The sequence below is a fragment of the Pan troglodytes genome, chromosome 1 (genome assembly GCF_028858775.2).
Source record: "Pan troglodytes isolate AG18354 chromosome 1, NHGRI_mPanTro3-v2.0_pri, whole genome shotgun sequence".
NCBI classification, from domain to species: Eukaryota; Metazoa; Chordata; class Mammalia; order Primates; family Hominidae; genus Pan; species Pan troglodytes.
This window is the reverse complement of record NC_072398.2, coordinates 97,856,777-98,417,583: the sequence shown is the minus strand read 5'-3', so window position 1 is coordinate 98,417,583 and position 560,807 is coordinate 97,856,777. Positions and strand designations below refer to the sequence as shown.

At 46.3% G+C, this 560,807-nt stretch overlaps 25 protein-coding genes, 3 long non-coding RNA genes and 2 other non-coding genes across 206 annotated transcripts in view; 16 read left to right on the top strand and 14 right to left on the bottom strand.

Moving 5' to 3' along the window:
- Positions 1–12,751, bottom strand: part of CTSK (cathepsin K) — a 14,071-nt gene extending 1,320 nt beyond the window's left edge. The window contains exons 1-7 of the mRNA XM_001171151.7: positions 10,659–12,751; positions 9,149–9,269; positions 8,565–8,687; positions 8,324–8,479; positions 6,501–6,719; positions 2,010–2,175; positions 1,634–1,739 (exon numbers count right to left, since the gene is read on the bottom strand). Coding sequence (XP_001171151.1) covers positions 1,634–1,739; positions 2,010–2,175; positions 6,501–6,719; positions 8,324–8,479; positions 8,565–8,687; positions 9,149–9,268 — 890 coding nt within the window. The 5' untranslated portion in view covers position 9,269; positions 10,659–12,751. The remainder of the gene's footprint in view (positions 1–1,633; positions 1,740–2,009; positions 2,176–6,500; positions 6,720–8,323; positions 8,480–8,564; positions 8,688–9,148; positions 9,270–10,658) is intronic.
- On the bottom strand, positions 12,525–79,131 carry ARNT (aryl hydrocarbon receptor nuclear translocator). 25 transcript variants are annotated; one of them, XM_009430809.5, is made up of 23 exons: positions 78,904–79,124; positions 63,640–63,695; positions 60,743–60,854; positions 55,154–55,232; positions 48,700–48,744; positions 44,855–44,899; positions 41,880–42,093; positions 38,721–38,934; positions 36,986–37,088; positions 34,780–34,845; positions 34,265–34,350; positions 32,355–32,431; positions 31,543–31,677; positions 28,990–29,064; positions 25,643–25,794; positions 20,368–20,478; positions 19,810–19,882; positions 19,531–19,651; positions 19,237–19,339; positions 18,708–18,855; positions 16,517–16,679; positions 15,613–15,779; positions 12,525–14,551 (listed from the first exon to the last, which is right to left on the bottom strand). In XM_009430809.5, the coding sequence occupies exons 3-23, from the start codon at positions 60,840–60,842 to the stop codon at positions 14,462–14,464; spliced, it is 2,367 nt and encodes a 788-aa protein (XP_009429084.4). In that variant the 5' UTR covers positions 60,843–60,854; positions 63,640–63,695; positions 78,904–79,124; the 3' UTR covers positions 12,525–14,461. The 25 variants fall into 25 exon arrangements, with proteins under 25 accessions (XP_009429084.4, XP_054526641.2, XP_063669947.1 ...); XM_054670666.2 differs by having other exon boundaries at positions 55,154–55,198; positions 78,904–79,101; XM_063813877.1 differs by having other exon boundaries at positions 16,517–16,676; positions 55,154–55,198; positions 63,640–63,788; positions 78,904–79,076.
- LOC112206981 (U6 spliceosomal RNA) lies at positions 15,032–15,139 on the bottom strand. Its single transcript, XR_002941459.2, has one exon. It is a non-coding gene; the product is annotated as a U6 spliceosomal RNA (small nuclear RNA).
- Positions 79,132–106,226: 27,095 nt separating the features above from the next.
- On the top strand, positions 106,227–106,682 carry LOC104002760 (cytochrome c). The gene has a single exon (XM_009431657.3). The coding sequence runs from the start codon at positions 106,314–106,316 to the stop codon at positions 106,644–106,646; it is 333 nt and encodes a 110-aa protein (XP_009429932.1). The 5' UTR covers positions 106,227–106,313; the 3' UTR covers positions 106,647–106,682.
- Positions 106,683–114,608: 7,926 nt separating this feature from the next.
- On the top strand, positions 114,609–114,924 carry CTXND2 (cortexin domain containing 2). The gene has a single exon (XM_063813872.1). It carries the CDS (start codon positions 114,675–114,677, stop codon positions 114,840–114,842), a length of 168 nt encoding a protein of 55 aa, XP_063669942.1. The 5' UTR covers positions 114,609–114,674; the 3' UTR covers positions 114,843–114,924.
- A 12,980-nt stretch (positions 114,925–127,904) lies between these two features.
- SETDB1 (SET domain bifurcated histone lysine methyltransferase 1) lies at positions 127,905–166,871 on the top strand. Of its 18 annotated transcripts, none has more exons than XM_054670727.2 (22): positions 127,905–128,631; positions 129,986–130,256; positions 132,232–132,383; positions 142,074–142,108; positions 143,467–143,566; positions 144,702–144,827; positions 144,991–145,192; positions 146,062–146,135; positions 147,060–147,250; positions 149,013–149,139; positions 151,258–151,414; positions 151,503–151,661; positions 152,592–153,224; positions 153,499–153,615; positions 161,317–161,486; positions 162,695–163,323; positions 164,258–164,286; positions 164,725–164,857; positions 165,112–165,277; positions 165,664–165,875; positions 166,129–166,217; positions 166,381–166,871. In XM_054670727.2, the coding sequence occupies exons 2-22, from the start codon at positions 129,997–129,999 to the stop codon at positions 166,496–166,498; spliced, it is 3,879 nt and encodes a 1,292-aa protein (XP_054526702.1). In that variant the 5' UTR covers positions 127,905–128,631; positions 129,986–129,996; the 3' UTR covers positions 166,499–166,871. The 18 variants fall into 18 exon arrangements, 12 of the variants coding, with proteins under 12 accessions (XP_054526702.1, XP_054526716.1, XP_016782188.2 ...); XM_054670741.2 differs by having other exon boundaries at positions 128,491–128,631; positions 151,506–151,661; XR_010158314.1 differs by having other exon boundaries at positions 128,613–128,800; positions 151,506–151,661; positions 165,112–165,315.
- A 453-nt stretch (positions 166,872–167,324) lies between these two features.
- On the bottom strand, positions 167,325–177,401 carry CERS2 (ceramide synthase 2). 4 transcript variants are annotated; one of them, XM_054670785.2, is made up of 11 exons: positions 177,123–177,401; positions 171,052–171,225; positions 170,529–170,646; positions 170,217–170,335; positions 169,954–170,011; positions 169,798–169,848; positions 169,526–169,618; positions 169,208–169,336; positions 168,890–168,996; positions 168,610–168,763; positions 167,325–168,422 (listed from the first exon to the last, which is right to left on the bottom strand). In XM_054670785.2, the coding sequence occupies exons 2-11, from the start codon at positions 171,222–171,224 to the stop codon at positions 168,282–168,284; spliced, it is 1,143 nt and encodes a 380-aa protein (XP_054526760.1). In that variant the 5' UTR covers position 171,225; positions 177,123–177,401; the 3' UTR covers positions 167,325–168,281. The 4 variants fall into 4 exon arrangements, with proteins under 4 accessions (XP_054526760.1, XP_524865.3, XP_003308414.1 ...); XM_524865.8 differs by lacking the exon at positions 177,123–177,401 and adding an exon at positions 176,748–177,010; XM_003308366.5 differs by lacking the exon at positions 177,123–177,401 and adding an exon at positions 176,748–176,964 and having other exon boundaries at positions 171,052–171,265.
- A 6,974-nt stretch (positions 177,402–184,375) lies between these two features.
- ANXA9 (annexin A9) lies at positions 184,376–197,925 on the top strand. Of its 2 annotated transcripts, none has more exons than XM_016926726.4 (14): positions 184,376–184,509; positions 184,617–184,740; positions 185,246–185,336; positions 185,494–185,590; positions 186,131–186,225; positions 186,437–186,550; positions 186,742–186,832; positions 188,478–188,557; positions 188,744–188,803; positions 190,013–190,097; positions 190,232–190,327; positions 190,424–190,482; positions 196,859–196,981; positions 197,547–197,925. In XM_016926726.4, exons 3-14 carry the CDS (start codon positions 185,262–185,264, stop codon positions 197,607–197,609), a joined length of 1,038 nt encoding a protein of 345 aa, XP_016782215.3. In that variant the 5' UTR covers positions 184,376–184,509; positions 184,617–184,740; positions 185,246–185,261; the 3' UTR covers positions 197,610–197,925. The 2 variants fall into 2 exon arrangements, with proteins under 2 accessions (XP_016782215.3, XP_016782219.3); XM_016926730.4 differs by having other exon boundaries at positions 184,404–184,509; positions 184,644–184,740.
- Positions 197,926–199,131: 1,206 nt separating this feature from the next.
- Positions 199,132–210,718, bottom strand: MINDY1 (MINDY lysine 48 deubiquitinase 1). 32 transcript variants are annotated; one of them, XM_063813722.1, is made up of 11 exons: positions 210,524–210,646; positions 208,583–209,281; positions 204,463–205,004; positions 204,023–204,080; positions 203,548–203,612; positions 202,756–202,914; positions 202,159–202,264; positions 201,666–201,808; positions 200,379–200,570; positions 199,921–200,076; positions 199,132–199,664 (listed from the first exon to the last, which is right to left on the bottom strand). In XM_063813722.1, exons 3-11 carry the CDS (start codon positions 204,913–204,915, stop codon positions 199,584–199,586), a joined length of 1,413 nt encoding a protein of 470 aa, XP_063669792.1. In that variant the 5' UTR covers positions 204,916–205,004; positions 208,583–209,281; positions 210,524–210,646; the 3' UTR covers positions 199,132–199,583. The 32 variants fall into 32 exon arrangements, with proteins under 32 accessions (XP_063669792.1, XP_063669794.1, XP_063669796.1 ...); XM_063813724.1 differs by having other exon boundaries at positions 202,159–202,261; positions 208,583–209,924; positions 210,524–210,643; XM_063813726.1 differs by having other exon boundaries at positions 202,159–202,261; positions 204,463–205,266; positions 210,524–210,635.
- On the top strand, positions 210,623–238,001 carry PRUNE1 (prune exopolyphosphatase 1). Of its 6 annotated transcripts, none has more exons than XM_054673118.2 (8): positions 210,632–211,304; positions 220,090–220,182; positions 220,745–220,947; positions 226,911–227,095; positions 227,818–227,976; positions 229,537–229,631; positions 231,072–231,230; positions 236,094–238,001. In XM_054673118.2, the coding sequence occupies exons 5-8, from the start codon at positions 227,844–227,846 to the stop codon at positions 236,520–236,522; spliced, it is 816 nt and encodes a 271-aa protein (XP_054529093.1). In that variant the 5' UTR covers positions 210,632–211,304; positions 220,090–220,182; positions 220,745–220,947; positions 226,911–227,095; positions 227,818–227,843; the 3' UTR covers positions 236,523–238,001.
- Positions 225,047–225,153, bottom strand: LOC112206990 (U6 spliceosomal RNA). The gene has a single exon (XR_002941470.1). It is a non-coding gene; the product is annotated as a U6 spliceosomal RNA (small nuclear RNA).
- Positions 238,002–239,609: 1,608 nt separating the features above from the next.
- BNIPL (BCL2 interacting protein like) lies at positions 239,610–249,488 on the top strand. Its single transcript, XM_001170701.8, has 9 exons — positions 239,610–239,957; positions 240,559–240,623; positions 240,851–241,081; positions 245,023–245,205; positions 245,399–245,501; positions 245,663–245,794; positions 247,567–247,653; positions 247,837–247,935; positions 248,426–249,488. Exons 3-9 carry the CDS (start codon positions 240,895–240,897, stop codon positions 248,460–248,462), a joined length of 828 nt encoding a protein of 275 aa, XP_001170701.2. The 5' UTR covers positions 239,610–239,957; positions 240,559–240,623; positions 240,851–240,894; the 3' UTR covers positions 248,463–249,488.
- C1H1orf56 (chromosome 1 C1orf56 homolog) lies at positions 249,484–253,203 on the top strand. 2 transcript variants are annotated; one of them, XM_054670864.2, is made up of 3 exons: positions 249,501–250,620; positions 252,219–252,265; positions 252,542–253,203. In XM_054670864.2, exons 1-2 carry the CDS (start codon positions 249,616–249,618, stop codon positions 252,237–252,239), a joined length of 1,026 nt encoding a protein of 341 aa, XP_054526839.1. In that variant the 5' UTR covers positions 249,501–249,615; the 3' UTR covers positions 252,240–252,265; positions 252,542–253,203. The 2 variants fall into 2 exon arrangements, with proteins under 2 accessions (XP_016782294.1, XP_054526839.1); XM_016926805.4 differs by lacking the exon at positions 252,542–253,203 and having other exon boundaries at positions 249,484–250,620; positions 252,219–252,349.
- CDC42SE1 (CDC42 small effector 1) lies at positions 252,762–272,291 on the bottom strand. Of its 5 annotated transcripts, none has more exons than XM_063813806.1 (7): positions 272,061–272,291; positions 261,257–261,551; positions 258,430–258,565; positions 257,459–257,775; positions 256,798–256,908; positions 256,014–256,104; positions 252,762–255,109 (listed from the first exon to the last, which is right to left on the bottom strand). In XM_063813806.1, the coding sequence occupies exons 4-6, from the start codon at positions 257,510–257,512 to the stop codon at positions 256,030–256,032; spliced, it is 240 nt and encodes a 79-aa protein (XP_063669876.1). In that variant the 5' UTR covers positions 257,513–257,775; positions 258,430–258,565; positions 261,257–261,551; positions 272,061–272,291; the 3' UTR covers positions 252,762–255,109; positions 256,014–256,029. The 5 variants fall into 5 exon arrangements, with proteins under 5 accessions (XP_063669876.1, XP_063669880.1, XP_063669888.1 ...); XM_063813810.1 differs by having other exon boundaries at positions 258,435–258,565; positions 272,061–272,277; XM_063813818.1 differs by lacking the exon at positions 272,061–272,291 and adding an exon at positions 259,614–259,730 and having other exon boundaries at positions 258,435–258,565; positions 261,257–261,429.
- On the top strand, positions 262,175–270,275 carry MLLT11 (MLLT11 transcription factor 7 cofactor). The gene is made up of 2 exons (XM_063813799.1): positions 262,175–262,331; positions 269,002–270,275. Exon 2 carries the CDS (start codon positions 269,008–269,010, stop codon positions 269,278–269,280), a length of 273 nt encoding a protein of 90 aa, XP_063669869.1. The 5' UTR covers positions 262,175–262,331; positions 269,002–269,007; the 3' UTR covers positions 269,281–270,275.
- A 125-nt stretch (positions 272,292–272,416) lies between the features above and the next one.
- GABPB2 (GA binding protein transcription factor subunit beta 2) lies at positions 272,417–327,407 on the top strand. 18 transcript variants are annotated; one of them, XM_009430314.4, is made up of 10 exons: positions 272,547–272,720; positions 289,945–290,052; positions 290,225–290,272; positions 292,184–292,351; positions 294,946–295,140; positions 299,582–299,732; positions 305,286–305,399; positions 308,814–308,999; positions 319,243–319,367; positions 319,808–327,407. In XM_009430314.4, exons 2-10 carry the CDS (start codon positions 289,945–289,947, stop codon positions 320,105–320,107), a joined length of 1,395 nt encoding a protein of 464 aa, XP_009428589.1. In that variant the 5' UTR covers positions 272,547–272,720; the 3' UTR covers positions 320,108–327,407.
- A 5,875-nt stretch (positions 327,408–333,282) lies between these two features.
- On the bottom strand, positions 333,283–348,264 carry SEMA6C (semaphorin 6C). Of its 11 annotated transcripts, none has more exons than XM_001170541.7 (20): positions 348,033–348,231; positions 345,962–346,011; positions 344,080–344,251; positions 341,544–341,658; positions 341,206–341,269; positions 340,993–341,049; positions 340,202–340,303; positions 339,888–339,978; positions 339,558–339,677; positions 339,283–339,371; positions 338,427–338,644; positions 338,018–338,149; positions 337,581–337,733; positions 337,161–337,334; positions 336,734–336,880; positions 336,369–336,446; positions 336,191–336,246; positions 335,972–336,016; positions 335,531–335,626; positions 333,283–335,088 (listed from the first exon to the last, which is right to left on the bottom strand). In XM_001170541.7, exons 3-20 carry the CDS (start codon positions 344,195–344,197, stop codon positions 334,055–334,057), a joined length of 2,889 nt encoding a protein of 962 aa, XP_001170541.2. In that variant the 5' UTR covers positions 344,198–344,251; positions 345,962–346,011; positions 348,033–348,231; the 3' UTR covers positions 333,283–334,054. The 11 variants fall into 11 exon arrangements, with proteins under 11 accessions (XP_001170541.2, XP_063669784.1, XP_063669785.1 ...); XM_063813714.1 differs by having other exon boundaries at positions 348,029–348,117; XM_063813715.1 differs by lacking the exon at positions 348,033–348,231 and adding an exon at positions 346,623–346,710.
- Positions 348,265–348,479: 215 nt separating this feature from the next.
- Positions 348,480–367,587, bottom strand: LYSMD1 (LysM domain containing 1). 3 transcript variants are annotated; one of them, XR_001709395.4, is made up of 4 exons: positions 366,683–366,982; positions 363,315–363,679; positions 362,393–362,598; positions 348,480–348,550 (listed from the first exon to the last, which is right to left on the bottom strand). XR_001709395.4 is itself a non-coding variant. In XM_003308374.6 (3 exons), exons 1-3 carry the CDS (start codon positions 367,384–367,386, stop codon positions 362,460–362,462), a joined length of 540 nt encoding a protein of 179 aa, XP_003308422.1. In that variant the 5' UTR covers positions 367,387–367,587; the 3' UTR covers positions 361,322–362,459. The 3 variants fall into 3 exon arrangements, 2 of the variants coding, with proteins under 2 accessions (XP_003308422.1, XP_001171513.2); XM_003308374.6 differs by lacking the exons at positions 348,480–348,550; positions 366,683–366,982 and adding an exon at positions 367,351–367,587 and having other exon boundaries at positions 361,322–362,598; XM_001171513.8 differs by lacking the exon at positions 348,480–348,550 and having other exon boundaries at positions 361,322–362,598; positions 366,683–367,475.
- Positions 358,196–361,323, top strand: TNFAIP8L2 (TNF alpha induced protein 8 like 2). 2 transcript variants are annotated; one of them, XM_003308373.6, is made up of 2 exons: positions 358,196–358,298; positions 360,240–361,323. In XM_003308373.6, the coding sequence occupies exon 2, from the start codon at positions 360,272–360,274 to the stop codon at positions 360,824–360,826; it is 555 nt and encodes a 184-aa protein (XP_003308421.1). In that variant the 5' UTR covers positions 358,196–358,298; positions 360,240–360,271; the 3' UTR covers positions 360,827–361,323. The 2 variants fall into 2 exon arrangements, with proteins under 2 accessions (XP_003308421.1, XP_009429343.1); XM_009431068.5 differs by having other exon boundaries at positions 358,209–358,298; positions 360,267–361,323.
- Positions 367,588–367,674: 87 nt separating the features above from the next.
- Positions 367,675–370,736, top strand: SCNM1 (sodium channel modifier 1). Its single transcript, XM_513787.9, has 7 exons — positions 367,675–367,807; positions 368,075–368,145; positions 368,536–368,624; positions 368,722–368,819; positions 368,927–369,015; positions 369,745–369,939; positions 370,584–370,736. Exons 1-7 carry the CDS (start codon positions 367,757–367,759, stop codon positions 370,681–370,683), a joined length of 693 nt encoding a protein of 230 aa, XP_513787.4. The 5' UTR covers positions 367,675–367,756; the 3' UTR covers positions 370,684–370,736.
- Positions 370,737–371,581: 845 nt separating this feature from the next.
- Positions 371,582–377,639, bottom strand: TMOD4 (tropomodulin 4). 2 transcript variants are annotated; one of them, XM_009431172.5, is made up of 10 exons: positions 377,551–377,639; positions 376,342–376,506; positions 375,980–376,136; positions 375,093–375,209; positions 373,862–373,951; positions 373,228–373,358; positions 373,028–373,135; positions 372,515–372,658; positions 372,114–372,258; positions 371,582–371,698 (listed from the first exon to the last, which is right to left on the bottom strand). In XM_009431172.5, the coding sequence occupies exons 2-10, from the start codon at positions 376,462–376,464 to the stop codon at positions 371,676–371,678; spliced, it is 1,038 nt and encodes a 345-aa protein (XP_009429447.1). In that variant the 5' UTR covers positions 376,465–376,506; positions 377,551–377,639; the 3' UTR covers positions 371,582–371,675. The 2 variants fall into 2 exon arrangements, with proteins under 2 accessions (XP_009429447.1, XP_001171015.1); XM_001171015.7 differs by having other exon boundaries at positions 377,523–377,611.
- Positions 377,640–378,057: 418 nt separating this feature from the next.
- On the bottom strand, positions 378,058–391,808 carry VPS72 (vacuolar protein sorting 72 homolog). The gene is made up of 6 exons (XM_001166408.8): positions 391,612–391,808; positions 387,401–387,553; positions 387,109–387,223; positions 385,919–386,095; positions 379,599–379,743; positions 378,058–378,630 (listed from the first exon to the last, which is right to left on the bottom strand). Exons 1-6 carry the CDS (start codon positions 391,726–391,728, stop codon positions 378,243–378,245), a joined length of 1,095 nt encoding a protein of 364 aa, XP_001166408.2. The 5' UTR covers positions 391,729–391,808; the 3' UTR covers positions 378,058–378,242.
- An 8,324-nt stretch (positions 391,809–400,132) lies between these two features.
- On the top strand, positions 400,133–451,043 carry PIP5K1A (phosphatidylinositol-4-phosphate 5-kinase type 1 alpha). 12 transcript variants are annotated; one of them, XM_009430366.5, is made up of 16 exons: positions 400,482–400,709; positions 417,597–417,635; positions 425,882–425,913; positions 428,960–429,040; positions 433,302–433,432; positions 433,879–433,996; positions 434,182–434,334; positions 435,680–435,979; positions 438,048–438,253; positions 439,674–439,757; positions 440,622–440,670; positions 441,438–441,522; positions 443,609–443,755; positions 443,924–444,053; positions 448,414–448,459; positions 449,363–451,036. In XM_009430366.5, exons 1-16 carry the CDS (start codon positions 400,625–400,627, stop codon positions 449,363–449,365), a joined length of 1,689 nt encoding a protein of 562 aa, XP_009428641.1. In that variant the 5' UTR covers positions 400,482–400,624; the 3' UTR covers positions 449,366–451,036. The 12 variants fall into 12 exon arrangements, with proteins under 12 accessions (XP_009428648.1, XP_009428659.1, XP_054511740.1 ...); XM_009430357.5 differs by having other exon boundaries at positions 425,879–425,913; XM_009430373.5 differs by lacking the exon at positions 417,597–417,635 and having other exon boundaries at positions 400,133–400,709.
- Positions 451,044–456,185: 5,142 nt separating this feature from the next.
- PSMD4 (proteasome 26S subunit ubiquitin receptor, non-ATPase 4) lies at positions 456,186–468,936 on the top strand. Of its 4 annotated transcripts, none has more exons than XM_009430245.2 (10): positions 456,186–456,295; positions 463,624–463,764; positions 465,377–465,491; positions 466,289–466,375; positions 466,623–466,691; positions 466,851–467,066; positions 467,461–467,578; positions 467,765–467,896; positions 467,977–468,044; positions 468,630–468,917. In XM_009430245.2, the coding sequence occupies exons 1-10, from the start codon at positions 456,270–456,272 to the stop codon at positions 468,798–468,800; spliced, it is 1,143 nt and encodes a 380-aa protein (XP_009428520.1). In that variant the 5' UTR covers positions 456,186–456,269; the 3' UTR covers positions 468,801–468,917. The 4 variants fall into 4 exon arrangements, with proteins under 4 accessions (XP_009428520.1, NP_001131029.1, XP_054512644.1 ...); NM_001137557.1 differs by having other exon boundaries at positions 456,187–456,295; positions 467,461–467,569; positions 468,630–468,936; XM_054656669.2 differs by lacking the exon at positions 463,624–463,764 and having other exon boundaries at positions 456,223–456,295; positions 467,461–467,569.
- A 25,581-nt stretch (positions 468,937–494,517) lies between these two features.
- Positions 494,518–496,178, bottom strand: LOC134810397 (uncharacterized). The gene is made up of 2 exons (XR_010158293.1): positions 496,061–496,178; positions 494,518–494,752 (listed from the first exon to the last, which is right to left on the bottom strand). It is a non-coding gene; the product is annotated as an uncharacterized LOC134810397 (long non-coding RNA).
- On the top strand, positions 496,020–506,421 carry ZNF687 (zinc finger protein 687). 13 transcript variants are annotated; one of them, XM_063813572.1, is made up of 12 exons: positions 496,789–496,913; positions 497,705–497,835; positions 499,350–499,616; positions 499,721–500,591; positions 500,792–502,923; positions 503,045–503,223; positions 503,612–503,788; positions 503,903–504,065; positions 504,203–504,532; positions 504,647–504,759; positions 504,957–505,098; positions 505,240–506,421. In XM_063813572.1, the coding sequence occupies exons 5-12, from the start codon at positions 500,809–500,811 to the stop codon at positions 505,732–505,734; spliced, it is 3,714 nt and encodes a 1,237-aa protein (XP_063669642.1). In that variant the 5' UTR covers positions 496,789–496,913; positions 497,705–497,835; positions 499,350–499,616; positions 499,721–500,591; positions 500,792–500,808; the 3' UTR covers positions 505,735–506,421. The 13 variants fall into 13 exon arrangements, with proteins under 13 accessions (XP_063669652.1, XP_063669631.1, XP_513792.4 ...); XM_063813581.1 differs by lacking the exon at positions 499,350–499,616 and having other exon boundaries at positions 496,783–496,913; positions 499,721–499,812; XM_063813575.1 differs by lacking the exon at positions 499,350–499,616 and having other exon boundaries at positions 496,809–496,913.
- On the bottom strand, positions 506,316–542,619 carry PI4KB (phosphatidylinositol 4-kinase beta). Of its 24 annotated transcripts, none has more exons than XM_063813642.1 (15): positions 542,480–542,619; positions 541,768–542,184; positions 540,673–540,874; positions 539,240–539,412; positions 530,064–531,000; positions 524,724–524,768; positions 522,089–522,316; positions 520,638–520,865; positions 518,040–518,149; positions 516,714–516,818; positions 516,364–516,487; positions 513,307–513,572; positions 508,926–509,058; positions 508,538–508,658; positions 506,316–507,553 (listed from the first exon to the last, which is right to left on the bottom strand). In XM_063813642.1, exons 5-15 carry the CDS (start codon positions 530,970–530,972, stop codon positions 507,372–507,374), a joined length of 2,451 nt encoding a protein of 816 aa, XP_063669712.1. In that variant the 5' UTR covers positions 530,973–531,000; positions 539,240–539,412; positions 540,673–540,874; positions 541,768–542,184; positions 542,480–542,619; the 3' UTR covers positions 506,316–507,371. The 24 variants fall into 24 exon arrangements, with proteins under 24 accessions (XP_063669712.1, XP_016782416.1, XP_063669700.1 ...); XM_016926927.3 differs by lacking the exon at positions 542,480–542,619 and adding an exon at positions 507,920–507,982 and having other exon boundaries at positions 541,768–542,219; XM_063813630.1 differs by lacking the exons at positions 524,724–524,768; positions 542,480–542,619 and adding an exon at positions 507,920–507,982 and having other exon boundaries at positions 541,768–542,219.
- Positions 526,175–528,606, top strand: LOC107968336 (uncharacterized). The gene is made up of 3 exons (XR_001709443.4): positions 526,175–526,809; positions 527,725–527,842; positions 528,069–528,606. It is a non-coding gene; the product is annotated as an uncharacterized LOC107968336 (long non-coding RNA).
- Positions 542,620–552,300: 9,681 nt separating the features above from the next.
- On the bottom strand, positions 552,301–559,193 carry RFX5 (regulatory factor X5). Of its 11 annotated transcripts, none has more exons than XM_009431238.5 (11): positions 558,880–559,193; positions 558,151–558,275; positions 557,874–558,002; positions 557,597–557,630; positions 556,774–556,856; positions 556,396–556,515; positions 556,085–556,204; positions 555,865–555,946; positions 555,349–555,550; positions 555,010–555,110; positions 552,301–554,846 (listed from the first exon to the last, which is right to left on the bottom strand). In XM_009431238.5, exons 3-11 carry the CDS (start codon positions 557,987–557,989, stop codon positions 553,854–553,856), a joined length of 1,851 nt encoding a protein of 616 aa, XP_009429513.1. In that variant the 5' UTR covers positions 557,990–558,002; positions 558,151–558,275; positions 558,880–559,193; the 3' UTR covers positions 552,301–553,853. The 11 variants fall into 11 exon arrangements, with proteins under 11 accessions (XP_009429513.1, XP_513794.2, XP_009429523.1 ...); XM_513794.7 differs by having other exon boundaries at positions 558,158–558,275; positions 558,880–559,031; XM_009431248.4 differs by having other exon boundaries at positions 558,820–558,921.
- LOC104002674 (uncharacterized) lies at positions 558,648–559,559 on the top strand. Its single transcript, XR_675058.4, has 2 exons — positions 558,648–558,857; positions 559,301–559,559. It is a non-coding gene; the product is annotated as an uncharacterized LOC104002674 (long non-coding RNA).
- The last annotated feature ends 1,248 nt before the right edge of the window (positions 559,560–560,807 follow it).

Sequence of the window (560,807 nt, the reverse complement as noted above, 5' to 3'; positions counted from 1 at the left end):
GATTACTAAGGAAATGAGTAGCGAGACTAGAAGACGAGAGACGACATGAGACAGAGGAGAGAGAAAGAGGAGAGAGGAGAGATTGTCTGTTTATCTTCCTGAATTGTTTTCAGTCCTCTTTCCCCAACCAGCAACTTCTCTAATTACCCAACACATTTTATTTAAAACCTGTACCCTCCCCCACTCTCCCCTTCTCCAGGGGCCCCCAGTGTTCCTGATCCTGCCCGGGTGTGTCCTTTCTTCCTCCCAGCTCTCTTGGAAGCTATCTCCACACATGGTACCTGATCATGAAAGAACAGGGTAAGTGCTTGGACCTGGGAGTCAAGAGAAGGGACAACACAGGACAGAAGCTGTGGGAGACTTGGGAAGATGCTCAGGTTCACCTTGAGTTGGAACTGTGATATAAAAAGTTGCTTCAGGTTTGAACAACACCACCGCGTGAGTCTGTGAGCGACCCAGAGTCTAGGGCTCCTGCTCCTTGGAGGGTACTAAGGACAGGAGATTTAGCCAGTGCTGCTGCCAGGTTAATGGTGATCAGCCAGGAAAGGAAAACTATAATTGTTATCAATCTGCCCCTCCCCAAAAGTCACAAGGTGCCAAAGAGAAATGGGAAGCAAGGTACCCTGGAGTTTTCTTTGTTCCCCAACATAGGAAAGTAAACACTAACTTTTTTTGTTTATATCTTATTTCTAAAAAATGTTTCTCTTCACAATCTTTGGCAAGTTCTTATATACGTGTATCTTAAGTGTATTTTGAAGGAAAAAAACTGTTCAAAGGAATATTAAACTTTTACGCTGTTCCCCTACTGTTAAAGACAGATTGCTAATGGAAACCACCTAAGAAACTGATCACATTAGAGACAAAAGAAAGTAAAAATATGTAATTCCAAAGCTCCTGCTGGTTCTTTGTACTGCTTTATCTCATGGTTAGTTAGGTCTGTCTTATTGGGCTCTGAGCTCACTGAAGGTGTCATCTGCTCGTTGGTTTATGTATGTCACTAAGCACCTTGCACACAGGGAGCATCTGCCCAGCACATAATTGAGCACTACTGTCTGGCGGATATGGTTTGGATGTGTGTCCCCTCCCAGTCTCATGCTGAAATGTGATCCCCAATGTGGGAGGTGGGGCATAGTGGGAGGTGTTTGGGTTATGAGAGTGGATTCCTCATGAATGGCTTGGTGCCATCGCCTTGGTGATGAGTGAGTTCTCACTCTATTAGTTCATGCAAGAGCTGGTTCTTTAAAGAGTCGGCACCTCCCTCTCTCTCTTGCTCCCTCTCTCACTATGTGACATGCCTGCTCCCTCTTTTGCCTTCTGCCATGAGTAAAAGCTCCGAGGCCTCATCAGAGGCTGAGCAGATACTAGTGCCACGCTTTGTATAGCCAAACAAACCTGGTTTCTTTATAAATTACCCAGTCTCGGGTATTCTTTTGTGGCAATGCAAAATGGACTAACACACTGGCCATTAAGTGTCAGACTGAGAATTAAGAGCCTCTGACTGAGAAGATAGAAGTGAGAACTCTGAGATAATTTTTTCTTGATTTGGGACAGAGAAAGGAATATCGGGAAGCTGGAGGTGAGGTTGAGTGTTAAAAGGGTGACTGAATAACAAAAGTAGTGTTCCCATCATTACCTGTTTTTAATTATCCAGTGCTTGTTTCCCTTCTGGATTCCATATCCCACTGCCAAAACCGCATGGTTCAGATTATCGCTATTGCAGCTTTCATCAAAATACACACCTAGAATACAAACTACCAGCGTGAGGCTCTATGCAATCCAAGGGTCACCCTGTGGGATCTCCCAGTCTAGGAGACTGTTTGAAGAATTCCATCCGTGTCAGGAGGGTTTACCACAGAGATGCTGCTCCATACTGCAGCAGTTGTTAATTTCTCTCTGGCCACCTCCATGTGAATACAAAAACTAAGTACTGAAAATACCCAAGGTCCTTCGAGAAGCCATCAAGTTTGTATCATAAAAGACAGTGCTGTATAGGATCAGCAGCTTCTTACCTCTGCTGTAAAACTGGAAGGAGGTCAGGCTTGCATCAATGGCCACAGAGACAGGTCCCACTCGGGCCACTGCCCTCTTCAGGGCTTTCTCATTCCCCTCGGGGATCTCTCTGTACCCTCTGCATTTAGCTGCCTTGCCTGTTGGGTTGTACATACAACTCTCTTCCTGGAAGAAACAAGATTGTAATAGGACTAGGACAAAGCAATAGGCAATGAGTCAGTGAGTAAGAAACTCAACCAATATTTTGAGTGATGCCAGTGAACTAACAGAGGCAGCAGTCTAGGGTTTCTAGAGAGGGTCTGTTCTTCCTCAGAAAAACGAATATGAAAAGAGGATTCCCGCCTTCCACCACACATAAAAATCAACTACAGGCCGGGACGGTGGCTCACGCCTGTAATCCCAGCACTTTGGGAGGCTGAGGAGGGCGGATCACGAGGTCAGGAGATCGAGACCATCCTGGCTAACACAATGAAACCCCGTCTCTACTAAAAATACAAAAAAATTAGCCAGGCGTGGTAGCGGGCACCTGTAGTCCCAGCTACTGGGGAGGCTGAGGCAGGAGAATGGCGTGAACCCGGGAGGCAGAGCTTGCAGTGAGCCAAGATCGCGCCACTGCACTCCAGCCTGGGCGAGAGCGAGACTCCATCTCAAAAAAAAAAAAAAAAAAAAAAAAATCAACTACAGGTGTTTTAAGACATAAATGTGGGAGGAAAACAGTAGGGAAAGATTTCTGAAATAAGATTTTTTTAAAAAGCATAAACCATCTTCTGGCCACATAGTATGTATTAGCCTCAGGGGGCAGGAAGGCACCAGCTGCTGTGTGGGTAGGAGGCCAAGGCCAAGGCTTAGCTAGAGGGAAGACCTGGGCCCTCTGCACCTATATCAGGGGAACTGGTGTGATCCTTGTGCTCTCATCAAAGACAAAATATAAAAGTACATAACAAGACACTAAAATAGATTAAAGAACTTAGCAATTTAGCCTATGACTTCCAACACTATATTTTACAGGTAGTTAGCAATGTTTCATTGGCAAGCCACAATTATGGAATCGAGTAATAGCCCATGTTAAGGTGGTGTATTCTTTTCAGCAATTTATTTTCCTACAGACTACCCCTTCAGAACCCTAAGGTTGCATCCACAAGAACATATTATCTACTACTCAGCAGGCTGAGGCAGGAGGATTGTTTGTGCCCAGGAGTTTGAGGCTTTAGTGTACTGTGATCATGCTGTGAATAGCCACTCTACTCCAGCCTGTGCAAGATAGTGAGATACCCTCTAAAAAAATACATTATCTAACATTATCTAAATATTAACAGCAATAGCAGCATTTGATATGCCATTTTAAGATTACAGTGGTCTACTGCCTTGATATTTTTCAAGATACCTTTGTTTCTGCCACGTGCTCCAAATCCCTGATGCCTCCTGGTGCCAAAAATTACACAGAATTACAAGTGAAACAGAATATCTTGGAAATTGACTCAAAAAGATATTATGTGATGATACTTTAAAGTCAGAATAACCTGCATTATAGCTGGAACAAACTTATAATACCATCCCTTTAAAATGTTATCTGGCCGCCCTATCAGATCTCTTCTTTTTTATCTTTTTATTTTTTGAGACAGAGTCTCTGTTACCCAGGCTGGAGTGCAATGGCATGATCTTGGCTCACTGCAACCTCTGCCTCCTGAGTTCGAGCAATTCTCCTGCCTCAGCCTGCTGGGATTACAAGCGTGCGCAATCACACCTGGCTAATTTTTGTATTTTTAGTAGAGATGGGGTTTCACCATGTTATCCCAGCTGGTCTCAAACTCCTGACCTCAAGTGATCTGCCTGCCTCAGCCTCCCAAACTACTGGGATTATAGGTGTGAGCCACCGTACCTGGCCACATCTCTTCTTTTTTAAATTTTATTTTTTCTTACCTTTCTCCATTCATAAACGAATAAAACACATTACAAAAATTGCAAAGGAAAATTAATCATTTTACTAATTTTACTATATTAAAATTAACTTTTTTTTTTTTTTTTGAAACGCAGTCTTGCTCAGTTGCCCACGCTGGAGTGTAGTGGTGCAATCTCGGCTCACTGCAAGCTCCGCCTCCCGGGTTCACGCCATTCTCCTGCCTCAGCCTCCCGAGTAGCTGGAACTACAGGCACCTGCCACCATGCCCGGCTAATTTTTTTGTATTTTTAGTAGAGACAGGGTTTCACCATGTTAGCCAGGATGGTCTTGATCTCCTGACCTTGTGATCCACCCATCTCAGCCTCCCAAAGTGCTGGGATTACAAGCGTGAGCCACCGCGCCAGGCCTATTAAAATTAACTTTTCTAGATTGAAAGACATCATAAAAAGAATGAAAAGACAAACCTCAACTTTTAAATACATAGTATTGTATCCAAATATTCTCTTTAAACTTTTAAGAATCGCTAAGAAAGAGAAAAAACAATCCAATTAAAAATGGGTAAGAGGTGGGGCATGGTGGCTCACACCTGTAATCCCAGCACTTTGGGAGGCCAAGGCGGGCGGACCACCTGAGGTCAGGGGTTCAAGACCAGCCTGGCCAACATGGTGAAACCCTGTCTGTACTAAAAATACAAAAACTAGCCGGGCGTGGTTGCAGGTGCCTATAATCCCAGCTACTCAGGAGGCTGAGGCAGGAGAATTGCTTGAACCCAGGAGGTGGAGGTTGCAGTGAGCCAAGATCGCGCCACTGCACTCAAGCCTAGGTGACAAAAGCAAAACTCCATTTCAAAAAAAAAAAAAAAGGGTAGGCCAGGCATGGTGGCTTACATCTATAATCCCAGCACTTTGGGAGGTGGGAGGATTGCTTGAGCCTAGGAGTTTGAGACTAGCCTTGGCAACATAGCGAGACAATGTCTCTACCAAAAAAAACTGTTGTTGTTTTTGGGGACAGGGTCTCACTCTGTCACCCAGGCTAGAGAGCAGTGACATGATCATAGCTCACAGCAGCCTTGAACTCCCAGGCTCAAGTTGTCCTCCCAACCAGCCTCCTGAGTAGCTAGAACTACAGGTGCACGCCATCATACCTGGCTACTTTTAAAAAATTTTTCTGTAGAGATGAGGTCTTGCTATGTTGTACCAGGCTGATCTGGAACTCCTGGGCTTAAGTGATCCTCCCACCTCAGCCTCCCAAAGTGCTGGGATTACAGGCATGAGCCACCATGCCTAGCCTCTACAAAAAAAAATTTCAAAGGTTTTTTGAAATTGGTGGGCATGATGGCATGCACCTATATCCTAGCTATTTGGGAGGCTGAGGCGAGAGGATTGCCTGAGCCCAGGAAGTGGAGGCTGCAGTGAGCTATGACTGTATCACCACACTCCAGCCTGGGCAACAGAGTAAGACCCTATTTCAAAAAAATAAAAATAAAAACAAATGAGCAAGAGATAAAAACAGTTAATTCACTGAAGAAGAAATGCAAATGGCCAGATAAACATAGATAAAAAGGTGATTGAAGGGGATTTCTTATATATTGCAGGTATAAATTTTTCCAAATATTTTGGCAAACAATTTGACATTGTGTAGTAAAGTTGAAGACAGACATACCCTAAGACCCAGACAATTCAGTTCCAAGGCATCATATCCTAGTAAGAAATTCTTGCACATGTGCATGGGAGATATACCTAGGAATGTTTGCAGAAGATAAACATCCCTGGTAGATACATCTTACATTGTTACATACTAGTGGTATGAATTATACTGTCTTATCTCCTTAAGTGTCCATTTCCTCACCTATACATTCAAGATAAGTCTACCTTACAGAGTTGTTATAAGATTAAATGAAAAAAAGAAAAAGAAAAAATGCACTAAGGACACGGCTTAGAACACAGTAGCCATCATTTTTATTCTCAAACTTGCTGTCCCTGTTTCAGAGGTTTCTGTTGTGAAGGCCCTACATTATATTATCTATCAGACCCAGCTCTATGTGTATAAAAAACCCCTCAGGTTGCCTCCCTTTCAGATATGATTTCCTTCCTATGACTAGAGGATCATGCAGGAGGAACTGAGTTAATCCCTTATCTCTTATATGAAGCAACTTGTTTTTTCTCTCATTTTATAGATGTTAGCATGTAAACTTACATAATTTGCTGAAATGTTCTGAAAACTCACACTGAGATCATATAAAATAAAGCCACACAATTTGTGAAAATAGCATGGTGGGTTTGTGGGTTTGTTGTGGGAGTGAGGAATTGAGCAGAGGGTTATAGAACCCAGCTCGGAAGTCTATGGGGTAGGTAGCCTAGCCTCTGTTTTCTCTCCATGGCAGAGATGCAAATAGGAGCTATAGTAGCTTAAGCTCCCTAAATTCCCCCAGATTGTGGAAATCTTCTTGGCCTTCTGTGGGAAATTATTCCATCAAGAAAGCAGGATAGGATAACAGAAAACAGTATTTCTGGAATTGTTTCCAGTACAAAGTATCATGCTGGGGAAGGAGGAGCCCACAGAGCTGTATAATTGTGTGGAGCAATCTCACCTGTCCCACATATGGGTAGGCATCTTCAGAGTCAATACCCCGGTTCTTCTGCACATATTCGAAGGCATTGGTCATGTAGCCCCCTCCACAGCCATCATTCTCAGACACACAATCCACTAGGTTCTGGGGACTCAGATTTAAGAGTTTGCCAGTTTTCTTCTTGAGTTGGCCCTCCAGGGCACCCACAGAGCTAAAAGCCCAACAGGAACCACACTGACCCTGAAAGGCATACAGAGAAACTATCAATCTTTGCTGTTTACATTTTCTATATCTTCTCTCTACCTGCCTGAAGAAATTCCATGTGTTCTAAAAATTTCAGCACAAATGTTGTCATTGTTGTGAGTCTTCCTCTTCCGCTTAACATCTGTTGCACTGTTCTACTGCTATTGATTTTTGCTACCATTTTTACTATTAGCTACAGTAAAGCAGAGCACAGTACCAGCTTGGGAGGCATTTGTCCTGGGTGCTAACCCTGACTTTGCCACCCAGTAGCTATGTGACCCCGGGTAAGTTACTAAATTTGCCTGTGTCTCAGTTTCTCTATGCATAAAATATTGTTATAAGGATTAAATATTTAACTCATGTAAAGAGTTAAGAAGTTCCTGACAAACAATAAAATCTCAAAAAGTATTAGCTATTATTGTTTGTGCAGCTAGATTGTAGATTTTTCTTTCTTTCCTGTTCTATTTTTTTAGATTGAGGTTTCCTGAGGACACAGGTTGTGTCTTAGTCATCTTGAATCTCTGCTGCCTAACACTGCATCTGGTAGGTTCTGGGGGTCAAAAAGTGTTTGTTAAATGAACATTAAATCAATTGTTTATCTTGCTGATACAATCCTGTGTTGTTTGGGTTGTGAAAAAACTGACATTCTCATGCTAGTAAGAATGTAAGATTGCAAAAACTTTTTTGGGCTGGGCATGGTGGCTCATGTCTGTAATCCTAGCACTTTGGGAGGCCGAAGCGGGCAGATTGCTTGAGCCCAGGAATTTGAGACCAGCCTGGGTAGCATGGCAAAACCCTGTCTCTACAAAAAATTTTTAAAAATTAGCTGGGTATGGTGGCATGTGCCTCTAATCCCAGCTACTAGGGAGGCTGAGGTTGGAGAATCACTTGAGCCTGAGAGGTTGAGGCTGCAGTGAGCCATGATTGCGCCACTGGACTCCAGCCTGGGTGACAGAGACGCTGTCTCAAAAAAAAAAAAAAAAATTTTGGGGGGGGGAAAGGATTATTTGTGACCTAACAATTCCAATTTTAGGACTTATTTTGCATAAATATTTGTACATGTGCACAAAAACATATGCACAAGGGTGCTTATTGCAACACTATTTGTAATAAAGAAAAACCAGGCCGCGATGGCTCATGACTCTAATCCCAGCACTTTGGGAGGCTGAGGCAGGTGGATCACCTGAGGTCAGTTCAAGACCAGCCTGGCCAACATGGTGAAAACGCATCTCTATAAAAATAGAAAAATTAGCCAGGCGTAGTGGCGCGACTCAGGAGGCTGAGGCAGGAGAATCGCTTGAACCCGGGAGGTGTAGGTTGCAGTGAGCCAAGATTGCACCACTGCACTCCATCCTGGGCGACAAAGTGAGACTCTATCTCAAAAAAAAAAAAAAAAAAAAAAAAGGAAAAGAAAAAGAAAAACCAGAAACAACCCAAATGTACAGAAACAAATGAGGTTAAATAACAGAATGGGAATGGGGAGATGTACCTTAATTCCTTGCCCTCTCTTCCTGGTGCCCTTTCACCTCAAGAACAAAGCAGCAGAAAAAGGAAAAGGTCATGCCAGATTACATATGCACACCCAGAAGAAAGGAGAGTACCTGATTTTTGACAGGAGTAACATATCCTTTCTTTCGATAGTCGACAGAGTCTGGGGCTCTACCTTCCCAGTCTGGGATATAAAGGGTGTCATTACTGCGGGAATGAGACAGGGGTACTTTGAGTCCAGTCATCTTCTGAACCACCTCTTCACTGGTCTAAGACAAAGAAGAAAGAGGCCAGGCATCAGCAGGGAACTAAGGCAAATGGTGCAGGTGGGACAGGAGCTGAAGCTATACTTACCATGTCCCCCAGGTGGTTCATAGCCAGTTCATATGTATGGACACCAAGAGAAGCCTCAAGGTTATGGATGGAAATATACTTCAGGTTTTTTTCCCAAATTAAACGCCGAGAGATTTCATCCACCTAAACAAAGCATAGTCAGTACTTGTATAGACTGTCTACAGTTACATATGTAATATTGTGAAGGGTTTTAGGAGAATAAAGGAAACTCACAATCATAAAAGTTTACAGTTTAGTTGGGGAACTAACCATGGAATTAAGAGCCTGCAAGAAGAGATAATATGTAAACAAATACAACACAAAGCTCTGGAGAGACAGAAAAATTGCTTATAGATTAACAGCATTAATCTTAGAACTCTTCCCAAAAGAGAAATGTAACACACTTATAAAGCAAAGGAAGGATACAATCTGACAGAGGATGATTTGAAGCATAGGAATGAAAACCGTATGTTAACATGAGTTAGGGAAGAGGGACTGATTTGCTTGGAATAAAGCATTTGGATTGAAGAAGGGAGTCTGGAAGCTAAGATGAGAGAGCTCAGGTCTCAGCCTTCCTGCCATGCCCGCTCCAGGACCCCAGGCACCTTGTTGTTATATTGCTTCCTGTGGGTCTTCTTCCATAGCTCCCAGTGGGTGTCCAGTATCTCCTCAGGGTACAGAGCAAAGCTCACCACAGGTAGCAGCAGAACCTTGAGCCCCCACATCCTGCAGAAGAATGTAATTAGGGAAAACTCTTCCATTTGGCAGGGAAACAGAGGAAAACTAGGCTTTATGAGGAAGAGAAAGGTAGATGGAAAAAGGGTGATAAAACAATGATAGTCAGGAAGGGCCTGTGTTTAGATAGGATGCTGGTACATCTGGTTCCAAGGACTTTGATCTAGGGGGATTTAGCCATTTCTCTCTCTCTCTCTCTCTCTCGGGAGATTTAGCCAACACACACTCTCTATGTTTCTCTCTCTGTCTCTCTCTCTCTCTCTCACACACACACACACACACACACACACGTACACAACCAGAAATGGGATAGAAACTGGACAATCATAATGGGCTCAGTGCCTATTTCCTCCAGGGTCCCTAGCAGGCTTGGAGACAGACAAATAGCAAGGTGGTAGTGGTGTTCAGAATACACAAAGGAGAGATTTCCGTCTAAGTTTTGCTTCCTGATCATTTCTTCGAGGCATTCTTCTCTTTCTTGCCTAAATTCTGGTACTTTCCCAGATCTTGTCAGAAGAGGACAAGGGAAAATAGGACAATGTTTCCTGTTTTCTGAGACATTGTATATATCTCCTCATTCTCCTTATGCATTTCTTCTTCCTTTTTCTCTCCCTTCCCTCCTTAGGCAGGAAACTGCCCTAATCTTAACCAGATGCTGCGGGCAAGGTTTTTTATTTTTCCCCTAACAACAAAAACCCACTGTGGCTGCCGCAAAGGACAAGAAGCCTCAGATCCAAGGTTTGTTAGAAGAATGTTCAGACTGAAAAGCAATGTTCTATGATGATGAAATTCACAGCTTTTCATAAGTTTACTCTAGTTAGCTTCACTCATTTCTTGCATTGGCTTTCTTAATTACAAATCCTCCATTTTAAGAACAATTTGCAGCCTGCAGCATGACATATGGCTTACACAATTGCTTATAGTCCATTTACATGTAATTTTGCAAACTGGCAAAATGTCCAGTAGGACATTTAAAAACTAGAGTGTTAAGGGCTTTGAGATGTCTCAGTGAATAGGAAGCACTGAGCTACTACCTCCCCATACCACTCTCCTCCTCCTCACTAAGGAGTTAACCGTTTTGATCCTTGTTGGCCAAAGTAGAAAACACTGCAGAAAGGCCACTCTTGAAGGATGGGGAAATGATTCCCTATATACTTTGCTTTTACTAACAATCATGTATGTATATATATAAATCATACAAGGAATTCTACAGATTTCCAGGCAGATTTTATTTAGCCAGGGAATGACCTAAGAAGTGCATCTCTGTTTTCATCTGCAGAGGCTAAAAGTTTATTGTGATCCTCAAGTCACTACATCCCTAATACTCAGAGAATTGACAGGAATGAAAAGCTAAAAGATCTAGGAAGTTGCAAACGTTACCTGCTGATGGGAATCTGTTGTCTGGCTTCGTTTCGGCAGCAAAGTGTGGGCACACCATCAGGGGTGCTAGATTTATTCCATCGGGATTGCGGAAGTCAGCTCCAGTGGTCGGCTGGAAAATTTGGGTAAGAGGAGGAGGCGGGGATAGAAATGCTGAGAGAAGGAAGGGTAGGGAGGAGGGAAGGAGGCAGTGGATTTGCAGTGTTTCTGTGTGTATGCAGCATGTGTGCCAGGGTAGGGAATTACTAGGTATTTAGTCTCACAAGACTGTCTTTGGTGGCAAATAACAAGACCTCAATATCTATTGACTCAAATAGGAGCTTACTTTCTCTTTTGGTGAGTAAAAGGAAGGACACAGCCCTAGTCTCTCCCATCCTTCTTCTTCAATATCTTTATTTTAATATTGGGGGATTATATCTTTTCCTACCCCTTTCCTGTTAGGATTTACCTCTCCAACATTGAAACCTATTTTCAAATTTGTGTCTGACTCTCACCTCTGGGATGCAGTAATGAACATAAAAGGCTATAAAAGAGTAATGTAATGGAAGCCATAGGCTCCAGAATTCTTTGTATTTTTATAAGCTTGTTGGTTGCAAGTTGTCATTACTTCCAGGCAGAATAGTTTTCCCAGCCTAATGTGGTTTTGCTGAAGGAGGATATGCCCAGAAAGTCCAGATGAAACTGTCTTTAAAAGTAACCAAAAACAGCAGTCCTGGTTATTTATGACAGCTATTGAATCAATGAAGTAAGTTCTGATGGACTCACATGTGACTCTGTTGCTAAAACTCTCAGGTGGTGGGATGCCCGATAAACATCATCTGTCTCAATTAAAATCCCCAATCTAGGACAAGTCACATGAGCTTCTCCAAATGCTTCCCCAACATCCAAGCATGTGACAGATCATAAGAATCTAGCTGAGTCCTCAAACCACACCCCAAACTTCATTTTCTTCCATAAACAGATGTGGGGAAGGAGAAAAAAAGGCTTCTTGGAATAGAAAGGATAATAAATGGGATCTGTAATAGACTCAGTTTCTAGCTGGATTCCATGCATAAACCCTCAAAATACAGGCTTATGCCTCTGGATTTTAAGAGCTGCTAACAGGCTAGGCGCGGTGGTTCACGCCTGTAATCCCAGGCCTTTGGGAGGCCAAAGCACGTGGATCACCTAAGGTCAGGAGTTCCAGACTAGCCTGGCCAACATATAGTGAAACCCCATCTCTACTAAAAAAAAAAACCACAAAAATTAGCTGGGCATGGTGGCACACACCTGTAGTGCCAGCTACTTGGGAAGCTGAGGCAGGAGAATTGCTTGAACCCAAGGGGCAGAGGTTGCAGTGAGCCAAGATCATGCCACTGCACTCCAGCCTGGGTAACAGAGCGAGACTCCATCTCTCACACACACACACACACAAAAAGAAAAAAAAAAAGTTGCTAATGAACCAACATAGTCTCCTAGAGGGAAACCAGGTCCAGACTTGAACAGTTTAAATTTCACTCATTTTAATCCAGAAAAGGACATACTGGGGGAAGGCATCCAGATGTGCCCTAGTGGTTTTCAAGTCCCAACTCTTCCCCTCTCTCCCAAGAACCCAGGCAACGCCCACCCCAAAACCCCCACCTCATGGTCAGAGCATTCCTGCTGATGTTACTCAGAATGTGTCAGGATCAGGAGGACAAGTGAGGGGGGAGGCGTGCAATGTGATCAGAACCCTATGATTTCTGATTCCTGAAATTAAAGACACAATGTGCCTTATGTTTGTATGTCTGGAGCTTAAACTATAGATTCCTCTAGTTGTGGGTGCCTGTTGTTTATGAACTGGAAAGGAATGATAAAGCCGCAATCAAGATCACACAACACAAGAAATTTTACAAAAGGAAAAAATATTTTGTTTGAAAATCTTTGCTACATGTCATTATTTTTGCCACTGTAAAGCTTAGCACAGATGCCAGCAATACAGAAATGGCCAACAAGAAAACAAAACAATCAAAAATAAAACCCTGAAGGAAAAGCAAAAACAAAACCCCCAGAGCATCTTCTCGCTATCCTCCCCTTCCCCAAAAGCCCTATAATAACTGTACAATATTATAGTCCTGATCACATTTAAAAAGTCAATTATTAAAAAACAAGGGTTCCATTGGAAACTCAACTTTTTGGTTTCGTAAATTGTGATATAAATATATATGTATACTGTAAGTGTGCACATAGAATAAAAAAATAAACTGTCTCCTTTTTTACTCCACTACCTGGCACCAGACTGGAGACATAAGGAAGGGAAACTCAGCAAATGGACATTCCTTTGGCCTCTTCAAGGCCATCCTTGCTCCTCAGTCCCCTATGACTACATTTAATATATCTTCTCATTAATTCAGTCTTGCACTTTAGCTACTGGCCAAAGCCAATTTAAAAAAAAAAAAAAAAAAGCTGGTATCTACGACTGTTACCTGAGGAAGGTAAAGGGTGAGGGTAGTAACCTGTATCCGCATTTATATGGCTATTGTTAATTACCAAGTGACCCTGTTGAGATGGGTGTCCAGGCCCCATCTATCATACGGAATTATGATACTTGCACTCTAAAGCAAAACCCAATCTCAAGATTGGAGGGAGCAAAGAGGAAAAACCTCTTAGGGCCAGAGAGACTTAAATCTCAGTTGCTTGCTAAACTGGGTATTTTGAGTATGGGATGAAAGAGGCTACTTTGCAAGAGGGCTTCGTATTTGGTTTACACTCCAACAATGAGGATTTTCACTGGGACGGCTAATCCAAGAAGTTGAGTTTCCATGCAGAAATAACCTCTACAGAACACACATCATATGTGATTCTGACAGAAAAATGCAGCATTATCTTTATGGCCAAGTCTCGGGTTCCAGAAAGTGTTTATCTTGCCAGCCTATTTAGGTAATGTTTGCAGATCTTCCAGATAAGGTGAGAGCACCAAAAGCAGGAGTAACCCAGCTTTATCACTGAATGTGTTCAATAACAGACAATTGTATCAACAGCCGACTTTCTATATTTGCTTTACAGTTGTATATTGGCTGGGCATGGATGCAAGCGCAGCAAAGACGTTTATTTAAATATTCTTTGGCTGCAATACTAAGTGGAAAATACCTGGAAGATTTAACTCCTTAGGACTCTTTGAAAAGTACACAGAAAGACAAAGGTAAAATCGGGGACAAATTTTGCATAACTCCCTAATAGGGAGAAAGGGTGAAATACAGAAGCATGTGTGCGCACACACACACACACACATACACGTACACACACACACACACTCTCTCTCACTTACTCACATGTTTCTTTCCAGAGGGACTGCTCACAGGCAGCAAAAAGAGCCTATGCTCAAACTTGCTAAAGCCCCATATATACCTACAATGTTTCATGGTTCTCAAATATGAGGACATTTCTCCTCTCCTCCACTCTCTTCAGAATTTCTTTCCAAAAACAAGCCATACTATCCAAGGCAAACAGTGGATGTCAGGTTCTTCTAACCTGCCTCTTGATCTCAGCACAAATCAACACTATACAATTTCAGGTCAGGAGACATAAGGAAAGGTGTTTTAACTTCACCCAGCCTCAAATTTTCAGACAGTCCTAAAAGCCTTGGAGATTCATTCCATTTCTTCTATAAATGTTACCTTAGAGAGGCAACAGAGCAGGGGAACAGCCAGAAGGGAAAGGGGGTACATGTCAGGGGTGAGGGAAGGGAAGGGAGAGGAACTTTTATTCTGTTTACAGAAAGATTTGCTTTTTAAAAACAAACAGTGATTTTTTCTCCCCCACCCCTTATCCTCACCCCAATAGTTCTATTCTGAAAAGGGGGGAAACATAGTTAGATCAGGGAATTCTTCATTGTTGTAGCTGTTGCTCTGATCTCCCAGCATGGACAGCATCTCCTGATAAAAGAAAAAGATTAAGTTTGGGTCACATACCTTGATCTCTTACACTTACCAAGTTCTACTCCACCATTCCCCTGCACTACCATCCCTGACCCCGAGTCTTTGCTGTGCTGAGCTCTTAGCCTTCCTTACTTCCAACAACTTTGACTCCTTTAGATCGCAGCCTTTTTTCCTAATCCCTTCTGTCTTCCTCCTACAGTTCCACCTTTTTCCTTTTCCTAGTTCTCAATATTTTCAAAGGGAGAAAAATCTGCTTGCTGTATTTCATATAACCCCCTATAGACATATATGGAGTCTCTTATCCTATTTGTTTTCCACCAAGACCTGTTTTGCTTTCTTTCAATCTTTGCTTTAAACCAGCTCTTCCTTTGTCCTGCCTAAGATTACGCCATTCACTCTTGCAGTCCCTCAGGACTTGTGTAAATAGACCATTATGGCTATAATCATTATGTTCTATTTCATTTATTTTTTATAATTTTTTAAATGGAACACTTCATGAATTTGTGTGTCATCCTTACGCAGGGGCCATGCTAATCTTCTCTATATTCATTCCAATTTTAGTATATATGCTGCTGAAGCGAGCACTACTTTTTATTTTTAATCATTCTGTCTCTTTTAAACCCAAAGCTACTGTGACTTGGGTATATGGAGCTATTTGAATGAGCTAAAGTAACTTTCTTTGGTATCTTCCTATGGTGCTAAATTTGTCTGTTCTGGTTAAATGGTATGTATCACACTCAATTCATACTCCTTTTTTGTTTGTTTGACAGGGACAGGATCAGGCTAGTTGCTCAGCCTGGCTTTGAACTCATGGCCTCAAGTGATCCCCTGCTTCAGCCTTCTAAGGGGCTGACATCATATACACAAGCACCACTGCATCTAGCTTCTGCAATCTTTTCAATAACTGACAGTGATCCCTACATTTATCCCTCTCTGTCTTCTCACATATACCCCCAACCAAACACCTCAATCCAGGCATGCTTCCTTCACTGTCTCTCCTCCTCCTGGACCCTTTCTCTTCCAGCTTCTAATTTTTGAAAGTCTTTTCACTGTCTTACCTGGAAGACCTCAGGCTGGCCAGGTTGCTGTGCTGGCGGTTGTTGAACATGTTGCTCACTAGAACTTGAACGATGATGAGGCTGCTGGCCCTGCCACTGTGGCCAGACACCCACACCCTCTGCTGTCCGTGTCTGGAATTGTCCTGCAGTCTGTCCAGTCTCAGGAGCTAGAAATACAGCAAGGAAGAATAAACAACTCCAATCTACACAATTCCATTGTGTACTAATGCCACAAGTAAACAACTATAGGTAAGCCATTAATTTTACCTAGGATAACTCTGTCCTTCTCTCTGCCAATCAATGCCTTTTCTATCTCAAAACTCAGCCCTAAATTAATTCTTCTTCTCCAGGCAGCCTTTCCATAGAGTTCTTTACTCATTTAGGTTAAATGTGCATACTATTAAATGTATAAAAATTCACATGATTTTTGTTATATGTGCTAAAGTATTTTTCGTGTGGGTAGTTTTTTTTTTTATTTTTTATTTTTTTGAGACGGAGTTTCGCTCTTGTTGCCCAGGCTGGAGTGCAAAGGCGCGATCTCAGTTTACCGCAACCTCTGCCTCCTGGGTTCAAGCGATTCTCCTGCCTCAGCCGCCCGAGTAGCTGGAATTACAGGCATGCGGTACCACACCCGGTAGAGACAGGGTTTCTCCATGTTGGTCAGGCTGGGGTTGAACTCCCAACCTCAAGTGATCCGCCTGCCTCTGCCTCCCAAAGTGCTAGTATTACAGGCGTGAGCCACCGCACCCAGCTGGTAGGTTTTAAATTCTAAATAGATTGTCACCTTGCATTTCCCTACAATCAGGTCAGTGTACCCACAACACAGGCAAACAACTTTAACTACCAAATCCTTTCTCTTTAGTGGTGCGATTTTCCTGTTACTCTCCTTATGGTCTGGACTCACCAAAGTTAGATCCACGATTGGTGAGACTAGGGTAGGCAGCAGCACCAGGCGATGCAGTTGGGGCACCAGGGAGGGACATGGAGCTGAAGGAGGATGGAGTCTGAAAGCTGCCCACACCAAATTGGGAAGTACGAGTCTTAGCAGTAGCCTGGGTAGCCACCTGCTAAAGAGAGATGGAGAGGGGATATAGAACAAATACAGCATTAACATCATTGCACATACCATGCCTATGAGAGTCAACACTGTCAATCACTGCATCCTTCTGAACCAAGCTCATCACTTATTTCCTATTGTATATTTCTTCCAATTAACTCTCAATCTCTCTTGACACTATTTTTTAGGCAGCTGAGATAAAAATACAAAAAAGCAATGAACTATGGGATTAATAAAAATTGTAAGAATTAAATGAAAGCATCTTATAAACTGTGAAGTTATATAAAACTAGAGGCATTCATAACAGTAAAGTATTATATGCAGGCCAGGCGGGGTGGCTCATGGCTCATGCCTATAATCCCAGCACTTTGGGAGGCCAAGGCAGGCAGACCACCTGAGGTGAGGAGTTCCAGACCAGCCGGGCCAACATGGTGAAACCCCCGTCTCTACTAAAAATACAAAAATTAGCTGGGCATGGTGGCACGTGCCTGTAATCCCAGCAACCCAGGAGGCTGAGGCAGGAGAATCACTTGAACCCAGGAGACAGAGGTTGCAGTGAGCCAAGATCGCGCCACTGCACTCTAGCCTGGGCAACAGCGAGACTCTGTCTCAAAAAAACAAACAACAACAAAAAAAGTACCATATGCAGAGAAAAACTACTCTGCACCATTATTCTGTCTGTTCTGCATTCATTTGTTCCTAATGATGTATTTTTTATAAAAACTATTTTCTCATGAGAGTTCTGTATATGCATTATAGAATATTCGGAAAGTGAAGGAAAATATAAAGAAAATAAGAATCATTCATAATTCCATGGTTAACATGTTTGGATAATTTCTTCCAGTTTCTATTTTCTCATGCATTTTGTACACAATTGAGATCATATTGCATATAACATTCTGGAACCTGCTTTTGGTTTTGACTTTTTAAAACTATTACTTGTATAACATAAATATATAGTAATATTAAAGAATCTTTCTCTAGACAATGTATTTATTGTGCGTTATATTATATATATGAATATTATAAAAGAATTTTTCGGCTGGATGAGGTGGCTCATGCCTGTAATCCCAGCACTTTGGGAGGCCGAGGAGGGCGGATCACGAGGTCAAGAGATCAAGACCATCTTGGCTAACACGGTGAAACGCCGTCTCTACTAAAAATACAAAAAATTAGCCAGGCGTGGTGGCGAGCACCTTGTAGTCCCAGCTACTCGGGAGGCTGAGGCAGGAGAATGGCATGAACCCAGGAAGCGGAGCTTGCAGGGAGCCGAGATCGCGCCACTGCACTCCAGAGCCTGGGCAACAAAGTGACAGTCTGTCTCAAGAAAAAAAAAAAAAAGAATTTTTCAGCCAGGCGCGGTGGCTCACGCCTGTAATCCCAGCACTTTGGGAGGCTGAGGTGGGCAGATCACAAGGTCAGGAGGTTGAGACCATCCTGGCTAACATAGTGAAACCCCATCTCTACTAAAAATACAAAAAAAAAAAAAATTAGGCGCAGTGGCGGGCGCCTGTACAAGTCCCAGCTACTTGGGAGGCTGAGGCAGGAGAATGGCGTGAACCCGGGAGGCAGAGCTTGCAGTGAGCCAAGATCGCGCCACTGCACTCTAGCCTGGGCGACAGAGCAAGACTCTGTCTCAAAAAAAAAAAAAATAAAAAAAGAATTTTTCAACTTTTTTGTAAACAGACATCACTGTAAGTTAGTCATTAATTTTCTCCTTTGCTCCTGCCTTATGGAGTCCTAAACAAAGAGGAAACATCTTAGAATTTACTCCAAAACAAATCTGAAAATCAGACGTGCTCAAAATGTTCCAAGTGAGCAATTCTGATTTAAGGTGAAAACCACAGACTCTACTGAGATTTTTTTTTATTATCTGTGATTTTTAATTAGCTACTCTCAACAAAGATGGAAATTGGAAACCGGAGAACAGGGGTTGGGGAGAAGGTATTTAAAATAGAAAACACTGATTTTACATACGGAAAAAAGCCCAAACAAACAAAAAATAATACACAGGGAACAAACAGATGATAAGTTTTACCTGGGCAGAAAAGCCTGAGCGGGTAGTAGGGGTCCAAGTTGGGGCTGCTCCTTGGGTGGGGTTGGAGTGGCGGGAAATCTGGGCCAACATCTGTCCTGCAGAAGCTGATGGCTGGACAATGGTTACAGGAGGGGCTAGGCCACTATTCCTAGGAGTGAATAAATGAGGTAAAAGATTAAAAGGATAGATTTATCACAGAAGCTAGGAATCAAAGGACAATCTAGTGCTATCCCTAGATCCCCTTGACTTCCTGCAGGTTAAGGAAAATTTGATAACAATTTGGAAAAGACAAGAAAGACTGACAGTCACACACTGACCAGGACACACAGAGATGGAGCCTAGAACATGGCAATAGGACAGGTGCAAAGAAATAGGAGGAAGAAAAGCAGCTTGTTTGCCTCACGCTAGGCCCTACAAGCTTCACTGCTTTTTCTGAAGTAACCAGAGAAAGCAAGGGAAGAATAAAATTTGGATTCAGCAGCTGAATCCCTCAGGGCCCTGTAAAGCAGCACATATATACGGGGCTCACCTGAAATTCTCTGCCGGCCGGGGGGTAGGAGGGAATGTGTTGCCCTGGGAGAATAGCTGTTGGGTGGCAGGGACAGTGCTGGAGGAGATGCCTTTACTCTGATCTGTGGACCAAAAGGAGTTGGGGAAGGGCCAGTCAAGGGGCTGTAGTATATTAGTTCAGCAAGTTCCTATTTACTCAGGTGGTATTATGATTAAGTGGAAAAACACTGGAAGATTACTGATTGGGCAGTGGCATGCCCATCAGTAAGTGATCTAAATGAGAATTTAAAAGGATAATGAGAAAGAAACATACCCGCATTGATGTTGTGATAGATTTCTGAAAATCTTGGATCTCTATCCTGGGCAAATAAACCATCTGACTTCTCAAGGGGCTTGCTGTGTTCTGGTCCTGTGGTTGTCACAGGCTGAACCACCTGTGGAATACAATGATAAAAATAACCATTAAAGATTTAACATGACAATTCAATAACCCTAAAATTCATATACAACATATGTACTTTCTAACTAGTACTGGAGAACACTTCCTAAGTAAATACTCCCTACCCTCTTCAACGAAGAGGACACAACTCACCTGGGAATGATTGTAGCTGGCCAGTCCATCTCTTCCTGGTACCATGTCCAATTCTGTTTGCTGTTGCTGCTGCCTATATGTCAAAGGCCAGTTGACAAGACAAATAGAAAAAAAAAAATTTTTTTTTAAAGAATCTGGAGAAAGAACCTTAAAACAAATTAAACAGGCTGGGCATGGTGGCTCACGCCTGTAATCCCAACACTTTGGGAGGCCGAAGCAGGTGGATCACCTGAGGTCAGGAGTTCGACACCAGCCTGGCCAACATGGCAAAACCCCGTCTCTACTAAAAATACAAAAAATTAGCCGGGGGTGGTGGCAGGCACCTGTAATCCCAGCTATTTGGGAGGCTGAGGCAGGTGAATCGCTTGAACCCAGGAGACAGAGGTCACAGTGAGCCTAGATCGTGCCATTGTATTCCATCCAGCCTGAGCAATGAGAGCAACACTCCTTCTCAAAAAAAAAAAAAAAAATTAACCAACCAAACAAAAAATATATGGGATTGCAAATGACCACCCCCTGGGTGACTGCTCAACAGATGATTATTTCACCCTTTCTTACCTGGGTGCCAGCTGTCCTGAGCCCATCTCCAGGGGTAAATTAGCTGTGGGACCTAGTTGTGGCCTCTGGATTGTGTTGGAGAGTGTAGGCCGTGGTTCTTGGCTAGAGTTCCTAGGAAACCAGAGTAGACAGTAAAGAGGGGTTGGAGAGGGAGGAAGGGGGGAGAGAGAGAGAAAGAGAAGAATCAGATTCTGTATGTAAAGCTCTATAGATTCATCTGTAGGTGGAACAATCAATAAATCCTTCATTAAAGTCCAATCCTACAGTTAATCTAGGGTGTCAGTTTCAGCAAGTAGAAAGCATGTTCTACGACACAGGGGTCATCTTGTTGGGTTCTAACTCCTTCTAGGTATTCAAAACCTGGTTGTTGTGAATGTGTGTATATATTCGTATAAGGTATTTTTTAAAAGCATAGGTAAAAAAATGAAAGTACATACACTGTACATCAACAAAGACTATCTGGAGTGTGAGAATTTTATTCCTTCTCTTTGTATTTTTCAATACTTTCCACATTTTCTATAAAGAATATTTATTTAAAAATAAAATACTGGCCAGGCATGGTGGCTTACACCTGTAATCCTGGCACTTTGGGAGGCTGAGGCAGGGTGGATTGCTTGAGCTCAGGAGTTTGAGACCAGCGTGGGCAACATGGTGAAGCTCCGTCTCTACAAAAAATACAAAAATTAGCAGGCGTGGTGGCGGGCTCCTGTAGTCCCAGATACTCAGGAGACAGATGGGAGGATTGCTTGAGCCTGGGAGGCGGAGGTTGCAGTGAGCTGAGATAGCGCCACCGCATTCCAGCCTGGGTGACAGAGTGAGACAGTGTCTCAATGAAACAAACAAACAAACAAACAAATCCCTAAAAGCTAATTAAAATTAATCATGGTAGGGAAAATGATTCATAAACATGGAGAAAGCAATTATTTCCAGACACTCGAGTCCTTCAAACAACTTAAATTTTTAAAAATTTAAACAAAATGGAAACACAAAAATGAAGGCTGTTGTGTAATATAAAGATGCAAAAAGACAAAAATAAAGAACTACAATGACCATGACCATCCACTTGAGTCCTAAGTTAATAAAAATTTCTAACTCAATCCACTCTGTTATACTAAGTTAGTTAGCAAAGAATTAAACTTTACAAGTTCTAAAGACTGAATTGGACAAAACTTGTCACTAGGTATTATTCATACTTGCTAAGTAGTCATAATCTGATCTTCAAGAGGTAGATTCAAGGCCAATTCTACAGAAAGAAAAGATTAAATGGTAAGGTGGTAACCTGACAATTGATACCTACTAGATGGCTATAATAAAAAAAAAGGCAATAACAAGTGTTAACAAGGATGTGGAGGAATCAGAGCTCCTGGGAATGCAAAATGATGGGGCAGCTTTGGAAAACAGTTTGGCAGTTCCTCAAAAGGTAAAACAGAGTTACTATGTGGCCAGCAATTCCACTCCTGGGTGGAATTCAAGAGAATAAAAACATATATCCACACAAAAACTAGTAAACAAATATTCATGAAAGCATTTTTTCAGTTCCTTATCCCTATTTTACATATGGAAGTATTTTTGATAACCAAGAAGTAGAAACAACCAAATGTCCATTAACGAACATACAGACAGTATGTGGTATATCCATACAATGAAATCTTATTTGGCAATAAAAAGAAATGAAGTACTGATACATGCTACAACATGTATCAGTACAGATAACCTCTGTAAACATTATACTAAGTAAAATAGGCCAGTTACAAAGGAATTACAAAGTCTATGATTCCATTTATACGAAACGTCTAGAATAGACAAATTTATAAAGACAACAGATTCATAGTTATACAGAATTTCAGAGCCGGGGGAAAGAACAGGGAATGACTGTTAACTGATCTAGAATTTCTTTTGGGGGAATGAAAATATTCTGAAATTAGACTGCAGTAAGAGTTACATAACTATGTGATATACTAAAAAACACTGTATACTTTAAATGGGTGAGGTGTATGGTACGTGAAATATATCTCATAAAACTTTTTTAAAAAGAAACTGAGAAAGAAAACTCAAATAGAAAAGTGCAAAAGAGAGGAACAGTAACTAATGAAAGAGGAGGATGTAGCTATGCTCTAAAGAAAACTGACCAAATCAGGCCCACTGCCTGTTTTTCTAAATAAAGATTTACTGGAACACAGCCACATTCTTTCATTTGTCTATGACTGTTTTCATGCTACAGCAGAGTTGAGTAGGTGGAATAAAGACCACATGGCCCACAAAGCCTAAAATATTTACTATCTAGCCCCACTTATAGAAAGAGCTTGCCTACCCCTGCTCCAGAGGAAAATCCTGCCAGACTAGAGCAATAAACTGGTGTACAAAACATAATCCTTTCCAGAAAGAGTTGGTACATAGAATTGAAACTAAACCCTTCCATCTCAGGACCTAGACTCTGAATTATTGTTTGTAAAATCTTACTCTGGCCAGGTGCAGTGGCTTACGCCTGTGATCCTAGCACTTTGGGAGGACGATGGACTGCTTGTGCCCAGGAGTTTAAGACCAGACTCTGCAACATGGAAAAATCCCATCTCTACAAAAAATACAAAAATTAGCCAGGCGTCTTGGTAGATGTCTGTAGTCCCAGCTACTCAGGGGACTGAGGTGGGAGGATCGCTTGAGCCTGGGAGGTTCAAGCTGCAGTGAGCCATGATCACACCACTGCATTCCAGCCTGGGTGCCAGAGCGAGACCCTGTCTGAAAAAACAAAACAAAACAAAACAAAACAAAAAAACCTTATTCTACTCTGATCAACTATCCCAAATCCTATAAGCTGGAAAATGAAGAACTTCAAACTAATGGTGTTTAATACTAGAAAAGTAGAGGAGAAAGGGATAGCTTGATAAGACTAAGAAGAGTTGGTACATTAGAAATCCCAACATTGGAAAATGCTTATGTGATATTATGAAATACAACTGATTGCTCAACATGGAGGCTAGGGGCACTGACCCCTGTGCCATCGAAAATTCGACTGTAAACTTCTGACTCTCCCAAAACATTACTACTAATAGCCTACTGTTGGCCAGAAGCCTTACCAATAACATAAAACAGTTGAACACGTTTTGTATGTTGTACGTATTATGTACTGTATTCTTACAATAAAGCTAAAGAGAAAATGTTATTAAGAAAATCATAAGGAAGAGAAAATGCATTTACAGCACTGTACTGTATTTATCGTTATCATAAGCTTATATCATCTTACAAGATGACTTACAAGATGAGTCATCTATATGAAGTGGCAAGCAACCACAGCTGCAGACTTCATTCTATAGTACATATCAAGCAATTCACCTTTTTCTTATAATGTCATGACTTTTCCCTGCTTCTTGGGAAGACTTCCAGCATCACTAGTGGCACTTCATACTGTTCCCAAATGTTATTCAAGGTTTCAGTATTGCACTCAACACGATGAAAAATATGCAAGAACCATGAGATTTCACTTTTTACTGCAATATGCAATTTACTGGAGTGAATTGCTCATGAAGAGATGATTAGCATCACACAGCATTTTAAGCAAACTGGCAACAATTGAGCAATAGGAGGTGGCTACCAAATTATTACAACAGTACAGTATATACTATAGTTAACTTTACGCGGTTATGATTTAAAACTGCATCTTTACATTTGTTTACATTTCTCTCAACTACAAATGGTGCCATTGTACAAACGGTGTGTATGTATATGTTGTGATACATTTTTATTTTTATTTTTTTTGAGATGGAGTCTCCCTCTGTCACCCAGGCTGGAGTGCAGTGGTGCGATCTCAGCTCACTGCAACCTCCACCTCCCAGGTTCAAGTGATTCTCATACCTTAACCTCCCAAGTAGCTGGGACTATAGGCGTGTGCCACCATGACCAGCTAATTTTTGTATTTTCTTTTTTTTTTTTTTTTTTCAGTAGAGACAGGGTTTCACCATGTTGGCCAGGCTGGTCTCGAACTCCTGACCTCAAGTGATCTGCTCAACTTGGTATCCCAACTTGGTATCCCAAAGTGATAAAGTGATGGGATTACAGGTGTGAGCCACTGCACCTGGCCAGCATTTTTACTTTTTATAATAGATTTGTATATGTTGTATGGTAGTAAATGATAAAATAGACTAGAATTTATATATATTTAATACATTCATGTATGACATGGCTAACTTTTTCTAATTTTTTCAATATATCCAGGCTATGTAGCTTATTTTTGGGTTTTTCAAATTGTCACAAATATCAAAAGAATTTTCTAATATATTTACTGAAAAAAATCCATGTATAAGTGGACCTGGATTTTTACCAATTAAAATCTTTGGAATCTTCAGTGTGATAAGTGTCTTTTTGTCTGCTAATGAGTTGACTGAGGGCTGGCAACCCCTAGGTAGCTTCAAGATGGGGGCTCATCTCTGGAAAGATCAAGGCAAAATTAGAGGGCTGGGACTTTTAGCCCTAACCCTCAACCTCATGGAGGGGAGCGGTACCTAAGGTTAAGTTGATTACCAATGGCCAATGATTTAATCACTCATGGCTACATAATGAAATTTCCATTAAAACCCAAAAGGACTGGGTTTGAGGAGCTTCTTGATAGGTAAACACATGGAGATCCCCGGAGGGTAGCCCACCCAGAAAGAGTCTGAAAGCTCTGCGCTCCTTCCTCCTTACCTTGCCCTATCTATCTCTTCATCTGATGTACAAAGTATCCTTTGTAATATCCTTTATAATAAACTGGTAAACATAGGTAAATGTTCCCTGAGCCATTCAAGCAAATTGACTGAACCCAAGTAGGGGGTCATGGGAGACAGCTGGTCAGTCAGATGCACAGGTAAAACAACCTGGGGCTTGCAACTGGCATCAGAAGTGGGAGCAGTCTTGTGGTACTGCATACACAAATTGGGGGATCTGATGCTATCTCCAAGTAGATAGTGAACTGAATTGAATGGAAGGACACCCAGCTGGTGTCCACTACTGATTGCTTGATTTCTTTTTTCTTTTTCTTTTTTTGAAACGGAGTCTCGCTCTGTAGCCCAGGCTGGAGTGCAGTGGCATGATCCCAGCTCACTGCAACCTCCACCTCTCAGGCTCAAGCGATTCTCCTGTCTCAGCCTCCAGAGTAGCTGGGACTACAGGCGCATGCCACCACGCCCGGCTAAATTTTTGTGTTATTGCTTGATTGTTTACCCCCCACATAGGGCATCAGAAGTGTTTTCTGTTGTGAGAACAGAGGAAAAACAGTTTTTTCACACTCCTGTATAATACATACTTCACATTGGTGTTGGTACAGATGATGTACTCAATTTCATCTGAGTAAGGGTTCTGGAAAGTAAAGGAGCTGGTTCTCATCCAGAGCCATTCTTGGTTCTTAGACCGGAACCGGAACATGACAGACAGCACTTGGCCTTTTAATTTCACTACCTGAAAAAGTTTTCATGCCATCAGTGGAACTCATAGAAAATTTTCATTACAAAAATAAATAAAAATTTTCCAATTTCTATAACCCTAAAACTCTTGTCATTGTCCTTGAGGCACCAATATTTTTCAATATTAAAACAAAATGAGAGTAAAAACTAAGTGATTAAACATGGAAGCATATTTCTCATGCTTCCTTTCAGAGACTTAAGCTTTTTTTTTTTTTTTGAGACGGAGTCTCCCTCTGTCGCCCAGGCTGGAGTGCAGTGGCACGATCTCTGCTCACTGCAACCACCACCCCTCAGGTTCAAGCAATTTTCCTGCCTCAGCCTCCCGAGTGGCTGGGACTACAGGCACGTGCCACCACGCCCAGCTAATTTTTTGTATTTTTAGTAGAGACGGGGTTTCACCATGTTAGCCAGGATGGTCTTGATCTCCTGACCTTGTGATCCGCCCGCCTCGGCCTCCCAAAGTACTGGGATTACAAGTGTGAGCTACCGTGCCCAGACTTTTTTTTTTTTTGAGACGGAGTCTCGCTCTGTCACCAGGCTAGAGTGCAGTGGCGCAATCTCGGCTCACTACAACCTCCGACTCCCTGGTTCAAGCGATTCTCCTGCCTCAGCCTCCCAAGTAGCTGAGATTATAGGCACGTGCCACCACGCCCAGCTAATTTTTGTATTTTTAGTATAGACGGGGTTTCACCATGTTGGCCAGGATGGTCTCGATTTCCCGACCTCGTGATCCGCCTGCCTCGGCCTCCCAAAGTGCTGGGATTACAGGCGTGAGCCACTGAGCCCAGCCAGAGACTCAAGCTTTCTTATTAGGTTGGTGCAAAAGTAATTGCATTTTTTGCCATTTAAAAAAATGGCAAAAAATCACAATTTCTTTTGCACCAACCTAATACTATTCTAGTCAAATAGGAATAATAACTTATTTCCAGGAAGGAAAAGACTGTTTCCCTACTTCCCTTGGGAAATCCATTAAAGATACTCTGACCTAGCTTTACAAGTCTATACCAGAAATTTGGTAAGTTTAAGGACACAGAATATAGCTTATATATTGCTCTTCAATCCTATTTTTTCCCCTGAAACCTGAGAACATCTGTTTTCTTTTCTTTTTCTTTTTCTTTTTTTTGAGATGGAGTCTCGCTCTGTCGCCAGGCTGGAGTGCAGTGGTGCGATCTTGGCTCACTGCAACCTTGCCTCCAGGGTTCAAGTGATTCTCCTGCCTCAGCCTCCTGAGTAGCTGGGGACTAGAGGCGTGCACCACCATGCCCAGCTAATTTTTGTATTTTTAGTAGAGACAGGTTTTCACCATGTTGGCTAGGCTGGTCTCAAACTCCTGACCTCAAATGATCTGCCTGCCTTGGCCTCCCAAAGTGCTGGGATTATAGGTGTGAGCCACTGCACCCAGATGAGAACATCCGTTTTCACAGCATCTACAGAGGTTTCCATAAATAAAATTAAGTTGGCTTTAGTCTTGTTTTGCTTTTATTTTTTAAAAGTAATTTTAGTTATTTTATTTTTTATTTTATTTTATTTTTAGACAGTCTTGCTCTATCGCCCAGGCTGGAGTGCAGTGGGGCAATCTTGGGTCACTGCAACCTCTGCCTCCTGGGTTCAAGCAATTCTCATGCCTCAGCATCCCAAGTAGCTGGGACTACAGGCATAAGCCACCATACCCGGCTAATTTTTGTATTTTTAGTAGAGACAGGGTTTCAAGATGTTGGCCAGGCTGGTTCAAACTCCTGGCTTCAAGTGATCACCTGCCTCAGCCTCCCAAAGTGCTGGGATTACAAGCATGAGCGACCATGCCCAGCGAATTTTAGGTTATTTTAGATACTAGTCTCATGGAATAGAAAATAATCTTTTAACTCTATATTCCTAAAAATTAAAAAAATAAAAATAAACAGTATTAGAAGCTAACCACTTATTTTGTAATACTATGTATCAAATACTGGGTGATGTGTTTTATATTCATTACCTTATTTAATCTTCCCAACAACCGTCTGAATTTAGGTACTATTAATATATTCATTGTATCAATAACGACACTACTGAGACTTAAAGAGGTTAATTAACTTGTCTAATACAAAGTAAAAACCGTTATCAAAAGCCATGTCTATAAAATTCACCAGATATTTTCAGGAGCTGGAGACTGAGAATGACAATTAACAGTCAGCTTATATAATTCATTACGACTCTCACTCATCCATAAAAGAACGGTCTAGGCTGGGCGCAATGGCTCATGCCTGTAATCCTAGCACTTTGGGAGGCTGAGGTGGGTGGATCACAAGGTCAGGAGATCGAGACCATCCTGGCCAACGTGGTGAAACCCCGCCTCTACTAAAAATACAAAAATTAGCTGGGCGTGGCAGCATGTGCCTATAATCCCAGCTACTCGGGGGGCTGAAACAGGAGAGTCGCTTGAACCTAAGAGGCAGAGGTTACAATGAGCTGAGATTGCACACTCCACTCCACCCTGGCGACAGAGCTAGACTCCTTCTAAAAAAAAAAAAAATTATATAAAATGAATTTTTCTACTACAAGCTTAGTGAAGTATACAATTTTCTTTTTTATCTTTTTTTTTTTTTGAGACAGAGTCTAGCTCTGTCATCCAGGCTAGAGTACAGTGGCATGATCTCAGTTCACAGCAACTCTGCCTCCCAGGTTCAAGTGATTCTCGTGCCTCAGCCTCCCGAGTACCTGGGATTACAGGCATGCACCACCATACCGGGCTAATTTTTTGTATTTTTAGTAGAGATGGGGTTTCACTGTGTTGGCCAGGCTGGGCTTGAACTCCTGGCCTCAAGTGATCCACCTGCCTCAGCCTCCCAGAGTGCTGGGATTATAGGCGTGAGCCACCATGCCCAGACGAGGAAAACATCTATTTTCACAGCATCTAGAGGTTGGGCGCATGAGCCACCATGCCTGGCCCAATAGTTTAAATACCTTAAAGACAGCTCCTTGGATACAGTTAATTGAATACAAGACAGTAAATAGCCAAAGCCAAACAGAAATACCTTGGGCATTATCCATAATTTCAAAGTATTAGTCCTTTTCTATTCCTTAAAAATGCAGATTAACTACTAAAGAACATAAAACTGTAGTGCCTGCCACAGTGTTCAGTTAATCAGTAGTCAATATTTATGGAGTGAATATGATAAATATTTATTCAGAACCAAACCAGGAAAAAAGTTACCTGTTGGAAGCTGTCTCTTAGAAGCTGCTGGTCTTCAGGATGACAGAATTCTACAATATTCTTTCCTAAGAGTTCCTAGAATAGAGAAAGAAGAGTAAGATATATACTTTTTTTTTTTTTTTAAGATGGAGTTTCGCTCTTGTTGCCCAGGCTGGAGTACGATGGCACGATCTTGGCTCACTGCAACCTCTACCTCCTGAGTTCAAGCAATTTTCCTGTCTCAACCTCCCAAGTAGCTGGGATTACAGTGGTGTGCTACTACACCTGGCTAATTTTGTATTTTTTTAAATAGAGACAGGCTTTCACCATGTTGGTCAGGCTGGTCTCGAACTGCTGACCTCAAGTGATCCACCCGCCTCAGCCTCCCAAAGCGCTGGGATTACAGGTGTGAGCCACCGTGCCCAGCCAACATATATAATTTTATGGTCATCTAACTGGCCTGGTCCATCAGCTGGGGACCTGGATTTTATTTCTTCTGTTTTAATCCTAAGATTATAGTTAAGTGAGGAGGAGAAAAAAAAAAGACAATAAACAAAAGATGAAATCTACTAAAAAAAGGCAGAATCTGTTAAGGAGCTGGCTTCTAAAACATTTTTCTTTCTCAGAATATTATACATTTATTTTAATGAGATTATAAATTTTAGATATAATTTACATTCATAATTCAGCCATTCTAAGTGTATGATTTGATGATGTCTACTAAATTTATAGTTGTGCAATGATTACCACAATCCAGTTTTAGAACACATTCACTGCCCCAAAATGTTCCCTTGTGCCATCTGCAGTCAATCTCTGCTCCCACTCCAACTCCCCAGCCAACCACAAATCTGCTTTCTGCCTCTCTAGTTCTGCTATTTCTACAAATTTCATATAAATAAAACAACATAATATGTGGTCTTTTGGGTCTGGCTTCTTTCACTGAGCATGGTATTTTTGAAGTTCATCTACATGGTTGCATTATCAGTAGTTTATTCCTTTTTATGCTCAGTAGTATTCTCACATGGATACAACACAGTTGTGTATTCATTTACAAAATGTTAATGGACGTTTAAATAGTTTTCATTTTTTTGGCTATTATGAATAATACAGATATGAACTGTGTACAAATCTATGGGTGAACATGTTTTCATTTCTCTTAGGTAGATACTCAGGAATAAAATTGCTAGGTTATAGGCTAAGAGTATGTTTAACTTTGTAGGAAACTGCCAAAATGCTTTTGCAAAGCTAGTAGCTATACCATTTTACATGTCTATCAGCAATGTATGAGGGTTCCTTCCAGCTTCTACACATTTTCACCAATACTTTTTGATTACAGCCATTCTAGTGGGTATATAGTGGTATCTCATTGTGATTTTAATTTGCACTTTCCTAATGGTAAAAAGATGTTGAGCATCTTTTCATGTGCATAAATGCATATTTATTCTTCAGTCAAATGTCAAGTCTTATGCTCTTTTTTACCAGCTGCTTGTCTTAATGAGTTGTTTATATATTCCTGGTACAAATCCTTTCAGGTATATGACTTGTAACTATTTTCTCTCCATTTATGTCTGGTCTTTTCATTTTCTTAATAATATCCTTTAAAGAGGGCAAATTTTAATTACAATTAAATCCAATTTATAATTTTTTTTCTTCTGTGAATCATGCTTTTAGTGTAAGAAATCTTTTGCCTAACTCAAAATCACAAAGATTTTCTCCTAGGAGTTTATTTGTAACTTTAGCTCTTACACATTTAGGCCTCTAAGCTGATTTTTGTAAATTGTATGAGGTAAGATCTATGTGTTTTCATTTTTGGGTGTGGTTTTTTTTTTTGTTTTTTTGTTTTTGCATACAGATATCCAATTGTTCCATTTGTTAGAAATATTTATTTTATCCATTGAATTGTCTTGTCACCTTTGCTGAAAATTAGTTGACAAGTATAAGAATAGACCTTATTCTGGTCTATTGATCTATATATCTATCCTTACACCAACACCACAATGTCTTGGTAATAGCTTTATAGTTAGTGTTGAATCAGGTAGTGTAAATTCTCTTTGTTCTTTGTTTTCAAGACCTCTTTTTCACCAACCTCTTTCACATAGCCACAGCCAGAAGTCCTTCCGACCCACAGCAGTTTTAAAAGTTTATATGATGCGTCAATTCAGAGATGGCTAACTGGTCTGTTGCACGAGTAAATTATAATAACTGGTGCTAAATCTGCATGTTTTATGGGCCATTATTCATTTAGGTAATTACATGAATTATCTAAATGTAGCTATACTGGTATAACTAATTAATATGAGTACCTTTGAATCATTATCTGTATTAATATCAATAACAAAAAATAAATACATATTTCTACCTGCTGCTCCCACCTGGTTTGACAAGCCATATTTCTCTACATGAGATGACAGTCCTAATAGGAAGCTGAAAATAATGTTAGGTACTAACAGAATATGATGATCTCTTTTTCTCAACTGAGGTTGATATGTTTTGGCTGTCTTAGGAACTACATGATTACATAATGTCAACATAGCCAAAGGAAAATGGAGGCCTAATGGAGCTCCAGCTCCTCACCTGTGGCTGGTAGCCAACAGTAGCCACACAGCGGTGATCCACAAAAGTGAAGATACCCTCAATGTTGTGTCGGGAGATGAACTCTGTTGGTTGACAAACATTACTCATGTCTGTACAGTTGGGAGAACTAGTTACCTGAGAGTGAAGAGATAAAAATGAGGTAAAATGACACCATTATTTACAGATGTATTTCCTATCTCCTCATGGTCTTTTGCATAGACATAAGATTCCCAGTTTTAGGACTTTCTAAACTTTCACATTTTATCCAAAAAGGAAAAAAAAATGACAATCACAATCAGACAAGGCATAAGGTCTAGCTCTACTCCCATACATTTACACTTTACCAAGTTAGTAAAGTAAGAATAAACTTTATTCAATCTAAAATCCACATACTGGCTATGCTGAACTCATTACTCAGGTTGATATGGTACAAGTAACCAAGAAACTTATCTATACTTATGAAAAAATCAAAATAATTCCACTTTTCTATTGTTAGTCAGGTAATGATACAATGAAAAGGATCTTTCTTCTTTTGTATAGGGGCAAAGGAAATTAACTGGAAATAGAAAATTAAGCATAGTAAAGCTAAAATTAAGACAAGGGGAAAAAGATCTCCCTCCTCTCATACTTTTCAACTTCTACTTAAATCCAAGAATAGCAATGGTCACTATAAATGCCATATTCCTTCAAATTTTGAGAGTTTTATGGAATTCTTCATTTGTATTCAGAAAGTAAAAGAAAATTAACAGGAATGAGTCCTGAAGATCTGCTCTAATTGAACGGGGATATAGATGTGGAAAATTCATACTTGCCTGCAATCTGCCAATGGCCACTAGGCAAAACTTGCTTCCCTGGCCAGCCTCTGGGTCATCATCTGGGAGGGAAACACCTTCAGAAAGGTGACGTTAAAAGGTTTAACGGGGACCTTGAACTCAAATGCCTTCAAAACTCAGACAAGTAAAGATTCAAAATAGACCTATTTATGGGCCAGGCACCGTGGCTGACGCCTGTAATCCCAACACTTTGGGAAGCCAAGGTGGGCGGATCACTTGAGGACCAGCCTGGCCGACACAGTGAAACCCCATCTCTACTAAAAATACAAAAATTAGCCAGGCGTGGTGGCATGCACCTGTAATCCCAGCTACTTGGGAGGCTGAGGTGAGAGAATCACTTGAACCCAGGAGGCGGAGGATGCAGTGAGCCGAGATCGCACTACTGCACTCCAGCCTGGGCGACAGAGTGAGACTCCCTCTCAAAAAAAAAACCAAAAAGCAAAACAAAACAAAATACATCTAGTTATGAAGAGGCTAAGCATAAAGCAATAGAGAATGATAAATAAGAATAAACAAGTATATAAAACTTACCATATATGCCAGTCATTGTTTTAAGTATTTACATATATATTAATTCCTACATTTTACCCATGTTAATTATAGTAAACTGGAAAATACAAGTCCTACCCAGAGTATTCTAAAAAACTATGCTGGCCAAATATGGCACATATGAAGACATCCATTCTATGACCATGTTATAGGCAGAAAATTAATGCTTTGCCTAATCTGTAACTTTTAAAGTTAGCAAGCAACCCAAAATGAAGTTATACCAACCATCAATAGTTATTCATGTCCCTTGGAAAAGAGAAAAACCAATGTTTTACACAGAAAGGGAAGAAGACTGCATTTCTCCCCTGTTTTTTGCATAGTTATACTCTTTTTATCCAGAAAAATAGTATTCCTTGATGCTACATAGAGGTATGAAAGATCACATACTTTAACTGTGTGGCTTATATAGTATATAGACTAAGTAGTTCAAATGTCATTACTACTTCAGTTAAATTTTTTAAAATTACATTAATTACTTTTATTGGGTTACCTGCCATATGCCAGGCACTGGGCTGGATGCTTTCCTTACATTAAATCTAATCCTCACAAAAACCCTATACAGGATGTACTAACTCCAAATTACAGATGAGAAAACTGAGCTTTATAAAGGTCAAGCAACTTACCCTAGGTGATGCCACTAATAAGTAACAATGACAGGAATCATATCCAGGTTTCTCCACATCCAAAGTTTAACCTTTTTCCAAAACACATCACCTTGCTTCTCTTTTCTCTTAGTTTCTGTCTCCCCAAAACCCCTACTTTCCAATAATACCCAGGCAGCAGGGAAGTAATAAAGCTGCTAAGATTTGGAAACTCTGACAAGCCAACTTAAAACTTTGATCCTGCAACCCAATCACCTTTCTCACATTCCTTGTTTGACCTCAAGTTCTGGTAAAGCTAATCTGCTCAAAGCTTGATTTAAAGTCTTTGCAGAGAATATCCTCTTGATAAGTTATTACAATAAAGGCATTTTCCCCTTTTCTCTCAAAGTCTTGTTCCTACTTTAGAAATCTTTCTCAAATTAACTGCATTCAATGTCTATGTTTCTTTGCAACAAATGCTTAGAATACATATGTTCAGTATAAATTTGTGCATATAAAAACCACATTCTGTGACACAGCCAATACTGAATCATTTTCCAGCCTGAGTTATCTATCTCCTCAACTGGAATAAAAGCTCAATAATGGAAGGGAAGGATTGTACATTTTCTTTTCCTATTTTCTTTCATCTTACACAAAAGTACATTTCATATACCAGGTATATAATAAATATTAGCTTTCATGGACTCTGTGAGGAACCAACTGTACCAAGGGGAAATATTTACTATTTCACTTTCTTACCTGCTGGGGGCCAGGCCTTGATGTAGCCTGTGCAGTGGACCACCACGAAGTGAGGTTCCCCATCCTTTACAGAGCCAAGTCCATTCCTAGAAGAGTTACAGGAGTTTGAAAAAAAAAAAAAAATCTACCCGTAAAACTCAAAGGGCAATGCTGCCTTAGTACTTTTAAGTTTACGCTCTTAGGAGTTTAGAAAACAGGATAATCATCTTTCCCACCCAAAAATGACCGCCACATTTTTACCCTTGCCAAAGTAAAGTAACCAAAAGGTATGCAGTAGGAGGAAAGTAGGTAAAATAGCATAGCGACTTCCTTAAACAGGATTTTCAAGAGAAGTTTTAGAAGTTTAGGAAAATATTGCCAGAAAAAAAGTAAGTGGGAGGTAAGGGATGTTAAGTGGGAGGTAAGGGATGCAAGTGAGAGCTGCTGAAGGAACGACTACAGTAAGACAGGTAAAAATGTGATGATCTCTGCAGGTATTTGGCCATCCCTTTGGTTTTCACCACTTAGGATCTCACCTGCATCTGTTCCTCACAAAGCTCAGCCTATTCACAGAAACTGGGTCCACAGAGCTACTGCCACACCTGTTTCAAGGAATAAAGAGATTAAAAGCAATCAGACTGCCCTATCAAAGAACTTTCCACAGTAATAGCAGAATAACAGGCTCTGGATACAACCAGACATAGAAAATTGGTAATGCTACTAATAATGAAGGATAAAGATAGGTCAAGTTTAGTATTTCTAAAACTTTTAGAATTTGAGGTCAAAATGTTCCATATGTTCTTCATATGCAAACATTCTCAACATCAAGAGTTGGCAAGCTTTTTCTGTAAAGGACCAGATAGTAAATATTTTCAGCTTTGTGGGCCAGAAAGTCTGTTGCAACTAGTCAACTCTAGCATTATAGCATGAAAATAGCCATAGATAATATGTAAAAATATGGGCATGGCTGTGTTCCAATAAAACTTTATTTACAAATAAAGGGCTGTGGTTTGCTTACTCCTGCTCTACATTAACCACAACTTAATGTAATTGCTACAGTTCATTATTATCTTGCTCTTGCCTATGTCTCTGCATTAGCCATGTCCACATATTGGGATACTCCTGCCAATGCTACTTTCCCTCTCCCTATCCTTTAAAACAAAAATAAAACTTACATAGGGTTAATATGTGTCATGCTCTGTTCTAAATATCTTTACATATATTAATTCATCTAATCTTCATAACAACTTTATAAAGTCAGTATTAACATTATCGCTAATGTGAGATGATGAAATCAAAGCACAATGTAGTCATGTAATCATCCAAGGTTTCAGAAGATAGCATCAAAGCTAGAATTCAAATCCATAGAATATGGATTAAAACAAAATCCAGCAGTCTGGGTCTAGAAGCTACCCTAAATTACACGCTGGGTGCAGTGGTTCAGGCCTGTAATCTCAGCACTTTGGGAGGCTGACGCAGGCGAATCACTTGAGGTCAAGAGTTTGAGGCCAGCCTGGCCAACATGGTGAAACACTGTTTTACTAAAAATACAAAAATTAGCCAGCTGTGGTGGCAATCCAGCTACTCAGGAAACTGAGGCATGAGAATCGCTTGAACCCAGGAGGTAGAGGTTGTAATGACCCAAGATCATGCCACTGCACTCCAGCCTGGGCAACAGAGCAAGACTCTGTCTCAAAAAAATAAATAAATAAAAATAAAAATAAATCACTAAACCACATAATGTTCAATTTTGTGCCTCTCCAAGCAAACCTTTAATATCCTACCCATAATTTCTAGCAACTATCCTCTCAGTACAATGTAGTCAATTTCCATTATATAGCCTGAACTTTGTGACCCTGAGATGCCTTTTGTACCTGTATAGAAAGGACCACCATATTTTCTACAGAATCCTAAAACGTACAGTATATAATTTATAAACACTAAACACCTACTGAAAGACATAGGAAGTCTCAAATTTCTAACCAAAAAAAAAAAAGAAGAAATGGTCTGAGTAAATGGATATTGCCTTGTGTTGTAACAGGGAAAAAGTAGAGGTTTTGTAGTCAGACTACTATGAATTAAAACAAAATCCTGTATCAAACAGTATGTAACAGTGGGAAATTCATTTCTTTTTCTTTTTCTTTTTTTTTTTTTTTGAGACAGAGTTTCACTCTTTTTGCCTAGGCTGGAGTGTAATGGCACAATCTCGGCCCACTGCAACCTCCACCTCCTGGGTTCAAGCAATTGTCCTGCCTCAGCCTCCGAGTGGCTGGGATTATGGGCGCACGCCACCACGCCCGTCTAATTTTGTTGTTGTTTTTTTTTAGTAGAGATGGGGTTTCACCATGTTGGCCAGGCTGGTCTCAAACTCCTGACCTCAGGTGATCCACTCGCCTCAGCCTCCTAAAGTGCTGGGATTACAGGCTTGAGCCACTGCACCTGGCCAAGTTCATTTCTTTATATCTGTTTTTCCATCTGCAAAATGGTAACCATCAATCTTACACTACAAGGCAATTGTGAGGATAAAATAAGATGACAGATATAAAGCACCTATCATAGTGTCTGGCAAGTTCAGAAACGTTAGTTCCCTTTCCAAATACTTTATTCTGTGTTACAATCCATCTGGGTATGGAGAGTTAAATTTAATCCACTGGAGCTAATCCAACTTAACTCTGACAGAAATAAAACTCTCAGCTCTTGATCCTTCCTATACCAAATCACAATCCTCAGCTTGACACTCACCTCATTCGGCAAATAAACGATCTCCTGGAGCCCATACACATTCTCATGGAAGACTGCTGACCTTCCTTTTTCACTGTTCCAGTCTTTAGATCCAGGATACGCCCTGAAGGAAGATGTGAAGAGCAGTCTGGAGTGCATTTTTGTGTGTGGGGAAGAGGGGGAGAGATACTGAAGGCAAAGATAAGTAAGCAGCCTATTCATGCCCTTAATCTCCTTGCTTATAACAGAACTGACCAAGCAGGAGATGAATTTTTTTTCAAGCCTAAAATACTTCAATTATCATCAATGAATCTCACTCTTAAGTTCAAAGGCAGCACTGAAAATAACATTGTGCAAGGAAAAGTAGGAGTGGAAAGTAGTAGTAGAAAACAAGAGGCAAGGCTATATTCTCATAGCTGATTATCTGTATACACATACAGACATACATACAGAGTAAATGTCATTGGTTGAAAAACAAGTACTTTTCTGTAGTCCCAGCTAATCAGGAGGCTGAGGCAGGAGGACTGCTTGAGGGCAGGAGTTTGAGGCTGTAGTGTGCTATGACTGTGCCTGTGAAGAGTCACTGTACTCTAGCCTCAGCAATAAAGCAAGACCTTGTCTCAAAAAAAAAAAAAAAAAAGAAAAGAAAAAATTTTAAAAAGAAAAAAACCAAGTAATTTTATACGTTATAGAAACATATAGATCTGTTTGTCTTCTTTATTATACAGAAACGAAGAACAACTTTTGGGGAAAAGGAAGAACTAGAAAAATGAAATCATAAAAACATAAAGGAGGGGAAAACTGGTCAAGTGTGGTGGCTCATGCCGATAATCCCAGCCCTTTGAGAAGCCAAGATGGGAGGAGGAATGCTGAAGGCCAGGAGTTTGAGACCAGTCTGGGCAACAGACAGAACCTGTCTCTACAAAGAATTTAAAAATTGGTCAAGTGTGGTGACATGAACTACTCCTAGCTACTCAAGAAGCTGTAAGCAGGCAGATTACTGAGCCCAGAAGAGTTCAAGATTACAGTAAGCTATGATGTGCCACTGTACTCCAGCCTAGGCAAGAGAGAGACCCTGTCTCTTTTTTGGGTGGGAAAAAAGGAGGAAAACTAAAGATCAACAACACTAATATGAGTATATTGAAATTTCTTGCATTTTAACTACCAGTTTTTTTATCTGCTTCCACTTTAAATTTTTTTCTAGAGTTGCTCAAGAATAGATATGACTTGTTTCCTCTAGCCAAACTCTGGCCAAAAGACTGAACATAATAAAATAGGGGAGAAAAAAAGAACAACAGTACAGATACAAACAACAACAACAACAGAAAACACCTTATACATTGACCAATAACCATATCTATAGAATAAAAAGCTGTTATCATTGAACCTAGCACAAAGCCAAGCACCAGGAGGTAGAAAAAATACCAGATAATTATCCATACAAATGAGATAAAAACATGGATAATTCTTTTAGAACAGAAAAAAAAAAGTATTGTAGGTTTGGCTTTTACTGTTCTATTTCACCAATATTAAGATAAATGTAAAATATTATCACCAATGAAATATTTTCTAAGGCTGAGCCACAAAGTACATAATCTCATATGGATAAAAAGAACTGACTATATTCATTAAAGTAGAAAATTCTTGAAGCCTTGCCAGAGTCAACAAACCAATTTAACAGCTAAAACATCTCTTAAGTCTCAGGAAAAAAACAAGAAAGGACTTCTCATTCATTTCCCATACACATAACTCTCACCTGTCAGGGCATTTTCTGAAGTGGAAAGCTGCTCACGAAGTTTATCCACATCATCTGGGTGCACCTGATCATAGAGTGTGCTGCCAAACCATTCAGACTGTGGCTGGTTCAAAACAGGAGTCACGGAGTCAGAGACATACACCACCCTGCCTGTCTCACATGAGACAATAAACAGAAAGCCATCTGCTGCCTCCAAGATCAAATGTTTTAGTTCCTGCGCAAGGAAAAGAAATAGAAGTTAATATTTTACTCTGAAAAAACAAGTATTTCTATTCACAGGAAGAAGTAAGACACTTCAGGCCACATGCATCTCTCCGTAAGCAACTGCTGGTTCACACCTGATCCACAGCCACAGGTTTCCACCCTAAATGTAGTTCATCGATAAGAAAGTTTTTTCTAATACATGTTTCCTCACTTTCTCTATGTCACTATCCACCTCTTCCTCTCTGTCTCAGGATTCAAGAAGAATAAAAGGCTTGGGCTAGGCACAGCGGCTCCCGCCGGTAATCCCAGCACTTTGGGAGGTCAAAGTGGGAGGGTCACTTGAGTCCAGGAGTTCAAGACCAGCCTAGGCAACGGGGCGAAACTCCATCTTTACAAACAAACAAACAAAACAAAACAAAAACAAAAACAAAACTAGCCAGGTGTGGTGGCACACGCCTGTAGTCCCAGCTACTCCGGAGGCTGAGGTGGGAGGATCACCTGAGCCTGGGAAGCAGAGGTTGCAGTGAGCCGAGATCATACCACCACACTCCAGCCTGAGCGACAGAGCAAGAGGCCCTGTCTCAAAAAAAAAAAGGCTTACCATGAACAATAATTGACTTCTTAATTCCATCCTCTCTGGTCTCTTTTTAGGATCTTGCTTGACAAATATTCCCACTTTCTCTCTTTCCCTTCAGGCCTATAAAAATGATCAAGTTTTCTCAATTCTAGATAAATCTTCCCTCAATTTGACCCACCTCATCTCTCTTTTTCAGCAGCAAGCTTATACTAAGAATAATGTTATATTCACTGGCTTTATCCTCTTACCTTTCAATTATTTCTCAATCCCACTTCACTCTCACTCTAAACTACTGTTTTCCTGTTTGGTTTGGTTTTTGTTCTGCCAGGAACAGCATACATATATTTTTAAGGAGGTTACTAATGTCCTCCTAATTACCAATTCAAGTCCCTTTTCCTGGGTCTTCATCACTTTATTCAACCTCTCTGCAGAATGTGACAATGTCGTCCATCTTATCCTTTAAATTTTATTTTTCCCTACCTTCTTCTATGAGACTGTACTCCAATTTTTGCTTCCTCTTCTGTTTCAGACTTCCTTTCCTTTGTTCAAGTCTTAAATGTAGACATTTCCAAAGTTCATCTTAAGCCCTCTTTATTAATACCATACTTTCTTCCTGGGAAACCATATTCACTCTTCCCCACTACGAAATAATAACCAAGTCTATAGCCCTAGACCTGACTAACGTTTTTTCCTGAGCTTTCAGCAGACTTGAATTTCAAGTATCTGTAAAATATTTATAAATATTCTACCAGCAACTCAACATCAACATCCCAAAACCTGAATCATTATTTCCCTCTTAAAAAAAAAAACCTGCCGTGCTCTTCCAATATTCTTAACAGCATCCTCCCAAGCTAGAAGCCTCAAAATCTAACTATTCTCTCACATTCCAGTGATAATTCAGTTTTATCAATTCTACTTTCCAATGCTTTGTCACTGTCCTAGTCATCTTTTACCAAAACTAATTAAGTAGTCGCCCTGCTTTCAATCAATCCTTAAAATGCTACCAGATCTAATACATTTTTTATGTCTCCCCACTGCATAAAAATTAAAATCTAAATTCTTTAACACCTAAACATTCCATCATTAGATCCCAGCCTACCTTCCTATTATCTACCAAAAACATGCTAAACCACTTGACTTTCTTTGCATAACCCAATTATTCCACACTTCTAGGTTTTTGCTCAAGTGCTTCCCAAAATCCACAACACTACTCCCCAACTCATTTTCCATATCTGCATTTTACAGGATTCATTACAGCACTTTTATTATATAACTAGTTCTATGTTTAATTTATTTATTTACATGTCTGTTTCCACCAGAAAACCATTTGTCTTACCATTCTTTCTATTTCTCACAGCACAACACACCTGGTTTGCCCACAAAAGGTGCATAACTGGAGTCTGTTGAATACTTGCACATGTACTGTTAGAACATATTAACTATTTCAATGTATATAGCTACAAAGTATGTAGTTTTAAGTAGACCATCCTATTTGGAAAATTCTTATTCCATTTTCTCAAACTATATTCTCTCCTTCTTTCTAATCATTTGATTAAATTGGTGGCATTAAGGGAATATTTGATTGATACTGAAGTAAATTTTTTTCTTCCTTATACCTCCTACATTTTCCAAATTTTTCTGCAATGATCATGTTATTTTAATAACCAAAATAGAACATGGCTTCCTTACCCTCAGAAGTCTTCCATAACCATCCTCACTCAAGTCTAGCCATTCTATTCACTTTAGCCATCCCTTCAGTATGTCTATCTAGTCCCACATAAAATTACTAATTAAAAAATACAATTCCTCTCTTTATGCATTTTCCTGTTATTTTCTGTGATATCCTGCCACTCACATACTTATATTCAGATGAAGTTCCTGAAAGGCAGAAAATGTTTACGCCTTCTTTTTTTCATAGTGATCACATGTAACAGAGCACATCCCTAAGCAACAATTAGACTCTCAGTTCTTCTATCATCAAAGGTGGGACAGATTCATTCTATTACTAAAACTAGAAGCTGCTTCAGGGATAAGAAATAGATTTCTTCCATCTTCTATAACCCTAAAGGCAAGAAAGAAAATTGGTTCCATGGACATAGTCATTTCCTCTGTGATTCCACTGTTCTTTTTCCATCCTATATGCTATATTCATGAGTCAAGTTCTCAAATATTAATACTTATTAGCTTATTAAATATTTTCACAACTCTTCTCTACTTCTCATTGTCCCAATGCTAATTAATGTTATAGCCAAGGACTGAAATTCATTTTCCCATTGTCTGACTTCTTCCTGAAAAGCTGAATTCTTGTCCAAAAAACGAAAACTTTCAAGAGATTCACCCAGATTCCAGACTCTCTCAGAACTGTAAGTCCCAGAGACCTGATCAGTGAGGAAAGACGGCTTATAGGAGCCATCAGTGGATGTGTTGCCAGTTCCCCGCAAGGACTTCATGTGAGAAACTGCCATGCGTAAGATGGTTAGCTTGTCTGGTTTTCGAGCCAGGGCACTACAGGTGGGTACCATATCTGACAGTTCTGTGATATAGGCTGTCATCTTGTTCCGTCGCCGCCGTTCAATTTCACTGTGATTTTCCCTGCATGGAAAGAAAGAGAAGCCCCATCCAGGTGGTCACATCTGGTCATTTGGTAGCAGGGAGAGTGATATGGATACCAAGTGTGCTGCTGAAGAATGTGGTATTCAGATTTAGTGATGCTTAAGTCTCAGCAGTTAAAATAAGGTTTGCCAACCTTCTCATGCAAAGCAAGCATGAAACAGAACTAATAAGGCAGACAGAGAACAAGAAGATAATGTAATTCCCTTCCCCCTATTTCCTGGAAACTTCACATCCTTTGTAAATTACCACTCCCTCAGAACAAAAGCTGTTTTAAGAAACGACAGGTCAGGCATGGTGGCTCATGCCTGTAATCCCAGCACTTTGGGAGATGGAGGCAGGTGGATTACTTGAGGCCAGGAGTTCGAGACCGGCCTGGCCAACATGGTGAAATCCTGTCTGTACTAAAAATACAAAAATTAGCAGGGCACAGTGGCATGCATCTGTAATCCCAGCTACTTGGGAGGCTGAGACAGGAGAATCACTTGAATCTGGGAGCTGGAGGTTGCAGTGAGCTGAGATCACACCACTGCACTTCAGCCTGAGTGGCAGAGCAAGACTCCATTTCAAAAAAAAACAAAAAACAAAAGAAAAAAAAAGATAGTATTTTTAAATGCTGATTTTACTCACTTAAGTTCCTATGGAACATATAACCTCAGCTTGGTTAACTCCCATGCTTACTAATTCAACTATTTAAAGGCCAGAAAATAAAAGGACCAATTTTTGCCAACTCAAGTATGTGGCTCCATAGCTGATACAAGAATTGATAGTATAGATTTCCTTGGTCTATAAAATATGGTAAGCCTCTCTCTTATTTGCAACATTAAAAGGCAGAATTTGAAGATTTTGAAGTTTTATTTGGCCCATTAATGCACAAAGTCCTACCTTCTTTATCTGGGTGTGCTGCCAGTGCACTAAACTTCTTACAAGACTTAAGATACACCATCTACTAAAAGTCCCATATGGGTCCCCAGTCTGGGATGAAGTTAACTGGAGGAGTGGAATGGAGAGGAGGATGATTAAAGGTCTGACAAGACAATTTGAATCTCACCCAGGTAAATAGACCACAGCTCCAACACTGACTTCCTCAAAATTAAGACAGAAAGATATCACTGTTAACAGGAATAATCCAGCAGTTTTCCAACAGGAATTTTTTAAAGCCCATTAAGTTTCTCAGTGTCCTCCATGGGGATGCCTCAAGGAGATAATCATGCAACACGCTGCATTTCTGCTTCTACTCAAATATTTGCCTTATCTCTCTTTTTTTTTTTTTTTTTTTTTTTTTTTGAGATGGAGTCTTGCTCTGTCACCCAGGCTGGAGTACAGTGGCGGGATCTCGGCTCACTGCAACCTCCGCCTTCTGGGTTCAAGCAATTCTGCTATCTCAGCCTCCCAGGCAGCTGGGACTACAGGCGCACACCACCACGCCTAGCTTTTTTTTTTTATTTTTAGTAGAGACGCGGTTTCACCAAGTTGGCCAGGATATTCTCCATCTCTTGACCTCGTGATCTGCCTGCCTTGGCCTCCCAAAGTGCTAGGGTTACAAGCATGAGCCACTGCGCCCGGCCTGCTTTATCTCTTTTATTTATTTCTGTTACCACTTAAGAATTCTACTTGAACAAAAGTTCTTTGTCCAAAAAAAAAAAGAAAGAAAGAAAATTAAAAATCTAACATAAATCTCTTTTTTCTGAGAAGAGCAAAGGGAGGTCAAGTAGGTAAGTGACTTTCCCCAGGCTGCTCTCTTCCCAATACAATGTTTTCTCCACCACATCATGCCAAATCCATTTTCTGAACAGTGAAAGGGTTAGTAAGAAGCTCGAGTTAAACTGGCAGCAAAATGAGTTTGTGACCCAGATTAAAGAGGAAATAGTAGAAAAAAGGGGGAATATAGTAAAAATGGGTATTGGCATCAATGATCTATTTCCTAAGTCACCCCCAAATCACAGATACTAGAAAACAGAAAAGTCTATGCATATTTCTTCTGCAGCATTTCTACATTACAAACAACAGTCTCCCAAGAGAATTCTAGAGTCTCCTTTCTAAATGGCAAAAAGGGTCTCAGCACAGAGGCCCATATTTAGTTACACTTTGCCTAAGACATAAAATTCTATTCTCAAACATAAAGCACTCATCTTCCTAGTATCTGACAGATTTCTGACACGTAAGTACAGAAACCTGGTCTTTTAAATAGCCACATCAAGGAAACTAAAACTTTTCTAGAAAACTACCGCAAGAAAGGATTCGGTCACCAAAGCAACACTAGTTCTGTTGTGAGAATAATCTAGGCTGTGAGTCTTCATAGGAAAAGAGGTGTGAGTTTCCTAGAGGTGTGGAGTAAATGCTGAGGCCTAAATACTGGGAACTAATCACAAATACAGATATATTTATTGGTTTTCTGATAAAAAGAGTATTTCCCTGTTAAAGCACCAACTGGCACAGTTGCATTCCTTCTAAGAGCTTTTTGTTCTCTGAAACTTAGTACTGACATAAAGAGAAAAAGAAAAAAAAACTTAAAACTAATAGCAATTTCTTAAATCCCTAAGCAAAGTTCCCTCAACTCACCCACTTTCTGATGGGGGAAGCCAAAGTTCCTGTTACACTCAAACTTCTAAAAAATCTTGTCCTCTCTTGCCACAGATAAGGAAAAATACAAAGAGAAAGGGGAAGAAAAGAAAGAGTAAGAAAAAGGATAGAAAAAGCAGCATCATCTGCTTCATCATGCTAAAAGACACTGTTCTCCTACCTGGCAAGTCTCTCTTTATCCGCAGAGCTCTGCTCATCATCCGACCTAAAAATAGAATTAATGAACTAAGCTAAAATTAAAATAAAAAAGAAGGAAGGAAGGGGGGAGGGAGGAAGGGAAAAAAGGAAGGAGGGAGGGAGAGGAAATGGAGGGAGAAAAAAAAAAAGAAAAGGAGAAAGAAGAGAGAAAAGGATATAGAACTAAACAGATGCAGAGAAGAGAGGAGGAAAATGGAATTATAGGCAGGAACCTTGCCTGTAACTCTACAAAGCCATCTGTTAGGATAAAGAAAAAGTAACTTACAAGATAAAGGTCAACATAAAAGCAAAGCCAATATATAGTAAATTAACATGATCTAAGCACAGAAAGCATTTTGCCAATCGATCTCTGTAGGGACCAAAGATATACAGAGTCTGAACAAGAACCAACCAAGGGATTTCAGGAATACCATTTTCATGCACTGCTCCCAATCTGGAAAGAAAATGATATCCACATGTGCTATTCTATAATGAAAAAATTAAAGACAGAGTAAATTAAAGATGATACTATCAAACAAGTGATGACAAATATAATCTCTCTCCCTCTCACACAAACAACACATGCACGTGCCACACAATGACAAAATAACCAACCAGATTTCACTGGAGAAATTATATAAATAACTCTAAGAGGTAGGTTTCTGGCATATCTTCTATTATTGATTTGTTCCTAAAATAATTATTAACTTTGATTCAGTCCTTTTGCCATTTCTCTGCAGTATAGCCACACAGGAATGGATCAAAAGTAACAATTCCCTCTCCACTGGAGAAGGATACAAAGAACCATCACTAAATTTTTCTAGAAAACTGAGATACTGTAATGATGGGTGGCAACTGAGGAAATAGCAAGGTGTTGGCAGGCCATTGTGTCAGGAATGTGTCAATTCCATTTTAAATATATTTATATAGATAAAGAGGCCCTGAATAAAATGTCTAAGTATGACAGGTTAACAAGCTAAAAGATTATTTAGCTATTAAAAATGACAAATACAATAACCTTATCAATATATGGGAATGTTTTTATAAAATGGTCAATAGGCAGAAAATAACACAGTAACAATGAAGAAGAATGTAAAAATTTACGCATATATTCTGATGACAAGAGAAGGAGAACTGAGTGATATTCAGCAGTTTAGAGCTTTACATTCCTTGGGTTATTTCTTCTAGATAGTTCCTTAACAAACTACAAACTTCTTTTTTTTCAAAAAGTTGAGCAACTTTTGCCTCTGCCTCCCAAAGTGCTGGAATTACAGGCATAAGCCACCACTCCCGGCCTCTTACTGTCATTTTTAAAAGAACAGGACTAACCAGGTATGGTGGCTATGCATATAATCCCAAAAGTTTTTCAAAAAGTTTTCAGCTTTTAAGACCCTCTATATCCCAAGGAGGATATGTGAGGGGCACTACCTTAACAAATCATATGAATGAATTCTGTTATTTAAAAAAAAGTTAAGCATCTAAAATTCCTATTTCTACTACTACTACTACTACAGATCCACAATCCCTAATCCACCTCAGTATTTCTGAATGAAATATATGCACATTAAGCAGGACAAATGAAAACCAAAATCATTCATGTGATGTTTTCATGGCTTTTTGAAATTTCATCAAGATACTGCCAATAATAACTGATGGCCTGACTTTTCAATGAAGCTTGAAAAACTATCCTCCAAATATCTATGATTAACTTCTCATTTTAGAGATGGTTCACATCCTAAAGACTTTACAAATATTTATTTCAATTAGTTTCGATAAACAAATTATTCTCCAAAAACCTCTTAACTTCACTCCTTTCCTGTTACCACTGCCACTCTAGCCCAGGCCCTCATGATTTTATAGCTGTCTTATTATTTCAACAGCTTCCTATCTACCTCCCTACAGTCTAACAGTCCATCCCTTTAATCAATTCTATAACTGCTACCAGAGAAATATCCCTACAATGCATTTTATATAATACCCTCTAATTCAAAGCCTGAGACTGCATCTCACCACTCCAGAATAGTTTTTAACTACTTCCCCTGATATTTCTAATCTCTCTACATCAACGGTTCTTAAAGTATTTTCCCGAGACCAGGAGCATCAGCAACAAACAAATACTAAGTGCTAAGTGCTCAGTTAATCACTGGATTTTGAAATAACGAATTATTCATCTTTCTGAGGTAGCTACAAACTTAATTTTTAAAAAAGAAATAATTTGACTAATATTTAATAAAAACTTTCTAAAAAGAAAACTGACATTTGAGTTAAGAATTTAATAAAAAAAAGTATATTTCATCATCTTGATAGGTAATTTAAACAAATTTAAGTTTTTTTCAATCAAAACTCTACTTGTCACAAAAACTGTTTCCTTACTGTCTTTTTTTTTTTTTTTCTGATACAAAATCTTGCTGTCACCCAGGCTGGAGTGCAATGGTGCCATCTCTGCTCACTGCAACCTCCACCTCCCGGGCTCACGCAATTCTCATGCCTCAGCCTCTAGAGTAGCTGGGATTATGAGTGCCCACCATGATGCCCGGCTAATTTTTATATTTTTAGTAGAGATGGGGTTTCACCATGTTGGCCAGGCTGGTTTTGAACTCCTGACCTCAAGTGATCCACCTGCATCTGCCTCCCAAAGTGCTGGAGTTACAGGCATATGCCACCACTCCCGGCCTCTTACTGTCATTTTTAAAAAAACAGGACCAACCAGGCATGGTGGCTATGCATATAATCCCAATATTTGGGAAGCTGAGGTAGGAGGATCACTGAAACCCCAGAGTTTGAGACTGCAGTGAGCTATGATCATGCCACTGTACTCCAGCCTGGGAAACACAATGAAAACAATGTCTCTAAAAAATATACATATATTAAAATAAAATAATAGGCCGGGCACAATGGCTCACACCTGTAATCCCAGCACTTTGGGAGGCTGAGGTGGGTGAATCGCTTGAGGTGAGGAGTTCGAGACAAGCCTGGCCAACATGGTGAAACCCCACCTCTGCTAAAAAAAAATTATTACAAAAATTAGCTAGGCATGGTGGCAAATGCCCATATTCCCAGCTACTAGGGAGGCTGAGGTGGAAGAACAGCTTGAACCCAGGAGGCAGAGGTTACAGTGAGCCAAGATTACACCACTGTACTACAGCATGGGCGATGGAGTGAGACTCTGTCTCAAAAAAATAAAATAGGCCGGGTGCGGTGGCTCACACCTATAATCCCAGCACTTTGGGAGGCCGAGGCGGGCGGATCACAAGGTCAGGAGTTCAAGATCACCCTGACCAACATGGTGAAACCCCATCTCTACTAAAAATACAAAAATTAGCCGGGTGTGGTGGCAGGGGCCTATAGTCCCAGCTACTCAGGAGGCTGAGGCAGGAGAATCACTTGAACCCAGGAGGTGAAGGTTGCAGTGAGCCGAGATGGCGCCATTGCACTCCAGCCTGGGCAACAGAGCAAGACTCTGTCTCAAAATAAATAAATTAATTACAGAACCATTATCTGTATTCCTATTTTTGTAGATCCATTTAATAATAAATGCAAGCACAAAATCCATAATTTGTGCTCCTATGGAAACCTTGCAAGCACATTGCTTTAGTTATCACATACACAGAAAAACACTGTATAAAATATACTGCCAGTTTGAAGCCATGTCACCTGAACATAAATGATAGTTATAATACTAAGTTTCACATACTTCCAAATAGGAAAGATATTAAACAGAGAAATTCCGTCTCATCCAGAAAAAATTAAGTCAATATGCTAGGATTGTCTGGTTCTACAACATGGATCATATTATATATTACAATATATTACCTACTACAATATTACCTGGCAAACCGCTCCTTATCGTTAGACATCTGATCATCATCACACCTGAAGGAGAGAAAAATGATTGTTTCAAAGCATTACACTTGTTGTATCTATTTCACTCTGAAAAGTAAACTAGAAAGGGGTGAAAATATTCAATAGAAAAAAAGCCAATGGAAAAGCATCACAAAGTGATAGAAATAACAGCAGCACCCCATAGAACTTAAAAGACCCACAACTATTATTTGTCAGGTTTCTGGTATTTCCATTACCCTTACCAGACACACCAAAAAAAGATGATGATCTAATGACAACACAGCTGACTGGCCTGTCAGCACAATTCTAAAGTAAGGGGTTAGTTTTGGGGTTTTTTTTAATTCTGGTAAAAAACACATAACATTTACTGTATACCATTTTTAAGTGTACAGTTGAGTAGTGCTAACCACATTCACATTGTTGTGCAACAGATATCTAGAACTTTTTCATCTTGCAAAACTGAAACTCTATACTCATCAAACACCATTTTCTCATTTCTCCTTCACCCCAACCCCTAGCAACCACCATTTTACTTTCTGTGTCTATGAATTTGACTACTTGCAGATACCTCATGTAGGTGGAATCATACAGTAATTGTCTTTTTGTTATTGGCTTATTCTTTCAGTATAATGTCCTTAAGATTCATCCATCTTGTAGCATATGACAGGTTCTTTCTTTTTAAGGCTGAATAATATTCCCTTGTATGTACATACTACATTTTCTGTATCCATTCATCTGTCAGTGGACATTTCGGTTACTTCGACCTCTTATCTATTGCGCAAAATGGGCCAATAAACATGAGTGTGCAAATATCTCTTCAAGATTCTGCCTTCGATTATTTTGTATATATATACCCAGAAAAAAGAAGGGGGAGGCTGGGCGCAGTGGCTCACGCCTGTAATCCCAGCACTTTGGGAGGCCAACGCTGGGCGGATCACGAGGTCAAGAGATCCAGACCACTCTGGCCAACATGGTGAAACCCCATCTCTACTAAAAATACAAAAATTAGCTGGGTGTGGTGGCACGTGCTTATAGTCCCAGCTACTTGGGAGGCTGAGGCAGCAGAACCACTTGAACCTGGGAGGCGGAGGTTGCAGTGAGCTGAGATCACACTACTGCATTTGTGGCAACAGAGCGAGACTCCGTCTCAAAAAAAAAAAAAAAAAAGAAGGGGGAAAGGGAATTTGGCAGTGCTTTTCTCAGGCACAACAACCCGACTTGGTAAGATAAACTTTGATAGTCTTTTTTTATGGTTAGGAAAAGGACAAACGAACCTCTCTTTGGATCTGCATGTAGTTGTGACTACTGGATTTTATGGAAGCAATGACTGAGGGTTAGAGCTAATTCACGGGTATAAAAAAAGACTAGTGGTTACCCTCATATCTTTCATACACACAGTGAAGTTCCACTAATAGCATGTATCATTATAATTCAGGATTCTCAATAGGAGGAATTCTCAATAAAGCTGTTTGAAAAAGTCTATCTTCTCCAGAAATTGAAATCTCTTCCCTTCTTCACATTTATTGAGACTCATTAAGTCTCAAGAGACCTCTTAGAGAATTATACTTCCACTTGCAACTATTTCTTTATGATGGCCAAGTCACGGTTGTTGTTTTCAAGAGTATTTGGCAAAGTTCATCTAGTGAGTAGCCAGAAATATGAGCCTTAACTTTAAATGTTACTATAAAAAAAGAAGATAGATGCTATTAACTGTATGAAGCAATATAAAACTAAAAAATGGCAAGCAATTTACAATATGGACATCCTTTGTGTAAAAAAAACTGAGGAGATAAGTGTGTGTATGCTCACACATACACATTTATATACAATTCTATATACACTATTTTTGGAAGGATACTCAACAAACTGGAAACTGTAGTTGTCTAAAGAGTTTTGAAGGTCCAGGCTGGGGGCAGTGGCCCACACTTGTAATCCCAGCACTTTGGGAGGCCGAGCCGAGTGGATCAGGAGTTTGAGACCAGCCTGGCCAACATGGCGAAACCTTGTCGCTACTAAAAGTACAAAAATTAGCCGGGCATGGTGGCAGGCGCCTGTAATCCCAGCTACTCAGGAGGCTGAGGCAGGAGAATAGCTTGAACTCAGGAGGCGGAGGATGCAATGAGCAGAGATCGAACCAATGCACTCCAACGTGGGCAACAAGAGCGAGACTCCTCTCAAAAAAAAAAAAAAAGGAGTTCTGAAGGTCCAAAGTAAAACGAAGATGTGCTTTCACTATATATAACTCTGCACTGTTTGAAATTTTGTTGTTTTTCTTTTTTGAGGCAAGGTCGCCCAGGTTGGAGAGCAGTGGCGCAACCTCGGCTCACTGCAATCTCTGCTTCCAGGACTCAAACCACCCTCCCACCTCAGCTTCCCGAGTAGCTGAGACTACAGGCACACACCAGCACATCCAGCTAATTTTTGTAACATTTTTTGTACAGATGGAGTTTTGCCATGTTGCCCAGACTGGTCCTGAATTCCAGAGCTTAAGCGATCCACCCACCTCAGCCTCCTAAAGTGCTGGGATTACAAGTGTAAGCCACCAGGCCCAGCCTGAAATTTCTGTAATAAAATACACTTATATTACTTTCCCAATTAAAGAAAAAACTTAGTTAACAAAACAAACAAATAAGAAAAAGAAATGGGCTGGGCGTGGTGGCTCATGCCTATAATCCCAGCACTTTGGGAGGCCGAGGTGGGCGGATCACCTGAGGTCGGCAGTTCAAGACCAGCCTGACCAACATGGAGAAACCCCATCTCTACTAAAAATACAAAATTAGCCGGGCGTGGTAGTGCATGCCTGTAATCCCAGCTACTCGGGAGGCTGAGGCAGGAGAATCGCTTGAACCTGGGAGGCAGAGGTTGCGGTGAGCTGAGATCATACCATTGCACTCCAGCCTGGGCAACAAGAGTGAAAATCAGTCTCAAAAAAAAAGAAAGAAAGAAAATAAATAAATGATATTAAATCTGGGCACCCACATAATCAAATCATTTTTTTTTCATTGGGCTCCTTTATCAAATTGTCTGTTACTCAGCAACGTACAGACTACCTGGGTAATATTTTCAACTCTGGAAAGAAAAAAAGCAGGTTGCAGTCAAAGTTCTCTTCCTTTTGAGTCTTACTGTTTTTCTTACTTGAAAAGAAGACAAGCAATTGGTCTTCAGCAAGAATATCCCCCTTTTCTGAAAGAACTCCTTCATCAATATATTAAAAGGTCCATTTTCAGGCCGGGTACAGTGGCTCATGCCTGTAATCCCAACACTTTGGAAGGCCAAGGTGGGAGGATTGCTTGAGCACAGGAGTTTAAGACCAGCCTGGGCAACATCATTTTAAAATTAGCCAGGTATTACGACCCAGCTACTTGGGAGACTGAGGTGGGAGGATCTCTTGAGCCCTGGAGGTCGAGGCTGTAGTGAGCCGAGACTGTGCCACTGCACTCCAGTCTGGGTGACAGAGTAAGACCCTGTCTCAGAAAAATAAGAAGAAAATAGGCTGGACATGGTGGCTTATGCCTATAACCCCAGCCCTTTGGGAAGCTGAGGCGGGTGGACCACTTAAGGCCAAGAGTTCAAGACCAGTCTGGCTAACATGGTGAAACTCCGTCTCTACTAAAAATACAAAAATTAGCCAGGTGTGGTAGTCCCAGCTACTTAGGAGGCTGAGGCACTAGAATTGCTTGAACCTGGAAGGCAGAAGTGGTAGTGAGCCAAGATTGCAGCACTGCACTCCAGCCTGGGCAACAGAGGAAGACTCTGTCTCAAAAAAACAAACAAATAAATAGTCCATTTTAAAAGCTCCAGAATATTAACTACTCAAAAATACAAATTCCTCACACCTGTAATCCCAGCACTTTGGGAGGCCGAGGAGGGCGGATCACGAGGTCAAGAGATCGAGACCATCCTGCCCAACATGGTGAAACCCTGTTTCTACTAAAAATACAAAAATTAGCCCTCTCCCTTTCCCTCTCCATCTCCCTCTCCCCACGGTCTCCCTCTCCCCACGGTCTCCCTCTCCCTCTCTTTCCATGGTCTCCCTCTGATGCCAAGCCGAAGCTGGACTGTACTGCTGCCATCTCCGCTCACTGCAACATCCCTGCCTGATTCTCCTGCCTCAGCCTGCCGAGTGCCTGCCATTGCAGGCGTGCGCCGCCACGCCTGACTGGTTTTCGTATTTTTTTGGTGGAGACGGGGTTTCGCTGTGTTGGCCGGGCTGGTCTCCAGCTCCTAACCGCGAGTGATCCGCCAGCCTCGGCCTCCCGAGGTGCCGGGATTGCAGACGGAGTCTCGTTCACTCAGTGCTCAATTTTGCCCAGGCTGGAGTGCAGTGGCGTGATCTCAGCTCACTACAACCTCCACCTCCCAGCCGCCTGCCTTGGCCTCCCAAAGTGCCGAGATTGCAGCCTCTGCCTGGCCGCCACCCCGTCTGGGAAGTGAGGAGCATCTCTGCCTGGCCGCCCATCGTCTGGGATGTGAGGAGCCCCTCTGCCCGGCTGCCCAGTCTGGGAAGTGAGGAGCGCCTCTTCCCAGCCGCCATCCCGTCTAGGAAGTGAGGAGGGTCTCTGCCCCGCAGCCCATCCTCTGAGATGTGGGGAGCGCCTCTGCCCCGCCGCCCCGTCTGGGAGGTGAGGAGCGCCTCTGCCCAGCCACGACCCCGTCTGGGAGGTGAGGAGCCCCTCCGCCCAGCAGCCGCCCCATCTGAGAAGTGAGGAGCCCCTCCACCCGGCAGCCGCCCCGTCTGAGAAGTGAGGAGGCCCTCTGCCCGGCAGCCGCCCCGTCTGAGAAGTGAGGAGCCCCTCCGCCCCGCAGCCACCCCGTCCGGCAAGTGAGGAGCGTCTCCGCCCGGCAGCCTCCACCCGGCCAGCTGCCCCGTCCGGGAGAGAGGCAGGGGCCGCCCCCACCCGGCCAGCCGCCCCGTCCGGGAGGGTGGTGGGGGCGCCTCCGCCCGGCCGCTGCCCCGTCCGGGAGGTGGGGGGCGCCTCTGCCCGGCCGCCCCTTCTGGGAAGTGAGGAGCCCCTCTGCCCGGCCGCCACCCCGTCTGGGAGGTGTACCCAACAGCTCATTGAGAACGGGCCATGATGACGATGGCGGTTTTGTCGAATAGAAAAGGGGGAAATGTGGGGAAAAGATAGAGAAATCAGATTGTTGCTATGTCTGTGTAGAAAGAAGTAGACATAGGAGACTCCATTTTGTTCTGTACTAAGAAAAATTCTTCTGCCTTGGGATGCTGTTGATCTATGACCTTACCCCCAACCCAGTGCTCTCTGAAACATGTGCTGTGTCCACTCAGGGTTAAATGGATTAAGGGCGGTGCAAGATGTGCTTTGTTAAACAGATGCTTGAAGGCAGCATGAGCATTAAGAGTCATCACCACTCCCTAATCTCAAGTACCCAGGGACACAAACACTGTGGAAGGCCACAGGGTCCTCTGCCTAGGAAAACCAGAGACCTTTGTTCACTTGTTTATCTGCTGACCTTCCCTCCACTATTGTCCTATGACCCTGCCAAATCCCCCTCTGCGAGAAACACCCAAGAATGATCAATAAAAAAGAAAATTAATAAAAAAAAAAATACAAAAATTAGCTGGGCATGGTGGCACGCACCTGTAGTCCCGGCTACTTGGGAGGCTGAGGCAGGAGAATCGCTAGAACCCAGGAGGCGGAGGTTGCAGTGAGCCGAGATTGCACCACTGCACTCCTGGCGACAGAGCAAGACTCCGTCTCAAAAAAAAAAAAAAAAAAAAAAAAAAATACAAATTCCAATTCCTGCTACCTATAAGAGGTGTCAACAGGTGTCAGAGGGTATGACGGAGTCACAGATTAATGACACCTCAACCAATGAATTACACCTCTCAGTATGTACTTCCTTGTGTAACCCCCTCACACACTTATACCTGGAACATATGACTTGCTTTGGCCAATGGGACATAAGCAAATGTCATATAAGCAGAGGCTTGATAAGCACTTGCACACTGGGATTTGTGCTGTAGACTGTAGCCATCACCACATGAAAAAATTCAGTCTGGCCTCCTTGAGGATAAAAAAACACATAGACAGAAATACCCAGCCATCCCAGCTGAGTCCAGTTCTCAGCTGACCAGCTGAGAATGCAGTCTTATGAGTGAGTCTAGGTGAGATAAGCAGAATAAACATGCAGTCAATCCACAGAATTGAGAAATAACGAACTGTTGTTCTTTTTAGGCTATGAAGTAGTAGAGAACTGATACAGAGGGTTTGTAAATGCCGTCCTCTCCTCACTGAGGTCCTTTCTCTAGAGATATTAACGGAATGCTTAAAAATTTTCTGAGATATATGAATATTTATAGTTTTAGGATGAAGTACTCTCCTTAGACCTAAGGACAAAAATTTACAAGTCAGAAGTATAAAGATCATAAACTAATTTTTAATATCAGACATCTAAGGAAAGTTTTTCAGTCTCTTACCTCAAAAATTTACTGTTCCCTTCTCCATCATCATCAAAATCCAGCCTGAGGAAAGCCAACAACAAATACTTTAAGCCTGCTGATAATACAAAACATTAAGAAGTTAAAATTTCTCAACACAAGCTACCGGAACACCCACCCAAATGGAAGAATGGAAAGAGGAAGTGGCAGAAGTCAAACAAAGCTACATTTCCTCTTGTTCATAGTCCCAAACTAGGCAAAGAAGTACAAAACTGGGGCCAGGAGTGGTGGCTCACGCCTGTAATCCCAGCACTTTGGAAGGCTGAGGTGGGTGGATCACCTGAGGTCAGGAGTTCGAGATCAGCCTGGCCAACATGCTGAAACCCCATCTCTACTAAAAATACAAAAATTAGCTGGGCATGGTGGCGGGCGCCTGTAATCTCAGCTACTCAGGAGGCTGAGGCAGGAGAATTGCTGGAACCCGGGAGGTGGAGGTTTCAGTGAGCCAAGATCGCGCCATTGCACTCAAGCCTGGGCGACAACTGCAAGACTCCATCTCAAAAAAAAAAAAAGTACAAAACTGGGCAATAGAAACAAAAGTACCTTCTGCTACCTTAACACTTTCCTAGAGTAGCAGTCAATCTTTGCCAGAGTTTTCAATCAGACTACAACCTCTGTAAAGGGAGCAGGAATCCACTCAGAAAAAATAAGAAAAAATTAACGTAAATAATTCAGGTCCATGTTTCATTTCTAGAGTCTGCTCTAAGCCGTGTTACCAAATTTCTGAAACATCTTTCAAAGCAGTGATCTTACATAAAGGAGTGACTTAATACCTACGAAGATTGTTAGATAATGTTTCTTTCCTTCATTGATCTAATAAACATGTAATATATACTTCATTCAAGACACTGTGCTAGGTGAGGTAAAAACAAGAACCTTGCCCTCAAGGGGCTCTTCACCTAGAGAAATACAAATATAAAACAAGTGAGAATAGGAAAGTGTCACATAAGGGGTACAATCAACATGCTACAGACATTCAGGGAAAGAAGAAGTGAATTTCTTTAAAGGAGATTAGGAAAGATTATAAACAATAAAATAGGCCGATCCCCTTGTAATCTCTGTACACTATTGAACTAAAATATTGCTCATGTTACCACCTTAACCTAGTGATCACTCTTTTTACTTCTACTATTGGGATACCTTGATATTATGGGCCTCTAGATGGGTCGCATTTGAAGTACACATACAGCATCAATCCTGAAAGTGTTTGCTCCTCTTCCTCCTTCCTGAATCCCCTAATCTGGTCACCTGTAAAATCCTATCTATCTACCCAGTAACTCAAATTCTTTCTTTCTCTCTATCTCTTCCTTTCTTTCTTTTTAAGAGACAAGCTCTCACTCTGTTACTCAGGCTGGAGTACAGTGGCATGATCAAGCTCACTGCCACCTTGAGCTCCTGGGCTCAAGGGATCCTCCCATCTTGGCCTCCCAACTAGCTGGAACTATAGGAGCCCACCACTGCACTCAACTAAATTTTTTTATTTTAAAAAATCTCAGCCGGGCATGGTTGCTCACACCTGTAGTCCCAGCACTTTGGGAGGCCAAGGCGAGCAGACTGCTTGAACTCAGGAGTTTAAGACCAGCCTGGGCAACACGGTGAAATCCCGTCTCTACAAAACATACAAAAACTAACCAGGCATGGTGGCGCATGTGTAGTCCCAGCTACTTGGGTTGGGGGGGCGGGAGGGGCTGCAGGCCTTGAGTCTGGGAGGTCAAGGCTGCAGTGAGCTGAGATTGGGCCACTGCACTCCAACCTCAGTGACATGGCAAGACCCTGTCTCAAAAAAGAAAAGGGGCCAGCCACTGTGGCTCACATCTGCAATCCCAGCACTTCGGGAAGCTGAGGCAGGCGGATCACTTGAGGTCAGGAGTTCAAGACCAGCCCAGTCAACATGGTGAAACCTCGTCTCTACTAAAAATACAAAAATTAGCTGGGTGTGGTGGCAGGCACCTGTAATCCCAGCTACTCGGGAGGCTGAGGCATGAGAATTGCCTGAACCCGGGAGGCAGAGGTTGCAGTGAGCCAAAATTGCGCCACTGCACTCCAGCCTAGGCAACAAGAGCGAAACTACATCTCAAAAAAAAAAAAGGGAAAGGGAAAGAGAGGGAAGGAGGGAGGGAAAGGTAATTGCTAAGTCAAAGAAAAAAAATGAAGGAAGGAAGGAAAAGAAAGATAATTGCTAAGTCAAAGAAAAAAATAATCTCGCCATTTTCCCCAGGCTGGTCTTGAATTCCTGGGCTCAAGTAATCCTCCTACCTCACCCTCCCAAAGTGCTGGCACTACAGGCATGAGCCTCCGTGCTCAGCCCAATAACTCTATTTCTAAGAATCTAAAGAAATAATATGAAATAGGAAAAAAAAGTTTAGGTACAAAGAAGTTCTTTTTAGCATCATATGTAACAGCAAAATCTTCAAAACAATTTAGATGTCCCAAAATAGGAAGTTAAGCACATCCTTTCACGCAACCATTAAAAATTATGTTTATGGCTGTGCGCAGTGGCTCATGCCTGTAATCCCAGCACTTTGAGAAGCCAAGGCAGGCGGATCACGAAGTCAGGAGATTGAGACCATCCTGGCTAATATGGTGAAACCCCGTCTCTACTAAAAATACAAAAAAAAAAAAAATTAGCCAGACGTGGTGGTGGACGCCTGTAGTCCCAGCTACTCGGGAGGCTGAGGCAGGAGAATAGCATGAACCCAGGAGACGGGGCTTGCAGTGAGCCAAGATCGCATCACCGCACTCCAGCCTGGACAACAAAGCGAGACTACGCCTCAAAAAAAAAAAAAAAAAAAAAAATTATGTTTATATAGAATATGTAACAATATTTTTTTAAAGGGCCAGGTACAGTAGGTCATGTCTGTAATCCCAACACTTTAGGACGTCGAGATGGGAGGGCTGCTTGAGCCTAGGAGTTTTAGACCAGCCTGGTCAACGTAGTGAGACCGTGTCTTTAAAAAAAAAAAAAAAAATTAGCCAGGTATGGTGGCATGTGCCTGTGGTCCCAGCTACTCGGAGAACTGAAGTAGGAGGATTGCTTCCTGGGCCCAGGAAGTTGAGGCTACAATGAGCCATGATCATGCCACTGCACTCCAGCCTGGGCAACAGAGCAAGACTCTGTCTCCGAAATGTGTGTGTGTGTGTATTGCTTATTATTTATATAAGGTGCCAAAATGTGTGTGTGCGTGTGTATTGCTTATTATTTATATAAGGTGAAAAGACCAGGCCATGTAAAACTATATAATTACATAACTATTAAAAACAATTTACATATAAAGACTGAAGGACATGCACTAAAAAACATGGTAGTAGATTTTGGCCTTTTTATTGTTCTTTCTAACTTTCTGTATTTTCCAATCTTTCTTTAAAAGAAATATGGGCCGGGTGCAGTGGCTCGTGCCTGTAATCCCAGCACTTCGGGAGGCCAAGGCGGGTGGATCACGAGGTCAGGAGATCGAGACCATCCTGGCTAACACAGTGAAACCCCGTCTCTACTGAAAATACAAAAAAATTAGTTGGGCATCATGGCGGGCGCCTGTAGTCCCAGCTACTCGGGAGGCTGAGACAGGAGAATGGCGTGAACCTGGGAGGTGGAGGTTACAGTGAGCTGAGATTGCACCACTGCACTCCAGCCTGGGCAACAGAGCGAGACTCCATCTCAAAAAAATAAAAAATAAAATAAATAAATAAAAGAAATATTAGGCCGGGCATGGTGGCTCATGCCTGTAATCCCAGCACTTTGGGAGGCCAAGGTGGGCATATCACCTGAGGTCAGGAGTTCGAGACCAGCCTGGCCAATGTGGTGAAATCCCATCTCTACTAAAAATACAAAAATTAGCTGGGCGTGGTGGTGCACGCCTGTAGTCCCAGCTGCCTGGGAGGCTGAGGCAGGAGAATCCCTTGAACCAGAGAGGTGGAGATTGCAGTGAGCCAAGATCACGCCACTGCACTCCAGCCTGGCAAAAGAGCAAGACTCTGCCTCGAAAATAAATAAATAAATAAAAATAAAAGAAATATTAAAAGACTTCTTTTAGGACAGGTGAAGTGGCTCACGCCTGTAATCCCAGTACTTTGGGAGGCCAAGGCAGGAGGACTGCTTGAGCAGGAGTTTGAGGCTGCAGTGGGCCATGATTGTGCCTCTGCACTCCAGCCAGGGTACAAGACCCTGTCTCTAAAAAAACCAAAAAGAAAATTTTTAAAGACTTCCTTTAATATATTTTTCTGATTACCAATCATACATGTTCATTTCAAAAATCTGAAAAATCAAAAACAAAAGAAACCATAAGTCACCCATAATACTATTACCCAGAAATGTGGTATATATTCTTTCAGTTTTTTCCTATGTACATGTTATACATATCTTTTGACAGTGAAATACTATAATGCTGTAACCTTTCTTAATAGATTGTGAACATCTTTCTACACTGAAACATATTTGTCGCTTATAACTACATAGCATTCCATTTTAAATATACTATGACTTTCTCAAGTGATGCCCTAATTTTGATATTTATAATACTTTTGTTTGTTACTGTACATAAACATAACACAGTGTTTAAAGAGTAAGCTACAAAGCTAAACCCCTAAGGTTCATATCCTATATCTGACACTTACTAGCTTTACAATCTTAGAAAGTTACTTATTTAGCTTATGCTTCAGCAAATGGTTAAAATCTGTAAAGCTACTGAACATATAGCAAGTCTTAATATGTTACTCATGTTACCACTGAACCCAAGCATCACTCTTCCATTACTATTGGTGGGACAAAACTTAAAGACTGGTTATAATTAGCTGCACAATTTTTAAAAAGAAAAAGAAGGAAAAAGGAAAATTTAATACCAAAAAGTAAATAAACTAGTGCCCATTCTTCCAGGCCCCTCTAAGGCAACCTCCTTTCTGAAGCTTTTCTCAGTCTTTACCAACAAATGCATATTTCCATACACAGAAAAACATAGTATCAAATTTGTTCCTAACAAAACTAGGCATATTCTATCATATATTCATGTGTATAATAATTATTTCTATCAGAACACAACCAACTTAGAAACAAGGACTGTGTCTTATTCATCTTTGTATCCTACTTGGAATCAGCACAATGCCATAACACTAATTAGGAATTTAATAAATACTTTTGGAGCTGAATGGACTCTGCATTCCAAACCAAGCAACATATCAATAACTTAGAAGACAGCTATTCTAGAGCTCAGCATTCTCTAAATTCAGAAAAGCAGCCTACCAAAATGATTTTGGGAAAACAGAAACAAAGCTTAATGAAAGCAGCAAACAGTTTTCTCAGGCATAGTAAAATCTCTGGGCTTAGCTACAGTCCTTTATCTTACAGAAATTTTGGTTTAAAAAAAGAACTGCTTACGGGAAACTTGGATAAAAACATAAATTCTTCATAAACAAAAATACAGGGACTAAGGAGACTTATATGACAGTAGTGTAGTAAGTAATCAAGTTGAAGTGAGATGGTCAGGAACAGCGAAGTGAGTTCAGCAACTAAATAAATTCAGCAACTAAAGTTGGTTTATAGGAGAGATATTCATAACACACTACACTCAAACTCACCCTGGTCGCCGCTTAATAGCCCTCTGGACAATGGCTCCTCCACCTTGAATTCCAGGTCCAGGGTTTCCAGAGGCAATGGCTGGACCCAGTGATGGTACATCTGATGTCATTTCTGTCAGGAAAATAATGAAGTAAACATTTTTAAAAAGACAGTCCTTGCTTATCATCAGTATCATCAAGTTAGCTAAAAGAAAGGTTCAAGCTATAGACAAAATCTCAGCAGTTTGCTAAAAATCCCAAATGCTCATATCCAGATTGCTCTTCTTGATTTTTTTTTTTTTTAAGACCAGGTCTCACTCTGTTGCCTGGGCTAGAGTGCACTGGTATAATCACTGGTATAGGTCACTACAGCCTCAAACTCCTGGGCTCAAGCAATCCTCCCACCTCAGCTTCTGGAATAGCTAGGACTACAGGCCCGCACTACCACACCCAGTTAATTTTTTTTTTTTTTTTTTAGAGATGGGGTCTTGATATGTTGCCCAGGCTGGTCTTGAACGCCTAGCTCCAAGAGATCGTCCTGCTTTGGCATCCCAAAGTGCTGGGATTATAGGCATGAGCCACCACACACGGTCTCTTCTTGAATTCTTACACTGGTATGAGATATCCCCATACTTCAGTTCCCCCCATGTCATAGAGTTTGGAAGAAGTACTATATTCTGCAAACTTCATGTTAAAAAGCTTATACATACATAACAATATACTAATATTGTATAGACTTAATAATATACTAATTTTAAAAAATACATACATAAATGGGTTTATACATTTCATTCATGCAACAAATATTTATAACTTATTTTATTTATTGTGATTGGAAAATACAGAAAACCCCAAAGGAAAAATCACCTAAATTCCAATACTTAAAAGAAAATTCTGTAAAGTAAAACTGAAAGTCCCTCATTATTGTCTCCCTTTCCTGCCCCCCGTACCTCTCCTCTCTCCTTCCAATTCGATCTCATCCCCCAGCAGTAACCATTAGTAACAGCTGAGTACTTTTTTTTTTTTTTTAAGACAGGGTCTCACTTTGTCCAGCCCAGGCTGGAGTACAGTGGCATGATCATGGCTTACTGCAGCCTCAACCTCCCGGGCTCCAGTGATCCTCCTGTCTCAGCTTCCTAAGTAGCTGGGACTACAGATGGGTACCACCACACCTCGGTGATTTTTTTTTTTCTTTTTTTTTCTTTGTAGAGATAGGGTCTCACTGTGTTCCCCAGGCTGGTCTCAAACTCCTGAGCTCAAGCAATACTCCCACCTCAGCTTCCCAAAGCACTGGAATTACAGGTTTGAGCCACTGAGCCCAGCCCTGAGTATATTTTCTCTTATTTTTCAATCTCAGTTTATATATACCTAACTCTGTAATCAAAAAGAGGTGCAGGCTGGGCACAGTGGCGGATGCCTGTAATCCTGGAGCTTTGGGAGACCAAGGTGGGCAGGTCACTTGAGCCCAGGAGTTCGAGACTAGCCTTTGCAACACAGTGAAACCTCATCTGTACAAAAAATACAAGTTAGCCAGCATGGTGGCCCATGCCTGTAGTCCCAGCTACTCAAGAGGTTGATGTAGGAGGATCACTTGAGCCTGGGAAGTCGAGGCTGCAGTGAGTCGTGATTGCACCACTGCACTCCACCTTGGGCAACAGAGCAAGATCCTGTCTAAAAAAAAAAAAAGGGTGCATTTTTCTCTTAGTAAAAAATGGAGGCCTGATCTTCAACTTGCTCGTCATTTCAATATACATCATGAATATCTATCTACACACATCTCATTGTTTTTTGTTAGTTCATACTGTATAATGTACAATATTTTGTGCATCAAATAACACTACGAACAGAGTGAAAAGGCAACCCATGGAATAGAAAAAAAAATTCTTTTTTTTTTTTTTTCTTTTTGAGTTAGAGTCTCACTCTGTCGCCCAGGCTGGAGTGCAGTGGCGCGATCTTGGCTCCCTGCAACCTCCAACTCTCGGGTTCAAGTGATTCTCGAGCCTCAGCCTCCCAAATAGCTGGGATTACAGGCACGCACCACCACGCCTGGCTAATTTTTGTATTTTTATTAGAGATGGGGTTTCACCATGTTGGCCAGGCTGGTCTTTAACTCCTGACCTCAAGTGATCCGCCCACCTCAGCCTCCCAAAATGCTAGGATTACAGGCATGAGCCACCGTGCCCAGCAGAAAAAAAAATTTTCGAATCATATATGCAACACAGAATATCCAAAATATATAAAGAGTGGCCAGGCACGGTGGCTCACACCTGTAATCCCAGCACTTTGGGAGGCCAAGGTGGGCATATCACCTGAGGTCAGGAGTTCGAGACCAGCCTGATCAACATGGTGAAATCCCATCTCTACTAAAAATACAACAATTAGCCAGGCATGGTGGTGGGCACCTGTAATCCCAGCTACTCGGGAAGCTGAGGCAGGGAGAATTAATTGAACCCAGGAGGCAGAGGTTGCAGTGAACCAAGATCGCACCACTGCACTCCAGCCTGAGCGACAGAGAAAGACTCTGCCTCAAAAAAATAAACAAATAAAAAATAAAACAAAATATATAAAGAGCTCCTACAACTCAACAAAAAGCAAACCCAATTTTAAAATGGGCAAAGAACTTGAACAAGCATTTCTACAAAGAAGATATACTAATGGCCAATAAATACATGTAAAGTGCTCAACATAACCAATCGCTAGGGAAATGCAAATCAAAACCACAATGAGAAAGCATTTGCTACTCATTAAGATGACTATTATCCAAAAATATATAAATAAATAAAGGGTTGGCAAGGATGTGGAGAAATTAAAACCCTTATGCACTGCTAGTGGAAATGTAAAATGGCGTAACGGCAATAGAAAACAGTATGGAGATGCCTCCAAAAATTAAAAATAAAGCTGGGTGCAGTGGTGCGCACCTGTAGTCTCAGCTACTCGGGGTCTGAGGCAGGAGAATCTTGAGTCCAAGATCAGGCTGGGAAACACAGCAAGACAACGTCGCAAAAAAAAAATTAAATTAAAAATAGAATTACCACATGATCCAGCAATTCCACCTCTGGGTATATACCTGAAAGAATTGAAAGCAGGGTCTCAAAGAAACATTTGTATACCCACGTTCACAGAAGTACTATTCAACAGTAGTCAAGGGTGAGGGCAACCCAAGTGTCTATCTACAGGTTAACGGATAAAGAAACTGTGGGGCTGAACATGGTGGCTTACACCTGTAAGGCTAGCACTTTAAAAGGCCGAGGGAGGAGGATCATTTGAGTCCAGAAGTTCAAGACCACCCTGGGCAACATAGTGAGACCCTATCTCTAAAAAAAATGAACAAAATTGGCCATACATGTGGTATGTGCCTGATTACAGGCATGAGTCACCACGCCCAGCCAGGGTTTCGGTAATTTTTACCCAAAAAAAAGGGTCATACTATACAAACAGTCCTGACTTATAATGGTTCCATGTAGGGCTTTTCACCTTTATGATAGTGGGAAACCATTACAATTTCAGTGTAATGTACAGTGTTCTGTAAATTACATAATATCCAGTACTTTATTATAAAGTAGAATTTAAGTTAGATTATTTTGCCCACTGCAGGCTAATGTAAGTATTCCACACACATTTAAGGTAGTCTAGGCTAAGAATAGGTTAAGTGTATTAAATGTATTTTTGACTTAGGATGTTTTCAATTTACAATGGGTTTATCAAGCCATAACCCCACCATAAGTACAGATGTACTTATTCTGAACTTTTTCCCTTCCACGTAACAATATATTGCTATGGCAATAAATACACACGTAGATCATTCTTTTTAACAGTTACATAGTACTCTGTACTGTAAATGTATAGTTATGACATTCAAACCTTCACTATTATAAATAATGTTTCAAGGAACATCATTGTGTATCTTCATGCACAGGTGCCAGTACTTCCATTTTATTTCTGAAAATGACTCCCTGGGCCTAAGAGTAGACACATTTAAAACTTTCATTACCCATTACCTGCCAAGGAGGTTATACCAATTTAAAGCCTCATCCACTGCATCAATTTAGCCATACCTCCAACAGCACTGTGTTTTGGGAATCCTTCAAATTTGTGGTCATTTTCTTGGTAAAAAACAATTATCACTGTTAGTTTAACATACATTAAGGCTGAGTATATTTTTATGTTACTGCTAATTTTTCTATTTCAGCCTATAAATTTGAAATAGTAAGCATATGTTACTTTCCTAAGAAAAAACACTTTTTCCATTAAAAAAAAAAGTTCAGGGCCAAGTGCAGTGGCTCATGCCTATAATCCCAGCACTTTGGGAGGTCAAGGCATGAGGATTGCTTGAGCTCAGGAGTTCAAAACTAGCCTGAGCAACATAGTGAGATCCTGCCTCTGTTAAAAAAAAAAAAAAAAAAAAAGTTCATACTTTTAGTAATACGTTTATATAGGATATAAGAGTACCATGGAGTCAAACCTGTAATCCTAGCACTTTGAGAGGCCGAGGCAGGCAGATCACGACATCAGGAGTTCGAGACCAGCCTGGCCAATACAGTGAAACTCCGTGTCTACTAAAAATACAAAAATTAGCCAGGCATGGTGGCGCACACCTGTAGTCCCAGCTACTCGGGAGGCTGGGGCAGAAGAATCGCTTGAACACAAAAGGCGGAGGTTGCAATGAGCCAAGATTGTGCCACTGCACTCTAGCCTGGGTGACAGAGCAAGATTCCGTCTCAAAAAAAAAAAAAAAAAAAAAAGATTACCATGGAGGCCAGGCACGGTGGCTGATGCCTGTAACCCCAGCACTTTAGGAGGCTGAGGTGGGTAGATCACTTAAGGTCAAGTTTGAGACTAGCCTGACCAACACGGCAAAATCCCGTCTCTACTAAAAATACAAAAATTAGTCAGGTGTGGTGGTGCACGTCTATAATCCCAGCTACTTGGGAGACTGAGGCATGAGAATCGCCTGGGAGGCAAAGGCTGCAGTGAGCCGAGATCACGCCACTGCACTCCAGCCTGGGCAACAGAATGAGACTCTGTCTCAAAAAAAAAAAAAAAGAGTGCCAGGTAAATTCAGAGAAGATAATCCTGGTTTAAATTAAGGCCTGGCATAGTACTTGCAGAGAAGATGCTCAATATGAAGAGGAAACTGAAGGAAATAAAGAAGGCAGGCAACCAGCCCATGGGGAAGTTTCAAAAAGGTAAATCAAGCTGGGCCTTAAAAAAAGTAAAGGAGACCAGGCACAGTGGCTCACGCCTGTAATCCCAACACTTTGGGAGGCCGAGGTGGGTGGATCACCTAAGGTCAGGAGTTCGAGACCAGCCTGACCAACATGGTGAAACCCCGTCTCTACTAAAAATATAAAAAATTACCAGGCGCCTGTAATCCCAGCTACTCAGGAGGCTGAGATAGGAGAACTGCTTGAACCCAGGAGGCAGAGGTTGCAGTGAACCAATCGAGCCACTGAACTCCAGCCTGGGCAACAAGAGCAAAACTCCGTCTCAAAAAAAAAAAGTAAAGAAGAAGAAAAAGGCATTCCACATAGATAAAAGTACATGAGCAAGTCTAAAGGGAGATATGAAAATACAGTTATGTATCACTTAACAACAGGAATATGTTCTGAGAAATGTGTCATTAGGAGATTTCAACATTGTGTGAATATCATTGAGTATACTTACACAAATCTAGATGGTACAGCCACTACACACCTAGGTATGTAGGTGTATAGCCTACATACCTATATGTAGCCTATTACTCCCAGTAACAGCCTATTACTCCCAACCTGTACAACATGTTACTATACTGAATACTGTAGGCAACTATAACTCGGTGGTAATTATTTATGTATCTAAACATAGAAAAAGTAATGTGTTGTGCTAAGACCTTATGACAACTATGATGTCACTGGGCAATAGGAATTTTTCATCTCCATTATAATCTTATGGGACCACCATCATACATGCAGTCCTTTGATGACCAAAGTGTCATTAGGTGACACATAACAGCAACTGTGAAGAGCTGTAAAGAAAAAGACCTATTGGAACCAACCCAAATGTCCAACAATGATAGACTGGATTAAGAAAATGTGGCACATATACACCATGGAATACTATGCAGCCATAAAAAATGATGAGTTCATGTCCTTTGTAGGGACATGGATGAAATTGGAAATCATCATTCTCAGTAAACTATCGCAAGATCAAAAAACCAAACACCGCATATTCTCACTCATAGGTGGGAACTGAACAATGAGATCACATGGACACAGGAAGGGGAATATCACACTCTGGGGACTGTGGTGGGGTGGGGGGAGGGGGGAGGGATAGCACTGGGAGATATACCTAATGCTAGATGACGAGTTAGTGGGTGCAGCGCACCAGCATGGCACATGTATACATATGTAACTAACCTGCACAATGTGCACATGTACCCTAAAACTTAAAGTATAATAAAAAAAAAATAAATAAATAAATAAATAAAATAAACATATACATAATATGTGGTGGAATGTAAAAAAAAAAATTGTCCCTGAAGAAAAGAAAATGGTTTTCTTTAAATCAAAAAAAAAAAAAAAAAAAAAAGACCTATAAAAGGTAAGATGTCAAGTGCTAACCAAGAGAAAGCTTTGAATGTCACGATGAAACACCTGGATCAGATTCAACAAAGACAAACATATAACTTTAAGTCTGAGTAACAAGATGAAAATATAAATTAAAATTAATCTGACAGATTTAAAGTTTGAAGTAATAGAAGTAGGAAGACAAGATTAATTTAAAAAACAAGGTGATAAAGGCCTAAATGAGGATGGCACAACGAAAAGGTAGTTACTTCTAAAATTTTAAACTATGCAACTTCTGAGTAAGGATAGTGAATTAAATGTATCTATCTATTTCTACTCTCTTCTCTCTTCACTCACACACAGGAAAAAATTTTTTAAAAGCAAAAATTTTTACACAAGACATAAAACCACAAGGATGGAAAGAATAAGAGAAGAAGAGCAATAATTTTTTTGAAACTAGAGATAAAATGGACTATTGCCTTGGGAGATCGACAAGAAATAAATCCTAAACTGACAAGGGAAAAAGCAGAAAACCAACTCAATTTACACTATGGAATTCCCCAAAGTCTCAGAAGCTGGTGAGTCCAGGTAACTCTGGGTATGCAGGGTAGGGTGAATGAAGTGAAAATAAGGAGAATTAGTTCAGCATCTGTTTACTACAGAGATGGATTCCTAGATCCTTTTCTCTATTCCTTCTAACCAAGGCAACTACCCCTCTCCATTCTGTCAAAAGACAGATTTACTCTCTGGAGAGTATAAATCAAAGGTCTTACAGTCTAGTGAACACGACGTAAAGGTGAAAGTGAGGGACCCGTACTGAAAACAGGAAAACTAACACCAATGTATGCATACCACATGCTTCATTTTTCTTCTGTGTTATACTGCCTATTTCCTATATTTCGTATCTCCACTTTCTTGGTTTACTATCTCCTACTGGTAGAGCCTATCTTCTAGTGGATTCCTGAAAGGGTGTAAGAAATGCCTTGGATGTATGAAAATATTTCTTCTATTTCACTAATTGATAGTTTGCCTAGCTATGGAATTCTAAATTAGAATTTATTTTCCCTCAGAATTTTGAAGGCATTGCTCCAAAGTTGTTTTTTTTTTTTTTTTTTGAGACAGTGTCTTCGCTCTTTTGCCCAGGCTGGTGTGCAGTGGCGTGATCTCGGCTCACTGCAACCTCTGCTTCCCAGGTTCAAGCAATTCTCCTGCCTCAGCCTCCCAAGTAGCTGGTACTACAGGCACACACCACCACGTCCAACTAATCTTTGTATTTTTAGTAGAGACGGGGTTTCACCATGTTGACCAGGCTGGTCCCAAACTCCTGACCTCAGGTGATCCACCTGCCTCAGCCTCCCAAAATGCTGGGATTACAGGCGTGAGCCACCAAGGTCAGCCTGTTCCAAGGTCTTCTACTTTCCAGCATGACTACTGAGAAAAAAGACCAATCTGATACCTGAATCTTTTGAATGTGAATAATCTTATTCTCTCTGAAGCTTATAGGATATTCTCTATCTGATGCTGAAATTTCAGCATAATGGGCCTTGATGTGTGCACAGCCCCTTTGATCTGGAAACTAATGTCTTTCACTGGGACATTTTATTTAAACAGAAACAAAGAATTATGTCAAAAGAAATAAAAATGATGCCACTGGAGAGAAGGAAATGAGAGAAAGGGAGCAGAGGACTCCCTTATAATTTTTTTGTAACAAACATTTTATAAAACTAAGTCTTTAAATATTAATATATGGATGTATAGTTTTGATTTAAATAACTTTTATATATGTATGTATACACACATACATATACACACACACACACGTATATTTGGCAAAAGACCTGAGAAGAGGTAATAACCCAGATAAACACATAAAAAATAAAATCCAAACACTTATAGTTCCTTAGCCTGGGGAAATGAAAAACTGAATTGTGATAGTGATGAAAGATACAGAAAGGTAGGAAGAACAGCAGATTTAAAGGAAATACTGGTGAGTACATACATATATAGGATGTTAAAGATTATTCAAATAGAGGCTGGGCGCAATGGCTCACACTTGTAATCCCAGCACTTTGGGAGGCCAAGGCAGGTGGATCACTTGAGGACGGGAGTTCAAGACCAGCCTGGCCAACATGGTGAAACCCCATCTCTACTAAAGATACAAAAAATTAGCCAGGCGTGGTGGCACACTGTAGTCCCAGCTACTCGAGAGGCTGAGGCACAAAAATCATTTGAACCTAGGAGGCGGAGGCTGCAGTGAGCCAAGATCGCACCACTGCACTCCAGCCTGGGCAACACAGAAAGACTCTGTCTTTAAAAAAAAAAAAAAAAAAACAGATTACTCAAATAGAGCTGGGCATGGTGTCATACACCTATAATCCCAGCTACTAGGGAGACCAAGATGGGAGGACTACTTGAGCTCAGCAGTTCAAGACCAGTCTGGGCAATACAGTGAGACCTCATTTCTATAAATTAAAAAAAAAAAAAACTATTCAAACAGAGATGCAGCCAGGCACAATGGCACACACCTGTAGTCCAGCTACTCAGGTTGCTGAAGTGGGAGGAATGCTTGAGCCCAGGATTTCAAGACCAGCCTGGGCAACATAGTAAAACCCTGTCTCAACTTTAAAAGAAAAAGAGAGAGATATCTTTTAAATAGATAAAAATATAGGAAAGTAGTTTATGTGAGAAGCCAGGAATGAAATTTTTGGAGTCTTTTATACATAAAAGATAAATGAAGGGTGATATGGTTTGGCTCTTTGTGTCTCCACCCAAATATCATGTCAAATTGTAATCCCCAGTGTTGAAGGTGCAGTCTGGTGGGAGGTTATTGGATCATAGGGGTGGTTTCCAAAGGTTTAGCACCATTCCCCTAATGCTCTCTCATGATAGAGTTCTCAAGAGATCTGGTTGTTTGAAAGTGTGTAGCACCTTCCCCTTCTCTCCCTCTATCCTGCCAGCCATGTGAAGACATGCTTGCTTCCCCTTCGCCTTCCGCCATGATTCCAAGTTTCCTGAGGCCTCCCCAGCCCTGCCTCCCATACAGCCTGCGGAACTATGAGTCAATTAAACCTCTTTTCTTCATAAATTACCCAGTCTCAGGTAGTTATTTATAGAGTGTGAGAATGGACTAATACAAAGGGAAGAGGACTATGGTAGGTACCAAGTGAATGTCAAATTGAAGTAGGAAGGCAAGCAGCTAGGAAGGCAGGTAGGTGGGCAAATGGGAAGAAATGAAGGAAACTGCTTGGTTTACTATTTAGTTCTAGCCCCAAGCCGGGCACTGTGGTGTACACTTGTAATCCCAGCTACTCAGGAAGCAGAGGTGGGAGGATCATTTGAGCTCAGGAATCCAAGACCAACGTGGGCAACATAGCAAGACCCTGTCTCAAAAAAGAGTCAAGACCCTGTCTCAAAGAAGAGTCCTAGCCTCAAGGGTGAGAAGAGAAAAGTAGAAGAATACTGAACAAGAGAAAGAAACAAGCAGAAAGATAAGCAAAAAGGACAAAGAAGGAACAATCAGTGATAAAGACCTAGCAACAGTGTCTCTGAAACCAAGTTTCTAGGAGAGGCTCAATTATGGAGTATCAAGAACTTGTAGAGGATTCTAATAACAACCCTAAAAGCTGCAGTGCATGATTCATGCCTGTAATCTCAGCAATCTGGGAGGCCAACAGCAGGAGGATCACTAGAGGACAGTAGTTCAAGACCAGCCTGGGCAGGCCGGGCGCGGTGGCTCACGCCTGTAATCCCAGCACTTTGGGAGGCCGAGGTGGGCAGATCACGAGGTCAGGAGATCGAGACCATCCTGGCCAACATGGTGAAACCCCGTCTCTACTAAAAATACAAAAATTAGCCAGGCGTGGTGGCACGTGCCTGTAGTCCCAGCTACTCAGGAGGCTGAGGCAGGAGAATCGCTTAAACCCGGGAGGCAGAGGTTGCAGTGAGCCGAGATCACGCCACTGCACTCCAGCCTGGGTGACAAAGCAAGACTCCGTCTCAAAAAATAATAAAATTTTTTAAAAAAAGGACCAGCCTGGGCAACATAGCGAGATCCTGTCTCTACAAAATTAAAAAATTAGCTGGGCATGATGGTGCATACCTATGGTCCCAACTATTCAGGAAACTGAGGAGTGAGAATCGCTTGAGCCTAGGAATTGGAGGTGTTGCAGGAAGCTATGGTCACGCTACTGCACTCCAGCCTGGCTGACACAACAGGACCTTGTCTCAAAAAGACCCTTAAAAGTATTTAAAGAATTGAAACACAGAACTAGGAGAAAGAAATATAGAATGTTAGGCCGGGCGCACTAGCTCAAGCCTATAATCCCAGCACTTTGGGAGGCTGAGGTGGGCGGATCACGAGGTCAGGAGATCGAGACCATCCTGGCTAACACAGTGAAACCCCATCTCTACTAAAAATACAAAAAATTAGCAGGGCATGGTGGTGGATGCCTGTAGTCCCAGCTACTCGCGAGGCTGAGGCAGGAGAATGGCGTGAACCTGGGAGGCGGAGCTTGCAGTGAGCTGAGATCGTGCCACTGCACCCCAGCCTGGGTGACAGAAGGACACTCAGTCTCAAAAAAACAAAACAAAACAAAATGAAGAATTATAGAATGTTACAGAAAAGATTTTAGGAAACTACTCTTTTTTTTTTTTTTTTCCCTAGAGACAGGGGCTCACTCTGTCAACCAGATTAGAGTCCAGTGGCGTGATCATGGCTCACTGCAGCCCTGACCTAGCAAGCTCAGAGATCCTCCCACCATCTCAGCCTCCCAAGTAGTTGGGACTATAGGCATCCACCACCACATCCAGCTAATTTTTTTATATATATTTTTGTGGAGACAAGGTCTCACTATATTGCTCAGGCTGCTCTCCAACTCCTGGGCTTAAACAATCCTCTCACCCTGGCCTCTCAAAGTGCTGAGATTACAGGTATGAGCCACCACACTCAGCCTGGAAACTACTCTTCTAGCTCCTTTTTTCAGCACCTTGCACTTGGTTCTCCAACCAAGCAATGCCTTGCCCCCAGGCTGCCTAATGTGGTATTTCACCCTTTTCATCTACAAAAAAGACAATACTCCACCTACCTCCTTCTCAAAAGATATCCATTGTACTATATTTCAGTAGGAAGTTGACTCTAAGTCACAATGGAAAAAATAATAACTTAGAGATTAAGAATGATGACTGTGTAGATGGACTGCCAATAATAAAATTCTGTCTCTAACTTCTAGTAGCTATGTGACTTCAGACAAGTTACTTATTCACTCTCTGTGCCTTAGTTTCCTCATCTGTAAAACAAGAATAATAATACTTACCTAATACGATTGTTATAAAAATTAAATGAGAACAGCTGGTAAGTATTACTAATAAATATTAGATGTTATTATAGTTAGTACAAATTCATGATGTCAATGGCTTAATTAGTTTTATCCCTTCAAAGGTATTTCATATTAACAGTGGGTTTTACATTCATTTTTATTCCACAAACATACATTAAACTCTAATCCAACATACTAGGCACCCACTGTAAGCACTGCAATGCTCTGGTAAACAAGGAAAGCAAAAGTTCTGCTCTCATGGAACTTATATCCTAAGTATGCTGGTTTTGTTTTGTTTTTTGAGACAGGGTCTCACTCTGTCTCCTAGTCACCCAGACAGGAGTGCAGTGGCACAATGATGGCTCACTGCAGCCTCAACCTCCCAGGCTCAGGTCATCCTCGCATCTCAGTCTCCCACGTAGCTGGGACTACAGGGAATGCTACCACACCCTGCTAATTTTTTGTATTTTTTTGTACAGATGGGGTTTCACCATGTTGCCCAGGCTGGTCTCAAACTTTTGGGCTCAAGCAATCCACCTACATCAGCCTCCCAAAGTGCTAGGATTACAGGTATGAGCCACCATGTCCAGCCCTAAGTATACTGTTGAATCCATAAACTTACTTGTCCATTCAACTACAATGAAAACGTGGAGGGAAAATATAAAATGGGCCTCAGAGGGTGGCTCACACCTGTAACCCCGGCACTCTGGGAGGCCGAGGCAGGAGGATTGCTTGAGCCCAGGAGTTTGAGACCAGCCGGGGCAATATAGTGAGACCCGGTCACTATCTAAAATAATAAAAACTTTAAAACAAGAAAATACATTGATGAAATCATGAAAAGTGACATAAATTTGAAGAGTTTATGTGAAAAGTTGGAGACAGTTGCTACAGACTAGACATAAAGATTAGCAACAAAATAGGAAAGGGCAGCCTGGCATATAGAAGGAACTTAATTATCCACTCCTTTCCCTGGGTTTGTCTCCTTAAGTGTAAAATGATAGGTGTTGTCATATTTCCAACCTGAAGATTCACTGATGTCTACTTACTAAAGTCATTATGGCATATTAGGCAGTTGTGGGTTTTTTTTTGTTTTTTTTTTTTTTTTAGACGGAGTCTCACTCTGTCGCCCAGGCTAGAGTGCAGTGGTACGATCTCAGCTCACTGCAACCACCACCTTCCAGGTTCAAGCGATTCTCCTGCCTCAGCCTCCCAAGTAGCTGGGATTACTGGCACCTGCCACCATGCCTGGCTAATTTTTGTATTTTTAGTAGAGACGGGGTTTCTCCATGTTGGCCAGGCTGGTCTCGAACTCCTGACCTCAGGTGATCCGCCCACTTCGGCCTCCCAAAATGCTAGGATTACAGGCATGAGCCACCGTGCCCGGCCAAGGCAGCAGTCTTAAAAACAGATGGCGGCAGAGCATGGCGGCTCACGCCTGTAATCCCAGCACTTTGGGAGGCCAAGGTGGGCGGATCACCTGAGGTGAGGAGTTCAAGACCAGCCTGGCCAACATGGAGAAACCCTGTCTCTATTAAAAATAAAAAATTAGCCGGCGTGATGGCAGGTGCCTGTAATCCCAGCTACTCGGGAGGCTGAGGCAGGAGAATAGCTTGAACCCAGGAGGCGGAGGTTGCAGTGAGCCAAGATCGCGCCATTGCACTCCAGCCTGGGCGACACAGTAAGACCCTGTCTCAAAAAAAAAAAAAAAAAAAAAAGGCCTTTGCAATATAATAAAATACTATCTCTTTTTTTGTTGGGGGACAGGGTCTCACTCCAACGCCCAGGCTGGAGTACAGTGGCATGATCACAGCTCACTGCAGCTTCAACTTTCCAGGCTCAGGTGATACTCCCATCTCAGCCTCCCAAGTAGCTGGGACTATAAAAGTGCACCACAGTGCCCGGATAATTTTTTGTATTTTTTGTAGAAAAGGGGTTTCGTCATGTTGTCCGGGCTGGTCTCAAATTCCTGGGCTCAAGCAATCGGCCTGCCTCGGCCTCCCAAAGGGATTAGAGGCACGAGCCACCACACCTGGCCATAAAAGAATATCTTGACATCTTAACTTTACATTGCATGAATTCCTATTTTCCCATATCTGAAAAAGGTAAATAAAGGTAACAGGTAAGAATTGTGTTAATTGACGCAGTTAAAACTAAGTTATATAGGTGAAAATTAGCTAAAAAAAATTTTCTTCCTAAATGACAGCCTTACAAACCCAAACGGTATTACCCTTTTCCTTCTACTACATTCTTCATCCACAGTAACTTGTACATAACAGCACAAAAAGAATTCTCTGCTAATGAGAATACCAGAATCAAGAGAGATAAAAACCTACACTTACTACAAACTCATTCAACATCTCTAGTTTGAATTTGGAATTGTAAATCAAATACCTAATCTCCTCCCAACTGTTCCCTCAGCCAATGCATTACAAATGACATATTCAATTTAAAAAGTGTTCCACCTTGGCTGGGCATGGTGGTCATGCCTATAATCCCAGCTCTTGGGGAGTGCCCAACGCAGGAAGATCACTTGAGGCCAGGAGTTAAAGACCGGCCTGGGCAACACAGCAAGACCCTGTCTCTAAAAAAAATTTAAAATTAGCCAGCCACGGTGGTGCACACCTGTGGTCCCACCTACTCAGGAGGCTGAAGTGGGAGGATCACATGCTCCCAGAAGGTCAAGGCTGCAGTGAGCCATGATTGTGTCACTGCACTCCAGCCTCAGTGACAGAGCAAGACCCTCTCCTACGGGGAAAAAAAAATGTGTTCCTCAAAACTTGTCTAGTCCGGGCCGGGCGCGGTGGCTCAAGCCTGTAATCCCAGCACTTTGGGAGGCCGAGGCAGGCGGATCACAAGGTCAGGAGATCGAGACCACCCTGGCTAACACGGTGAAACCCTGTCTCTACTAAAAATACAAAAAAAAAAATTAGCCGGGCGTGGTGGCGGGTACCTGTAGTCCCAGCTACTCGGGAGGCTGAGGCAGGAGAATGGCGTGAACCTGGGAGGCGGAGCTTGCAGTGAGCCAAGATCGCGCCACTGCACTCCAGCCTGGGCGACAGAGTGAGACTCCGTCTCAAAAAAAACAAACAAACAAAAAAAACAAAACTTGTCTAGTCCATACATAAGAAAGAAACAGCCTCAAGTTTCATGGACCACCTACCCACCGAGTTCTACTTGCCAGTGATAAGTAGAACTAGTGAAAAATGATAGAATATGAAGAATTATCAATTCGAGAAAAAAAATCATCACAGAACTATTACTTCAACACAACTCTTAGATGAGAGTACCAACCATATTTTACTCTTCTTCTAATGCAGCACCACAGTGAAAAATGCAGAAGAACCTGGTCCCCTTGAAAAACACTGCAGGGCCACCAGCACAATTAACATGTTCAAGCACTATTACTAACCCTAAGGATTAACTTGGCCGGGTCAGTGGCTCACACCTATAATCCCAACAGTTTAGGAGGCTAAGGTGGGAGGATTGCTTGAGGACAGGAGTTCAAGACCAGCCTGGGCAACATAGCAAGATCCCATTTCTACAAAAAGTTAAAAAATGTATCCAGGTGTGGTGGTGTGTGTCTGTAGACCCAGATACTCAGGAGGCTGAGGTGGGAAGATCACTTGAGCTCAGGAGTTCAAGGCTACAGTGAGCTGTGATTACACCATTGCACTACAGTCTGGGAGACAGAGCAAGACCCTGTCTGAAAAATAAAAATAAGTATTATTTTTAAAAAGGATTAACTGAAGTGAAGCTTAAAGAGTGAAATATTTTTTAAAATCTTGACAAAACTAACAAGAATTGTAAAAAAAAAAAAAAAAAAATTAGTACTCCAGCAAAAATATAAAGTAGAAAAAACTCAAAGAAATAGGCATGGTGTCCCTGGTCCTTAAAATGGCTCTAAGGAAAGAAGGTATGACAGTGTAGCAAAGAATTCTGACCTGAAAACATTTATCTTCACTAAGCACAGTACATTTCCACCTATGTCCCTCCATTCATTAATCTCATTTCCCAAAATGCAACAGGCTACTGAAAAAATCCACAATGTATCTCTGATCTCTTCCTCATGATATACAAGAGCAAAGGGAGAAAAGAAAAAAGAAAATATATCTTCTGATTTGATTGAACTGAACATGGGATCAATAAGTCAGAAGAGATGGAATAATTTTTCAACATCAAAAAAGAAATCTGGTCAAAGTGTCTCACATCTGTATTCCCAACTTTGAGAGACTGAGGCAAGGCTTGCTTGAGACCAGGAGATCAAGATCAGCGTGGGCAACATAGCAAGGCATCTGTCTCTACAAAAAAATTTAAAAATTAACCGCGCATGGTGGCAAGGCACCTGTAGTCCCAGCTATTCGGGAGGCTGATCGTGAGAGGATCACTTGAGCCCCTGAGGTGGAGGCTGCCGTGAGCAGTGATCTTGCCACTGCACTCCAGACTGGGCGACAGAGCAAGGAGCAAGACCCTGTAGCAAAAGAAAAAGAGGGGAGAGGGGACAGGAGAGAGGGGAGAGGAGAAAGGAAAACAAAGAAAAAGAAAAAGGAAATCTAAAAATTGCAGAAGCAAGCAGCCAAAGCATAGTAAACAAAGCTGTTTCATTAACAAGGATTCTGCACACACACATACACACTAACATATGCTATTTTCTGCTAAGATTTAAGCTGATATTGATCAGCTTATGAAAATATGGTCAAGAGGCTGTCATTCTGGTTGCTGTTGTTCAAAAAACAAAACAAAATAAAGCAACCCCACCCACACAGCTGGAAAAAAGCTTCTGACATATGAACTAAAACTTGTTTACCCAGGCCACTTCTTAATAAGAGAAATGCTTTGCAATTTAACTAGGGTTATATAAGTATTTTGCAATGTGTGATCAGTTAAAAATCTTGTTTATTTATTCCATAGTTCACAGATAGGTTATATTACTACAAGGTCAGGTTTGACATAACGGCATTTTTCCTGTTTTATAGTTTTATTCTATCACTCAGCACTTCCTGCAATGTAATTTTTGCGATTAATTTTACCTCCCTTTCCTTCAAAAAAAATTTTAAAGATTAAAAAAAAATGACATGTGACAAATTAACCATTTCTTAAAATAGCTATTCCCAGAAACACGGTAGAAAAGAAATTTCAGTGATTCAACCGTCCTATCAAAATCTGGATATTGCAAAATCATACTGCCTTTCAGTAACATGAAAAAAAATCTAAATTTCAACGTGGGGATGGGGGTAATCACTCCCACTGTTTTATTTTCAAGAAATTCTCCGCCCCACGCAACACACACACATATCTCAAGGCCCTTTTTAAGGCTATCAAATATATTGGTTTTTGGAAAAGGATAGACTTTATTTGGCAAGAATAACCAAGGTCTGCAAGATAAACTAGACCCCTAAAATGAAATGCCTTCTAAAGAGAAATAACTGTAACATAGAGGAAAGAGGGCTGGGACTAGTAATTTGAAGATCTGATCTCTCTAGAACTGCACTACACCCTACTCCATCTCTTAGACAAAACAGACCAAACCTTTTTGATATTTGATTATTTTTTGAAATTGAGAAATGGTGTGGAATCAAACTTTTCTGAAAGAGTTTGGAAATTGCCTCGATGTAGGCCTAACAAGATTTAAACCTGGGGCTGTGGAACTAAAGACCTGTCCGGAACCACAACCATTACACAAACCCCTGCCCTCAGCAGGCAAAGACACTACAGGCCCTCTTAACACAAGATCTAAGTTTCAAAGTATAGTCCGGGGACGGAGACGGGGACGGGGGTTGCGGGTGGGAGGTAACAGCCTAAAGAAACGTCGTATATATCAAAGAATGTCCATTTCTTATTTTTTAAATTAAAATCTAAACCTTTAAATGTTTGGAAGCAACGCCTCAACTAAAGAACAGTGTGGTCCAGGGTTTATGAATCCAAACTACTCTTAAAGTAAACCGAGACACTCTGCCTACAGTTTTCGGCATCAAGCGGCTCCAGCGGGCAGAGGGTTAAAAGAGGACCACATCACAGACCAGACGCCGCCCGAGGAGTGAGGGCGGGCCAGCCCCGCACTGGCTGCCGCTCCAGCGGAGGTCAGGACAGGGAGCCCCCCCCCAACTCCCACCTGCCCCCTCGCTCCCTTGGGTATACTCGAGTCTACCCAAGTCCCCGGGATCGGGCCCCTCCCCAGGTCACCGCTCCCCCACCGTCTCTCGCGGCCCCCGCCCCGCCCCGGCGCCTTCAGCTCCAGCTGCGTCCCCTCAGCCCTGGGTCTCCTTAGTTGTCAGCCCCTTCGGCCCCTCCCCTTTAGAGGCGCTCCAGTCCTCCGTCTCCTCACCGGGGTTGGCAGTAGTCGCCGCCATGGCCGCAGATGCCACCGCCGCCGCGCCACCCCCCCCCCAGTGGGAGGAGCCGCCGCCACCGAACCGGGAGGGAGGGGAAAAGAAAGGCCACTCCCCAGAAGCGGCGCCTGACCGCCGCCTCCGCTACCGCGGAATCCAAGATGGCGGCTTCAGCAGCCCCCAGCATCCCAGCCCCTGCGGCGGGGAGACCCCGCCTATATAGTAGGCGGAGTCAACACACGGCCAGCCTCCTAAGAAAAATTGACCAATGAAAATGCCAAATCGACCAAGGGCAGGGCTACTCACTGCGCCAGCCAGTCCAGTGAAGGGAGGGCGAGGAAGAAGTCCAGCTGTCTCCCTAATCTCGCCCTCCTTGCGTAAGAGGTCAATGACCGAGTAACGTCATTGAAATGCAATTAAAATGGGTATTTTAGGCTGGGCGCGGTGGCTCGCGTCTGTAATCCCAGCACTTTGGGAGGCCGAGGCGGCCGGATCAGCTGTGGTCAGGGGTTCGAAACCAGCCTGGCCAACATGGCGAAACCCCGTCTCTACTAAAAATACAAAATTAGCCGGGCGTGGTGGCGCATGCCTGTAATCCCAGCTTCTTGGGAGGCTGAGGCAGGAGAATCGCTTGAACCTGGGAGGCAGAGGTTGCAGTGAGCCGAGATAGCGCCCACTGCACGCCAGTCTGGGCAACAAGAGGTGCTAAAGAGCACCTAAACTTCACATGGTGATTTGTAATCCTTTCCAGTTTTTTTCCTCTTTTAAGGACTTTTGTCCCTGGTGAAAAAGTTAAATGACTAACTTTTGAATGCCTGCTATGGAACTGGTAGTCTAAAAGGATCCAGGTGTTAACGGTTTGGTATGGGAGATATTGCCAGCCAAAATTGGAGGCAATGGATGAAGAAAGTAATTTGAGAATGGGTAACTTCTTTGGTCAGTGACAGGGACAGAGTGAGGAGTTTTGTTTGTCTGTTTTTGAGACAGAGTCTCGCTCTGTCGCCCAGGCTGGAGTGCAGTGGCGCAATCTCGGCTCACTGCAACCTCCACCTCCCCGGTTCAAGCAATTCCCCTGCCTCAGTCTCCTGAGTAGCTGGGATTACAGGCGCACGCCACACGCCTGGCTAATGTTTTTTGTATTTTTAGTAGAGATGGAGTTTCCTGTCGCCCAGGCTGGAGTGGCAGTGGCGCAATCTCGGCTCATTGCAACCTCCACCTCCCCGGCTCAAGCAATTCCCCTGCCTCAGTCTCCTGAGTAGCTGGGATTACAGGCGCACGCCACACGCCTGGCTAATGTTTTTTGTATTTTTAGTAGAGATGGAGTTTCACGATGTTGGCCAGGCTGGTCTCGAACTCCTGCCATCAGGCAATCCGCCCGCCTCGGTCTCACAAACTGTTGGGATTACAGGCGTGAGCCACCACACCTGGCCAGTGAGGAGTTTTTAATAGGGAATCAATAAGATGATGGCTGTGCAGATTTATTTTCTTTTTTCTTTATTTTTTTCTGAGATGGAGTCTTGCTCCATCGCCCAGGCTGGAGTGCAGTGGTGCGATTTTGGCTCACTGCAACCTCTCCCTCCCGGGTTCAAGCAGTTATCCTGCCTCAGCCTCCTGAGTAGCTGGGATTACAGGCGCGCACCACCACGCCCGGCTAATTTTTATTTCCTGGTAATAGGAAGCATTGAGCTATTCGAGGTAGGCACTGTCCAAAATGCTTTATATGTATTTACTCATTTAATCCTCACAACAACGATGAGGTAGGTTCTACTGCTATTTCCATTTTGCAATTAAGGAAACAGAAACAAAGAGGGTAAGCAAGGGACATCCAGCAGGTAAGTAATGTGGGAGGCAAACTAAAGGAGTCTGACACTGGAAACCTGTTCCACCCATCCCCCTATTTTAGCACTACAATTTTAGCACTACAAAGTACTTCCTTTTCATGTATCGCTCACAAAATGTTTAATACAAATTTAATTAAAATTTTAACAAAAATCCCATTATGCTATTGAACATCTTTGCATTCTTAGAAGTTGTATATGTACTGCGCAGATTACATTGATCCACTTATTTAGTTCACTGCAAAGGTATTTTAACATAATTTACATATTATTGTTTACATCTGTTAAAATTTCATTTTTCTTTCATTTTGTTGTTATATTTATAAGTCACCAAAAAGAAAAAAATCATCCACCCAAAAGAAATACATTGGCTGGGCTGGGCGGGGTGGCTGTAATCCCAGCACTTTGGGAGGCCAAGGAGGGCGGATCACAAAGTCAGGTGTTCGAGACCAGCCTGGCCAACATGGTGAAACCCCATCTTTACTAAAAATACAAAAATTAGCCGGGCATGGTGCCGCGTGCCTGTAATCCCAGCTACTCCGGTGGCTGAGGCAGGAGAATCGTTTGAACCTGGGAGGCAGAGGTTGCAGTGAACCGAGGTGCCCCTGCACTCCAGCCTGGGCGACAGAGCGAGACTCCATCTCAAAAAAAAAAAAAAAAAAAAAAAAAAAAATGCTGTAGCTTCTTTACCAAGTAAAATGGATTTTTCCAGAATAAATGCAAAATGTTTTCCTGTATGATGTGGATAAATTTTGTGGTTAAAAGAGATCAAGTTACATTTCTGTAGAAAAAATTGGTAGAAATCATTTTGTTATAGAGCTGCTTACACAACTAGCTACAAAGTTAATAACATATTCTGTTTGGAGAAAGTGCAACAAAGCTGGCTGGGTGCAGTGGCTCACGCCTGTAATTCCAGCACTTTGGGAGGTCAAGGCAGGAGGATCATCTGAGATCAGAAGTTCAAGACCAGCCCGGCCAATATGGTGAAACCCCATCTCTACTAAAAATACAAAAATGAGCTGGGCGTGTTGGCACACGCCTGTAGTCCTAGCTACTCAGGAGGCTGAGGCAGGAGAGTCGCTTGAACCTGGAAGGTGGAGGTTGCAGTGAGCTGGGATCGATTGGGCCACTGCACTCCAGCCTGGGTGACAGAGCGAGACTCAATCTAAAAAAAAAAAAAAAAAAAAAGTGTAACAAAGCTATTGGCAGAATTCTTTGTCAAATATCACATGGAGTCATGATACACAACATGAAATGGCAATATCTGCCCTGTACCTGCTACCGGATGTTTGTTTTAAGCGTAGACACCACTGATATACACAATATGAATCCGCTTACAGCATATAGGCAATACATAAGGAGAAATGCCCAGAAACTTCCTGTCTGGTTTATCATTAAAAATTCAAGATACAAAAGAAAACATTTTTCATTTAGATAAGAATTATTTTGTGAGGTATGAGTCAGTCTGAAAAAGATATCTTGGGATCAAAACTGATGGAGTTACAGGCCAGGCATGGTGGCTCACGGCCGTAATCCCAGCACTTTGGGAGGCCAAGACAGGCGGATCACTTGGACCCAGGAGTTTGAGACCAGCCTGGTCAATGTGGCGAAACCCCATCTCTACTAAAAATACGAAAATTAGTCTGGCATGGTGACACATGCCTGTAATCCCAGCTACTCGGGAGGCTGAAGCACGAGAATCACTTGAACCTGGGAGGCGGAGGTTGCAGTGAGCCGAGATCATGCCACTAAGCTCCAGCCTTGGCAACAGAGCAAGACTCTGTCGCAAAAAAACACAAACAAACAAACAAACAAAAAAACACTGATGGAGTTATAACTTTGGATGCAGAAAGAACACTGTTCCTACAAAAAAGATGTCAGTCCACTTTCCTTTTTATTTCCTTTTTTTTTTTTAGACAGAGTCTCACTCTGTTGCTCAGGCTGGAGTGCAGTGCCATGATGGCTCACTGCAACCTCTGCCTCCCAAGTTCAAGCTATTCTCCTGCCTCTGCCTCCTCAGTAGCTGGAATTACAGGCGCCCGTCACCACTGCCCCACTAATTTTTTTGTGCTTTTATTAGAGACGAGGTTTCACCATGTTGCCCAGGCTGGTCTCCAACTCCTGAGCTCAGACAATCCACCCACCTCGGCCTTCCAAAGTGCTGGGATTACAGGCATGAGCCGCCATGCCCAGCCCACTTTCCATTTTATTCAGAAAACAGTTCATAGCCAAAATATATTTCTCCCAGCCAGGCTCAATGGTGCATGCCTGTAGTCCTAGCTAATCTAGAGGCTGAGGAGGGACGATCACTTGAGCCCAGGAGTTTGAGGCCAACCTGGGAAACATAGCAAGGCCTCATTTCTAAAAAAAAAATTTCTCCTGATTTTGATTCGACATTGAACAAATTAGCACAAACCATAAATGTAGTAAAATATCATCCAGTGAGCACAATCTTTGAGAAGAAACAGATAAATTGGTGCTTTCTCCACAGTTAAGTATGGAGGCCAGTAAGGGGGGGAAATGCTGTCAGTTTTTAATAAGGATTGAAGTGAAAATCTCTTCTTTATGATATAGATAATAGTAACATAAACCATTTTTATTATTTTAAGTAGGATTTAAGTAGGTTTCTCAAATGGTTCATCTGAGCAATATTTTCATTAACATGAACATATTACTTTAACTTCTAAATGTCATGGTTTGGAGTTTTGTTTTTGTTTTAGAGATAGAGTCTCACTCTTTCACCCAGGCTAGAGTGCAGTGGCACCATCATTGCTCACTGGAACCTCGAACTCCTGGCCTTAAGCCATTCTCCCACCTCAGCCTCCCAAAGCACAGGGATTATAGCCATAAGCCACCACACTCAGCCTGTTTTTGCTTTTTAGTTCATGCCTTTTATTAACCCATCTCGTCTTCTGGTTTGTTGAAACAGTAAGTCAGACAACATTTGCCACAATAATGTCTTTCAAAGTGGCTGGCCATAAAAACTCCAGCACCACACTCACCTGAAGGGCACTCACAACAAAGGCAACTAGTTTTGCCATTCTTGTCCACCTTGTAATATTTTAGGACCATTAGCTTAACCTTCTTTCTCTTATGCGTATTCTTCTTGGGAGTGGTGTAATACTTCTTCCTTGGCACCACCACAAAGTCTCAGCACAATAAGAAGAGTGGACTCCTTTTGAATGCTGTCATCAAAGTACATCCATCTTCCAATTGCTTACCAGCAAAGATCACTCTGCTGATGAGTAGGAATTCCTTTCTTATCCTGCCAGGACTTTACATTTTGTATTGTATTAGAGAGTTCAACCAATGAACCCCAACAAATAAGAGAGTGATGTCTTCCCCATTACAAAAATCTGCATCTTGGTAGCAGTTCTACTGCAGATGGTGGATCACAAAAGCAAACATTTTTAATGTTAAGAACAAAGTATCAGGATTTTGTAAGAAAAGCAGACTATGATGCAAATGCCTTGACTGCCAAGAGTATTTTATTTCCCAACACATGATAGTTTTCTTTCTTCATCAGAGGAAAAAAATGAATGACACATTATTGAACATATTCTAAACCACATCCAAATGTTGCAACCAAATGGGGGTAAATGCTTCCCAGAGCTGAATGCAGCCAATGCCACTGAATACAACTCCTGCTCTCTCTCAAGTTGAAGCATTTGACTTTTGAGGTTACTCTTTGCTCTTCTGCTTAGAATCTGACAAACCACTGAATGCTTTCACTAGAAATTCTCCAATAGATCCTTGTAAGCTCCAACTATTCAGAATTATCTGGTAGCCATCAAACACTTCTTGCCATATCTGACAAACTCACTGTAAATACAGATTTTCTAATTTTAGTAGAAATAAAAATTAACAGATCAGATCAGGATGCCAGTTAGCAAATTTTTAAAAATTAAGAAATCTGTTGACTGTGAAGCCTGACCTACATGTTTTTATACACATTTTCAGCTTATCAATATTTAACCATTACTAATACTATTACTATTATGTTTATATTAATTTGTAAATTAATAGAAAATTGCAGTTTTTTTCTGTTAACTCTTATGGTAAACTGGTTTTTTTAATTATTTAGAATGGTAGTTTTTAAATTGTTTTTTGTTTTTGTTTGTTTTTTAAGACCAGTCAAGTGAAGGAACAAAGAAATCTGTAACTGATTGGGATCAATTAGTTGTAAACACCAAGGCACTCAGACCAGCCTCCAAAGTTTTATTAAGTGTCTCTGGGTATGGTTGCCAGATTTAGCAAATAAAAATAAAGCTAAGCCAGTTTGATCTGAATGCTGGATAAACAACAAATAATTTTTTTTTTAATGGAGTTTTGCTTTTTTTGCCCAGACTGGAGTGCAATGGCATGATCTTGGCTCACTGCAACCTCCGCCTCCCCGGTTCAAGCGATTCTCCTGCCTCAGCCACCCGAGTAGCTGGGATTACAGGCACCCGCCACCACGCCCAACTAATTATTGTATTTTTAGTAGAGACGGGGTTTCACAGAGGCTGGTCTCAAACTCCTGACCTCAGGTGATCCACCCACCTCGGCCTCCCAAAGTGCTGGGATTACAGGCGTGAGCCACGACACCCAGCCTACGAGCACATCTAAGGAATGGAAACCAGATTGCAAGTGGGTGAGAAGTGAGTAGAAACTAAGTAGACACAGTTAGTTAGCACAGATTACTTTTTCAAGAAACATGACAAAGAAGAGAAAAATAATCAAATGGTAGCTGCGGTAGGGGTTAGGCTAGGGGTGGAAATAGTAAAATATTTCTATAGACTGAGCTTGTGGAAAGGAGCAAACTAAAAATGCAAGAAACATCCAGGTGTGGTGGCTCACGCCTATAATCCCAGCACTTTGGGAGGCCAAGGTGGGTGAATCACCTGTGGTCAGGAGTTCGAAACTAGCCTGGCCAACATGGCAAAACCTCGTCTCTACTAAAATACAAAAACTAGCTAGGCGTGGTGTTACACGCCTGTAATCCCGCCTACTCGGGAAGCTGAGGCATGAGAATCACTTGAGCCTGGGAGCTGGAAGTTGCAGTGAGCCCAGATCGCACCACTGCACTCCAGCCTGAGTGACAGAGCAAGACTCTGTCTCAAAAAACAAAAAAATAAAAAAATGCAAGAAATATATATGCCTGAGAAAACAAGACTGGTTCTAGGGGAGAGAAGGAGACAGGGTTAGGGCAGCATGTGAAAGTGTTCTCAGAAAACCAAGATACCCTTTTTCTAAAAATGTGTAGACATTTTGAAGTGGAGGAAAGGGAACTCATGTGTGATGACTTTGAGTCTCAAAGAAAAGTAACAGGTGAAACTTCTGCTGGGAATAAGAGGTAGAAATGAGGTTGGGTGTCGCTGCACAGCTGTAAGCAATTGGTTGGGAAGTCAACTAGGTATGAACAAAACGACTGTGAATAATCTGCCACAGGAGTAGAAAAAGGAAACAAAAAAAGATCACCAAATGCTCTGGGGAGCTAGACAAAGTTAGAAAGCATAAATTTTCATGAAACTATGGAGCATTGTAATTTCTGTCAATACTCAGAAACCTGAGGAAAGAAAGTGAACAGTTTACCCACAATTGGAGAGATGATGAACTGATCAGTATCTTGAAGATGGAAGATTCTAGAATTGCAGAAGACCCTAGTTTAAAAATATCTGAAAGGGGATGAGACTGGTCTGGGAAGCAAATGAAGCCAGAAGTTATTGGACTGAGAAGAGAGGTTTAATTCTGGAAGCTGATGTTGATAGCAAATTCAAAAGTGAGAGAGTTGGAGTCAGAGGATAGGCACTGGGAACCACATGTATCACAAAAAGTTATTAATAAGTAAAAAATGTGTAAAAATGTATCTGTGTGTACTTATGTTTGTAGATAGATATACATCTTCAAATCAATAAGTAAAAGATTAATAGCTCAGTCAAAAGGGAAAAGGATAGGTAAGGTGAAGATAGGTTTGTATGTATCTGCAAAATACGTAAATCAATAGAGATTCAAATACTATAGTAATTAGAGAAATGCAATCTTTAAAAAACTGAGATATTGGGCCAGGCGCAGTGGCTCACACCTGTAATCCCAGCACTTTGGGAGGCCGAGGCGGGCAGATCATGAGGTCAGGAGTTCGAGAAAAGCCTGACCAACATGGTGAAACCTCGTCTCTACTAAAAATACAAAAATTAGCCGGGCATGGTGGCGTGCGCCTGTAATCCCAGTTACTTAGGAGGCTGAGGCAGGAGAATCACTTGAACCCCGGAGGCGGAGGTTGCAGTGAGCCGAGATCACACCACTGCACTCCAGCCTGGGCGACAGAGCAAGACGCTGTGTCAAAAAATCAAAAACAAAACAACACAAAACAAAAAAGATATTGTGGGGTTTTTTTGTTTTTGTTTTTGTTTTTCTTGAGATGGAGTCTCAATTTCTTGTTCTGTTGCCCAGGCTGGAGTGCAGTGGCTCGATCTCAGCTCACCGCAACCTCACCCTCCTGGGTTCAAGCAATTCTTCTTCCTCAGCAACCCAAGTAGCTGAGATTACAGGCACACACCACCATGTCCGGCTAATTTTTTGTATTTTTAGTAGAGACAGGGTTTCACCATGTTGGTCAGGTTGGTCTTGAACTCCTGACCTCAGGTAATCCACCCGCCTCGGCCTCCCAAAGTGCTAGGATTACAGGCGTTAGCCACCGGTCCCAGCCTAAAAACTGAGATATTGTTTTTAGCCAATTAGCTCAACAAATATTTCAGAGACTCTGAGTAACTTACATTGGTGAAGCTATGAAAAAAAAGAAAAGGCACTTTCATGCCTATTCGATTGGAGTGTAAATTACTATAACCGTTTAGTGTGTAATTTGGTAATATCTATTAAAATTCCAAATGTGCATATCCTACAACCTAGCATGTACATTTTTAATATTTGGAGGAATTTATTCCACAAAAACATTTCCACAAGTGCCCAGAGAAATATATATACAAGGCTGTCACTCCAGCCTGGGTGACAGAGTGAGACTCTATCTCAAAAAAAAAATATATATATATATATATGTATGTATATATATGTATGTATATATGTATGTATATACATATGTATGTATATGTATGTATGTATATATATGTATGTATATATACACACACACACACGGATATTTATTGCAATGTTGCTATAATAAGAAATTTGGAACAATACAAAAGCCTACCAACAGAGAAAATGGACTACTTGAGTACTCAGCAGCCATTAAAAAGAATAAAGCAGATTTTTTTTTTTTTTTTTATATGGAGTCTGGCTCCGTCGCCCAGGCTGGAGTGCAGTGGCACCATCTCGGCTCACTGCAAACTCTGCCTCCCAAGTAGCTGGGACCACAGGCGCACACCAACATACCTGGACAATTTTTGTATTTTTAGTAGAGACGGGGTTTTGCAATGTTGGCCAGGCTGGTCTCTAACTCCCGACCTCAAGTGATCCACCTGCCTCAGCCTCCGAAAGTGCTGGGTTTACTGACGTGAGCCACCATGCCGGGCCCGGTTTTGACTTTTTTTTTTTTTTTTTTTTTTTTGTGAGATGGAGTCTGGCTCTGTCGCCCAGGCGGGAATGCAGTGGCGCGATCTCGGCTCACTGCAAGCTCCGCCTCCCAGGTTCGCGCCATTCTCCTGCCTCAGCCTCCCGAGTAGCTGGGACTACAGGTGCCCGCCACCATGCCCAGCTAATTTTTTGTATTTTTAGTAGAGAAGGGATCTCACTGTGTTAGCCAGGATGGTCTCGATCTCCTGACCTCGTGATCCGCCTGCGGCAGCCTCCCAAAGTGCTGGGATTACAAGCGTGAGCCACCGCGCCCGGCCTGACTTTTTAAATCAAATGTGTCAAGTAAATTCTTCTGAGGAAAGAGGGGAAAACATTTTAAAGCATCGCTAATCCTGTTGACAAGTAGTTCCCAAACTTAAGCATACATCACAATCACCTAGAGAAGCTGGTTAAAACACAAATGCCACAGGAAGTGGTGGTGCATGCCTGTAGTCCCGGCTACTGGGGAGGCTGAGGCAGGAGGATCACTTGAGCCCAGGAGTTTGAGGCTGTAGTGCACTGTGATTCACCTATGAATAGCCACTGCACTCCAGCCTGGGCAACATAGACCCCATCTCTTAAATACACACACACACACACACACACACACACACACGCCAACACCCCCAAAATTTCTTATTCATTAGGACCAGGATAAGGGTCCAAGAGTTTGCATTTCTAGCAAGTCCCTGGGAGATGCTGTAATTCAGAGACCTGTTGCATAGACCAAAAAGTTGGCTACCAATCCATCCTCTACCACTCATGTGATCCTACTTAGAAGTTTTTACCTGAGGCGGGGCGTAGTGGCTCACGCCTGTAATCCCAGCACTTTGGGAGGCTGAAAGGGGCGGAACACAAGGTCAGGAGTTTGAGACCAGCCTGGCCAATATGGTGAAACCCCATCTCTACTAAAAATACAAAAATTAGCTGGGCATGGTGGCATGCACCTGTAGTCCCAGCTACTTGGAGGCTGAGGCAGAAGATCTCTTGAACCCGGGAGGCAGAGGTTGCAGTGAGCCAAGATTGCACCACTGCACTCCAGCCTGGGCAACAGAGCGAGACACCATCTCAAAAAAAAAAAAAGAAAAGAAAGAAATTTTTACCTGAGCTTTTAATGGTGGCTGTCCTAGCCCTGGCAGAGTTGTGGAAATAGTCCTCCACTGATCTAGGCTCCAATTTAATCTAGTGGGATCATTTTCTCAGTATGGGAGTGTCTGAAACTTGATCCTGTTTCAATTGAACTATTCATGAAGCTTCTGAGTTCAGCGTGGGAGTGGGGAAGGGAGAGAGCTACCAACCACTCTCCTTTTGTGGGAAGAGGTTGATAAAAACAGAGGCTGCCAAGAGATGTACTTGAGTAGGAGGAGACTGCCCTGGCAACAAGTGAATGTAGCCTTGGATATCCGCTCTCAGAAGGTAGGTAACTACCCACATTGCCTTCCTGGTGGAGTTTTCACTGGGATAAATTCCAAGAATTCTTCTGAGTTTAATAGCACCTTGCTATGAGCTTGGGAAATCGTGGGGAAATGACTGAAGGAAGTAAAGAGCTTTATTATTATTATTATTATTTTTAGAGGCAGGATCTTGCTATGTTGCCCAGACTGAACTCAAACTCCTGGTCTCAAGCAACCCGTCTGTCTCAGCCCAAGACCTTTTTCGTTAGAGCTTTTTACGAAAAGTTAAACTTTCATCTGAGAAGGGATGTCTTGAGCATAGTCTCTTTTTGAGGAAAGTTGGGGGGACCTCTGATTAGTCCTATTAGCCAGAGAGTGTCTTTGATTTTAAGGATTATAGTTAAAAAAAGCTGCATTATTGTGTTTCTTCACCATCATCTCTCTCTTTGCACTAAACTTATGGCCAGGAGAGAAAAACTGGGTCTTTTTAGTATTTTGGTCTTCTTCAAGAATGGCAGGGCATTGCAGGTGGGAAGAATGAAGTGATCTGGAAAAGGAACACAGAGAAAGGAAAAGGTAATGGATCTTTCTGGAACTGAAAGTGGAATTGATGTTGCCAAGGATTTGTAAATGCCATTATTCTGATTCTTACTTTAGTAGGTCCAAATTTAACATAAACCAATAGCTTCACACCACACCTCCTTTCTCCTACTATAATCCCAAGAAGTGCTGCTACTCATCTCAAACAAAACAAGAAACTTAAAAGCCACTTAAAAAAATTCTAAGACAGGTATTCCCTTTGGAAAACAGATTTTAGCTCTACCATTTTTGAAAGTGTATTTCTCAAGAAAAGCTATTTTGCATAAGAATTAAATTTGTTGTGACTTTTCCCCCCATTTTGAAAACATTTTACCTAATTTTTTTTTTTTTTTTTTTTGAGACAGTCTCACTCTGTCGCCTAGGCTGGAGTGCAGTGGCGCGATCTTGGCTCAATACAACCTCTGCCTCCCAGGTTCAAGCAATTCTCCTGCCTCAGCCTCCCGAGTAGCTGGGACTACAGGCGTGCACCACCATGCCTGGCTAATTTTTTGTACTTTTTAGTAGAGACAGGGTTTCACCATGTTGGCCAGGCTGGTCTCGAACTCCTGACCAAAGGTGATCCCCCGCGACCTCGGCCTCCCAAAGTGTTGGGATTACAGGGGTGAGCCACTGCACCTGGCCCTAATTTTGTATTTTAAATCTTTTATTCTTTCCTTAAAGAGAGACTCCCATGTTGTATAAACTTTAGGCCATACAAAATCTGGATCGCTGCATATGAAAATGAGTAAAAAATATACATGGCATACTTAGAAACAAAACAGCATTTTTCTTTCTAATAAGAATGTATTTTATTATTTATTTATTTATTTATTTATTTATTTATTTATTTATTGAGACAGGGGCTTGCTTTGTCACCCAGGCTGGAGTGCAGTGGTGCGATCATGGCTCACTGCATCCTTGACCTCCTGGGCTCAATCGATCCTCTCACATCAGCCTCCTGAGTAGCTGGGAGGGACTATAGGTGCGTGCCACCACGCCAGGCTAATTTGTTTTTGATTTTGTTTTTTTGTAGAGATGGGGTCTTGCTATGTTGCCCAGACTGGTCTCGAATTCCTGGGCTCAAGCAATCCACCCACCTCAGCCTCTCAAAGGGCTGGGATTATAGGAATGAATCACCGTGCCTAGCCGATCTCACTCTACTTCTGAATTCCAGTCCCACATTTTAGCCTCCTGAGCATATTGTATCAGTGCATTTAAATTCAGCCTACCTCAGACTGATTTCATCCTAGTACCTTAAAATATCTGCCACTCCTCTGGGTGCAGTGGCTCACGCCTGTAATCCCAGCACTCTGGGAAGCCGAAGCGGGCGGATCACGAGGTCAGGAGATCGAGACCATCCTGGCTAACAGGATGAGACCCCGTCTCTACAAAAACTTAGCCGGGCGTGGCAGCGGGCACCTGTAGTCCCAGCTACTCGGGAGGCTGAGGCAGGAGAATGGCGTGAACCCGGGAGACAGAGCTTGCAGTGAGCCGAGATCGCACCACTGCACTCCAGCCTGGGCGACACAGCAAGACTCTGTCTCAAAAAAAAAAAAAAAAAGCAACTCCTAAAATAAATAATTCTATGAATGGCATCATTTTTCTTTCAGCTTTCCAAATTTAAGCCCAAGAGTTTTCTTTATCACTTCCTTCTTCTTCCCACTACATGTCCATTTAATTTCTAGGTCGTCACAAATTCTCTTTCACAATCTCACATCCATTCTTTCCTTTATGTTACTCACTGTGTTATCCTAGCCCTTGTTTCCCCTTGTTGAGACTGCTAAAACTCCTCTTGTTGTTTTCACCCTATAGTATGTGTTAGCTCCAATACTTTTTACGCACTCTTGCCAGTTATCTTCCTGAAGTATGGCTTTGATCATTTACCTGCCTGAATTCAACAAGTATGAACTGTTGTATGCACTATGTGCCAGACACCGATAGAGATTCATATTAATTCATTCATGTAGACGTATTAAATACATAAAATATGCCAGCCCTCCCCAGGCACTGAATCCATGCTATGAATGGGACAGACACCTAGAGCTTACATTCTAGTTAGAATCAATGGGATACACAGTAAGATATGGCCCCTGCTCCCAAAATGTTTATCTGCTCAAAACCTTCCATTGCTTCCCGATACCTGAAAGAACAAAATTCAAAGTCCTTGCCCTGACTTTCAAGCTTCAGTATGGTCCTGTCTTAAGCAACAGAAGTATAGTATCTAGATGAATAATCTTGAGTTTGCATGCATCTTGTATTCTGTATCGGGCACCACATTTTAAAAGGAATATAGACACACTAGAAAATCTTCAGTAGAAAAAGGGTAGAGTGGTAGACCACATCCTCTGAGAAACCAATCAAATGTACTTAATAGCTATTTTTAAATTACTGAAACTCTTGTGTATGGAAAAGATATGTGTTGCCTTATACAGTCCTAAGTAAAAAGTGAAGCTGTACTAAGAAGACAGATTTGGCTCAAGGTAAAAAATTACTGCCTTCCAGAACCTTCTGAAATAGATAGACAGCCAGGAGATACTCAGTGCCCAGCCCCTGTCACACAAAGAGCTCAAGCAGGGGCTTTACAGGAATGATTAGAAGGTGGTACAAGATGACCTTTAAAGTTTCCTTCCAATGTGAGATTTTATTTATTTATTTATTTATTTATTGAGATGGAATTTTGCTCTTGTTGCACAGGCTGGAGTGCAACGGCACGTTCTTGGCTCACTGCAACCTCTGCCTCCCGGGTTCAAGCGATTATCCTGCCTCAGCCTCCCAAGTGGCTGACATTACAGGCATGTGCCACCACGCCTGGCTAATTTTGTATTTTTAGTAGAGACAGGGTTTCTCCATGTTGGTTAGACTGGTCTTGAACTCCCAACCTCAGGTGATCCACCCGCCTCGGCACCCCAAAGTGCTGGGATTACAGACGAGAGCCACCGCGCCTGGCCCAATGTGAAATTTTATACCCTTCACTTTCATGCATTGTGAGTTCTGCAATATTAAATTAAGCATCATTTTCCAGAAAGCTTCAATGCTTCCTGTCTCCATCACTATTCCTTTATTTGGAGTGCTCTTTTCTTGTTCCAGATAGAGCTCAGCCATCACCTCTACAAAGACTTCTATAACTAATACCACTACCAGCTGAGTTTATTAATTGATGAAGGTTGTACTGTTCATACCCTACACCCAAGAGAAGCAGCATGTTCCTTCTGACATTGGAGTTTCTACATTGACAAACATTTCCTACAGGAAATGGATGTTTGCCCTGTAGAAACTCATATTGATAGAAGAATATCAGGTTAATTCTTGCCTCATGTACGCTACACATTCCTGCCTATCTGATATTTCTTTTCTTTCTTTTTTTTTTTCTTTTTTTGTGAGACAGAGTCTCGCTCTGTCGCCCAGGCTGTAGTGCAGTGGCAGATCTCAGCTCACTACAACCTCCGCCTCTTGGGTTCACACCACTCTCCTGCCTCAGCCTCCCGAGTAGCTAGGACTACAGGCACCCGCCATCATGCCTGGCTAATTTTTCATATTTTTAGTAGAGACAGGGTTTCACTGTGTTAGCCAGGATGGTCTCCATCTCCTGACCTCGTGATCCGCCTGCCTCGGCCTCCCAAAGTGCTGGGATTACAGGCGTGAGCCACTGCACCTGGCCTTATCTGATATTTCTAACACAAACATCTAATGATGTAATTTTCATGTCTACAAGCTTTCCAATGGCTCCCCACTGATTACAAAGCTGAGTCCTGAGTGTTTAATATGCAACACAAGGTCCCTTGTGAGCTGCCTTTGCTACCAATCTTATCTATTCAGTAAAATATATCTCAAAGGCTTACTGAACAATTGCTGTTTCTCAAACATACTATATTGTCCTCCCTTAAACCTTCATATCTTTACCTGGAATATCTTCTTTCCTTCTCCCCTTTCCCACTTTTAGCTGCCAGATAAACTCATTCTTAGCCCTCAATTCAATTCATGTGTTGGCCTCTTCAGTAAAACCTCCCTTGATTCTTCCCTTTGGGCTTCTTTCCCACTTTACCCAGCAAATTGCTTTGGAATTATTTGCTTTCAGGAAGTACAGATTTTTTTATTTTTCTCTTTAACTTTATAAGATTCAGACAGTTTACTTAGTATAAAATTATACTAGAAATTTGTGATAAGGAGAATAAATGAAAGGAAATCAAAGAAAGATGGAAGTCTCTTGAAATGCACTAATTGAGAGAAGGTGGAAAATTAATAAAATATTCAGGCTGAATAAGTCTAGTGAGATCTGCAAGTGCCAGGGTAAAACAAGATATCCTTTTTGAGGAATGTAATGATGAATAATGAGAAAATATGTGCCTGAAGTCATAAAGATATGTCATATTTTCTTCTAAAGGTTTTTAAGTTTTCCTTTTACATATAACTAAATGCAATTTTTAAAATAAATATCCTATTTTCCAGTATCTTATTGAATAGTTCATGCTTTTCCTGTGACCACCAATACCCACTGTGTTATAATTCAAGTTTCTGTAAATGTGTGATTTGCCTCTGGGCTCTCTAGGGGTATCTATGCCCGCATACCTACCCCATTGTCATAAACCCTATAGCTTTATAATAAACCTTGATTGCTGATAAGGAAAATCTCTCTACCCTATTCTTTTTCTTCAGAATGTCTTCTTCTTCTTCTTTTTTTTTTTTTATTGAGACAGGGCCTCGCTTTATCATCCAGCCTGGATTGCAGTGGTATGAAATGAACTCGGCTCACTGCAGCCTGAACCTCCCTGGCTTAAGAGATCCTCCCACTGCAGCCTCCCAAGTACCTGGGACTACAGGTGCCCACCACCAGGCCCAGCTAATTTTTGTAGTTTTTGTAGAGATGGGGTTTTACCATGTTGCTCAGGCTGGTCTTGAACTCCTGACCTCAGGAGATCTGTCAGCCTCAACCTCCCAAAGTGCTAGGACTACAGGCATGAGCCACCATGCCTGGCTTCTATCTTCTCTATCCTTGAGCCTTTGAGTTCCTTCATACGTTTAAGAAAATTGATTTGTCAGTTTTCTCAAAAAATCCTGATGGGATTTTGGTGGAGTTGCATTGTATCCATAGATCAATCTGGGGAGAACTAACTACTATGCTGAATCCACAAACATAGTATATCCCTTCATTTACTTAAGTGTTCTTTAACGACTATCAGTAAAGTTTGGTAATTGTTTCCAAACTGGTCCTAGTCAACTTTTGTTAAACTTATTTTTAAATATCTTACGTATTTTTAATGCCATTGTAAATGATGCTTTTTTAAAAATTACATTTTCTTGTGTGTTGCTGGTATTTAGAAATATAATTGACTTATGTATCTTATCCAGCCACCTTGCTAAGCTCTAATTATCTCATATTTTTCTTTAGACTCATCTGCGGGCAATGACGTCTGTGAATAGTAAACTTTTGTTTTCTTCTTTTTCAATCCATTTTTTTTCATCTTATCTTACTGCACTGGCTAGGACTTCCAGAATTATGTTACATAAAAGTTAATATAGTGAACATTTTTGTCTGGTTCCTGATTTTAAAAGGAAAATCTTTCAACTGTTGCCCATTAAGTAGTAGGTTTGCTATAGTTTTTTTTGTTGTTGTTTGGACAGGCTGTCACTCTGTCACCCAGGCTGGAAGACAGTGATGCTATCATGGTTCACTATGGCCTTGACCTCCGGGCTTCAAGTGATCATCCCACTTCAGCCTCTTGAGTAGCTGGGAGTACAGACATGCACCATCTTGCCTGGCTAATTTTTAAACTTTTTTAGAGAGACGGGTCTCACTATGTTGCCCCGGCTGGTCTCAAACTCCTAGCCTCAAGCAATCCTGCTGCCTCAGCCTCCCAAAATGCTGGGATTACAGGTATGAGCCACCATACCCAGCCTATACATTTTTTATGGATACCCCCACTTATGCCTAGTGTTCCATTATTGGAACCCTAAGCATGTGGGGGTTATTTATGTCCTACTGCTCAAGGTCATCACCAAGGTCTGATTGCAAAAATTCAAAAAATTGCACCCTCAGGCATAAATGGGTTAAAGGAGCTCGTTTCTATCCCTATTTTGCTAAGAATATTAACATAGGTGTTTTATATTAGTATCTTTTTTTTCTTTTTTTTTAACCAGAGATTGCGGGGGGGGGTCTCACTATGTTGCTCAGGCTGGTCTCGAACTCCTGGACTCAGGCAATCCTCCTGTCTTGGCTAGTATTAAGTTTTATCAAATGCTTTTTCTGTAATCATTGAGGTAATTTTTTCATTTAATCTATATATTAAATGTCACTTACAGGTTTTCTCATGTAAACTACCCTTGCATTTCTGGGAAAAACTCAGCTTGGTATTTGTGTCAATCAGGATTTATTTGCAGGGAATAGAAACTTTCTAGTTATTTAAAATAGAAGTAGGATTCTTAGTTACACATGACCGAAAAGCGCAACTCAAATGGGATTAAAGACTACAATGGAAAAATATGAATTTGCTAATTATAGGGCACAAGATTTTATAGATGTTCAATAAATCAAGCTTGTTAATTGTATTATTCAAATATTCTATATCTTCACTGATTTTTGCCTAGTCAACCTATTAATACTTGAGAAGAATGTGTGTTCTATCTACCACAATGGTGGTTTATATCTATTTCTCTCTAGAGTTCTATTGCTTTCTTATTTAAGACTGTTTTATTAGATGCATATAATGTATTTATTTATTTATTTTATTTAGTGGGTACAAGTGCAGATTTCTCACATGCATATATCAATGTGGTAAAGTCTGGACTTTCAGTGTACCCATGTAGGTACATATAATTTAGAATTGTTATATCTTCCTACTGAATTGAACCCTTGATCATTATTTATTAATCCTCTCTATCCTTAATAATGCTTTTTGTGGCCAGGCACAGTGGTTCATGCCTGTAATCCCAGCATTTTGGGAGACTGAGGCGGGTGGATCACCTGAGGTCTGGAGTTTGAGACCAGCCTGGCCAACATGGTGAAACCCCACCTCTACTAAAAATAAAAAATTAGCCAGATGTGGTGGCGCGTGCCTGTAGTCTCAGCTACTCAGGAGGCTGACACAGGAGAATTGCTTGAACCAGGAGGAGGTTGTAGTGAGCCGAGATCGCGCCACTGCACCCCAGCCTGGGTGACACAGTGAGACTCCGTCCCCCCCAAAAAAACATATATATATATATGATGCTTTTTGTATTTAGTTCTATTTTGTCTGATATTAATATAGCTATAAAATTTTATAGATATAAAATTTTATTTTGGCTAGTCTTTACCAAATATGCCTTTTTCTATCCCTTTTATTTTCAGCCTTTCCATGTCTTTAAATTTTAGGTGAATTTTTAAAAAATAGACTATAGCTAGATTGGGGCCAAGACCAAAGAATGGATGTTTGTCATTTTTTGTCTGCCCAACATCCAACTACCCTTCATGTTAGGGGAAATCTTTTTTTTCTTTTTTTTTTCTTTTTTTAATTTTGTGTGACGAAGTCTCTTTCTGTTGCCCAGGCTGGAGTGCAGAGACGCGATCTCAGCTCACTGCAACCTCCACCTCTCAGGTTCAAGTGATCTTCCTACCTCAGCATCCCAAGTGTCTGGAATTATAGGTGTGCACCACTACGCCCAGCTAATTTTTGTATTTTCAGTAGAGATGGGCTTTCACTATGTTGACTAGGCTGGTCTTGAACTCCTGACCTCAAGTGATCCACCTGCCTCGACCTCCCAAAGTGTTGGGATGATTACAGGCGTGAGCCACTGCACCCGGCCATGAAGAAATCTTTCTTTACATGAATCTGTCAGAAACAATTCCCACTGCGGAGGCCTAGAGAAATCAAATATTCCCTCTTCCACCCTCTGGCAGCCAAGGTGTTAGTGCATGACTCAGCCTTGACCAGTCGGATGCTCTAGCCAGAGACTAGACTATTGAGTGACACAAAGATGACACAATTTATAATTCAGCCATGCCAGAGGCAGCAGTATCCAATGACAGTAGCAGCAGTGCTCGGCAACAGCAGTGTCCGGTGGTGGCAATGTTTAATGCCAGCATTGCCCTAACCAGACTTTTCCTGTGCTCTCCCTGGCTATGGTTCCTGATGGCTGGCTTCTCTTGATTTCTGTCTGTTTATAAGACTAGTTCTCTTTCTGAGAGCTATCTGACCTCTTTACAATAAATATATTTTCTGTTTAACGGAGAATCCATTCCTGTTACTTGCAAACAAGAATGTGTTCTTTTTTCCTCTGGAAAGGAGCAGGAGAGGTGATAGGTAGGGGGAATATGTGAGGTTTGAATTTGCTGGAGCCATTCTTGATACCGTAAGGGAAGCCAAACTGGGGATTAAATCAACATAGAAGAAAGGCAGGGTTAAGAAAAGCCATAGACATATAAAGGCAGAACCCTGATACTTTGAATCACTGGATTCAGCCATAGCTAAAGGTAGTCTCACTCTGGACTTTTTGGCCATATGAGTCAATAAATTCCATTTTATTTTTAAGTCTCATGTGAGTGGGCTTTTCTGTCACTCACAACCAAAAGCATCCTACCTGATACCTTTCTGTTCTGCCTGTGAAAAGGAATCCCTCACTTAATTCTGCAAACAGGCTTTCAGCTGCTATTCTACTTCTCTTCTTTCTTTCCTAGTTGAACTTCTCATAAATGATTTAAAATCTTAGTGTCTTTATTTCCTCACTGCCCTTTGCTGCTTTATCCACTAAAATCTGGATTCCTTCTTTACTACTATAACACTATTTCCTTTTAGATCACCAGTAGTCTCCTCCTGTCTTAATTCAGTGCCAACACCATATCTCAAAGTCATTCATTCATTCAATAAAGTTTTACATACCCACTTTAGAAACATATAGGGCTACATTCATTCACTGAACAAATATTTATTGAACATCTAATATATCCCAGACTTTTAGGATAAACAAATTCTATATGATCCCTACTCTCATAAAGGATTACAATTTTATCAGCCAGTACAGACTAAAGTAATATAATAAATTATAGTGAATATTACTGAAAGATCTCCCTAGAAAATTTATATTTAAGCAAAGCCTAGAAGTTGAATATAGAGGGAAGAGAATAACACAAAGAGAATGTTAAAGGAAAAGGCTTGAAGGCAAAGGGGAAGAGAGGGGCATGCAAAATTCATGGAACTGTGAGAAGCCCACTATTGCCAGGTTAGAAAGTACAAGGGACAGAGAGGTAAGAAATAAGGTTAGAATAAATTGTCAAGAGCCTTGGAGCCCCATTAAGACAGTGGGAAGCTGAAAACAGATTTTGATCAGATGACTGATCAATTTGCATTTATTAAAGATCACTTTGTAGTTTGGAGGGGAATAAGAGTGTTTTCAGGAAATCAGAGTGTATTTACAGGAGGCTGGCATTTGATGGCCTGGAGTACAGAGGTGGCTGGAAAGAAACAGAGAAGAAAATTTATGTGAGAAATATTTTGGAAATAGGCCCAAAAGAATTTTTTTTTTTTTTTTTTTTTTTTTTTTGGAACAGGGTCTCACTGTCACCCAGGCTGGAGTGCAGTGGCACAATATTGGCTCACTGCAATCTCTACTTCCCAGGGTCAAGTGATTCTCCAGCATCAGCCTCCCAAGCAGCTGGGTCTTTAGGCATAAGCCACCACACCGGCTAACTTTTGTATGGTTTGTAGAAATGGGGTTTCTCCATGTTGCCTAGGCTGGTCTCAAACTCCAAGCTCAAGCGATCCACCTGCCTCAGCCTCCCAAGTGCTGGGATTACAGGCATGAGCCACCACAGGCCAGCCTCCAAAAGGATATTAATAGATACAGGGAGTGAGAAATCACTGCAATTTTGAATGCAAAAATGCATATGACCTTGTTCTGAAAGAGCACTATAGAAAGGACAAGATACATAATTTGATATATCTATAAATAATATATATATACACCCAAAGGGTGGTACAGATATTTACCAATATTTCCATACTTTTTAGCCATTGGGAGGAACTCTGGACCACTTTTCTCTTATCCTAGGTCTTAGGACAACTTCCTTGCAATTCTCTGGCAAGGTACAACTCTGTACCATAATGACCACAACTCATGATATTGTTTCACAGAGCAGTTTAGCTCTGCATCATCCCAATTAACTCTTTACCAAACAAGATTTTAGCTTTGCTTGTGTGTAACCAAAACACCCATTAAACCACTTTTCAAAACAAATCTATTGGCTTTTTTCTATTTAAGAGACGTGGTCTTGCTTTGTTGCCCAGGCTAGCCTTAAACTCCTGGGCTCAAGCAATCCTCCCAAGAAGCTAGCACTATAGATGTGGGGGGGTTTTTTTTGTCTTTCTAGGATGATGTTCAGGGCACTTTCTCTCATGATGTGCTTTTTATAGGTTTCTCAGAAATTCCCCCATTAAGGTTATTTATCTGCAGATGCCTCAGAGTCAATCTCCTTCTTCCGATTGGTCTTTACAATGCTGAGTCTAATATATTTACCTCTAGCCACATTCTGTTAAAGTAACTTCATCCTAAGTTGAATTCCACCTAAGAGGAAGCCCTCTTGGGTGGAATCTTCTTTTATATGACCTCAGACTGGACCCTATCTGTGGAGTCCATATCTGGCCCTCAAGATTTAAAAAATCCCCCTTACTGGCCGGGCGTGGTGGCTCAAGCTTGTAATCCCAGCACGTTGGGAGGTCAAGGCGGGAGGAGCACAAGGTCAAGAGATGGAGACCATCCTGGCCAACATGGCAAAACCCCGTCTCTACTAAAAATACAAAAATTAGCTGGGCGTGGTGGTGCCCGCCTGTAGTCCCAGCTACTCAGGAGACTGAGGCAGAAGAATTGCTCGAACCCAGGAGGCAGAGGTTGCAGTGAGCTGAGATCGCGCCACTGCACTTCAGCCTGGCCACAGAGCAAGATTCTGTCTCAAAAAAAAAAAAAAAAGAAAGAAAGAAAGGCAGGGCGGGGGGGGCCCGGGCACGGTGGCTCACACCTGTAATCCCAACACTCTGGGAAGCCCAGGCGGGCGGATCACGAGGTCAGGAGACCGAGACCATCCTGGGTAACACAGTGAAACCCTGTCTCTACTAAAAATACAAAAAATATATATATATATATTAGCTGGGCGTGGTGGCAGGCGCCTGTTGTCCCAGCTACTTGGGGGGCTGAGGCAGGAGAATGGCATGAACCCGGGAGGGGGAGCTTGCAGTGAGCTGAGATCACGCCACTGCACTCCAGCCTGGGCGACAGAGCAAGACTCCGTCTCAAATAAATAAAAAAATAAATAAATAAACAAACAAACAATAATAAACTCCAAAAAGTCCAAGCATGGTGGCTCACGCCTGTAATCCCAGTGCCTTGGGAGGGCTAGGTGAGAGGATCACTTGAGGCCAGAACTTCAGCCTGGGTAACATAGCAAGACCCCCATCTCTACAAATTTTTTAAAAAAATTTTAGCCAGGCATCTTATGCCTATAGTCCTAGCTACTTGGGAAGCTGAAGCAAGAGGATCACTTGTGCCCAGGAGTTCAAGGCTGCAGTGAGGCATAATTGCACCACTACACTCCAGCCTGGGTAACACAGTGAGACTCTATCTGTATTTTTAAAAATTTAAAAATTTAAAAATTCCAAATAGATCAGGGATCTAAATGGAAAAGAATGAAACCATACAAATAGTAAAAAAAGAACATGGGTGCATTCTATAGACTGAATGTGGAGAAAATTTTTCTAATAATGACTCAAAATTCAGAGGTAATAAAAGACAAAAATAAATTTCATTATGTTAAATAAAAATTTTTTGCATGACAAAAATATGCACCACAAACAAAAACAAAACATGGCCTGATGCAGTGGCTCATGCCTGTAATCCCAACACTTTGGGAGGCCAAGGTGGGCAGATTACTTGAGGTCAGGAGTTGAGACCAGCCTGACCAACATGATGAAACCTGTCTCTACTAAAAATACAAAACACCAGCCAGGTGTGATAGTGAGACATGAAGCTATCTGGACTTCCTGGGTGGAGTGGGGACTTGGAGAACTTTTCTGTCTAGCTAAAAGATTGTAAACACACCAATCAGTGCTCTCTGTCTAGCTAAAGATCTGTAAACGCACCAATCAGCACTCTGTAAAAACGGACCAATCAGCACTCTGTAAAATGGACCAATCAGTGCTCTGTAAAATGGACCAATCAGCAGGACACGGGCAGGGCCAAATAAGGGAATAAAAGCTGGCCGCCCGAGCCAGCAGCGGCAACCCGTTCGGGTCCCCTTCCACTGTGTGGAGGCTGTATTCTTTTGCTTTTCTCAATAAATCTTCGTGCTGCTCAGTCTTTGGGTCTGCACTACCTTTATGAGTTGTAACACTCACTGTGAAGGTCTGCAGCTTCACTCCTGAAGTCAGTGAGACCACGAACCCACCGAGAGGAACGAACAACTCCGGACTGCCACCTTTAAGAGCTGAAACACTCACTGCGAAGGTCTGCGGCTTCACTCCTAAAGTCAAGCAAGACCACAAACCCACTGGAAGGAAGAAACTCCAGACGCATCTGAACACTGGAAGGAACAAACTTTGGACACACCATCTTTAAGAACTGTAACACTCACCGTGAGGGTCTGCAGCTTCAGTCTTGAAGTCAGTGAGACCAAGAACTCACTGGACGGAACCAATTCTCGACACAATGGTAGGCACCTGTAATCCCAGCTACTTGGGAAGCTGAGGCTGGAGAATCACTTGAACCCGGGAGGTGGAGGTTACAGTCAGCTGAGATTGCTCCACTGCATTCCAGCCTGGGCCACAGAGCAAGACTTTCTCAAAAAACAAACAAACAAAACCCCTGACGAATAGTGAGAAAACATTTGCAATATATATTATATATGAAGGGGTAATATCCCTAGTGTATAAACAATATTTAAAAATCGAGGGGAGAAGGAGACCACACATTCAATAGAAAAAAAGACAAAATACATGAACAGACCATTTACATAAAATATATAACTGTTAAAAAAACAATTCGAGACTGGGCATGGTGGCTCACGCCTGTAATCCAAAGTGGGAGGATCACTTAAGTCCAGGAGTTCGAGACCAGCTTGGGCAAAATGGTGAGATCTTGTCTCTACATAAAAATAAATTAGCTGCACATGGTGGCATGCACCTGTAGTCCCAGCTCCTTGGGAGGCTGAGGCAGGAGGATCCCTTGAGCCCAGGAGGTTGAGGCTGCAGTGAGCCACGATCATGCCACTGCACTCCAGCCTGGGTGACAGAGTGAGACCCTGTCTCAGAAAAACACAAACAGAAAGAATGAAAACAATCCCACTTAAGATAACAAAAGAATAAAATAGGAATACATTTAAGAAAAGCAATGCAAAATGTATTCTTTGCAAGCTACAAAACATTGTTGAAAGAAATTGAAAAGACTTAAGCAAATGGAAAGATACACCATGTTCACGGATCAGAAGACTTAACATTGTTAAGATGCCAGTATTCTCCAAATTGCTCTATAGATATAAGACACACAATCTGTATCAGAATCCCATCTGATTTGTTTATAAAAACTGACAAGCCGATTCTGAAATTCATATGGAAACTCAGGGACTCTGAATAACCAAACACTCTTGAAAATGAAGAAAGGTGGGGTGCTCACATGTCATGATTTCAAAACACTACAAAGCTACAGTAATTAAGACAGTATGATATTGGTGTAAGGTTAGATATACAGATAAACAGAATAGAATTGAGAGTCTAGAAATGTATCTGTGACCAAGCAATTTTCAACCAGGGTGTCAAGAACATTCAATGGGGCTGGGAGCAGTGGTTCATGCCTGTAATCCTCAGTACTTTGGGAGGCCAAGGCGGGCAGATCATGAGGTCAGGAGATCAAGACCATCCTGGCTAACACAGTGAAACCGTGTGTCTACTTAAAATACAAAAAAAAAAAAAATTCGCTGGGCATGGTGGCGGGCACCTGTAGTCCCAGCTACTTGGGAGGCTGAGGCAGGAGAATGGCGTGAACCTGGGAGGTGGAGCTTGCAGTGAGCCAAGATTGTGCTACTGCACTCCAGCACTCCAGCCTGGGCGACAGAGTGAGATTCCATCAAAAAAAAAAAAAAAAAAAAAAGGGAAATAATAGTCTTTTTAATAAATAATGCTAGAGGCTGAGCACAGTGGCTCACTCCTGTAATCCCAGCACTTTGGGAGGCTGAGGCAGGCGGATTACCTGAGATCAGGAGTTAAAGATTAGCCTGGCCAACATGGTGAAACTCCGTCTCTACTAAAAATACAAAAATTTGGCTGGGCGCGGTGGCTCACGCCTGTAATCCCAGCACTTTGGGAGGCAGAGGCAGGCAGATCACAAGGTCAGGATATTGAGACCATCCTGGATAACACAGTGAAACCCCGTCTCTACTAAAAATATTTTTAAAAAACATTAGCCAGGCGTGGTGGTGGGTGCCTGTAGTCCCAGCTACTTGGGAGGCTGAAGCAGGAGAATGGCATGAACCCGGGAGGCGGAGCTTGCAGTGAGCTGAGATTGGGCCACTGCACTCAAGCCTGGGCAACAGAGAGAGACTGCCTCAAAAAAAAAAAAAAATTTGCTGGGCATGGTGGCACACGCCTGTAATCTCAGCTACTTGGGAGGCTAAGGCAGGAGAATTGCTTGAGCCCGGGAGACAGAGGTTGCAGTAAACCAAGATCGTGCCACTGCATTCCAGCCTGGCCAACGGAAATGAATGAGATTCATCACCTGTAGGAGGTAGGTAGGAATGGGGTGGAAAGGATGAGATGTGGGTGAAATGGAATGGAAAGAATGGTCGAGGAGGGGTGATACTTCTTTGAGTGTAATTTTTGTATAGTTCTGGTAGCTATGTTAATATTTCACATACTCAAAAAATAAATGCAATAATAGTAGGGGCAAAAACTCTAAAAGTGGAATATAAACAAGACAAAATGACAAAAAAGCAGACCACTATGTCCCATAAACTGCAGGGAACATATATCAAGCTTGAAGGGAAAGTAGTCACCTTTGGTATTTTCCCTCTGTACACCTTTCTCCTACAGAGTACAGAGGGAAAATACCAACATTCCAGCAACTTTCCCCAAGAAAACCTATTGCCTCTTTACTCTCAACCCTTTTTATCCCCTCAAGGTGAATACTGAACTAAATATTTCAAAAATTGTCTAGCTACTTGCTCTGCAATGCCTGGTTATCAGATCCCTCTTTGGAACATAGGGCTCCTGCTATCTATTGTTTTATTTTGGCCTAAATTTATAGCACAGCTGTAATTGAAACAGAAATAGTCTCCTTTTAATAACCTGATGCGTCTGTTCTGCCAGTCCCTATGTTTTGTTTTGAAAATCTGATCATTCTGTAACAACAACATATTTTATTAAAAATCACCCTTCTGTTAAGTGATGGGGCTTTTTCTTCTCTTTTTATTGAGGGGTGGGGGTTGCGTATATAATTTTATCATAAGTACTTTTGTGCATGATTTGTCCCTCCCGCTTCCCACCCCTGCGGTCCTCTTAAGAGAGGCCAACAGCCTTTCCCTGCCTTGGATTCTGAAGTGTTCCTGTTTGTCTTAACCTAGCCCTGGCCAGACGTTCTCTTTGATTTTTAACTTTTTTTTAATTAAAAGATACCAGTATGAGATGAAAAAATAAAATTAAATTAAAAATAAAAATCACCCTTCTGGCCAGACATGGTGGCTCACGCCTGTAATCCCAGCACTTTGGGAGGCTGAGGCAGGTGGATCAGGAGGTCAGGAGTTCAAGACCAGCCTGGCCAACATAGTGACACCCCGTCGCTACTGAAAATACAAAAAAATTGCTGGAATGGTGGTGGGCGCCTGTAATCCCAGCTGCTCAGGAGGCTGAGGCAGGAGAATCGCTTGAACCTGGGAGGCAGAGGTTGCAGTGAGCAGAGATTGCGCCATTTTTGCACTCCAGCCTGAGCGACAGTGTGAAACTCCGTCTCAAAAAAAAAAAAATTGCCTTTATGGAGAGAGTGGGATGTCCGGCTTCAGAGTGGTAACCTACGTTGCACCAGTGATGAAAAAGAGAATTAAATATGGGTGATGTTGAGAAAGGCAAGAAGATTTTTGTTCAGAAGTGTGCCCAGTGTCACACCGTGGAAAAGGGAGGCAAGCACAAGACTGGGCCTAATCTCCATGGTCTCTTCAGGCAGAAGACAGGTCAGGCTGTTGGATTCTCTTACACAGATGCCAATAAGAACAAAGGCATCATCTGGGGAGAGGATACGCTGATGGAGTATTTGGAAAATCCCAAGAAGTACATCCCTGGAACAAAAATGATCTTTGCCGGCATTAAAAAGAAGGCAGAAAAGGCCGACTTGACAGCTTATCTCAAAAAAGCTACTAATGACAAAACAAATGTCTCATGAATTTTTTATGTGTACCATACTTTAATAGAGCTTATACACCAGAATTCAGATCATGAATGACTGACAGAATATTTTGTCGGACAGTCCTGATTTAAAACTAAGACTGGCTTGTGGTTAAATGAATATGTTCAGTTTTTGAATTTTAATAGTAATTCCAATTCAGTAAATGCTATCACTGTTTACCCCTTCTAAAGATATGATTAGACTTTGTTAGTAATATTAAACTTTTCACAAAGATGGTGAGTACCATCTTCAAACTTACTGGAGATTGGTTTTATATTTAGATTTATATAACTGGTTATGTGAATATATTTGAATACTGGAGAAATTCCTTCACTGTCTCAGAACCAAGCAAGATTCACCTGTGTTTTGTGTCCATAAAGGCAAGGGTTGAAGATAAATAAGGTAGTAATGTCTACTTTATATTTCTGGCCTTAACTATGCCAATCTAATTAGAATTCCCTGTATTTAAAATGGTTCCTTTTACTTATTGAAAGACATTTTAGTGTGTTTTATGTGTAATATCAAAGATTATTTAGCATTTCTCACATTTTATAAATGATCTATAAGGTCACATGCTTTTAAAATAGTAGCAAGTTAAACTTCACTCTTGAATGTTTGTCAAACTAAGTTATAATTTAGGATAGTCTTTAAACAGCCATTCAGAAACATAAAACTGTAGAACTGCTATGTATTTGTGATTGGGAATGATGCTTTTGCCAACTTAAAAGGATTAAAGTAGAGGAGATATACACAAATTTTAAAATTATGTGTGATCATAAGACAAGATAATTAAAAAGAAAACCACACACACACACACACACAAATCACCCTTCATAAGGAACTTGCAAAATCTGCCAATTCTTTTTTTTTTTTTTTTTTAAGGCCGAGTTTCATTCTGTTACCCAGGCTGGAGTGCAAGGGTGTAATTTTGGCTCACTGCAACTTCTACCTCCCGGATTCAAGTCATTCTCCTGCATCAGCCTCCCAAGTAGCTGGGACTACAGGCACACGCCACCATGCCCAGCTAGTTTTTGTATTTTTAGTAGAGATGGGGTTTCACCATGTTGGCCAGGCTGGTCTCGGACTCCTGACCTCAGGTGATCCCCCCCAACCTCGGCCTCCCAAAGTGCTGGGATTATAGGCGTGAGCCGTGGCACCTGGCCTTATCTGCCCATTCCATCTGCACATCTGGGAGGAGTCCAGGGGGTGGCATGAAAACCCAGTGTAAAAGATATGAGTGCAACTTACCCTGTTGCCCCAGAATTGTGGTCAAGTCTTATTGAAGGCACAATACTACTTATAATCTAAAGAAAGCTGCAACAATTGGAGCCAGAACCTCTTCCAAATCTCATGAGAAGATGGCGTAGTCAATCGTATCTCCACCAACTCCCACCCCCTTGTCCCACCACAGTATATATAAAGAATGAGGCCGGGCGCAGTGGCTCACGCCTGTAATCCCAGCACTTTGGGAGGCCGAGACGGGCAGATCACAAGGTCAGGATATCGAGACCATCCTGGCTAACACGGTGAAACCCCATCTTTACTAAAAATACAAAAAATTAGCCGGGTGTGGTGGCAGGCACCTGTAGTCCCAGCTGCTCGGGAGGCTGAGGCAGGAGAATGGCGTGAACCCGGGAGGCGGAGCTTGCAGTGAGCTGAGATCACACCACTGCACTCCAGGCTGGGCGACAGAGCGAGACTCCATCTCAAAAAAAAAAGAAGGATGAACTGGGGCCGGGTGTGGTGGCTCATGCCTATAATCCCAGCACTTTGGGAAGCTGAGGTGGGCAGAGGGTTGCTTGAGCCCAGGAGTTTGAAACCAGCCTGGGCATCATAGTAAGGCCTCGTCTCTACAAAAAATTTAAAAATCAGCCAAGTATGGTGGTGGGCACCTGTAGTCACAGCTATCCGGGAGGCTGAGGCAGGAGGATCACTTGAGCCCAGGAGGTTGAGGCTGCATTGAGCTATGACCATGCCACTGCACTCCAGCCTGGGTGACAGAGTGAGACCCTATCTCAAAAACAACAACAACAAAAACAAAAAGAATGAACTGGGAGGGCAACTGGGAATTCTCATTATTGGCATTATGGGATGTACAAAATTTGTGATGAGAAGCAAAGATAAAAGTACTTCCCCTTCCTCCCAAAGCCAAAGATGAGGGCATGCCAAGAGACACATTGGTACAATTGGTGACACCAGCAAGGAGAGACTAACAGCATTTCATTCCCTAGATAGATGCTTTAAACTGTAGAACCTGCCAAACCACTCTGGTCAGGTTGGAGTAAAGCATGGTGTGAGTTTTTAACCTGTGCAAACATAAAAAAATCATGTCAATTTCTTGGCTACAGAGTTCTGAAAGTGGAAGGCCCACTGGAATAATCTGTGCTGGCAGGGTTTATAGGTACCTTGGCAGAGTATGCCTAGGAAGAAAATGTGGCCAATCCCCCCAACCCATCACAGTCTGGCCACTCCCCTTGAAGGACTTCAGGTGTCTCCGAAGGAGCAGGAGCAGTGGGAGGTGCCAGGAGACCACTGTACCAAGCCATGTGATATCCAACGTGAGTTTAGGTTGGGAGAATAGAGGATAAGCAGCACCATTTGAAGGGGTCTTCAATGACAGAAAAGTCCAGAATGAAGAGAAACGCTACTCAAAAAACTACAAACATCCTTCACTCTGAAACCACCAGATCTAACCAGAGTAAGACCAGGTCACCTACTCACAGTTGGCCACAGCTGATTCATTAAATAGAGAAACACTTCACATTTTCCCCTTCCTTTCTTCCTGATCCTGTACAATGCAGAAGAAGAAGCCTGAAAAGGGAGAAGAGCTATAGAACTCTAAATCCTCTATAAGATTAGGAATTTAAAACTGAACTAAGGTTTTACAAAAACCAGCTTTATTAAGATATAATTCACATACAATTCAACCATTTCAAATGTACAATTGAATGGTTTTTAGCACATTCACAGAAATGTTTAACCATTACCACAGTTGTAGAACATTTTTATCACCTCCAAAAGAAAACCTGTATCATTTAACTTTCACCCCCTCAACCCCCACCTCCAGCTCTAAGCAACCACTAATCTGTCTCTATAGATTTCTCTATTCTAGACTTAACATGTGAATGGAATTATATAATATGCTGGGGGCGTTTGTGACTTGTTTCTTTCACTCAGCTTAATGCTTTAAGTTTCATCCAAGTAGTATGTACTTCCTTTTTACGGCCAATAATAGTCTATTGTGTAGACATACCACACTTTGCTTATCCATTTATAAGTTGATGGACGTTTGAGTTGTTTCTACCTTTTGGCTATGATGAATAATGCTGCTACAAACATTCTTGTATAAGTTTTTGTGTGGTCACATGTTTTCATTTCTCCTGGGGACAGCCATAGGAGTGGAATTGCTGGGTCATATGGTGGCTTTTTTTTTTTTTTTTTTTTTTTGAGACGGAGTCTCGCACTCTCACCCAGGCTGGAGTGCAGTGGTGCAATCTTGGCTCACCGCAAGCTCCGCCTCCCGGGTTCACGCCATTCTCCTGCCTCAGCCTCCTGAGTAGCTGGGACTACAGGCGCCTGCCACCACACCCGGCTAATTTTTTGTATTCTTAGTAGAGATGGGGTTTCACCCTGTTAGCCAGGATGGTCTTGATCTCCTAACCTTGTGATCCACCCGCCTTGGCCTCCCAAAGTGCTGGGATTACAGGCGTGAGCCACCGTGCCCAGCCAGCTTTTTTTTTTTTTAGACAGTGTCTCACTCTGTCACTCAGGCTGGAGTATAGTGGCATGATCAAAGCTCACTGCAGCCTCCCAGGCTCAGGTGATCCTCCCGCCTCTGCCCCCCAAGTAGCTGGGATTACAGGTGTGCGCCATCACATTCAACTAATTTTTGTATTTTCTGTAGAGAGGAAGGTTTGCCATGTTGCCCAGGCTGGTCTTGAACTCCTGGGCTAAAGTGATCCTCCACCCACCTTGGCTGCCCAAAGTGCTGGGATTATAGGCGTGAGCCACCATACCTGGCCAGTAACTCTTATGTTTCATAATTTTAGGAACTTCCAGACTGTTTTCCAAAGTAACTTCGCCACTTTACATTCCCACCAACCATCAATGAGGGTTTCAATTACTTTATACCTTTGTCAACACTTAATCTGACTTGATTCTAGTCATCCTAGTGGGTGTGAAGTGGTATCTCAAAGTTTTGATTTCCATTTCCCTGATGACTAATTATGTTGACCATTTAAAAAATGTGTTTATTGGCCATTTGCATATCTTCCTTATGCAGAAAAAGAAATTTCTATTCATATCCTTTGCCTAATTTTTAATTGAGTTGTCTTTTCATTGTTTCGTTGTAACTTTGGTTATCAGGTCTCTCTCCGTCACCCAGGCTGGAGTACAGTGGTGCGATCATAGCTCACTATAACCCTGAACTCCTGGGCTCAAAGGATCCTTCTGCCTCAGCCTCTCCAGTAGCTAGGACCACACACATATGCCACACACCTAGCTAATTAAAAAAAAAAAAAAATTAAGAAACAAGGTATCTCCTTACTACCCAGGCTGGTCTCAAACTCCTGACCTCAAGTGATCCTCCCACCTCATCCTCCCAAAGTGCTGGTCAGGCATAAGCCACCGTGCCCAGCCCATTTTCTTGATAATAATCTTCTTAAAGTACAAAAGTTGGCTGGGCGCAGTGGGTCATGCCTGTAATCCCAGCACTTTGGGAGGCCAAGGCGGGCAGATCACCTGAGGTCAGGAGTTCGAGACCAGCCTGGCCAACATGGTGAAACCCGACTCTACTAAAAATACAAAACGTAGCCGGGCATGGTGGGGGCGCCTATAATCCCAGCTACTCGGGAGGGTGAGGCAGGAGAATCGCTTGAACCTGGGAGGCGGAGGTTGCAGTGAGCCGAGATCACGCCATTGCCCTCCAGCCTGGGCGACAGAGCAAGACTCCTTCTCAAAAAAAAAAAAAAAAAAAAAAGTACAAAAGTGTTGACCAGGCACAGTAGCTCATACAATCCTAACACTTTGGGAGGCTAAGGAGGGCAGATCTCTTGAGCCCAGGAGTTTGAGACCAGCCTGGGCAACATGGTGAAACTCCATCTCTACCAAAACAAACAAACAAAAAACAATTAGCCAGGCATGATGACGTGCACCTGTAGTCCCAGCTACTTGGAAGGTTGAGATGGGAGGATCAATTTAGCCTGGGAGGTCGAGGCTGCAGTGACCCCAGACGGCACCATAGCACTCCAGCCTGGGTGACAAAGTGAGACCCTGTCTCAAAGAAAAAAGTTTTAAATTTTGATGAAGTCCAGTTTCTCTCTCTTTTGTTGCTCGTAATTTTGCTGTCATATGTAAGAATCCTTACATTTAGGTCTTTGATCCATTTTAAGTTTATCTTTGTATGTGGTGTGAAATTGTTACCAAAACACCAGGAGTTCGGTCTAGGTCCTGCTGCTCACCACACAGAAAGATGAGCAATACCTGCCACTGAGATGACAGGTATTGCCAAAGAAGAAGGCTTTACTCAGGTGCTGCAGCAGAGGAAACCAGAACTCAGTCACAAATCCATCTCCCTGACCAACTAAAATTAGAGGTTTATATAGCAAGGAAGAAATGTAACAATGTGTAGGAAAACAGGAACTCAGGAGGCCAAGAAAGCACTTGTGACCAATGAGGGGTCTTGCACTTCATTGTCAGGATGGGATGATCTGGTTGAGTTTCAGTTCCTTGATACTTTTTTTGAGAGGTCTGGTGGCCCTTTCCTGAAGAAGGAACTCAACATAAAACAAATGTAAGTTTTAAGCTTTAAGACCAGAAGGTCAATTTCTTTTTCTTTTTTCTGTTTTTTTTTTTTTTTGAGACGGGTCTCCATCTGTCACCCAGGCTGGAGTGCAGTGGCATGATCTCAGCTCACTGCCACCTCTGCCTCCCAGGTTCGAGCAATTTTCCTGCCTCAGTCTCCTGAGTAGCTGGGATTACAGGTGTGTGCTACCACACCCAGCTAATTTTTATATTTTTAGTAGACATGGGGTTTCGCCATGTTGGCCAGGCTGGTCTCAAACTCCTGACCTCAGGTGATCCGCCCTCCTCGGCCTCCCAAAATGCTGGTATTATAGGCGTGAGCCACCACGCCCAGCAAGAAGGGTCAATTTCTGTTGAAACAAAAAAAACTATGGGACTGTTGGGTTCATTTCAAAATAAGGGTCTAACTTAATTCTTTTGCATGTGGCTATCCAGTTGTCCCAGCACCATTTGTTTTCTTTCCTCACTGAATTTTCTTGGTACCCTAGTTAAAAATTACTTGGTCATAGATACATGGGTTTATTTCTGGACTCTCAATTTTTTTTTTTTTTTTTGAGACAGAGTCTCACTCTGTCGCCCAGGCTCGAGTGCAGTAGCATGCTCTCGGCTCACTGCAACCTTTGCCTCCTGGTTTCAAGTGATTCTCCTGCCTCAGCCTCCCAAGTAGCTGGGGCTACAGGCATGCATCACCATGCCTGGCTAATTTTTGTATTTTTTTTTATTTTTTGAGACAGAGTCTCGCTCTATCACCCAGGCTGGAGTGCAGTGGCGTGATCTCGGCTCACCGCAAGCTCTGCCACCTGGGTTCATACCATTCTCCTGCCTCAGCCTCCGGAATAGCTGGTACTACAGGTGCCCACCACCACGCCCAGCTAATTTTTTGTATTTTTAGTAGAGACGGGGTTTTACCGTGTTAGCCAGGATGGTCTCGATCTCCTGACCTCATAATCCACCTGCCTCGGCCTCCCAAAGTGCTGGGCTTACAGGCATGAGCCATCGTGCCTGGCCATAATTTTTGTATTTTTTTTTTGGTCAAGACAGGGTTTCATTATGTTGGCCAGGCTGGTGATGAACTCCTGACCTCAAGTGATCCGCCTGCCTCGGCCTCCCAAAGTGCTGGGATTACAGGCGTGAGCCACCGTGCCTGGCCCTGGACTCTCAATTCTATTCCATTGATTTGTATGTCTGTCTTTGTACCAGTACCATAGTTTTGATAACTGTAGCTTTTAGTGAGTTTTTGAAATTGGGAAGTATGAGTCCTCTTACTTTGTTTTTCTTTTTCAGAATTTTCTTGATGGAGTAAGGTTTTGGGTTTTTTTTTCCTGTTTTCCTTATGTAAATTTTTTTTTTTTTTTTTTTTTTGAGGTGGGGTCTCGCTCTGTTGCGCAGGCTGGAGTGCAATGACTCGGTCTCGGCTTACTGCAAACTCCGCTTCCTGAGTTCAAGCAATTCTGCCTCAGCCTCCCAAGTAGCTGGGATTACAGGTGCCCGCCATCACGCCTGGCTAATTTTTGTATTTTTAGTAGAGACGGGGTTTCACCATGTTGTCCAGGCTGTTCTCGAACTCCTGACCTCTGGTGATCTACCTGCCTTGTCCTCACAAAGTGCTGGGATTACAGGCATGAGCCACCATGCCCGGCCTGTAAGTTTTAATAATTGAAATTGATCACTTCTGGGATATACCTGATTTTTCATGAAGATGTGAGAATGACAGCACAATTAAACGTAGTGATCAGAAAAAATAAAACAATTTCATGTTCATAGCCAGTGAGTTATACAACAACTAGGTACAATAAGTACTCTTGGAATTTGAAGTAATCTTAGAGGAGGATTTTGACTTAACACAGAATTCAGTTGTTTAAGACAGTTTTACCTGGATCTTAGGGGACAAGGCAGGCCCACCTGATTTCTAGGTTATATACATTTGCTCATATTCTGCCTTGGAGTAATTCTTCGGATATTTTATACTTGTGTGTATGTGTGTATCTTGTCAGTCATCTATATTAACTTTATCAGTTTTGTAACTGCTTCTTAAGTAAATCTTACTGATATTTTTTCAACCCTTGGTCCCTTTTTGGTTTTTCACAGTGTTATTAAGAAAACACATACACACACAAACCAATAAGCCTGTTTTATCCTCCTTTGTCTAGGAATATGACAAATCTGAAGCTATACCTGAGGAATTAGCTGGAGCTGGACAACAGTAACGAGGTGCAAGTCCCCATGGAAGATTCAAGCCTGTCCAGTGGTGTTGATGTGGACAAAGGCTTTGCCATTGCCTTTGTTGTTCTTCTGTTTCTGTTCCTAATAGTGATGATTTTTCGGTGTGCCAAGCTGGTGAAGAATCCCTACAAGGCCAGCTCCACAACCACAGAACCGTCTCCAAGCTGAAGTATAATAAAACCTGGTAGACTCCCCCAAGCAAGAGATTTGAAATCTGTTATACACACTTTATATTATTTCACCTCCCTGTTTCTCAGCCTTCTCACTCTTGCATTCCACAGTGAGATGAAACACAAGCCAGTTTGTATTGTTCCTGTTCAGGGAAATGGCTACTAAAGTGAGATAAAGGTTGAATTTATTGGCTAGAATAAGGCCATAGATTTTAATTCTTCAGTGCCTAAGGGCCTTAGGATGAGACAATGGGCCATAATTTTATGATGTAATGTAACATAATGTCATCATGCTTGGTAAGGTCCACCTGAAACTAGAAGCTCACCTAGAGGTGGCAGACTTGAATGATCCCTTTAGTTATGCAAATGTAGGCTCAGCAGAAACCAAATGTCCTATAAGAAGAGTGTAACCAGATTGTTTTAGTGTGTGAAGTTTTATAAAATCTGCTGTTCTTAAGTGGGCAGAACTCTCTGGTAGAAGGGGACTAATTTGCTGTGGGTGAATTCCTTAATCTCTCTCATCCCAAATTTCCTCATCTATAAAATAATATGTAGAGGTTTCAGTGAGGGCCCCAGAAAAGATATATCCGTGTCCTAACCCCTGGAATGTGAGCTTATTTGGAAAAATGGTCTTTGCAAATATAATTAAGAATCTCAAGATAAATTCATCCTGAATTATCTAGGTGAGACTTAAATCCAATGACTCCCCTAGAGATTCTGGTACCCCAGTATGGTCTTACTAACACCTTGATTTTGGACTTCCGGCCTTCACAACTGTGAGGAAATAAATTTCTGTTGTTTTAAGGCACGCGGTGTGGTAACTTGTTATGGCAGTCATAGGAAATTAATACATAATATATGATGATGCAGATGATGGTCATGATTCTGACCATCATCCCAGCGATCTTTTTTTCTTTTTGAGACGGAGTTTTACTCTGTCGCCCAGGCTGGAGGGCAGTGGTGTGATCCCAGCTCACTGCAACCTCTGCCTCCTGGGTTCAAGCAATTCTTCTGCCTCAGCCTCCAGAGTAGCTGGAATTACAGGCACCCGCCACCATGCCTGGCTAATTTTTGTATTTTTAGTAGAGACAGGGTTTCACCATGTTGGCCAAGCTGGTCTCGAACTCCTGACCTCAAGTGATCCACCCACCTCAGCCTCCCAAAGTGCTCGGATTATAGGCGTGAGCCACTGCGCCCAGCCCCCAGGGATCTTTTAAGAGCAAAGGGAAGAAAATCATAGCCCTTACTCTCCAAAGTCTGAAGTTAGGGGACTTTGATAGAGTGGTGTGGTGTATGAGCCAACTGGCAGGGAAGCTTTTAAGAGAATTCACTAGAAAGAAAGGGAGCACCTAAATTGCTGAACAAGACTCAATGTGGGTTTGGCTGAAGAGGATTGGTTTTAGTACAGCAGTTGATGGAGAATCAAAGCCCTCACATCCAGCCACGATGGCCTAATATTCTAGTCAACAGTAACCTAGCATATGAGTATGAACTGAGAGCCATAACCTTGGAATCTAACTGGGAGGGTATCACTTGGGCTTATGCAGTGACTTGGACCAGCAAGTAGCCACTTCAGTGGAGACATGTATCCATGGGACCAAGCTGGACTGGGTTTTAACAGCAATACCACATGGTATAGAGACACAACTTTAGCCATGCACTGTTAGCAGAGACCTGATCATTGGTCTCTGTTTCTGACTCCTGGATGTGGGACTGCCCCCTTCCTTAGCTTGAGTAAGCCTCCAGGGAAAATGGAGACAGGGGAATCAAAGCGGAAGATACTAGACTTTGCCTGCACCAGAACAAGGTACTGTATTGTATTGGTTAAGCTGGCAGGGAGGTAAAGTGAGGATGTGGGGAGGGGGACAAGAGAGATATATGATTTGATTTGATGAAAAGAAACTCAGGGCAAGGTGCAGATCAGGTGAAAAGCAGATTAGGATTGATGTCAGCTATGTCGGTGTTTGTGGAAAAGTAAAATAAAAATAAAGGCTGGATGCAGTGGCTCACACCTGTAATCCCAGCACTTTGGGAGGCCGAGGTGGGTGGATCACCTGAGGTCAGGAGTTCGAGACCAGCCTGGCCCAACATGGTGAAACCCCGTCTCTACTAAAAATACAAAAATTAGCTGGGCATGGTGGCAGGTGGCTGTAATCCCAGCTACTTGGGAGGCTGAGGCAGGAGAATCGCTTGAACGTAGGGGTGGAGGTTGCAGTGATCCAAGATCACGACACTGCACTCCAGCCTGGGCAACAGAGCAAGACCCCATCTCAAATAAATAAATAAATAAATAAAGGGTTGATGTCAGCACTTGAGGACTGCAGTGCGTTCCCTCCAGGAACTCAGAGATTAACCTCTCCACCACTTCTTAACATAAACTGCATGACTAACACATGATTAATGAGAGCATCAATATGCAGTCACCAGAGAATCACAGGTTTGACAATTATCTGACTTTCTCCAGTAACCTAAGAAAAGATGCATCAGTTGGAAGAAGTGGATCATTTGTGAAAGCAGAAAAAGATGAACAATCTAAAGCAAATCCACATGAAGCCAGTACGAATACTGTTCAAGAGAAAGGGGAGGCTGGGTGTGGTGGCCCATGCCTGTAATCTCAGGAGTTTGGGAGGCTGAGGTAGGAGGATCGCTTGAGCTCAGGAGCTTGAGACCAGCCTGGGCGATATAGTGAGATCTCATCTCTACTAAAAAATAAAAAATTAGCTGGGCATGGTGACCCGTGCCTGTAATCCTAGCTGCTTGGGAGACTGAGGTGGGAGGATTGCTTAGGCCTGGAAGACGGAGGTTGCAGTGAGCTGTGCTCGTGCAACTGCACTCCATCCAGCCTGGGTGGCCAGATAATCCTTGGTACGGAGATTCAGGGAGTTGCAGCCCATGGACCTTCAGTTTGTTTGGTCTTATTGATCACATGATCTCTGTTAACCTGATGTTCTTAATCATCCCTTCCACCCACCTCAAACTAACAATTTACAGGTCCAATTGGTCTGCAGAGAAGTTACATTGGGCCAGGACCCTCCCACTACTAATGTGGGTGTGTCTGGTGGGTGTTGGGGTTCTACATTTGTGTTTGAATCAACATTTTAAAAATTATTATTATAAAGGTAATACATGCATATTGTAAAACAATTTTTTCAAACATTACCTAGGGATAAAAAGGCAAAAAGTAGGTCCGGGCATGGTGGCTCACACCTGTAATCCCAGCACTTTGGGAGGCTGAGGCGGGCAGATCATGAGGTCAGGAGATCGAGACCATCCTGGCTAACACGGTGAAACCCCATCTCTACTAAAAATACAAAAAATTAGCTGGGCATGGTGGTGGGTGCCTGTAGTCCCAGCTACTCGGGAGGGTGAGGCAGGAGAATGGCATGAACCCAGAGGTGGAGCTTGCAGTGAGCCAAGATCACCCCACTGGTGACAGAGTGAGACTCCATCTCAAAAAAAAAAAAAAAAAGGCAAAAAGTTATTTGATTACTGCCTTGTTTCCCATTCCTTCTTTCCAAAGGTAATCGCTATAAAGTCCATTTGTGCATATATATATATACATATATCTTTCCAAATATTTTCCTTTCTTTTTAATCTAAACTTTTTGAATAGGCTATCCATTTTCATGTTTCAAATTTCTTTTTTTTTGTTTCTTTTTTTTTTTTTTTTGAGTTGGAGTCTTGCTCTGTCGCCCAAGCTGGAGTATAATGGCGCAACCTCGGCTCACTGCAACCACTGCCTCCCAGGTTCAAGTGATTCTCCTGCCTCAGCCTCCTAGTAGCTGGGATTACAGGCACCTGCCACCATGTCTGGCTCATTTTTTGTATTTTTAGTAGAAACGGGGTTTTACCATGTTGGCCACGCTGGTCTGGAACTCCTGTCCTCAGGTGATCCACCTGCCTCGGCCTCCCAACGTGCTGGGTCAAATTTCAAAAGGTACAAAATGGTGTACTGTGAAAATTCTCACTCCTCTTCAACCTTCTGTTCTCTCTTCACAAACAACCAATGTTAACAATTTCTTTTTTTTTTTTTTGACATGGAGTCTCACTCTGTCACCCAGGCTGGAGTACAGTGGTGCGATCTCAGTTCACTGCAACCTCAGCCTCCAAGGTTCGAGCAATTTTCCTGTCTCAGTCTCCCGAGTAGCTGGGACTACAAGCGCCCACCACCACGCCCAGCTAATTTTTGTATTTTTAGTAGAGACGGGGTTTCACCATGTTGGCCAGGCTGGTCTCGAACTCCTGACATCAAATAATCCACCCACCTCAGCCTCCCAAAGTTCTGGGACTACAGGTGTGAACCACTGCACTCAGCCCAACGTTAAAAATTTCTTGTGTATCCTTCCAGGGATATTTTATGTATATGTGAGAAAAAAATATGTATTATTACCATTAGTTACACAAATGATGCTGCACTATATACCATGTTCTGCACCAATTTTTATTTAATATTGTATCTTGAAGATCATTCCACATCAATACACACACAGCCTCCTTAGCTTCTTTTTTTTTTTGAGACGGAGTCTCGCTCTGTCGCCCAGGCTGGAGTGCAGTGGCACGATCTCGGCTCACTGCAAGCTCTGCCTCTCGGGTTCACGCCATTCTCCTGCCTCAGCCTCCTGAGTAGCTGGTACTATAGACGCCCACCACCACACCCAGCTAATTTTTTTGTATTTTTAGTAGAGACAGAGTTTCACCGTGTTAGCCAGGATGGTCTCGATCTCCTGACCTTGTGATCCACCCGCTTCGGCCTCCTGAAGTGCTGGGATTACAGGCGTGAGCCCAGCCTAGCTTTTTTTTTTTTAAACACGGTTAAAGAGTATTCTATTGTTTGAGTGTGCCATAATTTAACCAATGCCTGCCAATAGAAATTTACATTATTTTCAAATCTTCTGCTATTTCAAATAATTATGCTGAAGAAAATAATTTAGCACTTAAATCATTTCAAAAGTATGCAAATTCAAAAGTATGTAAAAGCCAGGCACAGTGGCTCCACTGCACTCCACTTGCACCACTGCACTCCAGCCTGGGCAAGAGAGTGAGACTCCGTCTCAAAACAAACAAACAAAGTATGTCACTTAAAGTCCTAGAAGTTGAATTGTTGATTTAAAGAATATCGCAGGGCTGGCCGGGTGCCGTGGCTCACACCTGTAATATATATATATTGCAGGGCTGGGCAGCAGTGGCTCACACCTGTAATCCCAGCACTTTGGGAAGCCAAGGTGGGCGGATCCCTGAAGTTAGGAGTTTGAGACCAGCCTGGCCAACATGGTGAAACCCCATCTCTACTAAAAATACAAAAATTAGCCAGGCATGGTGGCAGGCGCCTGTAATCCCAGCTACTCGGGAGTCTGAGGCAGGAGAATCACTTGAACCTGGGAGGTGGAGTTTGCAGTGAGCCAAGATCGTGCCACTGCGACAGAGCAAGACTCCATCTCAAAAAATAATAATAATAATAATATTGCAGGCTTGGCATGGTGGCTCACGGCTGTAATCCCAGCACTTTATGAGGCTGAGGAGGGAGAATCGCTTGAGGCTAAGAGTTTGAGACCAGTCTGGGCAATATAGCAAGACCCTAAGACCCCATCTCTAGTGGCATGTGCCTTTCAGGAGGCTTAGGCAGGAGGATCCCTTGAGCCCAGGAATTCAAGGTTATAATGAGCTAGGATTAGGCCACTACACTGTAGCCTGGGAGCCTGGGTGACAGAGCAAGACGCTGTCTCTAAAAAAACAGAAAGAGTATTGCTGAATTTACAGAATTTTTGAATGAGTTGCCAACATTTAAAACACACTTTCATACAAAATATAGATGTTTAAATTCACTTGAAAAATGGGAATATCTAATAATACTGTATCCCACACGACAAAAATTAGCTGAAACTAAGTAGCAACTGCTCCCTGTAGGTGAGATATGGACTACCCAAGTGGCCACGGTCCTCACCTGCCCCACTTAGCTCCTTTACATTACTTTCCTCATGTCTGCAACCTTTGAGCTTTTAATCCCTGAAAAGTTATTTAGTTTTGATTCTGAGATCACTCAACAACCTTCAGATTATAATCTAATTTCCTTTGAGTCAAAGAAAGGATCGGCCGGGTGCGGTGGCTCATGCCTGTAATCCCAGCACTTTGGGAGGCCGAGGCGGGTGGATCACGAGGTCAGGAGATCGAGACCATCCTGGCTAACACGATGAAACCCCGTCTCTACTAAAAATACAAAAAATTAGCCAGGCATGGTGGCAGGCGCCTGTCGTCCCAGCTACTCGGGAGGCTGAGGCAGGAGAATGGCGTGAACCTGGGAGGCGGAGCTTGCAGTGAGCCAAGATAGCACCACTGCACTCCAGCCTGGGCGACAGAGCAAGACTCCGTCTCGAAAAAAAAAAAAGAAAGGATCATTTGGCATTCCAAGGTATTGACCCCTATGCTGATTTCTCAGTCAAGTATTAAGAACCATGTGGTTGTGAGCGTAATCCCAGCACTTTCGGAGGCTGAGGCGGGCGGATCACTTGAGGTCAGGAGTTCAAGACCAGCCTGGCCAACATGGTGACACCCCGTCTCTTCTAAAAATATAAAAAAATTAGCCAGGTGTGGTGGTGCACGCCTGTAATCCCAGCTACTAGGAAGGCTGACACAGGAGCAGGAGAATCGCTGGAACCCAGGAGGCAGAGGTTACAGTGAGCTAAGATCATGCCACTGCACACCAGCCTGGGTAACACAGCAAGTTTATTATTTTATAGTAATAATGGCAACAAATCGTGTATTACAATAATTTGTAAATTTCAATAATGTAAGTCACTTATGCAGGGTCTAATCACTTCTGACTAGAGTTAGTCTTCAGAGCTGAGTGTGGTGGAATGCACCTATAGTCCTAGCTACTTGGGAGGCTGAGGCAGGAGGATCTCTTGAGCCCAGGAGTTTGAGACCAGCCTGGGCAACACAGCCAGACCTCGTCTCAAAAAAAAAAAAAAAAAAATTCTGATTCAGTGTATCTTGAGTGGGACCAGAAATTTAAAATTTCTAACAAGCTCCCTGATTGCACACTGAGTAGCAAGACCTTAGAAGACACCTCCTGAGTTCCCTCTGCTGATATCTACAGGACTGACCACTTCAGCCTTCTCAGGGCAATGAAGAAATCAGACTAGAATATGACGAGCCAAAATAGCATTATTTCTCATCAACATTCCCCATTCCTCATTCCCCACCCCACCTGCTCCTAATAATGGAAAGTTGAAAGAATGTAACTAGTAGAAATATAATTCAATCAGAGCAAAGATAAAGGGAATTTTTTTATTCATTCTATATCAAGGACCACCAGATGTGCAGGGGCAATATATCAGGCGCTAGGAAAAACAAAAATGATTAAGACAGGATCTTAGCCTTGAGCTGTTCACAAACTAGTAGAGGAGACAGGCATACAGTGATAACTCACAAGTGGCATGAACTACAATAATGGAAGTACAGAGGTAGAAGTTAATTCTTTAGAGGATGAGTGACGGTCTAGGACACTGATTCTTAAATTCTGGTCTCAGGATCAGTAGCATGGGCATCAATCACCTGGGAAAATGTTAGACATGCAGATTCTCAGACTGCATCCAGACCCGCTCCAGCATTGGGTGTGGGGCAGCAATATGGTTTAACAAGCCCTCCTTGGCCGGGCACTGTGGCTCACGCCTATAATCCCAGCACTTTGGGAGGCCGAGTCAGGTGGATCATGAGGTCAGGAGTTTGAGACCAGCCTGGCCAATATGGTGAAACTGCGTCTCCACTAAAAATACAAAAAGTAGCCGGGTGTGGTGGTGCGTGCCTGTAGTCCCAGCTATCAGGAGGCTGAGGCAGAAGAACCACTTGAACCTGGGAGGCGGAGGTTACAGTGAGCCGAGATGGTGCCACTGCACTCCAGCCTGGATGACAGAGCAAGACTCCACTCAAAAAACAAAAAAGAAAGGAAACAAAACAAAACAAAAAAACCAGTCCTCCAGGTGATTCTGATACATGCTAATGCTTTTCAACTCCCAGTCTAAGAAAACTACTCAGAGAAGACATTATTTAAACTTTAGACAATTAATATTTTACTAGACAGAAAAAGGGAGGGGAAATTATAGGAGGTGGACCATGATAAATAAAGATGTGGAGATACAAAAGTGAAATATATAAATTTGTTAGGGAAACAGCACATAATCAGAAGTGTGAAGAGAGGGGTGGGAAATATGGCCAAAGAGGTAAATTGGGGCCAAATTATGAAGAGCCTCAAATTTTATACTGTGGAGATAAACTTTATTTTGTAGACATAAAGAAAAAAGTTTTAAAGCAGGGTATATGACATGATCAGAACTATATTTTAGAGCTACATATAGGAAGAATCTACAATAAGGCCTACCAATCAGGAGGTTACTTTATCCTGGCAAGAAGCAAGAGCTAAGGCCGGGCGCCATGGCTCACACCTGTAATCCCAGCACTTTGGGCGGCTGAGGTGGGCGGATCACCCGAGGTCAGGAGTTCGAGACCAGCCTGACTAACCTGGAGAAACCCCGTCTCTACTAAAAATACAAAATTAGCCAGGCGTGGTGGCGCATGCCTGTAATCCTAGCTACTCCGGAGGCTGAGGCAGAATTGCTTGAACCCAGGAGGCGGAGGTTGCGGTGAGCCGAGATTGCGCCATTGCACTTCCAGCCTGGGCAACAAGAACACAAAAACTCCGTCTCAAAAAAAAAAGAAAGAAAGGAAGGAAGAAAGAAAGAGAAAGGACCAGGTGCGGTGTTTTACGCCTGTAATCCCAGCACTTTGGGAGGCCAAGGCAGGCGGATCACGAGGTCAGGAGATTGAGACCATCCTGGCTAACACGGTGAAACCCCGTCTCTACTAAAAATACAAAAAAATTACCCGGGCGTGGTGGTCGGCGCCTGTAGGCTGAGGTAGGAGAGTGGAGTGAACCCGGGAGGCAGAGCTTGCAGTGAGCCGAGATCACACCACTGCACTCCAGCCTGGGCGACAGAGCGAGACTCCATCTCACAAAAAAAAAAAAAAAAAAAGAAAAGAAAGAAAAAGAAAAGAAATAAGAGCTAAACAAAGCCAATAAAATAGGAAAAGAGGCCGGGTGCAGTGGCTCACCGCTATAAAACCAGCACTTTGGGAGTCCAGGGCAGTTTGATCACCTGAGGTGGTGGGTGGATCACCTGAGGTCAGGAGTTCGAGACCAGCCTGGCCAACATGATGAAACCCCGTCTCTACTAAAAATATAAAAATTAGCTGGGCGTGGTGGTGGACATCTATAGTCCCAGCTACTCGGGAGGCTGTTGCAGGAGAATCGCTTGAACCTGGGAGGCTGAGGAGCCGAGATGGCACCACTGCACTCCAGCACTCCAGTCTGGGATGACAAAGTGAGACTTCATCTCAAAAAAAAAAAAAGAATAGGAATAGGAAAAGAAAGAAGAGGAAACAAGCTACACTGAATAATGGTTCAAGACCACCAAGTGTATGGCCAAACTGCCTGGGTCTGTCACTTTTTAGCTGTGTGGCTTTGGGAAATTTATTTCTGTGCCTCTGTTTTCTCATCTATAAAAAAGGGACAATAATATTAGTTCTTACCCCATAGGATAATTGTGAAGTTTAAATGAATTAATAACTGGCAAGTGCTTAGAACAGTTCCTGGTATGTAGCAAGTATTCAACAAATATTGTGTGTGTGTGTGTGTGTTTAGGGAGTAGTATGTCTAAAATTTTTAGCTCAGGTTAGGTGATACCATAATGAAATGAGTTTAGAACATGATGAATTTCAATTATCTGGAGGAACCCTTCACTTCTCCACACCTCAATTTCTGCTGTCTTAATTGAAAATAGGCACTTAGGGTGGTCCCAGGAAACTGTTGAGCAGGTGAAATGAGCACAGGTGAAAATGTGGTCAACAAGAGAGAATTTCAAGGACTTGGCAGTTCTGGCGCTTGGGCTGTGTTTCCAGCCTCACACACAAGGTTCTGGTTTGTACTTTTTAAATGAAATGTAGATTCAATAACTAGTACAGTTAGTGTAAAGACACATGAACAAATTAAAGCAATGATAAGACGCTGTGGTAGTCAATAAAGCTGGTTCATCAGACACACCAGGTTCTCCCTCCTCCCAGAGGTAAGATAACTGCTCTTCCTGGCCCCCTGGTGGTTGTGTAGGACTTTGTGATTCATTCAGGTCAATGAGTTGTAAAAATCAGTGTCTTGAGTCATTTTGTTAATGTGAGTCCCTCTAGCATTCTTTCCCTCTGGTATTACTACTCATCAGTGTGGGTTTCCCCAGTAGCTATCATTAGCAGAGCCCCACCATACCTTCCAGAGATGATTATGTAGTGTGAGCAAGAAACACGCCTTTTTTTTTCTTTTAAGCTACTCAGATTTTGGAGTTGTTTCCACAACATAACCTAGTCTATCCTGATACCGATACTATTTTAATACATATCAAGTTCTTAAAAATTAAGTAGTTAACACCCAGTACTAATAGGGGTGTGGGGAAACACTTTCAGGTTTGCTAGTGAGAGTAATAATTGTTACAACCTTTTAGAAAGGTAATTTGACCGCAGATTCTATTAAAATGGAAAAAAAGGGGCCAGGTGCAGTGGCTCACACCTATAATCCCAGCACTTTGGGAGGCCGAAGCGGGCGGATCACCTGAGGTCGAGTGTTTGAGACCAGCCTGTCCAACATGGAGAAACCCCATCTCTACTAAAAATACAAAATTAGCCGGGCGTGGTGGTGCATGCCTGTAATCCCAGCCTCTGGGGAGGCTGAGGCAGGAGAATCGCTTGAACCCCAGAGGCGTAGGTTGTGGTGAGCCGAGATCCTGCCATTGCACTCCAGCTTGGGCAACAAGAATGAAACTCCGTCTCAAAAAAAAAAAAAAAAAAAAAAAAAAAAGGCCAGGCGCGGTGGCTCACGCCTGTAATCCCAGCACTTTGGGAGGCCGAGGCGGGCAGATCATGAGGTCAGGAGATCGAGACCATCTTGGCTAACACGGTGAAACCCCATCTCTACTAAAAATACAAAAAATTAGCCAGGCGTGGTGGCGGGCGCCTGTAGTCCCAGCTACTCGGGAGGCTGAGGCAGGAGAATGGCCGGGTGCAGTGGCTCACCGCTATAAAACCAGCACTTTGGGAGTCCAGGGCAGGTTGATCACCTGAGGTGGTGGGTGGATCACCTGAGGTCAGGAGTTCGAGACCAGCCTCGCTAACATGATGAAACCCCGTCTCTACCAAAAATATAAAAATTAGCTGGGCGTGGTGGTGGGCACCTATAGTCCCAGCTACACGGGAGGCTGTTGCAGGAGAACCCAGAGGCGTAGGTAGGTTGTGGTGAGCCGAGATCCAGCCATTGCACTCCAGCCTGGGCAACGAGAATGAAACTCCGTCTCAAAAAAAAAAAAAAAAAAGGCCGGTTGCGGTGGCTCACGCCTGTAATCCCAATCCCAGCACTTTGGGAGGCCGAGGAGGCGGAACCCGGGAGGCGGAGCTTGCGTGAGCCGAGATCGCGCCACTGCAGTCCAGCCTGCGCGACAGAGCGAGACTCCGTCTCAAAAAAAAAAAAAAGAAAAAAAAAGGCCTGGCGAGGTGGCTCATGCCTGCAATCCCAACACTTTGGGAGGCCAAGGTGAGCAGATCACAAGGTCAGGAAATTGAGACCATCCTGGCTAACACAGTGAAACCCCGTCTCTACTAAAAATACAAAAAATTAGCCAGGCGTGGTGGCACGCACCTGTAGTCCCAACTACTCAGGAGGCTGAGGCAGGAGAATCGCTTGAACCCAGGAGGTGGAGGTTGCAGTGAGCCGAAATCGTGCCACTGCAGTCCAGCCTGGGCGACAGAACGAGACTCTGTCTCAGAAAAAAAAAAAAAAAGAAAGAAAGAAAAAGAAAGAAAGGGCCGGGAGCAGTGGCTCACGCCTGTAAGTAATCCTAGCGCTTTGGGAGGCGAGGCGGGTGGATCACTTGAGGTCAGGAGTTTGAGACCAGCCTGGCCAACATGGCGAAACCCCGTCTCTATTAAAAATACAAAAACTAGCCGGGTGTGGTGGCAGGGGCTTGTAATCCCAGCTACTCGGGAGGCTGAGGCAGGATAACTGCTTGAACCCGGGAGGTGGAGGTTGCAGTGAGCTGAGATCGCACCATTGCACTCCAGCTTGGGTGACAAGAGCGAAACTCAGTCTCAAAAACAAACAAACAAAAAAAGGAAGGCTCGGCGCAGTGGCTCACACCTGTATGTAATCCCAGCACTTTGGGAGGCCGAGGTGTGACGAGGCCAGCCTGGCTAACACGGTGAAACCCCGTCTCTACTAAAAATACAAAAAATTAGGCGGGCGTGGTGGCACGCGCCTGTAGTCCCAGCTACTCGGAAGGCCGAGCCAGGAGAATCGCTTGAACCCGGGAGGTGGAGGTTGCAGTGAGCCAAGATCGTGCCATTGCACTCCAGACTGGGCGATAGAACGAAACGCCTTCTCAAAAAAAAAAAAAGGAAAAAAGCACATATTATTTTACTCAAATTCAATTTTGGGAAATCTTTTCTTTTTGTTTTTTGTTTTGTTTTGTTTTTGAGACGGAGTCTCGCTCGGTCACTTAGGCTGGAGTGCAGTGGCGCGATCTCCTCTCACTGAAGCCTCTGCCACCGGGGCTCAAGCGATCCTCCCCCCGCCTCAGCTGCGGAGTTGCTGGGACCACAGACGCGAACTACCACGCCTGGCTTTTTTTTTTTTTTATCTTGTATTTTTAGTCGAGATGGCGTTTCGCCGTGTTGCCCAGGCTGGTCTGGAACTCCTGGGCTCTAGCAATCCTCCAGCCTCGGACACAAAGCGCCCGGCCTGGGGAATCTTTTCTACAGAAATAAAAGTACTACTTCAAAAGGATGTTTATTTTTATTGTTGCGCTATTTGTCGGGGCTGAGAACGGAAAACAATCTAAACAATCTAAACTATTGAGGTGTCAAAAATATAAGTTATTGGTTTTTGGGGGGGTTTTTTTTGTTTTTTTTGAGACGGAGTCTCGCTCTGTCGCCCAGGCTGGAGTGCAGTGGCGCGATCTCCGCTCACCGCAAGCACCGCCTCCCGGGTTCACGCCATTCTCCTGCCTCAGCCTCCCGAGTAGCTGGGACTACAGGCGCCCGCCACCACGCCCGGCTAACATTTTTAGTACAGACGGGGTTTCACCGTGTTAGCCAGGATGATCTCCATCTCCTGACCTCGTGATCCGCCCGCCTCTGACTCCCAAAGTGCTGGGATTACAGGCGTGAGCTACCGCGCCCGGCCAAAAATACAAGTTTTACCTTTTTTATTGGCTTCAGGTAATGTCCATATGTTAAATGAAAACAACAAAAATCCAAATACAGAAACTCGTACATACAAGACTGGAAAATGAAGCTGTATTACCTGAAAGGAGCGGAGTGGTGATGGGGCAAGAGAGAATATTATCACGTTTTTCTTATTACATCTTGATAGCCTTTACAATTTGTATCACTTATGTAACAAAACAAACTCAGGTAAAACTGGGAGAATAAAGCTCTGAACCTATGAGTGTTTCCCTAAGTCTTTACACAATGAATATAGTAATGGCGCCACTAGTCGAGGGTGGTAGGAGCGGCGGAGACTCGGTAATATACTGGCCACGCCTACTCTGCCCTGCCAGTCTCTTCTCACTTGTGCCCCTGGAAGGCTCTGCCTTAACGCATGCGTAGTTCCCTTAGTTTTCGTCGCCTCTGAGGGGCGCCCCGCGGCTTTGGATTTGACCCCGTCAGGCTACCGTCGCGGTGACCGGAACGGCACTAAAGGTTTGCTTCCGGGCGTTTCTTTTGCTTCCCCTTCCCTCTTTCATGCTTCCTCCCCTCCCCCTCCTCCCTTATCCCTTCGCTTTCGCTCTTTTCCGTCGAGGCCGACCCCAGAGTTGTGAGTCTGGGGTCTGGTTGGTGAAAAAGAGCCCTTGAAGCTGGAAGACGGGAGGTGCGGGGAATACTGTTGAGTTATTTGGTGACCAAAGGCTTATCTGGGACGTTTTGTTTGTGGGAGGGGGTCGGGCGAGGGTGGGAAGGAAGTCTTCCCCAGAGGCGAACGGGGGCGGGGCTGAACTGGGTTTGCGAATGGGTAGGACGCACCCCTAGAATGGGTAGCACGGGGGTGGGCTGGTGTGTGGGCAAAGGAAAATGGAGGCGCTGAAAATCAGATTTTCTTTAACCGTTTGACTAAAAAAGCAGTTCACACGAATGTGTGAAGTATTTGGATTGTGGATATTAGGTACCCACGTTTTATTCCCAGGTTGCTTTACTTCTCTGTACTTTGGGGGAAACCTTTTTGCTGCAAGCTTTCGTGTGTTTGAATACCATAGACTTTTTAAAAACTAAAATTCCACATGGAAGCAAAGTAATATAAGGGGAACAAGTAATGAAAGAGAAAACACTGAGTTAGTGAGTTACAAATCAACTCCATCCCCAGGTGGGATTTTGTTTAAATTAGGCATAGCATACAAAGATTTATCACATTGTTAAGGAACACATATAGACCACAAAAATATCTTCTAGATTGGTTCTCTTAAGTATCCCAAAAGATTATTTTTAAAGTTTGATTTGTTTTGAGACAGGGTCTCACTTTGTCACCCAAGCTGGAATGCATGGCGCGAACATAGCTCACTACAGCAGCTACTCCTGGGCTCAAGCGATCCTCCCACTGCAGCCTCCTGAGTAGCTGGAACTAAAGGCATGCACCACCACACCTGGCTAATTTTTGTATTTTTTTGTAAAGACGAGTCTTGCCATGTTGCCCAGGCTGGTCTTGAACTCCTGCCCTCAAGCGACCCTCCTGCCTCGGCCTCTGAAAGTGCTGAGATTACAGGTGTAAGCCACTGTGCCAGCCCAAAACATTATTTTCAGTAGCTCTCTACTGCTTAATGAATGTTCTCCATGCCGTCTCAAACTTTTAAATCTTTTTCAGGAGTGTTAGCGTACAGCAGAAGATAAGAACTCTTAAAAATCTCAGCATCAGATTCTGGAGAATAGGGAGGGAGAACATGGAATATTTGAATAGAATAACAGGCAGCAGAGTAGGAATTAGTTTTATTAGGGAACTGAAATTCTCTATTGATTGATTGTAGTTATAAGGACTCCAATTTAATTTGTTTTCTGTTCCATGCAGAGGACAAAAGCATGTCTTCCCTTCCTGGGTGCATTGGTTTGGATGCAGCAACAGCTACAGTGGAGTCTGAAGAGATTGCAGAGCTGCAACAGGCAGTGGTTGAGGAACTGGGTATCTCTATGGAGGAACTTCGGCATTTCATCGATGAGGAACTGGAGAAGATGGATTGTGTACAGCAACGCAAGAAGCAGCTAGCAGAGTTAGAGACGTGGGTAATACAGAAAGAATCTGAGGTGGCTCACGTTGACCAACTCTTTGATGATGCATCCAGGTGAGAACTCCATGGAAAATAGAAGGAAATCTCTCCATTGGGAGATGTTTTTAGAGAATAATTGTTCATGACATTGAACCAAGCATTTTATTTTATGTTTTGAGACGGAGTCTCGCTCTGTCACCCAAGCTAGAGTGCAGTGGAGTGATCCTGGCTCACTGCAACCTCCACCTCTCGGGTTCAAGTGATTCTCCCACCTCCGCCTCCCGAGTAGCTGGGATTATAGGCATCCGCCACCACACCCAGCTAATTTTTTATATTTTTAGTAGAGACAGGGTTTCACCATGTTGGCCAGGCTGTGTACCAAGAATTTTATACTTTATGAAGTACAGATGTTTAGAACCTTACTCTTCCTCAAAGTTTATGGTCAAAAATCTGACCTTACAATCAGCCGTAAATATAATTTTCATCTGTCAGCAGCTAATACATGATCAGCAGTAAGGGAGTCCAAGTCTTAAGTCCTTTCCCCTTCTTCCTCCTGTGCTCTATCTTAGAACAATTGCTTCATTTCCCTAGTAAGATCATCCAGGGAGTGAGGATTGTAAAGAATTTCTGTCTTACGTAACTCTGAAGCATTAGTAAGTTCCCATACCCCCAAAAGATTTGTTTCTGGTGCTCTAGTTGTCACTTAGAATACATTGTTTTTAAATTTATTATACTTTAAGTTCTAGGGTATATGTGCACAACATGCAGGTTTATTACATATGTATACATGTGCCATGTTGGTGTCACTTACATTAGGTCTATCTCCTAATACTATCCCTCCCCCTTCCCCCCACCCCACGACAGGCCCCAGTATGTGACGTTCCCCATCCTGTGTCCAGGTGTTCTCATTGTTCAATTCCCACCTATGAATGAGAACATGCGGTGTTTGGTTTTCTGTCCTTGCGATAGTTTGCTCAGAATAATGGTTTCCAGCTTCATCCATGTCCCTACAAAGGACATGAACTCATCCTTTTTTATGGCTGCATAGTATTCCATGGTGTATATGTGCCACATTTTCTTAATCCAGTCTATCATTGATGGACATTTGGGTTGGTTCCAAGTCTTTGCTATTGTGGATAGTGCCGCAATAAACATACGTGTGCATGTGTCTTTATAGCAGCATGATTTATAATCCTTTGGGTATATACCCAGTAATGGGATTGCTGGGTCAAATGGTATTTCTAGTTCTAGATCCTTGAGGAATCGCCACACTGTCTTCCACAATGGTTGAACAAGTTTACAGTCCCACCAACAGTGTAAAAGTGTTCCTGTTTCTCTACATCCTCTCCAGCACCTGTTGTTTCCTGACTTTTTAATGATCGCCATTCTAACTGGTGTGAGATGGTATCTCATTGTGGTTTTGATTTGCATTTCTCTGATGGCCACTGATAATGAGCATTTTTTCATGTTTTTTTTTTTTTTTTTTTTAAGACAGAGACTTGCTCTGTCTCACCCAGGCTGGAGTACAGTGACGTGATCTCGGCTCACCGCAGCCTCCGCCTCCTGAGTTCAAGCAGCTCTCCTGTCTCAGCCTCCGGAGTAGCTGCGTGTGCCACCACACCCGGCTAATTTTTGTATTTTTAGTAGAGATGGGGTTTTACCATGTCGGCCAGACTGGGGAGGTCAAATTCCTGACCTCAAGTGATCTACCTGCCTCAGCCTCCCAAATTGCTGGGATTGCAGGTGTGAGCCACCACTGCCAGCCAGGATACATTTTCAGATAACAGCAAGGTAAATAATGAGGTAAGGGTGAAAGTACTGTACTTTGGGCTTACTTTGGATTTTTGAGGAACTAGTCTGGAAACTAAACCACTATTTAAAACATTTTTCTATAGAAAAAGCATTCTAAATTCTAAACAGAGACACTTTGGAATGTGGCCCATTTAAATTGAGGACTGTCTATCCTTAAATATATATACATCGTAATGGATTCTATATCTCTTAATTCCTCTACTGGCTTTGACCTTTTCTGCATGTGTTCCAATATTAGGGCAGTGACTAATTGTGAGTCTTTGGTGAAGGACTTCTACTCCAAGCTGGGACTACAATACCGGGACAGTAGCTCTGAGGACGAATCTTCCCGGCCTACAGAAATAATTGAGATTCCTGATGAAGATGATGATGTCCTCAGTATTGATTCAGGTAAGGGATGAGCTTTGGATAGGAGAGTCTCAGGACTGAAGTTGAAACACTGGAAGATGAGCAAATAGAAGATAATAGAAGAGAGGAGAAACCATTGTCACTAACTCCATATTTCAAACTGCCTGAGTTGGCTATTAAAGAAAAAAATGCAACATTGTTAGTATCATAGATGTTCCCTATGTGCTACACCCTGATTGTATTACTTTGCTTTCCTCATTCTGTGTAACCCCTATTTTGGGGTATTCCATCAAATAGTGGAATTGCCAGGACTTATAGTAAGTGTATGTTCTGTTATTAGAATATAAAAAATACAGTTGGTTTTTGTGTATTGATCTTGTAGCCCGCAACCTCATTAAACTCACATAGTTCTAGAAGCTTTTTGTTGATTCCTTAGGATATTCTTTTTTTTTTTTTTTTTTGAGATGGAGTCTTGCTCTGTTGCCCAGGCTGGAGTGCAGTGGCGCAATCTCAGCTCACTGCAACCTCCGCCTCCTGGGTTCAAGCAGTTCTCTGCTTCGACCTCCCAACTAGCTGGGATTACAGGCAAACCCCCTGCCCCACCACCACACCCAGCTATTTTTTGTATTTTTAGTAGAGACAGGGTTTCATCATCTTGGCCAGGCTGGTCTTGAACTCCTGACCTTGTGATCCACCTGCCTTGGCCTCCCAAAGTGCTGGGATTACAGGCATGAGCCGCTGCACCCAGCCAATTCCTTAGGTTTTTCTAAAACTAATTCATGCAAGTAAAGTCTGTTTTACTTCTTCTTTTCTACCCTGGATAGCTTTTCTTTTTCTTTTCTTATTGTACTCACTAAAACCTTCAGTACAGTGTTGAATAAGTTTTAACAGCAGGCCAGGTACAGTGGCTCATACCTGTAATCCCAGCACTTTGGGAGGTTGAGGTGGGAGGATCCCCTGATCCCAGGAATTTGAGACCAGCCTGGCCAACATAGCAAGACCTCATCTCTACTAAAAATAAAAAAATTAGCCAGGCATGGTGGTGCACCCCAGTAATCCCAGCTACTTGGGAGGCTGAGGTGGAAGGATCTCTTAAGCATAGGAAGTTGAGGCTGCAGTGAGCTGTGATTGTGCCACTGCACTCCAGCCTGGGTGACAAAGCAAGACTCTTGTCTTCAAAAAAAAAAAAAAAAAAAAAAAAAGGTTTCAAGAACAGGACATCCTGGCCAGGCGTGGTGGCTCACGCCTGTAATCCCAGCACTTTGGGAGGCTGAGGAGGGCGGATCATGAGGTCAGGAGATCCAGACCATCCTGGCTAACACGGTGAAACCCCATCTCTACTAAAAATACAAAAAATTAGCTGGGCGTGGCGGCGGGCGCATGTAGTCCCAGCTACTTGGGAGGCTGAGGCAGAAGAATGGCGTGAACCCAGGAGGTGGAGCTTGCAGTGAACAGAAACCACGCTACTGCACTCCAGCCTGGGCGACAGAGTGAGACTCCGTCTCACCAAAAAAAAAAAAAAAAAAACAGACATCCTTTTCTTCTTCCTGATGTTGATATGAAAGCATTTGGTGTTTAACCATTAATTATGTTAGCAGTAGGTTTTCTATAGATGTCATTTATTAAATTAAAGGAATCCCCTTCTAATCCTAGTTTGAGAGATTTTATCATAGCCTAATTGGATTTTGGATTTTGTCAGCTTTTTCTGTATCATTCTCCTATGTTCCTTTTGTCTTTTATCATATTAAGAATGTATTACAGTAGTTGTTTTTTTAGATGTTAAACCAACCTTGCATTCCTGGAGTAAACCAGCCTTGGTCTTGATGTATAATTCTTTTTATATGTTGCTGGATTGGATTTGCTGATTTAAAAAAAAAAAGATCTTGGCTGGATGCTGTGACTCATGCCTGAAATCCCAGCACCTTGGGAGGCCGAGTTGGGCAGATTGCTTGAGCCCAGGAGTTCAAGACTAGCCTGGGCAACATGGTGAAACCCCTTCTCTAATTTTTTTTTTGAAAAAAAAAAAAGAAAGAAAAAAATTTTTACATCTGTTTCATGAGGGCTATTGGTTTATAGTTCTGTTGTGGTGTCCTTGTTTGGCTTTGGTAGCAGGGTAATATAGGCCTTGTAAATGAGTTGAGAAGTGTTCCCTCCTCTGAGTTTGTATGGAATGATATTTCTTCCTAAAAAGTTTGATAAATTCAGTGCTGAGGCCATTTAGGCTTGGACTTTTCTTTGTGGATTTTTAAAATCTTTTATTTTGGAATAATTTTAGATTTATAGAAAAATTGAAAAAGTAATAGAGTTCCTATATATCCCTCATCTAGTACATATGTCAAAACTAAGAAGCAAACATTGGTATATTACTTTTATATAAACTTCAGGCTTTATTCAGCTTCTGGACTTTTTCTGTTCCATGATCTAATCCAGGATATCACATTAAATATATTTCCAGTGTGATGTTTATTTTCTTCCTTTTACTTACTGGGTTTGATTTGTTCTTCTTTTTCTAGCCTCTCAAAGTGGAAGCTTACAGGATTGATTTTAGACCTTTCTTCCTTTCTAATATAAGCTCTAAAGCTATTTATTTCCCCGTAAGCATTGCTTTGCTGCATCTCATAAATTTTTTTCCATACAATGTCACTCTCAGGATATCATACTTTTTTTATGTTGTGTTTTCAGCTTCATTAAACTTGGCATCATTTTTAATTTTCCTTGTGGTTGTTTGATTTCTAAATATTTGGGGGTTTTTTGATATCTTTCTGTTGTTAATTTTTAAGTAATTTTATTGTGTTCAGAGAATATACTTTGTATAATTTTAGTCTTGTTGAATGAATGAATGAATGAATGAATTGATTGATTGACAAGGTCTCACTCTGTTCCCCAGGCTGGAGTGTGATAGCATGATCATAGTTCACTGCAGCCTCAACCTCCTGGGCTCAAGTGATCCTCCCACGTCAGCCTCCTGAGTAGCTGGAACTAAAAGTGCATGCCACCACGCCCAGCTAACTTTTTTTTTTGTAGTAGAGATAAGGTCTCACTATGTTGCCCAGGCTGGTCTCGAACTCCTGAGCTCAGGCAATCCTCCTGCCTTGGCCTCCCAAGGTGCTGGGATTATAGGCCTTAGCTACCATGCCTGGCCTATTTTGTCTTTTTTTTTTTTTTTTTTTTGAGACAGTCTTGCTCCATTGCCCTGGCTGAAGTGCAGTGGCATGATCTCACTGCAACTTCTGCTCACTGCAACCTTTGCCTCCTGGGTTCAAGCAATTCTCCTGTCTCAGCTTCCTGAGTAGCTGGGACCACAGGCACGTGCCATCACACCCAGCTAATTTTTGTACTTTTAGTAGAGACAGGATTTCTCTGTGTTGGCCAGTCTTGTCTTAAACTTCTGACCTTAGGTGATCTGTCCACCTAAGCCTCTCAAAGTGCTAGAATTACAGGCGTGAGCCACTGTGCCTAGCCCTGTTTCTTCTTTGTTGCCTTCTTAAAGTCAAACAAACATTTCAGAAAACCACTGTCATTATTCTGATTTTTCTTTTTCTGTTTTTTTTTTTTTTTTTTTTTTTTTGAGATGGAGTTTTCGCTCTTGTTGTCTAGGCTGGAGTGCAATGGCAGGATCTCTGCTCACTGCAACCTCTGCCTCCCGGGTTCAAGCGATTCTCCTGCCTCAGCCTCCTAAGTAGCTGGGATTACAGGCATGCACCACCATGCCTGGCTAATTTTGTATTTTTAGTAGAGACAGGGTTTCTCCATGTTGGTCAGATTGATCTCAAGCTCCCAACCTCAGGTGATCCACCTGCTTCGGCTTCCCAAAGTGCTAGGATTACAGGAGTGAGCCACCACACCCGGCTCCTGATTTTTCTTTTTTTTAGCTTTCATAAAAGGGGTTGCATCTGTACCTAATCATAATCTATTACAAATTAATACTGACTTAATTCTGGTAAAAATACAGCCATTTTGGCCGGGCGCGGTGGCTGACGCCTGTAATCCCAGCACTTTGGGAGGCTGAGACGGGCAGATCACGAGGTCAGGAGATCGAAACCATCCCGGCTAACACGGTGAAACCCCGTCTCTACTAAAAATACAAAAAAATTAGCTGGGCGTAGTGGCGGGCACCTGTAGTCCCAGCTACTTGGGAGGCTGAGGCAGGAGAATGGCGTGAACCTGGGAGGCGGAGCTTGCAGTGAGTCAAGATCGCACCGCTGCACTCCAGCCTGGGGGACAGAGCGAGACTCCATCTCAAAAAATATATATATATACATAGCCACTTTGCACCAGCATACTTCTACTTTCACTCTCTTCCTGTGTGATACTATTGTCAAATATATTATAGCTACACGTTTAAAGCCAATAATCTAGTGTTATAATTACTGCTTTAAGCAGTCTCATGTTTAAAGAAGGTAAGGGAAGAAAAGAAAAATATGTATTTACCCAGATGTTTATCACTTCTGTTGCTCTTCATTCCTTCCTGTGGATCTGAGTTATCATCCAGTGTCATGTTTTTCCAGCCAGACGGTTTCCTTTAATATTTCTTGCAGTACAGTTCTGCTGACAGTGGATTCCCTCAATCTTCGTTTACCCAGGATATAGAATTTTTTTTTTTTTTTTTTTTTTTTTTTTTTTTTGTGACAGAGCTTTACTCTTGTTGCCCAGGCTGGAGTGCAGTGGTGAGATCTCAGCTCACTGCATCCTCCACCTTCCAGGTTCAAGCAATTCTCCTGCCTCAGCCTCCCAAGTAGTTGGGACTACAGGCGTGCACCACCACGCCCGGCTAATTTTGTCTTTTTAGTAGAGACAGGGTTTTATCATGTAGTTCAGGCTGGTCTCAAACTCCTGGCCTCAGGTGATCCACACGCCTTGGCCTCCCAAAGTACTGGGATTACAGGCGTGAGCCACTGTGCCCGGCCCCACCTGGGATATAGAATTCTTGATTGACAGAGTTTTCTTTCAGTACTTCAAATACGCCATCCCTGTGCCCTCTGGCCTCTATTATTTTTGATGGAAAGTCAGATGAAATTATTTTTGTATCATGTATATGAGTCAGTTTTGTCTTGCTGGTTTTAAGGTTTTCTTTTTGTCTTCTGGTGTTAGTTTGACTGGGATGTATCCAAGTTCTTTCTTAATCCTACTTGAGGTCCATTTAACTTCTTGGGTATGTAGATTCAAGTTTTTCACCAAATTTGGAAGTATTTCATCTGTTATTTCTTCATGTTTTTTTTTTCTGTTCCCTTTTGTCTCTCCCTGCTTTCCACATATATGGTGGAATGCTTGACATTCATCTTTTCACAAGTCTCTGAAGCTTTGTTCATTTTTCTTCAATTTTCTCTCTGTGCTTTGGATTGGATAATTTCTCTATATGGGTATCTATATATTCTAGTTCATTGACTCCTGTTGTGACTCTGCCACTTAGCCCCTCTAATATGTATTTCATTTCAGTTTTTGCATTTTCAACTCTGGAATTTCTATTTGGTTCCTTATTTCATAGTTTCAGTTTCTCTTGAGATTCTCTTGTTGATTAAGTATTAGTATATTTTCATTTAACCTTTTAACTTAATTTCCTATCGTTCTTTGAGCATATTTATAAATCCAGTATCTGGGATCACTCAGAGTCAGTTTTATTGACAGGGTTTTTTGTCTTGAGTGTAGGTCACACTTTCATGTTTCTTTGCATGTCTCTTATCTTTTTGTTGAATATTGACTTTTAGATAATCTAGCAACTCTGAGTTTTAATTTATTTTCCTGAGAGTTCCATATCCTAGTTATTCTTTTCCTTTTTTTGAGACGGAGTCTTGCTCTGTCGCCCAGGCTGGAGTGCAATGGCGCGATCTCGGCTCACTGCAAGCTCCACTTCCCGGGTTCACACCATTCTCCTGCCTCAGCCTCCCGAGTAGCTGGGACTACAGGTGCCCGCCACCATGCCCGGCTAATTTTTTTCTATTTTTTTAGTAGAGACAGGGTTTCACCATGTTAGCCAGGATGGTCTCGATCTCCTGACCTCGTAATCTGCCCGTCTCGGCCTCCCAAAGTGCTGGGATTACAGGCGTGAGCCACCCTGTAGGCCTCTGTTCAGTTTTTTTATTTTAACTTTTAATTTTTTAGCTTGGCTTCCAAGTATTGACTTTTTTATTTCTATTTTTTGGAATAGTTTAGCTAGTGAGGCGAATGCATTCAGAGTTACATTTAGTTTTGACGTCTCCCTTGGCTTTGACTTCTTCAACACTGTGTTGATGCATGATGATTAGCTTATTTGCTTTTTGCAGCATGGTATTCCATTGTATGAATATGCCACAGTTTATCAGTTTTCCTGATTGTGGACATTGATTTACATTTTTTGAGATTACAGATAACACTACTGCAAATATTCTTGTACATGTCTCCTGATGCACATGTGCAGGAGTCTTTTTAGTGTATATACTGTAAGAGAGTCACTAGTTCTTAGGATATAGAAACCTCAACTTTATTTGATATATATTTTTTTAGACAGTATCTCACTCTGTAACCCAGGCTGGAGCACAGTAGTGCTATCATAGCTCACTTCGACTTCAGCCTCCCAAGTAGCTGAGACTACAGGCACGTGCCACCACGCCTGCCTGATTTAAAAAAAAAAAAAATTTGTAGGTTGCTCACAGTGGCTCACACCTGTAATCTCAGCACTTTGGGAGGCCGAGGCGGGTGGATCGCCTGAGGTCAGGAGTTCGAGACCAGCCTGGCCAGTATGGCGAAATCCCATCTCTACTAAAAATACAAAAATTAGCTGGGTATGGTGGTGGGTGCCTGTAATCCCAGCTACTGGGGAGGCAGCGGCACAAGAATTGCTTGAACCCGGGAGGCGGAGGTTGCTGTGAGCCAAGATTGGGCCACCGCACTCCAGCCTGGATGACAGAGTAAGAATCTGTCTCAAAGAAAAAATATATGTATATATATATATAGTATTACCACCCAAGGGATTATTACACAGCCACTAAAAAAAAAAAGAAAAAAAAAAGACAAACATAGGTGAACGTTGAGGACATTATGCTAAGTGAAATAAGCCAGTCACAAAACGACAAATGATTTCACTTAGATGAGATATCTAGCATTCAGTGGTGGCTGCCAGGGGCTGGAGGTAGGGGAAAATGGGGAGTGTTTAATAGGTACAGAGTTTCAGTTTTGCAAGATGAAGAGAGTTCTGGAAATGGATGGTGGTTATGGTTGCACAACAATATAAATATACTTAATACCACTGAATTGTACACTTAAAAATGATTAGAGTCAGGTGTTGGGTTTTGCTAATGGTCCTGGCTACTCAGGAGGTTGAGGCAGGTGGATCATTTAAACCCAGGAGTTCAAGGCCAGCCTGGGCAACATAACGAGAACCTGTCTCTTTAAAAAGACAATAACAAATGTTGACAAGGATATGGAGGAATTGAAAACCTCATAAATTGCTTATGGAAATATAAAATGCTATAGCCACTTTGGAAAATAGTCTTTTGGTTCCTCAAAAGGTTAAACATAGAATTACCATAACCCACCCACTGCTGGCCATATACCCAAGAGAAATGAGAACATTTGTTGATGTAAAAACTGATAAATGAATGTTCATATCAGCATTATTCATAATAGGCAAAAGTAGAAACAGCCCAAATGTTTATCAGCTGATGAATGGATAAACCAAATGTGGTATACACATACACCCATGTATTGACTGCTATAAAATATTATTCAGCCATAAAAAGGAATGAAGGGGCCAGTCACGGTGGCTCATGCCTGTAATCCTAGCACTTTGGGAGGCTGAGGTGGGTGGATCACGAAGTCAGGAGTTGGAGACCAGCCTCGCCAATATGGCTGTCTCTACTAAAAATACAAAATTTAGCTGGGTGTGGTGGCGCGCGCCTGTAATCCCAGCTACTGATGAGACTGAGCCAGAAGAATCACTTGAACCCAGGAGGTGGAGGTTGCAGTGAGTTGAGATCACACTACTGCACTCCAGTCTGGCGACAGAGCAAGATTCCATCTCAAAAAAAAAAAAAAAGGAATGAAGTACTGATACATGGTACAACATAGATGAACCTTGTTTGAGGAACCGCATATTACATGATTCTCTTTATATGAGATGTTCAGAATAGGCAAATCCATAGAGACAGAAAGTAAATTTGTGATTGCCAGAGTTTGGGGGAGGGAGGAATGAGAAATGACTGCTATAGGTATGAGGAAATTTTTGGAGTGATGAAATTTTTCATCACTCCAGAATTTGATAGTGATGTTAGTTTAATTACCAAAAACCACTGAATTACACTTATTTTTTCTTGTTTTTTTGAGACAGAGTCTCGCTCTGTAGCCCAGGCTGGAGTGCAGTGGCACGATCTCAGCTCACTGCAACCTCCGCCTCCCAGGTCCCGGTTCAAGTAATTCTCCTGCCTCAGCCTCCCGAGTAGCTGGGATAACAGGCACGTGCCACCATGCCCAGCTAATTTTTGTATTTTTAGTAGAGATGGGGTTTCACCATGTTGGCCAGGCTGGTCTGGAATTCCTGACCTCAGGTGATCTGCCCACCTTGGCCTCCCAAAGTGCTGGGATTATAGGCTTGAGCCACCACCATCGGCCTACACGTTTTATTTTTATCCTACTTTTTTTTTTTTTTTTTTTTTTTTTGAGACGGGGTCTTACTCTGTCACCTGTAGTCCCAGCTGCTTTGGAGGTTGAGGCAGGTGAATCGCTTGAACCCGAGAGGCAGAGGTTGCGGTGAGCCTAGATCACGCCACTGCACTCCACTGGTCTTACACTGCACCAAGCTGGAGTGCAATGGTGCAGTCTTGGCTCACTGCAACCTCCGCCTCCTTGGTTCAAGCAATTTTCTTGCCTCAGCTTCTCGTGAAGCCATGTAGCTGGGATTACAGGTGCCTGCTACCACGCTTGGCTAATTTTTGTGTTTTTAATAGAGAAGGGGTTTGGTTTCACCATGTTGCCCAGGCTGGTCTGGAACTCCTGACATTAGGTGATCCACCCACCTCAGCCTCCCAAAGTGCTAGGGGTACAGGTGTGAGCCACTGCACCCAGCATTTTTTTTTTTTTTTTTTTTTTTTTTGGTAAAGACAGGGTTTTGCTGTGTTGTTCAGCCTTGAACTATACATTTTTATTTTTTATTATTATTGTTTTTTGAGCCAGAGTCTCGTTCTGTCAACCAGGCTGGAGTGCAGTGGTGCAGTCTCAGCTCATTGCAGCCTCTGCCTCCCGGATTCCAGCACTTCTGCCTCAGCTGCCCAAGTAGCTGGGATTACAGGCATGTGCCACCATGCCCATCTAATTTTTGTATTTTTAGTAGAAACGGGGTTTCACCATGTTGACCAGGCTGATCTCAAACTCCTGACCTCAGGTGATCCACCCACCTTGGCCTTCCAAAGTGCTGGGATTACAGGCATGAGCCACTGCGCCTGGCCTAATTTTTTTTTTTAAGAGACAGGCTCTTGTTATGTTGCCCAGGCTAGTCTTGAACTCGCCTCAGTCGGTCCTCCCACCTAAGCCTTCCAAGTAGCAGGGATTACAGGTGTGAGCCACCACACCTGGCTATTTACTTTGTGTCTTTCCAGACCCTTTTGAGTACTTTATATTTGTGTGTATACCTATATCAAGATTATTTTCAGTTATTGTTGATAATGCTCCCATAATAATGCTTTTGAGTAAGTTAGTTCTTAATTTCCCAGAAGTTCCTCTGTGTAAGTCTCTGACACTCATTAGAGTTCTTCTCGTCCATAGGTGATGCTGGGAGCAGAACTCCAAAAGACCAGAAGGTAAGTTAGGATGGTAAGGGAAGGGTGAGAGATAAGAATATGAAAATAGGATAATTTTTTGGCCTAACCATTTAATCAGTTTAGCTTTCAGTATCTAATCATTCACCCTGTGATCAGCCCTTTGCGTTGCAGTCCTCTGATTGATGCTGTAAGAATTCAAAAAGAGGTTAGCAAAAAATGCTTTCACTAGAAAGGAGTGTTGTATGAAAGTGGAATTTAGCAGTGTTTGCTAGGTAAATTAATCAAGAAAAGCTTCCTAACATTGAAACTTTGATTTTTGAACTAGGTTTCTAAGCAAGGGCAGCTTTGGGCTGGGCACATTGGCTCACGACTGTAATCCCAGCACTTTGGGAGTTTCAGGTGGGTGGATCACCTGAGGTCAGGAGTTCAAGACCAGCCTGGCCAAAATGGCGAAACCCCATCTCTACTAAAAAAATACAAAAATTAGCTGGGCATGGTGGTGCATGCCTGTAATCCCAGCTGCTTGGGAGGCTGAGACAGGAGAATCAGTGGAACCCAGGAGGCAGAGGTTGCAATGAGCTGAGATCGCACCACCACACTCTAGCCTGGGGGACAGAGCAAGACTCTGTCTCAGAAAAAAAAAAAAAGAAAGAGGCTAGGCGTGGTGGCTTACGCCTGTAATCCCAGCACTTTGGGAGGCTGAGGCAGGTGGATCACCTTAGGTCGGCAGTTCGAGAGCAGCCTAACCATGGAGAAACCCCATCTCTACTAAAAACACAAAATTAGGCTGGGCACGGTGGCTCACGCCTGTAATCCCAGGACTTTGGGAGGCTGAGGCGGGTGGAACACGAGGTCAGGAGTTTGAGACCAGCCTGGCCAACATAGCGAAACCCTGTCTCTACTAAAAATACAAAAATTAGCTGGGCATGGTGGCATGTGCCTGTAGTCCCAGCTGCTTTGGAGGTTGAGACAGGTGAATCGCTTGAACCCGAGAGGCAGAGGTTGCGGTGAACCTAAATCATGCCATTGCACTCCAGGCTGGGCAACAGAGCCAGACTCCATCTCAAAAAAAAAAAAATTAGCCGGGCATGGTGGCGCATGCTTGTAATTCCAGCTACTCCGGAGGCTGAGGCAGAATCGCTTGAACCCAGGAAGTGGAGGTTATGGTGAGCCGAGATTGTGCCATTGCACTCCAGCCTGGGCAACAATAGCTAAACTCCATATCAAAAAAAAAAAAAAAAGAGTAAGGGCAGCTTTGCCAGATAAAGTAACCATAAGCTTCCAAACATAACTCACTCCATTTTGTTTTGTGAAATACAAGTTGTTTCTTATTCTGAAGTTATTTGTAACCCATGCTACTGTTTCAAAACTTGTTTTCCTCATCCCCTTTTCTACAGCTCCGTGAAGCTATGGCTGCCTTAAGAAAGTCAGCTCAAGATGTTCAGAAGTTCATGGATGCTGTCAACAAGAAGAGCAGTTCCCAGGATCTGCATAAAGGTTAGGGTCAAGAAATACCTGGGTACAGATGGGAGGTGAATTCTTACAGAGATTTTGTCTTAAGTCTTATGTCTGCTAATTGTTCGTGACATGCCAGACTCAGTATCCTTAGTAGTTATGAAATCCCAGTTACATTGATGGTGATTTTTCCAGTCTGTGATGGTTTTATCTCAATACCTCTTTAGTGTCCTACATTTAGGCTGTCTCCATCCTCATGACTGCTTCCAGGTGGAGATTAGGGAGAACAGAATCACTCAGACTCTTGTTACAAAAAGGTTTGAGGCCAGGTGTGGTGGCTCATATCTGTAATTCTAGCAGCTTTGGGAGGCTGAGGCAGGAGGATCACTTTAGGCCCAGCATTAAAGACCAGCCTCGGCAACATAGTGAAACCCTATCTCTACAAAAAAAAAATGTTTAAAAATTCTCCAGATGGGCCAGGCACAGTGGCTCACACCTGTAATCCCAGCACTTCGGGAGGCCGAGGTGGGTGGATCACAAGGTCAGGAGTTCGACACCAGCCTGACCAACATGGTGAAACTCTGTCTCTATTAAAAATACAAAAATTAGCCAGGCGTGGTGGCGCACGCCTGTAATCTCAGCTACTCAGGAGCCCAAGGCAGGAGAATCGCTTGAACCCGGAAGGTGAAGGTTGCAGTGAGCCGAGATCATGCCACTGCACTCCAGCCTGGGCAACAGAACGAGACTCCATCTCAAAAAAAAAAAAAAAATTGGCCGGGCACAGTGGCTCATGCCTATAATCCCAGCACTTTGGGAGACCGAGGCAGGCGGATCATGAGGTCAAAAGATAGAGACCATCCTGGCTAACATGGTGAAACTCCGTCTCTACTAAAAATATAAAAATTAGCTGGGTGTAGTGGTGCCACCTTGCGCGCCTGTAGTCCCAGCTACTCGGGAGGCTGAGGCAGGAGAATCGCTGGAACCCAGGGAGGCGGAGGTTCCAGTGAGCCAAGATCGCACCACTGCACTCCAGCCTGGTGACAGAGTGAGACTCCATCTCAAAAAAAAAAAAAAAAATTACCCCACTTTCCCTAATTACCATAGTACCCTCTTTACCTTCCCGTTCTCTACCGAATCTATGTCATAACTCTTGAGAATAACTTTGCTTCTTCTATAGGAACCTTGAGTCAGATGTCTGGAGAACTAAGCAAAGATGGTGACCTGATAGTCAGCATGCGAATTCTGGGCAAGAAGAGAACTAAGACTTGGCACAAAGGCACCCTTATTGCCATCCAGACAGTTGGTATGTGCAAACTTGGAGGAACCACTCCTGAAAGGCAACCTGCACCCTCCACTGCTGATTGTTTCTTTTCCCCATAACCTTCCCATTTGTCTCTCACATAGCAGCCTGGATTTATACAGAAACTGGCAGTTTTTAAAAAGATTTATCTTTCCCTTTTACTCAGGGCCAGGGAAGAAATACAAGGTGAAATTTGACAACAAAGGAAAGAGTCTACTGTCGGGGAACCATATTGCCTATGATTACCACCCTCCTGCTGACAAGCTGTATGTGGGCAGTCGGGTGGTCGCCAAATACAAAGATGGGAATCAGGTCTGGCTCTATGCTGGCATTGTAGCTGAGACACCAAACGTCAAAAACAAGCTCAGGTACCTGGACAGAGGACTGTAAAGGGGTAGAGGCTGGGAGCACAGCACCTGCCCTGTTCGTGCCATAGACCAGATACCACAATTAGCTTTTGTCTTCTTAGTCCCCAGTGGACTGAAACCCTTACTCTTTCTTTACCACAGGAGTCATGTGGGTGATTCTTTCTTCCTCTTTCTCCTCCTGTTTTTTTTTTTCCTTTTCTTTCCTCAAAGAGAAAACTAGGAAGAGAATAATGAGGATTGATTAATGGTCAGGGGAATACAATTCACACAGAAGAAAGAAATGGAGATTAAATGGTTATTGGCAGCATAGGAATCTGATAGAGGAAAAAGAATATATGTTTTTTGGCCGGGCCCAGTGTCTCATGCCTGTAATCTTAGCACTTTGGGAGGCCAAGGCAAGTGAATCACCTGAGGTCAGGAGTTCGAGACCAGCTTGGCCAACTGGTGAAACCCTGTCTCTACTAAAAATACAAAAATTAGCTGGGTGTGGTGGCGCATGCCTGTAATCCCAGCTACTTGGGAGGCTGAGGCAGGAGAATTCCTTGAACCTGGGAGGCAGTGGTTGCCATGAGCCGAGATTGCACCACTGCACCCCAGCCTGGGCGACAGAAGGAGACTCCGTCTCAAAAATATTTATATGTATATGTGTTTTTTTAAAAGTAGGGAGGTATTGGTTAAATTAAGGGAGAACTCCTAACTCTCAAGTTGAGAAGAAAGAAAAACAGGAAGAAAGTAGTGGACTGGATTGTCTTCCCTGGAGTGCATCGTGTTGTGATCCAGAGAAGTAGAAGCTATGATAAAATAATTTCTGTGGATCATGTTAAATATCATAACCCCCAGATCTTTCTGCTGTCACTCTTCTTTTATAGGTTTCTCATTTTCTTTGATGATGGCTATGCTTCCTATGTCACACAGTCGGAACTGTATCCCATTTGCCGGCCACGTGAGTGTTTCTCCCTTATTCCTTAGCTCAGTTTTCTCCTTTACCTTGTATTTCTTCTTAGGACATCCAGTTGAAAAGCCCTAGTGTTTTTGGTATTTCAGTCTCAAAGAGCATAAGTTTGGTTGATGTCTTCTGCTCCCAAAGGTCAGTTTGCTCCCAAAAGAGATACAGTTTTATTGTTCATCTCTAGGACTGGGTCTTTGTAGACAAAGAGTGAGACACTAGAAGATCATGAATGGCCTTGAGTAGACTGCTCACGTTATAGATGTGCTTCAATTTCATTTCTAAGTGAGTTAGGTTGGAAAAGGTGTTACTTCTTTCCTAGTGTCATACTGCACCTAACATTTGTATAAATGTGTAGTCTGCATAATGCTTTCCACAGAAGCTGTGTTAGATGGAACCTCATAGTGTCCACTATATTTGTTACCCTGGCTTGGGAGCAGACTCCTATGGAAACAATCATTTTTAACTGCAGAAGAATCAACTAACACTTTTGTTTACACATAACATGACAGTAAACACATTCTGAGCCTCTTAAAAACCTGATAGAGAATGAGAAGGAAGGACTAATTTTTTTCATTTCATGATGCCACCTGATCTTTTTAAATTTACCACTAGACTGATCAACAAGTGAGCAAGAATTTCCACTTGAATTTTCCAGAGGAGAAACATCCATTTGTGTAAAATAAGTGAATCACCTATGTTGTACATTTCTTATTTAGTATTTACTTGATTTGTAAGTATGTACAGTTTGTACATTAGGTTTATTACTTAGGTGGTCTTGGCTTTGCTTCCCTTGAGGTTCTGATTTTACTTTTTCTCTCCTTTTCAACTTAAAAAGTATCAAATGTCTCCTGGCCAAGCCTTTTCCCTATCAAGACATGCCCCACCTGCCCTCTCAGTTCTACTTCTTCCTTGAAACAGTGACAAAGACTTGGGAGGACATAGAAGACATCTCCTGCCGTGACTTCATAGAGGAGTATGTCACTGCCTACCCCAACCGCCCCATGGTACTGCTCAAGAGTGGCCAGCTTATCAAGACTGAGTGGGAAGGCACGTGGTGGAAGTCCCGAGTTGAGGAGGTGGATGGCAGCCTAGTCAGGATCCTCTTCCTGGTACTGTTCTTCTCTACAATTTTGGAGGCAGAGGTTGGTGGGGGGGAACTTAAGAAGCAGTAATGAGGATGGTTTTATAGCTATTCCATAGCCTTCCTCTTTCTTATCCTCGTATGTGTTCTCACTGTTTTTGGTCAAATTTTACTTTGCCCTTTTTGTTGTTCCTCTGCAGGTCATTGTTGAAAATAAATTATCTGAATTATGATACGAATCTGCATGGTTTTGATTTATTTATTTTTTTTCTTTAGGAGTATTCACATTGTGTGTAGGTACAGAAAGGGCAGCCAATTCCATTTTTCCAGGGTTAAGGTTTTAGTAGGATAGTGGGACGAAGAAGAGGGATCAAGGAGTCCTGATTATCTTTCAAGGCTCAGTTTAACTCTTAGGTATTTTGTACTCATCCTTTTCTCCCTTCTCTCTCCCTTCTTAGAATCATATTTCTTATTTTTAAAAGTTTTAAAAACATTTTTTAATACTGCTGCTTGCAGAACAAGGCTACCTGATAGGCAGTGTGCCCAGAGTAGCCAGAAGAAATTAGAAGTTATATTTCTTCTTGGTGTTACCTCAGCCCGTTACTTCTAAGGCCTTATGATCCTTATCATGCTTTTTGTTTGGTGTTTTGTTTTGTTTTCAGACGGTGTTTCACTCTTGTTGCCCAGGCTAGAGTGCAATGGCACGATCTTGGCTCACTGCATCTTCCGCCTCCTGGGTTCAAGTGATTCTCCTGCCTCAGCCTCTCGGGTAGCTGGGATTGGCTAATTTTTTGTATTTTTAGTAGAGACGGGGTTTCACCATGTTGGCAGGCTGGTCCCGAACTCCTGACCTCAAGTGATCCACCTGCCTTGTCCTCCCAAAGTGCTGGGATTACAGGCATGAGCCACCACGCCTGGCCTGTTTTGTTTTGTTTTGTTTTTTGAGACAGTCTCACTCTGCCACCCAGGCTGGAGTGCAGTGGTGCAATCACAGCTCACTGCAGCCTCAACCTCCAGGGTTCAAGTGGTCCTCCCACATCAGCCTCCCAAGTAGCTGTGACTACAAGTGCATGCCACCACACCTGGCTGATTTTTGTATTTTTAGTAGAGACGGGTTTCGCCATGTTGCCCAGGCTGGTCTCGAACTCCTGAGCTCAAGCAGTCTGTCTGCCTCATCCTTTCGACATACCAGGATTATAGGTGTGAGCTATTGTGCCCAGCTGTCATACCTCTTATACTCAGTATAGATATCTGTTGCTCCTGTAATTCCTTAAACAAGGAGTATATATTTTTCATTGTTGTGTTCCTGATACCCATCATGGATCCTGGCACATACTTTATTAAGTAGATAAGGAATTTTTTTGGGGGGTGGGGATGGAGTTTCGCTCCTGTTGCCCAGGCTGGAGTACGATGGTGCAGTCTCGGCTCACCACAACCTCCGCCTCCCTGGTTCAAGCAATTCTCCTGCCTCAGCCTCCCGAGTAACTGGGATTACAGGCATGCGCCACCACACCCGGCTAATTTTGTATTTTTAGTAGAGACGGGGTTTCTCCATGTTGGTCAGGCTGGTCTTGAACTCCCAACCTCGGGTGATCCACCTGCCTCAGCCTCCCAAAGTGCTGGGATTACAAGCTATAGGCGTGAGCCACTGTGCTTAGCTTAGATAAGGAATTTAAGGCTCATCAGGGAGGATTCCCAGAGGTGACACATGGTATATATCCTCTACACAGGACAGGCTAGATTCTAGCCTTTAAGCTATTTCCCTTCATTCTTTTCTCTCAATTCCCCAGGATGACAAAAGATGTGAGTGGATCTATCGAGGCTCTACACGGCTGGAGCCCATGTTCAGCATGAAAACATCCTCAGCCTCTGCACTGGAGAAGAAGCAAGGACAGCTCAGGACACGTCCAAATATGGGTATGTCCTGAAAGATTCCTGGAGGAAGGAAGAAACAGGCCAACCAGCAAAGGAGATTATATACAATGGCTATCCTTTGATTAGCATGGTTACACTGTATACTCATTGGAAACAGGATATGTGCCCTGAGTTGTTTCCAATCACGGTGATCAATTTGTGCTGCTGCTTCCACATGCTGTGGCTCTAATTTGTTCTAAACAACCACATAAAAATCTGAAACAGTTGGCTTTAGGTTAGGGTGATAGTAGTTACCCTCTGTTATCCACATGAGAATTGTCAGTTTTGTGTGTTATCTATGGTTAGTTTTTTCTTTTTCTTTTTTTTTTAAATAGACCCGGGGCTTGATATGTTACCCAGGCTGGTCTTGAACTCCTGGGCTCAAGCTGTCTACCTGCCTCGGCTGCCCAAAGTGCTAGGATTACAAGTATGAGCTACCACATCCAGCGTATAGTCAGTTTTCTTGAAAACCCAGACCTGGCCAGGCACAGTGGCTGACATCTATAATCCCAACACTTTAGGAAGCTGAGACAGGTAGGTGGTTTGCTTGAGCTGAGGAATTCAAGACCAGCCTGGGCAACATGGTGAAACCCTGTTTCTACAAAAAAACACAAAAATTAGCTGGGTACAGTGGCATTAAGCTGTAGTCCAAGCTACTCAAGAAGTTGAGGTGGGAGGATCAATTGAAGCCAGGAGGTCGAGGTTGCAGTGAGCTAGATCGTGCCACTGCACTCCAGCCTGAGTGACAGAACGAGACCCTGTCTCAGAAACAAACAAAAAACAGATTTGGTTTTCTTTTTTAATATTACTGTCATACTTTCTGGTTGATTTTTCCTGCCAAAATTAGTTGGTTAAAGAATATATTTCTGAAAATATTTCCCCAAAGTATAACATAATTAGGTAAATCATCTGAGATAGGAAGATATAAAGTCTTATCTAAGGCCCAGCATGGTGGCTCGTGTCTGTAGTCTCAGCACTTTGGGAGGCCGAGGTGGGAGTATCACTTGAGGCCAGGAGTTGGAGATCAGTCTGGGCAACATAGAAAGACTCTTATCTCTTAAAAAAAAAAAAATGCTGAGTGTGGTGGTGTGCACCTGTAGCCTTAGCTACTCTGGAGGCTGAGGCAGGAGGATTGCTTGAAGCCCAGGATTTCAAGGTTACAATGAGCTAAGGTCACACCGCTGCACTTGAGCCTGAGTAACAAAGTGGAACACTGTCTATAAAAAGAAAAAAAAGAGGCTACTCTGCTGACAGAGTAGCAATTTTTTTTTTTTTTTTCTTTGAGATGGAGTCTGGTTCTTTTGCCCAGGCTGGAGTGCAGTGGCACCATCTCAGCTCACTGCAACCTCCGCCTCCCGGGTTCCAGCAGTTCTCCTGCCTCAGCCTTCCGAGTAACTGGGGTTACAGGCGACTGCTGCCATGCCAGGCTAATTTTTGTATTGTTAGTAGAGACGGGATTTCTCCATGTTGGCCAGGCTGGTCTTGAACTCCTGACCTCAGGTGATCTGCCCGCCTCAGCCTCCCAAAGTGCTGGGATTAAAGGCATGAGCCACCGCGCCTGGCCGTTATTCTTTTATTCCTTTACTTTGTGAATAAACTTGCTTTCACTTTAATAAAAGAAAAAGTATTATCTAAGTCAAAAAACAATGTATGCCAGCGTCCATGCCAGTCAATAATGGGAACTGAGAGTCTAAGCACTTATTCAAGATGTGTCCATTGCTGCTTTTTTTTTTTTTTTTTGAGACGAAGTCTTGTTCTGTTGCCCAGGCTGGAGTACAGTGATGTGATCTCAGCTCACTGCATCCTCCACCTCCTGGTTTCAAGTGATTGTCCTGCGCCTTCCGAGCAGCTGGAATTACAGATGTGCACCACCACGCCCATCTAATTTTTGTATTTTTAGTAGAGACGGGGTTTCACCATGTTGGCCAGGCTGGTCTCAAACTCATGACCTCAAGCAACCTGCCCACTTCGGCCTCCCAAACTGCTGGGATTACAGGCAAGAGCCACTGCGCCCAGCCATTGCTGCCTTTTTATATTGTATAAGTTAAGGATCAGATGTGTGACTGAATACAAGCATCATAGCTATCATCTTCTCAGTGCTCAATTTCCTTTTTCCTATAGGTGCTGTGAGGAGCAAAGGCCCTGTTGTCCAGTACACACAGGATCTGACTGGTACTGGAACCCAGTTCAAGCCAGTGGAACCCCCACAGCCTACAGCTCCACCTGCCCCACCTTTCCCACCTGCTCCACCTCTATCCCCCCAAGCAGGTGACAGTGAGTGAGTGTTATTCTTTCTTTTTCTTCAGTTTCTTTCATATTATATTTTCCACATCCCTTACTATATGCCCTCTTCTCTAATCTCCTAGAAGCTTGGAAAGCCAGCTTGCCCAGTCACGGAAGCAGGTAGCCAAAAAGAGCACGTCCTTTCGACCAGGATCTGTGGGCTCTGGTCATTCCTCCCCTACATCTCCTGCACTCAGTGAAAATGTCTCTGGTGGGAAACCTGGGATCAACCAGACATATAGGTGAGAAAATCTGAGGCTCTCTGTAGGCAGGATAGCAATGAGTGGTCACTGTGTAGGGGAAGGTTCCTTGGCTGTAAGCGAAGGGCTTAGTTTAAGCTTATGATGGTGAGGAGTTTGGACTTGAAAAGGAAGCTTTACCCATAGAAGTTTCTAAGAAATAGAAAGTAAGAATAATTGAATTGGAAGCTGGGTGCTTGGAAATATGGTATCATCTGAAAGCCATTTGTTAAAACTTCTTGTTGAACATGGTGCCATCATTGCTAAAATAGAAAGGAAACACCACAGCCTCTTTCCTTGGAGTTAGTTAGGACATTTTTAGAACACGCAGCAGACCAAAGAAACATTGGTAGAAGACTGGATTCTACTTCCATAATTCACAGGCAAATACATTTTAGGAAAAGGTATACTGTTGAAATAGAGATGTTAGGCCGGGCGCGGTGGCTCACGCCTGTAATCCCAGCACTTTGGGAGGCCGAGGCGGGCGGATCACCTGAGGTCGGGAGTTCGAGACCAGCCTGGCCAACATGGAGAAACCCTGTCTCTACTAAAAAATACAAAATTAGCCAGGCGTGGTGGCGCATGCCTGTAATCCCAGCTACTCAGGACGCTGAGGCAGGAGAATCGCTTGAACCCAGGAGGCAGAGGTTGTGGTGAGCCAAGATCGTGCCATTGTACTCCAGCCTGGGCAAAAAGAGCGAAACTGTCTCAAAAAAAAAAGAGAAATAGAGATGTTATCAGTCAGCGAAGAGTAACCAGGGAGTTTCATTGTCCAGGTTTGGTAGGGCAAGGGAAGATCTTTCTTGAATCATCTTTAGCTTCAGGAGCACAGCTGTTTGAAAGATGAGAGAAATGGCTTAGCTACCTGGAGGGTTAATTATAAAACAGAGGTCCTGTTGCCTTCTGATCTGATCACTTGCATCTCATTTGCAGATCACCTTTAGGCTCCACAGCCTCTGCCCCGGCACCCTCAGCACTCCCAGCCCCTCCAGCACCCCCAGTCTTCCATGGCATGCTGGAGCGGGCCCCAGCAGAGCCCTCCTACCGTGCTCCCATGGAGAAGCTTTTCTACTTACCTCATGTCTGCAGCTATACCTGTCTGTCTCGAGTCAGACCTATGAGGAATGAGCAGTACCGGGGCAAGAACCCTCTGCTGGTCCCATTACTGTATGACTTCCGGCGGATGACAGCCCGGCGTCGAGTTAACCGCAAGATGGGCTTTCATGTTATCTATAAGACACCTTGTGGTCTCTGCCTTCGGACAATGCAGGAGATAGAACGCTACCTTTTCGAGACTGGCTGTGACTTCCTCTTCCTGGAGATGTTCTGTTTGGATCCATATGTTCTTGTGGACCGAAAGTTTCAGCCCTATAAGCCTTTTTACTATATTTTGGACATCACTTATGGGAAGGAAGATGTTCCCCTATCCTGTGTCAATGAGATTGACACAACCCCTCCACCCCAGGTGGCCTACAGCAAGGAACGTATCCCGGGCAAGGGTGTTTTCATTAACACAGGCCCTGAATTTCTGGTTGGCTGTGACTGCAAGGATGGGTGTCGGGACAAGTGAGTTGGTGGGGGGAATTGCTGCCCCTGCTTCCAACTTTGTTATGGTGTCTGTTTCACCTCTTCCTTTGCCTTGTATCTGTACTGCTTTCCCCATCTTCCTTTACCTCCTCCCTCACCTGGAACTCCTGCTATAAGGCCTCCATGAAAGCTATGAGGTAGGGAGGCTGGAGTCTGACATGGCCACACTGAGCAACCTTGGGTACATGTGTATTGTGTTATTTTTGTTCTCTGATCCCCCCGCTCCTTTCCTTTATTTCCCTCTGTCATATAGGTCCAAGTGTGCCTGCCATCAACTAACTATCCAGGCTACAGCCTGTACCCCAGGAGGCCAAATCAACCCTAACTCTGGCTACCAGTACAAGAGACTAGAAGAGTGTCTACCCACAGGGTAAGTGGTCAAGGAATGGCACAGTACCTCAGAGAGACTGAGGAGCATGTTCTTGTTTTTCTGTGTTTATAGAAATCATCAGAAATCTAAAAATTGGAACCAAAAATAGAATACCAGATGAGGCATTTTATTAATTAGATCTTATTTCATGACTTCCAAAACACATTTTTTTTCTTGGACTTTCCTTGAAATGAAGACATAGAATGATTGAATAGTATCTAGCAATTTTCTGTTGCAAATAAAGATTATCTTAATTTCATAGCTAAATGAATGTCTTAACAGATTGTGATTTACACTTGTAAGTGAAATGTGTTCAGAGAGGAGAAGTAGGCAGGGACCTGATTACATAGGGCTTTGTAAATCAGAATGAAAAAAGTTAGAATCAGGCTGGCACAGTGGCTCACACCTGTAATCCCAGCACTTTCGGAGGCCGAGGTGGGTGGATCACCTGAGGTCAGGAGTTTGAGACCAGCCTGGCCAACGTGGTGAAACCCTGTCTCTACTAAAAATACAAAAATTAGCCGGGGGTGGTGGCGGGTGCCTGCAGTTCCAACTACTTGGGAGGCTGAGGCAGGAGAATCGCTTGAATCCAGGAGGCAGAGGTTGCAGTGAGCCAAGATCATGCCACTGCACTTCAGCCTGGGTGACAAGAGCGAGACTCTGCCTTAAAAAAAAAAAAAAGAAAAGTTAGAATCAAATTCATGGTGCTCTTACAGGATTTTAAGCTGCCAAGTGATGTGACCTGCCTTTTTCAGATTACTCTGGCTTCTTTGTAGATCATAGGTCTTAGGATGGCAAAAGTAGATTTTGGAAGACCAATTAGGAGATCGTTATAGGAGTACAGCAGAGAGAGACATCATTGCAGCTATGACTTGCAATAGAATGGAGGTGATAGTAGAGGTAAGAAGGATAGATTTGGGCTGTATTAATAGGTAGAGCTACAGAATTGGATAGATTATGGAGTGGGGGGAAAGAGTAGAATCAAGGACAATTCCTAAATTTTTGGCTTGAGCATCTTAGTGGTTGTTGGTGCTTTTTACTGAGATGGAAGACCGAAGGAGTAGTAGGTTTGAGTGAAATTCAGTTTTTGTTTTGGCCATGTTAAGTTTGAAATGCCGCCAGGCGCAGTGGCTCACGCCTGTAATCCCAGCACTTTGGGAGGCTGAGGCGGACGGATCACCTGAGGTCGGGAGTTCGAGACCAGCCTTGACCAACATGGAGAAACCCCGTCTCTACTAAAAATACAAAAAAAAAAATTAGCCGGGCATGGTGGCGCATGCCTGTAATCTCAGCTACTCGGGAGGCTGAGGCAGGAGAATTGCTTGAATCTGGGAGGCGGAGGTTGTGGTGAGCTAAGATCGCACCATTGCACTCCAGCCTGGGCAACAAGAGTGAAACTCAGTCTCAGAAAACAAAACAAAACAAAACAAAACAAAAAGTTTGAAATGCCTGTCAGGCAATCCAAGTAGAAATGTCAAGAAGACACTGGGATTTCTGGAGAGAGTGGGATATAAAAATTTAGGAATCATCAGCACAGGAGTATTTAAAGCCTGAATGAGTTCACCTAGAGACAATGTTGATAATAGAGAAGGCGGCTCAGGAGTAAGCCCTGGGTGCCCCAACATTTAAAGGTTGAGCAGAGGAGGTGGAACCAGCATGAGGTTGAGGACAGCTACTGAGGAGGGTGAGGCCGAAAGATTACTTGAGGCCTGGAGTTTGAGACCAGACTGGGCAACATAGTAAGACCCTGTGTCTAAAAAAAAATTGTTGGGGCTGGGCATGGTGGCTCACGCCTGTAATCCCAGCACTTTGCGAGGCCGAGGCAGGCAGATCACTTGAGGTCAGGAGTTCAAGACCAGCCTGGCCAATATGGTGAAACCCCATCTCTACTAAAAATACAAAAAACTAGCCAGGGATGGTGGCGAGCACCTGTAATCCCAGCTACTTGGGAGGCTGAGACAGGAGAATCACTTGGACCCAGGAGGTGGAGGTTGCAGTGAGCTAAGACCGCACCATTGCACTCCAGCCTGGGCAAGAAAAGCAAAATTCTATCTCAAAAAAAAAAAAAAATTGTTGGCCTGGCGCGGTGGCTCATGCCTGTAATCCCAACACTTTGGGAGGCCAAGGTGGGTGGATCACCTGAGGTCAGGAGTTCAAGAACAGCCTGGCCAACATGGTGAAACCCCATCTGTAATAAAAATACAAAAATTAGCCAGGCGTGATTGTGCACGCCTGTAATCTCAGCTATTTGGGAGGCTGAGGCAAGAGAATCGCTTGAAGCTGGGAGGCAGAGATTACAGTAAGCTGAGATTGCACCACTGCACTCCAGCCTGGACAACACAACAAGACTCCGTCTCAAAAAAAATGATTTAAAAATTAAAAAAAAATTTTTTTTTTTTTAGATGGAGTCTTGCTCTGTCGCCCAGGCTGGAGTGCAGTGGCGTGATCTCAGCTCACTGCAAGCTCCGCCTTCCAGGTTCACGCCATTCTCCTGCCTCAGCCTCCCGAGAAGCTGGGACTACAGTCGCCCACCACCACGCCTGACTACTTTTTTGTATTTTTAGTAGAGACAGGGTTTCACCATGTTAGCCAGGATGGTCTCTATCTCCTGACCTCATGATCCGTCTGCCTCAGCCTCCCAAAGTGCTGGGATTACAGGCGTGAGCCACCGCGCCCAGCCTAAATTATTTTTTAAAAAATTAGCCGGGCATGGTAGATGCATGCCTGTAGTCCCAGCTACTTGAGAGGCAGAGGCAGAAAGATCACTTGAGCCCAGTAGTTCAAGGCTGCAGTGAGCTATGATCACACCACTACACTCTAGCCTGGGGTGACAGAGCATGACTCTTATCTCTAAAACAAGAGGAGGACAACAAAAGAGTGGGATATAGCATGGTAAACTGGTATATATAAACACGTGAACTAATAAACCTAGTGATCAAAATACATAATTAACAGAACGGAGGAGAAAAGCATCAGTGAAATAATTCAGAAAGTGTCCCATAATTGAAGGATCTTTGTTTCTGAATTGAAAGGGCCAGTTAGGTCCCAACATAATGAAGGATAAAGGTAGGTTCCCATTAAGAGACATTATCAAAAAATGTCAGAACACTGAGGGAAAAAAAAAATCCTAAAAGCTTCTAGAGAAGAGAAATAGAACACGTTAAAAAATAGACTTGAAATGACTTCAGCCTTCCCTGAAAGTAACACTAGAAGCTAGATAGCAATTGAAGAATCTGTTCAGAATTCTAAGGGAAAATTATTTCCAACCTGGAATTTTAAACTTGGGCAAACTATCAATTTGGTGTTACGGTAGGCTAAATACATTTTTTTAGACATGCAGTACCTCAGAGTTTTTCATCATTCCCCTTCTCAGAAAGTTTCTGGAAATATTTGCAAAAATGAGAGGGAAAGTCAGGAAAGTGGAAGACAGGTGACAGTGCAGTGAAAGAGGCTTCCAGGCTGACAGCTGTGTACTAGGCATAGGGAAGAGCCACTGCAGGAGCAGGTCAGATGCTGTAGGAGCGACTTCTTCAGGAAAATTGGTTTAACAGAAAACCTGAGGTGCCTGAATACATTCAGAGGAGATCGAGACTACTGGGGAGATCATAGGATGAATTTGTACTGATAACATAGAAAAACTAAACAAAGGAATAGACAGTTGTTTAGTTGCATTGCTGTATCATGTATGTTTTAATTATTAACAAAATTTTGAATCTAACAATAGTGTTTAGATTTGATAATGCTGGGTGGTACATGAGTGTTCATGATATCTTTTTTACACGTTTGAAATGTTTCATAAAAATATTTTCAAATAATCACAAATAATATATCACTCCCCTGCTTAACTCTATAATATAGTCCCTCTGCTGTTTGGATTTTATTCTGACTCTTAACCTTAGGTTATATATCTGGCCCTTTCCTGTCTCCCTCCAAAGTCATTCCAACCACACTGATATTTTTCAGTTCCTGGATCCAGTTCAACCAGTGTTTTCCAGCCTGCCTCTGGAGACTTGCACATGCTGTGCCTTCTTCTTGGCATCCTTCCACTTTTCTTTGTGTGGCTATCTTCTTTAACCTTGAGCTTTCAGCTGTAAAGTCACCTCCTCAGAGAGACCTTCCCTGACCACTTTAAAACTAGGTCATTTTACTCCCATAATTCTCTCATTGAGCACCATGTTTGTGTTCTTTATAGCATTTATGACAACTTTTGTTGACTTTTTTTTTTTTCTATTATATAAGCTCCTTCATGAAGGCAAGGATCTTATCTGTCTCTTTGTCTTGCTAACCATTGTATCACCAGTTTACCCAATGCCTGGCACATAGTAATCACTTAGGCCAGGTGCAGTGGCTGATGCCTGTAATCCCAGCACTTTGGGAGGCCAAGGCAGGCAGATCACTTGAGGTCAGGAGTTCGAGACCAGCCTAGCCAACATGGTGAAACCCTGTCTCTACTAATAAAGTATAAAAAATTAGCCAGGCGTGGTGGCGCATGCCTGTAGTGCTAGCTACTCAGGAGGCTGAGATGGGGGAATTGGTTGAACCCAGGAGGCAGAGGTTGCAGTGAGCCGAGATTGCACCATTGCACTCCAGCCTGGGCGACAGAAGGAGACTTCATCTCAAAAAAAAAAAAAAAAAAGCCAAGCGCAGTGGCTCACGCCTGTAATCCCAGCACTTTGGGAGGCCGAGGCAGGTGGATTACGAGGTCAGGAATTCAAGATCAGCCTGGCCAAGATGTTAAAACCCCGTCTCTACTAAAAATACAAAAATTAGCCATGTGCGGTGGCAGGCGCCTGTAATCCCAGCTACTCCAGAGGCTGAGGCAGGAGAATCACTTGAACCCGCGAGGTGGAGGTTGCAGTGAGCCAAGATCCCACCACTGCACTCCGGCCTAGGCGATAGTGAGACTCCACCTCAAAAAAAAAAAAAAAAAAAGTAACCACTTAAATTTTGTGGAATGAATGAATGATAGTATAGCTACTGTAAAGGTTTCATGTGGTAATAATGACACCTGAGTTCAAATTCCAGCCCTGCCCCTACTGAGCTGATCTTTTTTGATCAGCTGTAAACAGAGGATATTAACATAAACACCCCCATGTCCCCAGTGGGGTTTTAAGGGACCTAACAAAGTTGTTTCTTGATCTGGTGCAGGTTACATGGTATGCTGAGTTTGTAAAATTCATTGATCTGTATAGACTTATGTGTACTTTCCTCTGCGTATATTACATTTCAATAATCTTTTATTTCCCCCTACCCACTAGACCACCAAGGAAATAATCTCTTTTTTTTTTTTGCTATGGAGTCTTGCTCCCAAAGTGCTGGGATTACCGACATGGGAAATAATCTTTTTTAAAGTTAGAAAAAAAAGCTAGACATGATGGCTCACACCTGTAATCCCAGCACTTTGGGAGGCCATGGTGGGGGGATGGCTTGAGTTCAGTAGTTCCAGACTTGCCTGGGCAATGTGATGAGACCTTGTCTCTACAAAAAAAGTTTTAAAAATTAGCTGGGCATGGTGGCATGCAGCTGTGGTCCCAGCTACTTAGGAGACTGAGGCAGGAGGATCACTTGAGCCCAGGAGGTCAAGGCTGCAGTGAGCTGTGTTTGTGCCGCTGCACTATAGTCTGGGTGACAGAGCAAGACCATGACTCAAGAAAAAAAAAAAAAAATGGGAGGTCGAAGCAGGTGGATCACCTGAGGTCAGGAGTTCAAGACCAGCCTGGCCAACATGGTAAAACCCTGTCTCCAATACAAAAATTAGCTGGGTATGATGGCATGCACCTATAATCCCAGCTACTCGGGAGGCTGAGGCAGGAGAATTGCTTGAACCCAGGAAGCGGAGGTTGGGCGACAAAGCGAGACTGTGTCTCAAAAAGAAAAAACATCACCTGTATTAGGGCAGCTTTAAGGATAGAATATGTATATATAAGGCATTCACACAATGCCAAACACAAAAGTATATGCTTAGTAACTAGAAGCTGCTCTTACCATCTTTATCTGGAGAGAGGATATGACTAAAATCATGAACTAACTGAGCTGTTGATACATTTCCAAAGTAAATTTCTTCCATTGATTTTACATACCAAGAAAATAAGTAAAATTCTAACACTGGGCAAATAGAGCAAAAACATTGTTACCTGAAACAATTAGCTTTCTTAGTATAACTGTGTTATCTTCCTTTAATGTTGGTATGTGCTAGATCCCTCTGATTACCTTTAATGGTTGTTTAAAAATAATTAAAATTTTTTTCTTTTTCAGAGATGGGGTGGACTTGCTTTGTCATTCAGGCTGGAGCGCAGTGGTATGATCATAGCTCACTGAAACCTCGAACTCCTGAGCTCAAGTGATCTTCTCACCTCAGCATCCTCAGTAGCTGGGATTACAGGCATGAGCCACTGCGCCTGGCCCAAATTCTTAAATTAGATAGAATATGAGCTCCCCTGGGCTGGGCACGGTGGCTCACACCTGTACTCCCAGCACTTTGGTTCGCTAAGGCAGGCGGATCACATGAGGTCCGGAATTCGAGACCAGCCTGATCAACATGGATAAACTCCATCTCTACTAAAAATACAAAATTAGCAAGGCATGGTGGCGCGTGCCTGTAATCTCAGCTACTTGGGAGGCTGAGGCAGGAGAATCACTTGAACACGGGAGGTGGAGGTTGTGAGCTGAGATTGCGCCATTGCACTCCAGCCTGGGCAATGAGAGCGAAACTCTGTCTCCAAAAAAAAAAAAAAGAGCTCCCTGAGGGTAGAAATTATGACCTTTTTTTTTTCTTTTTTCTTTTTTTTTTTTTTTGAGACAGAGTCTCACCCTGTCGCCCAGATTGGAGTGCAGTGGCTTGATTTTGGCTCACTGCAACCTCCGCCTCCTGGGTTCAAGGAATTCTCCTACCTCAGCCTCCCAAGTAGCTGGGACTACAGATGCATGCCACCACACCCGGCTAATTTTTTAATTTTTATTAGAGACGGGGTTTTACTGTGTTAGCCAGGATGGTCTCACTCTCCTGACCTCGTGATCTACCCACCTTGGCCTCCCAAAGTGCTGGGATTACAGGGATGAGCCACCACGCCCAGCACGATCTTTTTCATTGTTATGTTTCCAGTGTTTAGTAGAGCTCTTGGTGTTTAATAATTGTTTACTGAATGAAAGAATGAAAATCAACGTTACCATGAACATTAGTCACAGTTCCTCCTATCTCTTTATTCCCTTTCGTATCTGTTATGTTGGCCTCTGTTTTTCTCACATTTATTTATTTTTATTATTATTATTATTTTTGCTGTTGTTAGTAAGAAACCTCACCAGGAATTTCTCACGTCTTTATTTTGTGCATCTATTTCTACAAATTGACCGTCCATATAGTGCTTATTTTAATGGCTCTGTAATCTGTATTCCCATTATAGTTTACTTAGCTTTTCTCCAGGTGTTAGGCACTCTAGCATTCACTTTTATGAGCTGTCTTGCTATAGACATCTTTATAAATCTTTCTCCACCCTCTAAATTTTTTCCTTGGGCTACATTTCCAAATGAATCAAAGAGCATAGATGGTTCAATAGATCCACTCACTTAGATCATTACCTAATTTTTAATCTTTATCCACAACACATTATAAATGATGATAGCTTAAGAATTATAATAGTTTTATGGATTTTTTTGTGCTCTAGTGATCATACCGTGATTGATTTTATTCTAACCTCCTCCCAGGGTATATGAGTGTAACAAACGCTGCAAATGTGACCCAAACATGTGCACAAACCGGTTGGTGCAACATGGACTACAAGTTCGGCTACAGCTATTCAAGACACAGAACAAGGGCTGGGGTATCCGCTGCTTGGATGACATTGCCAAAGGCTCTTTTGTTTGTATTTATGCAGGTTGGTGATAAAATATAAGGGTTGTTTTCTGAGACTGGGACATGGTAGGGAATTGAACCAGAGACAAATTGAACATAAGAAGAAAGTGCTTGACATGTGAACTGGAGTAAGAGGAGGCCAGGGACTTCTACAAAGAACGTGATGAGTGATGTACCTGTCTAGCTAGACCAGAGAGGGACACAAGTGTTTCACAAATAAGAGAATGAAAAGGGATGAAATTTTGGACATGGTGATATTTCAGAGAACAGACATGATTATAGAGTCCAGTGTATCATTTTCTCCCACGTCACTCCACTCAGAGATCTTTTAGCATAGCCCAGTACTCTGTTTCAATAAAGTAGAAGAAATGGAAAGACAGAAAGGTCAAGATTTAAAATGACAGTAAGTTCTCCATACTTTCATAGTTAAGATACAAAGGGAGGTATTATCAAAGAGAAACACTGGGCCGGCGTGGTGGCTCATGCCTGTAATCCCAAAACTTTGGGAGGCCGAAGTGGGTGGATCACCTGAGGTCAGGAGTTGGAGACCAGCCTGGCCAACATAGTTGAAACCCCATCTCTACTAAAAATACAAAAATTAGCCAGGTGTGGTGGTGGATGCCTGTAATCCCAGCTACTTGGGAGGCTGAGGCAGGAGAATCACTTGAACCCTTGAGGCAGAGATTGCAGTGAGCCGAGATCATGCCACTGCACTCCAGCCTGGGTGACAAAAGCGAAACTGTCTCAAAAACAAAAAAAAAAAAACAGAAATGAGAGACCAGAATGGAGGCTTTTTGACTCTATATGCTGGTAGAGCGGGTATTGATGGAATAACCCTTATTCTTTCTAATAGGTCCCCGTGGCCGGGTGCGGTGGCTAACACCTGTAATCCCAACACTGTGGGAGGCTGAGGCGGGCAGATCACCTGAGGTCAGGAGTTCGAGACCAACCTGGCCAACATGGTGAAACGCCGTCTCTACCAAAAATACAAAAAAAATTAGCCAGGCATGGTGGCGTGCACCTGTAGTCCTATCTACTCAGGAGGCTAAGGCAGGAGAATCACTTGAACCCGGGAGGCAGAGGTTGCAGTGAGCCGAGATCGCACCACTGCACTCCAGCCTGGGTGACAGAGCAAGACTCCATCTGAAAAAAAAAAAAAAAAAAAGCAAACAAAAAAAAACTAATAGGTCCCCATAACCCTAGAAGGCCTTTAATTCTCTTCATTCTCAGGCAAAATCCTGACAGATGACTTTGCAGACAAGGAGGGTCTGGAAATGGGTGATGAGTACTTTGCAAATCTGGACCATATCGAGAGCGTGGAGAACTTCAAAGAAGGATATGAGAGTGATGCCCCCTGTTCCTCTGACAGCAGTGGTGTAGACTTGAAGGACCAGGAAGATGGCAACAGCGGTACAGAGGACCCTGAAGAGTCCAATGATGATAGCTCAGATGATAACTTCTGTAAGGATGAGGACTTCAGCACCAGTTCAGTGTGGCGGAGCTATGCTACCCGGAGGCAGACCCGGGGCCAGAAAGAGAACGGACTCTCTGAGACAACTTCCAAGGACTCCCACCCCCCAGATCTTGGACCCCCACATATTCCTGTTCCTCCCTCAATCCCTGTAGGTGGCTGCAATCCACCTTCCTCCGAAGAGACACCCAAGAACAAGGTGGCCTCATGGTTGAGCTGCAATAGTGTCAGTGAAGGTGGTTTTGCTGACTCTGATAGCCATTCATCCTTCAAGACTAATGAAGGTGGGGAGGGCCGGGCTGGGGGAAGCCGAATGGAGGCTGAGAAGGCCTCCACCTCAGGACTAGGCATCAAGGATGAGGGAGACATCAAACAGGCCAAGAAAGAGGTAAGCAGTGGCAGAACACTCTGAGAGCTATGGCTTTAACTTTGGTGCAGTAACAATGCAGTCTCACCATGAGTCTTTGCATGTAGATTATTCTACTTGATGGATATTTCTGTGGCCACCTCGTTATCTCTCCCCCTAACTAGCACATTCCTAGTGTTTGTTTAAAGAACCAAATTATTGACCGGGCACAGTGGCTCACGCCTGTAATCCCAACACTTTGGGAGGCCGAGGCAGGTGGATAACTTGAAGTTCAGGAGTTGGAGACCATCCTGGCCAACATGGTGAAACCCCGTCTCTACTAAAAAATACAAAAATTAGCCGGGTGTGGTGGTGCATGCCTGTATTTCCAGCTACTTGGGAGGCTGAGGCAGGAGAATCGCTTGAACCTGGAGGGTGGAGGTGCAGTGAGCCGAGATCGCACCACTGCACTCCAGCCTGGGTGACAGAACGAGACTCTGTCTCAAAAAAAAAAAAATATTTTAAAATCCACTTGCCTGGTGGTAGAGGGTGGACAAGTATCTGATTAATTACAAAATGAAAGATTTATAAGTGATTTTTTAATGTTAAATGCTGTTTCAAATTATTCACATCGTTTCCTTCTACTAAAGTAGAGAAACAATAATTGATTTTAAGTATCTCTTTGATGATGATGATGCTTTCCACATTACAGATGGTGAAACTGTCCCTGGTTGATGTAATCCTGCTCGTGGTGTTTTCCATGAGCATTAAGCCCCATCACTGAGAAGGCTTAAAGGCTCTAGCCAGGGAGTGTAGTGAGGATTTCTGTCAAGTTGCAGAGTGGTTTACCCACCCCACTTTAGAATGTGTACCTGTCACTGGCTGATGTTATCTGTGGAGGTCATTTGAAGTCTGATTATTGGACTTGTTACCCTAGGCTGTGAAAGCATTTAACCCTTCACTTGTTCTTTTCCAGGACACTGACGACCGAAACAAGATGTCAGTGTAAGTGCCTTTTGTTTTGTTTTGTTTTGTTTTGTTTTGAGACAGAGTCTTGCTTTGTCACCCAGGCTGGAGTGCAGTGGCGTAATCTCAGCTCATTGCAACCTCCCCCTCCCAGGCTCAAGAGATTCTCCCACCTCAGCCTCCCTAGTAGCTGGGACTACGGGTGTGCACCACCATGCCTGGCTAGTTTTTGTATTTTTTGTAGACACGGGGTTTCACCATGTTTCCCAGACTGGTCTTGAACTCCTGGGCTCAAGCGATGCTCCCAAAGGGGATCCTCAGCCTCCCAAAGTGCTGGGATTACAGCCATGAGCTACCATGTCCAGCCCAGTGCCTGTCTTTTTGACCTGTCTCCAAATCTGCCTTCTCTCAAACCTAGGCTAGAAGCCTAAGAAACAGCCAGTAACCTGTTGGCTTCATTCCTTCCCCTCCCATTAGAGTTACTGAAAGCTCTCGAAATTACGGTTACAATCCTTCTCCTGTGAAGCCTGAAGGACTTCGCCGCCCACCTAGTAAGACTAGTATGCATCAAAGCCGAAGACTCATGGCTTCTGCTCAGTCCAACCCTGATGTAAGTCACCTCAAGCTTATTCAGAGTCTAATAAAGGAAAATGGGCCATTGTCACCTCATCAAGTCCTTCACTATAATTACTGTTAGGTCTTCTCCTACTTCTTTAGCCTTGACTTCCTGCCTTATTTTCTTTCATCCAGCATCTAATCTTCCTCTTGCCACCGCCCTTTCCTGCCAAACCGTGGGTAACAGCAAGGACTTAAAGGAGCCCTTCCCATTTACTTCTCTTACTTCTTACCCTCCTGCTTCCCCAGGATGTCCTGACACTGTCCAGCAGCACAGAAAGTGAGGGGGAAAGTGGGACCAGCCGAAAGCCCACTGCTGGTCAGACTTCGGCTACAGCGGTTGACAGTGATGATATCCAGACCATATCCTCTGGCTCTGAAGGGGATGACTTTGAGGACAAGAAGAACATGACTGGTAGCCTGGAAAAATTTTGGGAATGGTGGGAAGAAATAGTAAGAAACTTGGGATAGAGCATTTTTTAAGGAAGCTAAAGAAGTAGCGGGTAAAAATTCAGATCCTAAGAATTGGAGCATCTCTGGGAGGGCTGACTCCAAGCTAAACTATTGTTTGACACATCCTCTCTCATTTCCATTTTTTTACTCTTTCCCCTCAGCTCCTTTGTCTAGCAGATCTAATTATGCTTGAAAAAAAAACCTGCTACTTAGGATCTTTGAGTTCCAGCTTATTGGTGTTTCTCAGCTGCAATGTTGGGAGAGAAATAGGGGTAGAATGTCCATTCATGATAGAATGTCCGTTCATGAGTTGGGATGGGTCCTGACCCCATTCTCCCTCCTGTCCAGGTCCAATGAAGCGTCAAGTGGCAGTAAAATCAACCCGAGGCTTTGCTCTTAAATCAACCCATGGGATTGCAATTAAATCAACCAACATGGCCTCTGTGGACAAGGGGGAGAGCGCACCTGTTCGTAAGAACACACGCCAATTCTATGATGGCGAGGAGTCTTGCTACATCATTGATGCCAAGCTTGAAGGCAACCTGGGCCGCTACCTCAACGTGAGACCCCTCTCCCCACCTCTAGATGCTGGATTATCCCATGGTCCTCAGATTTCTTTTAACATACTCTATAAGCCCTTTTCTTGTTATAAACTCTTGATCTCAAAGGATCTTAAAGAGGTAGCTTTCTTTCAAAGCATCTATTATAATGGGGAGGGTCAGATGGCATCATTTTTCTTCCAACTCTCACTCTCCCTGCAAAGCCAGGTTCAGTTTCCCTGGTTCTTATTTGATCCTGTCCTTAAACCTACAGCACAGTTGCAGCCCCAACCTGTTTGTCCAGAATGTCTTCGTGGATACCCATGATCTTCGCTTCCCCTGGGTGGCCTTCTTTGCCAGCAAGTAAGGAGTCAGGAAAGGGGATGACTGGGGAGGGGCAAGGACCACTGAAGTTCTAAGGGCCCCTCCTCCATTCATGATCCAACTCCACCTACATATTCAGTAACCCCAAGTGCCTGGGTTATCTGCTGTCTTTGCCACACACCATCCTTTTCTTCCTCTTCAGAAGAATCCGGGCTGGGACAGAACTTACTTGGGACTACAACTACGAGGTGGGCAGTGTGGAAGGCAAGGAGCTACTCTGTTGCTGTGGGGCCATTGAATGCAGAGGACGTCTTCTTTAGAGGACAGCCTTCTTCCCAACCCTTCTTGAACTGTCGTTTCCTCAGGAACTGGGTCTTCCTGATTGTTGAACCCTGACCCGAAGTCTCTGGGCTAGCTACTCCCCCCAGCTCCTAGTAGATAGAAATGGGGGTTCTGGACCAGATGATCCCTTCCAATGTGGTGCTAGCAGGCAGGATCCCTTCTCCACCTCCAAAGGCCCTAAAGGGTGGGGAGAGATCACCACTCTAACCTAGGCCTGACATCCCTCCCATCCCATATTTGTCCAAGTGTTCCTGCTTCTAACAGACTTTGTTCTTAGAATGGAGCCTGTGTATCTACTATCTCCAGTTTGTATTATTTCTTGAAAGTCTTTTAACAATATGATAAAACTAAGATTGTGGTTTTGTTTCTCTCTCTCAGCCCGATACTCCCAATTCTGGATCTTTCAGTGAGGTATTATCCCCATCCTCCCCTGTGGGCTGCTGTCATTCATCTTCTACACCTTGTCTACCTTTGCTTCTTGCATGTGAATTTTTTTAGATGATGGAGTTCTCGCTCTGTCACCCAGGCTGGAGTGCAATGGCGCAATCTCGACTCACTGCAGCCTCCGCCTCCCGGGTTCAGGTGATTCTCCTGCCTCAGCCTCCTAAGTAGCTGAGATTACAGTCGCCCGCCACCACACCCAGCTAGATGTATTTTTAGTAGAGATGGGGTTTCGCCATGTTGGCCAGGCTGGTCTCAAACTCCTGACCTCTAGTGATCCACCCTCTTTGGCCCCCCAAAGTGCTCAAATTACATGCATGTGAAATTTAAAAAAGAAAATATTACATAACTGCAAGGAAGGCATAAGAAAGACTCTCTTCGTTTATTTAGTTGATCCCCCTTCTCAATTCCTAATAGTCTGACACTTATTGCCATGTTTTATTTAATATTTTTTATTTAATCTTTTAATTTAAAAAAGAAACCCATTAACAGTACATTTTGGTCTAAAATGGTCCCTCTGCTGAAATGCTAGGTGCTAGCCGTAATTCTGGCTTTAAAACCAAAACCCCAAATATTTAATAAATAAAAATTAGAATTAGTTGCCATTCTACTCCAAACCAGCTAGCCTAGCTGAAGAGAAGAGGGAAAGGGAAGAGGCCAGAGAAAGGAGGAGGCAGTCAGATCTTAGACCTGTCGCTACAGGGACAGCTGAAAGAAGTAGCACTAAGAAAGATCATCCGAGCAGTCCCCAGTACAGCCCCCACTTTTTGGCAGAGGTAGGGTAAGGGTTATGTGCACCCTCCTCCTACCCTCAATTCATCTGTGTCATAGAGGGAGAAAGTTAAAAGCTCAGCTTTGGTTTCTGGCCCAAGTTAGGGAGCTTAGAAAGGTTAGCCTTGGTCCAGCTTTGGCAGAATGAGGCCCACAGATGGGACAATAAGGCACAACCCTGGCTCTGGAGGTCAGGGAGTCAAAGGCAAACAGCTGGGGCCAAATTCTCAGAATAAGGAATGTGAATTGTAACCCCTACCCACAGAGAGCTGAGGGAGGGCCTCAAAAGCAGTAGAAAGGATGACTTGGCGGATAGGGAGGAAAATACGACCATCCCCCTCTAACAGAATATAACCAACGTCCCCCTACCTGGGGATAGGCTGGTTAGAATTTGGTTTAAAGGCAACTGGGTGACAAGGAGGGAGGATGCAGAGAACTCTCCTCTCACTTTCTCCTTTTTCCCCAGAGCTTAAAGTGACCCTATAGCGCGGGGAGGGGGGTAGTTCCTTGGCTTTATGCATTAATCTGGGAGGCAGCTGGAATAATGGTTCAGTCATTCTTACGATGGTTGTTATTGAGGATGGGGTGGCCATTGGCTAGGGGCCGGCTCTTTGCTCCTCCCCCAGCTGCAGCCTCCTCCCCCTCTGAGCTCTCTGTTTCTTCCCGGTCACTGCGTTCATCTTCTACCAGCTGTGGAAAAGGGACAAGAAGGGTTATTACATGAGATCCTCAAACCCCTAAGTACTGCTTCTCTCTGAGGGCTTGTTCCTGTTATACCCAGGGCTCCACACTAGTTTTTTAGAGAGTTACTGGCAAGATGGGAGTTCAGGAAGTTGTAGAGAGTAGTAAGGCCTACACAATGGGAACAGGGCTTCACCTTTCCAGTTATGAACTTGTGGGCCATGCGCAAAATGAGGTAGGCCCAGAAGATATGCAGCAGCTGTAGAACTCCCATCATGGAATTGAAGAAGTAATAGCCAAAGAAGGCAGGATAGAGCTCCAGTGGGTACACCAGGGTGCAATGCAGGATCCTGAGGATTCAAGGAGAGAGAGAACGTGGACAAGAGCAGGTCAGACACCGGGGAGATACAGGAGGGGAAGAAAGGCAAGGCTCCTGATTTCTTCAGAACAGGAGTGTAGCCTAGCTGCCTACTCACCAGAAGGGCAGGATGACCAGTCGGGTGATGATGAAAACAATGGCGAAGACGATGAAGATGTTGTTGCAGGTGTTCTTCCATCCCGCGTAGTTAAACATCTTGGCTGACTGCATAGAGAGCCCCCATCCATCATCATGGGCTCCTGACTCCCTCGAGTACATTCATATGTACACTCCAGTTAGGAGCACTGACTCTGTGCCCTCCTCCTTGGTCCCAGGAATGTCATCCTCCAAATTCCCACCCCGTACCTCCCTCCCAAAGAAAACCAAAGGGACAGAAGAACCTGCACCAGGGTCTCTAGATTTGAGGAAGCCTGACCTCCAGCAGGTAATCGGAAGAGTCATGCAGAGCCATGATTAGAGTCCCAGCTCGGATGTAATTGGCAAACCAGGAAAAGCTGATGAGAATGATGGTGGCCACATGGTGGATGATCTGTTCCTTGAAATCCTGCAGAGATGATGCAGGCCCCAGGGCCTTTTTTTATTCCCCAGCTCTCACTATGCCTTCTTACCCCTTGCCTTTGGTTCCCCATATACCAACAGCTCCATTCAGAGTACCCAGAAGTCAAAGGAGAGGGTGTTCATCCCAGGGCCTCATTTTGGCTCTGAGGCTTAATTGCACAACCCCTTCACCCACCTTTCGCTTGACATCAGAGGCAATGCTGAAGAGCAGGGACCAGTAGAAGGAAAGTTCAATCATGTAGTACCAATACTGGGAAGGGATAGTGCTCTGGGAGAGGAGAGAGAGGTAAGAGCAACCAGCCCCAAGGGTGTCCCCACTCCACAAACCCCCTAGCCCCTGAGGTTTTTCATTCCATCACTCTAATCCCTCTGCCATGGATTCCACAAACCGTCTCTTCACTAGGGTGTGTCTTAGTCCACCCCCACATGAGGAAGCAGAACTCATACCTGTATGGGATATCCCTCCCAAACTTTCTTCATGTCATAGAACCAGGGTTTCTGCAGAGAGATGGTGAGAAGTTAAAAGAGGAGGAACCCAAATTCCATGGCCTCACCTGACCTTGCCAGAGAACCTACTCCCACCTCCCAGTAATCCCCACTCACATCCACAATGACGGCCATGCCGGCAATGAAGGCAATCAGGTAAAATGTGAATCTCCAGCTGGCAGAGGAAGCAGAAATGGCTAGGTCAGAGGATAGCACAGTCCCCCAGCAGCCCCCAAATACCTGCAGATACCCTCACAAGATACCATTAATAACTGAATTCACCTCCTCACATCTCCCTGCGTATAGCCACCGCCTATCCCTCCCAGCAAGACACATCAGGATATTCCATGTCACCCAGCTTCTGCCCCAGCCTCCCCCACCTGGCTTCTCGGAACTTCTTGAGGAGACTGGGCCGGTCCTGGTTGCGGCGGCGACGGAACCAACGCTCTACCTGGCGGCCAGAGAGCCCGCTCTGCCGGGACAAAAGCTCTACTTCCACCTGGGCACAGTGAAGAAGCCCATTGTTATGTTTACCTTCGGAACTCAGCAGCATCCCCAGCCTCTCCCAGTAACAACCTCAGTCAGCACCACTGCTTCCCCATCTCTTCACCTGCCAGAGCTAACATTCAAACCCTGTCCCCCCACCACCAAACTCAGTGATTCCCAGAGCCAGAGCAGCATGCGGTTCATACCTGCTTGGGCTGCTTGCCACTGGTCAGGTAGAAATGTTCCAAGGTGGCGTTGGGAGGTGCCCGCAGCCGAGTTTTCTCCTTTATGTTCAAGAGGGCAGCCAGTGGTGTAGCCACGTACCTGGGGAAGGGATATGAGTAAGGTATCTAGCTTGCTGGGAAGGGAAAGGGCTGCAAGCTAAGGCAACTTTACCCTGGCCTCAGTTTCCCCAGCTTCCTGGCAACCCCCTTTTCTCTAGCCTCCACGGCTGCCCACAGCTGACAAAGCTGCCTGTGTGTTCACTAGTGGCCAGGCGGGCAGCGGGTAGAGGGTGAGAACAAATAACCATTGATGGAAAGGGCCTGGGGGTGCTGAGCCTTCAGGAAGACAATGGTGCCTTCAGGGGAGGGGGTGCACAGTGGGCAGGAACCTGAGTAGCCACAACATCAGGGTCAAGGGCTAATTAAACAGCAAGGAACAAACTTGAAGTCCAAGAAACTGCAACTGGCAACAGGGGAAGGCATGAGGGTAGGTTGGCATGCTTACAGCTCAAAGAAGTATCGAACGATGAGGAAGAGCAAGGCCAGGGGCAGCGTGATATAGAGATCTGAGGCTTTGGCGTAGACACGTCCATCTCGGTCTTCTAGATCGGCCCAGGTCAAGTTCACAGGCAGCCACAGACGTTCCCACCAGAAGTAATCATACAAGGTCTGGAGCATCCTGAGTGAGGGGCAAAGGGGAGGGCATCAAGAGGGAGTAGCTATGGAGGAAGAGATAGATGAATAAAAGTTTTCAGGATGTATCAAAAGGAGAAGGGGGCAGAGAGTCGAACTCTAGATCCCTATCCTGGCTATGTAACCTTGGGCAAATCAGTTTCCTCATCTGTAATACGGTGGCTTTCCAGTTTTAACATTTACTGTTAGGCCGGCCGTGATGGCTCATGCCTGTGGTCCCAGCACTTTGGGAGGCCGAGGCTGGCAGATCACGAGGTCAGGAGTTCGAGACCAGCCTGGCCAACACGGCGAAACCTCATCTCTACTAAAAAATACAAAAAACTAGCTGGGTGTGGTGGCGGGCGCCTATAGTCCCAGCTACTCGGGAGGCTGAGGCAGGAGAATCGCTTGAACCCAGGAGGCAGAGGTTGCAGTGAGCCGGAATCACGCCATTGCACTCTAGCCTAGGTGACAGCGAGACTGTCTCAAAAAAAAAAAAAAAGCATTTATTGTCTACAGCAACCTGCAGACGTGATTCCCTGGAATTAAAAAACTTGGGGTCCTTACAACCTCTGATTTCGGGGGGTGGGGGAAGAACCTTGGGGGTCTTGTCATTTTGCTATCTGAACCTGCAAGACAGGCAGGACCTGGCCCTAGAAGCTGTAGCCAACAATCTGAGTAAAGTCCCTCCCTTATCCCCCTACACTCTGGCCACTTCCTCGAGCCTCCAAGCCAACTCAGCTGAAAGCTTCCAGGGGGTGCCCCAAAACATTGCAGGGCTGAGGCAAACCCTTCTTCCCCTTCCCTACAACCTACAACCCATCTGAGTAGCAAGTCCCTAAAGAAAAATTAAGAGACAGGGTAGGCTGGGCAGTGGCTCACGCCTGTAATCCCAGCACTTTGGGAGACCAAGGCAGGCTGATCACTTGAGCTCAGGAATTTGAGACCAGCCTGGGCAACACGGTGAAACCCCATCTCTACAAAAAATACAAAAATTAGCTGGGTGTGGTGGCACATGCCTGTAATCCCAGCTACTCAGGAGGCTGAGGTGGGAGGATCACTTGAGCCTGGGAGGTGAAGGTTGCAGTGAGCCATGCTCTTGCCACTGCACTCCAGCCTGGGTAACAGAGTGAGACTCCGTCTCAAAAAAAAAAAAAAAAAAAAGCCAAGGTAAAGCAAAATTATGTCCCCAAATGACACTGAGCTCCACAATCACTGGACATCGAACTACTGCACACAAGGTTGACACTCCATGCCAAGCCATCTAGTCCCTACACACAAGGCAGAAGGACCCTATGTATAACTCTTCAGAAAGAAAAGTGAAGGTAGGGCTGCAAAGAGTCAGGGATTGTGGGGCAGGGAACCAAGAGAGCGGACCAATACATCTGATGGAATTAAGAGCTATTCTTTTATTTTCTTTTGAGACAGGGTCTTCCTCTGTCACCCAAGCTGGAGTGCAGTGGTACAATCACAGCTCACTGCAACCTCCACCTCCCAGGTTCAAGCCATCCTCCCCTCCTGCCTCAGCCTCCCGAGTGCCTGGGGCTATGAGTAGCATGCACTACCAAGTAGCACACACCACATCTGGCTAATTTTTGAATTTTTTTTTTTGGTAGAAACAGGGTTTTGCCATGTTGCCCAGACTGGTCTTGAACTCCTGGGCTCAAGCAACCTGCCAGCCTTGGCCTCCCAAAGTGCTGGGATTACAGGCATGAGCCACCGTGCCTGGTCAGAGCTATTTCGTATAAATGCTCATCCAGAAAACAGAATCCTAGTCTGCAGGGGAACACCCATACCCTCTCAGTCTAGGAAAGAGCCACTATGTAAACCTCCTCCCCCAACTGAAAGACAACAACATGGTGGGAGTGACCACTTGGATACCCAGAGGAGGGAGGGAATGGTCTGTGTGTGGCTCATGAGGGAAGAGCAGCTGCTTGGAGCTGAGAGGAATGGCAAGATGGTCCAGGAGAGCCAGGGATGCTGGGTCCAGCACAACACCTGGCAATCCTAGGACTCAGCAAGAAGCCGCAGCAGGATGACCATGACAGTCTTTTCCAGGCTCCCCACCCCTTGTTCTCCTGGGAAGGAGATGAGGCAGTGGGATTTAGGCTGGCCCAGAAAGTGAAAGCAGAGACAGGAAGAAAAGAGAGTGGTGAAATTGTTATCCACAGTGACCTGGAGACTAGTTGGTGCCACTGACTGAAGACAGAGCCTGAGACCACAGCTGGGTTGGGCTGGTCCTGCTGCTGCTCTGACAGCTCCCGCTCCACCCCCACCCACCACTGTAGCCCTTGCGAAATCCCTCAGCCTGTCACGGGTCAGTATTCCAGCTCAAGGACTTTACCCCCTTGTCCCCACTCCTGGTCACTGCTCTCTCGGATGAAATCAGAGGTCAGCACTGCCAGCAAAGGAGCTTCAGCTCCACCTTCTCCCCTCCTCCTCCCCCAAATCACACACACACATTCCAGACACTGCCCCTGCCCCTTCCACCTCAGCCAGAATAAATATTTAATTAAACAGACGGAAGCCTTCTGAACTGAACAAAATTAAATGTAATTATCCACAGTGGAACTTTCCCCACACAAACACACACTTTTTTCCTAGAGAAAAGTTGTAGAAAATTGAATAAAGAAGGGACAAGGGTAGAAAATGCACAGAGAAGGGACAATGCGGAACACTTTGATGTGTGCACATGGCCCCCTCTTCCCACTTTTTTGCTCAGCCTGATTGGAAGCGAGAAATCAGCCTGACCCAGTCACCTGACTGCTATCTCTTGGAGCCCAACTTCTCCAGGGAAATGTAAAGCCAAAGGTACCATGTTGCCCTGGCAGTCCTAGACTTCAGATCCCATCCCCAACCAGGTCTGTGAAAACTGGCAGGGATGTTTCTCTAGTCAGGCAGCAGGCTGGAGTCGCAGAGGGAGGGTGGAGCCCCTGCTGGACTCCTGGGGCCCAGGAATGTCTCATGCCTGCAAAGCAGGGGGTGGGGGGCAGGCAAAGTAGGCACTAGAGCATGGTCAAGGACAGACACCTGGGCAGTGCAACTTCCTCATCCCCAAGATGAGATAGCGCCTGTCCTCTTCCACTCCAAGCAGGGAGAGTGGAAGACTTGGGAAATGCAGATTAATGGGGGCTTTTACACCGAGGTTGCAGGCTTCCCATGACCACAGCCCTCCATGGTGGTCCTGCACCTCCATTAGCAGAGAGGCACTACCCCCATCTCCCCAGCAGGGAGGCCCCAGATTCAGCAGGGTCAGGACCTCTGACTCAACATGAAGAGAGGGGAGGACAGCTGGGGCCTGGCCGGCCTCACTTACACATCCCCACAGAACCAAAGAGTTGGGTCCCTGTGGCAGTACTGGGGAGGCCTCTTAGCACCAGCACACAGATCCAAGCAAGACCCCATAAACAAGAGGCTGGGGCAAGAAAAGCTGAAGTGTACACACGGTAAGGAGACAACCCTGTTTTTCCAGGCCCCCTGGGCCTTCAGGGCAGTTACTTGACTTCTTATGGAGAAAATCACATCTAGAAACACTTTTCCACCCAGACTTCACTCCCCCATACACATGAAGAGACATGGTATCTGTCTACGCTCTCTCTCACACGCACCTGCCTTGGAGGCACAGATGCCACTTTCTGAGGCACAGGCTGGAGAGGGGCCAGAAGAGCAGGGATTTAACTGGCATTGGATTAGCAGGAACTTGAGCAGCACTCTGTCCAGCCCCAACCTTTGCCCCAACTCTGACTGACACCCCCACAAGACCCCTCTAGGTGGATGAAAGGAGCAGAGGATCCCCATGGGAGTCTGTAGATCCAAACGGCTGAGAAGGCAGAAGTTTCGGCCTGAGAGGAAGGAATTCTCTCAGACTCCAGGTGGTCAGTCTGACTGGCTCTCATAGTTTGGAAGAATAACTGAGGAAAATAGAAAGGAGTTGTTGACAAGGGAGGAGTGACAAAGGTCCCACCGGCTCCCTGCTTCCACTGAAGAAGTCCTGAATAGTCTTCCTTGTTGAAAACTTTCAGGCAACAGAAGCAGGTCATGAACTATAAGTCTACAAGCCATGGATGGAGCCAATGAGAGGTGTGTTATCCCTCCAGGCTGCAGGATGGGCCTCAAAATAAGCCAGATTGTAAAAAAGAGGTGGGTGAGAGGCAGTCAGAACAGTAGTCCTTAGCCTCATCTGGCCTACAGCTTGTCTGCAAAGTCCCACCAAAGGCCTCCACGGACCCAAACACTGCATGAGACTATGGCCCCAGGGGCAGGGAGACGCCGGTAGGTTTGAGAGACAGCTGGGGCGGTGTTGAAGGACACAGTGAGGGATCAGCCAGCCTGTGGCCAGTGACAGGGGAAAAAGGAGGCCCTTCCTCCCAGGGGAAAATCTGGCCAGAGGCCCCAGTGAGGGGAGTGGGGGACCAGGGGAGAAAAGGATCCCTTTCTGGAACAGACTGTGCAGATCACGGTATGGTCAGCGCCAGGTCCTCAGGGACAGGACTGCAGGCAAGTCCTTACCCTTAGGAGCCCCTTTACATGTGCAGCCACTCACACCCCGGTGCGGTCATCCCGACTCCGGTATGCGGCAGCAACCGCCACCCACCCCTGCCCCAGCACAGATATGGGGGTGACTGCCTGCTGGAGACCTGCTCGGACTCACTTCTCCAGGAACAGGGGCTCACTGCATTCGCCACGATCCTCAGAACCCCCTGAACCTGGGCCTGGCAACTCAGGTGACTGAAACCAGGTTTTGATGCCAGGAGCTAGGCTTAGGGAGGGAGAGACTCCAACTGCAGGCTAAAGATGAGTGCTCTACACCTGCAGTCAACCCACTTGCCACGGGCCTCTAGTGATTAACAAGCTACGGCCCAGAAAGCCAGTTCCACCAGGAGCTCCCTTGCCAGCCACCCACACCTCATAACGGTATGCCTTAGCCCTACCGGGCCGGGGCAGGCGCTCTGGGCCGCTCCTTCCTGTTTCCCGTTAAGCACATGGAAGCTCTGACCTCGCCTGCGAGGTGGGCACGGTGGGCCGGTAGGAAGAAAACGGGGCAGGGCCCTCCCCTCTCCTCCCACCCAAGCCACAGGACGCGTCCAGGCCAGGGCAACCCCGCGGGCCGCTGCCAGGGTGGAGGCTCTCGCGCCAATGGTCACCAAGCTCCTCCACTCCCCAACAAAGGGAAGCCCGCGGCTCGGCCCCGTCGCCCGCAGCCCCCGCGTCCCCACCTTCCGCCCTACCTGTTGCCCGGGAAAGCTTCTCCGGCTCAGGGCGGCGCTGCCGCGGACACCGCGGCGCCAGGCCCGCCGGCCCCGGCCGCTCCCTTGAGGCGCTGCGCCCGCCTTACCCGGCGGCCGCCGCCATGAGCGCCCGCAGCGCCCCCCGCCAGCGCCGCCTCCCTCCTCGCCCCGGCCCCGCGGCCTTCCCAGCCCGACCCCTCCGTGGCCCCGCGACAAAGCGGCACCCGGGGCTCCCAACTTTTCCGCAGCCCCTTCCCACCCCCGCGCGGGGCTCGGGCGCCGGGCGGGGGCCCCGACTCACCCGGCGGCAGCGCTGGCGGGGCCGGGGCCGCTGCTCCGTGTACTCCGTCTGCTCGGGTGGCTGCTCCGAGGCCCCGAGGCCTGGCTCCCCGCGCCTCTCCTCCCTCTTCCGCCCGCCCGCCGGCCCGCGCCCGCCCTCGCCCTCCCTCCTCCGCCAGCCGCCGGCGCCGCCGCCGCCGCCCGCCGAGCCCAGTCGAGCTGAGTCCGAGCCCAGCCGGGAAAAGGCCGCGAGCAGCCCAAGGGCCGGGAGGCTGGGCGTGGACGGGAGGGGAGGGCGGGGCGGGCCTCTGCGCTGCGGCTGCCCCTTCGCCCCGGCGCGGGAGCCCAGACCCCAGCCCTCCGCTCCCGGCCCCACAGCCGCGTCCACGCCCGTCACCTTGCGCTAGAGAAGCCGCCGACGTGGGGAGGCGGGTGCGGGCTCCTTCCGCCACTTCGGTCTCTTTTCGGGGTGGGAGGTCTCCCACTGGGACCGACACAGACGCACTGGATGCCGCGGGGTCCCGGGCTCCGAGTGGCGGTGTCCCTGCCCCCTTACTCCTACCCACCCCCACCCACCCCCAACTGCTGTGCGGCCCCCGGTGCCCGCCAGGGTGGGCACATTCCCACTTCCAGCCCCACGGGGCGCGGGCGGAGGAGGGTGCAGCCCGGGGATCCTGCCCAAGTGCCTCGCGCCGAAGCTGAAAACCTCTCCAGGGCAGACCGAAGCAGCCGACCCTCGAGACCCAGTCGGAGCCTGCGATCACTCGGGCGACCCTCGCCTACCCCGCCGTAAAAGCCGCGGCCTTTCCACCTAGGTGCTACGGGACCTACCCCCGTGGCAAGGAAGAGCAAACCCGAACTTGCGCACACCCGGCGGCCCTGTCTGAAAGAGCCACCCCAACTTTTGTTTTGTAAAATGTATGAGTTTTCAAATGACACCACGTTTATCCGTATTCGATTTCGTGTTAAAAAGTGTTTTCCGGCCGGGCGCGGTGGCTCACGCCTGTAATCCCAGCACTTTGGGAGGCCGAGGCGGGCAGATCACCTGAGGTCAGGCGTTCGAGACCACCCTGGCCAACATGGTTAAACCCTGTCTCTACTAAAAATACAAAAATTAGCCGGGCACGGTGGCTCGCGCTTGTAATCCCAGCTACTCGGGAGGCTGAGCCACGAGAATCGCTTGAACCCTGGAGGTGGAGTTTGCAGTGAGCCGAGATCTCGCCACTGCACTCCAGCCTGGGCGACAGAGTGAGACTCCGTCTCAGGAAAAAAAAAAAAAAAAAGTGTTCTCCCCTTGGCCTGGCGCGGTGGCTTATGCCTGTAATCTCAGCACTTTGGGAGGCCGAGGTGGGCAGATCACTTGAGGTCAGAGTTCAAGACCAGCCTGGTCAACATAGCGAGACCCCCAACTCCTTTATAAATTAAAAAAAAAAAAAGTTTTCCCCTTGAGTCGTGTGGTAAAATTACTGTTTCAGAAGTAATTACTGTTGGAAGATGCAACATGGTTTTCCTAGAAAGCTGGTCTTAACTCCTAACGTGAACGAGTGGTGACTAAGATGTATTTGAGGGCTCCTATACAGGGAGAGCTGCAGCTTACTCCATGGAGAGGTACTTTTGTCAAATTTCTCACCTAGATGAAGTATTGCCTTTTTTATGCTGTTGCAATCAGAGCCTCTGACAGTAGCTTGTTTCCCCGTTTATCTGGTCAAGTCCTCGTAGGAAGGAGTGCAACCCCCACTAATCCAGTTGGAGGGCCCATCCCTCATCTCAGGCCCTTTCTGGAGGGTAAGGAGGTAGAGGCTGTCTGACCCAACTGTTTGTTCTGCCTCTCTTTTCAGGGGGACCCGCAGCCCTGACACACCATGGGAAAGATGAGAGTGGTGGCCCCTAACCAGCTCCCAGGGTTTCTCTAGGCTTTTCTAAGCCCCAGGCCTGCCTGATCTCCCAGTTTCCAGCAACCCCTCCAGCTGTGTTTTTCTCCTCCCTCCCTTATTAGCATATCTTCCATTGTATCTTTCTTTCCTTTCTTTTTTTTTTCCCCCTTTGGAGAGGAGGTCTCACTCTGTCACTGCAGCCTCGACCTTCCAGGCTCAAGCTATCCTCCACCTCAGCCTCCCAAGTAGCAGGGACCACAGGCGACGCCACCACGCCCGGCTAATTTTTGTATTTTTGAGATTTCACCATGTCGCTCACGCTGGTCGTGAACTCCTGAGCTCAAACCATCCACCCACCTTGGCCTTTCAAAGTGCTGGGATTACAAGCGTGAGCCACCTTGCATCCCAATTGTCTCTTTCTACCCGCTTGGAACTCTCCTCCTTCAGCCTTCTAATTCCAAAGTTCCCTCTTCCTTTCTTCAGTGCTCTCCCCAGAGTCCTTATCTGCTACACACCTACACACCTTTTTTCCAGCATAGTTCCAGGGCTCTTTGGGCCGCAGCTCACCTTCGGGTCTCTAACACTCTCCACACCTCCGTCCTATTCATCTTCCTTCTTTTAGTTCTGAATCCCTTTCTTGTGGTTTTCCTAAGTGCCAGGCTTTCCTGTAGTCCCTACCAGACTTTTCAAATGCTTCCTCAGGAGAACTGAAGACTGGTTAACTTTTTTTTCTTTTTTTTAAGATAGCAGTGGGGAGGGGAAGTTCTGGGGCAGAAGTTGGATAACCAGGGCCTGAGAAATAAAGATAAGAGGGTATATTCCTCCCCCAGGAGACAAAAGAGGAGGTGGATGGAGAAGGGGAAACTGGGCCTCAGCCAGCACCGGGATGATGCGACCAGCTTTGTCAGCACGCTTGGGGAGCACACACACCGCTTGCCTTGGCTGGACCGGAGACTGTGATCACCACCCTTCCAACCCATCCCCCAACACGTAGGCTGGCATGGCCACGCCCACAGTGCCCCAAGTGCTGCCTGCCTTGCAGTGACTCACTTCCTCTGTATGGGCTGCTGAACTGTCCCAAGGAGAGGACAGGCCATCTCCAGGCCTTCAGCCCCGAGTTTAGCTATCTGGGCAGGCTTTGTGGATGGGCAAGCATACAGGGAGCCCAAATGTGGAAGGTAGGATTTTCAGGTCAGGTGAAACTGTTAACACTGAAGTCTATTTGGGTAAGAAGCAGAGCCTAGCTAGTACCTAATAGAGATTCAGGGGCCAGGAGTTTCGGGGAGGAAACATTTCCTAACAGAGAGGTAAAATAGCCAAGAGGAGTTTCTATGTATTCTGAAATCAGGCAATGGAAAGTATTTGCAGAAAAGCAATGTAGGGACCAGGCGTGGTGGCTTATGCCTGTAATCCCAACACTTTGGGAGGCCGAGGTGGGTGGATCACCTGCGGTCAGGAGTTCAAGACCAGCCTGGCCAACATGGTGAAACCTTATCTCTACTAAAAATACAAAAGTTAGCTAGGCATGGTGGCACATGCCTGTAGTTCCAGCTACTTTGGAGGCTGAGGCAGGAGAATTGCTTGAACCTAGGAGGGTGAGGTTGCAGTGAGCCGAGATCATGCCACTGCCCTCCAGCCTGGCAACAGAGTGAGACTCCGTCTCAAAAATAAATAAATAAAAGGCTGGGTGCAGTGATTCATGCCTATAATTCCAGCACTTTGGGAGGCTGAGGTGGGCGGATAACCTGAGGTCAAGAGTTTGGGACCAGCCTGGCCAACATGGTGAAACCCCGTCTCTACTAAAAATACAAAAATTAGCTGGGTGTGGTGGTAGGCCCTGTAATCCCAGCTACTCGGGAGGCTGAGGAAGGAGAATCACTTGAACCTGGGAGGCGGAGGTTACAGTGAGCTGAGATCACACCACTGCACTCCAGCCTGGGTGTCAGAGTAAGACTCGGTCTCAATAAATAAATAAAAGCAATGTGGGACTTGGAGGCTGAAGAGGTGGACATGCATGAACAGTGGAGGCGGTGTATGTGGCTGCCTTTCCCCTGTATTCCACTGAGAGGGAGCCCAAATCTGCCTTGCCTGCATTGTGGGATGAAGAAAACACTGAGAGGCAGCTGAGAAACATGGATGCTAGTTCCAACTCCATGGCCTCGGGAAGTCACTCGGACTCCTTGAGTCAGTAATGAAAAGGTAGTAGATTAGAGGCTGGGCACAGTGGCTCATGCCTGTAATCCCAACACTTTGGGAGGCCGAGGCGGGCGGATCACAAGGTCAGGAGTTCAAGACCAGCCTGGCCAACATGGTGAAACACTGTCTCTACTAAAAATACAAAAATTAGCTGGGCATGGTGGTGCATGCCTGTAATCCCAGCTACTCAGGAGGTTCAAGCAGGAGAATTGCTTGAACCAGGGAGTCAGAGGTTGCAATGAGCCGAGATCATGCCATTGCACTCTAACCTGGGCAACAGAGTGAGACTCTGTCTCAAAAAAAAGAAAAGAAAAGGTGGTAGATTAGATCCTCTCTAAGATTTCCTCCAACTCTGCAATTCTAAAATGTACAACATGGGAAAGGAAGGTGATCAGTACATCTGTAAACAACTGCAATCCGGCCCAGAAGTTGAACAAAACAAAACCTAGGGAGAGGAATGAGTTTGTAGCAGGTTTCAATGCAGCGATTGTGAACGCATCACACACACACTCCTCACAGGCAAGGACTTCGCTTCTGCCATGTGACTGAGACTCTGTTGGTCTTCTCCAAATTCAGAGTTCAGCCTGGCAGGCCGGCCAGGAGCCCCTTGGAGAGATTCGGCGTGAGGAAACAGGAGGCCTCACGCTTCCTTCAGTTCTCCCTAAATCTGCTGGGCAGGTAGCCAGAAGAAACTCTGAAGGGTACAGAAAGCCGAGGGCCGGGGGGACCCCGGCTGCGGAGCTGCAGTACCGTGTTTACCCAGCCTAACTGCGGTCACCCAGTCTCCTGCATGTGTCTGAGGTCAGCCTCGGGGGCTCCCCTGAGTAGGTATCTACCTGAGGCTCTTCCCCTGATGCTACCTGCATACCAATTCCACCCAGGAACCTGGCGTCCTCAGGAGGCTGCACTTCCCAAGTGGGCTGAGACAGCCCCTTAATATGTGGGGCTGGAGCCAGAGACCTCAAGGGGCCGCTAGGGGGCTCGAGACTCTCAGTGGCTGCTGGCGCCCTCTTGTGGCCATTTTGGGGATTGGCAAGAAAAGTTTCAGAAGCGAGCCAAGATCGGAATTCTTAAGGAGGTAAGTAATAACAACAGTAACAGTTACCATATAACAATACTTATCGTTATATATTTGATAACATTGTGACATTTCTACTTAACGGCGCTGTGCCCAGAACTCTTCTAAGTGCTTTATATGCACTGTAGTTATTTAATTCTCACAACAACCTATAACATAAACACTATTACTTGTCTGTTGATGATGAGGAAACTGAGCACAGAATAGTTGCCCAAGGTCACACAGAAGACCAGAATCCCGACTCTGAGAAGTCTGGCTCCAGAAGCTTTGCTTTTAGCCACCACGCTGAGACTGAGTTCCATTTTGGGGTTGTCAGGTGAAATACAGGACACACTGTTAAACTATAATTTCAGATAAACAAAAAATAATAATTACAGGCAGTGGCTCACGCCTGTAATCCCAGCACTTTGGGAGTCCAAGGCAGGTGGATCACTTGAGGTCAGGAGTTCGAGACCAGCCTGGCCAACATGGTGAAACCCTATCTCTACTAAAAATACAAAAAATTAGCCAGGCATGATGGCAGGTGCCTATAATCCCAGCTACTCGGGAGGCAGAGGCAGGAGAATCGCTTGAACCCGGGAGGCGGAGCTTGCAGTGAGCCAATATAATGTCACTGCACTCCAGCCTGGGCAACAGAGAGAGACTCCGCCTCAAAAAAAAAAAATGTTAGTATATTTAATGAAATATTTGGGTCATACTTGTACCAACAAATGATTCCTCATTTACGTGAAATTCTGATTAAGTTGCATGTCCTGTATATATATTTATTTATTTAATCTAATACCCCTACTTTACAGGGCACTTTTCTCTGCCACGTGCAATTACACAGATTACTTTTTTTTTTTTTTTTTTTTTGAGACGGAGTCTCACTCTGTCGCCCAGGCTGGAGTGCAGTGGCGCCATCTCAGCTCACTGCAACCTCTGCCTCCCAGGTTCAAGTGATTCTCCTGCCTCAGCCTCCCGAGTAGCTGGGATTACAGGCATGCGCCGCCATGCCTGGCTAATTTTTTGTATTTTCAGTAGAGACGGGGTTTCACTGTGTAAGCCAAGGCTGGTCTCGATCTCCTGCCTCATGATCCACCCGCCTCGGCCTCACAAAGTGCTGGGATTACAGGCATGAGCCACCGTGCCTGGCCACATTACCTTGTTTGTTTATTTATTTATTTATTTATTTTTATGAGTTCAATAGTTTTTGGGGACAAGGTGGTGTTTGGTTACATGGATAAGTTCTTTAGTGGACACATTACTTCATTTAATCATCCCAGGAAACCTGTCCTCGGAGGCCCCAGCATGTCCCACAGCCGCCGTCTCTCTCAATCCTCCCATTTAGAGAGCTGAAAGGACTAGCGAAGCTTACAGAACATAGGTGGCAGAGCTGGATATTGAACCCTCATTCTCCAGTTCTGACACAGGTGCATGTTTTCCTTTTAACAGGAGAGAAAAGTGAGGAGCAGTGATTACCGCCACAGAAATATCCTTTCATGGCGTGTCCTCCGGCATGGTCTACTCAGTGTGGTGGAGCCACTGCAGGTCCCTCCTCCAGGGATGTAGGAATGCCAGTGAAGGCCTTCCTGAGTTGGGAGAGAGGCAGAGGAGTGAGTGGAGGCAGGGCTGTAGCTTCTGTGCCCCGCCCCTACCCAGGCTCTCCAGGGAGGCAGGAAAGAGGCTGTGTTTAGACCTGAGAGAGCCAGCTGTGAGGCTGGAGCAGTTGCTGCATGGCGGGGCGGGGGCTCCGCAGGGCTGTTCACCTGCTGCTCTGTGCAGAGACAGCCTCAATCCAGCTGCTGGGGTTGCATCACCTGCAGCTAAAACAGCCACAGGGCCCAGGCTGCCAAAAGGCAACAGAAGCAATCTAAGAAACCAGGCAAGGGAGCCTCCCCCATCTCCCTGTTGCCTTTTGGGAGCGTAGAGCTTCCCTCTGAAGGTAACACCCTTTGCATTTTTCTCTCTTGACTCTGTTCATCAACTTCCACTCCCAAATACTTGTGCCCTTCCTTCTCCACAGATATACACAATCCCTGGGCACTCTCCACCTAGGTCAGCTGGCTCTAGTAAGGCAGCAGTCAAGGGAGTTTCTGGGCTGGGACCCCCTCTGGGGTGCAGGCTGGGGTGCCCTGCTGGTATGTGCCCCAACAGGTTTTTCCCTATCAGCCTTGAAATCAGCCTGCAGCCTGTCTGACCTGCCCCCCAGGGAGCTGGAGCCAGAGGCAGAGCCAGGTCAGAAGCTGGGGCAGAGCCAGGTCAGAAGCTGGACTTTGAGACTAGGTCTCTGTGGTCCCACCTGGACCCACAGGGAAGGCAGTGCATAAAAGCCTCCTGTGTTTGAGGCTGAGCCGCTGAGAGGCTGAGTGGAGTTCACTCACATGGATTGAGGCCCAGTTCCTGGGAGAAGAGATGCTGGGCAGGAAGGTGTCTGTATGTGGGACTCTGTACAGCCCGGTCCTCTCCCACGTCTGGGAGGGGCCAGAGTCAGACAACTGCTGGGTTCGTCCCTAAGAGAGGTCATCTGACTGGCTGTTCAGCCTAGGCTGCACACGCCCCCACTTTCCTCTACCAGGCCACACCGGAGGCAGTGCTCACACAGGCAAGCTACCAGGCCACAACAACGACACCCACCTCACCTCTGGCACCTCTGAGTAAGTACTGGGCCCACGGCCCCATGCCAGGAGGGCTTGTTGATTGCTTGGGGGAGGGAAAAATGAGTTTTCCTTTTCCAACATGAGAGTGCCTCCTTTCTGTCCAGGCATGAGAGTGCCTCCTTTCTGTCCAGGCATCCACGTACTTGCAAGAACTCTTGCTCACATCAGCTAAGAGATTGCACCTGCTGACCTAGAGATTCCGGCCTGTGCTCCTGTGCTGCTGAGCAGGTAGGCAGCTGTACAGGCAGGAATTGAGGGTTGCTTGTCAGCTGGGGCTGCAGGTGGGGGAAGATGCTATTTCGAGTTGTCTCCCACTCTGCGTGGTTATCCTGCCACCTCACCTCAGCTCCCCTGCACTGCCCAGGAGACCCCAGCCAGGCCCAGGAAGGAGGGCCATAGACCTCAGAAGGGAGGCATCTACCGCGGACCAAGGCCTGAGGAGCTTTGGTGCTGACCCTGGCATCAGGGAGGGTTGGCGCCTGGTCCAGGAGCATCCCGCATCAATCCCCACTTCCTAAAGGAGCGGGGAGAGGTGGGGAAGGTGGGGGCTCCCCTCTTACCTCACCATTTCAGCTCCATTTCTGGCTCCAAGCCTAAGCAGGTTGATCTTTTTTTCTGCAGCAAGGAAAGGAACAGGTGACTGGAACCCAGGGTCCAGGGTCTCGGGGGGGTCATAAGGAGTCCCTGAAGGGCCAGGAAATTCAGCTCTGTGGGCTCCTGTTTCCTTCCCCAGGGCAACCAGTAGCACCATGTCTGTGACTGGCGGGAAGATGGCACCGTCCCTCACCCAGGAGATCCTCAGCCACCTGGGCCTGGCCAGCAAGGTAGGGGCTGTTGGGATTTTAGAGATCACTTTTAGTATCTCAGCTCGGGCTGTGAGAGGACGGGAGGCAGGAAAGTGGAGGACAGGCCCTGAGGTTATGCTGAGGAGGGGTAGGCAGCCTGGCCCTGGCCCTTGCCGACTACCCTGTGCTCCCGCAGACTGCAGCGTGGGGGACCCTGGGCACCCTCAGGACCTTCTTGAACTTCAGCGTGGACAAGGATGCGCAGAGGCTACTGAGGGCCATTACTGGCCAAGGTGAGCCCCTTTCCCCCGGCACTTGAGACTGCCTTTTAGAGCCAATCTGTAGACCAAGGAGGAGCCAGGAAGGAGGAACTAGTGATGTTGGAGAAATGTTTGTGGAACGCCTTCATTCTTGTATGTCAGGCGCCACAGTAGGTGTGTCAAACCCATTCTCACAACACCCCTGTGAGGCAAGGCTTATTATTTCCATTTTCCAGATGAGGAAACTGGGGCTCAGGGAGATTAAGAGGCTTGCCCAAGGTCACTCAGCTCATGACGGAGGTAGTATTCTCATCTAGGTCAGCCGATCCCCCCAAGTCATATTTTTTTTTAACCACCACACCAGGCCACCTTTGCCTTGGTCTGGGTCAGATTTGCATGCTGTTTTGACATTTTATTTGCAACTTCTTTTGAGATAAAATGGAAGTGGGGGTGATATAGCCCCTGCTCCTTTCCTTCCCAGCCCTCTCCTGGAGCACCTTCCCTCCTCCAAGGAGTAGGAACATCCCACTATGTAAAGACCCTGCTCACAGCACAGCCCTCATCTCGGTTCAGGCGTGGACCGCAGTGCCATTGTGGACGTGCTGACCAACCGGAGCAGAGAGCAAAGGCAGCTCATCTCACGAAACTTCCAGGAGCGCACCCAACAGGTGAGGCCATGCTGACCTCCCACAGCAGTGGACTGGGGTGAGAAACCCCCTGGAGGACTCGAGAGACAGCAACAGCCGCTGAGGCCAGCCCCTGCTTCCTGGCTAAACAGGGCCTGAGATGAAAACCAGCCAAATCTTCCCAAACCTCCCCACACTTCTGGGGCCCTTCCCCTCACCCCCGTCCCTCTGCTGTGAGGACCATTTATTGTAGGACCTGATGAAGTCTCTACAGGCAGCACTTTCCGGCAACCTGGAGAGGATTGTGATGGCTCTGCTGCAGCCCACAGCCCAGTTTGACGCCCAGGAATTGAGGACAGCTCTGAAGGTAGCAGGAGGGGAGACTTGCTGGGGTGTCTGGGGAAGGGAGAAGGCTGTCAGCCTTGCTTTTGCAAGACGAGAGTCCCCCTCTCGTCGTCCCATATTGTTCCTTAGAAGGAGAAGCAGCCAGCGTCAGCCCCTCTGTCTGCCATCCTAATGACACGGCCAGTCTGAGAGTAGACTCCCAATTTCTTGTAGGCCTCAGATTCTGCTGTGGACGTGGCCATTGAAATTCTTGCCACTCGAACCCCACCCCAGCTGCAGGAGTGCCTGGCAGTCTACAAACACAGTAAGAATATAGAGGGAGGGGTCCCAGATGCTGGAGAAGGGGCTATAGGACAGGCCGCTCCTCTCCTGTACTCCCCATAGGTGAGCTATCTGGCAACCTGGCTGCCTAAGTTCTATTCCCTTGGGGTCTTTCCTCTTGCCCCCACCAGTGCCTCAGTCTCTCAGGGGAGAGACCCAGATGTGATCATTAAAAAAAGAGAAGCAGGCCAGGCACAGTGACTCATGCCTGTCACCCCAACACTTTGGGAGGCTGAGGTGGGCAGGTCACTTGAGCCCAGGAGTTCAAGACCAGTCACAGGCAACAAAGGAAAACCCCATCTGTGCTAAAAATTCAAAAAAACCAGCTGGTCATGGTGGTGTGCGCCTGTGGTCCCAGCTACTCAGGAGTTTGAGGTGGGAGGATCACCCCAGCTTGGGAAGTTGAGGCTGCAGTGAGCTGAGATCGTGCCACTGCCACTGCACACCAGCCTGGGTGACAGGAGTGAGAGCATGTCTCTCTCTCTCTCTCTCACACACACACACACACACACACACAAATAGAGAGAAGCAATGATTAACCATCTTAATCTGGAGCTCCAAGGCAGATTCCAAAGTGACAGTCCCAAAGGTACTCATGTCACCTTCCCAGCCCCTTGCCATCCCTGCCATCACACCACATTCCAAGCTGAACCCAGCCATGCTGCAGCCTGAGGGAAAGGTGGGAATCTGCCCTCTGAGTCATGGGTGTCACTTTTCATGTCCCTGATGGCTGGCCTTGCTTGGCTACAAGTGTCTCACCCACTAATTTGTGGCTTTTTCCCATCCTCATCTTACCACCCCTTCCCCCCACCCCTACCTCTTTTTCTTGCTTTCCCCAATTTTCCTTTGATGTCTAATCTTGGCCTATGTTCTTCTTTTGAGACAAGGTCTTGCCCTGTAGCCTAGGCTGTGCAGTGATGTCATCATGGCTCACTGCAGCCTTGACCCTCCTGGGCTCAATCAATCCTCCCACCTCAGCCTCCTAAGTAGCTGGGACTACAGGTGTGCCACCACCATGCCCAGCTAAATTTTGTATTTTTTGTAGAGATGGGGTTTCGCTGTGTTGTCCAGGCTGGTCTCGAACTTCTGGGCTCAAGCCATCTCCTGCCTCAGCCTCTGAAAGTGCTGGGATTACAGGCATGAGCCACCGCCCTGGCCGTGGCCTATGTTCTTAATCCCTCTCCTACCTTCCTTCCTTCTTGCATCTGTTTCCCTTTTCTCTTTCCTTTTCTCCCTTTCCTGCTCTTTTCCTTCCTCATATCCCACCTCTCATATCATTTTTCCTTACCTCCAATGAGGGTGCCAGGTCCTAACCATCTTGTGTTATAATACAGGTTTCCCTAGCTCTTCTTCACTGCCTGGCCCCAACTCTAATAATGGTTGCCTCCTGCCCAGCAGGTTGGTGCTTGGTGATGAAGCCACTGCACACCTCACAACTTAGAGATGTTTTTAGAGTGGCCGTGATGGTACTTGTGCCTTACATCCTGGGAATTAGCAGCCATCAAGCTACTCCAAGCAGGGGCTAGCAGGGCTGGCAGGGTATAGCGGGTCAGGCATTTGGCAGGTCCTGGGGATATCTACACTAGGAAAACTCAGGAGGATTCAGAGAGCTCCTCACCCCACCCCAGATTTCCAGGTGGAGGCTGTGGATGACATCACATCTGAGACCAGTGGCATCTTGCAGGACCTGCTCTTGGCCCTGGCCAAGGTGAGGAGGACTGACCTGCAAGGAAGGGAGTCACGTTCACCAGGCAAGGAGACACGCTGGAGCAGGGAGCATTGCTGTCCTGTAATGGACAAGAGAGGGCTTTAGGGGAGACCAGCCTTCGCTTGTTGGTCTGAAGATAAAAAGGTGCCCTTCAAAGAGCCCTCTAAGAACAGTTTCTCCTCCTAGGGGGGCCGTGACAGCTACTCTGGAATCATTGACTATAATCTGGCAGAACAAGATGTCCAGGTGAGCAGGGGGTTTAGGAGTGTGCACAGCCGCCATGCACATAAGATGCCTTCCTCCACCATATCTTAGAGCCGGTGACCTACGTGCCCATTTTTCCCACAAACCCATCCCTGCCTTGGAGAGGGAGTTCTCAGTTATGTGGTAGGGGCAGGAGGTGTCAGGTAGCGTCATAGCTGAAGCCTTTTCACTCATCTAGCCTCTGACTCCTGAGCCCATCAACTGACATATTCTCCTCTCATGAGCGTTTGGGGGCAGAAAGCCGCCTCAGACCTTTTGGGGATTATTTAATCCTCGGGTACCAGGATTTTTCCAAATCAGTGAATAGAGCTGTGAGGCTGTAAGAGCAGAGCCCTCTCTTAGCCCTATTTCTTTCTTAAAAAATAAAAAACATAAGATAAAAAAACATAAATAAAAACAACTAGTAGGCCAGGCATGGTGGCTTATACCTGTAATCCCAGCACTTTGGGAGGCTGAAACAAGAGGATCACTTGAGCCCAGGAGTCCAAGACCAGCCTAGGCAACATAGTGAGACTCTATCTCCACAAAATATTTTTAAAAATTAGCTGCACCTGTAGTTCCAGCTAGCTAGGAGGCTGAGGTGGGAGGATCGCTTGAGCCTGGGAAGTTGAGGCTGAGGTAAGCCCTGGTCATGCCACTGCACTCCAGCCTGGGTGACAGAGAGAGACCCCATCTCTCTCGCTCTCTCTCTCTCTCTCTCACACACACACACACACACGCACACACACAAACCTAGTTTACGGGTTAAAATAAACTTTCTGGCTGGTTGTGGTGGCTCACACCTATAATCCCAACAATTTGGGAGGCCGAGACAGGTGGATCACTTGAGGTCAGGAGTTCGAAACCAGCCTAGCCAACATGGTGAAATCCCGTCTCTACTAAAAATACAAAAATTAGCCAGGCATGATGGTGAGTGCCTGTAATCCCAGCTACTCAGGAGGCTGAGCCTGGAGAATCACTTGAACCTGGGAGGCAGAGGTTGTGGTGAGCTGGGATCACACCATTGCACTCCAGCCTGGGTGACAGAATGAGAGTCCTTCTCAAAAAAAAAAAAAAAAAAAAATTCCTTTTCCACCCTCAATCCCATTTCCATCATGATGATGATAGATTCTGGAACGTCATACCCATGGCTCCCTAGGCCCCAACCAATGATCCTGATTGACTCCTCCCTGATTCATTCCTCCCTCCTAGGCACTGCAGCGGGCAGAAGGACCTAGCAGAGAGGAAACATGGGTCCCAGTCTTCACCCAGCGAAATCCTGAACACCTCATCCGAGGTACACACAAGCCTTCTTGTCCCCCTAGCTTGCTCTAATGATCAGTTTGGGCTGAGGAAGGTGGGGAGGGCCCATCCTTTCCAGAGATAATTAATCCCCCATCCATCTTTCTAACTGCCTCCTACACACACAAGTGTTTGATCAGTACCAGCGGAGCACTGGGCAAGAGCTGGAGGAGGCTGTCCAGAACCATTTCCATGGAGATGCTCAGGTGGCTCTGCTCGGCCTAGGTAGGGGCCTACTCAGGATTTGTGAAGTAAGTCTCTCTTGGGATGGGAGATTGTGGTCCTAGTTGTGAACCTCCATCCTTCCATCTTTGTTTCCAGCTTCGGTGATCAAGAACACACCGCTGTACTTTGCTGACAAACTTCATCAAGCCCTCCAGGTGAGAGGGGCACTCCTTTCCCTCCCCAGAACAGAAACTGGGGAGGAGAGAGGAAGTCTCAGCTTGCTGCTTATGTAACCATCCTATATACACCATCTAAACCTCAAGCTGCTCTCCTTCCCAGGGCTTACACACCAGGGCTTACACAGGGGTGGAGGAATGAGCTGTGGTGAGAACTAACTTAGTTGGCTCCCAGGGGCCCTGAAACTAACATTTTGGCCTTGTTAATGTCTAGGTGGCCAAATAGAGATATGAATCTGCTCTGTAAGACAGTGCCTTGTGCAGGCTTAGTTGTTGCCAGAGTGATGGTGATAACACTAGCAAGAATAATGACAAGGGCTGGCATTTTGCAGGTGCTGATTGTGTGCCACAGCCTATCCTGAGCAGGGCACACATATTTCAATTAATCCTCACAACCATATCCATCCGTATCTTATAGATGAAAAAACTGAAGCCCAGAGAAGTTAAGTACCTTGCTTGAGGTCACGTAGCTAGTAAGTTATACAGTCTCCCTACACAACACTTCACGATGTAAGATATTGACCATCCTTGTCAGCTATACGATAAGTGCTCTTAGCACCCAAGGCCCCCTTTCTCCACGCTGGTCAGATTTTGTTCCACATTATCCATACTTTTTTTTTTTTTTTTTTGAGATGGAGTTTCACTCTTGTTGCCCAGGCTGGAGGCTGGAGTGCAGTGGCACAATCTCGGCTCATGGCAACCTCCGCCTCCTGGATTTAAGCGATTTTCCTGCCTCAGCCTCCCAAATAGCTGGGATTACAGGCGCCTGCCACCACATTATCCTAATTTTTTGTATTTTTAGCAGATGCGGTTTCACCATGTTGGTCAGGCTGGTCTCAAACTCCTGACCTCAGGTCATCAACCTGTCTCGGCCTCCCGAAGTGCTAGGATTACAGGCGTGAGCCACTGCGCCCAGCCCATATTATCCGTACTTAAACTGCTGACTGTGGCTTGAGTGCTTCCACCAATAGAATCCAGTTATTCTGTTGATTGAATTAGGTCTCCTATTAGTAGAACTGTCCCCCAAAATCTATAAATAAAAAGTTCAGGAAGGGCGCAGTGGCTCACGCCTATAATCCCAGCACTTTGGGAGGCCAAGGTGGATGGATCACTTGAGGTCAGGAGTTCGAGACCAGCCTGGCCAACGTGGTGAAACCCTGTCTTTACTAAAAATACAAAAATTAGCCAGGCATGGTGGCAGGCACCTGTAATTCCAGCTACTTGGGAGTCTGAGGCAGGAGAATTGCTTGAACCTGGGAGGCGGAGGTTGTAGTGAACCGAGATCATGCCACTGCACTCCAGCCTGGGTGACACAGTCAGACTAAAAAAGTAGTTATCATTTTGGCAGATGGAATAGCTTTCTGTAGACTGGTTGAGAAGCCATCATGCCATGTTGATGATTGCCCAAAAGTTAGTAAATATAAGCAATTGTTCTGTCATCTAGAGATTTCTATCTTGACAGTAGATTATTATACTTGCCCAATAAAGCCTGTATTATTATAATGAGTCAACACTAAGATTCATTTGAAGAGTTGTACTTATCTGTCCAAATTCCTGTCATAAATACAAACTATCCCAGCAGTAGATGATTTTGTAGTGTATTTGGATTACAAGACCCACACTCTTGAGTGTAGATAAAAGATTTATCTTAGAAGTAGTAGTCAGGGGCCAAGCATGGTGGATCACACCTGTAATCCTAGCACTTTGGGAAGCTAAGGTGGGAGGAGCGCTTGAGGTCAGGAGTTCAAGACCAACTTAGGCGACATAGCAAGAACTCGTCTCTACAAAAATAAGAAGAAAATTTGCCAGGCATGGTGGCACCTGCCTCTAGTCCCAACTACTCAGGAGGATGTGGTGGGAGGATTGCTTGAGCCCATGAATTAGAAGTTACAGTGAGCTGTGATTACTCCACTGCACTTCAGCCTGGGTAACAGAGCAAGACCCTGTCTCAAAAAAAGAAAAAAAGAAGTGGTAGTCAGAAAATAACATAGGCCCATTTTTCTGAAAAAAAAATTTTTTTTTTGAGATAGAGTCTGGCTCTGTTGCCTAGGCTGGAGTGCAGTGGCGTGATCTCAGCTCACTGCAACCTTCACCTTCTGGGTTCAAGTGATTCTCTGGCCTCTGTGTCTTAAGTAGCTGGGATTACAGGCGTAGGCCACCATATCTGGCTAATTCTGAATTGTTGCTAAAAAGGAAAAACTCAGGCTGGGCGCTGTGGCGCATGCCTGTAATCCCAGGACTTTGGTAGGCTGAGGCGGGTGGATTATTTGAGGCCAGGAGTTCAAGACCAGCCTGGCCAACATGGTGAAACCCCATCTCTACTAAAAATACAAAAATTAGCCAGGGGGTAGTGGTGAGCGCCTGTAATCTCAGCTACTTGGGAGGCTGAAGCAGGAGAATCTCGAGCCTGGGAAGCAGAGGTTGCGGTCAGCCGAGGTGACGCCACTGCGCTCCAGTCTGGGTGACAAAGTGAGACCTGCCTCAAAAAAAATAAATAAACAGGCCAGGCATGGTGGCTCATGCCTGTAATCTCAGCACTTTGGGAGGCCGAGGCGGGCGGATCACGAGGTCAGGAGATCGAGACCATCCTGGCTAACAAGGTAAAACCCTGTCTCTACTGAAAATACAGAAATTAGCCAGGCGTGGTGGCGGGCGCCTGTAGTCCCAGCTACTCTGGAGGCTAAGGCAGGAGAATGGCTTGAACCCAGGAGGCGGAGCTTGCAATGAGCCGAGATCGCGCCACTGCCCTCCAGCCTGGGCAACAGAGTGATGCTCCATCTCTAAAAAAAAACATAATAATAATAAATAAACAAACAAATATAAAATAAATAAATAAGGAAAAAATCATGATACATCTGTATTATTCTTTTTATTTATTTTTATTTTTATTTTTTTAGATCGAGTCTCACTCTGTCGACCAGGCTGGAGTGCAGTGGCGCGATCTCGGCTCATTGCAACCTCTGCCTCCCGAGTTCAAGCGATTCTTCTGCCTCAGCCTCCCGAGTAGCTGGGATTACAGGTGCTCACCACCATGCCTGGCTAATTTTTGTGTTTTTAGTAGAGACGGAGTTTCACCATGTTGGTCAGGCTGGTCCTTAACTCCTGATCTCGTGATCCACACGCCTCAGCCTCCCAAAGTGCTGGGATTACAGGCCTGAGCCAAGGCGCCCGGCCTTCTTCTTCTTTTTTTTTTTCCTTTGAGATGGAGTCTCACTCTGTCGCTAGGCTGGAGTGCAGTGGCACGATCTTGGCTCACTGCAACCTCCACCTCCTGGGTTCAAGCAATTCTCCTGCCTCACCCTCCCAAGTAGCTGGAACTATAGTTGCCCACCACCACATCCGGCTAATTTTTTTGTTTTTAGTAGAAACAGGGTTTCACCATGTTGGCCACGCTGGTGGCAAACTTTTTTTTTTTTTCTTTTTTAAGATGGAGGCTTGCTCTGTCACCCAGGCTGGAGTGCAATGGCGCGATCTTGGCTCACTGCAACCTCTGCCTCCTGGGTTCCAGCAATTCTCCTGCCTCAGCCTCCTGAGTAGCTGAGATTACAGGCGCCCGCCACCACGCCCGGCTAATTTTTGTATTTTTAGTAGAGACAGGGTTTCACCATGTTGACCAGGCTGGTCTCAAACTCCTGGCCTCAGGTGATCCACCAGCCTCAGTCTTCCAAAGTGCTGGGATTACAGGCGTGAGCCACCATGTCCAGCCTGTATTATTATTTTATGAGAGATATGTAGATATATGAAAACATAAATTGTGAAGAATATTTATTCAGAAAAACAACCTTCAGAAAATCAGCAATGGCTGATTCAGGACAAATTTCCACCAATCTGTAGTAAAAATTAATGTTCCTGGTGAAGATCCTAGGGCCATATGCAATGCCAGGTATACGATTAAGTATTATAATTAGGCCAGGCATGGTGGCTCATGCCTGTAATCCCAGCACTTTGGGAGGCCAAGGCAGGTGAATCACCCGAGGTCAGGAGTTCGAGACCAGCCTGACCAACATGGTGAAACCCCGTCTCTACTAAATATACAAAATTAGCTAGGTGTGGTGGTGTGCACCTGTATTTCCAGCTACTTGGGAGGCTGAGATAGGAGAATTGCTTGAACCTGGGAGGCAGAGGTTACAGTGACCTGAGATCGCACCACTGCACCCCAGCCTGGGTAACAGAGTGAGACTCCATCTAAACAAACAAACCAACCATATAGATAGATAGATAGATAGATAGATAGATAGATAGATAGATAGATACATAGATATAGATATAGATATAGATATATTTAAGGCTAGGTGCGGTGGCTTACACCTGTAATCCCAGCACTTTCGGAGGCTGAAGCGAGCAGATCACTTGAGGTCAGGAGTTTGAGACCAGCCTGGCCAACATGGTAAAACCCCACCTGTACTAAAAATAAAAAAATTAGCTGGGCGTTTGGCACATGCTATAGTCCCAGCTGCTTGGGAGGCTGAGGCAGGAGACTTGCTTGAACCTGGGAGGGGGAGGTTGCAGTGAGCTGAATTGACGCCACTGCATTCCACTCTGGGCGACAGAGCAAGAAAAAAGAATACTTGTACAACAATGAGAGTATTCAGTTAATGAGTGACTCTTGCCCAATTCTGTAACTTTAGAGTAACAAGCGTTGGAAGAAGAGAAGAATGGATACTGGGGAGCAATTGGCAATCTTTATGACAATACAAAACTAATGATGCATAAAAGTTAAAATGAAGTAGACATTAGGTCCACTGACAATTAGGTAATGAGTCTAAATGAATTGGAGCATCCTGTTTTACTTCATTTTCTTTTGTTTTGTCAAAGGAGTTTATGATCTATTGGGATGCCCTAAGTATGTGTTGTAGGCAGTTCTGGGAAGAGTCTTGTGAGTAAAGTGACTCAGGAAACTCTGAAAATGAGGATATTAGGAATTGATGACAACACTGGTGCACAGAAAAAAAAAAAAACAGGAATTTTACAATTAAAAGTTTTTATTTAAAAATCTCTCATAACAACACATTACTTAGTATAATCAATTATAATTCAGGATTTTGATGACTTGTACCTGTGTTATTTCTTTTCTTTTCTTTTCTTTTTTTTTTTTTTTTGAGACGGAGTCTTGCGCTGTCCCAGGCTGGAGTGCAGTGGTGTGATCTCAGCTTACTGCAACGTCCGCCTCCCAGGTTCAAGCAATTCTCCTACCTCACCCTCCTCAGTAGCTGGGATTATAGGCACCCACCACCACACCTGGCTAATTTTTGTAGTTTTAATAGAGACGGGGTTTCACCATGTTGGCCAGGCTGGTCTCGAACTCCTGACCATAAATGATCTGCTTGCCTTGGCCTCCCAAAATTCTGGGATTACAGGCATGAGCCACCACACCTGGCCTGTTATTTCTTTTTTTTTTTCTTTCTTTCTTTTTTTTTTTTTTTTTTTTTGAGACGGAGTTTTGCTCTTCTTGCCCAGGCTGGAGTGCAGTGGCGCGATCTCGGCTCACTGCAACCTCCGCCTCCTGGGTTCAAGCAATTCTCCTGCCTCAGCCTCCCAAGTAGCTGGGATTGCAGGCACCCACCACCATGCCCGGCTTATTTTTGTATTTTTAGTAGAGACAGGGTTTCACCATTTTGGTCAGGCTGGTCTCGAACTCCTGACCTCAGATGATCCACGCGCCTCGTCCTCCCAAAGTGCTGGGATTACAGGCATGAGCCACTGTGCCTGGCTTGTTATTTCTAAACTGAACCTTTCATTACTTTCTTTAGCCAAAAAACAGGCCTGCTGCATGTACAGGAGGAAGATAGCAATGTTTCAGCCTAAGGGTCCAACCGGAGAAACTAATACGCAGAGATGGGGCTGTGAGATGGCCCTATTGGGTTGGAATCAGAACTAGAAGTCACACAACCTTGAACCCTATCAGAGCCTCATCAGCTCAGTTTAGGGATAGGGCAGGTATATCCTCCTTGGATATTCACAAACTTGAAAGTTAAAAGCAGTTTTCCTGGTTTTCATGCTGGCAGTCTTTATATGCACCAAATCTTTTCTAGCCTTCCTGGTGTACCTATCTTTGGAGCTGCTCACCACCAAATTCTGGAGGTACACAGCTCTAAGCTAATGGTAGGGGCAGGAAAGACATGTGGAAAGAAACAAATACTCAAGCTGCCCCCACAGAGACTGATCTTTCCTGCTGTGTCATCTTCCATGAGGACGGACAAACATAACTTTTGTCCCGAGATAATGTATAATGTACACTCTTATCCCTTGACTCCCACCTTTCCTCCCCTTCCTACAATAACCCTCCAAGCCATTCAACCCCTACTCTCAGTAAGACTCTCACTAACTACCCCCCATCTCTTTCTTCCCCTACTAGGAAACTGAGCCCAATTACCAAGTCCTGATTCGCATCCTTATCTCTCGATGTGAGACTGACCTTCTGAGTATCAGAGCTGAGTTCAAGAAGAAATTTGGGAAGTCCCTCTACTCTTCTCTCCAGGTGAAACTTGGCTACTTCTTAGCCTGGAGCCTCAGGCCTTCACTCCTCACCTCCACCCTCACTCCCTGCACACAGCTGAGCATATTCTTGCCCCATAGAAAACCCAGTAGTTAGCCAGGCACAGTGGCTCACGCCTGTAATCCCAGCACTTTGGGGGGCTGAGGTGGGCGGATCACGAGGTCAGGAGTTCAAGACCAGCCTGACCAACATGGTGAAACCCCGTCTCTACTAAAAATACAAAAATTAGCCAGGCATGGTGGCGTGCACCTGTAATCCCAGCTACTCAGGAGGCTGAGGCAGGAGAGTCGCTTGAACCCAGAAGGCAGAGGTTGCAGTGAGCCAAGATCGTGCCACTGCATTCCCACCTGGGCGACAGGGCAAGACTCCATCTTAAAAAAAAAAAGAAAACCCAGGAGTCTTTGGTTAATGTAGTGCAGGACTCTGAGCTCCCGGGAGGACCCTTCCCTCCCAGATGAGCTGTGATGGACCAGCCCAAAGGAGGGGAGAGAGCACTTGGGCCATAGTGGTGGTGGATCTTTCTAACACTGAATTCCCTTGTCTGCAGGATGCAGTGAAAGGGGATTGCCAGTCAGCCCTCCTGGCCTTGTGCAGGGCTGAAGACATGTGAGACTTCCCTGCCCCACCCCACATGACATCCGAGGATCTGAGATTTCCGTGTTTGGCTGAACCTGGGAGACCAGCTGGGCCTCCAAGTAGGATAATCCCTCACTGAGCACCACATTCTCTAGCTTCTTGTTGAGGCTGGAACTGTTTCTTTAAAATCCCTTAATTTTCCCATCTCAAAATTATATCTGTACCTGGGTCATCCAGCTCCTTCTTGGGTGTGGGGAAATGAGTTTTCTTTGATAGTTTCTGCCTCACTCATCCCTCCTGTACCCTGGCCAGAACATCTCACTGATACTCGAATTCTTTTGGCAAACTTCGCTGTTGTTTGTGTTCCCTGATTGAAGGTTGGGTGGAGCAGGACATGGACCGGGAAGAGGCACTGGAGTTGGAGGTGCCTTTGATGTGCACTTGGCTATTCCGCAGGAATCCTGTTTTGCCTTAGTGCTACAGTAATCCACACCCAGGTCTCCCACTCCAGGTCTCCCCTCACCCTCATTCTCCAGGAAACTTCAGGCAAAATAATTGAGAAACAGGCATTAGAACAAGGTGAGAAATAGAGGGAGCAAAGGACCATCTGTATGAACTGGGAAGCAAGCGGAGGGCCAAGCTACCCTCCCCAGCATGGGAATTCTTGGGTTAGTGGAGAGCACAACCCTCAAATTCATGTGTCCAAGCAGAGATTTGGAAACCCACCTCCCAGAAGAGCACTATTTCCCATAGAAAACAAAAACAAAAACAGAAACAAAAACAAAAAGTCAGGCTTTGGTACCCCCTGCAGGCTATATTAGAAATGACAGGTAGCTGGGCGCAGTGGCTCACGCCTGTAATTCCAGCACTTCGGGAGGCCAAGGCAGGCGGATTACTTGAGGTCAGGAATTCAAGACTAGCCTGACCAAAGTGGCGAAACCGTCTCTACTAAAAATACAAAAATTAGCCGGGCGCAGTGGCGCATGCCTGTAGTCCCAGCTACTCAGGAGGCCGAGGTAGGAGAATCGCTTGAATCCGGGAGGCGGAGGTTGCAGTGAGCTCAGATTGCACCACTGCACTCCAGCCTGGGCAACACAGCGAGGCTCCATCTCAAAAAAAAAAAAAAAAAAAGAAAAGAAAGAAATGACAGGTAACCACCTTCCTGCCTCTGACCCACCTCCCGCTTTTTGCATTCTTCAATTGGGTCAGATACTTAACCCTATTGCTTCAGGGTAAGGCAAACAACAGATCTCAGGAAAGAAGGTTTTTTTTTTTTTTTTTTTAAGACAGTTTTGCTCTTGTCGCCCAGGCTGGAGTGCAATGGTGCGATCTCGGCTCACTGCAACTTTCACCTCCCAGGTTCAAGTGATTCTCCTGCCTCAGCCTCCCGAGTAGCTGGGATTACAGGCGCCCACCATGACACCCAGCTAATTTCTTGTATTTTTAGTAGAGACGGGGTTTCACCTTTTTGGGCAGGCTGGTCTCAAACTCCTAACCTCAGGTGATCCGCCCACCTTGGCCTCTCAAATTGTTGAGATTACAGGCGTGAGCCACCGTGCCCGGCCAGAAGTTTTATTTCCAAACCCCAGGAAGGCATTACAAATAAGAGATAGAAACCCAAATTAAGCTCTGAAACAACTGGAGACAGGCCTGCCTAGGTGATCAGGAGCATCCAGGCAGCAGGGATGGGAAGCAGAAGAGATGCATTCTGGATAGGGACCTCACCCCAGAGCCTCAGTCTGTACATACATGTGACTATTCAGGGACCGGGAGTTGAGAACCAGAAACCCACCAATCCTAGTGTTGCCCTGGGTGGGAGGCAGAGAAGGCAGCAGCACGTGAGGTCAAGGACATTACCAAGTCTGACCTTGGCATTTGTTGCCTGCTCTCATCCCCAACAGTCCATAAATAAGTTATCCAGCACACCTCAGGGGTGGAGGCGGGGGAGCAAGCCAACTAGCCATAGCCTCTGGAAGAAGGGGCAGGCCAGCCTGGCACTGGGGCAGAGCTACAGCAGAATGCAGTCTGACTCGTGCTTCGGCCTCTGCCGACGCTCCCCGGCTGGGCGTCCAGATGTGGCTCCTCTCCCCTGTATCGGATTTAACAATTGGTCACTGAACTTCCTTGGAAGAGCACAAGAAGAGATTCTAGAAGAAGGGGTGTCAGGATTGGGACAGGGAGTAGGGAGAGGAAGACAGGAAGGGGCTCCAGGGGAGAGGGACAGGCAGGGGAAGGACCCTGAGAGAAGAAACCTTGAAGAGACCAGTGCAGGAATAACAGGTGTTCTGGACCCGGCAAAGCATGAGGTGGAAACCGGGAGTGTGGGCGCCCAGGCAGCAGCCCACCTGCGGTGACAGGATCCGCGTCCGCATCCGCACTGGCTGTGCTGCCTGCTGCTGTTGATACTCCTCTTGCTGAAGCTGCTGGGCCAGCTCCAAGTCGGTAAGCCCCAGCGGGCCTCGTGGCTGCTGCTGCTGCAGGGACAGAGCAATCAGGTAGTCCTGGGGAGAACAAGAGTTGTACAGTGGGCTGAGGCCCAGAGCCGTGGCTATTCAGGCAAGGTTTCCAAATCAGTTTTCCCACATCCCTCAAATTCTCTAGCTCTTTCTCCCCACAGAGCAGCACACACAGCCAAATGCATTATCTGTGGTGCCAGAGAATACACACCAAGTGAGGAGATGGTCTGAGGTAACCCAGAGAGAGAGGCATGGGTTCACATGGCCTCTAGCAGTTAAAATGTATGCAGTAAAAAGCTCTCTGAGGCACATGTGCTCTCTGCACTTTTCCTAAGTGCCCTACACACCTGGTCTACCTGCAGCTGCTTTTCTGGGGAGCCACTCCCACCTTCTGCTCCAGGCCCCTTGCCCAGGGAATGACTCAGGTGAAAGTCAGAGTCACAAAAGCAGCTGTCTCCATCCACATTGTGCAGGCTCTCCCATACGACTTGCTCCTCCTGTAGAAAGCCCTGGTCAGTGACCAGTAGGTATAAGTGACTCTACAAAGAAAAGAACAGAGCTCATTGGGGGGACAGTTGATACGGAGGCAGTTCACTGCCAGAAATCTCGGTATGAGCATGTGGACTTTTTTTTTCTTGGAGATGGAGTCTCGCTCTGTCATCCAGGCTGGAGTGCAGTGGCGCAATCTCTGCTCACCGCAAGCTCTGCCTCCCAGGTTCACACCATTCTCCTGCCTCAGCCTCCCAAGTAGCTGGGACTACAGGCACCCGCCACCATGCCTGGCTAATGTTTGGTATTTTTTTAGTAGAGACGGGGTTTCACCGTGTTAGCCAGGATGGCCTCGATCTCCTGACCTCATGATCTGCCCGCCTCGGCCTCCCAAAGTGCTGGGATTACAGGCGTGAGCCACCGCACCCAGACCCTGAGCATGCGGACCTTTTACAAATATGTGTGGCCTTGGGGGGAAGAAAGGGATGTCTAAGTGTATGTCCAGTTGGGTGTGAGCACGGTGGTCATTCTGGCTAAGCGTGGCATGGAGTCATTGGGGCTGAGATGCCACATAAGACCCTGCTCCCCCCATTTCCCATTGTTCTCTGGGCTTGCCTGATGGCTCTTAGGATAAATCCTTTGAGAACCAGAGACTCCTCCCTCTGCTGCTCAAATCCTAGAGAGCTTTGGCAGTTTCTAACTTTTGAAGACCAGCATGGTTTAAAAATTCCACTGCCCCCTGCTAGGGGAGGATCATACTTTCCTGTCCCATCAACGACAGGCTTATCCCTTATGGCTTGCTCTGGCCAGAAGATGTGAGCAGAAATGACATGTGTCATTTCCAAACAGAAGCTCTAAGCATGAGTGCACAGTGCCCCTCTCTCTCTCTGTTCCCACATATATTCCAGATAAAGGATCTTTTGTCAGCTGGGTCCCAGAGTGAAGACGGTGTGGGACAGAACCGTAGCCAGTCCACAGTGGACACACACCAGGAGCGGGAAATGAACCTTTGTTGTGGTAAACCACAGGGATTTGAGGGGTCACTTGCTACCACGGCTTAATCTAGCTGATCCCAGCTGGACCCACGAGAAAAAGGCACCAGGAAATGACAGCACCGCAGCACGCCACCCCCAAACCCGCATTACCTTATGCTTAGTCATGGTGCTAAAGTGGTTGTTTCGGAAAAAGACGCTAAGTTCACCCTCCTTAGCAGCTGCTGTCAGCTCACACAGTCCGTGGTAGGTCAGCTGGGCGGCGGTGGTCTCCAGGAACTGCTCTGCAATCAGGCCTGCCAGAAAGGGACGAGTCGGGGGAAACTTGGCTTAAATTCAAGGTCCACAACAGGAAGGACCATCCAGAGAGCCCCTGTCAAAAGCCCCGGGGGGTCAGTCCCACCTTCTGACGTCCCTTTCTTGAAACCTGGCTGTATTCATTCACTTAACAAATACTTATAATAGAGCAGCTACCTTGTGCCAGGCACTGGGGATACCTCAATGAACTAAACAGAAATTCCCCAAGCTCCTTCTTGTGAAGCTTATATCTAGTGGGATGTGGTAGGAGATGACACCCAATAAAAAATAAGCCTAAGTAGCTGTCATTCCCTCCACATACTATCCATGAGAAGGGGAGGAATGTCACCTTCTGTCACGAGGTTGGTGTCACTGGAGTGTTTGCAGGTGATGATCCTCTCCACCAGCTGGTTGTAACTCAGTTTCCCAACTGCACGCACAGCCTCAGGACTCTGCTTGGGTAGTGGGATGTGGGATACCAAAAAAATTGGGATTTTTTTTTTCTTTTTTAAGGAAGGAAATGAACAAAGCTCACAAGGACTACAACCCTATGATGAATGGTTCCTAAACACTTTTTTTTTTTTGGTCTCTCAAAAAAGAAAAAAATTTCAGGAACCATTCATCATAGGGTTGCTATGTTGCCCAGACTGGCCTCGAACTCCTCCCAAGTAGCTGGGAATACAGGCATGTGCCACCAAACCCATCTGCTTCCTGAATTTTTGATGTCTAAAGAACTGACCTATTTGCATGTAGTTTGCTTGTATTTGCATGTTACCCCCAAAATAGATTAAAATTCAAGGAATTCTGTACTGGGTCCAGTCTCTAAACACTATTTCCCTCCCAAGCCAATCTAACCCCTAACTCTCTAACCTCTACCCCACAAAAATTTGCCTCTCTCATGTCAGCTTGAGCTGGATAAGGTCCCAGTGGGCCCTCCCACCCTCACCTGTGGGTCAACAAGCCAGCCATGGTACAGAGGTATGCCTAGCAGGTCAAAGACACTGCACTCGGGTGTATACTCAAAATCAGAGACGCCTGTGAATCGCACATTGACATCCAGACCTGTGGCCAGTTTAGGCAGCACTGTCATTGCATCATCCACATTCTGGGGGTAGAAAAAAAATGATGGAGATTCTAGCCTTCTCTCCCACCACTCCACTCCCACCTGCAGAAATTAAAAATTAACTTTGCTGCTCTTCTTCCCTGATTCTCTTACAAGCCACTCCATTTCTCCCTTGCCTCAACCCTTCTCTATCTTATATAAATGAACATTGTTTTTCTTTGAGAGTCTAAGTCTAATTCTTTCATCCAGGCTGGAGTGCAGTGGTGTGATCCTAGCTCACTGCAGCCTCAAACTCTTGGTTTCAAGTGACCCTCCCACCTCAGCCTCCTGAGTAGCTGGGACTACAGGCACGCACCGCCATACCTGGCTAATTCTTGAAAAAAAAAATGGTTTTTTTTAGAGACAGGGGTATTATTATGTCGCCCAGGCTGGCCTCGAACTCCTGGCCTCAAGTGATCCTCCCGCTTTGGCATCTCAAAGTGCTGGGATTACAGGTGTGAGCACCCGGCCAATGAACATATTTTCTAGGACAAAGATAAACTCTCCTCTGACTCCTGCAGAATGAAATCATGGTTCAAGGAAACCTCTGAAGAAGCAACAAAAGCTTATCTTAGTATTACAAGATGTCCCCTTACAAACCTGCAAACCCCTATGCCTGCAGACCTTTTGCCTCACCTGCTGAAAATTAAGCTGAAGTCCCTCTGACTTCTCCTGGGGCTTGATGGACAGGAGGCAGTTTCCTACAAGAGAGGGCCCCTTATCAGCTTACCCCACCAATCATCCCAAAAGCTAAGTTTCCTCTTCTCCTGGAGAAGGCGGGTAATGTCACAGAACACAGATTTTCAGAGCTGGAAAATACTTAGAGTCTAATCCAGACTCTTCATTTCTCAGAGGAGGCGACAGCCTCATAAAGGTGAAGGGCCCACCCAGGGTCAGATACAAAAGCTAAGGGCAGAATTGGTGTTACAACCCAGGACTCCCGACACCTTTGCTTTTCATTCTCCAGCCTTGCAGAGAAGCCCCATAGACCCTTACCCTCCCTGCCGTATCAGAACCCCCAAATGGAGATCCCTGAATAGTCTGGATTTCTGGCTGAGTGGATAGCTCTGGAACCCCTTGGGTAATTCCTCTTCAACGCCCAGTCACTCACCAAGATGGGCCATGAGCTCATCCGATGTGATCACTTCCTTCTGCGGGGGGAGCTTCACCTGGAGGCAGAAGGGGTGATCACGTGTGTGCTTTCCTCCAAAGAGCACTGAAGGAAGAACCCATGGAAAGGCAAGGGGGAGCTCCAGTAGTAGGGTGGGGTAGGAAAAAAGGCTTGCAACTGGCACAAGGGAATGAATGTGAAATCTTGCAAGGCATGTGCATTTGCTAGGGAGTAGGAGATACAGGGGTAGGACAGATCTTCCTCCTTTTTTTTTTTCTTTGTTTTTAGGAACATCTTATCTCATTTGCTCAAGCTGGAGAAATAGGGAGAATAATCTGAAAAGTTTTGACTAGTTTGAGGACATCAGGATGATCAAGGAAGTAAGTCAGGGAAGAGTACTCCCTGATATTTTTTGCACCCCTAACTGCATGTTCTCTTACCTTCCACTGAAGAAAGAGGATGTTCATGATGGCAAGGAGAGGGCAAGGGCCGTTAGTGCTCTGGGTGATGATGGGTGTCCGTTCTCCTTTCCAAGGGATCCACTTGACACAGTAGAAATCTGGCTCAGGCTGTCGGGTCCTGGGGGACTGAGGAAGCTCCTGGGGCGTGGAGCATGCCCTTATTGTCTCTACTTCAGGCAGTGTCCCAAGGGTTGGCCCCGGTGGAGCTGAGCTAGCTTCAGGCAGAGGGGACTCAAGGTTGTCCCCACACTGGCTAGGCAGCAAAGCTTGGTCTGCTGGCTCCCGTTCTCCAGCCTCCCCATCAGCATCTCTTGCATCTGTGTCCTGAGGGTGCTCATCTGGGCCTGCCAGAACCTCATGGTTTTCAGGGATGACTGCTTCTGCAGTCCCGGCCTTACCAGGGGCTGGATCCTCAGGCTGATGGTATTCCATGGTCAAAAGGGACTCGGCTGAGGGGCACTGAAGGTGTTTACTAACCTCAGGGACTTGCCTAAGCCAGGCTTGGGATGCAAAAGAGTGACCTGTCCAATAAGAAGGAAATCAGTGGGCTGGAAAGCAAACTAACCCAGAAAAGTCTTGGAAAAGGAATGTAGTGTAGAAGGCTGGCTAGTGTTTGTGCAGTAACTCCTGGCTATGGGCAGTATATGTGTAAACAGAAGGGCACCGTGCTGAGCTCTTTCCACCTCTAACTTGCTGTGACCAGATGAGACCAAGAGGTCGTGGGGCTTCCAGACTTGGGAGGGAAGACTGGTGGGATTGAACACATGGGTGGAGCCAGCTTCCCTGAAACAGATCATGACAGGGAAGGGAGAAAAGACAGAGAGAAAGGGAGAGCGCAAAGGAGAAAGAAGGATAAGAGGTGGAGAAAGAAATGTTAAATCTACGCTAATGGTTATTAATATGATGATCTTTAGCTTACTCTAATAGGCATCACATCAGTAACCCCCTCATAGCCATGACAGAGATAATTCCTCTGCCCTACCCCACACCCTGCCCCTTCACACAACATACTAAGAATACACAGTGCTTGTATGTTTAGGGATACCTTCTCTCTGCCTCACCCAAGGATAAAAAGATTAAGTCACATAGTACTTGGGGTGAAGAATGGAGGAGGCACAGAGAGTCAGTTTCATGCCCCTAAAGGTGAAATGCTGGTGAGGAAGGGGAAGTCTTCCACCTCAAAGGGCTCTACTGAACCTTACACAATCCCAAACCACAGTATAAAGGCCTTGGGAGGGGTTTCCTGTAAGCTGGGAGGGGAAATGTAGGTGGTGGGGGCTGGAATCAGAGACTGGTTTTGATAAATAACTTCAGATTAGGGGCACAAAAAGCACTCCCCACAAGTTCTTCCAGTAAGCTTCTCTTTAAAAAAAAAATTAATAAAGATATCAAATTTCTTTTAATTAAATTGAGACAAGGTCTTGCTTTGTTGCCTAGGCTGGTCTCAACTCCTGGGGGCCCAAGCAATCCGCCCTCCTCAGCCTGCCAAAGGACTGGGATTACAGGCATGAGCCACGGTGCCTGGACCCAGTAAGCATCTCTTGACAGCTAGAGTTGAGACAGCAACTTTTCCTCAGTTCATTTTTTTTCCGCAGAAACTACCTAAACCCAGAGGTACTCTCTTGCCTGCTATTTCTATGAAATATGAAAATGCTGATTATTAATTTACATAACAATACTTCCTGTACATTCACCTACCTAAAGTTTTATGTCTATTCCCATCCAAGTGGTTTTATTTATTTTTATTTTTTTGAGACGGAGTTTTGCTCTTGTTGCCTAGGTTGGAGTGCAATGGTGCGACCTCGGCTCACTGCAACCTCTGCCTGCTGGGTTCAAGTGATTCTCCTGCCTCAGCCTCCCGAGTAGCTGGGATTACAGGCATGCAACACCATGCCCAGCTAATTTTGTATTTTTTAGTAGAGATGGAGTTTCTCCATGTTGGTCAGGCTGGTCTTGAACTTCCGACCTCAGGTGATCCTCCCACCTTGGCCTCCCAAAGTGCTGGGATTACAGGCATGAGCCACCGTGCCCAGTCCTCTCCAGGTCATTTTAGATGTGAACAGCGGACCTGTTTAACCTGTTCTCTATCAGCACTGGAGGCACATTGAGGCAAGCACAGATAGACATTTAACTAATACTGTGGGTATAAATAATAAAAAACCACAAATCCTGCCCTTTGGAAAACATCTGCCTTCAATCTCCTTGCTCCCCTCCCACTCTTTATCAGGGAGAGAAACAGGGAGAAATTAAACTAGTTAGGGGCCAGGCGCGGTGGCTCACGCCTGTAATCCCAGCACTTTGAGAGGCTGAGGCGGGCAGATTACTTGAGGTCAGGAGATCGAGACCATCCTGGCTAACATGGCAAAACCCTGTCTGTATTGAAAGTACAAAAATTAGCCAGGTGTGTTGGCACGTGCCTGTAGTCACAGCTGCTCGGGAGGCTGAGGTGGGAGAATTGCTTGAACCTGGGAGGCAGGGATTGCAGTGAGCTGAGATGGTGACACTGCACTACAGCCTGGGTGACAGAGCGAAACTCCATCTCAAAAATAAAACAAAACAAAATAAAATAAAATAAATTAAACTAGTTAGAAATCTTGTCTTTTCTCCACCCTCCTCCCAGCCTGAGACTGCTTCCTTCTTGTAAACCTACAGGAATTTGGGGCTAGGGGAAGGCCTGGGAGATGAGGTTGAGGAACATTTAAGTTACTGAAACAAAATAAGCCTAGTCACTCAAATTGATTATCCTCTTGATTCACATATGTTTATGCTAGCTGCATATCATTTACGTGTTGTTAATTTAGAATCAGAGTAGCAAAAATTGCCTGCAGGCCTTACACTTTTTTTTCTCTCTCTTTCTCTCTCTCCTTTCCTTCTCCCCTTAAATGACACTTAGGGTGAACCTCAAAGCAGATACCAGAGCCTGGAAAAGTGAAAAAGCTTGAAGAAAAGCAGGCCTTGGCCGGGCACAGTGGCTCACACCTGTATCCCAGCACTTTGAGAGGCCGAGGCAGGCGGATCACCTGAGGTCAGGAGCTCAAGATCAGCCTGGCTAACATGGCGAAACCCCATCTCTACTAAAAATACAAAAATTAGCCGGGCACGGTGGCGGGCACCTGTAATCCCAGCTACTCAGGAGGCTGAGGCAGGAGAATTGCTTGAACCCCGGAGGTGGAGGTTGCAGTAAGCCAAGATTGTGCCTCTGCACTCCAGCCTGGGTGAGAAGAGTGAGACTCTTGCCTCCAAAAAAAAAAGAAAAAAAGAAAAAAAAAAAAAAGAAAAGCAGGCCTCATTTTTTATATTTTCTCTCCAGTGCCAGAAATGATCAATGATGAAGTGGGGGTTGGGCAGCTAGCTGGCTGGAGAGGTGAGCCAAAGGAACCCAGGAGTGGACACCTGAGGGAGTGGGGTCTCAGAGGAACTGGGCAGAGCTAAATGGGCTAAGTCTTAAGAGGCAGGGGCAGGAAATGTAATGGAGGCTTTCTACTCTACAACGTCCAATCCTGCTGGGGAGGGCATGGAGTATTTCAGAGTAGGAAAGAATGAGGGAGAGGATAGTCAGATAAATCAAAGTTTCATTCTTTTCCTCCTCTTTCTTAGCTCGTCAAATCCTACACTTTCTCTCCAGCTGGAATTATGGTGGTGAGTGAGGGAGTTAAAATAACCCTGGCTCCTCCCTAATCAATGGCAGTAGAGAGCCGAAAGTTGGAAGAAGCACGTAAAACAGGTATGTAGCTTCAAGAAGACACTCCTCCTCTGTAGAAACAGTTCCCTTACTGTCTCACACCAATCTCCTTCTTAGTCTGACCTATGTCTTTGTGCAATCAATAGTTTAGATTTTCATCTCAGAATATGTCAACCATGGCCACAGTGCCCTGTCTACTTGCTCACAAGGAGAGGGGGAAGGTTTCGTGCTTTCATTAAAAGGAGGAGGACCAAGCAGCATCCCCTTTACATGTCTCTCCTGACTTAGCTCCTCTAAGCAATCCAGACTTGCAGACCAAAGGTGGAAGGACAGCAGGTGTCAGCTCCCCAAAGCTGGAGAGGAAATAGAGAAGGGTGGGAGAAGAGGTGAAGAAGATGATTAAAATAAAGTTTTTACCTTAAAGAAGTGGGTGCTGTTCCAAGATTGAGAAGGAGGGTTCAGCCGTGGCAATGAGATGGGGGAGATAGGTGCAATGAAGGGGGCTGCCAGTGCCAGCTGCCTTCCAGCTGTCAACGCCTGAGCTTATACAGGTTTACACAGCTTTATAAGCGACGGTCCAGGCTGGGTTGTGGCCACTTCCGGACTCACGCCCAGTACTGGGGGCACTGGAGGAGGGTGAAGGCAGGCAGGGACGAGCCAAGGTGCTCCAGGTCGCTCAGAGAGTCTTCAGGATTCCTGAGTCGCCGAGTCTATGGCATGCGCTCCGGGCCCTGACTACAAGCTGGTTTTCAAAGGAAGTTTGTGGTTTTTCTTTTCTTCTCTCTCTCTTTTTTGTTCTCATCAGGACGAAGAAAAATTAGGCAAGGACAAGCTCCCTGGAGGAGGAGGGGCCTGCCCAGCGCTGGTGGATTTCTATCAGGACTTTCTGACCCGGTCAGCAGCTTTGTGATCAGCAGAGAGGGAGCGAGAAACAGGAGAGAAAAACAACAGACCCTTTCTCTTCCCTCTGCCTGCCTCTAGAAGGGACGGAGCGCTTGTGCCTCTCTGGTGAGAATAGGGAAGAGCAAGTGCCCTTGCTAAGTAGGGAGGAGCAGGGCTGGACAGAAGCAGCTTGTTGGATCTGGGCTCTCTCTCTGGGTATGGCAGTCCTTTGCCCTGGATCCACAGAAGCAGGACCAAAGAGCACGATATTTGCATGTATTACTCAATTAATGTTAAAAACAAACAAACAAACAAACCCAGCTCTTTTCCCTCTGGAGCCCTCCAGAGAGCTCCTTTCCAAGTCCTTGCTGTATAATTTTAAGTCTAGAAATGAAACTGGTTGGGTTGTGCACCTGGTAGAGTGCAGAGGGTGTGGTAGAAGCCCCAGGCTCTGGGCGCGATGGCTGACGCCTGTAATCCCAGCACTTTGGGAAGCCAAGGCGGGCGGATCACAAGGTCAAGAGATCAAGACCAACCTGGCCAACATAGTGAAACCCCATCTCTACTAAAAATACAAAAATTAGCAGGGCATGGTGGCACATGCCTGTAGTCCCAGCTACTCGGGAGGCTGAGGCAGGAGAATCGCTTGAACCCGGGAGGCGGAGGTTGCAGTGAGCCAAGATCCTGCCACTGCACTCCAGCCTGAAGACGGAGCAAGACTCCGTCTCAAAAAGAAGAAGAAGAAGAAGAAAAGAACTGGCAGAGCAGGCAGGAGATCCAACACCCCTGTGCTCTGGATCTTGGTTCCACTGCAGGTCTCTCATCAGTCACCTCCTCTCGATTTACAGCTGGGGAAGCAGGAAAAGCTGGTGTGAGGCTGACGGTAGGAAATAAAGGGATAGATAAATAAATGAGGGAATTTTTGATGATGAGTGTCCATTTATTTGCAGTACCTGCACTACTCTGCGGCTGGAAAGTGGCAGTTAAGGGAGGTTGGAACCTAACTCCACATTCTGAAGGGTTCCCTAAACTCTATGTACAGGGCCGCCACAGGATGAAATTTCAAGCAACTCTAAAGGCTGAAAGAGCAATTGGAACAATTAGGGTGGCAGAGAGCAAAAAGCCAAGGTTACAACCGTCCAAGAAAGGAAGAAGATATTTGCCGAGGCTGTAGAAAAAAACAGGCTACAGAGTTGCAAAGGGAGAAGCAGCAGGAGTTGGCAGGAGACTGTAGGTGTTCACAAGAGGGGTCAAAGATTATTCTAATGTTCTCCTAACATGAACAACCACAAAATTGGTGGCGATTGAGTCAGTTTGGTAAAGGGCAGAATTTCTAGAAAGAAGATGATCTGTTTTGCCAAGTGTCATTTAAAATGTCACCAGATGCTCGGTGAGATATATGTAAAGATGTTATACTTGGCCTGATCTGAGAGGGAAAGTTCAGATGCCACAATAATGGGTTACTGTGACACATACACATTTGTTTACCAAACGACTGATCCCTCAGAAAACGATCCTTCCCTCGGTTGCTAGGGTCATTGCGGAGTTGAGGGACTACGTTTCCCACGTCGCCCCACGCCACGCCCCCTTGGCCTCGCCGGAAAGACGTCCCAGGAGCCTCTGGGCGTAGAGCCCCGCCTCCGCCGCTGGGGGCGGGGCGACGCCGGACTCCGGAGCGCCCGCTTACGCAGTTCCTCCCGGGGTCGGAGGCCGATTCGCCGTGTGGCGGGTTCGAGTCCCGCCTCCTGACTCTGGCCTCTAGTCCCTGAGTCCCGGGCGGGCTGCATTCGCCGGGGAAACCTCTCCTCGACCAGGGGCACCTCTACTCGACCAGGGGCGACGGCGTACTTTGGGCTTCATCATGGAGGACTACCTGCAGGGTTGTCGAGCTGCTCTGCAGGTAACGAATCCCTGTCTGTGACTGTAAGGAATGGAGCACGGGGTCCAGGAAGGACGAAGACGTGGGATCTGGGGGAGCCTCGACGGTCCGTGTGGAGGGAACACTGAGTTGTGGGGAGGGGGGTTGGGGCCTGATCAGTTTTGGGGCATGAGGAGCGAGGAGCGAGAAGCCAGTTTAGGAGCGTGAGAATGCTGCTTGTTCAGTCTCCCGGTTTTTGGCTCCCCGCCTTTGGGGTCCGCCTGAGAGCGGGGAGAAGTCTTGGGTCTGAATCCTGCATTTGAGCCTCTGCTTGCTGTCATCTTGGTCAGTTCCGTCAAAAGAACCAGGACTGTGCCGCCGCCAGCCTAGCCCCGCGAGGTGTGTTTATTCTTTTCTCCCCGCCCCTCTTTGAGTTCTCCGCACCCAAGGCTTTGCTTGGCCCACTGGCCTCCAGGTGAACCTCGGGGGTGTGGAGGGAACCGGTGCTCACGGCTTTATTTCCTCCGAATGGCAGTTTCTGTCTGGCGGGCTGAACTCATTTCTAGGTTAGAAGTAGTCACAGTATTTTACTTTAAGTCAGTGTTTTTAAGCCAAACATACAAAATCCATCAGGTATATTTGTTGACCCACAACCAGCATTCCTTTGCCTCCAGGTTTCTCCTTTGGCCTTAACGCACACAAATGACATAAAAATTCTCCACTTGGAAGGGATAAGCACAAAGTGTGTTTGGAATCAAAACCATAAATATGACTACTCAATGCTTTGTGGCTTATTTTTGGTGCTCTCTGACTCAGCTGGACTCACCCAGCCATGCTGAGCCGTCATGAGGCATTAGGCTGTTATCCCCAGTTAGCAGCAAAAAGCTAACCAGAGACAGGCTCCAGGAGGTCACCCGGCCCCTCTACTTTGAGTTATACTGCCCTGAAGAAACCTAGATAGACGGCTTGCTGAGCTTTCCTTTTTAGATATCTTAAACTCTACAAATTCCCCTGAGGGACAGATTCTGGTCTTTAACAAATCCTGAAAGTCACTTAATTCCTGCTGCAGACTCAGCTGCTGGAATAAATGAATTGTCTTCATATTGAATTGGGGAGAAGGTCCATTTTAACACCAATTACATAGACATTTTCCTTGTGAAAAACAAATTTGGGGAGTTATTTCAATGCATAAGGCCATTTGGAACCAATCCCTTTTTGTTACCTCTGAGTCCACCACAGGGTGCTTATTGGAGGACTAATGTAGAGTTTTTGGGGCACCGTTCTAAGTGCTAAACAGTTGGATTTTGCCCCCCAGTAACCCAAATGACGGGTCTCTTCCACCATTTGGTAAAGTGCCCTTGGACCTGAAACCTCACCAAATAGTATTTCTTTGCATGCATCTACTCTCCAGTATATATCCTCCAGAGCCTCCCCCCACCCCCAGGTTAGTAGTATATTCTCTATTTTTATTTTGTATTTGTTTATTTATTTTCAGCCAGGGTCTCACTCTGTTGCCCTGGCTGGAGTGCAATGGTGTGATCACCTCCCCGGCTCAAGTGATCCTCCCACCTCAGCCTCCCGAAAAAGCTGCGACTATAGGCAGTGCCACCATGCAGGGCTAATTTTTTGTATTTTTATAGAGACAGGGTCTCGCCATGCTGCCCAATCTGGTTTCAAACTCCTGGACTCAAACAATCCCCCTGGCTTGGCTTCCCAAAGTGTTGGAATTACAGGTGTTAGCCACTGTACCCAGCCCGAATAGTATATTCTCTACAGCAATATGAAGCTGGAAAAATACTTGATTTTTCCAATATTGCTGGCATCTCGACCTTTCTCTCCCTGCATTCATCCCCCAAGGAGCAAGATCTAGATCTTCCTTTCAAACTTGTGAACTTGTGAAAGGCGAGATTGTGTCTTAGAGCTTTCATCATCACATAGCCTCTCCAGGGCCTGGAGAAATGAGAAAATTAGACTCTAGGAAGGTTAACAGGGGAACTGATGGCAAGACATACTGGTAGATGCCAACAATTTAACTTGCTTTAATTTTTTTTTTTTTTTTTGAGATGGACTCACTCTGTCGCCCAGGCTGGAGTAGGCTCACTGCAACCTCCACTTCCCGAATTCAAGCGATTCTTCTGCCTCAGCCTCCTGAGTAGCTGGGATTACAAGTGTGCACCACTATGCCTGGCTAAGTTTTGTATTTTTAGTAGAGACAGGGTGTCACCCTGTTGGACAGGCTGGTCTTGAACTCCTGACCTCAAGTGATATGCCTGCCTTGGTCTCCCAAAGTGCTGGGATTATAGGCATGAGCCACCACACCCAGCCTAGATTGCTTTAAATTATAGAAGTAGTAAATGTGTATTTCATGAACAAATTTAAATACCAAAGGGATATGAAATGAAAAAGATAAAGATCATTTTTCTTTTCTCCTCTCCATCCAGTTCTCCAGAGGACACCGTTAAGTTTCTTGTGTAAAGAGAGAGAGGTGATTTAGACAGATACACTCTTAAGTTTGAATGTTTCTGTTAAACTACAGTTTAATTATAACTTGCAGAAAATCATGAATGCTTCTCTTTGCGCAGGATAAAGACAGCTGGTAATCCAGCCAAGTCTCCCGTTGCTACCATATTTTTAGTATTTGATACCACAGAAATTTTCTATAGCCTCTGCCACAGAGACAATAGGATGTTCCATTAAAAAAAAATCATTTAACCAAATGTCCTATTTATGGTGACTCATCTTTCACTTCTGAGGGGAGAAATCTTTGCTTCAGGGTGGGGCTGCATTGCAGTTTAGGTGTTCATCCAGGACCCCTTGGATAATGTAGTGTGTGCAGTTCTCAGGCATGAGGCAGGAATCAGGAGCTGGCTCTCCTTAGAAATTTGCAGTCCTGGCATCAGTATTGTTCCTGTTTTCTCTGCTGAGAGGGTTTGTCTCTCTCTGGCTTTCTGTCTCGTTTATTTTTCTCCCTAATTAACTATTCTGAAGAGTAGTTATCATACCATATTCAGCTTTAGAAGGGAAGTGGTTTACTTTGCCAGGCCTAGAATCCCCTCCCTGCCCACTCCTCTTGAGGCCACAAAGAACATATCAGGATAAGAGAGTCATTTCAACTAGTGGGTGTTTATTCATTTATTTATTTTAATTAATTAATTTTTTTTTTTTTTTTTTTTTGAGACGAAGTCTCGCTCTGTCACCAGGCTGGAGTACAGTTGCATGATCTCGGCTCACTGCAACCTCCGCCTCCCAGGTTCAAGTGATTTTCCTGCCTCAGCCTCCCGAGTAGCGGGGACTACAGGCATGTGCCACCATGCCCAGCTAATTTTTGTATTTTTAGTAGAAACTGGGTTTCACCATGTTGGCCAGGATGGTCTCAATTTCTTGACCTCGTGGTCGGCCCACCTTGGCCTCCCAAAGTGCTGGGATCACAGGCGTGAGCCACCGCGCCTGGCCAACTAGTGGGTCTTTAAAAAAAAGAAAAAAGAAAAAAAGTTTGTATTTATTTACTTGTGGCCCTCAGATTGTATTTTTTCCATTGGCAGCTTAGATTTCCTCATGCTGCTAAGTATTAGCTGTATTTTCCCTGAACTCTTTCTCTGATGGTCAGAAAACTGAGGCTGTTTGGCTTGTGCTTTCAGCTGATGGAGGATGGGCTTGGAATTAGGGGTTACACATGTTTTTCTTAAATAAAGAAGAGAATGATGTCTTATAAGTTGGGCAGCCCCACACATGGTTTGCCCAGGGCAGTCTTGGTTTTCCCCTGTGTAATCATTAATAGCACCCCTTTTCATTCTCATAAGCGTCCCAGTTTGAACAATCAAATATATAGTCACCCACCACATAAGCCATGTTAAGGATCAGGGATACATGACCATGAAAAGACAGGGAGCTCCTTAAGATAGAAGTTAAGGTCTGTCTCAGAGCCACAAGTGCTAGAAGCTGGAGGTTTAGAGGAAGAGGATTTCTCTGGGCTGGGTGTTCAGGAAGGCTTCACAGAGAAAGACATTAGGTAGACTTGAACAATGGGGAGAAGTAAAGAAAGAAGATGGGAGATCACATCTTTACTATTTACAGCGTAGGCACTTATGGTACTATCTCATTTAATCCTCCTAACAACATCATGAAATTGGTTACGATATTATTCTCATTTTTTTTGTTTGTTTTTTTGAGATGGAGTCTCACACTGTCACCCAGGCTGGAGTGCAATGGTGGGATCTCGGCTCACTGCAACCTCCGCCTCCCGGGTTCAAGCAATTCTCCCTGCCTCAGCCTCTGGAGTAGCGGAGATTACAGGCACCTGCCACCACACCCGGCTAATTTTTGTGCTTTTTAGTTTCACCATGCTTGCCAGGCTGGTCTCGAACCCCTGACCTGAGGTGATTCGCCCACCTTGGCCTCCCAAAGTGCTGGGATTATAGGTGTGAGCCACCGCGCTCGGCCTATTCTCATTTTTATATGAGGAAAATGAGGCTTAGAGGGTCCAAAGTCCTGCAAGAAGTAAGAAGCAGAGCTGGAATTCAACCCCAAAGTCTGTGATCTTTTCAAATAGTAGTTCTGCATTCAAACAGAGAACAAATAGTGCAAAGGGCAGAGCTGGGAATGTGCACATCATGGTTTGCGGGTGGTGAATAGTCCAGTCAGGCCGGGATGACAGTGGGTGTTGACAGGGGAGAGGAATGCTGCCGCCTCCCTTGGTCACTCCAGTTCCAAGATTTGCTACAAGTCCCAAAGTATTCCTTTTGTATTCATTCCTTTTGGTTGCTGTCTAGGTTTGGCTGAGCGCAAGGGGTTCATTGTTCACCTTCCTCTGTAGATGGTTTCTCCTGACTTCAGAACCATACCACTGTATTTGGTCCCTACTTTGTGCTTTTCTGCTTAGCATTCTCTTCATGGTAAGGATCTAACTGAACCTGATTCAGCTGCTGCTTGCAGTGAAGCAACACTGATGTAAATGAGCGTGGAAAGGTTCTCCAGCATCTCTTTGGACCCTGCAGTAGGTCTCTCCTGCTTGCTCTGCCTTTTCTCCACTGCTCTTATGTTTTTCCTCCAGTCAGGGCCATATGCCTCATGTTTATATAGTTTCCTCTCTAGAGAACACTCGCTCCCCCTAACTGCTTCAGTGAGCAAGTTATTTCTGCAGCCTCTTATCTCAAATGCTTTGCTGTCACTTTGGTCCACAGCCATTTGGGCAGTTCTTGGTCTCCAGGAAACAGAGGTCTCTGGTATCAGGAGGAGGAATTACAAGTCAGAGGAGTTACTATAGGACTGGGGTATTGGGTAGAATTCTTACTGCTTTGGAAAAAAGTAAAGAATCCCCCTACCCCAGTGCTGTTCAGTATGAATGGGCCTTTGCTTCCACACTTTTTTTTTTTTTTGAGACAGAGTCTCGCTCGGTCACCCAGGCTGGAGTGCAGTGGCACGATCTTGGCTCACTGCAACCTCCGCCTCCTGGGTGCAAAAGATTCTCCTGCCTCAGCCTCCCGAGTAGCTGGGACTACAGGCACCCGCCACCACGCCTGGCTAATTTTTTGTATTTTTAGCAGAGACGCGGTTTCACCAGGTTAGCCAGGATAGTCTCGATCTCCTGACCTTGTAATCTGTCCGCCTCGGCCTCCCAAAGTGCTGGGATTACAGGCGTGAGCCACTGTGCCTGGCCTGCTTCCAAACTCTTGAAGTAGACTTAGAGAAATAGGCATGGGGAGGACCTCAGGGCAAACTTCTTTAGGGGCCCTTTGGGCAGAACCCGGACAGATAACCTCTGTCTTCTGTATTTCTCTCCAGGGATGAGAGTAGGAGATGGCGAAGAGGGTGGTTTAAAAACAAAAACCTATCTCGTAACTGGATGGGGCAATTGATACCACCAGAAGTCTTCTAAAATTGCCCTTTTTGAGCTGGGGCTTTCCAGTGGGGGAAGAGAAGAGTGATAGCCTGTATAGGGAAGATGATTCTAGGTTTCCCTAGATTCCCTTTTTTTCTTAAAGTTACATTAGTTGATAACTATTCTTTGCTATGTGTTACTCCTCTGAACCTTCCCACTTTGCTAAACTCTTGTGTCTAGCAAATCTTCCCTGATTGAAGAAGTCAGACTATATGGATTTTCACCTTCTTGTAACCCAGTAGTTCTCAACTGGGGGCAGTTTTGCCCCCCAGGGAACATTCAGCAAGTCTGGAGACATTTTTGTTTGTCATGACTTAGGGTGCTACTGGCATCCATGTGGGTAGAGGCTAGGGATCCTGCCAAATATCCTATAATGCACAGGACAGCCTCCACAAAAAAAGAATTATCCGGCTGGGCATGGTGGCTCATGCCTGTAATCCAAGCATTTTGGGAGGCCGAGGCAGCTGTATCACTTGAGCCCAGGAGTTCGAGATCAGCATGGGCAACATGGTAAAACCCCATCTCTACAAAAAATGCAAAAATTTGGCTGGGTGTGGTGGCTCACGCCTGTAATCCCAACACTTGGGGAAGCTGAGGCGGGCGGATCACCTGAGGTCAGGAGTTCAAGACCAGCCTGGCCAACATGGTGAAACCCTGTCTCTACTAAAAAATACAAAAATTAGCTGGGTGTGGTGGCGCACGCCTGTAGTCTACTACAGCTACTCGGGAGGCTGAAGGGGGAGAATCACTTGAACCCAGGAGGCAGAGGTTGCAGTGAGCCCAGATTGCACCACTGCACTCCAGCCTGGGCGACAGAGTGAGACTCCATCTGAAAAAAAAAAAAACAAGGGCCGGGCACGGTGGCTCATGCCTGTAATCCCAGCACTTTGAGAGTCTGAGGCGGGCGGATCACGAGGTCAGGAGTTCAAGACCAGCCTGACCAACATGGTGAAACCCCGTCTCTACTAAAAATACAAAAATTAGCCGAGCATGGTGGCATGTGCCTGTAATCCCAGCTACTCAGGAGGCTGAGGCAAGAGAATCTCTTGAACCCAGGAGGTGGAGGTTACAGTAAGCCGAGATCACACCACTGCACTACAGCCTGGGCGACAGAGTGAGACTCCATCTCAAAAAAAAAAAAAAATTTAGTGGGGCATGGTGGCGGGTGCCTGTAGTCCCAGCTACTCAGGAGGCTGAGATGGGAGGATCACCTGAGTCTGGGAGGTGGAGTCTGCAGTGAGCCGTGATTGCGCCATGCACTCCAGCCTGGGTTACAGAGTGAGACCCTGTCTCAAAAAGTAAAAGTTAAAAAAAGAAAAAGAATTATCTAGTCCAAAATACCAGTCATGCTGAAATTGAGAAACCCTGCTATATTTAGTGTGTCTCATTTTGTCTGTCTCATCCCATCCTCTCTCAGAACCAGGCTGAGATAGAAGTTCAAAAGTAAACTGGTGGGCTGGGCATGGTGGCTCACACCAACATTTTGGGAGGCTGAGGTGGGCGGATCACTGGAGGTCAGGAGTTCAAGACCAGCCTGGCCAACATGGCAAAACCCCATCTCTACCAAAAATACAAAAATTAGCCGGGCATCATGGCACATGCCTATAGTCCCAGGTACTCAGGAGGATGGTGCAGGAGAATCGCTTGAACCCAGCAGGTGGAGGTTGCCGTGAGCCAAGATAGTGACACTGCACTCCAGCCTGGGCAACAAAGTAAGACCCTGTCTCAAAAAAAAAAAGTAAGCAGGTAAGACAGAAGTATTGTGCCATATGCTGGGCCATAGGCTTTCTGGTCTCATTCCACCCAGCAGAATGCTTATACCTGGAATGAAATGATATAAGTACCTGCCTCATTGGGTTAAAGATTAAATGATTGATTAATGCATGAAAAAATATGAGAATAATGCCTGGCACATTCAATAAATGCTTAAAAACAAAACAAAACCCAAGACGCTGTCACCCCGATTTTGGGCACTCTAGTTTTAGTATATTTTATTTTATTTATTTATTTGAGATGGAGTTTCGCTCTTGTTGCCCAGGCTGGAGTGCAAAGGCGCAATCTCGGCTCACTGCAACCTCCGTCTGCCGGGTTGAAGCAATTCTCCTGTCTCAGCCTCCTGAGTAGCTGGGATTACAGGCGCATACCACCATGCCTGGCTAATTTTTGTATTTTTAGTAGAGATGGGGTTTCATCATATTGGTTAGGCTGGTCTCAAACTCCTAACCTTAGGTGATCCGCCCGCCTCAGCCTCTCAAAGTGTTGGGATTACAGGCGCCAGCCACCACGCCCAGCCCTGGACTAGATCTTACTTTTAACCTTTATTCTCAAAGCCTCTTCACCTGCAATCATGATTTAGAAGTGTAAGCATTCGGCCAGGCACGGTGGCTCACGCCTGTAATCCCAGCACTTTGGGAGGCCAAGGCGGGCGGATCACCTGAGGTCGGGAGTTCGAGACCAGCCTGACCAACATGGAGAAACCCCGTCTCTACTAAAAATACAAAATTAGCTAGGTGTGGTGGCGCATTCCTGTAATCCCAGCTACTTGTGAGGCTGAGGCATGAGAATCTGGTCAAAACTCCGTCTCCAAAAAAAAAAAAAAAGAAGTATAAGCATTCTTTTACCTATTATGAAAATGGGAAGAAAATAATCAACCAGGGTTGATATGCCCAAGAGCATGCCTTGAATGTATCAGCTACCCCAAATTCCCTTTTTTGACTGTTTGAGTGCCCAAAGAAGATAAGAAATCAGAAGTTTATTTACTGCTCTGTAAGTTAACATTCAAGGAGATAGGAGGAAAGAACACTTTTCTACAAACTGGATATAGGTAGAATGCTATAAGCTTAGCTGAAACACTTATGCCATCTATGGAATGAGGACCCATTAGATTATTTGACCTACCTCCTCTGTGAAGATCAATGACAGGAAGTGTGTGAAGCCCTACATGAGTATAAGGTAGATGGAGAGGCCAGGCACAGTGGCTCATACCTGTTATCCCAGCACTTTGGATCTCGAGCCCAGGAGTTTGAGACCAGCCTGTGCAACATGGCAAAATCCCGTCTCTACAAAAAAATACAAAAAATTAGCTGGGCATGGTGGCGCTTTCCTGTAGTTCCAGCTACTCAGGAGGATCGACTGAACCTAGTAGGAGGTTGAGGCTGCAGGGAGTTGTGATCACGCTACTGCATTCCAGCCTGGGCGACAGAGTGAGACCTGTCTCAAAAATATATATATTATTTAAAAAAAAAAAAGATAAGTGGAAATGAATAGAGATACTTTTGTTAGTTTCCCATTTTCCTTTCTCTCCAGGAGTCCCGACCTCTACATGTTGTGCTGGGAAATGAAGCCTGTGATTTGGACTCCACGGTGTCTGCTCTTGCCCTGGCTTTTTACCTAGCAAAGGTGGGTAAAAAAAGGTAGTACCTAGGATCTGAGTCCCTCAGAACGAAAAGATCTGGGTTCAAGACCCAGCTCTACCACTTACCAGCATTTAGCATTGGGTAAATTAGATCCCTTAACTTTGCTGAGTCTCATGCCACCATCTATAAAAACTAAAATGATATTTTGCAGTGTTGCTGTGAGGAAAAAAGTGAGCAAATATATTTCGAGGAATATGTAAACCATAAAGCAATATTCAAACAGTTTATTACTGAGTTCCGTATAGGTATCAGTGATCTAGTGTGTATTCCTCTGCCCAGGTTAGTTCTTGAGGACTAAAAATTCCTTCTCTGCAGCATTGCATCTAGAAATAGGTATTTACCATGAGTTACCTTGTTGACTTTCATGTTATTACTAAGAAGGAGGGAGGGCTAAAGTCATCCTCTCATTTTTATAGACTGGGTACTTGTGGCTTTGAGAAAGGTGGTAACTTACCTAAGTATGTCTCCTTTGGTCCCAGTAGTCTTGTTACTTTTTCCTGTCATTATAAAACCTTGTGATACCTTCTTTTCACTTTCCTATCTAGACAACTGAGGCCGAGGAAGTCTTTGTGCCAGTTTTAAATATAAAACGTTCTGAACTACCTCTGCGAGGTGACATTGTCTTCTTTCTTCAGAAGGTTCATATTCCAGAGAGTATCTTGATTTTTCGGGATGAGATTGACCTCCATGCATTATACCAGGCTGGCCAACTCACCCTCATCCTTGTCGACCATCATATCTTATCCAAGTAAGCACAAGGAAATTAAATTGCTACCTATCATGTACCATGCTGGGCTCTGATGAGTGAGATATAAAGAGAGGAAGAAAGAGTTTTTGCTGGCTGGGCATGGTGGCTCATGCCTGTAATCCCAGCACATTGGGAGGCCGAGGCGGGCGGATCACCTGAGATCAGGATTTTGAGATCAGGATTTTGAGACCAGCCTGGCCAACATGGCAAAACCCCGTCTCTACTAAAAATATAAAAATTAGCTGGGCGTGGTGGCAAGTGCCTGTAATCCCAGCTACTTGGGAGGCTGAGGCGGGAGAATCACTTGAACCTGGAAGGTGGTGGTTGCAGTGAGCCGAGATCATGCCACCGCACTCCAGCCTGAGCGACAGAGCCAGACTCCGTCTCAAAAAAGAAAGAGTTTTTGCTTTCAGGGATCTCATAGGCTAATCATAATTGATAGGTCATATTAGATATAGAAAAACAACACAAAATATTGTCAGTTCTGCAGTTATATGTATGTCTGTGGCATATAGACATACCCTATAATAAAAAGAAATAGAACGTGTTGAGTTCAAACTAAAGGGTAACTCAAAAATCATTTAAATCTGCCTTTGGTATCATTATTTAAGATTTTGTGTGCCGGGTGTGATGGCTCATGCCTGTAATCTCAGCACTTTGGGAGGCCAAGGCAGCCAGATCCATTAAGCTCCAGGAGTTCAAGACCCGCCTGAGCAACATGGCAAAACCATGTCTTTACAAAAAATTTTAAAAAATTAGGCATGGTGGTGCATGCCTATGGTCCCAGCTACTCGGGAGGTTGAGGTGGGAGGATCACTTGAGCTCAGGAGGTTGAATCTGCAGTGAGCCAAGATCACACCACTCCACTCTAGCCTGGGAGACAGAGGGAGACCCTGTCTCCAAAAAAAAAAAAAAAAAAAGATTCTGAGACAGATTTATTGTAATAGAAACCTTTGAAAAATGTTTGCAATTCTCTTTTTATTTTTTTACTTATTATTTATTTTTGTACTTACTTATTAAATTTTTTTTAGAGAAGAGGGTCTTGCTATATTGCCCAGGCGGATCTCAAATTCCTAGGCTCATGCTATCTTCCTGCCTCTGCCTCCCTAAGTGCTGGCTTATAGGTGTGAGCCACCACACCTGGCCTGCAACTCTATTTTTAATTTTAATTTTAATTAATTATTTTTTTTTGAGATGGAGTCTTGCTCTGTCACCCAGGCTGCAGTGCAGTGGTGTGATCTCGGCTCACTGCAACAACCTCTGCCTCCCGGGTTCAAGCGATTCTCCCTGCCTCAGTCTCCTGAGAGCTGGGATTACAGGTGCGCGCCACCATGCCCAGCTAATTTTTATATTTTTTACTGGAGACAGGGTTTTGCGCTGTTGGCCAGGCTGGCCTGGAACTCCTGACCTCAGATGATCCGCCCACTTTGGCCTCCCAAAGTGGTGGGATTACAGGCGTGAGCCACCACACCTGGCCTATTTTTAATTTTTAAAAAGTGGCCTGGTGTGGTGGCTCACGCCTGTAATCCCAGCACTTAGGGAGACCTGTCTGACCACTATAGCGAGACCCTGTTCTCTAAAAAAAAATAATAAATACAAAAATCTATAAACATAGTGTGACCTTGTCTCTACTAAAAATAAAAAAATTTGCCAGGTGTGGTAGTGCATGCCTGTAGTCCCAGCTACTTAGGAGGCTGCTGAGGTGGTAGGATCACTTGAGCCTAGGAATCAAGGCTTCAGTAAGCCATAATCACATCACTGTACTCCAGCCTGAGTGACAGGGCGAGAACTTGTCTCCAAAAAAAATTTTTTAAGTTATCAAAAGGGCCAGGTGTGGTGGCTCACACCTGTAAACCCAGCACTTTGGGAGGGTGAAACAGGAGGGTTGCTTGAGCCCAGGAGTTCAAGACCAGCTTGGGCAAGATGGTGAGATCCCATCTCTACAAAAAAATTTAAAAGCACACAAAAAGTTAGCAAAAGTTTTTCTACATAAACTCTTATGATTTTAGAATAATGTATTATGTTAGAATATATAAATATCTCAGGCCAGGCGCGGTGGCTCACGCCTGTAATCCCAGCACTTTGGGAGGCTGAGGGGGGCGGATCATGAGGTCAGGAGATGGAGACCATCCTGGCTAACATGGTGAAAACCCGTCTCTACTAAAAAATACAAAAAATTAGCCGGGCATGGTGGCGGACGCCCATAGTCCCAGCTACTTGGGAGTCTGAGGTAGGAGAATGGCATGAACCCGGGAGGCGGAGCTTTCAGTGAGCTGAGATCACGCCACTTGCACTCCAGCCTGGGCGACAGAGCAAGACTCCATCTTAAAAAAAAAAAAAAAAATAGCTGGGCGTGGTGGCTCGCGCCTGTAGTCCCAGCTACTCGGGAGGCTGAGGCAGGAGAATCGCTTGAACCTAGGAGGTGGAGGTTGCAGTGAGCCAAGATCGCGCCACTGCACTCCAGTCTGAGCGACAGAGTGATGCTCTGTCTCAAAAAAAAAAAAAAAAAAAAAAATTAGCCAGGCCGGGCGTGGTGGCTCACGCCTGTAATCCCAGCACTTTGGGAGGCTGAGGCGGGCAGAATCACCTGAGGTCAGGAGTTTGAGACCAGCCTGACCAACATGGAGAAACCCCATCTCTACTAAAAATACAAAATTAGCCAGGCGTGGTGGCACATGCCTGTAATCCCAGCTACTCAGGAGGCTGAGGCAGGAGAATTGCTTGAACATGGGAGCCAGAGGTTGCAGTGAACCGAGATCATGCCATCGCACTCCAGCCTGTGCAACAAGAGCGAAACTCCGTCTCAAAAAAAAAATTTTTTTAATCTATAAATATCTCAATAATGTCTGTTTAACAAATGTACACATTTATAATAATTCCATCCCTAATTTACTACTGGAAAAAACTACCAAAAAAGCAACACGATTATGTGACTTTCCTGTCTGTTTGGCTCCTGCTAATATTTTTTTCTTGAGCACATTGTGGTTATAGCAGGATACTGACAGAAGGCAGCCTGAGAGAGCATTATCCATCTATGGATTCATTCAGTAATAAACTTTCCTTTTTTTTTCTTTTTTTTTTTTTTGAGACAGAGTTTTCTCTTGTTGCCTAGGTTGGAGTGCAATAGCGCAATCTAGGCTCACTGCAACCTCCGCCTCCCGGGATAATTTTGTGTGTGTGTGTGTGTGTGTTTTTAGTAGAGATGGGGCTTCACCATGTTGGTCAGGCTGGTCTTCAACTCCTGACCTCAGGTGATCCGCCCACCTCGGACTCCCAAAGTGCTGGGATTACAGGTATGAGCCACCGTGCCACCACCTTTTTTTTTTTTTAAGAGATGGTGTCTCTCTCGCTCTGTCTCCTAGGCTAGAGTACAGCAGCATCATCATAACCTTGAGCTCGTGGGTTCAAGGAATCCTCCCACCTCAGCCTCCTGTGTAAAAGCATCATTCCTGGCTAATTTTTTTTTTTTTTTTTTTTTTTGAACCTGAGTTTTGTTCTTGTTGCCCAGGCTGGAGTGCAATGGCACCATCTCGGCTCACTGCAGTGAGCCTCCCAGATTCAAGTGATTCTCCTGCCTCAACCTCCCAAGTAGCTGGGATTACAAGCATGCGGCACCACACACCCAGCTAATTTTTTGTATTTTTAGTAGAGACGGGGTTTCACCATGTTGGCAAGGCTGGTCTCAAACTCCTGGCCTCAAGTGATCCGCCCGCCTCAGCCTCCCAAAGTGCTGGGATTACAGGCGTGAGCCACCACGCCCGGCCTGGCTAATTTTTTTTTTTTTTTTTAAGAGACGTAGTCTCGCTCTGTCGCCCAGGCTGGAGTGCACTGGCGCGATCTCGGCTCACTGCAAGCTCCGCCTCCCGGGTTCACGCCATTCTCCTGCCTCAGCCTCCCGAGTAGCTGGGACTACAGGTGTGCCCGCCACCACACCTGGCTAATTTTTGTATTTTTAGTAGAGACAGGGTTTCACCGTGTTAGCCAGGATGGTCTCGATCTGACCTCGTGATCCGCCCGCCTTGGCCTCCCAAAGTGCTGGGATTACAGGTGTGAGCCACCATGCCCAGCCTTTATTTTTTATTTTAAATATATATATATATATTTTATGGAACAATTCACAAATGTGCGTGTCATCCTTGCTCAGCGGCCATGCTAATCTTCTCTGTGTCATTCCAATTTTAGCGCATGTGCTGCTGAAGTGAGCACTGATCTCCGTCTTGAAAGAGGACTAGGTGTTTGCTTGGTGAATTGGGAGGGAGGAGGGAAGGTGGTTAGGAAAGGCATTCCAGGCAGAGGGAGTAATTAATAGAATCAAATGCAGGCAGGCGTGAAATAGTATGGTGAGCTAGGGGAAATGGAATTTGTTTTGCACAGCTGGAGCATAAAATTTGAGGGAGAAGTAGGACATGGAAAAAGATGAGACAGAGGGGGCAGGCAGGAGGCAGATTATGGAGGCCTCATAGGCCCTTCTAAGGCGATTGGATTTTATTTTAGGCAGTGGGGAACTATTTTAAATTATATTCTGGGTCCTAAAAGAATCAGATTTTCTTTTTTCAAATGATCATTCCGGCCACTTTGTGAAGGACAGCCCAGGAGGGCTCTTGGTTGGAAGCAGGTGATTGGTTAAGAGACTACTGGAATAGTCCAGACGAGAGATATTGAGGGCCTAGAATGGGGCAGTAACAGAGAGTTAGAAACTAGGGCATGGATAGGAATTAAGATAGAATTCACAGGACCTGGTGACCCACATGGAATCTAAGTATTGAGTGGGTTATAAAAATAGGAGAGATTTGCCGGGCGCGGTGGCTCATGCCTGTAATCCCAGCACTTTGGGAGGCCGAAGCGGGCGGATCACGAGGTCAGGAGTTCGAGACCAGCCTTGCCAATATGGTGAAACCCCGTCTCTACTAAAAATACAAAAATTAGCTGGGCCTGGTGGTGGGCGCCTGTACTCCCAGCTACTTGGGAGGCTGAGGCAGGAGAATTGCTTGAACCTGGGAGGCGGAGGTTGCAGTGAGCCAAGATTGCACCACTGCACTCCAGCCTGGGCGACACAGCAAGATTCCGTCTTAGAAAAAAAAAAAAAAAGGAGAAATTTAGATGTTGGGTATCAAGGGTGTCAAGGGTATAGGGTTGGAAAGGCAACGCTAAAGGACAGCAAATGTGGGGGTAAGATATTTGCAGCAGATGCTTCACAGAATTTGCTTATACACTATTTAAAGATGACTCCAATTATAACATTAAAGAAAAGAATTGCTGGGCGCGGTGGCTCACGCCTGTAATCCCAGCTCTTTGGGAGGCCAAGGCAGGCAGATGACGAGGTCAGGAGTTCGAGACCAGCCTGACCAACATGGTGAAACCCCATCTTTACTAAAAATACAAAAAAAAAAAATTAGCCGGGTTTGGTGGCACGTGCCTTGTAATCCCGGTTACCCAGGAGACTGAGGCAGGAGAATCACTTGAACCCGGGAGGTGGAGGTTGCAGGAGCCGAGATCGTGCCATTGCACTCCAACCTGGGCAACAGAGTGAGACTCCGTCTCAAAAAAAAAAAAAAAAAGAATTGAGAGGAGTTAGGCAGAGGTAAAAGTAACCAAAGGTCAGTTTTAAATGCTTGCCTGGCAGATCACCTGAGGTCAGGAGTTCGAGACCAGACTGGCCAACATGGCGAAACCCCATCTCTACTAAAAATACAAAAAAATTAGCTGGGCATGTTGGCAGGCGCCTTTAATCCCAGCTACTCAGGAGGCTGAGGCAGGAGAATCGCTTGAACCCGAGATGCAAAGGTTGCAGTGAGCCGAGAACGCACCATTGCACTCTAGCCTGGGTGACAAGAGTGAAACTCCGTCTCAAAAAAAAAAGACATCTGCATTTTCCTTGATGTGTGGGGTAGAGGTTGGCTAGAAGCAGCTGGAGTGTCCGTACCTATCTTTCTTCCTCTTTTCCCATACCCTCCCCTCCACAGAAGTGACACAGCCCTAGAGGAGGCAGTAGCAGAGGTGCTAGACCATCGACCCATCGAGCCGAAACACTGCCCTCCCTGCCATGTTTCAGTTGAGCTGGTGGGGTCCTGTGCTACCCTGGTGACCGAGAGAATCCTGCAGGGGGCACCAGAGATCTTGGACAGGCAAACTGCAGCCCTTCTGCATGGTAAGGGTGGCTTTTGGATTGGGACCTCAGTAGTTCTATTCCTGTCCCTGAGAAGGGCGGGTGGAAAAGTCTAGACGCTTCCAGCCTAACCATATGCTCTCAGAGCCATTCAGCTCATACCAAAAGATAGGATTCTTTCAGGGGACAATTAAGCATCTGTTTAAAGGCCTGTGGGATACTTGTTGGAGAAAGTAGAAAGGAAGTGCAGGGCAACAGACCAAGAAGCTTCCTATTGGCATCATTTTATGATGGAAGGAGGATTAGCTAAAGAAGCAGGAAACAGATTCCAATACCAATTCCTCCAGGAAATAGGTGACCTTGAGCAAATCTCTTAACCTTTCTTGTTCTCATTTTTCCACGTGTAAAAAAAAAAAAGAGAGAGAGAGTGAGTTGGACTAGACTGTCTTTTCCAACTTAGACGATTCTTTGATGGGATTTGGCCTACTGAAGAGGTGTATCTCTGTCTGACTAGGCTGTAAAATCTCCAAGGTTTGAGATGCTCAGGCTTTCTTTCTACCTTTTCCCCATTTCCCTTCCTACATTTTAGTTTGGATTTGGGAGGTCTGAGGACACAGTCCATCCCAGTTTCTCATTTTGCTTTCAGAGATTTTGCTATACAAATCTCCTTGTGTGTGTCCATTTGGTGTGAAGGTTATATATGTTCTGGTGGTCGTGTGTGAAGGGTCACAGGATTCAAGTTCCACCATCTCCCTTCTCCACAGGAACCATCATCCTGGACTGTGTCAACATGGACCTTAAAATTGGAAAGGCAACCCCAAAGGACAGCAAATATGTGGAGAAACTAGAGGTCCTTTTCCCAGACCTACCCAAGAGAAATGATATATTTGGTTCCCTACAAAAGGCAAAGTTTGATGTATCAGGTATGAAATGTTAGCTGACTTTTCTACCTCCCAGATAAGAAAACAGAAAGGCAAGCCTTGTTCATTATATTATTATTTTTTTTTTTGAGACAGAGTCTTGCTCTGCCACCCAGGCTAGAGTGCAGTGGCACAATCTTGGCACACTGCAACCTCAACCTCCTGGGTTCAAGCGATTCTCCTGCCTCAGCCTCCCGAGTAGCTGGGATTACAGGCACCCACCACCACGCCCAGCTAATTTTGGTATTTTTAGTAAAGATCGGGTTTCACCATGTTGACCAGGCTGGTCTTGAACTCTGAAGCTCAGGTGATCTGCCCGCCTGGGCCTCCCAAAGTGCTGGGATTACAGGCATGAGCCACCGCGCCTGGCCAATTATTTAAATTTTTTACCAGAAAGAAATGAAGTACCATATTAGCCTAAGCATGAAATAATCAATCATTTACTGGATTGTTCTATCCTGGCTCTTGGTTAGGATGAGGAGGAATGTATTAAGAGCCTCAGAAGGGCCAGACGCAGTGGCTCATGCCTGTTATCCCAACACTTTGGGAGGCCGAGGTGGGCAGATCACCTGAGGTCAGGAGTTCAAGACCAGCCTGGCTAACATGGTGAAACTCCGTTTCTACTAAAAATACGAAAAATTAGCTGAGCGTGGTGGTGTGTGCCTGTAATCCCATCTACTCAGGAGGCTGAGGCAGGAAAATCGCTTGAACCCGGGAAGCAGAGGTTGCAGTGAGCCGAGATTGCGCCATTGTACTCCAGCTTGGGCAACAACAGCAAAACTCCGTCTCAAAAAAAAACAAAAAGAGCCTCATAGGTTCCAGTCTATTCAGAGAATACAGGACATATATATAAAATATGCTGAGAGTATACTAAATTATCAGAGTGAAATCTATAGAATTGGTTAGGGAGGCAAAAGAAATATTTTGTGAGTATACAAAAGATGAAGAGAACCCAAAAAAAACTGTATTCTTGTACTCAGCTACCACCTGTTGACATAAAAAGGAAGAAAGAAAGAAAGAACTCACATGTAAACAGTATAGGAAGAGGGAAAGATAAAAAGTAAAAGCCTCTGTTCTGGGTTTCATCCTTCTCTCCAAAGTTACTTGCTCTAAAGGTACCTATTGTCACCAGTTATTTAAGATGGCTTTTGATTATGTGATTACATTTTCTTTCTTTCTTTTTTTTTTTTTTTTTTGAGACAGAGTCCAGGTTCAAGTGATTCTCCTGCTTCAGCCTCCTGAGTAGCTGGGATTACAAGTGCCCGCCACCACACCCAGCTAATTCTTTGTATTTTTAGTAGAGACAGAGTTTCATCATGTTGGCCAGGCTGGTCCCAAACTCCTGACCTCAGGTGATCCGCCCACCTCAGCCTCCCAAAGTGCTGGGATTACAGGCCTGAGTCACCGCGCCCGGCTATGATTACATTTTCAATTATCTCCCCCATTCATTGCCCCAAAGAGAGGCTGTTTTTCCTTCCTTGACCCATCTGGCTGTCCTTGCCTTCTTGGTCTTGGGACCCTGGCCTACCCTGTTTGACCCCTAGTCTCTCATCTGCTTTCTAGGACTGACCACTGAGCAGATGCTGAGAAAGGACCAGAAGACTATCTATAGACAAGGCGTCAAGGTGGCCATTAGTGCAATATATATGGATTTGGAGGTAAGAGCAAGTTGTGGCTGTGGGTGGGGAGAGAAAGCCTTTAGCTGTGCATGTTATGCATGTGGCCTTGCACCTCATTCCTGGCTCACCTCCAAAATGTATCTTGTGTCTATCTTTGTCTCTACCTCCACTGTGACCACCAGAGTCCAGCATCTCTCACTGCACCACTGTATTAGCCTCAGTACTGGTGTCCCTGCCTCTGCTTTTGCAGCCCTACAAACCATTCTCCCCGCAGCAGCCAGAGTGGTCTTTTTTAATTTTTTTTTTTTTTTTTAAGGGAGTCATGCTTTGTTGCCAGGCTAGAGTACAGTGGTACCATCATGGCTCACTGCAGCCTCAACCTTCCAGGCTCAAGCAATCCTCCCACCTTAGCCTCTCGAGTAGCTGGGTCCACAGGTGCACACCACCACACCTAACTAGTGTGTGTGTGTGTGTGCGCGCACACGCGTGTATGTATGTGTCGATGGGGTCTCACTGTGTTGCCCAGGCTGGTCTCAAACTCCTGGCCTCAAGCAGTTCTCCTCTTGGCCTCCGAAGTTCTGGGATTATAGGCGTGAGCCACTGTGCCCGGCCTCATTGTATTTTTAATAAAAATCTAAAGGACTTACTGTGGTTTACAGCGCCATGCTTGATCTGGCCCTTGTCTTTTTCTCTGGCCTCATCTCATTCCAGCTCCACTCCTGTTCTACAGTACTGCAGCCACACTGGTTTCTTTTCTGTTCCTCAGAACCATTAAGCTCATTCCCAGCTGAGCTTTTTTCTTTGTAAAGCTGGCTCCTTCTTAACATTCAGGTACTCAGCTCAGATGTCTCTTGTTTTGGGAGGTTTTTCCTGACCACCCTAGCTGAAGTACTATCTCCTATGCTCAAAAAACCTCTAGCAGTTATGTATGTTTGTTTGTTTGTTTGTTTTGAGCCTGAGTCTTATTCTGTTGCCCAGGATGGAGTGGAATGGCATGATCTCAGCTCACTGCAACCTCTGCCTCCCGGGTTCAAGTAATTCTCCTGCCTCAGCCTCCCTAGTAGCTGGGATTACTGGTGCGTGCCGGCATGCCCAGCTAATTTTTTGTTTTGTTTTGTTTTGTTTTTGTTTTTTGAGACGGAGTTTCGCTCTTGTCCCCCAGGCTGGAGTGCAATGGCGCAATCTCAGCTCACTGCAACTTCCGCCTCCCTGGTTCAAGCGATTCTCCTGCCTCAGCCTCCTGAGTAGCTGGGATTACAGGCATATGCCCCCATGCCCGGCTAATTTTTGTATTTTTACCAGAGACAGGGTTTCACCATGTTGGCTAGGCTGGTCTCGAACTCCTGACCTCAAGTGATCACCTGCCTCGGCCTCCCAAAGTGCTAGGATTATAGGCGTAAGCGACCGTGCCCGGCCCAAGGATGTTTTATTGATGATGATGAGAAAGTCCTTCATCCCTCTCCATTTCTTCCCTTTCAGGCCTTTCTGCAGAGGTCTAACCTCCTTGCAGATCTCCATGCTTTCTGCCAGGCTCACAGCTATGATGTCCTGGTTGCCATGACTATCTTTTTCAACACTCACAATGAGCCAGTGCGGCAGTTGGCTATTTTCTGTCCCCATGTGGCACTCCAAACAACGGTGAGTCTGTGTCCCTTCTCCAACCTAAGAGCCTTACAGAGTCTGCCTGTATGTACCTCTGTGCTCTACAGCTGTCCTATAAGGACCTCTCTTAGGTTCTTATATTAATGTACTTACACGAGGTCCCTTGACCTGTTTCTGGACCTGTTTCCTCCCCTTTCTGCTTTTTCCCATTCTCTCTCTATATGAATATCCTTTTTTTTTTTTTTAATGAACATCCTTAATCATAGCATTGTTGAGAAAGGGGGAATTCCAAAGAGAACTAGAGATTCAATTCCTACTTTGAAAGAACGAAATCTAGTTAGAAGGAAATGTTATAAATCCGGAGTTAAAATTCCCTTCTTGAGCTAGGGACAGTGGCACGTGCCTGTAGTCCCAGCAACTCGGGAGGCTGATGCAGAAGGATTGCTTAAGCTGGAAAGTTTTTTTTTTTTTTTTTTTTTTTTGAGACAGTCTTGTGCTGTTGCCCAGGCTGGGGTGCAGTGGCACAATCTCGGCTCACTGCAAGCTCTGCCTCCCGGGTTAACGCCATTGTCCTGCCTCAGCCTCCCGAGTAGCTGGGACTACAGGCGCCCGTCACCACGCCCGGCTAATTTTTTGTATTTTTAGTAGAGATGGGGTTTCACCGTGTTAGCCAGGATAGTCTCGATCTCCTGACCTCGTGATCCGCCCGCCTCGGCCTCCCAAAGTGCTGGGATTACAGACGTGAGCCACCGCGCCCAGCCGAGCTGGAAAGTTTGAGTCCAGCCTGGGCAAAGATAGCAAGACCTCATCTCTGTTGGGGAGAAAAAAAAACAAAAACTCTATTCTTGGTTTAATCATTAATTCCTCACCCCTGGAATTATGCTGTTGCCTTGAAAATTAGAAATACGAGAGACCTTTTCTGCTACTTACTATGCAGGGATTAATTATTCTGTATAGTGCAAACTCTGTAAAGAAGTGATCTAGATCCAGATTTGGCTATCTTTCCTACTTCCTCCCCCTTCTGTTCCTCTGCTGGTTACTGATTAGCCTAGGGAAGAATTTAAAAGTGGGCTTAAGGCTGGGCGCGGTGGCTCACACCTGTAATCCCAGCACTTTGGGAGGCTGAGGCGGGCAGATCACGAGAGCAAGAGATCAAGACCATCCTGGCCAACATGGTGAAACCCCATCTCTTTTAAAAATACAGAAATTAGCTGGGCGTGGTGGTGCGTGCCTATAGTCCCAGCTACTCAGGAGGCTGAGGCAGGAGAATCTCTTGAACCTCGGGAAGCAGAGGTTGCAGTGAGCCGAGATTGCGCCACTGTACTCCATCCTGCCAACAGAGCAAGACTCCGTCTCAAAAAAAAAAAAAAAAAGGTGGGCTTAAGGCAGTTCAGGGATTCTGAGGGTTGCCTAGGCTCTGTGAGGACTGCTAAAGACAGAATACAGCCAGATAATCCTTTGCTCTCATAGAAGGTATGTCTGTCCTTTCCCGCCCCCCTTTGCCTTTGCCTTCTCCCCAGGAAGCAAATCTGATTTCATTCAGTGTAAGGTAGTTCGTCATTATGAAAAGAACTGCAGTTTTGTCTGTTTGTTTGTTTTTTAAGATGGAGTCTCACTCTGTCGCCCAGGCTTGAGTACAGTGGTGTGATCTTGGCTCACTGCAACCGCCACCTCCCAGGTTCAGTCAATTCTCCCACCTCAGCCTGTAGCTGGGACTACAGGCGCCTGCCACCATGCCTGACTAATTTTTGTATTTTTAGTAGAGATGGGGTTTCACCATGTTAGCCAGGCAGGTCTCGAACTCCTGACCTCAAGTGATCCACCCGCCTTGGCCTTCCGAAGTGCTGGAATTACAAGCCTGAGCCACTGCACCTGGCCAAGAACTGCAGTTTTTAAAGTCAGGTGGATGTGCTTTTCTGTTCTAGGTTTGCCTCTTACTCACTCTTTGAGCTAAGGCAAGTCAGTTGACTTCTGCATCTGGAAATGGCATAATAGTACCTACTGCTAATTCTGCTATGATCATTAAACGTAATATCATGTGTAAAGCACACTTCTGGAGCAGAGTAAGCACTTTGTAAATAGTGGCTCTTACTAATCCTGTCATTAAGAAAAGGGTGCTTTGGCCATTAGAAGTACCTCTTCCACGTTCCTGAATCTTCTCCCCTCTGTGCTGCTCTTTTAAAGCTGTGTGGATTTCTAATGACTCTACCATTGTCTAGGTTGCCCCTATGCTTGGAAACAGGAGTCCTTCTCTCTCTGTTTTGTTTTTTTTGTGTGTGTGTTTTTTTTTTTTTTTTTTTGAGATGTCTCACTCTGTTGCCCAGGCTGGAGTGGTACAATGGCACGATCTCAGCTCACTGCAACCTCTGCCTCCCGGGTTCAAGCAATCCTCCCAGCCTCCCAAGTAGCTGCGGCTATAGGCACACCACCATGGCTAGCTAATTTTTTTTGTATTTTTTGTAGGGAGAGTCTCGCTATGTTGCCCAGGCTGGTCTCGAACTCCTGGACTCAAGTGATCCACCAGCCTCACCTTCCCAGAGTTCTGGAATTGCAGGTGTGGGCCACTATGCCCAGCCAGGAGTCCTTTTCTTACAGTCTACTCTACCATCTCCTCTCTTTCTCCTATGTTAGGGGTAGTATAATATATTGATTTAGAACACTGGCTTTGGTGACAGCTCTGGGCTCGGTGTCAGTTTTGCTTCATGCAAATTATGACCTTAGGCAAGTTACCTGATCATTGAAGCCTCAGTTTCCCTGCATGTAAGTGAGGGTAATAGTGATACCAGTCTTATTTTGTTCAATTCATTCTTTCTTCCTCCATCCCTCTTCTGGCCTCTAGATAAATTCTAGTCCCATCCTAGTTCAAGTTCTTGAGCACATTTATACACTTGGAAACAACACTAGATTAGAAGCTGGGGTTCCTCGGTTCTGGTTTAACTGCCATCATCTGCATGATTTTACTTACAACCATCTTACTTAGCTTTAGTTACTTTAATAATAAAATGAAATATACAATCTAAACTGTTTCCTCTGTTTTTAAAATACTGTGTATGGCTGGGTATGGTAGCTCATGCCTGTAATCCCAGAACTTTGGGAGGCTGAGCTGGGCAGATCACCTGAGCTCAGGAGTTTGAGACCAGCCTGGCCAATATGGCGAAACCCCGTCTCTACTAAAAATACAAAAATTAGCTGGGCATGATGGCAGGTGCCTGTAATCCCAGCTACTCAGGAGGCTGAAGCAAGAGAATTGCTTGAATCTGGGAGGCGAAGGTTTCAGTGAGCTAAGATCGTGCCACTGTACTCCAGCCTGGGTAACAGAGCAAGAATCCATTTCAAAAATAAATAAATAAATAAAGTAAAATAAAATAAATAAAACACTGTGTATGAATCCCAGCACTTTCGGAGGCTGAAGCAGGAGGATTGCTTGAGACCAGGATTTGGAGACCAGCCTGGGCAACATAGCAAGACCCCATCCCTAGTCTATTAAATAAAAAATACAAAATACTAAAATAAAATACTGTGGGCCAGGCTTGGTGGCTCACACCTGTAATCCTAGCACTTTGGGAGGCCGAGGCGAGAGCGGATGACCTGAGGGCAGGAGTTCAAGACCAGCCTGGCTAACATGGTGTAACCCTGTCTCCACTAAAAATACAAACATTAGCCAGGCTGGTGACACATGCCTGTAGTCCCAGCTACATGGGAGGCTGAGGCAGGAGATTCACTTGAACCGGGGAGGCAGAGGTTGTACTGAACTGAGATTGCACCACTGCACTCCAGCCTGGGCGACAGAGCAAGACTCTGTCTCAAAAAAAAAAAAAAAAAATACTGTGTATATTAGTGTTCCTTCTGTTGCAAACAATAAAACCGAACTCTGGACAACTTACTTTTTTTCTTGTCTTGCTTTATTGCCCAGGCTGGAGTGCAATGGTGAGATCTCGGCTCACTGCAACCTCCGCCTCCCGGGTTCAAATGATTCTCCTATCTCAGCCTCCCAAGTAGCTGGGATTACAGGTGTGAACCACCATGTCTGGCTAATTTTTGTATTTTTCGTAGAGATGGGGTTTCAGCATGTTGACAAGGCTGTTCTCGAATTCCTGACCTCAGGTGATCCGCCCACCTTGGCCTCCCAAAGTGCTGGGATTACAGGCGTGAGCCACTGTGCCCGGCCTCAAGGATAACTTACTTTTTTTTTTTTTTTTGAGACGGAGTTTCGCTCTTGTTGCCCAGGCTGGAGTGCAGTGGCACCATCTTGGCTCACTGCAACTTCTGTCTCCTGGGTTCAAGTGATTCTCCTGCCTCAGCCTCCCAAGTAGCTGGGATTACAGGCATGCGCCATCATGCCTGGCTAATTTTGTATTTTTAGTAGAGATGGGGTTTCTCCATGATGGTCAGGCTGGTCTCAAACTCCCGACCTCAGGTGATCCGCCCGCTTCAGCCTCCCAAAGTGCTGGGATTACAGGCCTGAGCCACCGCGCCCGGCTGACTTACTTTTTTTTTTTTTTTTTTGAGATGCAGTCTTGCTCTGTCCCCCAGGCTGGAGTGCAATGGCGCGATCTCCGCTCACTGCAAGCTCCGCCTCCCGGGTTCACGCCATTCTCCTGCCTCAGCCTCCCAAGTAGCTAGGACTACAGGCACCCGCCACCATGCCCGGCTAATTTTTTGTATTTTTAGTAGAGACGGGGTTTCACTGTGTTAGCCAGGTCTCAATCTCCTGACCTCATGATCCACCCGCCTCGGCCTCCCAAAGTGCTGGGATTGCAAGCGTGAGCCACCGCGCCCCGCCCGGCCGACTTACTTTTTAAAAGCTTCCTCTTCTATAGAGGAAGCCTCTCACTTAGAAGCCCAGCACTTTGCTACGGCAAGTTGTGTATCATTTCCCTGTTATTGTCTCCTCTTTAGATCTGTGAAGTCCTGGAACGCTCCCACTCTCCACCCCTGAAGCTGACCCCTGCCTCAAGTACCCACCCTAACCTCCATGCCTATCTTCAAGGCAACACCCAGGTCTCTCGAAAGAAACTTCTGCCCCTGCTCCAGGAAGCCCTGTCAGCATATTTTGACTCCATGAAGATCCCTTCAGGACAGCCTGAGACAGCAGATGTGTCCAGGGAACAAGTGGACAAGGAATTGGACAGGGCAAGTAACTCCCTGATTTCTGGACTGAGTCAAGATGAGGAGGACCCTCCGCTGCCCCCGACGCCCATGAACAGCTTGGTGGATGAGTGCCCTCTAGATCAGGGGCTGCCTAAACTCTCTGCTGAGGCCGTCTTCGAGAAGTGCAGTCAGATCTCACTGTCACAGTCTACCACAGCCTCCCTGTCCAAGAAGTGACTGTTGAGAGGCGAGGAGGTAGTGGGTGAGGCTACCTGACTCACTTCAAATGCATGTTTTGAGATGTTTGGAGATTCAGCAATTCTGTCTTCATTGCTCCAGGATCTGGTATACTGTTCTCATAAAACTGAGAGGAGAAAAAAAGTGAAAGAAAGCAGCTGCTTTAAGAATGATTTTCCACCTTTTCCCCCTAATCTCTACCAATCAGACACATTTTATTATTTAAATCTGCACCTCTCTCTATTTATTTGCCAGGGGCACGATGTGACATATCTGCAGTCCCAGCACAGTGGGACAAAAAGAATTTAGACCCCAAAAGTGTCCTCGGCATGGATCTTGAACAGAACCAGTATCTGTCATGGAACTGAACATTCATCAATGGTCTCCATGTATTCATTTATTCACTTGTTCATTCAAGTATTTATTGAATACCTGCCTCAAGCTAGAGAGAAAAGAGAGTGCGCTTTGGAAATTTATTCCAGTTTTCAGCCTACAGCAGATTATCAGCTCGGTGACTTTTCTTTCTGCCACCATTTAGGTGATGGTGTTTGATTCAGAGATGGCTGAATTTCTATTCTTAGCTTATTGTGACTGTTTCAGATCTAGTTTGGGAACAGATTAGAGGCCATTGTCTTCGGTCCTGATCAGGTGGCCTGGCTGTTTCTTTGGATCCCTCTGTCCCAGAGCCACCCAGAACCCTGACTCTTGAGAATCAAGAAAACACCCAGAAAGGCCTTAATGACCTCATAGGCACTCTTCCAAAAAGACAACAGAACTGGAATGAGAGGCCTGGGTCTGTCTCCTGCCTTAGCAGGCCTATCAATTTCTTGTCAATCTCTTTTTTTCCTTGCTCACATTAAAAGGAAGCATGGAGTTCTAATGCTCCCATAAACTATGTATTTTGGCAAGACACTTCACTACTCCAGGTCTCACTTTCCCCATCTGTAAAACAGGGTTTGGACTAGGTGTTCCCTGGTATTCTGTGATCTGCCTCTTGCTGCCATTCTTTCTCTCCTCTGCTTCTCTGTATTTTTCTTCTGTTATCCCTGGGGGTGCTCAGGTTCACTTGATTGTCTGTATTTCTGTGTGGTTGTAGCAAGGACTCAGCCTCATGTAGCACGAATAGGGGTGTGGTTCATGGCGTGTTGACCCAGCAGAGCGCTCCCTCCCACTAACTTGTTCTGCATGTGTAGAGTCTCCCCATTTTTTTTTAACGCAACCCTTTCCCCTTTTTCCTACCCCACAGCTCTGTTCCATGTAAGTTGCCAACAGTTTCACTGAACAGTGGGGTATGTGATGGTTTTGGCATGACATCTTCAGTATGAGGGGGACAGTTTGACTTCACTTTGAGGGTGTGATGTCTGTAGCTATGTGGAAGGTAAAAATAGTGGTGTGATCATGAACCAAAGGAATTTATGTTTTGTAACTTGGGTACTTTATTTTGCATTTTGTTATACTATTAAATAATTTTTTCCTGTTTGGGGGTCTTACTGTCTTTTTTTACAAGTGTATTCAGGCCTTTCTCTGTGATAGTTGTTTCAGTCTCCTCAAAATTCATCCCCCTTCTTCGTACTATACTTAATGTCTTCTTTCTGTTGACTCTTTTTGGGAATAAGGAGCAACAGGCTTCTGTCTCCCCTCATCCTCAGCCTCCCGTTCAACTTGTTTATTCTCCCAGAAACCTCCTTATAACATACTTCCGTTTCGCCAGTTTTCCTTATGCTTGAAAAGTAGATCCAAGATAACAGTCCTAGAAACACACACAATGGTTTCTTTTTCTTTTTTTTTTTTTTTTGAGATGGAGTTTTGCTCTTTTTGCCCTGGCTGGAGTGCAATGGCACAATCTCAGCTCACTGCAACCTCTGCCTCCCAGGTTCAAGCGATTCTCCTGCCTCAGCCTCCCAAGTAGCTGGGATTATAGGCATGTGTCACCATGCCCAGATAATTTTTTTTTTTTTTTTTTTTTTTTTTTTTTTTTTTTTTTTTGTATTTTTAGTAGAGATGGGGTTTCTCCACATTGGTCAGGCTGGTCTCAAACTCCCGACCTCAGGTGATCCGCCTGCCTTGGCCTCCCAAAGTGTTGGGATTACAGGCGTGAGCCACCACGCCCGGCCAGAAACACAACGGTTTCTACTGGTTTTTTTGCTTGTTTGTGTAAAGAGCAACTTTGAGAGGGATATATGGAGTCTGGAAAGGAGAACAAATTGCCTTCCTAGACTCAACCAAGACTGGACCCCACTAGAAAATGCACTCTCCTCCCCAAAACCCGCCCCCTCACAGGAGGCAGGGTTTTTCTTTTGGGCAAACCTGCTTCTGGGGAGAGGAGTGGCAAAACCTGTTTTGAAGATGAGGTTACCTCCCTTCCACACCTCCCTCCTTGGAGGCAAGAGCTACAACAGCTGAGACAGAAAAGAGGTAAGGAAGTGTTGGGGGCTGGGACAACCAGCTCCCCAACAACTCCTAGGTGTTTAAAGAAGGAGGCAGGAAGACTTGTGAAGATGGGAACTATACAAGAGGCAGGAAAAAAGACAGATGTTGGGTAAGTAAGATCTTGGCTCACTTGATTGGTAACAGTGAATAAACAGTCCGGAGAGACTTCCCCACCACCCAGCTCTTACCGGGTCAAATCTCGGGTTCCTCAAGGAGACAAGACTGTAAGAGAATTTGCAGAGAAGAGATGAGGGTGGTTTTAGGTAGGAAATGTCAGTATGGTATGGAACTGGGGAACAGGATTCCAGGATAATTCCCTGGTTTAAAAATCAAGGAAGTTTCTGTAATATGTTGTACCTGATAAATCTTCCTGTGTTCTTTTATTTTCTAACCCTCACCCTCCAGAATGGCCATCAGGAAAGCTGAACCAGAACCGAGTTTAGGTCCAGGTTCTCGTTCCGGCAAATCTTTCTCCTTACCTTCTTCCTCCACCCCTCCACCTATGCCATGTTTTCCCTTAGCCACTCCCCAGCTCGGTGGAGGAAAGGCAGGCCTGACTAGGTACTGTCTTCCCGACTTTGCTCAGTGATAGCTGGGTGGGTATAGCTGGCTTCCAGCCACTTGTAATGTGGGACATCTCTCACCCCAACTTTGTAGGTGGAGCAACTGCTACAGAGGTAAATATGATTAACTTTACATTCCATCTCTCATCTGCTCCCAAACTTAACAGCAGGTAATCTGCTTCTAGCAAGTGGTGAAGGTAAGAGAAACATCTGTATAGGAGGCAAGAGATCTGAGTCCTTTTGAAGGCCTATCCTCTGCTCTGTATCTCAATTACTGTTCTTCATTTCAATTATTCTTACCTACTATTCAGTTCCCTTGATCTTTTCTTCTTGGGGGCTGTCTTAGGGTCACGGAGATTGCAGAAGCACCAGAACTAGGAGCAGCCCTGAGACATGGGGAGTTGGAGCTGAAGGAGGAATGGCAGGATGAAGAATTCCCTAGGTGAGGACGTGTGAGGGTGGCTGGGAGAAGGGAGGGATGGTCACGAATGGACGGAGGGGATGGCGCGGCGGCTCATGGCTGTAATCCCAGCACTTTGGGAGGCCGAGGCAGGTGGATCACCTGAGGTCAGGAGTTTGAGACCAGCCTGACCAACACGGTGAAATCCCGTCTCCACTAAAAATACAAAATTAGCCAGGTGTGGTGGCTGATGCCTGTAATCCCAGCACTTTGGGAGGCCGAGGCAGGTGGATCACTTGAGCTCAGAAGTTCAAGACTACTCTGGGCAACATGGCATAACCCCATCTCTACAAAAATACAAAATTTAGCCAAGTGTGGTGGTGCACACCTGTAGTCCCAGCTACTCGGGAGGCTGAGGTGGGAGGATCGCTTGAACCCTGGAGGTAGAGGCTGCAGTGAGCTGTGATTGTGCCACTGCATTCCAGCCTGGGCAACAGAGTAAGACCCTGTCTCAAAAAAACAATTAAAAAAAAAAGCAGCATAGGTGATAAAATCATGGTGGGGAGAGAGAACCTATATATTGAGTCCTGGCTTGATGCCTTTGGTGTATATGTCTGCCGCCTTTTAATCTCTTCCCCTCTAGATTGCTTCCTGAGGAGGCTGGCACTTCTGAAGATCCTGAAGACCCTAAAGGAGATTCACAGGCAGGTAGGTCAAGTAGAAACCAGGCCTCAAGTTCTTGATTCTAGTCCAGTAAAGGGCTATGCCACCTCTATCCTTTTACAGTTCCATTTCCCCCTTTTCCCAAATCTCCCCTGCGTGAGTCCTTCTTCAGCATTCACCCCATATTATCACTTTCACATACAGGAATTCTAGCCCTCTTGGCGCTCCAACACACACACCCATCTTGGTTCTCTTTTTCCCCCTTTCTCCAGCTGCAGGTACCCCCAGCACTTTAGCCCTGTGTGGCCAGCGCCCCATGCGCAAGCGTCTTTCTGCCCCAGAGTTGCGGCTGAGTCTGACTAAGGGGCCTGGAAATGATGGAGCTTCACCCACCCAGTCTGCACCTTCCTCTCCTGATGGCAGTTCTGACCTGGAGATAGACGAATTGGAGACACCTTCAGACTCGGAGCAGCTGGACAGTGGACATGAATTTGAATGGGAAGGTGGGAAACAAACCAGAGGACTCAGCTGGTAGAAGTAGAGGCTAGAGCTAAAGGATCAGGATGGACTTAATGGGACTGCAGTTAGAACTAATAAGGTGGGACCAAGGGCTACGGCCAGCAAAATTAGTTTCCTCAAATGGAACTTGGGCTTATAGGTCCAATGTGAGAGTAGTCAGTAGAGGGGGAGGGGAGCCCATTGTTTATTAAGGAAAATTTAATTGAATGCCTGTTACATACTATCATGTATAGGACTGGGGTTATAAAGATGAATAAGAGAGGGCCTACAGGGAATTCTCTGCTTAGTAGGAAATAAACATATATAAAAATAATTGCAGTTAAAGATTATGATCTATATATGTGTAGGGTACAGTGTAGACAGGGAGAAGGAAAAGGTCAGTTCTGCCTGAGAGATGTTAGGAAAGGCTTCATGAAGGAGATGATTCTGAGCTAAGTGTTGAAAACTGAAGCTGACATTTATCAGGTAGTTGGAGAGAGGGCATTCTAAGGAGAAGAAGCAGAAGCAACTCAAGCAATAGCATGGCATGTTGGGGAATTCAAAGTATGAGCATGACTATTTTAATATGAAGGGCCGGGAGGTGAAGAGAGAATGACAAAAGATAGTGCTGCTGGGTTAAGTAGAAAAAGGTCACATCATGGAGGCCCTTGCTGCCATGCTAAGGAGTTTAGGTTTTATCTTATAGACAATAGGGAGTCATGATAAGTTTTTTTGTTTTTTGTTTTTGATACAGAGTCTTGCCCTGTTGCCCAGGCTAGAGTAGAGTGGTGTGATATAGGCTTACTGCAACCTCTGCTTCCTGGGTTCAAGTGGTTCTTGTTCCTCAGCCTCCTGAGTAGCTGAGATTACAGACGTATGCTACCACGTGTGGCTAATTTTTATATTTTTAGTAGAGATGGGGTTTCGCCATGTTGGCCAGGCTGATCTTGAGCTCCTGGCCTCAAGTGATCCGCCTGCCTTGGCCTCCCAGTGTGCTGGGATTACAGGTGTGAGCCACCATGCCTGGCCCAGTAAGGTTTTAATCAAAGGAGTAACATGATCAAATTTAACGAGTCTGAAAAGATTGGAAACAACCTAAAGATCCAGCAGTAAGGTATTACGTTTGTTATGGTGCATCCATCCAATGGAATACTAAATACTAGGCAACATTTTGTTTTTGAGACAGTCTTGCTCTGTTGCCCAGTCTGGAGTGCAATGGCACAATCTTGGCTCACTGCAGCCTCAACCTCCTAGGCTCAAGCAATCCTCCTGCCTCAGCCTCCCAAGTATCTGGGACTATAGGTCCACGCCACCAAACCTGGCTAATTTTTATATATTTTTGTAGAGACAGGGTCTTGCTATGTTGCCCAGGCTGGTCTTGAACTCCTGGCCTCAAGCAATCCTCCTGCCTCAGTCTCCCAAAGTGTTGGGATTACAGGCATGAGCCACTGTACTCGGCTATGCAACTATTTTTTAAAATGAAGCAGTTCTTAGGCTGGGAGCGGTGGCTCACGCCTGTAATCCCAGCACTTTGGGAGGCTGAGGCAGGTGGATCACCTGAGGTCAGGAGTTCAAGACCAGCCTGAGCAACATGGAGAAAGCCCATCTCTACTAAAAATACAAAATTAGCTGGGTATCGTGGCACACACCTGTAATCCCAGCTACTTGGGAGGCTGAGGCAGGAGAATCGCTTGAACCAGTGAGGTGGAGGTTGCGGTGAGCCGAGATTGCGTCACTGCACTCCAGCCTGGGCGACAAGAGCAAAACTCCATCTCAAAAAAAAAAAAAAAAAAAAAGAAGCAGCTCTTTCTATTGCTATGGAAAGATCATGCAGAATGGTGGGTATAATATATTATCATTTGAATAAAAAGCTAAAGAGGCTGGGTGCAGTGGCTCATTCCTGTAATCCCAACACTTTGGGAGGCTGAGGAGGGCAGATCATCTGAGCCCAGGAGTTGGGACCAGCCTGGGCAACAAAGTGAAACCCTATTTCTACAAAAAAAATTTTTTTTAAATTGGCCGGGCTTTGTGGCACAGACCTGTAGTCCCAGCTACTCGGGAGGCTGAGGTGGGAGGATCACCTGAGCCTGGGAAGTAGAGGTTGTAGTGAGCCAAGATCATGCCACTCCACTCCAGCCTGGAAGACAGAGTGAGGCCCTGTCTCAAAAAAAAAGGTAGAGAAGAAAGGAAAGCTTGCTCTAGCAGTGGTATAGAGGGTCTATTGGAAAAAAACAGACTAGAGGCAGGGAAAGCAGTAAGGAGGCTAGTACCAAGGCCAGGTGAGAAATACTAAGAACCCAAACCAGGATAGCAGTAGTGGAAAGGATGATGAAAGAATATCATAGAGATAGATGGATGACAATCTGGAGTCCAGTTCATTTCAGGGCTGATAGAGAAGAAAGAGTTTCACATGACATGCAGTTTTCTCACTAGCCAGGCATGCTGATGTGTACCCATAGCCCTAGCTACTTGGGAAGCTGGGGTGGGAGTATCACTTGAGCCCAGGAGGTCAAAGCTGCAGTGAGCAAAGGTCGAGCCACTGTACTCCAGCTTGGATAGCAGAGTCAGTCCCTGTCTCTAAAAGAAAACAACAACAACAACAATAATAATAATATAATTTTCTCATTCAGGCAGCTAGATGGATTCAGTCATTCATCAATACAGGAAATATGGCTGGGCACGGTGGCTCATGCCTGTAATCCTAGCACTTTGGGATGCCAAGGCAGGTAGATCACCTGAGGTCAGGAGTTTGAGACAAGCCTGGCCAACATGGCAAAACCTCGTCTCTACTAAAAATACAAAAAATTTGCCAGGCATGGGGGCGTGCACCTGTAGTACCAGCTACTCGGGAGGCTGAGGCAGGAGAATCACTTGAACCTGGGAGGCGGAAGTTGCAGTGAGCCAAGATTGCACCACTGCACTCCAGCCTGGGCAACAGAGCAAGACTCCATCTCAGAAAAAAAAAAGGAAATAGGAAATATGAGGGAGAATAAGAATAATAATTTATTTATTATTATTATTATTATTATTTTTGAGACAGAGTCTCACTCTTGTTGCCCAGGCTGTATTATTATTATTTTTTTAGAGACAAAGTCTCACTCTGTCACCCAGGCTAGAGTGCAGTGGTATGATCATAGTTCACTGCAGCCTTGAACTCCTGGGCGTGAGTGATCTTCCCACCTTGGCCTCCCAAAGCAGAAAAGAATGATTTTGAGTTCCATTTTTTTGTTGTTGTTGTTATTGTTTTGTAATTTGTAATTTTATTATTTTTTAAATTTTTTGTAAAGATGAGGTCTCACTTTGTTGCCCAGGCTGGTCTCAAACTCCTGGCTTCAAGCAATCTTCCTGCCTTGGCCTCCCAAAGTGCTGGGATTACAGGCACGAGCCACTGAGCACAACCTTGAGTTCCCTTTTGAATCTGGTGATTTGTTGATGACAAGCAGACACGAAGTGAAGATGTACACTCTAGGCATTTAGGGATATGGCTAGAGTCAAAACAGAAGCCTGGGTTAGAGGCTAGGTGTGGTAGCTCATGCCTCTAATCCCAGCATTTTGGGAGGCCAAGGTGGACTGATTGCTTTGAACTCAGGAGTTCAAGACCAGCCTAGGCAACATGGCAAAACCCTGTTTCTACAAAAAATACAAAAATTAGCTGGGCATGGTGGTGCATGCCTGTAGTTCCAGCTACATGGGAGCCTGAAGCTAGAGAATCGCTTGAGCCCGGGAAGTGGAGGTTGCAGTGAGCTGAGATCCCACCACTGCACTCCAGCCTGGGTGACAGAGTGAGACTCTGTCTCAAAAAAAAGGAAAAAAAAAAAAAAAAAAGAATCAAGGAAAAAATTGAGTAATGACAGATTAGAGTAACAAACTAGGAATCTGAGGAAGTTACAAAAAACTGAAGGTAGGAAATCTGCCTTGTTGATCCTTCCCCATCCCTCTCTTTTAGATGAACTACCCCGGGCAGAGGGTCTGGGCACCAGTGAGACAGCTGAAAGGCTGGGCCGAGGTTGTATGTGGGATGTGACTGGAGAAGATGGACATCACTGGAGGGTGTTCCGAATGGGACCACGGGAGCAGCGCGTAGACATGACTGTCATTGAGCCCTATAAGAAAGTCCTGTCTCATGGAGGTAATGGCTAGCATAATGCAGATGTTAAGAGCTATGGCTTCTTAATAAAATGCCTAAGCTGGAGACTCAGTCATTGGATCCAAAATCTATCCTGGAACTTTCAGAGACCCTCAGAGTCCCTCAACTTAAACAGATATACTATCTGTCAATACATATTTGTTGACCGAATGAATTTTCCCCTTACACTCTCCAGGTTACCATGGTGATGGCCTCAATGCTGTCATCCTTTTTGCTTCCTGTTATCTACCCAGAAGCAGCATCCCCAACTACACCTATGTCATGGAACACTTGTTTAGGTGAGGTGGAAGGCCTGAAGGGCTACAGGGCAGTGTTAGGGAGGGAAAAGTAAAAAAGAACTCCTTCAAATATCAGTAGCTGATGGGAGAGTCTACAGTAATGTTCCTCTCACTCTCTGAAGCCCCCAACACATACCTTCCCTGCAATTTCATCCCCCCAGGTATATGGTGGGAACTCTGGAGCTGCTAGTAGCTGAAAATTACCTGCTTGTTCATTTGAGTGGAGGCACAAGCAGGGCCCAAGTTCCACCTCTAAGCTGGATACGTCAGTGTTACCGTACCCTGGATCGGCGGTGAGACCTGGGATGAGAGGGCTACAACTCTCTATCTCATCTTTTTTTCCCCATCTTTCTATTATTTCTTCTTCCATTTAGTCCTTTTCCTATTTTCTTTGTCCTTTTACGTTCCTTTCCCAGCTCTTTTGTCTTCTGTCTTCTCTTGGAGTCAAGGAAATCTAGCTTCAAATCCTGCTGTTACCACATTACCGTTTACTAGCTGTATGGCTTTGGACAAGTCACTTAACCTCTCTGGGCTTCAGCTTCAGTTTTTTTGGTTTTTTGTTTTTTTTTTTTTTTTTGAGACAGGATCTGGCTGTGTCATCCAGACTGGAGTGCAGTGGCACGATCTCGGCTCACTGCCACCTCTGCCTGCCAGGCTCAAGCGATCCTCCCACCTCAGCCTCCCAAGTAGCTGGGACTACAGGCATGGGCCACCATGCCCAGCTAACTTTTGTATTTTTTGTAGAGATGGAGTTTCACCATTTTGCCCAGGCTGGTCTCAAACTCCTGAGCTCAAGTGATCTGCTTGCCTCCACCTCCCAAAATGCTGAGATTATAGGCATGAGCCACTGCACTCAGCCACTTCAGCTTCTTTATCTGTAAAATGGCAATAGTTATACTTTTGCCACTGGGTATTTGTGAAAATCGAGTAAATTAGTGTGGCATATTGCCTGGCACACAGAAAGCACTCTTCTCTCAGTCTTGCCATTTATTTCCCTTTCCACACCTCCATTATCTTCTTCTCTGCCTTCATCACTGACCTATGTGTCTTCTCTGTCACCAGGCTGCAGTGCAGTGGTACGATCTTGGCTCGCTGCAACCTCTCCCTCCCTGGCTCAAGCCATCCTCCCACCTCAGCCTTCCAAGTAGCTGGGAGTACAGGCATGCGCCACCACCATGCCTAGCTAATTTTTGTATTTTTGTTGTTGTTGTTAGAGACAGGGTTTTGCCATGTTTCTCAGGCCAGTCTTGAACTCCTGAGCTCAGGTGATCTGCCTGCCTTGGCCTCCCAAAGTGCTGGGATTACAGGTGTGAGCCACTGTGCCTGGCCCTGTGTCTTCTTTTCCTTCTCAGGTTTTTTTTTTTCCCCCTTTTGGTTCCCCCATCTCCATTTGCTCACATTTCTCTTCTTGCCCCCTTTCCTTTTTTCGTCCTTGCTGGTCTTCTTCCACCTAGAGTTTTATAAGTAATCTTGGTCATGGAGCGATGTAGAAGCATGCAAAAGGAACTTACGCGAGGGTGGAGCACAAGATGGAAATGGAGCAGAAAAAGACCAGGTGGTCGGGCGCGGTGGCTCACGTCTGTAATCCCAGCACTTTGGAAGGCCGAGGCGGGCAGATCACGAGGTCAGGAGATCGAGACCATGGTGAAACCCCGTCTCTACTAAAAATACAAAAAATTAGCCGGGCACGGTGGCGGGCGCCTGTAGTCCCAGCTACTCAGGAGGCTGAGGCAGGAGAATGGCGTGAACCCGGGAAGCAGAGCTTACAGGGAGCTGAGATAGTGCCACTACACTCCAGCCCAGGCGACAGAGTGAGACTCCGTCTCAAAAAAAAAAAAAAAAAAAAAATCTTGAGAGTTTTTTTTAAAATGAGGATCATGGAGGGCTAAATAAGATGGGTGGAGCTGAGATTACAGCTGACGGAATGGGGATTAGACCCAAGTACCAGATAAATCTAGAAACTAGAGAAGTGAATGAAGGAAGTTACAGTACAGAAAACAGTTCCACTTGATCTTCACACATAAAGGTGGAAGAAGAAATAGGATGATCTCATGTTGTTTTTCAGGCTACGGAAAAACCTGCGAGCCCTGGTGGTTGTCCATGCTACATGGTATGTGAAAGCATTTCTGGCACTGCTTCGGCCCTTCATCAGGTACTAGTTCTAGGAACAAGGACTCCTTTCTCCTTCCCCCCATTTTCAAAATCAAGATTAGGATCTTTCTCCACCTTGATTCTTTCTAGCCTTAACCACTCTACTTCTACATTTTTCTTTGCAAGGATTTTTGGGAACCCTTCTCCCAATACAAAACACAGTTGATTTATTCTCTCTTTTCAGTTCCAAATTCACACGAAAAATCCGTTTTCTGGACAGCCTGGGGGAGCTGGCCCAACTCATATCCCTGGATCAAGTCCACATCCCTGAAGCTGTCAGACAGTGAGTTTCACACTTAAGAATAAAGCTTTGGGGTGGGATGTGTAAAGCCAATCTCTACTTTTTTAATGCCTTGGGGGACATACAAAAGAACGAAAAGCTAGAGGGCCCTGTTTTCGGGTGCTTTAATGTATATGGGGAAACTGCACACACCCAGAGAAGAAATGAAGGACACTACCGCATCCAACAAGAATAAATGAAAAAAAAAAAAAAAAAAACCTATACATATAAGTGCAGAGGCAATAAGGAATAAAGGAATAATCACAGTGCAGAGGAGATTCAGACTGGCCCTAGAAATTAGGAAGAGATGTGTTGGCAGTGAACAGATGATATCCAGTGGGGGAGAGGGTGTTAGGGAGCAAAAGTGCTAAATGATGACTCAACCCAATCATCTAGCTCTTCCAATTCACCTGGCTTCTCTCCCCAAACCAGAAAATAAAACCCAAGTCCTACCCCCTGAACCACTTCTCTCCTCCCCCTCTCCCTCTCCTAGGCTGGACCGGGATCTCCATGGCTCAGGAGGGACCTAGCACAGGACTGGATAAAGGGCCTTAGAACCAGTTAGTGATCTGCCTACACCCGAATCCCTGAAACATCTGAACTGTTTTGTAAATCATCTTATCCCCAACCTCAGTACCACCGGATCTTCACTTCTCAGTGGGATTTTGTCCTTTGCATGACCCTACTTTCAGCAGGGCTTTGAGGCTGGGAAACTGATCTGCTGGGTGACTTTCATTCCAGTTGCTGGGACGGAAGGCTGAATGTAGGGTCATTTTGTATGGGATATGCAGAGCTCTGGGTTTTTTTGTTTTTTGAGACGGAGTCTCGCTCTGTCGCCAGGCTGGAGTGCAGTGGTGCGATCTCGGCTCACTGCAACCTCCGCTTCCCGGTTCAAGCCATTCTTCTGCCTCAGCCTCAGAGAGTAGCTGAGACTACCGGCGCACGCCACCACGCCCAGCTAATTGTTTTGTATTTTTAGTAGAGACGGGGTTTCACCATGTTGGCCAGGATGGTCTCGATCTCTTGACCTCGTGATCTGCCCGCCTCGGCCTCCCAAAGTGCCGAGATTACAGGTGTGAGCCACCGCGCCCGGCCAGAGCTCTGGGTTTTAATCCTACTTTAGCTGTAGAACCTTGGGCAAATAACTTCATCTTTTTGGGTCCTAATTTTCCTCCTGTCTAACTGGAGGGACTGTGATCCTTCCACCTTGGATGGAAGAGGCTTACCTGACAGCCAGCCTGCCTGCTGGGAGCCAGGAGAGTCAGCTCATTAAATCTTGAAGAACCGCTGTATGCCCTTTTTCCTTCTAAGTCATGTCTGCTGCCTGTGAGCCTGGGAAGGAGTGCTTTCAAAACCTGTATTTTTGCCCTCTTTAGTAAATTTAGAACTGTAGAGGCTAATAAACTGCGATGAGACATTTAAGCTCTGCTCCAAAGAAGTGAACGACTCTTTCACCACCCCTTGCATCCCAAACCTTCGGTTCTGGCAGAGTTCTTGCCGCAGAGGTTCCTTAGGAGCACCCCGCGCGGCCCGCGCGAGCGCGCCTGCGCGTCGAACCCCACCCCCTTCCCCGCGGGCCTCGGTTCAAACGACCCGGTGGGTCTACAGCGGAAGGGAGGGAGCGAAGGTAGGAGGCAGGGCTTGCCTCACTGGCCACCCTCCCAACCCCAAGAGCCCAGCCCCATGGTCCCCGCCGCCGGCGCGCTGCTGTGGGTCCTGCTGCTGAATCTGGGTCCCCGGGCGGCGGGGGCCCAAGGCCTGACCCAGACTCCGACCGAAATGCAGCGGGTCAGTTTACGCTTTGGGGGCCCCATGACCCGCAGCTACCGGAGCACCGCCCGGACTGGTCTTCCCCGGAAGACAAGGATAATCCTAGAGGACGAGAATGATGCCATGGCCGACGCCGACCGCCTGGCTGGACCAGCGGCTGCCGAGCTCTTGGCCGCCACGGTGTCCACCGGCTTTAGCCGGTCGTCCGCCATTAACGAGGAGGATGGGTCTTCAGAAGAGGGGGTTGTGATTAATGCCGGAAAGGATAGCACCAGCAGAGAGCTTCCCAGTGCGACTCCCAATACAGCGGGGAGTTCCAGCACGAGGTTTATAGCCAATAGTCAGGAGCCTGAAATCAGGCTGACTTCAAGCCTGCCGCGCTCCCCCGGGAGGTCTACTGAGGACCTGCCAGGCTCGGAGGCCACCCTGAGCCAGTGGTCCACACCTGGGTCTACCCCGAGCCGGTGGCCGTCACCCTCACCCACAGCCATGCCATCTCCTGAGGATCTGCGGCTGGTGCTGATGCCCTGGGGCCCGTGGCACTGCCACTGCAAGTCGGGCACCATGAGCCGGAGCCGGTCTGGGAAGCTGCACGGCCTTTCCGGGCGCCTTCGAGTTGGGGCGCTGAGCCAGCTCCGCACGGAGCACAAGCCTTGCACCTATCAACAATGTCCCTGCAACCGACTTCGGGAAGAGTGCCCCCTGGACACAAGTCTCTGTACTGACACCAACTGTGCCTCTCAGAGCACCACCAGTACCAGGACCACCACTACCCCCTTCCCCACCATCCACCTCAGAAGCAGTCCCACCCTGCCACCCGCCAGCCCCTGCCCAGCCCTGGCTTTTTGGAAACGGGTCAGGATTGGCCTGGAGGATATTTGGAATAGCCTCTCTTCAGTGTTCACAGAGATGCAACCAGTAAGTGTTTGGTGATGAGCCAGGGTCTTTGTTGACGGATCTGAAAAGTCCTGGTATCTAAAACCCGGTTGCTAAGCCAGCCAGTGTTGCTTACATGAACTGTTACTGACTTACCTGGTTATTGATTCATAACATGCATTGGTTATTCACATTGTTAGCCATTGATTCCACCTATTATTTATTGAGCAACTACTGGTTGGTCATTAGGTAAAATGTCTTACTGCTCATTAGGTGATTATTGACCAAATAGTTAAGATTGGAAATATTTTTTTTTTTTCAAGACAAGAGTTTCACTCTTATTGCCGAGGCTGGAGTGCAATGGCGTGATCTTGGCTCACTGCAACCTCTGCCTCCCAGGTTCAAGCAATTCTCCTGCCTCAGCCTCTTGAGTAGCTGGGATTACAGGCACCCACCACCACACCCGGCTAATTTTTTTTTTTTTTTTTTAGAAGAGACAGCATTTTACCATGTTGGCCAGGCTGGTCTAGAACTCCTGACCTCAAGTGATCCACCCGCCTCGGCCTCCCAAAGTGCTGGGATTATAGGCATGAGCCACCATGTCTGGCCCTGGAAATTCTTTCTCTGTTTTTTTTCCACAGACAAGATCTCGCTATCTTGCCCAGGCTGGTCTTAAACTCCTGGGCTCAAGCAATTCTCCTGCCTCAGCCTTCCAAAGTGCTGGGATTACAGGCATGAGCTACTGTGCCCCTGACCATAAGACTTTTTTTTCGAGACAGGGTCTCTCTCTCATCACTCAGGCTGGAGTGTGGTGGCGCAGTCACAACTCACTGCACCCTCCATCTTCTGGGCTCAAGCAATCCTCCCACCTTAGCCTGCTGAATAGCTGGGACTACAGACGTGCACCACCATGCCTGGCTAACAAGATCTCGCTATGTTGCCCAGGCTGGTCTCCAACTCCTGAGCTCAAGGATCTGCCCACCTTGGCCTTCCAGAATTCTGGGATTACAGACATGAGCCACTGTGCCCGGCCCATAAAGTCTTTTTGATGCACAGATAATTAACAGATATGAAGGATCTTAATCAATTAATAGTTTTGACCTAATACAGCTTAACAGCAACAAGTGCCAAAATTTGAGGTCTTACTATGTGCACTTTACCTGAATCGATCCTCACATCCTATGAGGTATTATTATCCCTGCTTTTCAGATGAAGAAACTGAGGTTTACAAAGCTAGTAAGTGGCAGAGCCACGAGATTTAAACCAGGTTTGACACCAGTGCCCACTCTCTTCACCACTACCATTTGGGAGTACTGTCCTTCCGGGACAAGGAAGGATAGTCCTCTGCTTTTCCCAGAATTAGCAAAGGTTCTGACTGACTTGATAAGGTAGTCTCAATTGATACGGATGATAGGACTTTGAGGAGGGAAAGGTAATAAAGCTTACACTTGGTCATTTTGCTTGTTTCTGTTTTTCTCCTTGTGTGTCCAATACCATTATTGCATACAAAAATAAGTAAGGGGTGGGCAGTAGGGTTGAGGGAATATGGGTTTGTGGGAGGGGGAGATGAAGCAAGGAAGGGAAAAGAATATAGATGTGGTTGTAATTTCCCTTTTTCTCTATTTTTTTTTCTTACGCAGATAGACAGAAACCAGAGGTAATGGCCACTTCATCCACATGAGGAGATGTCAGTATCTCAACCTCTCTTGCCCTTTCAATCCTAGCACCAACTAGATATTTTTAGTACAGAAAAACAAAACTGGAAAACACATTGTTTGGTCTTGTGTTTCTTTACAGAGGTACCTGAGGGAGGAGAGACATAAATCCCTTCATCCCTAAGACTGAACTATGTAACTAGCAGCCTCTGGCTTGTTTTCTACTCCCTGTCCCTCAGGATAAAATGTTGATATTGCTCATTTTCCTCATTTCCAACATTGTTTTAAAACAAGTACTTCTTTTACAGGCTTGAAAAATCTCAAACGCTAAGAAAAGGGAGTAGGAAGAACAAGGAGTTGAGCCCTTGAAAGATGACAGTGGTCTTCTTGCCTTCATGCTTGGCCCTCTCTCCTCAAAAGGGCAATGTTGGTACAAAATTCCATCTCAGCCACTTTCGAGGAGTTATCTTCATTAGCTATATCCATCCTTTAATCCAACACACACCTGCAATGATTACTGTGCAACTATTTTGCTTAATTTTTTATTTGAAAAAATGTATTTAAAAGTCCAACAACTTTTTAATATAAATTACGACTCTCAAACCCATTCCCATCACTTTATTAGTGATGGTAGCATACGTATTAGAGAAGGTAGCTAAAGGCAAGAGAGCACCAAAGGAAAAAGACTGTGTCCAAAGAACAGGTATTAGAATGAGGCCGAAGATCACGGTGACCAGAGATTTCTAGGAGTCTCTAACCTTTCCACCCTATCCTGTTAACCCTTTAGATCTCTAGTATAACACTCAGGCTACTGAGGTATTTTAGAGCAACAAGCTGGGTTACTTTCAGAGCAACCAGCTTGAATGGAACTGAGAGTAAATTGGGAATGTATGACCAATCTTAGACCCTGAAAAATGGCAGAAAATACATGGAAATTTGAAAAAAAAAAAAAAAAAAAAAAAGAATAGAACCTCAGTCACTGTTCTGTAGGGATAAGCAAACTGAATGGGTGGTGGAATTGGCAGAATGGATACCAGTTCCTACATTCCTGACCCCACTACCATAAAACAGGATGTTTCCTGTTGCAAAGCTAATGAGACTCCACCCTTCTTGTCTCAGAGCAGGCAGGAGCTCATCTGTCTTGTTCTGCCTTCCTAATTACCCTGGAAGGGCCAGAACGAAGAACACCTGAGAATACTGAAAGTGCCTAAAGACCCCTGCTCCTACGTTGTTTTCCCATTTAAAGCAGACTCTTCAGCCAGGGGGCAGTGGGACCTGGTCTTCAGACAAAACTCCCTGAGTCTAATGTGTGTCTAGGACTAGGGCACAGAAATAGAGCTTAAAATTGGGGGAGGATAAGGAGTGTATCTACTGCTTCTCTCTCCCCTTTCCCCAATCCTACCATACCCTGTTCATATCTCTACACTGCAGGAACCACTTCTCCAGAGGGCGAGAATGGAGGAGGGGGACCTGTCCATCACAGCAACATGCGAACACAAGCAAAACACTGAATAAAGAATTGTTTGGAGATTATGTGCAGCCCTACTGAGCCTCATTTATATGGGCTCCTAGTTGATCCATGGCTCGGGCTTAAGATGAGTAACATGATGAGGGTAGCGTGCCAAGCAGAAATCACTTCAGAGAAAAATATCTTGACTTTAGAGTTGTGGTTCTCAAATGGAGGCGATTTTGCCCCCTAGGAGAAATTTGGCAATGTATAGAGACATTTTTGGTTGTCATAACTAGAGTGGGCCAGGGATGCTGCTAAATATCCTGTAATGCACAAAATAGGAAACAGGTTTTCCTTACAAAGAACACTTCAGCCCAAAATGTCAAAGGCATCTCGGTTGTGAAACCTTGTTCTAGATAGAGCCTCTCCCTGCTCCCGTGCTGTGAGGATCTTAAGACTCCTAAACTCACAGATGATTGTTTTCAACCTATTTATCTCACCATCCTCAATGATCAGAAGTCCACCTTGAGATGGACTTACTCCTAGTTCTGCCGCATTCTGGGTTTCTTTCCAGACCCCTCTTCCTCCTCTCACCTGGGCCAGCAGGGAGGTTGGCAGAGGGCAGGAAAGATGCCCCAAAACTTAAATGGAATGTCATCAGGTGAAGAGCTACCTCTTAACTCTTATTCGGTGGGAAACAAGGTTCCTAATAGGGATAGAGTTAAGGGCGGAGGCAACAGCAGGATGAGGATAATTAAGAGAACCTGAATTAAATTTTTAATATTTTTAAAAAAGGAAAGTTGCTGGGAAGCTGGTAAACAGAAACAGAAGATTAGAGGCCTAACTAGAGAAAGAGACACTGGTGTTAGCAGAGAGATATTGAGGGGCTGTAAGCCTAAGGTTTGAAATCTAAAGATAGAGTGGAAAAGGGAGTAGGCACCCCCACCAGCCCCTGCTTGACATCTGCTTTAGTTCATTCCAGGAGGAAGGAGGAGAAGGGCAGGGAGGTAGGGAGCTTCTCAGCAAAGCCAGCTTCAGCTTTGATAATCTCACCCACCTACCCCATTTAAGGAGTTCCAGGTTTAAGAGTTTAAAAACAGGTGGCACCCAGACCATCATTCAGGAGACAGGAACTCATTCCAGGTTCCTAGAGAACTCCTATCTCAGACCTGAGGGTTTCCAGGGCTTCAGCTGAGCTCCTCTGGCTAACCAGTAGTCACTTGATCAGTCCTGCTGCCTTGACCCCATCTCCAGGAGGGGCTATAGCCAGAGGGAGTAGAGGGAGTCCAGCCCCCAAGCCTTGTGAGGCACTGTTAGGCAGATAGGGAAAAGAGGGGTCCTTAGATCACTGGTTCAAGGAGGGATCTGGTAGGGGCAGCATTTCTTCTGGGCTGGAAACAGAATGGGGGTTTCAAGATGGCAGAACCTGAAATAAAAAAAAAGTTTTTCTTAAAGAAGATTAGCCTCAAAGAAAACCAAGGCTTTAGGAAGAAGGCACTACCTAGTGCAGACTTTAAGCTATTTCCACAGTGTGTTCTTTACTTCTGTCTGCACAACACCCTCTCAGTCTTTCTATATCCTACATTCTTTTTTTTTTTTTTTTGAGACGGAATCTCACTCTGTTGCCCAGGCTGGAGTGCAGTGGCGCAATCTAGACTCACTGCAACCTCTACCTCCCGAGTTCAAATGATTCTTCGGCCTCAGCCGCCTGAGTAACTGGGATTACAGGCGTGTGCCATCATGCCTGGCTAATTTTTGTACTTTTAGTAGAGACAGGGGTTCACCATGTTGGCCAGGCTGGTCTCAAACTCCTGACCTCAAGTCATCTGCTGACCTCGGCCTCCCAAAGTGCTGGGATTATAGGCGTTAGCCACCATGCCCGGCCTAGATCCTACATTCTTGAATCTTCCCTTCTAATTCCTATCTCCCATTCTTTTTTTATATTTTGAGATAGAGTCTCGCTCTATCACACAGGCTGGAGTGCAGTGGCGCGATCTCAGCTCACTGTAACCTCCGCCTCCCGGGTTCAAGTGATTCTCATGCCTCAGCCTCCCAGGTAGATGGGACTACAGGAGCACACCACTGTGCCCGGCTAATTTTTGTATTTTTTGGTAGATACAGGGTTTTGCCTCGTTGGCCAGGCTGGTCTTGAACTCCTGGCCTCAAGTGATCCACCCATCTCGGCCTCCTAAAGTGCTGGGATTACAGGCATAAGCCACCATGCCCGGCCACACCTCCCTTTCTTGCATAAGATCAGGGTTCTGAGTCAGGGTATCAGGTTGTGCTGTTATGGGGGCTGAGGTGTTGGATGGGTTTCTCTAATCACTCACCATTCCATTATTGGAGCTATAAGCCCCTAGAATTGCTCCATGGCCTATCTCGGTTTCCCTTGGATCTCATCTGCTCCTGAACTGCACCTGTCTGTAAAAAAACAGATGTGAGACACCTTCTAAGTCTTCATATCCTACAGTAAGAACTCTACTTTGTGCCTTCCAGGGAAGAGGCTGACGCCATCTCCTTGACAATAGCAGCCATCTGCTAACCACCATTCCTCCTAGGGGAGTCTCAATGCCTCTTTTCACACTGGCCTTCATGAGGATGAGGTAAAATGGGTCTTTTACTAATAATATTCCCTCACAGTGGATTCTCCCCTATATATCTGAGTTTCAGGATCTGAGAAAAGACTATCTCTAGACCCATTTCCCTTATTTTGGGAACAGAAGCGCATCTTAGACATTATTTAGGATGAAGGTGCTCAGCTTTTTTCCTGTCCCAACACTCCTAAATATATGATTTACTGTGGCACTGAGATAGCAGTTCTTAATTAGGAGAAGGGAGAGTTATAAGTTTTTGGAAAAAGCCCTCCAACTATTAAGATATATATACCCCCTACCCCAGTGAAGAACAATCTGCTAAGTTGTAAAGATGAGAGAACCTAGGCCCAGACACCTAAAATGCCAGGTCTCGGGTTTCCACAACTTGTGACCAGGACTAGAATCCCAGGTTTTTACTTCCCCATTGAGTATTTTCATATGTCCCTAGCTTGAACTTTCAAAAAGAGGGAACGGTTATAGACCTCACCCCTGTATCAACCTCTCCCCATTTCCTTGTTACCATGGCAAGTCCATCTCCGGCCCCCATCTCCCCTGAGCCAATGTGAGTCAGGTGGACAAAATTCATTGGTTCCCCAATCATGGTCCGGTCAATCCGTCTTCTCTTCTTCTTCTGCTTGGAGAAGATAAGGAGTCATGTCTTAAGGCCCCTCCTCCAGTCAGCACGGAGGAAGGGAAAAGAGTCTTCAAAACCACTGAAAAGCTAAGGGCCTGGTGGGAAGAGGGGATGTGGCATTTTAACAGGGAAATCACTGGGGCATGAAAGACAAAGCTGGAACAACAAAAGCACACAGAAGACATGAACCAGAGTAGTGAGGGCAGTGGCCTGCAGAGTGAACACTGGACAAAGAAAGGACATGTCAAAGTCACCTCTGACTGATGACGAAATAATGGGGAAAACTGACAGGTATGCAGCTCCACCTACAAACCCCACCCAGCTCAGAATGGACAGGAACAGGAGGTAATAGCTAGGACTATTCACTTCTTCCATCACCCAGTCCCCTTTGTTCCACATATACAGCTGCCTGACCATAGAAGCTCCTGACACAGAGGGAGGCAAGAAGTGTGCTTTTTTAGATGGCAGATCCTAGATGGTGTGGCTACCTCACAGCACACGGTAACTGACTGCTCTTTGGGTTAGGATGGGGGGTGGGGAGACTCACCGGCTGGGGTTTCTCTACCACACAGCAGCCCAGTTTGTGCCAAAATTCACTCATGTTCCCTGATGGTTCCAGCTTCACTCCTCTGTCTGAGGCCCCAAAGGGCTCTATCCCTGGTGTTTGGACAACCCACTCCTCACTCTCCCCAGATACACCACCACCCTGGGTTCACTCAGCTGGATGGGTCCAGACAAAGTGGAATCCCTGGAACCTTTAACTGAGCAGTGAAGGTCAGTGTCTCAGAGCCTGAGAGATGAACAGGACCAGAGAGAGAGGTGGGCAGGCAGGCACAAGGTTATGTCTTCCTCAGACTCGGAACCCTGGATTAGAAGAAAGTAAAAAGAAAGATCAGTGAGAAATCTCCCCCTCCCCCAATCCTTGAGAAACCCCCTGATGAGCCTATATCTTCCCAGTCCTCCCTGAGAGGCCCTAGACCTGTACACCAACACTCATTCCCAAACACTATGAACCTCAGTTTGACTCTAAAAAAAAGGAACAGAACCAAAAGGACACCAAGGGGTTAAGGAGCAGTGGCTGGTGGTACCAAGGGAGAGGAAGGGGGCTAGAAGCACTTAGAGTTAAGAGGATGGGCGAGGACCAAAGGATAGTGGCAGAAATTAGCAAAGTTTGGGGTGATACAAGCTCCAGCTCCCTTCTCTCTGAGTTTAGGGCAGAAGGGGAGGGGCATTTAAGTGACTCTGAAGAGGAAATAGTGGTTTTTTGTTCTCACAAACAAGGTCTCCACCCTGTCCCTGCCTTTTTTCTTACCTTGCCCTGAACGCCTAGAGTTTCTTTAAGAACAGGAGAGCCCTGGACCACTGAGGTCCTAGGAGACTAACTGGCAGGTTGGCCCTCAGGAAAGACTTTCTACAATAAGGAATTTCTTCCCTCTCTGTTTGCTGCCCTATTCCTCCTGATTTCCCTCCAGTGAAATCCAATCCCTCCCAGAAGCCAGTCAGCAGTTCCTTTATTACCTGACCTTGAGATCCTTCCTGAAGGCTGTGTACATTCTGTTTATCTGTGTCCTGTATCACTGCACTCCTGTGTGTACACCTCTGTTTGCACATGCGTGGCATGGCCATATCTCCACGTGTGTCCAGTACAGATCATCTGTGTACAGGTTGTGGGTACATGTGCCAGGTATCTTCTGTCCCATGAGGAATATTTTCCCCACCGTCCACATGTCCTATCTGCCACTCTGCTCTGCCTCACACCCTATAGGGCCCAGGCTCCCCTCCAGCTGTGACCTGTTCTCCCCTCCCTCCTCACCAATTCTATCCTCAAGCTTCATCAGTGAACCAGACATAAGGAACTTTCCAATAGTACTAGTGTCCAAGGAAGAACTTCCTCCCTTCTCACTACTGCCAGCCAGGGTAGGACACATCTGGGTTTCTTCTTAGACTCACTTGCATTTCCCCAGTCCTATAGTACAGACAATCTCAAAGATTCCAAAAAGGGCAGTTTCATAAATATGACACTTTAACATGAACAGCAATCTCCCTTTCTTGCAGGCCGGGAACCCTGATGCTTTGGCACCCTAGACCGATTAAAAAACAAGAGATAGGCCGGGCGTGGTGGCTCACGCCTGTAATCCCAGCACTTTGGGAGGCCAAGGTGGGCGGATCACCTGAGGTCAGGAGTTCCAGACCAGCCTGGCCAACATGGTGAAACCCCATCTCTGCTAAAAATACAAAAGATTAGCTGGGCGTGGTGGCGGATGCCTGTAATCCCAGCTACTTGGGAGGCTGAGGCAGGAGAATCGCTTGAACCGGAGATTGCAGTGAGCCAAGATCGCCATTGCACTCCAGCCTGGGCAACAAGAGCGAAACTCCGCCTCAAAAAAAACACACACAAAAAAAGGAGATAGCAGGGTGTGGTAGCATGTGCCTGTCATCCCAGCTACTGGGGAGGCTGAGGCAGGAGGATCACTTGAGCCCAAGAGTTGCGGCTACAGTGAGCCATGTTTGCACCCCTGCACTCCAGCCTGGGTGACAGGACAAGACCCTGTCTCAAATACAAAACACACACACGCACACACGCACACACACACACACACACAGAGGCTTTTTTTTTTAACAGCCTTGAGATGAGATCACACAAACACTCAAATGTAGCTTCTAGGGGAGGGGAGAACCCAGGAGGCTGGGCTTTCTCTTACTTCTCTTCTCACCACTGGAAGGGAGGAGTAAACAGAAGGAGCGGAAGCTAAAACACGCTGTCCAGAGAGGGGCGCTGTGGTCAGTGGGACGTCAGTGAGTCAGTCATAGGGTTTGTCCTGATGGTGGTGGTGGCAGGTGGTAAGGGTTGGGGAAAAATGAAGAATTAGAGGAAACCCCCAACACCAGCAGGCAGGCTGTACTGTGACTAGACTCTCCCTCAACATCCCCCACTCTGCTCAAAGCTGAGGGACAGAGGTGGATAGTGCTGGGAGGGAAGAGAAGAGAGGGGGAGGAGAAGGAGAGAGGGAAAGGGGCAGTGGAGAGAACAAGGCCATTTCTGTTTCTTTTCCAGGGACCTGACCAGAGCTGGGTGGAGGGAAAGCGTGTGTGTGGGACTTGGCATGAAATGACCAATGATGACGAGAAGTGACCAGGAAATTCCATTCCCTAGGACATTAGGGTCTCTGAAACTTGAGGGTGGGGTCAGAGTGTGAAGAAGACAGGTCAGGGTGAACGTGATGGTAGCGCAGGGCAGTGGGGGATGGGAACAAAGCCAGAAAAGGAAGTAAGAGCCACTGGCGGCCACTCTTCTTTAAAGCAGCCAGAAGAGAGTGGGTTGAGGAAAAATGAAGTCCTGAGCTGGTCAGCCCAGGCGGAAGAGCCACCCGATTCCAACCCCACAGTGAATAGGGAAGGGGCTGAGAAAACAACAGGAGGGATGAGGATTAGACCTCATAAGGCCACGTCCTGAGAGCCAAGTGGTGCTCAGAACTCGACCTCTCTGAGTTCCAAATGGCAAGAGTGAAATATGGAACCGGGAAAGCCTCCCCCCGCCCCCACCAAGATCACACTAGGACTTGAGGGTCTCAGAGCTGTTGGGAGGTGAGCAGAAGGGATGGGAAAGAGGTGCCAGGGAGGAAGGATGTACAGGCTAGTTCTCTGGTCCTATTCGGGCCCCAAACCGGTTCTCCCGGTCCCACCGCCTCTGGCCCTAAGGCCTCCAACCCGCGGCCTGACAAGCCCTCACATGAAGCAGCTGGAGAGAAAGAAAGAATCGAGAGAATGGCATGGGCAATTCTGGCTAGAAGCCCGGGGCAGCAGCTGGTCCCTGTGTGGAGACCCCGAGACATGGAGGGCTGCTGAGGGACTCTGGAGAAGCGGAGTGGACTCCATATTTCAGCCAAGTGACAGGCCCAACACCAACCTTCCCCTTCCCCAGGAAAGGTCTTCTGGGGGCTTAAGAGGAAAGAGGGCTAGGCCCTAAGCCTCCCCTCCCCAAATATATTCAATCACACAGATTCCATATCTGTCTCCCCCCCACTACACAACTCTACCTAGAAGTTCTCTGCTGTTCCCAACCCTTAACCGGACTGGGACCTCTCTGGGAATCTTTCGGACCCTCTCCCTCCCACCTCCCCCAACATTCCAGTTCCTTCTTTTCCTTCTACTCTTCAGCGGCCTCAGCCTGCGCACCCCAGGAGCGTGGATGACTACGGCCACCCCGGGCGCGCACCCCTTTCCCACCACCCCAGCATCTCTGCAGCCCAGGACACCCGCCTCCCCCACACCCCGCATCCGGTGTGTCTCCGCCTGGCCCGGCCGGCGCGGCAGGCGGGCCAGGTGACCAACTGCACGGCCTCACCTGCTCTTCTCCACCATCCAGACGTTCAGCTACAGCTGGTGGGGGTGAGGGACTCTGCTCCGTGGCCGCTAGTGTGGGCTTCCCGGGCTAGCTCTGCGGCGAGGTGGGGGAGCCGAGTACGAGCCGGCAGAGGTGGGGCCGGCTGAGGGCGGAAGCGGCGGCGACGCGATTACGAAACCCGTCCGGCTCGGAGCCGGGCGCACTGCTCCCCTCTGGACTGCGGAGGCACTGCACTGCGCGGGACGTGGGAAGGTGCCTCTGCCGCCCCTCAAGGCCGCCGCCCCTGCGGGGAGAACTGGAGAATGCGGACACCTAGATGAGGGCCTGGCACCCAAGCTGGGGCCCCCGGAATCTCACGTTCCCTTTACTCGCCAGGCATTTCGGGGCAAAACGAAGCGGAGCCCCCCAAACCCCCAGACCTAACCAAGTTCAGAGATTCGCAGAAGCACGCCCCCCACCCCAAATTTATTGTGCTCTACCCAAAATGGAATAGGACTAGGTTTATTTACCCATTGTGAGGGTAGAGAGGCGAGTCTGGAGGAGCAGGGATTGGGAGAAGGGGTGGAAAAATACTCTGATTCTTAAAAATACTTTGTAACCTAAAGTCCTTAAATTGTGGAAGAAAGGAACACTCCTCCTTTCCATTGTAGTCTAGAGTTAAGATTTCAAATCCATAAATTAGAGGACCTAAAATTAGAGGGCAATTAACTGCTCATTCATTGGGCCCCCAGTCAGCACGGGGGTGCTGGAAGAGATCGGGAATAATAGCGCAGACCAATGAGCCTAGGGAGATGCTTTCATCGTCTCTCCTTCCCTCAAGTGTTCTGGAACCTATCATTTGAATTAGCCGAGTCAGGCAGGAGGGGGCGGAGAATCCTTCCGCCCTTCTTAGGAGGGGCTGCATTGCAGGGGGAGAGTGAACTGACAGACTCAGTCACTGAAGAGGGAAAAGGAGTGAGAAGACAAAGCCGTCAAAGCCCCAACAGCTTTGTATTTCTCCAGCCCGGCGCAGACCCCGGAGCTCCCGAGGCACTCCCTCCATCTTTGGAACACGCCAGTAATTGATTGATAACAGGTAAACCAAACTGAGGGAGGGGGCAGGGGGCTGCAAAGATAGAAGAGCGGCTGCTTATGGTTAGATTGAAAGACCCCACATGAGGTGGGGGACAGCTGAAGAGGAGAGAAGGGGGCGCTATGAACAATGGGTAGTTATTTCTTCACAGCATCCATGCCTTGTTACCTTATACAGACCATTAATTTCTAACAATTTACTTGTAGTTATTTCTCAGCACCTACCTCATTTCAAGTATCCTTTTCTGTAATTTATTGTCCTGTGTATTTAATATCTTCGGTCTACTTATCTTCCTTTTCAAACCATAATTTGTTTTACCAGCTGTTTAATTTTTAGTCCTACTGTATCTCTCTGTCCTCTACTTCCCTATACTTGCAATTTTTTTCTGTAGTGTTCTATGTTTCTCTGTAGGAGGGAGTTTGGGAGGGGGTTATATGGGATAATGTTGGGTGTAATCCTGACCTTTCTTTGGATAATCTCTTTCATTCCACCTCGAATCTTTGCTCCAAAGAAAGAGGGAGCCTAGGGTAGGAAAGGTGGGGGCCTCTGTGTTGGAGAACTGCCTGATTCCATAGTGAAATCAGTATAGCCCACAGGAGCTAGGTATGGGGACAGATTCTGGAAAAGAATGATTTGCAGCTCAGTGGAATTGGTGGAGGAATGCTAATAGGAAAATCCAAGCTCTGACTGAGGCACACATTATGAGATGTCAGAGAGGTTCTGCTCCCCTCTACCACCACCACCACCTTGTCCTTCCCCCTTCCCCATGGTGGCAGCATGACACAGCAAGGCCCTGTTGAGTAGGCCTTGGATGCCCACAAAGGGTCTGGACAAAGGATATTTGGGCGTGTCTGTGTGGCTCCGAGAGTGTATCTTTCTAATCTATACATTTGCTAATCATGTATCTCTAAGAACAGAGTGATAATTAGATATTGCCTTTGCCTAAAATACCCGGATAATTTAAAGTGAAGGATAGTGGGAAGCATTTATTGAACATATATTGTGGTACAAGGCACTGTCAACCCTTTAAGTAAATGATACCATTTAAGATAATGAAAGATGTAAAGATAGATGAAGTAGGGCTGGAGAGCATTTGTGGAGGGGAAGGGGAAGCTAGCCAAAAAGGATCTTTTGTGAAATTTGGAGTATTTGATAATTAAATCCATACTATATTAAATCAAAAATGTCATTACTACTTACATTAGTGAATAGCATTTTAACTTCAATTTTCTGTGTAGTATTACTTTATGTTCTTGACTTGATTTTAATGCCACGTATGTTTGCATGCATGTCTTTCTTGAATGTATTTGGTACCCTGTGTACATGTCTCTGGGTCAATGACATAGAGATTTTAGGCCTTTTGAGTTAATATTTCATAAAATTTGCTTTAGCTTTTTAAATTGCAAGATAGCTCTACCAAACACTCAGGGACTGTTTGAGCAGTTTTTTATACATACTCTGGTTGTAAGAAAAGGAGTCAGTTTGTCGAAGAGCTTTTTTTTTTTTCTCAGATTCTAGCTTGCTCTACTGCCCTTTGCTTTTCCCCATTCAGATCACAATTACAGGAACAATCACCTAACCCACAGAAAATCTATTCTTCAGCAACTAAGAATTCTTTTAAGTTTTGGGAATACTGGTATAGGGTTATATAAAGCTGTTGGCAACTATCCATGTACAACACAAAAAGGGATGGGATCAGATTGGGAATTATGAGACCTGGATTCTATACAAACTGGCTGGAAGTCTTCCCAAGTCATTAATTTCTAAGATGTCTTCTAGTTTTAAAATTCTATGATTTTTCCCCCCATGATTCTATTTTTTTTTTTTTTTTAAAGATGGAGTCTCGCTCTGTTGCCCAGGCTGGAGTGCAGTGGTGCAATCTTGGCTCACTGCAACCTCCACCTCCCCAGTTCAAGCGATTCTCCTGCCTCAGCCTCCCGAGTAGCTGGGATTATAGGCGCCTGCCACCACACCTGGCTAATTTTTGTATTTTGAGTAAAGACGGGGTTTCACTATCTTGGCCAGGCTGGTCTCGAATTCCTGACCTTGTGATCCACCTGCCTCGGCCTCCCAAAGTGCTGAGATTACAGGCGTGTGCCACCGCGCCTGGCCCCATGATTCTATTTTTTAAAGAGCCTATAATGTGCCCTGCATTATACTAAGCTCATTCTGGAGAAGACTTGTCAGGGAGGATGGAGAAAAGAACCCAGCTAGCTGTGAAAATAACTGGTAACAGTAAGAATCCCTGTAGCCACAAGTCCATAACAGTATTGACTCCTAGGGTATGCTGCTTGGAATCTCTATAGTCCCAGATTTAAGCAGTGGGTGGTTGGTTAATGGATACAACCATTTTTTGTAGCTCTCTTTCTGCACACGTCTCTGCAAAGTACTATGGAGATTATCAGAGTTGGGTATCATAGGATGATGACCTCACCTTTCCAACATGCTCCCCGACCCTGCTGCAATCCCGGCATCACCCTCCTTCTAAGCAGCTTCTCTGCTGAGTAATGCTCAGTTCCCAGGGTTTATTTTGGAACTTAAACTAAGAAAAAGAACAACTCAGAATTCACTTTCAACATTAAAAACATCCTAGCCTACCCACTCACCATTCCTGAAGCCCCCACACTCTCACACATCACTGTGTTCTAGATTAACACTTTCTTTTTCTGCCTTAGTACAGTCATTTCACATTATACTGGAGCATTCTGGAACCTATTTAAGGCCATTATTTAGGAGTCTCTGGCCTGGTGAGACCCAATAGGGTGTGTTGGAGAAAGGCCTTTTGAAACTTGGGGTTCTGTTTTTGGAGGTGATAGAATGTTCTTTCTGCTCCTTTGGGAACATTTCAACTAATGCTTCTTTTTTAAATTTTTATTTATTTATTATTATTATTATTGAGACGGAGTCTTGCTCTTTCACCCAGGCTGGAGTGCAGTGGCGCTATCTCAGCTCACCGCAAGCTCCGCCTCCCAGGTTCGCGCCATTCTCCTGCCTCAGCCTCCCAAGTAGCTGGGACTACAGGCGCCCACCACCGCGCCCGGCTTAATATTTGTACTTTTAGTAGAGACGGGGTTTCACCGTGTTAGCCAGGATGGTCTCAATCTCCTGACCTCGTGATCCACCCGCCTCGGCCTCCCAAAGTGCTGGGATTACAGGCGTAAGCCACCACGCCCGACCACAACTAATGCTTCTTGACCCTTGGCTAGTAAGTAGCAGGGTGGAGGCTGTAGGCAGCTCTAATAGTCCTATAATATCAGGCAGGGCTTGGGTAGAATGAGTAGAGAAAGTGATAGATCCATTAACGCATGGAAGAGTATCTGATTCTGTTAAAAGACCTTCTTCCAATCTGAACTTTACTTTAAATCCAAATGGATTTCCAAACCATTTGCTCTCATTATCATCAGTATACTCGAGCACTGGGATCAGAGAAAAGAGATCCCTGTTACAGCATAGGAAAGTTATTTATTTATTTATTTATTTATTATTACTTTTTTTGAGATGGAGTTTCGCTCGTTGCCCAGGCTGGAGTGCAATGGCGAGATCTCGGCTCACTGCAACCTCCACCTCCCAGGTTCAAGCAATTTTCCTGCCTCAGCCTCCCAAATAACTGGGATTACAGGCATGCGCCACCTCATCTGGCTAATTTTGTATTTTTAATAGAGAGAGGATTTCACCATGTTGGTTGGGCTGGTCTTGAACTCCTCACCTCCTGATCTGCCTGCCTCAGCCTCCCAAAGTGCTGGGATTATAGGCGTAAGCCACTGCACCTGGCCAGGAAAGTTCTTTTAGCACCTGGGTTTTGTTCTGAAGGAGAGGTAGGCTAGAGAGAAATGGATTGTTAAGGCTTACCTGTGGGCTAATATATGGGAATGGCAAGGTATTAATTAAATAGTGAGGGAAAGTTAATCAGCAGCCTTGAATGGCTTTGTGTACAAAGCCCACCACTTGTGTACAGAGAAAGTAGATTGGTTTTTACCCTTGGGGATACTCCTAGGTATGGGGACAGATTCTGGAAAAGAATGATTATTTGCAACTCAGTGGAACTGGTGAGGGAATGCTAATAGTAAAATCCAAGCTCTGACTGAGGCACGCATGGTGAGATGCCAGAGAGCTTCTGCTCCCCTCTACCACCACCTTGTCCTCCCCCTTTCCCCATGGTGGCAGCATGACACAGCAAGGCCCTGTTGAGTAGGCCTTGGATGCCCACAAAGGGTCTGGACAAAGGATGTTTGGGCGTGTCTGTGTGGCTCCGAGAGAGTGTATCTTTCTAATCTACATATTTGCTAATCATGTATCTCTAAGAACAGAGTGATAATTAGATATTGCCTTTGCCTAAAATACCCAGATAATTTAAAGTGAAGGATAGTGGGAAGCATTTATTGAATATATATTGTGGTACAAGGCACTGTCAACCCTTTAAGTAAATGATACCGTTTAAGATAATGATAGATGTAAAGATAGATGAAGTAGGGGTGGAGAGCATTTGTGGAGGGGAAGGGGAAGCTAGCCAAAAAAGGGGTCTTTTGCAAAATTTGGAGTATTTGATAATTAAATCCATACTATATTAAATCAAAAATTTCATTACTATTTACATTAGTGAATAGCACTTTAACTTCAATTTTCCGTGTAGTCTTATTTTATGTTCTTGACTTGATTTTAATGCCACATATGCTTGCATGCATGTGTTTCTTGAATGTATTTGGTACCCTGTGTACATGTCTCTGGGTCAATGACATAGAGGTTTTAGGCCTTCTGAGTTAATATTTCATAACATTTGCTTTAGCTTTTTAAATTGCAAGATAGCTCTGCCAAACCCTCAGGGACTATTTGAGCAGTTTTTTATTCATACTCTGGTTGTAAGAAAAGGGGTCAATTTGTCAAAGAGCTTTTTGTTTTTCTCAGATTCTAGCTTGCTCTCTACTGCCCTTTGCTTTTCCCCATTCAGAAGGCAATAAGGCCATCCCTATACATAAAATACATTAACAGTGATCTGTAATCCCAAAATGATGGAGTTAGGTAAAACTCTACAGGGTGTTGAGGGAGATGCTGGAGGAAATAGAGTAGATGAAGCTGAGTAAAAGTTTAAGGAAGTCATCTGGAAGAGGTGAGTTTATAGTAGGATTTAGAAGGCAAGAAGGAAAATAGAAAGCAGAAAAGTCACGGAAGGCCTTTTCACACATACCATGAGCTATTAAACCAAAGTCAGGAGGAAGTCAAGTATTTTTAAGTATAATAGGAGTTTGGGCTAGGGGAACGGGGGTTCCTCTATAGACTTGGAGTTTTTTGTTTGTTTTGTTTTGTCTTTTTGTTTTTTGAGACAGGGTCTCACTCTATTCCCCAGGCTGGAGTGCAGTGGCACAATCTCAGCCCACTGGAACCTCTGCTTCCTAGGCTCAAGTGATTCTCCCACTCAGCCTCCCAAGTAGCTGGGACTACAGGCGTGCACCACCAGGCCCAGCTAATTTTTTGTATTTTTTGTAGACGGAGTTTTGCCATGTTGCCCAGGCAGGTCTGGAACTCCTAGTCTCAAGCCATCCGCCTGCCTTAGCCTCCCAAAGTGCTGGGAATACAGGTGTGAGCCACTGAGCTCTTGAATGGAGTCCTGAAATGTGGAAAGTCTTTTTTTTTAGACAGAATCTTGCTCTGTTGCCCAGGTTGGAAGGCTCACTGCAACCTCACCCTGCTGGATTCCAGCAATTCTCGTGCCTCAGCCTCCCTAGTAGCTGGGACCACAGGCACAAACCACCATGCCTGGCTAATTTTTTGTATTTTTAGTAGAGGCAGGGTTTCCCCATGTTGGACAGGCTGGTCTCAAACTCCTGGCCTCAAGTGATCCGCCCACTCTGCCTCCCAAACTTCTGAGATCACAGGCATGAGCCACCACACCTGGCTGAAACGTGGAAAGTATTTTAAGGTGGAGAATGGAGAGAGTTAAGCAAGACAGGAATGAGCATAACTGTAACAGAGGATATACCACTGCTGGGAAGAATGGGCTAGATTTTGGAAGGCCTTGAAAATCAGACCCAAGATCAATTTGATGCAATAGATGGTAAATAAGTCATTCCAAGATGGGAAGAAGTTTAGAAAATAGTAGAAATTCGGCCGGGCGCGGTGGCTCACGCCTGTAATCCCAGCACTTTGGGAGGCCGAAGCAGGCAGATCACGAGGTCAGGAGATCGAGACCATCCTGGCTAACATGGTGAAACCCCATCTCTACTAAAAAATACAAAAAATTGGCCGGGCGTGGTGGTGGGCACCTGTAGTCCCAGATACTCGGGAGGCTGAGGCAGGAGAATGGTGTGAGCCCAGGAGGTGGAGCTTGCAGTGAGCCAAGATCGTGCCACTGCACTCCAGCCTGGGCGACAGAGCAAGACTCCGTCTCATTGAGAGAGAAAAAAAAAAAAAAAAAGTAGAAATTCATAATAAAGGGTTTCTGAAGCTTGTCCAAGGGAACTTGGATTCTCTCCAGAGGCAATTGGGGAGGGTGAGTTTCTTTTTTTTCCTCCCCAAATTCCTTTTTACTGGTGGGATTGGAGGATATACAATTTTCTTTCTTTAATAGAAAAAAAAAAAAATTCCTTTTTACTGGTATGTGGAGTATCTAAGCAAGGAAAGGCCATGGGCCACAAAGAAGTTGCTGTAGCATGAAGACTGACAAGTGGTTTCTTTCTAGGAAGCTATGAGGGACCCTGTGAGTAGCCAGTACAGTTCCTTTCTTTTCTGGAGGATGCCCATCCCAGAACTGGATCTGTCGGAGCTGGAAGGCCTGGGTCTGTCAGATACAGCCACCTACAAGGTCAAAGACAGCAGCGTTGGCAAAATGATCGGGCAAGCAACTGCAGCAGACCAGGAGAAAAACCCTGAAGGTGATGGCCTCCTTGAGTACAGCACCTTCAACTTCTGGAGAGCTCCCATTGCCAGCATCCACTCCTTCGAACTGGACTTGCTCTAAGGCCAAGACTTCTCTCTCCCATCACCTTGCCCTCATTGTCCTCCCTCTCAAGCCCCTTCCTTTCCACTCCTTTCCCATTTTAATCTTGTTCTCTCCCTACTGTGTTGGTGGTGCTGATGAATCTGCCAGAGTTGAGTTCTATGTATTTATTTATCTATCTGTCTACTCCATTTCTCTCAAAAGCCCTCAAGTCACAAAGTAAATGGTTCAAGCAATGGAGTACTGGGTCACAGGGATTCCTCCTTTCCCCCCCAAATATTAACTCCAGAAACTAGGCCTGACTGGGGACACCTGAGAGTAGTATAGTAGTGCAAAATGGAAGACTGATTTTTGACTCTATTTTAATCAGCTTCAGAGATTCCTTAAACCTTCCTAATTTCCTGCTCCAGGGCAGTAAACACAAATATTTCTTCAAGGGGTGATGAAAACCTCGGAAGTTTTAATTTGAGGTTATCTGCTACGAAACAGTATTTCTAAAAGGCTAAAGTGATAAGTCTCTTGCTTTTTTTTGATCCTGCTCTTATATTCTTTTTTTTCCTCAGAGAAATCAGGAGGGTAGTTAGAGGTATAAAACAGGAGGAAATATTATGGAAAATGAAAATAGGGAAAATAATTGAATCATTTTAGAAGTAGCTAATTTCTTTTCTCAAGAGTGTCCCTTCTTCAAACCTACTCACTTTACAACTTTGCTCCTAACTGTGGGTTGAAAACTCTAGCTAAAGAAAGTTATCAAATCTTAACATGCATTCCTACTATTATGATAGTTTTTAAGGTTTCAATTCAGTCTTCTGAACGGCATAAGTCCTATTTTAGCCTTACCTCCTGCATTTGCAATACGTAATACTGATCAGTGGGCACAGTTCTTCAGCTACATTGAGACCCTGAAATGAACAATTATATTCTGACTCGACATCTTGTCCCCAATCCTTCCAAAAATATTGATGGTGATTTGTGCTACCATTTACTCCTTTATTTAATAAAGACATTCAATCCCAGGACTGGAGTCTAGTTTTCTCTCTTCACAAGAAAAGCCATAGAAATCTGAGAAATTAGCCTTGCTTTCACACTTAGCTTATACATCTTTTTTTTCTTTTTTATTTTTGAGACAGGGTCCCACTCTGTCACCCAGGCTGGAGTGCAGTGGCGGGGATCACCGCTCACTGCAACCTCCACCCACCAGGGTCAAGGGATCCTCCCACCTCAGGCTCCCAGGTAGCTGGGATTACAGGCGCCTGCCACCAGGCCTGGTTAATTTTTGTATTTTTCATAGAGACGGGGTTTCACCATGTTGGCCAGGCTGGTCTCTAACTCCTGACCTCAGGTGATCTGCCCGCCTTAGCCTCTCAAAGTGCTGAGATTACAGGCGTGAGCCACTGAGCCCGGCCTCATTTTATCTTTCTATAATAATATTCAACTTAGAGGAAGAATGATTTGAATAGCATTTAGACATTAGATGGTGAACTTCACATTGAACAGATAATGAAAGGGCAAAATCAACTTAAAATTAGAAAAGTAGTTAGGGAGACAGGTACAACCACTCTTCTGCTTGCCCACTAACTACCAACATTATATTTCAGGTAATAATTCTCCTAGGTGCCTAAGAAGATAAACGAATTCACTCAAATATGTTATCTGCTTAACTTCTGGTTTTTGTGTGCCTACTATAGGAAAGCACTGAGCCAAACAGAATGTAAACGGGAATGAGACAAGACTCCAACTCTCAAAAGAGAAACTGTAAATACCAATATGGATAGGATAGAATTGGGCAGTGTACTATAAATAAGGATGACACTATACCCTAAATAAGGATGATCTAGAGAAGTCCCCAGGTGGGAGAAAAAAAGACAAATCCTCCCTCTAGGCCATGAAAAGCCCACATCTAAAGACGATCCCAGTCTAACGAAGAATGGGGCCAGGAAGGATAAGTAGTGCGTCCTTTTCTATTTTTACTGAGTTTTGAAGGGCCCCTTCAGAGTCCTTCAGCCATGGCAATTGGTGGGTGGAGACAGGGATCAACTGTTTGGTAAATAAAGTGACTAAATGGATTTGCAAACTCATGCTCCATCCTCTTGCAGGCCTCCAAAAAGAAATGACTCAGGCCGGGCGCGGTGGCTCACGCCTGTAATCCCAGCACTTCGGGAGGCCGAGGCGGGCGAATCACTTGAGGTCAGGAGTTCGAGACCAGCCTGGCCAACATGGTAAAATAAAACCCCATCTCTACTAAAAATACAAAAATTAGCCCAGCGTGGTGGCGGACGCCTGTAATCCCAGCTGCTGGGGAGGCTGAGGCAGGACAATCACTTGAACCCGGGAGGCAGAGGTTGCAGCGAACCGAGGTCACGCCACTGCACTTCAGCCTGGGCGACGGACGAAGCGAGACTCCGTCTCAAAAAAAAAAGGCCGCGCGCGGTGGGTCACGCCTGTAATCCCAGCACTTTGGGAGGCCGAGGCGGGTGGATCACGATCGAGCTAGGAGATCGAGACCATCCTAGCTAACACGGTGAAACCCCGTCTCCACTAAAAATACAAAAAAATCTCCGGGCGTGGTGGCGGGTGCCTGCAGTCCCAGCTACTCCGGAGGCTGAGGCAGGAGAATGGCGTGAGCCCGGGAGACGGAGCATGCAGCGAGCCGAGATCGAGCCACTGCACTCCAGCCTGGGCGACAGAGCGAGACTCCGTCTCAAAAAAAAAAAAAAAAAGAAAGAAAGAAAGAAAGAAAAGAAATGACTCAGTTATTTGTTTCACTGTTCTCACTGACAGCTTGGCTCTGGGGTCCTTACATTCGGGCTGTAACTGGAAAAATGTGTCCATCAGGCACCAGAACCCAATGCACAAAGCCAGGAACGTCCCAAACAGCTGCAGCCGAGGTTGGGATAAGGAAACGAGGCTTTCCTGTCAAACTAAACCTGGCCGCCCCGGACCCCGAAGAAGCAGCCAAGAGTTAAGACGCAATCTGCATGACTGACGCACGATGCGAGTCTCCCTCAGCGGTTCGCCAGGTTCTTGGCGCCAACACCAGACCCAGGATCCGTCCCCTGCTGGAACTATTCAGACGCGCAAGATACGTAACCAGCAGTCCTCCGCCCCGTTAAATAGTCCTGCCTAGCATGCCTCGGTGACGCACTTTTCCACCTCAGAAGTGCCTCAGCAGAAAGGCGATGAGCCTCGGGGGTGCATCATCTTTCTGTTAGAATGGGAGCATGAGTTTTCCCTTCACAGATTCCTCCGCCAGAAATCTTACTCGCGGCGCCTTCATTTCCGGGTCCGCCATTTTGTTGCCTCTGTTTCTCCACGAGGGGGGGTTAAAGGCCCCCAAAACATGCACACATGAAAAGGGCAAAAAGTAACCGTCCTTGACAGGGAGTCTTAACTAGAGAAGGAAACGGGACTAAACTGGCGGGCTCCGTGGAAGCGTGGCCGGCAGCGTCCCGGACGAGGAGGTGAGGAGGAAAGAAGAGATGTGTGGACTCCGGGGGGCGTCAGGGCTGGAAAGGAAAGTGCCGTGAGAAGTCACACCGCTTCCCAGCCCAGCCTCGGACTTCTGGGTGCAGACCTCGCGGCTCCCCGTCACTGAAGCGGGGGCAGCGGGGGGAGGGGGACGGGGAGGAAGGGGATGCTGTCGGGAGGAAGGGGAGGGGACTGGAAGCAGGTGAAGAAGGGGGTGGGTGTAAGACCTGGGGCTGGGGAGCTGGACCAAGGGAAGCCCAGGCCGCGGAGGTGACCACTAGGGGGCGGCGCGGAGCCGGGGCCGAGGCCTGTCGCCGAGGCTGAGTTTGGCCCCCTGCCCCAAATTGGTTCCCATCTTTCAGACAGACATTGGTGTGAGGAACTGTAGGGTTTATGATAGAGAGGGAAACGGCGACTCTGTCATTATCTGACCCTAATAATGACCTGAAAGATTACTAGTTAACTCGGTATTCTGAATGAGAGCAGTACGGGCCCCGCCTCTGCTTTTTTGCTCTTTTTTTTTTTTTTTCAAAACTGAGTCTTGCTCTGTCACCCAGGCTGGAGTGCAGTGGCGCGATTTCGGCTCACTGCAACCTCCAGCTCACTGCAACCTCCGCTTCCCGGGTTCAAGCGATTCTCCTGCCTCAGCCTCCCGAGTAGCTGGGATTACAGGCGTGCGCCACCATGCACGGCTAATTTTTGTATATTTTTAATAGAGACGGGGTTTCACCATGTTAGCCAGGCTGGTCTCGAACTCCTGACCTTAGGGGATCCGCCCGCCTTGGCCTTCCAAAGTGCTGGGATTGCAGGCGTGAGCCACGGCTCCCGGCCTCGCCTCTGCTTCTTTCACAGTTGTTTGTACAGCTGGCCGCCCAGTGGGGACTTGAGCAATACTAAAAGAACCATAGATTCTTCCATTGCAATTCTGAAAACAGGCTGTCTCCTGTTTTCACATACTTCCTTGAGCCAGAGGTCATCCCATTCCTCTCCCTTTTCCCAAAAGGGCTTTCTCTCTAGGGGGTGCCCCCCAACCCAACGTCTTTGGAAAAGGACAGTCTATGGCTTACTATCAACGATGTAACAAAATTTTGGCCATCCAAGACCATATTTTCATCTAATCACTTGGTCCACCCAATCCAGTAGAGATGTTCTTAGGCATGTATTTTCACACGTGCTTTGATGACAATAAAGAGAAAACTGCCCCATCCAGATTCTTAAATAAACAAAAGTAATTACTCTAATTATCTTGGATAATAGAGTACTTTGTTGTCAAGAGCTCAAGCACTTCATGAATTATTAAAACACACACTTATTGAAAGGTTTTGGCCGGGCGCAGTGGCTCACGCCTGTAATCCCAGCATTTTGGGAAGCTGAGGTGGGAGGATCCCTTTAGCCCTGGAGTTCTAGACCAGCCTGGGCGAAATAGGGAGACCCCTGTCGGTACAGAGAAAAAAAAATTATTTTTAATCAGCTGGGCGTGGTAGTGCCCACTGGTGGTCCCAGCTACTCGGGAAACTGAGGTGGGAGGATCGCTTGAGGTCGAGGCTGCAGTGAGCCGTGATTGCACCACTGCACTCCAGCCTGGACCACAGAGTGAGGCCCTGTCTCTTTAAAAAAGCAAACAGGCCGGGCGTGGTGGCTCTGGCCTGTAATCCCAGCACTTTGGGAGGCCGAGGTGGGTGGATCACCTGAGGTCAGGAGTTCGACACCAGCCTGGCTAACATGGTGAAACCCCATTTCTACTAAAAATACAAAAAATTAGCCGGGCGTGGTGGCACACACCTGTAATCCCAGCTACCCAGGAGGCTGAGGCAGGAGAATGGCTTGAACCCGGCAGGCAGAGGTTGCAGTGAGACAAGATCGCGCCATTGTACTCCAGCTTGGGCAACAGGAGCAAAACTCCATCACAAACAAACAAACAAACATACTTTATCCAGTCCCCTATTGATATATATTTAGGTTCTTTTCAATCTTTTTATTTCTTTTTATTTTTAGTTTTACTTTTAGAGACAGGGTCTTGCTCAGTACTTTATCCCATCCCCTATTGACATATATTTAGGTTCTTTTCCATCTTTTTTTATTTTTTTGTTTTTAGAGACAGCATCTTGCTCAGTCACCCAGGCTGGAGTGCAGTGATCATAGCTCATCGCATCCTTGAACTCCTGGGCTTAAGCTATCCTCCCGCCTTAGCCTCCTGAATAGCTAGGACCACAGGTGTGGGCCACCACACCCTGCTAATTTTTTTATTTTTGTATTTTTGTAGAGACAGAGTCCCTCTGTGTTGTCCCGGCTGGGATCAAATTCCTGGCTTCAACTGATCCTCCTGCTTTGGCTTCCCACAGCACTGGGATTTATTTTATTCATCTCCAAAATCCTAGAAGGCAAGTGAGACAGATTTTGTTTCCTCAGTTTATGTATAGGGAAAGTGGAGGTACAGCCAGCAAGGGAGAACATGTTAGTTGTCTGTAGTCAAGGAGTCAGAAGTGCCTAGACTGTTTTCTGATGTATCAGGCTTCATCTCTTGTCTGGTTGATGGGCCACCAGGCAGGTATTGACCACCTGCCAGAACCAGCATGGACAAGATACTGGGAGAATGGCATATAGTTCCCCTCAAAATGCTGTGTTTTTTGTTTGTTTTTTGTTGTTTTGTTTTGTTTTATTTTAAGTGAAAGCAAGTTGCTTGAGAAAGTAAAGGAAGGCCGGCGCGGTGGCTCATCCCCGTAATCCCAGCACTTTGGGAGGCTGAGGCGGGCAGATCACAAGGTCAGGAGTTCAAGACCAGCCTGGCCAACATGGTGAAACCCCGTCTCTAATAAAAATACAAAAATTAGCTGGGCATGGTGGCGTGCATCTGTAGTCCCAGCTACTTGGGAGGCTGAGGCAGGAGAATCACTTGTACCCAGGAGGCAGAGTTTGCAGTGAGCCAAGATCGCGCCACTGTACTCCAGCCTGGTGACAGAGCAAGTCTCTGGCTAAAAAAGAAAGTAAAGAAAAAAAGAATGGCTACTCCATGGGCAGTATTTTTATGGTTATTTCTTTTTTTTTTTTTTTTTTTTTGAGACAGAGTCTTGCTCTGTTGCCCAGGCTGGACTGCAGTGGCGCTATCTCGGCTCGCTGCAAGCTCCGCTTCCCGGTTCATGCCATTCTCCTGCCTCAGCCTCCTGAGTAGCTGGAATTACAGTCACCCGCCACGGCGCCCGGCTAATTTTTTGTATTTTTAGTAGAGATGGGGTTTCACCGTGTTAGCCAAGATGGTCTCGATCTCCTGACCTCGTGATCCTCCCGCCTCAGCCTCCCAAAGTGCTAGGATTACAGGCGTGAGCCACCGCGCCTGGCTGGTTATTTCTTGATTGTGTGCTAAACATGCCTCCGCTTTTTTTTTTTTTTTTTCCAGACGGAGGAGTGCAGTGGCGTGATCACGGCTCACTGCAAGCTCCACTTCCTGGGTTCACGCCATTATCCTGCCTCAGCCTCTCGAATAGCTGGGACTGCAGGCCTCCGCCACCATGCCCAGCTAACTTTTTTTTTTTTTTTTTGTATTTTTAGTAGAGACGGGGTTTCACCACGTTAGCCAGGATGGTCTCGATCTCCTGACCTCATGAGCCGCCCTCCGCAGCCTCCCAAAGTGCTGGGATTACAGGCATGAGCCACCGCACCCAGCAGCCTCCTCTTTTTAGACCATACAGGGTAACTTCCTGACATTGCCATGGCATTTGTAAGCTGCCATGGCATGGCACTGGTGGGAGTGTAGCAGAGAGAACAACCAGAGGTCACTCTTGTCGCCATCTTGCTTTTGGTGGGTTTTAGCCAGCTTCTTTACTATGGCCTGTTTTATCAGCAAAGTCTTTATGATCTGTATCTCGTGCTGACCTCCTATCTCATCCTGTAACTAAGAATGCCTTAACTGACTGGGCACAGTGGCTCACACCACTTTGGGAGGCCGAGGTGGGTGGATCACTTGAGGTCAGGAGTTCAAGACCAGCCTGGCCAACATGGTGAAACCCTGTCTCTACTAAAAATACAAAAATAAGCCAGGCAGTAGTGGCACACGCCTGTAATTCCAGCTACTCGGGAGGGTGAGGCAGGAGAATTGCTTGAGCATTAGAGGCAGAGGTTGTGGCGAGCCGAGATCGTGCCACCGCACTCCAGTCTGGGCGACAGAGTGAGACAGTCTCACAAAACAAGGGCCAGGCGCAGTGGCTCATGCCTGTAATCCCAGCTCTTTGGGAGGCTGAGGCGGGCAGAGGTCAGGAGATCAATACCATCCTGGCTAACACGGTGAAACTCCATCTGTACTAAAAATACAAAAAATTGGCCGGGCACGGTGGCTCATGCCTGTAATCCCAGCACTTTGGGAGGCCCAGGAGGGCAGATCACAAGGTCAGGAGATCGAGACCATCCTGGCTAACATGGTGAAACCCCATCTCTACTAAAAATACAAAAAATTAGCCGGGCATGGTGGCGGGCGCCTATAGTCCCAGCTACTCGGGAGGCCGAGGCAGGAGAATGGCGTGAACCCAAGAGGCGGAGCTTGCAGTGAACCGAGATTGTGCCACTGCACTCCAGCCTGGGCGACAGAGCGAGACTTCGTCTCAAAAAAAAAAAAAAAAAATTTAGCCGGGTGGGAGACTGGGACAGGAGAATCGCTACAACCTGGGAGGCGGAAGTTGCAGTGAGCTGAGACTGCACCACTGGACTCCAACCTGGGCAACAGAGCAAGACTTCATCTCAAACCCCCCCCCCCAAAAAAAAACCCAAAAAAACACAAAACAAAACAAAAAAAGAATGCCTTAATGGGAATGCAGCCTTATTTCACCCAACTCCTATGCAAGATGGAGTTGTTCTGGTTCAAACACCTCTGACATTTCTCCCATCCCTTTTATTAGAGAACCCTTAATCCTAGGGGTTACAAAGAAATAAAGATCCATCTTCTGTAACTTTTTCAGGGTGAATAGGGGCGATGATATTCCTGCCTGACTCTTAGGGTCTCTTGTATTCAGGGTTCAGAGAGGAGCTCAGTCAGAAAGCATCAGTATGGTGAGAGCTATTCATAACTCCAACAAAAGGTGATATCTGGAAGATTAAAAGGTGTTCAGTTTAAGAAAACATTCAGTAAGCTTATCCTGCATTCCTACACAAAGAGTACAACAGCAATATACTCCTCAACAGTAAAGCAAAATAAGCAAAACTATCCCAAGTAAACTAAATAAGAAGGTTTTCCATGAACTGGGCAACTGTTGGAACCAAGCTGATTTGGGGTTACTAGCTGATTCCAGTATGTGCCCAGAATTAGAATATTGATCCAGATTTTTACATTACCCATTCCTTTTGTTTCTTCTGAGCAGCAGCCAGAGATCACTGGTTGGTTCACAGGAATAAGCAGGGTTAGTCTAAGTTGCAGAAAAAAACTTAAAAACAACTGATGAGACTAGAATTTTTATTTTTTTTATTTTTTGAGACAGAGTCTTATTCAGTCACCTAGGCTGGAGTGCAGTGGCACAATCTTGGTTCACTGCAAGCTCTGCCTCCTGGGTTCAAGCAATTCTCCTGCATCAGCCTCCGGAGTAGCTGGGATTACAGGCATATGCCACCACGTCCGGCTAATTTTTGTATTTTTAGTAGAAACGGGCTTTCACCATGTTGGCCAGGCTGGTCTCGAACACCTGACCTCAGGTGATCCACCCGCCTCAGCCTCCCAAAGTGCTGGGATTACAGGTGTGAGCCACTGTGCCTTGCCAGTCTCCCATTTTTACTAAAGGCAAATCATGGTAAAATAGATTGGCTTTATTACACTTGGTCTGGTTTGTTTTTTTTTTTTTTGAGATGGAGTCTCGCTCTGTCGCCCAGGCTGGAGTGCAGTGGCGCAATCTTGGCTCACTGCAAGCTCCACCTCCTGGGTTCATGCCATTCTCCTGCCTCAGCCTCCCGAGTAGATGGGACTACAGGTGCCTGCCACCACACCCGGCTAATTTTTTGTATTTTTAGTAGAGACGGGGTTTCACTGTGTTAGCCAGGATGGTCTCGATCTCCTGACCTCGTGATCCGCCCTCCTGGGCCTCCCAAAGTGCTGGGATTACACTTGGTCTGATTATTTGTATAAAGTGCAGCAAGAATAATGATTTTTCACATAGGCTTTTTAAATTGGCTTTGAAAGAACTTTGTTCCGTAAAAGGAATCTCACGTAAGACTTACAAAGCCAATTAAAGCCCTTTGGGAAAACTGGCCTCATACCTTGTCTAAAGTCCCTGTACAGGGTTCCTGATCTGTGGTAAGTAAAGAATGTCACTTTCTGACTTTCTGACAGGCCCGGGAGCCCCAAATTATCCTGGGACCTCAGGAGGGGAGGAATTTATCCAACTCATAGGTTTTTTTTTTTTTTTTTTTTTTTTTTAAGATGGAGTCTCACTCTCTCACCAGGCTGGAGTGCAGTGGCGCAATCTCGGCTCACTGCAGCCTCCACCTCCCGGATTCAAGTGATTCTTCTGCCTCAGCCTCCTGAGTAGCTGGGACTACAGGCATGCAACACCACGCCCAGCTAATTTTTGTATTTTTAGTAGACACAGGGTTTCACCATGTTGGCCAGAATGGTCTTGTTCTCTTGACCTTGTAATCCGCCGCGCCTGGCCACTCATAGGTATTTGAGAGTATAAACCCATGGCTGGGCTCAGCTTTAAAAAAAAAAGAGAGGCCAGGCGCAGTGGCTCACGCCTGTAATCCCAGCACTTTGGGAAACCAAGGCAGGTGGATCACAAGGTCAGGAGTTCAAGACCAGCCTGACCAACATGGTGAAACCCTGTCTCTACTAAAAATACAAAAATTAGCCGGGCATGGTGGCACGTGCCACCTAATCCTAGCTACTCAGAAGGCTAAGACAGGAGAATCGCTTGAACCCAGGAGGCCGAGGGTGCAGTGAGCCAAGATCACACCACTGCACTCCAGCCTGGGCAACAGAGCAAGACTCCGTCTCAAAAAATAATAATTTTCTTTAGAATAATAAAAATAAAGGCCGGGCATGGTGGCTCACGCCTGTAATCCCAGCACTTTGGGAGGCTGAGGCAGGTGGATCCCCTGAAGTCAGAGTTCAAGCCTCGCCTGACCAACATGGTGAAACCGTGTCTCTACTAAAAATACAAAATTATCCAGTTGTGGTGGCACGAGCCTGTAGTCCGAGCTACTCGGGAGGCTGAGACAGGAGAATTGCTTGAACCTGAGAGGTGGAGGCTGCAGTGAGCCGAGATCACACCACTGCACTCCAGCCTGGGTGAGACAGAGTGAGACTTCAACTCGAAAAAAAAAAAAAAAGAGTAAGAATAAAAATTCATTTTACACTGGGCGCGGTGGCTCACGCCTGTAATCCCAGCACTTTGGGAGGCCAAGGCGGGCGGATCACGAGGTCAGGAGATCGAGCCCATCCTGGCTAACACGGTGAAACCCTGCTTCTACTAAAAATCCAAAAAATTAGCCAGGCGTGGTGGCGGGTGCCTGTAGTCCCAGCCACTCGGGAGGCTGAGGCAGGAGAATGGCGTGAGTCCGCAAGGCAGAGCTTGCAGTGAGCCAAGATCGCGCCACTGCACTCTAGCCTGGGCCACAGAGCAAGACTCCGTCTCAAAAAAAAAAATAGAAAAAAAAATTCATTTTACTTTTTCTTTTTTTGTTTTTGTTTGTTTGTTTGTTTGTTTGAGACAGTCTCGCTCTGTTACCCAGGCTGGAGGGCAGTGGCACAATCTTGGCTCACTGCAACCTCTGCCTCCCAGGTTCAAGTGATTCTCCTGCCTCAGCCTCCTGAGTAGCTGGGAGTACAGGCGTGCACCACCACACCTGGCTAATTTTTGTATTTTTAGTACAGGCGGGGTAGTAAAATTTTGTATTTTAGTAGGGGCGGGATTTCACCATGTTGGCCAGGCTGGTCTCCAACTCCTGCCCTCAAGTGACCCGCCTGCCTCTGCCTCCCAAAGTGCTGGGATTACAGTCGTGAGCCACTGTGCCTGGCTACATTTTACTTTTTCTTATGATGGATGCTTCAGGTTAACTCAAAAGAATAACTGAGGATAGGAGGAGAAAAGAGCCTTGAAGAACGCATTTCTATATCTTTCTTATATTAGGAGGTAAATATAGCACCCTATTTACATTCTAATCCCAAAGTTTAATTATATATATAGTAAGAAATAGGGCTTTAAAATCATGGCTTGTTGAAAGAATGGGATGACAGATTTGGGTTGGTTGTCATTTAGTAGTATTGATATGTGACAGAAAGATGATTAAAGAAGAGTGATAGGCCAGGTGCAGTGGCTCACGCCTGTAATCCCAGCACTTTGGGAGGCTGAGGCTGGCGGGTTACTTGAGGTCAGGGCTTCAAGACCAGCCTGGCCTAACCTGGTGAAACACTGCCTCTACTAAAAATGCATAAATTAGCCAGGCGTGGTAGTAGGTGCCTGTAATCCCAGCTACTCAGGAGGCGAGGCAAGAGAATCGCTTGAATCCAGGAGGCAGAGGTTGCAGTGAGCCATGATTATGCCACTGCACTCCAGCCTAGGAAACAGAGTGAGACCCTGTCTCAGTAAATAAATATATAAATACGATAAATGTAGATATGAAAGCAGACTACAGTATAAAACACTGCTCAGAAACATTTTGCCACCGGGCGCAGTGGCTCATGCCTGTATCCCAGCACTTTGGGAGGCTGAGGCAGCGAATCACCTGAGGTCAGGAGTTCAAGGGGCTGACCAACATGGTGAAACCCTGTCTGTACTAAGAATACAAAATTAGCTGGGCATGGTGACACATGCCTGTAATACCAGCTCCTCGGGAGGCTGAGGCAGGAGAATCGCTTGAACCTAGGAGGCGGAGATTGCAGTGAGCTGAGATTGCACCATTGCACTCTAGCCTGTGTAACGAGCAAAACTCTGTCACACACACACACAAAATAATAACAACAATAATAATAAAACATTGCCGGGCACAGTGGCTCATGCCTGTAATCCCAGCACTTTGGGAGGCTGAGGCCGGTGGATCGCGAGGTCAGGAGTTCGAGACCAGCCTGGCCAAGGTGGTGAAACCCCATCTCTACTAAAAATACAAAAATTAGCCAAGCGTGGTGGCACACGCCTGTATTCCTAGCTACTTGGGAGGCTGAGGTAGGAGAATCGCTTGAACTTTGGACACAGAGGTTGCGGTGAGCCGAGATCACGCCATTGCACTCCAGCCTGGGCAACAAGAGCCAAACTCCGTCTCAAAAAATAAAATTAAAAAAAAAAAACAATAATTAGCTGGGCATGGTGGTGGGCAGGCCAAGCTGGGCAAATCACCTGAGGTCAGGAGTTCAAGACCAGCCTGACAAACATGGAGAAACCCTGTCTCTACTAAAAATACAATATTAGCTGGGCATGGTGGCACATGCCTGTAATCCCAGGTACTCGGGAGGCTGAGGCAGGAGAATTGCTTCAACCCAGGAGGCAGAGGTTGCAGTGAACTGAGATCATTCGATCACTGCACTCCAGCCTGGGCAACAAAAGCAAAACTCCATCTCTAAATAAATAAATAAATAAATAAAATAAAAAGGGTTTAGGCCAGGTACAGTGGCTCACGCCTGTAATCCCATCACTTTGGGAGGCCAAGACAAGCAGATCACTTAAGGTCAGGGGTTCAAGACCAGCCTGGCCAAGATGGTGAAACCCCATCTCTACTAAAAATACAAGTATTAGCTGGGCATGGTGGCATGGCACCTCTAATCCCAGCTACTCGGGAGACTGAAACTCAAGAATCACTTGAACCCAGGAGGTGGAGGTTGGAGGTTGCAGTGAGCCGAGATTGCGCCACTGCACTCCAGCCTGGGTAATAGAGGAAGACTACGTCTCAAAAAAAAAAAAAAAAAAGAAAGGTTTTTTTTTTGAGATGGAGTCTCGCTCTGTCCCCCAGGCTGGAGTGCAGTGGCGCAATCTCGGCTCACTGCAAGTTCCGCCTCCCGTGTTCACGCCATTCTCTTGCCTCAGCCTCCCGAGTAGCTGGGACTACACGGGCCCACCACCACGCCCAGCTAATTTTTTTGTATTTTTAGTAGAGACGGGGTTTCACCATGTTAGCCAGGATGGTCTCGGTCTCCTAACTTCGTCATCCGCCCGTCTCGGCCTCCCAAAGTGCTGGGATTACAGGTGTGAGCCACCACACCCGGCCAACTTAAAACATTTTTATAAAAAATATATCTTCAGGCCTGGTGTGGTGGCTCATGCCTATAATCCCAGCACTTTGGGAGGCTGAGGCCAGCGGATCACTTGAGTTCAGGAGTTTGAGACCAGCCTGGACAACATGGTGAAACTCCGTCTCTACTAAACATAGAAAAATTAGCCAGGCATGGTGGTGCACACCTGTAATGCCAGCTACTTGGGAGGCTGAGGCACAAGAATCACTTAAACACTGGAGGCGGAGGTTGCAGTGAACCGAGATTGTGTCACTGCCCTCCAACCTGGGCAACAGAGCAGCAAGACCCTGTCTCAAAAAACCCCAAAAAAGAAACAAAGAAACAAACTGTATATATATATCTTCAGAGTTAAAAAATGGTGAGAACAAGAGCATTGTTTTATATATTTTTTCAACTCTCTTTAACTTCTGGCTTAATAGAAGACAGCTGCATTCTCATTATTATTTATTTATTTATTTTTAGATGATGTCTCGCTCTGTCACCCATGCTGGAGTGCAGTGGCGTGACCTTGGCTCACTGCAACCTCCACCTCCCGGGTTCAAGCAATTCTTCCGCCTCAGCCTCCCGAGTAGCTGGGACTGCAGACGTGCACCACCATGCCCAGCTAATTCTTTTGTATTTTTTGAAAAGACAGAGTTTCACTATGTTGGCCAGGCTGCTCTCAAACTCCTGACCTTAGGTGATCTGCCCGCCTCAGTCTCCCAAAGTGCTGGGTTTACAGGCGTGAGCCACCGCACCCAGTTGACAGCTTCATTCTTATATCCACTTCATTTTGTTACAATATGTACTTGTCGAAGGAAAGAGTATTATAATAACTTTTTCCAGTAACAGTGAGTATTCTTTGATACTGCACAAAAACTTGACAAGTGGTAATTTCTTTTTCTTTTTTTTTTTTTTTTTTGAGATGGAGTCTCACCCTTGCCCAGACTGGAGTGCAGTGGCGCGATCTCGGCTCACCACAACCTCTACCTCCCGGGTCCAAGCGATTCTTCTGCCTCAGCCTCCCAAGTAACTGGGACTACAGGCACATGCCACCATGCCCAGCTAATTTTTGTATTTTTAGTAGAGACGGGGTTTCACCATGTTGGCCAGGCTGGTCTCAAACTCCTGACCTCAGATGATCCACCCGCTTTGGCCTCCCAAAGTGCTAGGATTACATGCGTGAGCCACTGCGTCTGGCCAACGAGTGGTAATTTCTTTTTTTTTTTTTTTTTTTGAGATGGAGTCTTGCTCTGTCGCCCAGGCTGGAGTGTGGTAGCTCGATCTCGGCTCACTGCAGGCTCCGCCTCCTGGGTTCATGTGATTCTCTTGCCTCAGCCTCCTGAGTAGCTGGGACTACAGGCGCCCGCCACCATGCACAGCTAATTTTTTTTTTTTTTTTTGTATTTTTAGTAGAGATGCAGTTTCACTGTGTTAACCAGGATGGTCTCAATCTCCTGACCTCGTGATCCGCCCACCTCAGCCTCCCAAAGTGCTGGGATTATAGGCATGAGCCACTGTGCCAGGCCAACAAATGGTAATTTCTTAAAAGTTAGTTTACGAAGGCAGGAGGATTGCTTGAGGCCAGGAGTTTGAGACCAGCCTGGGCAATATAACAAAACTGCACCTCTACAAAAAACTAAAAAATTAGTCAGGCATGGTTGTGTGCACCTGTAGTCCTAGCTACTCAAGAGGCTGAGGACAGAGGATTGCTTGAGCCCAGGAGTTCAAGGCTGCAGTGAGCTATGATCATACCACTGCACTCTAGCCTGGGCAACAGAAAAAGACCCTGTCTCAAAAAAAAAAAAGAAAAGAAAAAGTTAGTTGCAATGAGGAATTTGAAAACACATCAGTGAATTTTTCTATTCTGTAACCTTAAAACCCATTGATCTTTCACTTTGAATTGTTTTACTTGTGCATGATTTCATTACATTAAACATTGGTCATTTGGAAAGTATTGGTTCACCAAATTGTATAGGTCATCTAAATATTGATGCATTTTATTATACAATATCAAAAAATCACATTCATTAATATTACCACTTATTTCATCAGGAAAGTCTTTAATGTGAGTTACCAAGTTGATGGTGGTGGTTATAGATTTTCCAAAATTCTAATTTTTGCTTGAAAGCTCAAATCGTAATTGATAATTGGCAATAAATACTGTCAATTGGCTGGGTGCAGTGGCTCACGCCTGTAATCCCAGCACTTTGGGAGGCTGAGGCAGGCAGATCACCTGAGGTCAGGAGTTTGAGAACAGCCTGGCCAACATGGCGAAAACCTGTCTCTACTAAAAGTACAGAAAAATTAGCTGGACGTGGTGGCACATGCCTGTAATCCGAGCTACTCGGAAGGCTGAGGCAGAGAATTGCTTGAACCCAGGCAGCGGAGGTTGGCAGTAAGCCGTCATCTTGCCACTGCACTCCAGCCTGGGTGACAGGGCAAGACTCCGTCTCTATAGAGAGAAAAAAAAATTATATACATATATATATATATATATATATATATATATATATATATATATGGTCAGTTGTTCTCCTTGAAGTGGCAGCTCACTTTGTTCACTTTTTATTTTATTCATTTATTTGTTATTATTATTTTTTGAGATGGAGTCTTGCTGTGTCACCCAGATTGAAGTGCCTTGGTGCAATCTTGGCTCACTGCAACCTCCACCTCCCAGATTCATGCAATTCTCTGCCTCAGCCTCCCGAGTAGCTGTCATTACAGGCACCCGCCACCACGCCCGGCTAATTTTTGTATTTTTAGTAGAGATGGGGTTTCATCATCTTGGACATGCTGGTCTTGAACTCCTGACCTCGTGATCCAGCCCCCTCAGCCTCCCAAAGTGTTGAGATTACAGGCATGAGCCACCGTGCCCATCCTTTTATTTTTATTATATATATATATAATATATATATATATTTTAATGTGGAAATGGGGCCTTACTGTGTTGCCTGGGGTAGTCTCTTACTCCTGGGCTGAAACTGTCCTCCCACTTCTGCCTGCCTAAATGCTGCAATTGCAGGCGTGAGCCACTGTGCCCAGCTGTTTTTTGTTTTTGTTTTTGTTTTTGTTTTTGAGAAGGAGTTTCACTCTTGTTGCTCAGGCTGGAGTGCAATGGCGGGATCTCGGCTCACCGCAACCTCCCTCCCGGTTCAAGTGATTCTCCTGTCTCAGCCTTCCTGAGTAGCTGGGATTACAGGCACGCGCCACCATGCCCGGCTAATTTTTTTTGTATTTTTAGTAGAGATGGGATTTCTCCATGTTGGTCAGGCTGGTCTCAAACTCCTGACGTCAGATGATCAGCCCGCCTTGACCTCCCAAAGTGCTGGGATTACAGTCATGAGCCACCGCGCCCGGCCCTAGCTGTTTTTTTTTTTTTTTTTTTTTTTGAGACGGAGTCTCACTCTGTCGCCCAGGCTGGAGTGCAGTGGCGCAATCTCAGCTCACTGCAAGCTCCGCCTCCCAGGTTCATGCCATTCTCCTGCCTCAGCCTCCCGAGTAGCTGGGATTACAGGTACCCGCCACCATGCCCAGCTAATTTTTTGTATCTTTAGTAGAGACGGGATTTCACCAGGTTAGCCAGGATGGTCTCGATCTCCTGACCTTGTGATCCGCCCGCCTCTGCCTCCCAAAGTGTTGGGATTACAGGCGTGAGCCACCGCGCCCAGCCAGCTGTTCATTTTTAAAAAACATACCTGCCATATACCTGAGCCCTTGGTCTATTCATCATTCCTTCATATAAAAGTGATGTTGCAGACTCTGTCTCTACAAAAAATTAAAAAAAAAAATTAGCTGGGCATGGTGCCACTTGCCTGTAGTCTCAGCTACTTGGAAGGCTGAGATGGAATTGCTTGAGCCTAAGTGGTCAAATCTGCAGTGAGCTGTGATCACAGCACTGCACTTCAGCCTGGGTGACAGAGCAAGAACCCGTCTCAAAAATAATAAAATAAAATGGCCAGGCGCGGTGGCTCACACCTGTAATCCCAGCACTTTGGGAGGCCGAGGCAGGCAGATCATCTGAGGTCAGGAGTTCGAGACCAGCCTGACCAGCATGGCAAAACCCCTCTCTACTAAAAATACAAAAATTAGCCGGGCATGGTGGTGGGTGCCTGTAATTCCAGATACTTGGGAGGCTGAGGCAGGAGAATCGCTTGTACCTGGGAAGCAGAGGTTGCAGTGAGCCGAAATCATGCCATTGCACTCCAGCCTGGGTGATGAGAGCAAAACTCTGTCTCAAAAATAAAATAATAAAATGATGTTCAATGATAAAAGCAGTTATTTTTTTTTTTTTTTTTTTTTTGAGACAGAGTCTCGCTCTGTCACCCAGGCTGGAGTGCGGTGGCACAATCTCGGCTCACTGCAAGCTCCGCCTCCAGGGTTCACACCATTCTCCTGCCTCAGCCTCCTGAGTAGCTGGGACTACAGGCATCTGCCACCACACCTGGCATATATATATATATATATATATATATAGTATTTTTAGTAGAGATGGAGTTTCACCGTGTTAGCCAGGATGGTCTTGATCTTCTGACCTCGTGATCCGCCCGCCTGGGCCTCCCAAAGTACTGGGATTATAGGCGTGAGCCGCTGCGCCTGGCCAAAAGCAGTTATTTTAGCTTGTAACTTAATCGTGTAGTGCTTTTTCTCAAGAAAACCATCATGTTTCAGTAAGCAGCAGAAGTATTTTATGTCGGATAGGCACAGTGGCTCATGCCTGTAATCCCAACACTTTGGGATTCTATTGCTATGGACAGATCATGCAGAATAGTGGGTACAATATAATTGTCATTTGGGCAAAAAGGTAGAGAAGAGGCTGGGTGTGGTGGCTCACGCCTGTAATCCCAACACTGGGGGGGCCAAGATGGGTCGATTGCTTGAGCCCAGGAGTTTGAGAACAGCCTGAACAATATTGTGAATCCCCATCTCTACAAAAAATACAAAAATTAGCTGGGCATGGTGGTGTGTGCTTGTAGTCCCAGCTACTCGGGAAGCTGAGATGGGAGGATCCCATGAGCCCAGGAGGTCAGGTCTGCAGTGAGCTGTGATTGTGCCCACTGCACTCCAGCCTGGGTGACAGAGTGAAACCCTGTCTCAAAAAAAAAAAAAAGTGCTTTATGTATACTCCCCATTTTGTCACACATAAATTATAAACACATATATTCAGGTGTTGAGATTTAATACAATTAATAATTTTTGCTGTGTCATCCAGGACACTCCTAAGTAGAACTGGCAATTTTCCCTTGAGATTACATGGCAGTGAAGAATACAATAACCAATAGCACAGTTTGATTCATGCTAAGGCACCAGCAGTTGTACCCACTGTTGGATTTGCACCGTTAGTGCTAATGTAAACATGGAAAAAGAAAAAAGGCAAATAATGTTTTTGTATTATAACAAAAATAGTTTTGACCTCATAGTTCCCTAAAAAGGCATCAGGGACCACCAGGGGTCCATAAACCATATTTGTTGAGCTACTGGCCTAACGAGATCAGTGTTTAATCAGTGAAAGCTTGTTCTTAATTTTTTTTTTTTTTTTGAGTCAAGATCTGGCTCTGTTGCCCAGGCTAGAGTGCAGTGGTGCAATCTCAGCTCACTGCAACCTCCACCTCCTGAGCTCAAGTTTTCCTCCCACTTTAGCCTCCTGAGTAGCTGAGACTATAGGCACGCACCACCATGCCCAGCTGATTTTTGTATTTTTTTGTATATATATTTTTTATTTTTTCGAGATAGTGTCTCGCTCTGTCGCCCAGACTGGAGTGCAGTGGTGCGATCTCAGCTCATTGCAACATCCACCTCCCAGGTTCAAGCAATTGTCCTGCCTCAGCCTCCCAAGTAGCTGGGTCTACAGGCATGTGCCACCACGCCTGGCTAATTTTTGTATTTTTAGTAGAGACAGGGTTTCACTATGTCGGCCAGGCTGGTCTCAAACTCCTGACCTCAGGTGATCTGCCTGCCTTGGCCTCCCAAAGTGCTGGGATTACAGGCGTGAGCCACCGCGCCCAGCCAATTTTTGTATTTTTTGTGAGACGGTTTCGCCATTTTGCCTAGGCTGGTCTCAAACTTGTGAGCTCAAGTAATCCTCCTACCTTGACCTCCCAAAGTGCTGGGATTACGGTCCCAAGCCACTGCACCCCTCTTTGTCTCCTTAAATTTTAAGCATGATTATATGATTACACCATAGTCAGAAGATAAAAACTAGATTAAGATGCAGTTTGGGCCGGGCGCAGTGGCTCATGCCTGTAATCCCAACACTTTGGGAGGCTGAGGTGGGTGGATCACTTGATTTCAGGAGTTCAAGACCAGCCTGGCCAACATGGTGAAACCCCATCTCTACTAAAAATACAAAATTTAGCCAGGCATGGTGGCGGGTGCCTGTAATCCCAGCTACTCAGGAGGCTTAGGCAGGAGAATTGCTTGAACCCGGGAGGCAGAGGTTGCACTGAGTCAAGATCACACCACTGCACTCCAGCCTGAGCAATACAGCGAGACTCAGTCTCAAAAAAAAAGAGAGTTACAGTTTTATTTGGAAACCTTGATGTGTCCTGTTTCATTGTGCTATCCAAAGACCTACAAACCTCCAGAGAGAGCAGTTAGTTGCTAATAAGGGCTCTCATAATTTCCATCAAGCAGTAGTTTCACAGATGGGCATCCACCTTGCTCCCTTCCTGGAGATCAAAGTACATACTTTATTATTTTATATTATGTTCCTTAAAATAATATTGTACCCTTCTTCATTTCAGGGGAATGAAATGGTGTTTTATCGATTCCTTAAACTAGAAAGGTCATAGTGTGTTGCAGATATTTCCAGAGTATTTTTCTGGGGATTGAAAGTGATAGAACTATGTATTAGGGCTTGAAACATTCCCAAATATTTTATTGTTTGTGTTAGACGAGGTAGAAAGGAAGTGACCTACCAGACAGTCAACTTGAGATGTATCTTATATACATTCAAATATAAGAAGTCTTCTAAAAAATGTATTGGCAGCTTTCCTTATTTTCGAGTTATAGCTACCTGAAAACTTTTGTTCCTATGCATAAAGATGTCTTTGGTGGACTTGGGAAAGAGGTTGCTAGAAGCAGCAAGAAAAGGCCAAGATGATGAAGTGAGAACGTTGATGGCAAATGGCGCCCCATTCACCACAGACTGGGTAAGCTTAGAGGAGAGGTCTCTTAATTATTTCCAATGTATGCTTTTACCAACATTTTTCTTAAAGGCTAACAGACTATTGGTTTTTCTTCACTCCCTTTCTACCTCATATCCCTTACAAGAGTTTTATTTTCTTTGTCTCATCTGAATATGTGGTTTTCTTTTTCTTTTAGTTTTCCAAATTGAGAGTCTCCTGTGGATATATAGGTGATAATTGTAAGGTATTATATACTTGTGATTTTCTATAATGTTTTTTAGAGTATTTTCTAAAGGTTTAACTGTCTCTGGAGTGTACTTGGGTTATAGGCTTCTGTAATTAGCTAGAAATTAAACAAAATCAATATAATAAGAATGCATTCCTAGACTAATAAATTCCTTGTTTCCTTTTCTCTAATATGCCCTGGTTAATAAGAAATTGTCTAGGCTGAGCGTGGTGGCTCACGCCTGTAATCCCAGCACTTTGGGAGTCCAAGGCGGGCGGATCACCTGAGATCAGGAGTTCGAGACCAGCCTGCTAACATGGTGAAACCCCGTTTCTACTAAAAATACAAAAAATTAGCCGGGCATGGTGGCGCACGCCTGTAATCCCAGCTACTTGAGAGGCTGAGGCAGGAGAATCGCGTGAACTCGGGAGGTGGAGGTTGCAGTGAGCCGAGATTGCACCATTGCACTACAGCTTGGAAACTCTGTTTCAAAAAAAAAAAAGAAGTCATCTAGCTGTTTTGTTTCCTTTACGACTGTTCAAAAAACATTAAAGAGGAAGGTGTAATTTAGCCTCAACCATCTTGGAAACCAAAGAGTTTCAGAAGAAACAGGTCCAAGTTATAATGTGGGCTTTCTTAGCAGTCACAGATTTTGTACACATTGCCTAATTTTAACAATTTCAATGAATGAGTGACCTCTATTCTGGACTGATTAATTGAGAGGCCAACAGATTCTTAGCATTTCACAAAAAGAAAGAAAAGGAAACTCATGAAATTAGCATTTCTATAAATAGACCTGGAAAGAACAATGTGAATTAAATTCAGTCAGGCAGAGAGGCTAAATATATGAAAAAGCAAAGAATAAACTAAACAGGCTTAAAATAAAGAGCATAACAAAAAGAAGGGAATAGAGCTCTGGCCAAAGTGGATGCTGATAGATAACTCTTACAAGATTTACACTGGGATGACAGACTGACTTATTGCTGTTGATACATCATTGCTAAATTTTTATTGCGTCTTCATCTCATCATTCATTTTGCCCTGCTTTACTGTGGCAAAAAACTTTTCTTCCAGTCAGTCAAATTTGTACCTCAAATTCCACATGTAACTTTCTAGTCTGTACCCTTTTTCTTTTTTTAAATTTACTTTATTTATTTATTTTTTAATTTATTATGAGATGAGGTCTCTCTATGTTGCCCAGGCTGGTCTTGATCTCTTGGGCTCAAGCAGTCCTCCTGCCTTGACCTCCCAAAGTGCTGGGATTGCAGGCATGAGCCACCACATCCAGCCTGATCCTTTTTTTGTTTGTTTTAACCTTCTAGACGCTGCGTAAAGTCACGTCCTTTAGGGAATCTTAACTGATAAATCCACCTGACATAAAGCCATTATACTTAGTACTTATTCAATTGGTGGTATATTTATTTGTCCATTAGCATGTTAATTTTTTTTTTTTTTTTTTTTTTTTTTTTTTTTTTTTTTGAGACGGCGTTTCACTCTGTCGCCCAGGCTGGAGTGCAGTGGCACAATCTCAGCTCACTGCAACCTCCGCCTCCCAGGTTCAAAGCAATTCTCCCTGCCTCGGCCTCCTGAGTAGCTGGGATTACAGGTGCCCACCACCACGCCTGGCTAACTTTTTTTGTATTTTTTAGTTGAGACGGGGTTTCACCATGTTGGCCAGAAGAGTCTTGAACTCCTGACCTCAGGTGATCTGCCCACCCTGGCCTCCCAAAGTGCTAGGATTACAGGTGTGAGCCAGTGCACCTGGCCCCTGGCCTTTAATTTGTAAATTTAAGCATTTTTTCAGTTTTATCTGCCCAACCAGATTCTCTCTTGAAGGACAAGAACCATAGCTTGTTCATTTGTATCTCTCCAGTAACGATCTAGGACTCTGCACACAGTGGATATTCAATGAGCATTATTTTTCCACAGCTTGGAACATCACCCCTCCACCTTGCAGCTCAATATGGTCATTATTCCACAGCAGAAGTACTCCTTCGAGCAGGTGTTAGCAGGGATGCCCGGACTAAAGTAGACAGGACCCCCTTGCACATGGCTGCAGCCGATGGACATGCGCACATCGTGGAACTGCTTGTTCGGGTAAAGCAAGAATAGGGGCAAGGTTATATTGTTAAAAAGGCATCCACTTTCCTGTTTTCTTACTTAAATGGGTACTAGGAAATGACTTGGGAATGATTAAGTTTAGGACAGTTATAGCATTAAGTTGCATCTCCAGGAGTCTTCATGGCAGGCCGGGTGCCTATAATCCCAGCACTTTGGGAGGCCGAGACGGGTGGATCACAAGGTCAGGAATTCGAGACCAGCCAGACCAACATGGTGAAACCCCATCGCTACTGAAAAAAAGCAAAAAAAAATTAGCAGGACGTGGTGGTGCGCGACTGTAATCGCAGCTACTCAGGAAGCTGAGGCAGGAGAATCGCTTGAACCTGGGAGGCGGAGGTTGTGGTGAGGCAAGATCGCGCCACTGCACTCCAGCCTGGACAACAGAGCAAGAATCCGTCTCAAAACAAAACAAAACAAAACAAAAAAACCTTCATGGCTATGAGGAGTCTGTTTTCTTATTTATTTTTTGTTTGTTTGTTTGATTTTTGAGAAGGAGTCTTGCTCTTGTGGCCCAGGCTGAAGTGCAGTGGCACGATCTCTGCTCACCACAACCTCTGCCTCCTGGGTTGAAGTGATTCTCCTGCCTCAGCCTCCCGAGTAGCTGGGATTACAGGCGCCCGCCACTACACCCAGCCAATTTTTGTATTTTTAGTAGAGATGGGGTTTCACCATGTTGCCCAGGCTGGTCTCAAACTCCTGACCTCAGGTGATCCACCTGCCTTGGCCTCCCAAAGTGCTTGGATTACAGATGTGAGTCACCGCACCTGACTGTTTTCTAATTTATTAAAACAATTTTTTTTTTTTTGAGATGAACTCTCAGCCGGGTGCGGTGGCTCACTCCTGTGTCTCCAAAAAAAAAAGATGAAGTCTCGCACTATCGCCCAGGCTGGAGTGCGGTGGCACAATCTTGGCTCATTGTAACCTCTGCCTCCTGGGTTCAAGCGATTCTCCTACCTCAGCCTCCCAAGTAGCTGTGATTACAGGTGCCCGCCACCATACTCAGCTAATTTTTTTTTGTATTTTTAGTAGAGATGGGGTTTCACTGTGTTGGCCAGGCTGGTCTCAAACTCCTGACCTTGTGATCTGCCTGCCTCGGACTCCCAAAGTGGTGGAATTATAGGTGTGAGCCACCATGCCTGGCCCTAAAACAATTTTTTAAATTTGAGACAGGGTCTCACTCTTTTGTCCTGGCTGGAGAGCAGTGGCATGATCATAGCTCACTGCAGTTTTCAACATCTGGGTTCAAGCAATCCTACTGCCTCAGCCTCCAAAGTAGCTGGGAGGACTACAGGCATGCAGCACCATGCCCAGCTAATTTATTTTTGTTTTTATTTTTTGTAGAGAATAGGGTCTCGTTGTATTGCCCAGCCCAGGCTGGCCTTGCACTCCTGGCCTCAAGCAATTCTCCTGCCTCAGCCTCCCAACACTGACAGGTGTGGGGTTACTGTGCCTAGCCAGTTTTCTAATTTTTTTTTTTTTTTTTTTGAGACGGAGTCTTGCTCTGTCGCCAGGCTGGAGTGCAGTGGCGCAATACTGGCTCACTGCAACCTCTGCCTCCCAGGTTCAAGCGATTCTCCTGCCTCAGCCTCCAGAGTAGCTGGGACTACAGGCGTGCTCCACCACACCCAGCTAATTTTTATATTTTTAGTAGAGATGGGGTTTAACCATGTTGGCCAGGATGGTCTACATCCCTTGACCTCGTGATCCACCCGCCTCAGCCTCCCAAAGTGCTGGGATTACAGGCGTGAGCCACCGCACCCAGCCATTTTTTTTAAATCGTATTTTAAAAAAAAAATACAGATGAGATCTCACTACATTGACCAGGCTGGTCTCAGACTCCTGGCCTCAAGTGATCCTTCCATCCTCAGCCTTCCAAAGTTCTGGGATTACAGGCATGAGCCATTGCTCCCAGCCTAGTTTTCCAATTTATTATTATTATTATTAATGGTTTTTTGTTTTTTTTTTTTTTGTTTTTCTTTTTTTTGGAGACGGTGGTCTCACTCTGTCACCCAGGCTAGAGTGTGGTGGTGCAGCCTCCACCTCCCAGGCTCAAGAGATTCTCCTACCTCAGCCTCCCCTTTAGCTGGGACAACAGGCACATACTACCATGCCTGGCTAATGTTTTAAATTTTTTGTAGAGGCATGTTTTTTCACCATGTTCCCCAGGTTCATCTTGAACTCCTGAGCTCAAGCTTTTCTAATTTTTTAAAGGCTAAACAGACTTACTGATTTTTCTTCTTTCCATTCCTGAAGGTATTCTCTGCACTTATGCCTATTTATTCAGGCACTTGGCTTTCTGTTAATAAATGCAACAAAAATCTGTTCTTTCTCTCTTTGTCTTCCATCTGTTTAATTTCCCAATGATGTCCTTAGAGGACCCACTCGTTGAAAGCATTATGTCTGTCAGCATTTAGGAGAATTTGAGAAATGTTTTTCCCTTTGATATTCCTTAAATGTGATCTAGATTTGAGTACGTAATCTCTATGGAAATCCTCTGTATTTGATGATGGGATGTTGCACCTGTGCTACTATAACCGCTGTTTGTTGAAAAAAATGCTTTTCTGTGACAGAATGGTGCAGATGTGAATGCCAAGGACATGCTGAAGATGACAGCTTTGCATTGGGCCACAGAGCGTCACCATCGAGATGTTGTAGAGTTACTTATCAAATATGGAGCTGATGTCCATGCTTTCAGCAAATTTGATAAATCAGCCTTTGACATAGCTCTGGAGAAAAACAATGCTGAGATTTTGGTCATCCTCCAGGTGTGGTTTTTTTTATACTCTCCAGAATGTATGTTAATTGAAGTTAAGGATTTTTTTGTAGGAGCTGAAACAAAACTGAATTTTCCCTATTTTATTAAAGTAGCACTTCTAATATGTCTCAATCTTGTGACTCAGTGTCATTAGTATCTTTAAAATACAGCTATGTATAGAATATATATTTGTGTGTATATATGTATATGCATTTTTTTTTATATTTTTATATATATTTTTAATATATATATTCTATAAAGCCCTGAATTAATCATGGTGATTAAAGAACCATGTTGTGGCTAGTACCAAAAACATTTATTTGGCTTTAGAATGTCTTTTTCTCCATGAAAATTTCCCTTTCTAATTAAACTTGACTTGGGACAATATTAAAAGTTACTTGATGTTTTCTGAATATTCATCAACTGATGTGAGACAGTATACAGATGCTCCTTGACTTATGATAGGGTTACTTTGGATCCATTTATGATGAGTTTATGCAGCTGTAACCCCATCATAAGTCAGATCACTTTCACACCATGGCAAAGTTGAAAAATTGTAAGTTGAACCCTTGTAAATTGGGGACTATCTATGAAGCTCTAAAGCATATTGAGTGATAAGGAAGCCACTTCAGAATTTAAAATTAACTGTGACGATTTCGTCCTTTTTTTTTTTTTTTTTTTTTTTGAGGCAGAGTCTCACTCTGTTGCCCAGGCTGGAATGCAGTGGCATGATCTCAGCTCACTGCAGCCTCCATTTCCTGGGTTTGAGGGATTCTTCCACCTTAGCCTCCCAAGCAGCTGGGACAATAGCCACACACTACCATGACCAGCTTATTTTTGTATTTTTAGTAGAGACAGGGTTTCGCCATGTTGCCCAGGCTGGTCTCGAACTCCTAACCTCAGGTGATCCACCTGCCTTGGCCTCTCAAAGTGCTGGGATTACAAGTGTCAGCCACTGTGCCGGCTGTATCCCATTAATTTCTGTTTCCCACCCCCGACCCCGAGATAGAGTCTCACTCTGTCGCCCAGTGCAATAGCACGATCTCGGCTCACTGCTTGGATTCAAGTGATTCTTCCTCCTCAGCCTCCTGAGTAGCTGAGATTACAGGCACCTGCCATCATGCCCAGCTAATTTTTGTATTTTTGTAGAGGCAGGGTTTCACCATTTTGGCCAGGCTGGTCTTGAACCCCTGACCTCAGGTGATCCGCCTGCCTCGGCCTCCCAAAGTGCTGGGATTACAGGCGTGAGCCACTGCGCCTGGCCTGCCCATTAATTTCTTAAGCCAGCACTGTACATCAGGGAACAATAGGACAGGGGATATAAAAATTAACAGGACATGGGCCAGGCGTGGTGGCTCATGCCTGTAATCCCAACACTTTGGGAGGCCGAGGCAGGTGGATCACCTGAGGTCAGGAGTTCGAGACCAGCCTGGCCAATATGGTGAAATCCCGTCTCTACTAAGAATGCAAAAAAAATTTGCTGGGCATGGTGGCGTGTGCCTGTAATCCCAGCTACTCGGGAGGCTGAAGCAGGAGAATCACTTGAACCTGGGAGGCAGAGGTTGCAGTGAGCCAAGATCGCGCCACTGCACTCGAGCCTGGGTGACACAGCAGGATTCCATCTCAAAAAAAAAAAAATTAATAGGACATGAAGTGTTGAAAGCATGATAAAAGTAAAGACAGGCAAGAAAATATTATAATATTGCATGATAAATAGATATCTAGTAAGTGCCATGGGAGCACAAAGGAGGGAATAGTGGAATGTGAACTGAATATTGAAGTAGGCAGAGAAGTGAGAAAACTATATTCTAGCCTAGAAAAAGAGCAAATCAAAGACACAGAGGTGTGAAAGAACGTGGAATGTTCAAGAAAAAGTAGTTGAGTGATGAGAGAATGGGCAAAGGAAGTAGAGTTTGGGAGTGGCAGATGCTAAGCTTGAAAGTTAGGCTGGATTCTGAATGTAGGGATGCTTTACAGCATGTGAAGGAGTTTGAACTATTATGTGGGCGATGCATTTGGATAGAAGTTTTTAAATAGAGGAATGATATGACTAAATTTGGTTTAAAAAGATGATTGTTTGGAATGTGGCACACAGATGAGAGAGACACTTAATGCTAAATAACTATACGGTGACTTTCATTAGGCCAGGCAAGGGCCAATGAGAACTTGAACCAAGGAAGTGCTACTATTTCGCCACGTAGCAGTGCTACTCTTCCCTCCTCTGTGCTCCCATAGCACTTACTAGATGTCTATTTATCATGTAATATTGTAATATTTTATTTCCTATCTTTAATTTTATCGTACTGTGAACACTTCATGTCCTAGTGGAGGATAAAGGAAAAGGGCAAATTCAAGAAGGAATTTAGGCCAGGCATGGTAGCTCACGCCTGTAATCCTAGCACTTTGGGAGGCCGAGGCGGGTGAATCCCCTGAGGTCAGGACTTCAAGACCAGCCTGGCCAACATGGTGAAACCTCATCTTTACTAAAAATACGGAAATTAGCTGGCTTGGTGGTGGGTGCCTGTAATCCCAGCTACTTGGGAGACGGAGGCAGGAGAATCGGTTGAACTTGGGAGGTGGAGGTTGTAGTGAGCTGAGCTGAGATCGTGCCACTGTACTCCAGCCTGGGAGACAAGAGTGAGACTCTCAAAAAAAAAAAAAAAGGAATTTCACAATATCCAAAGAATGGATAACCTGTTTCATTTGAAGCTCTTAGTCAAGGGGATAATTATATATGAAAAACAGTCATTTCTGGCTGGGCGTGGTGGCTCATGCCTGTAATCCTAACACTTTGGGAGGCTGAGGAGGGTGGATTGCCTGAGCTCAGTTCAACGCCAGCCTGGGCAACTCGATGAAACCCTGTCTCTACTAAAATACAAAAGAAATTAGCCGGGCATGGCAGCGTGCGCCTATAGTCCCAGCTACTTGGGAGGCTGAGGCAGGAACCCTGGAGGCGGAGGTTGCAGTGAGCCGAGATCGCACCACTGCACTCCAGCCTGGGCGACAGAGTGGGACTCTGTCTCAAAAAAAAAATAAAAAGAGAGAGAGACAGAGAAAGCAAGCAAGCAAGCCATTTCTGCTGCATTTTCAGTATTTTTTTTTAATTGACAGGTGGTCTATATACTGGTTAGTCCCTTGAACTTTCAATTCTTTGTTTAGAGCCCTTTCATAACTGGACTTTTTAAAGTAATGATTATGTTTGTAGAAAATTGCTTCTGAAAGTAATAAAGATAAGCTACTTTTCACCAAAATTGAACAGATATCCCTGGAAGCAAAAGTACAGCATATGGAGCGAGACTTTAAAATCTGGCACTTATTTATTTGCTTGTTATATATTCTCTCAGGAATTTTTTCAATGGCCAAATGGAACAAGTAGTTGGACAAAACTCTAGAGAATATTGTTCTCTATAGATACTCTGCAGGGATCTCTTGCTAGCACACTGACTTGTAGATAATTAATCACAAAATGTTAGTGCTGGAAATTACTTTTTAGACTATTCAGGTCAACTCCCTCATTTTTCTTTTTTCTTTTTTTGAGACGGAGTCTCACTCTGTCGCCCAGGCTGGAGTATAATGACGCCAACTTGGCTTACCGCAATCTTGGCCTCCTGGGTTCAAGCAATTCTCCTGCCTCAGCCTCCCGAGTAGCTGGGATTACAAGCACCTGCCACCACGCCCAGCTGATATTTTTGCATTTAGTAGAGACAGGGTTTCACCATGTTGGCCAAGCTGGTCTCAAACTCCTGACCTCAAGTGGTCCACCCGCCTCAGCCTCCCAAAGTGGTGGGATTACAGGCATGAGCCACCGTGCCTGGCCTGACTCCCTCATTTTTCAAATGAAAAAAACAAGATTCATAGAGGTTAATTGAATTGTCTAGAAGTTTTTGCAAATGATACACCTTTGCTTTCCTGAAGTAGGAACAAGCTTTGGAAAGCAACCTAACAACTCTGTTGGCCTGGTCTGAAAAAAAATGGTGGTCTTAATGAGAACTCTGATCTCCCTGGGACATTGTGTACGGGAACTAGTTATAATTGATAGAGCATTGGGATGGGAGTGGAATATGCTGTTCAGTAACTGTGTAACTAAAGCTAATAAGTGTTCTTGGGCTGGGCACGGTGGCTCAAGCCTGTAATCCTACCACTTTAGGAGGCCAGGGTGGGCGATTTGCCTGAGCCCACAAGTTCTAGACCAACTTGGGCAACATGGCAAAACCCTCTACTAAAAATACAAAAAATTAGCTGGGCGTGGTGGCGTGTGCCTGTAATCCCAGCTGCTTGGGAGGGTGAGTCATGAGAATTGCCTGAACCCAGGAGGTGGAGGTTGCAATGAGCCGAGATCGTGCCACTGCACTCCAGCCTGGGTGGCAGAGTGAGACTGTCTCAAAAAAAAAAAAGAAAGAAAAGAAAAGCTAATAAGTGTTCTGATTGAAATATCATACCTTGTTTGATAGGAAGCAATGCAGAATCAGGTGAATGTTAATCCAGAGAGAGCCAACCCTGTGACTGACCCTGTGAGTATGGCTGCTCCATTCATCTTCACGTCGGGTGAGGTTGTTAACCTCGCAAGCCTTATTTCTTCAACCAACACCAAAACAACCTCAGGTAATGTTCTGATAACATGAAATTTATTTTAGACTCAAAAAAGAACAGAACCCTAGATTTTCCAGAAGATGAATGGATACCCTTTCTAATATTCCTTAATTAAAATATTGCCAAAGCAGAAGATTTGTAATGGATTTTAAAGCTGAGGTACTTATTCTTTCTGGGGAAGGGAAGATCATACATAGGGATTACAAAGGAATACTTATTGTGTTAAAAGTAAAATATTCTGGCTTGGGCACAGTGGCTCATATCTGTAATCCCAATGCTTTGGGAGGCCAAGGTGGGAAGATTGCTTGAGGCCACCCTGGACTGGACAACATAGCAAGACCCCATCCTCTACTAAAAATAAATTGGGTGGGCATGGTGATGCATACCTGCAGTCCCAGCTACTCAGGAGGCTGACATGGGAGGATCTCGTGAGCTCAGGAGTTGGACTTACTGTGAGTTATAATTGTGCCACTGTACTCTGGCCTGGATGACAGAGCAAGACCCTGTCTCTAAAAAAAAAAAAAAAAAGGAAAATATTGTACAGATTAATCTATTGAAGGGTTATGCCTAGACCAAAAATGAAAATATGAAGGTGCCTCAACATGATACTGATAAGGGAAATAAACATTAATAGTTTAAAGCAGTAACAAAGCAGAATAAACATAAGCGGCTTTTGGAGTACTGATATAAAAGAGGTAAATGTGATTATCTGAATAAAGTATAAGAGTCTGGATTTGTTCTTAGTGCATATATAAAAAGAAAACAGCAGAGAAAACTACTTGGTGTTGATCTTTTGAAACCTGTATGTTTTTGACTTGGCGCGGTGCCTCACGCCTGTAGTCCCAGCACTTTGGGAGGCTGAAGTGGGTGGATCACCTGAAGTCAGAAGTTTAAGACCAGCCTGGTCAACATGGTGGAACCCCATCTCTACTAAATATACAAAAATTAGCCGGCTGTGGTGGTGGGTGCCTGTAATCCCAGCTACTTGTGAGATTGAGGCAGGAGAATCGCTTGAACCTGGGAGGCGGAGGTTGCAGTGAGCCGAGATTGCGCCATTGCGCTCCAGCCTGGGCAACAAGAGTGAAACTTCATCTCAAAAAAAAAAAAAAAAGAAAGAAAGAAACCTGCATTTTTTCAACAAAACCTTCTATCTAAATAAGAATGAATGAGTTTGTTTTTCAGCATCTCCTTTATTTTTTATTTTTTATTTTTTATTTTTTTCTCCGAGGTGGAGTCTCACTGTGTTTCCCAGGCTGGAGTGCAGTGGCGCAATCTTGGCTCACTGCAACCTTTGCCTCCCGGGTTCAAGCGATTCTCCTGCCTCAGCCTCCTGAGTAGCTGGGACTACAGGCATGTGCCACCACGCCCAGCTAATTTTTGTATTTTTACTAGAGACGGGGTTTCACCGTGTTAGCCAGGATGGTCTTGATCTCCTGACCTCATGATCTACCCGCCTCGGCCTCCCAAAGTGCTGGGATTACAGGCATGAGCCACCGCACCTGGCCTTTCAGTTAGCATCTCCTTTTATAAATTTTTTTTTACAATGAAATAACTTGTGTCCTCATTTAAATAAATTTTCCAATTGACTATTGGTTTCTTTTTCTGTTTCTTTTATTTGAAATAACAGTATTCTTAGTTAAGTTTCTATAATGTCAAAGGAAAGATCTTGACTAAGCTATTGATATTGAGAGGTAGTGTGGTAAAAGAGAAGAAGCAATGTATGTGATATACACAGAATTTTGGAATCAGAATTGTGCTCAAATAATTATTGGTTGACTAGCTGCTTAACCCTAGGAAAACTTCATACTTTTCTATGCCTTGTTTACTTATCTGCAAAATTGGGATATAATAATACCTAGTTTATGAGGTTGTTGTGAGAGTTTGAGAATTTGTATTTCAAGGTCCATTTTATAGTAGGGCTTCAATAATAGCTATTAAATGAAAACGTAGTATCTTAGCGAAGTTTGACCCCAACATGCCCACCAGGGGGCAATAGTGATCTTCATTTTATAAGCTATCAACAGTTATTTAAAATAATTTTGCATTCAGCAGGATGATACAAAAACTTTACATTAAATTTATATATACATGTAATCAGAACATTCACAATCTTTTGTATTCATATTGGTTCAGTCACACTGATTAAAACAACTTTTTTTTTTTTTTTGAGACGGAGTCTCGCTCTGTCGCCCAGGCTGGAGTGCAGTGGCCCAATCTCAGCTCACTGCAACCTCTGCCTCCTGGGTTCAAGTGATTCTCCTGCCTCAGCCTCCCGAGTAGCTGGGATTACAGGCGCCTGCCACCATGCCTGGCTAATTTTTGTATCTTTAGTAGAGACGGGGTTTCACCATGTTGGCCAGGCTGGTCTCGAACTCCTGACCTTGTGATCCACCCGCCATGGCCTCCTAAAATGCTGGGATTACAGGCGCCTGCCACCACACCCAGCTAATTTTTTTGTAGTTTTTAGTAGAGATGGGGTTTCACCATGTTGCCCAGGCTGGTCTCAAACTCCTGGGCTCAAGCAATTCACCTGCCTTAGCCTCCCAAAGTATTGGGATTACAAGTGTGAGCCACTGTGCCTGGCCCTTTTTTTTTTTTTTTTTTTTTTTTTTTGGAGACAGAGTTTTACTCTGTCACTCAGGCTGGAGTGCAGTGGCATGATCTTGGCTCACCGCAAACTCTGCCTCCCAGGTTCAAGCGATTCTTGTGCCTCAACCTCCTAAGTAGCTGGGATACTGGTGCCTGCCACCACGCCCAGCTAATTTTTGTATTTTTAGAAGAGACAGGGTTTCACCATGTTGGCCAGGCTGGTTTCAAACTCCTGACCTCAGGTGATCTGCCTACCTCGGCCTCCCAAAGTGCTGGGATTACAGGCATGAGCCACCGCGCCTGGCCCTGACTTCTTGAAAGAAGAAAAACTGGAAAGAATATTTAAGCATAGGTAGTGGGAAAACTTAAAAATTAAGAGTAGGCTGGGTGCGGTGGCTCACGCCTATAATCTCAGCACTTTGGGAGGCTGAGGCAGGTGGATAGCTTGAACTCATGAGTTCGAGAGCAGCCTGGGCAGCATGGTGAAACCTGGTCTGTACAAAAAATACAAAAAAAAAAAAAATTAGCCAGGCATGGTGATGCACACCTGTAGTCCCAGCTACTTGGGAGGCTGAGGTGGGAGGACAGCTTGGGCCTGGGAGGCAGAGGCTGGAGTAAGCCAAGATTGTACCACTGCACTGCAGCCTGGGCGATAATGCCAGAGTTTGTCTTGAAAAAAAAAAAATTAAGAGTACATTTAAAAATAAAATATATTGCTTAGTGTGCTGGCTCACGCCTATAATCCCAGCACTTTGGGAGGCCGAGGTGGGCAGATCACTTGAGGTCAGGAGTTCGAGACCAGCCTGGCTAACATGGTGAAACCCCGTCTTACTAAAAATACAAAAATTAGCTGGGCATGGCGGCGCACGCCTGTAGTCCCAGTTACTAGGGAGGCTGAGGCAGGAGAATGGCGTGAACCTGGGAGGCAGAAGTTGCAGTGAGCTGAGATCGCGCCACTGCACTCCAGTCTGGGCAACAAGAGCAAAACTCCGTCTCAAAAAAAAAAAAAAAAAGAAAAAAGAAAAGAATACAGGAATAGCCAATAGAGGGTGCAGCAGCTACTTCTACTTCTATACTAACAAAGCTTAATATCATGCCAGCTGACAAGAAATGTTTATAGGGTCCAGCCCCAGCATCACCAGGCAGGACAAAGAAGGGTAGATTCGGAACTGAGAGGCAATAAATTTGTAACTGGCATAATAGGTATCTCTGAAATTATAGTGAAAGAAATAGAGAAATATAATTCATTTTATAAAAGTAAGATTTATACAAAACTGTTGAGTAATACTTTTTTTCCCCAACAAGGAAATATCTACAGTTAGAGTAATACTTTTGGTTCATAAAGTTAGGCATGTCTGTTGCCAGATCTAGTGTGCTTCCCTCTTACAACTTAGCTATGAGAATAGCACACAGATATAAGAGAAGAAGGTTATGAACAAAGTCTTTTTAAAAGTACATCTTGGCTGGACACAGTGGCTCATGCTTATAATCCCAGCACTTTGGGAGGCCGAAGCAGGCAGATCACCTGAAGTCAGGAGTTCAAGACCAGCCTGGGCAACATGGTGAGACCTCGTCTCTACTAAAAGTATAAAAATTAGCTGGGCGTGGTGGTGCACACCTGTAATCCCAGCTACTCAGGAGGCTGAGATAGGAGAAGTGCTTGAATCCGGGAGGCGGAGGTTGCAATGAGCTGAGACCGTGCCACTGCACTCCAGACTGGGAGACAGAGCAAGACTCCATCTCAAAAAGTAAATAAATAAAAAATAAAAGTACATCTTGACATAACTAAAGTATTTTTAGCATTTAGCATTTTTAGCGTTAATCTATTGTACTACCCTTTGACATTCAATATATGAAACTTTTTATTTATATATTTATTTATTGAGATGGAGTCTTTCTCTGTCACCCAAGCTGAAGTGCAGTGGTGCGATCTCGGCTTACTGCAATCTCCACTTCCCAAGTTCAAGCGATTCTCTTGCCTCAGCCTCCTGAGTAGCTGGGATTATAGGTGCCCACCACCAACCCAGCTAATTTTTGTATTTTTAGTAGAGACAGGGTTTCACCTTGTTGGCCAGGCTGGTCTCGAACTCCTGACCTCAGGTGATCCATCCGCCTCGGCCTCCCAAAGTGCGAGGATTACAGGCATGAGCCACAGCGTCCGGCCATGAAACTTTAGGTTTTTAACTATTCTTGTACTAGAGGTGAATCCTATTCTTCACATCTATCTAGCTGATGAAAAAAGGTAGTATGATTGGGTAAAGCCCAGAAGGGGACTATTCCCTTATCACTGCTGAGCTTGGGGTGAGGTATGCATTTTACACTTACTGCCTGCTGCCAAGGAGAGCTCTGCCCATCCAGCTTAGGGAGTGGGTAGCACTCTTGGTCTGTTAGCTACTAATGCTCAGCACTGGCAGTGCCAAGAGAATGATTAAATGAGGGGAATGTAGTGGCCCTGTACAAAGTATACTTTTTTTTTTTTTTTGAGAAGGAGTCTCGCTCTGTCGCCCAGGCTGAAGTGCAATGGTGTGATCTCAGCTCACTGCAAGCTCTGGCTCCCGGGTTCATGCCATTCTTCTGCCTCAGTCTCCCAAGTGGCTGGGACTACAGGCGCCCACCACCACACCCAGCTAATTTTTTGTATTTTTAGTAGAGACGGGGTTTCACCATGTTAGCCAGGATGGTCTTGAACTCCTGACCTCGTGATCCACCCGCCTCGGCCTCCCAAAGTGCTGGGATTACAGGCAGGAATGGCGCCCGGCCCTCCAAGTATATTAATTTAATCCACTTTAAAGGAAAAACTTTTTAAACCTTAAAAGAATTTTAACACTGATATAATTGGCTTATATCAGTTTGAGTTAGAGAACAAGATTGAGGACATTAGAAGGAAAAGCTGAGGTTTTGATTTAATAAGCTGTTTTTAATTTGCCTCAATTTTTTCTCTACATTGGACCTCATTTGTCTTTCTTACTGAAATAGGTGACCCCCATGCCTCAACAGTACAGTTTTCAAATTCTACCACCTCAGTGCTGGCTACCCTTGCAGCTCTTGCTGAGGCATCAGTCCCCCTCTCCAACTCACACAGAGCCACAGGTAGGTAAGGGATATGCTGCTGGGTGAATCACCACTTTTTCTTTTGTTTTTAAGTCTCCAGCAGATTTAATTTGCATGAAATATTATTAAAGAATTGCATTTAATTAGAGGCAGCTAAGGAAAAGGGATGTGGCATCATTGAACATCAGAAAGAAAAATTGCTAGGTGGTATAATCAGACAGCTGAATAATATCAGAGAATGACTGAATTATTCCTTTGTGTGTTTACAATTTGAAGTTTCTTCTCCCTGACTCTAGTTACTTCAGATTGAAATGTCTATTCTCATATTAGCAGATTTTTTTGGAGATACTCTGTTATGTTTTGACTGATGCTATCATGGAATGATTCAAAATAGCAGCCCAGATATCTTATATTAAAGTATCAAAATACATGGGACTGGTACCTTTTTCGTTGTCATATCCTTTGTACTTCATGGCTTGCTTTTATTTTCACTGGAGATGTTATTTTGGCATTTCCAAAGGAGTTGAGCAAATATAGGCTATGTATTGCCTTTCTGATATTTAAAACAAAAAAGTTTTCAAGTCATTTAGCCAGAGCTAGTGGTCTGTGGGGGGAAGACTTAAGGCTTCATATAGGCAGGGGCATATAGTCATAGGTAGGGCTCAGTAGACATTTAGAAATCTGTCTGGAACCCTCTGGCCATCTGCTCCATCATATATGAAAGCAGAATGTTCTGATTTCTTTCTGCCATGACATTTGGGTGGTAAGAACATTCTTCCAATTCCAATCCTATTTTTCTGAATGGGTGTAATCATAAAGAACTCTACTCAGATGTATATGAGGGAACAACATAGCAAAGGGAAAAGCAGTGTATTAAACTTGTCCTTGCTATTCTTTTGCTTTGCTCTTTGATCTTGGATAAATCACTTCTCCAGGTTCTAGTTTTCTCATCTTTGGCATGATGGTTGGATTAGGTTATCTATCCAGGACCTTTCAGCTTTAATATTTAACTGTTCTTTGTTTCTAAGAGGTGTGAATCCTTTATTTCCATTGAACTACCTAGATGTGTTTCATATGGATGGTTGATACCCCACTTATTACTGCAAAGTTCTATCTGTGACTCTTTCTTTCTTTCTTTCTTTCTTTCTTTCTTTCTTTCTTTCTTTCTTTTCCTTTCTTTCTCTCTCTCTCTCTCTCTCTTTCTTTCTTTCTCCTTCCCTCCCTCCCTCCCTCTCTCTCTCTTTCTCTCTTTCTCTCTTTCTTTCTTTCCTTCTTGAGACAGAGTCTCACTCTGTCACCCAGGCTGGGATGCGGTGGCGCGATCTCAGCTTACTGCAATCTCCACCTCTGGGGTTCAAGCACAATTCTCCTGCCTCAGCCTCCCAAGTAGCTGGGATTACAGGCGCCCACCACCATGCCCAGCTAAATTTTGTATTTTTAGTAGAGATGAGGTTTTGCCATGTTGGCCAGGCTGGTCTCAAACTACTGACCTCAGTGATCCGCCCACCTCAGCCTTCCAAAGTGCTGGGATTACAGGTGTGAGCCACCACGCCCGGCCCTGTGACACTTTAGATAGAGAAATTCCATAGTGGTAGGAATTATTTCCTCTAATAGTGCTTAGTTTATTGGGATATTGACTAATCAAACTGAAAATCTCGATTGAACATAATACACATAACACTCATAGGATGGTACCTGGCACATAAGCGTTGGCTATTTTATATATATATATGTGTGTGTATATATGTATATATCAAATGTATATCAAATATATATACAAATGTATATACAAATATACATATATATGTATATATACAAATATACATATATATGTATATATACAAATATATATCAAATATATATACAAATGTATATATATTTGATATACATTTAATATAAACATATATATATATATATGTTTGGGGTTTCTTTTGATATAGACAGGATCTTATTCTGTTATTCTGTCACCCAGGCTGGAGTGCAGTGGCACAATCAGAGCTCACTGCAGCTTGAACTTCTGGGCTCAAGTGATCCTCCCACATCAGCCTCCTGAGTAGCTAGGACTAAAGGTGCATGCTACCACGCTCAATTAATTTTTCAAATTTGGGGGGATGGTCTCACTGCTCAGGCTGGTCTTCAACTCCCAGCCTCAAGCAGTCCTCCTGCCGTGGCCTCCCAAAGTGCTGGGATTATGGGCGTGAGCCACCATACCCAGCCAGCTATTATTCTTGATTTATCAGATGAAAAAAGCCACCTAACATTTTTGTCTATCAAACTTCAATATTTTGACTACTTCACATATTATTCTGTGAATTCACTATTAAATATCCCTGTTTTCTTATAGAAATGATCTACTGTAATTTATGGTTATTTTAGATTGGTTTTTTTTTTTTGAGATGGAATCTCGCTCTTGTCACCCAGGCTGGAGTGCAATGGCGTGATCTTTGCTCACTGCAACCTCTGCCTCCCAGGTTCAAGCTATTCCCCTGCCTCAGCCTTCCAAGTAGCTGGGATTACAGGCACCCACCAAGACGCCCAGCTAATTTTTGTATTTTTAGTAGAGATGGGGTCTCACCATGTTGGCCAGGCTGGTCTCGAACCCCTGACCTCAGGTGATCTGCCCACCTCGGCCTCCCAAAGTGCTGGGATTACAGGCGTGAGCCACCGTGCCTAGCCATTTTAGACTTTCAAGATACTTTCTGAAAAAAAAAAAGGGTTCCAATATCAAATATGTTGGGGAAACAGCATATCTGGTTTTTTTGTTTGTTTTTTGAGACAGAGTCTCGCTCTGTCGCTCAGGCTGGAGTGCAGTGGCTCCATCTCGACTCACTGCAACCTCTGCCTCCCAGGCTCAAGCGATTCTTGTGCCTCAGCCTCCAAAGTAGCTGGAACTACAGGCACGTGCCACCATGCCTGACTAATTTTTGTACTTTTAGTAGAGACAGGGTTTTGCCATGTTGGCCAGGCTGGTCTCTAACTCCTGGCCTCAAGTGATTCGCCCATCTTGGCCTCCCAAAGTGCTGAGATTACAGGCGTGAGCCACTGTGCCCAGCCGAAACAGAGTATCTTATACTCTGTTGGAGAATCACACCCTGTTGGAAAATCACAATGTTTATTAGCCTATTGAAGTCTCTGATACTCCTACAAAACAAAAAAATTTAAGCATGTTTAAACCAGAATTTTGAAAACGTATTTATACATAGAATCCATCTTTAGTGAAAGTTATTAATACCTCAGTGAACACATTTTACAAAATACTGTTCTAATGCATTCTGTTTTCTTTTCTCCTCTGACTTAGCATTGTTCACAAAACCTTTTGCGAACTATTGAATCTCACTTTTTTTTTTCAAATGTTCCTCTCCCTGAATGTTGTCAGGTTCAAGGAGGTTGAAATTGCTATACTCCTATGTTTTTAAAAAGCTGAAATTTTAAATTTGCTTTTGTCATCTCTAGCCAATTCAGAGGAAATTATAGAAGGAAATTCCGTTGACTCATCAATCCAGCAAGTAATGGGGAATGGAGGCCAGAGGGTCATCACCATAGTGACTGATGGAGTCCCTCTGGGTAATATCCAAACTTCAATCCCTACTGGAGGCATTGGCCAGCCATTTATTGTAACTGTGCAAGATGGACAGCAAGGTGAGTTATCTCTTGTAGACAATTGTTTATTAAAAGATATTTTAGATACTCCATACTCACCTAAAAATGAGGCATTAAGACAAATAGTGGAAGTGGGAGATTGCCAGATGCAAGTTGGGGCAAAGAAGCTCTGAAAAAGAAAAAGAAACGGAACCAGACTGGCAAAAGCTAATTGCCTAATATGTATAAAATCTGTAGTAAAAACCAGTTGATCTGGTGGAAAAAATAACAAATAATATGAACCAATAGTTCACAGAAAAAAATGTACTGATGGCTCTTTTTTTTTTTTTTTCTTCAGAAGGGATTCTCACTCTCTCACCCAGGCTGGAGTGCAGTGGCACAATCTCAGCTCACTGCAGGCTCCGCCTCCCGGGTTCACGCACCCGGGTTCACCGCGCCCGGCCCTGATGGCTCTTAAAAATATGAAAATAGCTGGGTGAGGCGGCTCACGGCTGTAATCCCAGCACTTTGGGAGGCTGACGCAGGAGGATCACTTGAGAGCAGGAGTTCAAGACCAGCCTGGCCAAAATAGCAAAACCCCATCTCTACTAAAAATACAAAAATTAGCCAGGCATGGTGGCGCACGCCTATAGTCCCAGCTACTCAGGAGGCTGAAGTGGAGGATCACTTGAGCCCAGGAGGTTGAGGCTGTACTGAGCCGTGATTGTGCTACAACACACCAGCCTGGATGACAGAGTGAGACTCTGTCTTTAAAAAAAAAGGAAAGAAAGAAAAAGAAAATATTTTTGACCTACTTCATTCATAACGAGAAGTGCAAATACTGTACTGACATACCATTATAACACTATGTTGTTAAAGGTATAGGGAAACAAGCACTCTTATAAATCACTTGTGAGAGTGCACATTAATGGATCCTCTAAAAAGGATATTGGTAATATCTGTAGGTATTAAAGATGTACATAAAGATGTACCTTTGGGTTTTTTTGTTTGCTTGTTTGTTTGAGATGGAGTTCCTCTTTGTTGCCCAGGCTGGAGCGCAGTGGCAGGATCTTGGCTCACTGCAACCTCCAGCTCCCTGGTTCAAGTAATTCTTGTGCCTCAGCCTCCTAAGTAGCTGGGACTATAGGCGCACACCAACACGCCCAGTTAATTTTTGTGTATTTTTAGTAGAGACAGGGTTTTACCATGTTAGCCAGGCTGGTCTTGAACTCCAGACCTCAAGTGATCCTCCCGCCTAAGCCTCCCAGAATGCTGGGATTATAGGTATGAGCCATCACACCCAGTGATGGTGTGTACCTTTTGGTTAAACAGTTCTTTTTTCTTTTTTGTGTGTGTAACTGGGTCTTGTTCTGTCACCCAGGCTTGTGTGTGGTGGTGCAATCATGGGTCACTGCAGCCTCAACCTCCTGGGCTCAAGCTATCCTCCCGCCTCAGCCACCTGAGAAGCTGGGGCTACAGTTCCACGCCACCATGCCCAGCTATGTTCAGACTGAGGCTATACATTAGTATACTGAGGCATAACATTAGTTGCTGCCAGGGAGGGCAATTGGGTACTAAGGATGAGTGGGAGGCTTTTCAATGTATATGCTTTTATAGTCTTGATGTTTTTAATCATTTAATGTATCAGTTATTCAAAAAAGACATAGTTAAAATTTTTTGAAAAGAGGAAGCCCATCATTACAACTCCATGCCTTAAAAATACTGGAGGTTGGCCAGGCACAATGGCTTACATATGTAATCCTGTAATCCTAGCACTTTGGGAGACCAAGGCAGGAGGATTGCTTGAGGCCAAGAATTCCAAATCAGCTGGGGCAACATAGCAAGACCCCCTCATCTCTACACAATTTTTAAAAAAAATAGCCTGGTTGATGGCACGTGCTTATAGTCCCAACTACTCAGGAGGTTTTGGCAGGAGGATCAGTTGAGCCCAGGAGCTCAAGGTCGCAGTATGCTACCATAATCATGCCACTGCACTCCAGCCTGGGCAACAGAGCAAAACATTGTCTCTAAAAAATAAAAATGTATATTGGAGGTTGAAACGAAGGGTACTGGTATAATTTCCTTTCTTAATGTCACTAAAATTTTGACTTGGCTTAAATGATTGTGGGGATTTATATATATATATATACACACAAATATATATATACACAAATATATATATACACAAATATATATATATACACAAATATATATATACACAAATATATATATATACACAAATATATATATACACAAATATATATATATACACACAAATATATATATATATATATATATATTTTTTTTTTTTTTTGAGTCAGAATCTTGCTCTGTCACTCCAGGCTGGAGTGCAGTGGCACAATCTCGGCTCACTGCAACCTCCACCTCCTGGGTTCAAGGGATTCTCCTGCCTCAGCCTCCTGAGTAGCTGGGATTACAGGTGTGTGCCACCACGCCCGGCTAATTTTTTTGTATTTTTAGTAGAGACGGGGTTTCACTATGTTGGTCAGCCTGGTCTCGAACTCCTGACCTCGTGATCCACCCTCCTCGGCCTCCCAAAGTGCTGGAATTACAAGTGTGAGCCACCACACCCGGCCTATAGTTTTTTTTTGTTTGTTTTGTTTTTGTTTTTGAGATAGGATCTCCCTTTGTTGCCCAGGCTAGAATGCAGTGGCATGATTATGGTGCACTGCAGCCTCGACTTCCCAAGCAACCTTCTCACCTCAGCCTCCCAAGTAGCTGGGACTACAGGCATGCACCACCACACCTGGCTAATTTTTTTATTTTTTTAATTTTAGACAGGGACACAGTCTGTCACCCAGGCTGGACTGCAGTGGCATGATCTCGGCACACTGCAGTCTCCGCCTTCCGGGTTCAAGTGATTCTCCTGCCTCAGCCACCGGAGTAGATGGGATTACAGTCATGTGCCACCATGCCCAGCTAATTTTTTTTTTTTTTTTTTTGCAGAGACAGGGTTTCGCCATGTTGGCCAGGCTGGTCACGAGCTCCTGAACTCAAGTGATCTGCCTGCCTTGGCCTCCCAAAGTGCTGGGATTACAGGTGTGAGTCACCACCCCTGGTCTTTTTTTATTTTTTGTACAGACTGGGTCTTACTATGTTGCCCGTGTTGGGATTTATAATTTTTTAATTATTTCAACTGATGGATCAGAAAGTATGGGAAGATAAGAATTAAACTTATTATAATCCAAACTTTGGTATCATAAATTCTAATTTATGCATTGCTGATATTTTTGTGAACATAGTTATCATTTTAAGTTTTTAGGGCTCATTGGGTAGGTGAGAGACTCTGCTTATAACGGAAATAAATAAATGAAAACTGAGTTGTTTTGGAGAAAAAGAATAGAATTGAGGTTTTACCTAAATAAACTATACTACTTTTTTATTTTTATTTTTTAAATTTATGTATTTATTTATTTAGAGGTGCAATCTCAGCTCCCTGCAACCTCAACCTCCTAGGCTCAAGCAGTCCTCCCACCTCAAGTCCCAAGTAGCTAGGACCACAGGTGCGAGCCACCACACCCAGCTAATTTTTTACTTTTTCGTAGAGACAAGGTCTTCCTATGTTACCCAGCCTGGCCTCAAACTCCTGGGCTCAAGCAGTCCTTCTACCTTGGCTTCCTAAAGTTCTAGGATTACAGGCATGAGCCACTGTGCTCAGCCTACACTACTTTTTACAAATATGTTTAAGGCCCAAAGAAGGAAAACAGATTTCATGAGTTATCTGCAGAAAAATTTAAATCCCAGACTAAACTTCCATTTATACTCAACATATATCTAAGCTGCTTTCCACTGACATCAGTTGATGAGTTTATAAAGAAATACAAACCAATTTTTAAATCTGCCAACCCCAATGATTATGTAAATCTTCTGTTTTTTTGTTTTTGTTTTTAAATTTTTGTCCGGACATGGTAGCTCACACCTGTAATCCCAGCACTTTGGGAGGCTGAGGCGGGAGGAGCGCTTGAGGTCGGGATTTCAAGACCAGCTTGCCAACACGGTGAAACCCCATGTCTACTAAAAAAAATACAAATATTAGCCGGATGTGGTGGCCCCAGCCTGGAGTGCAGTGGCACGATCATGACTTACCGCAGTCTTGATATTCAGGACCCAAGTGATCCTCCTGCTACAGCTCCCGAAATTTTTTTTTTCTTTTTTTTTTTTGAGACGGAGTCTTGCTCTGTCACCCAGGCTAGAGTGCAGTGGCGCAATCTCGGCTCACTGCAACCTCCACCTCCTGGGTTCAAGCAATTCTCCAGCCTCAGCCTCCTGAGTAGCTGGGATTACAGGCGCCCACCACCACCCCCCACTAATTTTTTTTTCTTTTTTTTTGAGACACAGTCTCGCTCTGTCACCCAGGCTGGAGTGCAGTGGCGTGATCTCGGCTCACCGCAAGCTCCACCTCCCGAGTTGACGCCATTCTCCTGCCTCAGCCTCCTGAGTAGCTGGGACTACAGGCGCCTGCCACCACGCCCGGCTAATTTTTTTTGTATTTTTAGTAGAGACGGGGTTTCACCGTGGTCTCCATCTCCTGACCTCGTGATCCACCCGCCTCAGCCTCCCAAAGTGCTGGGATTACAGGTGTGAGCCACCGCGCCCGGCCTAATTTTTGTATTTTTAGTAGAGACAGGATTTCACCATGGTCTCGAACTCCTGACCTTGTGACCCACCCGCCTCGGCCTCCCAAAGTGCTGGGATTACAGGCATGAGCCACTGTGCCCGGCCTTTAATTTTCATATATGAAGAGCTAACATGGTTTTTAATTGGGTGCATGCCTTGGATAATCCATTCAAGAGAGATCACTTAGTCCAATTTAATGAAACCTATATCCTGTGGCTGGGCGCAGTGGCTCACACCTGTAATCCCAGCACTTTGGGAGGCCGAGGCGGGCGGATCACGAGGTCAGGAGATCGAGACCATCCTGGCTAACATGGTGAAACCCTGACTCTACTAAAAATACCAAAAATTAGCCGGGCGTGGTGGTGGGCGCCCGTAGTCCCAGCTACTCGGGAGGCTGAGGCAGGAGAATGGCATGAACCCGGGAGGTGGAGGTTGCAGTGAGCCGAAATCACGCCACTGCACTCCAGCCTGGGTGACAGAGCGAGACTCCATCTCAAAAAAAAAAAAAAAAAAACCTATATCCTTCGTGTACTGATGGAAAGGCTGGCGGTATATATTGAGGCCATATTTCCGGATCAGACTGTGCTGATTTTTTCTTTTTGTTGTTGTTGTTGTTTTTGTTTTTTGAGATAGAGTCTCACTCTGTCGCCCAGGCTGGAGTGCAATGGTGTGGTCTCAGCTCACTGCAACCTCTGCCTCCCGGATTCAAGCGATTCTCCTGCCTCAGCCTCCTGAGTAGCTAGAATTATAGGCGTTTCCCAGCACGCCCGGCTAATTTTTTGTATTTTTAGTAGAGACAGGGTTTCACCATGTTGGTCAGGCGGGTCTTGAACTCCTGACCTCAAGATCTGCCTGCCTCGGCCTCCCAAAGCACTGGCATTACAGGTGTGAGCCACCGCACCCGCCCACTATGCTGGTTTGAGCAGACATGACAAGAGCAAGAACCCTGGCCAAATTTTTGTGGGTGGCTCCAGTAGAGCTGCTGGTAACCCATCTTGCTCTCAAGAGTGCAAGGAGGTAAAAGGAAGGAGCTCCCGAATTTTTTTTTTCTTTTTGAGACAGAGTCTCGCTCTATCACCAGGCTAGAGTGCAGTGGCATGGTCTCGGCTCACTGCAATCTCTGCCTCCCAGGTTCAAGCGATTCCCCTGCCTCAGCCTCCTGAGTAGCTGGGACTACAGGTGTGCACCACCATGCCTGGCTAATTTTTTTTTTTTGTATTTTAGTAGAGACAGGGTTTCACCATGTTGGCCAGGATGGTCTTGAACTCTTGACCTAGTGATGTGCCCACCTCAGCCCCCAAAGTGTTGGGATTATAAGCATGAGCTACTGCGCCTAGCCCCCCAATTTTTTTTTTTTAATAGAAATGAGGTCTTGCTAAGCTTCCCAGGCTGGTCTCAGACTCCTAGACTCAAGCTTTCCTCCCACTTTGGCCTCCCAAAATGCTGTGATTGGCCAGGTGCGGTGGCTCACACGTGTAATCCCAGCACTTTGGGAGGCCGAGGTGGACAGATCATGAGGTCAGGAGATCGAGACCATCCTGGCTAACGTGGTGAAACCCTGTCTCTACTAAAAATACAAAAAAATTAGCCAGGCCTGGTGGCGTGCACCTGTAGTCCCTGCTACTCCGGAGGCTGAGTCAGGAGAATGGGGTGAACCCCGGAGGCGGAGCTTGCAGTGAGCAGAGATCGCGCCACTGCACTCCAACCTGGGCCACAGAGGGAGACTCCAACTGCAAAAAAAATAAAAAATAAAAAATGCTGTGATTACAGGCATGAGCTACCGTGTCTGGCCAAATCTTCTGTTTTAAAATAATCATAATATATCCTAAAACGTAAATATAATTTTTAACTTTTTATTTTTAGATCATTAAAGATTCAGTAGAGTTCTAAGAAATAATACAGAGAAATCTATTGCTGGGATTACCGGCACATGCCACCATGCCCACCTAATTTTTTGTATTTTTGGTAGAGACAGGGTTTTGCCATGTTGGCCAAGCTGGTCTCGAACTCCTGACCTCAGGTGATCCACCCACCTTGGCCTCCCAAAGTGCTGGGATTACAGGCATGAGCCACCGTGCCCATCCTCTACTTTGTCATTTCAATAATGTTATATAAGTGGAATCATACAGTATACATGATTTTGAGATTGGCTTTTTTCCTTTCAGCATAATTCCCTTGATACCCATCCAAGTTGTTGTTTGAATCAATATTTCATTCCTTCTTATTGCTGAGTATTATTCCATGATATGGATGTACCACAGTTTGTTTAACCATTTACCCAGTGAAGGACATTTAAGCTGCTTCCAGTTTCAGCTATCTAAAAATAAAACTGGCTGGGCACAGTAGCTCATGCCTATAATCCCAGCACTTTGGGAGGACTACGCTGGCAGATAGCTTAAGCCCAGGAGTTTGAAATCAGCCTGGACGATATGACGAAACCCATCTCTAAAAAAAAATACAAAAAAAAAAAATATATTAGCCAGGCGTGCTTTTGTGTGCCTGTAATCCCAGCTACTTGGGAGGGTCACTGGAGGCCAGGAGGTTGAGGCTGCAGTGAGACATAATTCTGCCACTGCACACCAACCTGGGTAACAGAGTGAGACTCTGTCTCATAATAAATAAATAAATAAATAAATAAATAAAGCATTATGAACACCATAATTGTTTACAGGTTCTTATGGGAAATAAAAAAATGGGAAATAGGGCCGGGCTCAGTGGCTCACACACTTTGGGAGGCCGAGGTGGACGGATCACAAGGTCAAGAGATCGAGACCATCCTGGCCAATATGGTGAAACCACATCTCTACTAAAAATACAAAAATTATCTGGGTGTGGTGGCATGTGCCTATAGTCCCAGATACTCGGGAGGCTGAGGCAGGAGAATCTCTTGAACCCAGGAGGTGGAGGTTGCAGTGAGCCGAGATTGTGCCACTGTACTCCACCTGGAGACAGAGCGAGACTCTGTCTCAAAAGAAAAGAAAAGAAAACAAATGAGAAATAGGCCAGGCATGGTGGCTCAAGCCTATAATCCCAGCACTTTGGGAGGCAAAGGTGGGTGAATCACCTGAGATCAGGAGTTTGAGACCAGCCTGCCCAACATGGAAAAACCCCATCTCTACTAAAAGTACAAAAATTAGTCAGGCGTGGTGGCAGGCACCTGTAATCCCAGCTACTCGGGAGGCTGAGGTAGGAGAATCACTTGAACCTGGGAGGTGGAGGTTGCAGTGAGCCAGCATCATTGCACTGCACTCCAATCCGGCCTGGGTGGAGCCAGACTCCATCTCAAGAAAAAAACAAGTAGGAAATAAATTTTCTATTCTCTGGGATAAATGCCCGAGAGTACAATTGCTGGGTCATAAGGTAAGTGTGTGTTTTGTTTTGTTTTTTAAGAAACTGCCAAACTTGAGCGGATCACCTGAGGTCGGGAGTTTGAGACTAGCGTGACCAACATGGAGAAACCCCATCTCTACTAAAAATACAAAATTAGCCGGGTGTGGTGGCACATGCCTGTAATCCCAGCTACTCAGGAGACTGAGGCAGGAGAATCGCTTGAACTGGGGGCAGAGGTTGCGGTGAGCCGAGATCGCGCCATTGCACTCCAGCCTGAATAATAAGAATGAAACTCCGTCTCAAAAGAAGGAAGGAAAGAAAGAAAGAAACTGGCAAACTATTTTCTTTTTTTTTTTTTTCAAATGGAGTCTCACTCTGTCACCCAAGCTGGAGTGCAGTGGCACTATCTCAGCTAACAGCAACCTCCGCATACCAGGTTCAAGTGATTGTCCTGCCTCAGCCTCCCGAGTAGCTGGGATTACAGGCAGGTGCCACCACACCCGGCTGATTTTTGTATTTTTTGTAGAGATGGGGTTTCACCATGTTGGCCAGGCTGGTCTCAAACTCCTGAGCTCAGGCAGTCCGCCTGCCTCGACCCCCCCAAAGTGCTGGGATTACAGGGCATGAGCCACTGCACCCAGCCTGCCAAACTATTTTCTAGAGCGGCTGTACCATTTTACATTCCCACCAGCAATTTATGAATAATCCAGTATGTCTACATCCTCTCCAGCATTTGGTATCATCACTTTTTTAAAAACTTTTAGCCCGGCGCAGTGGCTCACACCTGTAATCCCAGTACTTTGGGAGGCCAAGGCAGGTGGAATATCTGAGGTCAGGAGTTCGAGACCAGTCTGGCTAACATGGAGAAACCTCGTCTCTATTAAAACTACAAAAATTAACTGTGTGTGATGGCATGCACCTGTAGTCCCAGCTACTCAGGAGGCTGAGGCAGGAGAATTGCTTGAACCCAGGAGGTAGGGGTTACAGTGAGCTGAGATTGTGCCACTGCACTCCAGCCTGGGTTACAGAGTGAGACTTCTCGAAAAAAAAAGGCCGGGTGTGGTAGCTCACGCCTGTAATCCCAGCACTTTGGGAGGCCAAGGCAGGTGGATCACATGAGGTCGGGAGTTCGAGACCAGACTGACCAACACGGAGAAACCCTGTCTCTACTAAAAATATAGAATTAGCCGGGTGTAGTGGGGCATGCCTGTAATCCCAGCTATTTGGGAGGCTGAGGCAGGAGATCACTTGAAACCGGGAAGCGGAGGTTGCAGTTAGCCATTGCACTCCAGAGATCACGCCATTGCACTGCAGTCTGGGCAACGAGAGCAAAATTCCATCTCAAAAAAAAAAAAAAAAAAAAACTTTTAGCCATTCTGACAGATGTGTAGTGTGTCATGTGTGTTGTGTGTGTGTTGACTCTTCTCTCACTTATCTATGAGAAGAGAATTAATTTAGGTACAGATAATGGCTATTGGCTTTTATTAGAGGTCTCAAAAATATATAAAGACTTCAGGCCTTCTTTTGACAGATTATTTCTGCAGTTTTTTTTGTTTGTTTGTTTGTTTTAAGACAGGGTCTCATTCTGTCACCCAGGCTGGAGTGCAGTCGCGAGTTCTTGGCTCACTACGGCCTCAACTTCCCAGGCTCAGGTGATCCTCCCACTTCAGCCTCCCAAGTAGCTGGAATTACAGGCATGCTCCACCATGCCTGGCTAATTTTTTGTATTTTTTTTGTGGAGACAGTGTTTGCCATGTTGCCCAAGCTGGTCTTGAACTCCTGGGCTCAAGTGATCCTCCCACCTTAGCCTCCCAACATGCTAGAATTATAGGTGTGAGCCACCTTGCCCTGCCATTTCTGGGCGAATTGATAAGCTAATTGGCCATAGGTGACCTAGAGTCAGACACCTTCATATAAGAGCTTCAGACTTGGGACTTACTTGCATGGCTTCCAAGCCTGCAAATCTATACCCTTCCTTTTTGAGCCATTCTTAGTGCTCTATTAATCCTTTTTGTTTCTCTCTGAAGGGCCATGCCTTACCTGTTGATTCTAAAATTCAAAGAGATATTAAAAATAATATATCAAGGAATATATTTTACTTTCTCTTTCTTTGCCTTTTTGTTGAGATGGGGTCTTGCTGTGTTGTCTAGGCTAGTCTTGAACTCCTGGACTCAAGAAGTCCTCCAGTCAGCTGCCTGAGTAGCTAGGACCACAGGCACACACCACTGTACCCAACCTAGAATATATTTTAGTTTATTTTCTAATTAAAAGCAAGCAAAACCTCTTTGTTTTATTATGCATTCATCACCTCAAATTGGTGTCCTTTGACTTGTAGTTCTAACTGTACCTGCTGGTCAGGTTGCAGAGGAGACTGTAATTAAAGAGGAAGAAGAAGAGAAGTTGCCACTAACAAAGAAACCAAGGATAGGAGAGAAGACAAACAGTGTGGAGGAAAGCAAGGTAATGTTTTTAGGAGTGATGAAAAGAATTTAAAGCCTTAATTATTAAGGCCTGAACCCTTCTTCATCTTTTCTTTTTTCTTTTTGAGACGGAGTCTTGCTGTGTTGCCCAGGCTGGAGTACAGTGGCATGATCTCAGCTCACTGCAACCTCCGCCTCCCGGGCTCAAGTGATTCTCATGCCTCAGCCTCCTGAGTAGCTGGGATTACAGGCATCTGCCACCATGCCTGGCTAATTTTTGTATTTTTAGTAGAGACGGGGTTTCACCATGTTGGCCAAGTTGGTCTCAAACTCTTGACCTCAGATAATCTGCCTACCTCTGCCTCCCAAAGTGCTTGGATTATAGGTGTGAGGCACCGCTCCTGGCCTGTCTTTTTGTCTACTGTCTGGATAATTTATGATCAGGAATTTACCTGGTGGTGACATGGCTTACTTTTACAGGAAGGCAATGAAAGAGAGCTACTACAGCAACAACTCCAGGAGGCCAATCGAAGAGCCCAGGAATACCGACACCAGCTCCTAAAGAAAGAGCAGGAAGCAGAACAGTACCGTCTTAAGCTGGAGGCCATAGCCCGACAGCAGCCCAATGGAGTTGATTTCACCATGGTTGAAGAGGTGGCTGAGGTAGATGCTGTAGTAGTCACAGAGGGGGAGTTGGAAGAGAGAGAGACAAAAGTGACTGGGTCAGCAGGGACCACAGAGCCTCACACTAGAGTTTCCATGGCAACTGTTTCATCTTAGTATGCAAGGGCCACAATTTGCACTGTGTTCATATTAATCCTCTTTTAAAAAAGAAAATATACAGAAGACAAACATTGTATAAAAACTAAGAGTGTCTTTAAGAAGAAAACTATAGCAGGGTACAATGCTTGGGCTCAGGAAGTTTCTCTGTGCAACTGGAAAATTCAAAGCCATATTTAGGGAACATTTTTTCTGAGGGGCCAAAAGAATAAGGACCAAATTTCTTAGCTCATATCATTGCTTTAAACATAGAAGTAAAAGAATACTGCATGTTGTGGGTTGATTTTTTTTTTTAAATAACTGACTTTCTCACAAAAGATTTTAAGATAACATTTCTAATATATATGCACCAATATATATGCCTTTAATAATTATACCATCAAGTGACCTGAAAATGCCCCTTAGATTTATGATGCGTATCTGTTGGAAAAACCAATTGGAAGGGAGGTTAGACAAGCTTTGGGGGAGAGAAAAGGAATATAGTCCATTTCCAAAGGAGCAGGAACTCCCAACCTTAAGTTAATTTCACTGAAGAGAATTTTCCCTTTTTTTTTTTTTTGAGACACGGTCTGACTCTGTCACCCAGGCTAGAGTACAGTGGTGCAATCTTGGCTCACTGCAACCTCCGCCTCCAGGGCGCAGCCTCCTGAGTAGCTGGGAGGACAGGCATATGCCACCACATCACTGAGAAGAAATTTTTGATTGTCTGACAGATACTTATCCATTATGTGTCTATAGTTCAGATGCTTGTGTAAGAAACTGAAATAAGCTGCGTGTGGTGGCTCACACCTGTAATCCCAACACTTTGGGAAGTTGAAATGGGAGAATTGCTTGAGTCCAGGAGTTTGAGATGAGCCTGGGCAACATAGAAACCTGTGTCTACAAAAAATTTAAAAATTAGCCAAGTATGGTGACAGGCACCTATGGTTCCAGCTACTCAGGAGGCTGAGGTGGGAGGATCGCTTGTGCCTTGGAGGTCAAAACTGCAGTGAGCCATGGTTGCACCACTGCTCTCCAGGCTTGAGTGACAGAGCAAGACTGTATCTCAAAGGAAAAAGGAAACTAGGCCAGGCGTGGTGGCTCACGCCTGTAATCCCAACACTTTGGGAGGCCGAGGCGGGCGGATCACGAGGTCAGATCAAGAACATCCTGGCTAACAAGGTGAAACTCCATCTGTACTAAAAATACAAAAAATTGGCCGGGCACAGCGGCTCACGCCTGTAATCCCAGCACTTTCGGAGGCAGAGGTGGGCGGATCACAAGGTCAAGAGATTAAGATCATCCTGGCCAACATGGTGACACCCCGTCTCTATTAAAAATACAAAAATTACCCAGGCATAGTGGCACACGCCTGTAGTCCCAGTTACTTGGGAGGCTGAGGCAGGAGAATTGCTTGAACCTGGGAGGCGGAGGTTGCAGTGAGCCAAGATCGTGCCACTGCACTCCAGCCTGGCGACACAGTGAGACTCTGTCTCAAAAAAACAAAACAAACAAACAAAAATACAAAAAATTAGCCGGGCGTGGTGGCACCTGCCTGTAATCCCAGCTACTTGGGAGGCTGAGGCAGGAGAATCGCTTGAACCCGGGAGGCGGAGGTTGCAGTGAGCTGAGATCGCACCATTACACTCCAGCCTGGGCAACAGAGCCAGACTCTGTCTCAAAAAAAAAAAAAAAAAAGGAAATTGAAATAGAGTTTTTAAAAACTGAACTGGAAAGCTGAGGCGAGCGGATCACCTGAGGTCGGGAGTTCCAGACCAGCCTGACCAACATGGAGAAACCCTGTCTCTACTAAAAATACAAAATTAGGGCCAGACCCGGCAGCTCATGCCTGTAATCCCAGCACTTTGGGAGGCCGAGGCGGGTGGATCATGAGGTCAGGAGTTCAAGACCAGCCTGGCCGAGATGGTGAAACCCTACTAAAAATACAAAAATTTACCTGGCGAGGTGGCAGGCACCTGGAATCCCAGCTACTCAGGAGGCTGAGGCGGTAGAATCACTTGAACCCAGGTGACAGAGGTTGCAGTGATCCAAGATCATGCCACTGCACTCCAGCCTGGGCGATAGAGTGAGACTCTGTCTCAAACAAACAAAACAAAACAAAATTAGCTGGGTGTGGTGGCACATGCCTGTAATCCCAGCTACTCAGGAGGCTGAGGCAGGAGAATCGCTTGAACCCGGGAGGCGGCAGTTGCAGTGAGCCGAGATGGCACCATTGCACTCCAACCTGGGCAACAAGAGTGAAACTCAATTAAAAAAAAAAATAGAAAAGAAAGAAAACTTGTTTATGTGGGAGGAGTATATATAAAACCAAAATCCAGGCTGTGTTTCCACAGTGCTGGGAAGTGGCCAGAAAAAGGCTTATAGGGGCTATGAAACTCTGGTCTTGACATATAAACTTTGCTCTGACTGGATTTCATAAAATTACAGTGAGGAGGGTAGTCTCTTGTCAGAACAACTTGTTTCCAAACATTTATGTAATGTCAAGCTCAGTCTCTCTTTTTTTTTTTTTTTTTTTTTTTGAGACGGAGTCTTGCTCTTGTTGCCCAGGCTGGAGTGCAATGGTGTGATCTCAACTCACTGCAACTTCCACCTCCCGGTTTCAAGCTATTCTCCTGCCTCAGCCTCCCGAGTAGCTGGGATTACAGGCACGCGCCACCACGCCTGGCTAATTTTGTATTTTCAGTAGAGACAGGGTTTCTCTATGTTGGTCAGGCTGGTCTGGAACTCCTGGCCTCAGGTGATCCACCCGCCTTGGCCTCCCAAAATGCTGAGATTACAGGCGTGAGCCACCCCGCGCACAGCCTAGACTCTAATTTTATAAAACTTTGTTGAATTTTCTAAGTGTCATTTAGGACATATTGTGCTTTTCTGTGGAGCTTATATCTTATCCTCTTATGTGCAACAAAAAGGGGGTCGGAGGTAAATGCTGATGATGTTGTTTAGTTTTATTTCCTTTTGATCTGGCATGAGTAAATTGCTCTGTTTCCTTAAGCTTGGGTCTGTTACAGAGCTTTGTGCCTTATAGGGTGCTCAGTGTGTGTTGACAAAGGGAATAAGAACTGTCAGTGCCATAAAGAACCAAAGATTCTGGCTACTTTGTCTTCTTCCTTTCTCTCCCACTATGCCTACACTTCCTCTGCCCAGACACTTTTGGAAAGTGTTTAACTGCTGGGTTTTCTTTTTCTTTTTCTTTTTCTTTTTTGAGACGGAGTTTCGCTCTTGTTGCCCAGGCTGGAGTGCAATGGCGTGATCTCGGCTCACCGCAACCTCTACCTCCTGGGTTCAAGTGATTCTCCTGCCTCAGCCTCCCGAGTAGCTGGGACTACAGGCATGCGCCACAATGCCTGGCTAATTTTGTATTTTTAGTAGAGATGGGGTTTCTCCATGTTAGTCGGGCTGGTCTTGAACTCCTGACCTCAGGTGATCCGCCTGTCTCGACCTCCCAAAGTGCTGGGATTATAGGCGTGAGCCACTGTGCCTGACCACCTGCTGGGTTTTCTTTGTATGTCAGCATGGAGTTTTTCCCAAAAAAAGGGAATATGGATGGAGAGAGAGAGGTTATGAACAGGTTATGTTACAGAGGTTATTGCCTTTGAAACTGGGCCCTCATCATTCTAGACTTGCTTGCTTTGTTATAAATTAGAAGAAACCAGAGGGAGATGTGCCAAGTAAACATTCGAATGACTGTTTAGAATATGGTTTTCTTAATTAGCAGTCATGGGGAAAACATGCATTTTTAATTTGGAAAAAACCTGACAGTTAACATGGTTCTGTTTACCTTGATTAGTGAAGTAATTTGCTGCAGTGTTACAGAGGAGCAGAATCACTTGGGTCTCAAAATAGACTGAAAATTTAACTCCCCAAACCAAATTTAACAAACAGAATTGGTTATTAGAGATTTATAGGCAAAAATATCAGTTTGGAAATTAACCTTGGCTACTGGCCACCTTAGCTAGGTTTTCTCCACAGATCTGTTTTCTCCACAGATCTGAGTACTTAACACTTCCCAGATGATTGGAGAATATTCTGGGCTGTTGGGGATGACAGGGAAATGTGAGGGGGGAGTAGCCTAGGTAAGGGTGATGATGAAATTGTTCTATCTGCTGTCAAATAATCTTTTCCTGTTTGCAATGTTTTTATTTTTTCTGAGTCCCTTTGGGAACCAGGTGCTAACAAGAAGCTGTTATGTGTGGGATTTCGGAGCCTTACTTTAACGATAGAGGAACCAAGTATCATTTTAGATGTCTTTTATTTATGTTATCGGTGCATATGTTGACTTTAATCCCTCTTCCCCCACACCTCGCCCATTAAGGGGAAGGAGGTTAACTCTGCAGATGATATTCAGGCCCAACCAGCTCACTCTCTGGGGTGGCTACTGACTAAAGGCAGAGAATGTCCATCCAACATGCCCTTCTGACTATACAGTCACCACTTTTTTGGGGGAATTCTTTAGCAGATCTTATTGTTCTTTCTGCAGAAGCTATCATTCCTACCTCCCCAACCCCCAAAATCTCTAATACAGGCCAAGTCATTTTTTATGATGGGTCTCTGAGATAGGGCAGTTTGTTAGAGGAGAGGCTAGGGTAGAGAGGGAGAGAATGGAGGTATCTGAAAATAAGTAAGAAAAAGGCATTGATTTTTATTTACTCGGAACAGTCCTCTTGGCATCCCAGATAAGGGAAATAGGATTTGATCTCCAATTGTATTGCCATGGAGAGAATGGCAGGTGAGGATGCTTTGAAGTAGTTAGAAATTAAATATTGAATACATTAATGGCAATACCATTTCATGACTTTGCATATCTTTCTGGATTAGTCATGGAAGTTGGGGAAATATTGCTTAGATCTTCTGGGTTAGAGGATTCCAACTGGCTTATTGGCAAGGTTGGATTATTAAGAATCAAATAGCAGACAAAAATGGCTGGGCACGGTGGCTCACGCCTGTAATCCCAGCACTTTGGGAGGCTGAGGTGGGTAGATCACTTGAGGTCAGGAGTTCGAGACTAGCCTGGCCGACATGGCAAAACCCTGTCTCTACTAAAATACAAAAATTAGTTGGGCATGATGGCATACGCCTGTAGTCCCAGCTACTCTGGAGGCTGAAACAGGAGAATTGCTTGAACCCAAAAGGTGGAGTTTACAGTGAGCTGAGATTGTGCCACTGCACTCCAGCCTGGGCAATAGAGCGAGACTCTGTCTCAAAAAAAAAAAAAAAAAAAGAAGGAAAGAAAGAAAAAACAGACAAATGGATCAGAATTGGTGCTTGAGCAAGAGAAACTTCGAGCTTAGGATGGTTGTCTACTTTAAAATAAAGCTGCTGGCCGGGCACAGTGGCTCACGCCTGTAATCTCAGCACTTTGGGAGGCCAAGGCAGGTGGATCACGAGGTCAGGAGATTGAGACCATCCTGGCTAACACAGTGAAACCCCGGCCCTACTAAAAATACAAAAAATTAGCCAAGCGTGGTGGTGGGTGCCTGTAGTCCCAGCTACTCGGGAGGCTGAGGCAGGAGAATGACGTGAACCCAGGAGGCAGAGCTTGCAGTGAGCTGAGATCGCCCCACTGCAACAGATCGCCTGGGCAACAGAATGAGACTCGGTCTCAAAAAATAAAATAAAATAAATAAATAAAATAAAATAAAATAAAATAAAGCTGCTGGCCAGACATGGTGGCTCACGCCTGTAATCCCAGCACTTTGGGAGGCCGAGATGGGAGGATCACTTGAGGCCAGGCCAGCGTGGTGAAACTCAGTCTCTACTAAAAATACAAAAATTAGCCGGGGGTGGTGGCACATCATCATACTGGTGAGAAAAAAAAAAAAAAAAACAAAAGAGGCCGGGCGTGGTGGCTCACAAAAAAAAAAAAAAGAAAGAAAGAAAGAAAAAGAAAAAAAAGAAATATCAGTTTGAGAAATGATTTTTTTTTCTTTTTTCTTTTCTTTTCTTTTTTTTTTAAACAGAGTCTCTCTCTGTCACCCAGGCTGGAGTGCAGTGGCATGATCTTGGCTCATTGCAACCTCTGTCTCCCGGGTTCTGCCTCAGCCTCCCAAGTAGCTGGGATTACAGGCACGCGCTAATTTTTGTATTTTTAGTACAGACGGGATTTCACCATATTGGCCAGGCTGGTCTCGAACTCCTGACCTCGTGATCCACCCTCCTTGGCCTCCCAAAGTGCTGGGATTACAGGTGTGAGCCACCATGCCCAGCCTCTTTTTTTTTTTTTTTTTTTCTCACCAGTATGATGATGACCATTTTAAGAAAGCTTGTGTGGCTCTCTCCTATCATTACAGACCTCCAGAGCTGGAAAATTTGATGCATTTACTGAACTCTTCCTGAAAGTTTAATATGGAGTGGGAATCAGTTTTTGTCCTAATTTATTAGAGAAGGCTTCCTCTTCTCTACTCCTTGTGCAAACCCATCTCTGGATAGCTAGAAAAGGAACTTCAGAATGGACTATATGTGATGACCACCTGTATGCACTCTAGGCTCTTATTCTCTATTTTATGTGGTGACTATATCTCAGAAGTACTACCCCTTCTGAGTAGTACTATTATTTCCTATGCCAATTTTTTTTTAATTCTCTGATGCTGCCCTTTTTAAATTTTTATCTTATTTTTTAGCCTCTTTAGTATTAGGGGGTGAGGTGACATTCCTAGACTCTACAGTAGCAGTTTGGCATGTTAGTGACAGGAAATTGTGATTCCCTATCTCCCCCTCCTCCTACCTTTTCTGCTTTTGTGATTCCATTGTTCCTATCTCATTGAGGCTTTCCCAGGCATTCGAATTTAGTTAGCAGGTCATTTCTAATCTCTGGGCCTTGTCTTTTCTCTCTCTGTTCCCCTCCTTCCCTACCACATATTTTTTGTTTATTCTGAGGTGGTTTGTTTCTGAAAGTTAATCTAGGTCACCTTCTATATCCTGTGCTTTCTAGTTGGCTTTAGACATCTTGTTCTAGCAACAATGATGGTAGCAGCTCTCTCCCTGACCTTGCCCCATGTGCTCTCCTTCTGTCAAGGCCATTTGTGTGTGTACTGCGGCAGGTGTGTGTGGGGGGGATGCACCCAGACTGTTCTCACAATGTCCTCAGTTTTTCAGGTTGTCTGACAGCTTTATGTACAGCGTATTTTTAGAAAAACTTAAATATACTTCTTTATTTAGGGTTTTATTCTGATGAGCAAGTTTGTGTGTATATGTGTGTATGAGCATTTGTATGTATATATACTTATACAGATCTATATTATATATACAGTTTTTGTACTATCATTTAAAATAAAAATGTTTCTCAATAAAATGTCAAAGCCGACCATTTCAGGGTGTCATTGAATTTGTTTTCATCTCCTGGGCAAAATTTGTATCTATTCTCTAATGACAGGTGAACCACAGAGCTCATTTTCCCTGTCCAACTGAGCTAACTGAAGGGGGAGGGGTATAGATCTACTAACCCATGCATGGCCATTGCCTTTTCCTTATCCACCGCTCCTCAGCCTGGTATTCTTGACAGGCAGAGCAAGTTGAGGTAAGAAATGAAATGAGAATGAGGAGAGCTTTTGACCAGCTTGTTAAATGTACATTTTCCTTCTTTCTCTCATTCCCCACTCCCTTCCCTAAAAGCAAACAACCAAGGGAGGAGAAAAGTAGCTGAAGAAAATGATTATGTGCCTTGTGTGGGAGTAAAGTCAATGCTGAGACGTATGGGGAAAAACATCAGACTCAGGAGTGCTTGGAAAGAGTAGATTTACTTTGCCAGCTTCTCAGCTATTCTTGGTTAATAGGGTGCTTGCTGCTATCTTAGTCCAAAATCAGCACACATTTATATTTAAAAATAGGAGGATCAGTCTGATAGTAGCACAATCCCCATTGATAGCTAGGGGTGAACAGACCAATTTGACTAGCAAGATGGGTATCCTATCTAGTGTATAGAGTTCTGAAAAGCTGTTTTGTTGGCAAGAAGGATACCTTTCTTTACAAAATTAGCTTTGAGCCTGTCCAAAGCTAAGGACATATAAGCATCTGTGTTCAGTGACTGGAATCTCAAGTAAGTTCTCAAAGTCAATATTTAGGAAATTGGACACCTACCATGTACTAGGGTACATGTAGATAATTTCTTTTTGGTAAATACATATAGTCAGCAAATGCTGTGCACATATTCAAGTAATAGAAAGTAATTCTGGCAGGTACTTTAGCAATATATATAGTCTTGGCTGTGCTGACAGAAAAAAAAGCAGGAACTTATGGAGCCTTAAGAACCAAAGAACTAAAAATCTTGTTGAATTAAATCCTGGTGAGAGAAATCATCAAGATGGGCAAGTTGGAGGGAACTAGAGAGATAGGAACCTAGAGTTCTCTGATGGGTGATACTATTTTTTTTTTTTTTTTTTTTTTTTTTTTGAGACAGAGTCTCACACTGTTGCCCAGGCTGGAGTGCAGTGGCATGATCTTGGCTCACTGCAGCCTCTGCCTCCCAGGTTCAAGTGATTCTCCTGCCTCAGCTTCCCTATTAGCTGGGATTATAGGCATGCACCACTACACTCAGCTAATTTTTGTATTTTTAGTAGAGACGGGGTTTCACCATGTTGGCCAGGCTGGTCTTGAACTCCTGACCTCAGGTGATCCACCCGCACTGGCCTCCCAAAGTGCTGGGATTACAGGCGTGAGCCACCGTGCCCGGCTGGGTGATAGTCTTAAGTAATGGGAAAAATTATGAACTAGGGCAACTTTCCTAAGACTTCCTTCCTCTGTGAAAAAGAACCCTCTACTCCAAGGAGATCAATAGGTAAAAAATACAGGTGAAGGCTGAAGTGGGAGCAACCCAGTGATAACTACACCTATGTAAGGCTTGTGCAAGACATTTGATAGGTAATTGAGTAAGTTAAGACTATGGGAGACTTCTGAACAAAAGTGTGGGGTTGCAGTCTGCTCCTATAACCAGTCCTAAAATTTAAGGGTAGTGCTGTAAAGGAAAGGAAAGTTTGGGAAAGGGCCCAATATTATAAATAACAATAGCCACCATGTTTTAAGCTTTTGCTACATGTCTGGCAATGTGCTAGGTACTCTGCATATACATATAAATACCCATCTTGTAAGGTGAGTATTATCCTCATCATATAGTTGTAAAAGTAGGTTGACTTTGCAGAGTCACACACTTGTAAAAATTGTCCTTTTTTTTTTCTTTTTAAAGACAGGGTCTCACTCTTGCCCAGGCTGGAGTGCAGTGGCATGATCTTGGCTCACTGCAGCCTCGACCTTCGACCTCCAGGTCTCAAGCAATCCTCCACCTCAGCCTACTGAGAAGCTGGGACTACAGGTGCACACCACCATGCCTGGCTAATTTTTGTATTTTTGGTAGAGACAGGGTTTCACCATGTTGCCCAGGCTGGTCTTGAACTCCTGAGCTCAAGGGATCCACCTGCCTTACCTTCCCAAACTGTTGGAATTACAGGCGTGAGCCATGGCACCCTGGCTAAAATTGTTCTTTCTAAAACTACAGTTTCTACATTGAGTTAATTAGTGTACTTTCCTCTGTGATTTCCCTTTTGTCAGAATGCTATTTTATTCACTAGCCTTGGGCAGCTTAATTCATCTCAGATTTGCATTTAAGAAACTGAGGGCCAGGTGCCATGGCCTGTAATCCCAGCACTTTGGGAGGCCAAGGCCGGCGGATCACGAGGTCAGGAAATTGAGACCATCCTGGCTAACATGGTGAAAACCTGTCTCTACTAAAAACACAAAAATTAACTGGGTGTGGTGGCAGGCGCCTGTAGTCCCAGCTACTCAGGAGGCTGAGGCAGGAGGCGGAGCTTGCAGTGAGCCGCAGTTGCACCACTGCACTCCAGCCTGGGTGACAGAGTGAGACACTATCTTGAAAAAAAAAAAAAAAAAAGCCAAACTCGGACAGATCACCTGAGGTTGGGAGTTCGAGACCAGCCTGGCCAACATGGTGAAACCCCATCTCTACTGAAAATACAAAAATTAGCCAGGCATGGTGGCACATCCCTGTAATCCCAGCTACTCGGGAGGCTGAGGCAGGAGGCTTGAACCCAGGAGGCAGAGATTGCAGTGAGCGGAGAGAGCCGAGATTGCGCCACTGCACTCCAGCCTGGGCGACAGAGCAAGACTCCGTCTCAAAAAAAAAAAAAAAAGAAAGAAACTGAGAAGAAAAATATGATCCAAGCAGCATTTCCTATAAGCTCCCCAAAGTAAATTTTGCTCCAAAACTAATTTGGGGGTATCTGCATAGAGTTTCTGGCCAGCAATACTTGAGCAAGAAGAGTAAAAAATAATCTCTCTTGTGGGGAATGAATAGGGTCTTCATCTCCAGGTATGCTGGATGTTTTCTTTCTTTCCTTCCAGATTACACTCCTCTATTCTGTAGCCTGTTCTCTGTCCTGGGAGACTGACCTATATGAACATCAATGGGCTTCCTGTGCTTTGGCCTCCAGTTGGATTCAGCCAATAGGGAGCCCTGACAGGAGACTGGGGGAAGAGAAAAGACTGAAGTCGATGTATTGACATCTGCCAGGCGCAGTGGTGCACTCCTGTAATCTCAGCTACTCGGAAAGCTGAGGCACGAAAATCACTTGAACCTGGGAGGCGGAGGTTTTGGTGAGCTAAGATCACACCACTGCACTCCAGCAACTGTATCGCAAAAAAAAAAAAAAAAAAAAAAAAAAAAGTCACTGCTTCTCTCAAGGCACTCTCCCCCTCCAGGACCTAGAAACTAATAACTCCTTTTATCCTTTTAGGCCTAATACAGTTATTAGCCTCCAGTTACTGACCTATCCTTTGCCCATACCTTTCAAAATAGCCCTTCATTATTTTGAGAATGTTATTTCCTGTTGGGACCCTGTCTGATACACCTGGTAAAAGTAGGTGATCTTTTAGATTTACAGGCTTCATATTTTATCCATGTACTTGAACCTTACTCTCATACATATAACCTTATATTCTTATGAGCGAACAGTTCTGAAGGGTCAACTGCTGGATTAAGTAGCAGAGAGTGACGCATACCTGTGTGGTTCTCATGGATGGGACAGTGACATCAAGGAGTTAAAAACCTGAGAGACAATAATATCTCAGGCCCCTGTGACTTAGCCCCCAAAGAACCCAAGATGCTGAACAGCTTTTCAAGCTCTGTGACTGTGGAACCTTCTGTGATTCAAGTCCCCAAAGCCTTACACAAACTGATGGAATCTGTCTGCTGGGGCCCTGGTTTCTCCATAACCTCCCAGGATGCCTCTGAGAAATCAGCTTAGAAATCCCTGAGGATGATGATGCTATCCTCCCGTTGGCACATTCTGGTTTTCCTAAAGACAAAAACTGAGCTAATGGTATGATTTTTAAAAAAAGAGTATTAGCAGATTCCTTGAGGTCATATTTATCCTTCTATTGTCAGGGAAAATTTACTTTAATTCATCCTCTTAATTTATTATTCACTACTCTATCAGGGAGAGGTATCTGTATTAATGAACTGCATACTTGGTAGAAGTCTGCTTTATTTTGGGCAAATAATTTTCCCACAAAGCACTTAATTTAAATATATATATTTATACGGTACTTTACAAATCCCTGTTGCCATATGTTCTTTCCATTCCTTACCAAAAAAACAGCCTCAAAGATGTTGGTTGAATTGCCAAGGTCACATAGAAAACAAGAGGTAGAGACCCAGGACTGTTGCTCTCACTGCAACATAGTTACTTCTGTTAGCTCTGAGAGTTCAGTTTAGATACTCTTTGGCTAAAGAAGTCACCATAGTGATAAATACTAATAAAAGAACATATTTTATAATTAAACTACAACCAGGACTTTAACCTATAAATTACTGCTGCCTGCAAAGAATTACAAGATTAAATTTCCATTGTATATATCTCTTTTAGGTCTATATTTAAACCTTAGGATCATTTACCCTTTTTGTTTGTGACCACCTTCAAGGCAAGAACTATATTTGAGTTTTGTCCCTCAGAGGACTGTGAAAGGCTGCAGCCTTGAAACTTTTCCTTGTCCTTCCTTTAAAATTTCGGTTTGAAGAGGATAATGAAGTCAAGTGACTGGATTCTCTACTCCTTCCTTGCTTGCTTTCCTCCAGTATCTAGGAAACTAGCACTGGCCCCGAGGCACCTTGGTTTAAGTAAGGCACCCCATACGGGAAAAACTGAGACCTAAAGGACCACTTCAACCTGGTGAAACAAGCGCCAAGCAAAAAGAGGTCAGACTCTGGAGGACAACCAAATTTGGCCAGACAAGCTTAACTGAAATGGAAATAATGTTCAGAGGGCATTAAAAAACCCTGGGGGTAAAATCTATAGGTGAAAATTATAAGGATACAAAGGGAAAGGGATTGCCTAGTGAAAGCAGATCGCAAAGTTAGGAATAGGAATAGCCTATGCGTGAGTTTGAAGGAATTACTATCTCACAAGATACCATGCCTTCGCCTTTAGAAAGCGTTTTCACATTCTGGTACTTGAGCTTCTCAACCCCATTTTTCAGATGAACAAATGGAGGCTCCGGGCGGAGTTCTGACCAGTCATGATCACAAGTAATAAAGCGCGGAACTAGGAACAAGTTCAGGCTTCCCCAAATTGTTCTCAGCAGTTTCCCGCCGAGGACATTTAGGTAGCAAACGGGAAGGGGACTGGTGAGGCTTCCTTAGCAGCAAGAGTTGGCCCGACCCCAGGCGGAGCCAGCGGGAGAATGTGGGGCTCGAACTGGGCGGACATTGCAGCCACGCGGGGGTGAAAAACCCGATTTGTAAATTCGCACCAGCTGCCGCCTCAGTTAGGCCTTAAAGCGTTGTTAGCGAGGGTGGTGGGCGGTGCAGGTGGTCCTGTTCGTCCCTCTCATTGGTGCCGGGGATAACGGACAGGTATCCGCAGCCAGTCCCAACCGGAGCAAAGGGAGCTTCACGACAGCTACACGCTACCTGGTCCTGAGCGCGCGGAGCTTGAGCGCGGCGGCGGCTTCTTGGGGGGTGGCTAAGCGTGCGTGTGACGCCGCGCGCGCTCTCGTCCCCCGTCCCGCTCTCCGTGGGGGCCGCTCCTTAAGTAAGAGCTGGGGGCAGACCCTTGCCTCCAACAGGGACGAATACTTTGCTGTTTTTTGTAGCCTACCCCTCATGCAACCCAAAATCTGCCAGACAGATTCTCCTCAGGACAAGATTTTCTGATGTGGAACTTCAAGTAACGTACGCTGCAGCTTCATTTTATTTCTCAAAAAATTCCCTCCGCCGCCCCATCCCATAGACTAGGCCTTTAAGAAAGTCCCTCTTACCTCGATCTGGAAACGAGCTCCGAGGGCCTTCCCCAGCCTCAACTAAACTTTACCGGGGTCCCCCGGGCCCTGGCTCACCTCGACACCGTTAGTTCGCTCGTCTCCTTTAGGAAACCTTTCCAGACTGCCCCCCGGCGGGACCGCAGCCATCCCATTACCCGGGAGAGCCCAGGGCCCAGATGAAGGCAGAGAGCGAGGGCGCCCAGAGCGAGCCGACCGACTGCCGCCCTCCCCCGCCCGAGTGAAGTCAGGCAGTGGCTGCAGACACGGCTGTATTGGGAAGCGGAGGCTCCTACACAGTAGGAGAGGCACGTCCCAGACCCAGGAGGCCCGAGGACTCTGGACACAGCGCGCGCGGCCCGCCCGGGGCACAGTCTCTGGGGGAGCCCCGAGGGGCGAGTTAAGGCAGCTTGGCTGGAAGGGAGCGGGGAGTGGGAGTCCGCCAGCTCCCCCTGAAATGCTGGCTCACTGAGGGGACGGGCTTCTCACCTCCCACTCCTCTGTCGAGGACAGGGGGAAAGACAGTCAATAAATAAACCCGAGGCGAAAAGGGGCCTCGGGAGACTCTGCGAGTCGGGAAGGCTGGAGGTGCGGGGCGAGGGGGCGGTGAGACGTCCTGAAGAGCGTCCAGCTCGTGGCCGAGAGGACTCGGGCGCTCCCCACGCTGGAGGCCGTGGGCCGCTCCCTTTAAAAGTTGAAACGGCCGCCGTTCGGGACGGCCTGGCGGGAGGAGGGCCCGACGAGGGGAGGCTTCAGGGACAACTGGGGCTTCTCGACGTCCACCCTTTTCAGGGCGCGGCCCCGGTAGCCCTCGGGCCGGCCCAGGTACAGGAGGTGCTTCCCGGGACCCCCGGAGTACCTGGAGGGACCTCCCGAGGGGACTCGAGTGAGCAGGGCAGGGGGGGCCCGGTGGCCGGAGAAAGGCAACCTCCGGCCTCCGCCGACGCCCAGCCGGGGAGCGGGGGCGGAGAGCGCGGGCCGGGCGGGGGCAGAGGCGCAACTGCCCTCGGGGGGCACGTCCAGCCTCAGCGGCGGGGCGCACTCGTGGGGCCTGGGGCTGGGGCCGCCCAAGAGGGCGGGGGCGGGCTCCGGCGGGAGCGCCCGCGAGGTTAAAGGGGCGGGGGGCTCGGCCCCCTTTCTGGGCGGCTGCGGGCCGTGCAGGTAGCGCAGCAGTTCCTCCAGGGTGGTGACTTCCACGGCCTGCCCGGGACAGCCGGGCGGCGGTGGCCTCACCAGCACGCGGGGCGCGGGCCTGCCCGCCGCGTGCCCGCCCCGTGAGCGGCCCGGACCCTCCTTGGCGTTGTTCCTGTTCTGGTTCCACTCCCAGGGGTCCCCGGCGGCGCGGAGGTGCTTGACCGGCAGCTCCGGCGTGGACTCGGGGGTGGGTAGGCAGGCCAGCTCCGGCGGGGGCACGCCCTCCGGAGGCGGCAGGAAGGTGGTGTAGAGCTGCGGCGTCTGCACCGCGTCCCGGTCCTTGGAGGGCGGCGGGGGCTCTGGGCCCCCACCGTGGAGCCGGGCCAAACTGCGGAGGGAGAGAGGGCGCGGGAGCCCCGGAGTCTCGATGTCCTTGCCCCGACGTCGGTGGGCGCGGCGACAAGCACAGGAGACCAGGAGGCCAGAGACTGAGGCGCCCAGGGCAAAAGCTGCAGCCACACTGGCCAGGAGGAGTGGGATGGGGACGGAGCGGGAGGCCGAGGCTGGGGGCAGGTCCCGGCGCACGCCTGCCGACCGAGAGGGAGGAGGGAGGCTCAGCCAAGGGGAGGCGGTGCGGGGGACCTAGGCCCAGAGGCGCCGGCAGTTCCCAGGCCTGACATCATCGTCCCTCCCGCTGCTACTCAGCCTCACTCCTACAGCCTCCACCATCCTCAGGATTCACCTCTCCTGACTCCTCAGCATACAGCCCACGCACTACCCCTCACACTCAGGCCAGAGCTTGGGCCTGAGGATTCCACATCCCACTTCTGGCCCCTGTAGCCATGCCAAGAGCAACTGCCAAAAACTGCTCGTGCAGGAGAACTCGGGGCTGGGATGCCCAATTCTGGGGAAGGGAGGCTCCAAACAGGCGTTAGTGACCACCAAACACCATTCAGTGAGGGGCTTAGAACGCTCCGAGAATCAGCAGCCCCACACTTCACTCCTGTCTCTCCCAAGTAGCCCCCTTACCCCGAGTGTGAACTCCAAGAGTGGAAGACTGGGGCCGGGGGTGGGCATCACTGGGAGGACTGGGGGTCCCAGGGGAAGGGCCAGGACCCGGAAGCACTGGTGGCAGAGACCAGGTCAGAGCCAGTGAGGCTCTTGATCTCTACCCCTGACACCCTTCCAGGGGTCCTTCCTCCCTCCTGTGGAACCCAGGAGTCCAGAACGCCAGCCTCTAGTTTCTTCTGGGCCTGGGGAAGGGCTTATCATGCAGGACATTGATTTATTTGTTCAAAAAGTACCCTACTGTGTGCCAAGTACTGAGCTACATGCTGGGTATCTGGAGGATGTCGACCCTTTTCCGATACTCCCAGGGTATTCAGAATGCTGCTCTGCTGCTGCTACAGGACACACACTCAGGTATGTGGGCTGAGCAAGGGAAGGTGAGGTTGGGACAAGAGGACTCACCATAAGCAGAATCCCCAGGGCCAGACTGACTCCCAGTAGCTCCATCTATGAAGAAGGGACAGGGTGAAGATGGGGGGAAAGAGAAGCTTCATGAAGAACTGATGGGGTGACTGTGCCACAGAAGGAGAGAAGGACAAAAGGCCAAGCCTGGGATGGTGTCTGTGGCCATCATGGCCATGTGCAGCTTTGGCTGCAACAGCAGCTGCCTCTTCTGTTTACCTTGGCAGTCACCATGCTCCATGGATTCCTGGTTCCCAGCCTGATCCACATCAGTCCTAGGAGGAAAACGAAGTGGCTCTAGAATTCTGTACGTTGTCCGTATCTCCCACTCTGGCCCTCAGCTTGTCTTATTGGTGGGGAATTTTATGCTCAGGAAACCCAAGGACCCATCACTTACCCACCAGATCCCCTGATATCCACACAGCCCCTGGAGCTATGCCATCCACAGTATGGGTCCTGAGAAGCCAAACAGCTCCTAGGGAAAACGGAGGTGTGTGAGGCTGGATCCCTTTCTACTCCAGTCACTTTCCATTCTGCTGCCTTTTCCCACCCTGGCTTACAGGAGGCTCCCAGCCTCATTCTCTCCTGTCCACCTCAGTCTCTCCACACCCTGGTTGCTGCCCACCTTCAGAATGCTTGAGGTACCTAGGCACCCCACAGCCATCCCCTGTGTTTTCCTGCCACCCCAAAGACCTGTGTTTCTGTGCTCTTGCTGGCCCGGGGAGCTTGCCCACACAGGGCCTGGCCTCAGGCCCCTCTCACCTCTGACAGGCCCCATGCCGGGCACACCGGCTGAGAGGGAGGTAGACAATACAGCCAGAAAAAGCCACAAAAAGCCTGTGACCCTCAGTGTCCAGCTCCAGCCCTATGATCCGTCGTGCTGTTTGGGCTGTCCGCTTCCCACTGCACCTAGGGTGAGGCCAGAAGGAACCAGAGATGGACAATGAGGCTACCTTTTCCCTGAGTGAGTGGAAGAACAGAAAGCGGGGAGGCACACAAGCAACTGAGCACAACCCATGGAGCTGCCCCGCCCTACCACACTGTCCAGTCTTCTCGCCAAGCCTGTCTAGCCCAGAGCTCCCACCCTGCAAAAGCCAATGTTGATGTTTCCAACCTATTCCCGAATCTGCAGCTGCTACCTCCCATCCCATCCCTGCTTTGCAGGGGGCCTGCCCTCCAAAGGCCTCACCGGGCAGGGCTGTAGGCATCAATCTCTTCCAGGAGGATGGGCTCAGGTCCCCCGGATCGCCCACCTGGGGGCAGCACCTTCAGCACTGTCCCATCATTGGAGCCAAGGAACATGACTGTGATGTTACTGTGGGGACCAGCCATGCCATCCACAGCTACTTGGGTCAGTAGGGCCCTGGAGGAAAGGGCCTCAGGTCAGGGAACCTGTCTAGTGGAAACCTGAGCATTTCAGGGAGAGCCCAACTGCCTTGGTAGCTGTGCCTGTGCCTTTCCCCCAGGCCCCAGGGTTGCCTTCTTAGCTCTCTCCCTTCTACTTTCACAAGTTCTTCCTCCCACCAATGCAGTTTACCTTGTTGGGTCAAAGAAAGAGGAGGGTGGCTGAGAACAGGGAGGCAGTGGTCAGTGTTTTTCAGCCCCATACCTGCTAGTGAGAGTGAGTAGAGGCTGATGGGTGACAGGTGGTACAGCGGGGTCCAGCAGCGGGTGAGCCTTGATGAAGGTCAGGACATCATCAGGGAGGTCTCGGGAAGAGGAGAACAAGGCAGCTCCCCCTACTCCTGCACAGGATCCTGGCCTGGTGGGTGAATGGGAAGGGGCTGCCTTTGGACTGGGAGCTGGAGCTTAGTTAACCTCTGTGCCCCCTACTGCTCCCAAACCTGACTGGAAAGCCTTGCTCCCCCTCCATACAGACACTCGTAGCACTGTCCCCTTCCCTGCCGCAGCTCTTCAGCCCCACTGCCACCCCACTATAGCTCCCCACCCTGAGGCCTTGGACATCTCACTACCTCCTCACAATCCCATCTTGGGGGCAGACGCTGCTTGCTTCTGCCCCCACAAAAACAACTCCATCCTGGGTACCTGGGTGAGGGAACTCTGTCCTCAGACACAGGAGTCCAGGCCCCATCCAGACTCCTCTGCTCCTTGAACTTGCCCTCAAACCCACGCTCAATCTCATCCAGGTAGAAGGCGCAGACGGCAGAGCCAGGGATGCTGAAGGAGCCAGAAAAGATGCAGGATAGGTGCTGAAAGGAACTGCACAACTTCCCCCAGGAAGAAGTGGTGGCACCCTTCATACCACGTTAAGAGGTAGAGACTGAGGAGGTGGGGCAGCCACTGGGTGCCACACTAGGAGAAAAAATGGCAACATAGCAAACTGGCTTTGTTCGGAGGTTCCCTTAACTGCCCCATCAGTAGGCTGTGAAAGGGGAGTTTGGAGGCTGGTGAGGCAGGGGACAGATTGGGTCACACTAGTCAGCCTAGTACCAACCTATTGGTCTGGGTGGTGAAGACCCCAAAGAGAGCAGAGCGGCCATGCAGGTTCACAGGCCCAGTCAAGGCCTGTAAAACGTCAAAATAGAAAGTAGAGTCCCCAGGGACAGAGCAGTTGAGCCGAAGCTTCAGGAAGGATGTCCAGTGGCGGTCCAAGGCCCGAGGCGAGCCGCCCATGTCACGTTTACATACTCGGGCTACGCGGGAGAACTGCACCTAGGGGAGGAGAGCGGAGTAGACAATGGTGAGACAGACCCACAGGGCCAGCTGCATGCAAGGAGTGTGGTGAGTTAAGAGCAGTAAGGGGCTGGGCGCGGTGGCTCACGCCTGTAATCCCAACACTTTGGGAGGCTGAGGTGGGTGGATCACGAGGTCAGGAGATCGAGACCATCCTGGCTAACACGGTGAAACCCCATCTCTACTAAAAATACAAACAAATTAGCCAGGCGTGGTGGTGGGCACCTGTAGTCCCAGCTGCTCGGGAGGCTGAGGCAGGAGAATGGCGTGAACCCAGGAGGCGGAGCTTGCAGTGAGCCAAGATGGCGCCACTGCACTCCAGCCTGGGCGACAGAGCAAGACTCCGTCTCAAAAAAAAAAAAAAAAAAAGAGCACCAAGGGAGCAATGTGAGGGGCACAGTGAATGAAGGGTATGGCATGGTAGGTCAACTTGGGTCAAGGGTGAGGGACAAGCAGGATGTGGGGTCAGAGGGCTTGGGGCTATTCCAAGTTGAGGGGTGAGAGTCCAGGGGATTGCTTTGTGGAGATTATGGTGAGGAGATCTCCTCCCACTCAGACTGGCTCCTCAGGATCCAGCAGAACCCTCCAGCTACCCACCCTGATGCCCACCTCCTTACCCTCCCCAGCCGAGCATCCTCCACAGAGACCTCGCGGAAGAAGAAGTAGACATGGTCTCCATGCTCCAAGGCCTGGACAAAGTGTGGCTCTAAGATGGGGAATGACAGGAAAGGGTATAGAAGAGTATCTGTACCTGCTCAGAAGCTCCTGGCCCCACACCGCTCTCCCCATTGCATACATACACACTACCACACCATTTGCCTGCTCCCCGCCACAGTCCTCCCTCTGTGCCTCCTCCCCAATAACAGTCTCCTTTCCCCAGGCCCGCCCTGACCTCGGAGCCACTTGGAGTCATACTTGGCGGAGCGGAGTGGGGGCTGGGGCCCAAGGCTTCTGTAAACTACAGCATCACTGGCCTGGAAATCCGCAGCTGTGGCTGAGTACAGGCTGCCCTCTGGAGGGATGGGTGGAGTGGGGTCAGGGGAGGGCTCAGGGATCTGTATCCTGCCTCTTCTTGGGCCTCCTGCACCCCTACCTAGGCCTGGCCCTGGCCCCTACCTCAACCCTCCACTCAGGGGAATGGGGGAAAGACCCACTGGGAGAGGAGCTAAGGTGGGAGCTCCCTCCAGCCACATGCTTTCTTCTCACATGCCCAGTTGCACACCTGCAAAGATGGCCACGTTGGACTGGGTGGCATCAAAGGGGCATCGAGCCTGCCCACTCAGTTCCTCACCCTCCTGCTGCAGCGAAGTTATCTGAGGGCAGAGGGAGCAGATGCCTGGAACCTTTAGGGTCTTGGAGTCTGGCTCCATAGCCTATTCCCTCCTGTCCCGTTGCCTCCTCCCCAACCCCTCTGGACCCTTGCATTCTGGGCACTCCCATTCCCCAACCGCAGTCCTTGGTCCTTTCCCATCAAACCCATTGCCCATCTTGGGGTCCCCCCAACTCCCATCCTAACCCCCACCCTCTCTTTTGTACCCCATAGCTGCGGCACACAGGGCTGAATGAGTTCGTTCCACAGGCAAGGAGCGTCTGGGAGTCCCAGGGAACAAGAACACGAATATAGTTGTAGCACTCATCCTAGAGAACCCAAAATTCTAGGTCAGTGACAGAGGGTCCTGGGACTGAGAACAGGAGGTAATAGAAAGGTGGGCTTACAGGGCGGGCGTGGTGGCTCATGCCTGTAATCCTAGCACTTTGGGAGGCCAAGGTGGGCAAGTTGCCTGAGTTCAGGAGTTCAAGACCAGCCTGGGCAACACGGTGAAACCCCATTTCTACTAAAATACAAAAAATTAGCTGGGTGTAGCAGCATGTGCCTGTAATCCCAGCTACTTGGGAGGCTGAGGCAGGAGAAATGCTTGAACCATGGAGGCGGAGGTTGCAGTGAGCCAAGATCGTGCCATTGCACTCCAGTCTGGGCAACAGACTGAGACTCCGTCTCAAAAAAAAAAAAAAAAAAAAAGAAAGAAAGAAAGGTGGGCTACTCCTCTGGAGCCCAACAGAGCAATGTGAGATAAAGTCCCAAATAAGCTGTTTGCTGGCCCTCTGGCCTTCTGCAAATCCTTTGGCCTCTCTGAGCCTCACTTTTCTTTTTTGTGAGGCATGTAAGAGAAACTGAAAATCAGGAATTCTCTTTCCTTCTCATTTTCCCCTGTGGCCTGGGATGGAAAAAGTGTGAAGGAAATTGGGCATAGTAGAGGACCAGTTGGACAGAGACTGGGGGCAGAGTAATCCTCTCCTTCCCTCCACATTCTCGTCTCACTCCTTACCGTCAGCTTTCCCCGTACAGCACAGTTCTCCACATCTTGGCTTCTCCATGTTAGATACTGAAGGGATAAGTTGAAGAGGGAAAATCATGGGCAACTGGGTTCCCTCCTCACATTATGGCTCCTTTTGGATTCTTCTTCCCACCCACCTGACCCACATTAGACCTTTCCCAGCCTCATCTCCACGTCTGCACCTCTTCCCACACAGCCCCTCACCTTGTTGGGCACCAGCCCCTCCCCTTCTTCTTCGGCTTGAAGATCGAAGGAGAAAACGTGATCCCTGAGGGGGTAGGTAAGGAGGGGTCAGAGCCTAGTCAAGGCACCCCACTTTACCCACAGTCAGCTGTTCAGGGACAAACAGTGCAGACCTTCTGGCCCTCCCCTTCCCCCTTCCTCCATGCCTTGGCATTTGTGCTCTGGGTCCAAGCATGTCCACACCCCATGGCTTGTGCACCTGCATGTGTCCCCTGCAAGATGCTACAGTGGCCATACAGGTCCCAAGTCTTCCCAGGAGCATGCATGTCTGCCCCACAACTGTGCCACGGCCAGTTTACCGGGCAGCCACTAGCAAGGTCCGGTTCAAGGTCAGGAATCTCTGAAAGTCCAGCCCAAGTTCTGCAGCCACAGCATCATCCTCCAGGCCCCGAAACCAGGATAATGGGGAAGTACCTAGAGGACACAGAGAGATAGGATTCTGAGGATACCACAAACTTCCCCAACACCCTCTCCAACCAGATGAAACCCAGCAGTGGACACAGTGGATGTGTGAGGTTAGAGTGCCCAAAAGCTATTCTTAATACCAATAACACTGAGTACTTAATCTCTGCCAAACACAGTGTTAGCACTTTACACGAATTGTCTCATTTAATACATGGTCCTATGAGGTAGCTTTGGCCCCATTTTACAGATGAGGAGCCTGAGACTAGAAGCCATTTAGGAATTTGCTCATTTAGCTGGGAAGTGGCAGGTATCAGGATTCAGATCCAGGTCTGTCTGCCTCTGGAGTTGAGCCTAGTCCCTTCTTGGAACTGCCTTAGGGCTAGCAATTTCCTTTCACTCCCACCTTATGCACTGTCCCACTGGAGCATTTATTCACTCCGTTTCTCCCAGCCCTCTGCACCCTCCCCTCAAGGCTCTTCACAGGCCACCTCAGCCCTCCAAGGTTTCTGCCTCCTCTGACCACCTCACCTCCAGCATCCACCTGGCCTGATCATGGTGGAAACCACAGTCATCAGTGGTCAAAGGATAGCCAGAGTTCAGGGATAAATGATTTAACATTTATAATGTGCTCAGCTGGGAGCGGTGGCTCACGCCTGTAATCCCAGCACTTTGGGAGGCCGAGGCGGGCGGATCACAAGGTCAGGAGATCAAGACCATCCTGGCTAACATGGTGAAACCCCATCTCTACTAAAAATACAAAAACAAAATTAGCCAGGCGTGGTGGCAGGCGCCTGTAGTCCCAGCTACTCGGGAGGCTGAGGCAGGAGAATGGCGTGAACCCAGGAGGCGGAGCTTGCAGTGAGCCGAGATCACGCCACTGCACTCTAGCCTGGGCAACAGTGCAAGACTCCGTCTCGAAAAAAAAAAAAAAAATTCATAATGTGCTTGGAGCTGCTTCTAGCACATAGGAGTGTTTGCTATTCTTATATATCCCTCAACAATTACTCCCAGTAACCCAACTGCAGCTCCTCTATCCTTAAAATTACTCTAAATCCTACAAATATAACCGGAACTGCAAATAGATAAAGGTTCTTCTCAGAAAAAGTGGGTTTATGCTTTCTATCATGGTGGGCTTATTGGTGGTACCAGTGGTAGAGAGGCGAGTAAGAGGTGTTGGGAACCACTGAACTAGTATTAGACCTTCTCTATGTAGCTAAGAATAACAGGAAACACATATAAAGCATTTACTTTGTGCCATACAGTCTTCTCAGCACTTTACATGTATAACCTCATTTAATCCCTAAATAATTCCATGAGGTAGAAGACTTTTGTTTTTTGTTTTTTGAGACGGAGCTTCACTCTTGTTGCCCATGCTGGAGTGAAATGGCGCGATCTCGGCTCACTGCAACCTCCGCCTCCTGGGTTCAAGCGATTCTCCTGCCTCAGCCACCCGAGTAGCTGGGGTTACAGGCACACGCCACCAAGCCTGGCTAATTTTTTGTATTTTTAGTAGAAACGGGGTTCCACCATGTTAGCCAGGCAGGTCTCGAACTCCTGACCTCAGGTGATCCGCCCACCTTGGCCTCCCAAAGTGCTGGGATTACAGGTGTGAGCCACCGTGCCCAGCTGACTTTTTTTTTTTTAATCGGCTTTTTTTTTTTTTTTTTAAAGAGATGGGATAGGGGGTTGGGGGGTGGGATGACTCTGGCTGTGTTGCCCAGGCTGGACTGCAGTGGCTATTCACAGGCGCCATCACAGAGCACTACATCCTGGGCTCAAGTGTTCTTCCTGCCTCAGCCTCCTGAGTACCCACCACTGGCTCAGAATACTATTATATTCATTTTACAGCTGAGGAGACTGAGACAAAGAAAGGTTAAGTAACTTAACCAAGGTCACACAGCTATTGAGCAGCTTGGCAGGGATTCAAACCTGCTAAGGTTTGGTCTAGCTGAGAGTCCATGTTCTTTTTTTTTTTTTTTTTTTTGAGACGGAGTCTCGCTCTGTTGCCCAGGCTGGAGTGCAGCGATATCCGCTCACTGCAAGCTCCGCCTTCCGGGTTCATGCCATTCTCCTGCCTCAGCCTCCCGAGTAGCTGGGACTACAGGCGCCCGCCACAATGTCCGGCTATTTTTTTTTTGTATTTTTAGTAGAGACGGGGTTTCACCGTGTTAGCCAGGATGGTCTCAATCTCCTGGAGAGCCCATGCTCTTAACCTCCACACGATGCTGCCTGTAAGTGAAGAAACCAGGCCCAGGGATGAGAAGCAGCTGGCAGGAGGTGTCAGCTCACTCTACCTGTTTCCTTCTTTTTGCTGGTCTGGCTGTTAGCTTCCTTGAGGCTGGGAGCCTTCCTGCACCTTGCCTCCCACACAGGGGGTCTCAGTCTCTAATTGTTCACAGAGATGGGGCAAGGTAGGTACTGGGCACTCACCTTGAAGGTCAGAGATCAACAGAGGGAGGGGGTCCTGGGGAAAGGCGGCCTGAGTATGGGGAAGTGAGAGCAGCAGCAGCAGTAGCAGCAAGGGCATGAAGTGGGGGGCACGGGGCATCCTGTGCGGGGCAGCTCAGGCCCCAGGGGGTGCCCCCTCACCCATAAGCCGGCCCTGAAAGGGGAGACAGGGAAAAGTGGGGGAGGAGTGAAGTTCCCTCTCCCCTGAAGCAAGCCAGCAGGCTCCTCTCCTGGTGTATCCCCAGAAGACCCTGTGGGGTGGGGGAAAAGAACCCTCTCTCCAGCACTGCCCCAGTTCCAGCCAGCTGTCATTGTCACTCAAGGCCCTTCCCTCTGCAACTGGCCCAAACTGGCTGGTGTGAGGCCTGCATGCATGACCCCAGGTAAGGACAGGACACATCCACCCCCATCTCAGCTTTTCCTCTTCTCTCCTGACTGGGTCTGGGACATTCAGTAGGTGACACCTCCTGGCCCCCCTCTTGCTAACCCCTTCTCAGCTATAATTAGAGACTGAAGCCTTAAAATTATAAATAGTGACTCCTTGGCACTGGGAGGAGGAAAAGGGCACCATGTCTGACTCCCCCTCCCTCCCAGACCCCCACGGCACCCTGGGAGCAATGCAGGCACTGCGCCTAGGCGGGGGCAGCTGTGTGGCTGACACTGTCCTTTCTAGAGTTGAGGAAGACACAGTTGGGGGAGGCAGCCTAGAGGTCACTGTGCTGGTCTAAGCTCATGCTTTGGGGGCCCTTCCCACTGCTAGGGAAGAACTGAGTAGGGAGGAGAGTTGGTGGGGGGGACTGTCTTCGCCAAAAATGAATCTGCATCAAAGCCAGATCAGAGGCTAAATTTAGCTCTGGCTGCAGCTGTCTGCCCGACCACTGTGCCACCCCCTCCAGGCTCTCTAGCCCCCTGCTCCTTCCCTGGCTCCTAAGAACCAGTGCATGTACTTGAGGGGGGAAGAGCAGACCCACCCCCTATGAGAAGCCAGGGGTACAAGGGACTAGTGAAGCAAAATGGCTAAACGTGCCCCTCTTTCCCTTCCTTCCCTCATCTGCTGCCTCTGAAATTAAAATATAAATTATTCAGTGACAGGCAGGTAATTGTAGCCCAAAGTCCAGGAAAAGATGGATATGGTGGAAGAGATGGTGAGACAGGTCTCCTTCCACCCATCAGCCTCCCTCAGCCAAATGACCCTGGCTGGGGCCCACAGTAGGAGGTATACACCAGCTTCCTGCCTTCCCCTAAAATTGAAGTGAGGGACTTGGTCGGCTCCAAAAATCAGGTCAAGAAGGGTGAGACTCCTTTCTTTTGTGAACAGATAACTATCCTTCACCAATCCTTAGTTGCCCATCCCACCGTGTCCCCTAAAACAGACCCTAAGCTTCCAGGCCAAGCCCCCTTCCATCTCCCCAGTAATTCTACTCTCCCAGCCAGGACCCAAGTGTCCCCCCACCCCCAATCCAGCATCACTGGTGGGGAGGCTGACGTCAGGTGGGGCTCCAAGAGAGCTGAAGAAAGGAAAAGAGTAGGAACACCTAATGATGACCCCCCTTCCCCAGGGCAGAGTAGCAGCTAGCTAACGACCCTCTGGTGTTGAAAGGCTGGGCCTTCCTCCCTCCCCCGACATGTTTCCGGATACTGTTGTTCCCAGGGGAAGAGAAAGGGACATAGCTTGTCTCTCATCCTCCCCAACCTGCTCTCCCCACCACCCCCCTGCCTCCAAGTTGCCCTGAGCAACTGGTATCTTCACCCTGGAAACAACTTTGGTCTCTGGCAAGTGGGGAGAAGAGCCAGCCCCTCTTTCTGCTCCCTGCTCATGCCTGCTTCCACCCCCTGCCCTCAGGAGCTGCTGCCCTTTCCTTACCTGGGTTGGTGACTCCTGTGGGGGCTTGAGGGGGATAGGAAACCTGTGACCTGATGGAAGACAGGACAAAGGAGAGAAGAGACTGCATTATGCTCCCCTTACCACATCCCTTACAAGTAAATGTAAAAATTCAAGAAAAGTCTGCTGACGCTTGGGTAGGGGAGATGCTGCCTTGAAAATGGGAGGGGGCTGATGACACTTCTTAATAGTTTGGTTACAAAGGTGCTGGTGGCTTTATGCCCAGAGATGCAGGGGAAGGGGATGGCCCCTTTCTAGAAACTGCTAGAACTACAGGGCTAGCCTTGGCAAAGGGGGTCACTGGGAGACTTTGTGGGGCATGGCGACCACTCCCATGTTAAGGCCCTCAGAATCCAACAGCCTTCTTAGCAAAAGCGCCTTAGCTAGGGACAATAGAGGCTAATTTGCATCTCATTTACATGCTCTTCATTTCCAGGCAAAATGATCTGATAGCAAGCACCCTCAACCCTTTCCTTCCTCCCTGAGAGAGCAGGCTGTGCCTCCCTTCCACCCAGTCTACACACACACACACACACACACACACACACACACACTCACACCCCACTTTAGGCTGGATTAGTCCAGCCTCTACAAACACTTGGCTGGCCTTTGCATTGGCCCTCTAGACTCAACTATGATACACCTTTAAGAGGGCTTCTTGTAGCTGTTTCTGGGGAGCAGCATCTGGTCAGCTCCTCAACTCCTGGCCTGGAGAAAAGATCACTCTGCCCTGGAAGAATCCGAGCTGCTTCACACACCCCATCTGAAGCACATGGGAGAGACCTGGCCGACTCTCCCCTTTCCAGATCCTCCCGTTGCTGGGAAGAGGAAACAGCCCTTCTCTCTCCTGGCCCCGAAGCCACCTCTGGGGAGTGGCTGGGGTCACAGCCAGAGTCTAGGAGAGCTGTGGAAGGGATGGAGAAGGGGAGACTGGGCTGGGGACAATAGCAGGAAGCCTTTGGGCTGGTCGCCCGCCCCAGTCCACCTTCCTCAGAGGGAGCAGGGTCGCGCCAAGGAGCCTGTGGAACCGGAGCTTTCCTTTCTCCAAGCCATTTCCCCCACTCTTAGCTCTTAGCCCCACACTCAGCACCTACCCTCCTTCCCACCCAACCCCCAACCAGGACAATCCAGGTGTCTAAAGCCTCGAAAAGAGGTGGGCCTAGGGCCAGGGGCTCGACGTGTCTCCCCCTCACCGGATCCGGGGCTCCGAGGAGGGGCCGGTAGCAGAGTCTGGGCCGGGACCGGGTCCCAGAGCCACGTTAGCGAGAGGAGGGGCTGGAGGGGCCTGCAGGCGCAGACGGAGAGGGGATAGGAGCGGGGGTTGGGGAGCGGAGGCGGGTCTCCCAGGCCAGGGAAACGGGGCCAGAGGCTGAGAACCGACGAGGGCGGGCCTGAGGCCGGCGCTCAGTGGGGACCGTGGGCTCAGGAGGCAGTTGCCAGCTCGGATGTCCTCCTTGGGAGACCTCAGTCTAACAAAGCCCCGGGCCGAGCGGGCTGAAGGAAGGAGATAGGCGCTGGGACCGATGTTGCTCGAGGGCCCCATTCGCCGCCTCTTTGCACGAGCCAACCCTTCAGAGGGTGCTCAGATTCCGGCTTGCACAAGGACAGAGGAGCACCCGTGACACAAAGTCCGGAACGATGCGCCCCTCTTCCCATCCCTTCAGGGGCGTCAGGAGGGTCTAGTTCTCCGTGGGTCTCGGAGCCCTAGTTTCCTTGCTGGGAAAGCAAGGGGCCAGGTTTTCCACCCTCTCTATGGAGCGCGCCTTAAATAATCCCTTTTCGCGCTTCCCAGTCCAGCGGGATGCGACTCGACGAAAGCCCAATTGAACGAGGTGCCCAGACTCTGCTCTCACCAGTACAGTTACGGGGCTCGGCCACTGTCCCTCCTTCCTCCCTGCACCCCAATTTCGTTGACCCTCTCCGTCAGCCAGGCACACCGGGCGCCGACACCCTCCCTGGTCCCCTAGCGCTTCAGAAGCTTGCCCCCCGCCGGCCGCGCCCTCCTGCTCCCTCCCCGCCTCCCCGCAGCCCCTTCCCTGCCCGGGGTACTTGCTCCAGGATTCGGGTCAGCGGGATCGAGATCGCCGCGGGCGGCCAGCGGCCACGCGCTGCGCTGAGTTCGCAATCCGTGGTTGTGCTCAGGCGAGATGCGATGAGCGTCCGAATTGGATGGTGCTTGAATTTGGGTTCCAGGGCGCTGTCGGGAGAGCCCTGGGTCCAAGTCCAGCCGCGGATCCGCGGAGGAAAACAATGCGACCGCCCGGGGCTCTGGGCTCGGCCCCAGTGGCCCCGCCCGCCTCCCAGCCGGGCCCACCTCCTGCCCGCCTTTGGTTCCCCGCGACTAATCCCGCCCTCGGAGGGCGGCTAGACACCGCCTTCTCGTCACCTCTCCGCCAATAGTGCTGCCCGGGGAGGGGCGCCAGGAGCACCGTCCACCCAGAGGGCCAGGCCGGGAGGCTGAACTGGAGACCAGAGACAGACGCGAGATGGAGAGACCCACGGACAGTCGCCGACACCGGGCAGAGGAAGAAATACATACAGAAGCAGAGACAGGCTGGCACAGGAGAGGCTCTGGGGAGAAATTTCACAAGAGAGGAAGAGGAGCTGGGAGGAGAAACAGACAGGAAACCTGGGAGCCTCGCGGGGCTGGGCTGGGCTATCAGAGCCTGCGCGATCCGTCCTCCCTTCCCCTCCTATACGGCTTGGGCGACCTTGCTCCCGAGGGCGCATCCCGCATCTCCCTGACTCTGCCCCCAACTCTCTGTTGCTCCTCTCTATGCGTTGTCCCTCTGTCTCCTTATTTCTCCCCGTAGGCCTCCTCTGGTTCGTCCTGACCCGGATAAGGAGGCCTAGCATGCGCGTGGGGGCTGGAGGCCTGGGAAAGGAAAGGAAGGTGTCAGCAGGAGGTTTCCCTTGTTTCCATGATCTCCTCCCCTCCCACCTCTACAAAGCAGCATGAGTTTGGGCCACTATGGCAAGAACTAGCTAGCAGTCAGGCTGTTGGGTAATGGAAGAGGGCAGGTGAGAGAGGCTGAAGCCAAAACAGATGTGGAAATGAAGACTAACTGACTCAGAGAAAGACACAAAGAGTAGCAACGCTAAGACTTGATAAAGTAACCCACACAGCCTTCCTGCCCCACAGACATACGTCCCACCTTTCCTCAGAGGACCCTGACATCCCTCCAAACAGCAAAACTGCCCCTTCTCCCTCCCCACCCTTCATAAAGCCCCTGGGAATGTCAGTGAGGAGGAAGAATAAACTACTACAGACAGGATTGCTTGGTACCTTGGTATTGCCTGGTAGGATTCTTCTCTATGTGGGGCTGGGACAAAAGACATTCTCAAAATTCTCCAGGAAAGTGGGTGGCCTGGGAGACACTGGCATTCTCAGATAGTTTTATCTGACTGAACACTTCTACCCACATCTTGGACTCTGGACTAGAGGAAAGGAGGGGGAAGGGGTTTGCCACTTTAGGCCAGCCTTAACTGGACTGTGATCAGGGAGGGGAGTATCAACAACTAGGCTAAGCCCCACAGCGAGTACACAAGAGACCTAAACATACACACACATGTGCACACGCACACACACAGAAAGAGAGAGACAGAGAGACAGATTTAAGGCCAGGTGAACCAGTAAGATGAACAGTAACTCAGTAAAGTCAGATCTAAAAAAATAGAAGAAGATAAACAGGGACAATATCTACACAGAATTAACGGCCGAGGGATCTTGGGTCCAAGGCAATTCAGCAAACTGTCAGACAGTTGGGGTTGTTTTAAAGGCTGGAAAGAAATTTTCAGAGAAAGACACCTCAAAATATAGAGGCACTGAGAGGTTAAAAGAAATCTCCTCAGCTCCTAGCACAGGGTTTAGGTACTCAGATACATGCTTATTGAACAGATTAGTGAGTGGGGATTAAGGTGTAATTCATTTAAAGTTTTAGGACCCAGCTCAAATCTCAGTTCAATCCAATAAGTATTAAACACTTACTTGAGACACAATCTACTACACAATCCACTGTGGGTTGTGGTTCCAGACTTTAAGAAAATGATAATATATTTGAATTAAAATAAGATTTGCACATACTAAACTATTAAAAAGTCTAAACTATTAAAAAGACAGTACTAAATATTAAATATTTAATAGTACTAAACTATTAAAAAGACAACACCAAGTCTCAAAAGAAAAGCTACATTGAACATGAATTTCCAAATGTGCAAAGAAGACAATAAATATTCTCCGAAGACTGCACAGAAAGATGCTGGATACATTTTATCATGAAGGACAGGAAAACTTTGGTGGGAGTTGGCTTGGTGCAAAAGAAGAAAATGTTCCCGAGGGACACAGCTTCAGCAAAAGCTTTTACTTGGTTAGCAAGGAGCCTGCAGCATGGATAAAAAAAAGGTCCTGTGAGGCTGGTGTGTGGGAAAGGCACTAGTTAGGAGCAAGGGGAGGGAAAAGGGGAAGACAAATTACAGAAGGCCTGGAATGACTAGGTGAACTGGTTAAAATCATCTGACAGGAGTAGGACGTCATTTTAAATTCTTGAAAAAGGGTGCAACTTGTATTTTTTTATTTTTTTAAGCAAGAAGACAGAGACCTACTAGCAAGTAAACAAGGTTTAAAGGTGAGGGGAGAGGGACAATCAGACAAGGGTGATGGGAACAGGTTTAGAAAGAAATACATGAATCTGAGAGCTATTTTGAAGGACAAATCAAAATGACTCTCTTGGCTGGGCGAGGTGGCTCACCCCTGTAATCCCAGCACTTTGGGAGGCCGAAGTGGGCAGATCACCTGAGGTCAGGAGTTCTGAGACCAGCCTGGCCAACATGGAGAAACTCCAGCTCTGCTAAAAATACAAAAAAACATTAGCCGGGTGTGGTGATGGGCACCTGCAATCCCAGCTACTCAGGAGGCTGAGGCAGGGGAATTGCTTGAACTCGGGTGACAGGAGATTGCAGTGAGCCAAGATCGTGCCACTGCACTCCAGCCTGGGTGACACAGAGGGAGACTCTTAAAAAACAAAAAACAAACAAAAAAAACCTCTCTTCCTACTCCCTTAGTGTTTTGAAGAAAATCACACAGTCCTGGCCGGGCGCAGTGACTCAGGCCTGTAATCCTAGCACTTTGGGAGGCCGAGGCGGGTGGATTGCCTGAGCTCAGGAGTTCGAGACCAGCCTAGGCAACAACGGTGAAACCCCGTCTCTACTAAAATACAAAAAATTAGCCGGGCGTGGCGGCGTGCGCCTGTAGTCCCAGCTACTGGGGAGGCTGAGGCAGGAGAATTGCTTGAACCCAGGAGGCGGAGCTTGCAGTGAGCCGAGATCGTACCACCGCACTCCAGCCTGGGCAACAGAGCGAGACTCCATCTCAAAACAAGGAAATCACACAGTCCCACAGATTGGATTGGAAAAGCACTCTCTTCCAATCCCCAGGGAGATATTTCAAACTTCCTCCTTTTTTTGCAAGTTCCTTTCCTTACCATTTCCTTGTTCATCTCAGGAAAACCCTCATCCGTCTTCAGAGAAAACAGAGATAATAAAGTGAGAATTCCACCAACTTTTTGCTCCCTACAGATATACTTAGCTGCATCATGTCTCTCTCATCCTAGTGAATGCCATCCGTATCACCTGTTGAAGGTTCACCTATGACTTTACTATAAGTTGTATGCAGTCCCTGGTTGTCTATCTTGCTCAACACTGTATCCTTTCCTTGTAGCATAGTGCCTGCACACAGAAAGTATTAACTTAAAAAAAAAAATAGAGGCAGAGTCTCATTGTGTTGCCCAGGCTGGTCTTGAACTCCTAGGCTCAAGTGATTCTCCTGCCTCGGCCTCTCGAACTGCTGGGATTACCGGCGTCAGCCACCATTCCCAGTCTTAACCTGTCCTTTTCTACTGATATTTTCCCCTTAGCATATACACATGCTCAAGTAATTCCCATGATTAAAAGGAAAACATTCCAAACTTTCTCTTGATCCTTGTCTGCACCCAGTCATCACTCAATTTCTCTTCCCTTCATAACTAAGCTTCTAGAGTTACCTATACTTGCTATATCCATTTTCATGATTCTCATTCTCAATCATTTTAGTTTTTGTCCCCATCAGTCCACTGAGATTGCTCTCATTAAGGCCACCAATGACCTCCTGGTCACATTCAATGAACAACTCTTCAGTCTTTATCCTTTTGCCCTCTCTGTGCCATTTGACCTGTTGACTCCCCCCTCCTTGAAATGCTTTCTTCTTTTGGCTCCTGAGGTCCCTCTTTCTCTTAACAGAGACTAGGGGCTTAATAAATATGTATTTTTAATGAATGGATAGTTTCACTTCTATTAATATGGCTTTTCTTTTCTTTTCTTTTTTTTTTTTTTTGAGACAGAGACTCACTCTGTTGCCCCAGGCTGGAGTGCAGTAGCATAATCTTGGCTCACTCACTGCAACCTCCGCCTCCTGGGTTCAAGCGCTTCTCCATCTCAGCCTCCCGAGTAGCTGGGATTACAGGCGCCCACCACCACGCCCAGCTAATTTTTATATTTTTAGTAGAGACAGGGTTTCGCCATGTTGGCCAGGCTGGTCTCGAACTCCTGACCTCAAGCGATCTGCCCACCTCAGCCTCCAAAGTGTTGGGATTACAGGTGTGAGCCACCACACCCAGCCTAATATGACCTTTCTTAGCCTTCTCTGACCTCTCTAAATGCTGGTGTTCCCTATGGTCATGTCCTTAGCCACCTCTTTCTTCTCTACCCATTCTCATTGGTCAAGATAATTCGACAATGAGAACAGTTACAAAACCAACAGTTACAATAAACTGTTTTGTTTTTTTTTTTTTTTGAGATGAGTCTCCCTCTGTCACCTAGGCTAGAGTGCAGTGGCTCACTCGGCTCACTGCAAGTTCCGCCTCCCGGGTTCACACCATTCTCCTGCCTCAGCCTCCAGAGTAGCTGGGACTACAGGCACCTGCCACCATGCCCAGCTAATTTTTTTTTTTTTTTGTATTTTCAGTAGACACAGGGTTTCACCGTGTTAGCCAGGATGGTCTTGATCTTCTGACCTCATGATCCGCCCGCCTGGGCCTCCCAAAGTGCTGGGATTACAGGTGTGAGCCACTGCGCCCGGCCACAATAAACTGTTTATATGTTGCTTACCATAAAATCTAGGTGTTCAACTCAGGTCTTTCTCCTGAGTTCTAGACTCATGTATACAATTGCTTATTGGATACTTCCATTTGGATTTTTCATGTTTACCACTTAAAAACAGGAAGTAGCCAGGCGCAGTGGCTCACACCTATAATCCCAGCACTTTGGGAGGCCAAGGTGGGCAGATCACCTAAGGTTGGGAGTTCAAGACCAGCCTGACCAACATAGAGAAACCCCGTCTCTACTAAAAATACAAAATTAGCTGGGCATGGTGGTGCCTGTAGTCCCAGCTACTCAGGAGGCTGAGGCAGTAGAATCACTTGAACCCGGGAGGTGGAGGTTGCCGTGAGGCAAGATCGCGCCATTGCACTCTGGCCTGAGCAACAAGAGCGAAACTCCATCTTAAAAAAAAAAAAAAAAAAAGACAGGAAGCTTGTCTTTTATCTTTTTATCCCCAGCACTTAATCGTAATGCCTGGCATACAGTAAGTAGAGGAAGAAATAAATGCATCAAAGATTAAAAACAAACAAACATCCTATGGCTCAGAGGAAAAACAACAACAACAACAAAAAACAAAAACAAACAAAAAAAACAAGCCAGGTATGGTGGCTCATTTCTGTAATCCCAGCATTTTGGGAGGCCAAGGCAGGCGAATCATGAGGTCAGGAGATCGAGACCATCCTGGCTAACACGGTGAAACCCCGTGTCGATTAAAAATACAAAAAATTAGCTGGGCGTGGTAGTGCGTGCCTGTAATCCCAGCTACTCAGGAGGCTGAGGCAGGAGAATCGCTTGAACCTGGGAGGCAGAGGTTGCAGTGAGCCGAGATCGTGCCACTGCACTCCAGCCTGGGCGACAGAGTGAGACTCCATCTCAAAAAAGTAAATAAATAAAAATAGGACAGGCACGGTGGTTCACACCTGTAATCCCAGCACTTTGGGAGGCCGAGCTGGGCAAATCATGAGGTCAGGAGTTCAAGACCAGCCTGGCCAACATAGTGAAACCCCGTCTCTACTAAAAATACAAAAATTAGCCGGGCGTGGGGGTGCGCGCCTGTAATCCCAGCTACTTGGGAGGCTGAGGCAGGAGAATCACTTGAACCCAGGAGGCAGAGGTTGCAGTGAGCCGAGATCATGCCACTGCACTCCAGCCTGGGCGACAGTGTGAGACTCGATCTCATAAATAAATAAATAAATACCCCAAACAAAAAAAGAGTAAAAGCTGTGAACTATCTCCAGCTATGTCAGGCTGACTTACTTGACTGCTTTAAATCACACTAAACTTACTCTTTCTGAACTGATATGAGAGTATTGATCTTAACCATGGTAAAACCTCACCTAAAACAAACATCGGACTGTTCCATCCTGAATACTTTTCCAAATAACTGAAGTTTATCCAATTAAGTGCAAAATATCTTCATTTTGCTTCAAAGTAGAAATTGCTCAAAAAAGTACTATTCACTTCCTGTAGATTATACAGTGGAAAGAGCACCATTGAAAGTCATTGAGACTTAGCTAGATTCATCTCTGGAGTATGGCTTTGGATAAACTACTTATCTCTAAGTCTGATTCTGTCTTCTGTAAGTGGACATACTACCTTCCTGCCTACTTCTTAGGATCAAATAAGATCCTGTAGGTGAAACATTTTGCAAATTCAAAAGTGTTTTGCACATTTAAGATACCATCATTTGGCCAGGGTACACAGTGACTCACTCCTGTAATCTCAGCACTTTGGGAGATTGAGGCAGGAGGTCTGTTGAGTCCAGGAGTCCGAGGCTGCAGTGAGCAGTGTGAGCCACTGTACTCCAGCCTGGGCAAGATAGCAAGACCCTATCTCTAAAAAAAATTTGTGGCCAGGCGCAGTGGCTCACGCCTGTAATCCCAGCACTTTGGGAGGTCGAGGTGGGTGGATCACAAGGTCAGGAGTTCGAGACCAGCCTGGCCAATATGGTGAAACCCCATCTCTACTAAAAATACAAAAAAATTAGCCGGGCATGGTGGCACATGCCTGTAATCCCAGCTACTTGGGAGGCTGAGGCAGGAGAATTGCTTGAATCCGGGAGGTGGAGGTTGCAGTGAGCCGAGATCATGCCACTGCACTCCAGCCTGGGTGACAGAGCGAGACTCCATCTCGAAAAAAAAATTGTTTTTGGCCGGGTGCAGTGGCTCATGCCTGTAATCCCAGCACTTTGGGAGGCTGAGGTGGGTGGATCACGATGTCAGGAGTTCAAGACCAGCCTGGCCAAGATGGTAGAAACCCCGTCTCTACTAAAAATACAAAAATTAGCCAGGCATGGCAGTGGGTGCTTGAAATCCCAGCTACTCAGGAGGCTGAGGCAGAGAATCACTTGAACCCGGGAGGCAGAGGTTGCAGTGAGCCGAGATTGCACCACTGCACTCCACCCTGGGCGACAGAGTGAGACTCTGTCTCAATTGAAGAAAAAAAAAAAAAAGAGAGAGAAAATAAAAGACTTCCCCATGAATGAAGTAAATGAACATTATAACATGTGACTCCTATGTTACTACCATTTTCCCCTCATATCCTGGTTCTTGGATATGTTTTGACTTTATTCTTTCAGCACATATTTATTGACCACAGTATGTGCCAAGCACTGTGTAGACACTAAAAGATAATCTGAGCTCAGTGGGTAGACAGTTAATAAAATCACAAATTAAAGACGGGCGCTATGGCTCATGCCTGTAATCCCAGCACTTTGGGAGGCCAAGATGGGCAGATAGCCTGAGGCCAGGAGTTCAAGACCAGCCTGGCCAACATGGCGAAACCCTGTCTCTACTAAAAATTCAAAAATTAGCCAGGTGTGGTGGCAGTGTAATCCCAGCTGCTCGGGAGGCTGAGGCAGGAGAATCACTTGAACCTGGGAGGCAGAGGTTGCAGTGAGCTGAAATCGCATCACTGCACTCCAGCCTGGGTGACAGGGACAGAGCAAGACTCTGTCAAAAAAAAAAAAAAAAAAAAAGAGAGAGAGGAAGGAAGGGAGGGAGGGAGGGGAGTCTGAAGCTGGAGAGGAAAACAGGTAAAGACTAGGTAGCAGAATTCTGAATCCAGAAGTTATTATTGTATTTGCATCTTCTTATATTTTTATTCCCTTTATTCTTTTTCTTTTTTCTTTTCTTTTTTTGGAGACCGAGTCTCACTCTATCACCAGGCTGGAGGGCAGAGGCGCGATCTCGGCTCACTACAACCTCTGCCTCCCTGGTTCAAGCGAATCTCCTGCCTCAGCTTCCCGAGTAGCTGGGACTACAGGCATGTGCCATCATGCCCAGCTAATTTTTGTATTTTTAGTAGAGATGGGGTTTCACCGTGTTAGCCAGGATGGTCTTGATCTCCTAACCTCGTGATCCGCCCACCTCGGCATCCCAAAGTGCTGGGATTACAGGTGTGAGCCACCATGCCCAGCCGAGACAGGGTTTCACCACGTTGGCCAGGCTGGTCTCAAACTTCTGACCTCAGGTGATCCACCCACCTTGGCTTCCCAAAGTGCTGGGATTACAGTCATGGCCTGGAGCAACTTTTTTAAAGTTTGCCATGATCTGATCTTTTTCCTTCTTCACTTATCTCTCAAACAACTTACATTCCAGACATAAATCACCACTTCCTGAGAATGTCCTGTATTTTGTTTTTTTCCTGCATGTGCTTATGCCGTCCCCATCATCTGGGACTTCTTCCCTATCTCTGGCTATTAAGTAGTTGAATCTATCTTTCCAAGTCTACCTCTTCAGCCCTATCATAATTAAGCTTCTTTAGTCTCAAAATTATTTAAATCTCCATTAAAGTTAATGGCATTGTTTGACTAGTATTACTGTTATTTATGTTTAAGCTTATCTCCCTCGCCAGATTCCCCATAAGATTCTTGATAGCAAGTGTTTTTGTCTCATTCAACAACTGTGACTTCCAGGATGGGTGCAGTGGTTCACGCCTGTAATCCCAACACTTTGGGAGACTAAGGTAGGAGGATTGCTTGAGCTTAGAAGTTCAGCCTGGGCAACATAGTTAGACCCTCCTCTCTACAAAAAAAAGGAAGGCTTGTGAGCCTCTGGTCCCAGCTACTTGGGAGGCTGAAGTAGGAAGAGCTCTTGAGCCCAGGAGGTCAAGGCTGCAGTCAGCTGTGATGATGCCACTGCACTGTGGCCTGGGCGACAGAGTGAGACCCTATCTCAAAAACAAAGCAACAAACAAACAAACAAACAAAACCCAATTGTGACTTCCCCTCATTTTGTATCCCTTTAGCAGCTACAAAGTAGCTACTACAGTAGCCTACTCAGTAGGCCCTGCGGGGTGCATTGGCTCACACCTGTAATCCCAGCACTCTGGAAGGCCAAGGTGGATCACCTGAGGTCAGGAGTTCAAGACCATCCTGGCCAACATGGTGAAACCATCTCTACTAAAAATACAAAATAAGCCAGGCATGGTGGCACAGGCCTGTAATTTCAGCTACTTGGGAGGTTGAGGCAGGAGAATCACTTGAACCCGGGAGGCAGAGGTTGCAGTGAGCCGAGATCACCCCATTGCACTCCAGCCTGGGCTACAAGAGCAAAACTCTGTCTCAAAAAAAAAAAAAAAAAAAAAAAAAAAGGCAACTCAGTAGGCTTGTTCCTCTACGCTAGTGATTCAGTGCTGTGCTGGCACCTGCTGGTCACCTGTGGTGCAGCAGCCCTGGTCCCAGAACCTTCCTCCCTTCAGTATTAAGGGTTGTGACAGTCTGTGCTCTTACCTGGCAATCACTGGAATAATATATTAAATACTTGCCCCACAGCACCACCTTTCAATCTTCAGAACTTTTCCCACTGACCTCCTACCCCAGAAATTTGGGCTTTACATCCTTCCCAGTACTGTAGAAATGTAAGGACAGGATCTTCAGGAACTGGGCAGCAAGAAAAGAAAGAAGCAATTTGAGAGTGGAGGATGCAAATCCCTTTCCCCCCTTCAAAGAATCGAGACTATTTCCAACAGAATTCCACTCTTTTTGACCTTTGTCTTATTTCTAGGTTGCTCTTGGGCCAGAGGCCTTCTTGGTGACAGAAGTGATGAACCGGAGGTTAAGCAGAGAGTAGGTAGGCGGGGCTCAAGGGGTGGGGCCAAGCCAAAGGGCTCTCACATTAAGTGAAGCTTCTCCATTCTGTAAGCTTTCCGGGAACATCCAAGGCAAGACTGGCACCCAGCACAGCAGGTGAGGGACCGGCAGTGACAGAATGGTAGACTTTAGGGGTAATGGTGGCAGAGGAGTCTCTAGCTCTTTCAGTCTTAGCTTTTCATATTGTGAAACTCTCGCTTGTACAATTCTTGGGTCCTTTGTAGAGCTTAGCTTAGTTTTTCTGGTGGCAAGGCAGCCTCTGAAAGACCTGGTTTTGGATGCGGTGGGGGCAGGGCTGAGGGATGCAGGTGGATCCATATCCATATGGATGTGTGCGAAATGCAAGGAAATCTTAGGAAACAAGGAGATAGATGGGTAAGGGCCAGAGGGAGAGTATGGCCAGGCCAGAGGATCATAGGGAGGACCCAGACAAGAGAAAAAGGGAGACTGAAACAGGGAGAGAGGGAGAAGACAGCGGAATAAATGTGAGACGGCAATGGGGGCAATGGAGAGCTGGGTAACAGGAAGGCCAAGGAGGAAGGAAGGCTCACATGGAGCAATCGCCTCTTCCGGCTGGGGAGCATGGTCCAGAAAGCCCCAAGGCAAGCTGGGAGCAAAACAAGGTTCAGGTTTCCACTGGAAGGATTCAGCTGGGGAAAAAAACCCCCACAGTCCCCACCTCCTCTGCCTCTTCAGACTCCCATTTTGGTTTGGGGGAGAGGGCGAGGCTGCTCCTCACTGCGGTCACAGCCACATCCTGCAGAGCAGAGGAGGGGGAAGTAAGAAGCAAAACAACCAGAAGAACCACAGGCGAAGACCATGGGGAGAGAACCCTGGACACATGGAGCTGATATGCCACCAAGAGGGTCCTGAGTTCAGTGTAGCAGAAGGCTCAGACCTTCAGGACTGCCTGCCCTTCTTGAGGTGCTGGCTTCTCGTGCTTCCTCAGTGTGCTTTAACCACACTGGGAGCATTCCGGGGAAGCAGGTTTCTCTGGATTATTTGGTTTGAAGCCCATCTTTATAATTTACTAGTGACTTTGGCCAAATTGCTAAATTTCTCTTCGCTTCAGTTTTCTCATTGCAAAATGGGGATACCTACCTTAACCTTACACAGGATTGGGAAGGCTAAGATGACTGACGTAAAGCACCTGCATATAGTAGGTTCTCAGTAAATGTTAGTTATTACTCCTATTAGGATTCCTGGGATGCTTATGCTTCTTACTTTAAAGGAAGTATAGTGCACTAGCTGCCACTGGCTTTGGGGGCCAAAAAATGAGTTGCGTTTGATCTTGGGTAAATTACTTAATGTAAGTATCATTTGCTTAGCTGTAAAACAAGGATGGTAATATCTATGCCACACAGACATATGGCACAGAGTCAATGTCCAAAAATGGTAGCTGTAAGAATTCTGTCAGGCTGGGCGTGGTGGCTCACGCCTGTATTCCCGGCACTTTGGGAGGCCGAGGTGGGCAGATCATAAGGTCAGGAGTTCGAGACCAGTCTGGCCAACATGGTGAAACCCTGTCTCTACTAAAAATACAAAAATTAGCCGGGCGTGGTGGTGGGTGCCTGTAATCCCAACTACTTGGGAAGCTGAGGCAGGAGAATAGCTTGAACCCGGGAGGTGGAGGTTGCAGTGAACAGAGATCACACCACTGCACTCCAGCCTGGGTGACAAAGCAAGACTCCGTCTCAAAAAAAAAAAAAAAGAATTATCTGTCAGGTAAGCCCTGTCTTCACTGCAGCAGCAACAGCCTACTTCCCCTTGAGATGTAACTTGTGCTAGGCTAGCCTCCCGTGTGCCCACATTCCTCCAGCCGGGGCTATCGCCACTCCCGTGGGCTGTTTTGGAGTCAAGATTTGCTACAGCACTAAGGGGAAAAAGCAGGCAGGAGCAAGGCATAGAGGACTGAGGGGCCCCAGGGGGCGGAGAGGATGACAAACAAAGATGATGATGACATGGAAACTAAAGAAGCAACAGAAAGGGGAAAAGCCATTTCTCTCTTTCTAAGGAAGCCTGTGGCCTTTCTTCTAGTGACTGACCACATACCCCACTCTCCAGGACCCATGGAGTCCTTCAGCTCAAAGAGCCTGGCACTGCAAGCAGAGAAGAAGCTACTGAGTAAGATGGCGGGTCGCTCTGTGGCTCATCTCTTCATAGATGAGACAAGCAGTGAGGTGCTAGATGAGCTCTACCGTGTGTCCAAGGAGTACACGCACAGCCGGCCCCAGGCCCAGCGCGTGATCAAGGACCTGATCAAAGTGGCCGTCAAGGTGGCTGTGCTGCACCGCAATGGCTCCTTTGGCCCCAGTGAGCTGGCCCTGGCTACCCGCTTTCGCCAGAAGCTGCGACAGGGTGCCATGACGGCACTTAGCTTTGGTGAGGTAGACTTCACCTTCGAGGCTGCTGTTCTGGCTGGCCTGCTGACCGAGTGCCGGGATGTGCTGCTGGAGTTGGTGGAACACCACCTCACGCCCAAGTCACATGGCCGCATCCGCCACGTGTTTGATCACTTCTCTGACCCAGGTCTGCTCACGGCCCTCTATGGGCCTGACTTCACTCAGCACCTTGGCAAGATCTGTGACGGACTCAGGAAGCTGCTAGACGAAGGGAAGCTCTGAGAGCCCTGAGCCTAGCACATTCCACCTTGACAAAATGGTTGACTGAGAAAACACAGATAATGGGCTTCCTAACCCTGCTCACCTGGCACTAACACTTTTCAATCTTCAGGCTTCATTCCTTCCCAAGAGTGCTTTTGACTCTGAGACCAGCCCACCCCCAAACAGCTAGTGGAGAAGGAGCAATGCTGAGGGGTGAGGCCTCTCTCCCACTCCAGCCCCAAGACAGGAAACAGAACTGCCTGAAAAAGGTGAAGTGAAACTTGGATCTCTATTTCTCCCATAAGGGACTTCTGAAACAGGGAAGCCCCCTCCCATGTGAACCAAGGAAAGGAGGCACAGCCCAGAGAACCCCTTTGGGGATACTAAAGACAGAAGAGGGGAAGGTGGCCCTTAGAGACAGAGCTTGGACAGATGCCAGAGGCTCTGTTCCAGAGTGCAGGAAGAAGGGGCTAGGGCAGGGGACATTCTCATAGGGGAAATAAAACTACTAAAATATGCACAGGGCTCAATGTTTAATCTGTCCAGCTTCATATACCTTATAATCATCACAGAAGAAAGGAGGTATATAAACATTACTTATCTCACCTCTCATCATTTCCAAACAGGAGACTGAGGCAGATTTCCATTATTACTGAGGTTCCCTTACCTACTTCTGTTTAAGAAACAAAACAACTGTACCATAGATCAGTGCTACAAATCGCAAATAAATATGCAGTGAGGAGGAAGGCATAGAGAGAGAGGGTCTGGAGGGGAGGGGGTGTAACAAAGAGACTCCCACAACTGGCTTCCTCTTCAAACCCCAAGGAAAGCCTTCTTCCATCTGTTCCCCTCACCACAGGCTGAGCAGAACAGGTCAGAAGGGTGAACTGGTAGAATGGAGAGCTCAGGTCCCTACAGTGCTGCTTTTTCTCAGAGTCAAGAATTGTGAAAAAGTTACAGGGAATTGGTTTGTCAAGACTGAGCCCATTCAACAGGAATGGGGTACCAAAAAAAAAAAAAAAAAAAAAGAATCAGCCCAAATCTGTCACTTTGAGATTGGAGAAAAGGCCAACAGTCATCCATTCTCTGTGGTGGGCTAGATCACCGATTGCCTCATCCTCAATAACATGTTTGGCTAACAAGGTGGGGAAAGTGGAGAACCAGCAGTCACTGGCTCACTGTTCCCAGGTTCTCCTCACCCCAGGGCTATAGAAATTCCATTTTTCAGCTAAGAGTGGGAAGAAATAAAATATAGCAAATAAATATTACTTCAATATTAGCACCAAATAAATTATGTCACATAGTTGGAGATGAGGAAGAAGCTGAGGGGGAGTCTCTGCTTCCCTGTTCTAAGGCCAGGGAAAGGTAAAAAGGATAGGAAAGGCAACAAGGACATAAAAAGAGCCTTTTGAGTCTAAAGGACTCAACTCTAGATTCAGCCCAAGAACTGGGAAAGGTCCAGTTCCCATTCCCTAATCTTGCCAATAAAACTGCCCCAGGCCAAGGAATTTTTGGCAGACAAGGAGGCTGGGGAGGATGGCTGGAGTGGAGGGAGGCAGGCTCATAAGCCATGTTCTTGAGCCTCACCTCAGGCTCCTCTCCCCCTGAAGTTTCTCTTTCAACATCTTGCTTCTCTCAGTCAGTTCTGGGGACATCAGAGTTTGAAGATTTCATCCTCCTGGTCCCGTAGTGTCCGGGTCCGAGAGGTACGGGTCAGCGGCACAGGACCTAGGACTGCTCGTTGCTGCATCCAAGGGGAGCTCAGGTGGAGACCTGCATCCTCCCCAGGTACCCTGCAAGTGAGGAAAGGGGGGAAAGAGTGACAGATCAAGGGAAGAACCTGACAATGGGCCAAGTGAGAGGTACATGGAAAGCTGTCTTCTAATACATAAGCTGGTTGCTTCAAGACAGTCTCAGTACCCTCTAGATAAATCCTAACCCTAATGCTCCTTCATGGATGATCAGAGCAGTAAAAACAGTTAACTGTCAGCTGGCCGCTGTGGCTCACGCCTGTAATCCCAGCACTTTGGGAGGCCGAGGCTGGCGGATCCCGAGGTCAGGAGATTGAGATCATCCTGGCTAACATAGTGAAACCCCGCCTCTACTAAAAATACAAAAAATTAGCCGGGCGTGGTGGCGGGCGCCTGTAGTCCCAGCTACTCGGGAGGCTGAGGCAGGAGAATGGCGTGAACCTGGGAGGCGGAGCTTGCAGTGAGCCAAGATCGCGCCACTGCACTCCAGCCTGGGCAACAGAGCAAGACCCCGTCTCAAAAAAAAAAAAAAAATAGTTAACTGTCTGACTCCAATAAGAACACAGAACCCAGTTTTCCACTGCCTCTACCCATGCCAGCAGCCATCACCTCTGCTCATTGTCTTGGGGCCACATGGGGGAAAGGTATCACCTTGCCTCTGTTGGCACTGTCCTTACTTACTTGTGTTTGTGGTTAGGTAAGACAGGAATGATGGAGGAGTCTAGGGAGGAACTTATAAGGAACCATTCAAGACTCACCCATTTTCCCCTTTTTTCAGCTTCTGAGCAGCAGCCTTCTTGGACAGGCTGATCTGTGAATCAAGCTTCTTAAGGAAATCAGAGGCAGAGAGGTCATGGATGGGCATGGGGGTTTCCTGGCCAGGTGTGGGGAGGACTTCACCATTGGCACGTCCTGCTCCTGTCTCTTGTTTCTTCCTCTCAGTTGAGTGTGGCCAAACTTCATTGTTACTTGGGTGTACTTTTTCCTCTCCATCTTTCTCTTCCTCAGAGTCTAAACCATTGAACAGGTCTCTGGGCTCTGTCAGGATGGGGATGTAGAGGGTTTTCTTCAGGAAGATGGAGTCATTAGTATAAAGGCGGTTTGCACGTTTAATCTGTTCCATCTTAAAAAAAAAAAGTCACCAAAATTAAGGACAGTAATAATGATCAATCTTACATTACATCTTGAGCTTTTTAAAGTGACTGTACAGAGTCTTCTTTGATTCCATAACAACCAAGCTAAAGTACAAAGGGCTGACATTATTTCTATTCTATAGATGAGTGGTTTTCACACTTTTTGGTCTTAGGGCCCCCTTACATTTTAAAAAATTATTGTGCAAGCCAGCCGCAATGTCTGATGCCTATAATTCCAGCTACTCAGGAGGCTGAGGAGGGAGGATAGCTTGAGCCCGGGAATTAGAGTCCAGCCTGAGTAATATAGTGAGATGCCATTTCTAAAAATTAAAAAATTAAAAATAAATGAATAAATAAATTAATGAATAAATAAAAATGAAGGAACTGAGGCTCAGAGAGGTTAAGCTACTTTCCTAAAATTATCTATCAAGTTAATGACAGAGCTAGAATGACAATCCTGGGTCTTTTCACTGCTTCTGGGAATGCTTTTCACACTATACTATTAACAATGTCATTAATAAATATTTATTTTGACCTATTTATTCATCACTGGACATAGTGACTGGCATCACCATCTATCTGCCTGGCCTCCCAAGGTAGAAACATCAGTGTCATCCTTAACTAATACTTGCCTTTCATCACCATACCAAGTGGTCAACAAAACTGCTTCAAAAATCTCTCTCACATCTGGTCTCACCTTCAGGTCTACTGCCAAAGATTTAAAATAGACCCTCAGTATTTCTCATCTGGGGTTATTGCAACAGTTTAACTGGCCTTCCTCGCTCTATTTCTACTCATCCTCCTCTTGGCATCTATCTTTCTAAAAAAATAAATCTGATTAACCCACTACCCACCTATGGCTCCGCACTGGCTAAAAGATAAAAACCAAATTAGCATTCAAGGGCTTTCTCAATCCAGCTCCCAAAGGAAATGTCTAGATTAATCTCCCTCTGCCACCTCTACATTTTGCTATCCTGAACTTTTTATTTTTCTTTGAACATTCCATGATCTTTTTCACACTTTATTCATGCTGTTACTTCTGCCTGAAATGCTCCCACCCCCCTACTATCCCATTCTCTGCTTGGAAAACTTGTATTCATCAACTATCACTCCCTTTGTGCTACCTTCTTCAGGGCTCCCAATGCATACTGTAAATATTGCTATAATAATACATAACCCTACTATAATATTATTCACCTCTTTAAATATCTGCTTTGCCTAAACCCTATAAGTCCTTTAAGGGCAAGGATTGTGACTTGCTGTCTCTGTATCCCCAGGCAGTCATTAGCATCCTACAGACCTTGACACATAGCAGGGGCTCATTAATGCTTTATTTAAAAATTATTACTTATAATTATCTAATTATTATCATAATTAGATAATGAAATATAGAAACTATAGATAGAGTGTATTCGTATTTTCTTTCTTTCTTTCTTTCTTTTTTTGGAGACAAGGTCTCACTCTTCGCCCAGCCTGGAGTGTAGTGGCGCGATCTCGGCTCACTGAAACCTCCGCTTCCCCGGCTCAAGTGATCCTCTGCCTCAGCCTCCCCAGTAGTTGGGATTACAGGCACATGCTACCATGCCCGGCTAATTTTTGTATTTGTTGTAGAGATGGGGTTTCACCACATTGCCCAGGATGGTCCTGTACTCCCGAGCTCAAGCAATCCACCCACCTCAGCCTCCCAAAGTGCTGGGATTACAGGCATGAGCCACCACGCCTGGCCCACCACAGCCCCTTTCCAACTGAAATTTAATCTTTTCTGATTTCCTATCTTTGTGTGTGTGTGTGTGTGTGTGTGTGTGTGTGTGTGTGTGTGTGACAGAGTCTCACTCTGTTGCCCAGGCTGGAGTGCTGGAGTGCAGTGGTGCGATCTCAGCTCATCGCAACCTCCCCCTCCTGGGTTCAAGCGATTCTCCCGCCTCAGCCTCCTGAGTAGCTGGGATTACAGGTGAGCACCACCACGCCCGGCTAATTTTTGTATTTTTAGTCGAGACAGGGTTTCACCATGTTGGCCAGACTGGTCTCGTACTCGTAACCTTAGGTGATCCACTTGCCTCTGCCTCCCAAAGTGCTGGGATTACAGGGGTGAGCCACCATGCCTGGCCCCTATTCGTTGTTAATACCTTTACAAACTCACCACATTCTGTCACTTGTAATCATTATTTGTGTCCCTGTTCATTTCTCATTAGGCCATAAATTACATGAGGACAGCAACCATATAGTTTAAGTTTCTGTCTCCCAGAAAAGTTATCACAGTGCTTTAAATACAGCAAGCATAAAAATGTTGGCTAAATTCAACATTTGTTTGAGTGAGATGGAACAAGAAAACAGGGGCAGGGATAGGGGGAGTAACCCCATCAACTTCAATGCTGTACATTTTTACATCTATCCAATTTCCCCCATGCATGACCTGAAATACTTGGTGTAGAGTACCTGTTTTGCACAAAGGAGGCCACCTTACTGGAAAGAAGGCAGAGCATTGAGGAGGAACCAAGAGCAAAGAGAGGTGGGCACTTTAGGAACTGAGAACTAAAAATCAGCTCTCCATTAGTTGCTGTAAACGTTTAATCACTCTCAACGTAAAATTTTCTGTGTGGTTAATAGAGTCAGACAGACCTGTTTGAATCCCAAATCTGACGCTCATTATTTGACCTTAGCCAAACTGGTTAACCAATCCAAGTCTCAGTTTCTTCATCTGCCAAAAGGGAACGATAAATGTATACTTGATACAGATGTGAGGGTGAAATGAGCTAATGTATGTGAAGCCCCCAGCACAGTGTCTGGCATAATAAAATAGGAGCTGTTCCTCTCCGTTGGAATAGTAGGGCAGGACTTGTGCAACACTGTGATGGGAAAACAAAGATAAAGGCAGAACAGAGTGCAACACATTAGGAACATTTCAGGGGAGGTTACCTAGAAGGGCCACTACATTCTTCTCAGGACTAAATCCCTCCTGACTGTTGTCTTCACCCCAATCCTGGAAAACTCACCGTCACCCCATATTTGAGTGCTAGTCCAGCCAGGGTGTCTCCGGGCTCCAACTGATGCTCCAGGCGTCTTTCCCTCACTGGGGAGCAGGCCGATTGCACCAGGCTTCCATATGAACGAGCCCGGCTCCCTTGAAGCAGTCCTGACCCCCCTGGCGGGGGCTGTCTAGACGGGGAAGCCATCTCTTCACCCTGCCAACAGCTAGGGTTGCAACTAGGGGAGGTACGACCGAGACTGCGAGTGACAGGCCTGAAGTCTGGGAATGGATATTCAGGGGATTCCTTTCCCCCTCTCTCTTCCCCTGTGTCCCCGCCTCCCCAGCACTACGCCATCTGCCCCCTCCCGGTTTCTCCTCCCTCCAAGCTACTTATCCACAAATCTGTCCCTTGAGTATTCAGTCCCTCCCTAATTCTCCCCTAAGCACCCCTCCGACTCTGGACTCCCCCACAACTCCTCGCTACATTGACCTCTGACCTTTGAACTCTAGAAATAATCCTCAACACTCTTTCCTCAGTTTGCCCCCAAGTAGCCTGGCCTCAGGGCGCTCCAACATCCCAGCTCTGCCCGGTCCCGGGGTTTGTTTGCTAGAGTCAGGAACAAATCAGGCCCACCCCAGGTGAACTGTCGCCGCAGACGAAGAGCGTGAGGATTGCAAGAATTTGTAGTACACCTTCCACTCAGAGATCCTCAAAGCTCCGCTCCGCATAAGATAGGTCACACCCTCAAATTTCGGCTCCACATCTAGGTTGTTGTCCCTCCAAACGCCTCAGATCCGCCAAGATGCAAGGGCCTGGATCCTGCTGAGCGGCAAGGTCTTTGAGAAAAGACTTCATTTCCCAAAAGGCTCCGCGTCTGCGGAGTCGCAGGGCACCATAGGAAATGCAGTTCCCTCCGCGCACCAGAGAGTGGATTTCCGGATCGCGCAATGCATGCGTGGAAGTGCGTCCCCGGAAGTACGGAGGCCGACAGGAAGAGAAGGAAAAAAGAGAAGGCGCTGTCCCGCTCTTGCTACGGTGGCCTGGAGGAGTGGCGAAACCGGAACAGAGAATTTATCACTTCTGGGACTCACAGTCGTGATGTCTTTCAAGAGGGAAGGAGACGATTGGAGTCAACTCAATGTGCTCAAAGTAAGCGTGAGCGGAGAGGATCTGGAGCCGCTTCAGTCGCTCTCTGAAGGTTGGGAAGGAGCTTTGTTTCATTGCTCTGGCAACAACTCGGGGGTGCAGGAGAGAACCAGGCGACTTAGAGCTGTGTAGTGACTCCTTTTTCGGTCTATGATCGCTGTTCTCCCCAGGGTCCTTATTCCATTTCACTCCTCATTTCTATAATTTCACTTCCACCCCTCTCTCCTATCCCGCTGATCCCGTCCGGATTTCTTCCCCTACTCCCTGCAGAAAAGAAGAGTCGGGGACCTCCTAGCCAGTTACATTCCAGAGGATGAGGCGCTGATGCTTCGGGATGGACGGTAAGAGCAAGGAGTGGCTCAAGCCTGAGGGTTCTGCGGTTAGAGGCTCAATAGACTTTTTTTTTTTTCCTTTGAGACGGAGGTCTCGCGGTGCTGCCCAGGCTGCCCTCGAACTCTAGGGCTCAAGTGATCCTGCCTCCTCAGCGTCGCGATTAGCTGGGTTTACAAGCGCATGCCACCACGCCTGGCTTCAACAAACTTTTGTTATTAATTAGGACAGCAGGAGTACCTAGGATTCTTTGGCGGCCAGTGAGGACTGGAAGAAGTGGAGATTGGGTCACCAGGGAGTTGGGTTTTGCAAAGACTGCTAGGACAGGGTGGGACCTATGGCAGGGACGGGCCCAACCCTCTTCCCCTGGACCACTTATCCTCTTCTCTACCCCTGCTCAGCTTTGCTTGTGCCATCTGCCCCCATCGACCGGTACTGGACACCCTGGCCATGCTGACTGCCCACCGTGCAGGCAAGAAACATCTGTCCAGTAAGTTAGGGGGAAGACGGGATGGGAATAAACCCTCGAAATCTTTGCACACCACTCTTGGTGCTATGCTTTTAATTCTGTTTCCCTTTCTCCTCAGGCTTGCAGCTTTTCTATGGCAAGAAGCAGCCGGGAAAGGAAAGAAAGCAGAATCCAAAACATCAGAATGAATTGAGAAGGGAAGAAACCAAAGCTGAGGTAATCAGAGAGTGGAGAGTGTGTTCTAGGCAAGACCCTGCTGCACACACCAGGCTGGAAGGGCGGAGGGCTGAAGGCTCTGACTCTGTCTCCCATCTCCTTACCAGGCTCCTCTGCTAACTCAGACACGACTTATCACCCAGAGTGCTCTGCACAGAGCTCCCCACTATAACAGTTGCTGCCGCCGGAAGTACAGGTATGGGACGGGAAAGCCAGAGGTAGGAAGGCTCAGAAGGAGACAGATGGCTCGAAAAGAGTTTTCCAGTGTGTATTCTGAGGAATACTAGTGTTCTGGAGATGTTACTTAGTGTTTCAAGAAAAGGAGAATTTTGGCTGGGCGCGGTGGCTCACGCCTGTAATCCCAGCACTTTTGGAGGCTGAGGTGGGTGGATCACTTGAGGTCAGGAGTTCAAGACCAGCCTGGCCAACACGGTGAAATCCTGTCTCTACCAAAAATGTAAAAAATTAGTTGGGTGTGTGGTGTGTGCCTGTAATCCCAGCTACTCAAGAGGCTGAGACAGGAGAATTGCTTGAATCCGGGAGACAGAGGTTGCAGTGAGCCACGGTCACACCACTTCACTCCAGCCTGGGTGACAGAGTGAGACTCCATCTCAAAAAAAAAAGAAAAGAAAGAAAAAGAAAAGGAGAATTTTGTGATTTTTAAATAAAGTTTGGGAAATGGCACTTTGTAGTTCTACTTGAAGAATAACAGTTTTAAAAACTATACAAAGTCTTAAGATTAAAAAAAACTTGTAAAATTTTAAGCTAGCCTTTCCCAAATTCATGATTCTGAAATCCTTTGTATGCAGAACTTATTAATATCTTGAGAAATATAGTTTAAGAAGCACTGTTTTAAGAGGTTGGGAGTCATAGGAGAGTTGGCCCTTTCCCTTACTGCTTTTACAGACTATTCTTCTCTACCTAGACCAGAAGCCCCTGGTCCCTCTGTCTCCCTTTCCCCTATGCCACCCTCAGAGGTCGAACTCCAAAGTGGGAAGATCAGTAGGGAACCTGAACCTGCGGCTGGCCCACAGGCCGAGGAGTCAGCAACTGTCTCCGCCCCTGCACCCATGAGCCCCACAAGAAGACGAGCCCTGGACCATTATCTCACCCTTCGAAGGTTAGTATGCCTAATCAGTTTCCTCAGATTTTCTTTTCTCTCTGACACCCTTGTTTCAAAGCTATTGTTTTTCCTTTTTTTTTTTTTTTTTTTTTGAGATGGAGTTTCACTCTTGTTGCCCCAGCTGGAGTGCAGTGGCACGCTCTCGGCTCACTGTAACCTCCACCTCCTGGGTTCAAGCGATTCTCCTGCCTCAGGCTCCCGAGTAGCTGGGATTACAGGCATGTGCCACCACGCCCGGCTAATTTTGTATTTTTAGTAGAGACGGGGTTTCTCCATGTTGGTCAGGCTGGCCTCGAACTCCTGACCTCAGGTGATCCGCCTGCCTCAGTTTCCTAAAGTGTTGGGATTACAGGCGTGAGCCACCACACCCGGACTCCCATTGTTGTTTTCCATCTTTGGTTTCATTTTGTTTTAGCCACCCAACTTACATGGCTCTCAATTTTTTCTCACCGCTAACTTTTTTTTTTTTTTTTGGTAGAGACAGGGTTTCACTATGTTGGTCAGGCTGGTCTCGAACTCCTGACCTCAAGTGATCCACCTGCCTCGGCCTCCCAGAGTGCTGGGATTACTGGTGTGAGCTCACCACTAACTTCTTAATAAGCCTCTTTCCTGATCGATGCTATTTTCTCTGATGTTTCCAGCTCTGGATGGATCCCAGATGGACGAGGTCGATGGGTAAAAGATGAAAATGTTGAGTTTGACTCTGATGAGGAGGAACCACCTGATCTCCCCTTGGACTGATACCCTTTTCCCATTCATTCACAAATAAATTACAATGGGTGCTGAGAACTTAACTTTCCTTAAGTCTGGTTCCTTGTTGGATCTCAGGATTTCAGATCTGTTCATTCTCATTCCAGCTACTCCTTGCCTGCAAGGTACACAGCTCTCCACACTCCTTTTTTTTTTTTTTTTTTTGAGGCGGAGTCTCGCTCTGTCACCCAGGCTGGAGTGCAGTGGCACGATCTCGGCTCACTGCAAGCTCTGCCTCCCAGGTTCACGCCTTTCTCCTGCCTCAGCCTCCTGAGTAGCTGGGACTACAGGCGCCCGCCACCATGCCCAGCTAATTTTTTGTATTTTTAGTAGAGACGGGGTTTCACCGTGTTAGCCAGGATGGTCTTGATCTCCTGACCTCGTGATCCGCCCTCCTGGGCCTCCCAAAGTGCTGGGATTACAGGCATGAGCCACCGCACCCAGCCACAGCTATCCATACTTCTAACCCCTCCCCCACCTCCTACCAAAGCCATGCCAAGCGTCAGCTGCATCAGCCTGGTGCCCTATTAATAAGACTGTCAAAAAGAGGTCTTTGCCCTTCATGTTGTCTGCCTGCTTCTCCACTACCACTCAAAGTCCTTTCCCCCTTCAAATCACATGAGGACTGCGGGTAGGCACTAGGGGGACCTGGCCACATCTGGAAACAGGGCTGTGGCTAAGTTCCCTGTGAAAGTAGAAGAGTCAAAAGGCATTGGCAGGGTTATGGGGAACACCAAGGGAGGGAGCACCCCCACCTCCTCCTAGTAACCTGAACCTCCCTGCCTGCTGATCCCCAGAGTATAAATAATCCCCTGGTGAACTGGCAGTAACCCTTGGGGGTTAGTGCCAAGATTCTCACCCCAAAGCCCAAGGAAGGAGGCAGGCAAAATGGATAGAAGGGCTTTTATTTACAGGAAAGGAGGACAGATGAGGATTTAAGTGTCCAGTGCTCCCAGCTCTAGTTGGTAAAGGGAAATGCAGTGTTATCTCTTCTTTTGCTGGCGACCTGTAAAGGAGCAATATTAAACATAAGTGTTTGTTCCAGCTCCTGCTTTCTGCAAAGGCACTCTTCTCCTTTCCAGTCCCTTAGCCAAACTCATAAATTGGTAGTGTCTTAGGCCACCTTACAGGCCCATCCCACATTAACAAAACAAAACAAGAAACCACACCACAAATAAAACTACGATACCTCTAAACAAGTATGATTATCTCTGGCATCCTTTCTACCTCTCTACTGGTCCATATTTGGGGCAGGGGGAGTTTTCTGTTTACTTTCTGATCACTCTTGGGATTTGAACTTCTCATATGAATAGCTCTTTGGTAGCACCCTGGGCTGTTAGTCATTAGGTCTGCTTTCAGGAGGATCCACCAATTTCTGCACTTCCCTGACCACTCCACACATCATGTCTGCAGTTACTCACGTAGTTCATTGTTTCGGGTCATGGCCTGGGCTGCCCGAGCTCGTGGCCCCTGCTGCGTAAAGTGGTAGCCAAAGCGGACAATAGAGGGACACTGCTCTAGCACGGTGGCCATCTCCATCTCCACTGCATCACCAGGCCACTGGCGCTGGGGGAGGGAGAGGCAGAAGCTGACAGTCACCCTCTCTGGGCTGTTTACCATCCCAGATCACAGACCCCTTTGGGAGGTCAAAGAAGCTTGTTTCTCCACAGTGGGTGAAGAGAGATGCTGACTTGGCTTCCCTCATAGAGACAATGAAGAGGAGAATTCAAACAAGATTAAGTAAGATAGCTGCCCCACTGGCTGGCTCAGGGAGGAGACTCAATGAGACTGAATGCTAACATCAGGGGAAGGGAATGCTGACCTGATTGTCTACACGGAGCTCAGTGAGTGTGGCATTTTCCCGAACTGCCTTCAGCACAGCCATGAGTCCTGTGCTGCTAATGAAGTTGGATTCGATGTTTAGGCTCTGGAGGCTACGATTCTCACGCAACATGTCAGCCACTGCCTGGGTAGTAGGGACTTGGGTTAGGATTAGGGAACAGTTTCACAGATGACTGAGGAAAGAAAGAACAGGAGCAAGAGGGAAACACAGCTCTTTGAGAAGAGTCTTTCAGGTGCTGTAAATGGAGCTAGAGGGATACAGAAAGCAGGGCGGATAGCAGGGGAAAGCAGGGAGATGAATGTGCAGTGGGACTAGGGGTGTTAGAGAGGGTTGAGAGTTATGAGCCATAGCACTGAAGGTAGGAGTCTCCATGAGGGCTGCCCTAAGAAGGCATGATGAGAATAGCACTCCCTAGCAAAACCCTTTATGACAGCCATGCAACGGGTGCATGTAAGATGTGGGGAGAGGGCTGGGGATGTCAACTAGCCTTACATTGGCAATGGGGTCACCACTCCTCGTGGCTACCAGACTGAAGCTCCGCACATAGGTATTTGCCTTCATTGCCTCACACAGCTCACTTAGCATGGGTATTGGGATGTCCTACCGGAGGGGAATAGGAGATGGTGGGCTAAGGGACTCTCGGATGTCAGTGGTTATCCGGTGTTATGGTTTGGAGGATGCAAGTCAAATACCTGTATATTATTCAAGTTCACCTCCTCCAGCTCCTTGTCATTGCTTCGGACCCTCTTTAGTATCTCCTCAATGTTTGTGGGATTTGGGGGTTCATCCGGCACTGGCTTATACTTGTCAGGCTGTACCACACCTGGTGAGTGAGGGCAGGAAGGGAACCCCAACATGTTCCCCATAATCTCCTCCCCATTGGTTTTCTTTTCTTTTTTTTTTTCTTTTTTTGAGATGCAGTCTCGCTCTATCCACCTAGGCTGGAATGCAGTGGCACAATCTCAACTCACAGCAGCCTTGACCTCCTGGGTTCAAGAAATTCTTGTGCCTCTGCTTCCCAAGTATAATATCTGGGATTACAGGCATGCAACCAGCTAATTTTTGTATTTTTAGTAGAGACAAGGTTTCACCATGTTGGCCAGGCTGGTCTTGAACTCCTGACCTCAGGTGATCCACCTGCCTCGGCCTCCCTAAATGCTGGGATTACAGGCATGAGCCACCTCACCTGGCACTCCACAGGTTTTCTTATCACTCATGCAGCATGTCCTCTCCCAGAATCATCAATTTCACCCTTTTCTACCTTCTCCCAGACACTAGGACTGCCTGCCCAGAGCCCTGGGGACCATGCTCCCCGAACACACTCACTGCTAATGCCTTCAGTGTTGCAGATTTCTCCACTGCAGAGGGCATCATAGTATTGCTTGTTACTCATCAGTGTGTACATGTCCAGAATTGCTGGAGAGGGTAAGCAGAGGAGTCACAGGGAATGAGAAGGAACCTGTTCCAAGCCTCCCTCCTACCTATTTCTGAATCTGTTGCATTTGTAAAGCCTGACCACTTACACTTTGCCAAAGAAGTTTCCCACCCTCTTTCAGCCCCAGGGGTCCTTTCCATAAACTTCTTAAGGCAGTAGTTTCTAAAACATTGAGAAAGGGCTAAGGGAAGGTCCCTTATGAGCCACTAGAGGATAAAGGAGTCTGTAGAGACTCTCCTCTTTCAGCCAGAATGGTTCCACTTTTTTTCCCCCCGAGACGGAGTCTCACTCTGTCCCCCAGGCTGGAGTGCAGTGGTGCGATCTTGGCTCACTGCCACCTCCACCTCCCAGGTTCAAGCAATTCTTCTGCCTCAGCCTCCCAAGTAACTGGGACTACAGGCGCATGCTGCCATGCCTGGCTAATTTTTTTTGTTGTTGTTGTTGTTTTTGTTTTTTGTTTTTTGAGATGGAGTCTCGCTCTGTTGCCCAGGCTGGAGTGCAGTGGCACTATCTTGGCTCACTGCAAGCTCGGCCTCTTGGGTTCACACCATTCTCCTGCCTCAGCCTCCCGAGTAGCTGGGACTACAGGCGCCCACCACCACACCCAGCTCATTTTTTGTATTTTTAGTAGTGACGGGGTTTCACCGTGTTAGCCAGGATGGTCTCGATCTCCTGACCTCGTGATCCGCCCGCCTCGGCCTCCCAAAGTGTTGGGATTACAGGTGTGAGCCACCGCACCCGGCCAGTTTTTTATATTTTAGTAGAGACGGGGTTTCACTATGTTGCCCAGGCTGGTCTTGAACTCCCGAGCTCAGGCAATCCTGAGTGCTCCCAAGTGCACTCAGGCCTCCCAAGTGCTGAGGTTACAGGTGTGAGTCATGGCGCCTGGCCCAATGATTCCACTTTTATTTGCTCTTACAATCCCTGTAAAATTGCTCTTGAGGTGTTATTAAATTTAAAAATGAATAAATATATAAACAAACAAGAAAAGCTTGAAACTACTGCTTGAGGCTTTCTTAGACATCCACATTCTGGTTGAGGGCCTTCCTCACTAGTCCCATGTCATGGCTAGAATCCACCTGCCCCTGATCCTCTCACCCTCAACTTCCCACAGCTACCCACCTGCAATGTCACACATTTCAGCATCTGTGGCATGTGCCAGTGCCTCCTCCAGCTCAGGCTCCAGGGTGATCTGCTCCTCTGCTGGGATTTCCCTCTTGGGCTGAATATAGGGTTTCCCTGATGGGGAGATGAAGGATGGCTCAGGTAGAGGTAATTTCTCCCAAGATCCTGGCCTCCAGGTTTCTTTCCTCCTCCAGGAGGTAGAATGCTGGGTCATGAAGGGACACTGGAAAGCCTGAGTCCTCTACAAACTCAAGAGTCCTTAGCCCCCTGATCTCTCAAGAACTGAAGAGTGCGGGGCCGGGCGCTGTGGCTCACGCCTGTAATCCCAGCACTTGGGGAGGCCGAGGTGGATCATGAGGTCAGGAGATCGAGACCATCCTGGCTAACATGGTGAAACCCCATCTCTACTAAAAATACAAAAAATTAGTGGCCGGGCGCGGTGGCTCATGCCTGTAATCCCAGCACTTTGGGAGGGTAAGGCGGGCAGATCACGAGGTCAGGAGATCGAGACCATCCTGGCTAACACAGTGAAACCCCATCTCTACTAAAAATACTAAAAAATTAGCCGGGCGTGGTGGTGGGCGCCTGTAGTCCCAGCTACTCAGGGGGCTGAGGCAGAAGAATGGCGTGAACCCGGGAGGTGGAGCTTGCAGTGAGCCGAGACTGCGCCACTGCACTCCAGCCTGGGTGACAGAGTGAGACTCCGTCTCAAACAAAAAGAAAAAAAAAGAACTGAAGAGTGCAAGCTCGCATTTAAGTGTCAGGGCATCTGAGTCCCTAGGCAACTAGGAGCTAGAAGGTGAGAGGGAAACTGGAGTGGGGACGAGTGAGAGACAGCACAGCCACTTGGGTTCTACGAGGCATGGATGTCAGGGTCCCCATACCCTTCTTCTCGCCTGTGAAGGGCACCAAGTCATCACGCTCTTTGACTTCTAGTGCCTGTTGCTCCAAGTACTGCAAAAGGGCCTCTCGGTCCAGTGGCCCCGTTGGGCTCTTCTTTGTCTGGTCACGTTGTCTTAGTCCAGCTGGCAGGAGCATGTTCTTAGGGATGAGTTTTGGGGAGCAAGTCAGACCTCCCCTCTGACCTAGGTACTGCTAGGGCTCCCTAAAACATCACCAGACACCTTTCCCCTGGCCTTCTTAGGACTCTAGGTCCTGTAGCAAACCCTATTCTCAGCCACCCAGAGCCCAACACCCTTCCCAAATGCCTGGGACTGCCTCTGGTTCCCTGTGCTGGAGCCCCTACCTCAGGATCCATCTCCTGTAGTTCGCAGTCCAGCTGCTCTAGCTCCTCGGGGCTCAAGGTCCTTAGGATCTCATCTTCATCTATGTCTCTGTATTTCTCCAGTTCCTTCTGATATGATGACATGGTGGCCCCCACCCCCTCCCCACTGTGTGGTACTCACAGAGCCTGGGCAACATGGGACAAAAGGATGGACAATGGTAAGATGGACAGGGACACAGCAGGGACACAAAGAGACCAGCCAGGGGGGCAGAACATTGGATTGGATTTCTTGGAGATTAGAAATCTAGTTGAAGATGGGAAGTGGGGAAGATTAGGTTGTTTAGAGTTAGAACTAGAGTCTCCTTTCTGCTTCCCCAGCTTCCAGCCACTCTGGATGGGGATCCCAGACATCTAAGCTGGGTTTGTCTTCCCACGGTATGACAGAGAAATCCTGGCAGCACCCCTCCCCTATAACCTCACTTGTCAGTGCCTTCGCCCTAACATAGCTGCTGGAAGCCCTGCCAACACAGCTGGTCCTATGCCCAGTTCCTATTGAAAGGGGATGAGGGGTGGGGGAATAGAGAGCTTCAGGGAAATTCCTCCTCTCCTCCTCATAATCCAGGCTTTTTCCTAAACCGGATAAAAAAACCAAGGACAATGGGGTGTAAGGGGAAGAGTCTCTTACCCCATCCTCATTTCCCTTTTATTGTGGGGGATCAAGATTTCACTTTCTGTGTTTGCTAAAATTTGAAGTCTTAAGGGAAAGCAAGGGCTCGGAGCAGTTGGGGGACTTCCAGGTTGGGGGAAGGGTAGTAAGGCCTCTGGAGAAGGGACTGAGTCCCCATAATCTGTCCCTTGCTTTGGACAGGAAGGTGACACCAGACCAATGGGTGTAAATAGGGTAAAGTTTCTTTAAAAACAGTGGGAATATTAAACTCGCACAATTTTGTACAATATAAGATACGCACAAGGAGCTATGCATACACACCATGCTGAATATGAAAGATCCAGAAAGTATGTGAGACACTCACATTGACAATGTAAACTATACACAGTTAAGGGGTAGGACGGCACAGTGGCAGAAATATACACTGAGTGACAGAGACAGGGACACACTCCACATCATTCCCCATAGGAGCCACTCTTCTCCTCCCATCTCCCACCGGGCTCTCATCCATAAGCCCCCTGTCTTCCCCACCTACCAGTCCTGGTGGTCACCTCCCTTCTCACCTCCCCTGTGTCAGTAGGTCTGTCTGTTCTACTAGAGCACTGTCTCAGCAGCAGGAGGAGCCCGGTGCCGGGGGAGAGGGTGGGGGAACAGTGAGCTCAGCATTTTATTATTTTAGCTCTGGCCAGGTGGGGGGTAGTGGGAGATCACATATACACAGCCCCCATACCCTGCCCAGCCCTGAGAGCCTCTAGTGGTCATTAACAGCCATGGCATCTCTTCCACTTCCCTTCATACAAGCCCCAGTCTGAGACATCGGAGTTCGACTAGAATCAGCCAGTTCCTCCTTATTTGGTGCCTGCTGTATTCAAAACAGTGAGTGTAAAGTGATAGGAAGGTCAATACAAGGATGTGTTTTGGTGTGCAATTTTCAGATGTTTATAATTTAGTTGGAGGAATGAATACAATTTAGAAAGGACAGCTCATAATAAATGCTATCGAATAAAGACCCAAATATATGCAGGTATTCAAATACTTCTTGCTCCCAACCCTAGACTGGACACCAGACAAAAGGGATCTTTCTATTTTATTAGATTAAAAAACACAACGAAACCTGTAAGAACTAGGGGAAAAGGAAAAAGAAACAGATTAGGCAAAGATCAGAGGTGACAAAGGGGAGAAGCAGGGAGAAGAAACGGAACAGCAAGAGCCCCAATCAGGGCAGGAAAGAAGTTTCTGAGGACTAGACATCTCTTCATTTAATGACAATTTTCTGGCGCAAGGCTCGGGGCCCAGAGCCAGGGAGGGGCTCAGGAGGTGGCGGGCCAGGGCCCAGGGCTGAGGCAGTGGGCGGCAGTCCATGGGCAGTAATGTACTTCTTGTAAGCCTCACGAATGATCTTGAAGGCTCGAGCAGTGGCATAGGGTATGTCTGTAACAGGGTCCCGGTATAGGGCTGGACGATGGGTCACTGGACAAACCTCACGAACAGGGACTTTTGGGGGCCGCCCTTGGGGGAACCATTCCTCGAAAGTTGCATCATCACTAAAAGTGATGAAGGTACGTGAGCAGCGAGCAGGGGGGTTGACGGGTCCAGTCCCAGCATGAGGAGTCAATGCAGACGCTGAGGGAGCAGGATCAAGTCTGAGGACAAAAGACAAGGAAAAACACAAAGAGCTGAGGAGAGAAGACAACAGATACAGAAAGAAGGAAATCAGGCTGGGTGCAGTGGCTCACGCCTGTAATTCCAGCACTTTGGGAGGCTGAGGCAGGCAGATGACGAGGTCAGGAGTTCGAGACCAGCCTGACCAACAAGGTGAAACCCTGTCTCTACTAAAAATACAAAAATTAGCCGGGCATGGTGGCGGATGCCTGTAATCACAGCTACTCAGGAGGTTGAGGCAGGAGAATCACTTGAAGCCAGGAGGCGGAGGTTGCATGGAACCAAGATCGTGCCATTACACTCCAGCCTGGGTGACAGAGCAGCGAGACTCCATCTCAAAAAAAAAAAAAAAAAAAGAAAGAAAGAAAGAAGGAAATCAGAGAGATGAGGAAAGAGAAAAAGGAGGCAGGGTGTTGGGAACATTCTGAGGAACGTACTAAGTGACTGATGGGAAAAGAAAGCTAGGCTAGAAGGAAAAACAGGAAAGAGAAGAACAGAGAAGCTAAAAGAAAAAGGAATAAGAAAGAAATAAGCTGGGCTGGGCGCGGTGGCTCACACCTGTAATCCCAGTATTTTAGGAAGATGAAGCGGGACAATTACTTTAACCCAGGAGTCTGGGCAACACAGCGAAACCGTCTCTACAAAAAATACAAAAATTAGCATGTGTGGCTGTACTCCCAGCTACTTGGGAGGCTAAGGTGGGAGGATCGCCTGAGCACAGGAGGTGGAGGTTGCAGTGAGCCGAGACTGCACCACTGCATTCCAGCCTAGGCGACAGAGCAGCATCATGTCTCAAAAAAAAAAGAAAAAGAAATTGAGCTGAAGGGAGTTAGGAATCTGAAAGAAATCTCCAAGTGTTAAGGAGAGCTGTGTGAGAAAAGCAAGCAAAATGGGGCCAAGAGAACATGAGCTGAACACACAATCTCTTTTCCTCTTGAGATTCACTCACCCTTCTATGTCAACGTTCTCTTCCTTGGGGCCTGGCTCCCCAACAAGTGGCACTGTCACTGAATGATAGGTGATTATGGGCCCAGGGCACTTCCGCTTCTTATGAACCTGCTTCTTTTTATCAGCCTCGAGCCGCTCATATGTCTCTTTAGGGTCAAAGGAAGAAATGAGGGGATGATCAGAATGTCCCTTTTTCCCATATCCCAGTACTGTCCCACGATCTCTCAATTATCTTCCTGGCTATCTAGTCACTGCCAACTACCAGAGACAACTATGGAAGTCCCCTAAGGCCCTCTGGCACCTCCCATTTTGTAAGTTTTCTGCTTATAAGTTTTTTCTTGACATCCGCTCTGCTGATTTCTCAAGTACACCTGGGCCCTCTATAGTACCTCAGAGTTGGAAGGTACCCTTTGATGAGGAGCTTATTTGCTTTCCCAGATACCAAAATCTCCTCTACAAATGCCCTGTCAATTCACTCCTACAGCTGGGTGTGCTGGCACATGCCTGTAATCCCAGCTACTTGGGAAGCTGAGGTGGAAGGATCGCTTGAGCCAGGGAGGTGGAGGTTGCAGTGAGCTGAGATGGCACCACTGCACTCCAGCCTAGGCAGCAGAGTGAGATCATATCTCCAAAAAAAAAAATTAATAAGGTAGGAAATTATATTTAAATATAGAGATTTCTGGTCGCTCTTAAACAACAAGAAAATCTCGCAACCCTGGGTCTGCATTCTTACAGGGGAACAATTAGCTGAGCTGAGTAACCGTTCCTCCTTTCAGGCACTCCTCTCCAGTTCACCACCATCCCTCTGGCTGGCTGCACACTTCATGTTACCTGCCTGGTCTCCGTGATACTGCTCCATGGCAATGCACTATTGGTATATATGTCTCCTCCTTAAGGGCAGTGACTATAACTCATATTGCCTAAATATTATCAGGGTGATACAGCATTTTCCACATTACAGGCACTCATTAAATATTTGTTAATGAATAAATGAATCAAGGCCGGGCACAGTGGCTCATGCCTGTAATCCCAGCACTTTGGGAGGCCGAGGTGGGTGGATCACCTAAGGAAAGGAGTTCAAGACCAGCCTGACCAACATGGTGAAACCCCGTCTCTACTAAAAATACAAAAACTATCCGGGCGTGGTAGCACATGACTATAATCCCAGCTACTTGGGAGGCTGAGACAGAAGAATTGCTTGAACCTGGGAGGCAGAGGTTGAAGTGAGATTGCATTATTGCACTCCAACGCAGGCAATAAGAGCGAAACTCTGTCTCAAAAAAATAAATAATTTTAAAAATTTTAAAAAAAGGGCCAGGCTTTTTTTGGTGGCTCACACCTGTAACCCCAGCACTTTGGGAGGCCAAGGTGTGCGGATCATGAGGTCAGGAGATCAAGACCATCTTGGCCAACATAGAGAAACCCTGTCTCTACTAAAAATACAAAAAATTAGCCGGATGTGGTGGTGAGCGCCTGTAGTCCCAGCTACTCGGGAGGCTGGGGCAGGAGAATGGCGTGAACCCAGGAGGCAGAGCTTGCAGTGAGCTGAGATCGCGCCACTGCACTCCAGCCTGGGCAACAGAGTGAGACTCCGTCTCAAAAAAAAGAATCACCATGCACGGTGGCTCACGCCTGTAATCCCAGCACTTTGGGAGGCTGAGGTGGGCAGAGCACCTGAGGTCGGGAGTTTGAGACCAGCCTGACCAACTTGGAGAAACCCCGTCTCTACTAAAAATACCAAATGAGCCAGATGTGGTGGTGTATGCCTATAATCCCAGCTACCGGGAGGCTGAGGCAGGAGAATTGCTTGAACCTGGGAGGCGGAGGTTGCGGTGCGCCAAGATCATACCATCGCACTGTAGCCTGGGAAACAAGAGTGAAACTCCGTCTCCAAAGACAAAACAAACATACGAAAAAAAATGAATCAAAATATTCCTCGTCCCCTACCTCTGAATGAACTCCAGATTTCTGTGTCCTTAAATATGGTTATGATGAACACAATTCCCTAAAGTCTGACCATAAAAGAGTACTCTGGAGGCCAGGTGTGGTGGCTCACGCCTGTAATTACAGCACTTTGGGAGGCCTAGGCGGGTGGATCACCTGAGGTCAGGAGTTTGACAGACCTGGCCAACATGGTGAGACCCTGTCTCTACTAATAATACAAAAATTAGCTGGGTGTGGTGGCTTGCACCTGTAATCTCAGCTACTCGGGAGGCTGAGGCAGGACAATCACTTGAACCTGGGAGGCGGAGGTTGCAGTGAGCTGAGATTGTGCCATCGCACTCCAGCCTGGGTGACAGAGCGAGACTCCGTCTCAAAAAAAAAAAAGAGTACTCTGGAAACCCTTCCAATGATTGAACCTCTCTTGCACTTGAACTGTTTGATAATACTGCTTTCTCTCCCTTGAGCCAGTCTTCCAACGCCTCAACCCCTTTACTTTCTTTTTCTTTTTTGAGACAGAGTCTTGCTCTGTCGCCAGGTTGGAGTACAGTGGCACAATCTCGGCTCCCTGCAACCTCCCCCTCCCAGGTTCAAGCAATTCTCCTGCCTCAGCCTCCTGAGTAGCAGGGACTATAGGCACGTGCCACCATACCCAGCTAATATTTGTATTTTTAGTAGAGACGGGGTTTCACCATGTTGACCAGGATGGTCTGGAACTCCTGACCTCGTGATCCACCCACCTCAGCCTCCCAAAGTGCTGGGATTACAGGCGTGAGCCACCATGCCTGGCCCAACCCCTCTACTTTCAAACACTTGCCTACACCCTCTGGAACTCGTGCTCTGTAATCTGCCAACTCATCTATATCCTCAAGCTCCTCACTCAGCATTCCTTCCATGACTTGCCTTAACAGAAACCTGGTCATTCACTGAGGCCACCACTCCTCTCTGCAGACCTCTGGTGGAGGTTGCTCATTCTCTTACATCCCTACAGGATATACCTATGTCCTACTGGGCCCCAGCCTGTAGCTTTCAGATCACTGCTTTTCTGCCTACCAGCAAACTCCCTTCTCTTTTGAGACCTGTGCCAAGAGTCTAGATTAACTTCTCTCCTTCCTAGTCATGGTCACTCCTTCATTCACTGAAGACTTTGGCAGTGGTTTCCACTCTTCGTCTCTACCCCAATTCCCATCATCTTAGGGTCACCCTGGTGACTTCGAAGTGCACATGGGTAGCCCCTTCAACACTGCATGGCCACAGTTTATCACCTCATCTCTAACAACCTTCTTTTCCATGTCACTTTACTTTTTTTTTTTTTTTTTGAGTCTCACTCTGTTGCCCAGGCTGGAGTGTAGTGACACGATCTCCACTCACTGCAACCTCCGCCTCCCGGGTTCAAGTGATTCTCCTCAGTGATTCTCAGCCCCCCGAGTAGCCAGGACTACAGGCACGCACCACCATGCCTGGCTAATTTTTTGTATGTTTAGTAGAGACGGGGTTTCACCATGTTGGCCAGGCTGGTCTCGAACTCCTTACCTCGTGATCCGCCTGCCTCGGCCTCCTAAAGTGCTGGGATTACAGATGTGAGCCACCGCGCCCAGTCACATTTTCCTTTTTAAATCATGCTTAGGTTGCTCACTGTATCATTTCAATCACTTCAGTCACTCTCCTGTCAATAATTCCCTTGCCCTGATCTGGACTGCTGAGTGCTACTGGAGAAAAATAACAGCACAGACTGGAACCACCATAAATTCATGGTCCTAGCCTTCAGCAGGTCCCTCAATACTGCTCAATATCCCACATCAATAACTATTTAAATGCTCCTCAGTCTCCTCAAGCTTCCAGCTGTATCCTTAATGTTTGACAGATGGTGCTACATAATGAAAAAGACATCAGGTGAGAACCTCCGCCATGCCCTCCCTCTGGATTACAAACCTACAACTGTAAGCCACATTTTTAAACAGAGACAGGGTCTCACTATGTTGCCCAGGTTGGTCTTGAACTCCTGGGCTCAAGCGATCCTCCTTCCTTGGCCTCCCAAAGTGCTGGGATTACAGGCATGAGCCACTGCACTCAGCTAAGCCACACTTTCTTTCTTTTTTTTTGAGACAGAGTTTCACTCTTGTTACCCAGGCTGGAGTGCAATGGCACGATCTCGGCTCACCGCAACCCCCGCCTCCCAAGTTCAAGTGATTCTCCTGCCTCAGCCTCCCAAGTAGCTGGGATTACAGGCATGTGCCACCACACTCAGCTAATATTTTGTATTTTTAGTAGAGACAGGGTTTCTCCATGTTGGTCAGGCTGGTCTCGAACTCCTGACCTCAGATGATCCACCCGCCGCAGCCTTCCAAAGTGCTGGGATTACAGGTGTGAGCCACGGCGCCCGGCCACCACACTTTCTTTCTCCCTTCCCCCATCTGAAGCCAATTCCTCCACCATGCTGCTCTGGTTCCCAGCCTTGCCTCCCATCTCCAAAAACCTACACTATTAATAACCGTTTTTTCTTCTCTTTCTTTAAACTCAGTTGTTTCTCATGAAAGATATAATTTCTAATATCTTCGGATAAAATAAAAACAACTTTACCTTAATCTCAGACCCCTCTGTAGCTTCCATTCCCTCTTCTACCCTTCATGGCCAAGCTTGAAAAGTTTTGCTCCCCAATATACTTTGATTTGACTTGGTCCCCAAAAAGTGCTAAGGTAATGTCTGACCTCTATCTCACCAAAACCAATGGGCACTTCTCAGTTCTACTAATCATCGTCTCAGCAGCAATTACTCTCTTGAGACATTCTCTTTCCTGGCATTTTTAACACAAACTCTCCTGGGTTTCTCCAACTCGTTGGTCACTTCCAGGCTCTTTTCAAAGCTCCTCCTCTTGTATGAAACTATCACATTTTAGTGTCTGCAGGACTCTATCAGGCCTCTGTTTTCTCACTCTGAGCTTTCTCCCTCCATGCTCAGATGCACTCCAATATCGTCAATTACCACTCATATTCTAAAGACTTCCAAATTTGTATTTTCAGCCCAGATCTCTTATTGGAACACCAGATTTGCATATTTAACTGACCTCTCATCACTGCATGAATTGCTCACAAACTCCTTAAATTCAACATGTTCAAAAATAAATTTATTTTTTCCCCACTGAACTTGCTCCTCCTTCAGGGTCTCCTAAGCCAGTTACTGATGTTGAAAACCTGGGAATTGCCGCGGGGTGGCCCAAGCCTGTAATCCCAGCACTTTGGGAGGGTGAGGCGGGTGGATCACCTGAGGTCAGGAGTTCAAGACCAGCCTGGCCAACATGGTGAAACCCCATCTCAACTAAAAATACAAAAAAATTAGCTGGGCATGGTGGCGGGCACCTGTAATCCCAGCTACTTGGGAGGCTGAGGCAAGAGAATCTCCAGTTCAGGAGGCGGAGCTTGCAGTGAGCCGAGATCACACCACTGCACTCCAGCCTGGGCGACAGAGTAAGACTCTGTCTCAAAAAAAAAAAAAAAAAAAAAAAAAAAAAGAAAGGAAAACCTGGGAGTCACTCTCCTTAACAGTGGTCCAAACCAATCGCTCTGTAGCCCTGGCTGGAGTGCAGTGGTGTGATCTCGGCTCATTGCAACTTCCACCTCCCAGGTTCAAATGATTCTCTTGCCTCAGCCTCCCAAGTACCTGGGATTACAGACATGCGCCACCATGCCCAGCTAATTTTTGTATTTTTGGTAGAGACAGGGTTTCACCATGTTGGCCAGGCTGGTCTGGAACTCCCAACTGCAAGTGATCCACCCACCTTGGCCTCCCAAAGTGCCGGGATTACAGGTATGAGCCACTGCACTTGGCCCAAACTGAAGAGATTTTTAAAGCAATACCATAAAATGAAGAGATTTTTAAAGCAATTCATCTCATGAAGGACTAATCTGCTGACTTCACATTCTCATGATTATCATTAAAGTCAACATTATCACCCCCCGCTTTTTTTTTTTTAAGAGATGGGGTTTCACTATGTTGTCCAGGCTGGTTATGAACTCCTGGCCTCAAGTGATCCTCCTGCCTAAACTTCCTGAGTCATTAGGTATATACCCCATTTTATAAACAAGAAAAGCAAAATGTGAATAAGTAATTTACCTACAGACTTAAAGCAAGTGAATAGCAGAACGAGGATTTGACCTCAGTTCTATACAACTCTTATTTTACACCAAAGTACCTTAGCTTGTTCTTCAGAGTGCTCATAACTGCCTAGACTCTTGCACCTAATTACCTACTCTCCGCCATTTCTTCCTTCTGATTCCATCATCCCAAATTTCCATCTCTCCAGTTCTTTGGTCCTCCAGGTCTCATGGTTTTTCTCATGCCCCTCAGCCCCTCTACCCACTTTTTCTGAAACCACAGACTTACCCAGTGAACGTAAATTAAGCTCTTCTGTGATCTTGGCCTCCCGGAGCAGTTCCTCCTGGGTTAGTGGCCGCTCACAGTGGGGCCCCTTTCGCCGTCTTGACTGGCCCTGCCTCTCCTGTACCCGAAGGAACGTTTGTCGTGTATGCTCAGCTGTAGACTGACGCATAGACTTCCGACCTGGAAGAGAGTGAGATAAGAAGAAATCTTTGAATTCATGTCCACATATTTTATTTATTTATTTTGAAATTTTGTACTTGGAAATAATTTTTTTTTCTTTTTTTTTTTTTTGAGATGGAATCTCGCTCTGTCGCCCAGGCTGGAGTACAGTGGCACAATCTCGGCTCACTCCAACCTCTGCTTCCTGGGTTCAAACAATTCTCCTGCCTCAGACTCCCGAGTAGCTGGGACTACAGGTGCATGCCACCACATCCAGCTAATTTTTTGTATTTTTAGTAGAGATGGGGTTTCATCATGTTAGCCAGGATGGTCTTGAACTACTGACCTCGTGATCTGCCTGCCTCAGCCTCCCAAAATGCTGGGATTACAGGCATGAGCAACCGTGCCTGGCCTGGAAATAATTTCAAACCTACGAAGTTGCAAGAATAGTACAAGGAATACTCATGTATCTTTTACCCCATCACCTATTGGTAATATTTTGGCCCTTTTGCATTTTGTATGTGTGGTTTTTTTCTGAATGATCTAAATTAGGTAACTAAAGTTGTACACATCATGGCCTTTATCCCTAAATATTTCAGTGTGTATTTCCTAAGAATGAGGATTTTCCTACCCATAGTAAGTTATCAACATCAGTGAATTTTTTCTTCTTTTTATTATTTTTTTCTGGTGACAGAGTTTTGCTCTTGTTGCCCAGGCTGGAGTGCAATGGTGTAACCTCCACCTCCCAGGTTCAAGCAATTCTCCTGCCTCAGCCTCCCAAGTAGCTGGGATTACAGGGGCCCACCACCACACCTGGCTAATTTTTGTATTTTTAGTAGAGACGGAATTTCACCATGTTGGCCAGGCTGGTATCGAACTCCTGACCTCAGGTGATCTACCCGCTTAGGCCTCCCAAAGTGCTGGGATTCTAGGAGTGAGCCACCGCACCCAGCAACATCAGTAAATTTAACACTGATATGATACTTTATTATTATATTCCAATTTTGCCAATTGACCCAAACATCCCTACTCACTGTCAGAGCCGTCATCTTGTAGTTCTAATGGCAGTAGTGCCTTCTCTTCTCGGGCCTTCTGAGAGCTACCAGCCGGGGTGTTGACCTTTCGAGGCCTTAAGCTCTTGAGAGGTTCCTGAGGACAGATTGGAATCAGATACTGGGGAACAGAAGAAGTCAGGAGAAATATGAGGATCTCAATGAGAGAAAACTAGCATTGCCAGAAATGGAAGTGGCATAGGGAGTACTGGGACCTGATGAAAGAGAGAATAGGAATTGAGGAAATCCAAGACAACTAGGACTCCCCCTGTACCTTATAGGCCTTGGTGACTACTCGGCGCTTCCTTCTTGGCTCTTCTGCTTCTCCATCACTGGATGGTTCATCCCCTTCATCAATGTCAAAGTCAGAGTCCACTTCGTCCTCTGTGTCTGACTGGTCCCCTTGATACTCATCATCTCCGGATTCCTAAGGACACAGGGAGATAAGGGTTGGCTGGCAATGGAAGCCTTAATGCCCCTTCAGGAGGAACAGAATCTCTCGACTTTCTTGATAAGGGCTGCCCTACTCTCCTTCCTAATCCAGCCCTTCATTTTCCTCAGGCAAGAAAACTTTCTAGCTAATGGCCTTTGGCTCCAGTACCACCTCCTTCCAACATTAATTGATAGCCCTTTACCTGCAACACACTGTTAAGTACTGGGGAACAAAAGGATATGGTTTGGTCTCTACCTTCAGGGGCTTACAGTAAAGGGGAGAACATAATCTTACTTTTTTTTTTTTGAGATGTGGATCTCGAACAGGCTTGGTGGCTCACGCCTGTAATCCCAGCACTTTGGGAGGCCGAGGTGGGCAGATCACTTGAGGCCAGGAGTTCGAGACCAGCCTGGCCAACATGGTGAAACTCTGTCTCTACTAAAAATACAAAAATTAGCTGGGCATGGTGACGCACACCTGTAGTCCCAGCTACTTGGGAGGTTGAGGCAGGAGAACTGCTTGAACCCAGGAGGCATAGGTTGCAGTGAGCTGAGATAGTGCCACTGCACTCCAGCCTGGGCGACAGGGCAAGACATAGTCTCAAAAAGAAAAAAAAAAAAGGATGAAGAGGACTTAAACTATGATTGAAAACACTGTTAGTATTTAGACAGCCAAGAGGGAGGAAGGAATCATGGGCAGATGAAATAGCAGAAACAAAGGCACAGAAATGGTAATGTGTATAGCATGTTTATGGAATAAGGATTTAGATCTAAGTAAAACTTTTCTCTGTCAAGAAACCTTGTTAGCCAACTGCATTTGGCTCCAGCACTGCCTCCTTCCAACACTGATTGCACTGTAGGACTGTATGATTTGAAAAGAAGGTTGCATTCCATTTATGGAGAAACTTAAATGTCACACTAATAAACACGCTTTTAACCTGCAGGCCAGTGATTCTCAATCCCCTCCATCTCCTTATTTGTCCTACCATTGATAATCATTGTTGAGGTAAACTAAAGTTACTGAGAGAAATATGTGTCATTCCTCAGGTGTGCTGGGACAGAAAAACAGCTGAGTACTGCTACAATGGATAATGGAAAGCCACTGAAGATTTAGGGGAGGGGTAACGGTATGTACAATGGGTATTGCAGAAAGCTCTGGAGGCAGTTAGATGGCCTGGAGTAGAGAATGTGAAGTACAGCCTAGACCTCAGGTGAACTGGTTAGGGCTAGAATGGCAGCCATATTATAAAGAAAAGGGAAAAAAGCCACTTGAGGGAGAGGGAGTCAACTGGGCTGGGTGACACCTCACATATGTGGTTCTCTCTTCAATCAGTGATGCAGACTAATGGGCTAATCTTGGTACACGTGATGCCAAAGCAAGCAAATAACACAGATGGCTGACACTCTAAGCCAGCCAGAGTTCAATTTTGCACTGATGACCATCATTTCCTCCTAACTGATGTTTGTAAAAGACAGCCTGGGAACACATTAATCCCCTCAGCTTTAATCTGGTATTAAGCCATATCACCAGAGGGTAGTAGATCAACCACACATTTAGCTTAGTGCCCAATCAACATACTTGCACTAAATTAAGGATTTACTACCATTCCTTCGGCTTTTATTGAGAGTCATTAAGAGACATCACTAGATAAGAGAATGTTTGTATATCATCTATGAAAACCATTACTTTTTATAATATAAGGATATAATGATAAATGCTCCCTAGGATTTAAGGCTGAAAAAGTTTGTGTCTCTTGAAGAACTTGTATGCTTCTTTCTTACTAAAAAAAGAAATACAAGGTTTGGCTACCAGGAAGCTCACAACTAAATTTAATATCAATTGCTATTACCATTTTAGCAGAGGTTCCTGGTACAATTACTTCTGATCTGTCTCTATTTTTACTGTTCCTACTTTTTGTTTATATTGTAAGCCTCCTTAAATCCTTTTTGGAAGCATGAAGGGTACATATTAAATAACAAGTCGTAAAATGACAGAAATAGGAAAATGGCCTTAGAGGAGGGATGAGAAAGTTCTATTTTAAACTAGTTGGTTAGGGCTGTGTCAGTAATGACTCTGTCAGTGATGTGGGTTTTTTTTTTTTTTTTTTTTTTTTTTTTGAGACAGAGTCTCACTCTGTCGCCCAGGCTGGAGGGCAGTGGCGCAATCCACTGCAACCTCTGCCTCCTAGGTTCAAGTGATTCTGCTGCCTCAGCCTCCTAAGTAGCTGGAATTACAGGCACACGCCACCACAACCAGCTAATTTTTTGCATTTTTAGTAGTGACAGGGTTTCACCATGTTGGTCAGGCTGGTCTCGAACTCCTGACCTCGTGATCCACCCGCCTCAGCCTCCCAAAGTGCTGGAATTACAGGCATGAGCCACCACACCCAGCCCCTAAGTCCTGTGGGTTCTATTCCTTAATTTCTCTTGAATCTTTCTGTTTCTCTACTGCCATGCCCCCTTCAAGCCATTCTCATTACAGAGTAAGTAACCTTCCTAAAGTACAAATTTCATCATGGAATTCTGATGACTCTTCTCAGTCCTCTGGATGAGGAGCAAAATTCCTTAACAGAGCTCACAAGGCCCTAAAGGATCTGGCCCATGCCTACTCCCTGCAGGCTTATCAATCTTTAGTCTCCTTCATGCTCTGGAGAATGAAAGTAGACTTGCAGGTCCTAGACCAGGATCTCAATGTCTTTACATACTCAGCCCATCCTGCTCTGTGGACTAACCTTTCTCCTTCTCCTGCTTTTCATCAAGCTAAGGTCTACTTTTCAAACTGTCCTCAGCTTAAACATCATCCCTCCAGGGATGCCTATCCTGATCAACAACTTTGGTTCAGATGTATTACCTTAACACTCTTACACCTTGTTTTAGTCCTTATCACACATTTTTTGTTTGTTTTTGAGACGGAGTCCTGCTCTGTCGCCCAGCAGTGGTACGATCTCGGCTCACTGCAACCTCCTCCTCCCGGGTTCAAGCGATTCTCTGCCTCAGCCTCCTGAGTAGCTGGGACTACAGGCGCACACCACCACGCTTGGCTAATTTTTGTATTTTAATAGAGACAGGGGGTTTTACCATGTTGGCCAGGATGGTCTCGATTTCCTGACCTTGTGATCCACCCGCCTCGGCCTTCCAAAGTGCTGGGATTACAGGCGTGAGCCACTGTGCCCGGCCAAAGCCACTGTGCTCGGCCTATCACACAGTATTTTAACTGTTAACCCAGGCAGTTACCCCACTGGGGCATGGAGTATGTAAGGACAGAGCACTGTTTTTAATATTCTGTTTCCCTAGAGCCTAAAACAACCTATTACCGATGGCATGCTCTGGGTACTCAACACATTTAATAAACGGGTAGATTCAACTAATAAAAATTTAGCAAGTGGCAGCCCAGTCCGGACACCTCACACATAATGTTGAACAAAACAGACCATCTCTAACTTTATACAGTTTACAATGCAATAGAAAAGCATAAGCAAGTAAGCAAACCAAATCTAATTGCAAATTGAAATATGTTCTGTGGAAGAAATAAATGGGGACACTTGTTAGGATAGTCAAGGAAGGGTTATCTTCCTGAGAAAACATTTACACTGAGACCTGAAAGCTGAAAAAGAAGTGGGCTAAGCTCCTCTACTTTTGGAGCGGTTCCTTTCCATGTCTCAGGTGAATAATCCAGCAGTGGGCCAACGAGTATACATCGAGCAACTGTCTACTACTATGTGAGTGCCTCGTGTATGCTGGACGTCAGAAGTACAGTGAGAGATGCAACCACCCAAGTACACGGTAGGTTTCTGCCGTTCTCTGTTCTCTGGAGTGCCTCCGGAGAGCTTCTCCGTCTCAGGCCCCTTTGACCCCATCCAGAGCTCTCCCTTCTAGGACTCCACACTATCCGTCCCCCCGCCTCGCCCCCCGGCTCCGATTCACCCACCCAACTCGAGTATCAGCTCCCAGAGCTCCTCTCTATTCCCCGCCCTCTTCTTCTTTGTCCGGGGTTTCTCCCTTCAGGGCTCCTCTTCGCCTCCTCCCCTCCCTTTTCCCAGGCCCGGATCTTGCCTCTGTGAAACCCCCATAAGTCGTCTGGTAGAACTCATCTTCCTCCTCTGCCTCCAAAAGCCCAGAAAGCCGGTTCCCAGCGGTCTTCCGGGGTGCCCGGCCCCCAGCCAAACTCATACCGCCTACCGAGACTGCGCCGCCACCTGCAGCCCCTCACCAGCTCGGTTCTGGTAGCTCGACGCTCGACATCACTACCTGCGGGTGGCCACCAGCGGCGGAAGTCGGGCGTTTACAGGCAGAAGTAACAGAGTGTCGAGAGACTCCCAGTCCCACCCTCTAAACCCTCTTTACTCTTCAGCCTCTCCTACTCCTGCGCGGATGCTCTAGGCCGCTTGCTCTAGTACCCAGCGATCTCCCTTGCTCAATGAGTCCACTTGGTGGTACCAAGACCCCCATAACCCTAAGTCAACACATTTTCTTTTATTTATTTTTATTTTTAATTTATATATATATATATATATATATATATGGTTTTTTTTTTTTTCCGTAGGGACGGAGTCTCGCCTCGCTCTGTCGCCAGACTGGAGTGCAGTGGCACGATCTCGGCTCACTGCAACCTCCGTCCCCCGGGCTGAAGCGATTCTTCTGCCTCAGCCCCCCGAGTAGCTGGGATTACAGGCGCCCGCCACCATGCCCAACTAATTTTTGTATTTTTAGTAGAGACAGCTTTCACCATGTTGGCCAGGCTGGTCTCGAACTCCTGACCTCAGGTGATCCGCCCGCTTCGGCCTCCCAAAGTGCTGGGATTACAGGCATAAGCCTGCGCCCCCGGCTCACATTTTCTTTTAGAAGAGGTCATTCTCTCCGCTCCAGTCCGTTTTCTACACTGCTGCTAGTAGGAAACTTTCTAAAAACCCACATTTTGCCACTCCTGTCCTCAAACATTTTTAATGGCTCCACATCATCTACAAGATAAAGTCAAAAATCCTTGAGGAAGGAAGCATAGTATTGTGGTTAAAAACACAGCCATAGACATTTATCCAAAGGAAAGGACATAATTCAACCTGAGGAAGCCAATTTAGGAGAAAAAAAAAAGGAAATCAGTATATCCAAGAGATGTCTGCACTCCATATTTATGCACCCCCATATTTATTGCAGCACTACTTAGAGTAGCCAAAATAGGAAATCAATCTCTGTGTCCAACAACAGATGAATAAAGGAAATAGGGTGTATAATACACAATGGAATACTTTTCAGCCATTAAAAAGAACAAAATCCTGTCATTTGCAGCAACATGGATGGAACTGGAGGACATGTTAACTGACTTAAGCCACGAACAGAAAGTTAAAACACTGCATGTTCTCACTTATATGTGACGCTTTTAAAAAGTTGATTTCATAGAAGTGAAAGATAGAACAGAGGATACTGGAGGCTGGGAAGAGCAGGGGGAAGGAAGGGACAGGGAAAGATTTGTTAAAAGACACAAAATTGTGGCTCACACCTGTAATCCCAGCACTTTGGGAGGCCGAAGGGGGTGGATCATGAGGTCAGGAGTTCACGACCAGCCTGGCCAAGATGGCGAAACCCCATCTCTACTAAAAATACAAAAATTAGCTGGTCGTGGTGGTGGGCGCCTGTTATCCCAGATACTCGAGAGGCTGAGGCAGAGAATTGCTTGAACTCGGGAGGCAGAGGTTGCAGTGAGCCGAGATCGCGCCATTTGCTCTCCAGCCTGGGAAACAGAGCAAGACTCCGTCTCAGAAAAAAAAAAAAAAAAGACAAAATTGGGCCTGGCACAGTGGCTCACACCTGTAATCCCAGCACTTTGGGAGGCTGAAGCGGGCAGATCCCGAGGTCAAGAGATTGTGACCATCCTGGCCAACATGGTGAAAACCCGTATCTACTACAAATACAAAAATTAGCTGGGTGTGGTGGCATGCACCTACAGTAGTCCCAGCTACTAGGGAGGCTGAGGCAGGAGAATCGCTTGAACCCGGGAGGCAGAGGTTGCAGTGAGCTGAGATTGTGCCACTGCACTCCAGCCTGGCAACAGAGCAAGCCTCCATCTCAAAAGAAAAAAAAAAAAGACACAAAATTACAATTTTTTTGAGACAGGGTCTCTGTTGCCCAGGCTGGAGTGCAGCAGCAGGATCATGGCTCACTGCCTCCTTGACCTCCTGGGCTCAAGCTGTCCTCCCACCTTGGCTTCCAAAAGTGCTAGGATTACAGCTGTGAGCCACCACACTGGCCCCCAATTACATTTGTTTGTTCGTTTGTTTGTTTGTTTGAGATAGGATCTCACTTTGTCACCCAGGCTGGAATACAGTGATGCAATCACTGCTCACTGCAGTCTCGACCTCCTGGGTTCAAGTGATCATTGCACCTCAGCCTCGTGGGTAGCTGGAACTACAGGCTTGTGTCACCACGCCTGGCTAATTTTTTGTACTTTTTGTGGAGATGAGATTTCATCATGTTGCCCACGGTGATCACCTGAGCTCAAGTGATCCCCACTCCTCAGCCTCTCAATGTGCTGGGATTACAGGCGTGAGCCACCTCGCTTGGCCCCAAATTACATTTAGATAGGAGGAATAAATTCTAGTGTTCTTGGCTGGGTGCGGTGGCTCACACCTGTAATCCCAACACTTTGGGAGGCTGAAGTGGGCAGATTACCTTAGATCAGGAGTTTGAGACTAGCCTGGCCAACATGGCGAAACCCCATCTCTACTAAAAATACAAAAATTAGCCGAGCACGTTGGTGGGTGCCTGTAATCCCACCTACTAGGAGGCAGAGGCAGGAGAATCACTTGAACCCCGGAGGCGGAGGTTGCAGTGAACCAAGATCGCACCATTGCACTCCAGCCTGGGCAACAAAAGTGAGACTCCATCTCAAAAAAAAAAAAAAAATTCTAGTGTTCTATATCACTGGGGGATAACTATGATTAACAATAATATTTTCAAATAGCTAGAAGAAGGATATTGAATGTTTGTGCTGGAGACAAATAAATTATATATTTGTGAGGCCAGGCACGGTGGCTCACGCCTGTAATCCCAGCACTTTGGGAGGTTAAGGTGGGCAGATTATTTGAGGTCGGTAGTTCAAGACAAGCCTGACTGACATGGTGAAACCTTGTCTTTACTAAAAAGTACGCAAATTGGCCAGGAGTGGTGGCAGGTGCCTGTAGTTCCAGCTACTTAGGAGGCTGAGACATGAGAATCACTTGAAACCGGGAGGTGGAGGTTGTAGTGAGCCAACGTCGTGCCACTGCACTCCAGCTTGGACGACAGAGCGAGACACCATCTCAAAATAAATAAATAAATAAATGATAAATTTTTTAGATGACAGATATACTAACTATCCTGATCTGATCACTAAACATTTTATGTATTGAAACATCACTATGTGCCCCATAAATATGTACAATTATGTGCCAATTAAAAATTAAAATAAAATAAAACAACAACAAAAAGAGAACACAGCTTTAGAGCCAGCCAGACCTGAATTTGAGTGTGAACTTTAAGGTCTTTTAGCTGTATGACTTTGGACAAGTTGCTTTACTTCTCTGAATCTCAGTTTTCTCATCTGCAAAGTGGGACTGATAATAATACCTATCTTTTAAGGTCGTAGAAGATTAAGAGATATAATTATTGGCCAGGTGCCATGGCTCACGCCTATAATCCCAGCACTTTGGGAGGCCGAGGCGGGTAGATCACAAGGTCAGTAATTCGAGACCAGCGTGGCCAGTATGGTGAAACCCCATCTCTACTGAAAATATAAAAATTAGCCGGGCATGGTGGCGGGTGCCTGTAGTCCCAGCTAGTCGAGAGGCTGAGGCAGGAGAATAGCTTGAACCCAGGAGACGGAGGTTGCAGTGAGCCAAGATGGCACCACTGCACTCCAGCCCGGGCGACAGAGCCACATTCTGTGTCAAAAAAAAAAAAAAAGACAGAGAGAGATAATTCTTGTCAACTGCTTAGCACAGTGTTTAGTAAGTGCATAGTAAATGTGTAGTAGGTGGTAACTACTACATGGCATTCAGTATTCAGATCCTTCATAATTTAGCCTCTCCCTGTCCTTCTAGTCACACCTCCTGCGACATCACTACTCCAGCATCACTCCCCTAACACCCAATTCTCTGTCATGCCTCTATGCCTTTCTTTCTCCTTAGAATCCCTTTCCTTTCTTTTCTAATTTTATGGGAGAGTGGAGTCTTCCTGAACACCCATTCCTCTCTTTCCAGGCACAATTCATATAACTATGGAGATGATGTCTTCTGTAGTCTCTGGAATAGTTCCAATCTCAAATATTGTCTGTTGTAAAGACTGTTCTCATTTTTTATTCTGAAAATATGGTTATCAAACCATAGCACTTACACAAACTTTATGATGGCACCTATTACATTGTATTCTAATGATTCACATGTCTGTTCCCCTCATTAGTCTGTGATCTTTTTGAGGGCAGGGGCTTAATCTTTTCCTTTTTTTAATTAAAAAAATTTTTTTTGGAGACATGGTTTTGCTCTGTCGCCCAGGCTGGAGAGTGGTGGTGCAATTTTAGCTTACTGCAGCCTCGACCTCCTGGGCTCAAGTGATCCACCCATCTCAGTTTCCTTAGTAGCTGTGACTACAGGTGCGCACCACCACGCTCAGCGAATTTTTGTATTTTTTGTAGAGATGGGATTTTTGCCATGTTGCCCAGGCTAGTCTTGAACCCCTGGGCTCAAGCAATCTGCCTGCCTCAGCTCCCAAAGTGTTGGGATTACAGGAGTGAGCCATCCTGCCTGATGATGGGCTTAATGGTCATCTGTGTATTCCAGGAACTCTAATAGTGCCTGGGACGTAGCTTGGGCTAAATAATGTTAATTGAGTGAGTTAATTAATGAATGATTAATTGAATAAATAACCCATCCTCTTATTGTAGAATCCTTTCCTTGCTCTTGCCAGTCCCCATCCCTTCATTCTAATCTTAGAAACTGTTCTGGCTGGGCGCAGTAGCTCATACCTGTAATCCCAGCACTTAGGGAGGCCGAGGCAGGCAGATCACGAGGTCAAGAGATCGAGACCATCCTGGCTAACACAGTGAAACCCTGTCTCTACTAAAGATACAAAAAATTAGCCGGACGTGGTGGTTTGTGCCTGTAATCCCAGCTACTTGGGAGGCTGATGCAGGAGAATCGTTTGAACCCGGGAGGCGGAAGTTGCAGCGAGCCAAGATCGCACCACTGCACTCTAGCCTGGGCGACAGAGGGAGACTCTGTCTCAAAAAAAAAAATAATAATAAAATAAATAAATAAATAAATAAAATAAATAAACTGTTCTAAGATATGAATGACACTTTAATAAAGGTGTGGGTGTGTACTCACATGTACTGAAGTCTGTACCTGTGGCCCTACTTTGAGGTCATCAGATTGTACCCCCTTTCCCAAAGTATGTATTGGTGAACTCCCTTTTCTGTTTCCTTGGGGGCACTAAGCCAACATGTCCTGCTCTGCCCCTGTTTCCACACCCTGCCACGTCACCACAGTTCTACTATGCTAGGAATGTTACTGGGGAGGAGTGGTTCCATGACTCAGAGGACACCCCAGGTACTGAGTGGGAGTGGGGGCGCCCCAGGGACTGAGTGGGAGTTGGTGAAATTAAAAATAAAAATAGTACTTGATGAAAATAAAAATTAAAAATATAAAAAATTAGCTGGGCGTGGTGGTGCATGCCTGTAGTCCCAGCTACTTGGGAGGCTGAGGCAGGAGAATCGCTTGAACCCGGGAGGTGGAGGTTGCAGTAAGCCAAGCGCCACTGCACTCCAGCCTGGGTGACAGAGCCAGACTCTGTCTCAAAAATAAAATAAAATGGAATTCACAGATTAGCTCACAGGGAGAAGATTCCTCTGTTTGACTGCGTTGGTCATTCTGGGATTTATTAGTCTGTTTCCAATTTTAAAATCAGAAACAGCTTTACATCAACACCAGCCGAATTTTTTTTTTTTTTTTTTTTTTTTTTTTGAGACGGAGTCTCGCTCTGTCGCCCAGGCTGCAGTGCAGTGGCACGATCTCGGCTCAGTGCAAGCTCCGCCTCCCAGGTTCATGCCATTCTCCTGGCTCAGCCTCCCGAGTAGCTGGGGCTACTACAGGCGCCGGCCAACTCACCCGGCTAATTTTTTGTATTTTTAGTAAAGACGGGGGTTTCACCGTGTTAGCCAGGATGGTCTCGATCTCCTGACCTCGTGATCCGCCCGCCTCGGCCTCCCAAAGTGCTGGGATTACAGGCGTGAGCCACCGCGTCCGGCTACACCATCCGATTTCTAAAGTAACTCAGGAAATGGTAGCAACCCTATGCCTTTTCGGAAAACAAGGATAATTTATTCAACAAATATTTATTTATTGAATACCTATGAGCCAAATCCTGTGCTCAGTGTGCCCCTCACTAGTTCCTGTCCTGTTTAGTTGAGTGGAGGGTATAGGTACAGGGAATTATAAAATACTTCAACACAACAAAATTCCACTGCTGTGGAATTACAAACAAGATTTTGTCTACTTTCGGTGCCCAAAGGAAGACGAATAATCCAGCAGGTGGCAGCAGGGAAACAATTATTTTAGATCTTCATAAGGGAGGAGTAGAAGGCTGCCGTAAATGCATGGGGATTTTTTTTTTTTTTTTTTTTTTTTTTTTTGAGTTGGAGTTTCGCTCTTGTTGCCCAGGCTGGAGTGCAAAGGCGCCATCTCGGCTCACCGAAACGTCTGCCTCCCAGGTTCAATCAATTCTCCTGCCTCAACCTCCGGGGTAGCGAGTAGCTGGGATTACAGGAATGCTCCACTACGCCTGGGTAATTTTGTATTTTTAGTAGAGACGGCGTTTCTCCATGTTGGTCAGGCTGGTCTTGAACTCCCGACCTCAGGTGATCCGCCCGCCTCGGCCTCCCAAAGTGCTGGGCTTACAGGCGTGAGCCACTGCACCCGGCCTTTTTTTTTTTTGAGACTGAGTTTCGCTCTCGTTGCCCAGGCTGGAGTGCAATGGCGCGATCTCGGCTCACTGCAACCTCTGCCTCCTGGGTTCAAGCGATTCTCCTGCCTCAGCCTCCCGAGTAGCAGGGATTACAGGCACCCGCCACCACGCCCAGCTAATTTTTTGTATTTTTAGTAGAGACGCGGTTTCACTATGTTGGCCAGGCTTGTCTCGTACTCCTGAGCTCAGATGATCCACCCACCTCGGCCTCCCAAAGTGCTGGAAATTCAGGCGTGAGCCACCGCGCCCGGCCTGCATGGGGATATTCTATGGATGTTCGGGTCCTAGGTTACTTTATGAGGACCCACAAGACATCTGGAAAGAGGATAACCAGGTCATTCTGGGGGTTACAAAACCTGTTTGTTTTTTTTTTTTTTTTTTGAGACAGTTTCGCTCTGTCGTCCAGGCTAGAGTGGAGTGGCGCGATCTCCGCTCACTGCAAGCTCCGCCTCCCAGGTTCATGCCATTCTCCTGCCCCAGCCTCCCGAGTAGCCTGGGACTACAGGCGCCCGCCACCACGCCCGGCTAATTTTTTGTATTTTTAGTAGAGACGGGGTTTCACTGTGTTAGCCAGGATGGTCTCGATCTCCTGGCCTCGTGATCCACCCGCCTCGGCCTCCCGGAGTGCTGGGATTACAGGCGTGAGCCACCGCGCCCGGCCACAAAACCTGTTTTAATGGAGTTATTTCATGGGCCATGAATTTGAGAGGATCTATCTGACCGACTCTTACCCCGAATGTTTTACCATTCCTCTTTATTTATTCATTCCATAGATAATTATGGAGCCCCTACTATGTACGAAGTCACGGGAGGAGCTGGAGATACAAGAGTGAACCAAACACAGTCCTTGCTCCCCAGAAGTTTTACAGTTTGCTCAGAGAGACTGGTCTTCCCACCAGGGTTCATAGCCTACGGGGTACTTTGTTAAAAACGAGCAGTTACTACGAAGACTACAATGGGAGAAATTTTTCTGTGTATCTCCATGCCCTTTGGAGCACAGATAATTGACAGTTGGAGGCTAAAGGGGTTGGGTCGCGGGAAGGTTGTGATAAGTCCCTGATAGCCTCCCGTGCCCTTTTTTGACAGGTCTTCACTGATTCATGCATCAAATATTTACTGAACTCCGTCACTGTGCAGTGCCTAGCTTTGTGCTTGAGGCAAACAAAACACAGATCTATTTCGAATGCCATTCCGAGGAAGGTAAGACATGCACGCACGTTTAATCAAATAGTAAACAAGAGTAGTAAAACAGGAAAAAGACTAAGAAGAGTTCTTGGTGGTATTAAATGTTTTGTGATATTCGACACCTTAACGTCTCTGACTCGACACCAGTACTCCCGCAGAGAGTTCTTTCCTGGGTTAGGAATTTCAGAGGACTTGGCGGACCGACTCTTGTCCCGAGTTCAGATCACTCGACCCAGTCCTAGCAAAGAACTGAACCTAAGAGGACCTGCCGAGCCACCGTAGAGACTGTCGGCCAACCCGCGCGCGCACATCTTCCACCCGTGGACTCGTCAGGGCGTGAGGACCCACCTCACGTGACCATTAGCAGCCTCCCGATTGGTTTTGCTCCTTTTCTCTCCCCAATGAGTGGGCTGATGCCCCGAGAAGGTCGGGCGCATGCGCAGTGCTCGGATTTTGCTTGGCTACCCGGAGTGAAGCGGCCAGGTTGGGCGATTAACAGGCCGTGGTTAGGGCGGACGGAGAAGGGGCGTTCGCTCTTCTGGGACTTTTCATGCCTCGTATTTTTTTCAGATGTGGCTTGGTCTGGGCGCAACGTCCCAGCAGCCAGCTTAAGCTTACTCTTCTGTGAAAGGGGAAAGTATCCCCTGTGGAAAGCGGTTAAACTTGTGGAGGGGGTGCGGGACGTGAGTTCTTCCCCATGCCAGGCGAATGGTGTGGCCTTGAGCTGGTCCAGGAGCCGGCTCGACGTGTCTGAGGGAGGCCCCGGAGGGGGCGGGGAGGTGGCCCACAGAACGCGGGTTCTGTAAAGAGACGTTGGGAAGATTCGATTCCGAGAAGAGGAAGAACCGGATTGAAAGAGAGCCAGGCCGCTGAGGGGGAGGGGGCTGCCAAGATGGCGTCGGCCTCCTCCGGGCCGTCGTCTTCGGTCGGTTTTTCATCCTTTGATCCCGCGGTCCCTTCCTGTACCTCGTCCTCAGGTAAGCCCGGCAGGGCGTGGGTAGGGAGCTGGTGAGGAATATGCGATGGGAGGAAGAGCGAGACCTAAGAGGGTACCTGTAGCTGGGAATGTCCTACGTGTTACCGGTAAGTGGGCGCGAGCTGGGCTTTCAAATAGGGATTTATGAGCGGGCAGGAGTTTGAGGAAAGGGTAAGTTTGATTAAGAAGTTGTCGAAAACTTTGGTTGTCTTTGAGGAGGACGGATGGAGATTGAAGGTGGGGGTAGGGTGGCCGGGCGCGGTGGCTCACGCCTGTAATTTCAGCACTTTGGGAGGCCTTGGCGGGCGGATCATTTGAGGTCAGAAGTTCGAGACGAGCCTGGCCAACATAGTGAAACCTCGTCCCTACTAAAAATACAAAAATTATCCGGACAGTAGTGGCGTGCGTCTGTAATCCCAGCTACTCGGGAGGCTGAGGCAGGAGAATCCCTTGAGCCTGGGAGGCAGAGCTTGCGGTGAGCCGAGATTGGGCCACTGCTCTCCAGTCTGGGCGAGAGAGTGAGACCCTGTCTCAAAAAAAAAAAAAAAAAAAAAAAAGAAGTTGCGGTAGGAAACAAGAGAAACGGAAGGGAGTAGAGGATCTAAGAAAGTAAATGGAGGCCTAAGAAGTAGAGAGAACTACTTAGTGTGAGAGGCAGGTGGAATCTAAGTTGATTGTGGGCTAATTGGATGAAAATGTTGAAGAGAAGCCATGGGGCTTAAAAGATATCGAAAAGTTATTGGACGCTTTCGATTTCTGGAGAGGTAGGGAATCGTGAATTTTGTTGGGTGGGTGGGAGTTGTTGAAGCCATCTTTTCCCTCAGATACTCCCCCCTAATGTGTCACCCCTTCTCACTTCGCACCCCCACCCTTAGGGCCGCACAGGCACACAGACACACATACATACTTTCTCAGACTAATTCCTTTGGTGATTCCCAACTCTAAACTGCCCAACTTTGGGAAGGAATGGAAATTTTGAAGAGAGTCTAAGGAATGTAGGAAATTAAGGTCAAAGACCTTAAAAACAGATGAGAAAGATGGAATGGAGTCTTGAATTGCAGTAGAGACTGCGAGAAGTGATGTTTTGGAAATTAGGCCTGAGAAGAAGAAAGATGGGTGGGGGGGTGACTGTAAGTGTTGTGGGGGAGTATTGCATAATAGAAAAATGGACTGGAAGAATGCTTAGGCTGTATCAGGAGATTGGAATTTGGAGAATGGAGCCAGGTTAATGTAGAGAGCTCAGCGTATTAATAGTTAAAAACGAATGAAGATTGAGGGAGGGCTGAGGAGGCTCACAAGAAAAGCAGTAGATTGTGTGTAGGAGAGAAAGTGTGTGTATGTGTGTCGGGTGGGGGGGCGGGAGGTGAGTCAGAAACTGAGCGCTTCCATCAGAAGTGTCTGGTGTTTCACAGTAACTGCTGCTTCTACACTTGAATAGACGCTGCCAGATGTTGGATGCTTTGCTTGAGATTTTGGTATTTCCTCAGGCCTGGTGTTGCGTTTTTGCTGTTTAGAATTTGCTGAATAGGGTTCCTTCCACCTTTCACATTCCAGCTCAGATGCTGGAATATCTAGTCACACATATCTTCTTAATAAGCTGCAGTTTTATTTATTTTTAATAAATCTCTATTTTTAGTTTGTTGAGAGGGGATTTTTTACCTTTCCTATAAAAGTATTAGGGGACCAGAACAACTCATGCTGCATTATAAGCATGAAATAGGATAAAGTAAAAGTGACAAGGTATTTATTTATTTATTTATTTATTTTTGAGACGGAGTCTCGCTCTGTCGCCCAGGTTGGAGTGCAGTGGGGCCATCTCGGCTCACTGCAAGCTCCGCCTCCCGGGTTCACGCCATTCTTTTGCCTCAGCCTCCCGAGTAGCTGGGACTACAGGCGCCCACCACCACGCCTGGCTAATTTTGTTTTTTGTATTTTTAGTAGAGACGGGGTTTCACCGTGTTAGCCAGGATGGTCTCGATCTCCTGACCCTGTGATCCGCCCGCCTTGGCTTCCCAAAGTGCTGGGATTATAGGCGTGAGCCACCGTGCCCCACCTGGGTTTTTATTTTTAATAGAGTAGCTCCTTAATTTGAAACCTGCTTCCCCTCTAATCCCCAACCCAGAAAGAAGAAGGGTTGTGTATGGTCCATAAACAAACTTCTCAACTATTAAGTCAGGTGTTTGCTTTGTACTCTTTGGTATTTTTGTAGGTCTTTATGTTTTCTGTCAGATCCTCTCACTAACAGTTAATAATACAGATTGTATAAATGTTTTTGTGGTTTTTTTTTTGAGACAGAGTATCATTCTGTCACCCAGGCTGGAGTGCAGTGGTGCCATCTTGGCTTACTGCAACCTCTGCCTCCCAGCTTCGAATGAGTCTCCTGACTCAGTCTCCCAAGTAGCTGGGAATACAGGCATGTGCCATCATGCCTGGCTATTTTATTTTTTTGTGTTTTTAGTAGTGATGGGGTTTCATCATGTCAGCCAGACTAGTCTTGAACTCCTGACCTTAAGTAATCCGCCCACTTCGGCCTCCAAAAATGCTGGGATTACAGGCATATCGCAAGGTCAGGAGTTCGAGACCAGCCTGGCCAACATGGTGAAACCCCATCTCTACTAAAAAATACAAAAAAATTAGCCAGGCATGTTGGCGCAGGCCTGTAATCCCAGCTACTTAGGAGGCTGAGTCAGGAGAATTGCTTGAACCCGGGAGGCAGAGGTTGCAGTGAGCCGAGATCACGCCACTGCACTCCAGCCTGGGTGACAGAGCAAGACTCTGTCTCAAAACAAAAAAAAGGTGGCAAAAAGTGGCTAAATTTCAAGCTCTTGATGGACTATGGAAAGATTATAATGGCCTCCACCAAATCCAAACATGGTAATTGCTCCAATAGCAAAAGTAGTTAAACATCTCTTAGAGCTTATGGTTTGCTTTACTCTGTGTATTTCATTTGTCAACAGTGTAAAAGCTGACAGCTTAATGGTGAAACTATCTTTAATATTGGCAGGGAACAAACTCTCCTAAATAACCTCTCCTTCCCAATTTAAATGCCAGAAGATTTGGAGTGCCTAGAAGTTGTGAGTGGCTGATCAAAAACTGTCAATATGTCCTTGGCTATGACATTTTTGTTTTATATCCATTTTCAGCATTGTCAGAGAACATTGTCCTTTAGGATTTCAGAGTTTCACCAAAACTTAAGTGGAGTTCAGCTAAACAGCTAAGAACAGTAAATGGTTTTAGGGTGGTTGACACGCACACTTCTTGAATTTCTACAGGGCCAGCCTTCTAGCCTTTAACAATTCAGGAAATCATAAACCATCACTTGTTCCTGCCAACTTTCTAATTCCTCTGGTACCATGCGGACAAAGAAACACTCTCTTCCAATCGCAAATAAAATCTTTTTTCTCTTTTTTTAGGTGGACTCTTGCTCTTGTCACCCAGGCTGGAGTGCAGTGGGGTGATCTTGGCTCATTGCAGCCTCAGCCTCCCGGGTTCAAGCGAGTTGCCTGCTCAGCCTCCCAAGTAACAGATTACAGGCACCTGCCACCACATCTGACTAATTTTTGTATTTTAGTAGAGACAGGGTTTCACCATGTTGGCCAGGCTGGTCTCAAACTCCTGACCTCAGGTGATCCACCCATCTCGGGCTCCCATAGTGCTGGGATTACAGGCGTGAGCCACCATGCCCTGCCAGTAAAGTCTTTTTTTTTTTTTGAGAGGGAGTCTCTCTCTGTCGCCCAGGCTGGAGTGCAGTGGAGCAATCTTGGCTCACTGCAGCCTCAGCCTCTAGAGTTCAAGCGATTCTCCTGCTTCAGCTTCCCAAGTAACTGAGATTACAGGCACCTGCCACGTCTGGCTAATTTTTGTATTTTAGTAGAGATCGGATTTCACCATGTTAGTCAGGCTGGTCTCGAACTCCTGACCTCAGGTGATCCTCTCGCCTCAGCCTTGCAAAGTGCTGAGGTACATACAGGCTTTAGCCGCCGCCGCTGGCCTTACTTTTTGCCCTTTTTACCACCATGAGGAGAGTAAAGAATTTCTGTCTTGGAGGCTTGATTTGAAGTTAGTGGTTGGGTTAGAAGGGATAGGATACTAAGGTGTACACTGCTCCTATGAAATAAGAATTGTGGAGTAAAATCATGTGTGACTTCCTCAAGGAAAAGCACTTGAGGCTGGGTACAGTGGCTCACACCTATATTCCCAGCACTTTGGGAGGCCAAGGCAGGCGGATCACCTGAGGTCAGGAGTTTGAGACCAGCCTGGCCAAAATGGTGAAACCCTGTCTCTACTAAAAATACAAAAATTAGCCGGGTGTGGTGGCAGGCACCTGTAATCCCAGCTACTCAGGAGGCTGAGGCAGGAGAATTGCTTGAACCCGGGGGACAGAGGTTGCAATGAGTCAAGATCACACCATTGCATTCCAGCCTGGGGGACAAGAGTGAAACTCCATCTCAAAAAAAAAAAGGCCAGGAGCAGTAGCTCACGCCTGTAATCCCAGCACTTTGGGAGGCCGAGGTGGGCGGATCACAAGCTCAAGAGATGGAGACCATCCTAGCCAACGTGGACCCCATCTCTACTAAAAATACAAAAATTAGCTAGTCATGGTGGCACACTCCTGTAGTCCCAGCTACTCGGAAGGCTGAGGCAAGAGAATTGCTGGAACCCAGGAGGCGCAGGTTGCAGTGAGCTGAGATCACGCCACTATACTCCATCCTGGAGACAGAGTGAGACTCTATCTCAAAAAAAAAAAAAAAAGAAAAAAGAAAAGCACTTAAACCCTAGATAATCATAAGCTGTGCAGTTCCTTTTGCTTCAGACTAGAACATTTTTAAAATGGTCATCGCTCACCTATATGATTTTATCATGTGCACAAATGATTTAGACATAACTTTACAGCTGCTTACCTGACTTTTTCTCCCCCTTAACTGCTCAGGGAGATCCAGAGGATACAGTATTGGAGCATTTTTGCTTGGGACTTTTATAGTAGGGACAGCCTCATCAGTCTGTGATTCTGATTGCTTTGTTCTTCCCAGCAGAGCCCTACTTGTAACCTGCAGTAATCTGTTAACTCCAGTAGTAGGGATTATTGTTGATATATATATATATTTTTTTGAGATGGAGTTTCGCTCTTGTTGCCCTGGTTGGAGTGCAATGGCGCGATCTCGGCTCACTGTAACCTCTGCCTCTGGGGTTCGAGTGATTCTCCTGCCTCTGCCTCCTGAGTAGGTGGGATTACAGGCACCCGCCAACACGCCCGGCTAATTTTTGTATTTTTAGTAGAGACGGGGTTTCGCCATGTTGGCCAGGCTAGTCTCAAACTCCTGATCTCAGGTGATCTGCCCACTTCAGCCTCCCAAAGTGCTGGGATTACAGGTGTGAGCCGCCACGCCCGGCCTGTTGATGTTTTTTTGATCTGTGTTCTTTTGTGTACAGTGTAAGCCCTTTGTAGGCTGATTTCTTTCCCAATTCTTCCTCTTAGTGAAAAGTAAAGCAGTTTAGATCATGTTGAATGAGAAACTGAAATTTAGAAATGTAAACATAGAATACAATGTCAGAATATCACCAGGTGCCATTTTGGTTGATATTTTATAAGTAGGGAGATATTTTTCTGTTTACTCTCCATAGGGATTTTGACACTCTCCACCCACCCCTTTTTCCTTTTGTCACCTTGGTATATTCTGCCAGAAAACTGACATCAGAATGTCATTGCTTCTGATCGATTTATTTCTGCCATGACACTCAAGCCCATTGTCAGTTATAATTAACTAGTCTAATAGGTATCCAGTTTCTGATATTAATTGATAATGTGTACTTACACATTAGCGTTGAGTATCAAAATAGTACGTTTTGCTTGTTAATGTCTGTGGGCTTTTTAAGGTTAATTTAAACCTCTTCTGATTAATACCTTTGCTCAAATATGTGCTACCTAATAGCTATTAAATATTTTATTAGCCTGTTTTTCTTTGATAATAAAGTGGAAACTATAGCCTGTGAAGTGAACAACAGAGATAATACCAGGCCAGCTAGCAAACTGGGGAGAGGGAAGGTGGTAATTTTATCCTTTAAATTGTTCTCTCCTAGAATGTTATTTATTATTTTTTTGAGACAGAGTCTTGCTCTGTCGCCCAGGCTACAGACCAGTGTAGTGCAGTGGTGCGATCTTGGCTCACTGCAGCCCTTGCCTCCCAGGTTCAAGCGATTCTCCTGCCTCAGCCTCCTAGGTCACTAGGATCACAGGCGTGCGCCACCACGCCCAGATAATTTTTGTATTTTTAGTAGAGGCGGGGTTTTCCCATGTTGGCCAGGCTGGCCTTGAACTCCTGGCCTCAAGCGATCCTCCTGCCTTGGCCTCCCAAAGTTCTGAGATTACAGGCGTGAGCTACTGCCCGGCCTCTCTCCTAGAATTTTGGAGCATTCTTACTTGACGTAAAGAAGGGAACAAGAGCCGGGCATGGTGACTCACACCTGTAATGCCAGCACTTTGGGAGGCCAAGGCAGGTGGATCACCTGAGGTCAGGAGTTCCAGACCAGCCTGGCGAAACCCTGTCTCTACAAAAAATACAAAAATTAGTCAGACGTGGTGGCGTGCTCGTGTAATCCCAGCTACTAGGGAGGCTGAGTCAAGAGAATCACTTGAACCCAGGAGGCGGAGGTTGCAGTGAGCTTAGAGTGCACTACTGCACTCCAGCCAGGGCAACAGAGCAAGACTCCGTCTCAAAAAAAAGAAAAGGGAACAAGAAAACTGAAGTTAATCAGTTTATTTTTCTTTCTTCTTTTTACTGGGTTTCCTTGATCAAGGACAAAAGTGTACTTCAAGAATATACTCTTTCCTGATGGCCAGGTAGAAAGGGAATCTTTGTTTTTCTGTGCTCCATACCCAGCCCAGAGAGACTGAATGAAACACCGATGGTGTTTCCTAGAGGAAACCCTAAGAAGCCCGTTTCCCCTATTGCACCTCACTTCTCTGCCCTTTCCCATCTAAATAGAGAATTTAATTTCGACATATGTTTATCCTGTTTTGTTCATATCTCCTACAAGCTTTTATTCTTTTACTGTTTTCTATTTGAAGTGAACTTTTTTCCCTCAACCCCTCCATCTTTTTAAACTGTCTCCATTTTTCTTTATTCTCCTGTGAAATTTCAGTCTGTTTATTTGTAATGGTTGTATTCAGTATGTATTAATTTACAAATATCTAATTCCTGGAAAATCTCTCTTGTTGGAATCTGAGGAAGACATTGGCAAAAAGAGAGGAAGGTAGGTCTGTTGTAGGGAGTTCAGCATATTCTTATTATTTACCTTGTATACTTAACTGAGCAATATGGAAGTAATCCAGAATAAGCTGTCCGAAAAGATTAGAGATATTGGTTGGGGGTGGGCAAAGGGGAGGTGAGCAAAGGAAGTTGGCGAGAGGGAATGAGAAGAGGGTTTTTTGTTCTTGTTTGTTTGTTTTTAGGATATTTAATTAGAGTATATTAATACTTTTTTTGTTTTGTTTTGTTTTTTGAGGCGGAGTTTCACTCTTTTGCCCAGGCTGGAGTGCAGTGGTGGGATCTCAGCTCTCTGCAACCTCCACCTCCCGGGTTGAAGCGATTCACCAGCCTCAGCCTCCCAAGAAGCTGGGACTACAGGCACGTGCCACCACATCCGGCTAATTTTTGTACTTTCAGTAGAGACAGGGTTTCACCATGCTGGCCAGGCTGGTCTCTAACCCCTGACCTCAGGTGATCTGCCCACCTCAGCCTCCCGAAGTGCTGGGATTATAGGCGTGAGCCACCTTCCCGGCTATTTTTGTATTTTTAGTAGAGACGGGGTTTCGCCATGTTCGCCAGGCTGGTCTCGAACTTCTGACCTCAGGCGACCCTCACTGCAACCTTCGCCTGCTGGGTTCAAGCGATTCTCCTGTCTTAGCCTCACTAGTAGCTGGGATTACAGGTACACACCAACATGCCCAGCTAATTTTTGTATTTTTAGTAGAGATGAGGTTTCACCATGTTGGCCAGGCTGATCTTGAACTCCTGACCTCAAGTGATCTGCCCGCCTTGTCCTCCCAAAGTGCTGGGATTACAGGCGTGAGCCACCGCACCTGGTCTGAAATATGTTCATTTTAATCCAGCAGAATTCATTGCTGTTTCAAGATAGAACCAGATTTGGAAATAAAATTGGAAGGTGGCTATATGCCAAAAATTTCAAGTGCCTCTTGGCCATGGGTAGCTTATTCAGGAAACCCAAGTCTTTTAAGGAAGGACTTGGATTTTTTTCTTAATTTCAAAGAACGTTTTTGTGCCAAGGGATACATATTTGAGGTCTGAGAACCATGAAACTTGTTTGTAGGATTAGAAGCAAAAGTTGACTAGAGGGAAATGTAGAGTTATTTTAATTTAACTCCCTCATTTTCCAAATTAGGAAACTGAGGTAAAGATGTTGCATGAAGGCTGTATGTTACCAAGATTAATCTTTTTTTTTTTTTGAGATAGAGTCTCGCTCTGTCCCTCAGGCTGGAGTGCAGTGGCGTGATCTCGGCTCACTGCGACCTCTGTCTTCCGGGTTCAAGTGATTCTGCTTCCTCAGCCTCCCGAGTAGCTGGGATTACAGGCGCACGCCACCACGCCTGGCTAATTTTTGTATTTTTAGCAGAGTCAGGGTTTCACCATGCTGGCCAGGCTGGTCTCGAACAGCTGACCTCGTGATCTGCCTGCATCGGCCTCCCAAAATGCTGGGATGATTACGGGCATGAGGCACCACACCTGGCCATCAAGATTAATCTTAATAAATATGTTGCTCCTTCTTTTTTTTTTTTGAGATAGAGTTTCACTCTTGCTGCCCAGTCTGGAGTGCAGTGGTGCGATCTTGGCTCACTGCATCCTCCTCCTCCTGAGTTCAAGTGACTCCCCTGCTTCCCTAGTAGCTGGGATTACAGGCACATGCCACCACGCCTGGCTAATTTTTGTATTTTTAGTAGAAATGGGGTTTCTCCATGTTGGGTCAGGCTGTTCTGGAACTCCTAACTTCAGCTGATCCACCTGCCTTGGCCTCCCAAAGTGCTGGGATTACAGGTGTGAGCCACCGGGCCCAGCTGGCTCATTCTTTGATATACTGCTTTTAATTGGCTATTAGCTGAGGTGACCCCAGGACTGGTAGATCAAATTGCTTTCAAGCTTTTGTTTCTAGGGACATCCTTGCACTTCTGACTGTTTCCTAGAAGAGCGTTAGGAAAAATTTACACCAGCTAAGAAACAAAATTTAGCTTTTCTCTGAGATGTGGCTTGGTTTTCTTTTCTTTTTTTTTTTTTTTGGAGATGGAGTCTCACTCTGTCGCCTAGGCTGGAGTGCAGTGGTGCAATCTTGGGTCACTGCAAGCTCCACTTCCCGCTTTCAAGCGATTCCCCTGCCTCAGCCTCTTGAGTATCTGGGATTACAGGCGCACACCACCACGCCCAGCTAATTTTTGTATTTTTAGTAGAGACGGGGTTTCACCATGTTGGTCAGGCTGGTCTTGAACTCCTGACTTTGGCATCCACCTGCCTCAGCCTCCCAAAGTGCTGGGATTACAAGTGTGAGCCACTGCATCCGGCCGTGGCTTGGTTTTCTTAATTGGCTTGATCCAGTCATTATTAAGGATGTTGTAATGGTACGCTTTTTTTTTTTTTTTTTTTTTTTTTTTTTTTTTTTTTTTGAGACGGAGTCTTGCTCTGTTGCCCAGGCTGGGGTGCAGTGGCGCAGTCTCGGCTCACTGCAAGCTCCGCCTCCTGGGTTCACGCCATTCTCTTGCCTCAGCCTCCCGAGTAGCTGGGACTACAGGCGCCTGCTACCACGCCTGGCTAACTTTTTGTATTTTTTTGGTGGGGGGGTTTCACCGTGTTAACCAGGATGGTCTCGATCTTCTGACCTGGTGATCTGCCTGCCGCGGCCTCCCAAGGTGCTGGGATTACAGGCGTGAGCCACTGCGCCTGGCCGCTTTTTTTTTTTTGAACACACTTCCTTAGAGCTATGTGTTCAGCAGTACTTCTCAGGAGGCAGGTTGACATTTCAAGAGTATTTTCAGTTGAAGAACAATTTGTGTCTCCCACCTGCAGGCGTATAGAGTGTCTTTCAGTATTCCAAATTAACTAGGACCAGTGAGATTGCCTCAGATAATCCAGCAAATAACTGGGTAGATTTTGTTTTTGTTCTATTATATTGTAAGGGATCTTGCTTTTTTCTTTCCCCCGCCCAAGACAGAGTCTTGCTCTGTCGCCCAGGCTGGAGTGCAGTGGCACGATGCCATCTCACTGCAACCTCCGCCTCCTGGGTTCAAGCAATTCTGCCTTAGCCTTTCTAGTAGCTAGGATTACAGGCGCGTGCCACCATGCCTGGCTAATTTTTTTTTTTTTTTTTTTTTTGAGATGGAGTTTTGCTCTTGTCGCCCAGGCTGGAGTGCAATGGCATGATCTCTGCTCACCGCAACCTCTGCCTCCCGGGTTCAAGCAATTCTCCTGTCTCAGCCTCCTGAGTAGCTGGGATTACAGGTATGCGCCACCATACCTGGCTAATATTGTATTTTTGGTAGAGACGGGGTTTCTCCATGTTGGTCAGGCTGGTCTCGAACTCCTGACCTCAGGTGATCCGCCCACCTCAGCCTCCCAAAGTGCTGGGATTACAGGTGTGAGCCACCGTGCCCCGCCTGTATTTTTAGTAGAGACAGGGTTTCACCATGTTGGCCAGGCTGGTCTTGAACTCCTAATCCTAACCTCGTGATCTGCCCACCTCAGCCTTCCAAAATGCTGGAGTTACAGGCGTGAGTCACCGCGACTAGCCTGCATTTTTTTTTTCTTTTTTCTGAGATGGAGTCTTGCTCTGTTGCCCAGGCTGATTGATGTGCAGTGGTGCAATCTTAGCTCACTGCAATCTCTGCCTCCTGGGTTCAAGAGATTCTTGTGCCTCTGCCTCTCGAGTAGCTGGGATTATAGGTGCCCGCCACCGTGTCTGGCTAATTTTTGTATTTTCAGTAGAGACGGGGTTTTGCCATGTTAGCCAGGTTGGTCTCGAACTCCTGACCTCAGGTGATCTGCCTGCTTCCGCCTCCCAAAGTGCTGGGATTACAGGTGTGAGCCACTGCGCCCGCCCTCCCCGGCCCCCCCACTTTTTTTTTTTCTTGAGACTGGATCTCACTCTGTCATCCAGGGTGGTGTGCAATGAATGGCATGATGATAGCTCACTGTAGCCTCAAACTCCTGGGCTGAAGTGATCCTCCCACCTCAGCCTACTCAGGATTACAGGCATGGGCCACCACACTGCTGTTTTTTTTTTTTTTTCTTAAGTAGAGACAGTCTCATCATATTGCTCAGTCGATCTCAAACTCCTGGCCTAAAGCGATCCTCCTGTCTCAGCCTCTCAAAGTGCTGGAATTACAGGCATGAGCCACCCTGCTTGGTGTGGCTCTCCATCTTTATCAACCAAAAGTCCACTGAGAGTTAGCATTTTAATTCCAAAAAAGCTGCTTATCTCTTTGTGCTCTATGTAGGAACTATTGACATACATATATATTTTTTGAGATGGAGTCTCGCTCTGTTGCCCAGGCTGGAGTGTAGTGGCATGATCTGGGCTCACTGCAGCCTCCCATCTCCTGGGTTCAAGTGATTCTTCTGCCTCAGCCTCCCGAGTAGTCGGGATTACAGGTGTGCGCCACCATGCCCGGCTAATTTTTTTGTATTTTTAGTAGAGACGGGTTTTGCCATGTTGACCAGGCTGGTTTTGATCTCCTGACCTCAGGTGATCTACCTGCCTCAGCCTCCCAGAGTGCTGGGATTACAGTCATGAGCCATTGTGCCCGGGCTTATTGACATATTTATGTAGTAGTGTTGGTAGGCAATTAAATTGGACCTCAGGGATTGTTTCCCTATGACCTGTTTGGGCAAAACTCCAGTTGTCTGAGGAATGCATATCTGGCTAGCCTTTAGTGTCCCCAAATTATATGTTTATTTCAAACATTAGAGTCAGTCACACACTGCTTCTTGGTTTCTCATCAGTAGATGATGTCATTGCATCTCTGACAGAAATGCTTCTGCTCTGAAAGTGCAGGGAGAGGCTGTGCTATTAAGGCCAACTCTGTTTTGTTCTACACACTAGAGTGAGGAGAACTCATTTCAGAACTATTTGGGCACAGTGGTTTCCACCTGTAGTCCCAGCACTTTGGGGGGCTGAGGCGGGCAGATTGCTTGAGCTCAGGAGTTTGAAACCAGCCTGGGTAACATAGTGAAACCCTGTCTCTACAAAAAATATAAAAATTAGTTGGGCATGGTGATGTGTGCCTGTAGTCCCAGCTACTCTGGAGTCTGAGGGGAGAATCACTTGAACCTGAGAGGTTGAGGCTGCAGTAAGCTGTGTTCCTGCCACTGCCCTCCAGCCTGGGTGACAGAGTGAGACCTTGTCTCAGGACCAAAAAACTTAAAAGATATTTTGTTGGCCAGGTGTGGTGGCTCATGCCTGTAATCCCAGCACTTTGGGAGGCTGAGGCGGGCAGATCACAAGGTCAGGAGATCGAGACCATCCTGGCTAACATGGTGAAACCCCGTCTCTACTAAAAATACAAAAAATTAGCCGGGCGTTGTGGCGGGCGCGTGTAGTCCCAGCTACTCCCAGCTGCTCGGGAGGCTGAGGCAGGAGAATGGCATGAACCCGGGAGGCGGAGCTTGCAGTGAGCCAAGATCGCGCCACTGCACTCCAGCCTGGGCGACAGAGCGAGAGTCTGTCTCAAAAAAGAAAAAAAAAGGCCGGGTGCGGTGGCTCACGCCTGTAATCCCAGCACTTTGGGAGAACGAGGCGGGCGGATCACGAGGTCAGGAGATCGAGACCATCCTGGCTAACGTGGTGAAACCCTGTCTCTACTAAAAACAAACAAACAAACAAAAATTAGCTGGGTGTGGTGGCAGGCGCCTGTAGTCCTAGCTATTCGGGAGGCTGAGGTAGGAGAATGGCGTGAATCCGCAAGGCAGAGCTTGCAGTGAGCCAAGATCACGCCACTGCACTCCATCCTGGGTGACAGTGTGAGACTCCGTCTCAAAAAAAAAAAAAAGATATTTTGTTTACATTATCTCTTTAAGTTATCTCTTAAACATCTTTGTGGCTGGTGAGGTAGCTTATCGCCTGTAATCCCAGTACTTCGGGAGGCCAAAGTGGGTGGATCAGTTGAAGCCAGGAGTTCGAAACCATCTTAAAGTTCAGCTCATTTCTCATTCTGAAGTTTCCTTTTTTCACACTTCTCAGATTATACTGATGGATTTTCACTTCCTTTACATTTTCTCCTTCCTCTCAATAGTGAATATTAGTCTCCAGTGGCTGGGTAGTAGCAAGTAAATTTATGAAGAATCATAGTTGTGTTTGCCAAGTGACTGGAAATCAGCTTCCCCAGTACCTCTTCACCACAAACACAATTAAAGGTGGGGCCAAGGATCAAAATGGAATGCTTCCTTAGGACTGGTACAGAGTTACTCAGAAAAATTTTCTGTGACATGGTGTGATGATTCGACTTTGCCTTTTTTTTTTTTTGAGATGGAGTCTCGCTCTGTCGCCAGGCTGGAGTACAGTGGCATGATCTCTGCTTACTGCAATCTCTGCCTCCCGGGTTCAAGCCATTCTCCTGCCTCAGCTTCTCGAGTAGCTGGGACTACAGGCGCACGCCACCACGCCTAGCCAATTTCTGTATTTTTAGTAGAGACGGGGTTTTACCATGTTGGCCAGGATGGTCTTGATCTCTTGACCTCGTGATCTGCCTGCCTCGGCCTCACAGAGTGCTGGGATTATACGCGTGAGCCACTGTGCCTGGCTGACTTTGCCTTTTTTTTTTTTTTCTTTTTTTTGAGACAGAGTCTCGCTCTGTCGCCCAGGCTGGAGTGCAGTGGCGTGATCTCGGCTCACTGCAAAGTTCGCCTCCTGGGTTCATGCCATTCTCCTGCCTCAGCCTCTGGAGTAGCTGGGACTACAGGCGCCCGCCACCACGCCCGGCTATTTTATTTTTTATTTTTAGTAGAGACGGGGTTTCACTGTGTTAGCCAGGATGGTCTCGATCTGACCTTGTGATTCCCCCGCCTTGGCCTCCCAAAGTGCTGGGATTACAGGTGTGAGCAACCGCGCCCGGCCTGCCTTTTTTTAAAAAATAAAATTTGTATTTTTTTGGGGTACTGCTCCTTGTGGAGCAGGGCTACCTTATAGGCAGTGTGTCCAGAGTAGGCCTGACATTGTATTTAGCAAAAATTGACTGGGTTGTTTTCACTTTGGCATTTGACTTGACTGGTTCTGCTGTTCTGGAATTATTTTAGTAACATTAATGATTTCCTAGCTTATTTTCATAATTTAGAAGCTAGTTCTTTAATATTTTTGAAGTCTTGGCATCCAGGAATTATGCTGAAGTTGGGTATCCCTGTTTTATAGGAGAGTGTTGATTTCTGAGGGGTATGGTTCCCTTTTTAAGAGAGAATCTCTTATATGTGCTGATACAGGTATGTTTCAGGTTTTATAGTCATCTGAAAGTAATATGTAGTTGAGAAAGAGGGTATGAGAACATAAGACTTATACTTATTTTTAGCTTAGGATCGTCAGCAGCATTTCTGGCATTTTCTTTTCATATTTTTTCTTGTTCCTTATCTTTGCAATAGCATAACGTGGTTGTAATGAGCTTGAGTTAATGTGTGTGTGGGGAGTGTGGTGGTTTGTATGTGTGGGACTGTTGAGTAGTGGTTTACTGGGAAAAATGGGTTATTAAGCAAAGAAAATGACAGTAAAGCCATTCCTTTTCTTTAAGTGTTAAATTATGTAACATACACATTAAAATATTTGTATAGTTTATATAGGTAAGGAAAAATAGAAATTTAAAGTTACAAAATAAGCCTACTCCCACTATCAGGAAATGGTCATCTTTTAACATTTTGGTATATAATCTTGTGCATCTTTTCTATGTGTATAAGTTCATGTGAATTTATAGATAAAGTTTTTATAAAAAATTGTATTATATAATTTTTTGACCTTTTTCCACTCAATATATTGACATCCATAAATATACATAAAAATAATGGTTATATAGTGTTCGATTTTATGACTGCGCCATGATGTATATTATCAGTTCCCTATTGTTCACTTAGATTCTTTCCAATAATGGGATCTATGCAATTATAGTTATATATACACTGCTGTAATCCTTGTATATCCTTGTAATGTATAACCTTGTATATACATCTTTGTTTGCTTCACTAAGATAACTTAGTACTTCTTGGTCAGATTGTACATAATGATTTTTAAGGCTTTTTGCTTTGTTTTTTTCTGTTTTTTGGTTTTGATTTTTGTTTTTGTTTTTGTTTTTGTTTTGAGATAGAGTTTCGCTCTGTTGCCCAGGCTGGATTTCAGTGACCCCATCTCGGCTCACTGCTGCCTCTGCCACCCATTATCAAGCGATTCTCGTGCCTCAGCATCCCTAGTAGCTGGGATTACAGGTGATCGCCACCATGTCCAGCTAATTTTTGTGTTTTTAGTAGAGACGGGGTTTTGCCATGTTGGTCAGGCTGGTCTCGAACTCCTGACCTCAAGTGATCCGCTTGCCTCAGCCTCCCAAAGGGCTGGGATTACAGGCGTGAGCCACAGCACCCGGCCGGCTTTTTGCAAGTTAGTACCAAATTGCCCTCAAGGAGCGGAAGAGCCTCAAACAAAATCTACCTTGTGACTGTCGCCCAGGTTGGAGCGCAATGGTGTGATCTTGGCTCACTGCAACCTCTGCCTCTTGGGCTCAAGTCATCCTCCCACCTCAGCCTTCTGAGTAGCTGGGACTACAGGCTTGCGCCACCACACCTGGCTAAATTTTTGTATTTTTAGTGGAGACCAGTTTTCACCATGTTGCCCAGGCTGGTCTCGAACTCCTGGCCTCAAGTGATCCACCTGATTTAGCCTCCCAAAGTGCTGGGATTACAGGCATGAGCCACCATGCCCAGCCTGTGCATTCTTTTTTTTTTTTTTTTTGAGATGGAGTTTTGCTCTCGTTGCCCAGGCTGGAGTGCAATGGCGTGATCTCAGCTCACTGTATCCTCCGCCTCCCGGGTTCAAGCGATTCTCCTGCCTCAGCCTCCCGAGTAGCTGGGATTACAGGCAGGCGCCACCACGCCATGCTAATTGTTTTTTTTTGTATTTTTAGTAAAGACGGGGTTTCTCCATGTTGGTCATGTTGGTCTCGAGCTCTCGACCTCAGGTGATCCTCCCGCCTTGGCCTCCCAAAGTGTTGGGATTACAGGCGTGAGCCACCGCACCCGGCCTTTTTTTTTTTGAAAAGGCGTCTCATTGTGTCATCCAGCCTGGAGTGCAAAAGCAATCTTGGCTCACTTCAAGCTCTGCCTCCTGGGTTCAAGCGATTCTCCTGCCTCAGCCTCCTGAGAAGCTGGGATTACAGGTGCCTGCCACTGCGCCGGCTAATTTTTGTATTTTTAGTAGAGACGGGTTTTCACCATGTTGGCCAGGAGGCTGGTCTTGTGAACTCTTGACCTCAGGTGATCACGCCTCCCAAAGTGCTGGGATTACAAGTTTGAGCCTCTGCGCCCGGCATTCTTTTTTAAAAGATAAAAAAGTCTGGCTGCAGAGGAACCTTATACCTGAAATGTTTTGCTGTCTGAATTCACTCCAGAGTGAAATGACTTGAAGTACAAGTTTTGTGACTGCTCCTAGAATTTTTGTGTCAGAGGCTTCTCCTTCTGCCATTTTTTGAACATTTACCTAGAATTACAAAAAAATCATTCTACATTTCACAGTATGGTGCTAGGAATCTGACCAGGTCCAGTTCATAATTTTAAACTTTAGAGTTTTAAAAACGTGTGCTTATCATGCTGTAAGCAAATGGGACCCCAGGAGTAAGGGGTAACTTTCTGTTTTTCCTCATTAGGTTTCAACTTTCTGTGCTGTGGGGTCAGTCGTAAGAGAGGTAGATCTGATGTGTATCTGTGCTAAAGAAGCATGAGCTCCTTACAGTAACTAGCAGCCAATTCCTCTTCCCCATAACAGTTGCAGACTTCTAATCCCAGCACCTTGGGAGGCCGAGGCGGGCGGATCACGAGGTCAGGAGATCGAGACCATCCTGGCTAACACAGTGAAACCCCGTCTCTACTAAAAATACAAAAAAATTAGCTGGGCATGGTGGCGGGTGCCTGTAGTCCCAGCTACTCGGGAGGCTGAGACAGGAGAATGGCGTGAACCCGGGAGGCAGAGCTTGCAGTGAGCCGAGATCGTGCCACTGCACTCCAGCCTGGGCAACAGAGCAAGACTCTGTCTCAAAAAAAAAAAAAAAAAAAAACCAGTTGCAGACTTCTTGGAGTGGTAGTTCATGGTCTTCTTCTAAGAAGGCTGTGGATGCCTTAAAAGCATTATTTGACGCTGGCTCCCATATCTCACCGCCCTCTCCAAAAAATATGTTACGCTAACATAGAAGTATCTTTTCTCAGAATTCTTCAGTATATTATGAATCAGTGACTACCTTTTCTCTCCCTTGAAATTTTCCTGTAACTTAATGTTCATTTCCTTTTGTTTCAGTAAACCAGTCTCAACTCTTTTCCTTTTCTCTTTCTGTTGTACCTCTCATTTCCCCGACCCTTCCTGTCCTGTAGATGGCATTTCATAATTCACATTGATAATAATTGCTAGAATTTATAGGCATTTATTGTAGATTAAGTAGAGCATTTATTATAGATTAAGCCTATACGTAACTTGTTGAATTCTCATAACAACCTTAGGAAGTACATGTTGTTACTTCCACATTTTATAGATAAGGTAGCCAGTCTGCTCTAGAGAAATTTTAACCAACCTACCCAAGGTTACCTACTTAGTAAACATTTTTTTTTGAGACAACGTTTTGCTTTGTCACCCAGGCTAGAGTGCAGTGCTGTGATCTCAGCTTACTGCAACATCTGCCTCCTGGGTTCAAGCAATTCTCGTGCCTTAGCCTCCAGAGTAGCTGTGACTACAGGTGCGTGCCACTACACCCAGCTAATTTTTGTATTTTTAGTAGAGACAGGGTTTTTCCACGTTGGCCAGGCTGGTCTTGAACTCTTGGCCTCAAGTGACCCACCCACTAGGCCTCCCAAAGTGCTGGGATTACAGGCTTGAGCCATTGTGCCCAGCTGTAAATGTTAAATCTAGTATTCAAACCTAGCAAACCTAGGTGTTCTGATTTCTTTTTCTGTTTTTGGTTTTGTTTTCCCTGGGATATAGATTTTCAGGTGTTCTGATTTCAGAGCCTGCATTCCTACTCACTGCTGCTGCTCCCCTCACTAATTTGAAATTCTGTGTGTGAACTAACTTTACTTAAAACCGGGTTAAATGTTTGTTGTTACTGTCTGAACCAAGAGTCCTTGGGGTGAAGGAGAGAGTAGTACAGAAGGAAACTTCTCCTTCTGACTTTAGCCTTCCTAAATCAACAAAATTCTGAGCTCCTTTGTGTACAGTAGGTGGAATTGTTCATTTTTTCAGAAGCATTTTAATTTTATTAATGTATTAATTTATTTATGTATTTTGAGACAGGGTCTTGTTCTGTCACCCAAGCTGGAGTGCAGTGGCATGATCATAGCTCACTGCAGCATTGACCTCCCAGGCCCAAGCCATCTTCCCACCTCAGCCTCACAAGTAGCTGGGACTACAGACACCACCATGTCTGGCTAATTGTTTTTTCTTTCTCTTTTTCTTTTCTTTTTTTTTTTAAATTTTTTATTTTTGAGATGGAGTCTTGCTCTGTTGCCCAGGCTGGAGTGCAGTGTTACGATCTTAGCTCACTGCAACCTCCACCTCCTGGGTTCAAGCGATTCTCCTGCCTCAGACTCGCAAGTAGCTGGATTACAGGCACATGCCACCACGTCCAGCTAATTTTTGTATTTATAGAGATGAGGTTTCACCATGTTGGCCAGGCTGGTCTTGAATTCCTGGCCTCAGGTGATCCACTGCCCACCTTGGCCTCCCCCAAGTGGTGGGATTGCAGGCGTGAGCCACTGTGCCTGGCAGTGTTAAAATTGTTAATGTCTTGTTACAAAGACAAAAAGGTATTTTCTATGCTAGTGAGGACCTTAACGTCTGTAAAACTGTGAAACTGCGCTTTCAAGTATCAGACTTGAAAGTTTCTGCTCCTCTAGAATACTGGCATTGCCTAATTCAGAACAAAGGTAATCTCCCTAAAAGAAAGGTACTTTCATATTCTTTTTGCAAATGATGTTGATGAGTGTTGCTAGAGGAACAGTGTTGTTAATTTCCTTGAGAGGACCTGAAGGAGGACAACTGTACTCTTAATCCTATCAGTGAAAATGAAACATTTCCTTGTCTCAAGGAAAAAGGGGGTACCTTGAGGGAAGAATATATGTCTTCATATTGTCCATTAGCAAATCTGAGATTTATTTAGTTTGTTAGAGCATTCTAGTTCCATTGGTGCTTTCTTGTTCCAGCTGCTTTCTAGGTGGCCAGGAAATTAAAAACCAAAGGTGAGGCCGGGCTCAGTGGCTCACGCCTGTAATCCCAGCACTTTGGGAGGCCAAGGCAAGTGGATCACAAGGTCAAGAGATCGAGACCATCCTGGCCAACATGGTGAAACCCCGTCTTGACTGAAAATACAAAAATTAGCTGGGTGTGGTGGCGTGCACCTGTAGTCCCAGCTGCTTGAAGGCTGAGGCAGGAGAATCGCTTGAACCTGGGAGGTGGAGGTTGCAGTGAGCTGAGATCACGCTACTGCACTCCAGCCTGGCAACAGAGTGAGACTCTGTCTCAAAAAAAAAAAAAAAAAAAAAAAAGGCCAGAGATTATTCAGAAGAAAGTATTGAATTAGGGATCATGAATTGAATGTGGGCTCTAGTTTTGCCTCTGTCACTGCCTATGCTTTGATTTTGAGCCCATTCCTTAACCTCTTCTTCTGTGTTCTTATAATAAAAGGGATTAGACTAAAAATTAGACTAAAAATCTCTTTCTGAATGATTTTTTTTCTAATATAAGTGGTTTATTGATTTGTAATAAATGGTTTTAGCTTGAAAATTGGAAAGTAGGCTGGGCACAATGGCTCACGCCTATAATCCCAGCACTTTGGGAGGATGAGGTGGGCAGATCACTTGAGGTCAGGAGTTCCAGACCAGGCTGGCCAACATGGTGAAACCCCGTCTGTACTAAAAATACAAAAATTAGCCAGGTGTGGTGGTGCACACCCGTAATCCTGGCTACTCGGGAGGCTGAGACAGGAGAATCAGTTGAGCCCAGGAGGCAGAGGTTGCAGTGAGCCGACATTGTGCCACTGCACTCCAGCCTGGGCGACAGAGCAAGACTCTCGTCTCAAAAAAAAAAAAAAAAAAGAAGAGGGCTGGCCCGGTGGCTCATGCCTATAATCCCAGCACTTTGGGAGGCTGAGGCGGGCGGGTCACCTGCAGTCAGGAGTTCGAGACCAGCCTGACCAACATGGTGAAACCCCATCTCTACAAAAAATTAAAAAAAAAAAAAATTAGCTGGGTGTTGTGGTGCGTGCCTGTAATCCCAGCTACTCGGGAGGCTGAGGCAGGAGAATCTCTTGAACCCGGGAGGTGGAGGTTGCGGTGAGCCGAGATTGCACCATTGCCCTCCAGCCTGGGCGACAAGAGTGAAACTCCATCTAAAAAAAAAGAAAGAAAACTGGAAAGTAGGCCTTGTGCGGTGGCTCATGCTTCTCATCCCCGTACTTTGGGAGGCTGAGGTGGAAGGATCGCTTGAGCCCAGGCATTCAAGACCAGCTTGGGGAACATGGCTAAACCCTGTCTTTACATATTCTTTCCTTTTTTTTTTTTTGCCGAGATGGGGTCTCCCTATGTTGCTCAAGCTGGTCTCGAACTCCTGGGCTCAATTAATCTTCCCATCTTGGCCTCCCAAAGTACTGGGATTATAGATGTGAGCCACTGTGCTCAATGCCTGTCTCTGTTTTTATTTATTTATTTATTTTTGAGACAGAGTGTTGCTCTGTTGCCCAGGCTGGAGTGCAGTGGCGCGATCTCGGCTCACTGCAATCTCTGTCTCCCAGGTTCAAGAGATTCTCCTGCCTCAGTCTCCCGAGTAGCTGGGATTACAGGTGGTGTCATCATGCTTGGCTACTTTTTTGTATTTTTAGTAGAGACGGGGTTTCACCTTGCTAGCCAGGATGATCTCGATCTCCTGACCCTGTGATATGCCCACCTTGGCCTCCCCAAGTGCTGGGATTACAGGCATGAGCCACCACACCCGGCTTGCCTGTCTCTATTTTAAAAAAGCCAACTCAGATCAAGAATTTTGATTATCCAGACTTGTTTTATTTTCTTCTGTGGTATTTTTTTCCTTTACTTACATTATAAAATTTCTCAGATGCACGTGAAGTAGAGAGAAATAGTATAATGAACCTCCATATACTTACCACCTAGCTTTTTTTTTTTTTAAGACAGGGTTTCACTCTTTCGCCCAGGCAGGAGTGCGATGGTGCGATCTCAGCTTACTGCAACCTCTGCTCCCCGGGTTCAACCGATTCTCCTGCCTCAGCCTCCAGGTATTTGGGATTACAGGCGCCCGCCACCTTGCCCAGCTAATTTTTGTGTTTTTAGTAGAGATGGGGTTTCGCCATGTTGGCAAGGCTGGTCTCGAACTCCTGACCTCACGTGATCCACCTGCCTTGGCCTTCCAAAGTGCTGGGATTACAGGCATGAGCCACTTTACCTGGCCTATCACCTAGCTTTGATAACAGCATTTTGCCAATCTTGCATCTATACTTCTCCATTTTTCTACCTCTACCTCCCTGGAATATTTTAAAGCAAGCCCAGTCCTCATGGGATTTCACTCCTAAATACTTAAGAATGTATTAATACACTCAGGGAATCTTTTAGAGGTGAGGATGGGAGAGTATAATATAACTACAGTGGTATTGTCACATCTATAAAATTAATAATTGTTTAACTTTGCTTCTCAAGGCTCTTTTCTCAGAAATGTCTTTTTATGGTTTCTTTTTTTCTAATCAGCACCCAAACAGGTTTCACATATTCCATTTGGTTATTTCTCTCTTAAATCCTTAATTAAAATAGTTTCCAAACCCTGTATTGTTTTTTGAGGGCTAAATGAGATATATTTGTAGGCTTCCAAAGTGTTTATACAACCATAAGTTGTTTGGTCATAGGAGAGAAATAACCTTTCTAAAAATATATCAGCATTGCAGTTTAGTGTTAATAACATTAAAGAGAAATGAGAGAATGTAGAGATGCCTGAGTGATGGAGAAAAAAGCAGGAATAATTTGGCATTAAACTAAGGCTGAGATGTATTAAAATTGAGCCAGTATGGAGAAGCTGGCCTAGGACCTTCTCTGTAGCATTTATAGCCAAGCAATTAACCTGTATACCCACCCTTGGGTAATAGGTTCTCCTCTCTTATAGTACATGCCACACTTCCAAGTGTAGACTGATGATAATGAAGACATTGGAATAATGCCCTTTGAGAGTTTTGCCTTAGATTGGGAAATGCAGGTCTCAAGATTCTCAGACAAAATATTTTCCTCTAGGGAAGAGTACATTTTAATGTTGTTTCCCTGCCCAAAAAGATAATGATATATATAAATCATGGGTATGGATTACAAAACGATAATGTATTCCTACAGTATTTTTCACAAAGACACTAGAAAACATTTTCTGTTGAACAGTATTCTGGTTTTATCCATAGGGATGAATCTCATTCTCTTTAAAAATTGTCTGGCTAACAGCCAGGTGCAGTGGTGCAGGCTGATAGTCCCAGTGACTCAGGAGGCTGAGGTAGGAGGATAACTTGAATCCAGGAGTTTGAGACCAGCCTGGGCAACATAGTGAGACCTCATATCTACAAAAAAGAATAATAGCAAAAAAAGCAAAATCAGCTGGGCATGGTGGTACACACCTGCAGTCCCAACTACTCAGGTGGCTGAGGTGGGAGCATCATTTGAGCCTGGGAGGAAGGGGCTGCAGTGAGCAGAGATTGCACCACTGCACTCCAGCTAGGGTGACATTGTGAGACCGTGTCTCAAAGGGAAAAAAAATTACATATATTTTTTCCTTTTTTTGATATAAAATAGATACGATATTTTTCTCTTCTGTTCATTGGTAGGTTGGATCTCTGATGTGTGCCATAGGGGCAAAACTTGAGGCAAGGAAGAGAGAAGGTTTTGTGTCCTGATTCTGCTCCTCTCTTTGTCACTTGGTCTGAGTATTATTACTTAGACCCTAATAGCATCATCACCCTGCGTGCTCTTGGAATTAGTCCCAGTTTTGCAGTCACAGATAGCTAAGCAGTTGGCACCAAAATTCCATGGAGCAACATCGTCTCATCTTTATTCTAGGTATTTTGCAAGAGTATAGCAGCCCTAGAGCTACATGTTCGTGTGATAAAACTAGGAAAGGTAGCAAGGTAGAACTTTTTAGGGAGTAGAAAGTTTCAGAGCCACTCTGCATTGAAATTACTTACTTGCTTTTTTTCTCTTGTTTAACTTTATTCAGTGACTTTTTGCATACAGAGGAGCTTACTTTCTAGGTGGTAACTACCAGACTAGAAGCAGATGCTGGCTTTTGGTTCTGCCTGGTCTCTTCTAAACCGTTTCCTCTGGGTAAAAGAGGAGAGGATAGGCCAGGCACTGACCAAAGAGTCTAGAATCAGCATTTTTATTTTCAACTGAAAGCATACAGAGTACCTCATTGAGAATCAGATTCCATAGTTGCTAGTGTTGCACAAGCATGTGGGTATGCTGGGGGATGGGGCAGCTGAGGGTTTTGACAGGAACCGTGTTCTTTGAGATGGTAATTAGAATTTCATGAAGGTCTAGGTAAATTGAAAATTAAACCTTGCTGTGAGCCTAACTTTGCTCTTGCATCACACGTAATGGCCAGGCATGGTGGCTCATGCCTGTAATCCCAGCACTTTGGGAGGCCAAGGCAGGTGGATCACGAGGTCAGGAGTTAAGACCAGCCCGGCCAAGATGGTGAAACTCTCTCTCTTCTAAAAAAAATACAAAAATTAGCCAGGCGCAGTGGCTCACCCCTGTGATCCCAGCACTTTGGGAGGCCGCGGCGGGTGGATCACCTGAGGTCAGGAATTCAAGACCAGCCTGGCCGACATGATGAAACCCCATCTCTGCTAAAAATACAAAAATCAGCCAGGCATGGTGGCGGGCACCTGTAATCCCAGCTACTTGGGAGGTTGAAGCAGGAGAATCTCTTGAACTGGGAGAAGGACGTCGCAGGGAGCCATGATGGTGCTGTTGCACTCCAGCCTGGGTGACCAGCAAAACTCCGTCTCAAAAAAAAAAAAAAAAAAAAAGGCCGGGTGTGGTGGCTCACGCCTGTAATCCCAGCACTTTGGGAGGCCGAGGCAGGCGGATCATGAGGTCAGGAGATTGAGACCATCCTGGCTAACACGGTGAAACCCTGTCTCTACTAAAAATACAAAAAATTAGCCAGGCGTGATGGCACACACCTGTAATCCCAGCTACTCGGGAGGCTGAGGCAGGAGAATTACTTGAACCCAGGAGGTGGAGGTTGCAGTGAGCCGAGATCGTGCCATTGCACTCCAACCTGGGCAACAGAGCGAGACTCTGTCTCAAAAAAAAAAAAGCGACAGAGCGAGACTCCATCTAAAAAATAAAAATTAAAAAAAAAAGGGACAGGTGCGGTGGCTCTTGCTTGTAATCCTAGCACTTTGGGAGGCTTGAGGTGGATGGATCACTTGAGGTCAGGAGTTCGAGACCAGCCCGGCCATCATGGTGAAATCCCGCCTCCACTAAAAACACAAAAATTAGCTGAATGTGGTAGGAGGCGCCTGTAATCCCTGCTACTCAGGAGGCTGAGCAGGAGAATCACTTGCAGTGAGCTGAGGTCATGCCACTGCGCTCCAGCCTGGGCGATAGAGTGAGACTCCATCTCAAAAAAAAAGAAAAAGTTATATTTCCCAGAGAAAATATGGATATTTGAATAAGAAAGGGGTCTAGAATAAAAATGGAATATGCACGAGGCCTATGTGAGTATGGAGAAGGAGAGAGGGACATACACAGTTGCTATCCAAAAGGATCTGGTATTACTGAGCAAGAGGCAGGAGTTTATACTTACGTTTAGTTTGACTCAAACTCTGATGCTTTCAGTATGCTTGACAGAGATGTGAGTGTGTGATACACTCTTATGATTGTTTTTTTCCCCCCCCCCCAGCAGCATCTGGAATCAAGAGACCCATGGCATCTGAGGTGAGTTTCATACTGATACAATGGTTACTAAAACCTTAATTCTGGGATAGAAGGAACCTGTTTATGACATTTTTATTTTTTCTCTACTTAGCTCTTGGAAGCTAGACAGGATTCTTACATCTCATTGGTGGGCTAGAAATTATGCAACTCATCTTTTATTGTAGTTTATTTTAAATATTAACAATATCTCACATTTATTGAGCATTTTTAATGTACCAAATGCAATATATACCAAAAAGTAAATACTGTACCTAAGTGCCCTTTAAGATATTCTTATTTAATCCTTCAAACAACTACAGTGAGGCAAATACTGTTATCTGTTTTACAGATGAAGAAAGTGAGGATTGCATAGTTACTAAGTGGGATTAGTAAAGCTGGGATTCAAATTCAAACCCAGGCAGTCTGACACTAAAGCTCATTTTCTTTGTTTTGCTGTTATGGCCTCCTGATTGCATACCTTCGATGAATATGAAGAACTTTTAGCCATGCAGAAGCTGTTAGTTTCGCAAGTTTCTCTTTTTTGTCCAGAATATCGCCATTTTGCTCAACTTTCTTCCCATGGTGTATTTCCTAACCCTCTTCTCACTTCTTGCCTCTCCCCTGGGTTTTGTGAAAGGGGTCTCAGAATGCAGGCCCTTTTGACCTGGGACTTCAAACTTTCTCTCAGAACATCTTCCAGCATCTGTCAGGTGATATACTGAGAGTTTTCTGGTACTAAGGGCCTTGGCTAAAAGAATAGAACTTGAATATCAGGTCTTAAGATTGGGACATCCAGCCAGTCATGGTTGCTCATGCTTGTAATCCTAACACTTTGGGAGGCCAAGGTGAGAGGATTGCTTGAGGCCAGGAGATCGAGACAGGCCTGTGCAACATAGTGAGACCCTGGTTCTACGAAAAAATAAAACATTAGCCAGGTGCACACCATAGTCCCAGCTACTCGGGATTGCTTGAGCCCAGGAGGTTGAGGCTGCAGTGAGCCATGATCACACCACTGCCCTCTAGCCTGGGTGACAGAGACACCCTGTCTCAAAAAAAAACTGTGATACCCTGTTTCCACTAGCCTCTCAGCCTTCTGGCTTATAAACTTAATGAGTATTGATGTTATGAAGAGTAACTTCATGTCTGTTGCTCTGGCATCTTGGCTCTTGGGGATAACTTTCTAGACTGCTATACTGGTTTACTCCTCCCTTCTTGCCTTTTTTTTTTTTTTGAGATGAAGTCTTGCTCTGTTACCCAGTATAGAGTACAGTGGCTCGATCTTGGCTCACTATGTCCTCTGCCTCCCAGGTTCAGGCAGTTCTCCTGCCTCAGCCTCCCAAGCAGCTGGGATTACAGGTGCACGCCACCATGCCCGCCTAATTTTTGTATTTTTAGTAGAGGCAGGGTTTCACCCTGTTGACCAGACTGGTTTTGAACTCCTGACCTCAGGTGATCCACCCGCCTTGGCCTCCCAATGTGCTGGGATTACAGGTGTGAGCCACTGCGCCTGGCCTCTTTTCTTTCTTTCTTTTTTTTTTTGAGACAGAGTCGCACTCTGTCGCCCAGGCTGGAGTGCAGTGGCATGATCTTGGCTCACTGCAACCTCTGCCTCCTGGATTCAAGTGATTCTCCCGCCTCAGCCTCCTGAGTAGCTGGAATTAGAGATGCACGCCACCACGCCAGGCAAATTTTTTGTATTTTTAGTTGGAGATGGAGATTTGCCATGTTGCCCAGTCTGGTCTCAAACTCCTAGGCTCAAGTGATCTTCCCCACTTGGCCTTCTGAGTAGCTGAGATTACAGGTGCATGCCACACCACCCAGCTATGTTTCTTTTCTTTTTTTTTTTTTTTTTGAGACAGAGTCTCGCTCTGTCACCCAGGCTGGAGTGCAGTGGTGCGATCTCGGCTCACTGCAACCTCCACCTCCCAGTTTCAAGCAATTCTCTGCCTCAGCCTCCCGAGTAGCTGGGATTATAGGTGCCTACTACCACGCCTGGGTAATTTTTGTGTTTTTAGTAGAGACAGGGTTTCAACATCTTGGCCAGGCTGGTCTTGAACTCCTGACCTCGTGATCCACTTGCCTCCACCTCCCAAAGTGCTAGGATTACAGGTGTGAGCCACCGCACCCGGCCATCGCCGAGCTATGTTTCTACTACTGTTTAAAAATACTCACCTTTGGTTGGGTGCAGTGCCTCACACCTATAATCCCAGCACTTTGGGAGGCCAAGGCGAGTGGATCATCTGAGGTCAGGAGTTCGAGACTAGCCTGGTCAACATGTTTGAAACCCCATCTCTACTAATAATACAAAAAATTAGCTGGGTGTGGTGGCACATTCCTGTAATCTCAGCTACTCGGGAGGCTGAGGCTGGAGAATCGCTTGAACCTGGGAGGCGGAGGTTGCAGTGAGCCGAGATCGTGGCATTGCACTCCAGCCCAGGCGACACAAGTGAAACTCTGTCTCAAAAAAAAAAAAAAAAGTACTCTTATTTTCTGGCCGGGCATGGTGGCTCACACCTGTAATCCCAGCACTTTGGGAGGCTGAGGCAGGTGGATCACTTGAGGTCAGCAGTTTGAGATCAGCCTGGCCAACATGGTGAAACCTCATCTCTACTAAAAATACAAAAATTAGTCAGGTGTGGTGGTGTGCGCCTATAATCCCAGCTGCTCGGGAGGCTGAGGCGAGAGAATTGCTTGAACCGAGGAGGTGGAGGTTGCAGTGAGCTGAGATTGTGCCACCGCACTCCAGCCTGGGCAACAAGAGCGAGACTCTGTTTCAAAAAAATAAAGAGTAAAAATACTCACTTTTATTTTCTGTGTCTTCTTTCTGAGGACCAAAGGGAAAATATGTGTCCCTTGGAGTTTTCTTCTGTGATCTTTTAGCCACTTAATTCATTGGGAACCAACATTATAGCTGTATATTTGCATGGGATAGATCTGAAGATTTTGTAAAATGTTTTTAATCTAGAAAGAATATGTTGTTTCAGTTTATTTTGTTTTGATGTACCATTGTGGTAGCTATTTGGTGTCTTACATGGGAATTGTATTATAATCTTGACTCTTCTTCTAGGTGCCTTATGCCTCTGGCATGCCCATCAAGAAAATAGGCCATAGAAGTGTTGATTCCTCAGGAGAGACAACATATAAAAAGGTGTGTCTGGATGAAACCTTCTCATCTTACTCCAGGAGCTCAGCAGCTTACTCTGGGAACTCAGTCTCCTTGAAATTACTCTCCATGTACTGTCCTGTTTCTTGATCTCCTAAGCTTTTGCACATAATACAGCTTAGACTTTAGATTTATTTCTCAAAGGGTAAATTGTCTCCTTTTTGTATATGAATGTTTAAATGAGATTTTTTTTGGCTGGGCACAGTGCCCCAGGCCTGTAATCCCAGCACTTTGGGAAGCCGAGGCAGGCAGATCATTTTAGGCCAGGAGTTCAAGACCAACCTGGCCAACATGATGAAACTCTGTCTCTACTAAAAATACAAAAATTAGCTGGGTGGCACACGCTTGTGGTCCCAGCTACTCGGGATGTTGAGGCAGGAGAATCGCTTGAACCTGAGAGGTGGAGGTTGCAGTGAGGTCAAATTGTGCCACTTGGTGGCACTAGCCTTGGTGACAGAACAAGACTCCATCTCAAAAAAAAAAAAAAAAATTAGTGAACAAATCTGGCATTGGTTGCTATTTTACTGAGCTGAAGAAACTGGGTCTCCCTGTTAGGTATAAATATGTAACAAGGCCATGAAAGCCATTCTTATCTTGCCACAGGGAACCATGTCTCTCGCAGTCTTTCTGTCTTTTTGTCCATTGCTGGATATATATCAATAGAGGGCCAGGTCCCAGCCCAGCCTGTTGATACAAATATACACAATAGGTCAGACTTTTTTTTCTCTTCAATTTTTTTTTTAGAGCCAGGGTGTCAATCTGTCACCCAGGCTGGATTGCAGTGGCATGATCATTGGCCGGTAGCAGGAGGCTATTGTAACCTCCGACTCCTGGGCTCAAGTGATCTTCCTGCCTCAACCTCCTGAGTAGCTGGGACTACAGGTGCACACCACCACACATGGATAATAATAAATTAGTTTTATGACATGATCTCGCTGTGTCGCACAGGCTGGTCTCAAACTCCTGCCCTCAAGCATTCCTCCTACCTAAACCTTCCAAAGTGCTGGAGTTACAGGGGTGATTGACCGTGTCTCACCCCCTTTTCCTCCACAAAGACAGTCATTTAGCTGGCGAATAGTACCTAGGACATCTGCTTTTTTGAGCTCTGAATATCAAATGGACTGGAAAGGAGCAGTAATAGTGAAAAAGTGGAAATTGGGCTGGTGAAGGGAAAACAGAAGCATCCTGGATCCTTGAGGGATCCAAATTCTTGAGTTCTGGACTGGTTTTCAGATGGTTTAGGCTTCCTGAGGGACAGTGTTCAGTCTCCCATTTAGCATCTGTGGTTTGTCTAATATGGGATGTGAAGATTTCTTGGAGTTCTAGGTTTCTGGCCTATGTAAATTTTGTGTTCGTTCTCTATTTCATTGTCCCAAGTAGCAGAGGTGGACTGACTCATTCTCAGTCAAGGACTTGACAGTCCCCAGAATGGACTCTGTGGCTCATGTCAATTACTTTTACTGAGCTCTTCATTTTTAAATTTTTTTTTTTAAGAAATGGCATCTTGCATTTGGGAAGCTGAGGCGGGTGGATCACCTGAGGTCAGGAGTCGGAGACCAACCTGACCAACGTGGCAAAGCCCCATCTCTACTAAAAATACAAAAATTAGCTGGGCGCGGTGGTGGGCATCTGTAATCCCAGCTACTCAGGAGGCTGAGACATGAGAATAGCTTGAACCTGGGAGGCGAAGGTTGCAGTGAGCCGAGGTCGCGCCATTGCACTCCAGCCTGGGCAACAGAGCGAGACTCCGTCTCAAAAAAAAAAAAAAAAAACAGGAAAGAAAGAAATAGGATCTTGCTCTGTTGCCCAGACTGGAATGCAGTGGGTGCGTTGATGGCACACTGCAGCCTTGAACTCCTGGGCTCAAGCCATCCTCCTACCTCAGCCTCCAAAGTAACTGGGACTACAGGCCTCAGCCACCACACCTGGCTTATTTAGCTTTTTTTTTTTTTTTTTCTGAGGGAGTTTTACTCTTGTTGCCCAGGCTGGAGTGCAATGGCGTGATCTCCACTCACCACAACCTCTGCCTTGCGGGTTCAAGCGATTCTCCTGCCTCAGTCTCCCAAGTAGCTGGGATTACAGGCATGCACCACCATGCCTGGATAATTTTGTATTTTTAGTAGAGATAGGGTTTCTCCATGTTGGTCAGGCTGGTCTTGAACTCCTGACCTCAGGTAATCTGCCTGTCTCGGCCTCCCAAAGTGCTGGGATTACAGGCATGAGCCACAGCACCCGGCCATTTAGCTCTTTTTATATGTTGAACATTAAGATAAAAAGATGAGTTTCTATTATAACTGGGGAGGCAGATACTTAAAAAAAAAAAAGAAACTAATAATTTATTTTCCTTTGACCTATTTGTACATGAAAAAAACTAGTTGTAGGCTGGGCATGGTGGCTCATGCCTGTAATCCCAGCACTTTGGGTGGCCGAGGCAGGTGGATAACGAGGTCAGGAGATCGAGATCATCCTGGCTAACACGGTGAAACCCCATCTCTACTAAAAAAAAAATACAAAAAATTAGTCGGGTGTGGTGGCTTGCGCCTGTAGTCCCAGCTACTCAGGAGGCTGAGGCAGGAGAATGGCGTCAACCAGGGAGGCGGAGCTTGCAGTGAGCCAAGATCACGCCACTGCACTCCAGCCTGGGCGACAGAGCGAGACTCCGTCTCAAGAAAAAAAAAACAAAAAACTAGTTGTAATTTATTGCCCATTGAGGACCAAGTAGAAATATAAGTAATGCCTGGCCGAGGTTGGGGATGAGGCAAATAGAGCAAAGCTATCTAATCAAAGTTTCTGCAGTGATTGAAATGTGCTGTATCTGTGCTATCCAATATGGTAGCTAGTAGCCACACTTGAACTGTAAGTAGTAAGACTGAGAAAATGAAGTTTTAAATTTGAATTAACTTAAATTTAAATAGCCATGTGTACCTAGTGGCTACTGTTATCAGACAGCAAATATCTAGATGATGCTATACTTTCCCACGGGCTTGGAATCCTGGATTGTAAGAGTGGGGCTCTTGTATTTGTGTTTTGACCAAGTTTGATAATTCTAAGTCTGAATACTGCTCTCAGAAATAATTTGAGTCTTTCATGCTTTCTTCTTCAGTTAGGAGCTCTTTTACCACACTGTTGCCCTTTTTTTTGAGACAGTCTGGCTGTGTTACCCAGGCTGGAATGCAGTGGTGTGATCTTGGCTCACTGCAGCCTCTGCCTCCCAGCTTCAAGCAATTCTCCTGTCTCAGCCTTCTGAGTAGCTGGGACTACAGGTGCACACCACCTCATCCAGCTAATTTTTGTGTTTTTAGTAGAGACGGTTTCACCACATTGGCCAGGCTGGTCTCGAACTCTTGGCCTAAAGTGGTCTGCCCACCTCAGTCTCCCAAAGTGCTTGGATTAGAGGCGTGAGCCTCCGCCCGCGCCCACCCCACCCTGTTGGCCTTGAGACACACTAGTCAGGCCCTTCCTTAGAGGACTGAAGTTTCTGCCGCCAGGCAGTCAGATCAGAATATTGGTTAATTTTAGGGCTGGGCATGGTGGCTCATGCCCGTAATCCCAGAGCTTTGGGAGTCCTGAGGTTAGGAGCTTGAGACCAGCCTGACCAACATAGTGAAACCCCATCTCTACTAAAAATATAAAGAATAAGCAAGGCGTCGTGGTGCATGCCTGTAATCTCAGCTACTCGGGAGGCTGAGGCATGAGAATCGCTTGAACCGGGGAGGCAAAGTTTGCAGTGAGCCGAGATCATGCTGCTGTACTCCATTCCAGCCTGGGTGACAGAGTGAGACTTAGTCTCAAAAAAAAAAAAAAAAAGGAATATTGGTTAATTTTAGTTACACTCGATATCAGATGAAGGAAATGTTTAGAGGGCTCCAGATACACTCTGGGGGCAGAAACCTTAGGAGTGAGAACTAAGAACGTTGTGTCAATACAATGTATCTTCCAAATACAGATATGGAACTCTTGTTTAGGCAGGCCAACAGGAGGGAGCACCTTGCCTAGCTGAGGCTGGCTCAGAGAGTCCCAGCTTTGCTACTCTGTATCCTCACTGTCCTTCCAATCTTTACTAAGCTTAATTGCAGAGTACAGCATAGGGATGGGGAAACTGGATTGTCCCAGTTTTATCTGAACTATTGCTCAGACTAAAGGACGTTTGTTTTAAAGTGTTCCTTCTAGCTTCCCCTTTCTGAATTTTTATTGTTATGATCCTACTTATACTAGGAATTTTCTTCTCATTTCTGTTGTTTCTCAGACAACCTCATCAGCCTTGAAAGGTGCCATCCAGTTAGGCATTACCCACACTGTGGGGAGCCTGAGTACCAAACCAGAGCGTGATGTCCTCATGCAAGATTTCTACGTGGTTGAGAGTATCTTCTTTCCCAGGTACAGAGTTTAATGTTCAGGAGCACGTCCTGGAAATGTGGCCTTTTCACATCAGCCCAGGGCAGTTTTAGGGGTTCAGGTCGGACAATTTAGACATGTGTCCATTTCTTAACCTGGTTATAATCAGGGCGATGTGGGACTAGAGAGTTCGGAGAGCAGATACTGTCCTCTAGATGCTTCCATTAGCCTCTGTCCTATGGATTGACCCGTAAAAAACAACCTCATGCATTGGATAGGAGGCAGTGTGATTTCTTCTTCTTCTTATGTCTTGCTGTCCATGCTGTGCCATTGTCTCACTAACTCATCTAAGAAGGGCTGTAATTGTCTTAGGAGGAATGTATTCCCCCACTCCCCCCACCATGAGGTGACTCTGAGTGTCTTCGCAAGGTAGATTCTCTGGATGATAGGGACTGGCAAGTTATGGCTACCTCTGTTTAACCCCACAGCGAAGGGAGCAACCTGACCCCTGCTCATCACTACAATGACTTTCGTTTCAAGACCTATGCACCTGTTGCCTTCCGCTACTTCCGGGAGCTATTTGGTATCCGGCCCGATGATTACTTGGTAAGCATCTGGATATCAGGACACTGTGACTCCAGTATCAGAGGGATATTCCCAAAGGAAGGCCCCTTTTCTCCACAGTCTCGCTCTGGTTTTTATTTAGAAAAGAATTGCATCTGTAGTTGATTTTTGTGTTGGGCAAGGCCCTGATGTGTCTAAATCTCTTAGTTCTTCTCTGTTTGCCCCAGTATTCCCTCTGCAGTGAGCCGCTGATTGAACTCTGTAGCTCTGGAGCTAGTGGTTCCCTATTCTATGTGTCCAGCGACGATGAGTTCATTATTAAGACAGTCCAACATAAAGAGGCGGAATTTCTGCAGAAGCTGCTTCCAGGATACTACATGGTAAGGGAGAGAGAAGCACTGTCCACCTGTGCTGCTCACTTCTGGGCAAGGCTGGGGAGGCTGTCTTCAGCAGGGTAAAACAGTGTCAGCACTTCTATCTTAAGAGTGTAGTTCAGGCCAGGCGCGGTGGCTCACGCCTGTAATCCCAGGACTTTGGGAGGCTGAGGCAGGAGGATCACGAGGTCAGGAGATCAAGACCATCCTGGCCAACATGGTGAAACCTCGTCTTTACTAAAAATACAAAAAATTAGCCAGGCGTGGTAGCGGGCGCCTGTAGTCCCAGCTACTCAGGAGGCTGAGACAGGAGAATGGCGTGAATCTGGGAGGCGAAGTTTGCAGTGAGCCGAGATCCTGCCACTGCACTCCAGCCTGGGTAACAGAGCAAGACTCCGTCTCAAAAAAAAAAAAAAAAAAAAATGTTCAGTTTTGTGCTTTTCACCCCATTTCTTTTGCCTCTCTATGGTAAAAGGGGTTTTGTTTATCTGTTCTAAGTGTTGTTGATCTCCCAGGCTCAAGTGATCCTCCCACCTCAGCCTCTCACGTAGTTGGGACTAAAGGCACGCACCACCACACCTGGCTAATTTTTATAAACTTATTTTATTTTTTCGTGACGGAGTCTCGCTCTGTTGTCCAAGCTGGAGTGCAGTTGCACAATCTCGGCTCACTGCAACCTCCGCCTCCCAGGTTCAAGCAATTCTCCTGCCTCAGCCTCCTGAGTAGCTGGGATTACAGGCATGCGCCACCATGCCAAGCTAATTTTTTATTTTTTAGTGGAGACGGGGTTTCACCATGTTGGTCAGGCTGGTCTTGAACTCCTGACCTCATGATCTGCCTGCCTCGGCCTCCCAAAGTGCTGGGGTTACAGGCATGAGCCACTGCACCTGGCTATTTTCGTCTTCTGTTCTTAGTTCAGCTTCTAGTTTGGGGAATGAGGTAGGTTATTTCCCTTGATAATACTCTCTGCAGCCTTACTCTGATTGCTATTGGAGGTTCTGGAGAAGTTAGGTAACTCTCCTTACCTGCCTTACCATCCCCAAGAATATACTATACCCAGGGCAGAGAGTGTCGTCTTCTCTTAAATCTCTCTGAAGAAATATATCCATCTTATATTGGTATCCTGACTGATTTCTGTATTGGAGAGTCTGTGGCACAGCTTGATGGTGAACTTACCATTGAAATAGATGCATAGGGAAATTTAAAGCATATATGATGTAGGTTTATGGACACATTGTGTCTAAATCTCATATAGGAGATAAAGGGAGGATGGGTGGTAACTTTTACTGGTGAGTTTCACTGAAAATCAGCTAAGTTGTTCTCCTACTTCTGTTTCCTTTTGTGTTCTCAGAACCTCAACCAGAACCCTCGGACTTTGCTGCCTAAATTCTATGGACTGTACTGTGTGCAGGCAGGTGGCAAGAACATTCGGATTGTGGTGATGAACAATCTTTTACCAAGATCGGTAAAAATGCATATCAAATATGACCTCAAAGGCTCAACCTACAAACGGCGGGCTTCCCAGAAAGAGCGAGAGAAGCCTCTTCCCACATTTAAAGACCTAGACTTCTTACAAGACATCCCTGATGGTCTTTTTTTGGATGCTGACATGTACAACGCTCTCTGTAAGACCCTGCAGCGTGACTGTTTGGTGAGTTTGTTACTTAGACACCAAAAATCTCAGTTACTAAAACAGCTTGATTGTTCTTAGGCATTAAGTTTGTGGGAGATGGAACTCTGTTCCTTAGCACTGTATGTCCTGGGCTGTATTTAAAATAACTCTTAATTAGTTCATTGCCATTCCTTTACATTTTTACTTTCTCCCCGTTTATCCTCCCACAATGGGATTTATTTCCTTCTCTAGCTAGCCTGGGCCTCATAGTCAAATGTTCTGCTTATTTTCACACCAACATTATCCTTCCTCAGATTTTGGTCCTGGCTGCCAAATCCAAATTTATATTTTGGAAGCTGAGTGCTGCTGAAGAATATTACACAACTGTGTATACTGGCATCTACAGAATTATGATATCCAACCCCACTTGGGCTTTCAATATCGATCTTCAGTACACTTGCTGTTGCTCTCAATAGAGATTTCAGATGTTTGGCATTCTAATCAAACCATTTTCTGACTCTCATCTCCCTAGCTTTGTTTCTCAACAAGCTACCTTAACTTTTTATCCTATTTCATCCTCTCATGCTGCCCCTGTCACCAATGGATAAATGTATCTACATTTTACTTTATTTTTTATTTTTTGAGATGGAGTTTCACTCTTGTCACCCAGGCTGGAGTGCAATGGCACGATCTCGGCTCACTGCAATTTCCACCTCCCAGATTCAAGCGATTCTCCTGCCTCAGCCTCCCAAGTAGCTGGGATTACAGGCGCCCATCACCACGCCTGGGTCGTTTTTGTATTTTTAGTAGTGACAGGGTTTCACCACGTTGGTCCCGCTGGTTTCAAACTTCTGACCTCAAATGATCTGCCTGCCTTGGCCTCCCAAAGTGCTAGGATTACAGGTGTGAGCCACCGCACCCGGCCTAGATATCACTCTTGACCTCTGTACTCTTCTGTCATGTGAACACTTCCCACTGTTGCACATATTAAACTGTATTGTGTTTATTTTACATTTGTATCCCTTTCTAAATGTATAATGTCCTTGAAGACAGAAACTCTCTCTTTAATATCTTTATATCTCTGTAAGGAGGCACAGTGCCTACATGGTGGAGATTCAGTAAATGTTTAACTGAATTGAAGCTAGTCATACAAGGTCCTACCACAGATCTGTTCTGCCACAAAGTGTACTTTACCAGAACCTCATTGTGGAATCTTCACAGCACAAATATGTATTCCTTGTTCTTTTGAGAAGGTAGTGTTCTCTTCATGGAGACATACATGGAAAGAACAAAGATGGTCTTGTGGGCTAGGCAGTGGGACTTGGAAAAATTATATTAACTCAAATGAGAGAAAGCTAAGGGTATGTAAATAAAGACTAACCAGGCCGGGCGTGGTGGCTCACGCCTGTAATCCCAGCACTTCAGGAGGCTGAGGCAGGCAGATCACCAGGTCAGGCGTTCGAGACCAGCCTGGCCAACGTGATGAAACCCCAACTCTACTAAAAATACAAAAATTAGCTGGGTGTGGTGGCACGTGCCTGTAATCCCAGCTACTTGGGAGGCTGAGGCAGGAAAATCGCTTGAACCAGGGAGTTGGAGGTTGCAGTGAGCCAAGATCGCGCCACTGTACTCCAGCCTGGCGACAAAGCAAGACTCCGTCTCAAAAAAAAAAAAAAAAAAAAAAAATTTAGCCTTACAGATTCACTGTAAGGCTAAATTAAATAATTACATCATGAAAGCTGTCAAGCCAGGCGTGGTGGCTCATACCAATAGTCCCAGCACTTTGGAAGACTGAGATAGGCAGATCCCTTGAGCCCAGAAATTAGAGACCAACTGGGCAGCATGGTGAAACCCTGTCTCTATGAAAAATAAAAAATTAGGCAGGTGTAGTGGTGTGTGCCTGTAGTCCCAGCTACTTGGGAGGCTGAAGTAGGTGGATATTTTGAGCCTGGGAGGTTGCAGCTACAGTGAACCGAGATCACACCACTGCACTCTAGCCTGGGTTACAGATTGATACCCTTTCTCAAAAAAACAAAAAAATTGTGAGATCCTGAAAAATATTTTTATTTCTTTCAAGGCTCAGATCATGTTTTTTTCCTTCCATTAGGTGCTGCAGAGCTTCAAGATAATGGATTATAGCCTCTTGATGTCAATCCATAATATAGATCATGCACAACGAGAGCCCTTAAGCAGTGAAACACAGTACTCAGTTGATACTCGAAGACCGGCCCCCCAAAAGGCTCTGTATTCCACAGCCATGGAATCCATCCAGGGAGAGGCTCGACGGGGTGGTACCATGGAGACTGATGACCAGTAAGTGGGCTCAGGGCCACTAGGGGGGAGAACATAGGCCCACAGCACTTTTCTTTTCTTTTTTTTTTTTTTTTTTTTTTTTTTTAGTTTCACTCTTGTTGCCCAGGCTGATGTGCTGATGTGCAATGGCACGATCTCAGCCTACTACTACCTCCACCTCCTGGGTTCAAGCGATTCTCCTGCTTCAGCCTCCTGAGTAGCTGTGATTACAGGCACCTGCCACCACACCCAGCTAATTTTTTGTATTTTTAGTAGAGAAGGGGTTTCATCATGTTGGGCAAACTAGTCTACAAACTCCTGACATCAGGTGATCCACCCGCCTTGGCCTCCCGTAGTGCAGGGATTACAGGCGTGAGCCACCGTGCCCGGCCACAGCACTTTTTCTTTAGGAAGGGACCCAGCTTCTGGAAAGGAGTAGCCTTGACTCAGCAGTTGGATCAGTAACATTATTGTTGACAGAAGTATAGAATGAGCTTGAACGAGCTTTCTTAATACAAAATGAAAAGAAGATTAATTTCGGGTTTATAGTATATGTGGGAAGGAGAGCTGTTCAAGAGTTAAAGACTTAAAAAATTATAGTCTTAAATGCATGTCTGCAAATTATATTAGAACTTTATTAGGGCTGGGCACAGTGGCTCATGCCAGTAATCCCAACACTTTGGAAGGCTGAGGCAGGCGGATCACTTGAGTCCAGGAGTTTGAGATCAGCCTGAGCATCATGATGAGACCTCATCACTACAAAAACTCAAAAATTACCTGAGTGTGATGGTGAGCACCTGTGGTCCCAGATACTCAGGAGGCTGATGAGGCAGAATTGCTTGAGCCCAGGAGGTCAAGGCTGCAGTGAGCCACTGTACATGCCACTGCACTCCAGCCTGGGCAAAAAGAATGAGACCCTGTGTCAAAAAAAAAATTATTATAGACTTCTTTGTGGAAGGCATCCTTCTTCATCATGCCTAGTAAGTGTAATTACTGAAGTGTCACAAATATCTTAGATTGTTTCATTTTTTTAAGGTACCTTGTAATATGACTCTCAAGAAGAGTGTCTTAGTGGGCATAAATTAAGATAGCAAAAGTACTGAAGAAGTTGAGTTAATTAGGAGAGCATTCCCAAAATTGCTGAGTAGTGGCAATTTTAGATTCTCTTTGGTGGAATCAGAGTGGAAGAGGTAGGCAAGAAGATTTGGAGAAAACTAGATTATAATACATACTGTAGAGAGTTCCTGGGGTTAGAGGAAGGATCTCATTTTCTCCTGTTTTTTTAATGTATTTTTTTCTCTTTTTGTTTTCTTGATCACTTACTGTCTGACCTTCTGGTTTATGGAGGATGAGGCAGTTATGTGTAGGTTTCACTTCCCCATCCTGATCTGACTAAACTAGCCAACAGATTTTCTCACCCTTTCCTTTTTGCCTTTTCCAGTATGGGTGGCATCCCTGCCCGGAATAGTAAAGGGGAAAGGCTTCTGCTTTATATTGGCATCATTGACATTCTACAGTCTTACAGGTGAGGAGCATATGGATCCCAAATTAAGAGAGGGTGGATACAGATAACCAGTCACGTTTCTCTTTTAGATAGGTTTGTTACCAAGTTCTTCCGGAAGCAAGAACAGTGAGTTGAAGTCTGGCTACTTACTTCATTAGTTTTCAGATGGTTTATTTCCTTGATTTTGCCTCTTTCCCCGGCCTTTATAACCCTTCCTCCCCCATCTCCCCAGACATAATGTATACCTTCTGTGGAAAGCTGAGTCAGTCCTTGGAAGCACCAGGATAGAATATGCCATCTGTCTGGCTCTTTGCAAAAACCTATGAGATGAGTCATGTTCCACATGGGGATACAACTGGAAACGTTACCCTTTTCCATGGAGGAAAAGCAGGAGGGTCACTGTGTTCTGTAAAATGTATTAGACTGTGGAACTAAGAGGCAATGGAGTGATCATCAGGGAGGAGCTGGAATTGTTAGACCCCAGTTTTGTTCCTGTAAGGTTTTAAATACTAATGAGGACTGGACGGTACTTGATTTGTTGGTTCAGTATTATCATCCAGTTTTAACTACCCTTTCCAGTCTTGCCTATCTGTTCCTTCAGCTCTCCTTTTATAATAAATATTCATGTTCCTGATTTGCCAGGGACATAAATTGCCCTTTTCCCATGGGGGGAATAATTGACTTACCTAGAAACAACATTGGTCTCCGTGATGAACCAGCACTGCCATGCCTGTTCTTGGGAAAACCAGTGTACCAGTAGATGTGCTTTCTCAGCTTCTGTCTTTTCAAGAGTTTCTATTACCCCTTTAACCCCCTAAAATATAAAGCTATTAAGGTCATTTATTTAAAAATGACGTGAGTAGGTGATGTACATTTTTCTTGCAGGTTTGTTAAGAAGTTGGAGCACTCTTGGAAAGCCCTGGTACATGACGGAGTAAGTAGTAATACTAGAGGCTCTCTTACCATACACTTCTGCCTCCATCACTTCTGATTGGCCTCAGTTTCTTGCAATTTTTTCTTTTTTTTTTTTTTTTGAGACAGGGTCTCACTCTGTCACCCAGGCTGGAGTGCAGTGGCGTGATCTCGGCTCGCTGCAACCTCCGTCTCGCATTTCAAGTGATTCTCCTGCCTCAGCTTCCCGAGTAGGTGGGACCACAGGCGCGCGCCACCACGCCCAGCTAATTTTTGTATTTTTAGTAGAGACGGGGTTTCACCATGTTGGCCAGGCTGGTCTCAAACTCCTGACCTCAAAGTGATCCGACTACCTTGGCCTCCCAAAGTGCTGAGTTGAGATGGAGTCTTGCTCTGTCACTCAGGCTGGAGTGCAGTGGCACAATCTCAGCTCACTTCAACCTCCATCTCCCAGGTTCAAGCAATTCTCATGCCTCAGCCTCCCATGTAGCTGGGATTACAGGTGCCCACCACCATGCATGGCTAAGTTTTGTATTTTTAGTAGAGATGCGGTTTTGCCATGTTGAACAGGCTGGTGTCGAACTCCTGACCTCAGGTGATCCGCCCACCTCGGCCTCCCAAAATGCTAGGATTACAGGTGTGAGCCACTACGTCTGGCCCCTTCTATTTATTTCATCTGTGGGTTTTACCCTTCTGCTAGGGGCTCAGTCTGGGGGAAGATGGCCCTTGGACTAGAGTTCCTCTTGCCGGGCCTCCTTCTAACTCTATAGCATTTCTTCTGCTCTGCAGGACACTGTCTCAGTGCATCGCCCAGGCTTCTACGCTGAACGGTTCCAGCGCTTCATGTGCAACACAGTATTTAAGAAGATTCCCTGTAAGTGGTTTCTACCAATTGACTGCCTACTCCTGCCCAGTGGCTCCCTTACCCCAAGAGAACAGAGGGCAGGACACCTCTGGTAGGGAGCTGCCAATGCCAGAGGCCTCTCCTTCCACCTACATCCCATGAGAGCCATTTCTTGTCCTTTGTGTTAGTCTGTCATAGTCATTTCCAAGTTGCTGTTTCCCCCTTGGCTCTTCCTGCATATGTCAATGAGGTGAGGGCCATTTCTGGGGAATTGGGATTTGCAAAAAAATAAATAAATAAATAATGTGTAGTTGTGGATGTAAGATCCATGCCACAGAGATAGGCAGAGCCTATGTACAGAGATACGCAGTGAGGTTAATGGTGTTCTGTTTTGTCTTCTAGACTATCTCAGGTGGTTACAGAAGCATTTACTGATTTCTGCTTAGCACATGTTTTTAGTCTCTTTTCTCAACTTTCTTGTTTAGGAAGTGCCAGTATTTTTTTGCAAATCTTCCATGCTGCTGCCATAGCAAATTCTAGCTTCTCTTTCCCTTCTTCTCATATTAGGCATCATTATTCCCATAGCGAGGGAGAGGGGACCTAGGCATGCCAGTCTTAAGGAATATGGAAAAACCAGGCTGGGTGCAGTATCTCACACCTATAATCCCAGCACTTTGGGAGACCAAGGCAGGAGGATCGGTTAAGCCCGATAGTTTGGAACCAGCCTGGGCAACATCATGAGACCTTGTCTCTACAACAAATTTTAAAAAGATAAAAAAATTTTTACAAAGTGATAAAAATTACAAGTATCAATTATTTAGTGCTGGGCACATACATGCTAAGAAAATGTAGAGTGAAAGAGTTATCTTTCTTGGCCCGGCACAGTGGCTCACACCTGGAATCCCAGCACTTTGGGAGGCCAAAGCAGGTGGATCACCTGAGGTCAGGAGTTCGAGACCAGTCTAACCAACGTGTTGAAACCCTGTCTCTACTAAAAATACGAAAATTAGCCGGGTGGTGGTGAGCACCTGTAATCTCAGCTACTCAGGAGGCTGAGGCAGGAGAATCACTTGAACACGGTAGGCAGAGGTTGCAGTGAACTGAGATAGTGCCATTGCACTCCAGCCTGGGTGACAAGAGAGGAAACTTCATCTCAAAAAAAGTTATCTTTCTCAGGTTTTACTATAGGATACTATTAAAGAAAAAGGGGGGCCAAGCGCAGTGTCTCACACCGGTAATCCCAGCATTTTGGGAGGCCGAGGAGGGCAGATCACAAGGTCCGGAGATCGAGACCATCCTGGCTAACATGGTGAAACCCCGTCTCTACTAAAAATACAAAAAAAAATTAGCCGGGCATGGTGGTGGGCGCCTGTAGTCCCAGCTACTTGGGAGGCTGAGGCAGGAGAATGGCATGAACCCGGGAGGCGGAGCTTGCAGTGAGCCAAGATGGCACCACTGCACTCCAGCCTGGGCGACAGAGCAAGACTCTCGTCAAAGAAAAAGAAAAAGGGGGCAGGGCAGTGGCTCATACGTATAATCCCAGCACTTTGGGAGGCCTAGGTGGGCGGACCACCTGAGGTCAAGAGTTCGAGACCAGCCTGACCAACATGGTGAAACCCCGTCTCTACTAAAAATATAAAATTAGCTGGGTGTAGTGGCGCATGCCTGTAATCCTAGCTACCCAGGAGGCTGAGGCATGGGAATCACTTGAACTCTGGAGCGGAGGTTGAAGTGAGCCAAGATCGCGCCATTGCACTTCAGCCTGGGCAACAAGAGCGAAACTCCATCTCAAAAAAAAAAAAAAAAAAAAAGGAATTATGCAATAGGGTACATTTCATCTGATGGAAGTAAAGCAGTCATCAAGGCTCCATGTTGGAGGGGTAGGTGTGGATATGTTTCCTTTCTTCTAGGTTTTCATGCCTCTTGGAAAGTGAAGTGAGCTAACACCTTGTTCTCTGAATAGTAATTCATAGGCCTGTCTTTGTTGACATTAGCCTTTTCACTTTTCAGACCAACTTTGGGTGTGTGTTGGGGATACTAGCAATTATTTGTATCTATGTCTTGGTAATAGTTGCTAAGGTAGTTGCTAAGTAGGCTCTCTCTTTCCCTTTTGAAGTGAAGCCTTCTCCTTCCAAAAAGTTTCGGTCTGGCTCATCTTTCTCTCGGCGAGCAGGCTCCAGTGGCAACTCCTGCATTACTTACCAGCCATCGGTCTCTGGGGAACACAAGGCACAAGTGACAACAAAGGCAGAAGTGGAGCCAGGTCAGCGCTAGGGCTGGGGTCCCCATGTGATTGGGTACTCCCTCCCTTCCTTCTGAGCCGTTACCTTGTCTGGCCAGGACCTCTGCTCCCATTTCTATCCAGGAAGCCTAGCTGCTACATATTTTTCCTTGTATTTACTGTACCCCATCTTCTCTATCTTTTTTCCAGGCGTTCACCTTGGTCGTCCTGATGTTTTACCTCAGACTCCACCTTTGGAGGAAATCAGTGAGGGCTCGCCTATTCCTGACCCCAGTTTCTCACCTCTAGTTGGAGAGACTTTGCAAATGCTAACTACAAGGTTGGTTTATTGGCCCCTTTCTCCATATAATCTTATCTCTCTTTTCAAGTCCTTGGAAACCTCTATAATTTGATTGCATCATAATAAATTACCCCAAAGATTAGTGGCTTAAAATAACAAACATATATCATACTTTCTGTGGGTCAGGAATCCAGGCCCAGCTTAGCTGGGTCCTCTGGCTCAAGATTTCTCATGAGGTGGCATTTAAGCTGTTGGCCAGGGCTGGGGTCTCATCTGAAGGCTCAAACAGGAAGATCTGCTTTTAAGCTTATTTATGTGGTTACTGGTAGGATTCTGTTCCTTGTGGGTTGCTGAACTGAGGGCCTTAGTTCCTTGCTGGCTGTTGTCTGGGGGCTTCCCTCAGTTCTTTGCTACATGGACTTCTCCATAGGACAGCTCAGAACATGGCACCTGGGCTATCTGACAAGTGAACAAGAGAGCATGTGCCTGTGCAGAAACCATGGCCTCTTATAACTTAATCTCAGAATTGACATTCTACTTGTGCTACATTCTGTTCACTAAATGCAGCCCACACTCAAGAGGAAGGAATTACCCATGGGTGTGAATACCAGGAGGTGCAGGGATCATTGTGAGCCATCTTAGAAACTGCCTGTCATAGTCTGCTCTCTGGTCTCCAGTAATTTACATACCTCCATGTCGAAAATACACTGACCCCCTCCCAGGGTCTCATCCCATTGTAGCGTTAGCTCAGAGTCCAGAGTTTTATTACCTAAATTAGGTCCGGTTGGATGAGCCCCCCAGGTATAGTTCCTTAAGCACAGCTCCTCAAGTACAGTTCTTCTCAATCTGTGAACTTGTGGAACCAAAGAGACAAGTTATCCTTTCCCCATGTACCTAGCATACAATGGTGAGACAGGCATTAGATAACCAATATACACATTTCTGTACATAAAAGGGGAGAATGGGAGACACAAAAAGGAGTCATTGATTTTATTTGCTGTTCCAAAATCCAGGAAATGTTGGAGTTTCTTTTATCAGGCCTCAAAGCAGAAGAATAATTCTCCGTGGTTCTTGGCTCTACCCTCTAGACTCTTGGTTTTGTCTTCTGAGTCTTCCTTTTTCATCAAAGCTAGAGTGTGTTTTTACCTGAGTTCTTTTCTCAGGCTGCTTCTTTCCAGTAGAATTTTGAGGGAACTAGTGGTCTCTATTTTGTACTGTTTCTGTCCTTTTTGATCCAAGATGGCAGTGTTTCTACTGATACAGAAGATTTTGTGGGCCCCCTGTGATTCTCCTTGGGATTTACTCCATTAGACAAAAGCCACACTCATAAATATCTTCTTTATGAGACCTAAGCTTCTTACAGACTCTGTTTTTCGGTTGAAAGGATCTGTGAAACATAATCTTCTGAACAGCCTTTTGTATGACTGAATAGCACAATCAGCCCTCCGTATCCACAGGTTCCACATCCCAGATTCAACCAACTGTGGACTGAAAATACTTGAGAGCCTGGTGTGGTGGCTCATGCCTGTAATCCCACCACTTTGGGAGGCTGAGGTGGGAGGATTGCTTGAGGCAGTTTGAGACCAGCCTGGTCAATATAACGAGACCCCATCCCTTTAAAAAAAAAAAAAAAGAAAGAAAGAAACGAAAAAATACTGAAAAAAAAAAAAAAGTCGTGAAAATGTTATGTTGTTGCTGATATGTACTGTACAGTTAGGCCTGTACTTAACATGTACAGACTTTTCTTGTCATTATTCCCTGAATAATATAGTATAACAACTATTTACATAGCATTTACATTGTATTAGTTATCATAAATAATCTAGGAATGATTTAAAGTATATGGAGGGCCAGGCGTGATGGCTCACGCCTGTAATCCCAACACTTGTGGGAGGTAGAGGCGGCCAGATTACTTGAGCCTAGGAGTTTAAGATCAGCCTGAGCAACATGGCGAAACCCCATCTCTACCAAAAATACAAAAAAATTAGCCAGGCGTGGTGGTATGTGCCTGTAGTCCAAGTTACTCAGGAGGCTGAGGCAGGAGGATCGCTCGAACCCCGGAGGCAGTGGTTGCAGTGAGCCGAAATCGCGCCACTTGACTCTAGCCTGGGTGACAGAGCGAGACCCTGTCTCAAAAGAAAAATAAATAAAAATAAAGTATATGGAGGATGTGTGTGAGTTATATGCAAATACCATAGCATTGTATATAAGGGACTTGTGCATTGTGGATTTTGATATTCAAGGAGGGGTCCTGGAACCAGTCCCCCACAGTTATTGAGGGATGACTATACTCTGAACCAATACCTTTTGTTTTTCTGAGGTCTTAATAAAATGTTTCACAGTCATATGTTTGCCTTCATCTTTAGACCACATTTTCTTGGCAGTGCCCTGGAGCTTATCCTTGCTCAAAAGCCTTTTTTTTTTTTTTTTGGTAGAGATGATGTCTCATTGTGTTAACCAGGCTGGTCTTAAACAATCCTCCTCCCTCTGCCTCCTGAAGTGAGCCACCGTATGTGGCCTGCCATTTCTTAATTTTAGCATTGTTTGCTCTCTGGAGAGGCTTAGAATTTTCAAAACTTATCAAGTTCTGGCATTTTTGTTTAATAGTCCTTCCCATAATTTCTTTATTTTCTCCTATATTTTATTATAAGCATCAAGAGAAAACCAGGTGGCACCTTCAGGACTTTGCTTGGAAATCTCCGTAGCTAGATTGTCCAATTCATTAGGCACATATTCTACTTTTCACATAATCACAAATCACATTGTTGCTAAACTTTGTGCTGCTGCCTTACTAGCATCTCCTTTCCTTCAAGTTCCAATAAAATTTTTCTCACTTTAAGCCCTCACTGGTAACCCCCTTTAAGTCCAAAATTCTATAAACAGCATATTCAGGACACTACCTTTTCACTAAAATGCTCCTCCAAGCCACCCCCAATGTTTTGTTTTGTTTTGTTTTTGTTTTTCGAGATGGAGTCTCACTCTGTTGCCCAGGCTGGAGTACAGTGGCACGATCTTGGTTCACTGCAGTCTCTGCCAACAGGGTCTCCCTCTGTCACCCAGGCTAGAATGTAGTGGCACTATCTTGGTTCATTGCAACTTCCGCCTCCCAGGTTCAAGCGATTCTCCTACCTCAGCCTCCCGAGGAGCTGGGATTACAAGCGTGCACCATCACGCCTGGCTAATTTTTGTATTTTTGGTAGAGACGGGGTTTTGCCATGTTGCTGAGGCTGGTCTTGAACTCCTGGCTTCAGATGATCTGCCTGCCTCAGGCTCCCAAAGTGCTGGGATTACAGGCATGAGCCACTGCACCAGGCCACCACCCCCAAATTTTAGATTTTTGTTACAGCAGCACCTCAATTCCAGGTACAAAAATCTGTATTATCTATTATTGTGTAACAAATTACCCCCAAACTTAGCTGTTGAAAACAAACATTTGTTATCTCAGTCTGGGTGTGGTGGCTCACACCTATAATCCTGGCACTTTGGGAGGCCGAGGAGGGCGGATCACCTGAGGCCAGAAGTTCGAGACCAGCCTGGCCAACATGATGAAACCCCATCTGTACTAAAAATAGAAAAATTAGCCAGGTGTGGTGATTTGTGCCTATAATCCCAGGTACTCAGGAGGCCGAGGCGAGAGAATTGCTTGAACCCGGGAGGCAGAAGTTGCAGTGAGCCAAGATAGTGCCACTGCACTTCAGCCTGGGCGACAGAGCGAGATCCGTCTCAAAAAGAAAACAAAAATTTGTTATCCCAGTTTCTGTACCTTAGCTGGATGCCTTTGGCTCGGGTTCTCTCGAGATTACAGTCAAGCTATTAGTCCAAAAGCTTATCTGAGGGAAGATCAGCTTCTCAGCTCACTTATATGGTTGTTGGCAGTATTCGGTTCCTTGTCACATCGCCCTATCCATAGCCAACTCATAGCATAGGAGCTGGCTTTCCTCAGAGCAGGCAAGCAGGGGCTAGAGCATGAGTCCAAGAAGAAGATACAGTATTTTTGTAATCTAATCTCAGAATTGACATTCCATCTCCTGTGCTGCATTCTGTTCATGAGAAGAGAATCACTAAATGCAGCCCACACTTGAGAGAGAATTACACAATGGCATGGATCTCAGGAGGCAGGGATTATTGGGGGCAATCTTAGAGGGTACCTACCACACCTGGAGATTGAAACAGAAGAGGGCAGGGTACTGGGAAATATTTTATAGTATTCAAGAAGCTAAATATGGTTAATTAAAACAGTGTGCTTCTAAATCTAGTAGCTTCTCAGCCTCTTCTTTCCAAATTCTAAATTGATTCTGAAGTGAAAATTAGAGAAGCAGTATGAGATTTAAAAGGAGAGTCCTTTGTTGTTGTCTTCTAATTCTTTTTCTCTCTGCTTCCATTTTTTTTCTCCTGTTAGTACAACCTTGGAAAAGCTTGAAGTTGCAGAGTCAGAGTTCACCCATGTGAGTATCTGGGATGTGTAGGAGGTGAACGTTTTGCAAGGTATAAAGAGGATCACTGATGGCCTGGAGCAGGAAGTTAATTGGCAAGATTAGAGGATCTGGGTACCTCCTAAATCTTGTTTTTTATTTTTTATTATTTTTTTTATTTTGTACTTATTTATTTATTTATTTATTTATTTATTTTTGAGATGGCGTCTCACTCTGTTGCCCAGGCTGGAGTGCAGTGGTGCAATCTCAGCTCACCTGCAACCTCTGCCTCCTGGGTTCAAGCAGTTCTCCTGTCTCAGCCTCCGGAGTAGCTGGGACTACAGGTGCGTGCCACCACGCCCGGCTAATTTTTGTATTTTTTAGTAGGCGCAGGGTTTCATCATATTGGACAGGCTGGTCTTGAACTCCTGACGTCGTGATCTGCCCACCTTGGCCTCTCAAAGTGCTGGGATTACAGCCGTGAGCCATTGCACCCAGCCATCGTGTTTGTTTTTTTGAGACGGAGTCTCGCTCTGTCACCCAGGCTGGAGTGCAGTGGCGCAATCTCGGCTCACTGCAAGCTACGCCTCCCAGGTTCACGCCATTCTGCTGCCTCAGCCCCTTGAGTAGTTGGGACTACAGGCGCCCACCACCACGCCCGGCTAATTTTTTGTATTTTTAGTAGAGCAGGGTTTCACCGTGTTAGCCAGGATGGCCTCGATCTCCTGACCTCGTGATCCACCTGCCTGGGCCTCCCAAAGTGCTGGGATTACAGGTGTGAGCCACCGTGCGTGGCCGCCATCTTGTTTTTTAAAAAAGATTTTTGGTACCTCATACTTGGAGGCTGAGGCTGAAATAGAAACTTCTTAACGCTTGAATTCCATTTCTGCTTAATCTCATACTCCACATCCTTAACTTTACACTCTCCCTTTTCAGTAAGCGCAAAGCCTCAGAAGACCTGGAACAAGATTCTGCCATCTCTGTGATCCCAAGATGTCAGCCCTTGCCCCAGCAATGCTGAATTTTCTTCTACTTGGTCATCAAAAAAGGAGTGTAATAGAAGTGAGGGGAGCTGCTCCTCCATCTTCTTCCTGAAGAAGAACCTTCTCTCCTTCCTCTTCCTCATGAATGGGCCTTAGTGCCTCAGAGAGTTGAGGACCGCAGCATCCCCTCCACTCCAGAGTTGGGTGGTACGGATTTTCAACTGGCCAACCCTTTGCCTCCACTATTGAGTTTTTTTCAGACCCCCATTCTTCATGCTGGAAATGGGATTGCTGGACTTGGCAGCTTTCTTTCCCCTCGTCTTTGACCAGGAACCGGACTCTTAATTTCCTCAGGACAGACTAGCTGGCACATTATCCCTACCTTAGTTCTTTCTCTCTGACTCCTGGAAGAATACTCCTGTAATCTCTGTAAAGGTTTTTGGGGGTAAGGGTGTTTAACCACCTCCCAGCTTTCTTCTTCTTTTTTTTTTTTTTTTCCTGAAAAAAGGAAAAAGCACACAGCACACAATTTCAAGCCATTTTCAGATCAGAACTCCAGAAGTGTTGACAAGATGCCTATTCGTAGAGTTCCCTCAGAAGAGCCATGGTGTTTATGAAGAGAAGAGTAGTGATTGCTCTGCCAGAAGCAGCTCCTCTTTAAACTCCTCCTCTCTTGATGAATTTCTTAAGGCTGAAGGAATGAAGAGAGTGGGACATGGGGTAATCTTTATCCCTTTTGTTAAAACAGGAGGCAGCCATGGGCTGGGAGATCATAGCCCTTCCTAGGCAGAATCCTGTTCACTGCCAGGCTATAATAATTATTACTATTTTGCAATTTGAAATATATTCTGGTTGTTTTTCTAAATGTGAAGACTTACCAAATGAATTTTAGATCATTCTCCAGAGGAGATTTTTTTTGCTCTTCTCATCTTTTCCAACAGTGTTCTTCTGTTTGTGGAGCTAAGGTAAAGAGGGGACACCTCTGTCTGTTTAACAGACAGTCCATATCTGTGAGGCCAGCAAATATTTTCTTAAACTCATGGGGAGACAGCAGATTCTTGCCTTGGTGAGGTCATTGCTGTGCCATATGTCCTATCCCCCTGTCTTCATGCAGGGAAGTTGGAAATGGGGGCTACATATGCCCTCTCCTCCCTGTCTACAAGAGTTGTGGTTTTCCATCTGATCCTTCCACTCTTGTCAGGGGAAGAAGGGGGCCTGGTATCTCAGGCAGATTGTTGAATTCCTGTTCTATCCCTTCTCTATCCCACCCTGCCTTGATAATATGTTAGCCGATACCCCAAATAACTGTCTATATTAGACACCCCCAGCCAGTTTCTGGCTGCCTGTCTTTGCTGCCATGTTTTTTACAAGAAGGAAAGAATTCTTGCTATTTTTTTTTCATAATTTACTATTTATGATGTATTTAAGTGTTTTATTAAGGACAGAGTTCTGTTAGGGGTGGGAGGGAATATTTGAGGGAGGGCTGGGTCTTAGGGAAAGGAATGGGGAAGCAACATTTTTATTAAGTGTTACTATTTGCCTCTACTTTGTATTGTTCAGAAATGGCAAATACAATATAAAAGTGATATATGGTTTTAATGTAATAAACTTTAATCAGTTATTTAGACCTCTTATTTTTTCTGATTCTTTTTCATATACCATCTGCTCACCCTCCTACTCCACCACCCAGGCTCAGTTTTGTTCATGTTGCCCTAAACAAAGGCTGCATACTTTCCAGCTTGCAACACTCCAGCTTCACTCTTAAGGCTTTATGTCCTTATATCCTCTTCCTCAGCAACCCCATTATCTTCACGAGGAAAAGCAGTGAATGAATATGAGGGGAATTACTGTAGGTCTCTTGCCTAGGTTGCAACCCAATTTAACAGGGATTTGAGGTTCAAAACTCACTTTACTCAGTTAAGAGGAAAGGAGAGGGACAGTGGGAAAAGTAAGTTTGAGGTTAGCTGGCCCTAGTGATTCCCTCCCTTTCGTTCTCTTGACCTGGCCCTAGGGCGTCACTCTTAGAAGATCATAGAGATTGCTTTCTTTAACTGTTTTCTTCTATGAGGTTGAGCTAAGGCTCCTTTGATAGGAAACTAGACAAAAAAGTAGGGGCGGGCCAGGCGCGGTGGCTCACACCTGTAATCCCAGCACTTTGGGAGGTGGAGGCAGGTGGATCACCTGAGGTCAGGAGTTCGAGACCAGCCCAGCCAACATGGCAAAACCCCGTTTATTGAAAATTAGGGGATGGTGGCATGCGCCTGTAGTCCCAGCTACTTTGGAGGTCAAGGCTGGAGAATTGCTTGAACCTGGGAAGCAGAGGTTGCAGTGAGCGAAGATTGCGCCAGTGCACTCCAGCCTAGGCGACAGAGTGAGACTGTCTCAAAAAAAAAAAAAAAAAAAAAAAAGTAGGAGCGATGAGGCTCATTCTGAGGCATGAAGATAGGGAACCTTTGGAGAGAAGCAGTTAAGCAAACAGCTGCTTTTCATACCACTATTCCCTGTCTTGTTAAGGGCACTCCAAATATTTATATAGCAGCTAATGAGCAATGCATGGAGTAAATGGAGATCAAAGAAATAATTGTCCTTCAAAAGTTTCTAGTTTCCAGGAGGAACACAAATCACAAAAACAATATGTTATATGTGAGACAGCTACTTAAGCTCTCTGAAGGTGGCACAGAACATAAAAGGGGGAAAAATTAGCAGTTAGGTGCGTAAGAAGTGTTAAGAGAATGTTTCACTTCAGCACAAGGACCTACATGCATGAGAATGGTCTGTTTTTGAGAACAAGGAAGAGATCATGATGAGAATATTGGAATAGGTATAGGTAGAGGCAATATTGGGAACCCTGAAATATTTTTTGCCCCAATAGGATGTGATACAAAATAATTGAGAGACTAACAAAGTTCCATCAGAATTAAACAGAGGATTGGCCTAGTCCAGTGGCTCACACCTGTAATCCCAGCACTTTGGGAGGCCAAGACGGGTGGATCACTTGAGGCCAGGAGTTCAAGAGCAGCCTGGCCAACAATGCGAAACACCATCTCTACTAAAAATACAAAAATTAGGCCAGGCGCGGTGGCTCACGCTCGTAATCCCGGCACTTTGGGATGACGAGGCGAGCAGATCATCTGAGGTTGGGAGTTCGACCAACAGGGAGAACCAGCATAACCAACATGGAGAAAACCCATCTTTACTAAAAATACAAAAAATTAGCTGGGCGTGGTGGGCGCACGCCTGTAATCCCAGCTACTTGGGATGCTGAGGCAAGACAATCGCTTGAACCTGAGAGGCAGAGGTTGCGGTGAGCCAAGATTGAGCCCTTGCACTCCAGCCTGGGCAGCAAGAGTGAAACTCCTTCTCAAAAAAAAAAAAAAAATTAACCGGGCATGGTGGCGGGCGCCTGTAATCCCAGCTACTCGGGAGGCTGAGACAGGAGAATTGCTTGAACCCAGGAGGCAGAGGTTGCAGTGAGCTGAGATTTCACCATTCATTGCACTCCACCCTGGCAACAGAGTGACACTCCATCTCAAAAAAAAAAAAAAAAAAAAAGAAAGAAAAAGCAAGTACTTGGATTGGAAGAGGAATGGGGGATTCTCAAAGTTTCTTTTCATTTTTCTTTTCTTTTTCTTTCTTTCTTTTTTTTTTTTTTTTTTTTGAGACAGATTTCACCATGTTGGCCAGGCTGGTCTCAAACTCCTAGCCTCAAGTGATCCGCTCACCTCGGCCTCCCAAAGTGCTGGGATTACAGGCGTGAGCCACCGCATTCGGCCCAGATTCTCAAAGTTTTGAATTTGATTTTCCCACAGCCCCAGCCAGTCCTCCTTTTGTCTGGATAAGGAGAAAACTTTTTTCCCTAATAGGAATTGGAGGTTAACATGTTTTAGGCATAAATGTTCTGCATCCCTGACCTTGTCACTCAGAGTGTACTCAAAACTACTGAATGGGTGGTGTAGATAATCCTCTTATGATCAGAGGGTCCCTCTAGCGGTGAGCAGCGACTAGTGCTTATTCTCTAGCTATATGCTCTAATTTATATTCAGATACAAGTAGGGTCTATTAGTGTAAAACTTCTAACTAAAAGAGAAATTAAAATCATAGGATAATAAAGTTGGAAATCGTCATCTGGTCTGATATTTTACCCTTAAGCATGTCAATCTCAGCTATTCTGAGATGTATTCAGAGATGAAGTCTCATTCTTTATTAGTTTTTTTTTTCTTTTTTTGAGACGGAGTTTCACTCTTGTCGCGCAGGTTGGAGTACAATAGCACGATCTCGGCTCACTGCAACCTTTTCCTCCCGGATTCAAGTGATTCTCCTGCCTCAGCCTCCAGAGTAGCTGGGACTATAGGCACCCACCACAATGCCCGGCTAATTTTTGTATTTTTAGTAGGATGGGATTTCACCATGTTGGCCAAGATGTTCTCGATCTCCTGAACTTATGATCCGTCCGCCTCGGCCTCCCAAAGGGCTGAGATTTCCCAGCCTTGGTTTTCTTTTTTAGTCTTGCTCTGTTACCCAGAGCAATCTCAGCTCACTGTAGCCTTGACTTTCTGGGCTCAGGCGACTTTCCTACCTCAGTCTCTCAAGTAGCTGGGACTACAGGCTGGCACCATCACAATCAGCTAATTTTTGTATTTTTTTGTAGCGACGGGGGTATCCAGGCTGGTCTCGGACTCCCGACCTCAAGTGATCTGCCCACCTCGGCCTCTCAAAGTGCTGGGATTACAGGCGTGAGCCACCGTGCCCAGCTGGCCTTCTTTTTTTCATTATGGAAATTTCCAAACCAAAAGTAGAGTAGTATGGTGAACCACTATGTACACATAACCCAGCCTCAATAATTATCAACATAAATAAGACCAGTGTGGCCGGGTGCAGTGGCTCAAGCCTGTAATCCCAGTTTTCGGAGGCTGAGATGGGAGGCCAGGAGTTAGAGGTTGCAGTGAGCTATGTATGATTGCACCACTGCTGCACTCCAGCCCAGTGAGACCTTGTCTCTTTTGTTTTACTTTGAGACCCTGTCTCAAAAACCAAAACTATTTGTTTCTTCCAAAGGATTAAGTTAAATCCCAAACTTCATATACTTTTTTTATCTATGAATACAACATATAACCCTTAATAAAGACTACTTTTATAATGGTGATAACTTTAACACTATTATCATGCCTAAAAAAATTGCTTAATATCAAATATCCAGCTGATGTGATGGCTCACGCCTGTAATCCCAACACTTTGAGACTTTTTTTTTTTTTCAGAGATGGGGTCTGGCTATGTTGCCTACGCTGGTCTCGAACTCATGCGCTCAAGCCATCCTCCCACATCAAAAAATTAAAAACAAATTAGCTGGGCTTGGTGGCATGCACCTATAGCCCCAGCTACTCAGGAGGCTGAGGCAGGAGGATGGCTTGAACCCGGGAGGTGGAGATTGCAGTGAGCCGAGATCAGGCCACTGCACTCCAATCTGGGCAACAGAGCGACACCCTGTCTCAAACAATAAAACTTTGTAGAGACGGAGTCTGGCTGTGTTGTCCAGGCTGGTCTCAGACTCCTAGCCTGAGTTGATCCTCCTCCCTGGGCCTCCCAAAACGCTGGGATTATAAAACCTAAGCCATTGCATCAGGCCTTGAATGTAATTTTTGATTAACCAAAACGGTTTAGTGGTTTGTTCTTTGGCAGATTAGTTAATATAATTGAGTTGTCAAATCTTTTCCGGGCTCTGTACTGGGCTTAGGGAATTGTAAAGATTAAGACACGTTGCCGGCCAGGTGTGGTGGCTCACGCCTGTAATCCCAGCACTTTGGGAAGCTGAGGTGGGTGGATCATCTGAGGTCAGGAAATCGAGACCAGCCTGGCCAACATGGTGAAACCTCGTCTCTACTAAAAATACAAAATTAGCCGGGCATGGTGGAATGCCCCTGTAGTCCCAGCTACCTGGGAGGCTAAGGCAGGAGAATCCCTGGAACCCAGGAGGTGGAGGTTGCAGTGAGCCGAGATCGAGCCACTGCACTCTAGCCTGGGTGAAAGAGCGAGACTCCTCCGTCTCAAAAAAAAAAAAAAAAAAAAAAAAAAAGGCACGTTGCCCACCCTTAGTTAAACGAGGGAGGAGATAAATATACAAATAAATTCAATTGAAGGGTATAAGGGCTTGTTGAATTAAAATTCTACAGGGAACTGAGGGCTGTAGAAAGTCATTAGCGATCCCGACACTTTTTTTTTTCTTTTTTTGAGACGGAGTCTCACTCTGTCCCCCAGGCTGGAGTGCAGTGGCGCGATCTCGGCTCACTGCAATCTCTGCCTCCCGGGTTCAAGTAATTCTCCTGCCTCAGCCTCCCGAGTAGCGGGGATTACAGGCGTGCGCCACCATGCCCACCTAATTTTTTGTATTTTTAGTAGAGACAGGGTTTCACCATGCTGGCCAGGCTGGTCTCGAACTCCTGACCTCGTGATCCGCCCGCCTTGGCCTCCCAAAGTGCTGGGATAACAGGCGTGAGCCACCGCGCTCGGCCGATCCCGACACTTTTTTAAAATGACGAAGCCGGAATCGACACAGCACTTTCAAAGGTTCCTCCATAGCTCCCCTGAGATCCGGCCAGCGGGAAACCCCAACTGAGAACTGCAATGGCAGGGAAAGTGGAGGCTAGATCCTGTTTTTTGTGTTACCGCGATTCCCTCCAACTACCCTCAAGACGCCTACAAATTTGTTTGGCGGCACCTACAACTCCCAGAACGCAACGTGGGGGACGGAGGCGGAAGCAGCTGGCCAAGCCGAGGTCTGTGATTGGTGAAGAGCGACGGGCCAATTGGAGGAGTTGTTGTTAGGCCGTCCCGGAGAACCGGTCGGGAGGGAGGAAGGTGGCAAGATGGTGTTGGAAAGCACTATGGTGTGGTGAGGAGCTACTTCGGGGCAGGAGGGGCAGAGCTGGGTTTCGGGCGCGTGTAGCGCCAAGGCAGGGAGGGCCTGGGGTGGGGGCCGGGGGCTCATGGGCGAGAGGCGGCCCTGGCCCCGGAGGTAAGGAGCCCGCTGGACTCCCTGAGTCATCCCGGGGCCCTGGAGTGGCGGATAGTCCCGGGTTACCACTGTTACCCCCAGGGGGACGGTCATTGACTGGTCATTCCTGCTTCCTTTCTCTGTTCTAGCGCCGTCTTCTCTAGAGCAGCCCGGGTCTGTCTTTAGCTACAGTTCTGCTTTTCGGACTCATCGTAATAGTTTTCTGCCCTCCTTTCTTTGCAAAATAACGTCTATTAGGAAAATAGATTATTAATCCCTTCCTCTCCCCATTCCCTCGTCTCCTAACTTCATTACCTTTCCCTGTATCATCTTCAAAGGTACCATTTACAGATTGCTTTTTATGTATCAGTCATTTTGTTTATCTCACTTATACCTCACAACCACACCTTAAGGTAAATTATCTCTCCATTTTACGGTTCAGGATACCGAGTCTCAGCGATTTTAAGTGATTTGTCCAAAATCATACAGCTAGTTAAGTGGTGGAGTCAAGATTTAAACCCACGGCTGTCTGACACAAAGGCTTTATCCGGTGAGGTAGCTCTCTTTGTCAGTTTCAGGCTTGGGCTGAGTACCTATTACGAGTCACATTAGAAGAGGAGGACATAAATTTTTGCAGGGTTTCAAGAGTTCCTTCTAAGTGTAATCACTGAATGTAATACAGAATAGTTGACGAACACAAATCACCAATTGGGTGAAACAGGCACCTATGAGATTTCTTCTTTTTATTTTCTCGGGGGAGCTTAGCGTTGCCAGATAACATACAGGATGCCCAGTGAAATTTGAGTTTCAGATAAACGATGAATAATTTTTTTTTGAGACGGTCTTGCTCTCTCTCCCGGACTGGAGTGCAGTGGCCCAGTCTGGCTCACTGCAGCCTCCGCCTCCCTGGTTCAAGTGATTCCCAGTGATTGAACTAATTTACACTTGCACCAACGATATAACAGTGTTCTCTTTTCTCGCAACCTTGCCAGCATCTGTTATTTTTTTATTTTTTAGTAATAGCCATTCTGACTGGTGTTAGGTGGTATCTCATTGTGGTTTTGATTTATTTGCATTTCTCTAATGATCAGTGATATTGAGGTTTTTTTAATAGGCTTGTTGGCTGTATGTATATCGTCTTTTGAAAAGTGTCTGGCTGGGGCGGTGGCTCAGGCCTGTAATCCCAGCACTTTGGAAGGCTGAAGTGGGTGTATCACCTGAGGTCAGGAGTTACTGACCAGCCTGGCCAACATGGTGAAACCCCATCTCTACTAAAAATACAAAAATTAGCCAGGCGTGGTGGTGGACGCCTGTAGTCCCAGCTACTCCAGAGGCTGAGGTGGGAGAATCGTTTGAACCCGGGAGGTGGAGGTTGCAGTGAGCCGAGATGGCGCCACTGCACTCTAGCCTGGGCGACAGAGTGAGACTCCCTCTCAAAATAAAAATAAAAATAAAAATAAATAATAAATAAATAAATAAAAATAAAGTGTCTGATGTCTGTTCATGTCCTTTGCCCACTTTTTTTTTTTTTTTTCTCTTTGAGAAGGAGTTTTGCTCTTGTTGCCCAGGTTGGAGTACAGTGGCGCCATCTCAGCTCACTGCAACCTCCGCCTCCCTGGTTCAAGTGATTCTCCTGCCTCAGCCTCCTGAGTAACTGGGATTACAGGTGCCCGCCACCACGCCCAGCTTTTTTGTATTTTTGGTAGAGACGGGGTTTCATCATGTTGGCCAGGCTAGTCTCAAACTGCTGAGCTCAGGTGATCCACCCGCCTCAGCCTCCCAAAGTGCAGGGATTACAGGCGTTGAGCCACTGTGCCCAGCTCCTTTGCCCACTTTTTTTTTTTTTTCGCTCTTATTGCCCAGGCTGGAGTGCAATGGCACAATCTCAGCTCCCCGCAACCTTCGGCTCACCGCAACCTCCGCCTCCCGTGTCAAGCGATTCTCCTGCCTCAGCCTCCTTAGTAGCTGGGATTACAGGCATGCGCCACCACGCCCAGCTAATTTTGTGTTTTTAGTAGAGACCGGGTTTCTCCATGTTGGTCAGGCTGGTCTCGAACTCCCACCCTCAGGTGATCCGCCCGCCTCAGCCTCCCAAAGTGCTGGCATTATAGGCGTGAGCCACTGTGCCTGGCCCGTCTTCCAGGATTTTTATAGTTTTGGGTTTTACATTGTCTTTAATCCATCTTCAGTTAATTTTTGTGTATGGTATAAGAAAGGAGTCCAGCTTCAATCTTCTGCATATGGCTAGCCAGTATCCCCATTATTGAATAGGGACTCTTTTTCCTCACTGCTTGTTTTGTCAGCTTTGTCAAAGAGTAGATGGTCATAGGTGTGCGGCTTTATTTCTAGACTCTCTATTCTGTCCCATTGGTCTCTGTGCCTGTTTTTGTACCAGTGCCATGCGGTTTTGGTTATTGTAGCCCTAAGTAATAGTTTGAAGTTGGGTAAAGTTGCCTCCAGCTTTGTTCTTTTAGCTTAGGATTGCCTTGGCTTTTCTGGCTCTTTGTTGGTTCCATATGAATTTTCAAATAGTTTTTTCTAGTTCTTTGAAGAATGTTTTTGGTAGTTTGATAGGAGTAGCATTGAATCTGTAAATTGCTTTGGGAAGAATGGCCAATTTTAATTAATTAATTTATTTATTTATGAGACAGAGTCTTGCTCTGTCTCCCAGGCTGGAGTGCAGTGGTGTGATCTCGGCTCATTGCAACCTCTGCCTCTCAGGTTCAAGTGATTATTGTGCCTCAGCCTTCTGAGTAGCTGGGATTCCAGGCAGCCGCCACCATACCTGGCTTTTTTTTTTTTTTTTTTTTTTTGTATTTTTAGTAAAGATGGGGTTTGGCCATGTGGCCAGGCTGGTCTTGAACTCCTGGCCTCAAGTGATCTGCCCACCTCAGCCTCCCAAAGTGCTGGAATTACAGGTGTGAGCCACCATGCTCGGCAGTATGGCCATTTTAATGATATTGATTCTTCCTATTCATGAGCATGAGATGTTTTTCCACTTGTTTATATCTTCTTTGATTTATTTGAGCAGTATTTTGTAATTCTCATTGTAGAGCTCTTTCATCTCCCTGGTTAGTTGTATTCCTAGGTTTGTTTGTTTATTTGTTTGTTTTTTTGAGATGGAGTCTCGCTTTTGTTGCCCAGGCTGGAGTGCAGTGGCGCCATCTCGGCTCACTGCAACCTCCACCTCCCGGGTTCAAATGATTCTCCTGTCTCAGCCTCCCGAGTAGCTGGGATTACAGGTGCGTGCCACCATGCCCGGGTAATTTTTTTCTGTATTTTTAGTAGAGATGAGGTTTCATCAAATTGGTCAGGCTGGTCTCGAACACTTGACCTCAGGTGATCCGCCAGCCTCAGCCTCCCAAAGTGCTGAGATTACAGGCATGAGCCACAACACCCAGCCAAGGTATTTTATTCTTTTTGTGGCAGTATGCACATAGTTCTTGGCCCCATGTAGTGCATCATGGGGAACCTGCTGTTGATGTGACTGCCTTGCACATGTGCCATTGTATTACCCTTTTCGAGTGTTTTTTTTTTTTTTTCTCTTTTTTTTTGGGAGACAGGGTCTCATTCTGTCACCCAGGCTGGAGTGCAGTAGTGTGATCTTGGCTCACTGCAGCCTCGACCTCCGGGGCTCAAGTGATCCTCCTGCCTCAGCCTCCTGAATAGCTGGGACTACAGGCACTTACCACCATGCCCAACTATTTTTTGTATTTTTTGTAGAGATGGGGTTTTGTCATATTGATTAGGCTGGTCTCGAACTCTTGGGCTCAAGAGAGCCTCCCTCCTTGGACTCCCTAAGTGCTGGGATTACAGGCATGAACCATCACACCCAGCCTGTATTCTCTTTTAAAATAAAGGTTTTGGCGGTAATCCCAGCTACTTAGGAGGCTGAGGCAGGAGAAGGGGTTAAGCCCAGGAGTTTGAGGTTACAGTGAGCTATGATTTCACCACTGGCCTCCAGCCTGGGTGACAGAGCAAGATCCTGTCTCAAAAAAATATGTGAAATGGCCAGGTGCGGTGGCTTACACCTGTAATCCCAGCACTTTGAGAGGTTGAGGTGGGCGGATCATCAGAGGTCAGGAGCTCAAGACCAACCTGGCCAACATGGTGAAACCCCGTCTCTACTAAAAATACAAAAATTAGCCGGCATGGTGGTGCACGCCTGTGGTCCCAGCTACCCGGGAAGCTGAAGTGGGAAGATCTATTGAGCCTGGGAGGTTGAGGCTACAGTGAGCTGTGACTGCGCTTGAACCTGTGCCTGCGCTTGAACCTGTGCCTGAATACTACCCTAGACAGGTTGAGTATTCCCTATCTGAAATGGCTAGGACCATAAGTGTTTCAGATTTTGGATTTTTGTCAGATTTTAGAATATGTACATTATACTTAACCAGCGGAGTATCCCTAATCTGGAAGTCTGAAGTGTTCCAGTGATAATTTCCTTTGAACATCATGTCAGCACTCAAAAACTTTCTGATTTGGGGCATTTCGGATCTCAAGAGTTTCTGATTAAGTGTACTCAACCTATATATTCCCTTTTCTATTAATACTTGTTTTCCAGTAACTTCTTAATTACCTCTCTTTACCATTTTTGGTTTATTGCCAAACAAAGCATACTAAAGAAAAAAAATTGCCCCAGGCTCACATTTTGCTTGCCAATAGAAATGAGATGTCTTGGCTAGGTGCCGTAGCTCACACCTGTAATCCCAGCACTTTGAGAGGCCAAGGCAGGAGGACTACATGAGTCTTGGAGTTTGTGACTAGCCTGGGCAACAAAGTGAGACTCCATCTCTATAAAATAAAAAATAAATAAAAAATGTGGTTTTTTTTGGTAGATACTGGGTCTTCCTGTGTTGCCCAGGCTGTTCTCCAACTCCTGGGCTCAAGCGATTCTCCCTTCTCAGCCTCCCAAAGTGCTGGGATTACAGACGTGAGCCACCAAGCCCAGCCTAAAAAATAGATAAAATTCTAAAAAGAAGAAATGAGGGCCAAGTGTGGTGGCTCATGCCTGTAATCCCAGCACTTTGGTAGATTGAGGTGGGTGGATCACCTGAGGTTGGGAGTTTGAGACCAACCTGACCAACATGGAGGAACCCCGTCTCTACTAAAAATACAAAATTAGCCGGGTATGGTGGTTGCATGCCTGTTATCCCAGCTACTTAGGAGGCTGAGGGAGGAGAATTGCTTGAACCTGGGAGGCGGAGGTTGCGGTGAGCCGAGATCGAGCCATTGCACTCCAGCCTGGGCAACAAGAGCGAAACTCTGTCTCAAAAAAAAAAAAAAAAAGAAAGAAAGAAATGAGGTATCTCATCTAAGGCACTGCTTCCGTCCATTAGCACAGGTAGAACCTTAACTATTAGAGCTCTCAGGGACCTCAGAGGTCATCAAGAATTGATCCTTACAGGAGCTTATATAACTGCATCACTTACCTGCCTTCTTCTGGTCTTTGGGAAACTCGAGATTATATTTCACATTAGCTGGATACTTTTAGATCATGAAAAGTTGCAGGGATCTAAGAGGTGAGACTTCAGATCCACAAAACCTCATTTTTACCGTTCAGTTCAGCTGTTAAGCATTTAATGAGATGATTGCATTGTACTTTTCTGCACTCAGTGCTGCCAAGTGTGTGTTATTTTATAGACCTCTTTTTTTGAGGCAGTGGCACGATCTCGGCTCAATGCAGCCTCCACCTCTCAGGTTCAGGTGATTCTCCTGCCTCAGCCACCCGAGTAGCTGGGATTACAGGTGCCTGCCACCACGCCCGGCTAACTTTTATATTTTTTAGTAGAGACAGGGTTTCACCATGTTTGCCAGGCTGGTCTCAAACTCCTGAGCTCAAGAGATCTGCCCACCTCGGCCCCCCAAAGTGCTGGGATTACAGTTGTGAGCCACCATGCCTGGCCCTATTTTATAGATTTTTTTTTTTTTTTTTTTTTGATGGAGTCTCACTCTGTCATCCAGGCTGGAGTGCAGTGGCGTGATCTTGACTCACTGCAACCTCGGCCTCCCGGGTTCAAGCAATTCTCCTGCCTCAGCCTCCTGAGTAGCTAGGACTACAAGTGTGCGCCACCATGCCTGGCTAATTATTGTATTTTTAGTAGAGACGGGGTTTCACAATGTTAGCCAACACTGGTCTCTAACTCCTGACTTCAGGTGATACACCCGCCTCTACCTCCCAAAGTGCTGGGATGCACTTGGGAGGCATAAGTCACTGTGCCCAGCCTATTTTATAGATTTTTTTTTCTTTTTCTTTTTCTTTTTTTGAGACGAAGTTTTGCTCTTGTTGCCCAGGCTGGAGTACAATGGTGTGATCACCGCAACCTCCGTCTCCTGGGTTCAGGTGATTCTCCTGCCTCAGCCTCCTGAGTAGCTGGGATTACAGGCATGTGCCACCACGCCCAGCTAATTTTCTACTTTTAGTAGAGACAGGGTTTCTCCATGTTGGTCAGGCTGGTCTTGAACTCCTGACCTCAGGTGATCCACCTGCCTCGGCCTCCCAAAGTGCTGGGATTACAGACATGAGCCACCACGCCCAGCTATAGATATTTTTAAGTTACCTTCTTCATTTCCTATATTTGGATTACTGCCATTTAATGGCAGACTTAGAGTATTTATCCATGACAAAGCTTAGTAGCACTTAAGTGCAGCTTGTAAGAAGTTGCTGTGGTTCATCAGTAGATCACCACCTTTGGTGCTCATCAGAATCATTTTGTAAGGATTTAAAAATTTTTTCGGCTGGGCACCAGGTGGCTCACACCTGTTATCCCAGCACTTGGGGAGGTGGAGGCAGGAGGATCTCTTGAGCTCAGAAGTTCAAGACCAGCTTGGGCAACATAGCTAGATCCCTGTCTCTACAAAAAAAATTTAAAAGGTAGCTGCGTGGTGGCTCACACCTATAGTCCCAGCTACTTGGGAGGCTGAGGTGAGAGGATCACTTGAGCCCAGGAGGTGGAAGCTGCAGTGAGCCATTAGTGCACCACTCTACTCCAGCCTGAGTGACAGAGCAAGACCCTATCTCAAAAAAAAAAAAAAAAAAAAATTCCTCGTTGGTTATTCTGAGTCAATAAATGTGGGCTAAGGCTTGATCATCTGTATATTTAAAAAAGAAAAAAAGCTACAGGTGACGCTATGAAGACTGCTGCTATAGGGGGCCTCTGGAACTGGAGAGAAGGTTTTGGAAAACTTCTACATTTCTTCTCTCTTGTCCTTCAACCCTAATCTGACAGTGTGGACAACAGTGAGTATATGCGGAATGGAGACTTCTTGCCCACCAGGCTGCAGGCCCAGCAGGATGCTGTCAACATAGTTTGTCATTCAAAGACCCGCAGCAACCCTGAGAACAACGTGGGCCTTATCACACTGGCTAAGTATGGGGGACAGAGGAGGAGGGGACTCAGTAGGTGGGTGGTTGTTACATGCTACTCTTCTTTAGATTCCATGAAGCTGCTTTTGCCCATCACCTTCCTAGACTGCCTTCTGCACTATTTAGTGTAAATGTCAATAGCAACTTGTTTTTTGTATTAACCTGAATTTAATGTAGTACGGAAGCTAAATCTCCTGGGGTGAAATTTCTGTTTCTTTTTATTGTTTGTTGGGCAGGGCTAGGGTAGGGGGTGAAATTTCATAATATATTTTAAAGTCAGTGAAAAGTGATTTTGGGCTGGGCACAGTGGCTCATGTCTGTAATCCCAAGAGTTTGATACCAGCCTGGGCAACAGCACAAAACCCTGTCTCTACTAAAAATACAAAAATTAGCCAGGCATGGTGGTGGCTACCTGTAATACCAGCTACTCAGGAGGCTGAGGCAGGAGAATCGCTTGAACCCAGGAGGCGGAGGTTGCAGTGAGCCAAGATCACACCACTGCACACCAGCTTGGGCGACAGAATGAGACTCCATTTCAAAAAAAAAGAAAAAAGTAATTTTTGGATCAGAGCCCCTGGGCATATATCACTCATCCTTTTACCCTGAAAGTGTTTTGTTTTAGGAACTGATAATTCTTAAATGAGTAGCCTCCCACTCCAGTGTACATACTGTTAGCTGGGAGAATGGGTCTGGAGGTGGAGAAGACAGGAGAGATACAAATTAGCATCGTTATTTTGGTGGATTCTCAGGGCCCTGTGAGCCTTTAAAAGGAGTTAGGGGAAAACATTTGGAAGTAGAGGGCAGCTTTCTTACAAAGCCAGCCACTTAATTATTTCTGTGCTTGGTTTCCATTAAATACTAGATGTTTGATTGAGAAGAATAGAGGCCAAGCACAGTGGCTCACGCCTGTAATCCCTGCATTCTGGGAGGCCAAGGCAGACGGATCACTTGAGGTCAGGATTTCGAGACCAGCCTGACCAACATGGCAAAACCCCGTCTCTATTAAAAATACAAAAATTACCCGGGCGTGGTGGTGTAGATCTGTAATCCCAGCTATTCAGGAGGCTGATGCACGAGAATTACTTGAACCCGGGAGGCGGAGGTTGCAGTGAGCTGAGATTCGCCACTGCACGCCAGCCTGGGTGACAGAGCGAGACTCTGTCTCAAAAAATAAAAAAGAAGAATAGAGATTACAATTAGAATAGAAATAATGGTTATTATCCAGGTCTTTAAAGAAAAGTCAGACACAGGCCAGGTGCGGTGGCTCACGCCTGTAATCCCAGCACTTTGGAAGGCCAAGGTGGGCGGATTACGAGGTCAGGAGATCGAGACCATCCTGGCTAACACAGTGAAACCCCGTCTCTACTAAAAAAAATACAAAAAATTAGCCAGGCGTGGTAGTAGGTGCCCGTAGTCCCAGCTACTTGGGAGTCTGAGGCAGGAGAATGGCGTGAACCCGGGAGGCGGAGCTTGCAGTGACCCGAGATCACGCCACGCACTCCAGCCTGGGTGACAGAGCGAGACTCCGTCTAAAAAATAAATAAATAAAAGTTAGACACAGTTTAGAGGTACTTGTGCTGACCTGAATTCACTGAAATGCTTTTCCTACATCCCAGTGACTGTGAAGTGCTGACTACACTCACCCCAGACACTGGCCGTATCCTGTCCAAGCTACATACTGTCCAACCCAAGGGCAAGATCACCTTCTGCACGGGCATCCGCGTGGCCCATGTGAGTCCTACTGGGTTCCCTGGACCTTTCCTCCCTGCTCTGAGGTCCTGCCTCCATCATACTCATTTCTCCCCTGGAATCCTGAGCTAGGACCAGAGCAAGAGAAAGCTAACTTGGAGTAGAAAGGATATGGGGGATGAATCCCAGGGTAGTTGAGGGTTGTGAAGGGAAAAATCCCTAGAATTGAGAATTAAGGCTGGGCGTGGTAGCTCATGCCTGTAATCCCATCACTTTGGGAGGCCAGGGGAGGAGGATTGCTGAAGGCTAGCAGTTCAAGACCAGCCTGGGCACATAGTGAGACCCTGTTTCTCTAAAAAAAAAAAAAAAGGCCGGGCGCGGTGGCTCACACCTGTAATCCCAGCACTTTGGGAGGCTAAGACAGGCAGATCACCTGAGGTCACGAGTTCAAGACCAATCTGGCCAACGTGGTGAAACCCCATCTCTACTGAAAATATAAAAATTAGCCAGTACTAGGGAGGCTGAGGTAGGATAATCGCTGGAACCCGGGAGGTGGAGGTTGCAGTGAACTGAGATCACGCCACTGCACTCCAGACTGGGCGACAGAGCGAGACTCCATCTCAAAAAAAAAAAAAGAAAGAGAATTAACCTCCCTTCTTTATGCACAGAGAGTCATAGCAAAAAGGGAGGAGGTGGGGGTGTTAAATCTTGTGTGAACATGATGGTAGATGGTGTACTTCAGGTACAAAGAAACTGTAAGAAAAAGGGAACCGAGTGACAGAGGAAAGAGCTGAGTGATTCCTCTGGTTAACTCTGAGAACTTCCTCTCCCTTTACAAGCTGGCTCTGAAGCACCGACAAGGCAAGAATCACAAGATGCGCATCATTGCCTTTGTGGGAAGCCCAGTGGAGGACAATGAGAAGGATGTGAGTCCAAGTGGCAGCTGGGGAATGTGGGGAGCCCATGTTTGGGACTGAGGTTCTTCCAGCCCTCAGGAGAACCTGGCAGAGGCATCAGGCTCATCACTTTGGGGAAAGGTGAATGTGGAGAATTCAGTGATTCTGTTGGAGGACCTTGGGGAGGTCAATAGATTTCTGTATGCTTTTATGTGGCGGGTCCTTTCCCCCCTCGAGTATGGAACAGATTTCTTGATTTTTCTTCCCTTCTTCCCAGCTGGTGAAACTGGCTAAACGCCTCAAGAAGGAGAAAGTAAATGTTGACATTATCAATTTTGGGGAAGAGGTGAGTAGGGACTGATTGGAGGGCATTGACTTAATTTGGTCATAAACAGAATGGTCCTTAACCCTGAGGAGTGCGGGTACTGTGGCAGAGTATTGCAGAAATGGGAAAGAACAGGGAGCAAGGCCTGAAGAAGGGCGTCATGTGTTCTTTCCTCCCCAGGAGGTGAACACAGAAAAGCTGACAGCCTTTGTAAACACGTTGAATGGCAAAGATGGAACCGGTTCTCATCTGGTGACAGTGCCTCCTGGGCCCAGTTTGGCTGATGCTCTCATCAGTTCTCCGATTTTGGCTGGTGAAGGTGGTGCCATGCTGGGTCTTGGTGCCAGTGACTTTGAATTTGGAGTAGATCCCAGTGCTGATCCTGAGCTGGCCTTGGTGAGCAAATGTTGACCCCAGGTAGAGTCCAGAGGTCCCTCTTTGTTCTCTTCTGGCACACACATCACAGAGCTTCTATCAGGCTGGACAGTCCTAGACACTACCAATCACTTATTTTCCAAGACCTCCTTTTGCCGCCTCTTCCCTATAATTCTGTCTGATCTCTAGGGGCACCAGTGTCAGATGCTTTCTTGTTCACTTCTGATGAAAACCGAGGCTTCTCCCAAGTCCTTACTTTTTAATCCCGTACCACTGCTTATCCCTCCAGCTTCTTCTCTGTGTGATAAACCAGAAGCTGCCCCTTTATGTTCCTTTCCCACACCCCAACTGACTTTCCCAGCTCCCTGTAGGAGTGAGGGCAGGGGAGCCCTGATTATGCCCTGCCCTTCACCAGGCCCTTCGTGTATCTATGGAAGAGCAGCGGCAGCGGCAGGAGGAGGAGGCCCGGCGGGCAGCTGCAGCTTCTGCTGCTGAGGCCGGGATTGCTACTACTGGGACTGAAGGTGAAAGAGGTGGAATCCGAAGTCCTGGGACTGCGGGATGCTAAACATTGAAAGCTGGGTGTAGGCACTGCAGGGAGAGTGTGGAGGTCTGACAGGGTAGGAATATGTGGGAGGGCTGGGCTAGGAATGGCCTTGGAGGCTGGCCTGTGTGGATACGGCACCAATTCTACCCTGCTCCTCTTTTCCTTTTCCCAGACTCAGACGATGCCCTGCTGAAGATGACCATCAGCCAGCAAGAGTTTGGCCGCACTGGGCTTCCTGACCTAAGCAGTATGACTGAGGAAGAGCAGATTGCTTATGCCATGCAGATGTCCCTGCAGGGAGCAGGTGAGCCAGAGCCTGGGTGATGCCTAGGCAGAGGTTGGGGTGAGGAAGTGTAACTGAACAGACTGACCTCTCTTCCTCAGAGTTTGGCCAGGCGGAATCAGCAGACATTGATGCCAGCTCAGCTATGGACACATCCGAGCCAGCCAAGGTGAGACCCAACCCTGCCCCCATCAGGTTTAAAGTCCTTGAATTTAGATCCTCATCCCTCTGGGGCTGGGAGCATTTCTACCATAGCTAAGTCCTTTGAGGAGCAGAGGGAAACACATGGATATGCATTTCTTACGTGTAAACCTTGCTAAGGTAGCAATGCTAATGGTCAGAGTTGGAGAAATGTCCTCTTGTTCTGTAATTTTCCTTTCTTGCTGGTGGGAGCAGCCTGGGCAGTTCTCTAGGATGTCTTCCCAGGAGGGAAAAAAGAGGGTCTGGGAAAAAGAAAAAGGAGAACTGGGTGTCTTGAGAGCAGGAAACCTCAATGTGATGGCATCTGTTTTTCTCCTCAGAGCTCAATTAACAGAGTTCTCAGCAGGCCCCTCTATTTGGTTAGTAATAACTGCATTCATGCTGTATAAAGGATTTTGCTGACTTGTCCTTTCCTTACGTCGACCAGAGGTGCCCAGATCCCCACACAGTCAGAAGGCAGGGGGCCTCTGGCAGCGGCATGCTCCTGTCCTTAACACCTGCTTACTTCCTGCCGCTCCATACCCTCCCTTGAGCTCACACTGCCTGTTTGCAGGAGGAGGATGATTACGACGTGATGCAGGACCCCGAGTTCCTTCAGAGTGTCCTAGAGAACCTCCCAGGTGTGGATCCCAACAATGAAGCCATTCGAAATGCTATGGGCTCCCTGGCCTCCCAGGCCACCAAGGACGGCAAGAAGGACAAGAAGGAGGAAGACAAGAAGTGAGACTGGAGGGAAAGGGTAGCTGAGTCTGCTTAGGGGACTGCATGGGAAGCATGGAATATAGGGTTAGATGTGTGTTATCTGTAACCATTACAGCCTAAATAAAGCTTGGCAACTTTTTTTCCTTTTTTGCTTCAAATATTGATGGTTTTGAGTGTGAGAGAGGGGAGGAGCCCCTGGCCTGAAGGAGAGCCTTCCTTGTTGAGTTCTCCATGTCTCTGTTTCCACCTGTCCGGGCCTCCTAACGTGCTGGGATTACAGGCCCAGGAGCCGGGTTTCCATTTCTAATGAACGAAGACCTTATTTAAACCACCTTCTTGCCAATAACTTTTACTCTGCACTCACACAGCTGAACCCCAAGCATGGAATGGTACTCAACCTTTTCAGTTTTTTCATGTGGACTTCTGAGGTTCAGCAAGTTTAGGTTATTTGGCCAAGGATATTTAGCTAATGAAGAGGCAGAACCAGGATCAAAATCCAAACTTGTCTCAGACCTGTCTCGCCAGGAGTTGAATCACCACCAAACAGTAGTTTCCCATTGGTCAGCTGCCTTCAGTGACTCTGCTCAGCCCTGCAAGTCAGTTCCTTGTAGCAACTACTATACCTTCCTCTACTCCCCCATCACTCTCAACAGAAGCCTGACATCTTTACAGAGAGTCAAGGCCATGAGGCAGGAAGTTCTGGCTCCCTCCCTCCTGCCAGCACCTCCCTGCATCAGTTATGCTGTCTCCTGAGTCTCTGCTGTCCTAAACACCCTGCTGGCGTTTTCCTCTCAGTGTACACGCATAAAATCCACTCTACAAGTAACCTTACCTTGAGACTTTATATTATACTGTTTAAATATTATTTTACAAGGAACATCTATTCCCTTTATAATTTTTTTTAAAGTTTTTTTTTTTTTTCAGCCAGGTGCGGTGGCTCACACCTGTAATCCCAGCACTTTGGGAGGCCGAGGTGGGCAGATCACAAGGTCAGGAGTTTGAGACCAGCCTGACCAATATGGTGAAACCCCGTCTCTACTAAAAATAGAAAAAAAATTAGCCGGGTGTGGTGGTGCATGCTTGTAATCCCAGCTACTCAGGAGGCTGAGGCAGGAGAATTGCTTGAACCCAGGAGGCGGAGGTTGCAGTGAGCTGAGATCATGCCACTGCATTCCAGCCTGGGCGACAGAGGGAGACTCAAAAAATAAAAAATTAAAAAAAAAAAAGATATATTTTTATTTATTTTAAACAAAGTCTGTGCTCTGTCACCCAGGCTGGGGTGCAGTGGTGTGATCATAGCTCACTGTAGCCTCAACCTCCTAGCCTAAAGGATCCTCCTGCCTTAGCCTCCTGCATAGCTGGGACTAAGGCACACACTACCACGCCCAGCTAATTTTTTTTTTTTTTTTTTTGAGATGGAGTCTCTGTCGCACAGGCTGGAGTGCAGTGGCACTGTCTTGGCTCACTGCAACCTCTGCCTCCCAGGCTCAAGCAGTTCTCATGCCTCAAGCCTCGCAAGTAACTGGGACTATAGGTATGTACCACCATGCCTGGCTAATTTTTAATTTTTTTTATAGATATGCGGTCTATGTTTCCCAGGCTGGTCTTGAACTCCTGGGCTCAAGTGATCCTCCCACCTCGGCCTCCCAAAGTGCTGGGATTATAGGTGTGAGCCACCGTGCCTGGCCTATATAGTTTTAAAAGTTAGATTTGTAATAAAAATTGGTAGGGTCCTGCCCCACCCCTCTGCACTCTTGAGGTCTACTCCCAGAAGTAATCAATTTAACTTCTTTAGCTAGCTCTTCCTCTGCTTCCTTATTCCCAAAGAATGAACTTATATGGCTATTTCTTAATTTTTCCATTTTAGCCATTATCTATACTGTTTACTATAGAATATTATAATTTAGTTTTTTTTTTGTTTTCGAGGCAGAGTTTCGCTCTTGTTGCCCAGGCTAGAGTGCAATGGCACAATCTCTGCTCACTGCAACCTCCGCCTCCTGGGTTCAAGCGATTCTCCTGCCTTAGCCTCCCAAGTAGCTGGGATTACAGGCATGTGCCACCACACCCGTCTAATTTTTTTATTTTTAGTAGAGACGGTTTCATCATCTTGGCCAGGCTGGTCTTGAACTCCTGACCTCGTGATCTACCTGCCTCAGCCTCCTGAAGTGCTGGGATTACAACGCCTGACTAATTTTTATATTTTTTTTGTAGAGACGGGGTTACGCCAGGTTACCTAGACTGGTTGTGAGCTCAAGCAATCTGCCCACCTCAGCCTCCCAAAGTGCTGGAATTATAGGCGTGAACCACCACACCTAGCATTTTTTTTTTTTTTTGAGACGGAGTCTTGCTCTGTCACCCAGGCTGGAGTGCAGTGGCACGATCTTGGCTCACTGCAAGCTCCGCCTCCCGGGTTCACGCCATTCTCCTGCCTCAGCCTCCCGAGTAGCTGGGACTACAGGCACCTGCCACCACGCCCGGCTAATCTTTTGGATTTTTAGTAGAGATGGGGTTTCACCGTGTTAGCCAGGATGGTCTGGATCTCCTGACCTTGTGATCCACCCGCCTTGGCCTCCCAAAGTGCTGGGGTTACAGGCTTGAGCCACCACCTCCCAAAGTGCTGGGATTACAGGCTTGAGCCACCACGCCCGGCCCATTGTTTTTGTTTTTATTCTTTTACCATGAGAAATAGAAACCTCCTCTCATTGGTCAAATACAGTAGGTAACCTGTTAACCTCACGTGATGGCCTCCTGAGCTTGCTCCAATGTGGATTGGTTGTCCTCGACCTGCTGCAAAGTTTTAGTTCTGGCCCTTCCCTGCACCTTCACCCTGGGACTCACTTATTTCCTGGATGCCATATTTTGGTTTTCCTTTATTTCATCCTCTGTTTTAGTAGAATTTGTCATCCAGTAGCTTCCTGAGAAAGGAGCACAGCAAGTTTATTTTTTGTGTGTCTGAAAACATCTTGGCAGAGTATAGAATTCTACATTTAAAATAATGTTTCTTTAGAATTTTGAAGGCATTGCCTCATTGTTTTCAGTTTTCTTCTTGTTTGTTTTTTCTTTTTCTCAATGTTTCAGCATCCAGAGGAATGCTTGTTGGTGTTGAGACAGGGTCTCACTTTGTCACCCGGGCTGCAATGCAGTGGCAGGAACACAGCTCAGGCTGACTGCCACCGCTACCTCTGAGGCTCAAGCAGTCCTCTTGCCTCACTATCTCAACTGTCTAGGACTACAGGTGCATGCCACAACACCCATCTGGTTTTTGTATTTTTTATAGAAATGGTGGTTTTTGTATTTTTTGTAGAGATGGTGTTTCACCACGTTGCCCAGGCTGGTCTGGAACTCCTGACCCTAAGTGATCTGCCCACCTCGGCCTCCCAAAGTGCTGGGATTACAGGCATGAGCCACCTTGCCCATGGCCTGTATTCTAGTTTTCAGGGTGTATTATTAAGAAACCAGGGCTGGGTGTGGTAGCTCATGCTTGTAATCCCAGCACTTTGGGAGGCCAAGGCGGGAGGATAACTTGAGCCCAGGAGTTCAAGACCAGTCTGGGGAACATGGCAAGACCCCATTCCCCCACATTTTCTTAATTAAAAACAAAAAAACAAAAAAAGTTAGCTGGCTGTGGTGCAGTGCACCTATAGTTCTAGCTACTCATGAGGCTGAGGTGGGAGTATCACTTGAGCTAAGGGGTCCAGGCTGCAATGAGCAGTGATCACGTTACTGTACTCTAGCCTGGGCAACAGAGCAAGACTGTCCCAAAAAACAAACAAAAAAAGCATCCTGTTTTTGTATCATGGGTGCAATATCTTCTATTTCTTTTTTTTTTTTTTTTTTTGATACAGAGTCTTGTTCTGTCACCCAGGCTGGAGTGCAGTGGCATGATCTCAGCTTACTGCAACCTCTGCCTCCGGGGTTCAAGCAATTCTCCTGCCTCAGCCTCCCGAGTAGCTGGGACTACAGGCATGTGCCACCACGCCCAGCTAATTTTTGTATTTTTAGTATAGACAGGGTTTCACCATCTTGGCCAAGTTGGTCTTGAACTCCTGTCCTCATGATCTACCCACCTCAACCTCCCAAAGTGCTGGGATTACAGGTGTGAGCCACCACACCCAGCCAATCTTATATTTCTAAGTATAGTCATTGCAGTTTTAGGATATTTTCTAACAGTCCCTTCATTATCTGTTACTCTCTGGGCTCCTCCTCTTTTGGCTTCTTTTATGTTGGAGGCTGCCTTCAACTCTCAGATGATCCTTGGCTGGCTGTCCCCACTTAAGAGAGAGCTGCCTGGAAACTCCACGGGTGGGGTGAGCAGAGACCATCATATGTGGGCCTCCCTGGGAGTAAGGAGGGAGGGAGCAGCCTTTGAGTTCCTGTTGGCTTCTTCTCCTGAGTCAGTCATTATCTCCAACAAGGAATTTTCCAATCTTCCTTCCCCTGCTTTCAGAGGCCCAAGGACTTTTCTGTTTTTGAGCCTTTTTGGGATCTAAGACTGATTATTTTGTTCTTTGTTGGCTCTTCACTCCCTACATTATGAGTAGAATGGAAAAATCCCCAAACTTAAGTCAGTTATCCTGCACATCTGGCTTTCTGCACATCCTGTGCAGAAATCCTGTGTCAGTTATCTGCACATCTGTATCAAACTAAATCAGTCTCTCATTTGCTGTAGTCTTCTCTTTGTCCTTGTGCTTTTTCATGTCTTATTATTTATTTATTTATTTGTTTATTTATTTTTGAGACGGAGTCTCGCTCTGTCACCCAGGCTGGAGTGCAGTGGTACGATCTCGGCTCACTGCAAGCTCCGCCTCCCGGGTTCACGCTATTCTCCTGCCTCAGCCTCTTGAGTAGCTGGGACTACAGGCGCCTGCCACCATGCCCGGCTAATTTTTTGTATTTTTAGTAGAGACGGGGTTTCACTGTGTTAGCCAGGATGGTCTCGATCTCCTGACCTCATGATCCGCCCGCCTCGGCCTCCCAAAGTGCTGGGATTACAGGCGTGAGCCACCGCGCCCGGCTATTTTTTATTTTTCAGACAGGGTCACTTTTTTGCCCAGGCTGCAGCGCACTTGGGCCATCATGGCTCACTGCAGTCTTGGCCTCCCAGGCTCAGGTGATCCTCCTACCTTAGCCTCCCCAGTAGCTGGGACTACAGGCACGTGCCACCATGCCTGGCCTTTTTCACTTCTTTACTCTTATTTTGATGTGATTTCTAGGGTGAGCAGAGATAAGCTCAATTCACCACATATAACCAGAAGCTCTTTACTTCTTTAAGTTCAATTACCTAATTCCTCTAACTCACAAGGTGGTCATGAAAATTAAAGGTGGCGGGCAACCTGCTTGGGTCCCCTACTGTAGAAGCTTTGTTCTTTCGCTCTTTGCAATAAATCTTGCTGCTGCTCACTCTTTGGGTCCACACTGCCTTTATGAGGTGTAACACTCACCACGAAGGTCTGCAGCTTCACTCCTGAAGCCAGCGAGACCACGAACCCACCGGGAGGAACGAACAACTCCAGATGCGCCGCCTTAAGAGCTGTAACACTCACCGCGAAGGTCCGTGGCCTCACTCCTGAGCCAGCGAGACCACGAACCCACCAGAAGGAAGAAACTCCAAACACATCCGAACATCAGAAGGAACAAACTCTGGACACGCTGACTTTAAGAACTGTAACACTCACCGCAAGGGTCTGCGGCTTCATTCTTGAAGTCAGTGAGACCAAGAGCCCACCAATTCCGGACACAATGCCATTCTCCTGCCTCAGCCTCCCGAGTAGCTGGGACTACAGGCGGCCGCCACCACGCCCGGCTAATTTTTTGTATTTTTAGTAGAGACAGGGTTTCACCGTGTTAGCCAGGATGGTCTCCATCTCCTGACCTCGTGATCTGCCCGCCTCGGCCTCCCAAAGTGCTGGGATTACAGACGTGAGCCACTGTGCCCAGCCCAGCTTAGCTTTTTAACAGCTTAGTTCTTTCATCTTTGTTTGAATACAAAGGCCAAGGAAAATAGTCTACATGTTATTTTCAGGAAAATTTTCTGTATAAATTACTGTTATTGAAGCATTAATTTTCTATTTCATGATCAGGTTACATGCCTTGGAAAGGATGTAGTATATGATGAAATTGCCCAAATCATTTGAATGATAATAAAAGTTTAAAAAAAAAAAAGAAAAAAAAATATAAAGGTGGCTGTGTGTAACAAGGTGTTGAAAGGTTTTCCTGGTTGTGTTGGAGTTTGAGCTGAGTCTTAAGGACAGAAGTGTACACAGGTACCCCCACATTGTAGAAAAATACTTTTCCAGCCACGCAAAAGACAGCACAATTCCTCCAGCTGCCATGGCCCCCACTGCCACCTGCAGCCTCTATGAGATGACACATTTGACACAGGAAAGAGAGCACGCTCATGGAGATAGATCTGTTGTTGATTGCTGATCTGTCTGGAGTCCTTTGGTATTCCCTGTTTCTTGTTCTTTAGGGGCGAGGGGAGGACGCAGGCCAAGGTAGGACAGTACCAAGAGACTGGGAGTGCCTGTAAGAAACTGAGATGGGCATCTGAGTCCTTGGCTGGATGTTTCCTGGGTGGCAGAACTCCTGACCCAGTGTTGTCAAAGACCACAAGCAAGTCACTGAGAGAGAGTTCTGGAAGAGCCTGACATGAATTTACTGGTATTTGGGAGATATAAATGAACATAGAGACCAATGTCTGCTGAAAGCTTGGTGAATGGGACATGTGGGAGGTTGGCTGGAGCCCAGACCTGGAATGGTGGCACTAGTGGGTAGACTTTATTTCAGCACCTGGCATGCTAAGAATGTGGGAGTTTCCCATGGACCAAGAGGAGAGCATGGAAAGTACCCAAGCTTGAGCCATCCAGATAAAGCCTGCCCAAAAGGAGTTCCTGAAGGGCAAGAAGAGCCCAATGGTAAGATGCCATGGGGCAAAAGTGCAGGGTACTGTGCAAGAGGTCACCTGGAGAGTGCACTGCAGATGCCAGAGAAAAGGGCAGTGGAGAGGTCCCTGTAAGTCTCCCAGGGACCTTCAAATATGCTCCACCCAAGAGAAAGCGAGCATTTAGGAACCTGTCACACAGAGGGCTCTGACAGCCCCTGTCATGTAAAACTTGACTCCTTTCCTTCCTCGCACCATCCCAACTCTGGAGAAGCCAGAGGCAGGAAGGGAAGGGAGGGTGAAAGAAGAGCAACAGGCCGCGCGCGGTGGCTCACGCCTGTAATCCCAACACTTTGGGAGGCCGAGGCGGGCAGATCATCTGAGGTCAGGAGTTTGAGACCAGCCTGGCCAACATGGTGAAACTGTCTCTACTAAACATATAAAAATTAGCCAGGCGTGGTGGCGGGCGCCTGTAATCCCAGCTACTAGGGAGGCTGAGGCAGGAGAATTGCTTGAACCCAGGAGACGGAGGTTGCAGTGAGCCAACATGATGCCATTGCACTCCAGTCTGGGCGACAGAGTGAGACTCAGTTTCAGAAAAAAAAAAAAAAAAAAAAAAAAAAAAAAAAGAGCAACAAGGCCAGGTACAGTGGGTCACACCTGTTATCCCATCACTTTTGGAGGTCAAGGCAGGAGGATCATTTGAGCCCAATAGTTCAAGACCAGCCTGGACAACAAAGTGATAGCCCCCCCATCTCTAAAAAAAACAAAAAAGAGCAAAGAAACAGGCTCCCTCCCTGCCCATGCCATTGCAGATCTCTATGCTGTGGGTCCAGGTTGCACTGGGGGAAGACGAGGCTTGAACTGAATAGAAGATTGAAACTTTACAAGTGAACTGTTTAAGACTTGCAATCCACGAAAATGACCAGAAGGCAATGGGACCTTTTTGAGAAATGTATTCCTGGGATGGAGAAGGTTGCTGACAGCAGAGATGAAGGCAGTGGTTGATGGGGGAAGCAAAGAAAAGGCCTACTCCTCCCTTTGCCCTTTTTGAACCTTATTGAGTTCAGATAATTCAATAAACCAGCCGGGTGCAGTGGTTCACGCCTGTAATCCCAACACTTTGGGAGGCCGAGGCAGGCGGATCACCTGAGGTCAGGAGTTTGAGACCAGCCTGGCCAACATGGCAAAACCCCATCTCTACTAAAAATACAAAAATTAGCCAGACATGGTGGCACGTGCCTGTAGTCCCAGCTACTCAGGAGGCTGAGACACAAAAATCACTTGAACCCAGGAGACAGAGGTTGCAGTGAGCCAAGATCGTGCCTGGGTGACAGAGCGAGACTCCGTCTCAAAAAAAAAAAAAAAAAAAAAAAAAAAAAAAAAAAAAAGGAAAGAAAGAAAGAAGATAATTCAATAAACCAGTTACAACTTAAAGCACCAGGCATTCATTCAACAAGTCTTTATTGTGTACCTACTCTGTGCCAGATTCATGTGAGTTGCAGATTAAAAAAAAAAAAAAAAAAGATGAGCAAAACCTAAGTCCCTGCCTCAATCAGTGAGGACCACTAAGGTAGGAACTGCATTTGGCTACTAATAATGGAGACCAGAACTAACAGTGGCTTAAGTTAGATTCAAGTTTTATTTTTCTCTCATGTAAAATAATCTCCATAGGTAGGTAGCTCACAGCAGCTCCAGCATCATCAGAGGTCCAGGCTCCTTTTATTTTTCTCCATCACTATCCTCAGCCTGTGGTTTTTTCTTTTTTTTTTTTCTTGAGACGGAGTTTTGCTCTTGTTGCCCAGGCTGGAGTGCAATGGCGTGATCTTGGCTCACCGCAACCTCCGCCTCCCAGATTCGAGCGATTCTCCTGCCTCAGCCTCCGGAGTAGCTGGGATTACAGGCATGCACCACCACGCCCAGCTAATTTTCCATTTTTAGTAGAGACAGGGTTTCTCCATGTTGGTCAGCCTGGTCTCGAACTCCTCACCTCAGGTGGTCTGCCCACCTCGGCCTCCCAAAGTGCTGGGATTACAGGTGTGAGCCACCACGCCCAGCCTATCCTCAGCCTGTGGTTTTCATTCTCAGGGTTACCTCATGGTCCAAGATGATTGCTGGAGCTCCAGCTATCATATCTGCATTCCAGCTGGGAATCAGGAGGAATGAAGAAAGGGCAAAAAAAGGATCAATGTCAACCTTTCCCCGTGTAAAAAGGCTTTCTTGGAAGTCTTGTCCAACAACTTTTGCTTATACCTCATTGGCCAGAATTTTGCCACATGGCCACTCTCAGCTGCAAGGGAACCTCAGGAATACAAGGGTTCCAGTGGCTCACGCCTGTAATCCCAGCACTTTGGGAGGCTGAGGCAGGTGGATCACCTGAGGTCAGGAGTTCGAGACCAGCCTGGCCAACATGGCAAAATCCTGTCTCTACTACAAACACAAAAATTAGCTGGGTGTGGTGGCACATGCCTGTAGTCTCAGCTATTTGGGAGGCTGAGGCAGAAGAATTGCTTGAATCTGGGAGGTAGCAGTTGCAGTGAACCAAGATCAAGCCACTGCACTCCAGCCTGGGTGACACAGTGAGACTCTGTCTCAAAAAAAAAAACAAAACAAAAAAAAGAAGAAATACAAGGGTTATTTTATTAAGGAAGAAGAGAATGGCTTTTCTTTTTTTTTCTTTTTTTTTTGAGACAGAGTCTTGCTCTGTCACCCAGGCTGGAGTGCAGTGGCGCGATCTCGGCTCACTGCCAGCTCCGCCTCCCAGGTTCACGCCATTCTCCTGCCTCAGCCTCCCGAGTAGCTGGGGCTACAGGCGCCCACCCCCACGCCTGGCTAATTTTTTGTATTTTTTTTTAGTAGAGACGGGGTTTCACCATGATCTTGATCTCCTGACCTCGTGATCCACCTGCCTCAGCCTCCCAAAGTGCTGGGATTACAGGCGTGAGCCACCGCGCCCAGCCGAGGATGGCTTTTCTTAGGTAACTACCAAACTCTGGAGTGGCACATCCCTTCGGCTACTTAATGTCTCTCTATTAGTTCTTCATGTGGCTATTTGTCGTTCAGCAACCTATAAACTGAAGACAAGTTATCAACTCTCAACACACCTGATATACAGTAGGAAACATTGACCACAGTCAAAATTCCCAGTTGGGAAAGGAGAGCATAGGAGATAGCCCACTGAAAGGTGGGTCTATGTTCTCTCCCTTGAACCTCAATTGGTTGACCAATTGAGTGTGGTAGAAGGGATGCTTTGTAACTTCTGAGGTTAGGGCCTGAAAGGTGATGCAGTTTCTGCTTTCTTTTCTGGAACAATTATACTGGGACTTTGGACATCTAAGTTAGCACAGCAACTGCCCTAAAGCTGGCATCTTGTGAGGAAGCCCAAATTAGCCACATGAGGTGGGGGTCATTAAGTAGCCCTGAGAATATATAAAGAGACTGAGATCCAGTCAGCCCTTACCTGCTCCGGCTTCAGTCATTGCCTGCCTACGACCCCAAAATGCCTGGGGCCAGAGTGCCCAGCCAAGCCCTTTGGATCCGTGGAAACAGTAAGAGGTAATAAAATAATTGTTATTTTAAGCCACTAAATTTTGGGGTGATACATTACACAGCATTAGGTCACCAGAACAACAGTATGTAGCAAATCTGGGGTTGGGGATGAGGATGACTTGCCCTGACAGAGGGGTGAGTTGCTGGGTTAGTCTATCTGGCTTCCCCTGGTTCTGCCCCCTGGGAAAATCTCCCCTGTTCTCCATGGCCCTGGCTCTGCCCTCAGAGAGGTTGTTCCTTGTCCCTCATCCCTCATGGCCCATCTGAGGAGGCTTCTGTGGTTAACACTCTCCTTAAAGGCTACACACCATTGGCAGCCACTTCTAGAGGGATGCATTTGGCATCCAAAATGTTTTAGTTTTGTGGGACAGGTGTGGTTTTTTTGTTAGTTTGTTTTGGTAACATAATTTCCTGAAATAACTGTAGGCATCCAGTCAATTCTCAAGCATGAGTTACTGTAGCTAAAGGTCTTACATGTAATATTAAGCCTAAAAACTCGTATTTTGCATATTGTCCTCTGTGTTCTGATGATCCCCCCCTAAATCTCTGATTAATGGTAGCTTGAAGGGGAAGACAACAGTGTTAATCTGATCTTTGCTGGTAGTCTTGCACGATTGCAGTGACAAAACCTTTTTAAAAAAATTGAGATGGGGCCGGGTGCAGTGGCTCATCCTGTAATCCAAGCACTTTGGGAGGCCAAGGCAGGCGGATCACCTGAGGTCGGGAGTTTGAGACCAGCCTGACAAAAATGGAGAAACCCTGTCTCCATTAAAAAATACAAAATTAGCTGGGTGTGGTGGCACATGCCTGTAATCCCAACTACTTGGGAGGCTGAGGCAGGAGAATCGCTTGGGTGGAGGTTGCAGTGAGCCAAGGTTGCACCATTGCACTCCAGCCTGGGCCACAAGAGTGAAACTCCGTCTCTCAAAAAAAAAAAAAAGAAAGAAAATTGAGATGGGGTCTCGCTTTGTTGCCCAGGCTGGTCATGAACTCAAGGGGGTTTGAATAATCTTCCCAGCTCAGCATCAGGTGTGTGCCACCGTGCCCATTGATCACAAAACTCTTAACAGAAGATGCTTGAGAAAAGTTTGGGGCTGCAGTGTTATCTCCTGCTTTTCAGCAGCTACCACTCTTAATTGCTTCAGTTTGGGTTAGAGAAGCAGTTGGCTTCTTCAAGCCATCAGTCTCCAAATAATAAAACTCTCGGTCAACTTTTCTATTTTTGCTTTTCTTGGGTGTGGGCCCTAAGCAGAGAGTGCATTCTTTACTAGAGTAATATGTGTTATTTCCTTTTTATTTTATTTTATTTTATTTTTTTGAGACGGAGTCTCGCTCTGTCGCCCAGGCTGGAGTGTAGTGGTGCGATCTTGGCTCACTGCAAGCTCTGCCTCCCGGGTTCATGCCATTCTCCTGCCTCAGCCTCCCGAGTAGCTGGGACTACAGGCGCCCACCACCATGCCCAGCTAATTTTTTTTTAAATATATTTTTAGTAGAGACAGGGTTTCACCATGTTAGCCAGGATGGTCTCGATCTCCTGACCTCATGATCCGCCAGCCTCGGCCTCTCAAAGTGCTGGGATTACAGGTGTGAGCCACCGCGCCCAGCCTTCCTTTTTTTTTTTTGAGACAGGGTCTCATTCTGTCACCCAGGCTGGAGTGCAGCAGTGTGATCCTGGCTCACTGCAACTTCTGCCTTGTGGGCTCAGGTGATCCTCCTACTTCAGCCTCCTGAATAGCTGGGACCACAGACGGGCGCCACCACGCCCAGCTAATTTTTGTATTTTGTGTTGAGATGGGGTTTGCTATGTTGCCTAGGCTGGTCTCAAACCCCTGGGTTCAAGCAATCCACCTGCCTCGGCCTCCCAGAGTTCTGGGATTATAGGCATCAGCCACTACATACAGCCTTAACTGCTTTCTAAGGCAAAATAGGGAACTATCTGACTAAGTGCTTCGCAGGTACTAAGGGTTACCAGCTTTTCAGCCTGTACTGGGTGTATCCTTCCTAATAACTGCCTAACCCACTTCTCCTAAGCCAATGCCAGATTTTATTTATTTTTGTTTGTTTTTGTTTTTGAGACAGGTTCTCACTTTGTTGCCCAGGCTGGAAGACAGTAGCGCAATCTCAGCTTACTACAGCCTCCACCTCCTGGCTTCAAACAATCCTCCTGCCTCAGCCACCTGAGTGGCATGTGACACCATGCCCGGCTAATTTTTGTATTTTTAGTAGAGACGGTTTCGCCATGTTGCCTGAGCTGGTCTCCAACTCCTGAGCTCAAGCAATCCGCCCACTTCGGCCTCCCAAGTGCTGGGATTACAGATTACAGTCATGAGCCATGCACCCGACCCCTATTTTATTTCATTTTTTGAGATAGGGTCTCACTCTGTCCCCAGGGCTGGAGTGCAGTGGCATGATCACAGCTTACCACAACCTTGACCTCCCAGGCTTAAGCAATCCTCCCACCTCAGCCTCTCAAGCAGCTGAGACCCACAGGCATGCACCACCATGCCCGGCTTATTTATTTATTCATTCATTCCATGAACCAGCTAATTTATTTATTTATTTATTTATTTATTTATTTATTATTTTATTATTTTTTTATTTTTTAAATTTATTTTTATTTTTATTTTTATTGATCATTCTTGGGTGTTTCTCGCAGAGGGGGATTTGGCAGGGTCATAGGACAATAGTGGAGGGAAGGTCAGCAGATAAACAAGTGAACAAAGGTCTCTGGTTTTCCTAGGCAGAGGACCCTGCGGCCTTCCGCAGTGTTTGTGTCCCTGGGTACTTGAGATTAGGGAGTGGTGATGACTCTTAACAAGCATGCTGCCTTCAAGCATCTGTTTAACAAAGCACATCTTGCACCGCCCTTAATCCATTTAACCCTGAGTGGACACAGCACATGTTTCAGAGAGCACAGGGTTGGGGGTAAGGTCATAGATCAACAGGATAAGAATTTTTCTTAGTACAGAGCAAAATGAAAAGTCTCTCATGTCTACCTCTTTCTACACAGACACGGCAACCATCCGATTTTTCAAGCTTTTCCCCACCTTTCCCCTCTTTCTATTCCACAAAACCGCCATTGTCATCATGGCCCGTTCTCAATGAGTTGTTGGGTACACCTCCCAGACGGGGTGGTGGCCGGGCAGAGGGGCTCCTCACTTCCCAGTAGGGGCGGCCGGGCAGAGGCGCCCCTCACCTCCCGGACAGGGCGGCTGGCCGGGCGGGGGGCTGACCCCCCCCACCTCCTTCCCGGACGGGGCGGCTGGCCGGGCAGAGGCGCCCCTCACCTCCCGGACAGGGTGGCTGGCCGGGCGGGGGGCTGACCCCCCACCTCCCTCCCGGACGGGGCGGCTGGCCGGGCAGAGGGGATCCTCACTTCCCAGTCGGGGCCGCCGGGCAGAGGCACCCCTCACCTCCCGGACGGGGCGGCTGGCCGGGTGGGGGGCTGACGCCCCCACTTCCCTCCCGGACGGGGCGGCTGGCCGGGCAGGGGGCTGACGCCCCCACCTCCCTCCCGGACGGGGCGGCTGGCCGGGCAGGGGGCTGACGCCCCCACCTCCCTCCCGGACGGGGCGGCTGGCCGGGCAGGGGGCTGACCCCCCCACCTCCCTCCCGGACGGGGTGGCTGGCCGGGCGGGGGGCTGACCCCCCCACCTCCCTCCCGGACGGGGCGGCTGGCCTGGCGGGGGCTGACCCCCACCTCCCTCCAGGACGGGGTGGCTGCCGGGCGGAGACGCTCCTCACTTCCCAGACGGGGTGGCTGCCGGGCGGAGGGGCTCCTCACTTCTCAGGCGGGCGGTTGCCAGGCGGAGGGTCTCCTCACCTCTCAGACGGGGCAGCCGGGCAGAGACGCTCCTCACCTCCCGGATGGGGTCGCGGCCGGGTAGAGGCGCTCCTCACATCCCAGACAGGGCGGCGGGGCAGAGGCGCTCCCCACATCTCAGACGATGGGCGGCCGGGCAGAGACACTCCTCACTTCCTAGATGGGATAGTGGCAGGGAAGAGGCGCTCCTCACTTTCCAGACTGGGCAGCCAGGCAGAGGGGCTCCTCACGTCCCAGACGATGGGCGGCCAGGCAGAGACGCTCCTCACTTCCCAGACGGGGTGGCGGCCATGCAGAGGCTGCAATCTCGGCACTTTGGGAGGCCAAGGCAGGCGGCTGGGAGGTAGAGGTTGTAGCGAGCCGAGATCACGCCACTGCACTCCAGCCTGGGCACCATTGAGCACTGAGTGAACGAGACTCCGTCTGCAATCCCGGCACCTTGGGAGGCCGAGGCTGGCGGATCACTCGCGGTTAGGAGCTGGAGACCAGCCCGGCCAACACAGCGAAACCCCGTCTCCACCAAAAAAATATGAAAACCAGTCAGGCTTGGCAGCGCACGCCTGCAATGGCAGGCACTCGGCAGGCTGAGGCAGGAGAATCAGGCAGGGAGGTTGCAGTGAGCCGAGATGGCAGCAGTACAGTCCAGCTTTGGCTCGGCATCAGAGGGAGACCGTGGAAAGAGAGGGAGAGGGAGACCGTGGGGAGACGCATAGGGAGAGGGAGAGGGAGAGCTAATTTATTTATTTTTAATTAATTATTTATTTTGAGACAGAGTCTCCTTTGTTGCCCAGGCTGGAATGCAGTAGTTCAATCTCGGCTCACTGCAACCTCTGACTCCCAGGTTCAAGCAATTCTCCCTGCCTCAACCTCCCAAGTAGCCAGATTACAGGTGCCTGCCACCACGCCTGGCTAATTTTTGTATTTTTTAGTAGAGATAGGGTGTTGCCATGCTGGCCAGGCTGGTCTTGGATACTCTTACTTGAATAATTATGAATCAATTTGGAATTGCATTTATGTTTGTAACACAGACTAGAAGTAACAGAGACTTAAACAAGATGGAAGTTAATTTTTCTCTCAAGGTAATGAAATCTGGATGCAGGCAGCCCAGGGCTCATCTAGTGTCCCCAGGAATTCATCAGGTTCCCAGGCTGCTCTGCATCCTTAAAGACCTGTGTTTTTCCCCCTGCTCTGTCATCCTTAAAGGCCTGTGTTTGGCTGGGCACAGTGGCTCATGCCTGTAGTCCTAGCTACTTGCAAGGCTGAGGTGGGAGGATCTGGGAGGATCCCTTGAGCCTGGGAGGTTGAGGCTGCAGTGAGCCGCGAACGTGCCGCAGCATTCCAGCCTGGGTGACACAGGGAGAACCTGCCTCAAAAAAAAAAAAAAAAAAAAAAGGCTTTGGCTTTCTCAATTTGCCTGAAAAATCATAAGATCACAATATCCTTCAACCATCAGGGAGGCCTGTGTTCTAGACAGGAAATAGGAAGGGGAGAGGAGAAAAAGATTGAAAGAATTAAAGGGAGCGTATGCCAGCTGCTTGACCTTTTTAAATTTTAATTTTAATTTTAACTTTCTGGTGCTCTCCTTGTCTCCCTGTCTCTACAGAGACAAAAAATAACAACAACAATAATAATAATTAGCTGGGCATTGTGGCATGCACCACTAGTCCTAGTTACTCAGGAGGCCAAGGTGGGAGGGACTGCTTAAGCCAAGGAATTTGAGGCGGCAGTGGGCCATGATGATGCCAGTGCACTCCAGCCTGGGCAACACAGTGAGAGAGACCCTGTCTCAAAAAAATAAAAAAGTTTGCGGGGGCCGGGTGCGGTGGCTCACGACTGTAATCCCAGCACTTTGGGAGGCCGAGGCGGGCAGATCACGAGGTCAAGAGATCAAGACCATCCTGGCCAACATGGTGAAACCCCATCTCTACTAAAAATACAAAAATTAGCTGGGTGTGGTGGCGCGCGCCTATAGTCCGGGCTACCCAGGAGGCTGAGGCAGAAGAATCACTTGAACCGAAGAGGTGGAGGTTGCAGTGAGCCAAGATGGCGCCATTGCACTCCAGCCTGGTGACAGAGTGAGACTCCGTCTCAAAAAAAAAAGCTTGAAGCTGAGTTATTAAAACATACAGGTTTATAATTATTGTATGTTCCTAGTGAATTGAAACATAACAATGTAGTAACTCTTTATGACTAGTTAATACTTTTAGTCTTAAATTTTATTTACTCTAATATTAATATAGCTACACCAACTCTGTTTTGTGGTTAGTGTTTCCCTGGCGTATATATGTTTTTTCTATTCTTTTACTTTTAACCCCTCTAGTTCTTTTTCTTTTTTCTTTTTTTTGAGACGGAGTCTCACTGTCACCCAGGCTGGAATGCAGTGGCACAATCCCGGCTCACTGCAGCCTCTGCCTCCTGGGTTCAAGTGATTCTCCTGCCTCAGCCTCCTGAGTAGCTGGGATTACAGGTGCCTGCCACCCCACCCGGCTAATTTTGTGTTTTTAGTAGAGACAGGGTTTCACCATGGTAGCCAGGCTGGTCTCGAACTCCTGACCTCAGCAGATCTGCCTGCCTTGGCCTCCCAAAGTGCTGGGATTACAGGCATGAGCCACCGCACCCGGCCAAGCCTCCAGTTTTCTTTGAGAATGTTATTCTAGCCCACCCCGCCCAGCTAATTTTTGTATTTTTTAGTAGAGATGGGGTTTCAATATGTTGGCCAGGCTGGTCTCGAACTCCTGACCTCAAGTAATCTGCCCAACTCGGCCTCCTAAACTGTTGGGATTACAGGCATGAGCCACCACGCCTGGCCAGATGTTATCACTAGTGTCTCATATAAGCAATGTTGATTTAGCTTTACCCACAAATTTGCTTATCTTTTTCTCACCCATTAATGCTTCACAACCCTTCATTCTGGGATAATTTTTGTTTTTCTGGAAGTAAATCTTATAGCTTTTTTTTTTTTTTTTTTTTTTTTGAGACAGAGTCTTTGTTTGTCACCCAAGCTGGAGCGCAGTGGTACAATCTTGGCTTATTGCAACCTGCAACCTCTGCCTTCTGGGTTCAAGCGATTCTCTTGCCTCAGTCTCCTGAGTAGCTGGAACTACAGGTGTGCACCACCACACCCAGCTAATTTTTTTGTATTTTTAGTAGAGATGGGTTTCACTATGTTGGCCAGGCTAGTCTCGAACTCCTGGCCTCAATTGATCCGCCTGCCTCAGCCTCCCCAAAGTGCTGAGATTACAGGCGTGAGCCACCACACCTGGCCTAAATCCTATAGTTCTTTTAGTGAAGATACGTTGGTAGTAAACTTTCTCAGCTTTTGTTTGTGTAAAATGTCCTTGTTTCATCTTCATACATAAATGTATTAGATATAGAATTCTGAATTGGTGATTATATTCTCCCAGCACATTGATGATATAATTCTACTGTTGGGCTTTCACTGTTGCTGTACAGAAGTCAGATATCAATCTAATTGCTATTTTTACTTTTTATTTTTTTGAGACGGAGTCTCGCTCTGTCGCCCAGGCTGGAGTGCAGCGGCACCATCTTGGCTCAATGCAACCTCCACCTCCCGAGTTCAAGTGATTCTCTTGCCTCAGCCTCCCAAGTAGCTGGGACTATAGGCTCATGCCACCATGCCCAGCCTCTAATTGCTATTTCTTTGTAAGTTTTTTTTTCCTGAGCTGACAGATGATTATAATATCTTTGTTTCTGATGTTCTACACTTTCAGTAAAATGTGTCTGGGTATAGATTTATTTTCATATGTCATGCTTGGGATTTGTTGGGATTCCTGAAACTGAGGACTAATGTCTCATCAATTTCATAGTACTATTAGCCACTAACTCTTTTTTGAGAGTTGGGGTCTTGCTCTGTTGCCCAGGCTGGAGTGCAGTGATGCAATCATGGTTCACTACAGCCTCCAACTCCTGGGATCAAGCAATCCTCCCACTTCAGCCTCTCGAGTGCTGAGATTACAAGTGCATTGCACTGTGCTTTGCCTTTTTTTCTTTTGAAGTGATGTCAAACTTACATAAAAGTTGCAAGTATAGTCCAAAAGACTGTTTTTCCCCCTGAATCATCTGAGGGTAAGTTGCCAACTTAATTGCTCATTATCCCTGAATACTTTAGTGTACATTTCCTAGAAAAAAAAAAAGACATTCCATTACATAACTAGAAGACAATCACACAAATCAGAAAATTAACACTGTTATATTATTACCATCTAATCCTCAGATTTACCAACTAGCCCAATAATGGCATTTATAGCAAAGAAAGAAAAAAATTCAGTTTAGAATCTCATGTTGCATTTAGTTGTCATGTCTTTCTAAAGTCCTTTAACCCAGAAGAGTTCCTGATCTTTCCTTGATTTTTATGACCCTGACACTTTATTTTTATTTATTTATTTTTTGAGACGGAGTCTCGCTCTGTTGCCCAGGCTGGAATGCAGTGGCACAATCGCGGCTCACTGCAAGCTCCGCCTCCCGGGTTCACGCCATTCTCCTGCCTCAGCCTCCTGAATAGCTGGGATTACAGGCATCTGTCACCATGTCCAGCTATTTTCTGTATTTTTAGTAGAGTCAGGGTTTCACCGTGTTGGCCAGTCTGGTCTCGAACTGCTGACTTCAGATGATCTGCCCACCTTGGTCTCCCAAAGTGCTGGGATTACAGGCGTGAGCCACTGTGCCCAGCCAGACCCTGACACTTTAGAACATTACAGGCCAGTTATTTATTTTTTTATTTTTTATTTTTTTTTATGACGGAGTCCTGCTCTATTGCCCAGGCTGGAGTGTAGTGGCGTGGTCTTGGCTCACTGCAACCTCTGCCTCCTGGGTTCATGCAATTCTCCTGCCTCAGCCTTCTGAGTAGCTGGGAATACAGGTGCCTGCCACCATGCCCGGCTAATTTTTGTATTTTTAGTAGAGCCAGGGTTTCACCATGTTGGCCAGGCTGGTGTCAAACTCCTGATCTGTCTGCCTTGGATTCCCAGAGTGCTGGGATTACAGGCATAAGCCTGTAAAATACTGGCCCAGGCCAGTTATTTTGAATTGCCCCTTAATCTGGATTTGTCTGATGTCGGATTCAGGTTGGCAGGGATAGCACAGTGATGTTGTTATTCTTGTTCAGATGGCACACGGTTTTAATTTGTTTCATTTTTTCATAATAATAAGGGGTAGTGGCCAGGGTACAGATAAAATAATATTGGCCCTGATTTGATAATTGCTGGAGTTGGCTGATGATTACCTGGAGGCTCATTATACTTTTCTGTTTACTTTTATGGTTTAAATTTTTTCAGAATATTGAAATATTTTTTAAAGTCTGAAGCAAAGATATTTAAAATATTTTATCTAGCATATTAAGGCACACTGGTACCAAGTGGGATTTCAGTTTTATTCCATTTACTATAGTGCTGGGAATGGATGATCTTAAAATTAAAAAAATACATGTATACAGTCTAGGCTCAGCCCATGGGACCATAGTTTGTAGTCTTTGTCCTAGAAAATGAAAGCGTATTGGCTAGGAACAGTGGCTCATGCCTGTAATCCTAGGCTGAGACAGGAGGATAGCTTGAGCCCAGGAGTTTGAGACAGCCTTGGCAACATAAGGAGACCTTGTCTCTACAAACTATATATATATATATATATATATATGTATGTATATATATATATACACACGTATATATATGTATGTATATATATATATACACACGTATATATATGTATGTGTATATATATATACGTATGTGTATATATATACGTATACACACACACACACACACACACACACACACACACACACACATATATATTTTAATTAGCCGGATGTGGTCACACACACCTGTAGTCCCAGCTACTCAGAAGGCTGAGCAGGACAATTGCTTGAGTCCAGGAGTTCAAGGTTATAGTGAGCTATGATCACACCACTGAACTCCAGCCTGGGTGACAGAGCAAGACCCTGTTTGTTAAATAAATTTTAAAAATAGGCCAGGTGGGCTGGGCATGGTGTCTCATGCCTGTAATCCCAGCACTTTGGGACGCCGAGGTAGGTGGATCACCTGAAGTCAGAAGTTCGAGACCAACCTGACCAACATAGTGAAACCCTATCTCTACCAAAAATACAAAATTCGCCGGGCATGATGGCGCATGCCTGTAATCCCAGCTACTTGGGAGGCTGAGGCAGGAGAATTGCTTGAACCTGGGAAGCGGAGGTTGCACTGAGCTGAGATCACATCATTGCACTCCAGCGTGGGCAACAAGAGTGAAACTCCATCTCTAAATAAATAAATATAAAAATAGGGTAGATGTGGTGGCTCATCTCTACCAAAAATAAAAAAATTAGCTGGGCGTGGTGGTGCATGCCTGTAGTCCCAGCTATTTGGGAGGCTGAAGTGGGAGGATCACATGAGCCCAGGAGCTCAAGGCTGCAGTAAGCCGAGATTGTACCACTGCACTCCAGCCTGGGTAGCAGAGTGAGACCCTCTCTCAAAAAAACAAAGCCAGGCATGGTGGCTCACGCCTGTAATCCCGGCACTTTAGGTGGCCGAGGTAGGCAGATCACGAGGTCAGGAGTTCGAGACCAGCCTGGCCAGTATGGTAAACTCCGTCTCTACTAAAAACACACACAAAAAATTAGCCGGGTGTGGTAGTGGGCACCTGTAATCCCAGCTACTCAGGAGGCTGAGGCAGGAGAATCGCTTGAACCTGAGAGGTGGAGGTTGCAGTGAGCTGAGACTGTGCCATTGCACTCCAGCCTGGGTGACAGAGCGAGACTCAGTCTCAAAAAAAAATTATAATAATAATCAAGAATGAGGATAGGAGTAGTATAGGACAGAGTGGGGTGAGGCAGAAGATGGCTGCAACAAGGAGAGGTGGTGGGTGCTATTAACAGAAGGTGCCGCGCCATTAATCTGGGGGTATGTGTGTCTGTGTGTGCATCTCCAAAGATTCCTCCTACTAGCCAGGCGCAGTGGCTCACATCTGTAGCCCCAGCTACTTGGGAGGCTGAGGTGGGTGGATCGCTTGAGCCCAGGAAGTTGAGGCTGCAGTGAGCTGTGATTGCACCACTGTACTCCAGCCTGGGTGACAGAGCAAGACCTCGTTTAGAAAAAAAAAAAAAGTGTGTGTGAGTGTGTGTGCATATATATATATATATGCACACACACACATTCCTCTTACTCTTTCCTAGGCAATGGTTACCACAATTCTGCTACTATCACCATTGATTTACTTTGCCTGCTCTTGAACTTTATTTATTATTTATTTTTATTTTATTTTATTTTTTTGAGACAGAGTCTTGCTCTGCCGCCCAGGCTGGAGTGCAGTGGCATGATCTCGGCTCACTGCAACTTCTGCCACCTGGATTCAAGCGATTCTCCTGCCTCAGCCTCCCAAGTAGCTGGGATTACAGGTGCGTGCCACCACGCCTGGCTAATTTTTGTTTTTAGTAGATACGGGGTTTCAGGATCTTGGCCAGGCTGGTCTTGAACTTCTGACCTCGTGATCCACCTGTCTCAGCCTCCCAAAGTGCTGGGATTACAGGTGTGAGCCACCACGCCCAGCTTGAACTTTATATAAATGAAATCATACTATATATTTATAGTATATATATACATAAATAGAATCCTACTCTCTATGTGAAGTTCAAGAATTTTTTTTTTTTTTTTTTTTTTTTGAATCGGAGTGTCACTCTTGTTGCCCAGGCTGCAGTGCAATGGCACAATCTTGGCTCACCACAACCTCCGCCTCCCGGGTTCAAGCGATTCTCCTACCTCAGCCTCCCGAGTAGCTGGGATTACAGGCATGCACCACTATGCCTGGCTAATTTTGGTATTTTTAGTAGAGACAGAATTTCTCCATGTTGGTCAGGCTGGTCTTGAACTCCTGATCTCAGGTGATCCACCAGCATTGGCCTCCCAAAATGCTGGGATTACAGGAGTGAGCCACTGCACCCGGCCCATTCCTGCTGATTTAAATATCCAGGTAAATGAATCTTCCAGGCCACTGGCCTCTCAGTCTCTTGATCTCCCCTCCTAGTCCATTCCTCTCTCCTGAATGCCTATTTCCTATCTTTTTGCTCCTCAAATTCCTAGTTTCTTCATCATCCTCACTCTTAGAGAGTGATCTTGATTTTTTATTCCTATGAAGAGTTTGACAACACATGTTCTTGTTTCTTATACCACTGGACAACAGAAGCAACAAAGAGATATCCCACAGCTCCCCAGCTCCCTCGACCCATGCCCGCTCACTCTGCCTTCTCTCCCAATTATTATTCGGGAACTGTCCCTGCCCCTGTGTAAGGCAATTCCTCTGTTTGTGAACTTGACCCTCTCGCTCACCTTCTGAAGAACATGACTCCAGAAACTTTCCCTATCGCTCTGCTACAACTTCGGTTTTTCCTGTCTACAGGATCCTCCCCACCCGTGTACTGACATACAACTTCTTCATCTTCAAACAGTCCTTTCCTTGGGTCAGTAGAACCTGATGAGAAAAAAATGTAACTATTAAAAGAAATAGTCCTCTTGGTCACTCTTTTTCCTCTAGTTACCATCTTTTTTCTCCTTCCTTCCTTTGAAAGAGTTTTATAGTGACTTTTCTTTTTTCCTCCTCCATTCTTGTAAACCCATTCCATGCAGGCTTTTGTCCCCACCAGTCCATCAACTCTCTCCTCATCATGATCACCAGTGACCTCCATTTTGCCTTAATCCATTGGTCAATTCTCAGGTTTCGTCCTATTTGATATTTCAGTGGCATCTGACTATCATTCTCTCTTCCTCTTTCTTGAGATACTTTTTAAATTTAGCTTGAAGGTTACAACACTCTCCTGGTTCCTTCCTTCCTCTTTGCTGTTCTTCTCATATCCTTGACCTTTTAACTTCGGAGTTTCCCATGCCCCAATCCTCCCTTGGTGATCTCATCCATTCTGACCTGGGTTTTAAATACTATCTATAAGCTGATGACACCTACATTTGTATCTCCACTTGGATGTGTAATACCTCAACATGACTAAAACTGAGCTACCAACCTAACCCCTAAAACCTGCATCTCCTGTAGTCTTCTCAGCTCAAGAAATGGGGCAACATCATGCTTCTACTTCCTCAGCCTCCAAGCTTTGGAGTCTTTTTCTTTCTTCCACACCCCACTTTCAACCCTTTTAAAACGTTTAAGTCAGGCCACCATGTCATCTGTCTCCTTTTGATGGCTTTCTAACCCACTCTGAGAAAATGCCAAAGACCTTCCCATAGCTTCCAAAGCATCCCATGACCCAATTCACTCCTCCCACCCCCTCTGGAACACACTCCCCTCCTGAGGACCTTGTACTTGTTCTTTCCTCCTGGAATGTTCTTGTCCCAGATAGCTGCATGGCTCACTCCCTCATCTCTTTCGGACCTTTACTTAACCACCATCTTCTCGAAAAGGCCTTTATTGTCCACCCTACCTAAAATGGCAACCCTCCCACACTTACTGTCATCTTTCCTTGCTTTTGTTTTTGTTTTTGTTTTTTTGAGACAGAGTCTTGCTCTGTCACCCAGGCTGGAGTGTGGTGGTGCGATCTCGGCTCAATGCAACTTCTGCTTCCCGGGTTCAAGCGATTCTCCTGCCTCAGCCTCCCAAGTAGCTGGGACTATAGGCGTGTGCCACCATGCCCAGCTAATTTTTTGTATTTTTAGTAGAGACAGGGTTTCACCATGTTAGCCAGAATGGTCTTGATCTCCTGACCTCATGGTCCACCCGCCTCGGCCTCCCAAAGTGCTGGGATTATAGGCATGAGCCACTGCGCCCAGCCGCCTGCTTTGTTTTTTTTTTTAATTGTTTTTGTTTTTAAATTAATACACTTTATTTTTTACAGCATTTTTAGGTTTACAGAAAAATTGAGCACAAAATGCGAGTTCCCACACATCCTCTCTCTCCAGTTTCCCCTATTATTATTATTATTTTGAGACAAGGTCTTGGTCTTTTGCCCAGGCTGGGGTGTAGTGGTGTGATTACAGCTCACTGCAACCTGGACCTCCAGGGCTCAGGTGATTCTCCCTCCTCAGCCTCCCAAGTAGCTGGGACCACAGGTGTGCACCACCATGCCACGCTACTTAAAAAAAAGTTTTTTTGTAGAGATGGGGTCTCTCCATGTTGCTCAGGTTACTCTATTATTTATTAATATCTCGCATTAGTGTGGTACATTTGTTACAATTGATGAACCAATATGGAAACATTATTCTTATTATTAAGAGACAGGGTCTCACTTTGTTGCCCAGGCTGGAGTGCGGCAGCAGGATCGTAGCTCACTGCAGCCTCAAACTTCTGGGCTCAAGGGACTCTCCTGCTTCAGCCACTTGAGTAGTTGGGACTACAGGTGTGTGCCACTGTACGCGGCTAATTTTTCAAATTTTTTGTTGATCCTCCCGCTTTGGCCTCCCAAAGTTCAGGGATTACATGTGTGAGGCACCACGCTCACAGGGTTCACTCTTTGTGTTGTACATTCCATGGCTGTTGACACATGTATCCACTATTACAGTATCACACAGAATAGTTTCAGTGTTCTAAGAGTCCCCTGTGCTCCATTTATTTATTCATCTCTCTCCCTCCACCTGAACCCTCAGCAACCAACCACTGATCTTTTTACTCTCTATAGTTTTGCCTTTTCTAGAATGTCACATAGCTGGAATCATACAGCATGCAACCTTTTCAGATTGGCTTCTTTCACTTAGTCATATGCATCGAAGATTCCTCTGTCTTTGCATGGCTTGATAACTATTTTATTCCTTGGCAGCTACCATTTCTAATATTTATTGTTTGTCTTCTCTTTAGGAATGTGTGTTTCATGACAGGGCTTCTTGTCTGCTTTGTTCATTGCTACATCTCCAGTACCTGAAATAGTACCTCCTTCCATGGTTGTGGTAAGGACTACGTGAGTTATTAATAATGTTTATTAATAAAATAAATAAAGTTTTTCTTTGTGTGTGTGTGTGTTTTTTTTTTTTTTTTTTTTTTGAGACAGAGTCTCGCTCTGTCTCCCAGGTTGGAGTGCAGTGGTGCGACCCCGGCTCACTGCAGTTTTGACTTCCTGGGCTCAAGCGATCCTTCCATCCCAGCCTCCCCAGCAGCTGGGATCACAGGTGCCTGCCAACACCCCTGGCTAATTTTTTTTTCCAAATATTCTGTAGAGGCAGAGTCCTGCTGTGTTGCACAGGCTAGTCTCGAACTCCAGGGCTCAAGTGAGCTACCCACCTAGACTTCTCAAAGTGCTGGGATTACAGGCGTGAGCCCCCCAAAATATTATGTGTATATGAGTAGTAATTGTTATTCCGCATAGGGAGACCAGAAGAGGAGGTGGAAATGGAATGCCGGTTGGTTACATCGGGTTAGGGACCTTTAATTAGTTGCTCAGAGAAGGAACAGCACCTGAGCAAATGCAGGCGGACCGAGAGCACAGGATGCAAGGCTCCAGGAGAAAGGGCACACTAATCCCAACTGCCAATTACTTTACAAAGCGTGTTTACATTCTAAACTCATTTAATTCTCACAAAAATAATATTGTCAGGTGGGTATTATAATCCCCGTTTTACTCATGAGAAAACAGGATCTGGGAGGTTGAGCGACTTGCCCATTGCGACCATAGGGCAAGTGGTGGCTCCAGGATTCCCATCCAGAAGTTCTGATTCATACTTCAAAGGAGCTCGGAAACTCTCCGGGTGCGCCGGGGAGTCCTGGTTCTGGTGTCCTGGGACTCCTGGGCAGGGTAACGAAACCACTTTTAAAAACTTTGCCGGGCCCGGTGGGTCACATCTGTAATCCCAGCACTTTGGGAGGCCGAGGCGGGTGGATGATTTGAGGTCAGGAGTTCGAGACCAGCCTGGCCAATACGGTGAAACCCCGTCTCTACTAAAAATACAAAAATGGCCGGCCGCGGTGGCTCATGCCTGTAATCCCAGCACTTTGGGAGGCCGAGGTGGGCGGATCACGAGGTCAGGAGATCAAGACTATCCTGGCTAACACGGTGAAACCCCGTCTCTACTAAAAACACAAAAAATTAGCCGGGCATTGTGGATAGCGCCTGCAGTCCCAGCTACTCGGGAGGCTGAGGCAGGAGAATGGCGTGAACCCGGGAGGCGGAGCTTGCAGTGAGCCGAGATCGCGCCACTGCACTCCAGCCTGGGCGACACAGCGAGACTTCGTCTCAAAAAAAAAAAAAAAAAGAAAAAAACAAAAATTAGCCGGGCGGGTAGTGTCGCACACCTGTAATCCCAGCTGGTCGGAAGGCTGAGGCAGGAGAATTGCTTGAGCCTGGGAGACGGAGGTTGCCGTGAGCCGAGATCCCGCCACTGCACTCCAGTCTGGGCGACAGAATGAGGCCCCGTTTCAAAAAATAAAAAATAAAAAACTTCGCCAAGGTAGGGAGTAGTGGCTCACGTCTGTAGGATTGCTTGAGACCAGCCTGGGCAACATGGCAAAACCCTGTCTCTTCAAAAAATAAAAAAGTTAGCAGGGCGATTTGGCGCTCACTTGTAGTCCCAGCTACTCAGGAGGCTGAGGCGGGAGGATCACTGGAGCCTGGGAGGTTGAGGCTGCAGTCAGCCGTGATCGCGCCACTGTGCTCCCGCCTGGGCAGCAGAGTGAGGCTCTGCCTCAAAAAAATTAATTAAAGAAAAAAAAACCACGCCGTTAACGAGCGGCTGCGTGCGCGAGGTGGCACACTGGGCTTGCAGACGAATTCTGCCAGTGAGTGCTATTAGAGCATCAAAGAGATTCATTTTCCGAGCGACTCCTCCCTTTCCCCCGCCTCCAGGGGGCGTGGCAACAAAGCGCGGGAAAACTCGACCTTGACCCCACCCCCACTCCATGCTGGGGGCGGGGAAAAGGGGAGCCCTTAAATGGGAAATGGAGCTGGCGGTTTTTTTTTTTTTTTTTTTTTTCCCCCCCCAGCCCATACTTAGGACGCCTATCAGTTGCTCCTTTAATGCCTCTTTGGAAATGGCCCAGGCCACGCCAGCACTCCTACGTCACCTTCCCCGCTTCCGGTCCGCGAGCCCTTCCCAACCTTTAGGTCCCGATTCCTTCCACGCTCCAAATCCCGTGCCCTGTCCACGCCCTCCCGCAGAGGGAGGAGCGACGGGTTACGCTGTCGCCCATGAGCTGAACCGCGCGAGGACCCCATCCATCAGATTATATGGCGATTTAGACGGTGGGAAGACCGCAAGGAAATGGTCAGCGGATGACGTAATGTTTGGGGTGGCGTCCCATTCTGTAACTTCTGTACGGCATCACTGACACGGGTTTAGCTTGAAACAGCGCAAAAGGACCTACACTTCTGTGCTCCACTCCGACTCAATGCGGTTCTGCTCTCAGTGCCCACCACACAGAAGCTGGGTTCCTTACATTCGCGAAAGTGAACTGCAGCTTCAAGCTTCGAGCGGCCAGTAGGGAGCGAGGGGCGGAGACGCACCTGGGTGCTCCCCCTTCCAGTAGGCAAGCTGGGAAGCAGGCTGGCTTCTATCTAAGCGACAGTGGCGGAGGCCAATCGTTTACGAGACTTGTAGATGGGGCAGACGGACCCGGGCGCAGCCAATGGGGAGAGGTATCTTCAGAGGGCCTCGGCCCCTTGCCCAATGAGCATAAGAGGACTGTGCGGGGCTAGTTCCGAGCGGCAGTATTTAGGGCCAACCCAGTGCGGGGCTGGGAGGGGCACAGGGCTGAGCGACGGGGGCAAGGGCCAATGGCGAGTGCGAAAACGGGCAGCCCAGACCTGAAGCGCGGAGGGAGGAGAGGGAGTGGGGAGGCCGAACCGGAGAGAAGCAGGAAGTAGCGGCGGCCGCGGGGAGGGCGGCGGTGGCGGCAGCGGCTGGAGCGGGATAGAGACCGCCGGGTCTCGGCCCGCACCAGGAGCGGAACAAGTAAGCGTGCCTGGGGTAAATACCCGCCCTTGGCTCCGCCCCCTTGGGGGGGCGGGTAAATACCCCCGCCCCTCCCCCACTTGGTCAACTACCCCCTTCTCCGCGCCGCCCCCTGGGGCGGCTTCTAGGAAGGCCCAGACACCGCCTCCATCCATTGGGGCGGATGGGCGAAACTCCTGGCCTGTTGTAAGCACAGTCCGTAGCCGGGTAAACCCCCAGGAGGGTCGAGAACCCCAGATCCTGGCGCCCCCGGCTCGAGAGGCACCCGAAGTGCGGCCCGGAGATTGAAAGCTGCGGGATGTCGCGACCTAAAATGGTGTCCGTTCCCGGGGATGGGGGCGGGGGAACTGGGCCAGGCCGGAGCAGAACCTGCACCCCGACTGGTTGCGGGTCAGCGTCCGGGCCCGGGCAAGACTCAGGCTTGCGCCCCCGGCCCCCTGCGCACCCCCCGATCAGTCTCCAGTCTCTAGCGAGCCTCCGGGAGTGCGCGGCGGGAGGAGGCTCCGCTGCGCCCGGAGGGGAGGGGACGAGGTCCGAGTTGGGACGGACCCCAGCTAGAGAGCTGAGAGTCGCGCAGAGACCGTCCCCTCTCTCCTCCCCTCTCTCCAGCTCCCCACCCTATCCTGTGTAGTCCTGGGTCCCCAGGTGCTGCGCAGCAGCTCCCAAAGGGCCTGGCCTGGCTGAGGCCCGGCCTTCGCTTCGCACGCCGGTGCGAGTGAGAGAAGGGCCGCGCGCCTCAGTTTCCCTTGTAGTTTCTCATGTGTACACCCCGCCCCCTCCTTGAAACCCAGGACTTGCTCCCCGCGCCAGCCCTCGGCAGATGGCAGGGACTTAATTCCGCCTGCTGCCCAGCTTGGCCTCAACCTAATCGCCGCCAGCCCCTCGCCCTCCTCTGCGCTGCAGGCCTTGGGCCCGGGCAAAGGTCAGTGGGGCCCCTACTCGACCTGGGCCTGTTCAGCCTCTTCCTGTTCAGCCTCTTTGGCTTTTGGGGAACCACAGAGGGAAAGGGGGCGGGGGAGATAGGAGCCCTAGAGACAGGGCTCAGCAGTCGCAGGAAGGCCTGATCCTCCTTGGCTTGAGCTTGGCGGCTTGCTTGGTCGACTGTCTGCTCTGGGTGGGTGGCCATCGGATGACCTCTAAGTCACTGGGGCATCCAAGAGGGAGGTGGCTGGCGGGGTGTGGGGGCGGGTGAGTTCGCAGGTGTTTTCTCCTAGTCCCCGCTGGTCTTCGTTGTAGCAGTCCACTTTTCTGAGTACCTGAGTGGAAGGTAGCTCAGGCCTCTGGTCAGGAGGGAACCAGGCTTAGGAGCCAGGCCTATAGAGACAAGGGTTTTTGTTTAAACCCAGATTCTGCAGAATTGAATAGGGTGGGGGTGAGGGGAGGACTCCCCCTTTGGTTTTGCCCCCACCCCAACCTTGGTCCCAGCAATCCCAGCTGCCACATGCTGGGACTGTCTCTAGTTACAGTCTGAAGACTGGAGAGAGGTGGGAGAGCTGGCTGGGAAATGGCCTGCAACCTGGGCAGGGAATGGATAGGGATAGACTCTTTAGTTGCTTCTTCGTAGATACAGAAACACTCATGGGGAGACACTGGTAGGGGACAGACCTGGGTCTCCCACAAACTCTGAGCTGGCCTGCTTGTTGGATTAGTGCCACATAATTCTTGTGGGATTTTTAATTTTATTTTTTGCACTTGGCCAGGTTGAGGCTAGGTGAAACTTCCTGGGCTACTGTTGCCACAGGAAAATGGAAAGGGTGAGGAGTTAAAGTTAGGGGATGGAATGGGGTGAGGAGCTTGGAGCAGAAATGATGGGTGAGGGTTGAGGGAGCCTGGCTTTTTCCCACTGTGGCAGCTGTGCTGGAGAAATGTGTATGTATCTTGGGAGTTTTAGCCTCGGGAAAGCAAGATGGGGAGGGGTGGAGAAGGAAGGGCTGGCTAGGGGAGGGCCAGGCACTCTGGGGAAGGTAGTGAGCGAGCAGCAGGTGTTTGTGACAGGAGAGGCCTAGGCTGGGGCCCTTGTGACCAGGCTGCCATCACCATTTTCCCCTCTGTCTCTTCTCTTTGTCTCTTTCTGTTCCTGTGTCTTATTCTTTCCATCTTGGTCTCTTGGGTAATTTCCTTGAGTCCTTTTCTCCCTGCTGACCAAGCTAGATCTCCAGGTGCCAGTGATGGCCCAGGTGCCCTAGACTTGATCCTGCATGACCCCCGACTCTTGCCTCCGACCCCAGCCCTAGAGTTCCAGTGCTTATTCCTTTCCAGTTCCTCCTTGACCTGACATGTCCTTGCTTGGTTCATCTGGAATAGTAAATCGTATTCTTGGTGGGATTCTTACATTAGCAATTTTGTATTATGCTCAGAATAACCCTATGATACATAGATCACTTGTGCTCTCTGCCTTGTCTTGTCTTTTTTTTTTTTTTTTTTTTTTTGAGACAGGGTATCACTCTGTCACCCAGGCTGGAGTGCAGTGGCATGATCATGGCCCATCACAGCCTCGACCTCCCGGGCTCAGGGGATCCTCCCATGTCAGCTGGGAGGCATAGCTGGGACTACAGGCACGTGCCATCATGCCTGGGGAGTTTCACCATGTTGCCCAGGGTGGTCTTGAACTCCTGGGCCCAAGTGATTGGCCTCCCAAAGTGCTGGGATTACAGATGTGAGCCACCACACCCGGCCATTTGTGTCCTCTTTCAAACAGCAAAAGTAAGGCACTGAAGAAACTTGCTTGTACTGCACGCCCCTGATAAAGCTGAACGAGGATCATTTCTTAAGTCTTGGCTTATGGCATTGTCCCTTTGTACATGCAGCCTTTCAGATCTGTGTGGACCCCAGAAGATCTGTGAAGAATATGAATTGATTCCATGCGGACATGAATGAGTCCTTAAACCTAGAGCATCATGTACATCGTCCTCCTTAATAATAGTATTGATTATTTGGTTCTATGCTGGGGACAGGAGGGGATGAGATGGTTTCCACCAGAATGCTCGCTGAGCTCTATTACCCTTCCCTGTTCCCTGTTTTTTTTTTTTTTTTCTGAGACAGAGTCTTGCTCTGTCGCCCAGGTGGGAGTGCAGTGGCACGATCTCAGCTCACTGCAAGCTCCACCTCCCAGGTTCAAGCAATTCTTCTGCCTCAGCCTCCCGAGTAGCTGGGACTACAGGTGTGTGCTGCCATGCCCAGCTAATTTTTGTATTTTTAGTAGAGATGGGGTTTCACTATCTTGGCCAGGATGGTCTTGATCTCCTGACCTCGTGATCCGCCCGCCTCTGCCTCCCCAAGTGCTGGGATTACAGGCGTGAGCCACCATGCCCAGCCCCCTATATTTCTTTTTTTTGAGACAGGGTCTCGCTCTGTCCAGGCTGGAGTGCAGTGGCGTGATCTTGGCTCATTGAAACCTCAACCTCATGGGTTCAGGCGATTCTCCTGCCTCAGCCTCCTTTGTAGCTGCGATTACAGGCATGTGCCACCACACCTGTCTAGTTTTTTGTATTTTTAGTAGAGACAAGGTTTCACCATGTTGGCCAAGCTGGTCTCAAACTCCTGACCTCAAGTGATCCATCTGCCTCAGCCTCCCAAAACGCTGGGATTACAAGCATGAGCCACCGCACCTGGCCCCTTCCCTGTATTTCTAAGAACTCTCTTTTCCCCTGCTTTCTTTGGATTTTGGAGCCCACCAAGGTATGGACACTAACCCTCTTCTGATTTTAGGGTTTGGCAAACCTAGCAGCTCTGTAGGATTCATGCCATGGTGGAGGTGTACCTAAGTTGGAGTGTATGTGGGTTCTGAGAGAGGATAAATATGGAGATGCTGAGGGAAGAGCTCCAGGATCTCTCTTCTAGACATCTCAGTTTCTCCTCCTCGTTCCTGTTTTCATCAGGTCTGGGATCTGCCGATATGGGGGATATGAAGACCCCTGATTTTGATGACCTCCTTGCTGCCTTTGACATCCCTGACATTGATGCGAATGAAGCCATCCATTCTGGGCCAGAAGAAAATGAGGGGCCTGGAGGCCCAGGGAAGCCAGAACCAGGTGTAGGAAGTGAATCTGAAGACACAGCAGCAGCCTCTGCTGGGGATGGCCCTGGAGTTCCAGCCCAGGCCTCTGACCATGGCCTGCCACCGCCAGACATTTCTGTAGTCAGTGTCATTGTCAAGAACACTGTGTGTCCCGAGCAGTCTGAGGCCCTGGCTGGAGGCTCAGCAGGAGACGGGGCCCAGGCTGCTGGGGTAACTAAGGAAGGGCCTGTGGGGCCTCATCGAATGCAGAATGGTTTTGGGAGCCCTGAACCTTCCCTCCCAGGAACTCCCCACTCTCCTGCTCCTCCCAGTGGGGGCACCTGGAAAGAAAAAGGCATGGAAGGCAAAACTCCCTTGGACCTGTTTGCTCATTTTGGCCCTGAGCCAGGGGACCACTCAGATCCCCTGCCTCCCTCTGCACCCTCTCCCCCTCAGGAGGGGGCTCTGACCCCGCCTCCTTTCCCCTCTTCCTTTGAGCTGGCCCAGGAGAATGGCCCAGGCATGCAGCCACCTGTTTCTTCCCCACCACTGGGGGCCTTGAAGCAGGAGAGCTGCAGCCCCCATCATCCCCAGGTCCTAGCCCAACAAGGCTCAGGCTCCAGCCCTGAGGCCACGGACATCCCTGCCAGTGCCTCGCCTCCCCCAGTTGCTGGGGTGCCCTTCTTCAAGCAGTCTCCAGGGCACCAGAGCCCTCTTGCCTCCCCCAAAGTGCCCGTCTGTCAGCCCTTGAAGGAAGAAGATGATGATGAGGGGCCGGTGGACAAGTCTTCCCCAGGAAGTCCCCAGAGTCCCTCTAGTGGGGCCGAGGCTGCAGATGAGGACAGCAATGACTCCCCTGCCTCCAGCTCCTCTAGGCCTCTTAAGGTGCGGATCAAGACCATTAAAACATCCTGCGGGAATATCACAAGGACTGTAACTCAGGTCCCCTCAGATCCTGATCCACCTGCCCCCTTGGCTGAGGGGGCCTTCTTGGCTGAGGCTAGCCTCTTGAAGCTGTCCCCTGCAACACCTACTTCTGAGGGTCCAAAGGTGGTGAGCGTACAGTTGGGTGATGGTACAAGGCTGAAAGGCACTGTGCTGCCTGTGGCCACCATCCAGAACGCCAGTACTGCCATGCTGATGGCAGCCAGTGTGGCTCGCAAGGCTGTGGTGCTGCCTGGGGGGACTGCCACCAGCCCTAAGATGATTGCTAAGAACGTGCTAGGCCTGGTGCCCCAAGCCCTGCCTAAGGCTGACGGGCGGGCAGGGCTGGGGACTGGGGGACAGAAGGTGAATGGTGCCTCGGTGGTGATGGTGCAACCTTCAAAGACAGCTACTGGGCCAAGTACAGGGGGCGGCACAGTGATATCACGGACCCAGTCCAGCCTGGTGGAGGCCTTCAACAAGATCCTCAACAGCAAGAACCTGCTCCCTGCCTATAGGCCAAACCTGAGCCCACCAGCTGAGGCTGGGCTGGCCCTGCCTCCCACCGGCTACCGCTGCCTGGAGTGTGGGGATGCCTTCTCATTGGAGAAGAGCCTGGCACGGCACTATGACCGTCGGAGCATGCGCATCGAGGTCACCTGCAACCACTGCGCCCGCCGCCTGGTCTTCTTCAACAAGTGCAGCCTGCTCCTGCATGCACGTGAACACAAGGACAAGGGGCTCGTCATGCAGTGCTCACATTTGGTCATGAGGCCTGTAGCCCTTGACCAGATGGTGGGGCAGCCGGACATCACACCCCTGCTGCCTGTAGCTGTCCCACCTGTCTCTGGACCTCTGGCCTTGCCTGCCTTGGGCAAGGGTGAGGGGGCCATCACCTCCTCTGCCATTACTACAGTTGCTGCTGAGGCCCCTGTCCTGCCGCTCTCCACAGAGCCGCCTGCTGCCCCTGCCACCTCTGCTTACACATGCTTTCGCTGCCTGGAGTGCAAGGAACAGTGCCGGGACAAGGCTGGCATGGCAGCTCACTTCCAGCAGCTCGGCCCCCCTGCCCCTGGGGCCACCAGCAATGTGAGTCACCTTTCACAGCCCTTCTGTGGGGACAGGATCTAGGAAGGCGTTGGGGGCTTGGTTAGAAGTAATGGAGACAGGACACTCCTCACCGACTTTCCTTGTTTAACCCACTCGACAGGTGTGCCCAACCTGCCCCATGATGCTCCCCAATCGCTGCAGCTTCAGCGCCCACCAGCGCATGCATAAGAATCGACCCCCCCATGTCTGTCCTGAGTGTGGGGGCAACTTCCTGCAAGCCAATTTTCAGACCCATCTCCGGGAGGCCTGTCTGCACGTCTCTCGCCGTGTAGGATACAGGTGCCTCGGACCCTTCCTCCATAGAACTGTAGGGTTTCGTGTGTCCTAGCCTCAGCCTCAGATGGCCTTTCAAGATCCCCTATCTTCCCTGCTATATCCCTCAGCCCTGTTGTTTTGCCAGACTCAACCCTGAGATAGTACGTCCTGCCTTCCCGTCGTCCCCCATGGAGATGGGGGGAAGCAGGGCCACCTCTGGAGCTCCAGCTCTCCCTTGGCAGCCTCCCTTGGGGCACAGCCTCTGCACCTCTCTCCTTTCTCCACCCTGCTCATGCTCCACTACTGATTTCCTTCTTGTAGTCTACCCAGTCCCAGAGAATAAATGTATGGTCCCGGGGTGGGCATGGAGATGCCTCCCACCTCACCACAGGGCCTCCTGCTTCCTCCCTAGGTGCCCCAGCTGTTCAGTGGTGTTTGGGGGTGTGAACTCCATCAAGTCCCACATCCAGACGTCGCACTGCGAGGTTTTCCACAAGTGCCCCATCTGCCCCATGGCCTTCAAGTCTGGGCCAAGTGCCCATGCCCACCTCTACTCCCAGCATCCCAGCTTCCAAACTCAGCAGGCCAAGTGAGGCCCGGGGGAGGGACGGGCCGGGCCAGGGAGGGAGGGCGGGCTGGTGGGGCACAGGAGGGGAGGGGCTGCACCCAACCCTGCCTGAAGTCTGCACTGTCCTCACTTCAGGCTGATCTACAAGTGCGCCATGTGCGACACAGTCTTCACTCACAAACCCCTCCTCTCCTCACACTTCGACCAGCACTTGCTGCCCCAGCGTGTCAGTGTCTTTAAGTGCCCGTCTTGTCCTCTGCTCTTTGCCCAAAAAAGGACCATGCTGGAACATCTCAAGGTACAGGAGCAGAGGGATGGGGAATGGGTGCTTAGCTGTACTGACCTGGGGCTGGGGCCACATACTTCAGAAGTGGGGGGCTTTGGCATAGCCAGGCCCTCCCCCACAATAGCAGCCTCCCTCGTCTCCTCTCACAGAACACTCATCAGTCTGGGCGCTTGGAGGAGACTGCTGGGAAAGGGGCCGGGGGTGCCCTGCTGACCCCCAAGACTGAGCCTGAGGAGCTGGCTGTTTCTCAGGGAGGGGCAGCCCCTGCTACTGAGGAGTCGTCTTCATCTTCAGAAGAGGAGGAAGTACCCAGCTCCCCTGAGCCCCCCCGTCCAGCCAAACGGCCTCGGCGGGAACTAGGGAGCAAAGGCCTCAAGGGTGGGGGTGGGGGGCCTGGAGGCTGGACCTGTGGCCTGTGTCACTCCTGGTTCCCTGAGCGTGATGAATACGTGGCCCACATGAAGAAGGAGCATGGCAAGGTGAGTGGGCCCCAAGGGGAGTACCAAGGGCTGGGGGCAGCATTGGGACTGCCAGTGTGACAGTGGGGACGGGGTCCTGGAGCCTGGCTCTGACATCTACCCCTGCTCTCCTAGTCAGTGAAAAAGTTTCCCTGTCGCCTGTGTGAGCGCTCCTTCTGCTCCGCCCCCAGCCTGAGGCGCCATGTCAGAGTTAATCACGAGGGCATCAAGCGAGTTTACCCCTGCAGGTAAGTCTTGCTCCCCACTTCCTCTTCCTGCCCAGCACGTGACTCTCCCTGTATGCCAAAGTACCTGTGCACCTGCGACGTGTCTAAGTGGCCTGATGGTTGGGGTCTCCCTCTGCTCCGGCAGCCCCCTCCTCAGAAGCAAGGGCCCTGGCCTTCGGGCTGTGCCGCTGCTGCCATCCTGTCCTCTCCCATTTCAGGTATTGCACAGAGGGAAAACGCACCTTCAGCAGCCGCCTGATCCTAGAGAAACATGTCCAGGTCCGGCACGGCTTGCAGCTTGGGGCCCAGTCCCCTGGCCGGGGGACCACCTTGGCTCGGGGTTCCAGTGCCAGAGCCCAGGTAGGCAGAGGCCCGGCCTGCTGTGCTAGGGCTTTGAGTGGGAAACTGGAAGGCAGAGACCATGGCCTCAGGAAGCGAGCGTGGGGGTGCCAGGGACAGTAGGGGTGGTGGTAAGGCCCAGTTTCTTCCACTTTTCTTCAGGGGCCAGGTCGGAAACGCCGCCAGTCTTCTGACTCTTGCAGTGAGGAGCCTGACAGCACGACACCGCCAGCCAAGTCCCCCAGGGGCGGACCTGGATCTGGAGGCCATGGCCCTCTGCGCTACCGGAGCAGCAGCTCCACAGAACAGAGCCTCATGATGGGGTTGAGGGTGGAGGATGGTGCCCAGCAGTGCCTCGACTGTGGCTTGTGCTTTGCCTCCCCTGGCTCCCTGAGCCGACACCGTTTCATCAGCCACAAGAAGAGACGGGGTGTGGGTAAAGCCAGTGCCCTGGGGCTGGGGGATGGGGAGGAAGAGGCCCCTCCATCAAGGTCTGACCCCGATGGTGGAGACTCACCCCTGCCTGCTTCTGGAGGCCCACTGACCTGTAAGGTCTGTGGCAAGAGCTGCGACAGCCCTCTAAACCTCAAGACCCACTTCCGCACGCATGGCATGGCGTTCATCAGGGCTCGGCAGGGGGCTGTTGGGGACAACTAGTCTCCAAGCCTGGGACTGACCAGCCCCTTCCTCTTGGAGCCTGGTTTTCCCTACTGCTGCCTGATCCCTGGGCTGGGGAGTTTTCATTAACATTAGTATTTTGTTAATTCCTGTCTCTCCAACCTGAAGAAGAAGAGCATTTGAGGATTATTCTAGTTATTTGCAACCTCCCTTTGGGTTTGGCCCTGGAGTCCTAGTAGAGTGGACCCTCCATTCCTCCTTTCTGAGCCCAACACTAATTAATTTTATGATCCTGCTGCAGAACCCCCAGTGTGGGCCTGGGGGTGGGAGGATGGGACTTAGGTATGCCTGCTAGACAGGTTCAGGGAAGGACTGATGGGGGTGTCATGGATGGACACACCCCTCCACAATTCCTTCAGGCACGGACTGGAACTTTCCTCCTCTAGGCCGGGTCCTGCCCTAGTGCCCGCCCCCGCCCAACCCCAACTCACTGGCACTCAAGCCCCCTACCCCTGCAGTGCCTTTCACTTCTTTTTTTCCCCAGAAATCCGGGGCGGGGGGGTGGGGGGTTGGTAGGGATGAGTCCTGTCAAGGGGGCTACAGGAAAGGAGGGGACAGGCTCTCAGGAATCCTTTATTCTTGTAGTAATAATAATACTAACAAACAAACAGTTGGGGAACTAGGGAGGAAACCAGACCATTAAAACTGTTTGTGGTCGAATCTCCATTCAGGCCTCTCTTTTTCTGTGACTTGGACAACGTGGAGTTGAAGCGGGTGAGAGAACATGGAAGGCCCGCCCTTCTCAGGGAAGAGGTGGTAGTGACCAAGACAGGCAGGGAAAAAGCAAACTTCTATGTGGTGCCTTTTGTATCTTGGACACTGAGGCATCCGTTCATACCTCATCACCCATCTCCCCCTGCACTCCCCCAGAAAACCTGGAAATGACACAAGTGGCTAACTAACTAAGGACTTTATTTCAAACAAAAATTAAAAATAAAAAATTGAGAGCTCTTTTCCCTGGGTTTGGGGAAGGAGTCAGGGTAGGGAATTCCACATGGCTAGGCCAGTACCCTCAGTACACTGGAGGGCTGTGGGAATTCCCTTCCTTGCCCATGATGGGGAACCTCAGCAAGTGCAGGGCCCACGCAGCGCCCGCCAGCAAGGGGAGCTTGGGCCAGGGGTCGGTCCCTGGGAGGGGTAGGTCCCTGGGAGGGGTAGAGCTGGGCAGCAGCATGGCCAGTGGCCAACCACAGGATCAAGTCCTAAGTACCGAGAACCTACTCTTCCCCGCTTCCTGGGCCCCAGAACGGAATAAGAGGATGGCCTGTGGAAAGAACCTCTGAGAGACCCCTACAAGGAGAAGAAAGGCCCCAGTGTCCCTCACATTTGTCACCTCTGTTTTCTGGAGGGCAGTGAGTCCTGGAGTCAGTCTGGTGGTAATACTGACACAGACCAGGAGGGGCAGGGAAGCCCCAACAAGTCTGGACCCCACAGCTGGCTCTCCCACCCCCCAGCAAGCTCTCGCAGTTACCACATGATCCTTCGTGTTTCTTGCCTTCCATTTCCCTTGGGTGGATGGTTGGGTAGGTGGGGTTTCCTGGTTTGGGGTTTCTCAGACAAGGGCCCTCTAGGGAGGGTGCCCTGGACCCCCCACCACTCCTGGGCTGAGGAGCGTGTCACATGATGCCGTTGGTGAGGTACTGGAAGCCGTCATAGAGTTTGGTGGTGATAGACCGCATACTGCCATCCACCATCTGCTCCACCAGCAGCTGCAGCTGCTCCTCAGTCATGCTCATGTGGAACCTCTCTTTGAGGTTTCGAATGGTGCTGGAGCCATGGAAGCAAGGAAGCTGAGAACCTGGGGGAAGCAGTCGGAGTTCAGGGTCATGGATGGACAGGAGGGGCAGTGGTGTCAGCCACAGCAAATAAAGAGCTGGGGCATCTGAAGTGCCCTTTTCCTCCCACCTCAGGTCCTTGATGATGTGGGTGCAGTTCTGCTTGGGCAGAGAGAAGGAACCGGCAGGAACCCCTCATCACCCCACGCCTAAGCCCTTCTGTAGGTGAGGGCATGTGGGCAGAGGAAGGAAGGGGACCAACACCACATCTCCCTCAGTAAGGGTGGAGGGGCCCAGAGGGCAGGCTGGGAGGAGGCTGGAGGGAGTGGGCCCTGAGCTGGGCACTTATCTGGTTGCAGACCTCTGCCTATGCTACGTCTGACACTCACAGATGACCTGGGCCACCGTCATCATGGGGCCAGATGGGGATGATCCTGAGCAACGGCGACAACCTGTGGGGTAGGGGCAGGAATGGGGAGGAGGGGGAGACTGGCAGTTCAGACCTGGTATACACCTGGAGCCTTGAGGAGGGGGATGAGGACAGAAGGGGGTCCTGGGCAAAAGACTGTAGATGGCAAGACTGTAGTGGAAGGAGATAATGATGAGAGGGGAAATACTTCTCAGAGCTGAAGGGTGGCAGAGGACAGGGCAATCAGAGGTCATAGTGGAATGGGGAAGACAGATGGAAGGAGACTGAGAAACTCAGAGCTGGACAGGGGTGGGGAGGTGAGAAGGGACCAGGAGGCTGTAAATGGGCCTGTTTTCTCCCTAAAGATGCCAAGGAGGCAGGTGCTGCTATCCCCTTCCCCAGCCTTCTGGACTTAGCCTTACCAGGGTCAGGAGGAATGTCCTAAAGGAGAAACAAGGCACTGGACCAGAGCTAGAAACTCTCTGGGAACCCCCCTCCCTCAACCGAGTCTTGTGGGACCAGCTTTCTTATGCTCCAGGGCTCCGACTTAAAGGGGAAGCCTGAGGCACTATAGCACCTGACCTCACCCCAGCCCCACCTTGCTGCATGATCTCCACGATCTGCACCACCTTGTCCATGTGTTTCCGAGCGGCAATCAGCCCTTGCAGCATCAGCATCTTATAGTAGTTGAACATGTCGCCATCCAGGCCGCCCATCACCTGGAAAGGGAAGAGAGCGTTGTGTGCACAAGGGGTCTTACACCGGGGATGGTCCTTGTCCTGACTGGCCTACCAGAACTACTCCTCTTGGGGCCCTGTTATTTCCCCCTTCCTTATTGGGCAGGAAGCTCCCAGGAACTCCTGCCTCACCCCTAATTACTGCCTGTTCTGTTCATCCCTAATTTGCAGGGAGCCCATCAGCTCCCTCTCCCATGACAGAGAAAGAATACAATGACCCCCGAGAGGCACCTCTCCTTCTTGACTCACATCCACAAACTCTGTGGTCAGCTTAAAGGCTGACGTCTCAAAGCCCAGATTTCGGGGTGAGCTGGAGAGGATGAAGCCAAAGTCGATGTGGATGATGTGGCCTTCTGCGTCCAAAAGGATATTCCCATTGTGTCTGAGGAGGGGGAATAGAGGAGAGGAAGAGGCAGTAGTCAGTCTGACTGAGGCTGGAACCTTAAGCAGCAATACACTGGCCACATGACACCAGGGAGGGGGGTCCCCTGCCATGTTTCCTGCTGCCCGTAACTCCAATCTCCTGTCCAGTTTCCTAGGACCTAAAGCTATCAGTGGAAAGAAAGGAAATCGGAAAACTGCTAACAAAGGCTATGGGGTCTGAAATTGCTATTAATAATTTAATAAAAATAGTTTAAGATTCTTCCAATTTCCCAGAAATTGCACTTCTGGCACCCAAACTATCCCAATCTAGTAGAGAATCCAGAAGCAAGGAAAGAGGGCCTCTGAGGCTCCAGCCAGCTGTCACAGAGGCCAAGCGCTCTACTCAGGGGAGGCTCTATTCAGAGCCTGTTTACCTGTGGGTTATTTGTAACTCCTGTCAGCCCACTGCAGATCAGAGGCCTCACTGGAAGGGAACAACAACAGAAGCAAGCAGGCTGAGTGGAGCTGAAATGTAAAATAGCGTGGGAGCTTCAAGGGGTAAGTTTTAAATCACTTACTTAAAAAGTCTCAGGAGGCAGTACTACAGGGCAGCTGTAGAAGAGTTAAAGGGAGATAAACCCCAGGTCTTTGTGATTCCCACATGAATGGCCAGTAGCAGAAGGAACAATTAACATGCTAAGCATGTGAGGCCTGGCCTATTCAGCATAACTGGCCTCCTCAGTGTCAATAGAGGCTTTGTTAGGCTAAGAGCTCATGGTCTGAGGGCCACCTTCTCTGGGGTTGGTTTGGCCAAAAGAGGAGGGACAAAAGGAGAACCTAGTCCAACCTGAGTTCTTCCCCGCTCAGGGAAAACACTAAAGATTTAGCAATCCAGGCACAATCTTGTGAGCCAGAATGGTTCTAGGAGTTGTCATGGTTCAACCTCACATTTTACAGGTGAAGAAAACAGAGGCCCTGAGAGAGGAAGTGATTTACTTGCCCAAGGTCCCATAGCCTCTCTTTTCACTACCAGAGTTAGCTCCAGCTGGAAAGCTGCTTAGGACTACTTTTGAAGCAGTTAAAGAGATCCTAAAACCTGACTCCAGTATGGGGCCTCATTCATTGTTGCCACTTCTTTCCATTGGTTGATTCCATTCGTGGCTCGACTATATCTATTCTTTTTTGAGGTACTATGAACGGCTTATCAGCTACCTGCCCTCCTCTATCCCTTCTTTTTTAGAGGATGGACTCTCATCTTCCAAACATACTAATTTCCTAAAGGAAAGCCCTGGGGCCTGACTAGTGCCAGCTTCCCTGCCACCCATTTACTCAATCCCAGGACTGAGCTCTAGGCTCCCTGGGCCCTGAGTTCAAAATCCTGACACTTTGAGATAGTCTGAAGCTTGCAATCAAATTCCTTATAAATAATTGCATTCTCGGCCGGGTGCAGTGGCTCACGCCTGTAATCCCAGCACTTTGGGAGGCTGAGGCAGGAGGATCACCTGAGGTCAGGAGTTTGAGACCAGCCTGGCCAACATGGTGAAACCCCGTCTCTACTAAAAATACAAAAATTAGCTGGGTGTGGTGGCGCATGCCTGTAATCCCAGCTAATCAGGAGGCTGAGGTGGGAGAATCACTTGAACTCTGGGAGGCAGAGGTTACAGTGAGCCGAGATCATGCCACTGCACTCCAGCCTGGACAACAGAGCAAGACTCTGTCTCACACACACACAAAAATATTACATTCTCCTACAGCTCTCAAATGCAGAGCCTGGGTCCATTTGTAGGGCTGGCAGGGTGGAATGAGCACAGGGTCTAAAAGCTACCTGACTGTTATTTCCCTCATAAGGAAACACGTGTCTGACAGGGTTTTCATCTGGTTTAAATATAAGAATGTCAGGCCATGGCAGAACTTAACAGATGCTAGATTTCTTTTTTTTTTTTTTGAGATGGAGTCTCACTCTGTCACCCAGGCTGGTGTGCAGTGGTGCGATCTTGGCTCACTGCAACTTCTGCCTCCTGGGTTCAAGTGATTCTCCTGCCTCAGCCTCCCAAGTAGCTGGGAATACAGGCACCCGCCACCACACCCGGCTAATTTTTTATTTTTAGTAGAGATGGGGTTTCACCGTGTTGGTCATGCTGGTCTCAAACTCCTGACCTCAGGCGATTTGCCCACCTTGGCCTCCCAAAGTGCTGGGATTACAGGCGTGAGCCACCGCACCCAGCCTAAGACTAATTTTTATTTTTTTTTTTGAGATGGAGTCTCAGTGTCACCCAGGCTGGTGTGCAGTCACGTGATCTCATCTCACTGCAACCTCCACCTCCTGGGTTCCAGCAATTGTCCTGCCTCAGCCTCCTGAGTGGCTGGGATTACAGGCATGCGCCACCACGCCTGGCGAATTTTTGGTATTTTTAGTAGATATGGGGTTTTGCCATGTTGGTCAGGCTGGTCTTGAACTACTGACCTCAGGTGATTCACCTGCCTCAGGCTCCCAAAGTGTTGGGATTACAGGCGTGAGCCACTGCATCCAGCCTAGATGCTGCATTTCTAATAAGCTGCTCTGTTAGCTAGCTAGCTAGCTAGTTGTTTTGTTTTGTTTAGACAGGGTCTCACTCTGTTGCCCTTAACCTCCTGCTCAAGTGATCCTCCCACCTCAGCCTCCAAAGTAGCTGGGACCACAGCTGTATACCACCATGCTTGGCTAATTTTTATTTTTTGTAGAGACGGGATCTAACTATGTTGTTGCCTAGGCTAGTCTCGAACTCCTGGGCTCAAGCGATCCTCCTGCCTCGGCCTTGTTGGCTAGATTTTTTTTTTTTTTTTTTGAGACTCGCTTTGTTGCCCAGACTAAAGTACTGTGGCATGATCTTGGCTCACTGCAATCTCCACCTCCTGGGTTCAAGCAATTCTCCTGCCTTACCTCCCGAGTAGCTGGGATTACAGGTGTGCATCACCAAGCCCAGCTAATGTATGTATGTATGTGTATGTATATATATAAAATTTTTTTTTTTTTTGAGTTGGAATTTCACCCTTGTCGTCCAGTCTGGAGTGCAATGGTGCCACCTTGGCCCACTGCAACCTCTGCCTCCCGGGTTCAAGCGATTCTCCTGCTCAGCCTCCCAAGTAGCTGGGATTAGGCGCCTGCCACCATGCCCAGCTAATTTTCTTTTTGTATTTTAGTAGAGATGGGGTTTCACCATGTTGGCCAGGCTGGTTTCAAACTCCTGACCTCAGGTGATCCACCCGTGTCAGCCTCCCAAAGTACTGGGATTATAGGCATGAGCCACCACACCCAGCCATTATTAGCTAGATCTTAATGGGCCACCATGTTACTGGAAGCCCCAGCAGCACTGGCCACTGCATTTCCACCTTTCCAGGACAGCTGCCCTGTGCCGAGGGTCTAGAGCTGGAACTCATAGGAGCATTCAGGGCAGAGACCCTGGGTCACTGTTGGGAGATCCTCTTAGAAGGCAGGGCCTAGATGGTGTAATTATTTTTGTACATTATGTGCCTCACCTATATGTGTAGTTAGTTTTCATCAAGGTCATGTCATATTGAAAAAAAATGACAGCTCTGGGCAAAACAACGGATAGTTAAAAGCTGTGGAAATCATATGCTGGAATAAGAAGTGAGGAGAGTTCATGGCTGAGAGTTTCCACTTCATCTCCATCATGTTTCTCCTTTCTGCTCTCAGTCACTAACCACTACCCTTAGTGCCAGGCCCTATTATCTCTCGCTTTGTTGCTAAACACCCAATTACATCCACCTTCACCCACAGTGCCACAGGGCATTTACTCAACACAGACTGGATCATGTCATTCCTCTGCCTGCAAAATAAAACACCTAAGCTTCACAATGAAGGCCCTTCTTCAACTGGCCTCAATTTACCTGCCTCATGGTACCACCTCCTACTCCACTGCCATGCAGTGCAGTCTGTGCTTTAATCACATTCAATTATTTCTTCTAGCTGGGATGTACCTCCCCTGCAGCTTCCTCTGTCATCATTTTCCCTTGTCCTTGAAGACCCTGCTCACTCAAACCCTTAGTCCTCCCATAAATCCTTCATTTCTTTGCCCTTTTACCCTAGTTCTTATTAGTCTGCCTCCTGACTTAATGTCATGGGAACACATCTGTCTCTGCTTAAAATACATTGTTTCATTTTTCACATCTTTGCCACGGAGGGCAGTAATAAGTAATTGAGAACTACACACGAAGGGACAGAGAGAACCCTGGAGAAATGTTAGGATGAGCAGCAGAAGTCACCTACCTGTCCTTGACTTGCAGCAGGTAGCAGACCAAGCAGTACCCAGCACAACTTTGCACAAAATTGCGCTGTGCACTGAGGAATGCCTCAGTGGTGTAACTGCCGTGCTCTTGTAGGAAGTAATCGAGCAAGGAGAGCTGTGACTGTTTCTTCACCTGATGGATGGACACAGCATTGACCACTGGTTCAATCATGCCACTATCAGCCGAAATCACAAGAATCTTGTATGGCTTGATCCAAAGGGGCACTCGCTCCTGTTCCCAAATGGACTGTGAGGAGACATGGAGGATACAGGACTCTTATCTTTCTCCAAACTAGAGAAGAAGGCTAAAACTCTTCCCTTTCTCCAGCCTCTCTCCTTGGTAGCATTGAATTCTAAGCCATCAAGTGAGTAAGACTCACTTAACCCAGTGAGGACCAGGGAGTTTGGAAAGGAAGTCTAGGGCCTGACAAAGTCAGGAAACTACACTCAGGTATGTGGGAAAAGGTATCACCTAAGTAGAAAGCCCAAGACAGGCAGGGAGAACAGGAAACTTCACTATCCCCTCTCAAGCAGGGAGAATGGGAGCTGTAAGTTCAAATAATAAGAAAAAAGAGGCCAGGTGCGGTGGCTTATGCTTGTAATCCCAGCACTCTGGGAGACCAAGGAGGGCGGATCACCTGAGGTCAGGAGTTCAAGACCAGCCTGGCCAACCTCAGTAGAGAGTGAAACCTCGTCTTTACTAAAAATACAGAAATTAGCCAGGCGTGGTGGTGTATGCCTGTAATCCCAGTTACTCAGGAGGCTAAGGCAGGAGAATCGCTTGAACCCAGGACGTGGAGGTTGCAGTGAGCCAAGATTGCACCACTGCACTCCAGCCTGGGCGACAGAGCGAGACTCTCTCCGACGAAAAAAAAAAAAAAAAGGAAAGGATTTAGGTCCAGAGAAGACTTCTCTGGAAAATGAAAATATTTATATGGTATAAAGAACAGTATTAAACAATTAAGTGGCTTGCAGGTGACCAACCCAGGGGGATCAGAAGATCAATATTTCAGCACACTATAACCTACCTGCTACAGACCAATTTGGGAAGTTTTTATGTTGTTTTTTAAAGGGGGAGGACCAAATTATTATTATTTAAAAATTTGATTACAACCAATTGTGTTGGCATTAAAATTAGAGGCATTAAGTTTGAATAATGGATATATGCCAAAAACCAGAAATTGAGTTTGGCAAAAACGGGCAAGGAAGTTTTCCAGTAATTTCAGATTAGAAATCAATTTAGAGAAATGAACCCCATGTTTACAATGATTGTGCCACAGATTTAAACTTCAGTAGTGCATTAGTAAACTGTTCACATTTAGATCTTCACCTTGAGATTTGACAGCTATTTCTTGAAAAAATCTCAGTGCCTTGTATAAATAAATTGGTCTTCCATGTGCCTTAGCACACACTTAACACTAGGAAAAGGTGGGTCACTAAACTTTGCCTCCGCAAAATTTTCTTTTTGGCTCACTTCAGTTAGAAATGCTGATTTCTTCAGCCAGGAGCGGTGGCTCATGCCTGTAATTCCAGCACTTTGGGAGGTGGAGGTGGGCGGATCACCTGAGGTCGGGAGTTCGAGACCAGCCTGGCTCACATGGAGAAACCCTATCTCTACTAAAAATACAAAATTAGCCGGGCGTGGTGGCGCATGCCTATAATCCCAGCTACTTGGGAAGGCTGAGGCAGGAGAATCGCTTGAACCTGGGAGGCAGAGGTTGTGGTGAGCCGAGATCGCGCCATTGCACTCCAGCCTGGGCAACAAGAGCAGAACTCCATCTCAAAAAAAATAAAATAAAATAAGGAAAAAAAAACGCTGATTTCTTCAAATGCATATTTTTCTCAGAGACAGGGTCTTGCTATGTTGCTCAGGCTGGAGTGCAGTGGCTATTCACAGTCTCGATCCTGTTACTGATGAGCACGGGAGTTCTGACCTGCTCCATTTCCGACCTGGGCCAGTTCACCCCTCCCTTAGGCAACCTGATGGTCCCCTATTCCTAGGAGGTCACCATATTGATGCCGAACTTAGCGCGGACACCCAACTGGCATAGTGGACTGCAGCCCAGAACTCCTGGGCTCAAGACATCCTCCCGCCTCAGCCTCCTGACTAGCTGAGACTACAGGCCCATGCCAGGGTGCCAGGACATTTTGGAAGTTTTGATCTAAAAGGCAAACCTAGCACTCTAAAGTTCAGACTTGGAACAGGACAGGTGCAGGTCACAAAAGGGCCAAAAGAGGCCGCTGTGGAGCTGTTCCTATGGCTGTTCTTCCCAGGGGAAAGTCGCACTAGCTTTTCTTTACTCTGCTTTTGTTTTAGACCTTGGCAGGAAGGTGGTCCCCGGCAGAATAATCTGTGTAGTCACCTCCGGTTGGCTGGAGTTGGGCTGAGTTCCCCTTTCTCTCCTTCTCTTTTTTTTTTTTTTTTTTTGAGACAGAGTCTTGCTCTGTCGCCCAGGCTAGACTGCAGTGGCACAATCTCAGCTCACTGCAACCTCTGCCTCCTGGGTTCAAGCTATTCTCCTGCCTCAGCCTCCCAAGTAGCTGGGATTACAGGTGCCCATCACTGCACCCAGCTAATTTTTGTATTTTTATTTTATTTTTTTTTTTTTTGAGACGGAGTCTCATTCTGTCGCCCAGGTTGGAGTGCAGTGGTGCAATCTCCGCTCACTGCAAGCTCCGCCTCCCGGGCTCACGCCATTCTCCTGCCTCAGCCTCCGGAGTAGCTGGGACTACAGGCGCCCGCCACCACACCCGGCTAATTTTTTGTATTTTTAGTGGAGACAGGGTTTCACCGTGTTAGCCAGGATGGTCTCGATCTCCTGACCTCGTGATCCACCCGCCTCGGCCTCCCAAAGTGCTGGGATTACAGGCGTGAACCACTGCGCCCGGCCATAATTTTTGTATTTTTAGTAGAGACAGGGTTTCACCATCTTGGCCAGGCTGATCTTGAACTCCTGATTTTGTAATCCACCCGCCTCGGCCTCCCAGAGTGCTGGGATTACAGCCACTGTGCCTGGCCTCTCCTTCTCTTCTCTTACCTGCAGTTGCTTCAACACCTGAAAGGCCAGAAGCTCTTGCCGAAGGTCATCCCCACACTTGACAATGACTGACAGGAGCCGCCAATTGGGGAGATGGCCGTAGGGGGAGCCCTCTCTGATCCGCCTGTGAAGACAGAAGTAAAGGGTGTCAAAGGTTGATGCCAGGGTGAGGACAAGAGACATGGCTTCCACAAAAAATCCCAAGCAAACGCCCCATAGGGCAAGGACCCAGACAGCCTGGAAGCCTGACAGATTTTTTTGGAGGCTGATGGACAATAAAGTTGGTGCAGTGAGCACTTACAACTGCCTCTGAGCTTTGAGAGGGGTTCAGAGACCCACACCCAACTCACCGTACTTTCTCCTGCCAGGGCTCTTTGAGAGCAACTGCAGAAGGATCTTCTGGGTCTCGTTTGAAGGCTGTCGGGGTATGAGCCAGCTGTTCCGAAAGGCGCCGGCTGGCAGGAAGAAAATACATCATTTGCTTGGAGAAGCTACCCCCAAGCCCCATGCCCAGTCTATACTGACATTTCCTGCACTGTCTCCTGGATTCTGGACACACAAAGATAGGAACCCAGGCTGAAAGGGACTCATGGAAGAAAACATAACCAATGACACCTTTTTGCTAACTGATTGTAATCATGTTAAGATTACCAGGCCCTCCATATTCCTCTACCAAGGCTGATTCAGAATGGGTGTGTCTCTAGAATTTGCATTTTTCTTTTCTTTTTTTTTTTTTTTTGAGATAAGAATCTCGCTGTGTCTCCCAGGCTGGAGTGCAGTGGCGAGATCTGGCTCACTGCAAGCTCCGCCTCCTGGGTCCATGCCATTCTCCTGCCTCAGCCTCCCGAGTAGCTGGGACTACAGGCGCCCACCACCACACCCAGCTAATTTTTTTTTTTGTATTTTTTTGGTAGAGATGGGGTTTCATCGTGTTAGCCAGGATGGTCTTGATCTCCTGACCTTATGATCTACCCGCCTCAGCTTCCCAAAGTGCTGGGATTACAGGCGTGAGCCACCGCACCCAGCCTAGAATCTGCATTTTCAACAAGTCCTCCTTCCTCCCCCTGGATTCTGACACAGTCGCTTTGAGACCCCACCTTGAGACACACTGCTCAAACTCCTTCCTCTGGTGCTTTCTTGTTTTTTTTTTTTGAGACGGAGTCTCATTCTGTCGCCCAGGCTGGAGTGCAGTGGCACAATCTCGGCTCACTGCAAGCTCCGCCTCCCGGGTTCACGTCATTCTCCTGCCTCAGCCTCCCGAGTAGCTGGGACTACAGGCATCCGCCACCACGCCTGGCTAATTTTTTTGTATTTTTAATAGAGACGGAGTTTCACCGTGTTAGCCAGGATGGTCTCGATCTCCTGACCTCGTGATCTGCCCGCCTCGGCCTCCCAAAGTGATGGGGTTACAGGTGTGAGCCACTATGCCCGGCCCCTCTGGTGCTTTCATCCCTTTGGAGTCTTTTTAAAATTTAATTTCCTTCTTTGGTAGCCCAAGTAATTTCTCAACCTACACCTTCATTGCCTCAAGTTTGGTGGCCCCAAACAAGGACAGAATGAAAGAGGGAAAGACACAGGCCAACAACAGATGATTGAGATGGAGAGGAAGGTAACAAAGAGATGGGAAGTTCCTGAAAGAGGGATGAAAAATGAGGGGCAATGTGATCTGGCCATACCGGATGTCCCCTGCTGCAATGAACACAGGCTCCTTGCTCTCCTGGCTGGTGATGCTGTCCACAGAGAACTGGGAGATGTTGTCACAGCTGTTGGTATGCACTTCGGGGAGCTGGAGAAAGGGGAGTGCTGGTCAGAAGTGCTAAAGTATAGGTCTCCCGTCTTTCCCCTCCTGCTTGCTTGCTATCACTGCAGCATGCTCATCCCTCTCTTTCAAACTCTGCTTATGCACCATGTTGGTTACTGGGACCCCAGGCTGCCCAGAGCAGCATTTCTCAACATGTGAACTACCTGCAGTAGAATTACCCAGAATGCAGATTCCCAGGCCCCACCATCAATCTGAATTATAATTACTGGGAATGGGATCTGAAAGTCTGAATTTTTAACAAGTTCTCCAGAAGACTTCCAATGCACTAAAGTTTGCAAACCACTGCCATGACCATCACAGGAGCTCAAAATTTCAGCCTCACTGAGAGTCCCCCAAGGATAGGGATGCGTTCTCCCCTAGGGTCCAAAGCAGACCCTTTTCAGACTAGCTTCTGACAGTTTCTTCAATCTAAGTCATTCAATCTTATCTTCTCATCTCTCTCTAAATACAGAATATTCTACCAGACCCCAAGGCCCATGTCAAGTCTCTTCTCTCCTTCATACCAGAGCATTTCTTCTCAACTCCATTTGTCACCTAGTACACACTGCTTTGTTGTATATCTAAATTTTTTTTTTCTTAAATGTCTAATTTCTGCAATTGGACTATAAGCTCAAAGACAGAGATTCTGTCTTTTGGCAAAGTGAAACCTGGCTGTGTGTTTTTTTTTTTTTTTTTTTAGACGGAGTTTCGCTCTTGTTGCCCAAGCTGGAGTGCAATGGTGTGATCTCGGCTCACTGCGACCTCCGCCTCCCAGGTTCAAGCGATTCTCCTGCCTCAGCCTTCTGAGTAGCCGGGATTACAGGCGCGCGCCACCATGCCTGGCTAATTTTTTGTATTTTTAGTAGGAACGGGGTTTCACCATGTTAGTCAGGCTGTTCTCGAACTCCTGACCTCAGGTGATCTGCCCACCTCAGCCTCCCGAAGTGCTGGGATTGCAGGCGTGAGCCACTGCGCCTGGCCCTGGCTGTGTTTTTGTTTTGTTTTGTTTTAAGACAGGGTCTCACTCTGTCACCCAGGCTGGAGTGCAGTGCTGTGATCTCAGCTCCCTGCAGCCTCCGCCTCCCAGGTTCAAGTGATTCTTGTGCTTCAAGAATCACTCGCCTCCCGAGTAGCTGGGATTACAGGCATGTTCCACCACACCTGGCTTTTTTTTTTTTTTCTTTTGAGACGGAATTTTGCTTGTCACCCAGGCTGAAGTGCAGTGGCGTGATCTTGGTTCACTGCAACCTCCGCCTCCTGGGTTCGAGCAATTCTACTGCCTCAGCCTCCCGATTAGCTGGGATTACAGGCACATGCCACCACGCCCGGCTAATTTTTGTATTTTTAGTGGAGACGGGGTTTCACCATGTTGGCCAGGCTGGTCTCAAACTCCTGACCTCAGGTGATCTGCTCGCCCTGTCCTCCCAAAGTGCTGGGATTACAGGCGTGCGCCACCGCACCCGGCATAATTTTTCTAGTTTTAGTGGAGATGGAGTTTCACCTTGTTGGCCAGGCTGGTCTCGAAATCCTGACTTCAAGCGATCCACCCACCTCAGCCTCCCAAAGTGTTGGGATTACAGGTGTGAGCCACTGCGCCTGGCCAGCTGTGTTAATAGCTCTACACAAAATTCTGCTCTGGCTCTTCATGCCCCAGAATAAAGTTCAAGTTTCTTTCCCCAGCTTATAGGGTCCTTCCTATAGTCTGGTCCATGCCCACGTGTCCAGTCTTATTCTTCACCACTTCTTACCTCACACCTGCACATCACAGCCAGGCAAAATTTCTTTCAATTCCTATAATGGCCCAAGCTCCCTCTTGTCTTCTGGCCTTTGCATGCAGTGTTCCTTCTGTCCAGCACTCTTTGTCCAGCTAATTCCTACCCATGCTTCCAGCCTCAGCTGAGAGATTACTTCCTCCAGGAAATCTCTTGTGATGCCCGCCCCAAGTCTGGTGCTCTTATAATGTCCTATCCTTTCCCCCATGACTTGACTCTCACCACACTACAACTACTTGCTTACTGGCCTTGTTCTCTTTCCAGTTAGGTCATAAATCCCTTGTAGGCAGGGGCCAAGTCTTGTTCACTAGCATACAGCACTGAGGTCTGGCACATAGAAGGCCCTCAATAAATATTTCTTGAATGAATTAATGTATGACTTCTCATCCTCTGCTATTCTATGACAACTTTATGTAGGTGTTCAATAAATATTTTCATTAAATTTCCCTCACTCCCCTTGGCCTAGAAGCTCCTCTTTACATTTAAATCTGAATTCCTTCACCTGGAAAATGAACTCCACCTGAATCTATTCCAGGCTAGAGTTGTTCAGAGCTTTCCCCATATTACCCCTCACTACCTACACCACTCATTAGGGTACTTGCCTTACCCTGCCTTGGGATATGCTGTCTTGTTTCCAATATAGTGAAAGCTCCTGGAGAAAGCTCCTGTGACCCAGCATTACCTCCCTGAAGCTTTCTCACCTCCACTTGCAGCTCGCCTATGTCATCCACCGACCAGGCCTCATCATCGTTGTCATAGTTGGGCACAGTGCTGAAGCTGCCAGCTCGCTGCTCATGGGTAATACCACATTCGGGCAAGTTTTCTACGGACCTCGTACTCCGAATTCGGTTCTCGGGGATCCGGGCAGGGACACTGGTGGTGTCAAAGTTTTCACATTCAAGGACTTCCACATAAATCAGGTAGGGAGCCTGGGGGAAGAGTGAGACAGTATTTGCAACTTACTTCCACCACTAACCCCCAAATCTCAACTCTGTTAGCAAGGTTCTTCCTGCTGTCCTTTCTCCTAGCTCCAGCCTTCATCCAATAGTCCTCTGAAACTATGAACACTATATTTAGGGCAGATACTTGTCCTATGATCACTTATGTAAAGAATTTGTGTGACAGAATCCTTAAGTCTTCGAAATATTTCAACTGAGCTCCAAAATGTACAGATGATGCGCTTGGGCCAAACCACTCTAGACTATCAATTACAGGCTGTAAGGGAGGCCTAGATGCCTCTGTGGGCTCGTCCTGAAGACAGGGCCCAGGGAGCTACAGTGGACAAAAAGACTGGGACAAAGCTGGGCACTGTCCCAAGGAGTGTCCCAAACTTCAATATTTCCTTTGAAAGAAGAATATGGGCCGGGCGCGGTGGCTCACACCTGTAATCCCAGCACTTTGGGGGGCCGAGGCGGGTGGATCATGAGGTCAGGAGTTCAAGACCAGCCTGGCCAAGATGGTGAAACCCCGTCGCTACTAAAACTACAAAAATTAGCCGGGTGTGGTGGCAGGCGCCTGTAATCCCAGCTACTCGGGAGGCTAAGGCAGGAGAATCGCTTGAACCTGGGCTGCGGAGGTTGCAGTAAGCCAAGATTGTGCCACTGCACTCCAGCCTCCGCAATAGAGTGAGACTCCATCTCAAAAAAAAAAAAAAAAAAAAAAAAGAAGAATCTGAACCATGAATACTCATTCCAGTCAGCACACAAATTCAGCTAATCTCTCCAGTGTGAATTGGGCATCCTTCTCTCCTTTTGTCGGCTCATTCTGATCAGAAAAGGTCTTAGAAACAAAATATTTCTCTATCCTTATGGTTGCTGTATCTGGAAAGCCCAAGAGTTATAGAAAGGCTGGAGAAAAGCTACCAAAATGACCATAAGGTGGGGTGAAGAGCAATTCTTCTAAGATACAGCAAGAAGGAAGCTAAAAAGATTAGGTTTCTTTGGTCCAGAAAAACAAAGCCCAAAAAGGGATACAGGGGGGCTCTCAAAATCACAATCGCACTGAGACAGAGTCATGGTTGACATATGCATCATGAACTATGAAGGGAGTCTAGGATGTTGGTGAGGGCCTCACTGGTCATACACGCAAACCCTGAACAACCATGGGTGAAGAGTCATGTCCAGGGTAGGGGTTTGGGCCAGAACCCATCTACCTTGTCCTTGGAGTTGAGGACAACAGCCTGTGTGTGGGGTACACGGACCACGTGGTGGTCAAAGCCAGCAGTGGGCAGCCAGACTCGGGCAGGGAGCTTATGGTTGAGCAGGGAGAGCTCTGAGATCAGCCTCTGTGTTTTCTGCTCTTTGGTGGGGAGCGTGGCCAGCCGCTTGCCGATCGCCATCAGGGACTTGATGAATTCTCTCTCAGGAGCCAGTCGAACAGGCTACAGGGGTTTGGGGTAAGACAAAAGATGGTGAAGAAACCACAGAATACAATGGCACACCCACTCAGTCACTCCTGGCCATGCAGGCCGGGGACCCCACTATCTGGAGAACTCCAGGAAAGGAGCTGCTTTTTAGTCTTAGTAGGAGCTTCCACCCACCCTTCACAACTTGAATTGAGAATAGCCAGCACATTCCTTCCCTATAGGCTATCCCTTGAGGGTAAGGGAGGCCATGAGTCCAGGTAACTGGGATGCACTCCTCTTCTCCTGGACTTGGGTTCCTTAAGGACTGTACCAAGGCTTCAGAGTGAGCAGGGGGACATCTGGATAGGTTAGCCAGGGCCACAGAGAGAAGAGCTGCTTACACCTGAATTGTTTCACCCTTTTCAAGAACAGGGTTGTCCTTCTCCCCATCTGGATCCTTGGGCTAGATCTCTGCCGAGGGGCTCCGTCAAGTCCCGCAAGGCTAGAGAAGGGAGCCCCACATCAATATTTCCACTTTCAAAGAGGGGAGATGCTCGTCATTCAAATTACTTCTGTTGATTTCCATGGTATCCCCCTGTCCGTCCCACAATCTCTTACCAGGCGTCAATGCACATGCAGGGGATGGAAAGAGGATGAGCCGATGAGCAGACTTTGCATTAATCAAGGAGAAAGAAAAAGCAGATGGAAGGAGGTAGGTAGATGGAGAAAGCAACAGCTCCTTTTAGCCCTTGATGATGGCCCTGAAGGCCTGTCTCTTTTAGTGACTCCTCTTTGGGTCCTCTTCCCCTAACTCTCAGTGACTAGGTTCCTCATATTAATTCCCTGCTGCGAGTTTGGCTCCTTGTGCTGGGCAATTCAGTCATCTTCAGAAAGAGCAAAGTTGGTCTTGGAATTAAGGTGCAGGTGGGGAAAAAGAGGGACTCAGCTAGACACGAAGAAAGGCTCTCTTCCCAGTCTAAGCCCTTCTACTGTAAGGGGCATTTTATCAAGACAGCCACCCAACTCCCCATCTCCCCTCCTTTATAGAAACAGCATTTGACTCACCAAGCCTTTCTCTCCCTTTCCGTGTGTCTTGCTTAGTTTCTGGATTGAGAGAATTTCTATCCTTGCTCCCTCGCACTCTAAAAGAGCTTCTTTTGAAAACTGGGGAGTATCAGGCCTACCTCTACATGTGCAACAGTGCCAGGATTCAAAAGAAAAGCTCATTCCAGCCTCTGCCTCTTGGGAGATGGTTCAGAGTGCCACATAGGGACTGAAAGAGGGTGTCTGAATCCTTCAGGAATGCTTTAAGTGACATTGTTGAAAAGAGATAAAGAAAAGGAAAACAATGGAATTGGGTTTCTAAGGTCCCTGGAAATATCCTGGGGGTCTAATAGAGAAAGAAAATAAGAGGAAATTTGAAGACTCACTTCTTCCTTCATCTGAATCCACTCAGATGGCAACTGATCTCTGTCCCAAGGACCCTCTACCCCAACCAATTCATAATCATCTCAGATTAGAAAAGGCAGAATTCCTTCCCATTCTCAAATCAGCATTTGGGTTAGGGGCCCCTAAGTTACGTGAGCATGTTAGAAATGTGACCCCAGGCCTCAAGAGAGAGGCTCTGCCACATGAGAGGAGATAGGAATCATGACTGAAAGGGGATTAGCACAGAACAGAGAAAACTGATTTGATAGACAAATCAAATAGAAAATATAAAAAAAATCAGCCAAACTCCCAGAGGTCCTGCATTTCCTCTCACGTCTTTGCCCAGCAACAAGGTCCAAGACCCTGTGGGACCAAAGGGTCAGGGGTTAGTCCAGAGGGAACAAGAAAGGAGAGGGGATTAAGGAACATCCTGGGCAGTGAGCTGGGAAAAGGGAAGAACTCAGACCTGGAAAAAATGTGGTTGAAGTTAAAAAAGAAAACCAGTTGTGGAGAGGCAAAACTTTCCTTCAGGCCAAGTCCTATTTGTTTTTGGAGTCAGCTCACCAGCACAGGGCCTAGCATTTAGAAGATTATGAATAAATATTTGATAATCTGACGGCAGAAGCCATGGGGAAAGGGTTCTGGGTGGGAGAAACAGGATCCTGGGGGTTTCTGCCAGGCAGTTTTTGGCTCCAATCCAGGAGTGAATTCTACCTCTCTCCCAGCTGTTTGCTCCAGACACTCAGGAGCTGGGGGCTGAGCAGCACTGTACTCCAGCTGTCTCTGAGAGAAGGATCAGCTGAGCTCATCTCAGCCTGGGCTCAGGATTTCCACCGCAAAGGTCAGGGGAACTCCAGCAGGTCTGGGAGGTCTGGGAGGGAGGAGCTGATCTCCCAGTAAGAAAAGGGGCATTTTAACTCCAGCCTTGGCCTGGGGGCTCAGAAGACCTGGGGACGGAGAGGAAATGCGGCCACTGGGGGAGCCTGCCACCCCGTCCCAGCCTGGCCCCACTTACGGAACTGAATGAATTATCAATACTCTCGGTGCTGGAGGAGAGCTCCTGGGAAAGGGCCAGAGGGCAAAGGGAGAAGGAGGGGGTGGGAAGGGAGGGGAGAGAGACAAAGGTAAAGAATTTAGCTCCAACTTGGATCGTAACTGCTTCTCTAGTGAAGTTCTACCTTTCTGCTTTAATAAAAGAAAGTCAACTCAGAAATGCTACTTGCCCAGATGCTTGACCACTTGTAGGAGATGCTGGAAGGGCAGCTCAGACTTTAAGGTCAGAAGGACTCAAGAGACAAAGCAGCCTCTGCTTTTCACTTTATTCACTTCTATTCTCAACTGAATGGATCTTCCTTCTAGGCCAAAGCTCTAAAGCTGGGTCCCTAGGGCAGTAACTGCACTGCCAAGCTTCCCTGCTCTTTTTTTTTACCCACTCACATGCTCTCAACCAAATCCTTCTCCATGGGGACCACCACAGGACTGAACTTAATAAGCTGCATGGCTCCCATACTGGAAACCCCATGTTCCTCCAGCTTTTTGGAAACTTCAGGGAGGAAGAAAAGCTAAACTTTCAGTGGCAGGTATACCTCTTCTCTAATTAGCCTCATTATCACCCTGGGAAGCTGAATCCCAACCTTGAACCTCTGTGACAAAGAGCATCCTAGACCAATAAGCCCAAAATCTCTGGGCTGGATGCTGATGGGAGTGAAGGATAAATCAATCTCCTATCTACCAAACCTCCTTAGGCTTCCTATCAGGCTATCCACATGACAATCAATATATTACAATTTTTGATATAAGTTGGGGAGTTAGCTATATCCATCTAGAAAGCTGACTAGCTGGATAGCAGCTGTCCTAGTCCCAGCCCAGAGGATTTATCTAAACATCACCCCATTGCTGTGTCATACGTGTCCGTGTGCAAAAACAGGGGAAAGAGATGGTGTCAAACTCTCACTCAGCAGCTCTGAGGCAACACTCATGCACAGGGCTCATCCTGGGTTCTGTCCAACATGGTCTACCAGGGCAGGGAACAGAGCAGCACGTGTGCACAAATCTAGGTTGGGGGGGACGTTGAGGTCGGCGGGGGGAGGTTAGACTTAAAAGACAAAGTCCTAAGAGCTCCCAGGGCAGGAGGGCAGTGGTGAGTTTCTACTCAGAAATCTGCTGAGTAGATTCAAGCATCCACTTGAACTCAATTCCATGGTTTCAGTTCTATTCTAGCTGGAGGTCCTATAGTCAGGTCCTTCCTTGAAGAATCTGGGGACTGGAGCACTTTGAGGGAGAAGCCACATTTGGAAACATGCCCCTAAGGCAACAACTCTTCCATTTTGGGTAGAAGGTGGTGGGAGAATTAAGGCAGTGAGGATGTCAGAGTCTATTATGACTTAGTGGTTCTATTTCTACCTATGAGCTGGTTGGAGAAGGAACAGCAGGCAGGATATTGGCTCCCTGAGCAACGCTCCAGCTGATTCTGTCACAGACAGGTCCTGTCTGATTCACTGACAGCCCTGGGGGAAGGGAGGTATATCATGACCTGCTCCTCTCCTACTCCCTGGGCTTGAGTCACTCCTACTGAGTCAGCTCCGGGGAGTAAAGATGAAGCAAGAAGCTGACATCACACCATATCAAGCTAGAAGGCCTACTGGGGCTTCCAGTGTGACATGCGGCAGATTTCTCTGTACAAAGGTTGCAGTCCTGAAAAGACAAAGCTAATCTACTAACAGTGTCATCATGTGGGGGAGGGTGTGATACCTAAATCACTCTCTCCTTTTAGCTCCCCCATTCTATACCAAAATATTTGCCATTTGGTTACAAATGGGAGGACAAACTGCCTGGGCAGAGTTCCCCACCTAGGCTGATAAAATGGCTTTGAAGCGGCAGGCTTTGAGGAGCAGTGGTGGAAAATGTGAAAAATCAGCACAAAGTCTTCTGACTGTGGGAGAGAGTGTAAAGGATTCCTCATAGTAAGAAAGAGAACACTGTGAGAGCTGAGCAGAGAACAACTCTGCAGGGAGACCATGGGCAGGAAGAGAACTGTACATGCTGCCCCTGAGCCTCTTCTTTGAGGCCCGACCTCATCCTTGGGAGCCCCTCTACTGGTGGTAGGAGCATAGTATTAAACTCAGAACCTAAAAGAAAAGCAAGAGACTGGGAGCAGAGTGTTAGGGTCTACCTAGAGATTCTCCTAGAGTATCTCTGCTTAGGTCTTAGATAATTATGTGCCTCATTTTAGTAAGCTGTATACTTCCTGCTTATGGCAGAAAACAACTTTTTCAAGAGAGTCACAAACTAAACAGTTCCATAGATACTGGGGTTTTCATTATTACTTCACATGTTCCTAGAGGGAAGGATAACATTTTATCCCCCGTCCTCCACAGCACAGCTCACGGCTTTGGACATTGTACAAAGTCAATAACTACATGTTGAGTGAATGAATGTTACATGAAAGGGAAGAAGGATGAGTAAAAGGAAAACCAATTCCTTTGGTATTTAGGGGACAAAAGCCTTGACAGACGCATCCTCAAAATGCCAAAGGGGCTGGGTCTAGTCACTCATGCCTGTAATCCCAGTGACTTGGGAGGCTGAGGCGAGAGGATGACTTGAAGCCAGGAGTTTGAGACTAGCTTGGGCAACAGAGCACGACCCCATCTTTACAAAAAAATTTTTTAAAAATTAGCCAGGTGTGGTGGTACATAGCTGTAGCCCCAGGTACTTGGGAAGCTAAGATGGGAGGATTGCTTGAGCCCAGGAGTTAAAGGCTACAGTGAGCTATGACTGTGCCACTGCACGCCAGCCTGGGCAACAGAGCAAGACCCTGTTGCAAGAAAAAGGGCGGACGGACAGACAGACGGGTGGGCGGAAGGAAGGAAGGACGGATGGAAGGAAAAGGGCTGGGAGAGACCCCTGTGCTGAAGACTCTAATGCTTAGAAACCTAGTGATATTCATGTTTCTGTCTCTTTCTTGCTCTCCCATTTTCTGTGGAGCCATAATGAATTCAGGTATTTCATTCTGTCAGTATCAGATAATGCAGGAGTGCCTGGGAACATAGTATCTCCTTCCTCTCCTGGATCTAGAGACCCAAGATAAGGAGTCAGGTTGGAAGAACGGCAGCTACAGAACCCACCCTAAATGATGTAAGTATTCACCTAATACCTGCCTCTCAGTGCCATCCATAATCTTATCCTGGAGTGGGAGTTAGATGTAAGGAAAGAGGGACCAAGGATCAGCAGAGTAAGAAAAGCCCTGAGGCCTCAGCTTTTCTGGTCCTAAGATGAGCACTACAAAATGGATACAGAGAAAAGCCAAGCCTGACAAGAGGCACCAAGGAATTCACTTCCAGCTGCTCACCCTCTGCTACAGGTTTGACTCCAAGATGAGACAGCTATCCAACCCTTCATGTTCCACTAGAATCTGGATGACTCTTCTTGTTCTGCAGCAACTTCTCTTCATGACCCAGGGCTCTGCTGCCAAGCTCAACCAGATATGAAAACGGTTCATTCTAGTTCTGACAACAGTTTTGGCTTTGCCTGTGCATGGATGTGGAAGCTTAGATGGCCATAGCCTGGGCCGTTCTTCCCCACATGGCTTCTGACAGCTGGGGACCTCGGGAAGTAGATATTGAGAAATAACCAAGGTAGTTCAGCTGAATGATTATGAGCACCAGCTGGAGATTTGAGTCCTGGTCTGACATTCACTAGTTGAGGGACCTTGGGCAAAACATCTAATCTTTCTAAGCCTCAGTTTCCTCGCTGGTAAAATAATACCTGTCTCTCAGCATGGTTGTGAGGATTAAATGTAAAGTACTTGACAAGATGCCTGGCATATAAGTGCTGAATAAATGTTAGCACTTTTAGCTTTACCATTATTAAACTATCCTAACAAAATTCCAAATTTCCAGAGAGCAGGCTCTATAGTCTCCCTCCCTCTTCCTTTTCTCTAGTCACTCTGACTTCCCTCTATTTGAAAGAAGTCCCATTGTATCAAAAACGTGGGTGGGTTATATGCCCCACAGAGGCAGATGCCAAGACCATAGCTATCCACATTTTTCAAAAAGTGCGAATTCCTCCTTTTTTTCTCCCTCTTTTCTAGGCTGGGTTGGAAGCCAGGATGGGAGCCTGGCCAATGGTGAGTCAGAGGGGAGGACTGGAGCACCATTGTCTGGCTGGTACACCAGGTCACTGACACTTGGTAGTCCACTGGGCAGCTTTCCCTGCTATCTGTCCAGATGTGGAGTGAAGAGTGGGTATAACCTATTCATGTGGCCACCTCTTCCCTGCTCTATATCCTAAGTTATACCTCCAACTGCTGCTGTAGCTTCCTCTTCTTCCCAGTCTCCAGGTCCTTGACTAGGCACTATATTTACTCTATACTAAGAGTGTTTTCTCTTCCCTTTATGCTTCTCCCAAATGGTATGGGAAAGATACCAGCAAGGCACTCTTCCCCCTAAGGAAAGGCAGGCAATGAAGGCATTCTCCAGATGCCTCAGTGATAAGAGAATGAACCTTACACTTATGTCAACAAAAGGTAGGATCTTCAGGGGGTAGTGAAAAGGGATTAGATTATGAGGAGGAGTGGCCAGGAGAATGAAGCCAATGTTCTAACATCTCCCCTACCCCAGCACACAGAAAGACAATAGTACCTTTTCCTTTCCCACAGATGCTGCTCTGAGAGGCTCTGGTAGCTATCTCAAGTCTCAGATCAGGGTGTGGAGGGCTTCTGCCACAGTTCTCATTAACACAGTAGATGTTAATGGAATGGCAGTTTATTTATTTATTTAGAGACGGAGTCTCACTCTGTCGCCCAAGCTGGAGTGCAGTGGCGCGATCTCTGGTCACTGCAACCTCTGCCTCCCGGGTTCAAGTGATTCTCCTGTCTCAGCCTCCCAAGTAGCTGGGATTACAGGCGCCCACCACCACGCCTGGCTAATTTTTGTATTTTTAGTAGAGATGGGATTTTGCCATGTTGGCCAGGCTGGTCTCAAACTCCTGACCTCGTGATCTGCCTGCCTCAGCCTCCCAAAGTGCTGGGATTACAAGCGTGAGCCACCGCGCCTGGCCAGTGCAGTTTAATAAAAATGATTTGGGACACAGTCAGGAGCATCAGCCTTGCCATGACCTATATGACCTGAGGCAACTCACTTTATCTCTCTGGGTCTGAGTTCTTCCTTTGTAAACTAAGGCAGGCAAAATACATGAATTCTAAGGTCTTTCCATTCTAACATTCCATGCTTTTATCAGTGAAATGAAACAGAGGGAGGACAGAAAGAACAGCGTAACCCTGTGTGTATACAGGAGGCATCCTGTCTCCATGCAGCCCTCTACCACCTTTTGTCTCTGGCCCTCCCCAGAATTTTACCTCATCCTCATTCTCCACTTTAGGGTTGCTCGCTGTTCGTTTCAGGTTGCTGCTGAGACTTATGCTGGCAGTGGCATCTGACTTAGAGCGCTGGTGAGTCCTTTTGGAGGGAGACAGCCCTGTGTCAGGGGCCGGGCTCAAGGAGGGCAGCTCCCTCTTCCTGTGAGCTGGCTTTAGCTCATCTGAGAGGATCAGCTTCCGTAGCTTGGTCCCACGGGAGTGTCGTTGAGTGGAAATGTGCATGTCTGAAGAATAGGCCCCAAGCAACAGGGCACACTGGAGGGAAAAGTTAATGCTCTGGCGGCAACGGTGGACTATGTAGGGCTTAATGGCATCACCCACGTCCTCATCCATGTGGATGTACATGTTAAGCAACTGGGGCAGATAGAAGTCCACGTCCTCGTTGCGAAAGCAGAAGAGCCGGTTGCCAATGTAGGCTTGTACTCCAGGCTCCTTGGAGTTATACAGGTATGAAATGGCCATGGAGATGTCAAACAGTTTTGACTCAAACAGCCTCAGCAGCCAAGACTGTTTAGCTGAGTTGTTCTGCCGCCGTCTTCTTGCTCCTTTGGCTGTGCCTGAGGCCACAGCGGCCCCCATCTCATCTTCCTCCTCCCTGATCTGGGCAGGTGGATCATCTAGGCAACGGATCTCACTGTCCACACCATCCCCATTGACCAACTCCAGTGGGGTGCCTCTGCTAGAGACTGCCACGCCTCCATGCAAAAGCTTGACTTTCTCCAACACCTCCTGGCAGGCCTTCTGGGCCACCTCAGGGTCAATCACTGATAGTTCCCCGACCCCCTCCGTGATGACACTTAGCAGGGACCCCCCATTATTCCCTGGTGGGCCAGAAGTGGGCTCAGAAGTTGGCTTCAAGGGGGCAGTCTCCACTACTGTATCTCCCATGGCCACAGCCAGACTTCGAGCTTCCAAGCTACAGGAAGAGGGAGGGAGAAAAGAACAGAAAGGGAGACACATACACACATTGGTTAGTGGTGCCATCCTCAGATCTTCCCTTTGCTATGACACCTTCCCAGGCACCTCCTCTTTTTGTCTTCCTGGACTCCTTCAAAATCAGATAAGAAGACATATCCTAGGAAGCTTTCCTGACTACCTCCACTTCTGATTACATTACTCGTCATTCCTCCTGTAGTTACTCAGCTTAGCCTCTGTTCTTAGCTTATATATGTGAAATGTTGTTTTGTATATGTTGTATTTATATAGATTTACAAATTCTTTTTGTTGTTGTTGTTGTTGTTGTTGAGACGGAGTCTCGCTCTGTCACCCAGGCTGGAGTGCGGTGGCACAATCTCAGCTCACTGTAAGTTCCGCCTCCCGGGTTCACACCATTCTCCTGCCTCAGCCTCCCAAGTAGCTGGGACTATAGGCGCCCACCACAACGTCCGGCTAATTTTGTTTTGTATTTTTAGTAGACACACGGTTTCACCATGTTAGCCAGGATGGTCTCCATCTCCCGACCTCATGATCCGCCCGCCTCGGCCTCCCAAAGTGCTGGGATTACAGGCGTGAGCCACCGCACCTGGCCTAGATTTACAAATTCTTTTTTTTTTTTTTTTTTTGAGACAAGGTCTTGCTCTGTTACCCAGGCTGAAGTGCAGTTGAACAATCTGGGCTCATTGCAACCTTGACCTCCTGGGCTCAAGCAAGCCTCCCACCTCAGCCTCCCAAGTAGCTGGGACCACAGGTGCACACCACCATGCCTGGCTTATTTTTAAATTTTTAATCTTATTATTTTTGAGACAGGGTCTTGCTCTGTTGCCCAGGCTGGAGTGCAGTGGCGCGATCAGAACTCACTGTAGCCTTGATTTTCTGGGCTCAAGCAATCCTCCTACCTCAGCTTCCCAAGTATCCGGGACTACACGCATGTGCCACCATGCCTGGTTAATTTTTAAAATTTTTCTGTAGAGACAAGGTCTCACCATGTTGCCCAGCCTGGTCTTGAACTGAGCTCAAGCAATCCTCCCTCCTCAGCCTCGTAAAGTGTTGGAATTACAGGCATGAGCCACCATGCCTGGTGATTTACAGATTCTTTGGGTAGACTGAGAAGCAAGTCAGGTGTTACTCCCTTGTTCTCTAACTCTTCAAAAACTTTTCTATCCACTTGCTCTTCCTGTCTCCCTTTAAATGCCTGCTATAACCTTTTTATTTTCCACTTTAGACTATATTTCCTTACTCATATAACATTCTACACACAGGTCCTGTGCATCTCACCTTTATTTTTATTTTTTAGAGACAAGTCTTGCTCTGTTGCCCAGGCTGGAGTGCAGTGGCATGATCATAGCTCACTGTAACCTTGAACTCCTAGGCTCAAGGCATCCTCCTGCCTCAGCCTCCCGAGTAGCTAGGACTATAGGTGTGTGCCATCATGCTCAGCTAATTAAAAAAAATTTTTTTTGTGCAGATGGGGTCTTGCTGTGTTGCCCAGGCTAGCTTTGAACGCCTGGCCTCAAGCAATTCTCCTGCCTCAGCCTCCCAAAGCACTAGGATTACAGGTGTGAACCACCTTGCCCAGCCATCTTTATTTAATATTAAAGTCTTGGCTAGGCGCAGTGGCTCACGCCTGTAATCCCAGCACTTGGGGAGGCCGAGGTGGGCAGATCACGAGGTCAAGAGATCGAGACCATCCTGGCCAACATGGTGAAACCCCGTCTCTACTAAAAATACAAAAATTAGCCAGGCGTGGTGGCAGGCGCCTGTAATCCCAGCTACTCAGGAGGCTGAGGCCGGAGAATTGCTTGAACCTGGGAGGTGGAGGTTGCAGTGAGCCGAGATTACGCCATTGCAATCCAGCCTGGAGACAGAGTGAGACTCTGTCTCAAAAAAAAAAAAAAAAAAAAGGCCAGGTGCAGTGGCTCACGCCTGTAATCCCAGCACTTTGGGAGGCTGAGGCAGGCGGATTACCTGAGGTCAGGAGTTCAAGACCAGCCTGACCAACATGGAGAAACCTCGTCTCTACTAAAAATACAAAATTAGCTGGGCGTGGTGGCGCATGCCTGTAATCCCAGCTACTTGGGAGGCTGAGGCAGGAGAATCGCTTGAACCCGGGAGGCAGAGGTTGTGGTGAGCCGAGATCGCACCGCTGCACTCCAGCCCGGGCAACAGAGCGAAACTCTGTCTCAAATAAATACATAAATAAATAAATAAATAAATAAAATTAAAGTCTTGATATATTTTTCTAGTTACAGGTATTTTTTACCTTCCCTTTTAAACTCAAAGCTCCCAGAAAATAAAGGCCAGTAAATACCATGCCAGGCTTCACTTAGAAGGCAGCTCTAAAACAACCATCATCAACCCTGCTGAAGCTGTGCCATTTCTCTGGTTGTCTGACATCATGACATCACACCCTCTTTCTCCAGTGCCGTGGCTGCTAACATATAATGGAAAGAGCTCTGGACTTGAAGGCAAATAGGCTGGGGTTGAAAATCCTCATTCAGCCTTTCAGAAATGTGCAACTTATGCAAGCCGTTTATCCTCAACTGCAAATTGGGAAAAAACACTTCCTTCTCATTGTTGCTATGTGGAACAAATACCATCACGTGTATGAAAGAATCTAGCACAGTCTTTGATACATAGTAGTACTCAATATATGCTAGTTGAGGCCGGGCACAGTGACTCATGCCTGTAATCCCAGCGCACTGGGTGGCTGAGGTGGGTGGATCACTTTGAGGTCAACAGTTCAAGACCAGCGAGACTCTGTCTCAAAAAAAAAAAAAGAAATGCTAGTTGAATCCTCATCACCTAAAAGGTTACTAACCAGTGTGTGTGTAACATAAAACTTACATTATTTTATAAGGGAAGCAAAGAGTTCCAATTGTTTGAGAATCTTCCAGAAATACTTATGACAGCCTTTTCTGCCCCAATACCACTCCCCCCACTGTCATACACACATTCTAACAACTGGAGGGACAATTGAAAAGGCAAAAAGAAATCAGACTAGGACTCATAGATCTAGGCCTTCCAAAGAACAGGGAGGAACAGGAGTCACAAAACAAAGAACACCTCCTCTGGAGGGACTGTTGGAAGGAAGTTCAATGAAAGAACACTGCTGACCAAAGCCACTGCTCTCCAAGAACAATCCTTCAGAGCCTCACCAAATCTGGAATCAGTGCAGAACTGGGGAAATTTCATCAGATCAACCTGGCTCCAGAATCTGACTATAGCTAACAAAGGACTCAGACTCAGAGGCCTCTTCACAAAAATGCTAATAGAGTGAGTCTAAGACACACTCAAGAGCATGAGCAAGAGGAAAGATTTTGTAGAGTTGGAATACAGGTAATTTCCAAATATTAGTGACATCACCTTCAACCCTGGTGACCCTGGATGCATATACTTTGGGTAGGTGGAATAAGGAGGCCTAGAGATTCTTTAGTCCCTCTGGGAGGCTGTTTTCCACCACCACCCTTCCAGTGTCTGTTCTTGTACGTCTGAAATGTTAAGGTTACTTTTTTTTTCTTTTTGAGACGGAGTCTCGCTCTGTCGCCCAGGCTGGAGTGCAGTGGTGCAATCTCGGCTCACTGCAAGCTCCGCTTCCCGGGTTCATGCCATTCTCCTGCCTCAGGCTCACAAGTAGTTGGGACTACAGATGCCCGCCACCACGCCCGGCTAATTTTTTGTATTTTTAGTAGAGGCGGGGTTTCACCATGTTAGCCAGGATGGTCTCGATTTCCTGACCTCGTGATCAGCCCACCTCGGCCTCCCAAAGTGCTGGGATTACAGGTGTGAGCTGCCGCGCCCGGCCCCAGGTTACTTTTAACTGCCCAGTATCATATAGTCCAGCTCCCTGCCTCCCAGCAGTCACCACTAAAGTTTTGCAGAAAGACGGATGGGGAACTCTTCTGTTCTCAGAGATCACCAAAAAAGGCTATTTCTGTTTCTTTCTGCCAACTCTGCCAAGCAAGTTCATTCCTGAATTTAATATCCCTGATGCAGATTGAGCTTGGTATTGGTAAGAAGGTGGCAACTCTTTCACTATGCTCTCTCCCAAAATTAGGTAGTGCCCTCTGAGCAGTAGAACCAGCATGGCTGCCTATGTGGATCTGTCCCTACTCGCAACTGTGAGTTGCACAGGAATAATAAGAAGGAAGCTTTAATCATTCCCTGCCACACCTTCGTAGGGCACTCTCATCAGAGGGTCACTGATTCAACGGGGACCACTACCTTTTAGGTCTGCTTAGAAACTCATGTGATAGCCTCAATCATCTTAAACAATCAACTTCTTTTTCTCAGTCTCTATGTTTGGTACATCCTTTCCTCTCCCTCTAGTCCACAGACTTTTAAGTCACTGAAAGCTCCTAGAAGTACACTTTTCAAAACTTTCAAGGGAAATACAGTTCAGACATTCTCCCACATAATAGTGTCTCAGACCTCACTAGAAAATTTAGCAGATGCCTGCCCCAATTAACTACGATTGGGATTATTACTGGCACCAGGAAGGCAAATAAGGATACTATCACCTCTTTTATCTCACAGACAAAAGAAAAACTCCCAGGGCTCAGCTAAGAATCACATCACAGTATTCAGAGGATTTTGCTACTGAACAGATTCTCCCTCCCGGCAGCTTTTACTCCTCAGGGAGCTAGACAATGTTGAGAGGTGCAGGAAAAACAGACTCCTCTCCTATATAAGCAGCTCTGCCACTAGAAACCACCAAACTGGAGCTGGGTCTCTTCCCTGGCCTCTCAGGAACCCAGGCACTGCCTGCATCTGAAGCAAGTCATATGGAGAAGAAGGTGTTGTAGGGAATAGGGTTAAATTGCTTTAGCTATTTATTATTACTATTATTTTTATTTTATTTTATTTATTTTTTTGAGACAGAGTCTTGCTCTGTTGCCCTGGCTGGAGTGGAGTGCAGTGGCGCAATGTTGGCTCACCGCAACCTCCGCCTCCCAGGTTCAAGCGATTCTCCTGCCTCAGCCTCCCAAGTACCTGGGATTACAGACACCCGCCACCATGCCCAGCTTGCTTCATTTATTTTTGAATGCCAAGAAAATATGCCTTTGTGGGCAGGGCATGGTGGCTCACGCCTGTAATCCCAGCACTTTGGGAGGCTGAGGAGGGCAGATCACGAGGTCAGGAGATGGAGACCATCCTGGCTAACACAGTGAAACCCCGTCTCTACTAAAAATACAAAAAATTAGCCGGGCGTGGTGGTGGGCACCTGTAGTCCCAGCCACTCGGGAGGCTGAGGCAGGAGAATAGCATGAACCCAGGAGGCGGAGCTTGCAGTGAGCCGAGATCACACCACTGCACTCCAGCCTGGGCGACAGAGTGAGACTCTGTCTTTAAAAAAAAAAAAAAAAAAATGCCTTTGAGGGTAACTGTTCTAAAGAAAATGAAAGGACTGGAAAGCAAAAGAAAAGGTGAAGGAAAAAGTCCTGTATTCAACAGCCTTCCCCTTCTAAGTCAGAGGAATAAGAAAAAAGTGACGGAAGACAATCTAAATTTTTAATATTAAATGACTCCTATGGCCTTCAAGGGGGTTCAGACAACTGAGGCTCTACACTTCACACTGGGAACCTAAATTCTCCTTCCAGTCAGACTGGAAGGGAAATGGAAGAGGCCTCCCCTGTTCCACAGCCTAACAGCTGGCCCCTAGGAAAAGTTGACAACTGACTGAGTTCCACAGCTCCCAACTGGGCAAAGTAGGGAATTCTGGTCTGAGTGACAAGGAATTGTTACAGGTCACACAGAGCAGCAGCTGGAGAAGACACAGAAGATATACACATATGTTCTGTGTGACTGAGCAGTTAAAATACATGTCTGCAGAGGACTCTCTGGGGAGGAGATGCTATCGCTTAACCTAGCTCCCCATTTCTTATCACCTCAAAAGATTCCAGGCAAACAACTTTCTACTGGCCTCCATTAAAGGACTTATTGGATCAGTCTCTGCTAGGACAGAATGGTAAAGAGCCCCAAATCAATCCCCTCACCCAGTTAATCACCATTCTCTTTTTCAAAATTTTTTCCATGGACTAGATAAATATGGATTGGTTTGCGCCAATTCTGATATTTTTATGTTCTTATATTTTCATAGAATGGCTTTAAGAGATCATCTGATCTAGTGCCCTGCTTCCAAGCAAGCAGGCTGGCTCAATTTTCCTCCTTTTAAAGGATCCTTTATTTCCCCACCCCTTGCCTTTTTATTTTTTTCCTTTTTCTTTCTTAAGAGACAGGCTCTTACTCTGTTGCCCAGGTTGGAGTGCAGTGGTGGAATCATGGCTCACTATACGATTTCTGGTTGGGGATGCTTCCAAGGAGGAAAGCTTCTTCCTGGCCTCAAGCTATCCTCCCGCCTAGGCCTCCCAAAGTGCTGAGATTACAAAGCATGAGCCACCACAACTAGTCTCCTCTATCCTTTTTTTATACATCTCACAGTCCTTTGAGATGGATCCACAAGAGATGGAAAAACGGGTAAGGAAACCAATATCTGACGTTCATTCTACAAGGTGAATTAAGAGAGACTGTCAAAAGTTAATGGAAAAGAAAGGTTCAAATATATTAAATATTATTTAAAGTTATACAAGTGTCCAGTAGAAGAAATAAAAATGACATAATTATATAAATGAGAGGTATATCCTCTAAAGCTAAATCCTTGTTTGTAACAATAAGTAAAGAAATAGAGGAACAAATGGCCAGGCGCAGTGGCTCATGCCTGTAATCCCAGCACTCTGGGAGGCTGAGGCGGGTGGATCACCTGAGGTCAGCACTTTGTGACCAGCCTGGCCAACATGGTGAAGCCCCGTCTCTACTAAAAAATATAAAAAATTAGCCAGGCGTGGTGGCGGGTGCCTGTAATCTCAGCTACTCGGGAGGCTGAGGCAGAACCATCGCTTAAACCTGGGAGGCGCAGGTTGCCGTGAGCTGAGATCGCTGTAATCCCAGCACTCTGGGAGGCCGGGGCGGGTGGATCACCTGAGGTCAGGAGTTCGTGACCAGCCTGGCCAACATGGTGAAACCCCATCTCTACCAAAAAATACAAAAACTTAGCCAGGCGTGGTGGTGGGCACCTGTAATCCCAGCTACTCGGGAGGCTGAGGCAGGAGAACTGCTTGAACCCTGAGGCAGAGGTTGCAGTGAGCCAAGATCGTGCCACTGCACTCTAGCCTGGGCGACAGAACGAGACTCCATCTCAAACAAACAAACAAAAACAACAACAAAAACAAACAAAAAAACAAAGAAATAGAGGAACAAGCATTTTATCTAAAGCTATGGTGATAACCTTCAGAACACTGAGATAATTAAGGAGGTTAACTCTGCGAGAACAGGAGTAGGGATGAACGGAAACAGGACTGCTGTTTTTCTTCATAAACTCTTTGAGTACCATTGGATTTGTTACCAAATGCATGCATTCCTTCAAAAAAAAATTTTTTTTTTTTTTGAGATGGAGTCTCGCTCTGTTACCCAGGCTGGAGTGCAGTGGCGCCATCTCAGCTCACTGCAACTTCTGCCTCTTAGGTTCAAGTGATTCTCTGCCTCAGCCTCCCGAGTAGCTGGAATTACAGGCACACGCCACCACACCTGGCTAATTTTTGTATTTTTAGTAGAGATGGGGTTTCACCATGTTGTCTCGAACATGCCAGGCTGGTTTCCAACTCTTGACCTCAAGTGATCCGCCCACCTCAGCCTCCCGAAGTGCTGGGATTACGGGCATGAGCCACGGTGCCCGGCCCAAAAATAATTTTTGAAGAGAGGTTGCTCCTCAAAAGAGACTCCATATCATCTTTGACTGCCTGTTCTGCTGTTGAGGAGTTCCTCCTCATGTCTTAATGTCTAACTCAAACCTTTCTTTCAGGATGTCTCAACTCATCTCTCCCCTTTGACCTCAATGGTAAAGGTAGAGATTGAGTACTCCTTTTTCCTTATAGAAACTCAGGGCCAGGCAGTCAAGCCAGCTCCAGCCCTACCAGGATCCAGGTAACTGCTGACACAAGGGCCCAGAGAGTGTGGGCATTAGGGGAGAGGGCATTCTCAAGCTACTAGCACGAGGGTAGGGAGGGCAGTGGTCTCATGGTAGTTAAGTCAATATTGATTCAGGCTGAGAACTCTGTGCAGAGCCATGGAGCTGGTATAAGCAGATTCCAGCCAGACAGCCCAAGCCAGCTATGGGAGCCGCTACTGAAACAGATGGCAAAGAAAGCAGCCTGTGCACTCACCTCTCTCTGAATTGTTCCTCCCTACTGCGAGTCCCAAATACACTTGGACTGGGTCCCCTCTTGTCCCATGCCAATTATTGAAGGGTTCCTCCCAAACCTCTTCCCCAAATCAAGGAATCTCAATTTGCTGCTTTGGATGGTGTTCAGCATTCTCATGGAGCGTGGACTCAACTCTAAGAAGAAATCAGGGAAATGAGAGGAAATATGATTTCTGGTTGGGGATACTTCCAAGGAGGAAAGCTGCATTTTTTTTTTTTTTTTTTTTTTCCTGAGACAGAGTTTCACTCAGTCACCCAGGCTGGAGTGCAGTGGCGTGATCTCGGCTCACTACAACCTTCGCCTCCTGGGTTCAAGTAATTCTCCTACTTCAGCCTCCGGAGTAGCTGGGATTACGGAAGCTCGCCACCATGCCCGGCTAATTTTTTGTATTTTTAGTAGAGATGGGGTTTCACCATGTTGGCCGGACTGGTCTCAAACTCCTGACCTCAGGTGATCTGCCTGCCTCGGCCTCCCAAAATGCTGGGATTACAGGTGTGAGCCACCGCGCCTGGCAGGAAAGCTTCTAATAAGGGGAATTATGAGGAGACTGCACCATGACTAACGACAAGGAAGAGAAAGGAAGTGGGATAAGATGACATAACTACTCCCAAACAGACCTAGAATCAGAAAATGAATGGAATCTCACGTGCCCTTTCGCTATCACAGGCTGAGAGAGACATGGCAGCAACTAGTTGCCTAAGTCTCAGTTCACTCCAAGTTCTCTTTTCCAGCCAGCTTCCTCAAAGTGCTTTCCCACAAACATACTTTCCACCTATAGAATCTGGAGTTATGGATCAAGTACATGAGGAACAGCACAGAAAATCAGCCACTTAATGCACTGGGGGAAAAAGCAAAGCAGATGAAGGAAGCAGGCCTGGAACTTGTCTTTCAAAATGACTTACACCCCTGGTTGTGGACTAGAAACATCTGACAGAAAGACCAAGGTGAAGGAAAGTTCTCAGGATGACTAAACCACTACTAATAAATACCTTTTGCCTGAGGAACCCAAAATATTTTGTAAACAAATAAACCAAATCTGATTTTTTTCCCCCAACCCACATCCTGCTACCAACTTATTACTGCACTGATGCCTACAGAGAGTGGGCATTTTCCAAAAGGATCACTCTAGAGGTCAAGTGAGGAAGTCACATGCTGAACCCAGGAGTCCTGATTCTGAATGTACAAGCTCTTTCCATTGTCTCGTGTTCCTTTTTCCAGTTATACCCTTACCCCACTCCAGGCCTGAATTCTTATGGAACCAACCAAAACTATTCTAGTAAACCACAAGAATAAACTGATTCCTCATGGATCTGGACAGGGGTGAGAAGGCACTCTATTCTGTGATTCCTTTAACAAAAGCCTAAAATTAAATAATCTGAAACAAGATTTCTCACAATCTCATTCAATTTCCACGCAGGCCTGTTCATCCCTCTTAGTGGCTGCTCCGGAGTAGTCAACCAAGTGTAATCTGATAGGGACTTCTTCAAAACTTGCTCCGGCCTTCAGAAACACCCTTCTGTCCTGAACGGCCTGAGGCAGCTGAGGCTCCCCCTGCTCACAACACATTTTTCTTCTTAGTTCAAGGTTTAGTTGATCCTGAAATAAGTGGTATGTGGAGATAAAGAGTGTGACAGAGAACACATGAAGCCCACGGGAAAAACAGAACCAAATGTCACAAGGATCAGAGAAATCCCTGAAACTCGAGGGAGGTGTCAAAGTTGGAAATCCTGAATGGGAAGGGCACTGTCAAATCTCTCCCCTAAGACAGAAACCTCTAGAAAGTTGGGGGATTGAGGAGGGAGAAAGAGAAGCTAAAGAAAGTTATAGGGATCATAATGCATCCCAGAGAAGAGTGAGGACTAGGTTCAAAGTAAGAATGTAAATGGTACTTTTGGATTGATGACAAGGGCCCGAGATCCCTTAAGGAGAAGGGAACAGGCAATTCTTGGAAGCCAGGAGCTGGCTGGGTAGGTGGGTGACGGTGAGGTAATGGAATCAGAAGCAGCACAGGAAGACAGGGATGCAATCTTTAGCTCAGGGAAATGGGAACCCAGTGCTGGAGTTGCACAGGGACATAGGAGGAAAAGTGCAAACTAGGAAAAGAGATAGAGGTGGAGTCCATGGAAAAGGTTTGGGGCAGGGGCAGAGACGACGAGGAAGGACAAGGATGGGCATTATGGGAGTCGTCTGATATGGAAAGGGTTCATGACTTAAAAAAAAGAATTATTCGAGACGTAGGCAACAGGGATGAGTGAGGGAGGGGGGAATCCCCGAGGCAGAGGGAGGAGCTAATAGAAGAGGAAGCCAAAAAGCGGAGGAGGACCCCAGGCCTGAGAGGAAAGGGTGGAGAAGGAACCCGGGGTGCAGCTGACACCAAGAGGGCAGTTTCGTAGTCGAACTCAGGTGGGGAAGACTGTGCGGGACAGGGTGGGAGAGGGACCCCCCCCCCCAACAGGGCAAAGGTGACTCATGAAGGAGGAGTAGCTTACCTCTGGGGGACCCCCGCGGAGCGGGTGCGGGCAGTCGCGGTTGGACTGCCGACACTGCCGCCTCAGCAGCAGCGACCGCTCCCGGGTTCCATTGGCCGCCTGCGCTTCCCTGACAGCGGCCGCGGCGGCTGCACCAGGCCCCGGCTGCGGGGCTGCCCGCGGCGCCGCCTGAGGGGGCCTTCAGGCTGCCACAAGTTCGACCGGGCCACACAACCTCTTCTTCCTCCCTCAGTACAACCAAGACCAAAAAAATAATAAAATAAAATAAAATTCCCCAGCAGGTCTCGATGTAGTATTCTTCTCCGGAGTCCAAGCCAAGCCTTTCTTCCCAGGATACGCTTTCCTGCTTCCCCAGCGGTCAGGACCCTACCGATTCCATAGTAATCTAAGGAGTCGGGTGAGCTGCCTGGAACATGCCTGTTCAGAAATAGAAAAGGGGGCGGGGAAAAGATGTTTGGAAGCTCTCGAGGGAGAGAGGGCGAAGGGAGGAGCTTACGGGTGGGAGGAGGGGCCAATATTTAAGAAGCGGACTTAAGCGGTAGCGTTTGCGAGGTTAAAGAAGCCGAGAGAGAAGTAAAATTTGCTGCATAAGTAGGGTGAGCAGGCGGCCGTGGGTGCCCTGTTAAAGAAGTATGGACATATGCATACTTCCAGAAGTATATTAACATGCAAGTTATATGTAAACGACCGTTTGAGTAACTAACCAAATTACCGTAATTGCAATCAATGACTTTTCCCCCTCCCGTATGCTACAAGACTCCCTTAGTAAATCAGGCCGTGGGATGGACGCTGGGTTCCTAGAAGGGCGCGCAGGAAGACGGCGGACGGGGAAGACGTTCTTCCTGACTGCCCTTTTCCTACTTATCTTGGAGGACGATGCGGAGTTTAAGCTCCTTAACATTTCGGGAATGGCGCGGTCCAACCGCGTCAGTCTTTTCGCCGTTAGAGGCCCGACTCGAGGCCGTGGTTCTGCCTCCGAGGTCACCAACCTGCCTGGGCAGCCTGTGACCTCCAGCATCCATATGCCCAGCCCTCCAGGGAGGGGCTGGACAGGGCCAGGTTGGGAGAGGTGAGTGAAACGACAAAGGCTTGGAGGGCACAATCCCTTCTTCCAAACAAAACGAAACCATATTAGGCCAAACAAATAAACAAAAACACGCCATGCAAATGGGCCTCTGGTGTTGCTTTTGTGTATTTTTCGTTTGTTTGTTTGTTTTGTAAAGACAGGGTCTTGCTATGTTGCCCAAGCTTGTCTCGAACTGTTAGCCTCAAGCAATCTGCCGGCCTCAGGTACCAAAGTGCTGGGATTATAGGCCCGACCTCGCCCAGCAAGTTTTTTGTGTATTTTTCGGTTAAGATTGTTGATTTAGAGCCCTCTTTGTCCTCAGAACCTCTATCTCAATGCCTTTCCTAGGGCTTTACTTAATATGCAGTGCCCCTCATCAGTGCCTTACTTAATACATTGAGGCTAGTTATTTGAGCCCGGGTCTTGAATGCCATCTTCCCTGCCACTTACAAGCCATTTGATTTGGAATAACTAATGTAACCTCTTTAAACCTCAGTTTCTATGTCTACAAAGAAGACATATGGATGAAGTAATATTAGCCCATTACAGGGTTTTGTTAGGATCAAGAGAGTACAAGTTGCTACTATAGTACTTTATTATTAATTATTGGGACAATCATACAGGATAGATGATGAAAGAGTCACTGCTACAATGTTTAATTGGAAGGCAGAATAAAGTGTAATAGCTTGAAAATGCCTGTGTAAAACATGCAGTATATACAACAGTAGAACAAATGGGGTACCTAACCTAATTGCTGAAGGGACATAGTGGAGTTTAAGTTAATTTGGAAGGCCTATATGTGTATGGACACACACATACACACACACACACACACACACACACCAGTATATGGTGAATGAATGAATGGAAGGCTTCTTAGAAATACTGTGAGTCAGGTCTTAGAGTAGATATTGGATATAACCCAGCAAAATAAAAGACAAGCGAGCATTCTGAAAGCAAAAAAATTGTATGTTGAAGAATATAAATGGGAATTTGCTCATATCATGAGGAGAGGGCAAGCAGACAAGCTAGGTTAAAGCAGGAGTACAGTATGAAAGATGAACAAAGAATGGGGACAAGAGTGCCAAAGATAGTTTAAATTTGTCAGCTGGGCACAGTGGCTCACACCTGTAATCCCAGCACTTTGGGAGGCTGAGGTGGGCAGATTGCTTGAGCTCAGGGGTTTGAGACCAGCCTGGGCAACATGGTGAAACCACGTCTCTTCAAAAATACAAAAATTAGCCTAGCTGGCATGGTGGCATGCACCTGTAGTCCCAGCTACTTAGGAGGCTGAGGTAGGAGGATCACTTGAGCCTGGGAGACAGAGGCTGCGGTGAGCCAAGATCATGCCACTGCACTCCAGCCTGGACAACGGAGTGAGACCCTGTCTCAAAAAAAAAATCGGCTTGGTGTGGTGGCTCACGCCTGTAATCCCAGCACTTTGGGAGTCCGAGGTGGGTGGATCAGTCGAGGTCAGGAGTTTGAGACCAGCCTGACCGACTTGGTGAAACTCTGTCTCTACTAAAAATACAAAAATTAGCTGGGCATGGTGGTGGGTGCCTATAATCCCAGCTACTAGGGAGGGTGAGGCAGGGAATCACTTGAACCTGAGAGGCAGAGGTTGCAGTGAGCCGAGATTGCGCCATTGCACTCCAGCCTGGGCAACAGAGCGAGACTCCATCTCAAAAAAAAAAAAAAAAATTCTCACCACTGGTCTGGATTGGGGAGAATCACCAGTCCACATGTTAGGCCCACCAGCTCTTGGCCAGCTTCCAATCAGCTGTCCCGCAAATATCATGAGGCGATGACCCTGCTTTAGCCTAGAGTTTAAAATGTCATGTATCCCCTCAAGGGATAACGTTCCAAACAGCCACAAGACTAGCCTTTTGAAACATTGTAGAAAGACATGTGACAACCTTTTTTATAGTAGGAAGTTTTCTTATTTTCCAATGACAGAAAAAATTTCAGAAACATCTCTTCAAATTTGAAGCAGGAACTTTTTATAGCTAGTCAATTATAGACCACCCTACTAAAAATACACACACACACAAACATAAGTAGAAGATTTTAAGTTTCCTATTTATAGCTCTAAGGGTTCATATGTATAAATTTCTTTCTTTTTTCTTTTTGAGACAGAGTCTCGCTCTGTCGCCCAGGCTGGAGTGCAATGGTGCAATCTTTGTGTGTGTGTGTGTTTGTAGAGATGAGATCTCGCCATGTTGCTGAGGCTGGTCTTAAACTCCTAGGCTCAAGCAATCCTCTGCCTCACCTCCCAGAGTGCTGGGATTACAGGTGTGAGCCACAGAGTCTGGCCTGATTATTCCAGTAAACAAATGCCTCCCTATGAACTTTTTTACTTTTAGAGATGAGGTCTTGCTCTGTCTCTTAAGGCTGGGGTGTAATGGCACAATCATCGTTCACTTCAGCCTCGAAATCCTGGGCTCAGGCAGTCCTCCCACCTCAGCCTCCCAAGTAGCTAGGACTACAGGTGCATGTCCCATTGCCTGGCTTTATGAACATTTCTTTTCTTTTTTTATTTTGAGACAGGGTCTTGCTCCTCTGTCACCCAGGCTGGAGTGCAGCGGTGCCATCTCAGCTCACTGCAGCCTCCACCTCCTGGGCTCAAGCAGTCCTCCTACTTCAGCCTCCCAAGTAGTTGGGTCCACAGGTGCGTGCCACTACGCCTGGCTAATTTTTTTGTAGAGATGGGGTTTTGCAATGTTGCCCAGGCTGTTCTCGAGCTCCTAGGCTCAAGCAATCCTCCCACCTCAGCCTCCCAAGTAGCTGGAATTACAGGCCTGGCTCCACTGTGCCCAGCCTGAGCATTTTTTTTTTGAGACAGATTCTCCCTCTGTTGCCCAGGCTGGAGTGCAGTGGTGCAATCTCGGCTGACTGTAACCTCCACCTCCCAGGTTGAAGCAATTCTCGTGCCTCAGCCTCCTGAGTAGCTGGGATTACAGGCACACGACACCATGCCAGGCTAATTTTTTTTTTGTATTTTTAATAGAGGCGAGGTTTTACCATGTTGGCCAGGCTGGTCTCAAACTCCTCACCTCAGGTAATCCGCTTGCCTCAGCCTCCCAGAGTGCTGGGATTACAGGTGTGAGCCACCATGCCCGGCCAACCTGAGCATTTCTATATACTGTGAGATATATGTATCTGTGTTCAGCCAACTCTCTGTATAAAACGCTGAACAGATTTTTCACATAGGATGGAATCAGCAGGATGTTTTTAGATGAAGAAGTAGTACTACTGAGAAACCACAACATGAAGTAAAACACTTAAGACATATACAGTGACATTAATTCCCCCATTTATTATGCTGTGTGAATGTGTAGCATTTGCTTTAATTTCTAAAGAAGGCTGATTATTAGCTACAAAAATAAACAATAGATTCATTTATTTGAGGCCATAGACTACACATATAGAGTTTGCCTTGGTTTAACAGCAAAAGGTTATTTTTTATTTTTATTATTTTTTTGAGATGGAGTTTTGCTCTTGTTGCCCAGGCTGGAGTGCAATGGTGCGATCTCAGCTCACCGCAACCTCCACCTCCCAGGTTCAAGCAATTCTCCTGCCTCAGCCTCCCGAGTAGCTGGGATTACAGGCATGCGCCACCACACCTGGCTAATTTTTTTTTGTATTTTTAGTAGAGATGGGGTTTCTCCATGTTGGTCAGGCTGGTCTTGAACTCCTAACCTCCAGTGATCTGCCCACTTCGGCCTCCCAAAGTGCTGGAATTACAGATGGGAGCCACCGTGCCCGGCTATTATAGCAAAAGTTTATTTTAAATTTTAGTAAATTTATGATAAACTAAAATGAATAATAGAACTGGAAAAGGTAATGGGAGTGGAGAACGGGAAATTGTGGAGAAGGAGAAGAGTGAGGAATGGTAGGAAGGAAGTGGTACTCCCCCAAATCTTAGTTTAGGCCTTCATCTAAAAAACTGAAGATTGCTTAAACTACAGAGGAATAACTTGTTTCATGTTATATATTTTAAAATAGGGTGGAATAGGTTACTTTAAAACCCTGTAACACTCATTAAAATCTCAAAATCATTCAGTGCTGTGGTATTCTAAAGTGAATGGATTCATCCTCAATCTCAGTCATGGTGAGGACAATATTTATTTGGATGAGTCTTATCTATTCTATCACCAGTGGTTTATTTTACCATATGCCTGTTACCTCTCATCTGTCTGCATCCTGGTCCAGTCCTTCATTTCCTTCCACATGGATAATGGCAACAACTGCCTGGCTCAGTCCTTTAACTCCAGTTTCTCCATCCTTTAATGCAAACTTCATGCCTTTCATTCATTCATTTATTCAACCAACAGATAACTATAATGGTTGTTTATTCTTAGTTTATTTTACTTAATTATTGAGACAGGGTCTTGCTGTGTCACCTAGGCTGTAGTGTAGTGGCACCATCTGGGCTCACTGCAGTCTTTTTGCCCAGGCTGGAGTGCAATGGTGCAATCTCAGCTTACTGCAACCTCTGCCTCCCCCATTCAAGTGATTCTCCTGCCTCAGCCTCCTGAGTAGCTGTGATTACAGGCGCCCCCCAACCAAGCCAGACTAATTTTTTGTGTGTTTTTAGTAGAGATGGGGTTTCATCATGTTGGTCAGGCTGGTCTTGAACTCCTGACCTCAGGTGATCTGCCTGCCTTGGCCTCCCAAAGTGCTGGGATTACAGGCGTGAGCCACCGTGCCCGGCATTTTTCTTTTTTTTTTAGACGGAGTCTCGCTCTGTAGCCCAGGCTGGAGTGCAGTGGCGCCATCTGGGCTCAATGCAACCTCCGCCTCCTGGGTTCAAGCTATTCTCCTGCTTCAGCCTCCTAAGTAGCTGGGATTACAGGTGCCTGGCACCACACACGGCTAATTTTTATATTTTTAGGTTTCACCATGTTGGTCAGGCTGCTCTTGAACTCCTGACCTCAAGTGATCTGCCTGCCTCGGCCTCCCAAAGTGCTGGGATTAGAGGCATGAGCCACCACGCCCGGCCTCACTGCAGTCTTGAACTCCCAGGCACAAGTGACCCTCCCACCTCAGCCTCCTGAGTACCTGGGACTATAGGCACGTACCACAACGCCTGACTAATTTAAAAAAGCTTTTTTGTAGAGACAGGGTCTCACTATGCTGCTTTAACTCCTGGGTTCAAGTGATTCTCTTGCCTTGGCCTCCCAAAGTACTGGGATTACAGGGATGAACCACCACGCCCAGCCTTCTTCTAGTTTACTTCTCACTATTGTTCATACACATCACGTCTGCCTGACGGGTCTCTTTGGGTTGTACTGCCATGCCACATCCCCACACCCATTTTTCCTATAATGTCCTCCTCTTTTTTGCCTATCCAAGCTCTTACTTATCTTAAAGGCCTAACTCAAACTTGCCTTTTCCATGAAGCTTTCACAAATTACTCAGCCCAAACTGATGTCTCTGAATTTACAGCTCTTACGCGGTAAAGTATCACGACTTAGGTCTTTTTGTTTTATGATATGTCTTATGTTGTTTTGTCCTTGCTTTATTAGTTTGACTTGTGCAGCTAACTCCTACTCACATCTACAGGGAAGTCATCTCTGATTCTTGCCTAACACACACGATCTCTCTCTGGGCTCCCACAGCACTCTGTGCTCACTACTTATATAACTCACACCATGCTGTGATCATTTATTTGTCTGTCTCCCCAGCTAGAATGTTTAAAGTTGGGGTCTGAGTAAACCAGCTTCTAACAAATGCCTGACATTTAAAAAACAAGAGGGAAAATATCAAAACCACAGTAAAGGATTCCTACTTCTGGCAGCATGGATAAGAGAAAGTGCTATCCCATTAAAATACAACTAGATCCTAGATAAATTACAGCAAACATACTTTTTAGCACATTGCTGAGTTCATTAGAAAGAGAAATCACTAAAAAAAAAAAAAAAAAAAAGTACAGGCCGGGCACGGTGGCTCACGCCTGTAATTCCAGCACTTTGGGAGGCTGAGGCACGTGGATCACGAGGTCAGGAGATCGAGACCATCCTGGCTAACACGGTGAAACCCCGTCTCTACTAAAAATAAAAAAAATTAGCCGGGTGTGGTGGCGGGTGCCTGTAGTCCAAGCTACTCGGGAGGCTGAGGCAGGAGAATGGCATGAACCTGGGAAATGGAGGTTGCAGTGAGCTGGGATTGCGCCACTGCACTCCAGCTTGGGCAACAGAGCGAGACTCCATCTCAAAACAAAACAAAATACAAATTTAAAAAAGAAAGTTGAAACCTATATAAAGGAAGAGCAACATGGAGTAGTAGAAGCAGGTTTACCCTGAGGACAAATCCCAGTGTCAGCATTGTGATCATAGTCTAAGCCTTGGGCCTAGGCCAAGGGAAGAGAAGAAAAACCTGCAACTCCTGAATTAAACCCGGACTCTTGAAGGGGCTAACATAGTCCCAGGCTTATGCAAATGCAAATCCTCTCTGGAGGGAAGTATTCCTAATTTAGGTCCTCGGAATTCCCACAGATTAAATTTAACAAAAATGAGTTCAGAACCCCAAATATAAAATAGGCAAGGCACGCTGGCTCACACCTGTAATCCCAACACTTTGGGAGGCCATGGCGGGTGGATAGCTTGAGGCCAGAAGTTCGAGACCAGCCTGGCCAATATTGTGAAACTCCGTCTCTACTAAAAAATACAAAAATTAGCTGGGTGTGGTGACATGCACCTGTAATCCCAGCTACTTGGGAGGCTGAGGCAAGAGAATCTCTTGAACCCAGGAGGCAGAGGTTGCAGTGGGCTGAGAGTGCACCACTGCGCTCCAACATGGGTGACAAAGCAAGACGCCATCTCAAAACAAAAAACAAAAAACCCCAAAATATAAAGTATACAAGTAAACAAGCTACCATGGACAGGACTCAGCAGAAAACAACAAAATGGATTTAGACATCCAAGATGTTACAGAATATAAAACAACAATCCCAACACATTTCAAAGAATTGGTGTCATAGACACTACATTCTCTGAACACAAATGATTAAGCTAAAAATCAGTATCAAAAAGATACAATTTGGGCCAGGTGCGGTGGCTCATGCCTGTAATCCCAGCACTTTGGGAGGCTGAGGCGGGCGGATCACAAGGTCAGGAGATCGAGACTACCCTGGCTAACACGGTGAAACCCTGTCTCTACTAAAAAACACAAAAAATTAGCTGGGTGTGGTGGCGGGCGCCTGTAGTCCCAGCTGCTCCGGAGGCTGAGGCAGGAGAATGGCCTGAACCCGGGAGGTAGGCTTGCAGTGAGCCAAGATCACGCCACTGCACTTCAGCCCAGGCGACCGAGTGAGACTCTGTCTCAAAAAAAAAAAATACAATTTTAAATCTCCAGATATTTGGAAGTTTATAAAATGTTTCTAAATAGTTCATGAGTCAAAAAGTCATAAAGGTAATTTAAATATTTTTAGAACTAAGTAATAAAAATACAGCACAGAAAAACTTGTGGGATGTAGAGAAACAGGTTATTAAAAACTTAAAATAGTGAAGAAGATAGCCTGAAAATTAATTGGCTAAGTGTCAAAATGAATATGTTGTAAAGGAACATAAAATTAAACCTAAAGAAAGCATAAAAAAGATAGCTATAGATAAGATCCATAATTAATGAAATGGAAAACAAATACATAAGGGAGAGGATCAACAAAGCTCAAAGTAGCATCTGAAGATATATAGGTAAAATAAATTTCTGGTGCAACTGATCAAGACCAAAAAAGGAGGCACAAGTAAACAACAGAAATGAAAAGGAAGATATGCCTATCCACAGAGCAGAGATAAAGCAGTGGCTCACGCCTGTAATCTAAGCACTTTGGGAGGCAAAGGCAGGCGGATCACTTGAGATCAGGAGTTTGAGACCAGCCTGACCAACATGGTGAAACCTCCTCTCTACTGAAAATACAAGAATTAGCTGGCCGTGGTAGCACGCACCTGGAATCCCAGCTACTCCGGAGGCTGAGGCAGGAGAATCGCTTGAACCCGGAAGGCAGAGGTTACAGTGAGCCAAGATTGCGCCACTGCCCTCCAGCCTGGGCGACAGAGCGGGACTCTGTCTCAAAAAAAAAAAAAAAAAAAAAAAAAAAAAAAAAAAAAGAAGAGCCGGGCACGGTGGCTCACGCCTGTAATCCCAGCACTTTGGAAGGCTGAGGCGGGCGGATCACAAGGTCAGGAGTTCGAGACCATCCTGGCTGACACGGTGAAACCCCATCTCTACTAAAAATACAAAAAAAAATTAGCCAGGTGTACGTGGTGCATGCCTGTAGTCCCAGCTACTTGGGAGGCTGAGGCAGGAGAATGGCGTAAAACCCAGGAGGCAGAGCTTGCAGTGAGCCGAGATCACGCCACTGCACTCCAGCCTGGGAGACAGAGCGAGACTCTGTCTCAAAGAAAAAAAAAAAAAAAAGAAACTGGAAGAAATATATGCACTTTGTGTTAAAAAAAATACATGAAATGCACAAAACCCTAGAATAATACTTCACCTAAGCTGACTCAAGAAGGAATAGAAAGCCCAGTCTATAATTATTAAAGAAATGGAATCAATAGTTAAAATTATTCCCACAAAGAAACATCAATCTCAGATAGCTTTACAGGTGAGTTTTACCAAACTTTCAAGGAACAGTTTGTTTCAATCTGATATAAACTCTTCCAGAGAATAAGACAAGAGGGAACAGTTCCCAACTTAGAGGTTATATAAACCAAAGGACCATGGTAGAAGCCTCTTTAGAAATCTTACTGAAAACAAAGGCACTAACATGTACAAGAATGTTCATAGCAGCAGTTTGAAATAGCAAAATACTGAAAACATCCAAAGATCCATTGATAGGTGAATGGATAAATAACTTGTGGTTTATGCACTTGATAAAATATTACGCAGATGAAAATGAATGAATCATAGCTATCTACAACAGCATGGATGAATCTTAGAAACAATGGTAAGTGAGAAAAAGCAAACTGCAGGGGACTATTAGAGTATAACATAGCTGGGCACAGGTGGCTCATGCCTGTAATCCCAGCGCTTTGGGAGCCCAAGGTGGGCAGATGGCTTGAGCCCAGGAGTTCAAGACCAGCCTGGGCAACATGGTGAAACCCCATCTCTACTAAAAATACAAAACTTCAGGCATGGTGGCAGGCACCTGTAGTCCCAGCTACTAGGGAGGGTGAGGTGGGAGGATTGCTTGAGCCCAGGAAGTGGAGGTTGCAGTGAGCTGAGATCACACCACTGCACGACAGCCTTCACAATAGAGTGAGACTGTGTCTCAAAAAAAAAAAAAAAAAAAAAAGTATAACATTTTCTGTAAAGCTAAAAAACAAGCAAAATTAAACACATTTTTAAAATTATATATACATATATGGTTAAAAAATATCTATAGCAGATAATAGACACGAAAATTAAGGACAGTGGTTACCGCTAAGAAGAGGCGGGGGACAGGCTAGGGAGGAACACAAACACAATGGTATTTCAAATGTTTTAATGTATAAATTGTGTTATGGGTCATAGGTACTCATTAGTATGCTTCATAATTTATTCACGTTAGATATACTCTTTATAGATATCAAATATTACATATTATAATTTCTTAAAATCTGCTGTGGTGGAAATAAATGAACACATGAAGTCTCCCTGAAAGAAAATCAGTGTTTCTTGGGAAGAACCAAGATTCCCTGACAGAAGCTACCCTATGTAGAGGACAAAGTAGGTCTTCAATAAATATTAGTTGGTTTACTGCTCTTCCCAAGGATACATCTGGAGGGTCTGCATTCCTTTCTCATTGGTGCCGCCTGACCACAGAACTAGCTTTTTCCGTGACATCTAACCTAAACCCCGCAGTCCTAAGTCCTGACATGTATGACAAGACGCTGCCACCTGGTGGATACAGAATAGATTTAATGAAATGGCTAGGAAGTCTTTCACTCTAGTTGGTGGAACTGGCAATAGGGTGAGAGGGAAGCAGGAATGAGGAGAAGACAAAAATTAAGAAACAGGAAAAGGAAGGAGCTCCATCTCTAATATGGAGGTAGAAAAAAAGGGACTATCATCTAAATGAGACTGGAGAGTCCCTAGAGGAGAATGGCTTCCCTCTCCTTCCTTCTGAGACTAGAAACAAGAGGAAAGAGGCTACAGCTTGTATTGAGGGAAATGCAAGACTGAGGAGAAAAGAAAGCAGGTCTAGCTGATCTCAACTTAGCAAGCTAAAATAATAGTAGCCTGGTGTTAGCGGCCACCCAAGCAACTCCCTGCTCCTAGTTTCCACTTGGGGAATCCATGTGATTTTGGGGAGGCTGACCCCCACCCTTTTCCCCAAAGGTGTTGTCCATGATGTAGAATAAGCAAATTAGCATGTATCATCCTCCTGGCCACAGTGATTGGTCAGGGTGGACATGTGACCCAGGCCTAATCAGTGTGAATATTAGGGCTTTTGCTGAGATTTCTGGTACAAAGATGCCTTCTTTTTCTGATTGGACATAAATGGGGAAACGTGTAATCCTAGGAATGCTGGCAGCCATTAAGGGGCCAGACTTAAATGGTCCTACAGAAGATGCAACAGTGAGAAAAAAGTCAGTCCGGTATTTAGAGACATACTGAACTACTGGGTCAAGTCTTCACCTGGAGCCAGCACTACCTATGGACTTTCTAGTTACATGAACCAATAAATCCTTTTTATTTGAAGCCAGTTTGAATTAGGTTTTCTGTGATTTAAAACCAAAAGATCCCTAACCTATACATTCATCATACTTAGCCCATTCCTACCTTCCCACAGGATAGCACAGGGAATACAGGTAAGGTCACTACAGATTTATTGGTTACACTAAAGCCCAGGGTATCAAGCTGAAAAGGTCAGAGGCAGCAACCAGGTACTAAGTAGACTGGGTGACTCAGCTGTCTGTACAGAGGAGAATGGACTTCCTTAGGAAAAGAATAGCCAAATGAGAAGCAAGTGCAAAGAAGGGCCTCTACTAGGCAAAGTTAACATAGGGATATAAACACTCTTCCCCACAGACCTGTATCATGGGGGTGTTGCTTTTGGGTCTTTATGCTCCTGGGATAAGGAACTTTGAAGCACATGCTCCTTTAAGTCTTTATTACCCTGTGGTGCAGTGTCTACCTCTCCCTTTGCCAAAGGAAAAGCCTCCTTTTGGCTTCTGCTGCCCTTGATGACACTCACTTTTGAGGGGACCAAGGGAATTTTATCTTCTGCTTCTTTGGTATGCCGGGAACCGGGGCCCCTTCCTCCTTTGGAAACAGTACCATCTCCCTGACCCTGGGCAAGTACTGCCCCCTTTTCAGCCTCTCCCATTGGCCCTGGCCTCTCTGCCCCTCCAGCTGAGTTGCCTTCCCCTCCTGAGCCCCATGTCTCCCATGGTAACCTTGAGGACTGGGCAGATTCCATGGCAGCTGCTGACTTGAGAGGGGTAGAATTCCTTTCCCCACTTCCACCTGACTTTTTTCGAGGGCGCCCCCGTTTCCTTTTGGCATCACTTGCTGTATCCTCTATATCCTGCTTTGCTGCTTTAGCTGGTGGATCCTGCCCACTGGCCTCACTCACAGGTACTTCAGCTGTCCTCTTGACACCCTTGTCATGTGGTCCTTGGTCACCACCTATGCCTACCTCTCTGTTCTCTGTGCCCCGGGGCTGAGTGAGTCCCCCAGGTGGAGCTCGCCCAGGCCCAGGTCCAGGTCCAGGCAAAGCAGGAACAGTTGGTAAGATCATGTTAATGATGGGTACAGCTGCTGGGGGTGCCCCGGCCCTACTAGACAGAGGCAGTGTAGCCACTTTCAGGGCACCTGAAGAAAGCCTGGGGGCCAGAATAGGTGGAGAGACTGGGATTGGCGGAATAAGTGAGCGAGGGGCCCGGGGAAGGAGCAGAGGCAGCCGAGCCACTAGGGCATTAACCTGCAGGTTATTGGCTCCTGGGGCCGAGCTCTCAACTACACTCTTCTTCCGCTCTCCACGTGCAAGAGGACCGGCCCCAGTTCGGGCTTCCAGATCCTTAGGAGGCTAAAAAGTGAAGAGAGGAACACAGTAAGGTGTGAAGAATGAGTATTGGGGGAAACATAGACGCCAGAGGCACAGGAGGTGGAAAAGCAAGGGACCCAATTGGAGAAGGATATACTAAGCCCCCAGCCCAGGACAGCAAAGTCAGGGCCACTGACTTCCTTACCTGGGCCAGTCTCTCTGGCTTCTTGTGGGCTCCACCCTCTGGGTTCTCTACACCATTCTTTGGTTTAGATGACCGTTCCCGAGGTGCATGTTCGTCCTCTTCTGCAGAGGTACCAAAAAGGTAATAGAGTGAAGGTGAGGAGGAAACTGAGGAATAGGGGAGTGAGGCAATTCTGATTGACTGACTGGTAGAGACAGGAAATGGGGTGCTAAAGCATGTCTTAGAAGGGTCTCCAGGAAGAGAGGGCAAATCCAAGGTGTCTCTATTCTAGTGTGTGGGAGGGCCACTGAAGCTGAAAGTGGCTCAGGGTTGCTGAGACATAAGAGAGGGTCAACACACCAGCAAGCCCCATGGCCTTAAGCACATGGGCATGTGCAGATCGGGCAGAGATGAGATGCTGCTGTAGCAGGAAGCGGGCGACCTCAACGATGGAACTGAAGGACCGTTTCAGGATCCGCTCTGCCCAGTCACAGGTCAGGGCACACGCTGCCTCCACCAGTTCATCTCGAGGTGCTGGGGTTACTTCTGGGCCCATTTCTGGCTGAAGTGGGGAAGGACATGCCCAATCACACTCCAAATTAAAGAACCCTTGCCTCCTCTCTTGTCAGAGATCAAAGACTATTGACCAAAGCTGAGACCAGACTGGGGATGGGAGTAGCCTCTACCTATCCCATTGCAGAAGCTCACAAGTTCTCTTCATCCTCTGCCTCAGCTACAGGGTTGGCAGAAGGGAACATCATACCTAGAAGCTATGTACATAATGACTGAGGCTGTTAGCCCTCAAAACATGCCCCAAAGACCTCTGACTTTTACCTGGGAGAGAAGAGTGGAATTGGAAGGTGATTTGGTACTTACACTCTCAGAACCCTTTAGGTCAAGTCCAGGCAGGGGTGGCATAGACACCAAGGTCTTCCTCCTTATGCCACTGTAGCAATATCTGATGCAAGTTAAAGAGCAGCCAACACATGGCGATCTCCAAGCCCCTCGAGCAAGTTAAGCTGTTCCACTCCTTGCTCTCCACATCCTAAGTCTTCCTCCCAGGTCCTCCACCCCCAACCTCTCTAGTCAAGGATACTTGGACTGGCCCCGGCCACCAAGCCTTCGAGCTTTGATGTCAGGGAAGATCTCTCTGATGATCTTGCCAAAGTTGGCTGTGCTGAGTGGGCGGCAACAGGCAAGACTCTCACAGTACTTCCTGAGTGAGAGGGGAGCAGAGTGGGAAGATACTCAGAGAAGGAGGCCATGGGTAGGCTCGAAGAGTCCCTAGGGATCAAGTGTGAGGAACCCTTTAAGAAGGCAGGCTTTATCAAGGCAGGAAGCTCTTCATGGGTGAGGGGGTCCTATGCCCACCAATCCACTCATCCCACCACCCACCCCTCCACCCACCGATAGGCATCATAAACACTTTGCTTTGGCAGACAGGTGTCAGTGTGCTCTTCCAGGTGGTTGCGGATCCACCTATAGGCATACATGTACTCCTCATTGCTCAGTGTACTTGGCTCTGAGCTACAGAAACAAAAGGAACAAGCATTACTAAGACCCTAACAGTTGTCCTGGTTCTTCCCAAACTACCACTTCAGTAGTGCTGGACCAAATTTAGTTCACCCAGAATCTAACTTTCCCTGGTAAACCAAGTCAGGGCGAGGACCTTTCCTCTTCATCAAGGACAGCATTTACGAGTATTCCTATTCACCTCACCCCTTCCCAGTGAACTTTTCTCTAAGAATCAGAACCTCTGCCATCTAAAACTACTATCAAACCTACCTTTTGTCTCCAGTGGTGGGTCCTGAGGGGAGCTGAAGGTAGAGATACAGCTTGTCATTGTCAGAAAATTTCTGTACATCTTGCTGAGGTAGGAGAGAACAGAGGCAGGAGAAATAATAAGGCCAAGAAGGACCCAATATAGGACCCTCTGATCCCCACACCAAAGTCTAGCTGACTTACAGGGTGTCAGACTGAAAAAGGACCTTAGAAATTATTTGACAAGGCCGGGCACGGTGGCTCACGCCTACAATCCCAGCACTTTGGAAGGCCGAGGCAGGCTGATCACAAGGTCAGGAGATCGAGACCATCCTGGCTAACATGGTGAAACCCCGTTTCTACTAAAAATACAAAAAAAAAATTAGCCGGGTGTGGTGACGGGCGCCTGTAGTCCCAGCTACTTAGGAGGCTGAGGCAGGAGAATGGCGTGAACCCGGGAGGCGGAGCTTGCAGTAAGCCGAGATTGCGCCACTGCACTCCAGCCTAGGCGACAGAGCGAGACTCCATCTCAAAAAAAAAAAAAAAAAAGAAAGAAATTATTTGATGCTAGGTGCTCTGAGGAGCCCTATAGGCTACCATGGCGAGGAGGGAAGTAGAGGGGATCAGCTCTGACTTCATCTCTGCTGGGCTTCTACGCAAGTGCTCACAGAGATCAAGTGAGAGGCACAAAGTCAAACTGGCAGCAAGTTTGCAAAGCCAACTATCTTCTGACAAGGCAGACGACCCTACCTCTCCCACATCAATGTTTTGTTGATGCCCATCATCCTCACATCCTCCTCCCTCAGCATTTCCATCCCTCTGTTGCCCTCTTCCCCAACACACTTACCAGGATCCCCTCTACTTTGTTCTGCACGGCCTTGCTGTGGGGAAGAGGAGAAAGCTGGAGGTCACACACAAGATTTTCCCTGTCTCTTTATCTGACTGCTAGGGAGGGAAAAGGACTGAAATGCCCAACAGGTGCTCAAGAATTGCTACCATGGCCAAAAATCTCCCTCTGCTCCCGTGCCCTTGCTGAGAGGCAGTTCATCTACAGCCAAAGTGAAGTGCTGCAGGGATCTATACTCAGGTCTTGGACAGGACTTGGAGATGTGATGAGTACTTACGAAATGGTACCTCGGAGCCTCTGAAGAAGGGTGGTAGGTTCCCCAGCCTCAGCACCACCTGGGGGGGCCCTTCCCCCAGTCTTGGGGCTCTTAGCATCAGGCTCATCTTCTGCCATCCCGGCATGAGGGCTAGAATTGAGAGGGACAGGCATAAAGATGTAACTCACACTGGCCTTCCCTTCCCCAGAAGGCCCCAGGGCACTCCTCATCTCTTTACCCAGAAAGGCAGAGAAACAGAAACAAAGCCTCCGAATTTCCCCGGTGGTCTTTTTCTTACCACTTGCCTTGTCCGAAAATTAGAAATTATTCCATTACTTCGCCAGGCCCATATATACCCAAAGAGATCTTTGCCATCTCCATTCTATCTGCCCCACCTTTCTGAAGTCTCCTAAATCTGGAAAACTGTAAAGGAAGAGATAGGGGGATTGGGAATCCATGTTAGCAAGAAATTTTCATTTCTGCCTCTGACCCCATACTGCCCTCCTCCCCCTCAAAAACAACAATAACAGCCACAAAACAAAGTTCTCTAATTCTCAAAAATACTCCTCACCATTGCATATGCCTGGGAGGTCAGAAAGGATACGAACATATTCTGCCCTTCTAGGCTTGGAAAAAAAACTGGGCCCAAGTTCTCATTACTTAATCTCGCCACGACTTCCCCCGCTGCTCCCCCTCCCCACGTCGCCGGCCCCTACGTCATCTCCCACAACAGCCCATCCTGAGGCGCGCCCCCACCTCCTTCCCTTCCCCCTCCATTCAATCCCCGGTTTCTGCAAAGTGGAGCGGGGGTGGGGCGGGGTAGCGGAACTCATTCGCTGGGCGTCAGAAACCCGGCAGGGGAATGGGGTCCCAGATTCCGGGCACGTGCACATGGGTGAAGAAGCTGTTGAAAATACAGCTACAATCTTTTTCTGCTCTCCTCCCAACTCATCTTGCCCCTCCCTACCTCTGAACAGTCGCCTTCCAACACAAGCAACAATAAAGGTAAGGGAGAAAGAGAAACTACCTCGTAGCCACCTTCACTCCAGCCCAGCCCCAAGGTCCTGGCCCAGCCGGCTCGTGCGTTGCTTTATTTTCCTTTTTCTGAATGGTTGTAACAGCCGCGATCTGCCTAGATACACGGGCGGCCTGCTCTGTCATTGGTCACTGCTGCCACCCGGAGACAGAAGGCGCCGGGCTCGTACCGGCGGCCGCTGAAGTCTGCCTGGTAACAGAATCTGATTGGTCAATAGGGGAGGGAAAATCCAAAGTTGGTCTTATTTGAGTCAAGAGGGGGAAGTCCGGGTTGGGTTTCGGTTAAAACTGGGGTCGGTTGGGACTGCAGGTCCCAAGAGGTTCTTCTCTTAAAGGGACCGCAGGATGAAAGAACGGGCGCTCGGCTCCCTTTGGAACTGTCTTTTCTTTTGCCCTCCCCTTTTGTGTTTCAGTCTAGTCTACGGTCCTCAGAGCTGCCGGAAGAGAAGAATCAATGGATGATAAAATAACTAGACAATGATGGGTAGGAGTGATGGAAGTTCACTGTAAGCTCCTATAACCCCCCATCACCATCACCACATGCCTAATACAACCTGCAGACACACTTACTCGCAACAGACCTGCAATCTGGGCTCTCTTTCCTTCTTGATGGAGGCCTCAAAACCTCAGCAGTTGTACCCATTAAACTAAAATGCTTTTTCCCTCTTAGTATTTCTTGGTTTCCCGTGTGTACTTTCCTTCCAAAGAGTTGCAAATGCCTTTGCATCCCCATAGTTCTGCAGTCGGTGAACCCTGGAATTTTGATGGACTCCCACGGGGGTGCTGGATGCCACAGGAACTTTTTACACTCAGGGAACATTGTACTGAATAGGTCATGGGTTCTTAACCCTCTTACTTAAGACATTTTAAGGTTATGAATCAGACAAAAGCAATGGACCCTCTACCATGAAAAATGCACACAGAGACCAAGTTTTGCATCTAATGTCAGAGAGGTCATGGACTCCAGGTTGAAAGCCTCTTACATGGATGTATTTTGTTTTGCGCAGCGGACATGTTACAACCAAAACTGTATTTGCCATCCTGACATCTAATATGTTCTCCAGGCTCATCATTAATGTGCTTTTGTAAAGAAGACAGTAGTGCTGCCTGAGCTCATCACCATTGCCCTTTACAGCCTACCTTTCCCTATTACCAGCTTCTATGAGTGCTGGGGGAACCCAGGAGATTGTGGAGTTGGGGCAATAAGGATATATTGGCAAGAGGTTTTCTTTTTTCTTTCTTTCTTTTTTTTTTTTTTTTCTTTGAGACGGAGTCTCGCTCTGTTGCCCAGGCTGGAGTGCAATGGCACGATCTTGGCTCACTGCAACCTCCGCCTCCTGGGTTCAAGCGATTCTCCTGCCTCACCCTCCCGAGTAACTGGGTTTACAGGCGTGCATTACCACGCCCAGATAATTTTTGTGTTTTTAGTAGAGACGGAGTTTCACCATGTTGGTCAGGCTGGTCTCAAACTCCTGACTTCAGGTGATCCACCTGCCTTGGCCTCCCAAAGTGCTGGGATTACAGGTGTGAGCCACTGCACCTGGCCAGGTTTTCTAATAACAGCTAAAATTTATTTGGTGTTTATTAGGCCAGGCGTGGTGGCTCACGCCTGTAATCCCAAAACTTTGGGAGGCCGAGGTGGGCGGATCACCTAAGGTTGGGAGTTCGAGACCAGCCTGACCAACATGAAGAAACCCCGTCTCCACTAAAAATACAAGATTAGCCGGGCGTGGTGGCACATGCCTGTAATCCCAGCTACTCGGGAGGCTGAGGCAGGAGAATCACTTGAACTGGGGAGGCGGAGGATTGTGCCATTACACTACAGCCTGGCAACAAGAGCGAAACTCCGTCTCAAACAAAAACAAACAAAAATTTATTTGGTGTTTATTAGGTATCAGACACCATACCAAATGCTAAACA

Coding starts and splice junctions, on each gene's coding strand:
- ARNT (XM_054670666.2), bottom strand. CDS start 79,094: ATGCTGGGGGCTGCTGAAGCCGCCATCTTGGATTCCGCGGTAGCGGAG. Junction 32,432..34,264: donor CAAGGCCTGGCCCCCAGCAG/GTAAGAAAGTGA, acceptor ACCTTTCTGAAG/GTGTTTCCCTCCCAGATGAT. Junction 20,479..25,642: donor TGTACCAACACCAATGTGAA/GTATGTATTATA, acceptor CTGGTTTCCTAG/GAACTCTAGCCAAGAACCAC.
- LOC104002760 (XM_009431657.3), top strand. CDS start 106,314: ATGGGTGATGTTGAGAAAGGCAAGAAGATTTTTGTTCAGAAGTGTGCC.
- CTXND2 (XM_063813872.1), top strand. CDS start 114,675: ATGGAAGATTCAAGCCTGTCCAGTGGTGTTGATGTGGACAAAGGCTTT.
- SETDB1 (XM_054670727.2), top strand. CDS start 129,997: ATGTCTTCCCTTCCTGGGTGCATTGGTTTGGATGCAGCAACAGCTACA. Junction 149,140..151,257: donor CAGGACACGTCCAAATATGG/GTATGTCCTGAA, acceptor TTTTTCCTATAG/GTGCTGTGAGGAGCAAAGGC. Junction 153,616..161,316: donor GAAGAGTGTCTACCCACAGG/GTAAGTGGTCAA, acceptor ACCTCCTCCCAG/GGTATATGAGTGTAACAAAC.
- CERS2 (XM_009430864.5), bottom strand. CDS start 174,903: ATGCCAGTTAAATCCCTGCTCTTCTGGCCCCTCTCCAGCCTGTGCCTC. Junction 170,336..170,528: donor GTGGCAAGCAGCCCAAGCAG/GTATGAACCGCA, acceptor CACTGTGCCCAG/GTGGAAGTAGAGCTTTTGTC. Junction 168,997..169,207: donor CTTCCGATTACCTGCTGGAG/GTCAGGCTTCCT, acceptor CTCTCTATGCAG/TCAGCCAAGATGTTTAACTA.
- ANXA9 (XM_016926726.4), top strand. CDS start 185,262: ATGTCTGTGACTGGCGGGAAGATGGCACCGTCCCTCACCCAGGAGATC. Junction 186,226..186,436: donor TCCAGGAGCGCACCCAACAG/GTGAGGCCATGC, acceptor CATTTATTGTAG/GACCTGATGAAGTCTCTACA. Junction 188,804..190,012: donor TGGCAGAACAAGATGTCCAG/GTGAGCAGGGGG, acceptor CCTCCCTCCTAG/GCACTGCAGCGGGCAGAAGG.
- MINDY1 (XM_016926745.4), bottom strand. Junction 204,081..204,462: donor TCCTCTTTCTTCAGTGGAAG/GTAAGAGAACAT, acceptor TTCTGCCTCCAG/GTGAAGCTCCCCCCGCAGAA. Junction 201,809..202,158: donor CACCAACCTCGTGACAGAAG/GTGACATTCCTC, acceptor CCTTTCTGGCAG/GCCTGATTGCAGAGCAGTTC.
- PRUNE1 (XM_016934839.3), top strand. CDS start 210,909: ATGGAGGACTACCTGCAGGGTTGTCGAGCTGCTCTGCAG. Junction 210,948..220,089: donor GTTGTCGAGCTGCTCTGCAG/GTAACGAATCCC, acceptor CTTTCTCTCCAG/GAGTCCCGACCTCTACATGT. Junction 227,977..229,536: donor GGCAAAGTTTGATGTATCAG/GTATGAAATGTT, acceptor TCTGCTTTCTAG/GACTGACCACTGAGCAGATG.
- BNIPL (XM_001170701.8), top strand. CDS start 240,895: ATGCGCAAGCGTCTTTCTGCCCCAGAGTTGCGGCTGAGTCTGACTAAG. Junction 241,082..245,022: donor ACATGAATTTGAATGGGAAG/GTGGGAAACAAA, acceptor CCTCTCTTTTAG/ATGAACTACCCCGGGCAGAG. Junction 245,795..247,566: donor TACCGTACCCTGGATCGGCG/GTGAGACCTGGG, acceptor GTTGTTTTTCAG/GCTACGGAAAAACCTGCGAG.
- C1H1orf56 (XM_054670864.2), top strand. CDS start 249,616: ATGGTCCCCGCCGCCGGCGCGCTGCTGTGGGTCCTGCTGCTGAATCTG. Junction 250,621..252,218: donor TGTTCACAGAGATGCAACCA/GTAAGTGTTTGG, acceptor TTTCTTACGCAG/ATAGACAGAAACCAGAGGTA.
- CDC42SE1 (XM_063813806.1), bottom strand. CDS start 257,512: ATGAGTGAATTTTGGCACAAACTGGGCTGCTGTGTGGTAGAGAAACCC. Junction 256,909..257,458: donor TGGTAGAGAAACCCCAGCCG/GTGAGTCTCCCC, acceptor TTCTCCAAGCAG/AAGAAGAAGAGAAGACGGAT. Junction 256,105..256,797: donor CCGGAGATGGACTTGCCATG/GTAACAAGGAAA, acceptor GTTTTTTTACAG/ACAGGTGCAGTTCAGGAGCA.
- MLLT11 (XM_063813799.1), top strand. CDS start 269,008: ATGAGGGACCCTGTGAGTAGCCAGTACAGTTCCTTTCTTTTCTGGAGG.
- GABPB2 (XM_054687622.2), top strand. Junction 290,273..292,183: donor ATATAGGTGATAATTGTAAG/GTATTATATACT, acceptor ATTTTTCCACAG/CTTGGAACATCACCCCTCCA. Junction 309,000..319,242: donor TGTGCAAGATGGACAGCAAG/GTGAGTTATCTC, acceptor TTTGACTTGTAG/TTCTAACTGTACCTGCTGGT.
- SEMA6C (XM_063813710.1), bottom strand. CDS start 347,522: ATGGGGCCCTCGAGCAACATCGGTCCCAGCGCCTATCTCCTTCCTTCA. Junction 337,734..338,017: donor GACAGAGTTCCCTCACCCAG/GTACCCAGGATG, acceptor TTCACCCACCAG/GCCAGGATCCTGTGCAGGAG. Junction 335,089..335,530: donor TCTTGGAGTTCACACTCGGG/GTAAGGGGGCTA, acceptor CTCGGTCGGCAG/GCGTGCGCCGGGACCTGCCC.
- TNFAIP8L2 (XM_003308373.6), top strand. CDS start 360,272: ATGGAGTCCTTCAGCTCAAAGAGCCTGGCACTGCAAGCAGAGAAGAAG.
- LYSMD1 (XM_001171513.8), bottom strand. CDS start 366,862: ATGGCTTCCCCGTCTAGACAGCCCCCGCCAGGGGGGTCAGGACTGCTT. Junction 363,680..366,682: donor CACTCAAATATGGGGTGACG/GTGAGTTTTCCA, acceptor TTTTTTTTTAAG/ATGGAACAGATTAAACGTGC. Junction 362,599..363,314: donor CTGAAAAAAGGGGAAAATGG/GTGAGTCTTGAA, acceptor CCTCACTTGCAG/GGTACCTGGGGAGGATGCAG.
- SCNM1 (XM_513787.9), top strand. CDS start 367,757: ATGTCTTTCAAGAGGGAAGGAGACGATTGGAGTCAACTCAATGTGCTC. Junction 368,146..368,535: donor CTGATGCTTCGGGATGGACG/GTAAGAGCAAGG, acceptor ACCCCTGCTCAG/CTTTGCTTGTGCCATCTGCC. Junction 369,016..369,744: donor TGCTGCCGCCGGAAGTACAG/GTATGGGACGGG, acceptor TTCTCTACCTAG/ACCAGAAGCCCCTGGTCCCT.
- TMOD4 (XM_009431172.5), bottom strand. CDS start 376,464: ATGTCATCATATCAGAAGGAACTGGAGAAATACAGAGACATAGATGAA. Junction 373,952..375,092: donor TGAAATGTGTGACATTGCAG/GTGGGTAGCTGT, acceptor TACCCTCTCCAG/CAATTCTGGACATGTACACA. Junction 372,659..373,027: donor GTGGTGACCCCATTGCCAAT/GTAAGGCTAGTT, acceptor CCTACTACCCAG/GCAGTGGCTGACATGTTGCG.
- VPS72 (XM_001166408.8), bottom strand. CDS start 391,728: ATGAGTTTGGCTGGGGGCCGGGCACCCCGGAAGACCGCTGGGAACCGG. Junction 387,224..387,400: donor TAGTCACCAAGGCCTATAAG/GTACAGGGGGAG, acceptor ATCTGTCCTCAG/GAACCTCTCAAGAGCTTAAG. Junction 386,096..387,108: donor ACAAGATGACGGCTCTGACA/GTGAGTAGGGAT, acceptor ACTCTCTTCCAG/GTCGGAAGTCTATGCGTCAG.
- PIP5K1A (XM_009430357.5), top strand. CDS start 400,625: ATGGCGTCGGCCTCCTCCGGGCCGTCGTCTTCGGTCGGTTTTTCATCC. Junction 429,041..433,301: donor GAGAGACAACATATAAAAAG/GTGTGTCTGGAT, acceptor GTTGTTTCTCAG/ACAACCTCATCAGCCTTGAA. Junction 435,980..438,047: donor CCCTGCAGCGTGACTGTTTG/GTGAGTTTGTTA, acceptor TCCTTCCATTAG/GTGCTGCAGAGCTTCAAGAT.
- PSMD4 (XM_009430245.2), top strand. CDS start 456,270: ATGGTGTTGGAAAGCACTATGGTGTG. Junction 463,765..465,376: donor GGCCTTATCACACTGGCTAA/GTATGGGGGACA, acceptor CCTACATCCCAG/TGACTGTGAAGTGCTGACTA. Junction 466,376..466,622: donor TGGAGGACAATGAGAAGGAT/GTGAGTCCAAGT, acceptor CCTTCTTCCCAG/CTGGTGAAACTGGCTAAACG.
- ZNF687 (XM_054670888.2), top strand. CDS start 497,077: ATGGGCGAAACTCCTGGCCTGTT. Junction 503,789..503,902: donor TTCCAAACTCAGCAGGCCAA/GTGAGGCCCGGG, acceptor TCCTCACTTCAG/GCTGATCTACAAGTGCGCCA. Junction 504,066..504,202: donor CCATGCTGGAACATCTCAAG/GTACAGGAGCAG, acceptor CTCCTCTCACAG/AACACTCATCAGTCTGGGCG.
- PI4KB (XM_016926919.3), bottom strand. Junction 524,769..530,063: donor AAGTGGAGAATGAGGATGAG/GTAAAATTCTGG, acceptor GCCCTTTCCCAG/GAGCTCTCCTCCAGCACCGA. Junction 516,488..516,713: donor CCCTGGCAGGAGAAAGTACG/GTGAGTTGGGTG, acceptor CTGTCTTCACAG/GCGGATCAGAGAGGGCTCCC.
- RFX5 (XM_009431238.5), bottom strand. CDS start 557,989: ATGGCAGAAGATGAGCCTGATGCTAAGAGCCCCAAGACTGGGGGAAGG. Junction 556,516..556,773: donor CCCACCACTGGAGACAAAAG/GTAGGTTTGATA, acceptor TTGTTTCTGTAG/CTCAGAGCCAAGTACACTGA. Junction 554,847..555,009: donor AGCCAGAGAGACTGGCCCAG/GTAAGGAAGTCA, acceptor TTCACTTTTTAG/CCTCCTAAGGATCTGGAAGC.